We start from the raw sequence: 494,946 nt of genomic DNA on the forward strand, positions 1-494,946 counted from the left end.
TGGTCTCACCTGTGAAAACAAGTCTTGAATTTCACTTGCTCCCTTGCAGAAGTCCTTGACAGCGAAGGCTTTTCTAGTCTCTGGTTGCTACTTAAATTTTTATGTCAAGTTTCCACTCATATATGTTTTTGATAGACATTAAGAATTACTTCAGAGTGAATTTAAAAAATATTATCTGTACTGGTTTTGACTCTGTAAAAATTATTCTCAAACATTGCCAAACACCTGAAATCTAGATAATGTAGCTATTATGTAGATATATTCATAATATAGCTCTGTGTTGTCTGTCAATATCAGATGACAGACAAACATGTGTCATCTGACAGTTGGTTTAATAATTGGTTAATTGGTGTAGCATAAAAGTTAAAAATTATATATTTGAACTACTGTACAATATCACTTGTCATGTGGATGCTCATCAGAATTCCACTCATAGATTCGGCCTTATTTCATTAGTTACACTGACTCAACTCAAACAGAAGGACTTTTATACTAAAAACTTAACTTCCCAGTAAGGCTGTAAACCCGTGAAAGGCAAGATATTTCCATTTTCTCTGTCTCTCTTTCTGTCAGATCGCTGGACCTGAGCCCTGAAACAAACCTCGCTTGGATTTTTAGGAGTTATCTTGCCTGTTTTCTTCCAAAGCCTACAAAAAGATGCAAACTATCAGGTAAGAAATTTCTTGAGCACATAATTAGCAGAAAAGTTCAGTAAACCAGAGAATAAATTTTAAAGATTTTCTTTCAATGTGACTTCTTAATCCTCAGGTCTTTGTTCTATCCCAAGTGGTCGTCAGATGTTCGTCTTGAGGGGAAGACGGCCATAGTGACCGGGGCAAACACTGGAATAGGCAAAGAAACAGCTAAAGACCTAGCTGCTAGAGGCAAGCAGGCACAGTTAGATGTTTTTAGATTTAAAAAAATATTCATTTTCTTTCATCTGTTATTCAGATTATCCTGTGTAGAAAGTGTTTAAACTGTAAAAAGTATTCCAATTTGGCTTAAATCTGATTTTAAGCCGATTTAACACTAGGAACATTGTCTACAAATTGTTCATTTTTCTGATAACCAAAAACAAAACCACAACATTGCTCAAATTCACATCTGCATGTGCAGGCAGGAACCCATCACTGTTCAGAGGAATTAATCTGTCTTTTAGGTGCAAGAGTGATTTTGGCATGCCGAGACACAGCGAAAGGAGAGCAGGCGGCATCTGACATCATGAGGGAAGTGAACGGAGCTAAAGTGGTTGTCAGGCAGCTAGATCTGGCCGACACCAAGTCCATATGCCTGTTTGCTGAGAATATCTACAACAGTGGGTGAAACACGGACACAATGCATACAGGACAATGTTAGAAATGTTTTCAAAAATCAAAGGAACATGACACTATTCTGTTTTTCAGCTGAGAAGACCCTGGACTTCCTTATCAACAATGCAGGTGTTGCTATCTGTCCTTATGCAAAGACGATGGATGGGTATGAGATGCAGTTTGGAGTCAATCACTTAGGTAAGGGATAAGGATGTCAGAAAGTCTGAGATGCTTTTATCTTTCTTTAAGAAATGAACGAATCAGTTATTTTTCTCTCTCTCTCAGTTCTGTAAGACATCGCTCTGTTTCTTCTTCCTCAGGGCATTTCTTCCTGACTTTCCTGCTGTTGGACCTGCTGAAGCACTCTGCCCCGTCACGGGTCATCAACGTGTCATCCACAGTTCACGCCATGGGCAAGATCCAGTTTGATGATCTGAATGGGGATAAGGATTACCATCCTGTCAGGGCCTATGCTCAGAGCAAGCTAGCTAACGTGTTGTTTACCAGGGAGCTTGCCAAAAGGACTGAGGGTAGGGCGTGTTGGTGTTTTTTTTTTTTTGTATGCATGTGTTTGTTTGTGTGTGTGTCAGGCAGAGGCCTTAAGACTGAATGCCTGTCTTTGACTGTATGAGTGTCCCTTCTTTTGTATGGAAAAATAAAAGGTCCACATCTGCTGCCAACGTGAGAGTCTCATGCCCGGCCACAACTGCTCTGAGCAAGGAAATGAGCAAGCAGAAGCAATTTTCGTGAAAAAAACAACAAAAAAAACAAAAACAAATGTTTTCCACAAGTCACACCTACTTATCTCAGTGTTTCCAAACATATAAAGTAAAAGCGTTAGTCATTTTGTTGCAGATCTTGCTCTGTTGTTTGAAGGGGCAGCGTTGAGTATTTCTCGGGCACATGGTGCCATTTTCTAACATAATCAAGTAACTATGTTAACGTCAGTTGATATAAAAAATTCCATGTAAATCAAATATGACTTAAAACAAAATGGACTTCATAATTTAGTGCCTTGAAATTAACCCTCCGTCTCTTTGAGAAACTCCTGCTTTTTCTGACACTACCGTTACAAACGTTTTTAGCAGCACTGGACAGATGCATAGATCCAGCAGGTGTTTGCTAATTACTCTTAGAAGTGTTTCAAGGGAACGGGGCTCTGTGAGGTAGAAGGTCAGAGGCTTGAAAACTTCAGCTTTGTCCTTAGACCCCCTAAGCATTTTCTACAGTTGAATGACTTCTCAAACCTGCATGACAAAATCAAGGCAACATGTCAGGTATGTTTTTTGATGAGGGAACAACATTATAACATGATGTAAAAACTCCCAAATTTTGTTTTTACATAAAACTGCCCCTTTAAATAATGTGGACCACTTAAAGCTTACTGACACATTTCAAGCTGCTAAGAAGGGTGGATAAATTTAATTCTGCATCTAATTCTCCCTTTTCCCCCTCTCTAGCTCTTGGTGTGATGGCTTTCTCTGTGGACCCTGGCATGGTAAACACTGAAATTACAAGGCACATCAGGCGCCCTCTTGTGGACGTAGCTAAGATCTTCAGTTTCTTGATCCGAACCCCAGCAGAGGGAGCGTCCACCTCTATCTACTGCATCGTTACTCCAGAGAATGAGATGCTCACCGGTGGATTCTACAAGTCAGTGAGACAAATTAAATAATTCTGTGTTTTATTTAATAACTGATAAAACAGGACTGTGTGAGATGAAGTGGATAAAAACACAAACATTTGATAAAGACCAAGTATAAAGACAATCATACAAAAACAACACATAACAAAACAAAACAAGGCAAAAAATAAATTAAAAAAATAAAAAAAACCTGCAAAGTTAATAATTTACCTCTTTAAATATATTTTCCTCTTTTTCCAGGAACTGTGCCAGAGCAGACAGCTGCAGGGCAGGTGAAGATGATGGCACAGCTTTGAAGCTGTGGGCTGTGAGCTGCCACCTGCTGGGCATCCGCTGGAGATGAACCAATCCGACTGCACTGTGCAGCAGCATTTATATACACTTCGGAAATGCTGTTTTCAACTTCTGATCAAAGTGCGAAAATCCAGGGAACATTATCCATATCCCCTGACATGTTGTAAGATAACTTGGCCTACAACAAAAATCACTGTTCAAGTTTGAGTCTTTACATAACTTATAAAAGATGTATGATTAGATAAAATGACAGCATAGTGAAGGGCACAATGGCCAGAAGATGGATAAAATAAAAGCCACCATACTTGTGTGCTTGTGTTTTTTATTCATTTTTTTCTTATTGCCATATTTGTTGTCCCACTGGAGCTTTTGCTACTTTCATTGCTAGCTAGCATTATTTTGTTGTATTTAATGTATTTACTAACATAAATTGTATCTCAGGACTGGATCCCTAATGCAGTTGGGCACACAATGCCATTTTATGGCAAAATTAAGTTTGTTACCTCTAGTTGTTTTAATAACTCTGTATATCAGAGTTATATGACTTAACCCTATGACACGGTGTTGCTGTCAGGCAACAGAAACACATATCTGTACCTCACGTTGCTCCTTTATTTTATTTCTTGGGGGGAATGACTTAAAGCACCACCAGACATATTTTTGTTCAAATAAAAGAGGTACTGAGTTTGATGTGACCATTTACTTGGCAGATGAGCAGTCCTCCTTATGAAGCAGAGTTGCATGGCACACCTTGCCTCCTACTTGTCAGTTATACATCATTATCTTCATTTTTGAATTTTGGGTAACTCTAACTAAAAACATTTTTATGTCTGTGAGGATGTAAAGAAGCACTGTAGATCATTTCAAGACAATTTTTTATAATATAGGCTATGTGCAAAAACTGTGTTGTTGTTTGTTTGTTTGTTGTCTTAGGGCAATGTTGCGCAATATATCTATATATTCTTTCTCTATATTTTTTTTAAATAAATCTAAAAAAAGTCAGGTTTATGTCAGTGCTATAACACAAGAGTAATTCCTATCCATTTTGTATAAAATATCCGATTAAGATATTAATTTTTAAAGTTTTAATTTTTGCTGAATCAATCCTAAAGATTCAAGGGATAATGCCAATCAAATCTATTGTCAGCTTTAACATCATTTTTGTCTCTTTCTTCCTCAAAGCCCTCGTGCTTTTTTTTTTCTCCGCTTAATTTTGGGCTTCTGTGGCATACTGAGTTTCTTGTTTTTATAATATTGCGCTAAAATCAGATCATTTCGGGGGGGTTTTATGCCTCAACACTGTGCAGACACTACTTCAGACATGGCTCTGAACCGACTGAAATATACGATTTCTTCGTTCAAAGCTCGCACAATCAAATCCTCTCATTTTCCAAACACGTTACTGAGCACGAACAAAGCGCTGGCCAATTTTTGTCAAGTGAAAGCCAGACGCATGCGGTTTGGTGCGACCCCTCAGTCCATGACGAGAGGCAGGCGAGCAGGCAGGAGCCAACAGGAAAGCAGTCTGTTCTCAGGCTAACTTGTTAAGCAATCTTGCGCCAGCTGGCTTCTGATTGGTCCAGCCGGGAGATGCGAAATGCGCGCAGCAGGCTGTGTGGAGATGGCAACCTGGGAGCCAGTGCTGAACCGTGTGGTGGAGACTGGAAGGGACGTCTGTTTGGTTGTCACTGAAATCGCCCACCGATCTTAAAGTGGAAACCCATTACTCTGGAGGAATAATGAACTGCAGGTAGGAGGAAAAAAAATCCTAGAAGGAAAAAGGTTAAGAGGCTGGATATAATGACTGTACTAACTTGAAATGGAAGAGAAAAACAGAACGTTAGTAAGAAGATTAAACTCCCACCAGACTTGGTCTTATTATTGTTATTAGACTGTTTGAGCAAAAGATCAAAATTAGTTCATTGTATTTAATGGTATCTCTGGGTACATAATATTCCAGCCTTTACTTAAAAACTGGGTTTCAATCTAATGAAAATTACTGAGATTTCCATTTATTTATTTATTTTTCTATTGTCTTTTTTTTTTTCTTGCTTATTCAACTAGACAAGAGTTTATGAAAAGGAACTAAGTGCAATATTCTGTCATTCCAAATTCACTTTTACGCAGGAGTGCATGCTGTAACCGCTGGTCATCTGAGGAGAGGTTGGATGGGAAAACAGTGATCATCACTGGAGCCAACACCGGTATCGGCAAAGAAACAGCCAGGGATCTGGCAAGAAGAGGTACAATCCAGTCAATTTAGTTTCCATGCCTTTCTCTTTTGTTGTTTCTAACTTTTCCACTGTGACTTTCATGGAACATTCCTCTATGCTTCGGGGATTTAAGCCCTTTCGCTGCTTGGTGATGGAAGCTAATCTGAAACGTTAATCACTCTTAATCTGTCTTGGTTCAACTTTATTATATACATTATGGTGGAAGTATTAAGCTGTCTCATAGGGTTTTATAAACTCAGCATAACTTACAGGCTTAATAAGTTAGACTGAAATAAAACTGCTACCTTCCTGGACATGTAAGCAATCATTTTAAAAGACAGAGGCAGTGATGCAAGTCAGATGAGGCGTCAGGGAGACAGAGGGAGCATTGTGAGGGTCTGTTACCCTCCTGAGCCAGACAGGCGACAAAAGAGAGAGTTTGGAGGGTGCAGACATACACACACACACGCTCACACACACGCACACATGCTGACCCAGTGTAATGTAAAAACTGGTTCTGCATAGATGATTAAATCTGTTTGTTCGCCCAAGGCGCAGCGTGAGGTATGCCCCTGCTGCTTTTTGAAAATTACCACCATGCTTTTGAGAATGCACCACTTCATTCTGTAAATGAAAGGGCAAGTGGGAATCATTTTCCTTTTTTATTACTTGCCGTCGAGCGGGGAGAGGAACTGGAGAAAAAAAAAAAAAAACATTATCTTTGCTGTTGAAAAATCAAATGAATGTAGAGCACTGTGGGAGAAAACAACAGTGTCAAAAGGGAGATGACAGAATAATGACCTCCTCTCTTCCTTCTTGCATTAGGAGAATTTACTGTCAGAAGATGGCTTCATTTATCAGTAAATTGGATTAAGTAATGACAGGATGGCATGATTAGGTTTGGAGAGATTCATAAGAGGCAGCAATACCTTGGAGCAGCTGCATCCTAAGGTACCGAGGGAAATCTGAACAAATCACAACTCTTTGATTTTTCTTTTCTATCCTAGATGAAGTGCTTGCTTTTGGTGATTTCATCATGTCAAAGTCTACATTCTTTTTTTCTTTTTTTTTTTCCAAGACCTGGGACTTCTTAGCAATGGATTTGAATTTACAGTGATTGATAATGATAACAGATTTGATAACGACTGATTGGATTTGAGGAGGCTCAGTCACTACTTCGAAAATGGGAAAGGAATTGAGGGTTCCCACATGGGAGCAGCTGAGCACGAACAAAGCCACAATAATGAGACACAGACGCTACATTCCAACTGATTAATGGCTCACCACTTCCTTAATTGCAGAGTGGAGCAGCTATCTGAAATGTGTGCTGTAGTTTTTCTGTTTTTTGTTTTTCATTGTCAGGATATTTGTGGTACAGTGTGGGGCTCTTGACTTTGTATATATATATATATATATATATATATATATATATATATATATATATATATATATATATAAGGCATGGCATCCGATCTTTGTGTGGGCGAAAGAAAGAATGAGCATGTTGTCCTCGAAACCTCTTTCTGAGCTCATTAAGGAGAATGCCTCATAATTTGCCTCGGAAGCAAAGCGATGCCGTGGAACAGTTGGCTAAATGAGTTGCTGAAAGAGGGCTTAGAAATCATTAGAGAATGATCAAACGTGCACAAGGATTTTTGGGGACTTCATTAGTTATTTGATGTTGGTGGCTTTCTTTGCCTCTAATTGAATAGAAGTGATGCTCTTTTAAACTTGCAAACTTGTTTGTGTTGAATCTGTCCCCTGACGTCCCTCCTAGTAAAGTTTCTACTAATGTATTTTAGGAATACAATGTGGCTGTTTATTTGTGTCTCGACCAAATCAAGACACAAGAATATAAAGTTAGACGACAGACGGAGGGAGGGCATCATCTCTATTATAAATCATTGCTCCAAGCATGCCAGAGCTGAACAACTGAGATGAAGTGTAGGTGTGTGACTGGGAGAACACAGATCTACGTGTCTCCATCGTCTGGTTTTTCAGGCGCCCGCATTGTTATGGCGTGCAGAGACGTGGAGAGGGCCGAGGAGGCGCGGACCGACATCTTGGAGGACACAGGCAATGAGAACATCGTCATCAGAAAGCTGGATCTGTCCGACACAAAGTCCATCAGGGCTTTTGCTCAGATTATTAACAAAGGTGATATTAAACTTATGACCAAAGTCAGCCGTGAATAAATTCTTTTACCAAACACGTTTTAGGGATGAATGATCTTCTTCAGCCACTAATGGTTGTTGTAGGGTTGCTTTTATTGGTCCTACTTTATTTTCTATATATTTGTTTCTTTTAAAATGCAGTATTACCTTTCATTGCTATGCTTCTAACATTTGTATTTATTTTACATTTTAAGTACACTTCTCTTTCTATCTTTTTTTGGTGAATGATGCAAAGATTGCTTAGAGATTTTAGTTTTACTTCAGTCACATTAGACATTTGCATGCATTTCTTCATTTTGCATGCAGAATCCGTTAAGACTATATGACATGAACATATCACACCACAAAAAAAAACTACTCTCTGTGGGCCACACAACACCAACTTTCTGGACATATTGTTTATTTTTATACACTGTAATAGTAATAAAAAATATATCTGGTTTCTATCGCACTAACATTAATATTGTCAATGCTTTCCAGAAGAGAAGCAAGTGAATATCTTGATAAATAATGCAGGGATCATGATGTGTCCTTATTCCAAGACTGTGGATGGCTTTGAAATGCAGTTTGGAGTTAATCATTTGGGTAAGTTATATTGCAGTGATATATTTTATATATGCACATTTCCTGAATGTTGCAGTTTTAAAGCACCTAAGAACTATATAAAATAGCTTGGATGACTGATGTGAGCTTATTCATTTCTGTATTTGGGAGAGGTTAGTTTAAATAGACGACAAGACTGGAAAGTGAGAGGCGGGATTCAGTCTTAATGGCAACACAACTGACAAACACATCAACCTGAGAAGATTCTGGAGCAGCTTTTTTTTCTTCTCTTCAAGCTGTCACTGTGTATTGGACCGTCTCTTACTTCCAGATGATGTTTATTTTTTTGTGTATTATTTTTGTCACAAACTGTCAGTGTGAGCAGCCTGTGCTCAGACACGTTTGCCCACACACATATGGACACCAAGTCGCGCACAACGAGACACAAGCCGACACGAGCTTTAAGAAAAGATTCTGTACTGGAGTATGAGCAACCTTCCAAATAATGGCAGTGTATATGTGAAGGATAAAACAAAAAAATTAAGAACTGTAAAGACATATTCTGATAGCATTCCCAGTGAATATTACAGACTGGTTTCAATGTCTACAGAGCAGAAATACTTGCAGCAGTTGCACTTACTGCCATGCATTCTTAAATCTTTGTGGTTTGGATATTTCACTGAATGAACATGTCAAGATACCTCACAACAGTTAAAGCTATTTAGCTGCAGCGCTACAAACTAGTTTAATAATATATGTATTCTGACTTTCCTTAAGGTCATGTCCTCTTAACCTACCTGCTGCTTGACCTCATTAAATGTTCAGCTCCGGCCCGCATTGTAGTCGTGGCATCGGTGGCCCACACTTGGACTGGCCTTCGACTTGATGACATCAACAGTGAAACGAGTTATGATGCTATGAAAGCTTATGGACAAAGCAAACTGGCTAATGTCCTGTTTGCACGCAGTCTTGCCAAACGGTTACAAGGTGAGAATGAACTTCTGAACCATCAATAAACAAACAATAATATATGACATGTCTTCAACCCCAAAACAGATGCTGTGTTGATGTAAGGGACATACACATCCTGGTATTTGATAGGAAATGAGCATATTTTGGCACAAGAAGCAACAGAAACCCAAACACCAGACATTTGCAAATACTTGAGAACCTCTCGCATATAAATGTCTATTATAATAGTTCCCACATAGCCAACCAGCACCAAGGAATATGAATGGTGCTCCTGGATTGGCTGCCTTTTCAAATGCCAGCCAGTAGCATATTACGTAGCATTGCACATAGATATTTCTCTTTCTCAAGTTGCATTTATTGAAATATGTATTTTTAACATACTCTACCAGCATTTTTTATTTTCCAGGAATAATTCTGAGCTGGATTCCACAGAAAAATCTGTGACTAGTTGAATCTGTGAATGCTGAACTGCAAATAGGTGGGCGTCCTCTGGAGATCTCACTGAAACCCAAATTTGATGAATTACGGATGTTTATGGGACCTCCATCCAATTAAGCAAAAAATTATAATCCAAATGTCAGTTTATTTGTACAAAACCCACTTTTCATTTTGTTATGCTAAACATTATAAGAGTTATCTACACTTTTTTTCCATTTCACAATTGTGCACAAAAATATGTTAAATTACAAAATTTCCATAAAATAATTTGTGGCCATAGTGTGACTGAATGTGAAGAAGTTCTCAGGGTGCTCTCAAAACTGCAGTGAATGTAAATCTCGCCTTTGTTCATGTTGCAGGAACTGGTGTCAGTGTCTTTTCTCTGCACCCGGGAGTGGTCCAGTCTGATCTGTGGCGACACCAGCACCAGTGCATACAAGTAGCAGTGAAGATCTTCCGGATTTTTACCAAGACGACAGTGGAGGGAGCACAGACCACCATCTTTTGTGCTGTGGAACAAGGCCTGGAGAGCCAGAGTGGAAACTATTTCAGGTACCTTTTGCCAACAAGCTCAATAACTGTTAATTAATAAAATACTGCACATTTACTCAGTAAAACTTTACAAATATACAACTTTTAACCATGGCACAAAAGAACCGGACAGAATCTAATGACCAATTTCTGTCATTGCTCGTGTTCAGTGACTGTGCGCCTGCACGCTGCTCAAGTACTGCTGCTAATGATGACTTGGCCCAGAGGCTGTGGGAGGTGAGCTGCGACATGCTTGGCATCACCTGGCAGTGAAGAGCAGCGGACTGACTACGTGTTACACATATCACACATTGAAAGAACTGTTATGCACTTTTATGAATCTATGACTCGTTTGAAAAGTTTGGCTGTTCTGGGTGAAGTTGGGTGTGAAGTATCGAGGACTGCTCCAAGTTTTTCTTTCATTTTCTGTCGACAAAAAGAAATCACATGTTGACTTTAATCAGCATTCACTGAATTATTTCTGATGTAAAGTCTTTTAAAGCATTCCAGACACACAGAGGTTCTAAGTATTTATTTGTTGTGTATCTTGTACTAAAACTGTGCTTTGTCATGATTATAAGTAAACCAGTATGTTATGCTTTAATTTAGTTGAATAAGACCTGAGCTGCTAAAGTCATTACATGTTATTGTTGTTTAATTTTGCAAGCTTTTATCACTAAGATGCAATGTCGCATTTACTCAGCTATATTGTGATAAAGTTTGAATAAACTCAAAAATCCCCTGTATTTTTATTATTTACATGGTTTACATGTTAGTTGTTTTCAAAGAAGATTCTGTGAACTGTTACTTCAAGATGTAACTGATGCTAATTCCTCAATAGATATGTACATAAATAGTCTAATTTTCAAAGTGTCAGCCAGGATAGATTCCGCTGAGAGTAGAACATGTTGAAAATCTTCCTTTGTTAGAATCTTTGTTCCCTTTGTAAGGTTCTCTGTATTTCTATTGATCAGTAAAAATCCAATCAGTGTAAAGTTAGATATTGAACTGTACTTTGCATCTGTTTTTTTTCATACATTCTGCAGTTTTTTTTAAACAAAGTTTTTCTCTCAAAAGAAGGAAAAGTAACAGTTTTTTGAGCAACATTTATTATGACACGGTGTTATTTCGAACTGACAAAACATGTTGTAGAGCACAACTCTACAACATTCTGTAGAGTTGTGCTCGTTTGTCAGAAATTTATGTACAGATTTTTTTCCCCCCCCCGTCTACTCGCTGCTCCAGATGAAGTTACATAAATATATTTGACAGAATTGGATAATAGCGAGTAGGAGTTAGAGGCTTTTATTCTTTCAAGTTAGCCATATTATCCAAAATAGATAACAAAATTGATGACCCCATGATTCTTTTTTTTTTTTTTTTGATAGCAACATTTATAAAGGTAACAATCATGCCGCTGACTCACGTTGGCTTTAGGAAACCAGAGAACGACTAAAGTGAACATACCAGAACAATAAATCTCTAATCTTAATCTAAATCACATGAGGGGGCAAATATTAGAAAGAATGTTGTATGAGTAACAAGAGGTAGTGAGAGTATTGGACACATATCCAGTCTTCCAGAGTCCTGACATTCAAATAGGTGGGGGTGACAAACCAGGAGAAAATACAAAACAAATACTACTATTAAGAAGGTATTTGACAAATAATTTAGGAGCTGTGTTGTTTGACTATAGTATTGCAAAAATCTTAGAATGTGGCCTCAAATATTTATTTTCACATTTTTAGCTACTTGTTGGTAGCTTCTTCAATGGTTTTAAGAGTAGTATTTTGTTAAAGACTAATGTGATTTAAGACTGAAGCACAAGATTGCGCAAAAAGAAAAGTATTTGCAGCTGCATTTTCTGTCCAACCACCAGACAAACTAAATTGTTCTAATTACATTTATTTTCAAAAATAAACTGAAGGAAAATATACCCTCTGCAGACGATGAGATAGTTCATTTATTGATAGTAAAGTTGTTTAAAAAATATTTCAGGTAGTTACAATATGAAATTAATTTACAATGTTTATTCAGCACACACTATCAAAACAGATCTGCGGTAGATGAATGGTTTTAAAAACTCAAGTAAAAATAAATAAAAGTAGAGGTTTGAATATCGGAACAGAAAACTAAATGCAAATGACTACGAAATTAAAATGAATAACATTATTTTGTTGTATAAACAGCTGACGGACGCCTTAGACAAGGGATGTACAGAAATAAAACCAAAAGAACACAGGGTTACAATACCCTAAAGAGGACATGTGAACATTGGTTATTTCTTTGTTGAATCATAAATCTAAATTGGGAAAATAGATGAATAATAAATGTTGGTACAGGTTCAACAAATAGATGAATATGTAAAGACATGTTAACACTCTTTCAGTGATTATTTAACAAAATAATCACTTTTTATTGAGTAGCATATTACTTTTGGGCTATTTCACACTATATAGTACAAATTAATTTATCAGTTATGTCAGTGTAATAAAGCTTTCACTCTCTCTAATGTGTTTTTTACATATGCTTCCTGCATAGACACATTAAGATTCAAGAAACCGTAATGACCATAATCACAAGAATGCGATTCTAAGCTTTAAAATGCTTCTACTGCTTTTTTCATGCTCTTAAAAACGAGAAGATACAATAACTTGTGTTACTACCACGTCATGGTGTAGAAAACCTCCCAGCCTGCAGGCGGAGATGTACACGGAAACGAGTACAAACTGAAAAGGAAGACACACGTCACTCGCATGCGCTGTTTAAGTCTACGTCAGCTTAGTTTTTTCTTCTAGCCGTGTCGAAGATACGTGGCCGCAACTGCTCTGTGCTCTGAGAAAGAACGGGACGGAAACAGGTAAAACAACAATTTTATCAGTTTTTTTGTATTTTATTTATTAGAATCATAATAGACGAAAAGGTCTGAGGTGCTTTGGCGAAACATGTTTAACTTTAAACGATGCTTAGTCGAGGTTAGCTTGTACTCATACGGTATTAGTAATAAGAAACAGATTTGTTAAACGCCTTTGTATCACGTTTTTAATGTTAAGTCACCACATATTTTGTATAAAGTTGTCATAACGTTCGTGTTTGTTGCAATAGAAGTAAACGGATACAATTATGAAGTGACTGAAAGCTGAAACGTCAGCGCTCAAGGAAATGTAAGCGACAATGATGATCTGTGATTTCTCCTTGCAGCGCAACCATGGATCAGGTGATGCAGTTTGTTGAGCCCAGTCGGCAGTTCGTCAAGGACTCCATAAGACTCGTAAAGAGGTGCACAAAACCAGACCGAAAAGGTATCTCTCCCCTCTCTTATCCTTTTCGTTTGAAATAATGAAGCCTGAGCTGTTTCGTTAACTTACCCCGGCTTCAAAAGCAAGTTCCAATTTCATTTTTGTTTGTATGTTTATTTTGCAATGTGGGTGTTTGTTCTTCAGAATTTCAGAAGATTGCCATGGCCACAGCAATTGGGTTCGCCATTATGGGCTTCATTGGTTTCTTTGTCAAGCTCATCCATATCCCCATCAACAACATCATTGTGTAAGTAAAAAAAAAAAAAAAAAAAAAAAAAAACACTTTAAATACTACTGAATATGATGAAGAGTTGGACTTATTTCATTGTATTTTTGTAATGTGAAACAAGTCAGTCAAACAGAAAAGATGAAGACTGATTTATGTTTTGATGATTAAACTTATTAAAGATTGCAAACAGCAAAACATATAATAATGCCTTTTGGCATATCAACATTTTGCGCCATTTCAGAGTTTTATTGTATGTAATTCAGTGGAAGTTTTTTTTTTTTTTAATGGAAACAACACATGTAAGTAAACCTTATGAATTAGGCCTTAATCACAACCCACAGTTGTATATTTTTGTGCCTAATTACTTCAATATTGCCACGTCAGATACATTCTCTGATTTACTTTCAAAAACATGCAGCCCACCTGCTTCCAAGACCAAACATCAGCAATGCAGTTATATTTGCTTAATATAAAGTAAATGAATAAAATAAAACGTGGCTAACAAGGTGATTGCAAATGTTAAAACATATTTTGTTTTGCAAGTAAAATTGAATTTGTATGTCTTAATTCTTGCTATAAATCCCTAGAAATAAGTAAAACATAAGCATTACCTTAATATTGAAATATTGGAAAACTGCTATTTTGTGATATATGCACTTCATAAATGTAGTTATGATGCAACATTTATTCTTTAACTCTTTACTGGTGTTCTTAATTTTACAATTATACTTACCAAAAAACATGTTCTTTTGCAACATTTTTTCTATCTTGTAAAATAGGGCTGCATAAAGAAATGAGTTTGACTTTTAAGTTTTGATTAATGCTAACATTTCTTTTTGTTTTTCCTTCCAGTGGTGGTTAAATCTCGATCAAGCCAAATCTATCTGGACAGACCTTGGTGCAAAGTGTTATTAGTTGTGATGGCAAAGTGAATGGACATTTTTACATTCTGTGCTCAACATTTATATTTTGTTGTGTAAATAAAACAAATTAAACACACATGCTGATTACTTTTTAATAAATTGGGAAATTTGTCACTTTATTGTGAAAACAGTTTTTAATTTTGGAATTGAGTGCAATAATACAGTTATGACAAGCCCAAGTCTAAAACATGACATAAGGCACTTTTCACATTCCTATGTGGGGCAAAAAAAAGGAGAGAAGTTGAAGGCACATGGTGTGGGATACAGTTCAATGTGCTCTTATGGACATGATCTACAGTCAAAATTAGCAAATGACTTTAAATCATGATCTTTCAAAGTGTGACGAAATCCACTCCTTAACAAGTGGTTTTTGTTCTACCTTTAAAAACAAAAGGTAGTTTCTTCGAGGTAGTTTCTGTTATTTCTCATTAATGCGGATGCCCATGCTCCAAAGCAGAGGCTGGTCTGTTGTCACAGTCACAGGCTTCCTGGGGCTCCCTGTTGCTGTGGGTTCATAGGTGTTGGAGGTGCTCACAAGCTTCCCAAACTGCAGGATCTGGTTATCTGGACAGACAAGACATGAAAAGTTACCTACTAAAAGATGCCAACCAAGCTGTGTTGTTTAGGGGAAATATGTTCAGTGTAGAAACCTGCAAGCCTAATCTGTAAAATTCTAAAGCAAAACACTTTCTAATTAGTGAAGTCTTAAATAAGACAAGTTGACCACAATAGTGAGGAACCAATCTGGACATTTTGTTACACGTCCTACATGCAAACAAATCATAGGATTTACTGTAAAGGCTTCAAAAAGTCCAGTTCAAAATGTGCAAGTGATTCTGACTTATTTTAGATACATTTTCAACTCGTCAATAAAACTTTTTTTTTTGTCATATTGGAAACAATTTTTTATGCCATAAGCTTCACCGATTAAAACAAAATGGAGTTGAATTGATTTCACTTCCAGCATCATCAAACTAAACACACAATTATTAGTTTTAGCGAAATATTTTTTAAAGTTTAATATACCCCATGCGAATAGTTGAAGGACACTGGCAATAGAAAAATAAATGTCATTGCTGACCTCTAGTGGCCAAAGTTCATACATAAAATTATAAGGGAAAAATCTGTCAACTGCAATTAGTTTATTTTTTATCATAGTAGATTATTGGAATTTAGCATTGAATTAAAAAAAATTGTGACGATGTTTAAAACTTAATACTTTTTTCTGTTAAATTAATGTATGGAATAAAACACTTAAGCATATTTCTCTAGTTTCTTCCGTACTAAACTTCTGGACTTTCTTGAGTGTGTTGTCATTCCGCTTCATTCTTAACTATATAAATATCAAAGTTTAAATATAAAGCATTTCTGCAGGGAGCAGAAAAAAATCAAACAACAACAACAAAAAAGAAAAACAGGAACAAAAGAGTATAAGTACTCAAGGAAGAAGAAAGAGACACAACCCAAGGAAGAGTGCAAGAAGGTTAGACATTAATGCCAGAAGGAAGAAAGGACAGGAAGAACAAAAAAAAGGGTAGAAACGAGTAAAGGCAGGGAAAGGAAAGAAAGGGCACAAGGAAGCAAATGAGGGAATGACAACGAAGAAAGAAAAAAGCTCCAAAGAAGAATATTATGAGAACGAAGGATATGTAAAACAGAAGAGAGAAATCACAGAAAGAATGAAGAACAATGGAGGAAAGTAGTTAAGATGACAGAAGAAAGTCAAGACACAAGATGAGAAAAGAGCATGTGGAAGGATAAAAGGATGAACGAATGAGGAGGGGCGATTGCAAGGACGTAAGAACGAGAAGGGGAAGAGAAGGAAAGGAGAATGCAGGAAGGATGCAAAGAAGGAATGAACGGCCACATTTTGATTACAGCACAGGAAAATAAGTCTGGAAGAATATATATTTTGCCACATGTATCCGGACTTGGAATTCACTAAAATAAAATTACATACTTTTTCACACTGCGTAGAATACCTTCTTTCCTTATCTGCTTATAAAAAAGTACAGTAGCTTTAGCATTTTAAATCCACAATATACTCAACCAGCAAGTAATTATAAGGCCATAACGGTTTGTTAAACTCACCTCTAAGAAATTGGAGAGCAAATAGTGCTCAACACAAGCAATTGAGCTGTACTAAATCTGGAAAAATAGTGTGTTTTATGAAAATAATTGGCCAAATTAGAGCACTGTATTTATCATTAAAGGAGGAGAATAAGAATAATCCTAGCAGTAAAATAGCCAGACTTTTAACGCTCAGCTGTGATAACTTCATAGAAGGTTTAATAAATAAAATCCATTGAAAATAATAATAAAAAAAATGTAAGGAAATAATCTATAATCTCACTAAATCAGGACAATTTTGTTTCATTTAGTCAGGAAATAATAATTGGTCTCGTAAGCAACAAATACATCTCTGTGCTTCAACAGGCAGGAATGGCAAAAATATGAAATCGACCATCACCGTTTTTCAATTACCAAGTAAGTTTATTTATGCAGCATTAGCTCCGAACAAGCAGCGCTGACAAGCTCCTTGAGAATGGAGCTGCTGAATCGTGTCTAATATGAAAAGGGCAAACTCACCAAGAACATTTACTGTGGGCTTCTCTGTTATGTCTGCATCTTTATCTGTCACAATGTCTTTAGCATGAGTAGCAAGTTAAATATCAAATCAATGAATGACTGCACAGTTCAGCAATTGTGCAAATATCTTCTTTAAAAGTGTTGCATGACATCACTGAAGCTTTGTGGATTTTATTTAAGGAGCCGATCGCACACACACACTATATATACATACATTTAATCTCCAATTTAATTTGTATTTCATATGTATCTGATCATCTGCTTTGGTTGTTTGGTGTCCAACTGCATTGAATGATTGATGGACTGATTACCACAAGCCACAGCAGGAACATAAGGTCCATCAAAGGTCAGGATGCAACTTGTCAATTATCGCTTCCCTATTTAAAGCTCACCTTAAGTTTGGAAACAACAATGTTTTGCTGAAAATGCTGTCTTGATCAATGGTACCAACATACCAATCTGTATTCTGTCACAGATCTGTTGCTTGCACTTTCAAGAAAGCTTTAGGTAAGAATACGCACACCAAATAACTTGTGTTTTTAAAAAAATACTGCAAACACCTCAAAAACTCTTCTCTACATTGTCATAATGGAGTGTTTCCATATTTAATGTTAAGAAAAGAGATTGATTCAATATACTTTGGAATAATCTTGTAACATAGAAGAGTGTGGAAAAAAGCGAAGCTGTGAATACTTTCCGGATGCTTGGTATCTATCTCCATCAAAAATGTTGATTTGTTCATGGATAAAGAAAGTTCTGGAATAAATTGTGTTGTTCAAATGTTTTTACATCACTAAATACTCCCATTTCTTACATGCACTGTATATAATCAAAGTCCAGGTTTGTGAGTCATTCTCTTCATCCTTAAAAGATGAACTGACTAGAATGTCTATATTCCACTATTTAAGCTGTAAAAGTTGATTTGATTTCCTCACATGTTTAATATTCAATTGGTGCTTAAGTAATTTTTTATTTCTTTATTTTTTTTGGGGGGGGGGGGGGGGGGGGGGGTTAAGTGTACGAATGCAGTTCCAGCTCAATTAAATTAGGTTCAGTTTTTCTATACAGAGTCACAACAAATATTGTCTCTAGGCACTTTACAAGAAACACAGATCCAATTTATACAATATACAGAAATATGTGTTCAATTTAAGGATATTAAGAGATTAAAAGTCAACAGGTTGAATAAAAGGAAGTCCTGGTCATTTTTCACATAAAGCATACTGAGATGAAGGCAAATATTATATCAGTGAAATCCTTGTAATAAAGATTTCCAGGACAAATTATGAAGCAATTATTTTTTGAACAGTCCTGCTCTTTTCTTTTTCCCAGTGTTTAATGACTCCCTGCAGTACAACTACACAGCATATTGTACCACAAAAAAACAAAAGAAAAAAACCACTAACATTTAATTTCAATTGTGGAACAAGTGTAGAAACTTTTCCTAAAATGATCAAATTAACATTATATAGCATATCTATACCTATGCACACTTCCTATAATACTAAATATATATCAAATGCTGCATTAATACAGGATGGTGCAAATGCAACAACTTGTACTGCTTGATCACCATAAACAGAAAAAAAAAAAAAGTAAAAAAAAAAAAAAAAAAAAAATCTGTCTTATAAATATGCAGAAGCTGTTGTTGAAACAATATCACACAAAGGTAAAACTAAATGTAGAGGAACAAAGGCAGAAAGGAATGAAGCAAATCATTTGTCCACAGGCGGCTGCATGCACATCAAACGGGGACAAAGAAAAATCCCATTCCGCTTCAAAGACTCCCAAACAAGCAAGGTATTAGAGCAGCTTGACTCAGAATGAGGAGGATAATACATCTTTTGTGAAGTTAGGTTACTTAATAACTGAGTGAGCACAAAGGCACAATCACTTTGCCATTGGTGTAGGGGAATTACATCAGGCTGTGCTTGAACATCTTTCTTGGCAGGATAATGAATTTCCACTGTATTTTTACCAGCATGAGGTTGTCAAAGAGTTGGAGAAATGGAGACGTATGTGTGAGTGAGCTTGTTTGTGGCTCTCTTCAGATGGGTCAAAAGTTCTGGAGAGGGTAGGCGTAAAAAACAAGAGCTTCAATTCTCATTCAAATGGGAAAAAATAAAGTGTGCTACATCCAAACCTCCTTTCATGAACACTGTAGTGCTGAGCGGAAAAATGTATTTTTCAGCCAAATGTGGAACGTTCTTATTATTTATTTTTCTCACAGCTGGATTAAAGCCTTAAATATTCTGATATATAGATGGAAAGGGTGTATGCAAGTATATATATATATCTAACATAGGTCTGGAAAACCACTGGACAATGTGTTCAGATTACTGCAAAGACAACAGTCCACACATCAGGTTTACATGGGTAGTAATGGGACACGTAATTATCAAAACTCCCACCAGGGGCACCAGAGCACAACAATAGGGAATTCATGGGAGGCATTTATAACTGGATGGCAAATGTGATTTGTACAAACACAGCTGGTGTCTGTGAGCACTTCCATTAACAAATCTCCACACACACAAACACACGCACGCAGACACACACAGAGGCGTGCGTGCTAACTTTACAGATCACTAAAGGCTTTCAAATAGCTTCATTAGCAATCACCTCCTCAAAGCTGATAGCGATCAATAACTGCTCCCCCTCCCCACACCGAGGGGACCATGATGAGCGTCGCACCCCCTAGTGATAACAATGGAGATGTTTGCTGCCTGTAATTGCATTTCCAGCGCCACAGCCGAGAGGGCCCGTCAGCTGTAAGTGGGGCCGTATTTACACAACAAATTACCCAGGAGAGAGGGTGACTAAGGAGAGACTCTGCAGACATGCAGACACTCACGTTGTGGTGGACAGGTAAGGGGGGAAGGGGTGCCTCTGGCCTTTTCTGAAAGATAGAGAGGAATGCTGCTGCTCTATTTTTGAATCCTAATGGTGTTGTGTAAAGAGGCTTTTGGGGACCTGCTAAAGGTGGCAAAAAGATTTTGAAATGCCCAAACAGTGCAGTGCAACTGTTAATGTAAATGTGACTTTTCAAAGCCACTTTAAAGTGTAAAAAAAGTAGCAACCTAAGCACTATTTAAATTCCTTATTTCACTTAGCATCATATGTGAAAGAAATTTGGTTTTTATTTTTAAATTGTTTTACAATGAGTTTAGGCTGCAAAAAAATGTGTTGTTACTTTGAGTGGTTAGAAACTATCAAACATCTGTTAAATTAGATGTTTTTGAACAGCTTTTGTTATGGAGGGATGTATGCTGAAGGCAAGCACAAAATAATGTTTTGTGCCAACTAATTCCAGAGCTCTAAATGAGAGGATTTATAATACGTGACCACGCTGAAATCAGCTAAATTGGTGCAATTTTTAAGCAAACAAGTTAAAGCTACTTTTTTAGATGCGCAGTTTGTGAGCAAATCTCCAGTTTGTATGCAAGGAATAAATAAAGAGAAGGTATAATATTTTCCCCTGTGAACCTCTGAGCTGCTTGTGGTTTTGCAACATAAGATCAGATAATCATTTAAGTGCTGAGAAACAAGATGATTGAAGGGATCTGAACCGGACTGTATGTAGGACAGAATTTCAAACTTACGTTTATGGTAAGGTTTAGCGTTAAGAGTAGTTCAGATTTTCCTGAAGCTATTTATGTACCATTCTTCTCTGGGATAGTAATCCCAGAGAAGAGATTAGTAGCCCTTCTCTGAAGAAAAAATAAATAAATTGTAGCCTGGCTCTAATATTCAAAATGCAAATAAATAGAAGCTGTGAAACGGAAGATGGTAAGATGGCCAAAGAATACCTTTCCTCTTCAGGTATTTTCTATTTAAGCACTTTTTGCTATTATTGCAGCTCAAACTATATAGCAAACAATTTTTCTTTCTGTAAACACCCAGCCAGGCTGAGTGGACAATGTCCTGTGTTTCTCATTTGTTTAGAAGGAATAATTGCTATCATTAACCATTTCTGGCATCTTTTTTGTGGTTCCCAGAGAATCATGTCTGGGTCAGTTCTCCTTTGTTTAGCAGTGTCTCTATTTTGGACAGTCATTTCTCCCAGCAACCAACTGTCCTCTTTCTGTTTTTATTTCTGACAAAAAGTACTTTTGGCTCCATGTCTCTGTGTTCACCTTTTGTCTTTTTCCTGGGTGGAATTATAAGGAAGGCATTAAGTTGTTGATGGACTAGTGATTCTTTACTTAGCCATGTCTCTCCTCTAGATGGAGTCGGTGCTATTAACTTTCTTTTCATGTAAAGAGAGTAATTCCAGCTCAGTGCATTTTATTTAGCTTTGTCTCTACTCTCTGTCTTTAACAATCCACAGTCTGTATTCTGCTTCCATTATTTTGTTTTATTCGGCACTGATAAAGTTAGCTTGTTAATTTGATTGTTAATGGCATTTCTGCTGTCAGCTATCTGTTCTGCTCTTTTTCCTTTTCTCCCTGAAATGTAGACTTTGTTGCTTATTTGTCAAGCTATGTCTCTATATTGAATAGAACAATTTCTCTCATTAACTATGTGAACTCTGATTTTCTTATTTTGAAGAAAATACCCATGGCAAAGTGCTTCTGTTTTAAACTATGTCTCTCTTCTGGATTAACCTACTTTTCTTCTTTCCAATATAAAGCCCCCTCAGCTATGTGGTCTCATGTTAACCAATGTTACTCAGTTTGTCTTTCCCACACAAAGAACTACAATAAAAAATGTGTTTTTTGGAGGTGGGGAGTTGCCTGTATTGTTAATGTTTTTTCTTAAATTTATTCAAATTTGGACTGAATTAAATTTATGTCACTGGACATGAGCTGGACGTATTTGCCAAGGAAGACTGTTGTTATTAAGTTGTTGTAAGGAATTGAACCAAAATAAATTTGGAAAACAAATTTGAGAAAAGACAAATGAAACATAAGACAAATACAAATTCTGGAAAGACCTTCTTCTGCTACATAGGTCTTATAATAACCCAGCTTGCAAATGCAAATCATTTCACTTTTGAAATGATTTAGATCATTGTTGTGCTTCTGGATGATCAAGCAACATAGGAAGCAAATCTAAAATGAATGAAAATGCCTTTAAAAAACAGCTGATCACAAAGTGAAACAAATCATTTACATTCCCATTATATCTGAACATGTCCCTTTTTAATATGACTTGTCATGGAGACAAAACTCATTCCGTCAGGTAGAAGACCCCGCTGTTATTCTGAACGCAGCGCTATCAACAGTTATGCTGGATAATGGGAAAGTGAAAATGGTTTGCAATAAAACATGTGTATTCAGTAATAAGCCATTTGAATTACTAAAATGGAGAGAACACGTGATTGCATTTTATCATAAAGCAACCCTAAGGGTGAAGAAATCCTGTTTAGATTTATTTAGCTATTTTGCGTGAGGCAGAAATAATCAGTGCCGGCCCTCCACAAAAACAGAAAACCTATGAATCATAAGTATTTTTTGCTTTAATTATGTTTACATACCAATAGAAATATAAATCAGAAGGATTTTTAATATGAAAAACCCCCCAAAAAACATTGAGTTGTGTTTTATTCAAGAAATATAGAGCTGTATATCTCAATATATCAGCCTGTGGTTTCAAAGCGACTTTCTCATTTACTTTATCCACCTGACATTCTCCTTACATTTAAGGCCATTTATTGGCACAGACACGGGCCATGATGAGCACTCGCAGTGTTAGCACCATCTGCTGTGCGATGATAGCTGCTTCCATTAAATGCCGCCGGGTTTTAAAAGGGTGGGGTGACAAACCTTGTTCTGGCTTAAGTCGACCTTTAGATAAGAAAACTCATCTCTGCTGGCACTGCGGTGACAATCATGTGGAAGACAAGCTTCTAAACAGACATCAGAGTAAACAATCTATATTTTAATAGTAAATGTTGATTGTGAGGGATAATTCATTATCTATGTTTTTCTTGCTAAAAAGGTTGCTTGAATTAATTAAGATGATATGCAATTCCATCTTGTGTATGCCAATGATTGTGTGTGTCGACAGTTTATTGTAGCTATACATTTAGTCCAGGGTTTCTGCACTAGGTGTGTGTATTTATGTGGACTTGTCTGCTTCCTCGCAAGTCTGAACTCCGCTGGGGGTGCTAGTGGCAGTTCACATCAGGGTGCTCTTCATTTCCCCCATCTACCCTAGTGTGTGATGTGCAGTGTCAGAAATCTACGGATCCATAAATAAAACCATAAAACAGCAGTTTTCCCTCCTGCTGCCGCACTCTGCTGCTACAAAATATATATGCTTCCCCCCAACTCTAGCCCCTCCTCTAGGACCTTGGTGAGTGAGAGCGAAGGAGAAAAGAGAGGAAATGAGAGAAAAGACAGAGCATAAGAGGTGGAATGAAGAGAGTACAAGGGCAGTGAGATGAGTCGAGATTATGCAGGAAGGTGTAGAAGTGAAAGTGCAAAAAGTGCGGGGTAAGAAAAATGTAACACCAAAAGATAAAGAAGACTAGATAAACACCTTGTGACTGAATCTTGTGAAGAAAGACATGAAAACACAAGGCGAGAGTACAAGTAGAAAAACAAGGGGAAGAGGGGAAGAGATATGAAAAGAAAAGAAGAAGGTCAAAGAGCATGTTTGCATCCGGAGCAACAGAAGGAAAAGGAGAGATGCTTCAGTGGAGATGTCTGCCTCTGGCAGGGACACTGGGTTAGACCTCACAGACTGAACCAACTTTGTCAGACATATCTGTTCAAGTACGAGATAAAGTACACTGCTTTGCCCTCTTTTGAAGACAGTATTTTACAGTATTTAGGAAGCTTCCTGAATACTGATGTATCACATCAGGCCTAATCTACATGCCCAAAGGCAAATCCGACCTCATATTCTTCTGAAATCACATCAAAAATGTATCACCAAGAAATTTTACGTCCAAATACTCTGGGTTTGATTTTCCAATATAAGCACTGCATATTTACGGGGAGTTTGCAAACATTTCATATAAGCAAACTCCTTAAGCACCCTTTCGACTAAACTCCCAGGAGCTCATTGTCAATATTTGTTCTTTGTGTTTTCCATGTTTTCTCTTCTCCTATAGTCAACATGCCTGAGGGGGAAGGCTCTGTTATAAAAGTCAGATTCAGTTGCAGACAAAGAAGTGCATGGAGTGGAGAAGATGTTAGCAGATCTTGTTATCTCAAATGTAAACTCGTCCTTACCAGAGAGTATTAATTAGACTAATGAGGCTATAACTGATTCTGCATCTCTAAATTGTCAAAGCAATGCATATGTTTGCACCCGGCGAGTCCCGCTGTTCAGACAGCAACTAAAAATACAGAATATGTAATAAAATCCTTATTAACACCCTGTCTCATTTGCATTCCTATGTGTTTTTTGAAGGCTTATGTTTCATAAACACCACGTTCTCGTTAAGAGCAAGGCCAAGCTTTCGTTTGTAGCCCAAAGTTTACTTTTAATTTAAATTTCTCCATGACTTTGGCTCTCTGATAAAATTTGCAGTAGAAATCCATCTGGGTACGCGTGTTTAGTTTTGATCAGACTTGGCACCTGCCCGTGTTGCATCTGTGCATTTTCTGTATCATCAGTATTTGAACTTAGGAGTGTTTTGGGAAATGCCTGGTTCCTTTAATCATAGCACCTCTGTCGATGTGCATTTCAGATTCAGCGTTTAGGTTCAACATCCACATCTCTCAATCTTTTTATTTTACAAAAATGATGAAGGAATTCTATTATACAGTATTTAAACAATTTGTCAAATCCTAGGCAATAAGTCTGTCAGACTGTCATTCAAATCATGTGCCAGCACAATAATCATGTATTTGTTTACTCCTGAATTCTAACAAAGTTGCTGATTCAACTCAATTCTTTTGAATTTCAAGTCTCAGAACTTATTACAAAACTGATCTGCAGAAGAGGTCTGGCATTTATGAGCATTCTGATACAGTAGTTTTGAGCAACCGGTGAGGAGGAGTTCCATTATATTATCTGCATATCAAATTGTATGGAAACCTGAGCCTCCTCAGACATTCTCTCATCAGTCTCCTGACAGTTATTGTGTGCATGTCCAATTCATATGAGCGAGTACACAGACGGGTAATCTATCAGCATAGTGTTCCAAAAAAAAAGGGGGCTGACATGAAGGAAACACACAAAGGAGTAAAATGAAATGTGCACACGGACATGCACAGCCACGAATACCAAACTTAGAGAAATAAGAATTATATTCACACCCAGCCAAGAAGAGATAGTTATTGCATGACAGCTATTCAAATTTGTTGTTTATTGTGATCCCTTCTAAGCCAAAAACCTCATGACAAAGCAGGTTTAAAACACACAAAAAATAATACTCAAATGCCAAACCCAGGTTGTGTTGCTGCAGGATGAATGCTTTTTCAATATTAAGCTGTCAGATGGGAGAGGGCTGAGTCACATGGAATAACTAAAGAGGCTTTCCACACACAAGCAAAAACACACACACACCCACACGCACATGCACATAGCAAAGGATAATATTAAGTCAATCACAGATGAAAGCTCATCGTCTCACTGACCTTTGTAACCATAATCATCCCTATAAGGGCTTTGCTTTCAGCTTGCTGAAATGAAGTTTACTGCTGATTTAAAAGTCCTCCTAAATGCTCATTAAGAGGATCCAAGGTCAAAAGCCCTCGACCCTTTGTTAAACTTACGGAGATATAAGAGAAGGATGCAGAAGTGTTAAGCATACAATTTCATCTTCAAGTCAGGAAAAATCTGACTTTTTGCATACATATGAATATACAGATGCATGCCTTTGACTCTAACCAGGACTAGGCAGAAGGCCTTCAGCAAGACCATGATCAAGACTGATCTGATATTATGTGTTTATTCCTTTTATTCTATGCCCGGTGCCATCAGAACATGAACTGTTTGCGACCCTGAAGCTGTTGCAATGACTAACCGTTTATTTAGGATCTTGGAAATACATGAAAGTATTTCAAGTGATCTTATTCCACTGGTTTAGAGCTTTGAAAGTGTTTGAAATGACCCATCATAGACACACACTTACTTTTCTTGAGCACAGGTCTCAGGCCTAATTATCTGCTTACGGGGAGAAAGCTCTGGCTTTAAAAAAAATAAGTGGATTAAAAAATAGACTATTTTTAATGCCATTTTATAATAAGGGAGTCAGATTTTATGATAAAATAATTCTCTCTGGAGAATTATATTATCTGGCTGGATTCCTCCCACATTTCCAAAAACACATTTAAATGTTTCATTGAAATGTAACGTGGATTTAAGACAAGTGATTTGATGTGTTTTGGTTATAAATAAGACATTCCAGTAGCTTTAAATGTTTTACTGTCTGCCTGATGGCCACAACTTGAAGATGAACTTTCACTTTAAAACATACACATGCCATTAAACACATTGAAAATAGCTCTGCTGAAGACATTAGCAAATACAAGAGCCTCCTGATTTAATGTACAAGCCATTTCCACGTTCTTCAAAGTAGATGAGTCTGTTTGGCTTAAGTGCATTTATAAATGGATGCATTCAGCTTTAATTAATTTCATGAGCACAAAGAAAAATTTAAGTCTCCAAGTAGCTTTCACTTTTTCAATTGAGGTAAGCTGAACTATTCTAAAAAGCACAAAAGTCGTGGTTTTCAATAATAAACCACATTCCAGTATAGATATATTCAATAGCATTAGTTTACTATGCTCCAGTGCATTCAGTCTGTCTACTCAATATACTTATTTTCAATATCATTAATTTACTATGCCCCAGAAAGCTTTGAATTTAAAAGAATGAGTTTACAAATTCAATGTCTATAAAACCGTCTTGCCCCTTGAATATTTTTACACTTTTATTGCTTTTAGAAATAAGTCAAGACCAACATAATTTAGTTTTTTTGGAATATTTATAGTTATTTTATGTTAAACATTTTTCTATAATTATCATTTTGTAGAAATGTGCTTTCACTCTGATATTAAAGTATTTTTTTTTCTTGTCAAAACTCAAATTTTATTGATTATGATTGATTTGTAAAAGCAAACGGGTAGAAACATCCTTGAGGGTGGATAGTTTTTATAGGCACGGTAAAAGTGTAATGTGAAGTTGTAGCATTCTGCCTTGTAAAACAAAAGGAGATTCTTTATTTCAGCCTCTAAGGCCTGATTTCTTTTTACTGATTTCACAAAATGCATTGAAACAGGGAGATGGTAAAAATGGAATTTCCCTTCTTACCTATTGACAACATTTTAGGTTAGCACAAGGCATTAAAGACATCCTTTTGTATCTTGTTCCACCTCATGGTTTGGCTGTGACTCTCCAATAGAAAAGAAGGATTAGCTCATAAGGTATGACTGTCTGAGAAATTAAGAGTAATGTAGTTACGTTCTTTTGTAATTGGTAATGTATCATGTGTATGACCTCCTTATTTGTTCATCCCTGAATGCACTCTCTTGTCTCCTGGAAAAAAAATTGCCAGTTAAAAATAGTTAAATTCACAACAAATTTGATTGTGCTTTAAAAGCACAGAAAATGGCAGGGTGATATGACATGAAATCATATGCTTTCCCTAGAAGTATAAATAATTAGAATTCTACATATGCTACTATAGATAAGAGTCAATTTCTTCAGGTCTACCTGCTAATATTTGAAAGGTTAAAGTAAAGCCATGATTAGATTATCTACTTTAAAGTGTAAATAGTTATTATACCAAGGTTTAAGCTCTATTTGCTTTGTGACTGTTTACGTGTAAGCATGGAGATCTACAGATCTCAAGTAAAATTCATGCAAAGCATTTTGGGTTATAGAATAAAATTGGAAAGAAAATAAAAATAAATGGCATACCCTTCAAATTAAAGGAACTTATTCCTGAAAACCAGACAGCCCAAAGAGGGAACAATTTTCTAAACAGCTGAAACAACTAATGTGTTCTAAAATGTGTGCATACTTTTGTATAAATATGCAAGCAGCTGTGTGAGGTCTAATCATGTTAGTGGTTTCCAGTGGGTAACTTTTCTCCTATCATTGTTATAGAGATTTATGATATTCCACCATTTGAAATTACTGCCACAATACCTTTATTGCAAAGTTCTGTAAAGCAAGGACAAAGCAGTGCCCTACAGCAGGGAAACAAATTCAGACTAGGGGTTGCTTAATGCAAATAAATTGATAGAACGCTAAGTATTACTCCAGGCAAAGCCTTCTGCTCAGCAAGATCTTGGTCTGTGTTTCTTTGCCCTGGAATGATTAAATATTTTTTAGCAGTCCCAGGTATCAGCAACCCAGGTCAAGCTTAGTGAAAGATATAAAAGGTGGCTTTGGTCTGAGTCTGTCATGGTTATGCAATGTATTTTTCAGCTTGAGGAAATAAGAGCAAAATATTGCAAAACTTAGAGCAAAGGAAAATTTGTTCGCTACATTTCTCAAGCTAGAAAAGATAAACTAATCAAATAATTATTTAAATAGATATTTAAAAAATCTGACGTTTCCTTATGCTTCACAATCTGGACTCAAACTATATTTTATTCCAATTTTGTTTGAATGTCAAGGAATATTTCATGTTATCAGAAATGCAATTGCAGATATTAAAAGCAAAAAGGTTTAGGAGTCATTACTTTGTTTTGTCAGTTAGTGATAAAATAACAATTACTAGAAAATTAACTGAGCCCCATAATTTTATCTTATACATTTATTTCTATTTGCCTGTAATTCCCTGGGCTATGGCAGTAATGGACTGCACTTACCTTTGCTTTTACAATTAGGCCTGTGATCGAATTCTGTGGATAAGTGCACCAGACCTGAAAAGCTGTACCTTTTAAAGGCTTCACGCTTTTTACACTTTTAACCTCCCATGAGAACTAAGCAATTCTGGTGCATATATGATCAAGCAAAACCCAGATCTATTTACAACAAAAGAAATATTTGAAGTCTTGCCTGAACTATGTTTTGTTTTTTGAACATCAAGGGTCCTGGCACACTTGATGTCTGGCATCTTCATTATGAATCAACACAGTACATCTTCAGAACAGAATTATGCACAAACAGAAAAACACACAAAACCAAAAACATAACATACAAACAGAGAAGATGAAAAAATCCCAGTGTGCACCTTTCACAGATGGCTGTTGTATTTTGTCCAGGGAAGGAACAGATGCAATGCTTGACATTTAGAATGAGGACAATGTTAATAAAAGGCAAAAAAAGACCTCTGTTAAAAATGTACATGATTAAACATCAGTTGCCAGCTAAAGAGCAAAGACATTTAAAGAGTCGCTCTAAATTCACAACAACAGCAAAGAGGAAAGTACTGAAATTTAGAAAAAGAATGACATGAAGAAATCCTGAGCAAGAGAGTGGCAAGTGCCTCACTTTCCTACCTCCAGGTTTACCTAATTAGATAAGGCCTGGAGAGAGCTCCAAACCACAGTCGATGGGGCAAAGCCAGAAACAGAATCCCTGAAGTGTGTCAAGGTAGATGTCACAGGCCACAGAAAAACTGCTGCCAAAGAGAAACCAGGGCAGGGAAAGGAAAGCACTGAAATACCCCACTGCTTGGCCAAAATGATTGGAGGTTAGGACCTAAATTACTACAAATATGACATTATTCCAGTATGATTTGTAGAAAGAAACATAGTCCCGACACACAGGAGCTTGTGTGAATGAGCTTTACTAGTGTGGACTTCATATAATTCAAAGGCTATACTAACCACTCAAATTTCTGGCTTAAATGTGAAGATTTAATTTCACAATTAAGGTAATGTCTATTTCTCTTTATTGAAGAATCTTAAATCTAAGGTTTGTCAACTGAAGACAGAAAAGGGGATTTTTTTTTTTCTTTTTTAGCAAACATAAAAGCATCTGCTGTGGCAAAGCAGGGTGGAGAAACAAAATGAGCAAAGCTGTGCAAACCCATTCAACTGCAAAAAACACATTGCCTGAGGTATCTTCTGTAATCTGATATCAAATATTCGGAACAATGAAAACAGGCCTCAGAGAGGATGGAGGTTCAATGGAGGCAATCGGGAAAGTAGAACTTGAAGAAAAAGAAAAAGCATGAAATACCTTTGTTTAAATTGACTACATTACAGTTGAAATTGAATGTGCCCGTGCATGTGCGCGTGTGTGTGTGAACACATGCAAGCACAAGCTTGGAGCTCCAACACCCTTCCCAATAGTTTCCATAATCTGTCATTTCCTGCTGTGTTAGCACCCAGGAACATCAAATGAATGAGACGCCTGACAGGTCTCATTCTCTAACACCCATATGTCATCCTGTCACAACCTTTTTTTCCTCACCATGCTCTGTCTGCTTTGCCAAAAATTCTTTTTTATCTCCTAACATTTCTTCTGACTCAGCCACTTCTAGCCTGCCACCTCTCTGTTTGTCTCGCTTACCACCACATCCTTCTCTCTAGTTCACCTCAGATCACTGTGGATGCTGCATTTTTATCAATGAAAATAGGCCAAGCATGTTTCTTTTTCTTTGCTGAAGGAGATGTGGTAGCTTATCAGGCATTATGCATAACATATACCGCAGAGTGGGATTCAAACCCAGGTTGTTCTTACTGCAATGTAACAGTGTTACTAACTGCACCACCGCAACACACACCTTGATATATGAAAGACACTCTACACTCAATACCATTTTCATTACTGCAGCAACATTTTCTGAAGGCACAGGGTTCTTTTTAGATAGATAAAAAAAACAAAACAACTATGATTAATTACAATTGGACTATATTTTAATTTCCTTCATTAGGGCAAAACAAAAAGGAATTGAAAAATTCAGTTGAGGAAAATTTATATTATTTAAGAGTCATTTCCCTCTTCAAAACTGAATAATATCCTTTATGAAAGTGTACATAATGAGTCAGTCATACAATTAAATTTTTTGATCATAATCATTTATTGTTAGTTTGGCTATGTGCACATCCATTTCTCTGCCAATCTGCTGCTGTTACTACTGAGGGACAAATAAAAGAGAAAGCAGCAGCTTTGTACAGTTTCTACCTTTTGGTAATTTTGCATAATATTTTCTTTATAATTAACTACAACAGCAAGGTAGGTTGCTATAAGCATTACTTTAACGTCGTTAAACTCCTTTCTGTCAAACCAAGCAGAGAAGTGGCCAAAAGAACCAACTAAATCAAAGAAATTATTTGCTGCTTTAAAAAATTGTCTTCTAAAGCGTGGTATTCAGTCAGACATTATTTTTATTGTAAATGGTAAAAGAAACAGTTTTTTTCTTTCACTTCATAGCTAAAAAGCATTATGAGGTATTGAAATCATCACAGATATACCTAAAGTTGTAAGTATCTCAGATTAAACATCGGAAGTTAAAATTAACAAGAAGTTTTTGCCATCCAAGGTTATTTTCCGAGCACGGTAGAGCAAACTGATCGAAAAAGGCTGACATGCCGCTTCATTTTATTTAATGTTGTAGAAATGCGTCCCGTGAATACTTGTAAAAATACATTAAAAATGCATGGCATCCAGCTAATAGACAATTTTTCTGTAACAGTTTTAGGCTAGAAATAATATTTTGATACTAGTAAACAGCGAGGGTACAGTTTAAAAAAATAAACCAAAGATATGACATCAGTAGGAATACTTGACAGTGGTTTGCAACAGGATGCAGTTTGCTGAGTGGAAGACAGACCAGCTGTAAACACGGCAGCATAATGGCTTTTATGCAATAAAGATAGCATGGAAGAGGTTTGGATGCTAAATGAGCACAACACCCCTCCCTTGTCCTTTTTCCGGAACACTCCTACATATTTCTCTTGCTTACACACACACACACACAAAAAAAAAAAAACATGGCTGGCTGTTTGCAAAGTCATGGGGAAAAAAAAAACAAACAGCGTTGCTCATCACTTTTAAGGTAAAAATGTCTTTAAAAGTGAAGCTGTCGATACACACAAATCCACTAAAAATACTGAACTAACACCTTAAATCACAAAACAAGGATCCAGCAGATCATGACATACAGAAATTTTAAGATCAGGAGTTGTTGGTTAATATCAAAACAGTATTAAACTGTTAAATCTTTCAACAAAATATACGTGTTCTGTCTTTCAATTCAAATATTTTCATTGAGAATATGGTAATTAGGGATGCTGCAGACATGTCCTTTCTGCATTTCACAATTTAAATAATGTTCACTAGAAATCATATTTGGAAATGTGACCCAGAGCTAGCTCATAAATTCAACAACCCAATTCAAATATATGTATAATTAAAAGCTTGTTTATGAATATATGAACCAAACTATCAGTGTATCATCTGATGAGCACATACACAGTGATTGCATTTACTGATAGTTTCCAGAGGGGGAATTTAGGATTAATGATGGAATATTAATGTAACATGCAAAATGGTGAGTATCTCAGCTGTCACAGTCCCTCCTAATGAGAGGAAAGAGATGGTAGGAGTGTGAGAGAGGCAAAAAAGAAGGGGATAACAGTAAACTAGTTGGTTGTAAAAACAGGAAACAAAAGTGTGAAAAAGAGAGATGGGTATGAATTATAACAGAATGTGAGTGATAGCCTTGTTAACACGTACCAGATTCAGGCCAACTGAGATACATCTATCTCTCCAGCTGCATTTTACAACTATACACACCGAAGAATAATTACTAAAGTAACTACATCATAAAATTGTTATTTTTACTACGCTGCAGTCACATCATTATTCAGTAGCACATACCAATCCTTTGGTATTATTACCGCAATGCAGACATATCATTAGATAGAATTCTCTTGAGCCACTAGTGCAGTGTCTTCCTATCCTTCCTTTGTAATGGTAGAAATGATGGCTCCTTCTTTGTATAGACTCCATAATTACAAAGCAACAATCCAGAGAAAACATGTGAGACTAATGAGGTGAAAACTTACAGGTTTAAACACAGATTCTAATTCACTTCATGTTTTTGTTAACTTCCAAAATCGTCAGAACTAAATTTGCTACTGGTTAGTTCAGCATGTTATAAAACATCAACTTTTTATTTTTAGGTTGGTATCAAATCCAAAACAATAACATGATTAATTGTAGTTTGGTGAAAAAAAATAAAATGAAAAATAAAGTATTAATCAGACTTCTTTTTTTAAATTATTATTATTCCTTATAATCCATCCATGAATCCATCAAACCATAAATCATCAATCAAGCAGGGAAGCTAGAAGTCATAATTTATTGCTACCAATAAATTTGATGTGTCATCATTCCTTTCAGAAACAATTAAATGTTTTGTGAAGTTCATGTTTTCTGATTCGTGGTAATAGTGTTATGTTAAGTGCGTAAGACCAAATTTAACTGTTGAATCAAAAAGGAAAAAACAATTTTTTTTGTTTTTTTTAATGGCTGATGCTTGTCAAAAATTTATGGTGCGTCATCTCAGCTTTGCTGTGTATTGTTACATTCACTCAAAGTTATGCTCATTATTTTAGCAAAGTAATTGTGACACACGTTGAGCATAAAGAGCATGCTACTTTATGAAAAATTTGACTAACAAACCAGGGACATTTTTTACCCATAAGTTATTTTCTCAAACTGGGTCATCTATGACAAAACACAGAGTTTTTTGTCATAGATCTCATCCCACTGCATTGATGTTGACCAACATCCCATTCCGCAAATCATTGTACAAGAGAAACTATGGTTGTGAAAATAAATGCTGTTTTTTTTTTTTTTTTTATCTAACTCCTACAAAACCCTTGAAATATTGTCAATTACACTTTGTAATTTAGAACAATTCAAAGACACTGCAATTAATTCTAGAATTGTTTGTAAATGAAAGGGGTCATTTCCAGAGGTAAATTTGTGCCCTCAAAATCTGCTTTTACTTGGTAAATGCTGAGAAAATGGAGTGAGGCTAAAGAAGAGTCTCAGATAACTAGTCTGGCTCCTGAAATAGGTACCTGCAGTTGAAACATGTATCTTAAAAGCCATTATTATTAGATGATGAATGAACTGAATGCGTTGATAGTATGCCAAAGCACAAAGACTTTGTGGTAAGAGATATTCTTGTATGCTGACTGAACACACTTTACCTAAGAAATGTTGCTGTCATCTATCCTTTTGAATAAAAATATTTTTATCAGTTAGTCCAAACAGTCAGAGACCGAATGAATTAATATCTCGAAAAATTTTAATAGAAAAAAAATATATACATATGGTTATTCTTAAAAATACTATGTTTACACATAACACGCCATCATAAAATTGTGATTTCCCTTTACAGACATGATTTTTCAGATGGCTGACTTCTTGGTTTGTTTTTTCTAAAAATGCATGTCGAATCTGATTCCTGTAACACAACGAGTGGTGGACTGCAGCTGTCAAGTTAATATGTAATTAAAAGTAAATTCACCACAAAGGTACAGTGAAAGACTACATGATAAAATAATGACTTGTCTTAGCATGAGAACTCATTACTTATTAGGGTTCTGCTGTCTTTTCGTAATTGCATTCACATCAGAAGATAAAAATTAAAGTTAAGTGTGGACAGGGTGTTGGGATTTCAATATACCTGACTGACAGTAAGAAATCCAGGTGAGCAGAACTGCTTTACCTAATTGCCACTTAGTCAAGTAGCTTTAATCGGTTTACTCATCACCATTAGAAATATTTTCTTATGTTTTTTTTTCTTTATAACCATGGTTTATTTCTCAGCAACATTAATATGTTTTAAATATTGCTTTTTGGGGCAGTAATTTCAAGAGAGCTACTCCTGTCATAACTTTCACTGTATGATCCATATGTGGAGCTAATAGTAGTTCCGAACTCCTGGCAAATATTCCCCAGAATATGAATTGTATTATCCTACATCCTGGAGCACCTGGCAGTGGTCTTTCTGTGGTCTTTATAGGGCTAATTAGCAAAATCCCCAAATCTCACTCACCCACCTAATAACCCTGCTAGTTTCTGGCCACTGGTTTTGAAAAGTTTCTATGACACTTAACTATTAGTTCTCTGAATGTATATAGGTATGTTATAATTTATTACAGAGAAATTTTAAACTATAAATAAACAAGAAGAGAAATGTGATAGAATGAACAAAAGCCAAGGTTATTCCAACTTTTCTGGGGAATTTTCCTACAGTGAAATAAACTGTGTTGCAGAATAAATGCCAATTAACACATGTCATCACATCTATTTGAACTGATGTCAAATGTTATGTTCACTTTCAATAAAATCTGCCCTTAAATTAAGAAATACATTCAAATAAAGAAACTATCTCCTTTTGATGAGCAAGGCTGCAGCAGTTAATATATACATATTTCTTCACGGAAAAGTTTCAAACAAGTGTGGGTAACTCAAAAATTGAAATGCTCACAGGTGAGAAGCTGCATTTAATTCACAGCACAGCCTACTGTACATACACAAGTCAAAATTGAAGAGAAAAATATGTCCTAAATTTTAGTTTAATATTCTGGTCCTTCACTCAAACCCCAGAAGGAAATCATTACTTCTAGCCCTCTAAATATGCATGTGGTTAATTATGCATCTTGTTACCACTGGCTAATCTGCATAAGACTCTTATGTATTAAGTCCCTCTCATTACCATTCAGAAGGCCATTTCACAGGTGTGCCAAGTAAGTGCACTGTACAACATATTGTAGCTCCCCCCCACCCCCAAAAAAAAACAGATAAAAAAACAAACACACACCAACAAGGAGTCCATAAACAAGGCAGGAAGTGCAAGCACATATGAATATTCAAACGTGTACAACGACATGATCAAACAAGCAGACGTATGCTCACTCAAGCGTACGGGCTCCTAAAAATGTACACGTGCACATACAGGCGGGAGCAGTGGACACCCACCAAGAAGCAGACACATTCTGCAACCCTGGTGACAGAAGGTCCAGGTTCCCTTGAATGGGTGGCAGTTCAGCCTGTGCCAACTCATTAAGAGCACAGCTGGCCATGTGGGTTGGAGTAGAGTAAAACCACAGGGGTCCTCAGATGAGCTTCCAGTAGATTTTCACACAATTGTCAAGAAGACAAAAAGCTCTTTGAGGCACATTGTGTATCATTTGCAAGTGAAACTTGTTCAAAACCGCCGAACTACTTGACTGATTTACTCTTTTGCTTGTGAGAATGCATCCAGTCTTTGGAAAAAAATAAAATAAATCAAGCCTGGATTTTATATTTACTTTGTGAAACAAGCGTTAAAGTCTTCAAGCCTCTTGAAGATAAAATATTATTTTCCTTCACTACAAACTTCAAACACTGAAGTTTATCCCATGCTGCTACACTGGCTTACTGTATGTGAACTGAAGCTGCAAAGTGCTAATGTAAAGTAAACAGGAGCGTAATAACTGCTTGTAAACAGGAAGGGACTCACCCAGGTTCCATTTGAGTCCTGTGGTGACTGTTTGGCAGGGTGCACCTACAGGAATGAGGCTGCACCACTCTTCCTCCAGGCTGGTGTTTACCCCAAGTCTGCTGGTTCCCTGCAGGCACATTGCATGAATGATGTGAATTGGTATGCATACAGATACTGTATATGAATGCAATGAAAATGTGAAGCAGGACTCCTTAAACCTCTTTATTCCCAACTCAGCTTCTACACTCACTCGCCAAGGGTCATTAAAATAAATGATTGCTCTTGTCAAAACTGTAGACCTTGTTTTACTTCTCAAAGTTTAAACTGATCTTGACATATTGAATTAGTTTTTGAGTCTCAAATCATCTTATAGATAGCTTTAACTACATTTTCAAGCAGCTTTAATCTGACATTTCACAGTAAGTAAACAAGTACAGTTTTTCAATAAATAGTTGCCAGTGTTAATATGATATTGTACGATTGTATGAACATTAAAAGGAGGCCTATTATTGAGGGATATTGCTTTGTGTAGAAAAAAAAAAGCATTTGCAATATTTCTAAATGCCACTCTCTTCCTCAAGAAACTGGGACTGGGAGTCCAAAATAAAGATTTTCACACAATATAGGTAGAAGGAAGTGTCCATCTTCTAGGGCAAGATATTTATGTACCTGTGAAGGATACGGTTTGAATAAAGCCATATGCCAGAATATAGAAAGGTCAAAAACAAGGTTCCTCCTATTCACAAAGTGGGACACTACAGAATTTGCCATTTATTGATATCCTCGAGCTATGTGGCTGAATGAAAAAAAAGGATGAATATAAAGTGCTTTGCAAAGTTATCCATACATTTTTTGAAGAGTGATAATGAATTCTACAAAACTAGCTTTCATGGCAAAGTTGCAAGAAATTCATTATATGGATATAATTACAATTAGTCAAAATTCCAATTTGGAATCTGGTACATAAAGATTTACAGATGTAAATAAAGGTATAAATATAGCTTAAGTTGATTCTATTAATATGTTGTTGAATCCAAATGCATTCTAATGCTGCAGGATATATCATAAATGCATTATTTTCACAATATTAATGTGCACCATAATAGTTTTGAAAAGGTTTGGTTGTACTGTGGTACTTTGTGATTGTTATAATAACGTTGTGAATTCAAACTTATCAAGCTAGAGCAATTCAGGCTGCGAGACGGAGCCTTACTGCAATAGATACCCAAAGCTGACCTGGATGACATTACTGAAGGTACTGAAGGTATTTAACAATAACCTCAAAGATTTCCTACTACTGGGTGACCATTTTGCAATCCACACTTTTCGTAGTTGTATTTGTGAAAGACAAATTAAAAACCATGTATTATTTTTGTTGAGTTTGAAAGTTCCACACTAGCTTCTGTTGGTTACCACATGGAATTCCAATGTAATATGTCACAGTTGTAATGAGAAAACAAATTAAGAGGCATGAATAATTTTGCACGCTGCTTTTTCTTGAATATGGAATGCTTCTGATGCCACATTTTAAAACATAGTACTTATAGCAACATCTGTCACCTAAACCTATAACAATCCCATAGATGAACGCAATCACTTTAAGTTGACACATTTATTAACTTAAAAGTGTATGTTTAAAGTAGTGTTTTCATAGCTTAGCAACCTAGTACTGTAGAGCCAGGAGGAAGGAATGATGGCAAATATTTAGGCTTTGGAGCTTTTGGTGTTCAGAAAAAAAGCAGTGGTTATTTTCTAAGCATAAGCACAGATTAAGTGTGTTACAGTGACAGAAAGGGAATATGTGAAGAACAGGCATAAAAGGCAAAAATGTATTTCCCCAACTACAGATATGCCCTATTCCATTTAAAGAGGTCGTTTTTCTTTGGTAAAATAAATTCCCCAAGACATGAAAAACAAAACTGAATGACATGTTGCCAGTAATAGAAAAGGGTAGATAAAATACTTTTTTTTAATTTTAAAATGGAATAAGAAAAATTAAAAAAATCCATAACTATTCTTAAATAGTACATAAATATGCAGTTGACACACTGTTGCTTTTCTGACAAGACTAAGATGCACCAGTTAATAAGCCAGAGATTATAATAAACCAATTTTGCCTTGATTTGCTCTGATCGGTGATTGGCAGGCAAAATACTGAAAAAGTATTTTTTTCTCCCTGCAAAATAACTTTCATTTTACAGTTTACAACGTTAAATATATATATTTTGATGGATTTTTATTAAGTTAAGTATTTAGGTCAGGGAGGTATTTTTTGATGGATAAGTTAAAATAATATTGTAATTCCTTAATTTTCAGTCAAAGTCAAAGCTTCTGCCGCATATTTTTTCTCTTCCTCACATTACAGTCCCAAGAAAAGAATTAAAAAAATCCTAGTCTAGCTCTCGTAGGCTCATCATCATTCCACAGTAGACCTTGAAAGTGTCCCTTAAATCAATTCATAGGCTGTTAAACAACCGCATTTCCTCAAGAGCAAGGTTTACCTTGAAGCTGATACCACTGTGTCTCCATTAACATGAGGACCACGTTAACTGGAATGCAGGAATATAATGGACAACTTTTGCAATAACAACGTCTGATAGGCACCCCATTTTGAATAGCTCAATTGCTTAATTCTGTTGTGTAAATAAGCAAATACTGAAGATACTATTAAGGCAACAGGTTTAATATTAGTTTAATGGAAGTCACATGGTGATTAAAGTAAAGGTCGCACCAACCACAGTTTTGTAATTTCTAATTTAACAAAGAAAGAACTTTTATCCTGTAACTACCAGCTGCAATTTGGCAAATTAATTACCATGATAGTTATGAATTACATTAGACACACGTTGAACAACGAGGCAGAAGAGTGACAGATACTGTTGTGAAATGTCTTTTCTGTGCCGATGGTCTGACATCCACATGCACACGCATATACGTTGGCAGAACTTGTCATCCTGGCTCACTTCCGTATTTATTTATACTTTTTATTTAAATGCTAAGTCTTTCCTTAGTTTACTCCAGCAGAGAGGCTTGGATGATTTAACACCGCTCGAGTATCACATTTCATCTTTTACATCAGCCGCCTCACTGACAAGTCTTACTCCTTCAAAGAGCAGCAAGTAAATAAGGTTGTAGTTTAAAGCTTGAACCAGTATGCTGGACTGAATTACAGCAGAGATTGGACAGATGCATCATTGCACATTGTGTGTCCCACAACACACAGAGCAGGGCCCCTAGAGCCTCTACAGAGGGTGGCTTACATCTCAGAGTAAATATCACTCTGGTTAACTGAGACTCAATAAAGCACATCTTCAGAGAAAAGCAAACCGAGCTCAGCACACCTTCTGTCCTTACGTTATTTATTTATGAGACTCGAATTAAGCAAATTTAGCACTACCTCGAGACTGAGACTGATTAAAACATCCTCCTGTTCTGCAGAGTCTCAGAAATAAAAGTCTCTCTACCCATAATTTAATAGAAGATATGATAATTTTGCAGTGTTCTGAGACTGCGATTGAAAACACACGACTTCTGCATATTTCCTGGTGGCATAATTATACTCAGAAACCTTATTTGGGAATCAAATAAAATAAGACAAACAGGTGCAACCTTGATTAAATTTGAGCTTATTTGTGGTTCACAGATTCAGAGATTTAATCAAAAATAATGAAACATACTGAATTTACTGAATAAAACATGAGGGATTAAGGGAAGGATTTCACCTTTTTATTGAGGGTTTAACGTTTATAGAGTATTTTTTCTGTGGCGTTTTAATGGATGATCATGGTGCTATTGAGTATTCGATTTCTGAATAATTGTTTGACAGTAAACACTTCAAATACATATGTAATTTGAACAAACAGTGAGGCGCTTTTAGAAGGTTGAGCTCACCTTCATGTACAGGAATGTGAGGCACTGGCAAATTGGAGCTGCGTTGACAAATGAGCTTAATTTACCCTTGCTGAAGTTAAGATTAATTGGAGGTGTTGAGGTATGAAGCAGCAAATGACAACGCGCCTTTAGAATAACGACAAGAAGTATGACGAGAAAGCAAAAGAGTGGGGTTTGCTTTGGTCATCAGAAGGCATCACAGTTGTTTGTCCCAAAGACTTCAGAAAGGAGCAACTCAGCAGAGAGGTTGAGTGGCTGTGGGCTCAATGCATGTTCTAAAAGGCAGGTGTTAAGCCCACTTGTAAACTCAATCATTGGCGGAGCATGAGAAAGTGGCTGGCATAGAAAAAACGGAGAAAAGAACAATTTGAGTGGCATCAGGAGAGTCTCCAGCTCTTACTTTCACAACAGCAAATTGGGACATTATACAAGCAGAGCAGTGTGTAGATGAGTGAGGAAGTGAGAGTGTGCATGTGTGTTTTTGTTCTTGAAGTGATTACTTGACAAAAAAAAACAAAGCTTTCAACTCTCTAATCAAGGTAGAAACAGAGCGAGAAAAACATTTTTGAGGGAGAATAGAAAATAGGGAGAGCGCCTAGGAGATGGATGATTTGGAAGTTGTTCAGGGGCAGTGTTAGCCTAGTTTGAAGAAAATAGATTCTGAGCCTGCTTATGTATGCAGTAATTATATGCATCTTATAGGGAACATATAGTTATAATAAAACCATGATAAAAGTTCAGGTCTTTGGAGGCTGTCATTACGTGAATATAATACTTTCTTCCACAGAATGGATCTATTGCTTTACTTTTGCTGCAACTAGGTGTTGGTGGGTTTAGGAATCTATTTTCCATACAAGCTTAAAGCAAAAAAAAAAGATAATTTATTTGCTTTAAAGTATGGTAACAACAATTATTTTAACTGCTAAAGCGACACAGTTATAAAGTTAACTTTAGTCATATATGCAGGTTTTAAACTGTAGTTTTCCAAAGACTAATCATCATTTTTTTTTGTAGTGTGGTATTGATATGAAGCCAGGTTTGAAGATTATACCAGTAAAACAATCAGAGGAAATGATAGTTAGAACGAATGACCACTAGATTATGTAGCAAATCAACAGGAGATAATGGAAATAAGCCAGAAATACAATTTACTTACAGGTCTGAGTAAGTATGCCAAGCTTGTTTCCTGTATGATCAAAACAGGCAGCTGTGTCATGGACTGAGCATGAAAGAGCGTCTCAACCGATGCCATGGTTTGGTCAAATCTCCCTGCGAGCCCACCCAGTGTCACTATGGTGTCCACCTGTGAAGAGAATTGAATACCAGGGAGTGTTTCTATATATATATATATATATGTTACTCGCTGGAGCCATGACACCACATTTTCTTCAAGTAGAATCTGACAATTATGTCAAAACATCCAGTCGTATAAATGAGATCCCTGAGTCAATTCAGGAGATTAAAATATGAGGTGCAAATCAATGGAGCTAGATTATATTGCATCTAAATTTTGAGCCACTTGTTTGCTTAACCACCTTATGTACTGTTCTCAGCAATTCTATCTTTATACTCCCCAAGCAGTCTGAGTGAGTGCTGACAGCCCTAAAACCCAACAGAGTGTAAAGGGCAAAAGAGCTTTCACTGCCAGTATCACCAGCAACAAAAATGAACCAAGTTCCGTCAATCACACACACATCGATGTTTTTTTTTACGTTTCCATTTTCATTACCTTTTTAAAGGTTCAGCAGCATTGGTTAGCCTGGAGCAAAACAAAATTATATAAGACTTCATGGGTAGGAAAACAAAATACACCCCACTATTTCAATATTTTATAACAAGAAAGCATTTGGTTCTTTTTCTAAAAAGTACTACCAAATGAAAATTGTTAATATAAACAATGGCACAAAAAAAAAAAAAAAAAGAAAAAACTTTTTTATCAGGACACACGAGTGGAACTATCAGTTAATTTAAATAGGTACATACTTTTGGCTTTCGCTTGTTTTGTTTTGTCCTCTCCCGAAGTAAAGTTCAATTTTGTTTTGTATGTCTAGTCCAGTTTAATTTTAAAGTATTAAGTTTCACCATTATAATTAACATTTGATATATACTTCCTCATAAATGTTGTCTTCATGAATACCTTTACTTTTCATATGTTTTGCTCCACAATATAAAATACTTCTCACTGGTATGTCTCTCATTTGGAACAGAGTTTTGCATTCCTCTTTTAGATACGCGCACTTTGACATGAAAACCTGCAAGCGTTACCTTCAGACTGTGTGATGAAAGTTAAAGGTTCTTGGAGATTTCTTTTTCCAGGAGTCTGTCTGTGCTTGATCTTTTTATATCCTTTACCAAACTCCCAGACATCTCCAACCTTTTTTTCTCGAGGTTTTGGAAAACACGTCAGATCTTCGCCTGATGACCTCATCCATTTCAATAATAAAGAGAATTTGGTATTGAATATGTCAGTGGTTTCAAATAACACTGATATCAACAAACTTTGATATCTTATTTGCTATGAGCTTATGGACATGAAGAAGTAAAGATTGATTTGGTTCTATTTGCTTGATATGCAGGGGAAACATTTCTTAAAAAAGTTATCAGTTTTTTTGGAACATTTTTTTTATTTTACTACAACTCCTATTAATAAAATGTCAGCAATTTGTTATAATTACATAGGTTCTGCTTGTTCTCCTTTCAGTGTGCATCTATTATCCTAATTTAAGTTTTTGCAGAGTGACCTCCAAAATCTCATTTTGTCAATTTGATCATTTCACCTTATTCACCAAGTTTCATCAGTGAAAAAAAAAAAAAAAAAAAAAAAACTTAAGATCAAACTAATGGGAAATAAATTATCAATCTAAATGTGTCACAAGTTACTTCCTCCCTCAGGAGATGGAGTTAAAACCAAACAGAGTGCTGAGATTGAGGTTATTTCAACATCTGGCTGACACCCGCGCATGATGAAACATCGTCTAAGCTGTAAACAACAAGGTTTGATAAACAAACTCCCCTCTGTGAGGGAGATGCACTGACAGAGATGGAAGGGTTCAAAAAATGCTAACGTTGCTGTTAAACCCTTCACTGTGATTTGGTAAAGATTACAAAATCACAGGACAAACTGTATCAACCCACAGACAGAAATTTATCTCAGTAAACAAGACATACTTGTTTTATGCATGTGCTCAGGTCGAAGCTGCAGATTTTTTTTCTTCTTCTGAATCTGCAATTCCAGCTGCATGTTAGGGTTAGGAAATTCTTGTGGTCCAAGAATTTCACCCAGTAAATTTATGTAATGTAAATCACAAAACGATCACTAACTCAAAGCTGGTGGTTGTGTGATTATCTCAAAGTAAGATCAGAAAGTGGTTAGAAGGTAAAGTTGCTTTCTGAAGTTAATGGAATGTGATGTCTTTGCACCTTAACTTCAAATCATACATATAGTAAATAGAAAGATTAAGGCTGCAAAACATGTTGGGAAAACCACCACTTTCCTTTTATTAGACACAGCTGTTCAATTGATTTTTAACAGAAATGTTGAATCAAGGCAATGCATTTAGGAATCTAGATACGGCTTGTTGAAGTTAAAACTAAATGGGAGGAAAGACAGCATGAGTTAATTTCAACATGCCGCGGTGGTTTGAGGACAGATGGCCTGGTTTGACATCAACAAACAACTGATCGACTGTGATATTTATTCACAAATCTCACTTGGGTTTAAAGACAACAGTGAGAAAAAGAGAAAATATTCAGTGTATAGCGGTATAGTGGAAAAAAATCCCGTGATAGTGTCAGAGCTCTAAGAGGAATGGACATGCTAGTTCAAAATGACAAAACAACAATAAGACGCTTTATAACCACTCATTGCAACCAAAGTAGGCAGAGTGCCACCGCTGAAGGCACAACACATAAAATCTTCAAGGAGGTGGGCAACAGAAGAGGAGACCTCACCAACTGCCACTTCGATCAGCAAAGATGAGGAAATATAGTTAGCAAAGAACTAGCAAAACAAAACCAGCATGGCAAATTGTATCTAGTATGATGAATCAAATGTTTGAGTTACTGGAGATAGTTTGATGCTGTGAGAGATATTTTCATTTCACTCTTTGTATTCCTTAGTTCTGTAAAACACTAAAAACTAATGAATCTGAATCTATTCTGTTCTTTTGTTTTTTTCCAAATGTGAATATCCACGGCTGCTCCGATTATAATATTTCTCTAAATATGAATGCATAGCATGTTATTAGCCTGCGTGTTTGTACAGAGCAAAGTCCTCTGTGCCTCTGACAACCCTGGCTTTGTTGCACAAGTATAGGCTACATGTGTGCTCTTTGTTATTTTTCCCATTTCTCCAGTGCCATTAATAAAATGTGTGCTGACACACATTTCATTAGTCAATGTTTGGAAAAAAAGCACTTCATAGCACAGCATAACCCAAACAATTCTGATCCATTCTTCGTAACTATAGTGTAAAGGGACCTTACATTTTAAAAGGAAAAGCATGTGTTTATGAACTGACATCTTTTCAATTCCCAGAATGGAAATAGTGACACAGGTACTTCCTGAACTTCTAAGGATTTATGTATGCAGTAACAGTATTTTTGTAATTTGCTTTGCTTTGGGTCTATTGCAAAAAGAACCACAGCTGAGAATAAAACATAATATTTTTGCTTCAGAAAAGCTGAGTTCATTTACCATTTCTTGTGTTGAATAAAAGCTGAATGTTGGTGGAAGGTTTTGAAGAAATAATTTCAATTTCCATTATTTTTAATGGAAAATTCACATTTTTAAGATAAAAGATACTGTTAGAATGAGTTAAATTTGCATTGAGAGTTAGCAAGCAACCATTGTGCATATATTATGGGTCCTTTCAGCAGAACAAAATCACAGTCCCTAATAAAATCTACAGGTTTCTTGAACATATGAAGGAGTTCACTCCAATTGCCTCCATGGTCACCAAATAAATCTACAGTAAATGTGTGATACTATTGTGTCATTATGGTCAAAAATCAGTTGAATATATATTGTCGATGCAATATTTGTACATGCACTATTGATATTACAAAGGACCCTTTGGGATGAAATGCCTACTGTGCTGAAAGCATGACATGTGAGAGAGACATTGGTGAGAAAAAGATGAATTTATCATCCCTATTTTCATAATTTCCTAATATTGTGCAGTCCTAATTTAGATCATGTAAGGCTCACAGCAACTTACAAACCCCTAAGTACCAAAACCTTTAGGGGAGTGCCAGTTAAACAGGAGTAAATAGAGTTTAATGTTTAATTTTAGCCTTATTTAAAACAGATGTAAAGTTGCTCAAAAAAAATTCACAGCTATCAGAGGAAAGCTAAAAACACAGCTTCTCATGAGAATAGGATGTCTCATGCAAGACAGAATGACAATGTAAGGTTACAGGAGAGAAAGACATTGTGCATTAGGCTTCAAGCTTCAACAAATGAGCTCAATCTTCCCTTTGCTTGCATTTTACTGGTGTTTGGAAACAACACCGGGGGGCAGTGGCTCGGTAAAGTGGCTGTCTTGCAATCTAAAAGCTGGGAGCTCCAATCCAGCTTTTCCTAGTCATATGTTGATGTGTCCCTGGGCAAGGCACTGAACACTAAATTGCATAATGATGGGCGTACAAGAATAGATGCACATTAGTGAGTGCAACTGGGTAAATGTGGCCCTAAAGTAAGGTGCTTTAAGTGAAGAGAAAAGCACAAAATACGTTTTCCCTTATCATTTATAATGTGCATTATTGAAAAATATTAGCTTTATTTTTTGGTTATTTCTTTTTTGTATTTATTCACTAAATCAACCACAAACCAGGGCAAGGAAGATATTTATGAGAGAATAAAGAACACTTCAACGAACAGGGTGTACAGAATTAGCTTTTCTCTATTGTGCTTGGCTGAAGGAGTTGGATCAAGCAGAAAGGCCTGTGAGATCAACGGAGAGAATCGTTGGAAAATGATGAACAGATCATAGCAGAGCAGAAAATTAAAATACAGGGTGCTGCCTCACTGTAAGCATAGACACAAAAAAAAACAGCCATCTCCAAAGCACATGCATGGTATTAAGGAGATAAGTACCTGCAGCCAGGGTACACATATTCCAAAAGAAAAAGCACCTAAATCCACTATAATCCTCTGACACGATTCCCGGGGATTTTAAAATCCTATTATTTCACTGAAATATTTCATTCTCTTAAAAGGGCTAAGTGGATTGAAATTCGCAAAGGTGAAAAGAAGGGAATATGACAATGCATTTTCTTAAATTCTTAGAGAAGTTTAGCTGTTCTAGTCCTATTTTGGGTACTAAAGAGAGCCAGAGTTCAAGTATGAAAATAAAGGGAAAGAAGGAAAAATCTTTCTGACAAAGAAAATCAGCAAATGACAAAAAAGAAAGCATTTTGCCAGGATCCTATCTTTTGCAAACAGTTGCACTAAAAAAAAAAAAAATAGCCAGCAACAGAAAAAAAACCCCAAAACTGGTTAAATAATTAGTCAAGGAAAAAATCCTAAAAACACACACACACACACACACACACACACACACACACACACACACAAGGGAAGGACAAATCTAGCAGAAACAATGTAAAAGCACACAGCGTGGTTACATGCGTGTACATGAGAAGTGAAAGTTTGCGTGCATCAAAGTGTCTTTCCCTTTGTCTTTCATTAGTTTAGAAATGTGAAGTGATTGGAACACTCTGCAGTGATTGGGGTAACACTCAACATGGTACTTACTGTGATAAGGGAGAAAATAAAAAAAAGGATATATAATAAAAGAGAGGAGAACAAAAGCGGGGGAAAAAACAAGAAATAAGACATCTTATGCCTGATCACTGTGTGAATATACATCTGACTGGACACAAAGCTCTGTTATCTTGCAGCTTAAGGAAGTATTGCAAATATCAGGGCAGAAAAAAAAAGAAAAAGAAACAAAATATGTCAAATATTGTAATTTAGAAGAGTCAAAAGCCCCTCTGGATTTTATATGTAGGTGTAAGAATACCTAATGTTATTTTCTCAAATCTTATTTCTCCAAGAAATGTTGAGTGAGCTTTGTTTTTGTTTTGTTTCTTTTATTTTTTTTTATTATTACCCATACACCCACATATCCCAGCAGGAATTTGCCATTGGTAAAACACAGTCTGGCGCTACTGACCTCTGAACATCTTTTCTTTAGCATAAGATGACTGAAAACTTTGCTTCAGGGAACTAAACATTCAGACAGAAAGAAGGACAGCAAAGACTACTTGTTTTAACCAAGGAGTCATGGTGTTGGATCAATAATTACATCAATGTAACATAGGAACCTTTTCAATCGCATTAAGCAACTTCAGTAAATATTCAACTTCCCTGCTAAACTGAAAGGGCCCTGATTATGTTCAAGAAATTAACGACCATTAAATGTCCATACAACTTAAAATTTGGTGTTTTTGCAATGAATCTTTGTAACACTTAAAACTCTAAATAAATGATCTAAGAAGAGTATATAGAACTATGCTATTCTAAAATAAAACATTCAGAGTGTAGAACAGGCAGAGCAGAACCCACTCATGGTCTCTCGTACTTGTTTCAGGAACAAAGGAAACAGTCAGATCTTTTCAAGCTGTTGGATTAAGATTGTGGAATACACTCCCACAGCACTTGCGATTGTTGGACTATACTGATGCTTTTAAAAAAGCAATTTAAGACAATCTGAAAAAAAATAAAAAAACTATTTTAGTCTCACAGCCTCCTGTGCAATTGTGTGTTGCTATTGTGTATCTCTTAGATGTCCCTTTCATTGTGTTTTCATAGTTCAGATTTTTTTTTTTTACTGTGTTTACCGTGAAGCACTTTGTGACTGCTGTCTGAGAAAGGTGTTATTTCAGATTGAAACTCCACAACGTTTCTCATCAGATTGATATCGGTCTTGCAAAACAACTAACTCCTACTTTTGTCAGCCTAATATTTTCTGGTATAATTTCCTTGTCAGGCCATCTATCTTGGGAAGTGGTCCAGTACTTAATGCAAAAAAAAAAAAAAAACATACATAAGACTGCCATCTTTGTACTTTAATCAGGGATCAGATTCTAAGGCATGAAATTTTTCTCCTTTTCCTTCTAAAAGTAACAATTGTAACCGGCTATATTCAGTACAACAGATCCCAGGAACAACATCAGACATCTCAGTCCAGAATGTGCGATCCTTGGCACAGCCAAAATACTGCGCAGGACCCTCAAGCTCCCAGGACCTGAGCTCAGAGAATAAGAACCACCCGCAGTGGTTCTTATATATATAATAAGAACTAAGTAATGAGAATCTTCACATCAAGGAATCCAGTCAAGTATATAATAATAAAAAAAATAATAATAATAAAAAAAAGCTGTTGTCAATTAGAAGCTGAAGCAGGATGAAAAGCAAGCCTGAAATTGAGCAGAGTGTAGTTTACCTGCAGCTTTCGTGTCTGTATCTCTTCCAGCATTTTTACAAGACATTTGGTGTAGTCGGTTAGATCCTGGTCAGCTGTTTCTATGAGCCTGCACCCCTATGGACACAATGGCAAATGAAAACACACACAAGAGCAACAAAACATGATTCAATATTTGTACCACAATACAGATAGTAAAGGGAAAACCAAGGGAGAGATAAGGAAAAGCATAACAAAGGAAAGAAAACAGAAAGGGAAGCAGACATGGAGAGAGGTATAAATCAGTGTTTTAGTGCTGTCTCGCTTCCCGCGGGTTGTGTTGTTGAATAATGTAGAGGTTCCAGTCAGTGGCCTTAAACTACAACATCTAGGTAAACAACCAGGCTATGGCTTTTTCCCATTCTCTTTTTCTCTCCACAGAGTCACTTTGCTTCTAAAATACGCCGTCTTCCTCATATCACTGGCACACACATACAACAATCGAGTTCACACAAAACTTGCTCGCCGCACTCCGTTTGATCACATCCATCCAACCTTCACTACCCTCCTCCTTCCATCACTTTTCCATCCCTGCTTTCTCATTGTCTCCCCCTCCCTGGTGGCTGCCTTTCTGTTCTCTCTCTTTTCCATTTATGCAGAATTATTCACCGTTTGCGGCAAATCTCTGAAGGAACGCCTCAAACTTTCCAATTGTTCTGCATCAAAAGCATTACCATAACAGTCTGTTCTCTTTCTCAAAAAAGGCATCGCTCTCTTTTTTTTTTTTTTTTTACACAACCTGTGTGATATTTCAGAAAACGGTGATAGAGACAGAGGAGGTGAAAAAGAGTGACAAACCTGAAGAAATCCCAATGTCTGTCATCTGGGGGTGTGTGCGCAGGTTGTGAGCATGTGTAAGCGAGAACGTGCATGCATATTTAAGTTTTAGATCTGCACCAGTAATGCATAGAGTGACACAGCGCAAAGACCACACAGGCTTTGTATTTCTTTTTCTCGGAGGCAAGTGTGTATGCTTGACTGATTTCCCCTGTATTAATAATTTATTGAATCGAGCCTGCAGTTTGACATTCCACTGACTAAAAACAATGGAAAGACCACCTCAAAGATCAATTTGCATTTTCTTTTTTAACCTTGGATACTTTTTGTCTCCATAGTGAAAGAAGGCAGTGAAGACTAAGATGTAGAATCTAACCAGTGGATCCCTTGGAAATTTTTTTGTTCCAGTTATGTTCAATTCATAATTTAAAAGAAAAAAAAAAACTGACCACAAAAGACGAAGATGGTTGCTGTAGGTCTTTTCATTCTAATTAAAATGACCTTACAAGTCAAGTATCTGCATACTATATTTATACCGCTACATTATCATAGTGGTGTTATTACAATTTGTTTAATACTTTTACAATGTCTCACAAAAAGAGTGAGCACATAAAATTATAGGTTATTGGTTTTAAATTAAAAACGAGTAAGTTTACAGTAAATTCTCCCTTAGATATCAGTATTTTTTCTCTTTTTGTTCGATTTTGGACAAGAAAGAAATGTTGCTAAATTATTAATCTTCAGCTGGAATCTGTATGTCTGAATAAGCTACTTAAACTTATTCAGACAATGATAAATTTGATGACAGCATTGGTAAGATTGGTTTTAAAAAAAAAGGTGCCCAAACTAAGTATTTTTCAAACGATTTGGCAATAATATGGCAATAAAATATACATTTATTTTAAAGTACATTTTTACCATGTGTGCCAAAAAATGTGGCTAACATTGTGTTTGGAGTTAATATAAAGAAGTAATGTGAATGTTTTCAGACCTCAGAAATTATATTTAAAAGGAAACAGACAGCATATTAGGGGATCTTTTATCCTCAGTCTGGCAGTATGACTGCTTAAAGTTACATCGCTTCTCAGTGAACAACTGTGTGCAGAAGTTTTGATCCACTCACCTTGTCTGCATAGAAAGCTTTAACCTCTGGTGTAATGGAATCAAAATCCCCACTGATGTAGTCAGGGAGAAAGCTGGTTGTAAGGACAGAAAGAGATGGTGAGTGACAGAGGTAGAGGGTTAAGACTGAGAAAAAGTGCAAGTCAGAGATATAAGGGAGAAGGGGAGAGACAACATTGGGGCATCTGTCAGTTCTTTGATCTGTGCAGCGAGGGAGAAGAGTGACGCCGCCGGGGGAAGACGCTGAGACATGAAAACTGACAGGGTGATTCTCTGTGGCGCTGAGCCTGGCCCTGTCAAGCTCACAGAGCTTGCGGCAGATGTAAAGATTGATGGAAAAGCACACCAAAGCAAACATGGCAGCAACCAGAAGCAAAAGTTTATGTTTATGCTCCTATAATTAGATACACAGGGCTAAAAACTCTAACAGATCAACATTGCAGAGTAATTACTGGCTTGGGGGTAAATTTGCTCATTAGTCACAAACACTGTAATAAATAGACATTTATTTATTCTATGTGTTTGTCTCTCACACATAGAAGCATAGCCGGCATACCTGGGGTAAACAAGGTTAAACAAGTTTCAGTAGATTTTTTTTTTTTTCATTCATACAAGTATTCTTAAATATTCTTTTGACAATGACAGGTGATACTGTGTGAGTTTTTAGTTTATAAATACTTCAGTGAATGACAGAAAATAATGCAAAATGTTTACTGTATGTATTTCAAAGAAATACTGTATGATTGGGTTTATCATTTCTTATGAGTTTTGACAAAACATGGCAAAAAAAGAGAAATTCCCTAGGGGGGAAAAAAAACAACTTTTCTTGGACATTTAATTTCTTATTCACATAAATTTAAATTATGACCATATTATTGAAGTATGTCCACAATTAAAGCAAAAATAACTGCAATATGTTTGTTAAACCTTGATGAAACCTCCATATCTCCTTTGTCTAAATCTTAGTATCACAGTAATTGAGTTCAAAACTAACCCACAGCAAGCATCACCCTTAGAAAAATATATCATCATTTTGACTTACAAAGATTTTTTTTTCACAAGGCAGGCTCATCAGTCATATATTCACAAATTGTATTTACATCTGATAAAAGCCATCCTTATTTATGAAGTTAAAATAGAGAGCTAAGAGACTGGAAAGAATTATAAATAGGCCAAGAAAATTAACCCAGTCACATTGTATGAAGTAATTAATGAATACAAGTCTGATAAACACAACAAAAAAGTTCAAAGTTATTCAAAATAAAGTAAAATTACTCATAGCCAGAGATGAGTTATAGATATTTTTAGATCCAACAATAAAATTTGGAGATTGCTAAATCTACAAATTAAATATATGCTTCCTATTCTATTATTATTGCTGTCACACAACAACAAATAAGCTTGCAGCCTGGTTGCAAAGAGTTGCAGTTGACAAACATAAAAAAATAAGGACAAGTAGTTCTGAGTTACTGCAATAAAAACAATTTATAAAGTGGTTTTATAATACCACAAACCTTTTCAAATTCCGCAATTCATTACTTTGACTTCGAATATTGAGTTCAAAAAAGTAAAATTAGCACAAAGATAAAACTTAAAGCATCACTTGTTGACAGTGAGAGATACTATAAGTTGCCAGTTCAATTCAGAATGAGAAATTGGATGATGCAATCAGGGATGGAGGATCTGCAATTTTACAACTCTAATTGTAAAATTGGGTAAGATAGTCATTAAAATGATCTGTTTCCTCAGCTTATGTGTTTAAATGGCAAATAAGTGGACAACAAATAACACTTTTTAGGTCCGGCAATGAAAACTGTCCTAAAGTATATTTGTCATTCAGACAGTTTTATGATTTGCATAGATGTGGAAAGCAATCAACCTACCTGTAACTCTTTAAGAGTTATTGCTCGTTACTAAATTGAGATCTTATGAATTACCAGGATAAAGGAACTGATATTTTCAGTCAATTCTATTATAGTAAGAAGAGGCAAAAATGTAGGATACTCCTCACAGCAGAGTATTATGTCAAAAAAGAGTGATAGGTCTCTGTTTATTACATTTATGTTTGTGTGTGCATTTATGGTTATGGAGTAAGCATGCACGGCTACAGTTGCTGCTATCTGAAGGCATTAACAGGTCTGACATTATGATTTTATGGTTGGCTGGGTATTCTGTTTGTGTGTGTTTGTTTGTGAGTGCTTCACACAAGCCACGAAAGCTACGTTCCGGTCGGTTGAAGAAAGAGATACATGAGGATTATTTTCTACCTCCCTTATTCTGCATTCCCATTTGCTCCAACAAGATACACCAAGACAAACACAACCAGAATTGCATGTAATCAGTTGCCACACGTGCACAAAATAGACCCACTCAAAAAAAAATCATGTTTAAAGATACAACTCCACCAAGATTGAAGCAACGCATGATCCAGCTGCAAATGTCTCTCTCACATTGGCTCATTTAAAGAAAATGTGATCAAACACACTTATATAATATGCACAAATAGCAGCAAATATATAGATACGCACACAGGCAGTTTTTCTGACTTGTTTTATTAAATAGAGTGCCACAATTGCATCTTCAATCAGAAATAACCTTCATGTGACTGATGGGAGATGTGTCACTGGGTTTGATCAAAGCTATGCACAAGCACACAGACACAAAACACAACACACACTCTTATCACACAGACCTCTTTGTGACCTGCGTGCATGCCACATTCGGCTGCCAGTAATTGACCAGGCGAGATTCTAAATTCTGCATTTGTGTCAGTGTGTTTGGGCGTAAAAGCTGTTTGCGTATGTGTTTGTGTGTATGCATCTTGCGTGGCTGACAGTCTTCACTTTCACATTAATATTAACTGACAGTTTAATTTGGATGGGAAATAGAGCATTTTACTAGCAGTTTGTCTGAGCACCGGTGGCGGGGATGGCAGTGTGACCTTTGTCTGTCTTTGCCTGTGTATATACACGAGTGTGTGTCTATTTGTCTATCAGTCTGCATTTGTCTATTTCTTTTCCTGCGTCTTCCTTGTTAACTGTTTCCCTCATTTTCCCTAAAACAAAACTTCTTCATCTTTCAAAGTTTTCTTTCATTCCATCCTCCACTCTCTCCCAATGATTGAACTATTTTTTTTGTCTAATAACTAATTTTCTCATGTCTCTATACATCAGTGAAAGTGCAAAAACGGGGTATATTAACAAGTTATGACTTAAGAGACTTTTCACCAAACATTACTGGAGATGTTTGAACTTGTCTGCACATGTCTTTGACTCTGCATGGACAACTGAAAATCCACAAGTTGCACACCATGCTTTTGTATTTGCTAAATCAATAAAGTTGTACTTTGTAAAATTAGTCCACCAAAATCCAAATGCACTGTTAAAAGCCGAAAATATTAAAGGTATTTATCCCAATGAAAAGTATATGCAAACCTCTGGTTCAAACTGTATGTCCACATAATTTAAATAAAGTCTGTCATTTTTTCAAGTATTATGTGAAAAAGACTTAATTCGTGATGTCCTTTTCAATAATGAAAAACATATGCCTCTGATTGCATCTCTCCTATCAATCCATTTTCCCCAATCAAAAGAGAAAAGACAATGAAGTGGTAGATGAAGCAACATAATTACAGCTCATACACAAAACAGTCCTGAACCAATGCAGTTGGACAAATGTAGCTCTCTGGCTCAGATGACGGCAAATTACTATTGCATAACATTTTTAGTCTTGCAAGTGATGCTTTTTTTTTAAATGTGGTAGCATATCACATTGCTTTTCCAAACACCTGCTTGTTCCTAACATCTTAGTGAGGTAGTGAGAGTTGAGGCATAAATGGAAGAATGGAAACAGCTCTTTCGGTTCCTCAGGAGGAATGCCCTATTCTTGTCTTTTGGAGGTGCCATAAATGGATGGAAATATACTCCACAATGACAGAACGATTTAAGGTTTTGAGAGCAAAGAGGAAGCAGAAAACAGAAGTTTCCCTAATGAACAGCATCAGAGGGTAAAAAAAAAAAAAACTCCAAATGGTCACACAATTCTGAGTGAAAAGAATGTATGGCAGTGGAAAATCGTATCTTATATTTAAGCCTTTTTCAAAGGTTGAACAGAAAGATTCAAACAGAGCTGTACCCAGTTGGTAATCAACCTGGGAATCTGATACCTCGAAATTAACACATAAATGCCACTTCACTTCTTTTGGTATATAGATGAACTCTCCTATTCTGGCTCTGTACATGATAGTGATGGTCAACAAAGCTGCTTAATTCCAACCTCATACAATACTAAAAAGCTTCATATACTTATTGAATATTAAAGGTACATAACTCAGTTTCTGTTTGAAACTTTCCCTCCTATTGTATAACATAGAACAGTAATACAATAGTTTACAATTTACTTGTAAATTGTTTACAAGTAAATAGTAGACACAGTGCTTTCTATTACATCATTGAGTCAATTTATAATTTTTGGAGCTTCCCAATGTATCCTCTGTACAGCATGTCTGTATTCTTCCAATAAATATGTTGTGTATTCTTTAATAATTATCCCATTCTACAATCTTGCTGTTATTTTGGGATTCAAAAACAGAATCTGAATCTGAAAGAAGTTGGGTCATGAAATTTTGATCTTTCGTTTGTCCCTGTATTGAGAAGCTTTTAACTTACCTCACTGAGAAGAGTTCTTCACTTATTTTAAAAACAAGGATTACGTTAACTGTTGAGCTCCTGACCACTCAAGTATCCCACAGTACTCCTCTTAAAAAAACAAAAAAAAAACAAACAACAAACAGAACTCTTTCTGATGACCGCCTTCAGGACTCAGCGTTCTTATGTTTGTTTTCAGTCCAAATATAAATAATTTAACATTCACATAGATGCTAGTATTCATGTGTGTTCATGGAACATTATTAGATTAGACTTTGGGAGAGGCGATTCATTTGGCAGAACTCATAATTCGTTGGATATTTCTTATAATTAGCCCCAGCAATGTTTCATCACAAGACTTTCCCTCCAACACTGCCTAATCAAATAGATAAGAGGAGGTGTGGTGTCACTCTTTGTTTTGCTTGCTTTTCAGAATCTATTAACCACACACAGTCAATATATTCCCCTCTCATAGTTACATCTCATAAATCATGTTCTTTCAGTGCCTCTGTTAGTCAAAATTCGGAAGAGTTATAATTGTTTTACATTTTGTACACTAGTAATTTTAACACAGGAAATTAAACAAAAGGATAGCACAACACATGATGTTAAGAAGTAAGTACAAACACTCACTGCAAATAGAAAACCTAGATTGCAATCCTCTTTAAACAACAACAACAAAAAAACTATATTGATATAGAGTAAATGTTCAAGAGAGTAATACTACTTTGACACAAGAAGGTACAGTATTTTACTTGAGTTTTCAGTAGGAAGCACGATGTCACACTAATATTATTTTTAGACAATACCTCATCTAATGGACCAGCTGAACCAGTAAGATAGAACGTACAGTGATGAATGAGAAAAAATGTAGCCAGTTGATGCATCAGTGACAAGCATCATCTACAGTTGTACAAGACCTTCCCTGGAGCAGAACACATGCTGACAAACTTACAGTTTTTATTAAGTCATTCATAATATTCGGGAGACATTTTACTGCATAAATTCTATAATCTAATTTGTGCAGACGGATCACATGTTGCAAGTTTAAACAATGCACAAGGGAGTTTTACTATGAGTGTAGAATTAGAGATTGATTTTTCTTTCTGTTGGTAATTATAATTGACGTCCGTGACGCTTAATGGGTATGATCGCTCTAGAAATGTACTTACTAAGCCCTTTCGAAAATGTATGCAGTTCAAAAACATGTTATTCTTGGAACTTGTAAGTTACTATGAATTAGTATGTGTATCAAATAGTTTTTACCTCAATTCTGGTAAAAAAATGTGTATCTTATTTCACTGAAGCCTTGTCTTGCATATTTCAAAGGGTTACTGTCTTGAAGGATAATTAGATGGGTATAATTTTTATGCCCATCTAAACCAACTGTTTACAACCCAGCAACCAGGATTCTTTCAAAACTTCAGTAATCGCCACACAATATTTACAGGTCCCTAATTAATAGGTAAACAAAGAAAGTATATTTGTCATTCAACACATGAATGACAAATGTGGTGCAAAGACAAATCAAAAGCAACTCAGTCTGAGATTTTTCTTCAGCTCTAACTCTCATGAAATAAGAAGCCTTGGGCTTGACAACTTCATTTGCTAAGGCTGACAGCATTATCTGCTCCAAGCCCTGATACATTCACAATAATATGCTGACACAACTGTGCTCAGAAAGCCTCTTCCTCTCATACTCGCGCTTAGTCAAATACTGACACAATCATATTCGCTTATGTTTGCAACTCCGTCAAACTATACACACACGCCCACAGCTGGAAATGCTATAAACTCTGCCCACACACAATTACCTTCTGTGACATTCAGGAAAGATCTTCTCCATGCTCATCCATCTTTTGACTTATATCCTCAGAAGATTAGATAAAATGCACAAATTAGGCAAAATACTATTTTCATTTGAAGCTCAGATAATACTCAGTGACATTTACAGGAGGGCTTCAGGATGCAGCTCTAATGAAAAAGTTATGAGCTTCAATAAAAGCAAATTTAGCTCAGGTTTGGTACATGCAGTTAGCTTTACATTGCTGTCACAGTCATTTTGCAAAAAAAGTGAAAATAATTGAAGCGATTTTGTTTCAAAAAATGTGCATGGCATAGATTGCTGTTATTTTCAATTTTGTCAATGCACACCAATTCATAAAGTTACAATTATATTCCCATTTTAAAAGGTGGATAGGTTTCCAATACTAGATTAAATTGCTGAAAAGTTTTCCACAGTTTGCTTTCATAAGAGAAAATTACATACTCCAATACTTTGAGGGAACTCAAAATTTGAAGAAACAAGTTATTTAGAAAAGAAACACATCTTTAAGCAGACATGATAAAAAAATTAAAATGAAAAACATCGTGGCTGAGTAAGTACACAAGAACAGAATTGTGCAGCACCAAAATAAGGTTAAAAAATAAAATAAAAATCAACAACAACTTGAGAAGAAGACAAAAGTGTCAACAGGAAAACCACTAATCCATAATCTCAATTGCATAGTATGAGTATGTTTTATCCTTTTTATATACACTGAGCCAGACTTCTTAAATAATAGGTGGGGTACAGTCTTCATCTGGTTCAAAAATATGCCATACTTTTTTAACACCACCACAATGTGAAGTGGAATCATTGTCACTTGACTCATCGTGAAAGCAGAAAGCCTTAGCCTACAGCACACCCTCCACTCTACATCCCTAATGTGTACCATTAATGTTGTTTTGACAGAAAATTATGTGGCACCTTTCTTTTAACAGCGGGATGCCGTCCACCCACTCTGTTCTGGTGACAGCAGAACGCTCTGTGGAGGCTGAGCAAGAATTTTTATTATCCTCATTTTTTTGTTCCAACTTGAATATGCACAAACAGGCAACCATGGCGTCAAATACACATCTACCCACACTTCACTAATTAAGGCCATTACTATTTTCCTCACAAGGCTTTTTGTCATTTGCTTCGTTTAAAGGAAGGTTAAAAAGTATGTAATGCAGTAAATTTAAGGTATTTGGTTGTTAAAAAAATAAATAAAACGAAACTACTATTTTCTCCTCATATGGAAATAACTTACAACACACAAACTTCATAAAATTGATGTGTAATACGTAGGCAAATATGTTGAAGACGCAATCTCTAAATGTTGTGACCCTTTTTGTTTAGCATAGCGAAAGTTCATACAGACATATACAGACTTAAATTATGCATCAAAAGAGTCACTTCATTGAAAAATACCCAGAAATATATTACAATGGTTCTTCAGGTAATTAAAGTGGACCTCTCTTTAAGATTAGCACAAGGCACAAAGTGATTTCTGACCAGTAACTTCACATAATTGCACCTCTAATGACCTTAAATTGGGCCTCTTGATTGAGAGGTAAAAAGTGCACACTACTGTGGTGATTTCCACTATCGCTTCACAGCATCAAAAATTCAGGTACAAAACTCAGCTGAAGCCTTTTTTCCAGTATTTTGAGTGGATGACGGTTCTCTCCAAGCAAGTCCCGACTTTCTCTAGGAAACATGGCTTTTTTCTACAATCCCTAAATACAAGACCTTAAATATTAAATGTATTGATGCCTTAAATATTAAATGTATTGATGATTTTATTTTTAAGACTATATTTGGAAGTTTGTTGCAAACTGTACAAATTTCATCACCAGAAATCCCTTTTTTTTTTTTACCGAAGGTATTCACAATGTCTAGGGTTTGCATTCTAATTGTCAGGATCCCGAATCACAATGCTATTGTCTATTTGACAGCGATCTGTACAGTGATTGGTTTATGAAAAATAAAAATACTTTGAAATAAAAACATGTTAATTGTTATTCACATAAACCACAATCCCCAAATCTGGTTGTTGACTAAAAATGAAAATGACTAAGATTGAAAAATGTTGGTAAAGCTTTGGCTGTTAACTAATTATAAAGCCATTGCTATCATCTTAACAAGAGTCATTTTCTACCACAAACTGCTCAAATATAATTGTCATTCAAAACAATTGGCCGTAAGCCCCAGCTGAGAAAGCCTTTCCGCAGTTTTATAATACGTAATTATACTTTCCGTGGTTAGAGCACAATTGTTATAGAACGCAATTATCTGATGGCACTGTTTCTGTGTTAAATTGCTGAAGAAAAATTGTGATTTCAAATAAAGCTCCGATAACTATATTTCTCCATTTATTTGTTAAACTTTTCGCCTTCAAGATGCCTTGTTAAAATCCTTAAGTATTGTTTAATATTGTAATTTTAACTACTTACATATTGGTGAACATTCTACCAAAAATGAGTAGAGGGTTGATAATTATTTTAGTATATGCCTAGAAATATTCAGATTTTACAATATTTTGTCAAGAACATTTCAGAGCTTTAAATTTCCACTGCAGATTCAATGATTACATAAATTTGTTTAGTAAAAAAAAGGACATAATTGTACTAAATAATGACACTTGGCAAACATGTCCTTACCTCCAATGTCAACAGCTTCAAGTGGTTGTTACAGCTGTAGAATTACAAGGACATGCACACAGTGAAACAAACACAGACACATCTAACATCCCATTCGCACCCTGATGAAAAGCACACACACTCCATGCTCACACTCTGGGTGTTAATGTGAAAGTCTCGACACTTCAGGGACCCAGTGATCCCCAGATCCATCTCTGTCCTGACAGCAGTCCTCCATTAGCCGTAAAAAAAAATGCTGCTGCAAATTGCCAACCTGTGCTACTTTATCAGAAACACACCCTGCACTCACGCACAAACAGGGCACATTTATTCACCTGGAGCACAGAAATCCATTAAACAATCATAGACATGCAGCCAGATAGCGGTTTTAGATGCACATTGTGGTTTGTGAGCTGCTGCTGCTCAGGTTTTCATGTTGAGAGAAAAGCTTCTCCGTTTCCTGGCAGCTTTCCAAAACACACTATTATGCACAAAGTTAGGCATGCAAGTCAAAACACTAATTAACTTATTCAAATGTGAAACTAAGGCTAACTCACTTGTCACGATCTCCAGCGGTGATGTTATAAAGTTGATTGGCACCTCCATCAGCACATGCCTTCAAGAGAGCTAAAGAAAAAAAGACAAACAACCATACAGTCTGTCAACTTGTGTGACTCAATGAGAAATTGCTGTAAACCTCAGTGTAACTATTGTTGAAATACAAAACGTCTCTCATTCTTAGTCATTTCTAAGCTAACAGTGGTATTCTTTGTCTTTAAAATTGGTTTTCACCTCAGATGGCCTTTGAGTGAGTGTGTCCTCAAGATATGTAAATTTTTGAATCAATACACATGTCAATGCACTACATGTGCATGTACTAAAGAATCCACATATCTCAATCCACAGACTGCATTGAGTTTTTAAAAATAATTATCATATTTTACCTTTTGTGTTGGCCACAGCGATGTGCTGAATTTTGGAGATGAGCTTTTCATGGAATACAGTTATCAATAATTAAAACGAATAAGTTTTAGACATATTTTATGTATTGAACTTTAGAATCTCAATGCAAAACAGACCAACATTCTCGTTTCACACCTAATTCATGACTCTTTGCTTTTTATTCCTATAAATGTTTCTTTCTAAACTCTATTTGTGGCTTTTGAATAAATCAATTTAATAAAAATGGCATAACAATGCACAATTTAAATGCAGCTCCTTTAAAACCAACATCAGCAATGAAGACTTTTTAGCTGAATAAATAGACTTAATTCCATTACATTCAGTGGATGTATTGGGTTCAAATAAGGTTTAAATTAGCTAAAGTGCAATTGCTGCAAAATGATTAAAAGCAGTCCAAGCTGGCAGTTATTTTCGACTTCTGAAATCTTATTCATGATTAACTAAATTAGATGCAAACTATTTGCAAATGCATGCTCTTTCATGGCTTCTGTTCTTCTCAAATTGAGTAGAGAGCCTATTTTTTAAGGCCCCCTTTCTGTTCGGGGCTGCTGTTGTGCACACTCTGGGAAACTTCAAAGAATCAGATGATGTTCTCCGCTTGCACCTTGTTCAAAATTAAGTTATGAATGCACCAAAGAGACGGGCAACACTTGTACGTTTGTTCCGTTTTTGCCAGTTGGGTCCATCCCAAAGCCCTGATACAACTCTGCCATCTACATATATGCATGTTAAGATATGTTTGGTTATAATTTATTTATTTTTAACTTCATTTTACAAAACCTACATTGACTGAATGTAATTTGAAGTGTTAAGTCATCTCAAGCTGGCATATTTAATTATCAAAACAACACAGGGGAGATGCTTCCTGGTGGCAGGAATAAAAATCACACTTCAAGAAGAACATATTTTGTTTCCAAATTTAAATAAATGAAATGTAAGTAATCCAATTAACCAGCAAGTGCTCTTATTACAAAACATAAGAAGGTACAGACAAGATCTTGGAGTTACTGCTAAACTTCACACATTCCACGCAAACAATATCACAGTGAAGGCATAATTACTCTTTAAAAATATGTTAGGACATTTATATTCGTCTTCTTACCAAAATTACCAAACTCAATATTCCTAATATTGGTTTAGAATATAATTTTGGTTTATGATAGTAGATTTAATGAGGAGAATGATTATTTATTCTAGGGGGAATGGGTAGAAGGCTGAGAAGTCAAGCCGACTGTGACAAACACAGCCAAGAAAAAGCTGTTAAAAATGTGTTATTCCCAATCACTACTCAGTGTCTACGTTTTGTGTCAAGCAATGATTGGAATGTATGTAAATAAGTCATTATCTCTTACAGAGAGAAAAGACTGAACAGAATTCAAATGACAACTTCTCAAGAAAACAGGAAACTTTTCCTTGAAGCCTGACAACAAAACATAAACCTATCAGTCAGAAATTGTTTATAAGTTTGTGCACATGGACACGCAAACACACACAAACACTTATCCAACAACTTGAAAATTGTTGAAGGTCCTAGAAGATAAGCATGTTTCTTTGTTTGTTTCTAAAAAGAAACAGTTTGTGGCAATATAATGACTATATGCTTAAAGATAAAATCTAAACCCAACATATTCTGAGACTCTGACACAAAAGATTAGGCTTGAAAAGTCAGTGTGGTCAGCGTATAATTTATGAACAAATCCAGAAATGGATGTTCAACACCCTATTGCTACTGTGGAAAAAAAAAAAAAAAACCTTAAAGCTGACTATTTGTAGTATCTGTAAGGGCTGTATTGATTATATCAGAGGGAGCACAGAGATATACGAGACGTGTTAAAAATAAACCATAATTTCCCTGACATGTCAAGACCTCTCTGCAGTTCATTCAGTCTGTAAAAGAGCAATAGTCAGCCTGACTTTAAGTTTATAGCAGCAAAGAAAGTCTTTTTTTTATTATTTTGAGTTTTCAACCTCTGTCTTTGAATACATATAGTGGGTTTAAACAATCTTTTGGCCTAAAGTTAAGGGCATATTTATGGTATAGTCTGTGTGATGACTATATTCTGCTGATGTAGTATATTTTTTACTGAGTAATAACTGTAATAATCTGTATTCTATATTATTGTACAAGCAGTAGAAATACTTATTGCTCTTTTTCTATAAAAACAATTAGATCACTATATAACTACTGTGATACCATAGTATTTATACACCATTGGTATTTTTACACTAGGACATGAATCTATTGGGAATCTTCTCCCAACTCAAATTTGATTCTGAATTTATTTAATCAGTGTGTTTGGGCAAATTGAGGAGGAAAGGTTACATCAGTATGTTCTGTTTAAAATATCCTTTCAATTTAGTATTATACTATGAGAATACGAAGTAGGGTGTGGTTGAAAAGTGGTCTTCTAGTTTGACATAGCTGTTCTAAACAGACCATTAAGACAGACAAATATTCATAAAACATCTGCTTAATGTTCTCTTAAACTTTCCACAAGACTTGTGGGAGCTTTTGTCTTTCAAGATATCTTAATGTCCTGTTTGTCTTTATTACACTAAATGGCTAAAGTGGGTAATCTGAACTTGAGAAACATCATCTCTCCATCTGCACTCCATCCACAGGCGGTAAAATGCAATTACTGTCATTCGCTCACTGGAAAAAATGTACTGTTGGTTGTTTTGGAGTAGTTCTTCTGTTTCTTCACACAACATTTGAGTTAAGCATGCACAACGGAAATTCAAAACTGAGGATAATAACCATTAGAAGGGAGATTAAAACTGTTGAGAAATTTATTTTAGTGCCACCTTACATCCAAGTGTCTGTGTGGATTTCCTTTTGACACAAACAACCCAGGTAAGCACTATATGACTGACATCTACAAGTGTTACATGCTAGAATGTTCCTCAGAGGCTTGACTTTGCAGCATAAAGGGTTTTAGAGATCTGTTGGCACCTTCCTGTTTAACATCAGAGGGCAGTTGGAGGTAAAAACTCTTTAGTAACACTAAAAACTACTTTGCAATTATAATTATTTTAATCATAAAACTCCTGACGACAATATGCCATGGAGCTATGCTGGAAATGCAGCTCCAGTCAAGAAAGATGACCTTGTAAGTAAACTACCCATTGTAATCCCCTCCCAGCAGGTTTAAGAACCAGCTACTCCTGTCACTCACAGCTGAATGATAGATAATACACTTCCTCACACTCTGCTGAGCCCTTTAAGTGCTTTCATTTATGTTGCTGTTGAGTTGCAGAAAAGGTAAGAGTTCATAAAAACATGGTGACTGTGGAGCAGGTTTGCATCGATGAGGTACGGTGGAAGATTAAAACCTGTCAAGTGGGGGCATAAGCACAGAGCATGAGAGGGCAAACGGTCACAAAAAGATCCCAGTCCTTAGCATTATGTGTGATGTCCTCTCTTCATCTTTTGGCTCACTTCTCTGCCCCTCCGTCTGTCACCTTGCCTCCAGATCCACCATTATTTCTACACTGTTCCCCACACTTGATTGATCTCCTGCACAAATATTTAATTTTCTTTCTTTCTAGCTCCACTCTGTTGCTTTGCAAAGCCAGCAGGGTTCTTTCGGTCTTTCTTATTCGAGATGACCCAATTCCGCCAACTCATTCTTGCTCCGGCAGTCTTGCTGGAATTAGAGCTTTAGTCGCGATTTGCTGTCAATCCTTCCAAAGATTTTCTTTTCAAACTCCCAATACATTTATTAATGTGATGCGGCATGTTTTCAAGCATGTTGTGCAGGAAGAACATCTGCTTTTGTTCCCAGCAACATATCACTTCAGCTGACTGGCACAGCCTGCAGGTGGGGTGACGTTCTCAGACTTCAACAAGGTTATTAGTATCAATAAATGATAAACCAAGGCACTTGTAATCAACACAGGCACATTTTTGTTTGCTTCGCTGCAATAACCATCTTCACTGATTGCGTTATTGAACTCCTTGTTTGTGGCGTTGCACAATGAGTCTATGAAGCATCTTAGAGTAGGTAAATGGGGGACTGATTTAGCGAGCAAGTGAATGAGTGGATGACTGATGGTCTAGACGAGAGAGGGGGTGCGTGATTGAGATAAGCCGCTTGATCCGACTTAACAACATCACACTCTTGAGTTTCCCTTTGATCATCTTTGGCAGCCTGTATCACTCCTGTGCTCCCTGCTGCTTCACCTCTCCCACAGGTAAAGGGTTGGGGCCTGAGGGGCCCCACATCAGAAGACCTGAGAATCAACCGTGTTTATTTGTGGTAGACCGTGTATTTCAAGACGACTATGATACCTCCAGGTGAAAAACCATCAGGAGAGTGACACGCCATAAGACACGCTCGTGTGCAGCGTGACATCTCCTTATCGCAGAAACTCCATTAAAAATATGTACTATTTGAAGCAGCAAAAGAATCACTTGCTACAAGCATATTTACAGTCCGACATGAAGAGATCTGAGATCTGTCCATCACACATAGCCGTCAACCCATCAAAACTTCTTACACAAGTCCCATGTGCATTGCTGCCTACAGCAAATTTAATTAAGAAAGCATTCTGTGTTTCAAGATCTAGAATACAAGATTGCTTGTGACTTCAGAAACCCCCAAAAGTATCTCTGAAGCTTTTTCTCTAAAGTCATACACACCAGGAGGGGGCAAACAACTCTGTGACAGCATCAAGCTATATCATGCTGACAAAGTATCTCATCGCTTGCTTTAAAAATTTCAATAAGATTGATTAATTAGTTTCTTGTGAAATGTCAAAGAAAGAAAATGATGAAGAATTTTGGCTCAGAAAACTTTTTACATCCAGCCAGACTTAGCTTTAGGCCAAAACCTTCATACACTAGATTTTGCAAATGTCTTATCTTTCCAAATCAACACTGAATGCCAACAAATCAAAAGAAAGATATGAAAAAATTGTGAGCACATTTTTATGGTGTATTAAATACAATTACAGTGAAATAAAACTTTGGGAAACAAAGAGTATTACTGAGAAGCAAATAGACCTTTTTTAAGATGAAAAATATTGAGTAGATTATGCTTTGGGCTTGTGATTAAACACTTAAGAGTTAATAAAATTTTAACAGCAGGATAATAATTAAAACACTTCAAAACCCACAATGGGTCAGTTTAAGAGGAAAAAGTCAAAAGGGGAATTGAAGAATTCTCAATCTCTGACATAATTGCCATTAGAAGAAAGGTCTCAGAAGAATATTGTGCAGATTTATAATAGGCAGAGACTAATTATACCAAATAGTTAATTCAGATTAAATATTGGGGAAAAAAGCACTTACTGACTTGATAGTTTTTCATTTTTAACAAAGTTTTCTTTCAACCCTAGATTGATCTGTGCCGGAATGTTTGATTTCTCACATTTAAGAATTGTTACATGTCTTCCTTAACCGTTTTACATAAATTCAAAACAATCTTTATCTCAAAGAGCAAAAAACATTTAGCATGAAACAGGATGATTTGATTTTCTTTGTCAAATGCTATGAAATGTTCTGCAAAGGTTGTCTCATGTCAAGCCAATGTTGAAGAAAGTGTGACATTGCACAGCTGAGATGGAGAGAGCTTAGGTGCCGCTCAGATTTTCGCTCAGATGATAAGAATATCAAAGACCTGTTCATTAAAATTTAATCAGAAGTGGTTTTTGTATTGGTTTTAATCAAACTTTGTTAGTTAGTTTGTTTATGAAACACCTTGCCAAATAAATCTTTATTGGTTCTATTTTCATAAATTATAATGGATTGCTTAATTGATGTTCCATGGCCTTGACATCAAAATAACCTGATTCAGGCCACTTCTTCGTGTATTGCTCCTTTTGCAACAAATTAAAAAAAAAAAAAAACTGTCTGTCTCATTTTAATTTATATACATTTTTCTGTTTGGCATATTCTTAGATGTAATTAGTAGATTAAAATAAAATTAATTTTCAGGGCATAGGTTAAAATTGCATTTAATATTTTGTATTCTTAATACAATTCAGGCAAGGAGATTTTAACAAAGCCTTAGCTGACATTTCAGATATGGGATCTTCCTTTGCTAAAAATATATATATACTTATTCATTGTTTTAAAAAGTCTTATAACTTCTCTGTTCCCAATCAATGGCTTCAGAGTGCACATGGAAGCTAATTATACTCTGTGGTTGCCACAAAAAAGTAGTGAGATTCAAATACACCCAGCAAACTTGTTGTCAGCAGGGTTCTGATGCATGTTCTGGAGCAGAGTCACCAAAATGCCCTTGGGCTTAACAAGTATTCAGTGATTGCAAAGATGGAGCCATTCAGTCACTTTATACTGCACCAATTACAGTATATCTATTGTGATTGTAAAGCCCCTGTCTTAAATAGGGGTTTTCCCTTCTTTTTGCTGTTTTGTCCCTTTTGCTTTTATCCCATACCTGTAAAATATCTCATTTATATTAACCTGGAAAAAATTAAATACTAAACTGTGTTAAAGTAATTCATCATTAGGATGGCTGATTATGAGTTTATTTGTCAGTCATTTGCAATGGCAAGGTTGGACATTGCAGTATATTGTACAGCATTATTGTACAATTAAGATAAACCTACTGCTTATGAATGTCATTATCTATGACAGAAACCCCTTTTATTACAGCAGAATATGACAGGATAATAGAAAATGACTTTAGATCACCGGCTGTCAGAGCTTTTAGGAAAAACGACCCCTGGGAGGCTACAAATTGACAGAAAAATTATAGTAGGTAACAAAACAAAACCTTGAAAGTACAAAATGGCAAATAGACGAAACATCACAGGTACAGGTTACTTACTGAACCATTATCAACAACTCATTGTCATTATATATATATATATATAATATATATATATATATTATATATATATATATATATATATATATATATATATATATATATATATATATATATATAGTTGTATATAATTGTAAATAATTATTATAATTATTATCTTCTAACAAATCAGAAAAATAAAAATACAACTCTGAACAACAACTGGTCCACAAAAAGTCACCAAATGTCATGAAGTAACAATAGACAATAAAATAACTTGCATTACTTATTAAAGTTTGGAGCCCAATATGATCTAAAGCCATTAATTTGTGTGAAGTGCCTTTTTTTATTTTTATTTTTTAGAAAACCTAAGGCTCAAAAGACAATAAACATGTCAAAGTGACAAAAGTAAGACACTAAGCATTTTTTAGTTTTAATGTATTTTTAAACCCAAACACATTTGCAAGGGGAAAGGAGTCATTAAGTTAACCTTTCACTGTTTGTAATATGGCTAACAGCTCTGCAGCACGCTGCATCCTTTTTACTCAGCTCAGTCGTTAAATTCTGTATAATTACCATTCATCTGAGGCATGTTTTTAGCAATTTGCAGATATAACGAGCACCATATGTTTGTGGTTGGGTCGTATAAAGATGGAGCAGCTAGACACATCACATGTCTGCAGTTTTACATTCAGCTTGTCCAACAGGTGTTTAAAAAAATATGGATTTCAAAGCAGCGAAGGATAACGAGCAAATTTGTCTTCAGCTTATATGCAGCTTAACCAAAAGTCAACTTGTTCTTCTGCTGTGCGACTTTTAAAATCCACAGCACTGGCAGTCTGAAAGTCCCTACAAAGCACTTTCAACAACGTGGCATCAATTTAATTTTCAGCACAGAGTTGGCTAAGTAGGCAAGAGAGCAACCGTAGTTTCACAAACAATTTTGAGGAATATATGTTCTCTTCAAACTGATCTAACTAATACAAGTTTGTAAAAAAAAGGTCTTGTCCGATCTATATTTGAGTTACATACCTTTACCCCAGAGGGTGTGTAGGTGGTCCTTATCAATGGGCTGGTTCAGAATGATCAGACAAATCCTCTGTTTGCCTGAGATAGAAAAACGGAAAATAATCAGTGGTACACTGATGAGATGGGAGCTTATTGAAGAGAATGGAACAGAAAGGTAAAACATTGTTATATCCTTATTTCATTTTTAAGATAAGTTTTTCATGCAAACTGGAGAATATCCGAGGCTTTATATAAAACCAGACAAGAAATATAGAAATAGGTATTGCATTACGAGCTACAAATCAACTTTCAGAAGACAGTGAAATAAAAAAATAATCTACAAGAAACATTTCAAAGTCAGCTTTATTTTAGCAGAGTTCAAAATGTTTTCAATTACATCTAATTTAGATTACCCAAAGTTAACCTAAATTGCCCAGTGAGTATCCAGTTTAAGCAATAACTTGTAGTAACTACAGTACTTTCATTCTCCTTGACCACGGTTGCAATTAACACCAAAGTCCTTATCATTTGTCAAAAAATAAGGCAAATCTGTGTGCACATCTGCTTGAACACATTTAATCCAGTCTCATCTGAATACCCTGACCTTCGTCATGCACCAGCTGTGGCTACGTGACCAGAAAAGCACTTTGAAAATTGTAAAACAGGACTTGTCATCTGCATCTTTCTCTCTCTCTTATCAGAGTTGCACCTTGTTTCTTTGTCAAAGTCTCTGTCTCAAAGCGCAGGAATTTATTTATTCCCTCAACCCTCCATCAATCTGCTTTTAGCTTCCTCTTTGCTCTGCTGCTGATGCAGATGCCCTGACTAGTACTTTAGAATTGTAACCTATCTGCAGGATATGGGTAGGGGCAAAAAGTCTGCATTTATTGACAAAGTAAAGGAAGAGCTGAATGGAAAAACCTTAATGGACCTTATATGAAAGCATAACCTTTTTTCACCTTGTCTTTAAACTTGTCATTCCTTATTCAGTTATCTTCTCTGCTTGTCTGCACTTAAGAGTGATTTCTTATTCATTTTTAAAGTCAACTTCAAAACCAATGGAAAATGCCATATTCAAATGCAAGCCACGTGTTACTTCCTCATAATTTTATCTACAGGTCTGGTCAGAAGTTTGGCAAGAAAGTCTTGCTTAGATCAGGCTTTCAATATGCAGTCAATGTGTGGAAGGTGTGGAATACACAACTTTGACATTTTTAGTGGACATAAGATTTCACATTTTGAATATATTGTTGATTTTTTTTTTTTTTTATGGAAACATCTTTACCAGTGTTCCATTGTGTTTAACCTATGAACAAGTTACTGGCACAACATTGAGTAGATCTTTAACCACCCTCCTTCACAGCATTTGGGATCAATGTGTTATTGGACACTGAACAGTGACCTAAGTTTCAACCATGTGAACCAAACTGCTATCATTGGGTGTGTTGCTAATGAACAGCCCAGGAACTATTGAGAACAAAGCCAAATAAACAAAATGCTGATAACACAAATTTGTAAAACGGCATCAGTGCTCTGGTTTGTTTAAGACCTGTACGGATGTGGCATTAGCTTGGATGAGCTGTTCATGCCAGAGTGATCAAGACAATGATGGCTGTCTAGCAAAGCAGTCTTGGGATGCCATCCCACAGCAGTGGGTGATCATTCTGGTGACCAACAAAAGGAGGAAGTGCTATGCTTTTTTGACTGCATATAACTTTTCCATGCATTAATGAGCCTCCTGTTTGTAAATTAAGCACATTTTTAATTGCCCATGTGCCTCAATTCTTCATTCATCCAGTCCAATGAATGAAATAAACAGGCTTTCCACATTCAATTTACATTTCTTCCAAAACTAGCACAGAATTAGCATGCTAGTGATGAAAATGTGTGAAATTCTTATCTGAATTTTATGCAAAGTCAACACTCATTAGTGTACAAAGTGTGGTAGAATGTTGCAAAGAAACCTTTCATGCCAATGGTACAGAAACTTGACAAAAATAGCAAAGAAAGAGAAGATAAATATCAGACATTCTTCAAATTTCATGAAATTTCAAAAGCAAAATGACTCGAGTAAACAATGAAACTCTCTTTTTGGTTTCGTACACTTAAGTGCAAATAATTTATCTAATTCTTGCAGAGAATAGTTGAAAATATGTCCCTTTTTGATATTGTTGCAAAGGTGAGCTTAATATTGTTATAAAGTTTACATCACTGGAAGGTCACTTTAAATACAAAAGTCAAAACCACACAGGAATGGTAAAAGAAAGAGAATGAAAAGTAGAATATACAGGTAAAGGAAAAAAAGGAGGACACAGGGAGGGGTAGGTAAGAAGTATAAGAAGGAAGAGCACATTTGTCAATCATGTGTCCTAATTGGCTCCCAGTGTACAGAGAACAAAAGACAAACTCAACCACCCGTGACTTTTCACCCTTTGTCACATAAGCATTCGCCTCCCATACATACACTAGCGCCCGCAGGAGGAAATGTGTGGCTTTTGAGACTCTGTCTTCAAAGAAATGTCACCTTGAGATTCTTCTAAAAGTGCCAAATGGCATAAATAACTCAAAAAACAAAGACACACGCACACAGAAATTCAATAAATAAGAAAGCACCTACTCAAGGAATTGCCATTTGTGATTAAGATTAAATAATAGTTTGTCTTGTACTTTAGGGATGGAAAAATAAATGGAATGACAGCCTTTTCTCCATGCGGAGTTGAAGCTGTTTGATTCAGAAAGTTAAGTCTGAAGCAATGCGATCAAGAGCGGAAACAGCCACCGTCATTATCACATGTCAGGATGCGGGTGAATTTGATTAATTTGACAGGTCTCAATGAAAGTTGTGCAATTTACGAAATGTTTCTGAGCTGCTAATTAACTGCTGCTTTTGCCATCAGCAGTTTAATAACAACTGAATAGCATAGGGGGTTGGTATTTTCTTTGTTTGTTTGTTTGTTTTGCTTTAATGGGCATTAAAAATGTAAGTTACATGGTTAGTTTTCTGGTTTTTGACAAGATAAATGATTCAGTGTTGGGATGATCTTGATTAGGATGTTTTAAAGTTATTTTCAGCTGATCTATATGGCTGATGCTTTATTTATGACTATTCAAGGCAAAAATAAGTACTAACATTTCTTCCCATTGATGTTTTATCAATACATCTTGAACCTAATGTAGAAAGAGACAAGCAGAAAACTGCAGAAAACACCAAATATATCCAATATGACTTTTGTCTTCTGGGTGACAAGTTAATGTAAAGTGCTTCCACCCTTATATATAGAAAAAAAAGAAAATAATTTTGAAATCAAAAACATTTGCCCAAAAACTTACCTAGCTTTGTCCTCAGTCTTCCTCAATTACAACCCTAATGGAAAATCATACGTTTTTCTGCATTTGAATGACCAGAATAAGTGACCATTTAAAACCATTAATGTTGGATTATTAATTTGTGACAACAGCAAAAATAAGAATCAAACAGAAAACTTTAACCAAATATAAACAAACTGTGCCAAACCTTGAATTTTGTGAACCACTCCACTGCACTACAGTTATGCTGACTAATAATTATATGTACCATTTATTAAAAACATGTATCTTTACATTAGTTCTAACCAATTATTTGCATGGAGAGCACAGCAGAAAACTAACTTGTTACAAAAAATAACACTTCAGATGCTATCATGCAACAATATCTGAGATTAAAATACGTTATCTCAGATAATGATACATCTCAGAAAATATTTATATCATGCATTTACTGGAGAAAAGACAGTAACTGTGGTCTATTGAGAAAATTAAATCCTTTAAATAAATAAATAAAATTATTTCCATTGCAAGCTAGTTAAATCTTGTTTGAGAACTTGAAAACTTCCATAAATTAGGGTTGATATTGATAAAAACTGACCAAAAAATAACTTCTAAATTGGTATGAAGCTCACTGTGGTTTTCTCTAGACTATAACAGACAAAGATGGTGGATCAACAGACCATTATCATAGTGTGTATCTCCCATTAGACGTACTGCTGAGCAGAAAAATAAATGTCTGAGGTAGAACAGCATGATGAGAAACTGCATCTGCATAGCAACAATATTAGACATAAACAATGTTTGACCTTTACAATTCTTTCAGATGATTTTTTTTTTTATTATAAGAGTCACCCGCTGCTTCAACATCTGATTCACAGCCAGCTGCAGCTTAAGTGTCAAGTTTACCAAAACAACTTGTAGATTTAAAGAGCTGCTAAAAGGATAGTGAAATTATCATCATCTTTTCATGAATATAAAGTCCCTCATGGAGACTGTCAAGAAAAGCAAACCTTTTTTAATATTACTCATCAGCCTGAGAGCAATGAAACAAGCTGGCATATGTCTTGAATTTAATTTTCTTTTTACAAAACTATCGCCAACAAATAAAGGCAAGTTGGATGTTTACTCCTCTATTCCTTTATCTGCTGGGCTTTGTCTATTGTAAAACAAAACATCACCACCTGAAATGCCATGTGACAATATAGTATTGTAAAGCTAAAAATAATTTAGACTAGATTATGCCAGACTGGAAACAAAAGCTCCAAGTGTGGTTTGTCACACAGTTGAACAGTTTTATACCCAAGAAACAGAATAACGAATGCCAGCATGCAAACAAAATGACTCATAACTCCATAGTTCCTTTGTTCACACAACCTCAAGCAATGCTTTTTACGGGTAGATGTGCACACTGAGATTTTAAAATATAGACTTGCAAGGGGTGCTTTTATATTTTCTTCTGAAGGCTGAGTCTACTTCCTGAAAGAAGAAAAACTGAGGAAGCCTTAGAAATTCCTTCCAAACAGATCTAATGGCGGGAAATGTGTTTTATAGTAAGGTGGAAGTGGTGAAAAAATATTTTAATAGTGCAGGGAACTGAAAACCTATTTAATCTTTAATACCAAACACAACACGAACGTGTGAGTGCTTGGATAAATATTTTTCAGTCTTTGAGATCTTCAGACTTACCCATGTGAGAAATTCCTTATAAAGGTAAACAAGTTCAAGTAAACATATCATTCACAAGATAGTTCAAAGCTGCTAATATTTTCTTTACAGAAATGGATGTATTTTTTGTAACATCAACATTCATTTGCAAGCTGAATGCAAAAAGGAAATCAGGAACAATTCTGTTTGGCACAAATTACACACAAGGAAAAATGTCAAGTATATAACATATGCTTAATTCACACTCAAGTTGACACTCGTCTCACAATGCACTTTAATTTTTTTCCATTCCAAAAGAAAGACGAAAAAAACTCATTACCTGATAACACTGCACCATAAAAAGAAGGCTGTGCATAGAGAGCAAGATGGAATAGAAGAAGTGAGAAACTAATTAATTCCAAGACTTTTTTTTCTGAGCAGCACTCTTTCTTTATTGTGCAATGTGCAAAAGCAACAGTCACACAGTATGATTAAGGGGGCATCTTTTCATTTGAGGCACTGAAATTGTGGCAGCTCTTAAAAGTAACAGTTGGATGATAATCCTGGTGAGCCTTACAATACCAAAATTACGATTCAAAACTGTTTCACCAGGTTAATGATGTTCTTCACATTGAATTGCAACACCTATTGATTTAACTACAGCTTAAAGTCTTTGGTGTGACTCTATTGTGAGGCTACATCTGAACTGTGAAGCATTTGCACACTTGAGGACATCTGTTGTCCACTGCCCTTTTCACCTCTGATCACCTCTGTAGTACCTGGTGCTATCATGTTTGATTCTCCACATAGCAATGTGCAATATTGTTTCTGTATAAAACATATATTTGGAAATGTGAAACAAATTTCAACTTTTTTTGGACAATGATTTCTGACACAGCTTATGAAGATTGTAGATGGGACTTCAGGTGTTATTCGGCAAATAAAAACTATAGTAAGAATATACATAAAATTAGAGATTGTTGTCACCAACAACCAGTCCCTGTTAAAAATTTCTGCAACTCCAAGGGACTTAATGGATCAGTTGGTAGAGCGAGTGCACCATTTGAAGGGCCTAAATACGCCCTGGGTTTCATTCTCAGTCACGGCTCATTTACTGCCGCGACTATCTACGCGACTATCTTCTTCTATCTTCTTCCTTCCTGTCCATTACTTGTCCAATAAAGGCCACTAAAAAGTAACAAAATAAAAATCCTGCAACTGCTTCATTATTGCTGTCTGCCTCTTGGGAGCCTCCCTAACTATTTGCTAACTCGTCTTTCCAATAACACTGGAAGAAATGTCCAGTTCTTATATTGTCATTGTTTTCCCACATTTCCTGCAATTATTTATGACTGCTTTCATTGTCCCATAGTGTCTAAATAATACTAACATTGTGTATCCACGGATACAAGAGGCCGAAATGGATTTTCTACGTAGAGTGTCTGGGCTCTCCCCTTGAGATGGATGGATGGATGGATGGACGGATGGACGGACGGACGGATTGTGTATCCTTCTCCTAAAATACAATGATATCACACTAACCCTCTGTGTAACCTCTCTGAAGACTTTAAATCTTTGTAAAGAATGCCAGTGGTTGGTTAAAGAGTCTGCACATTTATGCAATGAGGTTACTACACCTTTTCACTGTTTACAATTTACCCCCAAAACAGATTTGTTTTTTTCTTTTTCAGATGAATTCCACAGGATAAATTTTACAGATGACTAATCGTGGACATATTTTATAAATGCAAGAAACTGCAAGCACTGCTGAGTAATTTCAGGTAAGTGCACTCCGTCCACAATAAAAGATGAGGAAATAGCGTCCCTAAATTCCCAAAAATACTTTTTCTAATAAAGGTGATACAAAAGCAATTTCATACAAAAGTGTTGGTTATATCTTCACCAATTAAGCAGGTCCTTCAGTAATTACCAAGTCAAATGACATTTGTTTGCTTTGAACTCAAAATAAACAGCAAAATAAATTACTAAGACAGTGAAATCAGGCCTGAGGAACAAAACAGTTAATGAGAGACATTTGATACACTGAAAACCAAAAAATAAGCAAATGAAACAAGAGCAGTTTATCTCAGGCTGGCAGGTTGAAAACAATTACTTTAAAATTTTGGAATGACTCAGTCTGAAGCGCACTGTCAAAAATCTAGAGCTTTTGTATAACCACTGTACTATTTTTGACAATGATGACACAAATATCATCTATGATATTCACTACTATGCTTCTTACCGTTAACTTAGTGGCCATTCAGAATGAAAAGCTTCTGAAATTTAAATATCTGGAGACACCACTGAGAAAGAGCTCCAACACAGAACTTTGTCCACAATGTCATTGTTTGCTGCCCTCTTTGGATTCACATCGTGGACCATCCGCAAACATTGTTTCTTTTGGTAACAATGTCATCAATAACCAAGTCCAGAAACACAAATTATTGAGGCTTGGTCATATTTTCATAATGAATACCAATCAACTGCTGCAGTGACTAAAAGCACCGGGAGATCAATTCTGAAGTAGAATAAAGACAAAGCTAACCTGCACTTTGACACCTTGACTTTATTCAAGTTCATATACCATAGGAAAATAGTGTAGACAAGACTCAAGATAGCATAAAAGGTTGGAAGGACAACTCTATCCAGTCATCAACTTTGGACAAAATAACTGAAAAATCATTCATTCAAGTTTCCATTAGAACAAGACCAAAAAGGTTTTTTTGATGGAAGTCAATGGGTTTATTCTGTTCTGTCAAACACTGTAAAGTTGATTGCAAAGCAGCAACTTCTAGGTTGTAATTTGAAGTTAAATATTCATACTAGTCACACATTGACAGCATTAGACAAACATAGCAAAGCATTGTCCCAGACTTTGCTCACTGAACTAACTTGTTGGTTTTCGAGCTGATCAACCAAAGAACAAGCAAGTTTGTCTTTCACCATATAAACCAAAACATTTTAGGCATAAATATTGCCTCTGAGAAGCATTTGTTTGTCAAAAAGCGATTTGTAAAATGGAAACTTGCAAATAGCTGAAGGGGAAATGAGCAGTCAGTGATCAGGCTTATCCTAGTAGATTGCATATCCTGAAGGCAAAGCTGTTTACACTTTAAGTCCAAATTTATCATATAAATTTGAAACTCCTATATTTATTAAAAACTCTAATTCTACCTCGGTTAAAAAAAAAGACACATTATTAATTGTTCAAAAAGCAGACTATGGTGCATTCAAGGACACTCCCAGTCTTATTCTTCTATTTTCTTTATTCCAACAAACTTGAATTATATTATTATATATTTTTGTCTTTCATTAGCAATTAAACTGTGGGGTGCAGTTAAAATGCAATACTGTACAAGAGGAGAAAGTAGAAAATTGGAAAATACTTGAAAGTAAGAGCTTTGCTTTATTTGAGCTTCATTTGGCAGCATTTAAGTTTAATTCTATAAGAATGTATTAAAAATCAGAAAAGTAAATCTGTTTTTTACATCTTTCATACTGAATGTAAAGAGAATCAGCACTACGAGCTCATGCCATGGCTGGAACATACTGTTTCGAAAAACGAAATTTAGAAATGAGTGTAAATAGACTATCACCAGCAAATTTAGGCATGAAAGCAAAAATAGGCATATAACATGTAGACATATACCTATTTAACAGGCACAGAATAATATTTTGGATTGAACAGGCCACTTTTAAAAGAATTATTTGTGGAAAATGGTGTAGTTTTCCCTCCTATACCATAAAAAATATTACTTTCAGAGATTGTATAGATGTCTTTGAATGCATGTTTTTTTTTTTACACTTCATAACATCATGTGAAAACATCAAATGATTAGCTATCAGCTATTTGTTAATCACTTTAATAGTAAAAGAAAATACTTTCCTGGCTTGTCAACCTTTTGCTTTGGCTGTTTTATTGCTAATGAAAGGACAGCAGAACAAGTCAGATGTCTTAGAGACAGGCTAGCAGTAACCAAAGACTCACTGGTCTGCTTTAAATCACCTAACATCTGAGAAAGTCGCAAGGTATGCCAGATGGAGTGAAAATAAGTAAAGAGCAGAAAATGAAAAAAAATGCCAAAGACCTTCAGAAGCCCCAGAGAACTAAAAGCTCATAACCACATTGCACAGAACTGTAGCCTCAGGAAATGCAACAGAACAGATGAGTCCATTGAATATATTGAAAAGGTGTTCTTTCCGAGTATTCAGATGTATGAAATGCATCTGATCAACACAATGTGTACAATTGCTGTGTTTTTTTTTCATAACATTTGCAACTGCTGTATACCAATGAAACCAAAAATGGGATCAGACAGGCTCAGACAGAGCTGAGAGTGCCAAGGATATGGTATGTGGCTTTCAATCCTGAGATCTCTATTTTTATCTTTTTCTCTGGGAGAACAATATTCGTAGCTTGTGTGAAACTCTCACAACATAATTAAATTGGGACAAAGGGGGGGAAGTGCCTTTTCTTCTTTTTATTAAAAAAGAAAAAAAAACAGTAACCTTCTTTATTACTAAATATATTACAGTGAATAGATAATCTTGTGAAGCAAGAACTTCTGTCACTTTAATCATAAAAGCACACTCTTTATAAAATGCATCAAATGAATGACATAGAATCAAGAAATGTAACCAGCTGTACTACAAGACATGTCATAAAACTACATGTGCCTTTCTGTCAGCTCTGCAGGCCAAAATTGTTGTACAATCTCCTTGACCTTTCCTGGTCTGGGTAAAGCCTGTCCTTAGGCTTACATCAGGCTCGATTCCTCCACTTTCACACTCTCTTTCTCTCTCTCTCTCTCCACTCAGAAACACACGAAGAGACATGCAGACAGACACATCACCTGGGAGCTCACAAACTCCTTGTACCAGCAGCAGTGGCTAAAGGCAGCTGTACCCAGCTTTCCTCTAAAAAAAAATAAGGTCAGTTTTTAAATTAAGTTTAAGATCTGAGGCACGTGCAACATTTGGAGACAGCTACGTGTTGTGGGTGGTCTTTATGCGTTAAGGATGTCAGGAAACAGACAGTGTCTGAATAAAGTTAACAATAAAAACAATTTGAATGTGCAAATAGCTCCTTTTGTGAGTCAAATGTCAGATTAAAATTCCAGTGTGTGAGCAAAGTTATGTCAAATGACATCAGGGAATTAATTCAAGAGTAAGCCTGCTTATTACTTTTTGGCAAAATTTTAATAATCAAGCTGTGTCTTCAAAGTACATCAAAAAGACTTAGCCAGAATATATACAGAGGTACCATCAAAGGGCATGTGATTTGTTTCTGGATTGTAATTCCCTGACTCTTCAAAACAGAAAGAGGAAGACAAGTGAGACTGTGTTGTGAAGATGCATGTGATCAAATGCAGACAAATCAGCCCACACACTGAGGCCAGAGGTGAACAACACTGGTTTCCTTTTTTACAAGCCGATATATTGCAGTAAAACCTTATCTGCCTATTATAGATGCTGCCTTGACATGTTATCCAAGACTTTTGTGCATCAACTGCTCCTCCTATGAGACACCTTTCTACAGAAGCTATTTTGTTTCAGTAAGATATAGTGTCACTCTGCATAAACAACTAAAGTTTCAGAACAAATTATTTAAAAAATTATTGCAAAGTTCAAACAGTTTAACAGATTCTTCAAAAGAAAAATAGTCACCTTAATTTTGGAAACAGCAGACCCAGCAATAGCAATCCCATGAATTTAATCCAATCAAATCTGTATGTGAGGTTCCTGAAACCTGTAAATTTAGAAAAACCAACCTGAAAGACCTACAAAACTCAATAATTATGTAGGTTTCGTGAAAAATTTCTTGAAGGCGGCACTGCTGGACACCATACTAGATGTTACATGTCCATGATTTCATAGATCGGATATCTTCTGAGTTTACTGCAGATTATCACACATTACAAAAAAGAACGACAAGGCAAGATCAATGGATTACTGGGTATTTTGAACCAAAGGTCTGAGTTTTTAGCCTCACGACTGTGTTTCTCATTTTTATGGCTGGCTCACGCTGGTTCCATTTGCTGAAACAATAATGTGCCCAAAGGCAGTTCATGGTCTAGTTTTAAAACTTAACTGTCTGTAAAAAGTGCCACGCTTTTGGGTTTTCTTAGTATTTAGAAGTACTGTGTGATGGAATACCAAATAGGATAAAATGATGACATTATCTCATGCTATCTTGATATCAGGTTTTGATCTAATTTACAAGGAATCTTTATTTTAACTGCATCAAAACAAAAAAAAAATACAACAACCCTTTCTTTAGCATTCAACAATAAGAGAATGTACAAAGTAATGTTGCTTTCACTAACTACATTTTTCAGCATTTAAATAGAAAAAAAATATACCCACTCTCACTAATATGGACAATGAAAACTGCTTATGATGACAGATGGGCAAAGAAACAAATCTAAAGGAACTTTACATAAAAAATATCAAGTATAACATTTCAATTGGCAAAAGAAAACATAATAGTGTAGCTGTTTTGAGAAACCAACTAAAAATTAATTTTCAAACTAACTTTAGCACTGCAGCAAAACTCGCTTCCTCGAAAAGTTAGAAAATTAGTTTACAATTCCCATTGGCAATTACATTCAAAATACAGCAAAGAAAGTAGGCAAGTCTGTGGATAAACCAGTTAATTAACCTTAGGTCTGAGTATCTGTCATCACGGGACAAAGCAGACACACAGGACAAACAAGGCAACCTGTCCAGGGTGTATAGTACCCCATCTCTTGCCAAATGACCATAGTAGTGACCACTTAAGATAAGACAATGTCAGAGCATAAAATATTTCCATTACACTTGATAAAAAAACTTTTATGACCGATACAAAAAAATAATTTAGTGTCTATAGCACCTGTTTACCACATGAGCTTTAGAGTCTTATCTAAAGGGAAAGCCCACGTCTCGTTAGACCAGCATTTTTTACAGACACAGGTTTATATTTAGAAATCTGTTGCACTAGAGAATAGTACCTGAAGGTAGCAGACAATCCAAAGGTGTCCACTCTTGATCCATGATCTGACTGGTCAAAAGATGAGGCCAATCTACAGGAGACGAGGGGAAACATGACTTCTCAAGTTCTGGTTTCAAATTCATCAAAGAAAATTATGTTTCTGTTCACAATTTATATATCACTTTCCTGAGGAGGATTTACTCCCAGAATAAAAAAAGGGAAACAACACTGTATCTGCAATTCCAGTAAGAATGGCTACAAATATTATTATACATTTGTTTTTTACTATGCAAATGTTATCTTTGAAAAGCAGTACAGAAAGAATCCAGTCCTCTTTTGTTCTGTATATTCATACAAATTAAATTGACTTTTAATGTTAATTCCACATGCACACTCTTAGGCAGATCTTTCCAGAGATAAAAAATTATATAATTACACTTTAATTGTTCAGTTTGATCATTAGTTTGGTATTATTTCTAACAAAACAAAATGCATTTGAATTTAGTGAACAGCTTGTAGTGATAAATGTATATAAAGATAATTAGTCTAAAGCCAGAAAGCTTTCTTTTAATTCTTGCTTTCATAGAACAGAAACAGAAAATAAAACATATTCAACCTGACTGACCCCCCACCTTTTGAAACTTGTGAAGCATAGTTGTGAAATTTAGTTCAAGAAGCAAATCAAAGTAAGCTTAAAAGAGTATGGACATTATTATGGATTGTCAGGGTAATAGAGTAACTTTAATTTACCAACAAATATGATTCACCCAAAGTTAATGCTTTAAAAATTCTTAAAAGATTCTTATGTCACATATGTGTAACTACAGGGAAAGCTATTAAGATGACAGCTTGAAACTTACAAAAAATGACTTTAGGATAATTCCCACGAGCTGCTTTTTACTGAAACTCCCATAAGAGCATTGATAATTCCAATAAATCAAAGAAAATAACTAACACCAATCAGAAAAAAAACGTGTTTATTGTTAATAGATTTGGATTGAATGATTGTATTTTATTTTTAATTCATTTATTTTCAGACAAACAACAAGCAACATTCAGAAACTATGCATGATAACTATACGTATATCTTTACAAGTAAATAATGAACAAGCTGTGCATTTATAAGGGACACTTTTAACACTGGGTTAACTGGTGCTGAAGCTGTAAATGAGTAACTAGCATAACTTCTAAGCAACTACTAGTTGTTGGTCTCACAATTACAGCAACACAATACAAAGTGAATTCAGTTTGCTGAAAATGTCATATGTCTAAATCGAATGTATTTAGACTTTCCTCATCATCATTTACTTTATTCCAGACACAATAAATGGTCCATAAAGAAACAAGAGTTAGAAAGCTTTTCTATAGATGCTTAAATGCCACAGATTTGATATCTTGAGATATTGCTTTAATATTTCTACCTTTTTCCTCATGATAGGCTACTATTTTTCTTTCCTCTTGCAGCACAACATGATTCTGCCACCTTAAAGTAAATAAGGCATGATACATAATTTTTAAAAGTCCTATTTTGAATAAATATGTGCAACTGAACCGATAACACCAGCCGTGTTACATTACCAGCTTGCATGTAAACAACGAAGCTCAAATGAAGTCAAGTATTACGCATTATTTTCTCCAAGAATTTGCAAAGTGTCCGAAGTAGGAATTTATTCATTTTCACCACATGCCACACAGCTGCGACTTTAACGCTATGACGTTCAGATGAAACGCGCTTTTTTTCGCCATAAATGCAGTCAGCATATTCAGTATAACATTCCGACCTAGCACTTTAAGGTTCTAATTTTGATAACGCATTGTAATCCAAAGAAAACTTACAGAATGAAGCAACTTCCTCATGTGACTTTTGAGAGAGTCAACAAGCGCGCGAAGAGCAGACAGAGGCACCAAGCAGGATGAAGGAGCAGCTCTGGTTTTCTATAGCGACACCTAGAGGCTGAATGTATTAACATGTGCAGATATGAATCCTTCAGAGATATCTCAATTTTTATGCTGTTCAGAGCCATCACGTCTGTATTTCTGCTTTCCCTCTGATTTACAATCACTACCTGCTCTTTCATAAAATACACACTGAAATGATAAAAAGAAAGCATGTGAAATGTTAAAATGTAGTCAACCAAATTAAAGGAAGCTGCATAAATGTCAGTGACCCACACATAAGTGGACTTTAATTGAAAAAGGGTTATTTTATGTGCATTTCTAATAGAGTTTAATGGTGCATTAACAGTCAGACAATTAGCTGCTCCATTGATCCTCCTATAGAGGGACATCTAGCAAGTCCTGTCTTGTTTAAAGCGAGGTGGGTGAACCAGAAACAATTCCCTGCTATCTCCTCAGCACTGCCCTCTTAAAGGTGGGATTAAATTGTCTTCGAAGAGCAACATGTTTTTATCAATATCAACAGCATCCCAGTGAAGTGGCATTGATTTCTAACGGTGCCTGAAGAGCAACTGATGTATTGGAGGACACCAAGCTCTTGAGATCACATCTTGTACTTGTTACATTTTGAGTTGTATGTATTTGTATTGGTCTACTAGTCTCTGTCATTGTTTTTATATTTGGCATATTTAAACACTTTTAAAAACACACACCGGTAAACAAATGTAACAAAAAGGCACATTAGATGTGTCTGCGTGCCTCTGGTTTCCTCTAACAGCAACAGAGGCACTGTACAGTGAGAAAGCAAATCTATCTCAAGGTGAATCCACTCCGGAGGCCCGTTAAAACAATCGCACTCTCATCAATCAGCATTCTCCTGTCTCTCTGACATACTGCACAACTGCACAATGGATGTAAGGTTGGCAACACACAACAATAGGCTACACACACATGCCCAGAGCTGCCATGCATGCTAAGGGAAGTCATTCATTCTGTGGGCATGCATTATAAATACGTCTATGAATAAATTCCAAGCTGAGTGCATTCTTCATTGGCAGTTTTTTTTTTTATACCATCCCTCTGAACGTTTGATCAAATCTTGCTTTCCTCACTGCAGCTATCCAACTACCCTTTCTTTTCCAATAATCCCTCTAATATTTGCCTTTTTTTTTTCCTTTTCCCCCTTTTTTGCACTTTTCTGTCACTACATTTACTCATTATACTGTTGGGATTCACCTTTCATTTTCAGATATTTTGTTGATTATTTGAACTGCATTCTTTTTAACTTGCGTATTTTAAAAGGCTGAGGGGAGAAGCAGCAAAACAAAGGAGATAAAAGCCATGACAGATATTTTGTAATTTTACAAGTAGAGAACTATTGTAACATTTTAATCCAGCAATTAGTGACCAAGTCAAAAACTAAACTACTTGCAAATTGTTTGGTTAAAAGCATTCTTTTTACAGACGGAATGCAAAGCTCACTTCCACATATTTGTATTATTATTTTTAATTACTCATATATAGATCCCACAGTTACTAATTAGATGAAATAAACAAGCAGACTTTCAAGGAAAATTTATAAAATATCTGATGGAATGCTTCTATAAAAAAAAAAATTCTTATCAAGTCACAAAGTGTAAACATCATTAAACTTCAAGAAAGAGATGGAGTAAGTTATTACAGAATGTATTTATGTTATAAAGAAAATACATGCATTCCCTCTTGACTTCTGCTGCCTTGAAATGAGTGCAAGTCAAATAAATCTAATCTTGCCAATTAACCCAATATGCATGTGCTTGGATGGAACACAAGTACCTGCTAAAAAACTCAAGCAGGCACAGAAAAAAAATAAACACACAGAAAGGAATATGAGCCCAGTACCTTTTTTGCGCCAACGCAACAGCAACATTCGGATATCTTCGCAGAGCTGTTTTCTTGACCATTTAACAGTGGGAGTTCAAAAACGGTGACCCTTTAGTGGATTATGCTTTTCCAATTACGCAGTGCAAAAGTTCAATAGTGCACAAATTAAATGCTAATTTGCGCACAAACAAGTCATAATCAACAAGTTGGGGAAAATGTGAAGTAATACCAGATAACAAAATAACTTCCACGATGAAGCATACAAACAGAAGATAATTAGCCAAGTGTGTCAAGATCTGTGACACTTTTATGATCGCAATGGCAAATTCATTTCAAAAGATCATAAGAAGTTAAATAAACATAATTACCATTACTCTGATATTTGGTGGTGGATAATGTCGAATTTAGACTTTCTTGTCTTTGATTTGCCTATTACTGTCTTAGTGCTTAGATTTGACTTTAATAAGAATGCTTTTCATGTTTAAATGACACAAGTTAGTCTCTTTGAGATGTGGTTGTGTTATTTATTTATTTATTTTTTTGTTTTTAGATTGCTGCTTGAAGTCAGCTAGAAATCAGCAGTGACTCATTAAAGTTGTTTTTGATTTTTCAAGGTGGCAATTTGTCTTATTGTAATGGCAAAAAGAACAATTTTTCCTAAATTTCCCCCATTCAGTGCTTGAATTATGTTGCGACATCTACTTATGTTGAAGAGGGCTTAAACCTGGATAATTTGAAGGGTGAAAACAAAAAAAAAAATGCATAGTTGGAAAGTGTTTTGAAAGAAAAGCATTTCTTCTATGAAGGCAAACCTTTTCCTGCCATGCATTTTTCTCTTTCTTTTCACTTTGTCAGTCATAATCTTCTCTGCTTTGTGCCTCTAATAACCTACTGTCTTTACTATGTGAGTAAGGGGGCAAGTTCCTGACTTCCAAGATAGCAAGGCAGTCAATGGTCACAAAATACCTGTGTTAGCTGTCTTAGAGAAGACTCCAATGGCCTGTAATTTTTCTCTTAAATGACCAACTGTTCTTAGGGGCTGCAACAAGAAACTATTGCTCTTGGCATCTGGATTTTATTTTCTCATCAAGGTCTTTCTGCGGTGATGGGAGCTTGTTTGTCCTGAGTTCGCTTTAATACTCCTTATCAGTGGATACATGTGTCACAGTATTACTCCCCTGACACATGGCAGAAAACACCTGTTATTGGCCTAGATAATGAGAAAGAAAGAGGGAGACGCAGTGGACTGACATGCAAATTTAAGCGTTAACTCCCTCCTGTGCGCTCTCTCTCTCCCTCTAATACTCCCTATCATTAGCTCGATTCCATCATGTCATTTCACTTCCACAAGTCCTTTTTTTTTCTTCTTCTCTAAAGTGCTTTTTCTTTGTCTCTCTTTCATTCACTTTTATCTGCCTTAGCCTTACATCCCAGAAGCTTTTTTCTTCTCCTGGATCACTTTCGTCTCTTCTTTTGCCTTCAGCTTTATTTCACTTAACTCAACCTGTCTGCTCATTTCTCTATGCCTTTTGGGAATTAAATTAATGCAACAGTTTCACTTTAGTCATTGATTTAGTTTTTCTTTCTGTATGATGGACATGGTAAGTAAACCAACACTATTTGGCTGGTTCCAGTAAATTTTACCTGGCATTTTGTCAGCCCCTTTAAGTTTACTGGTGTTGATGAATTTGCAGAAACTGGGGCTGAATATGACACTTTTAATTTTTTGTCTCCAATGACGACCCATTTTCTTATATTAACCTACGAGATATACGAGAGCATTGGAGGGCATTAACAAGTGCTGATGTAACCTGATGCCCTGGCCAAAGTGCAGGAAAACAACACAATAAATGTTCCTTCTTGCAGGGAGAATTCCTTCTTGGAGCTCAAGAAATCTTGAAATGGAAAGATGCAGGATATTAAATGAATATATTTAGACCAGTGGTTCAAAGAATCACTTGGAACTTCATTGTCACTTAATTTACAGTAAAACATTGGGAAGATGGTTGATTTTTGGCATACTGGCTAAATGCACTTAGTGTTGTGGACATCTATACAAATGCCGTACTTTGTAAAAATGGCAAATTGAATACTTAAACTTGCTGTTCATTTTTTACATCTGTCCTGAGGGTCTGGCTGATGAATGGATGGGCAGATGGCGCAATAACGGAGCGGATCTAAAATGTTCATATGGGTTTATTCTAGAAGTCTCTCAAGTGAGAAATGAGTGTTTCTGCTGGTGCATGTTACGAAGATTTGCATCACATAGCTCAAACAGATACTCAGTTATCTGAGGATGAGGGAGAAAGAAAAAAAGAAAAGCTAGAACGGAATTGACCTGCCAGAAAATGACTGGAAGGCTTCGTGAGAGAGACGCTGTGGGCCCTGCCAGGCGCTGAGAGGGATGTTGCAGATGGTGCCTGGAGATGCCACAGGGGAGGAGGTTTTTGAACTCCCTGCAGTGCCTATAAACTGGGGCTTGTCACAGGGGAATGAAGGGAAACTTTTCTGATTTATTTTGGACAGGGTCAGCATTACATTTGAGGTTCATGTTCCTGCAACAATCTGCAACAACTGCCCGCCGAACTGAAGTACAACAGTAAAATCACTCAGGAGAGATGGTGACGGATTAAAATATCAATATTCATCTTTCTTTATCAGAAAGCTGCAAAGGAAGAAAATATTTGTCAGTATATCAAACTAGAGCAGCTTTTGGATGCCACCAGAGGCGAGAGGCCAACATTTCTGCAATGGAGGTCAGCAAACTTTTGGATGGCAGTGATTTGAAGAGTTAAAAAAAAAAGGAAAACAAAGCAAGCTAAAAATGCAGCACAGTTTTGAGCTGTAGCAGAATTGCTTTTATTCCTTACAGGTTTGGACTCGCTCAGCACCCAGTTTGATTTGCCAGAGGAAAACTTTGTGTAGATGTCATCAGGTTCATGCAATGTGCTGAAAGACCAAATCAGACAGTTTAATTTCTATTTCGAGGTCCAGCTGGTAACTGGGTGATGTCCAAGATAAGGATGTAAGGTTACCTGTAGGGCAGAATGAGAAGAGATGGCCACATTGGACCTTCGTGTGAGAAAATTCTTTTTTCAAAAAAAATATAATTGCAACTTGGGCAATATTTGTGTCAGTCAAATAAAATGTATAGTTCTCCTTATTTGCAGTTTTTTTTTTGGTCTCCAATGTTAGCAAAAATATTTTTGCTAACATGAAATTAATAAGCTGTCAAGGGTTTTGTTGGTTTACAAATTTAGCCTGCTAACTCATATTATGTGAACTACACTACAAATACTAGATATTTAATGTTCAAATGGGACATTAAATGTTGAGTTTATGGATTTTGATGCTTGCAATATATCAGAAAGAAAAATTGGAACAGCATGTTTACCATTGTGTTATATCATCTTTCATTTTAACAACACTCAATAAGTGTTTGGGAAATAATAACTAATCTTTGCAAGTGGATTTTTTTTTCCATCCCTGCTTCACCAACAATTTCAGTTGCTTAGCAGTCCAGTGTCTCTGTTGTTGTATTAGACTAATTTCCTTCAAGTACTGTTAGATACAGCAATTGTGTACCTTTGATAAAGATGAAAGGCCATTTGTATGGAAATATTTTTTTTTTTTTTATTTCTTTGAGCTGTTACAAGTACAGTGTGGAACTCGAAACAAATGAACAGCACCAGTCCATTCTCTTTGCCAGATGTGACCACACCAGAGTAGTTCTCTGAAGAAATTACCTTGAAACCAAATTAAACAAAAAGACTGCCAAACACTGCTATTTGGTATGGAAATGGGAATGCTAAAAGTGTAGATCCAGGCAATCAGTCCAGTTCACTGAGAGGCAACATGACAAGAGCTAGACTAGGATATAGTCTTGCTCTTGTCAATTTATATAAGGCTGTTTTCTGGGTTTGGACTTTCTTTACATAAAAAGTCTTTCTTATCTTGGAGTCGTTTCATTCTCTTCACCAAACTTTTCCCGAGTTACATTTTTTTCAGCTGGAAGTGAGCTCCCAGGTATTCCCTTATATTTTTTCTGCATGTTTTCATTGTTTTTTCTTAAAAACAATGTGATAATTTTGACAAGAGTTAATATAATTCTTCAATCACAGTTAGATTTTGTGATTTGGGAAACACATATATTTTAACTTATATTAATCTCAGTACTTCCCATATATCTCATTAAACTTACTAAAATGGCTCATTTGTAACTAAAATACATTTGAGGCTGGTAAAAAAATGTTTTAAATGAAATACATGTTGACATGTGTACATTTAAAAAAAAAAAATCAGGAAGTTATCTCAATTTCTCCACATGACTGTAGTCCTATAAGTAAAATTATTTTCTTCATGTCTTGCCATTACATTATGAATAAACTTAATAGTAATAGTAGATATTTTATTAAAGCAAGTCATCATCATTCATCTAAAGAATTAATCAGTTTAAAGATCTTGACCTCATATCAGCCCAGTCGCTGTATTTGTGTGTTTTCTGTCGCACGTTTTCCTTTTTCATACGTGCTACAGTCCTCAAAGTACCATTGATCTTTCTCTCCCTTCGCCGCTCAGTCTCTTGGGTTTCTCTGTTGTCTAAACACACAGGCCAACAGAAACTCTGACAAAGAATCAATCAGTTTAATGAATGAACTGTCTTAAATTTCTCTGCTGCAATTTCTCTCAAAGACTATTTGCAGAAGCCCTCTAGTTATATTTTGTCCCTTTTCTCTCTTTTTTTTTTAAACATATCCTTTTATCCTTTTGAATTCAAAAAATGTATCACTGATGAAGTTCAAAAGGCTTCAATTGATCTTTTTTTACACTGTCTGCCTTCCCTTCTGAAATATTTCTCTATAAGCCATAATATTTCAGAGTTTTACAAGTTCATTAGGTTCATGCATGAGAAAAAAGACATTGATTTTGTCTTTCCAATCAAGACTGCTGATGTCGGAGTTTTTTCTTAATTGTCTTTGAGCAAGAGTCCCAGCCATCCATTCAATAAAATTTATTACAATTTAAGGAAATTTTTCAGGACTAAAGTGAAGTTAATGTAGAATCTGTCAATTATCTTTGAATGAGAAGTTCACCCAAATATTTAACCTTTAACAGTATGATAAAAAGCACCATGGTTTTTTTGCATTATTTCAAAAGCTCGTTCAGAAATACTGTTAGAAATCCTAGACGTTTTTTTTTTTTTTTTGCTACTGTTATTGGCAAGCGTTCGGGTTGAACAGATCGTCTAACCTATTTTCATGGGGTGATACCAAGGTAACACCTTCGGTGACAGTAACAGTGCAACCGCACTTGCAGCGTTAACAGCAGGCTCCTTTCATCTTTGGCAGTACAGAGGACAACCATTAAAAGCAGCCCAATTCTGTCAACAGATTTTATTTCAGTAAGAAACAAATTCTAAATAAAATATTAAAGCAAAATTAAATGTATTTTAAATTAGTTTTGGCAGCCTGAGTATGTAGGGTGTGAATGAGATCATGTTTATAATTCAAAAAAGACATCAGGTGTTTTTTGGATTCATTTTGGAGTTATAAACATCCAATCAAGACCAAAAAGTGCTGCTACTTGTTTTTAAGAAGCAGAAACTCACTAAAAGTCTACAAAACAGAATTAGTGCCAGCAGGAAAATACCTAACATACCACAGAGTGCTATTTACACATGCAGTGTTTTGAGATTTAATGTTGTATTTAGTTGTAGGACAGATAAATGGTTTTCCTGGAAGAGTAAGTTGAGTCTGTGCCATTAGCACATTGAGCGGCATTGATTGACAGTGATAAGACACTCCTTCTGGCTCTGATTGGTTGTTTATGCATGGAAGTGTTGTATTTCTTCAAATGGCAAAAGCAGCTCAGGGAAGAGGGTGGAGACTGATCTTATCACAGATTATCTGTCACATTACATTGTCACAACTTTGCAACAATTTCAACAAATATGTTAAAAAAAACATATTTAAGAGTGAGCTCATCCATACCTATCACCTATTGAAGACTCAACTCAGAAATACTGCAAAGTTTCCAAGGTTAACTAGTGAGTAGACTTAAAATGGAAAACTGAGTGGAGCAGATAAAGGTCTTGTCTTGCCATCCAAGGAAAGGGTTTCAATGGTAGAGTTTTTTTTCTCCCAGGAAGAAAAAAAAAAAAGAATGATTTTAATTCTTTCCCCTCTTCACAGCTTGAACATGACGTTAAGCCTGTAAGCCTTGGTCCCAAGTTCAGGTCACTAATCTTCTGGTTAGAACTGCTTGAATTTATGCACAAAATGCTTGAAGCAAAAGAGCAGGGACTTCAGATACCCAATACTAATATATATATAAGTATTGGGTATAACCATTTTTTTACAAACAGTATGATTTGGGTCCAGCAAACAGTGGAAGGATATAGAATTTTCATCACCCAAATTTAGGGTTTAAATCTGAAGTTTACTTCTATTATTTTTGTCATTTTCTATTTCAACTGTTTCTTCTTGTGAAAATGGAGCATGGAAACAGCTAAAACAGAACAGTACAAGACCTCAATGCTTTCCAACAGAGAAAAACTGAAACTTTGAATTTAATAAATTTGGTGAAAACATTAAGTCATCAGTGTTGTTTTTATATCTAACTTTATATGAAACATGAAGGCTCCTCTTTGAGGTGGGGATGTTTTACATCTTGCCTTTGATCATATCAGCTTTACTTAGCAACAGAAGAGTGGGGGAAAATAAATCTAATCAGCATGGAAAATCTAGGACAATAAGAATAGGAAGAGTGGAATGGAATACTCCAGATTTTCTTTAGAGTCTCAAAGAGTATGGAACACCATTTTACAGTCTCTGGTGGTGGCCCTTTTATTCTACGAAGCAACATAAACATACCGTAGAGTCTGTACTCTTTGTCTAACTCAGCACTATGAACTCCATTCAATTAAGTTGAAATTTGCGATAGGAATGTGTAAAACTATAAAATGTTTGAATTGTTTTCATATTTTTGTAAGGCACTTTATGTTTTTTGCTGCCATACTTCCTTGGGAAATTCAAACTTTAGGTCAAGCAAATAGTGCAAGAAAAGCAGAATTTCTTGGAAATCATGAGATAAAATGAATGTTTGACTAGATTTCAATTCTGCTTAGCAGAAAGATTTTCTTTGTGTCCTTGAGAAATATATAAAATTTCAAAAGCTTTTGAGTAGAGGTCCAGGTTAAACTGGGACATTAATCCTCCCTGCTGTTTCTGCTGTTATAGGGCTGGTCACGTGTACTTACTTTTTGCAGATAAAGGTAATGGGATACAAATAGATTTTTTGTTAGCCAAACTTAACTCTATATTTAAAAATCAATATTTCACAGGCATTTTGCACTGCACCCTTATTAGTATATTATTACATCCCTCTCTGCCTAAAAAAGGGAAATTCTTTGAGCTAAGAGCTGTTTTTTTTTTTTTTGCAGGCATGAGCAAAAGTGAGATGCACATAAAATGATTTAAGAACAACTGACTCATCTTGGACAGGATTTTGATGTCTTTTGTTTTCTGATGTAGTGAAATGTCACATGTTTTTTTTTGTTGTTGTTTTTTTGGGGGTTGGGGGGTTGACTCAAATGAGATGTTAGGGATAGTGAGGATTTTCAGACTGGGATGTAACAGTAGAGCTGGTGGGAAGAGTGTGTATTAAACTGAGAGGCTGATAGGAATGTATGCTTGTTGTTTTGTTTACGGACTGCTTACTCCAGAACGGTTGTAAAAACTTCTGACACGAGAGAGATGAGGTTGTGCATCTCCATGTTTGTTACCAACTATTTGTGAGTTGTAGAGGGGAACAAGCATTAAGTGGCAACACCTGTTTGGATCAAAAATTGACAGAAAAAAAAAACCACATAACAAATATGGTCAATAGATTCACCATCATGTGTTGAAGAGACAATACCACTCTCATGTATCCTGCCTGATGAGGAGATAAGGGATATTACTTTGATTACTTGAAAAACAACTGGACTTTCAGAAAGAAATGTTAAACTGAAGATTTTACACAACGCAGGGTATTAAAAGGATGCAAATTGATTCCTAAAGGCAAAGTGCCTGCTGTTTAAGTTGGTGCTATTTTGGAGGGATTGTAAAAAAATAAACCAAAAAATATAACAAAATAAATTTTCTTGTCAGTTAAACATTCACTTCAATAAGAAGGAGGGTGTAGAACAAACTGCGGCTTGAGTTTAGTGATAAATATTTTAACATTGATGAGGAAGCGTAAAAACATAGCCTTCCAATTTTTAAAAAAAAGAAATCTCTGGGAAACACAAGCTGAACTCTGAAAATGTCAGTGAGTGGACTGTGATGTGTGTGAAAGGCAGGCTGCCAGGTGATGCAATTAAGGAGAAATTTCTTCACCAAGAACAAAGATGAAAACAACTCTCTTTTTGTATTTTTTGTGGACAAGGTTGGTTTCAGTCTGACCAAATGCAAACTAAATATCTACTTTGTCAACATAGAGTGCCAAAGCTCTCCCAAAGCCTCACTGAACCACTAATGTCCCTTAAACTTTGCCATGACAGATTTCTACATACAGCTTTGTAGAGTTTTATCAGGAACATTTTTTCATTAAAAAATCTGAAGAATGTGGCATAAGACATGTGTTTAGCTCCCTTTACTTTTCTACACATACATTTCTGTGCAATTGTCTGCAGTTGTCAATGACCTTTGGGTCCATGTTTTTTGAAGGACATTAGTGTAAAACAACACAATGAATGCCAAGGAATACATTAGAAATGCTCAAAGGGTAAACTGAGGGATTGGTTAAAATTTACCTGGCCTTTATGGGAAAAAAAAGTGACAAGATAAATCATTGTTGTGGTAAGTGCATGATGTTAATGGATTATTATTCGTTAGCAGAATACATTTTTTAGAACAGGCCATCCAAAGTCCAGACCTAAATTTTATTTAAATTTATGTGGCAATATTTTGATGATGATTTCCATTAAATCTGACAAAGCTTGAACTAACTGTAAAAAATAAAATAAAATAAAATAAAATAAAAAATAAATGTCAAACTCAAAGATCATTGGCCTTTCAGTTTGCTACTAACCTATTTGTGGTGTGCTATCCTATAAAGGCACAATGAAATACATTGAAGTAATGAGCTAAAATGGGAATATCATGTAGACGCATAAAAATACCAAAGCAACACTGTTTACTCACTCTCTAAATAACTAATCCAATAAGACAAGTTGACAAATTAGATCAACTCAGAGGAAAGAATCCACTTTAATAATAAACTATTGTGCTACACGATGATGTACATTTGGTATCAAGACCCTATATCTTTTTCTTTAAACTGAACATAACATGAATGAATTCACTTGCATATATTAAAATGTTTATGTCTGATTCATGTGTACCAATTATTCCTTAATGGCTTTTCTGGTGAGATTATCAAACATCTATTGGCTTTAGTTTTAGATAATTGCATTTGTCTAATTGAAGTAGATTTAAGCACATTTACATTTAGGATAATATTAATGAGATGCCTGCTTTCATAAAATAAACATTATGACTGGTGGTCCCCTCAGTATGACAATGCTTTACGGTGTTGCTGCCATCAAATTGTGTGGACAAATGCATTTAAAGTTTGGAGGTTTGATTTCCCAAAGCAACTAAAAAAAACATATATAATGAAGACAAAGAGAGTCAGATATCTTTACAAAATGTAATGTTTAAAGAACAGAAACAGCACATTTGACATGAATTTATTGGAGACATGGGTTGGGTGAAGCATTGATTCTTGGGCTTGTTTGTACAAAAAGATGACTTCTGCAACAAATAGATTGTTTATCAGTACAGGGAACATATTGATCAAGTTGGGGAAATTGAAAATCTATAATTTTCTGAGACCTGAATGCACACAGTCTAAAAAAAAGGTTACACAAAAGATATTCTCTGGAGGGGAGAATTTTAGTCAAATATATTGGAAACCTGGAGCAGTTCAGGGTGACCTTGCCAAGTAACTCCAGTCTTGCGGTTAGATGGTCAATATAGATGATAATAGACTTTGACGGTGTAACATTTTGGAGTTGTCATTCAAATCAGCCAGTGATTTGCTGGATTTTTGACAGTTAAAGAGAAATACAATGCCACAGGTAAAATTAAATAAGTAAAATACAACTGGATGTTCATTTTTAAGTTTTAGTCTTTATTTTTTTCAAACAGAGCTTTATCTGGACATGAAGTTTCACAGAGAAACATAAGTAGTTAGGTACCATGTAGGTTTGGTTGAAAAGAACAATATCTCTACATGTGAGATTATTTTTGGGTCCTATGTGCAGTTGTACAGTTTGCTCATTAAACACTGCTGGAAAATTGACTCCCCACAGTTGTAGACAGAAAATTATGATTTTTTCCAGTACTTTATAATTTATTTGGGGTTTTGCATCACTGTAAGGCTCTTAACTTGATATGCACCTTCACCATTGATCAAGAGAGGAATAAGTGGAGGATCATTACACCACTGGGAAAGTGAAAAATAGAAGAGAAGAATATTTGCTGTCTTCATACTCAAAATGCAGGGAAAAAAACAAAGGCAATATAGAGCAATGGAGGAAAAATATGCAATATCCAAGAATAATTTGCAAAGTTGAAAGCATGAGGCATCATGACTGTCAAAACACTATACATATTATGCTGCAATTGGGTAGCTTCTGAGATGGAAAAAGAATAAATACAAATAGTTCACCTTTATAAAAAATTTTTCTGCCTTTCTTTCCACAGACTCACAATTTTCTCTCCTGCAGGGAAAGTATTCACTCCCCTGTCTGAAAATTGGCCATATAAAACCTGCATGCCAGAGTGAAAAGGGGTCAAAAGACAACAGGGGCCAGATTTGCATGTATCAGACTGAAAGGAGAACCTCTGAAAGAAAGTAAAGATGAAAAGTAAGCATGAAGGCAGAAAACTGAAATGGAAAGACTTCATGATTCTCAGCAGAAAGGGTGTGTGTGTGTGTACATGTGTGTGATCCAAGGGATAATGATATTGGTAGGTGGTTGGAAGTCTCCTCAGGAGTGCGTAGTTTCTTCACCCTGGAAACAAATTATGTCACAGGGAACCTCTAATGCTAGTCATAATGAGATATTATATCCTGCAGAATACCATATATATGAGCCCGCACCCATAGAGCCAAGGAAGAAACCAGGTGGATTTTTGTCTCTGAAAAGTAATAATACTACCAGGAGAAAAGACACTGAAAGGCCACAATTACGTGGAACTTGTAAGAAATAAGCAAACTTTAAAGAATGAAATATGATGGAAAACAGACAGGCAGGCAGGTGCCCTTAATACTCTCACAGCCCACGGTTTTGGCAGTTTCACAGAAAAAACTAACAATATGATTATACCGCTGACACAGATGTCATATTACAGGAGAAGCATGTCAGCGCTGACTGATTTAATAGTTCATTGGATGCCTATCTTTTATATATTTCACATAACACCTGAAAAGCAGCACTAACCTAAGCAATCCCTCAATCTATAGTTATTGAGCTGAATTTTTAAACAATTACCTGTGGGCTGTCTTTTACTCATGTAGGCGTGTGTCAGGTTCCATTGTCCTATTTTGTTAATGAGCCTTTTTAATTATAGCTTCACTGTTTCATTGTGTCCATTGGAAAGTGGATTAATCAAGATATACCCAAGAGACTGTACAGAGCTTCGGAATCTGGCAGCAACACATATATGGCTCGTATTTGAATCAGAGGTAAGCAATTGCTATAACCCATTAAAAATCCTTATGTGAATTTCCTCTCTTCTTATTGTCAGTTAAATTAATGTGCAATTGATGTGTATTTGCTTCAGTTGAAAAAAAATAAAGGCATTTGTATTTTTAAGATGCCAATGTGCAAGGGTAAATCATATTTATCTTTAGTTGAACATAATTATGGCATGATATGAGCATCTGTACAACAATATGGCTATGCTTAGCATCCAGTGTCACACTGTCCAAAATGCAATCTACAATAGCTGAGGGAGTCCTTATGCAAATTTACCAGGCAAGCATGCAGTACATTGAAAGCATACAAGCTCATCCAGAAATACACCTGAATAGAATCTTTTTACAATGCCAGAAAAGCAATCAGCACTTCGACAGCAAAAATTACAGTATTGCGTGAACACTTTGTCTCAATACTGTGCAGCGGAAAAGTATTTGCCCCCTTGTAGATTTATTTAGCATATTCTTTTTTATAAAATTCACCAAACAAATGTTAAGATCCAATATGGAGTAGATAACTAGAAATGCATTTTTCTAGAACAACATTACTGGTAAAATAATAATAAAAAGATTGATGGTTAAAATATGAATTAACTGTGATTACTCAAATGTTTTTTAATGCTGGGATCAACTTAACTTGCCAAAAGCAGCCCTGATTATTGCCAGACCTGGAGTCAAGAAATATTTTATGTAAATATCTCTCTGATAATATTAAATATGATACAATATTTTAATAGAGCAACACATCAAAGCCTCTCCATAGATATTTCAGAACCGATAAGAAGCAAAATTTCTCATTTCTTTCAAAGTGGAACAACTTACAAAGCCTGTCATATGACTCCAGTGAAACACAGTTAGAGTCATTTTTCACTAATTGAGAAATATTGAACCTTGTTGAACTCTCATGAGTATCTTGTCAACCAAACATACTCCAAGTTCATTAATTGCTTCAATTAATGTCACTGTTCAAGAAAAGACTCTGCGAAAGTAGGAAAACCGTTCTTAACCAACCTCACTTTCCCGAAACTCTCTCTTCCAGACTCCCCCAAATAAATGTGGACAACACCAAATAATATTGGAAGGTGAAGAACATACTGTTTGCTGGAACTGATGGTTTTATGAAAAAAGTAAGTATTTCCACAGAGGTTGAGTTTGGCTGGGAGTCTGTGTGCAATTCTGTTGTTATCAGTTCAAAGTATCAAACTAACATGGCCACATATTTGTAACGATGATAAACCCAGGAAAATGAAGCGATCATGGCAAAACCTATTGGACATAAACAAGGAGATAATCAAAACACAAATGCAAAAAAAAAAAAATAAAAATGCCAACTGTAACACCCAAGGACCTTCACATCTAAATCCCATTGAGATGCTGGACCATGGCCTTAAGCATACAATTTATGATTAAACATTCTGCAGTGTTACTGGATTGGACCCAAAAAAGTGGGTCAACATTCCTCTACTGTGATGTAAAAATCCATTGCCAGTTATAGCAAATGCTTCCCAGCAGTTGTTGCTGCCAAGGGTGGCACAACCAATTTTTTAGGTTTATGGGGCAATAACCTTGCCCCATAAGACCAAGTTTCTTAGTTTGGATAGCTTTTGTAATTGTCATTTACAACAGTATTGTTCTTACTGTCTTTGTGTGCTATTAAAATTTGCTTAATGGTCTGGACAATTATGTGTGACAAAAAAGAATTAAGAAAAATAGCAGCTATATTTTCACAACAGCACTTTGCATTCCCAGTGCAACTTTTGCCTGTGCTATTTATTCAAAGGTTTTTCAGGTCTTTCAAAGCAAATCTCTCCTTTGAGTTTACTTATAGCTCATCCAAACTTTGCTTTGAGGCATCTCTGACAATACAGCAGTAAACCATTTATCACAAAATGTTTCAGAGTACTTCTATGCTAAGCAACAGCAGATAACCCCCAGATTTTGTACACTTAAAGCAGTGATGAATAGATTGATTTTATGTTCCATGAACTTGTTTCAAAAATAGGGGTCTGACTTTGTGCATGAGTGAAATGCAATGATTTTTCCACTGTGCCTTGCAGATATGACTCTCAGGGGAATGCTGGCACAAAAGCACAAACAAAGATTAATTCAAACAAAGAAAACAAAAAGGGAAGCTGTGAGTATTTTACAAACTGGGTAATCGCAAACAGAATATTTGGCTTAAGCACTCCACTGCATGTTCAAAGTGAATGCAGATGGGGCGGGTTGAACAGACTGAAATGAGATAGAGACCTGGCCACTTTTAAAATCCCATCTGAGGCCCAGCCAAGTAGTCATGACATCAAATTACCATTTACAGCAAGGAGCAATTACCGGGAGAAAAAAAGCTAACTGTGCCTAACGTTCTGCAACCGTACTTGCCTTAAAATTGTGATGTCATCTCTTTGCATCACAGAAGGGTTTATGGCCACAATTGTTTAACTTTCCCTACACATTCGCAGCCTCTCCCTGCCACCTCCTCCATTCATAGACTCCTTCTTTCTCACAATCAGAATCATGCATTATTTAATTTGTCTGCACTTGCATCACTTGCACACATGCCCAGCATCTTGCTGTGACATCAGTTTTATGACTGTATAGCACAGCTGATTGCTACAAACTAAGGCCTACAACAGGGGTGGTAAAATGGAAACAATGTGGCTGAATGAGAGGCAAAGGGATAGAAGTGGGTAAGAAATTCATTTTATGCATTAAGCACCACTAAACCCGGGCTCCTTATTCACAAGCCTTCTTTCTACTCCCTTATGCATTTGGAACAATATGAGGTCACTCTCCCATAGACACTAAGCCATTCAAATTCTGCTTCATGTCCCTGGATGCTTTTGTCTGTCCTCTGCTGAGACAGCACGTAGCTCTCCATGAGGGAATGGCGGAGTATTAAAAAGTATTAAAAAAGCAACCGAGAGGAAATTGGAAGTGATAAGAAATGAAAGTTTACATACAGCATGCCCATCCCTGAGGGATTAGCAAAGATGGGGATGGCATTCCAGAGGTGGACGTCTAAATTTGTGTGAGGATAAAGTAGACCAAAGAGCAGGGTCTTATTATAATCCACGAATAAACTTCTCTTTCTTCCTAATCAAAGAATATATTTAGAAAAGTGTATGAGTTAAAAAAGAGACTTTGAGCCAAAGTGTAATTGCTTAAACTTAAATCCTAGTTAACAGAAATATCAACAAAGAGAAGAAAGAAACTGTAACCAAAGTGTTCATGTTTGTTTTTTTCACCATTTGTCACCTAACAGGTACAAACCTCAATGTGTTTTATTGGCATTTTATGTGAAGAACGAACAAAAATATAGGACGGACTTACTGCGAGTGAATGAAAAATTATTCATGGTTTTCAAAGTCTTTTCAGAATTAAAAGCGTTGATAGTATTTCCTTTCACTCTTCTTTACTATAAAACCCCTCAATAAAATACAGTGTAACAAATTGCCTTCAGAAATTACAGAAGTTATGTAAATAAAGTTTTTCTATGAAGGATCAAGGTTTGTTAAAACACTTGCATTGTTAAGTTCTGAACAACAATGCATACCTTTTTGGCGTTATTAAAACATTTTAATATTTTTGGAGTGCTGGTTTTTCAACTGCAAATAACCTCCTCTTTAGGTGAGAAAATATGTCAGCAGGACAACTGTTAGTTGTGTACTCTACAAATTTGCCTGTTATGGAGGAGTGCCAAATGGTAAGTCATTTATTTTTTCTTTTGTTTATTTCTTTTTTCTTTTTTTTTCCCCCTCTTACCAAAACCATAAGAAGTCCAGCAGTTGCCACAAGCCACAGCACACACAGTTAAGCTTGATCAGAAGATGAATGGAGCTCCAGTAAATCTAGGGCAACTGTGACTAAAAGGCCATAAAATTATGTTATTTGAGGAATGGGCAAAAAAAAAAAGAAGAAAAGAAATCAGTGTCTAGATATGCAAAGCTGGCAGAGACGTTACCAAAAAATTTTTTAGTGGTAATTGCAGCAAAAATTGTTCTACAAAGCACAGACTCAGGAGGGGCAGAATATGCAACACTTTTTAGACTTATATTTGTAGCAAATAAAAAAAATAAATTTGTTTTGTTTTACTTCCAATTTGCAACCATGCACCACTTTGTCAGACATCACATATGTTTCAAAATATGTGATACAGCTGAAGAGATACATTGAGTTTTTCAAAGTACTTTACACAGGTCAGTTTTTTTTAAAATCATTGCAGTGAGTGTAGAATGCATGAAAATCTTGATGCAATGTTTTTGTTATTTTTGTCAGAAAAATACATTCTCACAAAGAGATTAGCTTTTCAGATCTACAAATAATGAATTGGAAATGGTAATTTAAGGTTAGTTAATTAGCCTCTCCTTAAAGACAATTCGTCTCCTCTTTCAAGCCCAGAGTACAGAATCAGTCTATTAGCACGCATCTAAGCTTACAGTGTTTACAAGGGCAAAATCTGATGTGTTTGGCAATTTACATGCTGTTCACACTTTGAACCTTTGCATATTTATGAGCATATTTTCTTGTGTCAGCTCTCAATGAGCACTTCTAGGCAAAGTTATGACTCACCTTAGTGAATGGCAATTGGCACATTTCAAATTTAAAAATCACCATTGCAGAAGTTAGCTGGAGAAGCTTCATTTATGTCTTGGATTTGAAAAACGTCTGAAAGAGCCCTCACAAAACTCTCAACTTATTGCAGCCGATAACAACTTTGCAGTCTAAAGCTGGCTTTTATTTTAACCAAAAGTGATTCTTTCGAACCTTGCAGTGTCATTGCCTTAGCTTTACACCTTTGACTAACTCATCTTGTATTCAGAAATCTATGAATATGGAAACTAGCCCCACCTCACCCCTCAGTCATTTCCCTGTAGCACATATTCCCACTGCATGTATAAGCAAGCCTGATCTCACTTTCTTTTCTGTGTCCAAGAGGCATGACCTACACGACTCTGTGTCTGATTGGCTGACAGCCTTACCTTAACCTAACCAGTCTCACTCATCACATTTAATTCCCTGGCCCTTTTGCATCTCCGCCAAAGTCACTCACCACTTTCGCTGCATTGGTTGGAGAAACAAGTCCTGTCAGCACTTTTTGAAGAGTCCGCTTGTTTGCGTGCGTGCATGCATGCGTGCATGTGTGTGTGTGTGTGTGTGTGTGTGTATTTTTCAGCACAAGCGAATGCACTACTCAATCTTTCTTGAGAATGTCTCAGAGTGCAGGGAGGACTTTGTTCTGGCCAATTAACATTTGCTGGGAAGCTTTTTCTTTCAACAAAAACATGATGGCTTGTTGTCAGCTTGAGAATCGAGTAAGCAGTTTGGACGCTGTCCCACCTCTCTGACCGCTTCTCAATTGTACATGTGTTTCTCTCTGCTTTGCAGTGAAAAAGAAACACAGAGTAGCTCTTAGCTACGTTTACTTTTCAAATGTTTTCAAAACCATAGAACGTTTTCAACCCACAGCACCTTACAAAAATGCAGTCTGCTAGAACAAAGGTTTAAGTACTGTTATTTGTAAGACAAAATAGTGTCCCATTTCCTTTCCAAGTCATTTTTATGTTTGTCAAACACTAAATAAAAAGAGAGGTTTGTAGCTGATGTGCTGAAAGTTAATAAGAAATTATAACTTCAACACCTTTTGAAGACGTTAGAGTTTTTGAGGAGGGGAAGCTAACATAAAAAGAATCATGTTAACTCTGAAACAGCTGAAGAGCCTTTCACTAATTGTCAAAGTAGGTGGGATAAACTGACTTGATATGAAATTAACTTTGACCCAAACTGGATTCCTTACCTAACTGATTTATGAATGATCCTGTTTGTGTTATAACACGACAAGACATGGCATGTATCTTGAATTGGCAACATATATTTTATGAATAAATGGGATGTTTCTACTGTAAAAGCTTTATTTTAATTGTTTATTTATTGTCATATGTGCTTGTCAGGTTAATAACAGAACCTTGAAAACTTCCCGCTGACATGAAACTTTAAGATGCATCTCATGATTTCAATTTAAAGTTATTTAATAACATGATTAACCTTTGTATGCGTATCTATGTTTTGCTGCTTTACATCAAAGTCTATCCTTTAAAAAAACAGATATGAAACGTCCTCGCATAACAAATAGATCCTGGTAAGTGAAACTCAGGATGAAACAAACATTTTCAAACACTGAATCCACATTTACCTTTCTCAGTGTCAAATGTCCCCTCATTACATTTCTAGAAGTCTTTGCATAGAAGTCATTTTTAGCATATACTTTTTGTCTGTTCCCTCATTATATCATAATGGCACATTATTCATCTATGCAGTCAGCTGGATTACAGATTGTAATTGCTTCCTTTTAACTTTTTTACTCGCTCTACCACATCTTTTTCTTTTCATTTCCTCCTTTCTGTCTAATCACCTGGATGTACAGACTGAAAATTTGTCTGTACAAAAAACAGTGTTTTGTTGTTAACCACTGTCTCTTTGCTGATGCCTTGAAAATATTATGCTCTGTTTTCTTTGACCTTGATGGCCTCAGTAATACTGCTCCCCTGGCCCTATAGTCTGTCTCTGCTGAGGAACCAAATGTGACCACTGATGACCTTTTAAATCTCACTTTTCCAAAACGCAATTCAGGAGATTTACAACATCTGTCAGATCCTGCCTTTTCTCACCAGGGATTCAGCTCTAGACCTTGTCCAAGCCCCAGTCATTTCCCTACTTACACACCCGGCCAGCTCATCTTCCTGTCTTGTGCAATTCACCCATTATATCACAATTGTCCCCTTCCTGAATTCCTGCAAGACGCCTTAGAGCTGACAACAATATAAAGGATCTGACAGGAACTGTACCCCATACCTCCAGGCAATGCTTCAACCTTATATTTTAGCTTTGCTCTCTATACTTAATAGGTGCTAAGCATCCCCTTCCCTGTGGCGACGGGGCTATCACTGAGCTCTGTTTCTGTCTCCCGGGACCTCGGTGGTGAAATGATCTCCCTGTCAACTGCAAGACAGCCGAATCATACCTTATCATCTATTGGTTAATGAAAACCTCAAGCCACATCTCACCCCAGCTCATATCCAGCTTCCCTTCTCCTCTCTTTTTTGATTCATATTATGTCTCTTTTCATGACAATTTATTTTTGTGTTGGATTATGTCAACGTCAATATGTCAATGTCTCAATGTCAACATCTATATAGTCAATTGAGTCAATTTAAAATCAGCAAAGTGAAGCACACCAAGAAATATATATTACTGAAATAAATTTTAAAAAGATTAAAGGGGCAGTATTATGTATTTTCCAGGCACATAGTGCCATTTCATAGTATAATCAAGTAACTACCTTAACTTCAGTTGTTATCAAAATGCAATATGTTTCATAGATGGTTTGCAGAACATCTAAAGCCATTGCATTGCAGGCGCATTGTGCTGTTAAGTTTATGGAAAAGAAAAAGACAGTACCAACGCACGTTTATTCTGTGCACAACACTGAAAGAAATGTCCTGAGGTTAGCAAAGACAAATCTGAAAGGAAACGTATTTAAACTTAGAAAAAGCTGGGACCCAAGATAGACACTTGAGGAGCTGCACACATCAGCAGAGCTGCAGTTGAGTTATGCCTTTTCATCTGGACAGAAAAATATGACCTGATAAGAGTCTTTATAAGAGAAGGTGATTCACAGCAGCACAGGTCAAAAAAGAACAAGTGATATGGCAACTGTTACTTTTGTTTTCCAAATAGGCCTAGACACAACGTCTTGAAGAGTTTGTTTAGTTTGTAGAAAATGCACCAAGTAATCCAGACATATCTATGACAGGCCTCTTTTACTGTACGCTCCTGAGATTACAAAGTGATTAATAAGCCATTTGGTTGATTCAAATGCATACAAAACTAAATGATGCTTCTGCATGAACAATGATCAGATCAGAAAAACACCTCAGAGTTGAACTCTGTGAAGGCTACTGAACTCCACAGAGCCGGATACAAGCGGGACTTCAGAACCGATCGGATTCACATCAAAATACAAAACAATAATAAAGCGTCGACCATCAATCACAACAGAAATATTAACGCGAAGCTGAGAATCTGCAGCTTAGAGGGTCAAGTGAAGCATTTCTAGACTTTTCCACATCACCTGATTTACATGTCAAAGCCTGGGCATGATGGCCTATTTTTTACACGATCAGACGTGTAAAAAATAGGCTTTTTTGCACAATACCTCCTACAATTGCACTGTGTTGGCCACATCTTCGTATGTGCAGCCATCAATGCTAGAGTCTCTAAGGAGTCATAACAACTTTGTTGTTTGAAAGTCTGAACTTTAAAGTTGGATTTGCAATGTTTTTCTCCCGCACCTCTTCCAATTGCTTCCCTCCATAGTATAGGCTGAGTGCATCTTATTTCCCCAATGCTAAACTGGATTGGGTCAAGAACGTCCCAGTCAGCCCGAGGCCTATGGTATTTATTTGTCACTCTGTGTGGCAGCTCATGGCACCAGAGAAACTGAGAGAGTAAAGAAAAGTCATTCTCATCTGTCCAAGTCTCTTTCCATCACACGAGACGGCAGAGAGAATGCTGACACCGCCTTCCTGCCAAATTGAATTTTAAAGTAAAAATATTCCTGTTTTAATATGAGCAGTAAATCAAGTGTGAAAAATCAACCACTAGTTCTCTTTGTGCCTTTTGAGATCTCTTTCTGTTTAAGCTTGTAATTCCGGTGGGAACCAGAAAAGCTGAAAGCTGACTCACAAAAAAAAAAAAAGATTACGACAAGTGCTGCTTTAATGTTTGTGATCTAAAAGTGAGGAAATAGTGCAGAACAAATGTTTCCAAACAACTGCATGCGAGTTTCATCGACTTAAAAGGGAAATCTTCAAATGGAGAAAGAAGCGTTGATAAAAAAAAAAAAAGAATAAAAAAAAAACCTTTCAATTCCCCAAGGCAAAGCTTTAACACATTGCAAGAAGTCTTTGAGATGAAAACTGGCAACCAACCACATTCAGTATCTTTGTAAACCTTTTTTTCAGAGTTAGTGAAATGTCATTCATGTCCTGAATTCTTTTCATCAAAAAACTTTTAGTTCTATGATTTTTTTAAGGTTCAGGTCCTTCATTTTATTACTTTTAGGTCAAAAGACTTGGTTCCAAGGAAAAAGAGCAGGAAACTATTTCATTAACAAAAAGTTTGGTATTATTTACTATGTGGAGAAGATTCCAAGCATCACAGATAAATATCTTGTCTTTGTAGAGGAAAGAAAAAAAGCTACAAGTCCAGCATTTAACTAAATTATGCTTTTCTTCTCCTCATCCATGTCTGCGTACTCATGCCGTATCTTTAAGAGAACAATGTAAAGCAGAAAACATAAATGCGTGTAATCAGTGATCTTCTTGACTGAACAACCAATCAGAGCATTGTCTAATCGACTGCCATTTTAGTGGCTATTCAGCAAGCTCAATCAGCCGATAAAAGAAATCCAATATGTGTTAACACTGCTGCAGTTAACACACACACGCCAGCACACGCACGCGCTCATAGAAAAAAAAACTTTGTTAATGGTTATGCCTGTAAGTATTGCCCTGCTGCATCCCATGTCTAGCAGTCAGCTTGGTATTGTTATCAACTTCACATACAGCAAAATGAGAACAACAACTCTGAGCCGCTAATACCTTGTCTGCTGTACCATCAGTCAACTTGACACCAGTTTAAAATCATTTGACTGTGTGTATTTGTCTGGCGTGGCCCATTTATCATAATTGCCGCGGGCCACATGAAACAAATAATTGGGAGGACGGAAAAAAATAGGAGGAAAGAATAACAATAAATTGCTTGACAAATTAGGCTTTTCCATTTGAGCTTTATTTCATGCCTTTTCTTTTGTTTTTTTGTTTTCTTTTTTACATTCAACAAGAAAATCTGAAAAACCCCAGCGGCCCCATAGCGGGATATTGTTATGAAAATCTGAAATCAATCATTTTACGGCATCTGTTATTGTTCCCCATCTCTCGAGTCACCAGCAGGATGTTTTCATGGGTGTGTCAGATTTTTTTTTTTTCCTCCTGGTAAATGTTTTCTCTTGCTTTTATATTTGCCCCTAAGTTTATATTTCCTCAATCACACAGGCAAATGTGTCCAGACAAAGTGCACAAATCAATTTGAATAATCATCTCATGCTGATCCATATGGGCCCACATCTAGCGCCCCAAGACACACTCGCACTAAACATCATTCCCACGTTGCAATAATTACTGCGGGCAGACTGTGTGGTTTAGCAGAAAAAAGCAGAAATCTGATGTTGCCTGCAGTCTTACCTGGCATTCATTCCTCTCAATAGAGCTTATGGAGACATTAGGCAGAAGTCATTAACTTCAGCAGGGACAAGGAGAGATGGGATGAGCGTGTAGCTCTCTTTCTCAGCTGAATGTGCAAGATGTAAAGCCACTGATGCATGAGGGAGAGTGGGGTCTGCTACGTTTGTGAGTTGATGTGTGCATGTGAGTAAAATGCCCCCGCATACACACACATCCATTTACTGTATGCTGTTTGTGTGCTCGTAAGAACACCTTTGAATTAACTAGAATTATATAAATCCATAGCATAAATCATAAACCATGAGCCACATTTTGGTTTAGTTTTTTGATTCTGAGTCTTGATGGCACCGTGTATGCCAGCTGTGACTGATTCAAGCTGTATGAATTCTTGAGCTCCAGCTCAGTTTAGTTCTGTTCATTTGCATGCATGAATTCAGGTGAAAGTTAAGCTCCCTGCGCATAGGAACCGTTCTTGTGCTCAGATTCTTACTCGAGTCTTTAAAGTAAACAAGGTTATTTTTTGAGAAATCTCTGGAAATGTCAGCATCTGTTGAATATAATTTGCAGTTGTCTTCATGTTCAAATCTGCTCTCCCATAACACTTTAATTTTCATTAAAGAAATAAAGTAGCAATAGCCGCATTTTGAAAAATATTGCACAATCTGAGTGCCCAAGTATGCATCAACTCCAGATTTGATTCATGCATTTCATTACATGCACACCCATTAGTGATTTGTAGTATCATAAGTGATTGATGCAAGTGAAATTTTCCACGGTGCCATGTTGCTAAACTTATTTCTGTTTCTGCTTGCACAGATGCATGGTCATCACTGCATTTTTTTTAAATCTTAAACTTATCAGAACTATTGCACAGTTAAATCATCATGTTTCTCGGTCAGAGCATGAGTGTGTGTCTGATGGTACAAAGTGAAAAAGACTCAAGAACCATTTATCATGATTAGCTGTTCATCACTGGACCAGAGAGGGTCTTTAAAATCATTGATAATCATTTTCTGTGTTTTTCCTCCACATCTATTCTTCATGCCACACTCTCTTTTCAACTCTGCTTTCCAGAGTCTCTTTTAATCATAAACCCCTCCATAATCAGCAAACAAGCCAGGCATGCTTCATGCTTTGTTTTATATGCGATATATAATTGAAATCATCAGCCTGACCTTGCTTGTTGCAGCAGCTAGAGAACTGATAGCCTTATCATAGGCATATTTGAGCCTGAAATGTGTGACGGGTGTTCCTGTCTTATGAGTATCAAGGGTCTCATTTATAAAGCTCTTACCAAGCATCTTCTTAATCTTCAAAATTAAGCCTGTGCAAAGTTCAAAACTCTTACATACAAATCATGTGGATATGTTTAATTCCTCCAAAGATGCCTCCAATACATATTTTCCTTGAATAAAATTTGTGCCAGAGTTGTTAGCGCTGTTGCCATGCAGGTAGAAAGAATACTATTTGGAGGTTTCAGATAATTTTTTGCGCATTTTGCATATTCTTCTTTTGCCTGGATGAGTTATTTCCAGGACTTTCCAAAGTCATGGATGTTAGGTTGATTGGTCTTCTTTAAGTTATTCTTAGGGCCGACTGCATTGGTGTTTGACCTGTGTGTATTTGTGTTGCTTTTAAATCAATTGGTGACCATGACGTGATGCTACAGTTGACTAAGCCAAGCAAAAAGAGACAAAAGTCTCACATGCTTCTAGTGTTTGACATACAAACACAGAACAGGCTATGATTTAAATGCACAGACCTCAAAAGAAAGTGGAAGCTAAGGCAAAATCTGTTGAAGTGGATACTTTGCAGAGTGGAACCGGGAAAGAAGCAAAGGAGATAATGTTGAAAACTTACATGACAGTGAGAATTTTTCCACTAAAGCATTTTGGGAGTTTATCTGTTGCTTGTGCTTATTAATTACCAGTGTTTCTTTAAGTTATTCACTGTGGCAAAATCTGACCCCAGCTCTGAAAAACCAGTGCTCACCCAGTGCAGCTTTCTGCTGGGTCACAGTGAAGAACTGACAGTGGTGTCAGGAGCTACATTGGAACAGCAGCCAATCAATATACTACCACCAAAACCCAGAATTCACTTTTGTTTTTGATGGGAGAACAGAAGATGTATATAATTATCATTTGCACAATTTTCTATAGATGAACCCAAAAGGCAAGAATAATGATAAACCAAACTAATCATGAATTGGCAAAATAATTATCCAAAATATGCATTGGTAGGAATTTCTTTGCTCCTTCTTGAAAAAGAAATACATATTGTTACGACTGGCGTCGTAATTATGAAAATCTGAGTGTGCAGGTGCCTGCCTCTGATTGGTTGACGGAAGACGACGGACGTCCTATTGTTGGCATCCCAGCGGTGACGGATATAAAAGCTGGAGATGCGCACTTCCTGTCATCCATCCTCAGCTCATCTCAACCGGCCGCATTCTTTGTTTGTAAAAATCATGTAACGTTCTGGAGTTTGTAGGAGTGAGCTGCCGTTTATGTTTCATTAGTTTTTTCCTGTTTTCTTAGTTAGGGAGGTAAGTTTTTGTCATTTGGTTTCTTTATTTTTAATTAGGTAAGTTGTTTTTTTTAGATAGTTCCTTTTGTTTGTTGTTTTCGGCATTAGCTCACTCTGAAGTTATATTCTCCCCTGGTTGTAACATCTCAGTATAAAAATACATCTTTTTACAATAAATAACGCTATAAAATGTTCCATTTTGTTTGTGTTGACTGCTTGAGATCTGAAGAGGATGGATCACTCGTGTTATGACCTGGACCCCTAGACGGGTCGTAACAATATGTTTATTTACTCATTTCAGGTTTATATGAAGTTTGCCTCAAAGTTGAGCAGCATAAAGACTAAATGGTCCCTCACCTTGTTTACCTCTTGTTCTGGTAACTCTGGGCTCTGAACACCTGAAGGATCTACATTGTTCATACTTGACAAGTAACACAGAAATGTATTTCAACCAGAGACCATTTAGTGCTTTATTGACTGAGAGAAACACTTAAAAATCTATTTTCTGACAAACAGGGAGCCAGTGCAGCGTTTTAAGGACTGATGTGATTTGATCCATTTTACTGGTCTTGGTTAGGACATTTTTCACAACTGCTTTGAGGCAAAACTTTTCTGTTGCCCTTAAGAAACACAGCAGAGGACTGACTACCCTTCTGAAGGAGATGCAAATACACAATAGAAAACTTGATTGAATTGCATACATGATGTTTTTAGCACCAAGGCAGCCACAATAAGATGTTGCCCAAGGCAGCAAGCCATATTGATTTTATCAAGAGTTATCAGTTATATAGGAATTATCTGCAAATGCATTATGTGTATATGTTGTTTTTAAATTGATAAAATATATTTGAAAATAACTATTTTTACTTCCCCATTTGGGAGCAAATAGTTTTTCCACTATGTTGCTTGTAGATCTAAAATGGTAGAAGAGTAGCTGGTATTGTTTTCTTTCCATGGCCTTAAACTTAACACAAAGGGATTCTTAAGACATTGTATTACTATATACAGTCATTTTTATAGAAAAATATTTTAGTAGGCCTATGATTTGGTTTATAGATTGGGAATGTTGTATTTCCCTCATGTGTTAAGGACTTAATGTTATGCAAGATTATTAACTCTTTCTTTTTTCCCCCCTTCTGTTCACTCCATTTTTTTAAGTTATTTAACATACTTTCATATTTGATTATTTTAATACAACTGTATATTAAATAAAAATATTTTTTACAATTAATTTTAAAGATCTTAACTTAATACTTCAAGAAGTCATTAAATCTATGCATTGTAGTTACATTTTTAATTAAACATATATTAAAATTGTACGTAAAGATGTATTATTTATTTCTTTGTTTCTTGTGCGACAGTACATTTTGATATTACCAAATGATATAATTGAACCTGTTGCCACAGCCCACTAAACAAAAATCCCAACATCTGAACTTGCACAGAAATCCAGTTGCAAATCAAAAGTTTTACATATTACTGCTTACATAATTACGGACCCCTATAGGGAACGTGGGAATTTTTTTTTTTTGCATTCCCTCGCAATACTTTTGCGTCCCCTCGCAAAAGGTTTTGTGAGGGGACGCAAAACAAAACAAAAAAAAATGCCTAAGTCTGTACATAATAGCTGGCTGTACATAATAACTGTTATGTAAAATAACTTGAGTTTTATTTTCTGAGGTTCTGAGATTAGGAGTCCTGATCAGGCACAATCAGTGCAGAAAACAACAAAACTGACATGATCATGCTGTTATTTTTCATATAACCTTTTCAGTAGTTATGACATTACTTCACACAATTTTATGCTTAATATTTGACAACTTAAACTTAATATAGATAGATAGATAGATAGATAGATAGATAGATAGATAGATAGATAGATAGATAGATAGATAGATAGATAGATAGATAGATAGATAGATAGATAGATAGATAGATAGATAGATAGATAGATAGATAGATAGATAGATAGATAGATAGATAGATAGATAGATAGATAGATAGATAGATAGATAGATAGATAGATAGATAGATAGATAGATAGATAGATAGATAGATAGATAGATAGATAGATAGATAGATAGATAGATAGATAGATAGATTTATTCAAGACTGTCCTTTAGCTTCCTTTGGGGGGGTAGGAGAGGGGCTTGACAAAATCAAGTATGGTGTTGAGCTCAGTCCTGTCACTGCAATTGATGGCCAAAGGAGACTCTGTAAGAGGCTTTATTTCAGCTGTGGAGCTGTTGTCTGTAGGATTTTTCTTTAAAAGCTTGGAGAAAAGACAGACAAAGAGGGAGCTCACAGTCCAATCCAAATAGTATTCCTCTCTGGCACAAAAAGTACATCAATTCTTGTTTGATTTTACTTCACGGTGTTTGGATTATGACAACAGAAGACAGTGCACACCTGCTGCATACATTGTCTGAATACCTGAAAGCCTTGCACACTAGTTTACATGCTCACACCAACAGATTTCAGCATATGGCATTGTTTGTCCTCTTGTCTTAGGTGCTCACTTGAAGGTGTCCTTCCTTTGTTTTCGCAAAAACTTTGGGGATCAGCATCAGTTTGCTTCTCACTTGGTCCTGAGATGCATGATGAGGGTTTGTGCATATCAAATCTCAAAGTGGGAGGAGTCGCAGCCTGGATGACAGATTGTCTAGACGATTGCCTTTAACAAGCTGCAGGAAAACTAGGACAAAAATATGAATGTCTTGCTTCAGTGATTCATTTCACCTTAATATATATTAGAATGCGCTCTTTACAACATATCACCAATACATGTCACCAATACATCTCATACGCCTGGTGAGATGTGCTCTGCGAATGCACAATTTGTAGGAGGCCACAGGAACACAAATGGAATTCAGGAGGTTGGATAAAATATGGCAATTATCTTTGGTATTTACAACTTTAAGCAGATGAGACAATATAAATGCAGGAAGCCAAAGGAAGCTGGCTATACACCCTGAGGTGTACAATGCTATTTTTAAGTCTCTTTTCCACCACAGTGAGTCTACCAAGGCAGTCTCTCATTTTAGAATTGATGCTGAGGTATCTAATTTCATTTAATTGGATTCTTAAAAGTAAGAGTTGATTTTCATTCTTGTCCATATCTGTAATGTTGGTACTACAAGTCAGTGGGGTTCACTGGTAGCTACGGAGAAGTGGTAGAGAGTGAGTGCTGAGTGACTGTTTTCAGAGTGCAGCATAGACTTCGTACTACAGTTACTTGGTGACTTTTTTTTTTTTTTTACATGATTGCAATCCAACTGTGTATGTGTGAGGCTTTTAAGGTGCCATGCTCAGGCCACTTGAACTCAAACATTATACTTTAAATTCTATGAGCCATTTCCTTTTCCTTCTTCTCAGCTCCCTTTTTGGTAAACAGTTTTCTTCAGTCCACCAACTGCTCATAATATCAAGAGTTTGAAGCCGTTCCCTCTTTCATGCAGCTGCAAGTGCAGTGAATACTTTTTCATATGCGCTCGCTGCTGAAAGCATGTGACTTATTGGGCTGGAGAAAGTGGATTGTTATTCGAGCTCTTTGTGACACACTGGCTCCTTTGGGTGATCCTTTTAAGCTCTGACTTGAATATGTGTCTTATGCCTCACAATTAGCTTAAATGTCCTACATAGGATTTAAGTTGACCCAGCAATATTTTGCCTCTGATCCTCTGGAAGAAGTCACAAACCCTTAATGACTAAGAACTGTGAAGGCAAGATCATGTTTCTAGAACAAGTGTAACTTTGACATGTGATAGAAAATACTAAAAAAAAAAAAAAAAAAAGGAAAAGAAAATTACTTTAAACCCTGCAGGTATAGTGCAGGTGTGATGAGACTGGCCTTGATGTGAGTCTAACAATTCCAGTTCTGCCTTAAAATTTTCCATGACTAAGCTATGCCAGTGTGCACAGTCAGTGCTTCATTGAAACTCTACCAATGCAATGCTCTCACCTCCACTGTCTCCTCATAGGATTTAGGTAAACTTCACTATGAAATTTTGTGTTCATTTAATGAAAACCTGTGAGAAATATTTTGACCGCAAGCTATCTCCAAACAGGAAAAGAAGAAACTCTCTTTTATCAGAAATATGTCCTCCCCATACCCAGCTATTGACAAGATATGCTAAATGCAGAACATGTATATGAATGTATTATCAATTACAATTATATTCAGTTAATACGTTTTCATGGAAAATGTACATACATGGAGAATAATCAAATACTAGACCAAAAAAGAAGCAGAAACAGAGCAAAACAAAGAATATTCTAAAAGTGGCAGGTTGGGAGGAAAGCTGAACAAGTATTTTGTCTTATTTGTTCTACTTGGCAAAACAGGGAAATTAGATATCGACTGCTGAATAATGTTTTTCATTTCAATGAAAAAGAGAGGCTTGCCAACGCTAAACAATCTGCTACTTTTACCATTCACCGAGCAGACACACCGAGCAGTGTGCACAGAGAAGCAGCTACCTTCAAGACTAATGCAAAAGCACACACTTTCCTCGATTCTTCAGCATTATTTCCCATGGGAATGAACATACTTCCTGGTAGGATGAAGTAGGTTTTTGTTTTCATATTGGACATGTGTAGTTCTTATGAAATGCACTGTAGTTCTCTGTGTGAAAAGCTAGAACTTGATTAAAAAAATTAAAAAAAACAGTATGAGGACAAAGACATTTTTTTTTCATTATTTCAATCATCCAGTGAATCATGTGCTGCTGAACTTTTCATTGTCCAGCAACCAATTAATATTGAAAAGGCCCCTTAATACCATCACATAATATAATGGGAACAAGGGAGCTTATCCAGTCTACTGTAAAAGACAAAAAAAATAGTAGCTTTTATTCATGTACCAATGAAAAGTGAAACGCACCACAGGCCTAATGTGAAGCAATATTAAAAGGAATGAATTGACCTATAATTATCTTTTTTGTGCTCTTTGTTGAGGTCTTGACAATATGCACATGGTGCTTGCTTATTGTGAGGGCAATTAGGGAAGACATGTTCTTGGTACCAAGAAAAGCAGAGAAAAAAAATTCAATTTGCTGTTGCTAGGAGATTTATGGTAAAAAAGGGAAGACACAGCTGATGCAGAATTCATTCATTTTGTGGTAGGATTATCTGACACAAGAAGCCCAATATCATCTTTAAACAGTCTAGCATTCTGGCGATTTGTACAAATAATTCCAAAACAAATAGTGGATTTGAGATAAATATAATGTGTATTAGAATTAGTGTTAAAGTTTCAGCTTAATAGAAGAGACAACCAAAGTTCTGATCTTTATCACGCTAATTAATCCAGTCCTTCATAAATTTAATGACCTAAGTATCTTCTAGTTCTTATATTTTAATGTGACTGATTCCTGTGCTTATTTTATCCCTTTCTACGCCTTGATAAAGTCTGTTTTAGATGAAGAAATGTACCAACCACTACACTTGTCTTGTTTCAAAGAAATTTCTGTTTCATTCTCTCCCACACAAGTATCTCTGATCACATCACGACACTGACATGCACAAAGAGCCAGTCGAGCATATTGTGGACAGACATTTTTTTTTTACTCCATGCATCTATTGATCTGTATAACCATCACAAAAAAGACTACAAGAAAAAAAAAAGCATGACAAAACGTGAGTGTGTTTTATGTGTGTGCACTCGCCTGCTCACAAATGACATGATCAAAGGTGCATGCATGGAGTGGGGAGAGAAGATAATCCGTCTGGAACAAAACTCTGATCATTTATGCCCGGATTAGGACATTCCATCTTTCCCAGTGTTGGATCCCTCTGAGAGATTCACAAACAGAGAACTATGACATTATTATTGTGTGGATTAATTTTAAGCTCAGAAGCAAATTTTCCTGACAAGATAACCAACTTCAAAGACTAAAATGCCTGAAGATCTAGTTTTAAGCCAGATTTCATACTTTTCCCACATCAAAAAGGGGGTGTCAGCTACATTATTTGATAAGATTTGTAATGAATCAAATTCAAACTGGAGCTTTTATCCAAAGTACTCTATTGTAGAAGAGTGGAGTGCTCAGACAATTTTAACTGAAGTTTAGCCGGATGCAAACTGATTGTCTCTTTTCTCTCCTAAATAGCATTTACATTGACATTTCCAGAATTATCTCAAATAAATCAAATTATGACTGGATTTTCAACTCCTACTCTCATTACCATTCCTCTTTATTGTAAAATCAGCAAGTACATAAAGTAATTATACAGCAATGTTATTCCATCGAGGACAAGTAACAATCTCTGCTCACAAGACTTTTACCTTTGCAAAGATCACAGACACTAAGTCTAGTCGGTGGTATTTTTTGAATAAATGTGAATGAGTTGTCATTATTTTCATGATTAAATGTGAGCAAAAGTCCTTGCCTGTATTTATCAAGCTTGATCTTTTTGAGTTTTTTTTTTTTTTAATTGGCAATGTCTGAGATTCATAGAAATCTCTTTTTTTTCTATGAAATATGTTTGTCTGTCCACAAACATATTTTCAAATAGTGCACTTTGAAAATATGTTTGACATTTGTGTTGAACTGATGTTCCCAGTTCATCATTTTGTCCAATTCTGATTATATTTATTATATTTTTAGCCAAGGTCAACACAAACAGAATATATAGAATTTATATATGCTGCCAAATTATGAACTTGCTCATTGATTTTCATTTTTAAAGCCATGTTGAAGCTGTTATGTGTTACAGTATTGTCCAAGGAGTCTGGATGAAATGCCCTAGTTAGGTCACAAATCTATTCCCAGGCCACTACAGAAGCGCAAGGCACAAAAAACAACCACTCACACAAAAGATCTTGCAGCAGCCTAAAATGCGTGACTGTCACAGTCAGAGGAAATTACAGTACCTTAAAAAATATTTCTCATTTCAAAAGTATTATTTTTTAAATTAAATAATTCTCAAAGTTTAGCGGCAGTAAAACAATTTTTCCTAGTTATTATATTTTCTATAGAATTTACTGTGATGTGTATTATTTCAACTCACGTTAAACTGTTTCTTTGTTTTTGCAGAACTCCAGAACAGTCACAGCTGGAGGCCTCAACAGTCGCCTGGATCAATGACTACCTGACCAACTCACTGCGTGTTTTGAGACTGACGGTTTGTGTTTCTGATCAGGTCGCAAAGGAGCATCACAACAGCTTCTATAATATCTATTCAAAAATGCTCTATTTCAATAGATGATGACTGTAATCCATTTCTGAAGTTTTGACATTAAGATTTTTTGTCTTCAGTTTGCTGCAAGGAAATAACTAAATTAAAATTGTATCTTCAGAATAATTTTCTTTCCATGTTGGTTTGAATGTTGTCCGAAGAAGAAGAAAAAATGCAGTTTCTACTTTGGCGTCGTGTAAGGGTGAAGCTGGAAACAGAGTGCTGTGTCAAGCAATTCTTTAAATAGTATTATTATTGTTATTATTATTATTATTATTATTATTATTATTATTATTATTATTATTATTATTATTATTATTATTATTATATTATTTATTATTATTATTATTATTATTATTATTATTATTATTAGTACCAGATATAGAATGCCATGGGTGAGGGACCATCTAAGATCATTTCAGCCTGGGCCAGAGAAGACGGTCAGCTGCCCTGGTTTTAAGAATTAGATGTTTCTGTGCTTAAATGCTCTTGGGTCGAATGAAAAGATGATTAGAATTATGATTTGATTCTTGTGGATTAGAGAAGGAACACGACTAAAACTGGCAGGACACCAGCTTCAAGGATTAGACTTACCAACGTATTGTTTACACTAATCATTATGATTAATTAAATACAGAAATAAATACACCCTGATTAGATGTAATTTTTAAATAGGGCATGTATATTAATATATTAATGTTCAGTATCATTCAATATATATGGTAATTTCTCAGTGACTGGCCAGAAACCACAAAAGTCTCAAGATCTTCCACTCGACATACTCTTTTCAGATCCAAAACTAATATAACATACTGTATATGAAATCAGCATCTTGAGTCAATAAGTTACTTGACTCAAGATATAAATAAACTGCGTAAAATTGAATTACCTACTTCAAAAAGTGTCTCTTGTGAATTAATAAGGCTTTGAATGTTTCAATGATCCACTGCATCAACATATTAAGTTTGTTGTTTACTGATCCTTTTAACGGAACATCGTCTTCGTGTATAATCATGCGTGAAACATAAAGAAGTCTTATTTAATTATGTTTTATTTCAACCTTGTAATCATTTGTTATGATACCCGACAAACACTTGTTGTTAAGCAGTCAAGATGCTTAATTTGATTGTTTAAAATGGGTAGATTGCAACAGAAATCATATGCAGAACGTGAAGTAGGCAAAGGCTTCATCAAGCATAAAGACCCAAAGACACAATGTCTGCACCTCTAATTGCTAATCAGATACAGGCCTCTCATATTATCCGAGACAAGCAGGCATCTGATATCACCTCACAGTGTTTGTGTGATTCTTTTGCAGAGTTCTCACATGTGCTCCAGTCGAAAACGTTTCACGGTGAGGGTATACATAAGATTAGAAACTTCCATCTGTTAATGAGCTATATTGTAGATTTTATCGGGTCATCTTTAAGAAATAAGTTTGGCAATATTTCTGAAGCTGTATTTGATTTGAGGACTTAATTTACACTAAAAAAGTATATAATTCAAGGCAGACCTTGAAACCTTGTTTAAATCCTTATTGTGATAACTTTACAAAAAGTTGTCACAATAACTCAAATTATCACTCAAATATGACAAAATCATAAAATCTGAAGTAGTTCTGTGCTTTTTTCTTTCAATGTCATATAATCTTGATTTAACAGTTGTGGTGATACAATATTATGCGTGTTGATTTCTTGTCAAATCAAAACAATTTCCCATTCTCGCAAGAAAACAATGGCAGCTGAATGGCAATGGCAATGTTTTGCTATTTATAGCAGAAGAGAAGACATAATGATGAAAAACAAGGAATATTGCAGAGACAGAAAAAGAGAAGGAACTTAAACATGAAGAGAAAAATTCTGAACAAAAGATTTATATAAATCCTCACTGTTCTACGCTACTTGGAATGAAACGTGTATCACTTGACTTACAAAGAATTTAAACTAACCAATATCTATCGTGGTAATGTGTCGATGTAAGTTGATTTTGTACAGATGTCACCCCTTACAAAAAACATATGCTGTGTTCTTACTTGCCTCTCAATTTACCTTTGCTCTTTCTTGCTGTCAAGCTCTGTGGAAATGTGACAAAGTAAGACGGGGCCACAGTAACAAAACTCATTAAGAAGAGTTTGGTTATGCTATTCTGTTGTCTAGAGATAGGTGAAGAAATAGAGCTGTGACAAATTGTGTTTTTCTCCTTGAAAGATTTTTCTTTTTCACCACTGCTGGCTATTTCAACCCTAATTTATATAAAATCTTTTCATCCAAATCACCGGCACTGTGTGTCTGCCTGGCTATTTCCAAAAAGTATATAATAAAAAATAAAAAATAAATTATCATACTGGCCAGGTTTTTTTAAAGACTGAATACAGGGACATGGAGGAGGTTTTAATATGGGACATATGGGTGTACTTAACATAAGGACATCCAGAAGGATTCGATATGGGAAATATGGGAGGAGTTAGAACCAGGCATGGTGCAAAAATAATCATTAGTATCAGCCCGAGATAACACCTGCCTTTTCTATACAGACAGAAAATCTGTCATGTACTGCATAAACATGACATTATACGCAATAAATTCCATTTCATCCTTAACAGTGACATTATTTCTTTATACTGAGATGATGTCCAAGTACCCAGAACATCATTTTGTGTGTGTATATGTGTGTCTGTACTATTAAAACAGAAACATGACATGGAGTTATGCCTAATTTTAATTTGGCCATGCATTGACCCAGTTGAGCCAATAATTGGTTTGTAATTATGTGGGAACATGCAAGTATCAGCATTTTGAAGCAGGGAAGATTTAGCGAGGGCCATCGCTGAAAGATTGAATAATGGAAACTTATTCACATAGAAGTAAATTGAGCAACGTGTGTGTCAAAGCACAATAATAATATGGATGAATAATACTCTCTTTTTTTGCTGTATTTATCAGGGAATCTCTGTCTTTGACAACCTGTTTATGTACACATTTCCCTGCCGGTGCCAAAAACTGTTTGTGTGTATGCTTGTGGGCTCTGTTTGCTTGGGTGAGCAGATGCAATGTGCCTCAAGAGGGATTCCCTGTGGCTGTGAGGTTTAAATGAAAAACAGATACAGCCACATGGAGACGGAATTAGTAAAACACAAGCTGTCAAACATAATTAATGATAACAAGAGGTGCAGTCAGGCCACCAGTAAAAAAAAAGGCAGAGGATTCCTCCTTATTATCATAAAAAAGTGCAATTGAATTCTCTTTGTAACAATGTAGTTAAGCTACAAAAATTCTGGCAGAATCATTCAATTTAACCACATGTAAAATGCCCGAGGAGATATAAATTCTTAGGAATGCTGCAGGTACAGGGAGAAAAGTTTCAAGAACAAACCAAGGAGAAAACTGTTTCTTTAAGCATCACCCCTAGTCATCCTTTCCTTTGTGACTTTTTTGCATGCTAATTACTTCCTCCTTCTTCAGCATTCTATATTTCACTTATACTCCATTTGAAATTTCACAGAAAATATTTTATTGACCATAATTCCTTATAAATTTTTGTTCCTTTTTTGCATTGTGCATCTTAATACAATTTAAGGAGGTTCCACAGTTGTCACATTGTTCATATTTGAAGAAATCTTCAAATATGAACATGTGGAGGCTCTTACACCTCTGTGTTTAAGAGCCAATGCTGTAAAGTCGAGCTTACTGCACAAAACATACAATTTAGTTGTTTATTTTTTCATCTTTCTTCAAAATGTTGCACATTCCAAAAAAGGAATTATCACAAATACAAGTATTGAAAGCTGATAAAACGATGTTTTCATTGCAGCCTAAATCTTGTGTACGTTTTTATAATATTGCACAAGGACCTGTTCAAAAGTGAACAAAAATTCATATGTGATGCTGGATATTCAGCAACCAAGTCAGCCAACTCAGTTTACTTCTTAGCATTACCAGTCTTATTATGTAGGAGTATTACTATCATTGTTCCATTTTTGCCACAGCAAAGTAGCTGTCCTGACCATCGCATGCTGAGAAAAATTACATATGTGTGATTAAGGTATTGTCAAGGTCTAGTCAAGGCTCTATGCCAGTTTTAATGAGGCAATCCTATTTGAATTTTTTCCAACTCTGCACATTTTAATCAAGCACCCAGTAGAGACACAAGCTTTCCAAAAATATAGACATTTTGACCTTCAAATGTATTCATAGTTCTTAAAAAAGTATTTGGACATTGTCACATTGCAAAGTACAAACTTAAATGTCTTTTATTGGGATTATATGATGTAATCTACATAAAATAGAATACAAGTGTAAGGACAATAACACAGAATATAGCAAAACATGTATATAAATCTCCAGTGTCTCATACATATTCATCCAGTATCTTTTATTCTGATAAAATAGAACGACCTAGGCTTAAATCAAACTGAGATTCAGTAGACTTGAAATTGCATATTCCCACATTATCAATCCAACCAGACTGCACTTGAGCTATTACAAAACAGAATGGGATAAAATGTCACTCAATGGTAGAGCACAGCCGGTGGAGAAATGCTTCCAAAATCTTAAGCTGCAACTGCAAGGAAAAGATTGCTCTACACAGTATAGATTTGGCAGAGCTAAATAAAAACATATACCAAGCTCTTCAAATTTCTTTTTTTTTTTTTTTCGAAACACTTCGTAAAACATGTAAAAGTTTCCTTTCTCTTTACAAGCATCTGGCCTTTTGTGTTTTTTTTAATGTCAAAATAGAATGTGTGCAATTTTGTGCTTGTGATATGTAGAAGGAAAAAAAGGTTGAATGGATCTGTTCCCTGATGTTGTTCCAGATACGTTTTCACTTATACATCTTTTTTCTCAGTCTGTTTTTCACAATTTCCATTTTCCTTCAGTTTATTAACCTTATCATCAGAAAGTTGATAACGTACTGGGAAAATATAAGTTAGTAAGGAACTGGATTATCTTCCGCTGAAAGTTTTTATTTTAAACGTATGACCTTTGTTCTCTGTATGTTTAATAGGCTGCTTTTAAAATCTGGTGGCAGATCAGGATGTTTAGGAGAAAAAAAATCCTGCCGTCTTCCTATCTCTTCATGTGAGCATCTCTATGTTCTTCCAGCAAGCTGTATTTTAGAGCGTATATGCCCCTGGGAATTGCTGTGTGTTTATGTCTGTGCCTTAGTTTGCCCACAAAGTGTGCTTCACTCTGATAGAGTTTCACTCATCTGTAACAGTTGGAATTATATTTGCTAATGGACCCCCTTTTGGACTAAGAGGCTCAGAAGAAAAGTGGCCTATCTGACCCAAGGTAATATTTTTTTTTTTTTTTTGTTATTTTCCTTTTTGTAAATAACTTACAAAAGAACTAGCTTTTTTTTTTTAACTCTTTCTTACAACTTTAACTGCAATATTAGCTCACTTACATAACAGTAAAATGGCTTGAAATAAATTCTCTTTAGAAGAAAAAATGTCTTCATAGGTCAGCAGGACTGTTCAGTTATTGTTGATCACAGAAATATAGCACATATTCTGTCACACTTAAATATGTCAGATAATTAAATATATGTTAATGTCAATGTATGCTAAGATTTCAAATGATGGTTTCACATATGAACTGCATGGTGACACAGTTGTCAGTACTATTGTTTTGCTGCAAAAAGGGTCATATTTGTAATCACTGGTGGTTGGCAGGTTCTTGTTTCACTCCAAAAATATGCAAGATAAGTGTCATCTGTCTGGAAAGAACAATTTTTTTTCATTTTTTTGGCACTGGTGGTCGTTATGGTATAGTAAATTGATACTGTGGTGGCGCAGGGTTTAAGCACAGTTCATGTAAAGAGGCCTTAGTCCTTGATGCAGCCATCACAGGTTCAATTCCCGGCCTGGCAACCTTTGCCGCATGTCTTTTCCCCTCTCTCATGACCAACTTTTCTGTCTAATAAAGGCTGCTAGAGCCAATGAAACCTATAAAAATATAAAGGGTTATAATTTCAGCACAACTGAGCCAGCCAGCACCCCAGGATTACTCTATTTTAAGGCTTGGGGATGTCAGGGGACCATAATGAAAGCCATTATCCACAAATGTTAAAAAATAATCATAACACGGAACCTTGATGAACTTTCTCAAGAGTGAATGATCCATAAAATTACTTCAAAAGCACATTTGAAAGTCATCCAGGAGGATTAAAAAAAAAGAAACAGAAAAATATTTAAAGAGAGAGACAAGACTAGAAACTAGTCAACCAATAGCCTTCATATAAAAACTGCTGACTGAGCAGAAGGTTATTGCATATTTAAGAAAAAGAAGAAAAAAAAATGCATGTTAAGGATATATATATATATATATATATATATATATATATATATATATATATATATATATATATATATATATATATATATATATATATATATATGTATATGTATATGTATATATACGTGTATAATATGGTAGAGGTGGTGTAGCAGCACAGGGTTGATTCACTTTGACAATTTGCAACCATAAATTCTCCTCTTTATCACAGGGTTTTAAAACCCTGGTCCTCAGGGCCAATTGTCCTTCTGCCTCCTATATTTGGTCCAGTATTTGCAGATGCAGGAGATCAAAAATATTTGGTGATTTAGTTGCCCCACATACACCAGGGGTCCAGTGTAATTTAGGTGTTTGCCTGCTGCCGCACTCCTAAGTAGGCTAGTAATTAACAACTTTTGCAGCACTTGATGGCATGCTGAGGAGACAATGCAGTCATTTGGACCAGGTGAGCTGGATAGACACAGCTAAAGCTGTAGGACTGTGGACCCTGAAGACCCGGTTTAATAAACGCTGCTTCAGCAGAAAGTCCAAAAGGAGAAGATATAACCATCATTATATGACCCTAAGCTCAAAGGCAACTCATTTATGGAGCAGGACAATGATGTGAATTACAAAGCTTGCCTCTAAAAACAAAACAAACAAAAAACAGCATAATGTTCATTGCGTGGCCTAATCAAAGTCTGGATCTAAATCCTATGTGGCCAAAATCACTGAGCAGAGAGGTGAGTCCTAGTTAATCAACATGTGATGTTATTGCCAGTTTTTCCAAATACTTTAAGGGCAATTTTTTCCTCTGAAGGTGACTCAGGGAGCAATTACCTTTTCACAAATGGCCAGGTTCGTGTGCTACACTTACCTTCATGACTGGAATCAACATTTGAAAATTGCTTTTTCTATTTACTTTTGCTATCTTTGTCTCATACATAAGTTGGTTAATGACCTGAAACAAGTGAAACTCCAACAAAAAGAAGAATTAAAGAGAGGTTGGAAATACTTTTTCAAAGCAATGTACACATATATTCTCCTAATCAACCCACGTTTTCAAAGCTAGTCATGACGTAATGATCATTTAAGTTCATTTTCTTTAATGTCTTCATTCTATGTCTTTAACCTAAATTGCAGTGCAGATATAAACATATTTATTCCCTTGGGGGACAATGATGAAGCAAAGGCCCATCAGTTCTGCATAGTTGGTATGAAAAGCATTACCACCTGCCATTAAATTGGTAGCATGTGACATCTGCAGGCACATCTGGATTCACAAAGTGATAGAGTGTCAGCAAAGCATCGCATGACACTCACCACCTATGCTGAGTCGCACTGAGTTAATGTGCTCTGAAATGAGAAGTCAACAACCCGAAAAACTAACACCATGCACAGCAACTAAAGGTAAAAATAAATCAAATCAAAGTCACGTTTTCATGGAAGAAAAAAAATCCCTTTTGGACTGCATTATGTTTGTAGAAAAATATACAGGTGTAAGAAAAGTTAGTCATTTTTAAAATAATAAAAAATACTTTTGTGTTAGTTCTTCTAATAGTAAAAGCAGACAAAAGCATTGCAGACGTAGTTGTGTAAAACCTGAAACATTCTCTGTCAATCTTTCAGCTCTTTCTATCAGTTTTCAAGAAAGTGATTCATATTTCTCTCCAAATTTAATGAGATTCCCCAGTTTCCAAGCCAAAACAGTTTTTTTCTGCTAAAAAAACAAATAACGCAATTGTCACATGCCTCTACCTTTTCTTGCCAAAGGATTTATAATTAAAACATAGGCATCTAAAGAATAAAATATTAATCCTCTTTTGAAGCCAAGCAAAAAACATTGAGTTGGACAATTCCCCATCACACAGACACATGTTGTGTTGATTCTCCTGCAGAGTGTAATGCAACTATTCCAGTAGAACATGACCCAGCCGCTTCATTATAGTGAATCATGTTGTGTGTATAACGGAATTATACAGAGTTGCCCTTTTACCCCCAAAGTAAATGAAAAGATTTTTGTCTGTCTTCAACTCGGGTCACTTTCCGATTATCCCAATTCACTGCTGCTAAAATGAGTCATCAGGTTGGCTAGATGGAATTACCTGAGACAAGACATTACATCTTGGCAAGGATATTATATTGTCAAGGTTTTAATAATACAATGGCGTGTGGGCAAGGTGTTCGCGAGGGTGCGAAGGGCGATAATGATACTGAAAGGTGATGGGAGGTGAGTTTCAGTTCACGGCAGAGCCGCTCTAGTTGCCTGCAGTATCAATACTTTCTGGCTACCAGTGTGAATTTCAGTATAGCTTTTTTAATCCTAAATGTATGCATATTGGAAAATGTGGAGAAGTTTCTTCACTGTAGAGACAAAATGTTGCTGTAATATTGACTTGTCAGCCCTTTTATAGTTCTTTGCTAGTTATTTTAATATTGAAAAGAAAAAGCTCAGATTTTTCAAGGGGCTTAAGTTCAAGTTCAATAGATGGAATATTAAAATATACATTTGAAAACTTTTTTACACCTCAGGCTGAAAGCCTTTGCTACACCTCAAAACTGCTTAAATGAATTGGAATATAATGCAATATTATGCAGATGAGCTACTTTTATTTTTTAATTTTTTAACTAAACCTTAAATCATATTTAGTAAGTTTGCTTTTCTTTTAAATTTTCTATTTGGTGCACATTTCTTAAAAGATTCATGAAGAGATGAAAACACCTCTCTCAACCCTCCGTTCAAAACTTCAAAACTAAACTTTTACATTTGATCATAGTGTACATGACAGCAGGTCAAAGTTATGGTCAGCTGAAATGGTTCTAATAGTCCTGTATGCATAATGTATTTAGAGGACGAAATATGGCTCCACTGCAAAGCAGCAAGCAAAGATATGTGTAAATGAATGTGCTTCCTGGTTGATCTTACAAGAAAACATGTGGACAGCCTAAGGGATTTTCAACTTGAAAACTGCCGCAGCACAAGGGCAAAAGGGTAGCTGTCCATGTTTAGCTGGAGCCATCAGCAAGCCAATCATCATGGATTAGGAGGTATTGCAGTCTTTCAGCCTGAACTAAAAGGCAAAATCCTTGAACAAATTGTGCATGTGTGGATGCACTCACGTCATGACTCACACACATTATTTAAGAGAAACTGAACAAGAGAGAAAGCCTTTGTTTCGCTACCATAAACACAAGTTATGAGTTTGCTTTGGACTTACCAGCATCAGGAGAGCAATAAAACTGGTGTGATAAGAGAAAGGAAGTATGGGAATGTTTGAGCACAATCCTGGGATCTTGACTTTTAATCAAATTCTGGGTTTTGTAAGTGTTTAGTTTAGAAAATATAAGAAGACTAAAAAACTGAAATCATAGACACTCCTGGGCCTTGATCTTTACAAAGGTACCATGGCACAACTCAATATCAAAATGATTCATCTACTGATACTATTTTAAAATCAGAGTTTGAAACCACAAAATATATTCTGATGACCTTCATGTAGCTTCAGCTCCTTCAGAAGACACATGCAGGGATTTTATTGGTTGTATAGCAGCTTCACTGCTAGCCCGCTGTCTGAGGAGAATAACCAATGACTATACTCCCCTTGTTTAAAAAAGGACGAATGTCAATGTTTGGGAATGTGTTGGTTACCAGAAGCATCCAAGTATCCCTCTTTTTTCAGTAAATCTATTTCAAAGCCAATGGGAAAGCCACCTTTATGGATAAGCATGTTGGAATTAGCATTAGCGTACTAATTGCTAAAAAGGCTAATTACTTCCTTAATATTTGCTTATTAGGCTTCCAACTTTAAATTAACGACATAGAAGAAAATATAGGCATTCTGCTCAATAAGGGTTTGAAAAGTCTTTAAGTTTATTAGTTCAGCTCTTTCTCCACTTTGAAGCAGTCATTAACTAAGATCAGTAATCCTTAAAGTTAAAACATTTCCCCATAAATTAAAATGCAAACTCTGACATTCGTTTCAGAATAAAATCACACAGTTTGGACTCAATTTAAGAAGGCAGTAGATAGGGTTGCATCGTTATACAAAGTTGCAGAAATTAAGATCTGCCCTCTCTTAATTCTTCTGTTGCTGACCTATTGCCATGAAATTCCTTTCAATTAGCCTCAGCATGTGTGACTGAGGGATATCCTCAATCAGAGCTGATGGCAATCAGCCGACTAATTCCATTTTGATTAGCCATCTCTGAGTGCTTCTGCCACACCTGCTCGGACACGCACCGCCACCCCACCCCAACATTAGAGAGAGTGCTCCATCATTAACGAGACGCCCGGTAACCACACTGACCCGACAACACATTCCCAAAACATTCCATCAGTCAGCAGAGCGTGCGCATGAGCTCGTTTTATGGTACACTCATTAATTACATTGAGATGGGATTGGCTGAGTTCGGGGTCATGTAGGCTCCTGAGATGATAAAGGATATGGATAATGTGATCAGTCATTAGCACTTAACAGTTAGCAACTTGGATGAAACATGCTTTATTAGAATCTAAAAGGAAGAGAAAGTGAAGTGAGTTGAATGAGGTCACTTATGCAAAGTCATGTAAGAGGAGTAGACTTCAAGGGGGATGACAAGAGGGACCAAGCTAAAGGGCGACGAGGAAATGAAAAGCAGTGAAAACCAAAATAATGAAGGAGAGAAGAAGTTAATGAGTCCTTTAATTTTCGGAGACCTTTTAATTCAGGTTTTTTTTTGTGTTTGTTTGTTTGTTGTCTTATGTGCGAAGTAGACAAAAACTAATTTACCATTGACAGTTTTTTTCAGGCTCATTTCTCCAGTCAATTAGAATGTTTGCAGTTAATGCCCAAAAATATTTTCTCCATCCATCTTTCCATTTTCAGTAACAGTGTTCAAGGTTGCAGTGAGATCAGGCTAAACAATTCATCTTAATAAATACCACGGAAAGTCAGACACAAATAATAAATGTGTCTGAACATCTCTTCAACAATATTTTTAAAATTTCGTGAAAGTTACGCTTTTTATCTATTTCACTAAGTGTAGCTGGTCTCATCATGCTTGTGTCTTTTTGTAGTGAGGTGTTCAAATTTCTAGCCTGCAATTGTCCAATATGGGGGAAAAAATAGGGCTTTTGGATTCACACAAATTTTCCATCCCTTTATCTTGTGTTCAATGTGTAGATATGGCATTCAAATCATCAATCATTTTTGTTTTTCTATGGCAAAGTGAAAACTTTGAGAGCTTCAAAGATCTGAGGTCAGTGTTTTGATAACATTGCAGTAATGTCCAAGTGAAGGTTTTAAAGATTATTCTGCCTTTCTTAAAAAAAAAGGTGGCCTTTCCTTACAGTGGCATATATTGCAAAAACATTGAAGGCCTTTCAAGATAAAATATTAAATGCATTAATATTTCCCAGATATTAAATGTTGCATTACGAGGAGGATATGAACAGCTGCTCCCTATTATTTATGTTTTTTCCTTTGCTTTGGAGACATAATTTAAACATTAACGTTTTACACACTGTAGATTTATGAATCCAATAATCTCTATAAAAGCTAGTTATATCTGCTGTCCCTGTAAGGTTCTCAAGCTCTTATAAGTTTATGTTCTTGTCAGGTAATCATTTTTTGAGGACAAAAGGATCTCAGAGCTCAGTTTTTAGTTAGGACCTAACTGTTTCGCACAACAGTCAACGTCTCCGATTAAACTGAAAGGGTCATAGAACTTTTCCAGGAACATGAATATGAACACAAATGCAGAATTGCCCTCTGGTATCCACAATGCAGTTGTTCCCAAATGTTTTTGATACTTTCATTTTAACTATTTGCTGCAAACACTTCTTATATATTCAACTACAGTTTTTATCCATGGAGCACATGCTACAAACATTTGGTTAAGTAGAGACAGATTAATCTGAGTTAAAAGAGACACATGTTGAGAGTCTGGGTGAACAGTATTGAGGATGTCTGCAAATGAATAGCAAACTTGTGAACTGAAGAGATAAGGTACTGATGTTTATCATTTGCATTGGTCCTTGCTCTGCCTCTTTCTTATTCCTTCGTCCTGCCTTTCTCTGCCACTAACTAATTCCTTCAGGCTCATTTAGTTAATTAAGGCCATGAAATGTTTCAGAAACCAATTATGCCATGGCATTATTAAAAGACCAACCTTCCTTGTAAGTGCAGATAGTGTCTGACTCTTGTCTTCGAAGAGAGAGAAAGTGAGAGAAACAGTGAGAGAGACACAGAGAGAGACAGAAAGAGAGAGAGAGAGAGCAAATTGGTTGACCTAAGCAGCATCAGGAAAAAAAAAAAAAAGTTTGGATTTATGCAGAGAAATGCAACATCAGCACATTCATTTTCTTTGGTCTATTCTTTTTTGATTCACATGTGGATCTATTTTTCATTCTTTTAACACTTTCTTTCAGTAAATCTTCAAATAGCAAAGACTGACCTTGACCGTCTTTACAATTGAATTTTCTTAAGGATAAGAGGGGCCTGACATCACATAATAGGAATGCTTGGGCACGGACATTTTCTCTCATTAGGACAGGAGCAATGGTTTTTAACAGTTTGACATAGAACAAAAGGTGTAGACTCAAATACTCATTCATCATTCATATCTCAAAGATATGTGAATATTGCCCCCATTACAGATTTTTATTTTTGTTTACAGGGGGCATGCCAGACTTTTTTGTTTGTTTTGTTTTTTGTAACATCAAAAATATATTTGATCCACCTATTCCACTTGGGGAAAAAGTCTCGGGACTTCTCTTAATCATATTTACAGAGAACAGACAGCATTTTTATTTATTTTTTCCTTTAAATCTTCTCAAACTTAGACAGAATAATACAAAAAAAGCTTGCTTAAGAAAGTTTTGATTTGATTTAATGTCCTGTGATGGACTGGCGATCTGTCCAGGGTGCACCTCGCCTCTCGACCTTTGACTGTTGAAGATATGCCTGGACCTGAAATGTCCAACTGCACTACAGGCATGATATAAACTGAATGGTTCATGTTGATGAGTTAATTCTGACTTGTATTTCATTTTTGTTGAGCCATGATGCATCTAAAAGTCCCAGCAAGGTCACAGGTTTTGGGAAATAATGCATTAAATGCAGGTGAAGTGAAAAAAAATGTTGAATGGTTCTCAAAATTGTTTCTAATTGTGATTGGCATTTAATTGATCACCTCTCTAGTCCCCTTTGAAAATCTGTCAAGCTGGGTATTTCTTTATTTTACACTTCCTATATAGCTGTTTTTCATTATGATAGAATGAAAAACAACTCTACTGAAATAAAACCAAAAGGAGTTCAACCTGGCCACATACATGCAAGGGACACATTTAAAAAGTCAAATAAAGTGGTCTCGTCAAATATAACAATGAATATCGATACATGATGACACTTCTCTTCAGAAGGATCTTGTCAATAAATCAACAGCTTTAGAAAAGAGTGCACTGCAATTTGGTATAAATTTTAGACATTTTTCCTGTTTGACTGGGAACTAAAAAACTTTTAACATGTTTCTTTTTTTTTTTAGCCGACACGATGCTCTGTTATCCCCATTAGTTTGGACATATTGAAGAGACACATTGAATACCAGGGAAGATGCTGATGCACTATGGGAGTTCACTCCCTCAAATCAACATACTCCATGAAGTTACGCGGATTTGTACAACATGCATAGTGATTTGTATTGCAATGTTATGATATTTATGAAGGGAAAAGAGCAAGAAGAATTTCACAGAAGTGCAGATGTTGATGCTGCTGCTTTGAGTGCTATTTTGAGAATATGCAAATTATCTCTGCAACGATTGACACTGAAGGTCGTTAATTAACATAAGTCAATTCCTCTGTGCTTCTTTTGGGAAAGAAATATACCAGCATTTCATCTCAGCTCACAGCAGAGTGCAAATGAAGGGTGTCTCTTGCAGTTCAAATTTAAGTGGCAAAGAAATTATGTTTAATTCAGTTTCTTTATATAAAATACATTGATGTTCTACTAGTTGTTCACAGGGGTCAGATATTAATTAGTCATGATTTGATTGTGACTTTACATGATTGTTTTATGACCAATGATTTGATTATTAGAAACTTCTGAACATGAGACAACTATGGAGAAAAGTAAAATTGATCTTGGAAAGTTGTGGGTTTGATTCCAGCTTCTGAAGGTCTTAATTTCCTACGCTAAGAGATAAAAAAAAATATGGAGAGATTTTTGCCGTCTGTGCTGAATTACATCATTAAATAGTTTGAACATTGTCTGACCATGAGGTAAATTCATATTTGAAACAATTACCAAAGCATTAAATGGATTACATATCCTGATTTTTTTTGAGCTAAAGATAGATTAACTTATTTGACACTTGGGTGTAGTTCAATTAAAACCTATGCATAAATATACATTTGGGTACTTTTTTAAATTAGTGGACTATAGTACTTGTGGCTTTTCATTTTTCTCAGTTTTCACCCTCAATATTTTAGCCTTTTACTTATGTGACATGTTTAGATTTGATCCGAATACCATAGTCCGGTTAAAAAGAAAAAAAAAAGCCCCTTAGGCTTTGCTTTTACCACGTGTCTGGACCCTCGGCCATTGCAAAACGATTACTTGCTGGAGGCGTGGACTCTGAAGTTTTAGATATCACCCCATCACTAACGTTTGGCTGTGACAATCAGCTTCCACTGCTATGAGAGAAGTGGGACAGAAGAGCAAAAATGGTAACAGCAGGAAGAACAACTTCTGTAAATCTGAGGCATAATTAAACAAGAACTGAAGGAAAAGTGGCAGGAAGAATGGAATGAAGGAAAGAAAGGAAGATGAAGGAAGAAAGAAAGTGGGAGTGGTGAGAAGGAGAAACAGAAGAAAAGATCAATTACTAACAGTTAGCTTTAGAGAGACTGGATTCAATCATTCATTATTTACAATAAGCAAACATGATGCGGGACAATGTCAGAATTTGAAACAATAGGAATATTGTGTAGGAAATATGAAATAGAAGGTTAATGTTGAAGCAATGTAGATAAAAAAAAATTGTTAAACATAAGACAGGGAGATTCAAAAAGTAAAAGTAATCAAATTAATTAGGTATTTAAGGACTAAATTGATTAACAAAATATTGTATATTCCATAATACATTTATGCTAAATTTTTAGCCACACTCCATACCAGTAGGTGGCAGTAATACAAACCAAACATTTCTTTTCAGCCAGAGGAGATAGTAGTCAATGTTAATTCCGTTTTTGAAATCATGGCCAGCATGGACTAAATGGCTTCATTCAAGTTCTCCGCTGCCATTCCCAAACCAATTTTAAAACAATGCAAAAATTGTATGTCATAGTTTGCAATTAACTTTGTTCGCTGATCGGAAGGAATGCCAAACAAGAAAATCCCTTTCAAACAAACAAAAAAGGCATTCTTGACTCTCCTGAACGCGGACAACTGAGCCGTCGTGGTAAATGTTTAGTGCATTGTACTTGATTTTCAAGTTATGTTTATGGTACTAGAGGAAATTTGTTCCAAGTTGGCTGCTTATCTAAAGCGTTTATTGGTATAGCTGTTCACAAAGTTTTTCCTTGTTTTAAATCATGACCCTAGAGTATTTTTAATGGATTTACAGTGATGCTGGAAGTGTTGGGGAAATGTACTAAACAAGCTTTTTTTTTTGTAGGGTGCATAGTTTACCTTATGCTGCGCAGGTGTTACCAATCATTTTAATAACAGACAGGTCAGTGACTCTACCTGGTGGCTTACTGGCAACGATTATTGGCAGAACTAAGTGGATGGAAGCCAGCCTTAATGCAATTAGTTCCACCTGTCCTTCATTATGTGCAGTCAAATAATTTTCTCTGAGAAACTAAATCCAAATTGTGGCAGTATTTTCTTTATGTAGCAAAGAACACTTTGTAGTCAAAATAGTTGTCTGGAAATTGTTTCGGTAATGCAAACCAGGGCAAGGCATTAACACAAGAATGTACATTTTCCTTTTTAAAATGAACACAGTGTTTATGAGAAAGTGCTGATAAATTCTAAGCAAGCACAAACACCCCCTTTTCCCAACACAATATTTCATTTTTGGGGCTGTGGGAAGAAATTTTAATGAAATGACAAACCATTTTTTAATTTTATGGTGGTGTATTATGTGACCAAGTCACAAAAGTAGACACTAAAACTAAGCATATCATACTTATTCCTTTGTCTAAAAGTCATGCCTAATTAATTTAAGAAATATGTCTTCATCGTGTTTCTCTTCACTCTCTATTGTTTCTTTCTTGCTTTTGCCTAAATGTTTGCCACTGCAGTTACTCTATTAATCTTCAATGCATTATTCCAGACTCAAGTTTGTGCAGTTTGTCTTATTTCTTTACTGAATGAAACCATGTTTTCTTTGATATCGCTTGCTTTGGAATTCCTTATATCATGCCAGGAATGTTTTCAGAATGAGCCACTTAAAGAGTAACTGGAAATTCTGTGTGCAGGTCAAGGAATGGATATCCTGTCTACTAATTATTCTGCTACTCCAGATAGAGAAACACAACCCAATAAGTTTCTCCACAACAGACCTCTACAAGCAGCTAACTCATCTGGCTCATTTCAAAAGGTAAGACATCAGTAGACAAACCCAGAAGGGACCAATAAAACCACATTTTACAAAAGACTGAACATGATACGTTTTATGAAGCTAATAAATTTTTCACTATGATGCAAAAATTGTGCAGAGGAGTGAGTCTAAAATATGTGCTTTGAACTTTTCCCAATTCTATTGTTAATACCACAAACTTCAGTGTCTTTTTTTAAAATGTATCTGATGCACAAAAATAAATTTGTGCAAAATTGTAATGTGAAACTGATATGAAGTATGCTTTTTTTCCTGTACCTTTTTGCTTTTTGATTTGTTTTTACATAAACAATCTTAAAAGTGTCATGCGTTTTTGTTTTCTGGCTTCCCTGATCACTACTTTCTTAACCCCTTTTTGCACATAGTTTAGGGAAAAGATGCCCATCCTGTATGATTTAGTTCTCTCCCTGCTGGTAATGACAGCCTTTTTGCCATGTCAGTGTCATTGTGGGCCTTCTAATGAGCCATCATTGGATCCAGGTGTGTTAAACCATGGAGAGAACTAAAACATGCAGGTTGCTGACCCTCGAGGACCCACTTTGGGGTCTTGGGTTTCTTCATCTAGATTGAAAACTTTGATTATGGTCTAATCAAGAAAAAAAAGAAGCATCTTCTTTCATATGTGTCCAATGTCCCCTTTGCAGTTTGCGTCAAACTGTAAATATATATTTTTTTTCCAAAAGTTGCTTTTGTTCACAGTTCTTGCTTTAGTTCGAGCTGTATATAGTGCATGAGTTATAACTGATTAAGTCACCTATGCTCTCTAACTTATTCGTAAGGCTTTTGTGAAGCCCTGCATTTATGTGATATATAGTCACAGAATTCATTCCTTTTTATGAAATATTCCATCACTATATTCTGAATCTTTGAACTAATGCAATGAATATTCTAAATTTTTATGGCATTTCATTTTATGAAATGTCACTTTGTTGCTGCTAATGCTTTTCTTGTTCGTGGGACTTCATGGTGCAACTAGCTTAAATAATAAAAGTTTTTTATTTATTTTTTTTCTAAATCTTTACCAAAGCTGAATAACTTCTCCTTTCATTTTATAAATGTAGCTCTTTGTTTCATTCAAGAGTGTGATTTATATTCTTTTCTTTCTTAAAAATAAAAGAAGTTCTAGATTCATTTGAAAGAGCATAAATATTCAGAATGCAAACCAAATTCAGAACTAACTTTGTTCCCCAACAAATTTCCTATTCACTTCAACCCAGCAATTCCTATCACTAGTTTTCAGGGTAATCTGCTCTGCAGGCTTTGTATAGTTCCTTTCTCTAGCCCACCTGGTTCAAATGAGTGGGTCAGCTTTTCATCGAGCCCTGCTGAAGCATTATAATTACCCCTTTTAATTGAATCAGGTGAGTTCATAGCATGTGAGATGTGAGACATGCAGTGCAGGTGTGTGGGAGAGGTTAAGGACCAGGATTAGAAAATGGTGCCATGCAGAGTGCAGACAATTTTCCCAGTCATTTTCTGCAGTGCTTGTTCTACCCTGCCACTTTCTGTGATTCTAAACAATTTTAGGCTTGTTTGGTATTCAGAAAATATGAAGATTAAAGTTGCTGCCATGTACAGCCAGCGATTCTTCATGTTGTTGATTTGAGTCAAAGGTCACATTTCAAATGATACTGCAGAGGACAAGGTTAAATAAAAGCAGAACTTTATTTTTTCTGTCCCACAGTGGGTAGGTAGCAGCAGTGACGCAGCCATGCTCGATGCTGACTGTGGGAAATCTCCCACTTCACTTGAACATAACGCTTCACAAAACGTGATTCCTCAGGAGATTCATCACTGCTGTCATCAACTTTCTTTTGTTAAAAATTATCTACAGTGGAGGCCTATCACTGTCTTCTTTTGTTTTCTGTGTAAAAACAAGCTGAATGATGCATGATTACCGTGCATGACATATTGACGAACCCATTTGCAGTCCTTGTGAAAAAAACAAAACACTAAAACAGCAAATGGCATGATGAAGTGGGTGGATGGAGCAATCAACAGACAGAAGAGGAGGGGGAGGTTGGGGAAATGACAATGGCCATAATGAAGAGAGGAAAATGATATAAGAAGACTGGCATTTTCTTTAGAATAGCACTGACCAAAGACAGGATGTCACTTGTGTGTCTGGATGTTAATTTGTCCAGTCGCTGGCAGTATCTGTTTTTCGAGACTTAATTTACAAACCTCTAAACATGTTTATTTTTATTTATGATATATGTATTCCTGTAAGTTAAAAGTCTCATGGAGCCTTTGTGAAGCTAAAGAAATCCGCAACTCAAGTGGGAGAAACTCTCAACACAAATATTAGTTCTACATTCAACAAAAAAGGAGATCTTTATGGAATAATAGCTAAAAAAAAAAAAAAAAAAGAAAACTGTTGTAAAAAACCCCAGAGGAGTCTAATTTTCAGTTTGCCAGAAGCCATTTAGGGGGCACAGGAGAGATGGAAGAAAGTTCTCCACTCAAATGTGACCAAAATTAGATTTCTTTGCTGACATGCAGAATGGTGGTAAAATAGCACCACCCATCCAAATGGGTACAAACTCTCCAAATGGGATGGTGGCAGCATCATAATGTAGGAAAGCTCTATCAGTTACAGGAAGGCCGGCTAGAGTTGCTTTGACAATTGATTAAATGAAAAACATGGCAGTGTTTGTGGGGGGTGCACTAGATATTAACTGGTATAAAACTAAGTCTGTTTTTTATCTTATCTTAAGGACAGCAGCAGCCTCAATCTTGGAACTGAGGCTACAATAGAATGGTTCAGCAGGGTGGTCAAAGATTCCTTAATGTTTATGTAAAAGCCTGGGAGAGACATGGCACAAAGCCTTTCATCTGTAATTATATGTGGACTGAAGTGGGTATAAATGTGGAGGCCTAAACTCTCTTCTCATACTTTTTTTGTTGAAATCGCTTTCTGATCTTTTACACCTTCCAGTGAAATACGCTGGAGCTTGGTGTTCTAACATGACTTTTAATGCCTATGGTATGTGGTGCCTCCAAATCCTGTGCATATATCAATGGGTTTCGGGTTGAGGGGAAAGTACAAGTTCCGGGACATCACCACCATACAAAGAAGGAGGGGGGCACTGTCTGGCAGCAAGAGACTGGAACTCGAGTTACACACACACACACACACACACACACAAAGAGAGAGAGAGAGCACAAGAGAGATGAGAGAGAGAGAGAACCAGAGAGAGAAGAGAGACGGAAAGAGTGGGATAAGTTCAGCACCACGGACAGCGCATCGGAGAGCAGGAGTCGAGAGATCAGCTCCAGAGCGCACTGTCATGCCTTCTTGAACTACCACTGCCTTCATTGTACACTGTAGTCGTACTAAGTCGTTCTCGCACGCGAAAACTCGCTTATTTTGTTCCTGTCGGGAGTCGCAATAAAAGGAGGCGAAATCGCGGCAGGGATAATTGCTTTCCGTTTGCAAGTATAGACCAGCCTATTTGACGGTGTGAGCCTTACATCATCGTGAGGCAGTGAGAAAGAGAGGGAGAGAGAGAGAGAGAGAGAGAGAGAGAGAGAGAGAGAGAGATAGAGAGATAGAGAGAGAAAGAGAGAGAGAGAGAGAGAGAGAGAGAGAGAGAGAGAGAGAGAGAGAGAGCGGGAGAGTGAGAGTACTTGCGCCAGGCTCTTCTCTGTCAGTCCTCAGTGGCAAAGCGAGGCTGGCGGATCTCACTGGCGATTTCGCCTCTCTGCTCCGCGGTCCCGCTCCAGTTTGCCTGCGCACCTCACCGGCCACGAAGATGCACCGGCCTGCCCAGAGTCCGTCGTTGTTATTACCCCTCGTTTTGTGGATTTTCTGCCACGTCAACAGTGTTCACGGAGCTCTGCCAACAACCCGTAAGTTGTTAATGTTTCTCTGTTTGGATTTGTTTTGGGGTGCAGTACATATATGAAATCAGATTGTGTCAACGATGCAAACCGGAGCTTTCTGTGTGCTGGTGGACGGTGCCAGGCTGCAGGAAGAGACAGGGAGAAGGTTTACGTGGAGAGTTTAGATCTCCACGTGCTGCCCACCAGAATCTTTAAACAAGATATTTTTTTAGCACACATATGTTTGGCTGATTGAGATTTCAGTATGGTTTGGGAGTGTTGTAGCCGGGGCTGAGATACTTAAGGAAGTACCAGGATTTAAGTGGCGGTGTTTTGTTTTTGTTTTTCGCAACTTCGTGGTAGTCTGTTCCGGAAACAGTTAAGCTCTTGTTTTATTTGCTGATTTTCACACGTTAATTTAGAAATGCAGGTTTGCTTCAAATGAAATGGAAATGTTTTAAATTCTCTTAAATTCTCAATTAAAAAAAACAAACAAACAAAAAACAAAACATAAAAACAAAACAGTGAATACTACTGGCCCCCGTTAGCTTAAGTGCGCTTGTTTTCAGTCTCCACACCAAGTGCAAATCATTATTGTTAAGTGGATGGAAAACACTCTACCGGAACGCAAGTATTGTAATTATTATTATTATTATTATTATTATTATTATTATTATTATTATTATTAAAAAGGAGGTTTTTAACTTTATATTCATTTATTTATTTTAGAATTTGTCTCGCGCTGTCTCAAACTCTTTTTGCAGTTCTCAGCCTTGTAGCTGTTCTCCATACATAACAAACTGACTTTCTGGTTGTTTTCGGATGAACCTTGCAAGATCCTTTCTGTCACCCATAATAGCAGCAGTCATATTTTGCTTCACTGAGATTAGCCGTGCTTCCTTCGATTAAGGTCTGGCGAGCAGAGACTCTGCCCAAAGGTTCAGTGAGACCGATTCCCCCGGTGATCGCTCGTGTTTCTCCGGTCCTGGATGGATGTTTGCGGGGTCGCGCATCATTAATCATTCCATCTGACAGGAGACAAGAGGGAGACGCTGCTGCGAGCGATTTGTGCGTGTGTGTGGGGCTGTGTGCGGTGACAGAAGACGAAGTGGAACAAAAGCAAGAAAAAAAAGTGAATATAAAACGTGTTATTTGAACTTCGGGTTCTGTTTTTTCTTTCTTTGTGGTCAGAGATAATCATAGAAAGAAGTGCATGGCATTATGATTCATTTTCAGAGGTTGCGTGTTTATTACCAGCAGATCAATTACACTTATTCGGATAGATACAAGGATATTTTAGTTTTTGTTTATGTTGCAATTGTTGAAACACTATTGTGGTGGGGTTTTTTTTTTCTTCTTCTTTTCTTTTTTTAAAGTGAGCACACATCATCATGCAACACGGCAGTTTAGGTCAAAATGTTTACTGCTTTTGCATGTACATTTTAGTTCATATGTATCTTTTGTTAATAAAACATGAAAATTTTTTATCCAGAACTAGTGAGTTCATAGTTTAGATGATCAATTTAAAATGGTGAGGATTGTTTTCAATAGAATGAGAAAAATGCCAATCAATGCCCTTGATTTTTTGCTTTCACTATAAAGAAAAATATCAATACACATTTATGGGGTAGATTGACCAGTAAGTTTATTTTAAACATCTGTTTGTTTTCTGTTTGAAACAGTTTCTGAGTTTCTACAAGTGTAAGTAAGAGACACTGTTCTTGGGTGTAAAAAAAAATAAAGCTGTACCTTTAAGTTGTTAGTAACACTGTGGGTGAGTAAATCTAAATGGGGTAGGCTACCCATACAGTCTGTCTGATGCAGAATGAGCTTAGCCTGTCTTCATCTCATTAAGCTGGTCAAGTAATTCACACAAGCATCAGTCAGGACTGCTTGTCATGGGTTTTTTTATTGTGGTTTTTACTAAAAAGCACTTGTCATTTGTCTCCAATTTGTCAGCTTGTTTACTGGTGATTGCGTAAAATGGGTACATCGCTTTTAGTTCCCGTAGCAGGGAAATTAAATCATCTTCTAATTTGTTGGTGTGATTATCTTAAACATAAAATGCCAACAAAACCTTTGAGGCATATGTTTTTGATATTTTGGATTGCAGTATATGTCAGTTTCCCATTAGAGTCAAGCGTGATAACATACTTGGATTTTATTAGATCTAAATTGAATTTGAAATTTTGCAGATTTAGCACATTAGTCAAACTGTTTGGAAAAACCTGTTTCAACATCATTGTGTTGTGACTGAACATGTCTAACATGCTCCCATTGGGGGGTGATAATGATAGGATTAAGGCAGGAGGAAGCAGACTGGTTTGGCTCAGATTAGAGTAGCTCTGCATTTGGTGTGTTGCTATGTTTGGCTGTTAGTGTGTGAGCACCTGCTTGTGTTTTGTGTGCGTGTGTACGTGTGTGTGTTTCACCATGCATTTAGCAAAGTAAACCAAATAAATTATAAAAGTACTGCATTTAATTGCAGCACCATGTTTATCTTACTAGCCTAAGCTAAATAGTTTTTCTTGGTGTTTTAAAAAAATGCAGCCCTCTTTTGCACTTTTCCTTTTGACATTTATTGGAGTACATAATTTCAGCCTTTTATTGCCTTTTTCCCTCCATCTTCTTCCCCCAAAACAAAAAATAGTTATGTCCTGTTGCCTTTTTATCTCCTGCTTCAACCTTGAGTACTTAAATGATTCACCTGTCTCTCTACCTCTTCTTCCTCTCCTTCACTTCATTGAGTCCTAAGTGTTTCGTTCATCATTCTTTTCCTTTCTCAACATCTAACCCCTTGCTTGTTTTGAGTTCCTGTGTATTTCAGATTCTATAGCTCCTTACTCACTGGTTTTATCGCTGGGGCCCAATCATTGCTCATCTCCCATGCCTTTTCTATTCATCAGTTTTCCTCTGCTCAGCCTGTCGGCTCACATGCCTCTCCGTCTCATTCATGATTGCAAATGTTCATAAACTGAAAAAAAAAGGCTTCCTACTTTTTGTTTTTCTGAGGGAGTTATGTGCCTGCTTGTACATCAAATTGTGAATATTTCAGAACCTCTTGACTTTTAAAAATTAGAGACCTCTTGCATGCAGGGTGGATAGTGGAGCATATAATCGTACTGTTCCCTCGTAGATAGAAGGTTCCATATTTGTATCGTAAGTGTGCTCTTTGTGCCCTCTGATTGCATGTATGTACTTCCTCTCAAAGTACTTCCTTGCCCTCCAAAGTATGATTGGTTAATTAGTTGTTTTAAGTTAGGTTTGTGGGTGTGTACATGTTTTATTTTTGTTTGTTTGTTTCTCCAATTAATGGACTGACAACTTGTCCAGCGTGTATCGTGCCTCTTTTCTTTTGACTGGTGATAAGCACTAGTCCCTCTGTGACCCTGCAAAAATTAAGCAGCCAAAACAGACTGTTGGATATTTTTCTTAATTATTAGTGAAATATTTCCAAGCTTCTGGTGGTGTTAGAGAATTATCTTTTTTTGCCCACCAAGTGTCCATGCTTTTTTTAATGAGTGTGTAGTTAGGCGATAGTAGGTTAGGGGAAGTCCATGGCTGTCAGCATCCCAGTGTCAATCCTTCAAAATGCTACACATCAGAGTATGTGGTTCACTTGTTTGTCATCCCTGTCAATTTGATTCTCAGGGATTGGAATAGATGCATCTACATGTTTCACTGTGTGTTATCCACTGCAGTATTGACTAAAATGCAGGGTACACCCTGAATAGATTGCCGGTCCATCACAGTGAATCCTAAAAAGCTAATTCTAATTTTATCAGGCATTGAAGTGCTGCTTTCATAATTACCAAGAACTGCTTCCCAAATGTCGTCCAAATATTCTTAGAGGCTTGTAACAAATCATAATAAACATACTCCATTTCAGTGACAGGAAAGAAATAGTTCTGGCATTTGGTAAGACTTGAGTGAGTGGAGGAATTTCTCCCTGAAAAATTGGAATGTCTTTCTTGAAAATAAATTTTACTAGCCTATCAACCGTTTCCAGTATTGAAACAAGGACACATAGATATAAATGTTCACTCACAACTTATACAGTTTTATTCCCCTGACAATGTCAGTAACATAACACTTAGTTCCCACAAAAACAGGGACACAAATGACATAATACTCTCTTTTGCTCTATTCTATTCATGCTCACACACACACACACACACACACACACACACACCCCCACACACACACACACACACACACACACACACACGCACACACGCACACACGCACACACACACACACACACGCACACATGCACACACACTTGTTTGGATCGCTTAATCTTTCTAATGTGAAAGCTATTCATTAAAAACCAAACAGCCAACAGAGTTTTAGAATGTTAAAGTAGTTACTATCCATCTCCAGAGGTACTCTCTTCATGCTTGACTGTATTTGACAGTGTAAGTGTATGTGTTTTCTAAGTGTATATGAATCGGAAGTTTATTCTAGTGGAAGTTATTCTCAGTAGCAGTCATCAAAAATGGTCCACCTCACTGGACAAAATGTCTGATTTAGAGTGAGGGAACATAAATACCACCTTCTCTTCTAGTATTTCTTTTATCAGTGAAATGACAAAGACTTGGTTTGACACTTCCAGTGCTGATCTTTGCTTAGTCCTTGTTGCATTTGTGAGAGTTCATCCATGAGGTCATTGAAAAGACTGAACTGGCTGTGTCTTTTTCAATTAACAGCATTTTAAGAGCTTTATTATTTATTCATGCTGCATAGCTGATTTATACATCATTCTCTAATCTTATTATATAGAAGTGTAAAGAGCATTTACTGGAACATATAAAATAATGATTAAGATGAAATAGCTTACTAAAGACATGGAGACCAAATAATACCTAAATTAATACAATTAACAGTACTTTGTGACCAGGGGCTATTTTTCAACAACTTACTAAATTTGCTTTGTGATTGCATTGTTGGTAACATTGCTATGTAGGACCTAAAAGCTGCAAAAATGCTTGAAAGAACTAGATGTAGGTCTAAAAATTCCCTACTGCTTAATTGCTAATACAGCCTCACTATCATCAACATCCTTATTCACTTTTAGCTATTTTTCAATTAAAGTAATCAATGTAAGGGGAATTATCAGGGGAAATAGTCAGGAACCTGAAGACTTATACAAAATGTAAGTTAAATATATTTGATCATTTGATCATTTGAAATTTAATATGGGTTCTATACACTGTTTGAGCCACAAGCAGATACGTTTATTTATTTTTTATATCTGGTTTATTCATTTGAGAGTTGCGGGGTGATGGAGCCTGTCCCAGTTGGAGCCTTTCCCAGCTTGTCATCACGCCAGAGCAAATATATCCTGGACAATCGCTAGGGACAATGCAGGGTAACACAACCATGCCACCCATTCAATGGACTGAGTGTCATAATTAACCTAACATGCATGTGGGAAAACATAGGAGTATAGGTGAAAACCCACTGAGGAGTAGAAATGGCTTTCAAAACAGGACCTTTGCACCATTAGGCACTATCTGTTAACCATGCTGCTCCATGTGTTTACAATCAATGCTGACATTTAGGAGATTGTTGGGCTTATCCTCAGGGAAAGTGCTGGCTGTCAGCCATTTACAGGGTTTCAGAGTTGCTCTTCCTTTGAAAGCAGTCATATGAATTTGTTTATTCTTGTGTAAGTTTGACTCCAGACTTCTTCCTAAGTGACATATTTTAGACTTATTCCACTAGTATTAAAAGATCCAAAACAAGTCAGTTTACGTCGCATGGCTGGCTTGAGGAGTGAGAGGAAGAGGTCTGGACATACCTGCTTATATTGATGCTTTTACCTCCCAACCTTAAATAAATTGATGTCTTTAATAAATTTAATGAGTGTTGGGAATTGGAAGAAAGGACCCTTCCTACCCCCAATTTAAAGTCGCCATTGAATTTATTGCAAATTACCCTGAGCACTTAGCCTGCTATATGTTCCATCTCTCCTTTCTCATGTTTAACCTATATCCAGCAACATTAACCCTTTGAACTTTTGCCTGATGGGTAATAAATCTAGGGATTACACTTTAAAATCCAAAGCATAACATCTGTTCACCAGTCTTGGCATCACTCACGCAAATACTGTAGATACCAATGTCCTGTAGACAAAGCGTTTTTTGTTTTTCTTTTTTTTGTCTTTCTTTTACTTTGCATTACTTTGTCCTTATTAAACAATACACAATTAGTATAGTTTAAAGGTGTGTATGTGAAAGAGTAGGTTTATTGGCCTGTGTGTTTGTATGGGTCTATGTTGGCCATACTGTATGTCAGATATCTCATTTCCAACTCATGTGGAAAAGTGCTGTGAACAAGGGCATTGCGCTCAAGTGAAGGCAAATGTTATTTCTTTCAGCCTTTACATTCAATTTGTTCTTCTAAAGTGCTTGAATACTTTATTTACAGGCCAAATGAATTACTATTTGGAAGAAACACTGTTGTTTTGTCTTTTTAGACTTAGAGGAAGAGTTCAGGCATAGAATGGAAAGGTAGCCTGCTGGGGCACTTGAAAAACAGAGCTGTATACTCCTGTGACTCTGAGGAGCAGAAAGGTGAGAAAGAGAAAACACGTGTATGAGTGTATCTCTGTTGCAGTGGAGAAGCTGGATCATATTGAACCCATCAGTTCTCATTCTTAGCCCTAACTCAGCATTTCTTTTGGGTAGGACAAATTTTCCACAACATTGAAATATGTAGTGTGTTGCATCAAAAGGTATTATATTATACAACTTTCTATCTGTTTAAATTGTTTTCACAAGTGCAAAAACATAATTGATAAAATTACAAATTGGTTTTAATTTTCAGATGCAGTACAGTTAAGCTTATTTAAAAAAAACAAAACAAAAAAAAAAACAATGCATGCTGGCACCTGCTGCATTATTGCTAACCATTTACATGACCCACACAGTGCCACTAATGTTTTGGTGCCTGTCCACTTTTTATAACAGTATCCCAAATGACAAACACAACTTTTTACACAACTTTTTACAAGACCACCAGGGTCCGCCCCGGACTCCACTGCTCTGACGAACAGCAGCACTACTTTAACACACCCTTCCAGCTGTCCATCGCTCCTCCCGGGGCGAAGGGAACCGTGCTCAGTGACAGCCCAGAATCTGCTGATGGCTCCTCCTTTGACGTGCAGCTGCAGCCATTTCTAATCCTCACCGCTACCGATGAGCTGTTCGACAACATGCCCGATTATATGATCCTCCAAGAGCTAAAAAAAACTGAAGAACTCAAACTATGAGAGCATTTAAAGTTTTTGTCTTTATGCCAAAAACTTTCCGACCTGGAATGGGTCAGAAAAGCTTTGCAGACCTGTTTCAGAATGTTTTCTCAAATTCTTCTGTTTCAGTGGAGAAGCTTTCTAGTTCAATGAAGAGTGATGGGCTACATCAGTTCTCTTCCATTTTAAGTCATTTTAGTGAGTCTAAGTAGATGTAAGTATAGGTAAATGGCCTACTCTTTTAGAGCACTTCGTCCAGTCCAGAGGACATCAAAATGCTTTAAGCTGCATTCAGTCTTTCACACACTGCTGGTGGTGAACTACATTGTAGCCACTGCTATCATGTGTGTAACCATGATCAGCACAACCAGACCCTCGGACTATTATTATTATTATTAGTCAGGTAATGGGCTGTGTCTGTTTTCTCCAGACATGATGCTTGGACCTCAAAGCAAAAAGTTGCAGGAAGGTTCACTGATTTTCGTTTCTCACCACAAATAAAATGAATGGCCTTGCAGCATGTTAAGGAGGGCCTTTGTCCAGCCACTCCGCTATAGGGGCTAATTGGTGGAGTTTGCAAGGTTTCGTGTTATGGATGGTTCTTCTGTGTCCATAAGTCTTTGTGACTATTGGGTGACCTGGGCCTTTCTTCCACAATAACCCAGTGATGTTAGGTGACCAGATCTAAGGAGGCTACCAAGAGTTCCAAGCTTTATTTTCTGAATATAGGAGACCACAGAGATATTCACTGTTGCTCTTATTTCCGTACTCTTTCCACAATTTCTGCTTAGGTGTTATTTTCTTTTAATCAATACTTAGTGTAGAATTAGTATAGAGCATAACAAAATGCAGAACGGGCTGAGATTTCCTTGAAATTATAAAGAGATTTTTTGCATATTTTAATGAGTAGTTTTGTAAGACTGGTTAAAAAGTTAAATGGAGCAATAAATTGTACTGTTTTATTTCTCTCACACACCACCGTACATACAGGAGGTAAACATTGCACTTGTCCTGAAAGCTCATTTACAGGCATTGCTACCTGATGGTAACAACTAAGCTAAGCAGAAAGACTGACAGACTTTTCTACAGTGGTGCAGTATTGACAGGATTTGCCCAAATAATCTCTGAATAAGTAAGTAATAAACTGTTTCTCATCCTTAGTCTTCCCATAACAATAATAATGATAAATTTATTGAACTCTGTCTATTTGAAGAACGTCTTATTACATAGTTCATATTCTGACAATGTAATAAAAACAATCCAAACATTGAGAAATATTTTAAACTAGCATCACATTCCTAATGTCTTGCTTTCATGAATTACTATTTTGGGCTCAGCTTTAATAACTTGCTCAGTAGAACACTTAATAAATGTCACATATATTTTTCTCTGTAGAAAAGAGAAAGATTGTGTGTTTTGTCTTGTTCCCATTATATTTAAGTGGGTTTTTGTGGAATCTAAAATGTAACTTTGTGTGTGTTCAAGATGGAGGGGAAAAAGAGTTGAGGATAGATGTGAGTGTGGTCCATTAGCTCTGGTTCAAGTTGCTGTTACACTCTGAGTTGAGATTTGTCTGACAGGGGTCACTTCTTCCTTTTCTACTTTCTTTTATATACCGTCTTCTATATTTTACCTCTATGCAGCTTTCTTAGTTTCTTTACTAGTATATTATATGTTTTTTGTTTTGTATGTCTTTGCTGATGAGGTTTTTTAAGTCATAACTAGACATAGTCACTCGGTTAAATTTGTATTTTTTTTACATATGATCGACGTCCACTGATATTCTACATAGGCAGAGTATTTCCTTGACAGTTTTGTCATTTCAAGAGTTTAAACATGTGCAAATGCTTAATGTCAGTTCTTAATTTCTCTTCTATTGAGTGATAAAAAAGATGATAAAACTAAAAATACTAATCAGACTTCTGATATTGAATCATCATATCAACACATGTTGAGCTTTATCAATTTTGTAAAAATTCTCTTAGTAGACAAAACAGTTTCTAATATTGTTCAGCCTGAACAATAAAATTAACTCTCAAATACAAACAAAATCCATACTTGTAAAGATGCAACATTGCAAGATGGCAGAAGTCCAGCATAACCTAAGGTTCTCTTCGAGACAATATCTCAATGAATGTTAAATTTTAAAACAGCACCAATATGTGCTTCAGCTAAATCTGGAATGGTTTGTTTTGGTGTTTGGTTTCACAAAATAAAGAGATTGAGTCTTTATGTAACTTTCTAGCTTTTTTTTTCTCCATTTTCTCCTTGCTGTAATGCATTTTGTTCATGTACTCTTCAGGAGTATTTTTATTAATCCTGACCTTTGTGAAATGTACTTAAAATATGACATCAAACTGTGTGAGTTTAATAATAATAAGCTCAAATCAGAGCCATTGTCAGTCATTTCAGAAATATTAAAGTTATCAGCAGTGTATTTAGTTAGGTCAATCCTTCAAACACTTAGTTGATTAATTTGGAATTTCATTAATTCCTCCATCAAACAGAAGTATAATAAACGCCTGCTATTGCATTTCATGATGAGCTTTCATAATTAGTACCCATACACACAGTCAGTATTAGTATTAAATTCATTGCTTGAAAGATAGTCGTGTCTTCAAGATTTTTTTTTAGTCACAAATAAAATAATGATGGTCAACATGCACAGATTAGAGTAGGATTGATCCCATATTTAATCTGTGACTGGGGTGAGCTCAGAGTTAAGCGAATATTGCATAGAAGACCAAATACATTTCTGATGTGATTTGAAGATATTTCCACTCAGAGAGTACCTACCAAATTCATGTTTTTCAGAAATGTAAGTGTAAACTTGTCTTGTTGGCACAAGGATATATGAAGTTGTCATTCACCATTCTCCAAAATGTTTGTATAAAATGGAAAGTATAGTTAATATGCACTTTGGAACTGCAGTCAAACTGCCTTTTAGTCAGATAGAAGACAAGCGTTCAATTTGATCAACAGAGAAATTGGAGGCAAAGGAAATGTACTCTAAGGGATACAGTGTGAAGTGCTGCCCTTAAAGCCCAATCTGGGTCCCATAATTTGGTCAACTGTAGATTGTGTGTGATGGCAAAAAAAATCTTTGATCAGAGATGACTCAAAAAGTGACCAAGTTAACGCAAATAGGCACGACAGCCAGCCAAAAATAAAGAAAATAAAAAATTACCCAAAAAAGGCCTTTTGTGGAGTATTGCCTGCAACTTTTGTAGAAAAGCCTGATTGTGTAGTCACAACCAGGAATGATGAAATTGTGATGTGGGATTACATGTCACTGGCACAAACTTCATTTTAAGAGATTGGTTACCTCCAGATTTCCTGAATCTGACTTCTTCTGGTGCAGAATTATGATGTATGCCTGTCTCACGTCCATGATGTAAAAGTGGAATAGAAGCTCCAGGCGATTTTGAAACTATTGGATATGTGGCTCAAATCTTTTCGTGAAAGATTTGAATGGAGGAATTCAAACTGCCACAAGGAAAACATATCACAGTTTGGCCTCTTTTGTCTATTGCGTGGATGTAGCTCCAACACGTAAGCACTGATTAAAAGGTTTATCTAAGTTAGAGCTTCTCAAAAAGTTGTTCATTTAGTCCATATTAATCATGAACTTTAAAGAAACCAAAACTGTTAAATATATATACTTTTGTCTCCTAAGCAATAGCATAAGGAGAACACCCAAAGGGCAAAGAACATGTTTTGTTTAGTCAGCAGACTGAGTCAGATACCTAATGGCCAGACAGAACACAGGCTTTCCCTGAATGGGATCTAAAGCCATTAACAGCTCACACACTTCAAAGGGTGGTAATGGGTTGTCCTGTGAAACAGACCTAATGTGCTGTGTGCAAGTGTGCTTTTCTCTGAAATTGAATTGACATTTTTTTGTACCTCTTTGGATCCTTGTTCTTGATGTGAAATTAAATATGTTGCATGTAGAAACTTCCCAGTTCTACCAACTTTGCAATGAAATAATCTGTTATGTAAATTAAGTATGAGCGTTCTTGGTCTAAGTTAGAAAACGGGAGCTCTAAATACTGGATGATTCTTATCTTGGTAATTCATATGTTTAATGGAGATTTAGCCTGACAAGGTAGATATTTTTTTTATATACCAAAATGTTTCATATATGAAGTCTTCAACTACAATATTTTGTCCAACAAAATCCAAGAATTTACAAAGAGTACATTCTTTAAATTTACTGTATGTAGAGAGATGTACATTTGCTCTAGTTACCACTTGAAAACTCAATGTCCTGCTGGTTTTATGGTAAGTGCAATGACTTTTATAGTTTCAGAGGTAAGCTTATTAAATCGTAATTCATTATGTAAACAATAATGACTCCCCAGCTAGCACATCAAAACATTGCAGCCAACCTTCCTGTTTTCTCTGCTGCCTTCACACATTCTGGGTTCATGCTACTATTTTCTACTTAAGGAATATTTTTTTTTTCAGCACATGAAAACAATTCAACACTTTCAGGAGCGGCTGGAGCTCCATCTTTCTCATCTTTCCAGGGTGTAGTGCATCATTAGCTCTGTTGGACACCAACAGTGCTCAGCTGAAATTGGTACAATAATAGAATACAGAAAATGTATTATTTAGAAGTTGCTTCTATTTTTTTTTCTTTTGTAAGAGTGAAACAGACTTAAAAATTTTGAAACTCAAGGGCAGGCTATCATTTGTGCTTCTAACATTTATGTTTATTCAGCATTTTGTGTCCGTGTTTTAGAAGTATGAATCAGCTGTTGCTTGCCTGAGAGACTATTGCCTTAGTAGAAGAATAAGCAGATTAAAGGTCTTCTTAAGAAACGTCTGTATTTTTAAATTCTATTACTTCATGATTCATGGAAAATATTCACAATTTGATCATTCTATAGTTTTGTTGAGACAGAACTGTATTAAAAAGGGTCACAAAGCAACTTACAAAAACATGGTATGGTTATAGAGAAAACAAGCTAAATATCAAAGCAATCACATTTTTACTTTCTATAAATAAATAAAAACAAAACAAAAAACTTGAATTAATAAAAAAAACAACCCTAATGCATTGTATTGATCAGAAGCACAGGTAGCCAACACTCTATATTATTTCATCACTGAGAATTTGGCCCTAGTGAGCCAAAGGTATGTTCCAAGTACTGTTCCCCAGTGCTTTGGCTGCTGTGAACAAGAATTTATTTTGCTGTAAATATTTATTGCAAAATTAAAAGAAAAAATAGTACCTGTACTATTTTAAAGCAAGGGACATTTATTATCACATTTTTTAGATCGCTTTGAGTTGTCATAGCATATGTCAATTTTGGTGGCCAAATGTGTGTGTTGTAGTTTTGAAGGTCTGGCATCTTCTTTGCTGGTCTTAAAGGTCCCCATGACATCACAGACTTTACTCCCAGAAACTCGTCCTGTCCCTGCAGTGTCCCAAAGCAGTGTTTTGTTTCATCAATAGTGGCACAAGTACTAGTGAGTTCTTCACCCAGAGAAACCACAGAAACAATGAGTAATTAAAGTAAAAGAAAAAAAAACACCTAAATATTATGGTTGGGGGACAAAGAATTCTGGGCTAACTCGATGGGGGAAAAAAGCTAACGTTATTTAAATTTTCAAAACAAAAAGTAAATCTGAAAAGATGTACAACAATATAAAACAAAAATGAACAAGATTGAGGATGCACAGAAAATAAAACTCCATGTGAAATAAACAATGCCCCTTTTATAAAGAGAATACAATAATCAGGGATTAAGATAAACTAGATAAATTAGAAAAAAAAGAATACGCTTAAACAAGTAGATATCAACAGAACCTGACCTTAAAAAAACAACCCAACTCTAAATGTAAATATATTAAAACACACAGACCATGGCGCACATGGAGTTTCCAGCTGTTTTCTCAGTTGATTGTTGATTCTCTTTCTAGACTAACAGCTGGAGTAACATAAACCTGCCTAATTTGTGAGATTTATTTATTCATCCATGTTCCATACCCTCTTTATTCTGGTCAGGATTGGATGGGAGCGATTGCCTCTGCAGCTCTCACGAAAGATCCTACACAGGTCGCGGCTGTATCACAGGATTAATAGGACTGCCAAATAGGTCCCAAAACCTTTTCTGAAAGATTCAGCCTTAAGCTTTGAGCATCCAAATGTTGCCATTGCCAGACGTTGGATGCAACATGTAATATGCAGCTATCTCTGTAGCTCATTGTTTTATTTATTCTCTATGTTGTAATACATAAGATCTTTTTTTCCCCATCATGGTTTCCTTTGTTTTTGTTGCCCCTTGTCTTTGTACATTATATAAAGGGGGTTTTGTAAAATTTTCATGTATATTATAGCACTTTATGGTAGAATTATGAAACTGTTTTCTCTCAGCTAGAAAAATGTGAGGCATTATGAAAGAAGTAGACAAAAGTCACCAAAGCAGAAATGGAGAAAAAGATATACACCAATTTCTGAGAATTTTTATTGAAACGTGTTTTGCAGTTTGAAAGTATGCACCTAACGAAACAAATAACGACACATGCTTATATTGTTTGTGTCTATTTTAAGATGCATTTGTTTTTACTAAAATTACTAATGTCTATATTTCAAAGTGTTCTGTTTGAACCTACGCAAACTGTTGCCATAGCACTTAGACTGCGAGACTGCTGGGAAACATTTTCTGAGCAGAAAGACACTTTGGCAGTGGCGCAGGGGTCGAGCGCACAACTCATGTTTGGAGGCCTCAGTCTTTGGCTTGGCCTTCATGGGTTCAAGTCCCAGCCAGTTGACTTTTCCTGAATATATTCTCACTCTCTCACGACCTGCTTTCATGTCAATCTACTGTGAAATAAAGGCCACCAGCATCCAAGAAATCCTTTAAAAAATACAATAAAAAATAAGGTGCTTTCTATGTGCACAAGTTTGTGAATGTGTTTGCATGCCTGTCCATGTGTCTGTAGGCAAGAGGAGCAGGCCAGGGTGAGCAGAAATTGAAAATCGGAATAATATTAAAGAATTTTTTTTTCTTTGTCTCTGCCTCCTTTATGTTCCTGATATTCTGTCACTCAACAGATGCCTTGTCTGTCTCAATCTCCCTCAATTTGTCAGAGTTAGACTTCAGAGATCACTGCTGCTATCTGTTTACATATTTTATCTGTAAAATTGTGCAAAAATGGAACAAGAACTCAAAATGTTAAAACAAAGTAACAGTTTTTATCTGTAAACTGTCTCACAAAACAGTCTGTTATATGTCAGCATCTGCTGCAATAAAGTAGTTATGAATGTGATTATTTCACTAGTATTAAAACCCTAACTCTTCTCTTAAATGTGCAAATGTATTAACAAAACAAATTTAACATTACATCCAAACTTTTTAGTGAATAATTTGTTATGCTAATAATACTCCATACTACTGAGAAAAAAATATGACAAAATTAAAACAACTGCAAAAGGTAAAAATTGTAAAATGTAAATTATAAAAATGGAACCAATAAAATTATGTAAATTACAATATTTTTAACATCAGTATTGTTGCCACTTTTAAACTGTGAGAGTCTCATAAATATTAGAATACTGACACATTTTATCATGATTGTTTGCAAAGTACTGTCTTTTCATTGGTGTTGGCATGAATGATACTCATTGAGCAAAAGAATCCAGATGAGGTGGACAGGTTCACAGACCAGTAGTGATTTGTGACAGAAAAATAGAGGTAAAACTAAACAAAGTTTCATAAAGTAGCAGTGAGACCTGATATGAAGCATGACTTGGAGAAATTAGAAGCAACAGAAGGCAAAGAGTAAGATACTAAGATTTGTTTTGTCATTGAAAAACATGGATAAGTTTAGAAATAAGTACTTTCTCTCCAAGCTCCTCTGATTAAGAAGCTTAGAGAGAAGGTATGGCAAAAGTGAGATAATGTGGATTTGGAGGAAAAAGAGTGCATTCACCGGATAAATAATGTTGAATATAGTCCTGGTGATGAGGAGTATAAAAGGAAGAGTGGAAAAGGTAATGCTGTGAAAGAGGATGTGCATAAGTTAGTAGAGGAGGATCCTTGATGTTGACTCTCAAATGGAGCAGCCAAAAAGAAGAAGAATGTGCCTCATGATGTAACATTTTTAAAATGGGATTTCTTTGCATTCTGTTTGGAGTAATTGTTGAGGGAATGTTTCTCTTATTTGTGAAGAATGACTTCCACCTTTTGTTTGTTTCACAGAGTTTAAAAATTCTTTACCCTAAATGTGACACTTCATATACTTATTGTTGGTTTTGAAATGGATGGCCTCGCACACACTTCCTCTCCCTTTCATTGTCATTGTCAATGTCTCCTTCGTTGTCTAATCTTCACGCCGAAGTCCACTCTTTTGAAACCCTTTGCTAAAAAGCCTTACATTAGCCGGCCGCAATGCAGTGGGAAAAACGTAGCAGCTTATAGTCTGGAAATGATGTTAGTATGAGATCCTATATTCATAAGAATAATAATGATAGTAATTAATAAATGTGGCAAAAACAAATGCACTGCATCACAAAATCCAAGATAAATAAATTATGCCCAGTCTATAAAAGAGTGAATAATTATGAATTGACTTGTAAATGCCTATCTGTTTTTACAAGCCATCCTGCATTTTTGCATTGATACAAAGAGAATAGCCAGGTTAAGCCACTTTTAAAAAAGAGCAATGGGTATAGCAATATAAACAAATTAAACATCGGACAAGTTCATTCTCTTTTATTCCGTCTTTCCAAATCATTCTCACATTTATACAGACTTGTATGTTTTGACACTTTATTTAGCAAAGCTTTTTTGAATGTTCTTGTTTTACAAGCTTATATTTCACCGTTGAAACTGATCAGATACCATGTGTGTCTGTGTGTTTTACACTTCTTCCATACCGTGTGAATATCTCTTTGCGTCTAATGGACAGGGGGAGATGCAGTAGGAAGTCACTCCGAGGTAAATGGACTCCAGTTGTTAACAGGTTTCTTGTGCTGCCACAAGGCTCATGTAACTGGGGTCAGAAAAGGGTGCGTGTGTGTGCAGTGTATATGTATCTCCATTTCTTCTTCCATTACTTTCTGCAACCTTTTTTCAGCACTGCTTTCGGATTTTTGTTTCTCTCTTTTTCAGCTAACCCTTTCCTATTTCTTCCACCTAATCCAAATTGTTAAAATCTGCATAGTAAAATAAAATAAAAATATATTGTTGCTTGTAATCAGGCTGCATCATTTAATTGCGAGAAACTGAGAGACAGTTTTTGTATGATGGAGTCTGCAAAACATTGTGGCTATCCACAGGATGACCCACTGAATGATGGGATTAAGTCCATCATCTGTATTCTCGTTGGATTTAGGTATACATAGACACACGCGCACACACACACAGAGGGAGAACCAGCTGTCATCCCTCCTCTCAGCGTAGATTTTGTGGCCATAAAATTAAAATGGATACACAAGGTTATGCTGTTAGAAAAAAATATTGGTTTATATTTCATTTTAAAAAGTACCTTTTAGACTGTAAATTTAATCTACACATCACTTCATACATGATTAATCTTCAAATCTGCCTAAAATTTCTGAAATAAAACAGAAACAACTAAAACAACTAAAAGAAAACGGGTAAAAAAATAAATCCTGATGCCACATAAAAGCTTTGACACGTTCATAATTACAGATACCTTGGTGCAAACTATGCTCATTCCTTTTTTTAATGTCACAGCTTTTTACACTCTTAGCTTTAATTGGGCACCAAGCACAAGCAATGATCCAATTTGCACAAATTAGCATGATCAGAAGAAACTGCTCCAGAGAATTACATTAATCAGAAAGGGAATTTCAGTAAATATTTCATACATTTAATTTGGCAGAAACATAGAAGTATCTAATTGGTATGTATTGATGTGTGTTTATATGCATAACTGTGCATGTAATACGGACATCACATTTCTTAGCTACGACGTAAACCAAGGCAGGCAACATCTGAGATTGGCCTTCCTTTGAATGATGATCAGACACTTGTGCAGTTGGGATTGCACTGAAGCCACTCCGGATGCTTCATATCAAAGGACTGGCACACATGCTGGTTTCTGTCACAACATTGTGAGAAATGCCACCAGGGCAAAGAAAATTGAAAAATTACAAAAGGGAGCACAGCATGTTTGTTAGTTTATTTATTTATTTATTTTTTTTTTGGAAAGACAACATTCTATTTTCCAAGACAGTACATTAGGAGGTTTGTGCAAAATAACATGAATTTGCTCTTCTAAAAGTTAGTTAATTGATTAATAGAAACAATTGCTACATGCAGCTACAGCTATTTTACCAAGCTGCTGATATTAGTAAATATTGACTCTTAGAGCTGAATCCAGTTGTTTGGAATTGCTTAAAAAGTTACACCAGCATGTGTCAATCTTTTTTTTTTTTTTTTTTGTAATTCACGTTTAGTTTGATGCTTAGTTTATTTTTTATCTTAATCGTGGTGAGATTTCTATTTCAGACACAGGAGAACCACTCCTGACATATCTTCATACAAGATGGAAGAAATGCGTTATTAGTTTTGTTGTTTTTTTTTTTTTAACTATTTTTATTGTTTGCTTTTTTCCTCAAAATGGTAAAAATGGCAAATAATTAAGAAAAAATTTTTTTGGGCACTTTCCATTTGCTCGTTCAACTGCAGATTTCACCTGTGCCACTGTGTCTATCCAAAGGGGTTATTACTCTTTCTCAGACCCTCTGCCCAGCTGTCCACCTTTCTAAACCCTCCATCTTTTGAGCCTCCCATGGTCCCATTCTTATTCCCCAGCAGGCCCACTCTCATTGGGACAGGATTATAGACCTCTCCACTCAGTATGACTCAAGGCTATTTGTGTGTGTGTGTGTGTGCATGTGCACATGTCCCCATGTGTTTTTGCTGGTTTATGTGTGGTGACCACAAACAGTGGACAATGAACAAGAGGGCTATAAAGAAGTTGAATGAAGTGAATGGGACAAAAAGACAGAGAGAGATAGAAGGAAGCAAAAGTGCAGAGGTATAAATCACTGGAGTACAACGTGCCAGGTGAAGGACAAAAGCATCTCCTGCAGCCCCCTGGGGATCAGATGGAAGGAGCATCATGGGAGGGCTTGCAAGGAGGTACAGTAAGCCACAAGAAAAGAGGTAGAGAGAGAATTGTGTGACATGAAATCAGTGATTGACAATTTGACCTTTCCAATATTGTATGAAAAAACTTGGCTTGAAGATGAACTTCATTTCAAATAAAGCTTTACATTTTGTCAATATTTGCATCTCTGGCTCAGTGTAAATTATAAGTGTCCTGACAACTTTTTTAGCATTTTATGGTATATAACGCTTACCAAATCTAAATGTTGTATCAATGTTGAGAGGCTATACTCATTGTACCTCAGGGAGCAAAAATTAATTATAGTAAACTAATTAACTGTAAATGTTCCTTCAAAAGGAGTGATCCCTTTCACTGTGCTGATTTTGTGCTATAGTTTCCTCTAAAGACAAATTGAATCCTCTCAACCAGATGCTTCACTGTATATGAAAATGATCAGTGTATTTGCATCTTTAACAATCCTGCATCAGTCAGCAGAAGTGGGATACTCCATTGACGGGTTTACAGAACACAAACAGATTCACACAAGATTAATAATCTTTTATGTCATCACTAAAGTAAATTTTGTGCCGTCGAACATAGAACAATGTAGCAAAGATGACAAAATAAGCTCAAAATATGATGACATTTTGAATATTCATTTCTGTTTAATTACTTTCTGTATTTGCTAACATACTCTGTGGCCTAACTGACATGCAATAAAAAATCTATTATAGGCATTAAACATTGATGTGTTTACAGATTAGCTCATCTGTAAACAATGAACTAATATAAAATTATGGTTCTCATCAGATGATCGAATAAAACTGTTTTTAAACTGAAGGGTTAACGGTCTTAGAAAGTGTTATCTTCTGTGTTTAAGAAATAACATGCATAGTTTTCCAGAAAATAACTAATTAAAAACAATCTAATGGTTTATCTGCAGGTAACAAAATTTGAAATGCAATAAAGTCGGGAAAATCAATAGAAACTGGTTTGAGAACCACGACAAGCATCACGTAATCAAGTGCTTGTTTGACATACCAAGTTGTTTCAAGCAACTGGATACAGCTCTGTGAAGTTTGGTTATCAGGGTTTTATTTATTTATTTATTTATATTTTGTCTTCTCCAATTCCTGAAATATTAATTTTGAAATTTAAACTAAGTTCAAGAAAAAAAAAGAATGTTGAAGTATTTTTCTTTTTGAAAATAATTCTGTTTGACTCTGGGATGATTTAATCATGACACACACTGTGTAGACTACCGACAGAAAACTGCATTGGATTTCAAAAGCATGCAAAATGCATTCATGTTTAAACAGTATCTACATACTCCTCTGTTCTCATCTCACCACTATGTCTCCACTCCCTTCCTTGACTTTCCAATAGATTTTTTTTTTTCCACAGTGTATATAGTTTACCTGAGTCATCACTGGTCAACTCCCTTTTTTTCTTACCTTCCTTTCTGTTCCTATCTCTTGCCCTGCATAAAGCTACAAGACCTGAGTCAGCACTGTCTTCCCTTTGAATGTAAGTCTCCTGCACTTGTGCTGATGTGTCCTACGCTGTAAAATCCAATACAGGAAAGGAATCATATTGCTCAGTAAACAGTCCTGACTTGCCATGTTTGAGGTTGTGCAGGGTACTGCAAAGTCTGTTTACTTCCATTTATTATTTCTGCTGTGTTTGTGAATGTATGTGACATTCTACATCACATACCTTTCAATATTATTAATCAGATAGGTGTGATGGAAAATGTATTCAAATGCACACTTAAATAAATCTTTAAAATATCAATATTTTCCTATAGAAACAATTGCCTTCCTCTTGTAAAGGCAAATCAGTCTGTCCTAAGACATGACAGATTTGAACAAGAATAAAATGAAAAAGGAGACAAGTTTGATCCTGATAAGTTTGGGGAATAGAAACCTACTTACAATTGAACAGAATTATAATTCAGAGGGTAACAAATGTTGAAATGACCTTTTTGACCTGTGTCCACTGCAATTCAGAGTTCAGTTTTCAACTGTCTAGACCTGAGGTTGTGAACCTCAGAGAGTTGCAAGCCAAGAGTCAGAAGGTTAACACCTACGAGAGAAAAATACACTCTCAGCAAATGGAAGGAATTTATAATGAAGGTAAACTTAGAAAATATAAATGCAAAAAGTTGAGCTAGGAAAAGGAATCCAATATTGGAGAGTTGTCACATCACATGTTCCTGGTCTGCTTTTTTTGAAATTATGACTGACATTTTCACAAGAGCTATGATCCTAAACCTGTTTATGTCTCGCTAGTTAACCAAAAAAAAGTATCAAATGCCTCCACATAAATGCAAGCTGATTACTCAAATCAAACAAGACCATTAATTACTTAAGAGACTATTTTGCACAAACCTTTTCTGATGACTATCCAAACATATCAATTTTTGACCCTGTTGTGTGAATCAACTTAAGAATGATTTTCAGCACCATCAGAGATGAGATGAGTCATATCTCATGAACAAGACTCCAGCAATAGATGCTTGTGACAGCTATACAATTTTATATGCACAATTTTAGAGCCATATTGGATATTAGCACTGATATTTCTGAAACAAGACTGGGCATTGATGCTCTGTAGCTCACTTAAGCATTAGTCTTTGCTTGGTAAATAACATGAAAAATGTAAATACTTGGATTAGGTTCCAGACCTGATAAAGATTTCCTGTGATTTGTTTATCTGATTGTTTTCATCTTGTATAGATTAGAATTGGCATATTCTAATGTAGATATAGATTGTTGGTACTCTTTCCAGTGGAATACTTTATTTTAAAAAAAAGGTAATTGTGTATTTCAACCATAATTTTGTTTTGAAGGGTTTAAAAAGCCTGGCCCTGGAATCAGGAGAAAAACAATTTGAGCAATAACAGCCCTGGGTTTGCATTTTGTGAGAATACAAAATAACATCCCTTTTAATCCTTCCATGGGCAAAGTTAAAAACAGGCAAAAACAACAAATTAAGAAATATAATAGTAGCAACATGTTTTTGCAAAATTAAATGATACTGTGTTTGGTTGGAAAAAAAGGTAACTAAAGCATATTTAATTTTAAATTAGGCCTATTCACCTGTAGTCTTAATTTTATAAAGGCAAGCTGAATTTACAACAAGCAGTTCATCATATTTGATTTTGCTCTGACACAAGACAACAGTGGACTGTCAGTCCCTCTGGTAATTAATCATGTCATTGTTATGGTTGACTGAACACTCTGACGTTTTCTTTCACAATGCACAACAACAGCCTTAATAGGTCTGACTTGACACGATGTTCATTTATTACTGTCAACATGACTAACATACAAACCACTGCAATCACATTCAATGCATAGCGGTCAGTTATTTTGACACATATTCAGTTCAGGAGATTCATATAGATTATATAACTGTGTGTTACGACAACTTCTGAGTCAAAGAACAGAAAACCTATGAAAATTGCTTGGTCTGTGTGAGAGTTCCCACTTTCCGTTCAAACATACATGTTTTTTGTTTCTACATATTTGTTGGGTTCAGATGGACCAACGCAGGGAAATAACACGACTTGCTAATGTTGTTCTTCTCTGTTGTTTTTGAAATAGAAGAAATAAAACAAAAAAAGATTATGTCTTTATAAACATGTTGATGTGAGTGACTATAACAGTTGTGATAAGAAGATGCGTGTCTCACCTGAAATGCTGTTCGGGTTCACTTGAAGGGGACATGGCGTGCGTCCTCTGTTCTTTTTAAAATTCCTTGGAAAATTTCCCAATGAAGCTCTCAAGACTATTAATGTAAAACTGACAAATGTCAACATGATGGAATGCTCTGATTAGATTTATGAAGCAATAAATTTAATCTCTCTCAACATTTATCACCACAATTAATTCTAATATTGCATAAAAGCAGTAAATTTGCCACATTTTTATATCTTCATTAACATATCCACATTTTAAGACATTATTTCCCTTCCTCTAGGTACTGAAGTTACTTTGTACTTCAGAAAATAAAAGACTGATCATTAGTATGGCTGAGAGGTTTATTGCTGTGATTTACACATTCTAGTCTTAAAATGAGCATGCACACACATACCTTCATGCTGGAGTCTCTTGGGATGATTGTTGCTGTAGAAGAAATAGGAAATTCATTCAAACAGAAATTATTGCTGACTCAGCCCATACTTAGTGTTCCGTGTATTGAAAAAACTTGCAGATAGTGCATTTGGTAGGTGATGGTGAAGAGAAGGAAGTGAGAGTACAAAAAGTCAGTGGAAGACAGAATGAAAAGCTGGCAACAGCTGAATGATTAAAAAGAAAAAAAAAACGGGCTTATTCTTTCGGAGGCTGTGCATCTTGTGTGATCTCTTATGCTGTATTTGCCCCTTATGTCCTTCCCAAAGCCTTTCTATTTATGTTTGTTTTTCTTGTTTTCCTTTTCATAATTTTTCCTCACTTTTTAAATTTGTTTTTATGGTTATATTTTTAGACTATTCATAAAATTCAACTCAATACTGCATGTTTGTGTCTGACTTTGTGACACTAAGCTCTATATCTCTGATCTTTTTTTTATATATATAGTAAATGTCAGCCTCTGAAACAGTAGGTGCTGAGTTAAATGCTAATTTAGGCAATTGTTTGACATTGCCCTTTATGACAGCACAAAGATTTGTGCTGGTCTGTGCCTAACACATACAATTTTACTTCAGTTGGCTGAGGAAGGAATGAATAAAATTCCCTCAAAAATATGAAATATATTCCAATATGTATATACAGACTAGCATTCTTTTTGTCTCCTTTGTAGGATCCTGGTACAGTGAAAAACTGTTTAAATTAACTGTTATATGTAAAATGTACATTTTTATCATACTTTATTATTAGTATTGTTATCTATATGTGTTTTAGTGGCGTATGGAGATTTACCACAATAAGTAAACATTACTCTGAGACTATAGCGTACAAAATTTTATCTCCAGAAAAAAGACAGATTGTTTTTTTCTTCTCAAATTCCAAGGGAGGAGCATCAATACATAGAGGTGCCATACATACCTTTAATAAGTGTCACAACTATAATATTCATGTGATGTCTATTCTAATTTTGCAAAAATAATGGAATATTATTATAAGGGATGCATAGGACTAAGTATCCCTTAGTCCTATGCAGCTCTTAGCAAGCATTATGTCTATAAAGATGAAAATTCAGTCAAATCTGCATGATGGATCCTTGACTAGAGGACAGTTTGACTCAGCAGCAAGAATACTATTTCCTGTCCTGACCTTTCTTTTATGCTCATAAACAGAACAAACCTCCATTGTGGTCGAAGTTCAGACCTCAGACTTTACAGTTTGTAGAGATTTCCTTGCTGTTGCTGCTCCTCAGCATGTCATGCAATTACTGTCTTTGTTTGCACGTTTATTTCATTTGTTCCATCTAGCATACTGTTATCTCTTTTTTGTATTCTGTTTGATTTATGGATCAATGTTTCAGTAAGGATTGTGACAGTATATCAGTTACTTTATTATATAATATTTTATTATTTTTAATTATCTGACATTTTTTATTAGGGCTACAAAATAGGCTGTTACGTTTAACATGATTCACATGTTAGTATATGCGTTATGGAGAATTTTTAGAAATGCCTTTCATAAACACTTCATTCAAGTTGTAGTGGTTGAGTGGAAAATTCTACTGTGTTGGGTTTTGGGGAGGTGAGGAACAGACCAGAGCTTTGTTTAGAGGTTTAGTGGTAGATCAGTGTGAGACGTATGAATGAAAAGGGCACCGAAAACGAGAAGGAACGTAATGGAAGGATTCAGAGGGGACAAGAGGTTGTGTAGGGTTGTTATGAAAGTTCACATGAAAAGAAGCCGGAGTCTTGTTGACGCATTGAATGTGAGACCTGTCTTTACAAGAGGACACTGAACAGCTTCCTCTGAAAAGATTGAGACAAGTAAACATGCTTGGTACCATTGAAGTCAGCTCTTTTAATCCAGGCAGTGCTTTTAACTTTTGGTTTTTGTAGTTTTTTTTTGTGTGTAATAGCATTTCTCACCTCGTAAGGCCCAATTTTCTAATCAAGGATCCAATGCTCACAATGTAGTATTTTTTTGTTAGGGATTAATTTAAGTCAAGTTGAGTTTAAGTTAGTTTTAGAGTTAGGTAAGTAATGATGACAGTTAGGTCTATTGTATAAGTTCGAAAGTAATGGAAGTCATTGTAATTCATTGTGAAAATAGAAAAAAAACTAATCTGTGGGTATTTAAATATAATACACAAAAAGGGGGTATATAAAAGCAATTTTCTTCTTAATCTATATGTTACATTGAGAAAACATTCATTTAAAGGGGTATTAGGTATTTTCCAGGTTGCACCATTTTACAGCACGATCGAGTATTGATTATCTTTTATGAGTGCTAGTGCACAGATTGGTATTGAAGAGATACCTGATCCTGGTATGTGCATCTATTGTTATTAGCAATAAAAATTTTAAGATTGAATACAAATCCAATTAAGTTTTTGGGTTTACAACTAATTGCACATCATGGCTGAATTAATAAGAATGCTTTTCTCTGTATGCTGGAATAAGATGTTTGTAATGTGCACATGTAATGAAAAATGCAATTTAGCACTTGCAACCTATCCAAATGGTCCTTGTTTGCTGCTCTTGCATCATTTAGTTGAGCCTACTGATGTCATTTGTGCTTTTGTCACATACTAAAAGGAAGACTTCAGTGAACCTGCAGTAAGACTTCAGCAAACAGCTAGTGTGAAGTTTCTTCTTTGTCCTAATTTGGTGTGGGGCACTGGGAGTTCAGCATTGTTCACAAATCATACCACAATGCACCAGAGACGGAACACTTTTACAAGCCACTTACATTTTAATATTTCAGAATTTTACCAACAAGAAACGGTAACGAAAACAGCTGCACACATATTGGATTCAATTTGCTTGACTTTTATTTTTCAAAAAGATCACAGAATTCAACTATAGGTAAAGTTTTGCCAAAATGGATTGCGCACACACTTTTAGTAATATCAAGAGGGTACGTGTCTGATCAAAATGCAGAGACAAATAGAGTTGGTGGAAAACGCTTGAAAACAATAATGTCGGTGAAATCGTTCTGGGATTGTGGGAATAATGTGTTATAAGGTCCTGCATCTGTAGTTTGCTGAGTTGAAAACATATGTTTTATCTTGTCTTGTACCTGGGCTTTGTGTTTTATTTTACCATTACTATTTATATCTTTATGGGAGTTTTTTTCTCAATAATGTATTTTCATATCTGTCTGACATAGAATGTAGAATTAGAACTAAACATACATTTCACCTGAAAAAAGAAAATAAACATTGTGGTCATAGTACAAATGTATTTTAGTTCTGTTTTTTTTTTAGGGTTAGGGTGCTTTGCCATTGCACGGGCATTGGGGTTGGGATGAATAGAAAGAAGAAGAAAAAAACTGTGACACAAAAGTGTTTCTTTCTAAATATGGTTTGTTGTGTTGTTTTGTTATTGCAACCCGAAGTGTGAAATAAACTTTAGTGGAGTTTAAAAACTAAATATGTGTATAGGTTTATGTCTGGTTGAACAATGCGTGTGCCCAGTTGATTTTTTTGTTTTCTTTTTCAGGGGGATTTTATTGTAATCTGTAGGGGGGTGTGCAGACAATCTTTGGGAACCACTGTATTGGAGGATTGGAAGTTGTTTGTGTACATTATTTTTAATGATAAATACTTGAGAATGTGGGAGGAGCAACAAAAAATCCCAACAGAAAAGAAGCCCTTTTTGGTATGTCCTCAAAAGGATCTCTTCTTCATTCCACTCTTTTACTTGATTGTATAGAAAAACATCAGGCCACATTATTGTGACGCAGCATAAACTAAAAATGGAAATTAAAAAATATATTTCAGAAAGTAAGAATATTTTAACCACTAGCAATATGTTTATTAGCATTTGCAAATATAGCTGTAAGCAATCCCATAATGTTTTCATAATTGGCTTGATTATGTCTGAGGAAAGGGGAAACAAATAAATGAAGAAACAAAGTGTGTCTAGGGTGTCTGCAACAAGGTAAGCAGACATCACAGTTCATCAGAAGGGTAGATAAATAAAAAGGTTTGCACATTTGTCCTGTAACTAGATCATCCCTTTAGTCTCATAACTATCAGACCACCTTCCATCCAAAAATATAATTCTAAGGAGTTTGCAATGGAAGACCTTTACAAAATGTCACAATTTAGACTCAGTTATCAATATAGAAATTGCACTAATTATAAACTAGGAATTTCAGTAAACATTCAAAATTGATTCGAGATGCCCTTTAAACACCAAAGCCACTGCTGGTATTGATATCTACATTGGGAAGGGGCAGGTGAATGTGCCCCGAATGAATAGCAGCTTTAGTCAGTGTGCAGCAGCAATTTTCCCTCACCGTATTACCAACATTTGTTTATAATTTCCACTGTGTAGAGACTAAAAAGCATGCAAAGATTTTTTCTAGATTATTTTTAACTTTGAAAAGTTAGAAATAATGACTGCCAATATTTTTAGGCCTGGATTTAAATATTATTAATATTTTCTTACCAATTCCAGAAGGAATGGAAGAAAATTACATTGCTGAAAGAAAGGGAGACATCAATGAAAAAATAAAATAAGCATGGATCTATTCACATAAAGCAGAGGTGCCTAACGTGCTGCCTTGAGGCCACTCACAAACCCTGTAACAATTTTGTGTAACCTTTAACCAGAGTTATAGAAAAAAAGTATTTTGCCTGTTGTTGCAGATGCACATTTAACAAAATGTTAGGGTGCAATTTTCTGTGAAAGCTCTTTAAGTAAACAAACAAGAAATGAAAGTCTTCTTAAAATGGAATATGGAAGTTGCAACACAAAGTACTAATCTTTTAGTAGCCTTCTCTTTGTCGTTAATTTAACTTAATAGTAAAAAGACGGACATCCAGTCACTTTACTAAAAATGCTAGCCTGGCCATTGCCTTCTTACACCATTTTGCTAAATTCAAATGTTGCTTAACATCTCAGCCTGGGCTTCATTTTAGAGCTGAACATACAGCTTCTATATAAACTAGATAACACCTAAACACTTCACTGTCTCCTTTTCAGTATTATTAAAGCATTTATTAGGTGTGTTTTTTAGCACTTGTACTTTAAATTTCTGTCTGTGTGCTTTGCACACGAATTTGACTGACAGTTGATGTAACCTTATATCGTGGATGTCAGTGAGGCCATTTCTGCCATGAATCTACATCTGTGAGAGCCAGAGTGGGAGGCCCCACAGGAAACTGTTAGGTCTAACTCTGCCTGCAGCCTGAAGCAAAGCGTGCAAACACCCAGCGTGTACCAGACACTTTAAAAAAATCATGTTTAATGCTAATGCTGTTTTCTGCCCAAGTCATCTCAAATATGCACAACCAGTTTAAATCAGGTGAATATATATTCTTATTCTTATTATTATTATTATGAACATGTGTTGCTCAATTACTGTATCCAAATGTGTTTTTCTTTGTGTGTGTGGGGCATTGTTTGTGAATGGACAATAAGCTGTACCGCCTTTGCAGTATACATGGGTACTTCAGTCACGGCTGTGTATATTGCTCCTGTGTGTCTCTGAGAAGATTTATGTGTACGTAGTGTCAGTTGTCAAACTCCCAACCTGTGTTTGGAATTTCAATCGACTTTGTCCTGACAGCCTCTGGCATGGCAGAGAATTTCTCTATACTGGAAGTAGCCTAGGGAACATTGTAATTATAGGCTGTGTGAGTGTGTTGGTCTGTGTCAAAATTAAGATGGCTTTTAAGTGGGTAGTGTTTCAAACTCAGCAAGAACTCAGAGATTACGACAAATAAGAGTAATTTGTGCCTATTCGTTGTCATAGCCTTAAATGTTGAGTGTCTGAATAGCATTTAGAAAAGGAATTGGAAAAGGAAAAACTTCAGGTTGTTTATGTGGCTCTGGTCATCTGTCTGTACTCAGAAGTTGTCAGCTGTGGTCTATAGAGACATTACAGTGAAACCCTAAGGGTTTATCCTGGCTGCCCCATTAGTTCACCCAGCTCTGTGCGCTGCCATGCCAAGACCATGGAGCCTGGATCAAACCAATCAGAAACAGCTTGCGATTAACATGTCAGAAATATCTTGAATCTTCTGATCTTTGCTTTGGTATATTTGATGTAATCCTTAGAGGTATGGGTTCAAAATCTGTTAAATTATGGGCCATGATTATTGGATTATATATAGTGTACTATTTGGGAAAGTTCAATTTAAACATTTTTCAACTGAATCATAAAAATGCACTTCTTTAAATTCAGATTTTTGTTATTAATAAAATTTTTAAGCTCTGCATAAGGGGTTATTTCTGCATATCAAGTGACCCCTCAGTGAAATTTATAAATAAGGCATGCTTAAAGTGAATTTAAGAATATCTATGTCAGTCCTCTTATGATACCACCTGCAAGTTATTTATAGATCGTTAAAGTTTAACTTAGCTCTTTTTCTTTCAACAGTATGATTAAGACCAAATCTAGACTTAAATATTTTAAGAAACATTTAAACAGGCCTAAAACGGTTGAAATAAAAATAGTTCAGTTCAAGCTACTTCAAATCTATGAAAGACAAATCGAAATCTTTTTTATTCAAAATCTTTGACAATGCTTTTCTGAATTATGCATACTAATGGCGCAAATTACTAATCAAGTTCATAAAAATCATTTTTCACTAATCTTACTATCATGCAAGTAGCGAGGGAGAAAAGTACATATTTACTGGGAATGATCAGGTTTTTTACTGCCGATTCCGATACCAATCAGCCATGAGGCTGATCTTTGCTGATCACCTGGATTGGCTGTTAATTTTTCACTTTAGGTAAAAATTAAACCAATCAGAAACATGTGAGCTGGCAAAATGAAAAAACTGATCTGGCAATAAATTCACCTAATTTAGAGATAAATTAAAAAAATATTTGGCACAATACACCAATGAGGCATTGTTTTTTTTTTTAGAGATTATCTTTTCATGTTATTACATAGTGAAAATTTTAATACGTATGCAAAATATTTTTTTTTGTTTTTTTAAGCTACCTGTTGCAGCTTTAAGCAGATGTTCGGTGAGAGATTTCACTGTGGGTGGAACAGAAATGGCGGTACGTCTGTGAAATATTACATCCAGTAGCACATAGCGGCGGTTCAACAACAGGAGCAGAACCAAAGTCTTACACCGCTAACTTGTTGACTTTAATTTTAATTAGATTCGTTGTGTTGATGCATTTTGACGTGCTTCACTGCTGAGATATTTCTGCAGCAGAACACGCAAGCTTCCCCATTCACTAGCAAAATGTTGTTGCGTGCTTGTGCAATGTGAAGGAAAGAGGAGATCAGCTGCACATGCTGGCTCCGAAATGATATGCAGGTGACTTTTTCATAGAAATTGGCTGATTGATTGGCCCTCTAATATTTACAGATGATGATAAATAATGATACATTTACCTGATTAGCTTAATTGAAGCAGTGCAACCAAATGGACCTCTCTGTTAACTACAGCAAACTTCAGGACGACCATGCCCATAAATGCTTATGCTTAAAGTTGAGAAATTTTATTTTACTTTTATGAAAACTTGTGCAGAAGCATTTTGAGACAGCTGGAGATTTTTCAGATTTTTTGAAACACCCTGGTAAGTGCTGTAGCACAGTTTCAAAATAAATGTGTAGACTAGATGTTTTCTCTATAACTCTTAACAGACGGGTCCTTCTTCTGGGAATAATAGTGCAGGAAAGTCTGAACTTGTTTGTAAACCTTGTCTCGCTCATAAGTAATTGATGAGATAACCAGTTTCCGAAAACATAAAATCGAAATATGGAAGCTTTTTAAAAACAAAAAGTAAGCATTACCTCTGTGACAATTATAAATTTATTTGTTTATATTGATAAATAGCCTCAACAAACTACAATCAAAATATATAATTAATAAATAAGGGCTTGGTAATCTTTAAATTAATTGAACTTGTACAGAGTCAAAGGATCAGAGTCAGAAAGCTATTCCAGAACAAGTTTTGCTAAAACCCCAGAAAATGACTGAGAAAAGCTTGGACGTGGAGAAAATAATGAGGACGGAGGAATCTGAAAAAGGATGAGGTCAGAAACTAAAATTATAACAGAACAAAAACAACCTTGTCAAAATACCATAAAAATATTCTTGGAGACCTGCAACCTGAAGATGGTTTGACAATGTGTTCTGAAATATTGAACATTGCTGCCTCAAACCCGTGGGTCTTTGACAAGAGCTGTGCTGATTACAAAATGACCTGCTGTGCACCGATTTGGATCTCAGCAAAAACCTGCGCAGAATGGAGGAGAAGTGAAGAACAGTTATGTCAAAGTAAACTGTGTAAAATGTGAGCATGGAATATTTTACAAAGTTACAGATTTAATATTCAGTGTGCTTTTGTGCAAGTTTCAGCTGTCCTACCCTGCACTTGTTTGTTCAACATGACTGCAAGACAGCATAATCTGAAAATTATAAACACAAAACACTTATAAAAGTATATTATGTGTCTTGATATTTTCAAATCTTGATTCTTTTTTGCTCTTTTAAAGAGACTGTTTCAAACTTTTTCATCCAAACTTCAATTCTTTTTTATCATCTTTGAAAATACTGGACATTTTTTTTAATATTAGCTTTTTTTTTTTTGCATTTTTTGTACAATACATTAATACATGTCAAATGTACATTTTTCTTTAGTTCTAACAAAAGCTGTGGAAAATAACAGCTGTAGTAATGGCATATCATTATAAATATGTTGGCAATACTGTTGCATAATAAATACTGCATAAAGATCTGGTTTATCTAGAATTTATGAATTTTTGCTCTTAGATGTTGTTAATGATGATGATTTTGGAGTCAGTTTTCAGGCATTAGCACCATCTTAGATAAACACACACATGCAAGAAAACAATAGAAATCTTTTTCTAACTGCAGCTGAAAGAAAAGCTGGATTTTTTATCTGGTGCAAGTGCGTAAATAAGTTATTGGGCCCCAGAATAAAGAGTAGAACACAACGTCTACTTATTGTGTCAAAAAAATCTGAATAATTTCTGTTATGGCTTGGAAACTTAATCAAGCAGCAGGAGGTTTAACATGCCAAATGTTTTGCTCTGTGTCCCTGCTAACAACAACTTTCTTGTTATTTTTGGAAATATTCTTTTCCATTGACTTGGTACTGAGTTTACATGAATGTTCTTTTCACTTTTCGCAGCTGTGGGAACATCTGTACCAATGTGAGGCTTCAGAGAAAAACATTTCAATTCTGAGAAGATAAACACCACCTCTTTTATTCCAAAGAAAAAAGGAAAATCAGGACAAAAAAAAAAGACAAGGCAAAAGTTATTTTTTTTTTATTTTTTTTTTTTATAGATTTAATTTACCTTTGAGACTTCCAACATAACAATATTTATTTTTTATTAATAATAATTTTGATTTCCAGCTGAGGTGTTTAAAGTAGTTTAGTACAGATGATGGAAGCAGTCAGATAAATGCTTTGATATCTCAAATTCTGTTAATGGGGTTTAGGTCTGGGCTCTGTAATGGCCATTCTGACTGTACAAAGAATCTCTTATGATACAGTTCACAGTTTGAGCCCAGAAAACCCTGGCATTGTCATCATGGAAAAAGAAATCGGACAGGAGGGGAAATTATTCACAACATTTAGATACTCGATTGATCTTTCCTTTTGGACACACACAATTGCAGAACCTAAATCTGAGAATATAAACTAATCCCAGATCGTATTACAGATGGCATAAATGTGCACTGGAATGAAGCACTTATTTGTGCTCATATCTGCACATCATGACTTTTGCAAAAGCTGCAAAGTGCTTTGAAATATTGAAAATCTGTCGTCATCAAACTCCATTTTTATACACACTTCAAAGTTCAATATTTATTAGCAGCATCTTTGTGGCATTTATAGCTGAAACCTCTACAAGCTTCATCCTTGTAAAACTTTCAATTAAATATTACTTTATATTACAAAATTTGCTTTTGTTTTTATTTGGCCTGGCTTTTAAGAGTTCACTTAAGGTTTCACCTATTCTTCCGTTTGTAATACTACATTTAAATGTTAATGTGTGCAAATTAAGAAAAAATCATATCTCCCTTGTTTTACCTAATTCATGCAGAACTTAACAAAGTGCAATGTCTTCTCCAAAGACCAAGATTTAGTCTTTCATTTTTTTATTGAAAGAATGAGGAACTCTTCACTAAATCAGTGAGAGTGAAATCATTTTCTAGTTCAAACAAATTGTCTGTATTATTTACCCCATTACATGTTGATGGTAATGGACTACAGCTCAAGGAAGAGGTTGACATGCAGTCTTCATTAGCATGAATATCATCTTAATGATATAAATGATATAAAATAAGATATTTAGGGTTTATAATTATGTATCTGACTCATTTGACCTTTTAGTATATACCTGTTGTAAGACATTATGAACAAAATTGGGTGTTTAATTCAATATTGTATAATTTCCTTTTTTTATTGAAATGGTCTAAATTATATATACAATCTTGAATATCTACTGAAAACTGTAGTAATATGTGGCTCAAAGCTCATTTTCACTTTATTACATTTTCCTTTCTGTTATCTTAGGTTCAATGACTCTGAGTTGACCCCTCAACATGCGTTTCTTAAAATCTGAGGCTAGATGGATATTATTTAACATTGTTTGACTTACTGATGTGAGATCTGATTATGTAACAAAAACAATGTTGCAATTTCCCTTGTGTGTAATATTGAATAAATTGTAAATAATATAAAATAGTCTTCATGAATGATGATATTCATTTTCAGACTGAACATATTTGTGGAAACTTTTTCTTAGCACAGGTTTTTATAGTAAGGGCAAAAGGTAGAGTTCATGTAATATCATTATAAGTTGAAGACTCGCTTGAGCTACGTTAAGCTTAGTTTTGGCAAGTTGCACTGAAGCTATGGTTAGTTTCTTGGAATTATGTCTTCTATAGTGATGAATACAGAACTTAGAGAGGCTGTGGGTGTGTGTGTGTACATGCCTACATATGGCTATGTGGATGTGTGTTCATGCTGGTGTGTGTTTGTGTGTGTGCGACACTTGCCACCCTTCCTCATTAAAGGTGAACTGAGCCAGATCCTGGCCATGTGTGGGGTGGTAATTGATGTGCGGTGCTCAGTGGGAAACAAATTTTTAATTCCTCAGTGTTAACGAACGATAAATCACACGTCATACATGCACACTCACACAAACACACTGCAAAGGAGACATAAATCAAAGACTAAGGGCCTGCCAGAGCCTGCCTTACTGCAGTGACAATATCACGCCACCTTTCTCTCCCTCTGTTTCTCCTTCTCAGTGTTTCTTTCAATCATTGTCAATCCCTCTCTACCTTCAACCGCCATGACACTATCGGAACGCACATCTCTTCACTCTAACCCTCAGCACAGTTCTGCATTAGCTGCAATTACAATATCCCAGACCCACTCACTGTCCCCCACTCTAGCTTTCTCTCTTCTCCTCAATCCCTTTCAAGCCTTCACTGAACAACAGATGGTCAACTCATCACTCCCCCAGAAAGTGGGATAGAGAGATACAGAAAGCTTATGGGGGAGGAAGGATAGAAAGTGGAGCAACAACTAAACTAAATGTGTGTTTGTGGGAGATAGAAAGATAAGCAGACAGAGAAATGTGATTGTCTTTTGATATATATATATATATATATATATATATATATATATATATATATATGTATATATATATATATATATATATATATATATATATATATATATATATATATATATATATATATATATATATAAACTATACCTTGGAATATCATTTAGGTGAAAATACACACAAACAGTGACAGGCTGGGCATGCAGAGATGCTACAGAATCATCAGGCGCAGATTTTGTCCTCTTCCCACCTAGTGGCACCAGGTCAAACAGTTATTTTAAGCTCCATCTACATACAAATAACTGACAAAACATTTGGGAAATATTTGGAAAAGACCAGAAAAAGTGATAAAGGGCAGGGGGAAAAAAGTCAAGAAATTAAGAGTTGAAAACTGAAGATGAATTGTGGTGGCAGGATGCAGTACAGTGTAGTGTCGGATGAGATAGAGGTGGCGCAAGGTGAATTACAGCAGCACCGATAAGGGAAACCTGGCCAAGCTTCTGTCGCTCTTGATTTTGTTGCTTGGCAGGATTTGTGACCCCACACCTTTTCTCCTCCCTCTATCCCCCTACCTCCTCTTAAATTGGTATTCATGGTCTATTGTGGTTAATACATGATTGAGTCAGTACTCTGGTACAGCAATGATAGGGGAGGAGGAAGGAAGGGAGGCAGCAGGGAGGAAGATAATTTGAGACGGAGAGGAGAGGTTGCAACAAAGCATATCAGAGATGAAGTGCTAAGTGGTGACTTTTTGTTGGTTGAAGGTGGAAAACAGCATTTTGCTGGGGGAATTCCTAGTGGAACAAATGCTAGTAATAAGATAACTATTGATTATGAAAAGTTTTGAGATATGTTGTGAAAGGGAGTATTGGATTTTCTCAAGGCTGCCAAGATGAGAGCATGGGCAAATGAGGAACCACACCTTATTCTCATGGGTGACTGCATTACCTGCAGCCCCCCCCACACCTCATCCACGCTATCTCCTCTGGCTGTGCTCCTCATTATAAAAGAGGTCTCACTCTGAATGAAAAGAAAGCACACCTCAACTTAAAAGCACCATGACAGGAAGAGCTGCCTATGATTAAATAAGCAGAAGCACAATACATTTAGTTTTAAAAAACTTGATTGCTTTGAACTGTCATTAAGATATTCAATGAATATAAAGCTTTAATTTACTGTATTTATGAAAAGGAAATAGAATGATTAAGTGCAACATAAGCTGTATTGTGTTTTTTTTTTTTTTAATCCTTTTTTAAAGCTTTTCGGGAAAGTATCATTAAGTTTCCCATATATTATGTTCATGGTGAAATTGTTTTTGCCTTCAGCTGAAGCATAATGGATGGTAATAAAGACTTGGGGATCAATGGAGAATTTTCCCATCATGTTATCATTGTAAGCTACACAGAAGTTCATAAAAAAAAAAAATCAACGAAAATCAAAGAAAAATATAGAAGAGATTAAGTCAGGTTAAACACATTAAGGAAATTGACAACCCAAGTTTACCTAAACATTTTGGTGGAAACTGCTAAATGTTATATATCAAACCCATGCTACATGGTTTCACTACAGTTTTGCATGTATAACGCTGCTGTCCAAAGTACAAAGCTAATTCAGCCTGTGGAATGATTTTGTGCTGCCCACAACTGCTGTCAGAAAAATTACAATTTTGTCCTGCCAGGACAGGCAATGGGTGCAAATGGATGCTTTTTGAAATTGCCAGTGGGGGATGGGTTACTGACATTAAAATTAAAACTTTTTAAAATGCAAAGTACAACACAAATTATTTATCTTTTGTAACCATGTTTTCAGCTTCTGGATTTCTTAGTAAATTAAAAGCAGTCTTGGACACAACCGTGCATTAACTTGGCTAAAGCAGTGCCGTGTAATAAAAGACTAGGCCATATCATGTTCTTTTTGCTGAGCATAGACTCTGCTAAAAAGGAAACAATCAACTCTCCAAAAGTTTTATTTTTTATTTTTCTCTAAGGCAACTTCATTTCACTTTATTTCATTTAAATATTGCATAGTTAGAAAATTTCTTGGCAGCAAAAAATTTAAATTAAATGGATTTTACATTTTAAGAAAATAAAGCTGTAATAAACCACAAATAGTTTTAACGTTGTAATTTTGGCACCCATTGTAAAACATTAGGAAACCAATTCTAGTTAAATTTTGGATCAAACAAATTTAGCTTGAGCAACTACAAGAAAAACAGTTCGAAAAGAAATATCTAACCATAAAGTTTCTACAGCTTCAGTACGTTTATACAGTTTTGGTGGGCTTATCAACTTCTCTAAAATTGATCAAACATCCTTCACATCTCAGTTTATTTCATTTATTTATTTATTTGTTTAAAGTGTTATTTTTCAAACTATTGGCTATAAACTCATATTTACAAGGATGGTAAATATGAGATGGGTGTAATCTTTCATTTTATTTTTTTTAATGATACTGAATTAAATAATTGCCATAAAACAAAAACAATAACATGTTTATAAACTCTATTGGTAATAGTGATGAGAGACAGACACTAATTTCAAAAGCCATTTATATTGTTTTGCTATTTAAATCAACTGAAATTTGGCAGCTAAAGTCATGAAACAGCAACAGTTGAAGTACTACACATGAGTCAGTAAATTTATATTATATAAACAATTGCTTATGGGAGAGTGGACATGATGTAATACCAAGAAAAACAAGCAAACTGACACCAAAGCAAACTAAAACTAAACCAAGCCAAATTAGAAGACTGCCTGCTGTGGGGAAAGCAGGGACAGCCACCAGTGGTATGAAAAACTGCCCCCTTTCTTAAGTTTCTTTTTTATTTTTAATTTGCATGTCTGTCATACTTCAGGGTGATAGAACATCAAATTAATTTAAATATTTTTCAAAGACTATTGAAGCAGACACAAAATACAACTTTCAAATGCTGTGTAAAAAATCCATAAAAGCCATATGGCCCTATGTTTCAAGTAATTATTCCCTCCTTGTGACAACATAAAGTGGTTGTTTGTCATATATAAGTTCACTATAGCTAGAAACCAGGACTGATTTAGTACCACACCTGTTCTCAATCAAGACATTGCTTAAATAAGACCGGCATGCAGAGAGTGACGTACATAAAACTATCATCAAAAGCAAAACAGCATCATATTGTTTTCATATGTTTGGGAATGCGGACCTAAAATCTTAGTACATGACATTGTAATAAATGTATATATTTGTCAATTTTCCTCCTGTCCTTTTAAATGGCTGGATTTCTTCTTTAACCTATCCACCATGATGGACAGTTTGAAGTGAAAGAGACCAGTTTTAATTTGCTGCATGGATACACCCTTCAGCTCTCTAAGGGACTCTTTGCTTACCAGCTCTCCTGATGAAGCAACAGACACTGCGACATGCATGCAGCAATACTAACTGAATGCATACTCTGAGCATGACCGTTTGATTTTTGGATTCAGAATCATGTGAACATGTTTTGATTGCAAATAAGCATGCAAATATATGTTTTATACAAATGGACATGTTGAAATTCTCTTTGAGAGATTAGTCACAGAGATGAATGAATGAGTTGTTTTATTGTTTTTCCATTTCTGTGTTTCATCACACTTAAAAAAAATAAGTTGGACATATTGATGGTGTGTATTGATAAGTTGTAGTTACTTAATCAAGAGATGTAAAACTTTGCAAACAGGAATGTACAGTCGACATAGTGTTTGCTATAGGCACACCTGCCTTACTGGTTGTTGTGGAGTTCAAGATCTACAGATAAGTTCAAGAATAAAGGAGCTGCAGTGCTAACTTTTATGTTTTGGGCCTATTTATTCCCGGTTGCATGTCACATTTTTGAGTTCATCACCACTGAGAGATTCTTGGTTGTTCACTAAAGACTCATTCAGCTGCTACTTTATCCCCCTCTGTAATACTTTTCTCTCATAATTACATTCTTACATCTCCTCTACATCCTCATTGGTATGATTTTCCTCTCTTCTCCTCCCCCACATTTCCCCATCCCTCCCAAGGGGCTCCGGCTGATAGTGTAACATTCAAACACAGTGCAAAGTCAGCACTGAAGTAGTTACATTGGCATCCAGTTAAAATTTAGACTGCAGCAATGATGATATACAGCTACGATTGACATGTTTAGCTTTGCTATTAAGTGTCTTACCAGACGCATAGGAGGATGCAATAGAATGCTGAAGAAGCCAGTGAGATTTTAATTATTTAAACACATGGAAAACAACAAAGGAGATTAATATAGTCTGCAAGCACTCTTCAGTCTATAGAACCATTAGGAAGAAGCTAGTGCTTTGTGAAGCACTGTTACACAATGAGCCATGTACATTATTTACATTCACAGGAGACGCTTTTGCTTTGAGTTCTCCATTACATGAACAATAAAATATTCAGAGATGGGATAAAAAAGCCCTGAAAATTGATAGATGTTTTTGTCCACATCGAAAACTATCCCCTCACTGAGAGCGGTGCGCAAGATCCAAGCATTGGAAGAGTATAAAGGAAAGGCGACCTATACACAAGCCGCATGCATAGAGCTGTTTGTGACCAGGAGTGACAAAGTGAAAGGAGTAATTGCCGACAGTTCTTAATTGGAATAGGGAATAGAACAGATGTCTGAGGCTGAAACCCAGAGATAGAGAAATACAAGCTGAGGATGAAAGGGAAATAAATTAAGATGTAGACATAGGGAGGGATGAGGAGATACAGATGGAGCGACTGGATATAAGATGGAGGAACAGACCTAGAGATTGAGAGATAATGAAGATAAAGGTGGAAGGAGAGTTATGAATCCTCAGAGTTTGAAGCCAGACTGCTGTTTCAACCTGTCACGTTGAAAGTGGGACTACCTCACTCTATTTTGTACTTTTAACCTCCAGTTTTACTGCAGATATGCTTGTTTTTCATAACCTGTTACTTTAGGTTTGCTATTTTCTTTTGGAGACTTTGCAATCACATACTGAACCACGCTACCATATTTTGAGGCATGCATGCTGTTTCCAACAGCACAACTGCTTCATTACCACAAGGCATTAGGGAGTCTTAGTACCCATTTGCAGTGGGCTTGCGTCATGCCTTGTTGCTTTAACCAAAAGTCTTTGCAACACCACATTCACAGCTGTAGCAAAGCTTTGATGAGGATAGCCTGAGCTTAAAAATACTTATGTTTGAAGGAAGAGCATGCATAATTTTTACAGTGATTGCATAGAGGATTTATCAGGGAATTAGGTAAACAATATTTCTTTAACTATTGTAAGTCTTCCCTATTTCTCTGAGGAGAATTTTAGAGTAAAACTATAAGTGACTCATGCAAGTTTATTGTAATTCGTGTCCCATATTCTTTATAATTATATCTGTATCAGCACATTAAGCACTGACTACTTTCCTACAGCTTATGATTTTTGGCTATTTTTGTGGTTGTCCTGACTGTGATGGTATTTTATTTCTTCCTCCTTTTCAAAGACATCATGCAGCCAATCACAAAATTCAACTTTTATCTTGTTCAAGGACACTTGTCCTTTATTCAAAAATGTCTTTACTGGTACAAAAAAAAAAAAAGTGCACTTTAACATTCGCATTGTCTGTTAAAAACAGGATGGTTTGTTTCTAAGGTCTATGCTCAGGTGCAAGCACCGAGGAGACAAGTTCAAGAAAACAGTGTTTGATAAAGTCTGGCATAGATTTATTTATAAAAGCTCACTAAACTTCCGTGCCCTTTACAGGATTTTAAGTTAACTTCAACATCCAGTGTATCTACCAGTTTTTCTTAATCTGTTCAGATTTTCCCAAGAGCACAGAGGTCAAGATGAGAGAAACTTCTAAGCTCGGCAAGGGGCTAAAATCAGGGTTGGAAAGTGTATCTGTGATGTACAACCTCAATCTAAAGAGAGTTCAGTACATCTAAGCTAAAAGGCCAAGGGAATATCAAAGTCTTTTGAAGTGAGAGACGGCGCAGTAATTTTCCAGCAATTCAAACCATTAGGTATTTTTCCTCTCATATCAGACTTGATAAAGAACGAATGAAAGTATTACACTGTAATACTTTTATTCAAGCCACCTCTACATTACAATTGTTCCCTCACTAATGAGGACTAACTTCAATCAGTGCCTAGGCCATTACAGAGCAGAAGTGGATTTGACTGTAAATCTATGAGTACACAAAAAAGCGACCATGTTAAAACAGGCTCCATGTTCACGCACATGCCTGCAAACCCCTGCTTTCCCAGTCGTGTTGTCAGTCAGTTTTGAATTTTACTCTCACATTCAGCTACACACTGCAGGTGTATGTGGTACAGTCTCACATCGGAAATGTGGATGGAAAAAAAACACAAAATAGTGATGGAAAAAGAAGAGAAAAACAGATTTTTTTTCTCATTCCATACTGTTGGGTTCACCCAACTTTGAAGAACTGTCCTCATGAATTAAATGTGCTTTCTTTGCCCAGAAAGACTTCAGATCTTTCCTGACTTTCTGAATGCTTTTGCCTTGTGTCATTCAAAGATTTTCTGAGGCACAAAGAAAAGAGTGATTTTGGAGCTGCTTCGAGTTGAACCCAATAATCACAAGCTGCAAAAGCACCACTATAAGTGATTTGTTGTACAATTAACAGCTCTTTTTTCATAGTTTCAAAGATACCGCAGAATATATATGTCCAAATAACACATTAATCACTGAAGACTTTTCATCAAATAAATGTATTTCTCTGACATGTTTTATGTACAACAGTCCAATTTGGACTCTGTTGCTATTAAACAGGTGCCAGGTTCTTTGCAAGCAATCATAGAAAATGTGAAATATTTAATTAGATGTTTTTGCCTCATAGAGACAAGCGACCAAACTTATTAAATTAAATACATGTTTGCCCTTTACCTTGAAAAATTTTAAACCTGTACAAGAACAAGTAGGATATTCATCAATTACGTCTTAAATCTTTGTGGAATGGAAAGTTTAATTATGAAGGAAAACTTATCAATTACATCTACTCAGTTTCTTTTTTTTTAATTTGGCTAAAAGTAGACAAATTCTTGATAAATACAACTCCATCTACAGATTTTGTTTTTTCTTGAAATTCCATGTAAAGGAGCATCCACACCATTTGCTTAGCTTGTAACAGCAGTCCACAGTGAATGCTGAGGAGCTAAAATGAAAACAACACAGATGGCGCTCCACTCTGTTCATTAGTGGTGGATTATAGTGCAAAGAGGCGGAATAGTAAGTTGTTACCAGCTACATTTTATGTGCAAAGCTGCCATTTTCGTAAAGCCGACAATAGAACTAAACCTAGTGTAATATGACAAGGAGGAAGTGGGGAAAAACAAAATAAATAAGAAAACATTGAGAGAAAATTATGACGTGACCCTATAATTCACAGAGCAGTGTCATTTTGTAAAGGGGTTCTTCTTTCATACTGATCGGCGGCTTTTAGCTCAGTCTTGAACAGATGGATGGCTATCCTGTCTTTGATTGCTGTGGGAGTATCAGCTGAAGAGCATGATGGTCGAAGTTTAATGAATGTCAATTTTGACTTGAGCCTTGATCAAGCTTTGAGGAGTTTTGCACACTTTTATACCAAGGTGGGAACTTGGCTTTACGTGTGCTTTGCTCAATGAAGTGCTAAACTGTTGATGCACATAGCATGCAATAAAAATGAGCACAGAAGAGTTGGTTCCGCATTCAGTGTTGAAGCCCATTGAGAAGGCAAGTGCAGTTTCAGATCACCTGCTGGCCTGCAGCTTTAAGCAATGGACTGATTTACTATGATGTGGACCAGTTCCTGCTTTGAATCACTTGACTCTCTTTAATGACTGGATCATTTTGTGCTACAAATTTCTGAATTTCTAGCTTTCACATAAAAAAAGCAACTCTATATCCAATGTAATCCTTAGAGATTTTGTTATGGGGTGCTGCTTGTGAAATCAGTCAAAAATGAATAGCAATGATTTTGGTTATTTAGCAGTGTCAAAAAAGGAACTAAGAAAATCAAGCTACCCCTTATCTATAAGCGTCACAGTTCCAAACTAAATATTTAATTAAAAAGAAACATTTGACTAAAAAAATAAATATTTAGCTCCCAGACTAAATATTTCAGCAAAATTCTTTGCATTTGCTGGAATCAGATTCTATTATTCACTCAAAAATAACATAAATGTATGTTATTTTCTCTCAAAACATTGATAATATTTTAGTTAAATATAAGATTAGCTATTCAGATTTTTCTATAAACATGTCTTTTTTGTAAGAAATGGTTTTTTGAATAAAGTTTTTAGGTCTGGCGGTTTATCTTATATTCATTTTAGCCAAGTCTTTCGCAGTAGCTTGTTCTAGCATGTCTAACCTGAAGTAAAACTTAGTTGTTGTTTTTTTGTTGTTTGTTTGTTTTTTTTTATAGAAGGGGATCAAGCAGCTGTGATCGTAAGTTTCTTTTCAGTAGCAGTTTGACTATATGGACTAAAATTACCAGTTAACTTGTACTATTGGAAGATTATTCAAAAATTTCCAAACAATTAAATGTAGTCATTAAATGTTTTTTTATTTTTATTTAATTTTTTTGAAAGAAATCTTCACTGTGACATGTGAAAATCCTGACTGCAATTCTGTAACATTTTCCTGAAGGCAATTAGATTCACTATTTTGTCAAACTCACTGTTATGCAGTAAAGTAAATTGACATCCCTTTCAGTTTTAAGAATTACTGCTTGTCTGTGTTCTCTTTTTTTTCAGCCGTAGCAGATCAAAGAGCAGATTTGTCATCGATATAGAGTAATAAAATACGTTTCTGCACCTCTAAGATATGACATTCAGCGTCTTTACGACAGTGGCAGTTGGATTTTCTTGTAGAAGAAAAATGGTAGTCTCCTGATATTTGACTAGGGTTGTACCCCAGTCGGGCAGGCTTTGGTCAAGATCTCTTTGGTTTTCTGCCTTCCAACACATGTGAGTTATAATTCTTGCATGACAATTCACTCTAGGGGTGCTTCTGAAAAGAGTGAATGAAATCCCTCTGCAGTTTTACCCCAGAAATTGGTATATTGATAAATGGCAAATGTGCAAGCAGGATGGGTTTAGGTGGGGGAATAAAACAAAAAGGAGTTGTTTGTCAGGTAGTACAAAAGAAAAACGTCCAGTCACAAATATGTTAAATTAACTGTAAGTGAACCGAACCCTGTCTTATGTTCAGGTCTTTTTCTGACCTTTTTTAGATCCCTCTTTTCATTCCACTTCTTTCTGTTTTACTTTTTCTCTTCCTTTTGTCTCTGAGGACCTCTGTGGTTGTGCATACATTTTGAGTAATCCAGTTGTGCCATGAAAGTTGCAAGAAAGAAGAGGGATGGAAATATGGTGTGTCATGCTCACCCTTGTTCCTTGAATTATTATTCCGTCTTGTTTTTTCACTCTCTCTTGTCTTGGTAACATTCCTATACAGATGGGAAGAGGCAGTGAAGGAAACAAAGCAACAGAAACAGAAGAAACATAAGAAAAGGCAGATGGACTGTAAAAGAATAATGGCAGACATGAAAAGAATGCAGATCGATGAATTTGATGAGCAGTGCAGAGAGTGTGAGAATGAAGAGTGAATGAGGGCAGCAAACTGATCTAATCACATCCACTTTGATAGGAGAAACACTGACAGGCTCATGATGGACATTGAACTTCATTCGACAACAAACCAAATAGGATGAATATTAAGCAGGCTTGCAGTGTTTTATTTTGTGTTTCCATTTGCTTAGGTTGTTGTTGCTGTTCTCTGGTGATACGCTCAATTAGCACTCAATTACCCACTTGGACACCAGTAAGAGTGGAAAGTCTTGCATCAGGACACATGGCCCATTTATTCATGTTATGCAGGCATACTCTGTGGTTTATTAGACTGTATAGAGGTGCTGAGTAATACTTTTATAAAATGGAGGCAGAGATATTATATTCCAGACACGGTTTTTATGTGACGATTGCAATCAGAAGGGCATCACCTGGTGTTCGCCGTGGCTTTCAGATGGTTTTTTGGGGGGCATTTTTGGATCTCACAAATAAAGGTGTGCCTTGTAGATCTGGACTTTCACTCAGACAGAATAAAGGCCTCTGCATGGTCAGGACAAACTGTCAAAATCTGTTCTCATTGTCGCAGTTGCTTGAGAAAAATCACATAATTTTGTGTTCAGTTTAATTTCATCCACCACTTCTTGTCACAACACTCCTGGTGAACTCAGTAAGTGAAGCTATTGTGTGATTGGTCAGAATTTCACGGGTATGTTTGTTTATACAGGGATATTTATTTTTGCACTACTGCAAAAATACATATCCCCTAACCACATGACAGCATGTCAGCTGTTTGGCTTTGGGCTGATATGCTGGGCCATTAACTTATCAATATGCTTCTGTCCTATACTGGGTCACTGTCCTTATGCAAGATACAATTTCATCCCACTTTATATTGCTATGTTGTTTTTTTGAGTTCTTTTTTAAGGATTGATGTGTATTTAGTTCTTTGGCTCTTCACTTGAACTCTGGCCATTTTCCTGGGGCAAAACATTCCGTATGTGGGTCCACAATGTTACATTCTTATTTTGAAACTCAAATGACCAGATTCATTTCTTCTTTGTTTGCTGAGTCGACTTCACAGTAATGGTTTACTTCTGCAAAATGCAGCATTAGACAAAATCCTTATAAAAATAACTTAGAGAGACTCTGCTGATATGGTCCGTAAATGAAGAGATGTGAAGTTTATGAAGGAGCTTCAGGAAATGCTCTTTTCGAAACAATATAAATGGTAGACCACTATCTTGGCCTGTATTAATACCAGCAGATAAGCATGACTTAGAGCATTTCTGAATTTGTAATCAATAAACCTATTAAACATTTGATTTGAGATCAATAAGTCTTTAGTCTGTTGCACACACACTGTTGTTGGAGCTTCATGCTGATTCGTTGTGCTCTGTATCTCTTCTAGAGTTTGTGCTGGCACGTTTTGTAAGGATTTGGACACTCTTTGACAACTTACATTGAAGCAATTGAAAGTGTTCTCAACTTCCTTTTTCTTATTGCTTCCAGCTAGTTTCCCTTTCTTTCGGTCCTTTCTGTTTGATTATTCTGCAGAGTAAATCTTTAAGGCATCCAAGGGGCAATTTTGCTCTCAGGTGTTATCAGATGATGAAGTATCAGACATTCTTACATTGACACATAATATCAACAATATGTAGTGTGTGATAGATTTGATTGTTTCGAAATTGCTGTCTGAATATATGTTTTCATGACACCAGAAGACGTGGGTTCAGCATCTACCTAGACTTACAATCGTTTAAGTTTTAGGCTAACTAGCATTCAGAAAAGCATCTGCTGATGGGGTAAAGCTGAAACTGTAACAGTGAAGGAGATGTGGGAGGAATAGAGGGATGAGCAGTGCCACATGAGATTGTGATATTGACGGTACTAAGACATGCTTGTGGGCTCTAATTAGATGCCACTTATAGAAGGCAAAGAAGCTAGATTTTTTTTATTTTCCCAGATTATCTGTCCCATATCGTCACAACATAGTGACAGCCTCAACAAATGTGGAAAAAAATGGATATACTTTTGAAAAATTTACATAGTACATCTTGAAAAAGGGGTGGGAGAGTATCATGTAAAATTGACTTTTTTTTAGCTTTGCATCATCTAAAACATATGCCTGGGGTGTTGCTTTGATTCTTTCATGCTGGTTTGAGAAATCCTTTAATCTGCTTTGGCAGCCTTTTGGGGGTGTCACATGGCTCCTCCTCATAGCTGTAGTCTTCAAGCTGAGCTTCCGCCTCACAGCTCACACCTCCCCTGTGACTCTCCCACTTAACTCCTTCAAACTAGCAGCAGCAGGAATTTTTTAAAATGAGTAGATGGGCAAAACATTTTAAGAACTATATTGGCAAACATGTAAATGTCTTATTATATTAGTCTATGTTGGTTTTGAAGGTTTTATTGCTCTGATGTTTTGTAATCCGCATTCCCCTATCTCTTCCAATTACAAAACACATACAGTTTAATCATGTCTTATGTATATTGACACTTACATAACAACAAATGTGACATGCATATTAAAACACATATCTCATGCTCTTCTAATTTCCAAAGAAAACAGGGCAGGGGTTTCTTCCCTGATACTTTCTTTCTTATAATTGAAAGAAAGTATCAAAGTCCTTTGATGTCGGGTATGAAAAATCTTAACACTAGTCTTGTGTATTAATCACTGAGCGTCAGTAAATCAGTCTGTCAGCCTTATGCCGACATTCCTTTAGACAAATTATTCAAATTGCTTTAAGCGCCCTTTTCAAAGCCTACTCAGCATAAAATGATTCTGCCGACAGTGGCAGATTTATTCTGGACAATGGAAGCACCCCTGTTTTGCCAATTCACAAGGCTTAATCTGAAGATTGACTAAAATAAAAATTAAACACCGTACGTTGACTATGTTGCCAGAGGTATTTGCTCATCTGTCTTCCAACACATTCACTTGAGTGATAGCACATTCTTGATCCGTAGGGTTTATTGTGGATTTCAAGGGCATTCGATTATTTAAGCAAATTTTGATCCTACTTAAAAAAATGTAGGATCGAAAAGAGATGTTTCAAAATGGAGGACGAGAAACAAAAACTAACAAAAACAGACGGTTTGATGAAAACATTGAATTGAAAGAATTCAATTCAAGAGTCCTGGCCACATAAGGTCAGGACTCTGTGTGGCCCAGTCAAGTTCTTCCACTCCAGACTCACTAATTCATTTCTTTATAGACCTTGTGTTGTGCTCTGGTGCAAAACCATTCCCAAACCTTTCATACATTGTTAGAAGCATAATCTGAAGATATTATGAAGATACTATTTTTCAAAAGTATTGGTTTGCTGAAATATTAAAGATCCCTTGCTATGGAAATAACTTCTGGAAAACAGCCCACACACCATAATACCCATTTGCAGTAAACTTTATAGTTGTTGCAGTGGAGTCAGGCAAACACTGTTTTTCAGACATCTCCCAGATGTAGATTTATCTATTAGATTTACCAGGAAGAGAGGTGCAATACTCCACAGAAAATGTGTAGTCCATTGGTGGTGTGCTATAGACCATACTGCTTGCAGGCACCTGCTTGGCCATGGAAACCTGCTGCATGAAGCTTGCAATGCATTGTTCTTGAGAAAATATTAAGTACACAAGGTATTTGCAGATCTTTACTCCCTGATGCTAAAGAAAGTTGGTGACCTCTGTGTACAATGTGCCTCAGCATCTGCTGACCTCAAGCTTTGATTTTACTTCCCATTTGACTGGAATATTTAGTAGTAAGGGAATTTAACAGCTTAACTTGCTGGATAAGTCACTGTGTCATGCTTATAAGTTTATGAACTTTTAACCATGAAAGAGAACAGCTGAATTTAGATGACAGAACTTTCTGGTAGTAAAACATTACTGAAAAATGTTTAGCACAAATTTTGGATTTGGGCATTCATTGTTCTGTGCTGAACCCTAATGAACAACATATGTAAATTTTGATTCTTCTTCTAAGGGAAAAAAAACTGTTGTTTGCAGAGATACAGACAACAGTCTGCAGACACATTGTGAATTTTAAAGACAAACTTCTCTGGCCTTGGACAAAGTTTCTCATCTCACTGCCAGTCACCTCACATTTGCTTGTGGCAATGTAACCCTTCATTTCCATTGAGAGATTTTCTCCACTTTAGTTGCGTGCTGTTGCAGGATTAGATTTAGCTGCCATTACAAGAGGCCCCCATTGTTATTTGTCTTTTTTTATTCTATTGCTTATGTGTGTGTGCATGACCATGAATAATTTTGTTTTCAGTATATGGAACTGCTGGACTGCTGGTTCTTACATAATCAGAGTTTCTTTGATCAAACCATTTTCACAGATCCACCAGTTTCTCTTATAAAAGACGTCACTGGACCCAAAATACGTACAGGCATACACACAAACACGCACACACACAAATGCACAGTCTGTCTTTCTACCTTCTCAAGGACTTTGCATCAACTTTTGCATTGGCATAAGTCTAAACTCAACCTGAAATGAATTCACTTTACAATCCTGAACACCTAAACCAAAAACAGCACTCCTTATGCAACCCAGGCTTTGGGTCCCACAAGGAGCAGTCTGTCAGGAAAATGGTCCTTGCACTGAATCAGGGACAAGACCATACACACATATTCACTTGTGTTCATGTAGTTATGATCTAATATGTTTCTGTTATCTATTAAAGATGCCCACAAACACTCACACAGGGTTCCACGGTGCTTGACACTGACTCATTCCTATGTGAGGTTTGCATTCTCAAAGTTTGTTGCATCATATTCTCCAAACTTGGATTTCCCTCTCCCTCCTTCATTACTTAGACCCCCTCTGGACTGCCTGAGGTATTTTTCTACACTGTACCAGTATGCATATCCAAGTTAGTGAGAATGCACATCATCATATTCACAAGCATGGGTTGTGCAAACATCTAATCTTACTCCTGGAAGAAAATCTCCAACTGTGTGATTTCAGGAGGGCAAGTGACAATACATTCATGGAGTTATGAATCCTGCTAGTTCTAAAGCTCCTTTGTGGCATAATTATCACAGCCTAATATATGTGCCCAAATGTATTTGTGCGGTTCATGACTCTGCATATAATAAAACATGTATGTATTCAGATGTGTCTAATCACTAGCATTTTACCTAAGATCTGTGGGAATTTAGCTTTATATGTGGACAATAAGGACTGAGACGCCATGTTGGTTCATTGCACAGTAGGATATGTAGTTTCTCCCTCAGTGTCCGAACAAAGCAATCAAGGCTTTTTGATTGTAAACACAACAAAATGTAGTAATTTTTGTCCAAGTCTTGTCATTTTATTTGCAGAAATAGTAGTTAGACTTTAATGGACAATGTTCCTAAGCACACCACCAATTTGGTTACAAACTAGCTCAAGAACAACATACTCAATATTCTGGTTCTTAAATAATGTCCATTGTGTCACTGGGGTTGCAGCAGTGCCTGGTCATTTGTTATGTTACATTCCAGAGGTTTTTGAAAGAGCTACTTTTCCAGACACCAAAAAACATTTACTTATTGCAAAAATAAATAAATAATAATAGTTGAAACCCAAATGGTTTCAATTGTATTTTGCAGATTGAACCCCTTCAACCTCTTCATCTTGAAAATTGAGAGGGCGGAGGGAAGGTTAACTTTAGCAAGTTAAGTTACATTTGAATTCAAGATTACATAAAACTTTGATTTGTATTTGGCAAGTTTTCCAGAAGCAAAATATGGACAATCAGATGATGGAAATTCACATTATTTAGAGTAAAAAGTAGAAACGACACATGGCAGGACACACCCAATTTGGACACAAAACTGCAGTTTATAAGATGCGACGTCTAACTTGAACTCAGTATTTGTTGTTAATTTTATTTTCTCCCTGCCTTTATAAACTTGTCTGAATTTGACTGTCTATGAAATAAATTTGATATTAAAAATGCTTCTATGCAATTGTAATGATGTATTGTTTTGTCATGATAAAAAAAAATGTATGACAGGAGAATTTCAAATACTGTTCAGAATAATGTAAAATAGTTGCAATAACAAACTTTTTTTATCAAATTACAAAGCAAATGTGACTTACCTGAAAAATGTTCTGTTTCATCAATTAATTTAAAATATGAACTATATATTAGTAAGTTGTGGTGATGAAGAATAAAATAACTAGAGGGCAAAAAAAGCTCACCTCAGAAGCTTTATGTGTTGGCAGTGTATCTCTTAAACCGCAAAAGATTACCTTTGTTGAAGGGGAGAGACAATTTTACAAAGGATAGAATGAAAAGGTGACCTTTGATCTGAGACGGTGACGAAACAGAGGAATCTGAAAGAGAAGCTAAACCTTCCCTGACCGTTATAATTGCCATGCTTTGTTGGACAGATTGAGTGTAGTATTTTAGTTTTAAAATGGTATTGGTTAACATGTTTCATTTTATTTTATTTTTTTGGTTCTTAAGAACCAAAAAAATGTAAGTGTTATCCAATAGGGATGTATTTCTAACTACTCCCTATGTATTCCAAGGTTTCTACATTTAATGTGTTTTTCATAAGACACCAGAGAAAGTGCTGAAGTGACTGGAGAGTTTTCTTTATTAGCATGGATCAAATAGTGTAGTTCCTCCTGTAAACCATCTGTGTATAGCTACTCAATTGGTTCAAAGAAGTCTACCGCATCTTATTAGCTGAAAAGACGAACTCTGCTGTTTGGGACATATTTTTTGTAGAAACTCAAGGAGTGATAATGTTATCAATAACATGTATCGTTTTTTATTTCTCTCTCAGGATTTTTTTTTAGATCACAAACTGAAACAGCAATAATCTTAAATCTATAGGTTAAAGAAAAGTGGCACCCATACCATGCTGTCAACTTGGTGGTCTCTCAAGCAAGTTAGAACAGAAAAAATTTCTTTTATGTCAGCAAATGCTGCTGGCTCTAGTTTGTCGTATTAATGCAGCGGAGGGGTCCCTATTAATGCTGAGACTTTATTGATTCGACCAGACCCTCCGGCTAGAGATGAATGGCTCTCACATATTATCACAGCTCTGAAATGGGCCCTTACATATCTGTGACATTTCCACCATAGACGGCTGTAATTTCCAGAGCGTCACAACCCATCCCTTGCTCTTTTATTTTCACCCTCTTATCTTTTTTTTTTCCTTGTGCTCACTTACTACACTCCTTTCTACTTCCACCCTTGCCCTTTTCTGAGTTTCTGCTCTCGGCTACTCCCTGTTATCTGTCTCTCCTGGACCTTTCTTCCTCTTTTTTGAAAATTTTTTAGACTACCACTTCCCACTTTGTTTTTTCCCCCCCAGGATTTTATCTCTTATTTTCATCCCGTTATGAACATTTAGCACTTGGCTTAGTAAGTTTCTTTTAGCATTGTGTTCATTTTTAAGAGTACCTGTGTTTGTTTCTACTGCTCTGTTCTCTACTTGAGCTTGCACTGTCTCTCTCTCTTTCTGTCTCTCTCTCATCTGCTTCTTTCTACCTGTCTTTATCTGCGCCTGCTCTTAGCCATGACCCCAACCTCTCATTTGGTTCTGTTTTATTTATCTGTTTCAGTTTCTCCACCGTCTGTCTTTCTCAGGCTCTCTGCCTCTGCATTTCCCTCAGCAGCTCTTCTTTGTTTAGCACCCAGCAGACAAGGCTGCTGACAAAGGTGAGCGAGAGCATATTTAAAATGTCACTGGCAAAGTGACAAAAGGTCATATGGAAAGTAAGAGACTCCCAGCACAGTTTGGTCTGACTGCTAAATAGGCATTTCTTCCTTTTTTGCGTATGAGGGTGTGCATTTGTTGGTGGAGAAATGTTATAGGCTTACATTGGTATGCATGTCTGCATCTATCCAGAGGTGTGTGTCTCTCTGTCTGGCTATGTGTTTCTTAACTAGATGGGAAATTGTGTAAACTCTTTCCAAATCTCTAAAGACTATTCTCTGTATTTGTGCCTAAATTCACATACATTTGTTTGTATACTAAGATGCTCAGCTGAGAAAGCTAACATGTTGTGTCATTTTTGCTGGGGCTTACATTTGGGTAGAGCCGGAGTGTCTTCCAGCCTTGGCAACCCTGTCAGACAAATGCCAAGGGCTGTGAGGTAGTTTTAAACATGATGAACCACTTACAAGTCACATGGATCACTGTGGTTTAAATGTTAGTGCAAAATGTGTTGCTGTCAACATAAGCCCCAAAGCAAGAAGTTGTTAAAGTGTGTGTTTCAGGTCATGATCAGATTATAAAAGTCTTCAGTTCAAACGAGATGTTTCCTGATGCTGTAAGTGTGTGGTCTCTGCTTTGCTACAGCATTAATTCCAAAAACATACATCACCCCGCTTTATAATGGTTGTCTAAAATATTCCTGCAGCATAAGATGACTTTGTTTTTAATGTTTTGTGTCTTTAGAAAAAGGATTTGTAAGCTTTGTAAGGATTTGTAAGGATGTAGAAATAATTAGGTGATATAAGTGATTTTTTCCTAGTAATATTATACTATAAGGACATGTATCATCTTAAAATGCTATTATGTATAAATATTTTCCCTGCATTGATATTTTCTCTTCTGATTTATACAGTGTAATTATCTCTCCTCATCTGAACCATCCCTTATGTTAGAAAATGTAGATGTGTCTTTGCTATGCATGTGCTTCATTAAGTAGACGCCTACATAGTTGTACTGGTAAAGATTGGCTTCCTCTATTCACAACCTTTTTTGGGGGGGTTATTTCTCAAATGTAATTTAATATGCTGTAATTATTGAAAATTGTAGCATAATTAGTTAATTTGCCGCTCACTGATAATGGACTGTTTGTTGCAGATTCCTATCGAATTTGACAAAGTAAAAATGTAAGTGATAGTGTGTAGTTATGGTAAAGAGCACCTATGCAGTCTGAATAAATTAAAGATTGCGTAGATAGGGATAAAAAAGATGAGTTGTAATAAAAAAACACATCAACCTTTGTGGCCTGTACTGGAGCTCATGTGCATTCCAGATTTGAAAAACATTACTCAGTAGGTTAAAAGACAAATTTTGGGAATGAGGCAAAATGTTGTCACAGTACTGAGACACTGAAATTCAGCTATGGCAGTAATCAGAAAATTGCATAATATAGATTTCTCATGAACCCAAATGCGTATAAATTCTCCCCATCTATCTACTGGTATATTTGTTTTACCCTGAACTTACACTGTCAGGAATTATCCATTTTGCATTACTTTTGTTTTTCTTAAAGCTCTTTAAAGTGCACTTAAAGTTTGTGTCTTTTTTTTTTTCATTTTTTGCACTACCACTTGCAGTTCAGCATCTGTCTCATTTGCAGTTTGAGAAGTAGAATATCTTCTGTCTTGTCTACCTATGTCTGCAGGCCTTAACCTCTCTTTATCATCCTGAATGAAGTGGGACAATAATCCATCTCTTGGGGACAGGCATAGATCCATAATGCATGTGTATGCTGTTTGTGTGGTCTCTGATGTGAGTGCTTTTCCATTGACTTCCTAAGCTGTGCACTAAATGTCATTGTCATCCTGTTTCTCTTCTTCCCCTCCTTTGTCTTATTCCAGATCCAGGTTTATAAGTTAGAATCAACTTTTTGTTTGATACATGCTTAGCTATAACTATAATGGATAGATAAACAGGCCAGAATGATGGATGCACAGATAGGTGGATAGGCAGATAAGTTGGCAACACAGACAGATTCTATAGATGGATGGGCGGATAGATAGATAAATGGACATACAGGACTATAAATATATAGATATATAGACAGAGCTGGACCAGGAGAGGATGTCATCAATGTGTCAGCAGTTTTGATGAGTTGATGACAAAGATGACATTGTGGACAAGATGCCGGTCCTCTGCTTATCCTTGAGTCTTTCTATTTCTGCTTTCATTCTGCTGTCTACATTTTCCATGCATGTCTCCGTAACGAGGAATGTCTAATGACAAATAGAGAAAAATTGCACTGGCATCTTATAAAAAGCTTCTCTTTCATCAGTCTGCTGATTTTTTTTTATTTTAATTTTTTGTTGTTTCGCGTTGAAACATCTAATTCTAGAGTTATTGTGAGGTAGTTACATTTTCACAGAGGGCTTGATTGGTTTGGATGGCTTCTTTTCATTGAATTCATACAAAAAAAAATAAAAATAAATAAAAACTACATTTGTCTACATCTACACACTTATTTAAAAAGGAGCAATATGTCTTGAGGATATAGACATATCCATTCATCCCACCATCTTTACACATATTCTAAAGGGAGTTATAGTACAAATGGCAAAGAAAAAATCAACAGTAAACCAAACAGACACTCTTTCAGGCCTTCTTTGTATTTAAGTGGTTCTTTTTATTATAATTATTTCATTTTATGTGTTTTAGATAAGTACGGGTGTTGTATAACGGTCTTCTGTTCACATGGCTGCTCTGGCATTGTTGCTTAAATCTACTCTGCCAGATTAGTCATTCATCATAGATCTACCATAATTCTTAATTTCTGTTTTAAAGTCTCCCTGTCTCCTTAAGCAACTAGTTAACCGAGTTTATTCTGTTGCCTCAAATGTAATTCATTTATTGTAGTTCCACTTATTTGTTAATGTTCTGGCTTTGTCTTCAAAGAAAAACTTGGTCAAGTAAGATTTTCTGTCAAAAATAGAACATTTACTTCAGTTTTAAAAAGATTGCAAAAAAAGTGTAAGTGAAAGGTTACTGTTGCTAATTGATCCCTTGGGAACAAGACAAAGTGCCATCCGGTTTAACTGTTTGACCATGGTTTAGTGCCTGGGCGGTCAGCGCCTGTGACAAAGTGCACAGTTTGATACCTGATCCTCTTCTGCACGATGGGAGAAGGACGAATGACCCCACCAGCTGTCTGACAGAATCTCCCATTGCCATTTTCTGTAGCAAAGGGAGATGCTGTAAAATTTCCTCTTTTGAAAGACAAGGTCTTGGTGAACCTGACCTGCATGCCTTTCTGTCTCTCAGGAATTACCCCACATGACTCTGTCTTGCTACGACTCTTCAGTGCCTAAGGAAATATAATCAGGAACTAATGAAATGCACAATCCTCAACCTTTAAGAACATTTAGGATGTTGTTGCATAAAACATTAAAGAGCTGATCAAATTCAGTTATACTGACATTTATTCATACCCCTACTAGATTTAGATTTAATTTAACCATAAGTTGTTTTTTTTTTCCTTGCAAATGACACAGACATCTTCCAAAAGATAAAACATGATAGGAGAAAAACAAAGCAGCAGGCAGGGCCTCCAAAAGGTTCCCATAAATGCTATGATTCAAGATGGGGGCTTTCTCAATCAGATTACATAACTATAACCAGCTAGATCTTTTAAGCTAGTGTACCTCATTATTATTAACCCACTAGACACTGTAAATCCAGTCTCTAGTTTATAATTGTTTCATTACAAAAAATTTAGAATTATCACAAAACCAAGATTCCAATATCAACACTTTAAGGAGACTGAACTTTATGTTATCAACATTTTTTGTTTGTTTAGAACACAGAAATATACTGTAAAAATACTTGTGGTTCAAGTTTTTGTTTTATTAAGTATTGCATAATATTTACATGAAAATATTTACTCATTTGATGAATTATTTTGATGCATTAAATTGATTTACCAATGATTTACACATTTTAACTTTACAGAGATAAATATGGAAAATATTATCTACGTAACAATTACATGTAAAATGAATTTCCCAGATAGGATTTGGTAATGTTTTAGTTTTTTTTTATTTATTTTTTTACATGGACACAGGGTTGATGTAAAGTAAATAAATTAAGTGCTTCTAGGTAGCCTCGTTTTTTAAAGAGAAATCTAGATGATAAACTCAAAATTGTGAACATCTCTTTTGTCCCAGATTTCTTCAGGCGACAAACATTTCCTAAAAAAAATTTAAAAATGTAACAAATCATCATTGAAATGAATAAAGTAAAGCAAAATAAATAAAAAAAGTATAAAGCTTTATTTTTGGCATGCTGGGCTTTTTAAAATGCACTGCGTTGTAGAAAAAGCAACATGTTTTTGATAATCTGATTTATCCTAACCTAGTGACTCATATAACTGTTTAAGATTGCTTCCACATCATTGTATTGTTAACTACATATAGTGCTGTACTTGCTCAGTAGAAGACAGAAACTGATATAATGCACATGCATTATATCAGTTTGAAGGTTTGCTTATAACTACTAATGGATTCATACTGGTGCACATCCCACACAAACACAGATCCTTTGACTACAAGTGGCGTGAGACAAAGTAGGCCAACTGGCAACGTGTCAGATTTAGATTTGCTCTGTGTGACTGCATGTGTGTGCCTCTCTATATTTTTCTCTCTAAATGGGCTCAGTGTCACTGAGCCCGTGACCGGAACGTAATGAAGCGTAGTTGCTGTTAATCAGCAGGACATTACCATAGCAACACATGCCAAACACTACATGACACTTCTACAAATATTTGTCAGCAAAATCATCATGAGAGACAACCATATCACAAACACAAGAATTATTATTATTTTGGGTGGATTGGATAAAGACAAACATGGCTTTAATATTAGATAAGAACAGATTCAGTATTATCTATATTTCTTTTCTGTTCTCTTTTGCATCTTCTCTGCACTTTGGTTAAAGGAATTTTAACATGTATCAGATAACTGTATATAAAAAAAGCTTTCTGTCTTGTTTCTGTTTAAACAGAGGAATCTGTCTCTGACTCAAAACAGGCGAACACATGACAGAAGAAAATCAGTTGCTGACCAAAGTTTTAAAAATTAAAACGTGTAGGATTTATATTGTTATTTTAAATACATTGATTTGGATGAACACAAGGAATTGCTTTGCGATCATTTGTAATATGTCACATTACATTATCATTTTTTAAACAATAGTTATTGCTTCATTTTGCAGCATTGCAGCAGAAGTAATGCTATTCTTTAATCAAAACTCTGTTCTAAAAAACCTTTTCCTTTTCTCCTGCATGTTCTCGTCTTGCACACTTTTCCGTTGATGACTAAAGGTAAGTGTTTCATTTATTGACAATATTTTGAATTTGGGGATTTCTTTATAGAACTGAAACTGTTAAAAAAATATGATGGAAACCTGATTGTGGGACATTGAAAAATAAGCAGGAGATTTCATCCTTAGCAGCAATTATACACTTCAAGATAATTTTGTCATTCCCACAAACTTGCAGTGGGTGTTTTGTGATTCAACCTAAACTGATTAAGTCAGTATTATCACTTATGTCAAGCTGCAGTTCGGCATCTAATAAGGTTTTGATGACTTTGACTTAATTTTTCTTTAAGCTATCATGACTATCTGCTAAGAGGCAACCTGGTAATAATTCTCCAAGTACATTTATTTTACCTTCCAAGTCAAAGGTGATTAATAAGAGAGACAAATAGATAGTTCCCTATATTGGCTGGCTGTATTGCAGCTCTGTATTATTGCTTCAAATCTCCTTGTAGTGCTGTGGGGGTGTGACAGGTTAATTTTCTAAACTGTTCTTGACGACGTCACTCGCTGCATTTCCTTTCATGCTTTTCCAATTCGAGTAAATGCATTTGACAATTACACAGATTGTGAGAACTGAAATAAATGTGCCTTTTTTGATTAACCTGTTCAGCACCTGATCGATCAAATAACAACAATAACAAATGGGGGTGTTGCTAACTAATTAGTCTGTATTTATTTACAGACTAATTAGACAAATCTTTCCAAGACATGGGAAAAACAGCAATAGTTTCTGGAAAGGAACACACTTTGTGCATCCACAGAAAATGCAACAAAATATGTAAAAAATAAAAAATAAAAAAACAAAGCATAAACTTCAGAATGTTTTCTTTCCCCCCCTGTTATTTAAACACTTTTCAGTAATTATTACATTTGTTTAGCATGGATGATACATCACATCTTCTGAAGTTCCTTCTGTCTTTTTCTTGTCAGAATTTTGCTTATTTCTGGCTTGCTACCCAATCTCTTATGGGTAGCATAAGTGATTGGGTAGCTTGAAGACCAACGGAACTTGATCAATTTGGCTGGCAATCAGGAAGATGAGCATGGCAAATAATGTTTCAGCTATGTTTTAAATTACAATTTAGAATTATGCTAAAAATATAATTAAAATGTATGTTTTATATATATATATATATATATATATATATATATATATATATATATATATATATATATATATATATATATATATATATATAGCATTTTTAAAATCTTTCCTCCACCATTTTGAAGCCTCCACTTTGAAAAACACTACCCTAGGTATCTGCCTTGATGGCGTATGACAAGAGTTGACCATATCTCTCTGTGTGCTCTACATTTATATGTGCATTTATAACTTTCTGCTTTCTGTGTGCATCTGTGAGTGTGTCCAACTAAGTAATAGGTTAGATTAGTTGTGTCATATTCCTTTGCTTTGACCATGAATTACAAAATACCTTGAGCTTGCCATCGTATGACATTACACATTTATAGTGACCTTAATCGGACGTTCTTTGAATGAACTTATCAGCAACTTATTATTGTGGATGCAAGAAAGTAGAGCAGCTTGATGCTGAATCCTGTCACTTTCTCCTCCCTAATCTCACACTTCACTTTAATGAGGCACATTTGCAAGGTGAGAGATGAAACGTTTTCTAGTCCTTACACATCAACATGACAGCTATTAGAAGACACCAACAGCTGGTAGAAGGTGGAATCAGGAATGAAGAGGGGAGAAAGGAATGACAGACTGAAGCTGAAAGTAGAGGGAGAGAACAGGTTGGAGGAAATAGAGTGCAGTTATAGCAACAGAGTTCAGGTTGGGATGATCACCCTGATCCTTGAGCCATTCTCGTCCTTCACTGGATATGTCATTTTGTCAGCTTACGGAAGACTAAAAAAAGAGAAAAACTTTAAAAGCTTTCTCTGGAAGAAAAAAAAAAAAAAAGAACTGTACTGCCCTACAAAAGACTGCTGAAAATGTCAGTATTACCCTACTGGCTTTTGGTTTTACTCAATGAGCAGAAAGGCAGCAATTTATATTATTCTGTGCAAAAAGCATGTAAATGCTTCTACTTAATTTAGCAGGTGTTGTTACATTTTTTATTTTTTTTTGCTTTAGTGCTCCAAAACGGTGTGATGAAAGCCAAGAGCAGATTTGAAGCACATAACAAAAGCCTTATGTTAAGGGTTGTAGGTTGAGATCATTTCAGTGTATTTGTGCTCCACTGATTTGCAGAGAAAGTGACAAAGATTTTCTCCATCATCCAATAAAAGACACAAAGTGGTATTTTGGTAAATTTCCAAAAGGTTTTTATTATAATGCATATCTACCAGATTGTTGATTTTGAAGGGTTAACAAAGGGTTAACAAATTTGAAGTGTCAAAACACTTGCTGTGTATCATGCTGTTCTCTTGAAGTATTTTTAGTAGTGATGTGAGATTTCAGACCACCTCAGTGATACTTCTTTAGATATAATCCCAAAGTTTTGAGGATTCAGTGACGACCAGTGATTGAATAACAATATCATGTCATTATCATGATGGCTGGATTACTTTTGCAATTTGAGCTTGACTTTAATACACCGTGAGATGGTTGTATAAGAAAATCATTACAATTATTCATTGAGCATTACCACAGAGAAACTAAAGTTTAGACTTAAGTTCATATGAATGCTTGGAATAGACTGAGTTCTGGAAGGAGATTGATGGAACCATTGGTTGCGTGGTTTTTGCTAAATGTTGAAGTATAGCTGCATTTGTCAAATTGTGGGAACCATATGTCACAAAGTTGCTTTCAACGGCATCTTATTGGGCAGCAGGATATTTCTTTTACATTTCAATATTTGTGAGAGGAAGACTTTCTTTTTTGGGGGGTGCAAAAACATCCCTGTGAAGTCAGTTTTAGCTCGGTAGGATGTTAAATGTTTATTTAAATATTTTTTTTAACCTTTTCTCTGAAAACTGCTACAATTTAGAAATGTTTTTGTTAATATTTATTTATATCCAAAAAGCTTTTGAATGCTTCATACATTTCTCAGGTAAAAACACTCATGGCACAAAAAGCAGGATGTTATATTGTTTGAAAAACATTTCTTCTTTTGATATTTTTTTCTGTCACCACCTTGTTTTTCACAGGAATGTTGTTCTGAAGGGAAAATGTCTTTTTTTGTTGTTTTTTTTTGCTGTGAATAGCCAATAAACTCCATTTTGTGCCACCTTCTTCTGCAATTGCTTCATCTGAGACACTGTGTGGTATACTAAAGACAAGACCTTGACTGGCTCACGAAACAACAAAGCTTTTCCATTGAGGTCAGATTTTTGGAAGGCACAATTATGTTACCTCCATTTAGCTCCTTCAGATGTAGCATGGGTGTCTCGACTGGTATTTGACTGAGTTAATGTTCTCTTTGCTCCTTGCCTTTCAGTTCATTTTGATTGCCATAGTTTGTTAGGCTCGCTGTCCTGTCATATTTTTTTTTCAGTTCTCTGTTATGGATTAAACAGTTCTCTGTGACAGCTTGCAGTTGTGTTTGATAACTTAATCCTGCTTTAAACTGCTTCACAATTTCATCCTTAGCCAGTCTAATGGCTAAGTGGTTTCATGATGCTGTTTATTCAAAAATGTTCTCTAAAAGGCCTTTACGTCATTCATAGACTAGCTCCATTTATGCTAAGATTAAGTCACAAACTGGAAACTTTATTTACAAAAGGCGACTTCGGAAAGCAAGTTACACTGTATGTTATTTAAGGGCATAATATCAAAGAGGACACTTTAAGAAATTTACATTAGTGAAAATGTGAAATACCACTTCACAATATTGTGCTGATACTTGTTTTGGACTGATTAGTAAACTCCCACTTTGAGGTTTTTAGTCAGAATGAGACAAAATGTGATAAAGTGCAGAATCTATGCCTACAAAGAAGTCCATGTTAATGTTTAAGTTAATGTGATGTAGGTGATTTGTTGCATACATGCATTTGTTTATCATATACAGGCTAATCAGGCAGACATACTCAAATGTAGATCAACTAGATCACAAGCTACATCTCTTGCACAGGCTTTGTGAAAAAGCAGCAATTTTATTCCAAAGTCAGTTGTCAAATTCAAAACATTAGAATGCAAATTTAAATGACTCTCAAACCTTTGTCTCTTTCTCTCTTCAATTGTGGTAATTAAATGTGTTATGATTGCATGTGAGGAAGCTGGTTAGAATTCAGCTTGAGAAAGATTAGCTTTCAGCCTGTGATGCAAAGTAATGATTGGGTTTCCATTCTGAAGTTGGAAGGTCGCAGTCATCTCCATCCTTGAGGAGCCAAGAGGGCTCGGAGACAAGAGCAGAGCAGTCAAGTTTCTGGTGCAGGGAAGGCAGAAGTGAGAAGGTCAAAACCCTCCACAAATGTGTCTGTCTGCAGGCTGATTAAATAATGACATGGGTTTCAAAGCATTCTATTTGAATCGAGTGGTTTCCTTTTACAAAAAAAGGTAATAACTTTTTGTTCTTGTTTAAGCTGCTCTCAGTGGATAAGTTGGTAAAAGAACTTCTTTAGGAAAATGAACTGCTACATCTTGGAGATAGGGACAAATGGATTTATATTAGTAGTAGCATGGTACGTCTAAATTCAATCAAAGTATAATTTTATACCCATCAAGAAGGACTCCTGGGTCCAAAATACTCATTAAATCCAAATATTTAAGTTCATTATTGAACATCTCATTAAATATTGAATTTCAGTCTGTCAGGCTTACTTGGAAAAGCAAAATAGGCAACGTAAATATTTAAGTTGGGCATGCAGTCTTATATTTTCTTTAGAACATGAAACATGAGCCTGCTGTGTGTGTCAGCCAGAATGGCTCATCAACCTTTAAGGCAGCAAAGCAATGTGGTAGTATTTTACAACCAGAAGAGTAAACACCTTAGTTATGTTTCTTGCGGCTAATCGTATGTTTTTGATATTAAATTGATAATGTTTGTTGAACAGAGAAAAATTATTACGAGTTTTTTACTACTTATGAGAAGCGGATAATCAAAGCCCAAGGTTTGCAGAACATTTGTCTTCTTTTGAGTCTCAGATTTGGAAGTTAATTCTTATAAATATTTCAAAAATACACATAAGCAAACTAATTTTTTTCTTTTGGCTTTTTATAAAGATAGCAGTATAACCAGTGCTTCCACACCATTCATTTCTTTAAAACAAATTCAAGGTGAGGCATCAAATTATTTTGAAATGTGACAAAAGTAAGGTGTGAAATCCTAACTGTGATTGGACTGCAACCGATCTGTCACTGGTGTGATCTATCGTGTCAAACAATACATCACAAAGCAATTCAATAGGATGTGTCTTTTTGCACCACAGGTGTCAAACTCTAGTCCTCCAGGACCAGTATATTCTGCAACTTTTAAATGTGCCTCTGCGGCATCACACCTGAATAGAATAATTAGGTCATTAGCAAGGCTCTGGAGAACTGATCCACAAGGAGGAGGTAATGAAGCCATTTCATTCCAGTGTTTTGTACCTGTGGCACATCTAAAAACAGCAGAACAACAGCCCTTGGGGACTGGAGTTTGACACCCCTGTTTTACACATTTTGCACCACATTACCACATTCTTTAATTTTTTGAGGCTGCAACATAAGAGGTCTTGGGTAGTCTGAAGGCCACAGTGTCACTGTTAAGTGCTATAATATGTGCAATGAACTGAGAAACAATGAAAGAGGAATGTCTTGTATGAAGAGGTTGCATCTTATTTTACTGAGGCTCTATTTCTGGCTGCATTAAATCCACCCTTGTTTGACTTTCATACCATCAGAATAACTGCTGCACTATCAACATCTTGCAGCTCCACCTTTACATTTATGGGCCTGAAAGTTCAGTATGTAGATAATAGTTGCATTTGCCAGCAGATGTTTGTTTATATGTAGTTAGGGGAGTCTCTAAGTAGTCTGAAGACTAAGGCTGGTGTGATATTTGTGGTGACACAGGTGACATTGCAACATTTATTATATAGAAAAAGAAATATTGGTATATCAATGCTAAGACTCTAGTAGAAGGTGCAGTTTTGATTGGTGCAAGTTTAAAAATAAAATACATTGATTAATATTTAAAGTGTGTGCTAATATGCATTTTCTTGGCTCCAAGTGCAATAAATTAAGGATTTTATTGTAGCAAGTGAAAACACAAATCCATCTGAAAAGTGTTATGAGTTCAATCTAATATTGTAATTATTTACAAAACACAAAAGTCTGTAAATGGGAACTTGCTCAGTTTATACTAAATTAATCAGACAAAGCTATGATATGAATCATCTGTGCATCATTTTTAGCATCTTTCTTTGTGACACCCACATCTCATCTAAAAGAATAACAGGACAATGTTAAGAAGGATAATAATAGATTAATTCTGTATTTTTGAGTATATAAAAATAATTTTTGTGGCTCTTATGTACTTTCGAGCTGCTTTCACACCTAATGTGGCCAGTTGGCTCCATCATAGTAACACATGGTGGTGTGAGCCACGTCATGCCACATGATAATTTCCTCAGTTTAGAAACGGCAACTAACAGGCCTGTAAGAGAACGGAAATAAAATGGTCTTCATCACACTATTTTCAGATGGACTCTGCAAGAAAAAAAGCTTATTCAAAAGAAAAGGAATAGAAGAGGAGAAATCCATTATCTTATAGATTTTCTTTTCTTTCCATATATTTTTAGCACTTTTTAACCAGCTTGGCTCACCTGCAACACAGCTCACAGTAATTGAAAAGACACCTGCTTTTTGAAAGCACACAACGCAGCAGTAGCACAATCAGTGCAGCAGCCATTCTATGCCGAAATGCTTACTTAGTCGTTCCACCCTCTGGGGGAGAGATGCTTGTGACGAATTATAGCATAAAGAATCAAGTACAACAGACAAATGATAAGCACAGCAAAATGTGGTATACACTGAGTCACAGACGTTATAGTTTGAGGCCAGACAATTTTCAGTGTTTGTATTTCAAAGTGCAATTTCAGACTAATTCAAAGATATTGATAAGAAAATATGACTCACATAAACAGACAATAGCATAAAATTCAACCCATTTTTGAAAGATCTATACATTGAGATTTCTGCTTGAAAATAGAATAATGCTAAAGACAAGCATTACTTTTAAAGTGACATTATTTATATTAAAATTCAAATACATGCAAAGAAAAGCATTAGCAATTTAGACAACAGTGAATACTAAGAAGCGAAGAATAAAATCTAGGTCAGCTAATGCACCCCTTGGCAAAGAGGATAAAGGCTTGATCAGAGAATCAAGGTGATGACACATGAAAGGAGAACATTGTAAGGACGTGAAGAGCAAGGCTTGAGTAAGGAATAGATTGGGGTAAGAGGAAACAATAAAAATAAAATTGATACAGTTAATAAATACAAAGCAAAGTGGGGAAAGGCGTAAGAAAAGCTTCGTGATAATATATTATATTATGTTTCCTTGAACAAGTTAGGTCTATGAGCAGAACAAAACATATCCATTGCTTCTTTTTGCACAAAAATATTCTCAGATAATGAAATTTCACCTTATAAGTTCTACCTCTTTTGAGCTTCTGTCAGAATGAGCTGTTCAATGGTATGTCGCTATTATGCATGTTTGCTGCTTGCCATGCCCCAAAGTGAGTGTTTTCACTTCATAAACATGAAAATGGCTGCAAACAGATGCACAATTATACAACCGTACATCATGGTAAATGAGTGTTTGCAACCTCAAGTCATACCTAGAAGCAGAAGAAGCTGGATCTATTTAAGGTCTCCTCAATCACTAGCAGTTCATGAATACTAAGTCATGTTTAATCTGCAAATATGCAACAAATGGTAACAACAGAACTTTTCTTCAGTCAGTAGCAAATTTCAGGTTTTCAAGAGTCAATTGAGAAGTGATTTGCACAAAAGTGAGTTTTTCACCACTCTCATTCCAGAATGATGTGCATCTCATTGGCCACTCCAGGCTGATAGATGTCCTCTGTAATTGAGGCCTTTTCGAAGTTTTGTGCCTGAAGTAAAACTTAGAATTAGACTTGCCTCTGTATGGGAGAGTTTTGGTGTGTCGGAATTAATTTGGCAAACATGTTTTCATTTCCTTTAGCACATTAACTCTTCATGGAAAAGCCAAAATTGTTATTTTGAATTTTGCCATTTTCTTCAGTCTAAATTAAAGCTATGAAATGTACTCAAAAAATGTTAAGATAAGTACATTTAGAAATAAATGAATTCTCATAGTTCTATTTTCTGATGCTGGGATATAGTGGATGGACACATGTTGCTCATTGCAGCCAACAACACAACTTTTCCTCTTTTCCAGCACCCACTACACTATACTGTATCCACTATACAGTGCATACAGCAGCAAAACCGAACACCTACCATACTGACCAGAGCTCCATTTTAGTTGGTGAGGGCCTGGACTTGGCTGGAGTTGCTGGATGAGGGCAGTGCCTGGTGATTGTTCCCTAATAATTGGAAGGTTTTGGAAATTACTGTTTTCCTTTAGCAATTGGACTGTTTCTAGAACCAGCAGCGACCCAAATAGAAGCAAAATGTGTAAAAAGAGAATTTTAAAGCATTCCACACATAGGAAAACATACAATGTAAAAATGAGACGAGGCTTTTCTTTCAGGGACATTACTGATAAACCTTTATATCATTTGATAGGAAAATGTTGGATGCAGATAAGTCTTTTTTCAGTGGGTAGCCTTGACTTGGTTCACCTGTGTGCTTCAAACTAAAGTAAACACATGCATCACCTGCACTCATGTGCTAAAATTTAGCTGCTTGCATATCAACTATACCTATAGAGGCTGGATTATTGCACCCTCCTTTCTACTTACACCACAAATCAAAATGGCTTTGAAAATTACTTTTCTAATAAGAAGATATGCTTTAATAATTTCACTGAATGAAGTGTTGTACGTACGTATGTTTTTTAAATCTTGAAGTTAAAAAATATACATGTGCCAGATTGTTACAGCATAGGATAAAATGAATTCCCATGCTGGCCTCAGCTCTTAGCTTTTTTGTTGCTGTGCCCTATGTGTTTTCTGCTGCCCCATGCTGTTACAGCTTCTGCTTTCACTGTAGCTGGCAGAACCTGGCCATCTCTATGACAGATCACTGCTATTACAACATGTTCTCCATTACTAGAGAACAGCAGTACTGTTCTGTTACTGGACGACACATACACACAAACAAGCTTTGCAGCTATCACCACTTTCAGTTGATTTCAATTGATTTTGTAGAGCCCCTAACTCTAAATCTTAAACATCACCAGTTCAATTGACACTATAAACTTAATGCAACCTCGAGTCATACCTTACCTGAAAGAAAGATTTGTGTTGTGTTTTTTTGTTGTTGTTGTTTTCATATACATCATCATTACAGATATCCACAAGTCCATTGTGTTATATTACCATAAAAGTCATACAAAGATACATAATAAAACAAGTACACACAATATAAACACAAAACCAGGAAAAACAATGCAGTGTTTATTTCTTACACATACATCATCTGTTCATAGTCTACCCATTTCCCTAAAATAATTTAAGTACTGAAAATTCAGTTGCAATTTAGCACACATGTAAAGCACATACATGAGTGGTAAAGTACATTATTAGAGAAAATACATCATAATTGTCAATACATGTACACAGTAAAACTCTGCATTCATGCACAATTGTCAAAATTATGATTTATAAAGGTAGAGTTGACTAAAGTGCTACAATAGTGACCAAAACATCAGAAATGCGTTTCTGAGTGACAGAGTAGAAAAGGGGGAAAAAGAGAGTATTGATTGCAAAGATAGAACCCTGTGGTCAATAACATACTCCAGTAGATCTAGTTTTAGCTTCAGAGTCCCTTTCACTTTATCGTCTCACTGTAACAGAAAAAAGAATCAGTCTGTCAGACTGTAGAGGATTTTTTGACTGTCTTTTGTGTCAGGATGTTATTTACTTTAGTATCTGTAGTTCTTATTTGTGTTGTGGAAGTCTCTGATTTTGACATTTTTTCACTCAACAATACATTTCTCGTCTTGTAATTTTATGTAATTAAACAGAGAGAACTATAAAAAAAATATTGTGTCTAAGTTTAAGTGTTGAGGTCTGTAGCCAACCATTACTTCTTTTTGCACAAAAATATTCTCAGATAATAAAATTTCACCTTATCAGTTCTGCCTCTTTTGAGGCAGAACTTAGGTAAAACTTAGAATCAGACTTGCCACTGGAATCACATACATGACATAGATTGAAAGGGTAAAGAAGTCCCTGCTGAAAATTTAAGCAGCTCATAATGATTGGGATTTTTTTATCCAAATGTTCAAACGTTTGTGAGAAAGGGTTTATATTCAGAAGGAATACAGATTGAGCTATGTGGCCATGACAGTGTTTGAAAGAGTCAAGATGAGGCTTTCAAAGAAAATAAACTACCACCTGTAAAGTATGACGATGGCAGCATCATGGTAAAGATCTTTAACCTGATACAATGACCAAAGTGAGTTAATAAAAAAGGACTCCCCAATGTTTTAAACTTCATGTCAAATAATCAACTAGAGTTTTAAAACGGGCACATAGTTGAGTGCGCCAACTGGACAGTGACTTAAAAAATGCATCATAGCTGGTTTTCAAAAATTTGAGCACTATATTTAACCTTCTCCTTCTCTCCAGCCTTACACTTTTCCAGAAAGAATTTAACTTTACCTGTTAAGTTAGTTCTAGAAATATTAGCCGCAGTAAATATGCACATTATACACATCTATCATGTTTTAGAGGTGAGATAGAAATCAGGGAGCACGAACAAGTCAAGATTCTGATCAATAGATTTGGATATATTTTGTATTATCAGTCATAAAAAACAGGCAGTGCATATCTATAAAACAAAACAAGTGGAGAACAGAATTGGCTTTGAATTCAGAAACAGCATAAAAGACAAACATTGTTTGTTAATGGCTCCTGAGCATGCCTGAGGGTTTACCTATTGTGAAAAGAACTATATGTAGCCACTCATAGTGCTGAGGGAATGTGACAGATATTGCCAAAAAAACTTTAATCTAAAATCCCACACTTTGTTAAACAATATTGATATAAACTAATATTTATTATCAAGAACACACACGATGCGAGTCACCTTGGCTGTTGGGAAAAATAACAGCAGGATTAGATGATAAAGCTGTGTGTTTTCTCTCAGTGAAGAGTGGCAGATGGAACAACAGGCAGAGGATGTGGAGTCAGCATGTAACACAGCACAGGAATAAAGAGGTGTGTGCTTTTGTTCTTCTTACTAAAGTCTGTCCTTGCCAGAGGGTTAGTTTTCACTAAACAAAATGTGTGTGTTAATTGTTAAGTAAGGGAATATGGGATAGTGAAGATAGCAGAAACGTGTAGGTAGTTGACAATTTGTGTGGTTTGGATGGTTGAAAGATAAATATTGTTTCTGGTGTGTTTTGTTTAATATCAGCTTCACTTCTGAAGACACAGTTGCACATCTGAATGCAATGTTTAGCCATCTTCAAGCATTCACAACATCACATAATAAAAAGGATCTTTAGGGACAGAGATAATGGACATTTCAAAACTTTTTTTCCTGCTCAATCTCAGAATTTTGTCATACAAAATATTGTAGCTATAAAAAATAGTGTCATAAGATCATCCATCTGTTGCCCATGCCAGCTTATCTCTGCATGGTCAAGGGGTGGTGGTGAATCTTGAGCTTCGACTGTGTGCACTGTGCAGGCAAAGTGTTTGAGCAGCTCGTACACAAGCATGATTGATCCTACCTCCTGGCTCTGATTGGTTGTCTCTGATTGTGAGTGTTGTCATTCCGCAAATGGCAGCAAGACTCCTAGGAGGAGCCAGATGATCTTGATATTTTGTTGTTTTGTTTTTTTCATAGATTATCTCTCTCTGTCTGAACATAGTTACAGTTTTAACAAAGATGTAAAAAAAATATACATTTTATTAGAGTTATCTATTATAGCTTTAAATAAACCAAAACAGGATTTTGTTCTGTGAAGCAAATACACTTTGGGTGGTATTTGGTATTAGATGCGAATCTGGAGGAGGAAGAATGATTCATATAATGACCAGAATACTGATGTAATGATTTGTCTTTAGTGAACTGAGCAAAAAAATAAATGCCATCATTTCACCTGCCAGAATAACCAATAGAGATGTGGTTTTGTCTTCAATAATTTAAGAAATACCTCACCTACCTATAATAAAAACCTGATTAAGCCAAAACAGCTCTGATAACATGATTGTGACACTCAGAAAGACTGTCAAAAAATATTGCTGTTCTCCCACATTGCCCTCTCAATTTGAAGTCTCAATCCCCACCTGATCCAATCCTGCTGCATGTTGTAAAGTAATGCTTTACAGCACCTTTTCCTCATCTGGATTCTGCACCAGGCTCAGTCATTCTCACACACTCAGAAATGCACAGCAACACACACTCTTCACACACATACACACAAAGAAAAGGGTCTTGCTTTCAGTCAACACTGACTGTGCTCACAAGTGCAGAGTCAACTGTTTTATCCACACTGCCGACGGGAACAGCTTTGCATCTTCTTCTGTCACACTGACACAACAAGAGAAATTCTCTAAAAAATACAAAGCCAGAGGGATTGGGAGAAAGAGAGAGAAAAGTGCAGAGATGGAGAGGGAAACAAAGCAGAGCACTGGATGGTAGAAACAAACCCTAGATGTTGCGCTTTCTGCTGTCCGATATCATATGTTACCTTATGTCTTAAAAGTAAAACACAGTTTTTAATGAAGAACAAATGCAAAGATCCCCCCCACTCCAAAGAAAATCACACTATTTAGTGACTTGCATGAGCTCATGCTCAAATAACCCCATCTTTTAAGACCTCTGGAAGGTTAAGCATCCGAAATTTAGTTTTAATGACAAGAGCCTGCTCTCCTGGATGTTCAGGAGAGCAGATATGTTATTTCTGTTATTAAAAGAAACTAGGGGTGGATCGAATGTAGTTTTCTGGTGGATCACTGATATTGAAAAAGCCTGACTGATTTTGGCCTACACCAATTTGTTTTGATACTAAATGAAGCAACAACAAACAAAAAAAAAGTTGCAGAGATGGCAACAGCAGGCTGACTCTTGAGAAACATGGCTGTGTCTCATATCCTTGTGGTGGCAGAAAAGATGGGTGAATAAAATTGGTTTCAGGTATCGACCGATGGTTGATCACCCAAATTTAAAGAAATCGGGCCGATCATTTGGAGCATAACAAAAATGTAACATCCCCCAGCCCCCAAGGTTACGCAAGAATACCTGCTGTTTTTGCTGTGAAACAATTTTTTCCACTGGTGAAAGTAGTGGGGTCCAAATCTTCTCTGACTCCAGATCTACAAAAAATATACATTTGATAGCTGCATCAGTGACTGTTTCAAAGCGATAAGGTGCATTTGATTCATTTGAGTTTACAAAACACGTTCTGATGTGGGTGAAAATGTGTACGAACATTTGCTTTGATCTATATTTTTTCTGTTAATTTATGATTTCTGTGCCTCTTTATGTGCTCCCATGTGTGTGTGCACATGCTTGTGCTGATGCATGCTGCAGTAATAGAAGTTGTCCTACAGCACACAGTCTGGTGTTTGCAGCCGGAAAGCTGTCATAAACAATCTGCTGCGGCGTCAGTTAAACAGGAAGCGTGGGAGAATTGGGTACTCTGCAGGCTACAACCAACCCCACACACTCTAAATAGACAAACCCATCTTCCTTATGCACTGATATCAAAATGAGCCATGGATATCACTTATGACATTGTAATAGTTCTGAAACAACAGGTTGACAACAACTTAAATGACAGTGGCTAGGGATTGGGGGAGGTGATGTGGTTTAATTCTGTTTGAAGCAGAAGTCTCTTATGCTACTCTGTTAAAAAAAAAAAAAAAAACATTTGTATGTTCCTGCAGGAAATGAAGCTTTCCAGGTTCAAATAATTTCACACATAAATGTGATGGAGTTGATGTAATAAGTAGTAGAAATAGACTCAAGGACTCAAGCCAGAAAATCATTTTACCTGGGACAAATTTAGCGCATCTCATACATATAATCAAAACTATTCGTACTTCTTTCAGATTTAGGCTGAAACTAATAATAAAATTTTACCTCATAAACTCATTTAAAAATAAAATTTTCAGTGCGTTATCTCATTTTGGTTTTTGAACAGTGTCTTGCCCACAGCCAAAACCAAATGCATTAAAAATTCAACTAAAAGGAGCAAATTATGAAAAGCTCATGAAAATAAATACTACCCCGACTGAACAAGAAAAATAAAGCAAATGAACATGGTTTGTTCATCATAAGAGCTCTCTATTGCAAATACTTTTTTAGTCAATGACTTATTTTGCAATAATCAGATTGAGACACCTGTTGCAGCAAGATGTTAGTGTGAATGAATTAACTCCTTCTAATTATTTAGTTTCCGCATTCCTCAAAATATTGGGCAAGTCACAATTGTTTTTCAGTAAGAATCTTTTGAAGAATCCCAGGCTAATTAATAGCAGCAAATATTTTGAATGTCTAACCCTTAGGTTTTTTCTTGTAGCCTGCAAAATCATTTGTATGTTGTTTTGTATCATTCACCATTCACTCTACTTTTAATTTTTAGACCAACTGTCATATTTCTTATCTTGTTAAGTGGTAATTATTGACAAGGTCAATATAACCTAGGATTTTTGCATTCATACTGACACTGAAAGAACTCATGTAAATCTAGGTTCAATTGCTGTTGCTCACAACAACTGCAGACCTACTCAAGCACTGCAGAAGGTGACTGAAAAGGAAAGACAGTAAAGACTATTATGGTAAAAACCTTGATTATGGCTTTAAGATGCTTTCCAAATACAGTTATTCACCACTGACTTGATAACTCCACAAGAATAAATCATAATACATCACCCAAATGTGTGTCGTCATGGCACAGTAATTTAGTGAAAATAAGAGACTGCAGGCTAATTACATGCTCATCATTTACCATTTTCTAGGCAAGCTTTCGCCATCCTTTCATAAAATATGTACCATAATTCTCGGTTGAAAATTAGCTATCAGCATTGCAACTTTGAGGGATGGATGTCATTAAACATTTACATTTGCAAATGAAGAAATCTGAAAACTAGTGTCATTCTATTATGCAAATAAGACTATTGCACTCTAAATTCTTAATTAATTAGGTTTGCAGGTAGATATTTCTATCCCGTTTTCTGCTGTAATCATCTATACTTTTCTTAATGTTATGGTACATCTAGTATTATTGGATGACCAATGCATGCTTATGCTATGCATAAAATTACACAATGGTATTCTCCAAATTTCACATTTGTCTGAACTGATGGCTTAGATAACACAGCTGCTCAAAACCAATGCTATAGCAGCCACATTACAAGGATGTCAGTATAATTTCATTTTAATAATAATAATAATAATAATAATAATATTTGACTAAGAATGCAGTTATTTTTTTGTATCTTTCATCTACTTCCAAAACAATCAAGGGATTTTTTGCCAAGATCTTTCACTAGTCAACTTCTGCTATGTTTAAAAACAAAACATCAACATGAAGGCCATATTATGTAGCTATATATATATATATATATATATATATATTATATATATATATAATATATATATATATATATATATATATATATATATATATATATATATGTGTGTGTGTGTGTGTGTGCGTGTGTGTGTGTGTGTGTTAGCACAGATAATGGTTAACACAGTAACATTTTAAAATTGCTCTATAGAAAGTGTAATATATTCTTATTCATAAACTTTTATTGAAACTATCCCTGTTTTCTACCAAAGACACACATACCTTCTTATTACAGACTTTTAAGTCTTCACAAAAAATATTTAGGTGGACACACCTGTGACTCCACTAATTAGGTATTTTATTTAATGATCTCCCAAATGAGAGCATCATGTATCACATAGTGGGTATTTCCTGTCATTTTTCTTTGCTTACAAGTAAAATGAATCTTAATTATTTATTTATCATGCTTATTGATCTGAAATCTGAGTTGCTTGTTTGTGAAATTTTATACTACAAAAAAGCAAACGTGAGCTGTTATCACAATAAAAATCCTTGAAAGCTTGATGTCAGCCTATAAAATGTCATCTTTTCTTCTGCTTCTAAAACTTGTAAAGGTAAGATGAAGGAAGAAAAGTCATCTCCCTATGTCTGTCTATTCGGTTCCAAAGAGGAATGGCCTTAGGGAAGCCAATTAATCCAATGTTGCCTCTGTCAAAACAATGGGAATGTGTTTGAGTTTGACTAATGGTATGCTAGGAATTTTAATGAGAAATATAAAAAAGGTAAATTCACTGAGATGAGTCATTAGTTTAATATAAGTTTCAACTAATATTCAACTCTTAAAAGATAATGTTACAGAAGAAGTTAAAATTAGTGATGCTACCAAACAGTTAGGAATGTATATTAGAACTGTGTCTTACACACAGACGCCCAGGAAACTTTCACATTTACTCTGTGATACCAGGTTTGTTTTTGTCTTATTTTATGTGAAAACGGGTTAGAAGCCTTTGGATATTTTAATGAATTTAAGGTTTGCAAATTATATTTTGGAGCTGTTGTGATTATTGCTTTATAGACACACAGTTAATGTTTAAAAAAATTCAGCTGAATTAGTTCTTCTTCCTCCTATAAAATTTAGGAGGAAGAAGTTAGGCATGCTTTGGCTACATGCCTAACTTGATGCATCACCAAATGACTGTGTGTGTGTGCGTGTGTGTGTGTTTGTTACTATTTAAGATAGGCAGATGCAGTTGGGGATTGATCCTTCCTATTTTCAAGAGTTTTAGTGAAGAGGCAGTTATGCAAAATTTGAGCTCAACATCAGTTTTTTGTAGGTTTTTCCTGTGTCCACTGCTCTGCACTCACCGATGCTGTGATCTGACCTCGCCTCTCCCGCCGCATTACCACTGCAGCACCATCAATCACAACCAATGCACGCACATTCACACACACTAAACGATTCAGAGTGAAGACAAGGACAGCTCTGTGATGGACAGAAGTGTGCTTCAGTAAAATTCACTTGTGCACGTTTCTATGCTTTAAGTGTATGAGCTAAGAAGGTTCCATAGAGAATTAATTAGCAGCAGTTTGCAATACTTGTGGCTTGACACATTTTTGTGAAACAGTTTTTTTGTGAAATTTCAAGAATGCACACAGATTTATTAAAAAAAAAACTCTTGTTTATGGTTGCATGGATACTGCAAATTATATGTATGTTTGTGAGCAAAAATATTTTGTGGAAAGGGTAGCGTAAGGCTGGACATTTTAAGAAATAAAAAAGTGAGGGCAAATTATATGTTTGTTTGTTTGAACCCCCCCCCAAAAAAATGTGGTTTATATTACTATTTGGTCTTTAAATTCCACGCTATATTTTTTCAGAGAATGAAAGGACATAAAATAATTCAAAATAAAAAACAATTATATGTTTTGTGTGTCATAGCACGGTAGAGTTGATTAGCTAAATGTTGAGACTATGAACTCCACAACCCCAGTCGCTCAACCGAAGCTTTCACTTATCTTCACAAATATTATGGAGTAATGTTTCTCTCTCCATACAGATTATCACATATACATACTGCAAAGTTTTTTGAAAAGAGATACTGGAATCAAAGATACAGTTGCTCTCCTGTTTCCTATAGTTGGTCTCAAAGTCCTGTTCACCGCAGCTCTCATGAGCATCATTATCTAACCCAGATGCATACTGTCAGCCATATTAGTGTCCTCTGCAGAAGCTGCAACGGTAAAGGCACCAACTGTAATTTGTAAATCTAATCATTTATTGCAGCAAATGATTAACGAATATTTGATTTGTAACAACATCACAAACAAATCTGTAACATCATAAGCCTCTTTTTGTATTGCTTTGTCATAAACAGTCTTTATCCCTGTGAACACTGCAAGGTTTCAGTGACTTGAAGAACAATGATAAATCCCCATTATCAACCAAACACAAATGCAGCTTCTCTGCACTGTTTGGATTTTCATTAGCTTAGCTGTATAATGCTGGCATACAGCAACAGACATTGAACAAATACACAGCTACACAGAGGCACACTCTCAAACCCCTGATTCCCATTAACCTGTGGGAACTCCTGCTTGACTGAAAGGGAGAACCCTAATTTGTCAAACTTCCACAGGTCTTTGAACTGAAGGTCATTAGGAACATGAGTTTGCCTGTAATTACTGCCAGGCATCTCTCAGCATGGATTTTGTATTAATATTATTCACTTAAGTGCTTTTTTATTTCACCTTTATTTTACAAGGGTTAAAAATCATTTAAATTAAAAACCTCTTTTTCAAAGGAGACCACAGCAAATACAACATTATGTTCTAAAAATTCCCATATATAAAAAGTATATGTTGGCAATGTAACAGCTTCTGGCACATATCAATGGATTGCACTCTCAAAGTGTAAGGAATAGGGCAAAAGCTCCTATAAAGATGTTTCCACCAGGGATAGAGTCGAGATTAAACCTTCCCAATCTAAAACCAGATCTTCTGAGGCCAAACCTGAAAAAGCTGCTTTGTGTTGGAACTGAGTGTTGTGCAAATTTTTGGATTGGAGCTGTCCTGGGTCTATAGGAAAATGAGTCTGGCCGGGACAGTTTGGGACCATACTGGTTAGAGGTGCTCTAGTGGAAAAGAACTTTCAGAACATCTGGCAGAAGAACATCTAGATCAGGGGTGTCAAACTCCAGTCCTTGAGGGCCACTGACCTGCAGTTTTTCGATGTGCCACAGGTACAAAAACAGGAATGAAATGGCTTAATTACCTCCTCCTTGTTTAGATAAGTTCTCCAGAGCCTTGCTAATGACTTAATTATTCTATTCAGGTGTGGTGCAGCAGAGGCAAATCTAAAAGTTGCAGGACACCGGTCTCAAGGACTGGATGTTGACACCCCTAATTTAGATCTTCAGGTCAGGGAAGTTGGCCATAGGCATTTCCAATGGTCTGTCTTCAAAGCATCCATTGTAGATATGGCTTCAAAGAGCTGAAGAACATTGTTGCCTGGCAAAGCAGTAGCTGGAATAATCCTTGTTGGAAAGTTTTTCTCTTAAATCTTGAATCAGCAGACAGATATTGGGTGGATATGTGTTGTTAGAGCCAAAAACTCAGAGGTGGATGGATGGATGGATGGATGGATGGATGGATGGATGGATGGATGGATGGATGGATGGATGGATGGATGGATGGATGGATGGATGGATGGATGGATGGATGGATGGATGGATGGATGGATGGATGGATGGATGGATGGATGGATGGATGGATGGATGGATGGATGGATGGATGGATGGATGGATGGATGGATGGATGGATGGATGGATGGATGGATGGATGGATGGATGGATGGATGGATGGAAAATGTTTAACATTTTCTATGCTATTTCTATGCTTACTGACTTGATCAAAATCAGATTTACAAATATAGACACTTTGCATTTTGCACAATGTTGGACGACAAAAATACTATGCTTTTATATTTGACCGAAGAATGATTTCAATTCATTTAATGCTATGCTCCACAGCAAAGGCAAAAACCAAAGTACAACTTGAAATCACTTCTTTCTTGCTCTTTGATTCAGCAAGCCTCATTGCCTCATTGCCACAGCAACTGTCAGGATTCAACACCAAAAAACACTCAAATATTTCCCACACAAAGAACAGAACAATCAGTCTGTTGTGGTTGTATGGTTTTAGGCTTAATGTTTATTTTGCTGCTATTAGCTAATCTAACTGTAGTTTGTGGGTTATGTTTCTTTTCTGCATTCTTTACACATACAAACTGTAGTCCACAAAGCATGCATTTAATTAAAAATCTGATCTTGCTGTTTTACTTTTATTTGTAAATGAAGTCCGTGCGCCGCTCATTCTGTACGAAAATATCAGTTCATCCAAAGCAAAGTCTATCCTCAACATCCTAAGCTAAATTTGGGTAAATCGGTTCATATATTAAATGTTTTTTAACCATTTTATTGGCGACATACAGACAGGATACAGACATACTTTCTCCCTCTAAAGGCAGCCAGTGCAGTTAGCGAGAGGTTGTGCACTCCAAGGCTCAGCTCGCTGTTGCCTCACCAACATCGCTTCTGAGAATTTGAATGGCAAATTGCCAAAGTTAAGCTCTGCTTCACCTGTCTCCCGTGGACGCACATCACTGATTAAACTCTTATTCCAAGATTCCATTGCTGCTTATTGGTAATTTCTTGAATTTGCAATGCTTGAGCCCAAAGTCTGTACCGTCCTACTCTGTTTTCATGCTGCGACCAGCCTGTCAGTATTTTTGTGTGTTGCCTCCCTTCAGATTTTAACTGTAGGGCAAACTGAACATATTGTACCCTAGCAATTAACAGAATATATGGTCATTGCAGACTCTTTTATCTGCAATGGTGCATGTATGTGAGAATTCTGTTTCTTCCTTCAAGACCCCCCTCTTCACAACTCTCATCTTTTACTGCCAGTCAGAACATATTGTTTCTCAGCATGGTAGAGTCTAAGACTGATAAAGGGGTGGAGGACAGTGATGAGTGTGATATTATAGGCTGCAGTTGCCATACTGGCATCAAATCATCTTTATGAGCACACAGGAGTGCAGTGTAAGGCTCTCACTTTTTTTTTCTCAACTTGTAGAGATGAAATGACCAGGGTCTGCCCAGATCATGCCAAAAGGCAATTCAAATATTGCTATGGTTTAGACCGTAGATGTGGTCTTCACACTGGGGAATTGAAAATGAAGCAAATTTTTTGTATTATTCTCTCTTTTGAATTATTTTATGTTATTTCCCAAGTCACAAGTTAAGGGGGTAACTGAAGTCTAAAAAACATAAAGCCCATGCAATGAGGACAAGATGCATAGAGGAGGGACTTATGGAACAGTATGGATGAGGAGACGGAAAGGGGGATCTGGTGACTTACTGTTCGGTAATGTGGTAGTTGTTCTGTACATCGCACATGACTGGATGTATTGTTTATATATAATGTGCAACCTAATGTGTTGCACAGAATAGAAAGAAGTTAGTTTTTGCTTGCTGATAGGGTAGAATTTTTAGACTGCACAACAATAGTTTCATTTTATGGGCACATTTTTGAAAATGCAAGTCCTGTAAATGCATGTTTATGACATGGAAAATATTGGATTCTGCATTCTCGACTGAAAAGCACAATCTGAAGGTATATTTAATGTTAAGTAGCTATTGATATTTTTTTCTCCCCCTGCTGATATGTGTCCACATGTTGTGAAATAAAGCATCATCATCATTTCTATTTTTCAGGGATTCTAAAAAGGTGTTTATTGTGATTGGAAGCACATTTATAGAATGATCAAAGGGACCAATTCTAGACAATTGAAATGGTTTTGTACTCCTTCAATCACACAGTTAGTAAACAAACTTTACCAATGTATTTTTTTTATTATCATTATTATTTTTATATAATTAACCTTTTACATATATCTATTCACAGGCAAGCACAAATATGGATTACATTGTATTTAATATCCATCATTCAATATTTATAATGTACCAGAAACAATGTCACACTTGGAGTATTATGATGCAATTCATTGCCATTGTGTTATGGAAGAGGCTGAACTTGTAAAGTGAATTATTGTGTCTTCTTGTGTCTTAGTATCTCTGTGTGGGAAATGTTTGTGTTTGCAACATAGTGCAAAACTGCTTAAAATAACAACTTAAACCTCCTATATCCTGCACAGTTACACTTTGGTGTAACTGTGCAGGATATGTGGGATATCTCTACATACATGAGAGACTGTAGTAATGATGCAACCTACAGGAATTTATTTGTTCTGAAACTAAGTATTTGTTCTGCTGAAATAATTTAGTTTCAACAAATAGTTTCAACAAATACAACAAAGGTTCACATTTAATTTCTGGCCATCATGGACTCTACTTAAAAGACTTAATACAGCTGAAACAGACACAGAAATGTAAGATTCTTGAGGGTTCTTGGCTAGACAAACACTCCCTAATAACAAGACTTGGAAACATGAAGGAAATGTCTAACTACTCTAAGTAATTATGAACACTGCAAATTAACCTATAAAATCAAAGGTTATTTTCAGCTTTGATTTGTTTTGTTATATTAGCATAAAGAAAATACGATCTTAAATGGTTGCTAAAAAAGTAGCAAGGATATGTTGCACAGTTGGGACAGCATTCTACAGAAAAGGTAATTACCAAAATGCATTTAATGTCTGCAACACTTGATGTCTCTGGAGTGCTGTCCAAATTTGTTTGCTTAATTTATTATTCTCTTTTTAATGCCACATTTCAGCTGCATGTCAAATAAACAAACATTTTATTCTCAAGTTATTTCATACTTCACTTCAGAATATCCGATAGATTGCATAACTTGCACATAATAATACGCAAACACTTTTTTGATTACATATAAAAATATCTCAAATCACTCAAAGATTGAAACTTAACTTGGCTGCACACATGCCTGCATATGCACACACAATGCGTCAAAGGTAAAGTGTATCACATAGAGAAAAACAGATCAGTTCAAGTTAAGAGATCTTTGAGTCAGAAAAGTATAAGTGATGACTGTGTTCCATTATAAATGCTTAATGAAATTTTACCAATGTGAGCATCTCCAGGTTATCTATTTATGAAGTACTAACTTAATATTCTAACATTCAGTGAACTACTCAGACTCAGACTTATCACTGGTCATTATTTAAATCGTACTATGCTCTGTGTGAGGTACACTGTGCTTTGTTACCTTCAGGATGTAGTAATAGAAAAGAAAATGCTACATTACTGATAGCATTTTATTCTTATTGCTATCTAAATAAAGAAACTTTGCGTATTTGATTCTAAACTATTGCTGTTTTATTACACATAATGAAACACATAATGGCATTTTCAAGAAATGCCATAATTACAAAATAATTCATACCCTTTGCTAATTTCATACATTTGGCAGAATTTGATATTACATTTTTTATTTTATTTTTATTACTTAAATGAAAAGAGATTGACATCTCTCCAATAACAATGATAACATACAGATGGAGTGTTAATTTTAAAAGATATATCTGGGTCTCTTATCTTGGTCAATTTTATAGATATTGATTTGACTCTATTGGAAACATGTGATTTTTGAGAATGAGAAACTCTTTGTTACAGCAGTGTGCTTACATACTTATTCAATAACCTTAATTTTCAAGAAATGCCATAATCAATTCAATTTTCTTGTCTCTAAATTGTATATTTTCGAATCCATGCAGGTACATCCAACTGTTTCCATAGTTTCCTCAAATAGGATTCAAAATATTAATAAGCAGAACCACAGTGCTTCTCTCTTCAAAAAGCAAAATCAAAAACACCCGAGGAGTCCTGCCAGGAGGGCATCCTGTCACCACAGACCTCCCTTGAATGAGCTTGAGGATCCACTGATTACCATTGACCTATAAAAGAAGTCATTGTAAGCGCCCCTTTAATTATCCTGATGAATAATTGATCAACTTATTCAGAAGACCAAAAGGCTATTGCTCCAACAAGACTGGAGCAATTTTATCACACAAAAGGTTCACAAATCCTAAGGTCTGAAAAACGAAGAAAAAAAGCATTACAGAAAAACTCAAAAAAAGGATGGGAAAATAAAAACGATGTTCTATTGTGGTGAGGTGGATTACATCTTACTCTAAGATGCTGGTACGTAAATGTCAGGTTCTGATTACCAAATCCTTCAGTCCAGTTCATTAGATTAAGCCATCAGAGCATACTTTATACTTTAAATTGTGTCAATAACTTAAATACACATATGCTGCAGACTATTAGCATGCTCTGACAACAAGCGATCAAGTTGAACAAAGAGACACTGGATTGTAATTTGACTGGGGATGATAAAATGAAGTCTCGGGCATGAGCCATTATTGTCTTTGCAACACAAAAAAACCCCAAAGTGGATTATTTTACATTGCCCATATGTAAACAGTCTATATGACATAAAATTGTGTTTTTTTGTTGTCAGTACTTCTTCTGGTGAAATTAGCTTTTGACCCTAAACTTGTTGAGAAATATCTATTTATCTAATAGAGCATTTTTTATTGAAGGCTACACTAATTTGTGAACAAATATGTCTAAATATTACTTCAGAAAAATAAGGACTGGAAATTATCCACAAAAAAATACTTTTTTTTTTTTTAAGCAGAACCTTGCAAATCTCTAATCACTTTCTCTAATTCTCACATTTTGTGTCCTTTTGTTTTTGACATATTTATGCAGTGTGTAAAATAGTGTGGTCTAGCGATAAACAATGGTGAGTAAAAAGGAAACCAAATACCATGAATATATTTTGAAACAAAATTAACAAATTTCACCAATAATCCAGAAGTAATAATTTTAACCTAAACATCTAAATACGTGGAAACTGCAACATAATGCTAACACAACTGGGATAGTAAGTGAAGCAAAGTTGCAAAGTAATGTTTTAGTTGAATCATTATGACCAACTAAAGAAAGTAAATTAATCAGAAATAAGAATAATGGACAAGTGGTGAGTACAACTGAACCCCTTTGTCACACAGTGTTTAAATGTGAAGATAATTTCTGCCTGAGAATGTGTTCTATATCTGTCCAGTCAGTTCTTTATTTCTTCTCAATTTGTCTCAAATTTAGATTTATTGACAATGATGAGGGATATTTCAAGACATGAAAATTAAGTTTTAAAAATGTTTTTTCTATTTTCACTCACACAACATACTAACATGCCAAGAGGTGGTGTGATTAGCAACTGGGATTTACCAAATCCCAGTTGTGTAGAAAAAAAGTAAATCAGTGCATTGAGATACTATTCTCCAGAATAATTATTTGTGAAGAAGCAAAATATTCCAATAACATTTTATCAGTCACTTTCTTAAGGTGGAAAAAATAGATGGAAATAAATGGTGGAAGTGGAAAAGTGTTTCGAGGTAATAGATAAGTTTTTTTTTTAGCTCCAGGCAAAATACATTAGAAGACACAAACACATTAACCATATCTATTACACAAATACATTTTTATATCCACTGTTTCAGTTGAGAGATATATAAATAAAAGTTACAGCAATCACTTTTATTTTAGAGGAGGTTGAAAACTGTAGTTTTTACATTTACATCACTTTAAACACAAAAAGCTGAAACAAATGAATGTGATGAGGTTGAATTGAAATCTGTTGGGTTTTGTTAGCCAAGAGTGGTGATGAATGTACCAGTTTTGTTGCCATAGACCACATTTGACTGACATTAAATTAAAAGAAAAAAAAACTGTAATTAAAAGAAGGCAACAGATGCCTCTGATCAGCACATCAATCAGTGTCTGGCTATCAACAGCCTTCAAATCTGATAACACTTATTGCTTTCAGTAAGTACTCAAGCTTGTGTTCTCCATCTAATATCAATTAAAGACAAGAATAGTGAAAAACAACTTATTTGTATGGTAAATAAAACCATGAACTGTAACCCTCTTTTCAAAATTTATAACATCTCATGAAATTTGTCGCATTATGTGACAGGTCGCATTATACTTTGCAGACAGCGTCAACATTATGTAATCTATTTTTACCCATTACTTTTTAAATGATGATTCTGAAAGAAAAAAGAAAAAAAAAACACTGACTTTGACCCCAATAACTACTTGTTATTGGTATGACTGTTCATATTATTTAATACCAACAGCCTTCAAAAGTGATAACGGATAACGCTTTCATTTAGTGCACAATCTTTTGTTCAATAATTAAGATCTTTTCATCTTTGGTGGCTTGAACATACATATCTCAAGACTTCATTGTGGTCTTCGTGGACCTGAATTGCACATCGCTTACATTCAAACGGATGTCTTAATTTTGATGTTGATTTGATTTGATGAATCTGTATGCTATCCTGACAAGCATTTTGTCAGGATAGCACACAGATGCAGTTGTTATGGTCCCAAAAATTAGGGGAAAAAATAAAAAAAATATGTGGAGAAAAATATGATATACCAGACCTTACCATTTTTTGAAAAGTTAGCACTTTCCCATGGAATGGTAAAAGTTTAATTTGCAATGAAGAAGTGAGTAAATTAAAATTGAATGTGTTCCCAGCCAGAGTTTGAGATGTTATAGAATTTAATTCCCACTGCAGCACAAAGGTGTACAATGAAAAAAAAATTTTGGTGAAAATACAAGCAGTATTTAATAAATTACATGACACATAATGGATAATTAGAAAACGTTGCCATGGGCTTTGGGACTTTCATATAATTATTTCAAGTATAACAAGTTATAAAAAAAAAATGACAGAATCGTCACACCTATTTCCTCTCTTTGTTTCAAGTATATGCATACACTGTGTTTGGATTGATTAATGAGAAATAGCTAATGTCAACTATTTTCCTTTGATTTCAGAAATTATCTTTAGGCGGCTCTTTTTAGGATGCACTTCAATGTGTTCATAGACAGTGGAAACTTCTGAACTTCAAAGTCACCAGCCAGAGCAAACATTTGCTATTTATCTTAATGCTTTTGGCATTATACTTTATTTGAACTTCAAGAAGCAGTTTTATTCATTTTAGAAATTAACATTTTTAACTGCAATAAAGACGTTTTGTGCACATTTCACACGCAAACTAATACGGAAGCTTTTTGAACATTTTCAGAATCCTATTTTTCAGAAGTCTGGAACATGGTCGTTTTATTTGCGTTCCAAGGTTGTTAATTCTGAGCTCATACAAAACCAAATTATACTAAATATTTTTGACAAAATTATGGCTTACAGTTGTTTTTGGCAGTTTTCATGCCTCTTATACATGGTGTTATGAACAAATATTCAGTATACAAGTTTGTCTGTAGGCATCATTAATTTGCATGTCTTCATCAAATCAAGCTATCAAGAAAATATATTATCTTATTTTTCTTCAAGAGACAAGATATCTGTTTCCCTTTTAGCAACTTCGTTTAGGCTTATGATTCTGGCAATGATAAGAACAACTGTCTATTATGCAAATTAGACAGGCCTAGTTAAAGCTTCAAAACATCTGGTAATTTGTGTCCTATACAGTAGCTCTTTTGGAAGTCCACAGGGGAGCTGCTATCACACAGTTCCAGGTGGGCAAGACAAGAGGTAAAATTGGCTTCTCGCTAATTAGATAATGACCACTTGTACCACTCTCAATCTCTGTTTTTGTCTCCACAAAAATAAGGAGCTATTTGCCGCAGAATTTGTTTTAATGGAAGAGAAAGATATGTTGAGATACCACTGATACATATATTTGTTAAAGGATTTAGAAGAATTTTATTTTGCCATTTCACAAGCCTGAATTCTAACATCAGTGTAGACTCAAAATCATCAGGTGGCATAAACAGATTAATGGAGGTGTGATGCTTGAATAGGTAAGACTAAAAGAGTATAATATGAGATCATTATCAAATGTGTAAGTGAGTGTAAACCTCAACCTCTGAAGTTGGACAGTTCTTAGTAAAACTTTATTGCATTAGATGCTGGAATTAGTGATTTCATAGAATATAATCGGTGATATAAACTGTATTGGCCACATTTTTGATAACCCCCCCCCAAAAAAAAACAAAACAAAAGAATTACTTGTTAATTATCCCTTTTTGAATGAAAGCAACAGACAGATGCAGCATCCTGATTTAATCATTAGTTTCAAATGGGAGAGGAATTAGTAAAAAGCCACACTGGTGACAACAAGGCGGGTGGCGTTTACTCTCATGCATGTTCTTAAAAATATTACGTTATGTCTTTTTGCACTTAAATGGCAGAGTTTCACCATAGGTTGAAGAAATTGATTGTTAAAATGTTTTTTTTCAAAACCTAATTTACATTTGTTTTCAGATAAAAATTTGAACAACCTGTTGCAAATATGTTCGTAATTGTTTTTAATATTTTTTAACATCTCAAAAAAACATTTTTGTAAAAAAAAAAAAATGGAAGTAAGCCATTTCCACTTGTTTTTATTATGATTGCAAGTACAAATTTCCTTTTGTTTTTTTTCTTGATTGTCATGTCAAAATTGATAACGTGGCAGTGAGACCACATTTTGTGCTGTCCAAATCTGTGAAATATCATTTTTAAATTTGGTTTCACAACAGCCTCTTCACTTACAACAAACAATCTTGTGAATATTATGTAATTCTCCCTGGGCAGTAAAAATTTTTGTCTCCAAACTGTCTTTATCACCAGACATATCTCACTGATGAGACCATTAAATAAGTAAGTTCTGGTTCCTGCGCTCCACTCACAGATTATTTTTTCCCTTTTCCCCATATCTTACTTATTTGCCCAACCTTTCCTGGAAATGTCACTAAGGAGATCGAGTTGTCAGTCAGATTCCTTCATTTTTATCTTTCTTTCATCTCCTTTATTTTTGTGTTTCCCATTATCTGTTTCTTTTCTTTTTGTTCGTCCTTCTTCCCTATCAGTTTCACCTTTCGTTTCCTTCTATAATGTGTAAAGCTATCTCTCTGTCATTAGGGAATAGGTTGACATTTACCAATGGATATTGTTGTAATTTGCTTGCCCTATTACCTGAACATACAGAACCTTACTTTGCACTTCTGTCTGTCAGACTCTAATGACTTTGATCTCTCACTTGAGTTTTAAATGAACATATAGGCTTAACTCATTAGTGTTGAATAAATCCATCATCTTTTTGAAATTAATTAAGTATTTTACTCACTTGTTCCTTATTATGAATCAACTAAGCAGACTTTTCAGTCATTTGCACCTAAGAAATACATAATTTAAACAGTAATATCATTTAAGTATTTTTTATATATATATGCCCATTATGACTGTGTATCTTCAAAAACTATTCTTGTATGTCTTTAGCTGCTTTAGTATGTGGGCAGCAGCTGTTCCACTGGGTATATCAGTGAATAATTAATACGTACAGTTCTTATCTCTCTGAAGAATTAATTAAATACAAAGAAAACACAGAAGTTGCCCTTTCTGACACACATATTTTAAGTATGCGGAAAAACATGGAGTACTTTTTATATTCCAAAACCATTAAATTAAACAGATTTACTGTTGCAGTATATAGCTCCGGCGCTACGTTCAAAGTAGAAAGTAATTATAACTTGCAGTAAGTTAAACACCTTTTTTTTGTGTGTTTCTTTTGCTGCTGCTGTTGCTTTTTTTTTTTTTTTTTTTTTTTTTTTTTTTTTAGCTTTTCTGCTAAAAAGAAAATCTAATTGGCTGTAAGGTTATTGTGTATTTTCAAAAAGTTCAGAAATATAATGGCTTATGTTATGTAAATTGATCTAGTACAATGAATGGAAGATTGTGGGGTTATGTATATGTATTTTGATTAAAGAAATAAAACATTCAGACTTATGGGTTGTTAGAGCTATAAAGTACTAGATACTCTTGTTGTTTAACCCATAAAACACGTTCATGTAGGTCTGACAAAAAATGAGATTCTAATTAACTGGAATATATACTGAAGAAATCCTGGAATTGACAAAGCTGGCAAGTCACAAAAATGAATTGTTCATTCGTCTTGTACCTTACTATATATTTGATTTTTAGTATGCTCTATAAACTGTGTTGACCTTTCTTAGTTGATTTCCTGGCACAGTAAACAACATTTCAAGACCAACTTTTCCTTTTTACTTGTTTTTAAAATATTGTCATTGCATGAGTTTAATCATTTTTGGGTTTAGGGTTCAGGGCTATATAATCTTGTTTCAACATAAGGGCCATGATGTAGAGATAACAGCTCAAGTCCTACTGTTCTGGTGAATTGCCAAGAAGCCACTCCCCTTTTGCTGCTTCTTTGTGCTCTGCCTGCTAGAGTTGAGAACCAGGTGGAGTCAATCTCCTGGCAATCAAAAAGCGTATTTTAGGTGTGGCTGACCTCTCACTCTTGTTTGAGAAAGTGGTACAGCATGTGTGGCAAACAGTGCTGATCGCATGCAAGGTGCAAACTGTGCAAATCTTTAAAAAACTGTGAAGGACAGCCGGTAAGCTCCTAATACTGTTTTACATGGACTTTAACTGTTTGATTGTTTTAATGGAAAAAAAAAAGAAAAAAATGTATATATATTTATATGCACTTGGTGTTTATTAGTTAAAGCAGAACAAATATTGATAGAAAATGCTAATTTATTTGTTTAATTTTACTATAAAATGCTTGATATTTATTATACTGTAGGATTAAATGATTTAAATCAGTGGACATTTATTTTGGATTTTCACAGTGTATTTGTCCTGATGAGTTCACAATGTAATTTAGATGTTTCTGTTTCTTTTGAGGGTTTTCACCTGTATGATTGGAGCATCATATAAAAATAAATATAACTAAAATGAAGACTCCTTGAGTCAACCCCAGTTATATTTCACAAAAGAGATCATCCTTTGCAAGTTGGGAATGCACGATAAAATCAAACCAGAAAAAACTTGTCACCTACCTAATAAGGCTCTGTTTACATGACATAAAGCACAAATGTTTTGTTGCGTTTTGGTCTTTTGTTTAGAATTAAGGTGACAAAAACACAAAGGTTAGATAACACACTCCTGAATCATGTACATGTAAATGCAAACTGCAAGTATTTTGACCTTCTTGTTCTATCTCCACAGTTACACGTCTTCAATTTACTTATATTAAGGCAAAATTAGCTACTTGTTGAACATTAGTGAGAATAGACAAATTACATGCATTAGATATGTATACCCCTGTACAAGTGTAAGATTATGAAAATACATCTCTGAATCAAAAAGTTCACAAAGTTTCACAATCTTCTTTGGGTCCAACATGCACAATACATTGTTTCCAGTGCTGCTTGCTTTTTCTTTTGCTGTGTAAATGCGATTTATTTATAAAAAATGTTGTACAATTCAAATCTTACTGTTCCCCGACAACCTCTAAAATATTTGGACTCTTCTTGACTAACATGTAGAGTCCTAAGCCAGTTTTCATCTATTCATGTTACATTTATAATAACCACTTAAATATTTTTGAATTGAGCTCTGTGTTAAATAATGTCAGGTTTTTTAAAACAGCTAAATACATCTTCTGACATCTTACATATACCACAGTGTGGCTTTTTTTAATCACTTCTTTTCTTAACAGACAAACTAAATTCAGAAATCCAGATTGGGGAGGGCATATGAGGAGGTTGTTAGTCCTTGACGCATCCATCTGTGGCTCAATTTCTGAGCTTAAGGCCTTTACTTTATGTCTACCTCCTTCTTTCTCTGGCTATTGCCTGACTGATTACTGCCAATGAAGGGTAGTAGGGTGACAAACTGTTCAAAAAGGGAAATTCACAGAGGTGTAATAAAATATGAAGCACTGGTATGAAGAACATGTAAAACAAACACAGGTGTAAACTAATAAGGTGGAAAAGGAGAGGAAATGCAAGAGTTCCGAACTCGAGGGAAAGAACAGAGCCTGTTGAGCAAGAAACAGAGACAGGAAGTGTAGTAGAACAAGATACATAAGGACAAAACTCATTATCTCTGTATACACATTTTTCCAGAAAATTCCAACAATACTTTGCAAGGATACTGTGACAAATTTGCATGACTCTCCCAATTACACAAAATAAGTCAGCAAATGTATCGTTGTAGTTACACCTACATAGATGCTTTAAATGCACAACAACAAATGCTTTCAGATTAGTGATTACAAGGCAGTTGTTGAGACGGGAGACAGAAAATCAGCACAACTAGCTGTGACAGGAGCTGCACGACAGAGATGGAGGGCAGATAACTGAATTAACTTAAATCCAATCAAATTAAATGGAATTGAACTGAATTGAATCACCTTATATTAACCCACTAAGGGAGAATTGCATACTGCCTGTTTATTGTGTTGTGGAAAATTATATGTAATGAAAAAAACATCAATAGAAAATAAGTTGTACTTGAGAAGAGGCACTTTAGAGGTTGGTAGCTTAGCTGACCAAAGACGTGTCAGACCAGCAAATCTAATTCAATGATGAGTACTTATTTAAAGTACAAATCATTCAATGCAAAACTTTTTTGCAAAATGAACCAGGTTACGATGCTGTGGTTGCACATAATCACAGTGTTAGTGGTTCATCAATGGTGGTTTCATAATCCCTGTGTGATCCCTCAGCTCTCTATTTAATGGCAACTGGCTTTTTTATTAAATCTGTACATTCAGATCTTCTCCTCCAAAATACTATTATTTCATCCCCCCGCACTAACAAGCACATACACATGAGCAAACTTAGTAGAACCACTGGTAAATATTTTTTCCTTTACAGTTTTAACTTGCTCACTGGGCTATACCACTCTTATTCTGTTCATCCCTTCCTTTCGAGAAACATGTTCGCGAGCAGCATTTGAGTCCTGCTTGTTCATAGCCAATTCTCTAAAGAGAGCTGTACTCTAGTCTTTGTGCTTGGGCTTGAGTGAATGAGGCAATTTGTGTATACTGCTACCTGATTTTAAGTGTTATATTTTCACAGGGATATCATCCTATATTGTTTGAATATTCAATCAGGACAGACAGGCTTACCTGCAGTCCTGCATAAATCTAACCAAGCATAGCCAACAGAGACATGGAAAGAAGAAGAAAAAAACACAAAACTAATTGATTTAAAGTTAATTTAAGCTGGGAGGAGATTGAGTGTAACTTTTATTTTGAATAGGATGAAGCTAACATGAAGAACTAGAAAAAGTATTCTACTTGAGAGGCCAGACTACATTTGTGCCGAGACAATTAGGTGGTAATTATGAAGATCTACATGTGTCGATGTTCTAACTCAGAGATCAGGTCTTACTGAATATTTGAAACACTGAGGTAGTATATTTTATGGGACATGTCATAGAATACTTCTGTAGCCATGGGAGCAAGATATTAATATTTTTTTGTGATTTCATGACTAGATGCTTCTACATGACAATTACTCATGTGGCACAGCTGCAGAGGAGAGATAAGTAGAAGCACATCACTTGTAAGCCGACACGTGCCGCAACCAAAGACATCAAGATAGCCTCGTTCTACCCTCATATGCAGCAGATGATGTTTATTAGAAGAAAAGAGAAAGATGAATAAAATCATATTCTTGTAAATCCAAACACACAAGTTAATATTTTTAGTGAGCCACATGCATCCAATGTTCCTAAGAAAGACTAAATATTTTAGAACTCAATGAAAACTGTCTGTACATCTCACTCGTAATATTAGGACAAATATGAGGACAAATCGCAGATGCAGTTGTTAAGATTGATCATATTGCTGTAATCCAGTGATTTTCCTAGATATCTTGTGCACTTGTAACCATATTGATGGTTCCAAAGGAATAGTTCAGATATTTTGAAATGAGGTTATGGGAAGTTATTGTCATATCACTGACTTTGTCAAAAACTGAAGAAAAAAAAAAGACCATTATTAAGTCTATCAGCTGATCAGACATAACTCTTGTTCTAACAAATTAAAATAATTCAAACTGGAAACATTTTAATTAATAATTAACAACTGTTTTCTAGTGGGAATTGAATTTCTTAACTTTCAGAAGAAACTATTTGTTAGTTTGAGTCTATTTTCTTATCCGAGCAAGCTTGTTATTACTATACAAAATAATTTTACCTAAAGGAGAGCCTATTGAAGCTGTAAAACCTTGGCGACCATTGACAAACTATCAGAAGGTGGTGTGGCTTTAAAACGTTTTGGAATCATTTTCTAATGTGAGTGCAGAAAGAACTGGACTTCAGCTATGGGTAGGTTTATCAAAGACTTTGACACTCATCAATAAGTTCAATCAACGGATGTCATGCCTTGAAGTATGTCTACCAGACACTATCAGAATGAGTTGTTGAATGGAATCAGACAGGAAATGTCAATCTCAATACATAGACACATAAACATACATGTACATAGACAATGAAGAGAGGAACACCTCTCTGACCAGGAGTTACATATAATTTCTTCCATTAAGCAAAGAAAATTCCTATTAAAATATACTCTTGTTGGTCAAATAGTACAACAAATATTTTGTTAACTTGGTCAAATGTGATGATGTTTGACTTAACTTTATGCAGCACACTGTCCTCCCACACTTACACCGCAGGAGCAGAGAGCTGTTGATGGCCTCTCCATAGCCTGACACACAATTCACCATTTCAGTCTTTGTGAAGCCTAATGTACTGTAGTTGAGTGGGTTCAGTTGTATGAGTGAGTGAAAGGTGAAGCTTTACAACAAGGAGAGGCAGTGTGACTGTTGACTGTGTGTATATGTGAAAAAAAAATCTTTTTATCTTCATGTCAGGTTTTTTCCCATGTGTATTTCTCGTAATTTGGTGTTTGAGGTTATTCTAACAACATTACTGGTTTTTCAAGGCAAATTTGAAACTGATAAACTCTTTATCTTGATCCACTTTTAAAGAATTTAAAACAGTAGTTTATTTCACTTGTCATAATGTTTTTTGGTGTTATGATTATATAAAAATCCCCCATTTTTCTTATCCTTAGTGTCAATGAAATAGTTCCTTTGTCAAGAGCAATAGTGACAGTCTTAAAAGCACTGTCAATAGTGAACAACTTCAGGGCTTTACTTTTCCACATGTAGTGTATGTGTATTCAGCATAAACACAGGGTCTGGGTCCAGTTCACTGACTATTTCTCCTTTTCTTGTCTCTTTTTTTTTTCTCCTATCTCCCCTGCATTTCTTTTCTCACAATTATGTGTCCTCTGGCTTTTCCCACTTCCTGTCCTGTTTTGTCCCCTATTCATCTTTCTCTCTCTTCACAATCATTCGCTCCCTACAGAGAAGTGTGATGAGGCTCTAGCCTCTCCGCTGCCTCACACGGCCTTCACCAGCTCATCTGTCTTCTCCAGTGGATATGCACCTGGATATGCCAAACTCAACAGGAGAGGAGGTAGGAAACACACATCCATAGTACTTTCAGATATTCATAGGACGCACACACATACACACACACACACACACACACAGAAAAAGATGCGCATGTCCTTGTGCTTGGATATAAATGAAAGTAGTGGGAGGGTGCTTTTTTCACATTTATTCTACACATATAAGAGACTAATAGTCTAATTTGGATACATGTCCATACATCTTTATGAATGATTTTCCAGGTGATCAAACTGTGAGATGAATGCTCAAGCCTTTATAGAGTGACACACTCCCCAGTGCTCCCCAGCTGCTCTTTTCCCCTTCTGCCTCTTCTAACCCATTTTCCCTTTTGTATTTATTTTTTACATCTTCTTTTGTGTTCCCTCGTCCCTCATTCTCCTCATCGTCGTTTTAATCATTATCTCCGTGACTCAGGCTGAAGCTCATTTTCACATCAGTCCACAGCTAAGGGCTATGAACAGACAATTACACCCCTTTATGTTTTTACAATTAATAATTCATACCTTTCCTTCCATCCAATGCAGTCACCCTGCAGCGTGGGCAACTGAGCAGTGATGCAAACCTGCCAGATAAAGGCAAGGTAATCTGAGGATTTTAATCACACCGATTGAGTTAAAGCAATGAGAGAAGATGGGACTCGTGCTTCTTGAATCATGGCTTATACAAACAAGAGAACAAGGCAGAATTTAAAATAAGAAAGGATGAAATAAGGAATAGTTTCACAGATGCTGATAGCTCTTGTGTCAATGCTGCATCTGGTGTTTCTGGACCCATTGAACCCACAAACATTTCTAAAACGCACACACAGTTTGTCACTCTATCTTTATAGTCACTTTGCGTTTACATCCATTTATTTTTTATTTGTTTCTGATGCTTAAAACTGACCTTTACACCTAACCATTACCAGCACATGCCTAACCCTAATGCAAATTTAATTCACACCCCAATTCTAATCTATGGCCCAAAAACAACACTTTTTGTTTTGAGCTAGTACTTTGGGCCCCTTAGGGAGCAGTGGATGTCTACTGTTGAAAAAATGTTCTAAGTGTATAAAAACATGGTCTCTTTCTTTCTCACACATACGCACATGGATGCATACACACATTATCACCAAAGTCCAAAATTGGTGACATATTTAGCATTACTAAATTACTGTAGCATAACACAAACAAAACTGGTATGTAAATTAATACTGTATTCAAAGCAAATAGTCAAGTTTATTTATCATATCAACAAAACAATAACCAATTATGAAACAATCAACAGACATTACAGTTTGTCAAATGCCATCGTCAAAATCATTATTAATCATCTTCAAGTACATTAAAAACAGCAGGAGCATTGACCAAAATATTTAATCAGAGGCAGCTCTAAATAAGGAGCCTAAATAAAACTAAATACTGTTTCTCCAAGTTTGGTTCTGTCTACTGTGGGACTGCAGAGTAGACATGAACCAGAGGAGGTGAGGTCTTCCAGTTATATACTACTGCAAGTGTCACCACTAGGTTTTAATGAAATGTCTTGCAGACATTGCCCATTTAAAAACCACCACTGTTCAGAGACATAGCAAAATCATTATTCACTTTTTAATTTTGAAATTTGTGATTAAAGATTCTGATAGCATTCATTTTAACAGAGGCAGAAGTGCTGAGGTTTCTAGAAAAAACACAAAAGGTTAAGTTTTCTAGAAGTGCATTTAAGTTAGTCATATTCAGTATGAGAGCAGTTTTTGCCACACTGGTTTTTAATTTGTATTGCACACTGCTAAGGACAGCAGAAGTAAATCAAGTTTATGTTGGCGATGACTCAGCAGATTCTGTAAGAAATTTGAAATTATAGCAAAATAAATTCCATGCAGAGTAAAACATTTGATAGGTTTATTACAGATTTCCCATAATGCACTGCAAAGTTTTCTGATGTCTATGTTTTGTAATTCATGCTGAAAATGCACCACCTTACTCCAAATGAAGAATTCAGTGCTTTATCAAGCCTCTGGGATACATTGTGTAGCTTCCATGTTTTATTGTGTATTATCTAAATGTGTACCTAATCCTGCATTCAACTCTTGTCCACTATTAATAGAAGGTATTTTCACTTTCATCTAAGCAGCGCATATTATGAGTTTGTCATTTTACGTAATTATTTTTCCAGTCCTCTCCAGCTATAAAACAGGCAAGTAAAAAATAAATAAAATGCAATTAATAGCCCAATATGCTGTCATGTAAAATATTTTTTCTCCCATCTCTCCCTGCTTGTATTATCCAGATCAGATGTCCATAACAGAGACAACAAATAATTACTGTAAACCGATTCTGCCAGATTTTGATTCGTCAAACTGGCAAAAATACTGAGACAATTTCCTGTACACATCCATAAATTTTAATATGTCATTCTTAGTACACAGGATATATACAGACAGCCCTTGCAGCTAAAACAACTTTAAGTTTTTGTATGGGGCTCTGAGGATTTGTCACTCTAAAGAGTGCTTCTTCATGACTCAGGACTCCAGAGGGGACCTGCTTTGCACCATTGTATCTGCTGCTTTGGATTGTACTTCTACTATGCAGCTACTCATCCATGGAAACCCAATCCATGTGGTCCTTGCATGTGTTTTTTAGCTAATATTAATGTTTGGTGATACTCTGCTTACTTTCACATTGCCTTCCACTCTGTTGCTTCCACTATGAGATAATGCCACTTACCATTGGAAGTGGAATGTTTTGTGGGAGACATTTCACGAATGTACTCATTGCACAGTTGACATACACTCACACCAGCATGCCCCAATTCATTCAGCTCCTGAGAGCAACTCATGTTTTCATAAATGGTAAGCAGTCTGCAGTCATTCTTAAATTCTTGATTTTATACCCCGTTGGAAGGGAACATAACATTGCATATTTTGGATATGTCTCAATACTTTAACGATAATAACGCATTTTAAAAAAAAACTAATCACTATGCAGTGTATGAATGTCAGACCACAAAATGGATTTAAAAAAAACTATGTAAATATTGTCGGATGTTTTTCTCTGTCAACTCAGAGTTTGTGGATCTCATCTCAGCCATTGATCAGAAAAACATTAGAACTACACCTGGCTGCATGTCCACAAACACGGGTAATAAAAATAATTGTCATGTTGCTACACTTTAAAGAACTCTTAAAGATAATATTTTTTTTGTCCAAATAGTAGTATTCAACAATACATTAATTTATTGAAATGCCCCACCAGAAAATGTGCCTTATTAACTTTGTTAATCATTGTTAGCTTCTGGATTTTACACCCATTGTTTCATGAAATAGCATTGATCATAATTACAGTTCAGACTTTAATGAAATCGATAGACTTTGGCACTTCATTCGATCTTGTTCCAAATTAGGAGTGAAAAATTGTGTAAGCCAAATAAAAATAATAATAATGAGAATTTTGCATGTGCAACTGGTTGTCATCATGAAAAGTGTCAGAAAAACCATAAGGAAAGATCCAAAAGAAAATGTTCATGCCAGTCAAATAATGGCAAAACAAATAACAAAAGTGTATTAAATACAACATATCAATGAAGGTGGATAGGTTACATTTATTGTGCTTGCAATTCTTGTCTTTTTGCTGACAGAATCTTATTGATGTGTTTTATACATTGGTTTGCATGTGACTGTCAAATTTCACTTTTTTTGTATGTGCAAACCTTTAGACGATTAGCTCCTACATCTTTATTATTTTCTTCTCATCCATCATATCTGCCTCTTCTTTTTCTTCATTATCCTCACCTTGCACTATAACTTCGTGACATCATTATATTTTTGTTTTTGTTTCCGTCTTCCTTTCTCTTTCCTCCTCTCTTTCTCTGTGCTTTTCTGCCTCTCTCTCTCCCCCTCCCTGCATTTCTCTACTTTCTTAGAATAATTTATGTCTGTCACTTTTTCTCATGCTTTTATAATATCCTCTTTTCCTCTCCCTCCTGTCATGGCATTGACTCCCCTGCCTTACATTATCACTCCTGTTCTCTCTTCTCTCCCAAATCTACATTTTCCCCTCGACTGTAGCTTCTTTCTGTCACTTCAAGTACAAGACCCTGTATTTCTCAGCAGTGTCAGACAGAGAGAAGAGACGAGCCAATTTCTCTTGCAGCCAGTACCTTTTGGTCTGTTTGGATAAATAAAGGGATAAGAAATAAAGACGGGGTAGCAGTCAGAGCATCAGAGAGAAAAGAAGAGTAATGGAATGAAGCCAAAGATAATTTATATACGTTTTCAGATATATCATGTATTTTATGATGTTTGCGTAATTACAATGATAATTCGTCTCCACAGTATTTGTAGTTCGAACAAACACAGTGTATTATAATGTTAAACTCTTTGGGGACTGAGACTGGTTTTATTTCTTAAAGTCTGATTCATTAGCATTTTTGAAATGCTTATATTTGTCAAAATATCAAGGACCTGATCTACACAGAGTCCAAAAAAGAAACATTAAATTGCATGAGACAGAAAAAAATTGTAGGTATACTAGGTTGCAAGCGATCTACAAATATTATGGGTGCAATTGAATGCATTTGCAAAAGATAAAGAAAAGATGAAGTCGAAAGTTGTTATCCTCAACTAACAATAAAAAAAGAAAACAGAATATTTGATTTAAATCAAATGTTGTGTTGTAAACAATATGTTACAACACAACAGTGATAACATTTGAAAATCCTTCATTCCTTGTGTATATTTTTCTATTTTGCATTCTTTTAGCTTTTTGTCCTCATTTCCTACTAAATGTCTGGTTTTCTAACTTCCCTCCAGTTTTGTTTTTCTGTGTTTTCTGCCATTGGTCGTCTTTGCTTCCACTTTTGTTACTTTTTATAGATTTCATATTTCATCCTTATGTCCTGCAGCGATACTTTCATAAATTTAAAGTTAACAAGAATTTTTACAACAAATTTAAATAATAAACAACAGAGAGCTATTGGAAGTTAAATATTTTGGAAAACTATGATATTTTTCCATTACACCTTCAAACTGAGAACAAAGAGTTAACAATGGAGACCAAATAATAGCAAATTGAGAGAAACATAACATGGAGGAAAAAGTAAAGGAAGTAATTTCTTTATGGTTGATGGTTTGAAAAAAAATATTGTTCCCCACAATGATCTGAGAGGAACCAAATTCCATCTACCTGTATTGTTTTAATATGTACTTACCATCCATGTTACCTGACTTCTCTTTTATTCAGTGGGAATTTGTGTAAAAGAGAAACTCTGTTTAGGCCTGGACCAGAGAAACTCACTCATGCAACAATGGAAACTGATATGTTTAAAAAAAATGAAATAGAAGTGGGTGATGTGTGTATGCATGTGTGCATCTTAGTGATTCCAATGTGTACACACAATTCTTTGCAATGCAAAAGTGACCAAGCATAAAATTAACCTCAAATGACTAACCCTTCCAAAACTGATCTTAAAGTCTTTCTGTGTTCTTCTGCTGCTTTCCTTTCTTTAGCTTCTCTTCTGTATTCATCTCTCCCACGTTTCACCTGTCTTTCTCTCCCTGCACCCATTAAATCATTGCATACTCTTTTTACATCACCATTTCATCTTATCTGTGTGCATCTGTAAGTTTTTACTGCAACATTTTCAATCCCACGGCCCATTTTCTCAACTTGCCTGCTTTCTTTTTTCAATTTTATTATCCGTTATTTTTTTCTCTCATTTCCACCCTTTTATGTAGCATTTTATTTTCTCACAGCTTTAAAAAAAGTATTTTATTTTCATACTGTATTTTGAAAAAAGAGAGTAACAGCTGCAGAACAACTGAGCTCTACTATGCTGCACAATTAACCAGATTCCCCTTCCGTTTTCATATATTCTTTTCACTCTGTCATCCTGGAAAGTTTGCCATTGCAGTCATCCATCGGTAACGACAGTCGGCTTTTAATTAAATTACTCTGTCTCCATTCCCTCCCTTTACTCCCTGACAGAAAGATGAAGCACTAGCAGAGAGCCAACCAGCTGTTTTCCCTCCATTTCCCTCTTCTGACATCCTAGACTCTGAACTTATTAACATCTTGAAGTTGGCGATCAAAACTTTTCAAATAAATGCTCACGAATATATACAAATAAATACAAATAAAAGGAACCCCTGGAAGCACAAACACTTTCAAATCACACACATAGAATATGTGTCCACAGTACAAATAGAGATGAATCAGTTCACCATGTATGTACACGTCCTCTTTTGGGAACTCGAGACTCACCAATTAAGCTAACATGCATGTATTTTAACATAAAATGAGAACATTTGACACTCACATTTACACAAAAAGAATAAGAACAGATAGATATGCCTTGGCTTCTGGGTGATGCTTCTTGCTAGTCCTCCTTTACAGCTTAGCTCACTGATTAAATCAGAAGAATTTCATTTAGCAGGACTTTATGAGGACTGATCTGTTTTCAGTTTTTATGGTCTTGGTAGTGATATGAAATCTTTGAAACCTTTTTTACAATCTCTTAATCACAGTCCATTTTATCCAATGAAGGGAGCTTTCAATCTCTTTTGATCTCTCCAAGCATGACAAAATTGGGATGGCATTTCGCCTAGTGAGTTAATTGTTTTACAGTTTCGGTCAGTCTTCCTTTTCTCTCCCCTGTTTTTGTGAGTTTTATCTTCTGATCTTTTTAGACTGCCTTTTGGCTTTCTCCTTCTCCTTGTCTCCTCTTCAGATGTGGTGTCTTGACCTTCTCTGCTCCCCTGTTCTCTCACCTATCCTCCTCCTGCTCCTTTTTTTCCCTCCCTGAACATCTGTGTGTGTGACAGGCGAGAGAACAGTGACAGTCCCGCGATGCTTCCAGACTCCCATTTCTCCTTTTATTCTCTCTTTTTTTTTTCCCTTTGGCTGATGCTACCATTCATTTAGCCTGTCACCTTTAATTCCCTCACTTCCAACATTCTACATCCTTTCAATTCGTGTGTGATCTTTTGAACCCATATTTATCTCTAGATCTTTCAGTTCAGCTTTGTCCCTTTGATATCCATCTGTATGTTGTGGTAATCCTGCTTCAGTGCAATTTTCTGATGATCCTTCCTTTTCAAGTAGTTTTATCTAAGGGCGGCCCTGCGGTGTTATGTACTACTTGTTTGGGCTATGTTTAAAGGTTTATTTGTTCATTTATACATTATTATTGATATTTTGACTAGATCAGGACAGGTGTAATTCTTTGCAAATTTATAACAAGCTATTCTATTGAAAACAATGTGAGTTTATCAACTCACAAATGATAATAAAAAATATAATAAGTAAAAAATCCTAATGACAGATATTGAACATTGATAATGTGAGAAGTTTTTTTTTTTTTTCAACCTCTGTACTCAACTGGGACACCTCATGTTTTTTAGATGCTGTATCATTTTTATTTCAAGATTTTACTACTAGCTCAGAGCGTACTTGTCTTGTAGTTAATCATAGTAACATCTATTAAATCTTTACTGTTTCTTTAATGTAGAAAGTTCTTGAGCTGGTTTTTGGTTTCCAATATATTTTATTTGAGTCTTTCATTCAGTCTTTTTTAAACTCGCTTGAAACATTGTCTTTTTAAATGTGTGTTCCTAATCATTGATTATGCTATCTATTTACCATGAACTCAGACTTGTTCCTCACTTTTTTCACCCTTTCTTATAACTGATTGTATTTTTATGTTCTAAATATATTTGGTATATTAGATGTATTTTACTTTTGTGGCATTGGGTTTTTAAGACATTGGCAACTTTACTGATGCAACCCCAGTTATCTATCAAGTTGGAAGTAATGAATCGGTAATTTTTTTTATCTGCCTGGGAGGTGATTTTTCTAACTTTTATAACATTTATTCTATCTTATGATCATTGTCTCTTTTGTGTTCTGCACAATGCTTAGCTGTGCTTGCATATTTCCCCCTGGTTTTATGAATCTTATGTTGCTCTCTGCTGGAGTTTCATCCACCTGACTCTGTAAACGGATATAGCCTGAGGTTTTTTTTACAATCCGATTTTTATTACAAAATGCAAAACTTCAACACTTTAATCTTCTACAAAACCTAGGATAGGTTTTCTAGTGGATTGTGTTCAACATGTTCATACTGCAATATATTTTTGTAAATTAAGCTTTACTGGGAGCAGACTTCAAACCAAAATTGTCTTCGGGAGCGGGGTAATGAAGCAATCATGAAATCTTTTTCAAAATAACTTAATTCCTCCATGGAACTTTGGGTTTGCATTGCACTGTAAATAGGTGTGCTTGAGAAAAGAAATCTTTGATGCCCTCCATTTTAAAATGCCATCCACTCTACAGGTGCTGGAGGATGGTCACCTCTAGACAGTGACCATTACCAGTGGCTCCAGGTGGACCTTGGTTCTCGAAGACAAGTGAGCGCCATTGCAACACAGGGTCGGTACAGCAGCTCAGACTGGACGACACAGTACCGTCTGCTTTATAGTGACACAGGAAGGAACTGGAAACCATATCATCAAGATGGCAACATTTGGGTGAGTAAATTGAAATCTAGGTTGATATTTGTGTGGTTAAGTTGTGAGAAAATGGAGACCCCTTTATTTCTCACTAAGATTCCACAATTTTGCCCCACAATTTCCACTGGTCTGGGCGTCTCAGTACTTCTTTTAAAAAAATTTTATTGCGTATCAATCCTATAATTATCTACTCTTGGAAATATTCTACACAAAGCAAGAATTAGCACAGGACATTTCACAAAAGGAAATTTAAAAATTTTGAGGGGTGGAATCCCTGTGGAAAAGCCCACCTCATGGTTGTACCACTGTGGAACTTGGTTTTCCTAATGCCCATTGTCAAGGTGCTGAAACTGATAAAGCACATTGTCTATTACCAATAATTCTACTATTTATACAAAATGTGCTTTAAAGCCAAAAACAAGTTTATGAAAAGGCCAATGTTACTCCCAAGACAGAAAATGTGCAAAATGGATACAGATTTCCTTTAACATCCCATCTACCATTAAATATCTTAAGATAAGGTAAAGCGTTGTGTTCAAGAGGTATTCCAGTCAATTCAGAATTTATTTTAAAGTTTTTTTATTTGCTTTTAGAACTCACCATGGCCTTGCCTCATCCAATCTCTATGAACTGTTGCAGAGTAACACACCTACCTGCTTTCTCAGGTCAGCTGCTTGTCCCTGTATCTAGGACTGAGGCCCTGTTTGCACAGCAACAATTTGTGGTGAATATGGAAGAGTTCTGTTGGTTTGTACTGTACATTTACATGAAACCACCGACTGTTTTCTCTAACAACGGCACAGATTGAAAACAGGTTCCAGAGTGGAATGTTTCTGAAACGTACCGGTGTCTGTTGTCTTGTAAACAGAGAAAATGGATCTTTTCTGTCAGGGAATCCCAAACTGATGCATCATATGACGCAAAAGATAGTTGCTTCCTACAATCCACAGAAGAATAAGAAACTACTGACAATGCTGGTGTTACTACAATTTGTGTTTCCCCATCAGATACGGTTCCCTCAGCGTCTCTTCACTTCTGCGCACAGCCCATGTGGAAAAATAGACGTGTGCTTGTTCAGCGCTCATAACAAGCACTCGCTTGTGAAGCGCTCTTATATAGAAAACTACGGACACAGTGAAAGCTCAAACAATGTGTTTCAGCAAAGTTATCTGACTTTTTTCCAACCGCATCTTAATCTGACGGTACCTGATGGGGAAATACGAGTCAACTTAGTTAAAGTTTCTTTGGAAATCTGGCAATATGTCACAATTTGAACTTTAACATTTTAGGCTTTTGATTTTTTTTTGAAAAATATGACATTTTTATTAAGAACATTTTTCATAGGAAGCTTATTTGGTGTTTTAATTAGTCTCTCCAACCAGACCAGTATGTAAGAGTCACAAGACAATGATCATAGTATTTGTAATAGCTAGTTGAAGATTTCACATGCACCACGTTTTGTTAGCAGATGAACAGAACTCCATTCTCTGTCACCAACAGAAAAGGAAATTTTATTTTATTTAGTTCATATTATGAAGTAGTCCATTTTTTCTCATCTGGATGTGTCATATGGATGTCTAGAAATGGTAAAACACCTGATCTGAATGTTGGGTAGATGGGACACAAACATGTCTCCAAGAAAGATGCATGTTGCATAATTATATAAAACCAGTTTTCAGTTTAGAACCAGTTTTCATATATGCTGGAGAGACATGCTAACATCGCTTAAGCCAGCATAGACAAAGTGGAGTTATAGTCTCTAATATGCAGTCACAAAATACATTTTGACCGATTTTCTCCAAAGCAAACTTGAATGAGGTAGCTGAAAGATTTAACTATTAGTTTGTACTATCCATCATATCTAGAAACTTGAACCTGTTTCTGTTAAGTTGATCTTTGCATTCAGTCTCTGACAGCTCATCATTATTTAGATTCAGCAATTATTTTTTAGAGCTGTTTTCAGTGACACACAAGAATATTTAAACTGTCACAAATAAATTAAGGTGTTGTTTTATGCTGAATCATAATTGTTTTGTGATAATTATTCATTTTGAAGAATTTTCCTCTGCCATTAACCCTGATTCATTGCCTCTAACATTTCTGCAAGCACTTCAAAAACAACATTAATCTCTTTTATATTTTGCAACCACAGCTGAGTTTTTGCCTCCATTTTGTCTAGATGTATGACACATATATTGCTTTTTAATTTATTATTGTTGTTAGTCAAAATAACGCTTATGTAAACAAATAGAAAGCTAATCTTTTCAAGCTGGGCATATCTCATAAATAATCCATGCAGCAGGAGGGAAAAGCAGAGTGCATCCTTTTGGCTGTTTCTGGTCTCATTTGGAAGGGGCCATTGGAGAGCAGCAGTCTACAAGAAAGCAGACACACACATGCTGGTTGCTCCTAACATAGCTTGTTGGTGATTAAGATCATACTCTACACCCCCATAAACTATTTTTTCCATGTGTATGTCTGTGTGTGAGAAGCGTTAATATTGAAGCAATCAGTGATATTGATCAAATGAATGAGAAGGGATAGTTGAGCACATAAACCAGCTTAATGTTTCTGTCTCTCTCGCTCACACACACACTGCTACCATCAGGCCCTGTTTCAACCTATTCAATCACGTTCGGCTCAATCCCCATTCACCACTGAATGAGGCTCACACAGTGATCCCCAGAGAGAAAACCACCTGTCCTACACTTTTATGCATGAGAGCTCTTTTCAGGAGGCTTTTGCACCCAATCACTGCCTGCCATTACTTTTTGCTGATGACTTAACTCCATTCCTGCCAAACTGAGAGGTCCAACTAGTTTTGGCTTTCATCAGAGCATGTTGTCTAAATACTAAAAAATCAGCTGTTATAACTCCAGGTCTCGTTGTAAAGTATAATCACTGAGCATGTGCAATGTGGTATTGCTTTTGTGAAAGAAAATGTTTTAATTTGAAACTAATGTACCACTAAGGAGTCACAATGACATGGATAAATGACTAATAATTAATAAAACCAAAAGCCCATCCTTATTCCAACTTCATTTAGTCACTTGCATCATGATTTGCACCCTTGAATGGCTCTTTGCATCATGTTTTTTTTTTTTTTTTTTCTAATTTAGCATAGTAAGTAATTCAAGGCACTGAATAAAATAAAAAAAAACGTGATTTGAGGTTTATCATTTCTATCATGGTATTACTAGCAGGAAATAAAGGTGACAACAAATGTGGTAAGGACCCTAATCTTGCTCATCTAGTCAGAATCCAAAATGAAATATCACATCAAAATTTTAGGGTCAATTCTGTTTATCAAAAATGATTGGGACTAATGATCTCTGATTGTTTTACTATAGAAGACATATTTCAGCATTAAGAGACTAAATTAAGTCTTTTAAAAATAAATTTGCAGGTGTCAATGTTTTTTTCATCCAAGCACAGCACATACGATAATTAGTACCTCATAAGTGCTCATATAGTGATTTTTGCACCTGACTACCTTGTCTTAAAGCACACAGTTGTGGAAACAAATTTTTACATAAATCCCTAAGATTTTATGTCATCCTCAAGGGTAACTGAGCCATTATTTTAGTGTAGACAAAATGAAACTGGACTTGATCTTTCACAGTGAACGTTATCAAGGGTAACAAGTAAAGTGTGTCACTATTAGTAGGACGTGGTGCTATCCATTATGCTATATGTCGTATTTCAGCTGAACTTCATGGTGTTCAAACAAGCAGTCCCTAGTCTGTGTGGAGCTTCTTTTTTTTCTAGTGTGCAACTGTGCCCTTTTTGTAACTACAAACAAATGTGTATCTGCATTCTCTAGAGGAAAAAGCTACTACACTGTGTCTTGTCAGGTAAATAGATGAGGAAGTCTTTGTCTTGTCTCAGTGGTAAGGTTTAATTCAGTTTTAAAACCTACAGAGCATGCACTGATCAATCACACACCTGCATAAACATTAGTAGATTGCATTCTCGGTCTCTTTCTACCTTCTTTCTTTATTTTTGCATGACCACTCTTATTAATTTTCAATGTCAGTGTTGCTGAGTGGCAAGAACAACTGGATTGATGAAGTCCAACTTAGGTTTGAGATAGTGATTGTGATATGTTTTTTTTACAAAATGTCTCCACAGAGAGAGATTGATTAAAGTAAAACCCAGACATCCCCATCTCTTAAGACGCTCTCTCTCATAAATAGTGGGAGAAGAATCCTAAATCAGCTGCCTCACAGTCATTGACTGTCTTATGAAAGATCTCTACAGAGGGGGAAATTGTACAAATCCTGGGCTGGAGTCTTTCTCCCCATGCATGCATGGATTCCCTCTGGCTTTCCTCTACCTACCAATATGTGAAGTGATTGAAAGAGTTGTGACTTCTCCAATGTTCGCCCTGGCTCTCCCACAATGGCTTCTGGAGATAGGCTTAGCGTTTCACGCCCCTACAAGGATACACTGGTATAGATAACAAATCAATGGATGGATGATTGTCAGAAGCACAGATGTTAAATTTACAGACATAAATTTGGTATTTTACAGTGACTTCTGCTCATTTCCTTTAATATAACTTATGTGGCACTCTCTTTTTTTTTTTTTCAAAATGTGTCGATGACAGGTACATTCAAATTAGAATATGAACAGGCCATAATTACTGAAAATTTGCACCATTTCTTTTTTGAAATTCAAGTGAACACAGTGTCAGGTTTATTGTGCTGCTGACTTTAGCAAAGTCAGCAACACAAAACAGGAATTCACAAGTCAAAACGCAGACTTACAGAATGGTCAATTTGCAAGTGTAAAGGCATGCAACCACACACAGTGCTTCATCTGTGCAAGTTTTATGTGGAGCTAAGCATGGGGACTGTGCTGCATCAGTGTTGGACTTTTGTGAACTGAGGGGGGAGAAGGTACCAAATATTCACAGTCTGAGTAATGGACTTTTAAAATTCCATGTTTCCCTTCTGTGCATGTACGTGTGAATATATACGTAAAACACTGACGAGAGTTTGATGATGAAATGTTTCTTGACCTTGAGTCTAGTGCTTTCACTATTTCCTCCCTTCTTTTTCCAATGTCTGGCCATTATTAATGAGAATAAAAAGCAGTGCATGAAAAAGGTACTGGCATAAAATGCTCAGAAATTATCCATAATTTTTCTTCTAATAATATGAAGCAAAGAAACGAATCCATTTCCTGTGGTCACCAAGGCTTTGGTCGACCCTTTTAGCAGCTGAGGGCAGTTAATGAAAGACTGAGTTGGCACAAGCCATAATGGGAACAAAGAAATGTAATAATGTACAGGCTTCTATATAAAATATTAAAAAGAATGTTAGAACCAGCCATATATCCTTTTATGTGCAAAAATACACATTTCACAAAAGGAGAAACTACATAGAAACTATAATTGCTCTAAAATATATTTTTGTATGAAACAGTAAAGTCAGCATAAAAAGAATCACAATGTTTTTAATATTACCATAGACACAAATTGGTATGGTTTTCTTTTTGAATAATTAAGTCTTGTGTCGCTTAAGTATTTTCCAAAAACCTGCAACAAGCTCTGTGGCTCAAGTAAAAGGTTTCTAACTATCTTAAGAACATTTTTTTGAAAATAATCAGACTGCATGATCTGGAGCGATTGCACAAAGGGGAATCATTCCTCTCTGTCTCTCCAACATTGTGAAATCCTGTCAAAGACTACCAGGTTACACTCATCGGGATTACTTTACTGTATCCTTTTGCACATGGGCTTTCAATAATCTGGGTATAAATCACAGAGCTGTTGTGTAATGTTTAAGTTGTCAAAGAAGACATGACAGCTTACTGGGTTTTGGCTATGTATGGTTTGAGGTAGACAATTTCACTTTGAAAAACATGCTCAGAAAGGAATCACAGCACACCTTCTCAGTGCAGGCATATTTTCTGAGGCGTTTCATATGTAAATGATGGATATTGTTTGAGTGGTTTTCTATTCAAGAGAAATTGATTGTAGAAAGCACTGAGGGTTAGTTACCTAGGGTAGCAGCAATATGTCCCCGGTGACTTTCAAAAAAGTTATTTTGTGGCACTGGATTTATGGCACTGCTTTAAAAGATAATATTTTTGTGAAATATCACATATGCATCATTACAGTGAGTCATAACCACAAAATAAGTACTTGTGGTTTCATTGTTTATCTCTGAAACAATGTTGAATTTGGTTTTAGGTGAAGGAACTAGATTATTATATTTGGGGAGAGGGATTTGTTTTCTTAGATCAAGGGGCTTATGCTGTTATTTTGTGTCTCTGACACGCAGCTTTAAAATGAAGACATTTTGAGTCTCTCAGTACCAATATTGGGGACTTGAATCAGTTGCCTGGAATTTTAATTTTCTGGTTGTAGACAAGTGGTTAGAGTAGATAAAAATACAATCATTTGCTGTTTTGAAAATCTGCTCTCAGAATGTGGTGCACATAGTTTCTGGAAAAGAACATGGTCAGAATTTCTTCTTTTCATATTCTGGTCTAAATTAAGCATTACTAAAGTTTGGCCTGCATAACTGGCTCAGAAAACGCCACAGAGTCACACAAACAGAACTATGCCCAGGCTTTCACTGAAACACAGAATTTCTCTATGGCCCTTCTGTTTAGTCCCAAGCACTTGTCAGTAAAAACAAAAGAACAGACCAGCCCGGACTGATTTCCCCTGCCTTTTCAGAGGAAACACACACCAATGGGCCTGACTCTGAGCTGGTCTAACAAAGAGTCCAGTGGCAGCAAGCAAATGCCAGAAAACAGCTTTCACTTGTTGTTTCTCAGTATCTGGAGATCTGTCCACAGCCCTGTCCCTGGCCATCAAAACAGAGACACACAAAAATAACTCGCATACAGCCAGATACTCCCTGCCATAAAAAGACTCTGACAGAAAGGACAGTTGCATATCCAGGAAATGAAAAACATTCAGCCGGGGAGGATAATTAAACAAGTGGGGCGCAGAATTGACGATGAACCACTGAATGTTTAGACAATGAAGGTAAAGGTGTGTGAATGTGTGTGTTTAGATATTTGTTGGTGTGTCTTTTGTCGATATAATGAGGGACATTTGTGGAACAGAGAAGACAACAGCGGGATTTGCAGATATGCTGTATGAAAGTGATTCAGTTGTGTTTTCTTGAGAGACAGCAGCCCAGTTGTTCAAAAACAATCAGCTGTGACAATGACTGATTGTGAGCTTACCTCATTTTTGTTTTCAATTAATATTTCCTCTCTTTGTTTTCCATTGATCACATGGTCTCCCTAATCAATTGACAGAAATGCTTTGCTATGATTCATCTGGTGTTTTCATAAAAAAATATGTAACTATATTTACGGTAATTCCTTTAGTTAATAATATCACTAAAAGTACATAAATGCAACAGTGGATTTGGAATTGTTTTATACATTAATAAACACTTACCTTGAGCAAAATCTCCAAGTTGCTTTTGATACTTTGCTGACTTTGCTGTCATAAATTGTTTGATCAAATAAATCGCCAGTGTGCATAGAAACACATTAACCCCAACACAAACAGAAACCAACACACACTGCATCCAATGACACATACATTTCCAATTACTCAGTGGTTTGCTGTTTAATGATTTGACTTTGACGTTAGGGGAATTAAATGGTTGACTTGTCCGACTTTAGCAAGGCATTTTCTTCATCTCCATCCTCCTCTCCTCTCTGTCTTCCTTTCTCTCCTCCACTCTGCATAGTAATGCCTTTGAATTGAGCTGTTCATTCAGCCAAGCAGAGATAAGTGCAGAATTGCAGGATGAACACAATAGAGAAAATAAAAATTGGGATGGGGGTTGGGGATGGTGCTCTTAGGTGGAGACAAAAAAAAATGTTTTGTTCTCTTTTTCTTGCAGTCTTTATTGTGAACTGACAAGGGCAAAGAGCAATGTGTGGTTTAAAAAAAATAAGACATCTCCCAAATAGTCAGCCTACGCTTTAGAAAATCGTTAGTATTCAGTTTCCCCCCTATGTTCATGAAATGAGCCTTACAGTGACATCAAAATCTGACATCAGGTTCTCCTAAATAGCATGAAGTCCAAACTACACCTGTGTATGTGTGGACTGTTAAACCATTCTGGCTCAGCCAATTAGCCAGGAGTGTAATAAAAAAACAAAGAAAACTGCAAACTGAATAGAAAAAAAATAAAACAAACAGAATGGACGTAAAAATACTGACCAAATGAGTCAATTTTAAGACAAACCGATTCATATGTAAAACCTAAGCTCGCACACAATCCAACAATAGTGGACATTAATGAAAAAATATTTTATTTCAAATGTGTATACTAAATGAATTAGCAATTTAGGGTTTTTTTTTTTATTTTTCATATCTTATCACATAATACGATGCTATTCTGAATTACACATCCTGCTCATTTCACATGTCCTCCTATCACATATATATGTGATATTCTTGTTGCCTGTTAACATGTTGCCCATCTTCTGAGAGAGCAGAAAAACAAGAGAGCTATTATATATATATATATATATATATATATATATATATATATATATATATGCATCTTGATCATATTTTTTTTTTATTTTCTTAATAGGTATGACCAGCACGTTTCCTGCATTCAGAACAAATGTAACTTTTTTTTTCACAGTTTGTGACATTCATACCATGCTGAGTGAGTTCTACAGTCTCTTTCAAAAATACTGCCACTGAGCAAGACACTTAACCCAGATCTCCAGGATGTGAGCACCTGCAGAGAGCTGAAGCTCCAGTAAAAGTACTCTGAAAGGGTCTGCAATGATTCATGTGGAGCTGTGTAAATTTGAGGGAAGGCGATAGGAAAACCATGTTTGTGTTTTCAGTTAACCTTTTCCTGGATAAATAAAGATTAAAAATAAAAGCAAGGAACAGTGGATGTTCAGTGGCTCTGAGCTTACCGTGAACTCTTGACCATCTCCTTTGCAGATAGCATATCTTCAGGGGTACATTCCTGGGTCACTGAGGAGTCGGGTCAACGCAGACTGTTTGTTTTCCCCCTGCTACAGTCATCCTCTTCCCTGGCCATGCCAACTCTTATCGGAAATAGCACATGGCTGTGTGGTGTATTTCTTTCATCTTGTTACCTACTATGTTATTAATAATTTCTCTCCCCCAATGGGTTATGCCAGCTGTTGTGTGCATATGTGTGTGGACGAATGGCACAGAGAATTGGACTGTAGCGAACATGTTTATTTCACACAGGAATGGGAGAAACAGAGGTCGAAAATAGTTTAGGGAGTGTGAAGAGGTGAACAGTTAGAGGTTGTCCCTTCGTATTTCCATCCGAGTGAAGAAATGGAGCAGGAAAACCAAAGAAAGGGAGGGAAAGCATGATTATTATCTTAATATAAACAATATTACAATAGGCTGTACACAAAATAAAAGTGAGATAAAACAGTTTGTAAAAGCATTTTACTTGGATTTCATCAAATCTGCGACAACTTCAGCTATTGCTCTATAACCACTGCACCACAAAAATAAAAAAACAGAGTCATATATAAATCAGGAAATAAGATTGAATACGCTGTCGGGAGATTCACTCCAGCAACCTGTCATTGAGATCTGACATCCAATCCACTTACAGCAACGATGCATGAAACAACAGATGAAAGCAACTCATGCTGTCAAGCTATGATGAATATAAAACAACCTGGACATGTCCCAATCATAGGCGTTGTATGAGAAATGAACATAGCCACTGTGACATCACCCAGTGTCCTGTACACTTCACTTTTGAGGCACAATGTTTTGTTCATGTGTTTTTTTTTGTTTTTTGTTTTTTTGTTTTTTTTGGGGGGGGTGCAGGGGTTTCAGGTTAAGGAGTTTAAGTTGAGGTGCAAAAGATGATGTGACTGAGATGGTTGAGGTAGTTTCCTAATACAGAGGTTTTTTGTTGTTGTTATAGAGGTTTTATATACATTATGTATGTATTCCAGTTTTGGCTTTCCAACGTAGCAAAAGCTCATTTATGTAGTTACCTTCACCTCAGTTGATAACATATAGTGCTGCAGAGTTCATAGGACAAACACTCTCCCAGAAAACAAGAAAAAATTATTGAAAATCTAAAACAATCTATGCAGAGGTGTGTACAAAGATGTTTAATCTTCTTAAATAGGTTGAACCTTCATAATTTGAACTATCTCATTGGAAGAGACAATAGACCCTTCTAGCACTTACTGATGAATGAACTTAGCCATTAGACTGGGTTGGCATATTGTAGTAGAAATAGGGTTTAATATTTTACGCTTTTATAAGGTAAACAGCAGGAAATGTATTAAAAAGATGCCATCAGACATAGGTCTCATGATTCCCTGCGTGGTTGTTAGCTACAAAGGCTGACATAGCCAAACAACAATTCCAACAAGAGCTGTCATCATTGTCAAACTTTCGGTGTCGCCAGTGATATGGCTGCTTGGTCTTTGGGGGCTTGTTCTAGTGTCTCTGTCTTGTGATGCCAGATGCTTCCCATCTCCACTGTCTGTCTTCCTCGTATTGAGTTTAGTCCTGTCACCACTGTTCCAATTGAGAATAAAAGGCATTGGAAGCAGTTCATTTTGAAGCACATCGACATATCTTACTTGGACTCATCTTCTGTCTTTATTAAGTTTTAGGTCCATCTTATAACCTTACAGTTTTATACATTGTAGAAATGAACTGTTTTTTTGGCACGTGATCCAAAGCGCCATTTGAGGACGATCGCCTCCTATTCGCTTACAACTCACTGAAGATGTTTTACTCTGTTTTCATACTTGGATCTTACTGATTTACTAACTTTTGTCAAACTGAATGAACAAAAATTGTTTTCAACACATTGTTAAACTTATGTCTTTATAAAATGTAACAAAACAAGACATCAAGGTTGCCAAATTGAGAAAAAGGTTAAAAAAAATTCAAATAAATAACAGAATAACTTATGTGAAACACTTAACCCTCTATGATCACAAAGATGTAACATAGGACCCTTTACCCCACGTTGCCTAGAAACTTTGGTATCACTTTAAAATTGTGTTTGTGATTGCAAATGGGTAAACGTGACTCTATTTTAAAGGGCTTCAAGTGACCAGTTTTGCATTCTGTAACTGCTTGTTTTGCTAGGTTTTTGGTGATAATCCATGTATAAGTCATACACTTATGTATTTCTCTTTGAATAGTCATTCCTTATAGTTGTTTTGTTTTGTCTTTCTCAGGCATTCTCTGGAAACTCCAATTCAGAAAGTGCAGTTCGCCATGAACTGCAGCAGGGAATTGTCGCTCGCTTCCTCAGGCTCATCCCAGTAGCCTGGAGTGAAGAGGGACGTATTGGTCTCCGCATAGAAGTGTATGGATGCTCGTACTGTGAGTTAAGGCAAACGTCTTCTCAAATATTGGTTTGGCATTGATTTTCTAACAGGTAGAAGCAAAAGTTACTCGATTGTTCTCAGAAATGGCACTGTGTGCTGGAAAGTACATAATTCCACCCTTTTAATATTATATTCTGATTATTTGGATGCTTTCTGCATTTTAATGACATTAACATAGACTGAGGATCTGACTTTGTGAACAGTCTCTCTTCTTCAAGTCAACTACGTGACTTTTTTTTCCCGATAAGCTTCAAAATATATTCAGAAATTTAGAGCAACTGTCTTACTTTGTCTAACCTTGTAGTTAAGCACGCCTTTCAATGCACAAACTTTTGACCACAGCCTTGAACTGCTATATTCAACATTCTGTTGGTCCCACTTGTTTTCTCTTGTTTATTTGTCTTTTTGCATTTTTAAACATTCGTTGCAACCATTTCCTCCTTTTAAATAATACTTGTAATTTTTTACCATGAAAGCCTTAAGACGTTAATCAAAACTGTGGAAAGGACCTTCCTATAATTTACTCATTTTAAATTCTGTATGAAAAATATATATATATATTTTTCTTTACATAAATAAAGTAAATATAATATTGGCAATTGTGACTATTATTGATTGAAAGTGAACAAAAAAAGTTGTCACATGTTCATACCGCAATATGTTGCCATGCAATCTGTACTAATTTCCAGATCGATGCTTGTGGGGACTTTAACTGCATAAAATAGATACTTTTAGCTCTTTGTGACATGTTAGTATATATCACACACATAACAAATAGCCAAAAAAGAGTTATAAATTATGCAATTTATTACATAAATAACTTTTTAAGGTCACTAATAAGAATAAAGGTGCTTAAGCTATACAGCCTAATTTTGTCAGATATCTTCTGGACTGGTTGAATTTATTACACTTAAGGACTGAAATCATGTCCATTACTCTCTGGGACTTTATATCAAAGTTAATCGTTCTTTAAAATATCTTTTAAACACACTCTTACAACACACTAGTGCTTTGTCACACAAAGAATAATTTTTTGTTCCATTGCATGGATCCGGTTAAAGTCACTTAAAATGGTTTGTCAGACAGATTGTAGTCATATTTAAGATTGGTATTTCACATTAGATTCTAACATGGACCCTTTGTAAAGCCTTTAGAAATAAATAAGTGATAATCCTATTTATAGACCAGAAAACAGTCACAACCGACTCTGGCTTTTGAGTAAACGCATCATCTAGGGAACTGACTCCCTTGCAACCTCTCCGCTCTCATTCTATTAAAGGGCGCCAAATTGATTTTGATAACAATTTCAATTAAGTCTGTGCATAAATTACTTTTATAAGGGACACACGTACATCTTTCATTCTGGAGATGTGATTATATAGTGTGGATATGTCTGAGAGTGTGGCGAAATGTGTGCGTGTGTGTGAGAACACAAGGGCATGCATTGTATTCTAGTCAGTTCTCAGCATCATTGATTACATTCCCTTGTTTCATTTCCTCCCCACGTCAAAAGAAGCAGGTAAGTGATGATAAGGATGACAAGATGTGCTACACATTACCCAGAAACACTAAGTCAGACAGATATGTGTTTCTGAAGGCAAGCAGAACAATTTGCTTTAAAACAACATATCTGTCCCCTTCAATTTACATCAGTTTTCTATCAGTCTCAGCCATACAGATTTCACCATGAAAATGACGGTACCATGTGATATCTTCCCGTTATTCAACATGAAGCAGGCTTGCAACAACCAGCAAGTTTTTAATTCATATTTAAAATTGACCACACCTGTAAAATTACTGGATTGACAGTAAATGGTGTGTTTTTCAAAAAAAAAAAAGTGCCTGTGATGTTTTTGGCAATATATTTTAACAAAAATATTTGATTTGATTTTTTTTAAAGCATTGTAATAGAGAGATTAATAAATGTTCATATTACAAATGTTTCTCCATCAAAAGTTTCATGTGAATGTTTTATTTCCTAACTGCAAGAAGTTGTATATCATTTTCTTTTCAAGACAAATGCTATTAAGTTTATGATTATGGGATTATGATGTGTTTCTCATTTACTAACTCTATACTATGAAAGAAAAACAGACAATACAATTATGACAAAATGAAAACTTCATCTTCAACAACAGAAGGTGTAAATGTTTCACAGAACACAGCCAGAGCGTGTAAAGTAAAATCACACTTTTACTTTTCAAAACTAAATTATGTGAACATGTTGTAAAATTCATTTTTTTCACGTAAACATTTCTTTTTTTCATTGGAGCATTGTTCAATGGACTAGCTCCAAAGAAACGATGTAATATGAAAAATTAAAAACATTTGTTTGTAGGCCAAAATGAGCTTGGAGTTTGTTTCTGACAGATAAGAATGTTGCCCACCATGAGTTGACATCTGTTAGATTACAAGAATAAATACACAATCAAGTAAACACATTCTTTCAACTCAGATATAAGTGATAACAGAGAGATACTCACAACTGCTTGCACATGCACACACCCACAGTCAGATGCATCATATTTCAGAGATGTCTGTCAGCTGTGTTTTGAAGCCTGCAGTGCTTTCTCATGATTACCCTGTCACTACTCCTTCCTTCAGCATTCAGTCAGGAAATGGGAACACATACATTTGTCTGTTTTTCTACCCACATTTCTCTCCCTAACTCCTCAGATTCTTAGAATTTGTCCCTCCTATTTTTTTTTTCCTGCTTCCCAAATGAAAGGCAAGAGGAGAGGTGCAATGTGGATCCATGACCAAAAAAAATATAAAAAAAGAGAGCACAAAGGAGAAGTAGTGGGAGGCGAAGGAAGCAGATAAATATAGATGTTATGTTCCAAGCATAATCACCAAATATGTTGGCTGTAGATGGTAATCCTGGGTTTTCAGAGTGTGTGATAATTAAATGCAATGCCATATTATGACTCATCTAAGACTTTGCAATGAAAGTGAGAGTGTGTGTTTGGGGAGGGGGTTCATGTGTGTATTCATGTACATCTATGCCAAAGCTAGGAGACATGATCTGCCATATTGTGGAATTTACATGCTTATTTCCATTACGAATAACATAAAATGTACAGAAAAAAAAATATATTAAATCATTGTCGAAACAGGACATGACATAGTTTATGTGTTTGATAAAGCAAAGTCAGAAAAAAAATTGTTAAAACATATTTGGAATAAACGCAGTGATCAGGGAAATTTTAAAGATAGTCCAAGTCCGTTGCAAAAGTTTTCATATGCCTTTTTCACATTTTGTAACATTACTGCCACAACAAAAATATAAAATGATGGATAAGTAATGCATGACTTCCTTGGTAGTTTAATAAATAAAGTATGGCATGCATTTTTATTTCGCCCCTTTTAATTGTAAATGAATCCCATTGCAATCACCGCTTATATAACTGGCCTTGTTAGCAAAGAAACACCACCTGTGTATAACTTGAACATCATACAAAGTTATTCTATGAAGGCCTCAAAGGTTTGTGAGAGAGTAAACAAACATGGAGATAAATTACCTTAAAACTGCAGTAACCTTTACATATATTTACATAAAGTTACCTTCTTGTGAATTTACATATTCTTTTCCAGTCTGTCGTGACTGTATAGCATGAGACAAATAATCTCTAGAAAGATCAAACTCCTCTGTCTTCCACCACTTTTCAAATGCACCAGGGTGACTGACAGTGCTAACAACTTTCTCCCGACTCTGATTGGTTATTTTTGACAAGAAGTTTTGCATTTTCTTTGATGACAATAGTACTACTGGGAGGAAGTGAAGGAGCTCAGTATTTGTCACTGTTATTGTTTTAGCAAATATAGTTTTTTTTTTATTATTTTTTTTATAAAGGTTGCTTACTACAGCTTCAATGTACAAATTAGAAACAAAAAAATTAAGAACTTTTAACCAGATATATTTTATGAAACATCCTTCTTTTAAACATCTCATTGAATCCATCTACCCAAATTGGAAAAGCATATAATACAATTGCAAACCTATGAAATTGTAGTTGGACCAGGTTGTCCACTCCACCTACAATTTTAGGTCAGGTCAAGCAAGAAAAAAATTACTCATAGAAACTGCCAAGAGTCCCAGTGTAACTTCAGAGGAGACTCAGAGGTCCACAGACATTCTTTTGCTGGAGACATTCACATGTATTCCATCCAGCGGGGTAATAGACATTCAAAAAAATTATAAAAAAAATAAATTTCAACTGTTTTAATTTCAAGTTTGTCATATTGCAGTGACCTATTTTTTCTTCAGACTTTAATTTGTTGCACAGATGGCAAGGCTCATTTCCATGAAGAGATTTTAACCTCCTAATAACTTAGTGCACTACTTGACTGTCTTTAGTGGGACTTCTGTGGCATCTCTCTGGCTTAACATTACACTATTGAATAATATATTTAATGAGCTGGATGGCACCTAAAAGCCTTATTAAAATAAGTATGTTTATGGTCAAATCTACAACCAGGTGGCTTGTGAATGTAAAATAATAATAATGATTAATAATACACAGTTAAACTGCTGCTTGGTCTTTCTCGAACTACGCTTTTATGTACTTTCTCTATAAGATGTATTACAAATCTATTTGTGGGTGCTAAAGATGCATCTCCATCTAATTTTTAAACTTACACAGAGGTACACAGCTGTTCCTAAAGTTGCTACAGAGAGCAGGTCTGTGTTTAGACCACTTGGCATCCTGAGGGGTAGGATGTTCATCCTTTTTATCACTCATTCTATCAATTAAAAATGATGTGTTCACTGATTTATAATGTGCAACATCACGTTTTGATTTCAAAACAACATTCGTTGGGTCAGATGTTGTTCTTAATGGTGATGATGATATAGTTCAAACACAAAAGGAATAAACCACCTTAAACTCTTGATTTACTTGAAAAAATGACACTAAAATAGACTAACTTTTTTCCATTGGCTTGATTTAATGTCTTTCAATGCGCCTGACTTTATATTTAAAGCAATATACAATACTTTAAGAATCGGGTGCAGAAACAAAACAAGTGGAGGGAGCAAAGTAGTGGCAAAACTGGGGAAAACTGGAGAATATTGATGGTGATCATTAGTTGGGTGTTGAGATATCACACAAATACATAAAAGCCTGTTAAAATGTATTAAAAGCATACCATTATTTGGTTGACTTGAGTCAACCAAATAAGCTTATTGCATTGTGTGCGACTGGGATGGTCATTATGAACATTTTTCAATTAAAATCTGCAGTTCTTAACATTTGTCATGTATTTGTTCTCAGGGGCAGATGTCATCAACTTTGATGGGCAGGGAGTAATCTCATATCGTTTTAAGGTATACAATCTACAAATTCATTATTGCATTCTTCAAAACTTACTGTGGCAAAACATACAGTTGTTTTTAAGTTACGTAAAAAAAAAAATACAAAAAATAAATGTCTTCATGGTGTTCTATGTCTAAATTTTAAATATTTCTAATTTTGTATGGATTTGGTGTTTTAAAAAATTTCCAGGTGAAGAAAATGAAGATTATAAAAGATGTGATTGCCCTGAGATTTAAAACATCAGAGAGCGAAGGTGTAATTCTCCATGGGGAGGGACAGCAGGGTGACTACATCACTCTGGAGCTCCACAAAGCCAAGTTACTACTGCAGATAAACCTGGGTGAGTAATGGACGCATGTCATGTGCAGGGAAATGAAACGCAGAGGTTACCTTCTTTTTGACTCTCCAGAAGAATATTTTTGAAAATATGCAACTGTTTTAATTTTTTACCATCAGATGGCAGATGAATTCTGCTACATTTAAAGTGAATATATTTATAAGTCAATTACTTACCTTACATATCACGAAATTAACATGGGATTTTTACTTTTGGAAAAAATACACAAAATCAAGTTAACATTTTGTTAGCAAAAATTTGAAAATATTTTGTGCTTCTTTTGATAAATTTCTCCCCCAGAATGACGTAAGTTTACACTGAAAAGACTTTCACCAGTTCTAGACAACGGAGTTAGATTTTGTTTGCATAGCAACATTGTACCTCTAATTATGTACAACATTGTGCAGCTTTATTTTAAATAGCTTATTGCATCTCTTTATTTGAAAAATTTTGTTGATACTGGTCAGAATAGCAAATTTTTCTCTCTCTAATTCAGTGAGCCACTAAGCCTGTCACAGTGAGCAATAAATCAGGTAATCACATAAAAAATTAAAACAAGCTCAATAATTTTAATTTACGAGGTTGTTTTACTTGTCACTCTCTTTTTCTACCAAAAATTGGATGACATCAGTCTGGCACACTGGTCTCAATTATCCCCATTTTGAAGGGCAATTTTGTGTAAACAGACTTCAGTTTCCATTTAATTTGTTATTTCAAGTCTTTTGTTTATTTATCCTGGATATTTAAATTGTCTTCCAGTTCCAGTGTTAACTTTTCATCAGAAATTAAACATTTTTGGTTTTTGGCAGGGTGTATTTGTAGTATAATGCCAATACTATTTTATTGATTGGAAATTATCTCAAAATAACAATATTTTTGTTTATCTTCATAACTTCTGGGGCAATTTATCTTCCAGGAAAATTTATGGTGACAGACCAACAATCCACATGAAAAAAATGTGTTGTCTACATGACCCAGCTTAGTGTTGTGCAGCCATTAAAACATATAGTTTAGTATTTTTTCTACTGGGATAGCTAATGATGACATTTTGTAACTCACTTCAGATGTACTTTACAGGCAGTAACCAGTACGGCTCTATCCTGGGTCACACTTCTGTGACCACTGGCAGCCTCCTGGACGACAATCACTGGCACTCAGTGGTGATTGAACGCTACCGTCGCAATGTCAATTTCACCTTAGATGGACACACTCAGCACTTCAGGACTAATGGGGAATTTGATCATCTCGATTTAGACTATGAGGTGAGCACTTTATTTGTGCACATATGTGGAGTATGGCACCAACAATGAATGAACTCTGTTTAAATTTAGACAAGTTCTTGATACTGCATGAAAGCATCTAGAAAACTCAAGTCAGGGAATTTCTTTTCAATTTCTTTCAACAATCTACCAGCTTGGGATGTTTTAAGAGTAACCACTGTTTGGTATGGTCAAATTTTTCAACAAAAGTTCTTTGACATAATTATGTTTGAGTTGAAGCATAAGAAAAAAATTGCAGGCATTGAAAAAAGTGAAACATCAGATATATCTGTCTCAGCTTTACATACAATAAGTAGCATTATGCAACATACGTCAAGTAGCTGATAATATTCATCTGTTTCCAGTTGTGCACAGTACTGTTGGGGTCAGCATTGTTGCCACACAGGAAGAATATCTATGATTTAAACTAATTTCTGCAGACTTCTTTTGTGTTGCATCGTATCCTTCTTGGTAGACTTTTTTCTGATGTTCCAACTTCTTCCTCAGTCTCAATCCATGTTAGGTTAATTGGTGAATCCACATGGATTGTGAGAGTGAGTTTATCCTTATTCTCCCTCTGTGACGAACTGGTCACCTGTGCCCCTTGTGACAGCAGTGATAGGCTCTCCAACCCCCCGCTTCCTCCTCCCTGAACCTTGAACATAATAAAGTGGGTATAGAAAATGAATGAATATATGTGGTTTTATGAGTTTCTCCCTCACATCCGACACCATGAGCCCTCCCATAAAAAAAGACTATTTTGTATTCATGTTACAAAGAATGAACGTGAGCGGTATGCTTAAACTGGATCCCCATTTCTTCAGTAGTATTTGTAGTGCTGCGTAATGCATACAGTACCTTGTGAAAGTATTCATATCTTGTTTTGATAAACTCGATTGTATCTTATTGTCAAAAAAGTTCTAGAGAAGTTAAAAGCAGGTTCAGGGTATTAATCAATAATTCAAGCTTTGAGCACCTCATGCAGTACTCCTCAATCCATCATTTGAAAATGGAAAGATTATGGTACAACTGCAAACCTATCAAAACCTTACTATTCACATAAGCTGACAAGACATTCAAGAAGTCCTGTCATTAAGAGGAGATGCAATAGAAATCCCCAAATCTGGTGAGTTGCAAAAAAGTGGCAAAATAGTCATTGTTGAAAGTATGAAGAGTGAGTTTCCTGTTTGTAAGCTACACATCTACACATCAAATATATGGTAGAAGGTGCTCTTGTCAAATGAAATCTAAATTGGACTTTCTGTTTACATACAAATCAATAAGTGTGGCTGGACTTTAACACTGTGCATCATCCTGAGAAAACTGTTTTCGCCCTGAAGATTGTCAAATCCAGCATGCTGTGAAGATGCTTTTCTTCAGCTCAGATAGTGGAAATAGTAAGAGTTCATTTGAAGATCCAAGAGTAATCCTGAATGAAAACTTGTTACAGGCTAGGAATCACTTAAGATGTAGGAAAAGGTTCAATTTCCAGCAGGCCTAAAATTCTAAGCATCCAGTCGGAGTCAAAATGGAAATGTTTAGATCAAAGCATGTTCATGTTTTAGAACGACTCAGTCAAAGTCCAGGCATAAATGAAACTTTTAATCTTGAAAAAAGATTTCCACACCTGGCTCTTAACCTAATCTGACTGAGCTTCAGGTGAAAAAAAAGAGAGAGAGATATAACTTCCCTCTCTGGATGTGAAAGTTGGTAGAGTCGTATCCAAAAACACTTGAGGCTGTAATTGCAACCAAACATGGTTCTGCATTACACTGAATCACAGGTAATGCAGAAGCTGTTGGCTGCATCTGGTGGACTTGAACAACAAAGCCCACCACACGCAGGGCTGCACAATATGAAGTAAACATAGAATATCGATCAGTGTGATTGAGTTATGTTGAGGATATAACTTGCGATAAAAGAAGGAATAGTTAACTAAATAGTGATAATATATTTCTATTTTGGATGAATTTGAAATACAAACACCAGATAATGAACTTTTTATGCAGAATCTGGAAAAAAAAATAATAATAATTTCCATCTCAAAACATGGTTTTAGTGGAAAACTTGCATTTGACTGTATTTGCTGTTTTGACTTGAACTAATCCAGTTTAAATGTCCTAATAATTTTAACATATTAGTGTACTTGTCAAACAATGTCTGCTACATTTCAACACATACATTACATGAATAGAGTCAGAATTCATGATACCTATACAATTAGTTATTATTGATTGTATTCCAAGCTGGGGTTTTTTTCCAATATTGATTTTGCACATAGTCATGTAACAATATATTTGTGTTATTTTGTGCACCTCTATCACTGTAGTTTTTTGTTCATGAAATAAGACTCCAATAAAATACATTCAGGTTTACTTTTGTAATGTGGCAAAAGGTAAAACATTGAAGCGACTTTGGTAATGGTAGTGTGTTTCAGGTTTCTTAACTGTGGAAATGCTGATTTATATGCATGCAGCTTTATCAGTTCTCAGTTTAAAATGACCAAATTGTTACTAACAACTTTCAGGTAAAATCCACAATTTCCCAATATATCAAAGTGCAAACAAAGTTTTCCAACAATAACTAAGCTGTAACACAGTATATTTGTATATTTTGTTTTATTCTGTTTTTATGATGTTGCATTATATTGCTTTCAACAATACTGTGCTATCACTTGACTGATTTGCAACAGGACGTTTAACTTCTCATCACTGGTGCTCAGTAAAGAACACTGATACTGGACAGGAAATTAAATATTGGCTTCTGCATGTGCTCTGGTGCTAATCCATGAAACTCACATAATTACAGTTACTCAGTAACAGAGTTCTACTACTGAAAACAGGAAATTGATAGTATGATGCATATGGTAGTGGCGCTGTATGTGGCCCAATAATTGTGTTTGTATGTTAGCTTTGTGTTTGGTTTGTGAGTTTTTGCATGCCCTTTTTATGAATATTGCTGATATGGCTAATTTAATCCAGTGTTAAATAGGATGGTGAGAAATGGAGCAGAACAAAGCACAGTCCAATTAAAACTGAAGCTGTTGAATTAAAGGCTCTTCAGGGAAATCTGAAGATTTCCCCAAAGATTTCCGGTACAGTACAACCACGTGTACTGTACCAGGAGGTTTAGAGAACATGTGTGCCTGTTTGTGCTTTTTAGAGTGATGTGTTTGTGGAGTATCCTGAATGTATCCACATTAATTATCATCACAGACTGCAAAATTGTGACCAGCTTTTAGTCTAAGTGTACCTTTGTAGTTCACTCTCTCCTGTGCGCGTGCATGTGGATTTTTCTGGTTCTCTTTGGCTTCCAGCTTGTAGACTAAATATCCGGGTGCATCAAAGTCCACCTTTGGCAGTAATTACAGAGCTTGCTGGAGCATAGCCAGAGCACAAACAACAGGCACACACAGACAGACACATTGACTGGCATGCATTTCCTCCTCTATTATCTTAACGTCCTTTAGGGCCCTGAACGATGTCTGAAAGAGAAAAAAAAAAAAACAGAACACATGTACAACTGTAGAAAAATGTGAAACACACTTTACGTTTTCATCAATGCTGTGTGTCCTTCAGTACTTTGCAATCTAAGCTTATTTGTAACTGTCCATGTCTGAAACTTTGCATGCTACACATCACATTTGTTCCCCACTAACCAGTGTGTTATTGCCCACACTACTAGCATGCTCACATTAAACAAGATCTTTTCTGTAGTGTGTGAAAAGGGTTTGAATTAACTCAATAAAATGTAGATTTTGCTCAAATTAGTGTTGTAACTCCTCAGCTCCAATTGAATTTGATAAAAGTGAATATGATATTATAAATTGTGTGTACAGTTTGTAACCTGGAAGACACCTTAACCCTTCCACATGATTCCATATGATGTGGCGTCTCCTTTGTGTGGTTTCGGGAACTGACAAGCTGACGGGAAACCCCCATCCCTCTGTTGTAGTCCGGCAGTGACATTTGTCTCTTCTGAAGAAATGCACGGCTCCCGGTCAAAAATAACCAATCAGAGCACTTGGAGGAGATGGAGGAGCTTGTTTTTTTTTTGTTTTTTTTTTTTTTGCAGATTATCATTTTCATATGATACTGTCACAACGTCATGACATTTTTCACAAATGGAAAATAAAACATATGCTTTATTTCCCATACTGCAGATTTAAGAGAGACACTGTGGTATTGTATCTAATGTTGATACAATATCACGGAAGGTCTTATTGTTGATTCCTTCTGACTGCATTCACTCAGATATCATGTTACACAGAGTGCTGCGTCAGACTAAAGTAATAACCTTGGATAGCATGCTAAATTGTTCACAGGGCTCAAAACAGAAAGCTTTCTCTTGCATTGATTAATCCTGCTGATAAAAATATCAATGTGGTTTTCTTCACCACAGAAAAACTGAAGACTCAGAAACTTCGAGATGATTGATTTCCCAAAACAAACATTGTGCCTGTTTTGGTAGCATTCTTGTAGGATGGCTAGGAGAACAGAAAAGAAAATCCCTTTTTAACAAACTAGTAAGAGCTCTGTGGTTCCCTTTACACAAAGATACAAATTTAAAAATGTGGCACATTTCTTGTCCTGTAGAGTATAGGACAATTTTAATCCTGAATAAAAGCAGAGTTTCTTATAATGCATAAAATAAATAGTTAAAAACTAAACTTAAAAAGGACAAATAATAACTAATAATACTTAAACAGTATTGACAGTGCTTCACCAATAGTGAGATTCTTCTTAGAGTTTCTCTGAGTAAAACTCTTTGCAGGCATTTCTAGAGGTCATCAAAAGATTTCCTCCCTGCCTACACTCTCCCAGTCTTTGATTGCTGACCCACATCATCATTATAGACGTCTAAGTAGTCAATTTGCTTTTAGTCTGGTCCTCAGCACATAAAATGCTTTTCAGACAAAAAGACCAATTCATTGTCATGACTGATATAGTCCACCCCCTTGTGGTTGTTTTGTTCATATATTTAAAGCAGGTCTTTTGTCAAAAAGAAATATAGTACAATGAAGAATCATTAAAACACCAATTTTGCAGCCTTGACAATATATGACCCCATGTGATTTAATCTGTGAAGTTATATGTACTCTTTATTCTTTCTGTCATTTTTATTCTATTGTGTTGTTGAACTTTGAAACAGAATTATTCTGTCATCAAATTAATTATCTTATTCTGTAGCTCTATGCCCACTTGCCTGAAGAAAATACTGACTGGCTTAATTTGAAAACCGAAATGGCTAAATTAATATAAATTCTTTTACGGTGTGTTTTTTCACTTTCTCCTCTGCTCCTTGTCTCCTTCTAGTTAAGTTTTGGGGGGATGCCATACAGTGGGAAGCCTGTGGGTGGGGGAAGAAAAAACTTCAAAGGGTGCATGGAGAGCATCAACTACAACGGAGACAACATTACAGACCTGGCCCGGCGAAAGAAACTAGACACTTCCAGCTTTGTAAGTGAATCCTTGTTTGCAATGCGCACATGCAGATGCAATAAACATTGAGAATAAGGACAAACAAAATTGCAGTCATACAGAGAGCCAATACCTAATATGCATGAAACGTCAAACCAACTGAACCATATTTTTTTAGAGCTTAATTTGAAAAATTTGTAAATATCAAGGCACAACTAACTTTTTCTTTTTCTGCTCTTAGTGTATCAGTAGAAAGAAAATATTTCACAACACAGATTGTGGAACATTTTTTGATAAACTTATAGTCATACAGCTTCTAAAAATAAATTAACATTATTTTTGTCTTTGTCAAATGAAGCTCTAAGTCACTCTGGCAATTAAGAACAATAAAATGCTAGTACTTCCTGATGGTCTGTTGCCTCAAGGTTAATTTGTGCTTCATCAGATTAACTAATTTGGTCATTAATAAAATGACTTTAGTTTCATAACAATTAGCTCAGCTTTGGAATCTATGCAAAGCTGGTTACTTACACCAGGGATGTGCTAATTGGTAAACTTTGATAAATGTGGAGCCAAGTACACTAAAAAAATGACCAAACTTCAACAAACAATCCATTCTCATTTCAAGGAGAAAAAAGTTATTGTTCCTTGTGATTCACTCTAGAAACATAATATTAAACACTGTACAGATTCAAGTTACTTATGGCAACATATCGAGATATAAAAAGCTCTTAAAATTTTAGCTCTTACTAAAATTTCCACTGAACACTGAGTCAGATCCTCATATTTATACTGACTCTGCTGTATCGCCTGGTGAATTGCTATTAGTCAATAACAGTTGCTTTCTGTGCATCTATTTATTTATCTGTGGAGCTTTACAATCCAACTGTAAATTTCTATCCATGCTATTTTTTATATGATTTACAATCACGTACTATTTTGCCTTGAATAGCTAAATTGTTTGTTCTGACTTCTCTTTTGTACATTGGTGTTTGATTTTAGACAAAGTGCTATATTTAATCTTAAACTCTCTACAGTGATAATCTTAAATCCATATTGTATATTTCTCCCTGTCTTTCTGCATTTTTACGCACCCAATATAACTTCTTCTATGACCTGGTTGAATGAATTAATGACCTTAACCACAGCCACACCTCTAGCTATCTCTGATTCACTCAGTCATTTCTTCCCAATCAAACTGATTGGTTCTCAGCTTTTAGAAAACCAAACATAGAAATGCAATCAAGTAAGGTAACACAGTGTTGTTTGTTTGGCGAAGATTTGATTACGAGCATGAGGCTGGAAATGCTCATGTGAAATTAGTGCCCAAATTCCAGAGAAGTGTTGTCATTTTTTCTATTTGTTTTTTGGGGATTTTTCCCCAGCAAACAGAATTCACACAGAATCCTGCTTTTGTCCGATATGAAAGAGTATGAGCCAAAAGCAGAGTATTTAGTGAAATGTGCACAGTCATTCAATTTAGCAACTGTTAGGGATGTCAGAGGTAGAGAATATGTATTAAAAGCAAATCATAATGTATTGCTTTATGTTGCCTCTTGTTTCTTTTCTTTATCTTTCAATCTCTCCCAGCAGCGTAATCTGTCTTTCACCTGCGTGGAGACGTACACCTTCCCAGTGTTTTTCAGCGCAACCAGTTTCCTACAGCTACCTGGTCGAGCTAACCACAACACAGTGTCTGTGGGCTTCCAGTTCCGTACGTGGAACCCTGATGGCCTTCTACTCTTCAGTAATCTCAATGATGGCACTCTAGAAATCTCCCTAGAAGATGGCAAAATTATGGTTCATATCATCGTTACAACAGAAGCCAAAAATTACCGGGTGGACTTACTATCAGGTGGGTTACTTAAGTGTTCATTTCTGTCTCTATGCAGCAGTCCCATTTTGTAACACTTAAGTGTTGCTAATATTTACTAATCAGTATAATCACAAAATCAGATTAAGTCTTAAATCCAATTAATTAAAATAAATTACTTTGAAATTACAATTCAATTTGATTTATGCAGTTGGAAAAAAAAACCATCCAATTAACCAATAATCATTAGTACATCATGATGCATGTTGATGTAATTTATATTAATCACAAATTATGTTATACCAGGATGAAGCTTGAAATAATAACCATTCGGCTATTTAATGTTTATTATCATTATCAGTGATATTTTATGAATATTATTATTGTTTAGTTCAGGATTGATTTAAGAGCCAACATTTTGTTTTTAGCACATTCAAAGCAACATTTTGGAGTGTTAATGAATGTGTTGACTTAGGTTGTCGAGCTATGCTTGCAAAAGAATTGACAAAAGTTTTCCAAAGAATTTTTTGCTCCTGCAATAGTATTTGATACAGTTTAACAAAATAAATTAGTTTCATAGTAAAATAAATGGTCTATCCATTCTGCTGCCGTATTTAAATAGTGACGATTACAGCTGAAATTTTTCAAATGCTGAAAAAGGAGAAGTGTTGTTTTTTTCTTTCAACAAAATACTTTCAGTAAACATTTATTTTGTTTTCTCTTCTCTAAGCCCTGTTACTCTTTCCTTTTGAAGTCTTGTATTCCCCTTTCATTCTGTCTTTTCTCTATCTTTTGCTTTCTGAGACACACTCTTATTTATTCTGTCCACTGCTGCTGTAATAGACCATTATGCCCACGGGTTGGGATTATTACGCATTAGCCTTCAGGCTAATTGAGCTTGAGCCTGTGATTACATCAATATTACTAGAATTTATGAACACAGACATTCCAGATGCAAACATATGCTTCTTTTTTTGACTATGTCACTAGTGTCTGTTAAAAAGAAACCCACCAGGCTTCTGGCTTCAATGACACAGTAGGAGCTCAGATGATTTATAATAGTCTCTCTCTCTTGCAAGTAAACTTGCGAGAAATGTTCTCATAAAATAAAAGAATTTTTAAAAAAGTATGCTGGTAAGAAATCTGTTAGCTCTTTAGGACACCCCAATAATCCTATTCCATCTGACAATAGTCTTAAGACAGAATTTTCTTTGTGGATTGTGTTTATTATTATTATTATTATTGTTGTTGTTGTTATTATTATTTAGTTTAAAATTATTCACAATATCCAGTGCTTCCATTGAAATAAAAGTGGCGGTTGAAGTGCTTTAATAAAATAGTCAAAAATGCAAACCATCTTTATACAAATGCTGCCATGTATGTTTTCTAATCAAAAGTCATCCTCTATAAGCAGATATTATTGTGGTAATGCAATTTCATTCAAGTTGAAGTAATTGCTCTAAGAGATACTGCCACTAGTATAGTTCATGATGTGATTGTGATCTGAAAAGGTTTAGTAGCATTAAGCTTCTTGATATTTAACTCTACCAGCTATTTTTTCAAATTTATATTAGATATGCTAGTTAAATACATCATTTGTGGTATCTTGCTTTTCTATGGTTACCACAGTATATATTTCTCTCTTTCATTCTGCAAAACGTGTTTGGATCTTGATTATATCATTTTTGTCTGCCAATCAAACCTTTTATTACCTTTTTTTTTTTTTGGTCATCCCACAGTTTCTGTATTTTAAAAGGATGAGATACATCTTTATTGTAAGTTAGAGGATGCCTTATACATTGGGCTTTCTCATCCAAAATCAAACTCTTTTTCTATGTTAAAACTACATGTTACATTTTCTTGTATGCATTCCTTCACAACCATGTTAGCTTGAAATTCTGGACTTCTTTCAGTGACACATGAGATAAACTGCACCAACAGAAGCCAAAGCATGCATCATTACAATAATGAAAATGCCTGGGGCACAGCTTATGGGAGGAACAACTCAAATTACACCACCCCAAATTACAGTACCTAGTTGTTTTCTGTTTGCTTTGTTTTGGCTGAATGTCTGTGTCACTGTGTTATTATGTTAATTTCTGGAGTGTGTAGGCAAAGCTTAACATGACATATTCAGAGGCTTTAGGAGGTTGGGTGTGAAGTTGAGCAAGGCTCTTCAAATTATCTCAGAGGCCCCCATAAATGTACTCTATACAGAATTCATATTTAGCATGTATGCTGGATCAAAATATAATAATCCAAAAAAGAGAAAATAAATAAATAAAGGAAAACTGCCACAGCAATTCAACAGAAATCTGAAAGAGGAAAAGAAAAGTGCACCCAAACTTCAAAGGGCTTTCATGGTTTCAATAGAAATTTGACTTTCCCTTGTTTTATTTGTTTATTACTTTATTTAAAATGCTGAGAGCAGTCACTAAAATTAAATGTCTCAACATTGTTTTGATATTTACAAGACTATCAATCTTTATGCCCATATCAAATTTCTATATCATTAGATACAAATTGTAATATATGATTTTCTGTCTTAACCAAGGGAGGTAAAATTTGAAATAAGTTAATAGTTCTTTATAGAAGACATCATGATACCCATCATAGCAGAAGAGGGTGTTACAATCTGCATTCTTTTAATGTTAGCTAATGGATATAACCTACAGTGGCCATAGCCTTCTTGTGCAATTCCACTTAAAATAAAAATATTGCTTCCAGTCGTCTTGACTTCCAGTCAATTTTTGACCAGTCCAATCAGCAAACAGAAAGTAAAGTTGTGAATGATGACGATCACTGATTTAGAATTATAGTCTGAATTTGTGGCAAGCAGCAGTAATGTCTAGTAGAGTTATTTCATGCCTATGGAATGCTACAGTGCTTTCAATAATGCAGACCTGTGGTTTGGTAGACACCCTCCAATATTTGTGAAGACTCTGTGACAAGTGAACTTTCTGTATTGAATGGTCTCTGATGGGCATTTGGAGAACATAATCTTTAGAGTTTATGTGAAATTGGGATGTAAACATTTAAAATGACACAAAGATGCATATTTTTTTTTACGTTAGATAGTTTTTCATTTCATATATCACACAGTATTAAAGAGATGCTATGTTAACAAAATGATTTTGAGCAATGTTTTATTGATGTAAGCAGTAATCATTTAATTGATGGATTGCATAATAAATCTATCCACCAATATTTTTTTTTAAAATATTTGGTGTTATTAATTCTAGACTTATTTGGAGGATGAGACATATAATTTACATTTTGTATTTTCCATTTCCTGAACAACCACTCTCCCTCTCTCTCTGGGTTTTCAGTCCATTCTTAGTATTCCTCAGCTTCACCCTCTGTTCCACCAACATGTGTCTCAGAGCTCTAAGCTCATCCCTGTTATTATTCCCAGTCTGTCTGTCCATCTGTAAACTTTGTTCAGCGTCTACATCCTCTTATTCAGCACATGTTGGGGTCAGAGGAGGCAAAAACACCACCAGCAGAGTATTCCTCACTAGTAAACCTTGTTTTCAGGACAAAGGTCGGAAAACAAATTGTCTGTTTTCTGCAAACATATCCTACTATTGAAATTGCCACTAGCCCTTGTTGTTGTCACATTTCATTCTGAGGCACGATGACATGATGTGACATGGTTCATGTCACTGCTTTCTGGTGCTGTTTGCATCTGACTAAACCTTTTTAGAAAGTTTCTTTCAAAGTAGTTTAAAATAATCAACTTTTTTTGTTTGTTTTAAATGGAAATGAGTCATTCTATTTTGCAGTTGTGTATCTTTAGTCCTGTTCTGATCAGCAGAAAAAGACTAACGTCTGGGAGAAATGTAATTTCTGCAGAGTTTGTTGCACTCAGGACTGCAAGAAGCAGCACAACTCTAAAATAAGCTTAAAAAACATCTTATAACCATGTCTCACATGGAGGCATTGAAACTGACAGGAGCACAAACCCGTAGGTAAAAAGAGATGCAACAGATCCATTTCACCTTGCACAGCGGTTGGCAGATCACACTTTCAGTCTTACTGTGAAGGACTGACTGCTGTTGTCCCATCAGAAACAACAAACAATATTTTCTCAAAATGTTATGTTTATCAGGTTTTATCCCATTTTTTTTCACTTTTCAGGGATTACTACTTTTAGCTGTAGCATGCAAAGTGGTATTTAATTTCAAGTAACTATGTTGATTCTGAAAATGAAGCTTTGTGGTTGCATGTTTTAAAAGTGCTGGTTTAAATCGATACTGCAAGTGGAGTTCAAGACTTTTCAGAATATCCAAAGGACAGAGTGTAATACATACACACCTCTACAATCCCAACCATGAGTAACAGATGTAACACACATTTCAAAATGTGAAATTTGAAGTTCATATTGGCTTTTGTGAGTTTACTGTATTAAATCAGAAACTATTGTACCACGGCTACAACTGATAAGATCCATATTTAAAGCTAATGCAGGTGAACCGGACAGAGGACAGTGGAGTTCATGGTGCCTATTTTTCATTGCATTAAAGCTGTTATAAAAGGAGATGTGATGGAACTCGATGCTAGAAGGGGATTGAATCAAAACCAACACATATGCAGACAGAATGTTATCAAGTTGCTTTCTATCAGAATCTATTCATGTGTGTGTTATCAGTTGCACAAAGCAGAGCTATTTTATTGTATCCAATTATTTCTGGGTTCATAACCTTCAGAAATCACCCCAAAATATCATTATGACAGTCTTTTCAGAGCAGTATGAAACATTGTTATATGTATTCTGGTTTTGAATATACAAGCTACAGTGGCCTAAGCATGCCCACTGTGATCACACTCGCAGCAGGCGCACATTTTTCTCTTAATTTCTTTGGATACCGTCTGACCACATACATATCTACACATACACTGACACACTTGGACTCCCTGCTGAGGAGGGTTGATTAGTGTGGACTCCCTGCTGACATGAAAGCGAGGGTCGTCAAGTGCATTCTGGGAAGAAATAAACAAGGGAAATGTGTGTCTTGGAAGCACTGACGACTCACACAGATCCTGCCAAGCACAAAGTAAAAGAGCTACCAAAAGATAGCAGATGCTCTCACACATATGGTTCAAATTTATTGACATAGGCAGTATGTCAAGCCATGTGTATTGATTGGCAGGCAGACCTCTTTACTAAGGGTGATTTGCAGATGACCGTACCTTGAACTTTTGGTGCAGTGTCCTCAATATTGATATATTACAATCAGATGAGCACTCAACTGAATACAATTGAAAGAATAAAATTGTAACATCCTCAAGGGACAGAGGAGATGGGTACAAAGATACTTGGGGAGAAAAAAAAGAGACAAAGTTAAATGCAGAAGAAAGAAAGACAAAGGTGCAAAAATGCAGGCAAGGATGGAAGAATGGATCTGACTTAGTGTCACTAAAGGTGATATATAGAGAAGAGGGTGAGGAGAGTGAGTGGGCTTCTCTTTCAGCTCCACTAGTAATACCCCTTGCTAAAACATCACTCATATTTAATGGACAGCTGCAACGGAAAAGAGAACAAGGAGAGCACATACCTTGTATTCATCCAGCACACATGCACACCACTCTGATGCACACAGAGATCGACACCCATTAAAGACAAAGAGGCCCCGAGACTGCAAGGTGCCTGTAGAAGGATATGGGATTGAAAAGGGGGAAGAGGACCTGAGGGGAAAATGTGTGCAACTGTATCTGTAAGTGAAGTGGTAGTATTGGATTCACAATGTCCAGACAAACAAAAATGCCTTTAACGTAGAGAAAAATGAATGTTGTATAAAGAAGATGTTGAGAAAGATACAAACATAACCAAAACAACTTTTTTTTTTCTCACTTTGACTATCCATGCGCTAAGTCTATAATGATCCATACAATTTTGGTCTGACAGCAATCCTGATACATCTTTTGCATTAACTAGTAATTTGAAATGACATTACTTTCTTTCTGAAATATTTAACAACCCATCTCCCCAAGAAAAAGATAAGACCTTTGTGTTTTCTAAAGACATCTTTGTCACTGTCTCTCGAACTCACCAGGCTCAAGCCTCAATGATGGCCAATGGCATGCTATACGCCTGGTCGCCAAAGAGAACTTTGCAATGTTGACAGTGGATGGTGAAGAAGTGTCTGCCGTGCGTTCCACCTCACCTCTCAGCATCACCACAGGAGGAACATATCACCTTGGAGGTAAGGGTGACCCAAACAGGCACGGTTGACATGCACAGTGCACCGTTTTCTTCCAGGCCACATTCACTGCCACATTACCCCACAGCAGCTGACAGGAATGCACCCAAGAATCAGACATTGGAAAAGTAAGGACTGAAATCGCACTTTTATTTGCTTTTTTTTTTTTAGGTTTTCAACCTCCAAAAAGTAGCTTCCAAGCATGTTTTATTTTAAGCAAGTATTTTTAAATTGTAGATTAAAGATTAAGTTTGGTCAAAATAAACAAAATGAGCAAACAATTTTAAGAACAAACATTTATGTGAATATTTGTGTATTTGCTCTTTTTTCTAGTGAGTCTTCACTATAAATTAGCATTGTACTTGCAAAGTATTCATTCCTGCTTAGTTTTGCTCACATTTAACCACATTGCATATCTTGTTGTTATTTCATGTGATAACCAACACGTTGCATTTGAAAAGGTGGATTTTTGGTTTGATCTGGGAGCATATTCTACAATTTGGTGTGTCGCAAACTGAAAATGGGACCTCCACGACTTCATTAAAGAATTGATTTCTTCTTGCTCTTCGTCCATAAAGGCTAAATTTTTGGAGGAAACAAATAGATGTTTTATCAACACACTGTTTATTTGAGATTTGGATCTTTGAAGCTCCTCCAAAGTTTCCATAAAGCTCTTTGCTTTTTCCATGACTGATGCCCAGTCTGTCAAGTTAAGTGGGCAACCAGGTTTTGATTAATCTTTTTTTTTTTTTTTTTTTTCAGGTTAATCAGGCTTGAACATTGCTCTGTGAGATATTGAAAGCTAGGAATCTTGTTTTATGGTCTACTCTTGCTTTAAATGTCTCTAAAACTTCCCCATCTGTTGTGTTCCTTTACCTTTAAGGTGTTTTTTGTTCACTGATGTTCCTTCAAATTTATTTTCATGCAGTAATTTTTGTATTGATTATTCATATCACAGCCCACAAAATGTAGGTTTGTATTTGGAGTGTTACTGTGTGTGTGTGAGGCCAGGGGAGGTGAATTATTTTGAAAGGTACTCTATTTCTTATCTCATAAAATCCCCTCTGTCTAAGGCAGGTCTGCCACTAAGTACAGTACTTAAATGTAGTCTATATATTTTCGGCTTTGTTGACCTTTTGCTACTACTGGATGTCTTCTCCTGTGAAAACAGCCCAGAAACTACAAACTTGCCACAGATCAAGCCAGAGCTAGAATGGGCAGCATCTTTAATCTGTATGAATTAGAAGCATGCCAGGTTAATGACGCCAGACACTGTTATCTGTCTGTGTGTGCAAAGAGGCTCTGTATGAAATTACAGTAACTGAGAGAGAAAGTGTGGCTCTGATTGCCCCATCATGCCTTAGTCTCTTCTCCCTGGCACAATTCCATCTCCTCAATCAAGAAAAACCTTTTCCTCAGACTAGTCAATAAGCACTTTACACACACACACACACACACCAGCACCCACGCACGCACACACACACCCCTACACATACACACCAGCACCCACACACACACAGACACACATCAAGGTTCTTTTACATTGTTGTCTGATTCAATTTTTTGCTAAAGTTTGGTGAATGCATCAAATCCATGTTAGTTTTTTTTAGATCTTTTTTTTTAATGTGCAGCTTTCTTTGTCTGAATGTAGCTCTAGTTTTAGCTTTTTCACTAGTTCTTTTAATCAAGAGTTGATTCACTGGCTTTCATTTAAATTCTTATAAGTTCTTCATGATTATACTTCAATCTAGTTTTTCTTTTTACTCCATGTCTGTCTTCTCTTTTCTTTCCGCTCCCATTTTCTTCTTATCTCCTGTCTCTATTTTGATTGAATTGGTGATTGATTGATTTTAGTAAGCAGAGCTGTGAATCAATAGAGGCTCAGAGGAGAGGATCCCTGTAATGTCTTAACTCCTTGAAGAGAGGATACCAGAAAGATGGATAAAAGAAGACTGGAACTGCAAAGACAAATGTAGAAATGGCAAATAAGAGAATCGACCTGAAGAGATTAAAACATTTCCATGGAAAACACAAGTTAACAAGTTAGACCAAATGAAGACGAGAGGATAAGCAACATGATCCTTATTTGCCTGATTGATGTATACATTATAAGACTTATGTGTATATCTTAACTTGGATACAATAAAAACAAGAGTCTGACAACGCTTTATGAAATCAATATGTAATATATTTCAGAAAAAAAACATCCATTTATACATGTAATGCATCACTACAATTCAGAAAAAAATAAATATTTCTTTTTGTACTTTTCCCCACTGGCTGGGGTAATATGAAGGCGGAAATAGCAGCAGCTGGGACTTGGGCTCTACTTGTTAATTTTACATGACATAATGAATGCTGAAGAGCTGGGAGCCCAGTGGTAAACACGAGTTTGAATGCTGCAGGGGATACAAAACTGTTGACTATTACTACAAAGTAATTGTTAGGACACCAGTTTTCAGACATGGAAGGGAATTTGTGGAAAACACTTGTGGAAATGATGAATCCCAAAAAAAAAGAAAAAAACTAAAAACAATAAAAGATTTACTGCTTTCCAAACCCATTCACATCAAGCAGCACTTTTTTTATTTTTTATTTTGTTGATGTTTTAAATCATGTTTTTGCAGGTGGTTACTTAGGAGAACTTTCTGAGATACTCCTTAGTTGCAAAAAAAAATAAAAAATTATATATATAATTATTATGTACTTCGACATTATACTCTGTGTACTGATCAGTACTCTTAAACGCTCCCAATTCCCTTACGGCAACTTCACAAATAATAGCATGAATAATTTAAAGCACTGTCTGTGTAGGCTAATGTGCACAATTTTTTTTTTTCTTTTTGCCTTTTAACTTGTCTGAACAGAATGTGTGGGTGTTTGACCAAAAGCCATGAAAGTCCATAGCACACAGTTGAACATGTATTTAGACCTCAGAGAGAAAATCTGGAGCATTTATTTAAAAAGCTTCAAACCATCAGAGGCCAATTTTTGTCCTCGAACAGAGGAAACAGAATAATATATTGAGTGTACAAAAGATAGCTTAGCCTTTAGCTTGCCCTCAATTATTCTTTCCGATCACTCAACTTGATGAGTCAAACAGGCCAGACAAATTAAGCTGTCCTAAAGCTCTCAAAAGGTCTTTCATCAGCACTTCCTGGAAGGGAGACATTACATTCACTGTGCGACAATTAGCAGAGACCCCTTTGTGTCATGAAGAGTCTATGTTCTTTTCTATACATGACAAGACCTGAGATAATTGCTCTCAGTAATTTATGTAGGTTCAGTCATCCATGTAACCATCTGCTTCAAATCACAAGGATTTAAGGCGTTCATTTGCTTTCAGTGGAACCTCTTATGTTGAGAGAAAAACCCAGCAGGAGCAACAACACTCACATTTTGAGTCATTTTAAAACTCTCTGTACTTATTGTCCAACCACAGTGCTAAATTACAGCTTGATTAGCGTTGGCTCAAAATCCTTTGCACCTGGTCCTGTTCTATTTATATCTATGTGAGGTTTCCTGGATTTTGGAATTGATTAAATATATGCTGCAACTAAGCCTTTTAGTGACAGCATATAATGTTAAGTTTTTAAACCCTTCATTTTTGTTGCAGGTTGTTTGTTTTATTTTAAAGTGGTCACTGTATTTAATTCCTGTAAGTCTAAAATCTCTGTCATCTGCACTGCCCCAAGTACAAAGAAAATTTATATATATGCTTTGGGGACTAATATGCTTTTTGACTATAGAATAACATTTCAGATGTACTTAAACAATAGTGAGATGTTTTTTTTAAACATGCACTTATTAAACTTAATACACAAATGCATTTACTAATGCAGATGTATTTATTCAATACAAGGATTGTATTTTATAAGGAAATATTTTACTGTTGAATGTATTTACAATTCTATAAACATAGACTGTGCTTTTTCTGTGAAATAAGTACAGACTGTAACTAATTTACAGTCTAATCTATTTATATTAGTTTATAGTTTATATTAATTGGGATGAACTATGTTATGTAATGTGGAAATGAACAAAATTTGGCATTACTGGGCATGCCAACAACCATTGGATGATTTTGGTATAATCCTATATACATCTTGCGTATGCAAACATGTGGGCACTGTGGTGGTTTGAGGCAAATTTGTGACAATGTTCTATAAAGTGTTGACTAGTGACAACGAAACAACATGAAAAACAATAAGATGCTGGTGACTTGTTCTGCTTTTGATGTGCTGCTCCAGTAATTGAAATTAAATTATTGTATTTTTATCAATGTTTTTGGCCCAATGTGAAATTAACATCTTAACCACAATACCTGCAGTCCAACAGCAGATGATATTTATAAGACTCTGTTGTTTCATGCCTCACTATGTTTTTTTTTTTTGGTTTATTACTCATGTTGCCCCTCCAGGCATAATGAAGACATTTAGTTAAACTAGCTAGATTAGTTCTCAACACATCGAGTGCATTGGGTGAGACTGTTTGTACTCCAGTCTCACCCTTAGCATTCATACACTGATGGGTTACAGCAAAAAAATTACAAAACCTCATTTCTGTGTCAAGAAAACGATGGCATTACTGGACTCTTAGAATTTGTTTTTATAACTTTCCCTATAAATATAATAAAAATGATATAAAGCCTATAGCCTGCACCTCATACTTTTTTCTCTTTATTTTTGAGCTTCTTTTTTTTTTTTGATTTCATGGCAAATACATTTTATATTTAAGCATCCGCCTATAAAACTCTTTTTGTCACACAGCCACTAGGTGATGTAAATTTTGAGGGGTTTTTTTCCCCATCCCGTCAGTATTTATAATAAAGAGACCTAGCGGTTGCTGGGTATTTACTAGTGCGGCGATGCCAGCCAAACTGCAAAGATAATTAGCATTTGGGATGCTAGCAGCCTGGACTAAGCAAAATAAAGTTATAGCCTTGGTGTGAGGACAGTGTGGCCAGTCTTGTTTCATATTTTCTGATGAACAATTATAGATAAGCCATCCCTGGTGTTATCTGGGTCCAGAAAGAAGACAGTAATGTTGCCACCATGATAATAAATCACCATGATCTTATTGTGAAAGTAGAGGAAATCCCACACTCCAAATACACTATGGAAATGTTTGAATCACCTCAGAAGACCTATTTCAAGAATCTGCATTCTAGATAATTTTAAATGTGTTTTTGCTGTTAAACCAAGTGTGAAGGAGTGTTAGGAAAACAAAAGTTATTTGAGCAAATGTGACATTCTTTCTGGCATGTTGCTCTTATTATTTTAGCTTTTTTTTATTTGTTTTGATATAGCTTTCGACATTCACTTGTGGTGTTTGGGCTGAACACAAAATGTATTAATAAAAAAAAGAAAAAATGGTAAGCTTAATCATGGTACAGAAAGCAGGAATGCTACATTTAAAGCTAATTTTTGTCAACAGCAATGAGTATTGTACCACTTATATTTGCCTAGGTTATTCACAGTATTGTCTCTTTTTTTCCCCTTAAATGCTCATCTGATAGATGAAACCTAAATTACCCAAGATCATTCAGAACTTATTTGACTCATATGGTGAGAGATTTTTATTCCACAGCTTAGAAAACGCCTGAAACAGGGAATTTTACTTGACCTTTACAGTGTGATTTAATGAATTTAGTAAGCTTCAGTGCACTTGGGAGATAAACAAATAGAGGACAAGGAAATGTGTTTTCACTGTTGAGATAGTTTTAGTACATATATGCAAAGAAATTAAGTGACACAAGACATCCACAAATGTATTTTTTTGAAGAGGCAGGATAGACAGACCCTGTAACAAGCTCTTTCTTCTGCTTGAACATGGATACACCAATCAGAATTGTCAATTATAAGACGCGAAGAACATTCAATCCATAGGACTAAATGACTAATGATGACATCACATTTCGGCTCACTTTACTTTTACCAATTTTAATGATTAAATACTTTTGATTTATTTATCTTAAGCTGTTACTATCTTTTTATTACTCATATTTTAATCATTTTCTGATCTTTTAAAGTACCATCCTAGGAAACTAATTTGAAAATTGGCATTTTTATCCCTTTGGTTGTAATTTGCTACAAATTACAACCAAACCTTTTACTGTTTGAATATAAATTTGATTTCTGCACTAATCCCACATGTTGCAATGACCTCCCCATCATTTTGGGATGAATTAGACATGATGAGGCTCTGCCATAATTATCAGAGTGAGAATCTTTGAATGCTTAATTGGTGTGAAATGAAATTTCATGCAATGATTTTGAAATGTCACAATGTTTCTTGTCTTGGAGAAATCTGCCTGCTTGGTCCTGACACCATCACTAACTGTATGAAGCTATCTGTATTTGCTCATGGATATTTCAAATAAATTTTTTAAATGTTTTAGATTTTACCTAAAAAAGAAGTTTGCCCTCGAAAATAAATGTTTACCTGACACTTAATATTTTGGGCAGTAATGTTTTGTCTCTTCCAAATCTTCCTTGAAAAATGTAAACAAATTTTCTCATCAGAGCATTTAGGCAAATTTCCAATTTGCATCTTCTGAAATAGTGTCTTTGAATTAGTTGCAGCCTTGGCTGTGGCCTGGAAAATAAGAGCTGTTGTTCTTCCAGTGTGTATTGTAAAATAAGCTCTCTGGGCATCACAGGAAGTCTGTGAAAGAGTGCCAGGACGACTGTAGGGGATTACTGCTGTTGTTCCAGATACTGAACGGTGTTCTTGTCTGCGCGTGCTACAAATTAAAACCATAGAATGACACAAATTTGAGAATGAGATTAATATTATAATCAGCTTAGTTAGAAATTGTTTGTAGCTTTATGTATCTAACAGTCAGTGTGTTTAAACGTAAGACCAAATGTATTTAAGGATCCTCCTTGAGTGGGACTGTTTAATTGATCGAGATATTTTGGCACTGAAATATCGTAAAGGTAACAGTAGCGTTAAGTTGCAGATTCAGGTTTTCTGTTTATATTTGATGTAAAATATTCAAAATATGTTGTAACCTTTGTAAACTGGAGAAACATTCATGTGGTGGCTTAGATGGAGCATCAAAGCAACAAATCCATCTCGTCTTTGTTCCTTTTAACAATGCATATCCATCCACCCACAGGTTTGTGCATTACATCTTCCATTCTTCCACATACTCAGGAATGTATCCTTTGTATTCACAGGGTATCTACAGGACTAAAAGTGCTGCCAACCAGCTGCTCTGTTCCATATCTTCACCCCTTTCTCTCTCGTTATCTTTCCCTCTCTTTTCTCTCTCTAACTTTCCACATGTCCTCTCTCTTTTTCTCCAACTGCCTGTCTCTCACTCCTCAGAAATGACAGCAGGCAGGTGTGGCAAAAGAACAAACAGATGGCAAGAACGACAGAAGGAACTTTTTAGTCATGAAATGAAATAAAAGATGTAAAGAGAGCCAAATCTGGCAGAAACATGCACACAGTTATAAACCATTTACTGTTTTTTAGTAAGCCACATGAACTTGAATAACGACTGCAAGCACACGCGCATAGTGCACATATGCCTCTAACTGTAAGCCTTTGTGATGCTTTGGCCTTGAGGCTGATGGCCAAGCTGGGGTGTATGACAGCTTATAACATCACTATGATGGAGATGTCATTGAGCTTCTGTGTTTTATGACTTTCCTCTGTGCTTGTAGCAGAGATTTAGTTTTAGGTTCTCATGTCAAATTTAACACTCTGCCTTTGCTCTGCAGAGGCACTTCATTATTCCATGGAAAAGTGTACTCAGATGTGTTGGAGTAACGCTGGATATGATGTTTCAATTTTTGTATGTGTGTGTGTGTGTGATCACAGCACACATAAAAAGGATAAGCATAGAGATTTGTCCTACACTTGTTCCCGATTCAGTCAAGGCCCAGTGGTTCTTCTGGATGGGCCATTGACTCCTGCTAGACCTTGTCTGTAATGTTTAAAGACAAAATCCTGATAAAGCCTCATGGTTGTAAAAATAAATGACATTAACTGGCCACTGACCTGGTCTGTTGTTTCTTCTCAAGGCTTATATTCTTGGTGTGTTTAATGTCTACCTCTGCTGAAGGTTTGAAGTGGTTGATCAAAAAAACTGTTCTTCCCACAATCTTCCAGCTTTGTTCAAAGCTGCCAGTCACTTTGATTGTGTTTCCGTTCCTACTTGCATGCTTCAGTTTTTTATTTTTTATTTTTTTGTTTTGTTTTTTTTCATACAACACTTTCCTTGTTTGGCAGCAATTAAAATATTTCTACCGTATTGTCTTATATGGTGATGTTGCTTTTTTCCAGGGTACTTTTTGCGAACACTGCTGCCACCTTCTCAGCGATCCTTTCAGGGATGCATGCAGGCGATCCTGATAGACGACCAACCTGCTGATTTGCATGCAGTGGAGAAAGGCACCATGGGAGCATTTGAGAATATCAGCTTGGACATGTGTGCAATCATAGACAGGTAGGAACAATCACCGCTGCCTGCACAAACACAAGCACCCACACACGCACCATACAGTTCATGAAAGATAAAATGGACAAATAAGAAAGAGCACTAATACAGAAGTGTCATAAATCAGGAGTTTGGGAAGAAAGTCACAAAGCAAACAATACCGTTTATGTAAAACCTTTGAATTTGATCTCGAGACAAATTAATCAGAGCTTTCTTTGTTGTCAGTGCAACATCAAATGAATCATGTCTATATGCGGCTCATTTAAATGCACTTGTCACACTGATAAATGGATATAATTTAAAGGGTGGCTAGATGGTGTAGGGGAATGTGAGCAAATTCCATCTGCTTTCATTTTAAAACTATACCACATATTTCACCCTTTGGAAAAAGGTTGTGCGATCTTAATCAAGCATAAAAAATGAGCCACATAGTTCTCCATCTAATTGGGTGAGTGTAACTTGGCATCGGATATTTTATATGCCATTTCTCAATGTTCTCAACAACATCTAGCAAGTTATTGATATTTCAGTTTGATTCAGTTATTTATCTATCGAGAATACTGCCGTTTGCCAGAAAGGTTAGAACAGGTAATTTTAATAATAGATCCTTCATCTTTAGTTTTCTGAAAATATATAGTGCCTCTTGCGAATTTCTTGTGTTTATACGGATCAAAAACAAAAATCTTTCTGAAGCAGTCTAAACATTCTGGTTTAAATTCCTTCTAAACCAGATCGTAACATAGTTGGCCACAACAAATGGCATTAAGCTTTTGTGGCATCTAGCAATGAGGTTTTGAAAAGGAATCTTGGCTCATTCATTTGTACATTCCTCGTATGAAAGGGTTTTTGAGAATAAACTTCCTGTATACAATCAAATCCCAACAAATCCTTGTAGTTGTTGTCCAGATTTTGACTGAACTACTCTAAAACATTCAAACATTCAAATAGTGATTATATTATGATCAACATAATCTGATTGATGATATTTTTAATCAATCAGAATTGGACTTGCAGGATCATTGTGCTACTGAAAACAAATACCAGTGCAGTTGACTGTAAGGTCATGAACTGATTGTCCAACATACTCCTCCAGGATATTCGAGTAAATAACAGAATTCCTCAGCAGAGGAAGACAAATTGTTCAGATCCTGGCACAGCGAAGTAGATGTATTCACCCGGCTGCAAGATATTGTGTTGGCTTTATGCCAAATTTACACAAAAATGTATATGTTACAGTCATCATTCCACAAAAAAAAAAAAAAATACTCAAAATTGAGGTTAGCCTCAGCTTGTTGTGGTTTATTTTGTGTCCTGCTGAATAGTCAATGTTCCCTTACAGTAATTTTGGTAGGCTGGCCATGTCTTTTTCAAGTTTTATAACCTAACATGCATTGGTCAAAAGAAATGTGTTCATGTAAAAAAAAAAAAAAAAAAAAAAATAGCAAGTTAACACTTGGTGTGACCACCTGCTATTGAACGTCACTGTTTCCAATTATGTGTAGAAAATAACTGCATTTATTTTTGGTTCAAGTAGCTGTGCTGTTATGTTGCTACTTGTTGCTTTAAACAGACTGACTTATTTTTTTTATCTTATAATAGCCAAGTTTCTATCATTATAACTTGCTTTATTGCCAACCTCTATCACTTCAAAAGTTGTGTATCAGCAGTGCACTACTTCAGGTGGGCCTTGTTATGCCACAGAAGATGAATGGACGCAGTGTTACCATCTAACTAATCAGAATGTCTTTGAAGGCAGTTCAATGGGCCTGTCTGACCTCCTTTTGATCAATGCCGTTCCACTGTGCGTTTCTGTTTAGACTGAGAAATAAAAAAACACACACAGAACAGTCAAATTCTGAATCCCGCAGACACACAGCAATGCACACGCAATTTTCCACAATATCAATGTTAGTCTAAAAGGGTGATGCTGCAACACAAGCAGTAGGACAAAAAACTGAACACAAATCCTACATCAGCTTCAATCTCCCCATAGATTTTTTTCCTCTCACACAAAGCCCAGAGTAGTTAGTATGGTTCAGTGCTCCCAGCCCGCTAAGAATAATGTCTTTTGAAATTGTCAGGACTTGTCAATTGCAACCCATTGTGCAAGCACAATGACATTTTATCTCAGCGTCCTTGCCTGCTGAAGCTGTACTGAGTTTTGTAAAGCAGGAGCACTGTTGTTGTTTTGTGCAGCTTAGAAGCTCTTAAAGGTTTATTGTTGTTTATAGCCATGAGAAAAAAAAAATCAAACTTGTATTTCAGCTTCATCATTACAGGCGGTATCTCTACAGTTGGCATCTTGTTTAGCCATAAAGACAGAATACCTGTGCTCTTAAACTGCCTGATTTCCAACTTGGCCACGAACGTGGCATTTTCAGAGGAACCCTGCTGCTCATTGAGTCAGTGTTTGTGTTGCTTCAGCTGGCTTTCATCTTACTGTCATTGCTTTGATTCATTTAAAAAAATTAAGCCCTAGCTACATATCTTGTGTGTGTGGGAATGCTTGCATTCCCACGCAAATATTCATGTTCCTATAGGTCTCTCTGTATGTGTGTATATATTCACAGTTCACCAATTGAAACACATTATATGTAATATGAAATACAAAGATGTTTTCGAGACATTATTTGTGTTAGGATTGCCTTATTACATTTAATAAAGAAATATGTGTTTAATAAAAGCTAGAAAGGTGCTTCTAATCTGATAAATGAGCCTCATTAGAGCACATTTTTCGTTTATAATTTATTTAATATGATGTCTATTAATATGTGCATTTCTGTACATACAGCCTCATTAATCAGTTTTGGAGTTCAGTCTTTCAGCTTATGTGTCTCATGTTTAAACAAGTTTTTTCACTCTTTGAAGCATTTGATACTTTGATGTGGTTGAATCAGAAAAAGAAAAAAAACCTTTTGTGAAAACTTCCATGCAGGAGAAAATGAAGGTTCTTTTTTATTAATTTGCAATAATTAGTTGATTCTCACCTAAATACTGGCGAATGTTGTTACCTGTCCTTATAAACTAATTGTTTAAAAAAAAATCAATGAATCAAATTTATTTAGCACATTTCAGCAACAAGGCAGTTGAAGTATTACATCATAAGAACACAAAAACACAAAGTCATAGAACAAACAGTCAACAATTGAAACATTACATTTTTAATCAAAACACTGGTTAGTGTTTCATTTATTATGGTTCAAAAGCAACTCTAAACAGCTTAGTCGTTGGTCTAGATTTGATGGAAATCAGTGTTTTGGCTGTTTTACAATTTTCTGTAAGTTTGTTCCAGATTTGTGGCAGATAGAAGCTGAATGTTATTTTTCCACATTTGGTTCTGGGTCTGGAAGGTTGATACAACAACAACAAATCTTTAATGTATTGTGGTGGTGAGCTGCTGAGTGATTTATGAGCTAACAGAAGTATTTTAAAGTCTATTCTCTGAGCTACAGTGGGCCAGTGAAAGGATTTTAGAAATGGGTTCTGGTTTACTTTTATTCCCTTAGACAAGTCTTGTTTGTAAGTTGAGAGATCCCATATAGGAATCTCTATATGTTTGGGGAAGCAGATACTTCCCCAAACATGAGGAAGTATCTGCTCTAGTCAGATAAAACCAAAATTGAACTCTTTTGTCTAAATAACAAAATGGTGGGAGATTAAAAACTAAATTCACTTAACTCTGAACACACCATTACCACTGAAATATGTTGGTGGTTACAGTATTTTCTGTTTCATCCCCTTCTCTCCCTATCCCATCATGTTGGGGGATGGCATTTCTTCGCCATTAACAGGAAGACTAGTCAGAGGGTATTACGGTAGTTGATTGAACTAAATGCAGCACTCCTGGAAGAAAACTTGTTGAAGAAAAGGAAATGTATGAGAACATATCACATTCATTGGTTAGAATGACCCAGTCCAGACACAAATCCAGTTGAGAACTTGTAAATTGATGTACAGATGCTCGTCATCCAATTCAACTGAGCTTGAGTAACATTTTTTCAGAAATTTAATGATAAAGTTCAAGAACTGTTAAATATTTTTGCAGGCCCTGTTTCTATTGTTGATTTAAAAAAGTATAGGTCAGTGAATTACTAAAACCAAAATACCCTTTCAATTTAAGCCTCGTGTTGATCCAGATTGGATTTACACAGGAATCTTCAGTTCTTCCATAATTGTGGACTCACAGTTTCACAATAATAAAATGTACAAATCCCCTTTACAGAAAATTGTATGTTTTAAAAACAATGTTTTCCATAAAGTGCTTGTGCAACTACATAAATGTTTTGACATTCATAAATAATTATTGACTTCAGAATTATGTAGTATGCACCATGTTAGATTTAATAACCGTATAGCTTGTTCACATGCACTCAACCACTCGTATCACTGTTTCAAAGTAAATTGTGGATTTACTAAATGTGTTTCTGATTTGTATAGCCATGTAAATATTGGCCTGCAAATATTTATGAGCTCTGTCCACATCTCTGCAGGTGTATGCCAAACCACTGTGAACATGGAGGCAGGTGTAAACAGACATGGGACAGTTTTAGTTGTAACTGCGATGGAACTGGATACAGTGGAGCAACCTGCCACACATGTAAGTAATGTAAAGCTACACCTCTGTGTCTGTGTCGTTTTGTCTTTCTCCATGCATTTGACTTTTTTTTTTCCTTCCATTTGCATTTGAGTGATTAAGCTGTCTCCCAGTTCTCACCACACGGAGACTGATGAACTTTTGAAGTGTTTCGATGCCAAGCTTGTCCAACTGCACTGTGTTTTGTTCTCATCAGAGAAAAACGAATCCGACTCTCAAAGCCGCAGCACACAAAGCAAGCAGAATCAGAAAGAGCATTTCAGAAGCTTTAAATTTTGAAAATGTCACTCTTCCTCCCATAAGCCACAGATGTTGTTCTCTTCTAAAGGGCACGAGAGAAAAGTTGAGCATCCATTTGAGCTAAAACAAGAGATAATACAAAGTCTCAGAAGGTTGAACAGGGAAATAAAGTGGAAAATTTATTCTTCTGAATGTTAGATTGTTCCCAGACTGATGAGTTGGAATCAAATCAGATAGCACATTATCAAAAGATAATTGAAAAAAACTGAAGTGCATTAAAAAGATGAATGTTGGCAAGCATTTTAGTCCTTGTACGTTTTGGTTGTTCAGCAGCTGTAAATTTCAATTTATTGCATTCAGTGTGTCTTTTTCATGATATAAAAATTAAAGCTGTATGATGCAAACTACAATCTAAATTTGGCTCATGTTCAAATTATCATTAAAGAAAGGCTTCTATTTTGTAATATATACCTTGTATACATTACACAATGCAGTATTTCAAGTAAAAGCCAGAAGCAAAGGAAACTAGAATGTTTGCATGAAACTATAAAGTTGTAGGTTACATGTTTTGGTGCAGCCAATATGAAGGCAGGCAGAAAGAATTAGTAATTCTCTTCCTTTCCCTCAAAGCAACCACTTGGGCACAGGACTCCAAATATTTGCCTCGATGCAGCTGGTTATTGGTTGAGATCATTGTAGGTGTTTCATTTTACTGTGAAACAGCACATTGCTTTGGAATGTCACTGCAGTCCTTGAGCAAGAAAGAGTTATACCCAAGAAGAGCAGCAGAGCTCCAAAGTGTTCAACACTCAGTTTCTGGAAATGGCAGCAGGTCTCAGATTTCATCCAACTAGGTTTTTTGTCATTGGTTAATCTTTAGTCCAGTTATGAAGGACTTAAATTAATAGAAAAAAACTTGCTGACGTTTTTTTGGGAAGACTTAAATTGGGTATTATTTCAAATCCATTTGTACAAATAGCAATAGATATTTTGTGATTTACCTTACATTGCTGGCATCAGATAGATTTTAAGTGGTGGCTATGATCTGTGATGGTCCATGTTAAAGATGTTTTTTTTTCTTTTTAGTTTTGAGTTATATGTTTCATGTTACATAACAAAAATAAAAATGTTGTTTAGATTAAAATGAATGACAAATATCTAAAATAGCAGAATGCATTGGATTGAACTCTGGTCACGAGATGTAAAACATTCTGGTTTTGATTGAACACATAGATATTGTATTTGTTCTAAATTGTTTATTGCCAAGAACCGCAGTTTAAGCTGTTTGTGCTCCTTTACAGACTTTGTCCCATCCGATCACCCTTTATTTTAACTATTTTTGTACCTGAGCAAAGATAACTTTCATTATTTTGTGTCTTCAATTCTCTTTCCAGCCTTTGAGCAATAACTTTCAACTACAGTAGAAACTTCAAATAGTTTTTTGACCCTTTTGAGATAGCTCAGTGGGATAACATCTGGACTTCCAAACAGGCTTCCAAACAAGAAACTACTTCTCTAAATCCCTAGGAAAAAAAGTGAAATATTGTAGACAAAAACATCAATACTCCAGTAGTCAAAAACCAAAATAAATAAGCAGAAAGGAATGAAAGAAATGGCAGGCTGTCCACATGAGAAGACCCAATAAGAAACACATCCCAGGCTAACAGAAGGCAACCACTTAAAAAAAAAGTCCTTGTTATGCTTCTGAGCAGTCAATATGAATCAAAAAAGTTTCACTCTTAAAATGATTTATTTTTTTTCTCTCTCTGCGCTACCATAGCTTTTCTCAGTGAAGATCAACACAACTTGCATCGCTATGTGGTCAGCTGTCTTGTTAGTAAGTGGAACAAGACACCAGTTCTTGATGGGCATTGAAGAGAAATGATAGAGGAGCAGCAACATAAATTACAGAACACCAAGAGGAGAGAATAAAGACCCAAGTTTATTCTCCTTTAGACACATCAATTCGTCTTTCAACCAATATAGAACTAAAATAAATTGACACATTGCAAGTTTTAATGATAGGAGAGCAATAATTGATGCCAACAAAAGAAATTTGTTGACTTTCCATTCAAACTGGAATTATTAAATCTTTATATTTATTAGGGTTAAAAAAACAATAAAATAATAATTAAAAAAAAACAACTCCCTCTTTTAAGTTGATGTCAGCAACCGTGACACTTTGAGATATTGTTACAAAACGACCAAAGTCGTATCACAACATAACTTAATGAATTGCTTAAGTTCAATGTTCAACATTAAGCTTAACGTTGTGATAAATAATCTAAATGATGTGGGCTTTAATATGTGAAATAATCTCTTTCCACTTTTAGGGTTCATGTTTTCCATTTTTGTTTTTATGTGGCTGCAGCCATCCACGAGCCTTCATGTGAAGCTTACAAACATTTGGGTCGGTCATCTGACACCTACTGGATTGACCCTGATGGTAGCGGACCCCTTGGCCCCTTCAAAGTTAACTGCAACATGACAGGTGGGTATGGCATTGGCTTCAGCCGATTCCTTACATTTAAATGTGCTGTTTTCTGCTCCCAAATTTTTTCTAGTCACATTGACCCAAGAAGGAAGAAAACTCTGCAGTCCTTCTTGTTCTTAACCTCAAACAACGACAGGCTTAACCTGCCAAACCTGGGGTTTCCATGTCAACACACACACGCATGGATTCTGGCATTTAAGGAACATTAACCGCAGATGCTCATAAACATATGTACACCAACGCAGACACCACAAACACACATGAAACAAAGCTTTTGAGCAAGTCTTAGAGGACTCAAACAGCCTAAGCGACACTTTTGGCACACTGCCACCCGAATGCACACTTTCATGACCACATGCACACGCGACTGAATACAGAGATACTCTGGAACAGCAGAGCATGCAGGCAGAGCAAAGGCAAGACTTTTGATGAAATGTCACTGCACCCCACTGGTCGGCCCCTTAGTCACGCTGAACAGCACAACTCACACACACACCCCAGAAAAGTTTAAATGTTAAGAGTTTTTCTTTCTTGCACAAATTTGCACCTCTCAGAGACCTGAAACCTGTACTGGCACATTTCTTGAATGGCAGTGCAAGTGACCAAGTGACCTGGACAATTTTGGAGTGAGTGATCCAGACCCTAGCAGCATACAAGAATAACCACAGTCTCGAATATGATTGTGTTTTTGTTTTTAGTGCATTTAAATTCTTCAATCAGCATGTAACCAGATTAAATTTAATACATTTATCAAATTGATCATGTTCTCTGATTTATGATTCAATGTTGTGTTTTTGCTTGTGTGTACGAGAAGAAGACAAAGTGTGGACAACTGTTAGGAACAACCTGCCACCCAGAATATCAATCACTGGCTCGAGCAGAGAGAGACGAACTGTCCTCCAAGTCAACTACAGTTCCTCTATGGATCAGGTAATACACACAGACTCCTGTCTGTAGTCCCATAACGTTTTGGGTTGCCAATGGGAATACAGCTACACAATATATATTATAATACTGAGAACTCTATTGCAGGAAATGTTGATTATTTGAATAATCAAATATTCATTCCCCCTGTAAACACTGCAAAATAAATACTGTGTGAAACCATTTAAGACATCAGAGCTCAAATGGCATCTCACGTCAAATCAGTAATGAGTTTTGTGTAAATTTATGTGAGAAACTCTTTCCTGAACATTTTGTTTTAATGATCAAACTGTCACCTCGGTCTTCATAAGTTTGTCTGGAAATGACCTGTCAGGATGTCTGCAGTAGGACATTAAAATTTTTATTTTATTTTTAGGAAGTTTTGGGGTCTTTAACAGCTTAGTAGATAGAAAATGAAACATATTTGCTTTCCCTGAGTGCAGCAGCATGTCTGCTTTTAATCCAAATTCTTTTGTCTGTGTTACTTTGAAAATATTCTTGGACATCAACTTGATAAGAACTAAGCAAAATATTCTAAGTTACAAATATTTAAGTCTGCCAACTTTTTACTTTGTTAAAAAAATATGTTTCTTGAAAGAATGGGCATAAAGAGATGTGCTCATGATTTTATTTTGTGAGCTGCATCATTACAGATCTCGCATGTTATTTTTCCAACTCAACTCCTTTGTGTGATGTTGGAAAATGCATCTGCTTGTTGCTCCAATGATAAGTATTAATTTGCATTTAGACTCATAAAATGTTGGTGAATACAGGTGTGGCAAATAACTAGTGTGCCAGAAGCTTTATAAACAAAAGAGGAAGACAATATATATATATATATATTTTTTTTTTACAAATATGCAATAAATCTGTTTGAATTTTATCCTACAATCCAACAACAGCAGCCTCATCATTCTCCATGCTTCTCACTGAAATGCAACAAAAAATAAATCAGCCGCACTTTAAATCTTTGAGCCTCCAGACCTGCAAATGCCTGGTGATAAGCCAGCATAACGAGTATTTAACCTCATCCCTATATGAGTTGTCTGCTGGGGTTCTTTTAAATACAGCTTAGGTTGCTTGAATCTGCTCTCTTGCATTCAGGAGTCGATACCTTAATCTTTCTGCTGTGTGGTTATAGATTAGAGTTGTCACTCTCGGTCAAAAGCCGATTGTGGGTGAATTTCACATGTTTCAGTACCCCATGAGGGATGACTACATTTTTTTTTTCCCTAAAATGCTGCTTTCAAATAAGAAATGACACAGTTTTCATTTCTTCACAGTATGCTCTTTCATTTTAATGATTGACATTTTACTTTCAACTATTTAAATGCAGAAGGAAGTGAAGTTTTTTTTTTTTTTTTTCCTTAATTTTGTTTTCTTATTTTGTTGTTGACTGAAATTGGTGTGTCTGGTTGAAAATGATGAAGTGAAAGCACAGATTCTTGGCTGTGTTTCCAGGTGACAGCCATCACCACCAGTGCAGAACACTGCGAACAGCAAATCATCTACAGCTGTCGCATGTCCCAACTGCTCAACACTCCAGGTAAGGGATGAAGATGGTATCTTAATTCACCACAGACTCCAAAACAAGATGCCACATATAGAAGAAGAATGTCCTGTTTTCAACCACATATATGGTGTGATGAAAAATTAATTTCACACACAAGAGTAAATAAAAACCATAAAGCTCCTTTATGTTTTCTGGATTGTCTACCCCAGTGCCAAGAATGTCAAAAACTACATGCAAAGGTTTCTTCAAAAAATAATGCACTCTTCCTCAAATATATAATCTTTTCCAAAGACCTTTAGAGATTCATTGGAAGCTTGTTGATGTACAGCACATGTGTGAGACCACATACTTCTCTTTTCCTCTCTTTGTATTTAAATCATTCTTCTGGAACTACTTTCACAACTGAAACAGACCCCTGCAAAGGAGAGGAGTCCTAAGTGGAATAATTTGCCTTACCTTTATTTACATTAGGTTTGACTGGATTCGCTTTGTCACATTTGGATTGACTGGATTCACTTTGTCACTCATGTGATTGATCGAGGCCTAGTGGAGTCATATCAGTTTACTTTGGATTTGTAAAAACGTGTTTAATTGCTCCTTCCTAAGAGGTTTGACTTTGATCTGAGTTTTGTGTGCAGCAGCTTGGAATGTTTTCAACTGACACCCTTGATTTCACAATCCATATTTGTTTGTGCACTTAAACACCACTCTCATTTTTCACTATTAGAATAACAAGCTTGCAATCATTTTCTGACCTGTTTCCTTTTGGCAAAAACTTATTGCATTCTGTGCATGCCCACATACACACACTTTGCGTGCATAGGGCATGACCACAATGACCTACCTTTGAGAATAGCTTCGTAAAGAAAAAGCACTCCTAGCAATTAAGAGAGCAAAAGGAAACAAAGAAGGTGCAGAAGATGAAACGATGGATTTGTTGGGGTAATATGTGCAAAGAAGCTTGTTTACTATGGTTGTGAGGTGAGAAACACTTGGACACTTTTCTGGGGTGTGTGTGAGTTGTGCTGTTCAGCGTGACTTTTTTTCTTTTTTCTTTATTTTCTTTAGTGGAAAATAAAGAAAAAAGTAAGTGCAGCTTGTTGAGGTTAGAAATTCCCACAAATTTTAATGGTGTTTAGGGTTGGAGTAAGACCGCTCTTTTCAGAAAAGGAATATTAGCTGTGTTATTTCAGTAAAGAGTTCTTACAATCATAGTGATTGCATTTTGCACTTGCTCATGCGATTATGTCCATGGTTTTTGATTGACTGAAAGAAATAAAGGTGGTTTGTAATAGCCGGGTCTTAGTGCAGCAGACCAAAACTTTGCAATTAACTTCCATAGCAATGAAAGATGGTTCTTTCATCTACTAACTTTGTGTGCCCATACAAATGCACATGCACACACACAAATTCATACTCACTCAATACATATTTATTTTTTCTCTTTAAACCTAAAACACCAGCATGGGAACACACTCATGCCACCACACATATCCATGCAGCCAGGCAGACCTTCATTAACTAGCTTTCTCCTAATTTACTACATGTAAAGTTAGGGAAATCCAATTACTAGTCCAAAATGACTGAGAAAGTAGGACCAAAAAAAATCATTTATCCAAAACTATGCTTCATAAATTACCTGTCAGCTTTCATCAAATTACACTGTCAACAGCATTTCCATTGCAAACCACAAACACGCATGTACGCAAGGCAGATACACACTGGCTTCTCCACTTCTTCCAGTTTCATTCCATCCAGGTCTCATCTCTTAGCCGAGGACTGGCATTTTGAAGCCAAACGAACCATTAAATAGGAATTATATTGTGCCACCAGCAGCACACCTATTTTAAGAGCTTGGACAGTAATTGTTCTAAATGTTTGACCTCTTCTTAACCTCTGTCACTTTTTTTAGCATTATTTTATCATGTCTCTCACATAAACAGACCCACCGTCAGCAGGCACATTCTGTTCAGTTTTCACTGATTCACAAGATGGGAACCTGAAACCACCAGATTGCTCTGTCCAGACATGTACACAGACACACATATAAAAAAAATACACAACTTGGACACAGTAATATTTTTTTTTTCCCATCCTGCTTATTCCGTCTTCCATCTCATATTTTCCTCTTTCCACTCCTGCGTATATTCTACAGAATCCACATTTATCAATTTCTGTCCATCTCTTCCCTCCTATAGCTTCATTCTTATCTTCTGTAACTCATCTTCGTACTTTTCTGTATCCATGTCCCCTGTCACGTTGCCTTCCTCCGTTTCCTCAGTTCCAATTTTACTTCTTTCATGTTTTTTGTCATAGTTTCACTTGTTTCAAGTTGTTCAATTTCCAAGTATTGTTCTGGTTATACATATAAGCAAGGTGGATAGCTATTTTATTCTTGCCACTTCTTAAAATTTCTTTAAACACAAGTTGCTCTTACTTGAAAGACTTTTCCTGACTTATTCATTTTGAAGTTGATGTCTGAGAGAAACCAACTTCTGTGTGTCGTATGTCGTTTAGTCCAAAGAATTGTCAGTGGTACAATTGATTGGCACTAATGACATTGTGAGAAACAGCAGTTTCTGTACTTTTTTTCACACTCAAAAATGTATTTGGATTGAAAAATGCAGTTAATATTTTTCTTCATTATTTTAACGTATATTTTCAGAAGAAAACTTTGCTCGTCAGATAACTTTATGCAAGCAGAAACCCAAATAAACTTTCAATAAATTGTAGTAGAGAAATGCAGGTTAAATGACCGACATCAAAAACTGTGGAATGGCCTAGCACACAAACTCAGACACGCAAACACATGCAGATCCGATTTTAATTCTGCACACACAGCGTTATAGAAGTTTTAGCTTGTCAAAGTGCATGGTATTTCTCTCTTTCCCAGCCTTTCCTCACGGTGAATGATAGAAACATTTAAAGCATACTGGCTAATAGGGAAATAGTATTTTTCTGTCAAGTAAAGGAGCTCATTTATTCACTTAACTGTGTTTCACTGAGTGAAAAAATATGCAGCTCACAGTAAGCGCTAATATCCTGGCAGCTTCCACTCGTACAACAAAGCACATCTCTCATCAAGTTGACAGCAAAAGAGTGCCATTGGTATGAAAAGGGCTATTATTTTATTACATTATATAATCCTGAATTATTTGTAATTTTTTTTAGGTTTCAATAAATTAGAGACCAACAGTGAAAAGGTTTCCTGATAAAACACTACTATAAACCTGGATGAAATTAGAGAAGATTTTCACAAAGTGGAAAATAAAGAAAAGTTATAAGGTGACTGACTGGTAGTCCTATATTGTGTAAAAGAACAATTATGTGGCCAGAAACAGACTAAAGACCCTAAAATTTATATTTCTATATATAATTTCCATTGTTTCACAACATTAACTATGAGTATGTTTTCCTCAAGGATTAGATTTTGCCTTTGATTCAATATTTTTATACTTGTCAATGAATTAAACATACACCGTCTGACCCATACATCAACTAGAGGGTTTGAAAACAATTTGACCTGGGTAAGTCGCAGCTCATGAATCCTGATTTAAAGTTTTCCCTGAATCAACTATGCAGAGAATAGGAAAGGTTGAAAATTGGCCCTGGGTGCATTTGATACAAACGAGGCGAACACAGGAGGAGATGAAAAAAGAAACAAGGGTGACAAGACATGAGAGATGAATGTGGTTCAGGATAATGAGGCTGTGTGTATGTGTGGCTTTGTTCCAGTCCATTCCTCTGGTACCTCTGGTCTCAATTATTGCCTCACAAGTAATAGTCAAGTAAACCAGTGTCGTATTCGGCGCACATATTCATTCAAATACTCGCATATCTTGCGTTCAACTCTAATGACTTCACTTCCTCAGCTCTGGTTAACCATCTGTTTATGTTTTTTTTCCCCTCTCATCCGTGGTTTCTGATGTTCATCATTAACCTTTGCAAATGCAGCAGCAGCAGGATGCAATAGCTCCTCTCCTTCTCCTCTGGCTTTTAGTCTGGAGTTCTTCTTTCTGCAAATGCAACAAATCCCGATAATGGCGCACCGCTGTGAATTGGGAACAAAAATAATTTTGTCACTGATTATGTTGAAAATCATGCATTTTCCAAATTTCTTTAGTCCCCTGTGAATTCTGCTGACTAATTCCTGGTGTGGTGTTTAAGTTGGAACACTTACTGAGGCTTTTGCTTGACTGCTTTGGAGAAGTATTAACATTTTCAACACCGACCATGTACTTTTACTCCATTTGGTTGAGATTATATCATTATTAACATCTTTTTACATCCTATATTTTATGCCATTCAATTTTATTAGTCTATTGTGCCCCACACAGAGCTATGTCTTTCATTACTCAACTAATGTTCTGGATACAGTGTCATTAATTTTAGAAAGAACCCAGAGCCAGAAGCTAGAAGGAGCTGAGAGGGAACATGAACTAATATACTGAAAGACAAGAGAGAGGAAAGCTATTACTCAGATCCTCAGGCATCTTTAATACTATCCACTCCTCCCATCTTTATCGCTCTTTTCCTTTTCTGACCCCCATAGACAAGCTCCTAATTAACATTAAATTATTGTCTCACACTTGCTCTACTTTACATGTGGTGATGGGAATCGGTTTTTATTCAAGGTTGCTGCGGCGTTTGGGCCAACACCTATTCTCATTATATACTGACAATCTAAAGTAGTTGACACAGTTGTAAAGAGAGAAATGGACTTGTAAATTCAGTCTTTGTTTTTTAACAATGTCTTGGAAAAATATTCACACCTTCTAAACTTTTTTGCACTTTTGCTATCGGTTTCATTCATTTGACTGGCTCGCTTCCCTGGCAGCCAAAACAACTGCATGATTTTGGTGACTAAGAGCAGAGAGTCAGTTTCACAGCAGGACATGTGGGTTATTTTCTGTATCAAGCCAAGACTACTTTGATCGCCTATTCAAGGGGAACAAAAGATATTTTTCAGACTCATGACCCATTTTCCTGAAAGTGGCAACATCTTTCTAAGAGCCCCAGTGCAGTGGCATGTATCTTTGTAGAGAATCCTTTACCTTCAATAAATCCAGGATGAAAGTTGTCAAATATTCAAACAACTGTGTTTTTTAATTAAATGGATAAATAATGCAAATGTGAAAGTTAGAGAGACAGAAAATGTAGATTGTAGCTTGCTAAAATAAAACAGGTGTGCTGTTTCAGATTTCCACAGATAAAGTATTTATTTGACCAAAGTATAAGTTTTGAGCCACAGCTGATAGCCTGGGTTACTCTCCACAGATGTGAAACTGCACATGCAAAGGCAGATGATAACAAAAACAATGGCAGATAGCATCATATAGTGTCTAAATGTGGGACTTTTCTCCAATCAACATATGAAAACTGATGCAGCTTCCAGACAGAAAGTAATGAAGGGGAAACGGCAAACAGATGGAAACAGATGATCTGCTCATATTGGACAAAATTTTTACTTTTTAATAGATATTTTTTTAAACGGAGTAGTGATGGCAGTATTATGGTATCTAAACGTTTTTTTTTAACAAGAAAAAAGAAGCTGGTCAATGTTGAGCAGATGAATGAAGTTAAATATAGATTAATATTGAAAGCAGCAAGTTTTAATTTAAAGACTTGGTTTACTGAAAATAAATGCAAACACTTCACAGTGTACAGTATAGTATCCTTTTACAGTTAGCTATTACAATTATGTTCTGTTTTGCATTGACCAATCACATAGAATCTCAGTAAAATACATTAAGTGCTTAGTAAATGCAAAATAATTTTCACAGAAGGCATGTAGAAAATATCTGCTTCCATTAAGACAGAAACATAGGCAACAAGTCATTTTTTTTCTGCTTAAGTCATACGCAGCAGAACAGACTGTATGAAAAACAAGGACATACAACATGGCCACTCTCAGAGACTCCCAGATCATTTACATCACATAAAGTCCTGTCTTTGGTTCCAGTTTCCTTGTTAATGCGTCATTGCCTGGGATAATGCTATCATATGTTGTATTGACAGAGGCATGTGCTTTATCCAGCTCTGTGTCTGTCTACCTGAGTGCAGCACTTACAGTTTGCAGTCACACAGGTGCCAGTGTCAAAAAGAAGTAGTAAAACACTTTACACTACATTAACCTTGGGTATTACAGTCGTTTGCAAGAAAAGTGTCTCATTCTCCTGTCTTTTATTTCTTTTTTTTTCTTTTTATCTTCTTTCATACTGCTTGAGATTTTCTTCTTCGCTTTCAAAAATGCTCCAAAGAGGTTTTTTTTTTTTTCTGATTTCTAATTTATCATACATGCATGAATTAAGGGTAAAGTAGGAAATTAATCTGGGATTCCATTACGGCTGTGCTGTGTCACAAGCTGATTGCCTCTAAGCCATGGTGCATTGATGTAGTCATTCATACAAGAGGGAGCCCAGCCATGCATTGAGTGCAAAGAAATGTACATATTCATAGTTAAGATTTACTGGTGTATTTATTTTTTTGGATTCATTCCAGCGAAGGTTATAAGTGTAATCGTTACTGTGTAGTAATGTCTTACTGTGTAATGGTTAATGTGTTAACCGATTGACACACAAAGTTGAACCAATGTTCAAAGGTGTTAAATAAGAACAGAATAATTATCCAAATGTAATTTTGGACACAAAATTATTCTTGTCCCCTCGAGATGAGGAGGGTCTTTCACAGTTCAGCCCATTTTCGTCATCCTCATTAAGCTCCAGATATATGAAGATTCCAGCTCATGACAATGGTAAAAATCTGTTGAGATTTACAGAGCAGTTGTGCACCATCAGGTCCAGAATACTAAGGCAACTTAGGTTCCCGAGCAAATTATAAAAATCAAGACTTTACTTTTTGGTGTGATTTTAGATATATTTGAGCACCTGAGGGTTCCCTTGAATAACAAGCTTTTAAAAGCAACTGCATGACACAATCACTGAAAGAAAATGTTTTTAACAATATCCCTCTCTGTCTGCTCTTCTGTTTGTCCAAATTACTTGTTGCTGTGCAGTTAATTAGACAGGTTCACATGGCTTGTTTGTTAAGCAATTCGTTGAAATTGGTGTCCTTGTCTTATTCCAAATTTGTGGTGTGAAAAGTGAAATTGACTGAAAGAAATCAAGGAGTTAAAAGCCTTGGTTTTTTGTTAGAAACTATTTGCCTGTTTCTTACAATTCACCCACTATTTTTAATTTTGTTTGTTTTGTAGCCAACCAACAATAAATTGCTTACATTGTATAAATAGTCTAAATTTACCTAGTGTTAGAATTACATTTGCATTTTAATCCCATGCAAATCAATGTTTTCATTTGGACATATATGACCGGCAATAACAAAACCAGGAGCAACTCCCCCAGGGTAGTTTTGAGTTATTTACAGATTTTGAAAGTTTCAGTTCTAAGATTTCCAGTGATGAGAAAAAACATAAAAGCAAAGGAAAATGAAAAATGTATGGCCATTTGAAAGTTGGCACTTTACAAACAAAAACTGGGAGAAAACCGCCCTCATAGTTTCAGAATTGGCCCAAAACCTGTTAAGTTTTTGGGGTTATTAACAAAAGCTGTTCATTTACATTAGTTTGCAATTACTCCTGTACTAACTATCAACAGGTATGACAAGAAAGGTGTGCAGTCAAGAGAGCTAGCACAACGTAAATAATTTATTTTAGCTTCGCTTACCTGGTCATCATTGTATTGCACTCAGTACAACACCGGACTGGGTAGGCCTATCAGGATTTCTCATGGCAAACTATATATTGTAATGGTGTTCTAAAAAGATTGAAAGTTGTGAAACTCACCCCATGAGAACCTGTAAGTTATTTTTGCAGCCATATATCTCCTATCACATACGAAGAACTGTCATGTTTTATTTTCATCTGTGTCTTTCTGGTTGGATGTTGTGATCTCCAAAGGTACTGTACACCTGTTGGCTTCAAGATGTATTCTCATTCATGCCCTGCCACTATGTTTCTCCTACTAAATAATCCATCCATGTGTTGTATTATGGAGAACATTTGCGACTGCACAGCCATGTGGAGAATTCTGTTTTCTTCTATCACGGCATTTAGCGTGACAGAAAAAGTGATCTATGCCCACTCTGAGACAAATATCAAATGTACTGCTTTATTTTCAGTATTAAAAAGGTTTGATTTTTCTTTTTCTTTTTGTTTATCATAAAGAAAATTGGGTTGTTTGAAAATATTTAACAAGACTCTCACTAAAGGCTTTTTCAAGCATATAGCTGAGAGCATCCAAACCATGCATTCAGACAATTGTTTTCTACCTTTCCTCTCCTCAGCCAAAATTAAACATCAGTCGATACAACCTGCTTACAAGGGAGCGTATTATCCATAGACAACAAGAAACACTGCACAATGCACTGAGCTCTTTTCTAACAGCTATTGCCATTGTTTGCTTTACAATTCTGTCTGAGACGATGAACTTGCTAATACTGGTCTCAGACTCAAGACTTTAGGTGAGTCAAAAGAATACTTTTTTTTAATGTCATATCTTTGCTTTAACTTTATAATAATAGAAACACTAAACTGCACATAAAAATAGTGAACAAAACCAAGCATTGACTGACTGACTGCACCAAAGAGAGCTGTCCACATGTACTAAACTCTGCTAAAATGTCAGTTGTGTCAAAACATATACACAGTGTACATACATATGTTAAAGTACATAGTCGGTCTAAACATGCAAGGGTAAATGCATAAAAAACAAATACTGGAACTAAATGAAGAAGATATTGCGTGCAATTTGATTACCTACTTCTCATTAAAGGTTTCTCAATTTCAATTTTACTTGTCCAGGTTCTGCTTTTTTTCCTGTTTTCTTCATTTTTCCTATTTTATCTCTCTTTAAAATCAATCTCCTTTCTGAAATGGAGTGTGCTAATGGAAGGGCCGGAGGCATGCCATGTATAAAGAAAGTATCCCACTCAAATAAGAGACAAATACCCCTTAATGCACTGAAAACCTCTAGTATGTCAAGCAACCTTTATTAGTTCTACATTTATGTTCATGAAAAATTTTCTGACGATATTATGTGATATAGTAATTTCTAATACACATTTTTGATCCAGGTGTTTACATGCACCATTATTATTTACTTATTATCTGACATTAAATCAGACTAAACATGAGACTTTGATTGAGTCTCTTTCTGAAAAAATTATATATGAAATCTGTCTTTTTTTAGAGGTGAAATCCATCTTAACACATTTTCTTTATCATATTATTACTTATTCAAGATGGTCAATATAACATTGAACATAGTAGGAACCAGTGTTTAGCTCATCAAAAAAATTTAACAATACTGATGGGCTTTCAACCAATTCAAAGACTATAAATTGACAGACAAAAAGAGAAAAGAAATAAACAAACTTTGCACTCTGCACCAACAGCTTGGTGGGGAAAGAGACAAGAGTCATTCGAAGTTCTTCAAAATACTGGTTCAACTTCTCTGTGTAGACAAGAAAAGCTACATGCACAACACCTCAAATGAAAAGTTGATGAAACGATAAAAGGCATCTGGAAAAGTGAAATTGGCTCACTTAATGAGTCATAATAATGTCTTTTAGTTTGCAATAAATATTTATATCCAAGTTTGAAAGGAATAATGACTGCGAGGGAGATGTAGTGCGTGACCACAAACGTATCATCAGACATTTAGAAGCCCCTCTTCTTTACATGACATGCAACTTTTCTAAATCCTGTCTTGCACTCATTTATATTAAAAATCAAGAAATATTCCCACGTTGGACTTTGTGCTAAGCATGCGTATTTGAATTTGGAAGTGCACAGATTGCTGGTTAGAGTGATGATGTTTGCGACAATCACTGGAGGCAGTTTTAAGTCGGCTCGCGGATTACAGCGGGATATTGGGGCACGGAGAGATTAGACCAACTGGATAAACAACAGGAGAAAAAAAAACAAAGGAAATATCTTTCAGTGATGCAAATGAAGCAACACAGGGAGGAAGTTTGATTATCTAACTTGACCTTGAGGGGATATGAAATGAACCCAAGAAAGTTGCATTAAAAAGTTTGCACATTTTTACATAGTAGGGGATGTGTTATTCAGTGAGTCTATTTGTTGCTATTTGCTTAAACATCAGTTCTGTTGTAAATCTATTGTTTGTCTCTTACCGAGTTATTGTGACAAAAAAGCGTGTAAAGACGTAGTTCTGTGGAGCAATTTGTGTCCTGTCTTTCAAGTGGAGACACTAAACAAACTAATGAATATTCATGATGTTTTTCTAATTAAATGTTGACGTACCATGTGACATTCTCTCATAATTACCCCAGCTCCATTTGCATATGTGTGCGTATGTCTGCCTTAAATTTAAATTTCCACCCTTTGGTTTGTAAGTACTCAAGCATGATAACCTCCTGGTGATCAGAAAATATTAGTTGTGATCAATTTACATATTTTTCATTATTTGAAGAAAGATGGACTTTCAGGATTGTTTTTTGAGACAATCAATCATGAAAATAAGAACTTCTGTTCAAAAAGCTATATTGCAATTATGCAGGATTATGTCCAGAAGCTCCTGTGATGCTCAAAATCTGTTGACAACAGTCAGAACTTAAAAAAGAAAAAAGAGACACTTCCTGTCCCAATGCTATTGCTCAAAGGAAGTGTCATCTCATTAAAGGAATTCTTAAGGAATTAGCAGATCAAATTAATATAGCTTTTTTTTTTACCTTTAGAATGTAATCTGCATATTATGAATTATCTTACAATCATACCTCACCTTTTAGAACATCACTGTATTACTTTCCTCAAATAGCAGATAGGTTTATTCTGCTCTCTTATGTATAAATATGAAATTTAATCTTTAGACTTTTTGTGCAGTGTACTTTGTGTTAAAGTACACTGTTAACACTTTACTCTGTATATTAAAATACATTTAAACCGATCAGTGCATGGCAAAAGAACGCTCACAATCACGTTAAAGGATAAGCCACTCGCCGACCATCGAACATAAGTATTATCAAGTGGCGCAGTTCAAAATTACATTTTTTTTTACCCATCGCTGTGCTGATGCACACTGACATACCAAATCCACCACTGAGAAAGATTGAAGACAATTTTACCAGAAGCTGTTTCAGTCATTCAAAGCAGAACATTTTTCAAAATTGTATTTCATTTCTACTCTAGTTTTATGAAAAGTTGGCAAATACTGGGTCTTCTTTTTGAGGGTTTTTCTGTACAGCAGCTCAAACAAAAATATGATGTTGCTATGTTATTTTTTTTTATTTTTTTTTACATTTAGGGTATTTTAGCTATTTTCAGAAAATCACCCACCCTTGACTGGTAAGTCTAAAAACCAAAGTAATGTCTAAGAATCTCTTGACCAGAAATGTCGAACTACAAAGCCAGTATTCAGCCATCCCAATAAATAACTGTGGTTATAGAAAATAAGTTTAATTTGTTTTTGCTACTTTCCTGACTACTTTGAATTTTGACTCATATAAGCACCGCAGCATCCAAATGTATGTCTCACAATTGAACCCCATGAGGGATATTAGTTGCTAAACTGCTATCATGCCACATACGTTTTTTTAGAGCTTCTTTGTGTGTTGATGCTTTGTTTATTGAGTAAAATGTAATCGAATTAACTGATATCTTTGTATGTCATCCACCATTTATCTTTTCCTTGTTTGCCATCAAAGAAAATTTAATCCTGCATCCACATATTTTGTTGACTTTTGTGTTTAAACAAAAGTGCTAGATTATTGTCTAAAGACTCAGAGGCAGGTTGGTTACAGATGACTCGGGTATTTTTAGTGAAATCAAGTTGTCTTTCTGAAGTTGCGCAAAATTATATCAATATTATGTGATATGTGTATGCATTTATGATTGAAATCTTATTTAAAAGACAAAGCACAGATTGAATTGTTCAGTAACAATTTCCAAAAGAAAAAAAGATCACATCTCATCAGAAGTCAAACTGTGTTCAGCATTTTGAGTGATTTGCTTTGTTTAGCGTCTTTGACATAAAGTGAGTGAAGGTGACGGAAGCAGTAGCTGTCTCATTTTCTTCCGTAAAGCCTATTATAAGAAAAAACAATCTCGGGAACGGTTTAGAAAATGGTTCATATTTCATCCCTTCAAAGCTCCATCACAGTTTCCTTGCCTTTGGATGGCTTTGAAAGACTATTTTATAGTCGGGAATTTTTTTTGCACAATGCAATCTAATTCATTCGCATCTGGGGAGGCATTTTGTCAATCTCCACTTTGATATAATTCAGAATATAAGATACTAAAATATATAGCTAATGGTTCCCCACGGAAATTGATTTGGGTTAGGATCAAAGAAAAGCCATGAAGTTATGCAGCAACAACATAATATAATCCAAAGCAGCAATGCTTTTGTATTATAACTCCAAGAAAATGCTGAAATGGGAAATTATTATCCAGTTTGCTCGTGTCATCTTGTTGTGGGTCAGGCTGATATAAAAGACAGATATGCAATAAGATTCAAAGGAGAGTGATCTGGATGAATATTGTCATACTGAACTCCTTAGGCAGAGTAACAGCTGGACATCCACAAACATCTGCACGATGTTTGCTCTCTAAACTTAACTGCTTCACCTGATCTTTAAAACCTATTGGCATTCACACCCCGTTGGGTCATGTGCAAATCTGACTCATTCGCTTTATTCCTCACATTCACGTGAATCTACAAGGACCTCTTTTCCTGTCACACACACACACACAACCGTGAACCCAGTCGCCCTCACGACTTCTTCATTTTCTAGTAGTGTAGGCAAGTGGCATCGGACAGTTTGTCCCCCTGACAAGGGTCACCAACCCAGAGGAGAGAGCTCTCTTTCCTTGCACTGACTGCTCGGTTGACTCCTGTGCATTCACTGAGATAAACACTTTAAGAGAGGGAGAAAGGAAAGTGGGAGGAAGGAGGAAAAGAAGTGGAGATGGGTGGAACTGAGGGAGGGTAACACAGAGAATGGGGAAATGAGACCTAGTGATGAGAAGAGGAAGGGGAATAGCAGGTGGAGCAGAGGGATAGAGCTGGGTCAGGCTGGCAGCATGACCGGTGTAGGTGAGGATGAGAGCAGGGGATCGAGGTGTTGGGGGAGGTTTGTGAACCACAGCATGATGGATCACGATGTTAGCGGATAAGACGGCTGTTGAGAGGGGGCATGCTTGGCTTGTCAAAAGCAGCTTTTGTCAGGAAGCTACAAACAGGCACACACACATAGTCACACTGGGAGAAGAGCTCTACATGTAGAAGAGAGACAAGAGAAAGGGAGGGAGAGGCAGGACATTATGTACCACTGTGCATGGCAATTTTTATGTCTTAAATAATAAAAGGATGCCAAGCCTTCAACCTGCTTTTCATGGAGTCATTCAAGAAAATAATCTGTGTGCAGTTCCACTTTTTCTACTTTATGGGTTCCATTTCTCTTTCTCTGTTTCTCTCTGCATATATATAAATACACCGATTATTGACCTAAGCAAGGTGAGAGCCATTTTCTGTTAAAGTTTTCAGTTTGTGCTCCTGTGGCACTTCAGTCAGTACTCCTTTCAAACTTTTCTTTCAACTTGACCTGGTCACTGGGACACATTTATATTGTTAAAGCTTTTAATAGAAAGTCAATATAAAGCCAGAAGAGCTAAAGAGTTGTTACAAGTACATACCTCTACAGGGCTTTGTCTACAATCCTCAAAAGGACTGTAGAAAAACAAATTAGCAGGTATTGTCAAGTCGAGATGAACCATGCTCATGCACTTCTACCTTCCAATAACTGCTGAAGTTAAATGTAAGATAGATGTAAATTCAGTAATAAAATGTGTCAAAACAGTTTTAAAATGGTTTCTTGTGGTCTATTTTTTTTCATAAAACCATTGACTGTTGCACATGGGTGTGTTAAAAAAAACTGGATTAATTTTTTTTAATTCTTGCGATTCCAGTTATTTAGCAAAGGCAACTATAAGCAAGTGTTCTTTTAGCCTTGACTTATAGGAAGTCAATGTTTCAGCGTGTTTGCATGTTTTTAGAAGTTTGATGTTTGAAGTTTGCTGAGTAGATTTAAACTAGAAGACCTGAGTGGTCTGGAACATTTCACTGTCAGCAGATCTATAATGCATTTTGGTCGTAGGCCATTTAGTGATTTATAAAATTAAAAAAAAAAAGTATGTTGAATTTGATTATCTGAGCTACAAGCAGCCAGTTCAGAGACTGGGTTTGTGTGCTCTATTTTCCTAATTTTATTGAAGCCAGCAGCAGCTTTTAGGATCAGCTGATTAACTTTCCAAGAACACCTGCAAAGACACAGCTGCAGTAGTCAGACTAAAGATGAAAGCACAGCTGAGTTTCTCTAGATCTTAGCCCTTTAATCCTGAAAAGGCCAACTTTGTAACCTTCATGCTCTCAAGGTTCAGACCTGAGTCCATCTTCACACCCAGCTGTTGAGCCTGTGAAGTAGTTATTAACTGTAATGGCTGAAACTGTGTGCTGACTCTCAATCCAAATTTAATTCAAAATACTTCAGTTTTGTTTGTATTTAACTGAGGAAAATAGTGGCTCATTCATGCATTAATTTCTTCTGAGTCTACTCTGTGATTTTCGTAGTTGTCTTTTGAGCTTCATTTCTCATGTGTTTCAGAAAGAATATGTTAGTGCTGCATGATCTCTGATAACTACAAACGTGAAGCCACACATTTGTTGCCAATGTGTTGGTCAGTGTGTGATCATTCTATTTGAAAGTCAAGATTCATCCAAAGAACGTGTTTTTTTTTCTGAAAAAATAGTAAATAAATGAAATATTTATATTTGGGGTATTTAATTTGAATGCTTAAGGCTGTTGTTTTGGAAAATGCTAGTTATTGATTTTTGCAATGAAAACTTAACTTTTTTTGTTTTGTTTTTTTTTTACTTATTTTATTAAGTATTTTAAACCAAATTTATCAGGTTAAAAACTAAGCTCAATGGACAGTTTCAGTACTTTTTTTTTAATCCTTCAGCATGAGAAAGGTTTCTTACGACCCCAATACACAGAGCCGGGAACCATTCATGGATATCGTCTCCTGTGTCCAAAGCATCTGTCTCTCTTTTTCTTTTTGTTTTTGTAATGCAATCATGCACTGTTGAGCTTGTCACATTCTTTCAGCCTCGTTCAACATTTGAAAGAGGCACATGGTCCTTCGGTGAAAAAGGTTTGCAATGTAGAGTGACAGAATCCAAAAACTATATCACATTTTTTCATGTAATTTCTTCAAAACTGAATAAAAAAGACCAACTAATGATTATGATTTAGGAAAGAGCAGCTCTATATGACAGGACAAAAGTGCAGCCGGCAATAAGTAAAATAAGAAGGGCTTCTTTTTGCCATTCATTCCAAATGGCTGCTACATATAAAATATTACTTTGAGTTCATCACTCCATTCAGATGCAGAATTTGCAATATTTTTTAGTAATAGGTGCTCTGTAATTGTTGCAACGTCTAAACAGTAAACTTGTTCAAAAAACCCAAATTGCTTAAATTTTGTGCTTTACAAAGAGCTTGTCTATGGTGTTGTTTTATAAAGATGACTAACGAAGCATCCTGTTTTAAATAACAAAAACAAATGGTTGAATATCTTAGCTTGTTCCATTAAGGAACTTTTTTTTTTCCATTTTTTAGTCTCTTGTTGACAAAATGTCACCTTACCTTAATAAGGGCCATTATTTTTGTTTTAAGTTTACTTGTTGCAAACCCTTAATGCTCTAAATTATGCAAATTGTCCTGGTGTCTGAGTCGTGTTCAGGGCACCTTTCCTCAGCTCAGATTAATCCTGTCTAATTACAGACGCAAACAGTTTGATATATTTGTAAGCACTTCTTCACTTGTGTAGGTGCAAGTCAAGCAAAAGCAGCAGTTCAGTTCAAATCGAGTCCAGTTGACTGATTAGCGTCTGATGTTCAAATTACTTCCACAGAAAACCCAAGGCAAACTAAAGACTTCTGAACTCATGGCAATAACTGTGTTTAACAAGCAAATATAACACAAAACAAAATGAATTATTCAGGGCTTTAATCTAACCATGTTTGTTGAGAATCACAAATTAAAGACCCCCTACAGTGGTCTGAACTCTCTACGTAAAGCACGTCCAGAGGTTTTACAGCCCCAGAGTTTGCAGACTTACAGTAGTTTATTTTACAACTTCTAATGCAAAGTTAAAGAAAATTCTGTGTTTGACAGAACAAAACAATCATAAGCCATTACACTGCCAGTTAATAATCTTGTCTACCTAAAATCTATTTTTAGAAATATGGCTGTCCTATAAATTTATTTGTTCAAAAAATTATTGATACGTTTTTCTCTAGCAGCACATGAAATACAGGTTGACATTAAAATATAAGGCGGGCTTTAAATCATTTCTTTGGCTTCTGTATGCTTCCATTTTTTATTTTTTTTATTTCGATTTCCTTGCATTTAATAACTGTCACCTGCAGCTTCTGGTTATATGCATTACTATGAAAAATATTTATTCTAATTTATCTCTCAAATCACATAGCAAAGACAGCATAAAAGAGCCAATTTCATATTGAATCACTATATTCCATATATCGACTTATCATATGTAATCTATTTTTCATTCTCAGTAATAGTAAATAAGAAGCACATACAAAAGCTAAATGTCTGCCATTGAAAGCTATTTGCTGTTTATATTTTCCTGCCAAAGCACTAAAACCTTTTGCTCTCACAGCTGCAGTGCACAAATGGAGTCGGGGTTATTTTCTTTAAAACTCTTACTTTCAGTTGTTTCATTCGTATAATGTGTGCAGGGACTTTCAACTCACTGAGTGAGTGCATTTGGTACGAGAAGCTTTTTGGGACTTGTGGAGTGGAAAATAGCACACCATTGCGACAATGAGAAATATTACAGCTGAAGGCTCAGGGATGTCATGGCGCTCTCCATCCATTCTGCCTCACTCTGAAGCAATACGTTTTTATTGTCATTTGTTGTCTGCAACATATCCCACTGACTATGGCATGCACAATGTGACTTGAGATCATAACAAAGGTCATGTTATCATGTTGATCATTTTCAAAGGTTCTGTGGATATGAAAGCAAATTTTTTCATAAGCAAGTCAACCAAGAAGTGAACTATTGGGAAAAGTCCAAATACCAGAGGAGAGGAATGAATAGATCTGAAGGAATAAGAATACTTAATGATGCACAAAACAGAGCAACAAGAGATGAAAAAGCGTGAAAGGTAGAACCCTCTAATGATGCTTCCTGCTGTGCTGTACTGCAGGTAACCAGGAGACTGTCGATGTTTCCACACAGCTTCTCCTGACTCCCTCTTACAAGGCAGTTATGAAATTATCATAATCCATTTTCAGGGAGCACTGGAAGAGCCTTTCCAAGTGGTGGGCTGTAAACTGAGATTAGATCCACACCATGATTTAAAGGCATCTCTGCAAATGCAAATATAGAGAAGATTTAAACCCAGTTCCATTTTCTGGACCTTCACAGGACATAACATTTCATGACGTGGCCTTAAACAGACCTCAGACTAAAGCAAAAACCTTTACCTTTTTCCTGTTTTGGGACTTGCATTAGATCCATTCCAAGTTTCTTAAAAGGATTACTCTTCATTTATCTGAACACACTAAATCTAGGAGATATGACAGAAACCATGTGAGAAAGCAAGTCACTGAGAGTGTATACAAGATGTCCTCTAAATTTAAGGCGAAACATAAGGATCTAAGTGAAGAAACTCCAGCAGTATTACATCTTTGCCAGCCAGCTGAGATGCATATATGTTTGAAATACACATTTCAAAGGAAGCTGTCCCTGAAATGAGAAATGCCAAGTGAAACTAAGTGTGTGTTTACATCAGCAAGGTGTAAGGGTGCATATCTAATGTAAGGGTTCCTTAGAGTTACCTGTTTAAGTATGTACTCACTGTGTCTGTGTTATGGTAAAGGGGTACTTGTCTGTGGTTCCCAGCTTGCCTTGGGCCATCCTGTGGTGTTTAAATCTGTGTATCATCTGTCGTTTAGCCTTCTATCCCTGTGCCTCTGAAAGGCCTGCTGCCTCCTCAGTGTTTGGCGCACCGCAATGTTTGCAGTACAATAACCCAGGCAAGCTAACAGGATCACATAACGCAGCATGACTACTGCAAGCAAGAGTACGGGTGCCGGTATTGTACAGCCTTATAAACGCTCCAAACTTGACACGCTTGAATCTTTCTCTCATTCAACTCAAAAGCTTTGATCTTTGTCCATCTTTTGTGGATATGAAAATTGAATCTTGATAAAAGACTCAGTTTTATCAAAACTGAGTCTTTTTAATATTATTGTGTTTCATCTACAACTTATGCAGATTCTCGAGATTTGTTTTGCAACTTATAATTAAAATAATACCAGTTTATCCCTGTTTACCCCTGATCTATTTTGGTAAGTCACCAGTGCACACAGACATGTATTCCCCCAATAAAGCTAATTTAACATCTGCTTTGGAGAAGATTCTTTAAATAGGTTGCAGGTTGACTGAAGGAACCTTGTTAAATAGGAGTGCAGGACAATAATTTTCATCAGAAAGAGCCTTGAATGTCTGAGCACAAATGTCATGATATTCATATCATCATAAAGCAAATCCTTGTTCACAACAATAATTGTCACTTCCACAGAATGTCTGACATCCTGGGTGTCAACATTTTTCCAGTCTCTCTTGTTCTCTGTGTCCAGTTCTTGTTTCCAGCGAGGGCTGGGCCCTTGCTCATTGTTTTCACTGTCGTATTGTGTTACGAAGTTAGTGTTTGTGGGGAATTTAACAAATTGTGTGTGGCCCCAAGACATACAAAGAGCAACTGTGCTTTTATTGCTCCATAAATGTTTGACATTTTTCTTTGGGCCAGTAAGTGTGTTCTTTGGCGATGGTAAGCTTTTCAGCACACGTTCTGTTTCTCACCAACCTGACTGATAGGTATTTATGAATCTACATAAATGAACAAACAGACAACTTAAGTGAATTTTATGAAAGCTTTTGCAAAAGGAGAGAACCCAGCAAACTGCTGTTCACTGAGTGCTCTGAAGACCCTTTGTTAGGGCTTTCTCTTTTATTAAAAGATAAGGGAGGGCAGTAGAGAAACAGTAGAGAAAGGCGGCCTCCAAAGTAGGGAGTATTCTGGTTGATAAGGTCTGAGAAACAGTTAACTGTTTCACATGGAAACACAGTAAGAAAAGGCCTCAAAGTAAGTTTATATATTTCAGCAGAGGAAGAGAATACTTTAAATTGAAAATCACAATATAATGAATATAATGCTGGGTTAATGATCTAGGTTAATGATCTAAAATAATATGTTGAATGTGAGAATGATAACACTGAAAAATCCTAACACTGACCACTTGAAAATGTCAGATTCAAATATCAGAATCAGCAGCATGTGCATCATGACTGGTGGGACTGTTGGTTTTCTTCTCAGTTACTCAGTTGTAAGTTATTTACCATGTAAAACAGAAAATCCCAGAACTGAGATGATCAAGTGAAGCTGATTTGCTATTGTTTTAAACACAACAGTATTTTTTTTTACTTTTAAATATAAAATAAAATGCTTATCGGGAGGGGCAAATATGGTAGCAGAGCATAGGACACGTTTAAAAATAAAATGTTTCTCATATTTAAAGTAATTATAATTTCACATTGATCTCCTGTTTGAGTAAATTACATAATATAATAGACTGTTCCATATTCCCTATGCTTTAGAAGTACTTCTTAAGTAGATTCATTTAGACCTGAAAAGGAATTTGCTGTTTTCAGATCATTAGTCATTAATATTCCACTTTTTAAAGCTGTGTGATTGTGTGTTATTTGCCATTAAACAAACCCCTTCATTAATTTGTAAAGCATACTTTTAATTTATTTGCTTATAACGAGAAAGTAAAAGACTTTTTTCCATGCCATCGTAAGTCATTTTTCATGAATGATTTAGGTTTGGCTGACTGGCACCTCACCTTTTCAGACAATTTGGCTCTAGATCCCTATTTTTCTTCTAGAGAGTGATAGCTTAACTGCAGAGTCCACTGTTAGAGGGCTATGATAAATTGCAAAAGCCACTGACTTGAACTACCTCTCCCTTTTTCTGTCTCCCATGGTGGTTAGCTGCTGTTGCTTGTGGGCTTTGGTTCCTGTAAAGTTTCAAACAAGAAAAGGAGGAAGCCAGCAGGGCAGACAATCATGTCTCTGTCTCTACCCCCAAGGCCCTATGCATCATCTCAATGAGTTTGTATTACTTCCACTGCATACCAGTTGGAAACTGTATTTGGAATTAGGCTGACATGTGAAAGTGTGTGTATGTCTTCATTTATGGGGCCATTGCCTGTCCAAGCATCTGAATGTATAGCTGTATCCTTCACAAAAAACCGAATGTTCAGGCAAAATTAGGTTATTTTTCATGCTGATAAATGGGCTACAGAAGAAGAAAGAATAGAGGTATAATTGAGTAGGAATCAAAAGATGAATGGAGTCTTGAAAAGAAGTTTGACAAGTGAAGAGCAAGGCAGAAAAAAACTAACAGATAAGGAAGCTAAATAAGAACAAAGACTCTCTCAGATGGAGGAAATTAAATGTGAAGCAGTTCGGTTAGTGTTTTCCATTATGCTGCATTAGCCTTTATCTTCAGTACTGTCCATCTGTCATGTAACAACAAAGCAGAGAAGCAGGAAGATAAGAAAGATGTAGAGGATGAATAAAGGAGGAATGGACAAACACTAAACAAACCGGAATAAACTCTTTGAAGGTTTTTTTTTTTGTTGTTGTTCCTGTATTTCCCAGTTTTCCTTGTCTAAACTTTCAGCTCAGATGCTAACTAGAATCACAATGTCTTATTGGTGTGGAGATATCTAAAAATTGGTTCAGAACATCAAGTGTTTGTTGCTGTGCCTCGTTAGTAACAAATCTGCTGTATTCAGCTCACTGACCCCTCAGCTGTGATTTAATGTCAATGTTTTCTTTCGCTCTTTCAGCCCTCATTCCAATTACTGCAGCTCTTTCTGTCACTATCTCCCTGCTGTCTGATTCCTGTTCACTGTTTACTGCCAAGCACCCTGAAGGTCGTGACAGTCCATCACCTTTCCATGTCACCGTTCAGCATTTTGCAAAGCACACTGGTGCATGTCATTAAATTTCCCTGTTATTCTTCTGCATACTGTAGGGTCTGTTTGTGTGCATGTGTTTTGTTTAAGCACACATTTGAAAGTATGTTGCCTGGTCAAATAAGAAATCAAGTTATTGAGGCATAAAAAATGAACCCTACCTGCAATATCAGTAGTTTAAACACTGCACAAACAAGGTAAAAAAAGAAAGGAGGAATAATAAAGTATGAAATAAAAAATCAAAACAAACCACGCTCCTGCTTTAAGAGGGATACTTAAAGCAGGAGCGTGAAGTGTAAAAAGAAAATTGAAAACTAAGTACAAACATATCCATATATACGCTGAGGGAGCTGTTCAGCAGACTGGAATCAAGGACATGTTCTGGCCCAAACAAAATGTGGTCAAACAATTCTTAAATGAAAATAGTAGAAAACCCAATAGTGTACAGATGGCACTGTTTCAGTTTAAATACTGCTGTAGACTGCATTTCCTTCAGTACAACTGATAAATGAGAGAAAATGCACCTTGAATCCAGCTTAAAATAGGTATGCGTTGTTTTCAGATTGAACATGCCCCAGCTAAGCAGAAAGGTCGACAGAGATCAGGTGATGTGGCAAAACCCAGGTAGCTGGAAAAGTGGGAAGTCTCTGGGTTAAAGAGATATGTGAGTAGCTCAGAAAAACACATTGATTAAAGTGCATAAAATGTGATGGTGTTCTTTCTCAAATGTGAGAACAGTGAGCTATCCTCCATACACATGTAGCCAACATGAAAAAGGTCTTGTGTAAAAATACTCTGTGGCACAATAGTATCACTGGACTTGAGTTTGAGACCCCTGCTCTACAGCAAGGACAAAATTACAGTTGAGAAATATAGATCAATCCAAATATGGAGAGATCATGGTGGAAAATCTGCAGGGACAGACTAGACTTGGGGTGGGAGGTTGACCTGAGCCACAAGAGCTACAATTTCATGGAGTCCATCATACAAATGTGTTTACTGAAATGGCCCAGTTAATGTCCAGACCTAAAAACTGACCTCAACAGATTATTTCTATCAACCTTGAACTGCATGCAAGGAAAAATAGCAGAAATTTTAGAGCCAAGAAATATGTTTTAAAAGAACTTGCAGCTGTTACTTTAAAGGACTGACACACCAGGGCCCTAAATTGGCCCACACATTTTTTTAAAAGCATATATTAATCTTCCTTCCATTTCCACTACTTTGTGTTAATTTATCAAATAAACCCTTGTGAGATAAGTCATATGTATGGACTGTAATGTGACAGAGTGGAGCAGTTCAAGGGGTATGACTATTTGTGAGAACTAAGATTTGTTTTTACCTTTTGAGGGAGCACTTGTTGCATTTAAAATAAATATGTTTTTCACAGAGTCATGATTATTTCAGGCAGCATAGATATGGCTTCTCAGTCTTTATTCAATTGAATTTCTTGAAAAGATTTTGGTTTGGTGTGTTTGAGAGAACTGCATAATTATTTTTCAGCAATACTTCAGCATCCACCAAGAGGAGCTGCAAAAACTTACAGAACACTGAAAATGCATCAGCCCTACCAAGCCGAAGATAATGACTCTTTCACCTTTTTAATCACAGCATTAAACTTTGACCATCCATAGAACAGTGGTTTAATGCACCCGATCCACTGATTTCATTTAACATAAGAAAGCTCTAAAAGATCCCAAAGATGCATCATTTAGCTAAGTCATTTAAAAGACTTCCAATTACAGATTTTAAAACAGCTTGAAAATTATAACTTTTTTTTTCTGTTATTTGTTATTTATTATTTAGTGGTTGGTGATGAAGTAAATATGAACAATAAATTTTAAATTGCAATCATGATGTTTAAAAGCTAATTAAAACTACAAAAAACAAGATTTAAGAGCAGTGGGTGGCTCAGACGGTAGAGGGCGTAGATCAAGCGGTTGCTCCCCCTTTTCTCTCCTCCTTATTTCCTGTCCATTTATTTTTTAATAAAGGCCACAAGAGCCTAACAAATTGTAATAAATGAAATAGGGTTTGCAGCAACATCCCTTCAACTCTTATATGGCATCAGTGAAATACTGATGGAGATTTTCAAACACAACAAATATTTTCTTTTGTTTTGCCTCTGTTACACAAACATGGGCACTTCAGTGTGATTCTTAGAAATACGTTTGAAGGTTCCTGCTTTTATGTTATGAATGATAATTCAGCATTTAAATACTCTAAATACAGCTAAAGAGCCTTTCCTTTTATGAATATTTTCTCACAGGATGTGCATTCAATTCTTAAAGACTTAATTGCACACAGATAAAACACATTTTGTTTATGTCTGATTTATGTCTAAAGAGGATGTGTTATTTTTTTATAGGAGATAATAATTTTAATGAACTTTGTCTTCACCACAGCTAAATAATCTTGTCATTATTAATTTGCAGTGCCAATCGTGTTTAACTCCATTACTGTTAACATTGTGTGCCCCAATTCCACCCTTATGACTGTATTCATTTTGTTGTGCTTGCATGCATTCATGCAATTGATTAAAAGATGTTAAGCAGTGATATTTCATTTAGTAACTCTGCTTCACAATCAAGGGAGAGTTCTGCACACTGAACACGATCCAACACCATAATTTACATCGAAATGATGTCTCAGGAAGGACCTTTGGGAATTATGACACAGGCTTTGGCATTTGGGAATGTCAGAGCTGCAGGACACAACAGAACTTCAGTTTAGCTGCCTACAATTGTGATCCCAGTTGAGGTCACTCCCAACCGATCATCTTGTATTTCCCTAGAGGCTCTTTGAGAATTACCTTTTCATGTAGTCGTAGCCAAGTTGATGCATTGCTGTAATCCACCAAATGGGTGAAGTATTTCCCATGCAAGAGATGAGATGAGGGCGACTGTACCTTGGTAATATCATAAAACCGTGACTTGAACATAAATGGGGTCTATTATTATGCTGAGACTCGGCACACAGAATCAGACATGGTTCTGTCAACATGCAGTTTGATGGCAGGTATTTTGAAAATGAAATAAGATGCATTAAATTAAGTGTAGTGATAGTAGAAAACTATGTGATTACATCTCTATAATTTCAAACCATGCCATGTATTTTATTAGAAGCTTTTTCTATTGTACATCTACAATGTTTTTTGTAGATGTACTTATGTATTGTTTTTGAAATGCTTCTTTAGAATTAAGATTTAAGGTCATGTTTGTATACCCAGTAATTTAAGATACAGTGATTTCTCATTTGTCCTGCAGACTATATTATTTTAGTCACAAACAGCCAACTTAGGACATATTCTATCCTTCTTTAAATGTTTCATATAGAGATCTTACTATTTTGTTCCATAAAACAAAACATATTTTGTTTTATGGAACAAAATAGTAAAATATTGTTTTTTGTTCCATAAAAACACAATATTTTTGTTTTTTTGAACAAAAAAACATAAAAAAAAAACTATTTTATGACCTTGAAGACAAATTACTTCAAACTAAGAGGTAAACTTTGTACCTTTTCAAGACAAAGATAAAAAGTTTATGTACCTTCGTCTTAAAAATCATGTCTCCAAAAACTATTGGAGACCTGTATTCCAGCTTGTTGAAATACAGTTTTTCCCAGTTAATGTGGATATTTGCTCAAATTGCTGTTAACACTCTCACAACAGCTACTGCATTTCTCAAAACAATTAGCACAAACTCCAAAACCTTGTCAAACTGTAAAGGCAAGGCACTTCTTCAAAATGGATAGTTCAATTCTCAAAAGCAAGTATTCATGTCACTGAAAGTGTCGGTGTCATCAAAATGAAAAGTCTTGACACCATGTTTATGAACAAGATAGTGAAATGGCTTTGCCATGTTTTCATTATGACATTTCATTCACTCTGGAAGTGCAGAAAAAATCTGATTTTGGTGACACAAACTACATCAATGTACACTATTTATATCAATCAATCAATCACATTTTATTTGTATAGCACATTTCAGCAGTTTCTCATTCCTTACATCATATTATCAACCCTTTTGGGCCTGCATCAAATGTTTCCATACAATTCTTTGCTTTTTTATAACAGCTTATCTCATGCCAGCCAAAATGAATTGTACTTGTGAATGCTAAGCTAAATACTGTGAAAAAATATATTTATCTCAGCAGATACAAACTATATATTAAGTGGCTGTGCAAATAGTGCACAGTGCTGCCTTGAGAATTTTCAGGTAATCTCACTACAAACTACTATTTTGTCTTTAGAAAAACAGAGAGAAATGTCACAATGAAAATATAAGCTGAACCTCAACACCTTACCAACATGTTACTACATATGCTCTCTAATTCTAATTTTCTAATAGCATTGTGCAAAAGCAAAGTAAAAACTTAATTACAGCAAATTTAAGAAGCACTCATTGGATAAACTACAAACAATATCATCAAGAAAAGCCGATGTCCAAAATTGGTCCATTTTCAGGAAACTGAAAAATAATAAAATAGCTTGACACATTTTGACAAGAAGTTCAATATTTTGGTTTGTAATGGCTCAAGCAATGAAATGAGGACTTTTAGTTTTTATAGGGAGTAATCAGTTGTCACAATTTAATGGAAGGGTTGAAAAACTGCTACTGTGATGTGGACAAATGACTAAATGTTTAAGAGGGCATGTAATTGTTATGATTCATGGTTTCTTAAAAATAAAAGGTTTCAAACCGACTCAAAAGCAGTAACCGTCATAAAAACTTGTGTGAATTTAGGATGCCATTTTTGTTTGTAAATTTCTTTTTATTTCAAAGAAGCTCTAATGTTCCTATGATGATTCACACGCCCACACACTCACCCATTTTTATATTTATTCCCATATTAGGACATCTTATTGACTTCTATTTATTATTTTAGTAACTGCATGTATTACTAAACCAGATATTTTTCCTGACCGTTGCCCTAACTAAATTTGCATTATAGACCCCCCTCAAAGGGGTCTACCATATTAGGACCTGGCTTTGGTCCATAAGAGCCCTTGGTCTTCAGAAGGTCAGTAAATATGCCAGCAAAGGGTCCAAAGAAGAATAGCTGAACAAGTACACGCTTCTACTTACAGATCTTTGTGCCTCGTTCTATTCTTGTAAATTTTGCCCTATATTTTCTGACATTCCTATTTACTCTGTCAGTCATTGCAGCGTGTGACTGGCAGCTGCTTATGAAGTCATGATGGAGCTCTGTGGAGTTGATATGCATGACCCCCAGGCAGTGACAATCCCCCTCCAGCTGTAAGCAAAGTGGACACACACACACACACAGACAGATGTTGCTTTGAAATGCTAAAAGTCAATGAGGTTTAGCACTAATGGATAAGGCATTTTAAATGGCACCAATGAAATTCATGTCGCGGAATTGTTTGTAATTTTTCTTATCCTTGTTAGGTTTGTGTTAACACTAAACGGTTCTCTTGTATTATGATAGTGGCAACTTTCTGTTAGGCATGAGCAGCATGAGGACACATACGTGTGCAAGTATTCATTTTTGAGTGTGTAGATATTGTCCCTCGGGGAGGGTCAGGGACATAAGTAAGATCAGTAAAGCAGACTTGTTCATTTTACTAACTGTCTTTCTGATTACATCTCGCCCTGGGGTATGCTGCCTCCATTAAGCAGGTCAAAGCGTGATTACGCCAGAATAGATTAAAGGTCTATTTTCCTCACTCAATAACCACAGCAGAATACTTGGACCTTGGATGTACATAGTTTAAGGTGAAGACATTTACAAGATAGTGAATGCACTGTGGATTTTGTAAAAGGACAGCAAGCATGTGTGACAAAGTTAAAGGATTAGTCTTATCTGTTGTTGCCTTTTGATGTCTTTCAGTTTTTGATAAGGCTGGGTTTTCTTTGTAAAATTGCCAGCCTTGTCCTGCGGCAAACATAAAGCTTGTCCAGCTGGCAAACCCAAAGGTTAAAGTCTTTGTTTCTCCTTTCAAAAGTAGCTATCAAAGAATGCCAGCAGTCTCTAAGAGATTCTGAGGCAAGTTTAAAATGGGGTGTGATCAAACGGAGCATGTGCAGAGTTATTTCCATTGAAGTCGCTTCCAAATTAGTAAAGCAGGAATCCAGAAAAGGATCCTTTCAAAGAGTGAGGTTTTGTGAGACACCTGCAGTGCTGCCTCGTAAAGAAGCTGCCCCTTGTTAAAAATGAACAACTTCCTATTGGTGATTGTGTCTATTGACACAAACGTTGAACTTTAGATTGATGAGCGCTGTCAGTTGCCTCCATGTTGTGTGCCGGTGGGGATATCCCCCCTTGAAATTTAGACGGGCGGATTTAGGTGACATTTTTGAACTCAATATTCAATTATAGATGAGGGCCTTCTCTCCAAATGCCTTCCGTGAGCCCTGATAACTGTCTGACAGCTCCAATAAATGATGAAGGCTTGTCTCAAAATGATTGAAACACATTCATCATTTACTCTTCTCTGTTCTGCTGTGAGACAGGATACTCGAACTTCAACTCATTCAGTCTGGCCTTCATTAACTTGCATAGCACCTGTCTCTCAGACAACCACAATCAGACCACATACTGAAAGCCTTTGTGTATTGCAATGAGTACTTGTCATGTACAAGGTATTTAAAGAAGTGAGTAAACTTTCACAAGAAGCACTCAGATGAGACGGCTATAAAAATAAAGTTTAATTTTGATTAATGAAACTAAAACTTTGTGTGACTATTGTCAAAAGTGAATATAAGTATACCTTTCTAAATCAAAAAGACCACAAAACATCCCAAAAAAAGCTCAAAGTTTGACTGATGTAATTTAAAACCACCCAAACTCGTCACTGTAAGCAAGCTTTTAGTTGCTTTTCTTTCACCGTAAGCAAGGCCTAAATAATAGACTTTGTTACTCAAGTCTTGTTAATCAGTTGTGTTCATCTTTCTCACAATAAGTCCTGTAAATTATAGCTCACACCCTACATGTGAACTGTCTGAGCTAGGCTGATGCAACCTGAAAAAACCAGAAGGGTGTTGCGTTTGGGCCTCTTATCAACAAATACGCCAGCACTAGTAACATGGTTGACTAGACTTGTAAGGACAAATAACAGCTGGAGTAAAAAACTAAAGCTAAATTTCTGGGTCTGGGTTTCTGTCACATATGTCTGCTTTCTGCACCTTCAACATATGTCAGAGTGGTTCATAATTGTAGAAGGTGTTTAAAACACCTGACCCGCTCCAAAAGGTTTGTTATGGCTACATGTTTTCTATTGCCACCAGGTTGCATCAAAGCAAATAAAGACCTGGCTGGTTTCATTTCAAGATCACACAAACATGTACATAGAATTTTATCTCCTACTCATCTCACAGATTTTTACTAATCATTAGCACCTGTCATGTAAGGCATGTGACACCATATTCCAGGTGGGTCCTTGTGGATCACATTGTTTCACTCTCCTGTAAAACAATGTGATTCACCTGAGTCTGTGAAAATATTGCATCCTAGAAATGGTTTCCTGGAACCAAGCACACTGTCCTCTTTTCACCTTGCTTCCATCATGCTGGTTATATGCTTGTTTGTTGTGTTCCCCCACCTGGATTTCATTCGACTGTGTCTCCTTGTCCAGCTTCCTGCATTTTTATTAAGCGTGGCCCTTGCTGACAATGCACAGCTCCGTCTGTGCTTGATTTTAAGTCAACGACTGGGTTCACAAATCAATTCTTGTCATCACATGCAGAAGTCATGACCGTCCTTCTAGCCTCAGATCTCAGACGTTAGGCTGCAGTCTTTGAAGGATTTTGCAGCTTTATATTTGATGTTCTGTAAGCACGTTAGTCCTTAACCCATACTGTATTTACGTGATCTTGGTGAACACACTGAAACACTTATCCCCAATTCCCCCAATCCCTGAACCCCCTTTGCAGGATGTGTGCACACATTGTTCTATACACGTACCAAGTATAGACTAGCAATTATAAAAAAGCAGATGATTGTCCATTTTAGTGGTTAAATTGCTTTTAAAGAAAATGTCTAATCGGTACATGTCTATCTTTTAGGTTCCATTGCAAGGCAAAATCATCTTTAAACAGGACTGTCACTCATTGCTTCCATTAACACTGGGCTTTGCAAAAGATCAATTCCATGTACTTTTTTGGATTTTCAAATATCAGTAAGAGCTTTAGCTGAAATTAGCTTACAAATTGAGAACATTCAATGTTTGGACTTCCCAGAGCTCCACAAGGCACAGTGAGTAGAGAATGTGCAACATGCACTGAGACTTTTAGTACTCAATGCAGCTGGCACACATTAACACAAAACTTTTACTGCCTGTCTTACCATTTTCTTTCTGCATTGTTTTTTTGCTTTTGCCAGAAAAATCTTTTAAAAATGTTGGACTTTTTAGTTTTAATGGTGAGTGAGGAGGATCTTTTTTTATGTTAAAGTGAAGAGGAGCTGGACAATTTATGAGCCTTTATCAATAATACTCATGGCAGTAGGGTCTATGGAAGATTTGATTTATTTAGCTTTATTTATTTTACTTAAAATAAATTACTAAACAAATTTCATTGGGCTTAAAAAAATTAAATACTCACTCAGACTTGTCAAACTTTCCAATTACTGGCCTGTTAGTAACTCATTGTCAAATCTTGTCATCCAGAAGAGATTCCTGTTTTAGATTCTGTTAGTTTTCCTCAGATCTTCCAGATACTCAGTGAATTCAACCTGTCAAGTCAAACCTGAGCTCACTTCCAGCAGCACAACAGATGAGGATATATTGGACTGAGGGCTGAAAAGTTCTCTAATTATGGAACATGGCACATCATTAAGAGGCTGTAATGAGCTTCCTGAAGCCAGGTGCAGCCTCACCTGTCAGCCATGTCCTCATTACTAAAATGGTCAACATGTTTACCAGCATATAACAGACACATTATTAGTGAATGATGGGCAGGTGGGCAGTGCTTATTCTACTGCTAAAGTATAGTCCAAGAACATGACAATGCATTTTTATTCTGTTCATAAAATGATTGAAGTTTTAGTTTAATTTAGCTGGTTTAATTATTTAACAGTACTGCGTTATAAAAGTTGGACAATTTACTTCAATTGCCACCATTTCCAAACTATTATCTGATGGTTAATGTGCAGCGATCTTCCTGATGTCTCAAGACAATGATATTATCTAGCACATGCGACATGCTGATGTTAACCATTTTGAATGGTTTGACCTGACATTCTGGTGCCTCTCACCTCCCTTAAATGCCTCTGAATTTGAGTGACATTGACAATCTGTCAAAATGTGAAAAGCATGATGAAGAAAACTACTTAGCAACAAAATGTCATGGAACCGGGACACTTGTTCAGAGCTTGTTCTGACAATTGTAGTAGAGGAAAAGTCATGTATTTCACTTTTAAGTCCTCAGAGTGATAACTCTACATTGTCAGAAAATAAATGTGTCCTGAGAGATTCTTCACACCTACAAGCTAAAAGTTTGGATTAGCACTTGTGAAGTATTACAATGACAACAATAGAAAAATTTTGCTGGACATGCTAAGTGTATGCATTAGACTAAACAAAAACTTCTGCTAAAAGTCTAGTGCAAATCACAACAAACCGCTGAACATAATCTTAAGTGTTTCTTTTTCAGATGCTGATCACTGTGGTACTGCATATGTATTTTAATTTTCAATTTGCACATAGGTGGCATTACTGTAGTTTCAGCAGTACCTGTCTTCTCTTTATCAATATGCAGATTAATGCAGCAAAGTCATGTACAATATTCAGGGAAAGCTTTGAAGTGAATCCGACACTGAGTTGCTATCCACATTCAAGCATCAGCAGAAAAGATAGAAGTTACTTAAATTCTGTTTTTTTTTTTATTTTCCTTTTATAAAATAAACATTAAAAATGAATACAATAAACAATGACTAAACTCTAGACCCCATTTTCCTTCACCTTTTAAGTAGGTCAGTCTGACTCATCCCATTCATCCCATTGAAATTTCAGAAATTAATGTTTCTTCATCAGAATTTAAATAGAGTTGAAATTCTTTGGGTGTTTCCTTTGAGGTTTTTAACAGACATTCAGTAAGATTTCATTTATGTAGTGTAAGATACTCATTAAATGTCCTCTGTAGTCAATAGAAAGAAGATGAGAGACCATTCATTGAAATGCAGACTTTCACAGTTTTAAAATTTCTCCCTTTCATTGTACATTTTGCTCATACCAGACTTGGACGATAAGGAGTAAAGAGCAGGAAAGATATATCTCTGATATAAAGAAAGTTAAATCTAAAAAAAAGTCATAGACTCAAGGCAGCTGCAGCCAACCTTTAGAGAAATCAATAGCTCCAGACAGCAGGACAGAGAAGAGAAGAGCGAATGGAGGGATGGGGAGAGGGGAATACCAAAGGGGAGGAAGGGAAAGGAAGCTCAAAGCAGACAAAGTTGAAAATGGAGATTGAGTGTGTAAGAGAGGTAGAATAAGATAAAGAAGGTCGGCAGCTCTTTGTGCACTTTGGCAAAAAACCCAATGGGTTAGTGGCCGGTAAGCTGAGGTCAACCTCTTCACCTGCAAATCAACTGCAAACAAAGAGCATGGCGAAAAAAGAAACGTGAGGGAGAAAAAAATGTAACAGGCATGAAATGAAAGGAGTGTCAAGGGTTATTATTTGTTCTCCTTTGAAAGACATCTTTTATTCCTCAGAAATTTCTTAGCTGTCAAAAACCTGCCCAACTTTCTTTTCCCAAAGCCGCTGCTTTTAGTGTCGTGGTTTGTAATAAATGCTTGTAAGACTTTTGCAAGGCCGATGCAATGATGGAATCTTTCAAATATGGTATGCATCAACCCCATCCAGCAGATCAGCGATGTATGCTTGAGATTTACAAGGCCATAATATTTTCATGTTGTGCTGTCAGTGATTTTCGGTGAGAATGACACCCGTATATCACCAAAGATAAACCAGAAGCAAGGCTGAATTTCCATACTCTGCATTCACACAGACACTGTGAGAGAAAAAGACACAAACACTGACAGGAATCATCCCTATTTGATGAGCCTTGATGTGTATTTTTTTGTGCAACTTTCCTAGTTTTTTTTTTTTTTCTTAAACAATTTTTACCCTGCATGTTATTTGAGCGAAGCAATGTTTGATGATGCCTCTCGAGATGAGACAAACAACGGAAATGGAAATGAAGCAGCGGTTGTTTGGGTTACAGCACAGCTTGACCATAAAGAAGAAAGGAAAATGAGTCAAAAATGACGAAAAAAATATGACTTAAAAGATAAAAGCCTCAAATCCATCATGATACTGACAAGGAACTGCTGCAATGATGAGCACAGCAACTAGTTGTCAGCAGGATGCATGTCCCCTTTATAAGTAACACAAAGCCAAAATCCTGAAAGAGCTTTCCAGAAAGAGCTTCCTTGACAATTGACAGACACGCGAGAGAATCTCTCTGTTGTCTTGTATCACAGCAGCATAAAAGAAATTTTGAACAATATAGTGGGTGTGGGCACGCCATTTGTTGATCGAAGGATACAAGTGTATTTGCTGTTGCTATTTGGTGCAGTGCCTTCCGTAGTAGAAAAGGTGTGTGTTTGTGTTCGGCCTCTCTGAGTCAGAAATACCTTTTGCTGCATCACCGCTGCACGTCTTTTTGAATATGTCTCTCTCAGCTTTGCACATGCAGGTAGAGGATCTGAGAACAATAGTTGTCAAATATTGTCACAAAATTGGGCATTTCAAATGTAATTTTTTTTTAAACCAAACCAAAAAAGAAGCTATCCTAAAAGTCCTTGCCCTCCATGAAGATTATTATCTCTCCCTCTGCTGTGAAATTAATCTGGGGCTTCAGATCTGTGGTGACTTGATATTTTTCCTCATTAAGTGTTGTGACTGGTGAAACCATAAACTGTTCTGTCGCAAGAAATCATAAAGAAGAAGCTTCTGACCTTAAGCTTAAATGCTGCGTAACTTAAACAACAAAATGATGATTTTGGAGTGGCTTAGTCTGAAGCGTTTTCTTTCATTGCTGCAGCCGTCATAAGGTTCATGGAAAATTTTGAACAGCACTTCAGCAGCACCTTTGTTCGTGGCAATCTTCTCTCAAGGCCACATGTGTGGAGTTCACAATTAACAGTTGATTTTAATAGAGCTCAGCTGTGAATCCCTGTACCGTCTCACCTATAAGGCTGCTTCTCCTGTTAGTGGTCTCCTTGCAGGGCATCCAAGTCGAGGTGAACAGACGTCCCATGAAGATTTGCAGCTGTGCCAGATCTTCTCAATGTAGAATGATGCACTAAACAGAGTGCATCGATTGATGCACTCTGTTTAGTGCAAACAACTCATATCTTGAGTTTTATTGTTTTGTTTCTGTTGGGGTTTTTTTCATGTAACCTTGCTTTAAACAGCTTTAAATCTTTACCTCTGACCTGCATATTGTGTTACGTGGCCTTCATGTCTGCTCATTTTCAAACCTCTGAGCCCTCCACATAACAGCTGGATTTATACTGAGACTGAATAACACATAAGACAAAATTTGGGACAAAAGGAAAATAACAGCATATCTTTTTACTTCATAATTTATGCCTTTGAGCGTAATATTGTGTCTAGACTATAAAGTCAGGATAAGTTTAATACTTGTATATAGCACTGTGCCCAGTACTCAGTGGTGATGTGGAAGGATTAGCAATATTTATTTTTATTTTATTTTTTCTAACCACATGTGACCTTTATTGGGATTTCATTCAGCTATCCAAATTTGGCAAAACTCTGCCAGGTTAGCTGAAAATAAAAAGAGAACTGCATCTGAGGAACAGGCACCAGCTTATCATGTCATGTTTTATTTTACTGAATGAGAACAAATTCTATTTCATTTCTTTGCTTTGAAAAACCCTAATCCTCTTTAGTGTTTGTTTACAAGGTAAACACGTCAGCTAAATGTTCATATTGTCATGGGGCTGGAGGGATATATATATATATTTATATATATTTTAAATTGTTCTTTTCGTAGGCCACATTACCTCTTCACTGGAAGCTTTTGCTGACAGCACCAGCTTTGGGAAACTGTCACAAGCTGTAATATTTACAGGCTCTTCAGTCTGTTTTCTGAAGTCTTATTTCCCTGTGCGTTGTCAGAAGAATGTAGCTCTTTGCTTGAAGGAGCAAAGATGAAAATGTCACTTGCAGATAAAGTTGAATAATTATCAGATTCACACTTGATATTTTTCCTCATTAAGTGTTGTCAGAGCTGAAGTGAGATTACAGCAGATGTTATCTTTGCCCTGTTTGCTTGCTTTATTAGGCATTATCTGTTTAAAGAGGTAAAGTTAAGTATTATAGTGACAACTTGCCTTGAAGTATTTTTTTTTTTCAATTTAATTTTAACACCTTAGCTGTCAGTTTTCCCACTTCACCCGCAGTTTCAAATATAACAATATATCCCTGAGGGTCTGTGAAGCCTCTGTTGTTTTCGCACTCTCACCCATAATCCCACAAAACCTGTCTGTCACAACCAATCCCTCACTTGTCCTTTCTCATCTGACAAGTCCTCATAACAAATCTTTCCTTCTTCTTGCTCATTTTCAGAGCTGACTGCTCTGTCTTTCTCTCTCATCGCCTTCTACTTTCTAAGCTCTCTCCAAACCGACCTCTGGCTGATTTTCTCGTTCTCTGCCTCTCCCTATCACTCTCTCTGCCCTCGCCTCTGTGGAGTTGTTTATGACCCGCTCATCCTCCTCTGTAATTATGAGTGTTGTTCACTGTATCCCCATCTATATGACGAGCTTGACAGATAAGCGGGGAGATGGATGGCGTGAGTTAAAAAGCAGAATGAAAAACGAGTGTATTTTGGCAGAGACTATTTTCTTTATAGCGCATCTGTCCATCGGCTCTGACCTAAGGTGACGCAGCACTAAATGTGACTTATAGTCACAAATGCACATACACACACAAATACTGATTGAGATTTCCCTGCCGTAATGATGATTATAGTTGTTTATAGTCTTCAACTTGCAATTTAGTCAGCTGAACTGGCTGCAAGATTGTGTGTGGGGGATTTTTTTTTTTTTTTTGCATGCTTGCTCTGCAGAGCAGGAAGAGTTTGGGTGAGCTAGTTATTTTGCTCTTTATCACCCCGACAGGCCAATTAGATCACAGCTATCGATATGAACTTAGCCCTCCTCCTCCCCCCTTCTCCGTCCGATGTGTTTTTCATTTAACAGATGATATTCTCAGTGATGACCTGTGAAGAGATATTTAAAGGAGGTATGCAGAAGCAAACAAAGGAGGCTCATCCTCTGAACTGTGAGGGAGGTGGATCCCATTAGGTGGAAGCTGTTAAAATAACTTATCTTGCACCAGTCTATTTGCAGTATATTCCCATGTAGAAAACGAGCAGAGTTCATGTCACTCCAAACTCTCCAACTCAGACTTTTAAACTGTGCCTGTGCTTAGTACTACCTCTTTCTATTTTAATCACTTATTTGATGCATTTAGCAACTATGATTCCCTTATCACAATTGTTGGGAGCAGGTTAATTAAAATCTATTTCAAATCTGTTGACTTGGATGCCGTTACAGCTGAAAGTCTGTCTCAATATGTCAGTATACAATGCTCAAAAAAAAGAAAAGAAAAAATGGTAAAATGATTTAGATTGTGCAAACGAGTATGAGCTTTTTTTTGATAGCTACTGCATGGACAGCTGTCTTCCAGCCGGCAACAAGTTTACTAACCCCAGCTGATGCAATTAGTACTTTCCTATTTCCTAAACAACCATGTTCAAAGACCTCTCTGGTCTTGGAAAAGATTTTTGTTGTCTGTTTGTGAAGGATCAAATCATGGCCATACATCAAGCAGAGAAAACACTGAAATAGAATGCAGAAACTACTAAAACAGAGTTGAGAACTTGTAAGCGCATTTTTCAAATCTAGGAGATTAGTAGAAAACTTTTGTCTTTGAAGAGATGTAGTCCAGGTGTGGGGAAAAAATTGAATGACTGTGAAAGGTGATCACTTAAACATTTGGTGTCATCAAATGGAAGGTAAACAATAATAAAACTTTGGGTTATGTTTAATAGTGACAACAAAAACATTTTCACTTGTGTGAATGACACTCAGGGAGTGGGACTAAGACAGATGTAGAGCCATAAAATAGTCACTAATCAGTGAGGCTAGCAGGAGAAAGATGCTACACTTTGCAAAGGAGCGTAAGGATTGAACTGTAAATCAATGTGATCTGATTAGTCAAGATTTATCCTCTTCCAGAATGATGAATTATATATCTGAACTTTAGTAAAATTGAGCCTTGCCTAAATACACACTACATCTGTAATTTTTCTTGGCTGGCTGGCTACAATTGGAGAAGTTGGCTCAAATGGCAGGAGAGAGGCATGTTTGAGCCTCTCTGCTAGATTGCTGATGATAAGGAAATATTGAAATAATGTATCAAGATATCAGGAAGGAAGTTAAATCTTAAAACAAATGGACTTCCAAATGAATAAGCACTGCTAGACTCGAGTATGGACAGGAATGGCAAATTCTAAGGTCGCTGGATTTATAGGGGGCACACTGAGCATGTCTTCTTCTACAACTAATATTCCTTTATATACTATTATTTTGTGATTTTATGAAAGCCCACTACAACTTATACAAAGCATATTATTGAAAATATGCTACTTCAGCACCATACAGTCTTCTGCTGGCCATTCGGCAGACTGAGTGCTCAGTTTCATGACCGCCCTGTGGCAGCCAGCCCAGCTGTGACACCAAGAACACAGCTGACACCAAGCATACAGCATCCAGTCGGCCTCGGTCATCATTTCTCAGTATTTTTTACAATGAAATAGTTAACTTGACATCATTTCAAAGAGGCCAAAGTTCTCAGGTGCCCAAGAAAGGAAGAGAAGAAAGGAAGAGGAGGCAAAACATGAGAAACACAGGTGAATAGGAGTTTGTTGAAAATCAATGCATAACATGTTGCTAACTAGCCTAATTGGAGCAGAAGGTGGAGAGAGCATAATGTTGCATGCAGCAAGTGGACAATTAGCTGAAGCTTGTTTACTTTGCAGGGTAACAGAGTAAACATTGTTAATTGAAGAAATAATGGCAAGTGTTACCGATAGTGACTCTCACCAGGGAAAGTTGGAAAGTATTCAGGTGCAAAAATAGCTACACTTTTTCTCCTCCTATGTCCTGCTGCATGGACCATCATCTGTTTGTTTAAGAAATCAGGCAAAATACTATTTGTTTATAGTCCAACTCAGGCCAGAACTGGATGATATTATTCAAAATCAGGGCAGGGGTGAAGTAGCTTGTGATTACTTTTAATAAAACAAGACCAAAATAATAAAGCTAAGGTTTAGCTGTTAGGCTAATGGCTTTGCAGCACATTTACATGACCAGATTTGTTTCTAATTATTTGTCAGTAATGTGGATATAATAGTGTAAAATGTACATAAAAAAGCTGCTAGAAACGTTCCACAAGTAAACAAAATAAGATCACTTTACTGTAGTAAAATGTGGCCTATAAAACCATGAAAAGACAACAGTTCCATCTGTACTGTGTAACAATATTGCAACAGTATTATATACAGCTAGTCTTATGTCATAATCAACAATAGTTAATGAAAATGCTTACATCTTAAAATTAGAATGCAATTTGCATTGTTTCACTCTACATCAATGTAATGAACCAAGTTTGTTGGTTTTAAATATTTTATTTTATTGTATTTATTTTTCTGTTATTGCCTTAATATTTTTCTTTGTTTGGTGTGAAGTAAGGTTCAACTGGATTGATATTGGTATGTTGTTGAATCTATGCAAGATGCATTTTTAATTTTTTTTTCCACTTATGAATTCTACAATGGCTGCTGAAAAAGATAAATATGTTGTTCTTAGCTGCAATGAACAGCGTGTTCATGCACTTTCTTTTCTTATGTTTTTGGATATTCCTCAGGGTGAAAGATGTAGATGCAGTTGTTAAACTGCACATCTGTTTTGCAGGTTTCACATGTGTAAAATGCAGGTGTAAACAAAGGATTGATAGCTTAGCTCCATAAAAGTGATGGTGCCCTAAAAAAGATTCTGAAAGGCAGAATAGGTAGAACTAAATGGGTGAAACTGAATTATCTGAGAATTATCTGAGAACGTTTTGTATAGTCTATAGACCTATCCTAACTTGTTTACAAGGAAGCAAAGTAGATCTCCTTTAAAGACATAGCTGATATTTTACAGTAGTCAGCACTAAACATTGACTCTGATCTCAGACTTTTAGAAAGTTTGTAAGCAAAGTAAAAAAGGCCAAGAGGCCTTCAAACTTGACTGACATCAGTAGTGTCATGAGGAATGGGCCAAAACTCCAGCAAGCTATAATGAGAAGCTTGTGGAAGGATACTGACATTCATTGACTTTAAAGGTCAATTATCAAAATACTAACAAAATATCGGAAAGATTTCTTGAAGAAAGTTGCTTTTTCAGTTTTCTCAAATTTGGTAATACTACTGTACCTAAAACTTATTGCTCATTTGTTCACTTTTCATTTTCAAGTAACCATCTTACCAATACTTACTTAGCCACTAATTGTAAACTGCAAAAATTCAGCGATCACAGCTGTTTAACATTTTGGTATGCATTGCATTCCCTTTCAGATCAAACCAAAATAAATGGATGGGAAACACAGTACATTTCAAATACAGCTTCAGATAGGAATCAGAGCAAGGGAGTTTACATTTAACATACATGAAAGGGCAGATTATAGTCTGGACTAATGAGAACATAAAGAGATTAGATGCCAGGAAAGAGTCATGGAGACATGAGACAGATGGTCCGATATGGTGCAAAAAGAGAGAGAGGCCACTGAGACTGAGCAATAGAAGAATGCAAGAAAAATGTGTGGCTGGCAGATATGAGAGAGGGAGGAAAAGAGGAGCTTGGTAAAGCAAGAGATCCAGCCGTGCAAAAGGAAGGTAGATAGACATATTAGGTAGAGAGATAAAGAGCGGGCCCCTGAGACTGAGCGATATAAGAGAGCAAGGAGAAAGTGAAGAGCTCAAAATAGAGGGAGAAAGTGAGAAAGACCTACATATGTTGGATTCATAGGGATGGGGAAGTTATGGCAGGGCCAGGAATGAACAGTGGTTCTCAAACTAATTTGATGGATAGGTGGTTGAGAAGAAGAGAAGGACTGAGACAAAGAAAGTGACAAGGGATCCAGGCAAAGTCACAAAGCTGTATTAAAAGATGAAAGGAGGAGAATAAACAGAGACACATGGAGTCCTCTTGATAAAGAAATGAAGGGGAAGAAAGAGAGAGGTGTACAAATGCTTTCAGTTTCTCTCCCACACAAACACTCACTGCATTATCTGTAGCTCTCGGGAGACAACCTAGGGCATAGCTAATGTGCCTCCCTGCAGCCTCTCTATAAAACCAGAGATTTGGAGAGGATAGCACACTAACAGGGACCAGCCTGTGGAGAGTGGAGAGACGAGGATCTCTTCACAACAAATAGAAACCCAGACAAAGGAGGGCAACAAATAACAAAAAACGGTGTCACTCAAATATAGACAAATTGATCCATGGCTTATTGTGAAACCATGCCAGGATAGACAAAGCATGTGTCCAAAAGGCGCATCAGTGTGTGACCAAGCTAAGCCCGTTTTATATCTCCTGATGGTTGGTTTCTATCAAATAAAAGCCTGAATCTATAAAATATACTTTTGCGTTTTTTTAAAAATACGGTTAACTGTTCTCATTAGATCATAAAGTGCAGGCGATCATTGAGTCACGTTCACACCGTGTAGCCCACGGATCTATGCTCAAAGCAGAACAATAGCTGATGATCATCAGCAGCAGCTATCTAACCTACAGTCCCTGGCTAAAGCATTTGCACTTATCCTAATTGATTGAGGTGGGGACCCAAATGCAGGCAGGAGGCAAGATTATAATAGGGTAAATTTAATATTCAATCTGAATATATAAAAAAAAGGTCTGATGAGAAAACGTGAAGGCAACAGAGGGAAAGAACAGCCAACTTGACTCTTAGATCATAACAGAAGAATCAGACAATGAATAACAGGTTTTAGTTAAGTGATTAACTAGTTAAGTGATTAGTTAGTTAATCACTTAAGTAATCACATAGTTAAGTGATTAGTTGTGGTGACACATAAACTGGGGCAGCTGACGAAGGATGATGACAGGATACCAAAACAGGGAACAATATCTTGCCAGAACATGTTTGATGATGATTGACGATCAAGGCAATGTGGAATAGTCACTGTATTGTGTGGTTCATAGAATAGATTAGGTAATAAAACAAATGGGCATTTTTTTTCTTTTCTAATGGTGATTTCCTGTACTGAGTAAACTCACGCCATGTTGCTTTAAGAGGCAATAGATATGTGATGCTGCAGTGCCAATGCATATATTACTAAAACATATATTTTTTATCTACGATAGGACACTTTAGATGTAGTCATTTAGCCATGGAGACATGGCTTTGTATGGTCAGCGTGAGTACATCTGCAAAGGACTAAACTGAGTTGTCTCTTGCTTGCTCTCAATATACACAGTGCACCATCAGAAATGCAAAGAGATAAAAAACATAAATCACAGAAATTACTGGAAAATTTTCTTTCTTGAGCATTACATCATGTTATAATTTCATTCCCTCTTCAAAAACATACCTGGAGTGTGGCTTTGATACTTCCATGCTTGTTTGAGAAATCCTTTAATCTCCAGTGGCAGCCATTCAGGGTGCAGAAAAAGCTTAATTTTCCACGGAGCGCCTCCTCAAAGCTGCAAGTTGAAAGCTGAGATTCCACCTCACAAGAGCCACGCAGCTCCACCACTGAGCTCCTTGAGACTAGCGCCCGTAGCAATTCGCAAACACCTGGTGGAACTGCATATCTGCTGAGGTCATCATACGAGCTATTTCTCAGAGTAACAGTGGCTGTTAATGGGTCAATGCACATGCTGAAGGCACAGTGTTGGAAAGAGCAGGAGCTTCTTTAAGCCCAATTTGAAGACGTTGAAGTGGAAAATTTACAATATTGTCACATCTGCTAGTTGTATTGATATAAGTTTATTCTAAGTTCCTGAATAGTACAATCAAGACAAAGCTATTTGGGTTACATTACAAGGTTGGAGGTTGTTTTCCACAGGTGCATCAGAACCACACTGTCTTGCCCCTTGTTTTGGAGTTATTGTCCTTGGTATGAAACTCATGTGTTGTCTCTGGCTGGCAGAGCTTTTTATCTGGCAGGCAGACTTGCTTCATTATTGATTGTCTTACGAGCTCTGAGTTTTGCACAATTCATAAATAAACCTGATTGAGTGATTTTACCTGAACAGTCCTTGGAAATAATTTTTTCCCACAATAATGTTAAATTGTGAAGCCAAATTTCTTTTAGGTTATGTTTGATATATCCAGCATTTGAATAACACAATTACATAACTTCAGTTGGTATAGTGGAAATGACCTAATTATGTCAAATTGGTATTTTTACATAATGACCATTAATAATATAACAATTGTTACTCTATTCAATACACAGAAACACTATACCTTTTGTTTCAACGCCATTTTTTCCAAAGTGAACATTTGTCTAACTCTTATATAGTCCAGTTCATTGAATTTCAAAAGCAGGGTTATTTTTCTGCCTACTGTCACAAAGTGGGCCCTTGGAGGAAATTGTAAGAATTCTTCCTCATGGACGGGGACCAACTAATGTCCCCTGACACGACTTGTGGATGGCCAAAAAATAGATATAAAACCCAAAACAGGGCCAACCGCTGCCCACTCAGCAAAACTCAATTTGTTCTCAAACTGTCTGTGACTCTCAAGTGCTTGATATAGGAAATTTGAATCCCCTCAATCATCAAAGTGGGATAGAGTGGAGGCAATGTCAGGAAAAAAGATAGAAATTGACTATGACAAGCTGATATTTCGGTTTATCAGGAAGAAAAACTCAAATATGAGTTTTCTGCCTTCCATTTTTGCATCAGATTGCTCACTGAAGATGGATGTTTATGACAGAACGAAACTATAAGACCGCTTTTCATTCACACAGCAAAATATCTCATTTTTCTGCATCACTAGGCCTGTTTTTCTTACTGTCATTATTCCTAACTCTTAACCCCCTATATCTGTCCTACTGCATCTGTTCACCTCTGTGTCTTCTCTCTGCGGCTCAATCTGTCTGTAGTTGTGGGAGTTTCAACAAAACAGAGCAGACATGATGAAGATGTGGACATTAACCTCCTGGATAAGAGAGGAGATAAATAACTGAGTGTGTCTGTGGGTGGGTGGTTGTGTATACGCATTTTTGTATATTACTTAAGTAACAAATAGATCACAACAAGTGCTGCTGTGTGGTTGTCCTCAAGGGACACAACCCCAGGTCTTATCAATCTGTCATGGCTGCTTTCTCCTCTCCTATAAACATTATCCATGTTTGTGGGGGGATTTGGTGGTGAAGCAGAAAGGGATTAGGATAGATGCAGAGAGTTAAGGTTATAAAGAACAGACAAACATGCTGTCTAAGCTTTTATAAAACTGGTTATTTTTAACAGTGGATGGATGGTTGAATGTTAAACACATTCTATTTCATTGCACTAGACAGACTTGCACGAATGTGAGTGTGTTCTACCACTTTGTGTACACTTATCACACTTTTTACCTTGCACGTTTTCTCCCTTGAAGAGATGCCTACTTTTTTCTTCTCAAAGACACAAGGACGTACCTTCACACCGAAAGAAGCCACTCGGAGCCATCTTGGCAGCGGCCTCTCTCCACAGATCTTCATCTGAACTCTGTGCCAGGCTGATTTCATCTCTCCTCCCTAACATCTTCACCCATCAATGCTGCTGTGCTCTCATCTCTCTTTTCACTCTTTTTCCTCTCTCTTTCTCCACTCAGGAGTTGTTTGTGTTGGCAGAACAAACCAAACCACACAGGCGACTAAAACTGGCACTGTACATGGCTCCCATTCCACCTGATGCCTCACTGCTCCCCTCCTCCTGCCTCCTTTCTTCTTCACCCCATCACAGAAACCCAAGATATGAAAGTGGTCAAAAGTGTGTCATGTTGACACTGCAATTCTTAGTTTTTGCTGTTTTTACCTACAAAAATCTAGAAAACTTTTATAAGGCATTGAAGCTAAGAGGCAAATTATTAAGTGATTTGAAATTTTTATGTTCTTTCCATGAGACAAGAAAAAAGCTACGGATTTGTGAGTTTAAATGTTTTACTTAAACACTTCAGCCTCAGAGTTTACTTAGAGGAGCAGTACTACAAAAAAGTACATGGATTTTTTTTTTCATTGTTATTAACTTTACAAGCCCAAAACTAAATACATTTTATTGGAAAGTTATGTGATTAAGCTTCATGCCTTTGGTAGTTATACTTCAATCAGCCCACTTTAGATATCAAACTATTATTTAAATCTTTTGTATATTATAGAACATGTTAAATCTACAATAGTCCACTCTTTTTCAAGGCTTTGTAATATAGTGTGTTTTTGCTTCACCGTGTAGATTTCAACATGAGTGCACATGTCAAACAACATTCTGTTCAACACATCCTTTTTCATATCAGAAAATATATTTTCTTCAAATAAATGTTTAGAGCTTAAATACTTTCTACTTTCCTTCTTTTAAACAATCACCATGGCCATAGACCCTGTTACATCGAGTTAAATACAGAGACAACCTCTCCGTAAATGTCAGACCGGCCCACCAGGAAATCTCCAAGTTTTCCCAATCAGGATTATAACAGAGCAATAAATTATGTCAGTATACTTGCTTTAATTCTCCCAAGAACAAGATTTTTTTATTTTTTTTTTATTTATTTTTTTTTTTTGCAATAAGGAGCTTTGAACAGTTCATAGATTGTGGCCACCATATGGTGGCAACTCTTTGTGAGACTGGTGTTTCTTAGTTTTTGGCTCCAACACTCCCTATAATGAGAGAGGAAGACTGATTAGTAATGCTCCACAGTTGTGCCAATCAGTACCACCCGGCACTTGTCCCTGAACCACATTAAAAATCCTCTTCCTCCACAGCTGAGAATCATCTGCATCCCGCCACCTCAGTGTCCAAGCACTCTTATTTGGCGCAGGTTTTGTTTGGACTTTTTGTTTGGACAGTTTCCAACAGATGTGTGAAACAAACCAGTAGATTACCTTGTCGTTTTGGGACAGTGCAGTCCTGGCCTTCAATTTCACACATTGGAAGACCATAGAGGAGCAAGAAAGAATGTCAGAGAGTGAATCAGAGGGCTACACAAAGGGCTGGCTTCATTGATACCTCCACCTAGCTATACTTGCTCTAGTAGACCAGATCTAATGCATAATTTTGGCTGCTGCCTTCATAAAGAGGATGTGTGATTTTACCCCACTTTTTCTCGCACCTACCTCACATCCATTTTTTGTCTTGGTTTTTAGAAATTGTGCCCATTACTCTGAATAGTTTTTTTTTAATTTTTTTTTCAAAATAATGGGCACAATTATTCTGCCCATTATGTAAATGTGCACATGTGCAACTTTTGCACAATTGCAGCAGGTGACTATATCACGGTTCCTGTAGAATAAATCATATCACCATCCAGGTTAGCTGTAGCCTAAAGAGCCAGTTCCCTGTTGATGAAGCTTTGTAAAGAAAGTATAAGAAAATGAGAATGAGATAAATAATAATGCAAAGTTTGAAGTTTTGAAAACTATTCACGCTCCAAGCAAATCAAGAAACAGTTGTGGTCAGTGATCAGCATGCTATCAGCTTAAAAAAAATGGAGCATGCCGAAAGACAACGGGTTACGGTTAACGGTTAAAAAAGACATCAGGAGAAAGTTTCTTTGTCTAATGAAACAAACAACATACAGAACAGTATTGAACTACTTATCATGTGATATATACGTGTATCTGTTTCACATATTCCTAATCGATTTTCTTAGGACTGTGAAGGCGGCTAGAATGTATTTATGTTCTTGCCATGCGCTCTCCTACTCTCTATTTATCCTCAGCAGAACAGTTTTTAGTTTTGTTTTCACGGCCATGCTGGTGCTTCGGTCGTTTCATGGCTCTTGTTGTAAAGAGACTTGCGATGTTGGTGAGGAAACTTCAGAGTCAGGGAAAATATGATGCAAATCAACAGAACTTGCCAAGGCTGAGGTCATTTCTTTAACAAAATCTAAAAGTTGTTGCATGTTTAAATAGAAGTGATGTTTTTGGGGGGGGATTTACTTTTTGCTTTAATGAAACTGTCTGTTTTGTGCAATATAGCTCAGAAATGAAAAAAAGCTTTTGTTACCTAATATGTAAAGGTTTATATCATGTGGGTGAATGAAGGACACAAATATGGGAAAGCAGGGATACTGGAGGGAGGGTTGATGCATAAAACAAAAGGTCTTAATAATGGAAAACAAAGTCTAGCTTTCAAAGACCAGACCAAAAGCAAAATTCCAGCAGAGACAAAATGAACACAGAGAGAGAGGTGATCACTGGAAAATGAAACAGAAAGGGAGCCCAGCTGAGTGGATGACAAGAAAGTTGAGAGGCCTGGGAGAAACTAATGGAATGAATGATTGAGAAGAAGCAGAAACCACAAACTAAGTAATCATAAAACTAAGAGCAGCAAGTATCACGCAAAATCCCAAATCCAACAATAACAATAAAATTCTAAAAGAGGAATGCAAAGTAAAAATAAAAAAAAGAAGTACATGGAATACAGAGAATATAAAAACTAAAGTTTCAGATAGAAACAAAGGTCTGCAAAGAGAAAAATTAAAGATTAAATCTCTTTATGAAAGCTTAACTGATACACAAGCCTTAGAGTACAGAAAACAAATATACACAAATACAAGCCATTGCGTACAACGTGCAATAAGTTTTTGCACGTTGTCTTATTTTTTCTTTTACTTAAGGAGAGATGTAAAATCAAAAGTAACACTTATGTTTTGTATCCCTTTGGTAGTTATACTTCAATCAGTTTCTACTTGAAAGATCTAAAGTGAGAGGAGTGTACTTACATTCACTTGTCTTTCATTTTGAACATATTCAAAAGGCAACAGATCCCTTTCAGGGTCAATCACTTAACAAGATGAGTGGCTCTTGTGGATATTCTGTCCAGGTTGGTTGTGCTATGGGATCACTGCTGTAAGTATGAGGCTGAAACGGTACTAGATACACTTCCTCTCACTTGTATGGAAGTGCAACACCAAGAAGACAGTTACATGAACACATAAAGTGAGAGCACGAGAAAGTCTCTTGAGGCAGCGCTGTTAATCCTACTGATGATGGCTTGTCTGAACAGTGGCCTGAAGAGAGATGAAGCTAATTCTCTTCACAGGAGCAATAAAACTGTGGGTCACCAAGGCAGAGCATGCACACACACATACACAGAGTCTTCACTAAAGAGACACATAGACAGATTTTTATGTGTCTATGTGTGGAAGCTGGGCTAAACTCCAGCTTCCTCCAGGAGTTTAGCCCCACACACTGTGATAATGCAATATATCAAGCCTCTCAATGCAGTTTTGCTTCATCAAGAGTCTGCTTCAATCCCTTTCTGTAAGAAGGATGGCTCAAAAGATTCTATTGGCTTTGATGGCATTTTACAAACTGTTATCGACCATCCAGTTTATTTCCTAGAAATAAAGTTAGAAACCTAATATTCTTTTAAACCTCATATTGTTTTTTTTCAGTATTTTACTTTGCTATGATATATTGCCTGCCACCTATGCATTCACACTTATCTCTCAGCATAGTTACCGTCACATGCCAGAAAATATTGTTCAAGGCAAAGAAAGCAATATTACATCTCTTATTGACAGCCAACAGTTCTTTACCTTTTATAGGTGAAGGTACTCTGACATTTTTATACGCACATGCCTAGTGTAGAAATGAATAAAAATGCAACACTGAAACTGTGTTTGTGTGGTAAACTTCCTTGATTGATCTGTGTCTATGAGTCTCAGAGGTACTTTTGTGTTTAAACATGGTGAGCAAATGAATTTTATTCAGCAGGCAGCTATCAGTAGTCAATATTGTCTTATTTAAAGAAACCTCAGCAAAATGTTTGGGAGTTATTGACGTTTCAACATAGTGAATTTAAATGGTTCAACGAACAATTTTACCTCCTCCATATTTGTTTGCATTTTTGTCTGTTGTTTTGCATGGAGTCAAATAAGCAATACAGTGGATACATAGAGGATGAAAAAGACTGACAGGTTGCCCTTTTCTTTTTGTGTTTCATTCATAGATGGGCCACCTTACACATGGTGGGTTGGCCGAGGCAGCGAGAAGCATTTTTATTGGGGCGGATCAGGACCTGGAATAGAAAAGTGTGCCTGTGGCATGGACAAAAACTGCACCGACCCCAAGTACGACTGCAACTGTGATGCAGATGCCAAACAATGGTAAGTAATTGCAACTTTGTACTGTTGTAAGAGCTCAGTATTTGGGTCAACATAAACAGAAATTTAAGCTTGCCTCAATTATTAATAAAAAAGGAAATATATTACTAACAGTAGCTTTGATCTGTCATTGGATTTTTGGGGGGATTTTTATTGTTTTTTGCAAGTTTATTTAACTCACAAAAGTTCAGACGAAATGGGTTCTACTCAACAACTCCTTCTCAAATGTAACTAACTTACTTAAAGAAAAAGGAAATGAAGTTAAGACTGACTGATGCTATCTAGCATAGGGTGTACAGTTTCCTCTCATCCCTGAAAAATGGTAGAATCATCGAAGCTGAAAGAATGTATAAAAACATGACTCTATCAACAATCTTTTCATAACGGCTAATAATTAATGAATGAAATATGTTATATTAACTTCACAACCAAGAAATCCAAAGAAATACTAGAGCAAAACAGCTAATCAACAAACCCATTAAACAAAACAGTGCATATAATTGATTCTTAATGCAAAAGTAGTTCTTAAAAAAAACTGGGGCAAGTTACTGAATCATTTGATGGATCAGATAAACGGATCCATCCAAATGAAACGTATGCAACAGTGAAGCAAAACAGGCTCCAACCTCCTTATCATTTCTCTTTGTGCTGCTGAGCAGCACCATTTGTACATCTGTTTATCTGAGCTGGTAGTTAATCTGAATCTATAATAAATGTATCGCACATACACAATTTGAACCTTGGTGTGTAATTTGTTGGCTCTTTTGATTTTCATTATTAAGCTCTACTGCATCTCCACAAATGAAACCATAGCAGAAAAAGTGCAGCATGGCTAATAAATAAATGAATACAGAATGAATATAAGTGGAAAGGGAGATGGCAGACATAAATTGCACCATTTAGATATTGTATATGCATTTTCACCCAATAAAATATGATGCTCATCACAGTTGTTGCTGTGCTTTTGGATTCATTCTATATACGGTGCAATAGTGTTGGGGTATGACAGTTTAGCAAAGAAGCAAGTGTTGGGATTTGTTGAATTTATGCAATTTGGAGTTTGGCCTTGATATGGCTTTGGGAGAAAACAATACTCTTTAGTCTATGGGACTTGTTTTGCTTTGGTTTATTTATGTTAAAAAATAATTGATGCAACTACTAGAGGGTAATAGGTCAAAAACACTGAGAACAAGCAAGAGGTGCAAAGTGTCCATCTGCATTAAGCTGCTATTTATTGCATTTTAACAATGCAATAAATATCTTAACTTTGTGTTAGTTTTAGTGCTACCAAATAAGATAGCTATAATCACCATGTTTTGTCCTGAAACAAAGTTCAGGCATACTGGCTATTTTATAGTTATTTTTAAATAGTCATAAGAGGGCTTTGCGGTGTTCATCACGACTGACATGATCATCACCAACACTCAAAACAATACATAAGTGGTACTTAGGTACCTAACGTGTACAATTTAGATTTGAAAGCTAAAATTCAAGCTCATTGGAGAACACAATGTTTCCAATCAATATTTCCAATTTGTTTTTTTATCTAATTTTCTTGAGCCTCTGTAAACTGCAGCCACAGTTTACTGTTCTTAGCTGACTACTCAGGCACCCTGTGAGATCTTCTGCTGTTATAGCACATCTGCTTCAAAGTTTGACATATTTTGCATTTCAAGATGGCATTCTGCATAAATCAGTTTTATTTTAGCTACTATTGCTTCTCTATGATCTCAAACCGGTATGTCCATTTACCGCTAACCTCACTTATAACCTTTGCTCACAAGATATTTTTACCATTTTTGCTCATCTTCTGTGATTACGAATAATATTTGTGTGTCAAAATCCCAGAGGATCATCAGGTTCATTAAACAGAAGTCAGAAATGAAAGAAAAACAGATCAGAGGTTCTGAAAAGTCCAGAGAGAAAAGATGGCGGACAAGTTTCTGGAAGTGAGATCTGACCGATCGGACCTTTTCTGTAATTTCTGGTATATTCCCTTTTTTCTCTTCCTAATTGTTGCCTTGTGACTATGCATTAGTTGTTTTCACGAGGAACTGTATAGGTGTACACAATAATGCCTATCAGGCGTAATTAATTGCCTGTATGAAGCCTTCAATTTATTGTGGCTTTATTTATTTAGTTAATTTTATCACCATTGTGTGTAAGCTGATAAATAAAATAGAAGAAATGCTGAATGGACCCTGTTCACACAAACAAAACGTATTCCTCTACATTGGCATGGTTTATGAATATGCCGTTTTCAAGTCTGGGAAAAAATTGCTAAAAATGTTTAAAGGATGAATATCTTAAAATCTCAGAAGGTTTTCTTTTATACATATGTCAGTTCTTGACAAACTGAGTGCTGGTGGAGACCATGGCCTTCAGTACATTGTGCATCTCCACTCCTATTTCTACAATACCAGTATTTTTTTCATGTATTTTTTGTATGTCTTCTGGAATGTGTTCTAAAAATGTTGCCAATAAACTCCCCTTGTCTCTGGGAAAAGCTTTTGCAAATAAGGAAGACTGAATGCCAAAGGGGAAAAAAATATGATTGCATTTTTTGGGGCAGAATAATTCAATATGTTCAAGATCCAGTGTTTTATTATATTGTATTATTATTATTATTATTATTATTATTTTGTTCATTCTTTTTTATATGACAAAAAAATTATAATTAAAAAAATAAAAAAGTCCCACTTGTTAATCTGCATGTGAAAGTTTGTCTTCTAAAGCAGCAAGTTTCTTTATACCAGGAATGATTTCAACATTAGTAATTATAATTTGACTTTAATATAATGGTACATTTTGGGAAAAATAATTCAAATGAAAGCTGATACAGTTCAACAGAAGGTATAAAATAAATGACCCTCCACAGTCAGAAAATATACATTGTCAGAAAATATACTTGGCTTTTCTAATTATATTGTAATATTTTTCTGCTCTATTGTACTGAGCAATTTGCTAATAAATTATTTCTTCTCTACACTTAAGAAGCAGTTTTTCTACTAGTGGATAAGTGTGGGCCTTGATTGCTGTAGTCGTGCATCTGTAATTAGGAGAAAGATTCTGGATTTGTTTTTTCTATGGTTTAAAAAGTGCATCTGTCCACTGCCACCAAGTCAGTGTCCTTGTTTGGTTGGCCTTTAATTAATACCTTCTTTTGACAATCTATTGCACTTATTAAAGATAACTAATTCCATATCTTCAAGGATGGCCTCTGGTTATTTTTTAAAGAAATGTTATTCTAAGTGCATAAATTATTTAGAAGAGAAATAGAAAGGAATGTGTTGCACAAGATTTTATGTATGTATTATTCTCTTCTCAAATCCTTTATTCTCTAGGGTACAATAAGGTATGTCAGAGTTATACAGTGAAAATAATTCTCGTTTTGTCTTTTTAATTTGTAAATCAAGTATTCTCTCTATGAAAGCACAGTTTTGTTTTTGATTTTTGTTTGTGTCTTTAAAAAAAAAACAATGTGGTACAATTGAGAAATTCAGCACTCTTATACCTGTGATGAAGTATTTTCAGCAGTCATGTAACTGGTGGAGTTATACGACTCCACCAATTACATGACTGATTTACCACTTGCAAATTGTACGTCTTTTGTAACAAGGCAGCATCCCAAGAACAGTTATGTAACTTGTACAATTGTTCTTCAGGGACAGAAAAGCATTTATCATTGAGTTTAACCCACCCACAGATTTTCTATTTAGATGAGCAGACTAAACTTATAAAGTATTTTACTTCTATAATTCTGCTTAGAGTTTAAATTTGTCAGAGCGTCAGGTGAAGGTGATAGACTCTCCAAAATGCCTCTTACATTTTTTGCATTTTGTAAAATGTAAAAAAAAAAGCTTTTCTCCAAATGTTTCCTGTCTGATTAATGGGTTATTCATTCTGTTTAAAATTAAATAAACTCTAATGTTACTATATATCTGTAGATCTAAATCTGATAGAGCTGCATAGTCTGACTCATCTAATATAGGGGAGAATAAGAAAAATACCAAATTTTTTATTGTAATGTTTGATTCCTGTCATCTATCTTTCAAATCTACGAGCTTGTTCCTGCTCAGGGTCATAGGTTACCTGTGCCATCTCCAGCAGTAAATGTGTGGGAGGCACAGTAGACAGATTGCCAATCAATCATAAGCCCAGTGCATATGACAAACATGACAAAGTTGTGCAAAGTCGCACCTTAGTGTAATTTAGAATTGCAAGGGAATTTAATGTGCGTTTTTCTGACTTCAGGGGAAAAGTGGAGCATTTTTTTAAATAAAATTTAAAATCACAAAAACAACATTCAAATTCCACTACTTGAATTGTACAACAGGAAACTATTGCATTAGGCAACCATTCTAAACCATATACCATATATCTATGTGGATCCAAAACCCATAATTTGTCTTCAAGCTTACTTTTAGCTTACTCAGAGTAGTTTTGTACCGCAAGAAATGACATCAGTGTAATTGGCTGTAAAAACAATTAAATGGTGCATCTTTCAAAATTGAGAGTGATCATTAAGTGTCTTAAATAAGATTCAGTTTACTCTCATTTCCTCCTCTAACCTTTTAAAATAGGACATTTCTTTCATAGTCTATATATATTAGACTTTTTCAAAGGAGCTTGAAGTTAAAGCAAATTTCATACAAAAGAGCTTAAATTTAACTTTTAAATAACAAACATCATTTCACCTGGTTAAACATACAACGACTGCAGTGTGATGAACCATGGAGACAAGATTTTGAAAGAGCATAAAGAAAAATAAAACAAGTGTATTTCATCCGAGCAGCTGATATTTGATATTAAGATGAAAACATAACATTGCCTATGTGTTTCAAAGTGTACTATTGTTAAATGCCATTTTGTATTACACTTGAGTGGTTCTAACTGCACAGGGGAGCCAAGCTCACAGAATAAGTGATGAAGATAAAAATTAAATAAATGCACAAAGTAAAAATCCATGGCAACAAATGAAATCCAAACAGAGGAGACGCTTGCAGAACTGTAATAGAAGCAGTGAGAGAACAAAAAAGACAGGTACTGGGAATGTATGTTGATGGATGGCATACCGATACATTACCATTTCATTCCATCTACTTTAGTTTTGTAACCATGTATAAAACCACTGTATATGAAGTAAATTGTTTTAGTAGTTCATGCAATATTGAGAAAGCTGAATAGCCCAAGTTATGATTAAATTTAACTATAACTTATGGAAGAGTTTATATCTAAGACCTATCTCCACTGTCATTGGTTCTCATTTCTACTTACAGCTTCGCAAGAAGTATTATTTTTGCTCATTCACGTCTAGATGGAAACATCCACTGAAATGAAGACAGCATAAAGGGATAAAACACAAAACTGTATCAGGCCCATATTGGGAGGTGGAATTATAAAGTGGGAAGTCTAGAAAATTCACAATTTGATGCTTTCTAAAACAGCAAGCACACTGGGGAAATCCAGATAACAGTAAATGAGCTGATAGAGCAAGAAACTGTATGCTGCTCAGAATAACAGGTTTTTATTGTCAAGGACAAACACGACAACTCAAACAGTTTCTGTAGGCATGCATGTTTCCTCTACAAAGATGAAGAGCAGTCTCCAAATCTCAGAGGACTCACTGCAAGATACACACAGCAGGAAGGCAGAATTGCACTTACTCAAACATGCTGAAAGAAACTTTATTTTCCTGGACTTATGGTTTCGAGATCAACTCTCATCAAAATGATTGTGAGAGACAGGGCAAACATTGCCTAAAGCACCATCTCATCTGTAAAATATGGGACCTGTCTAAACACTCATGCCATCACTGAAACGAGCACACTGACATTTACTGACAATTTGAATCAGATGGGTCACTGAAAAAGCATACAGAGGCATTCTGGGTGCAGAGATTCACAAGCATGCAAATAAAAATAAATGCAACACCATGACATGATTTACAGGAAAAGAACCCTAAGCATATGACCAAAACAAGATAAGAAGGAATGAACTTACCATCCTTAAATGATTAAATCAGTCTGATTATTACTGAGCTGTTGTCAGCACCCTGGAGATCACTTCAAGACCAACTGTGTTGAGAAAGAGAGGGGGGGAGAGAGAGATGGAAAAATGTTTTTTATAATTATTTAGCGTGATGTTTTCTACATCTATGGTTATGCTGCAGCAATTTATGTCTAACAATGGGATTTAAAAAAAAGAAAAAGCAGGGCAAAACCTTTACTGCATTCATCAAAGAGCTTTCAACTTTTCACAGGTCAACAAAACAACACCAAAAGAGACTCGTAAAACTATTGCTCACTAATTTGAATCTGCTGAAAATGCTTCTTTCATCCATTTAATCTTCTTTTTGCAGTATGGGTAAGAATTGCTGCACAACTGTCATCTGAACAGTCATAATCGGGTTTTAGTCAAATCAGCACATCAAGTGAAATATGTGTAGATCATCTCCTAGATCTAAACTTTTTTTTATCCACAAGAGATTTTGAGCTGCAGTCAGATATTTACCTCTGATTTTCACAGGCTCTGGGTCTAAAATATTTTTACTGATTAAATGTTGATATGCATTGTAAATATACACATTCACAATTCTCCTCTTCTAATATGAAAATATAAACATTCTGTGCATGGTGACAATAGTCACTATAGCTTATTGGAACCCCTAGTAAAGATTGAAATTATATTTTTATTGTTGTTAATGTAGTTCTGAATATCTTAACCTTTAAATTGAATATATTGATTCAATGAAAAGATCATATGTTGAAATATGATTTATTTTGTTCTACAAAACAGTCCTATACTGTTAACACACATAAACTGACTTGCCTCTCAACATTAACTCATCAAAATTCGCAACAAAGTACGCAGAGTATCTCAGATTGCTATGGAGCAATACAAATAAAATATGAGAGAAAAAAACAGTTGCAAATGTTGATGTCTTGTGTGAAGCCTTTGTTTTTGTGCTCTTTTTTCACAAATAACTGCTTCTGAAGACACTTTACCTGGCCAAAGTCCAGCGATCTGTTCTCTCGCAGCACAATTCAGCACACCCTGTGTGGTTTTGGCGAGAAATGATGTGAGCCAAATGTGCACCACACAGAGGTGGTCTGTGTGTGTGTTTTTTTTTTTTTTCTTAAAATCCCCAGCCAGCTGGCAGCACATGTAATTTGCAATTGATATATTAGACACTTGAGGTGCAGCACCAGTCAGTTAATACAGAGCAGTGACTATCTCACTTGGTGAGTCAGGGTTGTAACATCATCTTGTGGACTTCAATCCCCCCCAAAGCCGCCTTATTCAGAAAACATGCACAGCTGGCAAAATCGTGTTTTAATTGCATTTTGAATTTTTTTGTCGTAGGGGTAAAAGTTGCGCTTGCAGTAATTTGTACAAAGACTTATTTTTGTTTGAAGGATTTTGTTGTTGAGAGACTGTTGCTACATTAAAAGATCATTATATTTCTAGGCTTTTTTTACACATCCTTACTGAGGGGTGCTAATACATTTGCACTCATTTTTTAAATCACTGTATGCTTAAAAGTATTTCATAGTGGTTTGCATTCTGTAATATAGCCAAACAGGTGATACGTTTGATGAAGGACTAATGTGTGTATATGCATTGCTAACATGCTGTGCACAATTTATTGTGTCACCACTTTCAAAAACCACATCTGAACCATGAGAGGCACAAAGGTGTTAATGAAATTTAGTACTGACTCAGTCATAAGTGGTGTTGTCAGGAATCATGATGTTATTTTAGCATTCTTTTTTTTTTCTGCACATCTGAACAATGTACAGTAGCAGAACAAAAACAGCAAAATTGTTAAGAGGTTGTATGTCGGTAGGCTAAAAGGAGAAATGTGTTTGTAATGTGGGAAATCTTTTTCTCGCTCCTTTTCATTTTGCTAGGAGGGAAGATTCTGGTCTATTGACATATAAAGAGCACCTGCCAGTCAGCCAGGTTGCAGTTGGTGACACACACAGGCCGGGTTCTGAGGCCAAACTCACTGTTGGACCTCTCCGCTGCCATGGAGATAGTAAGTATTTTGTCATTTAAACATGTACACTTGGCTGAGCAGCAATGGGATGCTCTTATGATAGACAAACAGCTATTTGGGTAAAAAAAAAAAAAAAAAAAAAAACAAAGACGGATTTATAACAACAGAGTTTTATAATTTTGTAAAATGTTTGTGAGCTGCAGGACTGATGGATTTCTTCTGAACAAATTTTATTTGTTGAGCTGCATAAAATGAGTTGGCAAGCTTTATGAGAAAAATTTGATTGCTCTTTTTTTATGTTAATGTTAGATTTCTTTTCCTGGTGCCAACATTTCCAATCAGAACTTTGAATATTAAATGTGTACAGAAAATGAGTTGCAATTTGAAGAAATCACCATGAAATCTTGGGGGGGGGGGGAGCAAAAGAGAATTTATCTGCAATTAAACTGATTGTAAAAATTATTGTCTTGCCTAAAAATGTCATTCTACCTTTTCACAGGATATTTGTATAGTCGATATTTTCAATGCGGCCGATATAGCTCACTGCTCAGGGCAGCACAGCCTAGGGGTGCTGTGAGCTCTCAAAAATAAAATTAAATAACAAAAAAATTGAATTATCTTTCACCGGCCCCCGTCTGAGTTTCTTATTGCCTATTTGCGTCTCTACTCAATAGGAAGTGTAGGGAGCGCCCAACCTCTGCGAACAATAAAATCACTGTGAGAGAATATCATTGTACACCATGACTGGTTAATGACTCTAAAATAGGATATAACGCCCGCCGCTCAATTAAAGGGCTGTTGCACTGATTTTTTTAGAAAACCTGAAATGCCTTTATCTGTCAGATTCTTTTTAATTGTTCAAAACATTTGAAGGTGCAGAAATATGGCTTTGCTCAGTGCCTAACTGATGCCATAAAAGTCACGGGATCTATATCATAAAGTATATTTAACAATGGGAACTGACATTATTTAGCTTATTCAGGCAAAACTACGTTTTGCATCGGTTTAGTGGAGCCCTATTAAGTTTTCAGGTCAGCTCTTCAGAGAAAAGATGAGCAGTCCTAAAGAGCTAAAAAAAGGAATTTCAGTTGCGTTTTATTTTGGAGACGTTGTATTGAAAGACATGAAAGAGGCTGAAGGGATCTGATGTACTTTGGTTCAGAATACATAAAAAGTTTTCCAAAAGGTAACCCAGAGCTAAATCATGCTGTGCATACTGGTATCAGTCAGATCTTTGAATGAACTTTAGAGAAACTTTCAAAGCCGGCGTGAGCACATATAGATTAGTTTCTGGGGCAAAGGCGACCTTTGAACGAGGCTGAAGGACTGCAGTTACAGTGACCTAATTGAGAAGCAATATGTGTGTTAATGAGTTTCTCCAAGTCATCTGTGGAAGGGAGCACTTTCATTTTCAAGTCATTTCTCAGCTGGTTGGAGAGACTGCATAACCTTTGTGAAGTTCACATCAAAGGTTGAATGAAGAGAGCACCCCCAGTCACTGTGATATGGCTCTTATTAAAAATCACCGTTTCATATATTGTGTGCAGCTTTTAAACAGTCAGAAAGAGCAAAGGCCACTTTTGTTATTCAGCGCTAAGGGAAACCATTAATGGGACTCCAGCAGTTTTTTTTTTTTTAAACAGTTGTCTATCAAAGCAGAGCCAATGCATGTGCCGTTTTACGAAGTAGTAGAAGATGTTGGGCAAAAGGTATTCTCCTTCTACATGTGAGCTAGGCACGAATATCATACTTTTATGAAAACTGTCAGCAAATATATTGTCTTGACTAGGCAAATGGCATGTGATTTAAAAAAAAAAAAAACATAGTTTAACTCAATGAGTGCCAAACACATGGTTATGGTTTATATTAACAGAATATGTAACTAGTAGACGACTTTTCAAATATTACGTACTATAGTAAACATCTGCTGTTATCACTGCTGAAGTTGCCAAGTGTCTAATTGAGAGAAACTAAAAGGTTTGTCTTTATCAGATTAAGAAAAAGCAAGAAAACTGTTGCTTTTCTCTTTGAGGTACTGCCTGACTTGATTGTTTTAAATTATTTTCAAACCTGCAGTTAAACACAGCAGCTATTTCGAAAAAGAAAATGCTTGCACATAAAGTTCCAGAGGCGGTGTTTTTATTCTGTTAGTTAAGGCAGAATAATTATTGAAACTGTGGCATTTGCTCACTCTGTTGTATTTCATTTTGCTTGAGCAAATCATGCAATGTTAAATGTAGCAAATTGTAAAAGCTACTACTTTGAGTTTCTCATTCATTTCTCAATACCTGCTACTTTAATCCCAGGACATTAGAGGTGGGATGAGCAGCGACTGTATCATTCTAACTTGATCAGCTCCTCTGTGTTCAGTGAATCCGAGTTTAAGAAGTTATAAACTGAGTCTAGTAGCGACACAATCATAAAACAATGTATAAAAATGTCTGTACGTTTGAATAACTTTTCTAGAACATGCTGGATATTAGAGGAAATATCTGACTGTTTGCAGTCAGTACCTAATTTCACAGAGTGGGCAAAAAACAGACATAATGTTGTAGATCTTTGTACTCTTTCCTTGTCTCCAAGCAATCTGTAAAACTTTTTTTTATATGTAGGAGATTTTTCCTTTTATCCCATCTCTCAGAAACACAATTTTCGTTAAAATTTTTTCATCAGTTTATCAACATTAGAAGATGCAACTGAGCGTGTGTCTGTGCACTGCTCAGTGTGCTGCTGCCTGCTCAGAGATTTTAACCTGGTGCAAATTAATCCACCATGAGCATATCCCATTCTGCTCTCTATTTGTAAGAAGATTAATTTTATTCCTATTACCCATGATGTTTCGTATCATGGGTAAAATTCATGTCTTGAAGACATGAATTTGGTTCATGTCTTCCAGATCAGCTTTCTTATATGAAATTAAAACCTCTCCCACAACAAATACAGCTTAGAAAATGTGGGAAAACCAACTTTAAATGAAATCATTTCTTCCTACCTACATCTTCCTCTTTCAAAGATTGAAAGAGAAAATTAACTCTGAGTATTAGAGTACTGTTACTAAATATGAAGAGCAGCTGCTTCATATTTAGTAACTCCAATAATATGGACAAAGGACAGGGGTTAATTATAGTTAAATCCAATACTGATCTGGCATGTTCTATTCTTTTAAATATCTGAGCAAGTTACTTGTGCATTCGACTATTGAATCCAGGATGGAAAGACAGATATATTTGGTACTGAAATTGTTGCCAATTGTAAAATAATGGATCAATTTTCATCATTCCTAAAACCTAAAATAATAGCTTATCTACTCTCAGTAGCAATCTTAATCCATTTTCAGACCCTGACGTTTCTTTTGTTGGGAGTCTCATCACACTAATAACACGTATTTAAAATATCCTCTTTCAGGGCATTTCCACACCCTATAGTCTTGTAGACTCGGTTCCATAGCGGACCAAGACTGCAATGTGGGTTACAGTTTGAGTCAGTGTTGTTCACTTTCACAAATGAACCTAACCTTTTTAAAAACCCGTTTACTCTACTCTTATGGTACCTCTGCACCAAAATAATAATAAAAAAACAACAACAACTTGGTTACAGCACGCATAAGTTACTACAAATGATAAGGTACTAAATGTCTGATAAGATGGCAGCAAAAGTAAACAAAATTAGATATACTGACATGGAAATTGTGAATTATTCAAATCAGCTGCTTAGTGAGACCTTTTTTATATGAAGCCAAAGAAATTGGAGTATGAGATGCAAATTACAGCTTATATACAGAGTTATAGAAGAGTAATAATATTTTAATTGGAGTTTTGCCAGTGAAACGTAGGCATCACAAGGCTGCAGCCTTGGAAAACGACTGGCAAGACCAGTTATGTTTCAAACTCTCTAATGACAAAAGCTACACAAGGATGTAGAGCAACCCCTCATCGAAAAGCTGCCACTCCTGCTATCAGACTCTACACAGCACCCAGGACCCAGAAATGCTGCTTTTAATGTCTCTCAACAGTGTTTTTACTTACAAAACACTATTTGTAATGGCTGTGTAGTTGATTTGTCCAGAAGACCTTTCCAAGACCCTCCTGAAAGCATTCATATTTTGCCATATGATTTAATTTGTGGTGCAGCCTTCACTTTGGAGGGGTCTTAGTTTGCATTGTAGGATTGTAGGATAGTTCACTTCATAGTTTTCTTGCCCACCTATGAAGTGAACTATCAAGCTTTGAGGAATGTTTTCAAACGTTTTGCTTTTAATTGTTTGACAATTTATTTGATAAAAGAAAAAGAAAGAAAACAGACATACCCCTGTTAGTCCGAGGATTGCACCTCAGTGCGAAAATAACATTGCTCACACTCTCAGTGCAAATTATTCGGAGTAATTCTTACTTCACGTTTATTTTGAGAGAAATATTTCTATATTTGTGTGTTTGGTGGGATAATGATCATAAGTAGGCAATTATACTCTCTGAATTTTTTCCACTAACTCCTAACTAACCATTCATCCGCCACATCATTATATTCTGCTCAAGTTTATGTAGAAGCCATTTTTCTTTTCTCCTTTTTTGATTTCAATACCGCAGAATGCTCACACTGACTGAGAGATAGATGAAGCACTTTTGTTTCTCCTCTCCTTGTAATCAGTGTTGACATTCTCCTCTCTGTTAGACTTTGGGTTAGCTGAAAGACATTCACAGTTCCTTCAGAGCTGTGGTATTGATCAGTTTCTCACCAAACATGGGTTGTTTTACTGTATCTTGAAGCTTCTTAAAGTTTTCATGGTGTTTCAAAGTCTTTTGGGAGCAACCAACTGAAAAGTATCTAATCTTCTATTTAAGCCCTTACTTTGAAAATGGATTGGTTTGTGGTGGAAATTGTATTATAGGTATATGAGCAACACTTCTCGAATAATTATCAAATTAATCAGTTTGACTTAATGTCATTTCATTGTAAAATGAGACTGTTTCGCTCTGAAATAATCCATCAGACGAGTGTGAAAGAAGTTCAAAACAAAATGGATAAAAACAACCACAAAATAGACAAAATATAAAATCTGTCCTGTGGTATTAACTGCATTACTTTGACAGCTGTTGAACATTTTAACACTGTGGACACACATTCCTGCAGCAGCTCTGAAACAATTCAGAACTGAGATATAAACACATACAATAAGCTTTGCAGCTGCCCTCACTATGTTCTGCAAAATACTTCCTATAGGGTATTGCTTACTCATATTTTTCATTCTGATCACCACATTGTTATATTTGATTTTAAGTTGTGTTAGTAACTTTCTCTCTATACATTGTTTTATCATTTCTGTAAAGAGTTCCAATACTCTGACATCATGTGTAGGTTTATTGATTAGATTATCTAAATATGGAAACAATTTGTGTTAACAGTGTGAAAGCAGCCAAGCACCCAACCTGTCCCAGTGACCCCGCCTGATGGAGTTGGAGATGTTTAATGTGATTGACAAGTTTCACTGTTCAGGCCAAGCAGACTTTTTTTTTCTTGTAGTATCTGGGAAATTATGAAACTCAACGCTGCAGCTCTCATAACAAAGGGGATGTTTGTTTTCAGTAAATGTGTTTTTAACGTGAGCAACACTATTTGTGTCAAGTTAACACGAAGCTTAAAGAGACTAATGCGTGTCAGATTGGAAAAATGTCAATATCTTTTCTCACAAAAACATCCTCTTGTTTGAGGCATCTACCATCAAATGAAACATTTTTGCCTTTTTGTGAAGCCACTTTGAAAACTGGTATCAATTGAAAAGGTACTTTGTTTTATTATTATTTGGCATGTAACGGACTGGTTGTAAATGTTCTTTTATACTTCTGGATCGTAAACTCAACCCAAAACTTTCTGCAACAATACGCTAAAAGGCAAAAGCATGTTTTCCTGCTTATGCAGCACACCTAATTTTATTCAGATTTTGAAATGTATTAGCCACATATTTGGCTTTTCTCTGCACTTTATGGGGTTTTTTTCCACATACAAAAGGAAAACAAAAAAAGAGCAATACAACTCTATTTCTACTATTTAGCATATTCCAAGGGGGAGTAATATCCTTTAACAAAAAAAAGGACCATGAATCTTTAGCACCAGGCGTGTTCAATGCTATAATGCTTCATAAAGAAGTCCATTGGTTGCTCATTTTTCACACTGCTAGGGATAATAGGATAGAGCTATGCCTATAGCGAAAAGGTTCTGCGTTTAAAAGAATGTAGCCTACTGTAGATACGGCTTTTCTTTTCTCTTTAATTTTTCACTCATTTCTGTCTTGATCAGTCATTTTACCTATTCATTCAGGAGACAGGAAGTGGCCTGGTTCTGTCAAGGTTGCCCAACATGACAGACCACCTGCCGCTCCTCCTCCCTGGTGTCGCACTGATTATGGTCCCCTCATCAACAACCTGGTGCCCGTCTCACTAATGTTCCTTCATCACAGAGCTGCCAACAATCCAACAAACAATGATTTAATGACCCATGATGTCACATCTGTTTGTGTGTGTAGGAGTGTATCATATAGTAATGTGACAAACACAATTATGAAAGATGAATCTTTCTGTCCCTCAGAGGAAGCCATGTTCTCTTTGTCTTACTTAGTTATCCCTGTATGAGTCTTTGTGTGTGACAGATGAACAGAGTCATCCGCTTTCATACTGAGTGACCAAATTAACAAAGTTTTCAATGAAGATGACTCTTTCTTTTTTCTTTTACATTTTTCCATGGTCCTGGCAGAGACACTGAAGCATACATTATATATTGGTCCATTAAGGCGTATTAAATATATATTAAAAATTCCACACATGAATAGGTATTTCTCTGATGATTGATGCTTTTCATACTGTGGATGGAGCTCTGTCTCTATAAGAGCAATGACGATTGACTGCTGCAATAATGGGTTTTCATATGTAAATGACTAATGTCTTGAGCAGACAGGGAAAGTTTCAGTGAGATGGCCTGTGTGTCTTTGTTCTTGTCTTTTTTGTGTGTCGCAGCCTTAAGAGGGCAACTATTTTTTGTGCATCCACATGTGCATGTGTGTGCCTCTACATGCTGCTTCATTAATGAATCCCATCTTCCAGGCTACTTTAATGGAAGCTCATACAATCTCGGGCAGACGAAGAGAAAGTAGTTTCCCTTATTGATGTTGGAAGGGACTGGACATTTCAATTGATAAAAATGTAAGGAAAAATAAATAAATAAAAATTAAATCAATGGAGCGAAGCAGCCTTTACATAGTCTGCCATATTGATGACATGAACATCCTATATTAAGACATTTCCAACAATGCAAATGGCCACTTTAGGGTCAATGATAATAAGTCATAGATAATTAGCTGTACTGTAATTAATATTAATCCAACAATGTGTTCCAATAACTTAAAAACATGGAGGTCAATTATTTTAAATTTGTATTAAATAAAGAGTTGAGTCTGTTATGAAATAAATAAAACTATTAGCATAACAACTTTAAGAATTTGGACAAAAGCGCAAAAGAGAGTCATCTTACCTCACAGTGAAAGAGAAATGTTTTTTAGCCAGACCTGCATTGTGTAATAAATGCTGTATCTAAAGATGGCAGACACACTACATACAGATCAAGTTTGCCATGTTGAATTACTTGTGGTTTATCCAAAAGGATGCAAACATTTGATCTTTATTGTTTTCGGCGAAATTGTGTGTGTATCCGTAACTTAAACTCAATTGCTTCGAAAACTGGAAAAGAATATTAAACTAAAATGTTTAGCCACAGCTCAGTCTTCAATGACACACTAAAAAAGCAAAAGTGACTTTACAAAACAAGTTGAAAATGAGAGCAGAACCCATACAATTGGAAGAGTGCCAGAAGCTACCAGTCGTAATGTTTCCGAATATCTATAAAGAAACTGAGAGGGAGAAAAGAATCTGCTTGTAAATAAAAAGTAAAGCTGATGATAATCTCCACTTCTTTAATCATGGTCATTATATGTATTTTCTCTTTTTGATAAGAACGGAGGCAGACCACCAGGGGCGTCCAAATTAGTGCAGAGTCACATCCGAGCAGACCTGCTGATAATTAAGAAGCTGTCATTTGGAGGTGACACACACAGCTTGTTTTTAACTGTTACATACCAAGCCATATGCTGCATGTCTGAACCTTCAAGAGGCAATATTCAACTCTGATCAAAACATGTCTGCTTTAAGACATCTGTAAGAAAAAACACACTTTCACTGGAATACCCTAGGGATTTTAGCGGAATATTGTTTTTTGATTCAGGAATCAGTTGTATATAAAAAGAGTAATCCAGAAGCTACCAAGTAGAAAACATAACAAAATCCCACTTTTGAATGAAACATATATGGATATTGTCTTTGAGAACATATATTTGTTCTAAAATAACTTTATTGGTCTAATTTTGAAACATTGAGCACAATTGAGATACACACAAAATACAGTACATAAGGAAAGTTAAATAAAATATTTTGGTGGCAGGTATTGAGTCACTTTCTGCTTTAAAGTGATGGAGACTGCTGTATTTATCTATCTGGCTCACTCGCAGTGATTCAGTGCAGACTTTAAAAACTCTACGCTATCCCTTTATGGCTAAAGATGTGTGAAGAATAAGGAACGAAAGTTTTTTTTTTTTTCGCCATAAATTCTTTCATTTCTAGAGGCACTCAAGGTTGCACCTACAGATGGAAATACAACTACATAGGTGACATTAAGCTCAGCTTTAATCCACTGTCTAGCTCATCTTTATTTCACTTTTCAGACTTAAGCTACCATTTGAGAGTATTTCTTAACAAGACTGGCATTCATGATTTATGTATAACTTTTCAGTCTTAGATTATAAACCTGTAATGAGTTATAGGCTATCTGTCTTTCTTTCACTATAAAAGTATTGCTTTATAACTTTAATATTAGCACCTGATCTCAACTATTCTGCTCTGTCATTTATCATCATTACTGTACTTCCATATCCCGTTCTTTATGTTGCATCACATATTATGAGCTACGAGCCCTACTAATGAAATTCACAGTATATGACAAGAAGCAATAATCAGCCTGTGGAACAAATCGAAAATGCTTTACTGTCAAAGCTCCAGCACAGACAAACGTGCGTAAATCTTTTAATGTGCACGTCCTAATCTTGGCCTAACTTTGCTGTTTCATGTTTACCTGAGAAGAGCTGTAAATCGCATTACAGCTGTGTTCATTCATCACTCCTGACAAAATGTATTACACTGATTGTTTCAATAATGTATTGTCGCTCACATTTTTTTTTTTTTTTTTTTTTTTTGCTTTTTACGAGTAGAAGTTTCAAAAAATATAAACTGTTCTTGCATCTCTTATGAAATGTTTAATTCAATCTGAACAATCCTACCTGATTAAATGGAACAAATCTATCTCAGACTTGTTCAATCATATATAATTATGAAAATTACAGATACTCCATCTATTTACAGATTACTAAAATTGCTGTGAAGAAGATGTCTGAAGGGGTCTCTTTTCTCTGTGCGTTAAATTATTTCTCCATTGGTGCAACTTTGAGCTGTGAGAGTTTAGTGCTAAAAATGTATGACAAGCAACTTAATTACAAAGAAAGATTGATAAGGGTCTCAAATGACAGGCACAAACTAATTACGTGAACATTCAAATGCTACTTTTACCCTGCGTATACCATGCCCAGGCCATAGAATGACAGGCCACAGATGACTCAATTACACAAATGAGATGAAAAACAGGTCTCAGTGGAAATTAAAAAATGATTGAGGAAGAATGCTTGACATGCCAGCATTGAGCACTTTGCAGAACTATTCATAGGTGTGAGTGTTTTCAACAGCCCTTCCTGATCCGTGCCCTTAGGGGCACCTTGCATAGACGAGACTATTCTTAGTGCTTTGATTAATACTTTCTGAAGCAACTTATGAAGTATGTGGCGTGAAAAAAATAAGAAGTAATTGAAAAAGTTAGATAAGATGCCTTGGTGCTTGTTTGTTTTTCTTTTTCAACAACAAAAAAAAGGGAAATTAATTTCCAACAAAATGGTAAAGAATTCATGTGAAGCACAAACACATTAAAAAATCATTTGCCCCTTCAGATATTTACTCTGCTTTTGCTTTTGTTGCCACATGTATATGTTTCAAGTGATCTAAGAAATTTTCATATCAAAAGGGAGGTTTTAAACGATGACAATTACTATACACATAATCAGAAACAAACTCTGCTGTTCCAGAATTCAATTTAGCAACGAGACGTAGGCTAAAAGACCTTAAATTGAATATATTATACCTCAATGTAAAGAAAGATAAAAAAAAATAAACTTCTATCAATCAGAAAAAGGTTCACAAAGCAAATTTCTAAGGCTTTGAGACTCCAGGAAATACCAGGACCCATCGTTTCCTGATAAAACTCCCATAATCACTCCGAGAGTGCTCCGACAACAGTTTCTGACCTTAAGCTCAACTCCATTGCAGTTACGTAGCAAGATAGTAAGCTTGAAGCACCCCAATAAGTTCACCTCTGAATGGCTCGAACAAAAAAAAAGGTTTTTAAGAAGCCAAATTAAAGTGTAAGTTGAATCCAAGTGTGACGAGGGCTTCTAGTGGGCCAAGCCGTACCTGAAAACCCTCCAATATATCTCAATTAAACTAAACGACAGTGGATCAGGATTTCGGCAGTCATTACCATTTATGGCAAATGTCCGATGGCAGTCGTTCCCGCTGATAGTCACACAACCTGTTTCAGGTTTAAAGGGCAATTATAAATTGCATTCATTTTGCCTCATAAATTTCAATTTTAATACATCTCTTTGTATTTTCTTAGTTGTCTTTGACTGATATTAAAATGTCTTCTGCAATCTGAAAAAGTTTGGTATATAATCAACACCAGAAGAAATCTTTAAAGGAGCAAAGGCTTTTTTGCATGGTCATGGCGGCAGTCTCTCAAACTCTCCAGCCAAGTACAGTATTTGTAATTCTAATGTGATAGCGCGTGTACTTAATTTCACCCATCGTAGTTTGTCTGCTTTAAAGTGTCCGTGGTAATGACCTGTGGCGGGTGCAGTCAGTCATCCTTACCATCTGTTGGCACTGGCATGTGACCCATCTGGTCAAGCCCAAACAGATGAATCATCCACTTGGCTTCCAGACCCTGACTTCACCTCGAACTCTATTTCACATCGTGTCATTCTCCACAGTTCACTGGGCTGGGGTTTTGTCTTTTGATACAGGTCCCTTTCTGTTCGAGGTCAGCAGCTGTTTTCAGTGTTTGTGTAACACAGAGCTTCGCTTAATGACTCCAGGGATCAAAGAAAACAACATAGAATTGTGGTGTTCATTAGGTGGTAAGCAGCAAAGGTTGTTGCTCCCCTACTCTTGGGGACTATCAGTGCTGTCTGTGTCAGAATGTGTGAAGGAGTTAGGGTAGCAGAAAGTGTCTCAGTATTTTGTTCATGAGTGATAGTGACAGCAAGAGACGAATAGATTAGGAGTCTGTTTTCTGGTCTGTTTTGGTGAAGAAAAAGTACAAATTTTTAAAACCTCACCTTAGCTCATGATTTACAGATCCTGACAGAAAGACAGCAGCTGAAATCGGAGCACAACACTCTGCAAATGTGGCTAAATTAGTTTGGATTTGTTCAGTAACAAGGATGTTTATTCTTACCCAAGTTTACATCCTGGCACCTCTGTGAGTTCACATTTATTGATTGGGCTTTACACAAATTGTTGGGATTTTTTTCTCTCTCTCTGAAAAGAAACATTTTGAGTCCTCAAAGTATCCACACACATCCTTGTAAAATAGAATAGTATCTATTTTGCAGTAATGTGTGCCTGTAATAAGGCCTGCTTTTAACAATTAATCTGTCTGGCAACATGGACCACAGACAAATTGAAGGTAAAACTCAGAATACAACGAACAAGCCTCATATAGCCGAAGGACACCCAAAAAATAGATTTGATCAAAGGAAATTTCATGTTTTACATTACCTTGAGTAACAATTACTAGAAATGGGTTTGTAAAACAGTAGGCACCATCAATAGCTTCTTTTTGAAAGAGTGTTTATGTTTGTGACATAGAAGTTGTTACCATACAGCAGAGAAATCAAAGAAGCCCAATTAGTTTTTAAGATTGTATCAATTAAAATTGACATGCCTGCTGATAAAAGCTTGTTTTCTCCTGTCAGTGTTTCATTCTGTGTATAAAGCCTTACTTCGTATGATGGATATTTGGAATCATATTAAACAAGCTAATATTTAGTTGTTGTTTTTTTTTTCTCCCAAAGTGTTCAAGAAATTTGTTTGGTAAATATTTCAATATGGGAGGGATGAATGTGCAGCAGTGCCTAGCCAAACAGTTACATCTGTGATTCTGGCACAAGAGCAGTCAGAGGTTCATCATTTGGCTGTTTCCTCCAGCACTGATTTCTCTCCAACTCTGGTTCTCTGTCAGCCCTTTGATTCTTTTGTTCTCCTTTGGTCCTCGCCCCATGAATCGCTTTTGAGCAGTTTCGCTCTCCTCCCACTTGTCTTCTTCTTTCGTCCCGTTTCCTCCCCCTCCTTCAACAACAATTCTGCATCCAAGTGTCTTTTCTGTCTCAGTACACACAAACGATAATTCAATCAGACATAAAAATGGCATTCGAGGCCTGAAGTTGGCGGAAGTGTAAAAAAAAAAGAAACTTGTGTGGGGAATTACATTGGAACACTTTTGCTCTGTTACTGATGATTTTGTAAAGTTTCTTGTCATTATAGTTGTGCATTTCATAATCACCGACAAGTTATTACTGGTTGTTAATGTTTTCACTACTAACTATGCTGCTGCCTACATTTTTGATCTCATTCATTTCAGAATAGCAAAGTACATGCATCATTATTTGCTTCTTTTCTCCAAGGCAGACGTCTTTGGGTTAGGTCTTGAATTGGCCCTGTTTAGCTATTGGTAAAAAATAATAATAATATTTCAACTTCAAACACTTATCACAAACACCGCATCAGCATGCTGTTGTCTGTGCATGTCTGTGTGTGTGTAAGCGGGAGCTTGGCTGCTATCGGTCCTTGCCTCTGGTGAAAGGAGTGTGCAGCATGAAGGAGAGGGGTGGAGCACAGGTCTGTCGGGGGAATGTTTATCACACTGAAGCAGGAGACACACAAACACTGTTAAAAACCTGCACTCACAAGAGTACAAACACACACGCAATATTCAGAAAGGTCTATGTGCAAGAGGATGCGCAGTCATTCAATTTGCTGAGGTTACAACCTTAAACGTTTCTGTAATTCATTGGAATTGTAATAAACCAACAGAAACACAGTTTTTAAGTGGTAGGAAAATCAAAGGGCTTTCCAGATTTTTTCACAATTATTAATACAAAAAGTGTTTTCTGCATTTGCATTCCTTTTACTTGTCGATACCTTGCAGAATTACATTTCACTGCCATCACATTTGCATGCCTATATTTCTCTAACAGTTTGCACATCCAGAGACTGAAGATTTTCCTCATTCATCTTCATAGAGCAGCTTATCTCTGTTGGGTGGGTTAGAAGATGCATATGAATAGCCACTTGGACTGTTCTAAAAAATAATGCTTAGCTCTAAACCCCCTCAATTGTTGCTGAAGCTCTAAATCTTGAGTTGTTTTCCTGCTGCTCCACTCTCAGATATTCATAACTTCTCATACTGTATATTTTATTTATGTATTTCCTTATAATAAGCTTCATATATCTTTCTTCAGTTATGACCAGCTTTTATGACCCTACTGTTGAAAAGCCTCCCTTGGCTCAATGTTGCCCCCAACACATTCCAGATGCATTCAGGGTGAAGCACAGTGTTAGTTTTTCCCGTCACACATAGCATTTTGCACGTTGGTCAAAAGTCTCTTTTTTGTCTCAAGTCTATAGTCTTTCTCATGTTTGCTCTCTCTCGTACATGACGTGTGCCAAAATCCAAAATTAACTTTCTATCATCTTTCATTTACCTATTTGTTTGTACTCGCCACTTGTCCATAGGGGCCACGTTTGTAGAGTACGCTTACGTTGTCATGTTGACAGCGTTTTCCAACTCAGCTGTGGATCTCTGTTGCACCCGCAAAGGTGACATGAATCTTTTAGCTATTTATTTTGTTGTTGTTGTTTAATGGTTTCCCATGTTTCAGCTCTGATTTTGTCTAGGTGTGTATCAAAGTTTGATGTAGATATTAGAAAATATATTCAGGCAACTAGCTATTTAATGTTGTCGCATAAATGAAGATTTGTGGGAAATCAAGTCTACTGCTAGTTTCAGTGATGTAAGGGCAGACTCTTATTTCGAGTCCTACACAGCTGTTTCCAGGTGAGGGTCAAAAACACTCAGGCATCTAAGAGCCCTCAGTTAGCTGATAACGCAACAGCCTTCACTTTTTCCTCTTGTTGCCCTTCACAAGGCCCCAAGCTTTGCGTTTTCTAACATCGCCTGCCCTCTCCATGACTTTTCTCCCCTATTTTCCATCCTGTCTTCAATATTCGATCCTCTCTTTCATGCCTCTTACCACTTCTCATGTCGTCTCTCCTCAGCATGCGCTCTCCTCTGCCCCTACTGTTTTCCCAATACTCTTCATCTTCCTTGAGTGATGGGGGCGAGACAGAGGGAAGAGCAGACAGCAGAGTCACTTCATCAACCACAGTCTGATAGTTCATCAGCAGCTGTTCAAAGTGCTGCTAGTTTGTCTTCATTTGTTGCCCTTGGTTTCCTTTTATTCAGAAGTCATTGGAAAACTTATTGCAAATCCTGAAATCTCCCATCTGCGCGCTATATTTTGTCTTTTCGGGACCTTATTTAGAAAGCTGAAAGCTTTTTTTTATATGATCACCTTAGTTTCAATTTCTATTGAATCTGCATAAAATTGAAGGCTATGTCAAAACCTCAGAAAAGAAATGGAATATTATGGAGTAAAACCATTATAAAAAAGGAGATATGAAATGATGAGAAATAAAAAAACAAGTATGATTCTTAAATTAAAATGGTTATTTTAGCTATTTAAAAAGAAATTAATTCTACATTGCTTGTCAAATCCATTAATTTTTCACAGACTTCATGAAGCTTATAGTGGCTGCGACAGAGAATTATTTCTCAAACTTGTCTCTTTTTTTTTGCCCCCCACAGATAACTACTGGAATGCGGCGTCTTTCACCACCCCATCATCCTACCTGCATTTTGCCACCTTTCAGGGAGAGACCAGCGCTGACATCTCCTTCTATTTCAAGACCAGCGCTCCCTACGGCGTCTTTCTGGAAAATCTGGGCAACACTGACTTTATCCGCCTGGAGCTCAAGTGTAAGATGCTTTTGAGATGCACTGCGAGTGCAGAAGAGTCATTTCTTTGTGTTTGCCTTTATTTTTCTATATCCTTGAGACTAATCTTTATCCACCCAAGTGGCAGACAGTGTTTGACGCGCGGCGTATTACACACGCATGCCCACTATCACAAAGGTTTTATGCAAGAGCACACGCACACACATACACCACGAGCTACCATTTGCCTTCCTGATTATACCACACGCTTTGTGTGATTGCGGGAGAGAGCAATCATTTATTTAAGGTAATTGGTGTGCACAATAATTATGTCCATTATAAACCGCTATTTAACCAAATCACAAATTTTTAGGGATGACATAACACAAGTCCTTGTTCATACATTCACACACCTTTACTGTCTGTCCTCTTTTCATTTTTCCATCTCTGAAAAAACATAATTTTGTGTGTAGAGAAGAATTTCAATCTGAAGAAAAAGAAAATCACAGCACACATGCAGACGTCCACGTACACAAAAGTCAAACGACATGGTTGATTTAGAGCTGTCGGTCAACAGAGTTTATTCTTAGTGTCTTAGTGTTTACTTGCTGCATGACACTTTAAAGAGACCAAAGTAGTTCCAAGCAGAAAGCATCCTTAGTTTTACAAGGTTTTCACTAAGTAGACACTCTCGGCCTGAGTGAAACAATAAAGACGACTGAAGCTTTCGTATGCAGTTCTGTTTGACATGCTGTTGTTCTCAAGAGGTCAAGTTATTGTCAATAAACAGATTGTTTATTAAAGAGTTAACCTGCAGATATATTATCTGCAAATTTCCACTTTCTTAACCTGGCATGATCAAATCGGTTGCCTATTTTTATTTTTATTTTTTTCCCTCAAGTGCTGGGAATGAACTCTCACAGATCCAAAAACGTTACTTTGTCCAAAATCTCTGACCGGGTGGAAAACCGTATATCTAGCAAAGTCTGATGTAGCTTTCTGCTGTGGGACCAAAGCTCTATGATTTGGAAAAAGCAAGGTTGCAAGAAAGTCTATAGTGGAACTGTCTGCACTTTGTTCAGTAAAACAGCTGAGAAAATAAATGGACTGAAGGGAAGGGAAGCATATTCTTACGTCAAACAGAAAGTAACCAGAAAAGAGCAATTCGGATGTTTCGGTGCTGAAAGAGACATAAACATAAATATACAATAAACAAATTTAAATGACAGCTTCTGAAAACAAACAAACTTTAAAAACAGCAGTTAGACATCACATATTCATTGTTTACTCTGACCTATCCTTACAAAGTCCTGGTACCCATCTCCAACAGTATTAGGGTAGTAGATAGTAGGCCAACATGGAAACAAACAAGCAAAACAATCAGGCATGCAAACATTCCCTCCTTAGGGCAAGTTAGAGCAACCAGTCAAGTGGGAGGTAACCAGAATACCAAGAGAGAACATCCAAACTTTATCCAACAAGGTCCCAAACCGGGATTCAAATGCAGGACCTTCTTGCTGCAAGGCAGCAAGGTGAAAAACTGTGCCACGGTTTAGCCCAGATTAGACAGGCAAAATTATTTTATCTACCTGGAAATTAATATTATGTATTGCTTCAAAGATTTATTGGAGAAGCAAAACAATAGTGCTTTTAAAGGTCAACATAAGGTCAAAGTAAAAATTGTATTCATACTAAAAGTTTCCACACTTCAGTGTGTTTATTTGTTGTTTTTTTGTGAAGCCCACAAAGATCTACACAATAAGCACATAACTATAAAGTAGAAGGGAAAGTATTATTTTTATATTCTTTTTTTTAATATTTCAAATTAAAACTTGGCGTGCGTATACGGACTGTGAGAAGACATCCTCTTTCCCAGTAATGTGATGGACATGTGGGTTTATGTAGAAACATTGCAATAATCTCAAATACCTGTCAGTAGTTCCTACGTTTTGATTGATCGCTGCTGTTTATCTTCTCAGAACGCTGTTGCTTTATTCGGCTGGACCTCTAAATAAAAATACCCATTAAACAATAAATGAAATAGAAGAGAATGTGGAAGAGAGGAGATGCATTTTCAAATGACGCAAAGAAAGTCGCATTTCTCCTCCCAGAGTCTTATGGCTGACATGTCACGCTCTGAGCTCCTATGATCTGTTTCAGTGGTTTAGATTAAATTCCCTGCTCCCACAGTGGAACCGTTCTCATCAGCTGTTTTAAAATCTTTTCAAATTAATCACAGAGCTGTATTGTGAGACTGTATTCTGGCACAGCGGGGAAGTCGATTAGTGGTTAATTGCGTGTTTTTTGTGCTTTAGGAGGATTCGAACATTTGGGTCAGAGTTGCTTGCTGACCATTTCCAGACGATGTTGGGCAATTTATGCAAATCTCATGTTGTAAGAGACAGTAATTTAAAAAAATGATCTGTTAAAGGTTAGTCTGAACCCTTTTCACCAAATAATGTCTGTTGGTGAGCTTTTAGCACATGTGGTGAAAAACCTTTTTTATTTTTCTAATTCCTTAACAAGTCAAACACTTGTTTCATGCATATTTTTAATTTTATAACCACAGTGTGAGAAATTGCTACTCTGGTTTGGTGCATGTCTTCCCACCACGTACATAAAACACAATGACAGTAAGTCAACCTGTCACAGCTGCAGTGTGTGTGTGAGCGTGTGTTTGTGTGTGTGTACATATATCTCTCTCGAGGCTTTCGAAATGCCCCCACATTGATTTTTTTTTCTCTTCCCTCCATTGCTATCATCTTGCATTTTGCCCCGCAGCACACGTTTAGACACATAGTCGCAAAACGGCTCATATGCACACTCGCGCGCACACGCGCACACATAATCTCTGCCCTCTTGCTGGTGCAAAACTCTATCTGCTGCAATCCAGAGAGGGCATGAAATGGCAGCATTAAACTAGACTAGCAGGGCTTTGCCATTGCAGGGGCTCAAAGCACTGAAACACACATTTACTGATATGCTCACAAAACCTTTTTTTTTTCAAAAAGAAAATACACATTACTTTCACCTCAGCAGGCTCAAAGTCATATTCCTCTTTTAATCTTTACACTGAAGGATGAATACATAATGTTTTTTTTGTGAGGAAATGCTGAAGACTTACTTAGAAGTGGACCAGTGACAGAAGCGAGGACATTCAGGAAGGTCTCCAAACACACAAGTGCTTGACTTTTTGAATTCTCTGTGGCTTGAGGGAAAGTATGCGCCATATGCCACTTTTTTCAGCTCTCAAAAGGCCTCATGGTCTGTCTTACCCAGAGGTTATATTTAGGTTTAGTATCCAGCAGAGAAAAGTCCTTTCCTACTGGAGACCTCAGTTTTGCAAACTGTGTCATAGCCTTATTCAAGTGAAGACAAAATACTGTAAGTTTGAAATCAGGATGTGCAACTTTCTCTAGTAATATTAGTAATTGTTTTACAAAACATTCCTTTCTAAAGCTTTCATACCCCTTGTATTGTTCAATATATGATCTTTTTTTTTTTTTTTTTTTTTGCCACTCTTTTCTACATGCCAGATTTGTGGAGTGCTCACCTATTAGCTGTCCCATCAGTAAATTCTCCCACCTGAGTTGTGGATCTCAATGACTCCTCCAGAGTTGCTCAGGGTTTTTTGGGTTCTTCTCTGACTAATGTTCTTCTTGGCTGATATCAGTTTCATGTCTTGGTGGATTTGCAGTTGTGCCATATGCTTTCTTAAATTTGTAAGTTTTTATTTTTTTGATGATGAACTTAATGCTGTGTGAGAGCTTTGTTTTTATTACAGTGTAACCTTGACCTCTTTGGTGTATCCCTTGATATTCATCATTCTTCATACTCACTAATTGTTCTTCAGCAAGAAGAGGCACACAAAACAGATCAGAGAACAACTATATTTATGCTGAGATTATTTTACACATGAATAGATTCTATTTACTAATTAACTAAGTGCAGAAATGTATCCTATTGTTTGGGATGGAAAATAGTTTAAAAATATTATGTTAATACTTTCAAAAGAGGGAGTCATAAGTTTTTCTTTCTTTTAAATGTGAACAAACAGCCATCATTCTGTGCTTTGATGGCAAAACAGATTTTTACTTCTGCAGCAAAATGAGAAAAGTTGGAGCTGAGGGATCATTTTGGTTGAGTGAATTTTCTTACTCAAATCTAAATGTTACTTTTGTCACAGCTATGTCGGTTTTTGTTGTTGCACTTGGACTTAAGCTTTCAGAAAAGCGTGGTTTCCATCCTTTTACGATTTAGTGTCTTTTGCAGGTTGGGAAAAAGTGAAAGACTAACAAACCGAATAAGACAAAAACTAAGCTGTAATAAGCGCAACAGAAAAGAGATCAAACAGATAATACACTACCAGCTGCCTGAAAAACAAACAAACAGCTAGACTGAACTTTTCGTTAGACAAACACACGAGTGCACACAAACATTCCCACATAAGCAGTGCTGCTTTTACTCAAAGTCATCCACGGTCTCTTTTGCGATTTATCATCCATCGATTGTGCCATGCTGCTGCATAATTTAAAACTTGGCTCTTTTAGCCTTTGTTTGAAAAGATAAATACGAACCTAAATCTCAAGAAACACACACACACACACACACACACACACACACACACACACACACACACACACACACACACACACACACACACACATACAAAAAGACACATACGGGGCAGCAAGCATGAATAAAAACACACAGCAATGGAAAATTGCATTTACGCACACAATTACCTTCTGACATCTCTCTCATCTACACAAATAGATGAGACAAACTCTGTACTATGAGAAGGTTTTTATTTTTATTCCCACCGGAATAAAACTTGTAGATCACACACACACCTGCACACACAAATGAGCATTATTATACAGAGTTGCTGAAGTTATGTTTCCGCTGGGGTCTATGTGATTGTCATTTTCTTCCTGTTTAGTGCATCACACCTCTCTACCTTCAAGGCTTGTTTGAGGATACAGACATCATTAATTCGGGGAACTAAAGGCTGTCAAATGCCATATATTGTAAATGTTTAACGAATAAACTTTAAGCAGCAATCAGCAGCTGTCATCTTGGAGCTAAATCCCTCACTTCCATAATTGGGGGGGGGGGCTTGTGCATGTATGACATTGAAACAACAGATGTTCTTCACAGTACATGGCACACACACACACACTGAGACTGTGCAAGAGAAAGAGAAAATGGATCCAAGTTACAGGCTTTTCATTCTTGCCATATACCAGCAGGTAGGCTGCATATATTCAAAGCTTTGTCTGTAATGGGGGGAAAAAAAGCAAGGAAGCAGGTGCAAGAAGGGAAGCATCCTGTTGATCTGGCAGGAGATGCGTCAAGAAAGGACTACAACTGTCTCAGTCTTGAGCTTAAATTAGTTGAAAGGTAAAGGGTCCTAGTTTACAAGGTTGACTTGCTCAGGGTTCACAGATGCTATTGTCATCAAAATATGAACAATATAACATCTAAACAATACCAATATCTCAAATCAAACACTCAAATTGCCCAAAACGGCTAACCATGACAATCCCTCTTTGTTCGCCTTTTGGTGAGATGTAGTAGATCTTCAGGTTTATGTGTGTGCAGCACTCCAAATAAGAGCTTTGTTTGACAAATCAAAGAAAATCAAACGAGGACTGTCATTTAAATCGACTCTTTCTGAAAGCAGAGGCACAAAAGATAAGGAGTATAACAGGCACAACACAGAGAGGAGACACCAAAGGAGCTGGAGAGGTAAAGCAGAGTGGGGTATCAGACAGACAGATGAGGCCCACAGTTAACGCGGTTTGTCACAGTTCTAAAGCAACACTTGTCAGATAATAGCAGCAGAAACGCCACAGAGACTAAGCATAGATTTAGCTTTAGAAAGAGACAAGCACAGCAATGTCAAGGTTTGAATACATTGAAATAAAAAAATTTATTAAAGCCGATTGAGAACTATGGACTGATTTTTCTCGTTTGATCAACTTAAGGGTGATCGGAAATTATATTCCTATTAATTTTTTGCACTTTCAAACACTGAAAATGTTGACGGGGAGTTTGGTGAATCTACAATGGTTTCTTAGAAACATTTCTCGAAAGGTTGATTAGAAAACAGAGTCTGGAAATGTTTTGTGCATGTCTTCAATTCTCCTTCAATTCTGCTTAGCCAATATTCATTCCAGTGCATATAACCTGGGAAAGAAAATATTTAAATAAATCATGAAAGTTGGAAAGCCAGATGAACACATGATGAGAATTTCTCATTATTCCCACTGCCCTTAATTGACTAGAAAAATAATAATTCTGCAATACCTGCTGCAGAAAACTACAGGAGATTATAGAAAGATTAATAACTCACCTGCTTGTTTTCTGCTTTGTCTTAATGTAAATGGCTCATGAATGATTGCTTAGGTTATCCTTGAACTTACTTGATAATGCAGGTGGTGTTAAATCAGTCCTATTGTTTGACATTGAGAACGGAACAAGAGACATTCCTAAGGAATTACAAAATTCAATATTCTCTATTTTACTAAGCTTGCCTGCAAATTAGCTAACTGCTAAGAATTTCAAGAGGGATTTCAGCGGCATGCAGACGAAGGAAAGAAAGGGTCAAGGCGCTGGTAAATGGGAGAATTCTGTAAGAGCAAGAAGTACGAAAAAGTGAGAGGAAAATGAGTAAATAGAAATAATATAAAAACTCCGGAGAGACTAAATTTGTTGTGAAAAGGATGCAAGGCCAAACACTGGAAGAAATAGCTGTATGATAAAAGATATAATTAGATGAGAGCGATATGAAAAGGCCAGGAATATTGATTGGGCAAAACAAAAGAAGAAAGTTCATTTCCCTATTGATTAATACACAAAATTATCCTCTGAAATACACAGGCAAATAGAGCAAAAATGAGCCAGCACAACACAGAGCGATTAATCATCAGTATGGCGCAGTACATCGATGCCAGAAGCAACAATATGGCACCCAGAATGCATAAGTCTCACAGTATTTCCAAAATTTGGAAAGAAGTCAAGTCAATTTTAATACACAGAAGGAAAATTGGCTCGCTAGAAGCAAAAAAAAAAAAAAAAAAAGTGTTTACATCTTTTGGTGTTGCAAATTTGAGTTATCAAGTAAAAAGTCAACATTTTGCTGCGACAAGCTTTCAGAAAATTAGCAAGTCAAATGTCATAGAGTTGAAAAATATGTGTAGCTGTTACAGGCTTTCATACCTGACAACAATTTGCCACATTACAACCTCAAACTAAAAGATATTTTTAATTGTGTATTTAATGATTTCTATTTGTAGCATACAGATATATTTAGACCATTTTAATCTGATACCACTGAATAATAAAATCTTTTAAAATGTAGCTATTTAGTAGCTAATATTCTTGGCTGAGAACCTCAACCGAGTGGTTTATATTAAAACATGTGTCAGAACAGGCCCACCACATAAAATTCCAATATATTTTATTGAAAATTGTCCTTGTAACAAGGGATGCACTGATATTCTTGTCAGCATGGTGGTATCCATTTGATATCACATGCATCTACTCAAACTCATTTCTATTCATTGAAATGTGGTGAAACTGCAGAAACACGTAAGAAAATGACATCATCAGTCTGCGTCTGCACATCCCAGTAAGCGATGGTGAAACAGCAGGAAGAAAAGGAACTAAGAATACTAAAAGATTCTTGCAATTTCACAAACCATTGGAAAAAAACTGATGCAACGCTGAGTGCCAAGATTTTGCTAGCAGCAACAAGAATCAGCAGCACCTGAAAACTCTCACAAAGTGGACAGTGATAGTTAATATAGCTGCATATTGCTAATCCTGCCTGCAAAAAACTTTTATGGTTTACACACACACAGACACACATGCAAACCTATCAAGGGCGAGTTGAATTTAAGAACTGTATCTGTGATTAACAGGTGTGGCAAAGCTGTTTGTTCACAAACAAAAGAGACAGTGTTAAAAACGAAAAGCTATTTGTTTCATTAAAAGTGCAATTCTTTATCTTCTAAAAACACAAAGAAGGACGCGACTGTAAAAAAAAAAAAATAACACATTAACACATCCGTAGTTGTAACATGCCAAAATAAGTAAAAGTTCAAACAATACAAATAGTCTTTCAAAGCAATGTGGACGGTGTTTTTGAACTATTTATATAACGTCATCAGATTTAGATATAGTTGGAAATGCGTCTGGAAGTGGTGTTTGTTCTCCGTTACACACAATGAGCAGATACTTATAAAGTCAAAGCTAAATAGTCGTTCCTCGGTAACCTTTCCTAGGATGGACTGGCAACATCTGAAATGCACAGGTTGAAAGGTCAATCACTCAAACACAGAGAATCAGAAATATAAATGAATGATTTACATTGAGGTACACCCATCAAGGAAGAACACTGCCCCCTTTTGGTCTGCGGCAAGCAATTAACAAACAAAATTAATTACTGCCACACAACTGAAATCTTCAGTTACATAACTTATCAATACAAAATAAATCTCTCAAGTCAAGTCTTACTGAAATAATAAAGTTATAATTGGCAACTAAAAAGGCCATCTTTTCCTTTTTCTTTAAGCAGAATTTTTTTTTCATTATACATATACAGTATATTTGCAATTTCCTGTTTATCTTATGGCTTTGCCGTCTCTAACAGGACCAGTAAATGCTGCAACACGACGTCTTAATATGCAAATTCAACAGGTCTTGACACCAATTGACGTCCTGTGGGATTGGCCCTGTGTGCAGTCGTGTTGTGCAAAACTGAAATCTATATCTGGCAAATGAATGGACCTGAACCAAATGAGGCATTAGATCACTGACTGGATGTCTACGACTGGACCACATCTGAACAACTAGTTTTGGATTTGAACATTTTGCAGTGTTGTATCATGCCAGTCACAACTTTACTCTTGAAACTAAGGTTTCTCTTTGTTTTTCTCCAGCCCCCACAGTGGTCTCCTTCTCTTTCGATGTTGGCAACGGACCTGTGGAGCTGACTGTTCACTCTTCTACACCTCTCAATGACGACCAGTGGCATCGTGTGATGGCAGAACGCAACATCAAAGAAGCAGTCCTGCAGGTGGACCAGGTGTACAAGACATCCCGACTCGCGCCCGCACAGGGCCACACTCGGCTAGAGCTGTTCAGCCAGCTCTACGTCGGTACGACACACACACGCACACTCTCACTCACAAAATTAACAATCATGTTTTCCTCTAGAGTAAGCAGACAATAAGATGTGTGCCTGCTGTGCACACATCTTATTGCTTTCTGAACACTTATTGTTGCCTTTGTAAAGGACACATAGTCTAGAACTTGAATAACACAAAATAACTTCAGTGTCTTCCATTTCTATTTAAAACAAAGGTTTATATGTGAACTTTGTTTTCACTTTTGCTGCCCTCCAATTGAGACAACCACATTCAGGACGTCTGAATGATCCATAAATTAAAGATGTGCCAGCTTTAATGCCCTTTAAGACGTTCCATTGAGCTTAGCCACAGCCGCCACTAATTAAAAGTCTGCAGGACAGACTCGCAAAAAACACAACGATGTGTTTTCCTTAATCATTTGCACATATGTAGACACACACTCATCCTTGGAAAGTCATCCATTTCAGTGATCCGAGTTTTAATAAATGCAAAACTGTCTCTTTTGCAAAGGTCGTTTCATTAATACTTTAATACCTTAAGAACACATTTATATTGCTATGGATTAACATTGCAAAGAAAAATCTGAACCATTTGATTACTAGATGGAGCAACTTCTTCCTTAGTGATGGGGGAAGAAAGTTGGGTTACTTCTGTTGTGTCTATGTTCTACGCTTTAAGCCCACTATAAATACAGAAAGTAGAATATCTGTCCTATTTTTACCTTGCGACTTGACTTCTGCTTGAGTTTGTCTTTTGTGTTGAGCCTTCAGCGTTCTACGCTGCAAACTTTAGGGCTGAGAGAGTGTTAGGGATTTGCGAATAGAAGAAAAAGTGCTGAGGCAAGTTTGAGACTTCCTACTATCTCATGAAAAAAAAAGTTCTGCTCAAAAGAGATTGCTGAAATTTCCAATCAGGCATCCCGATGTGATAGCCTTCACCATCCTGATCCCCGTTTGTAACATAATTCCATCCTCTCATCATTTTTTTCTCTGATTGGAACATCATCTTCTTATCAGGAACCCATTCTGCTCACAGTGACATTTATTGAAATGGAAAGAACTGAGAAAGGCTTTGTCTTTGTGCAACCTGCAGATCTACTGGAAAAGTATTTATACCCTTGAACTTTTTCTCAAAACTCACAGGCGTAAACTTCATTCAGTTGTTATTGGCTGTGTATGTGATAGACCAACACAAAGTAGCACAAAACTGTAAACTGGACTAAAAAGGCTACATAACTTTAAATTTTTCTTTGCTTTTTCCTGAAAAGAAATTTTAATCAAATGTGTATACAGACCCTTTTATTCTGATAAACCTAAAAACGTTTCAGTAGAAACTCCTGTCACCTAATTAAATGATGTGTAATTTATTTTCTCTATGAACAGCTAGAGGTTCTGTGAAATCCTTGGAGATTTGTTAGAGAACAATAGTGACATTCGGTTGTTCAGAAGTTTAAAGCAATTCTTCAAACAACATCTGAAGAATTGTTTTATTAATCTTCTGAAAATTAAAGAAGTATGTCACAATCTACCAAGCTTTATATCTAAATGTGTTGAACACAAACTGACATCTCACTTCTTTATTTTTTTTATTTTTTTTTTTAAATATTTAATTTCCGTTCCACTTCACAGTTATGTGTTACTTGGTGTTTTACTTTGTGTGTCACAAAACATTCTCATAAAATATAATGAAGTTTGTGATTGTAGTGCAATCCATCTCTTCTCTTTGCAAGCATGTATCCCTAACTCACCAAGGGAAGGACTGTGTGTAGCCAGAGCCACAAAGGTGACAGGGCCGCCTCATATCAAGTCTCTAATCTCTGCTTAATCCTAAGTCGAGCAACACCTTGAAAAGTCCCAGGAAGTGACCCATGCAGTCACAGGAAGGGGCTGGTGTTTGGCCCCTGGATAGAGATCTTTTAGTGTTTGATGAAGAGATGTGTACAGAGCTGAAAGAGCTCAGCAGGCAAAAAGATTTCGTCCTGACTCACTTGATTGTGTCTTGTTATGGAACATGTCGTGCCACTTCACACTTGTCTTTGCCTTTTATTGATGTGAATGTTGAAAAGAATAGTGGGAAGCAGGCTGTGAATACAACTGATTTCTGCTGCACTGATCTTAGCCTGAAATATGTTCTGTACAAATACAATCAGTTTGATTGATCTTCGTGTTTCTCTCATACGCACTTTAAAGACAAAATTAGGCTTGATTTTGCTAACCTTGGTCTCATGTTTGTCTGTTTATCACCTCTTTCACTCCCTCTTAATCAATACAAGCCTTGTCAAGCGTTTGATTGCTTTACTGTTTACCGCACAGTGGCTCATTTGCTGTAATGGCTTTGAAAGTAAATGTTACACTATCAGCTTGCCGCCATTTACTTCACACTGTTAACTTTTAGCTTCCCATTCCGCTTCATACATGAACGTAGCTGCAAATCCTGCCGCATTTTATTAGCTTTATGCCACCATCTGTGTTTTCATTTCCGTTTTGATTAATTCTCACATGAATCTGTTTTTTTTGTGTGAGCTCTCTCATGCTTGGATTGTGCTGTCTGTCTTTTTTCTTTTTTGTTGTTTTTTTTTTTTCTTTTTTGCTTCTGTCTGCATGGACTGGCCTCTTGCTTGTTACCGCTCACTGCATGTGTGACACCCATCACAGGAAAACCAGCTGCACTCACCTGTCAAGACAGTAGGTAACATTTTATCTGTAAAACAAGAAATATTCCTACAGAGATGTGAATGTATTATATTGAGTTATAAAATGCTGGTTGTAAAACTCAAAGATAACATGACATTATAATTTAAATAATAATTAAATTTAGGTAACTTACATGACAAATCTACCCTAGACTTTTGAAAAACAATTTGTTGTTCCCACTTTTTTTGTTGTTGTTTGTTTCACATATGTTTCAGATCATCACACCAATTTTAATATCAGACACAGATTACCAAAATATACCCAATAATCAGTTTTCAAATGATTAATTCATTTAGGGAAACTATCTAAACCAACATTTTCTGAAAAGCTATTCAGCCTCTAAATCTGATAGCTGCTTGTGCTATCCTTAGCGGCAACATTAGTGATCACATTATAGCTTTTCTTGCATTACTGTGGAGGAATTTTGCCAATTTTGTGGCAAAATTGGATTTTTAAGATGAGATGGTATGTTTAAGGTCATATCACAGCTTCTTAGTTAGATTTAAATCACGTCAAGATTTTTATTGTGGCATTAAGAGTTGACTTCCTGGTAGGCTTGGGTCAGTCATTGTCCTGTGACAAAGCGCAAGTGTACATAAGCTTAACATGTTTTGGTAGAGAGGATTAGAATGGGGAATTATTTTGCCTGGTTGGTTTGGATAGATTTTTTTTTTTTCAAATAATAAATGAAACTGTCTTTTGAAAACTGGATTTTGTTTGTTTTTCTTTCAGATTAACTTGGGTTAGGGGTGTTACTTCTTCACGGCCAATAAATACATAGACTGACTTTTGAAGTCACCGGGTTTTATTTGCACTGGGTTTTATTTAGGTCATCAGCATTACATACAAATGCACTAACTGATCAAAAACGCAAAAACGAAGAAAATCTTTGGGAGTAATGCTTTTACATCGCATTATAATGCTTGTAGAGCTCCATGTACCTGGACAGTAATTAGTATTTGCAGGCTGATTTTGTTTCTGAACAAATTTGGTAAACTTCCCAAGAATAGTGTTTTGAAACTATTGGTGTTTAAGGCAGATAAATATTGTCTCAAAGTTTTAAGTAATATCAAAAATTGTGAAGAAGAGGAATCTTCTTTTATGTTATGTTGAGGATTGAGAAGTTTACTCAGTGTCTAATCATAAATTTCAGACATTACAAAAAAGCCTCAAAGCATATCATGCTCACTGTCATCTTCTACCATGCTACAAATCCTGAATTAATCTGTCCAAAGCATCTTCTCCCAAAGGGTCTGTTCTATTTCTGTTCATCTATCTGTCCTAAATATTCTTTAAAAAGCAAAGCAAGCAGAAGTTCTCTGCATCGGATGTTCTGCTGATGAATTTGACTGGGTTGAGGTGATTGGTTCTTGTGAGAAACCCTTTTAGCTATGTTAACCTTTTCATAGCCTTTGAGAGAGTAGCAAAGCTTTAATATCAGTTTGATCTTATAGAAGTTGGCTTTTGTATTTTCTTTTTTTGCATTAAAAATTGAGAAACAGTTTCTTTATGTTTCTTTTTCTTTTCTATTTACAAGCCATTTTTTCAAATTGGATCAAGTGTTTCATCTCCACATTTCCAGTTTTACCTAAGTATATCATTTGTAACTGATACATCGTGTGTACACTTTTGAATTACAGACTGTAGTCACTCTCCATCAAGCTCTATTAGATCGCATTTAGGAGCCATAAAGAAGCAGGACGCACCTGTGCTTCAGGACGTGTTAGTGTGTACGTGCCTGCCTCAGTCTCTGCAGGCATCAGAGCCTGCTGTCCGTTTAATCAGAGACTGATTTAGCCCTGGGTAAACAGGTGGCAGAAACCTCCAGCCAATCAGTGCTACAAAATAGATTAATTAAGAGGTCTACTAAGAGTGTAATTCTTTATGAGACTGGAAGTGGAGAAAGCAGGTGAAAATCCACCTGCATCCTGATTTCTGAATGATGCATTGGTTGGAGAGAACCAATGCTTGTTTTGGTAGTCTTTCTATTTCTATGAACCCGCAGTTAAGTAGTTAAGTTTCTTTTCTTTCCTTTATGTGAAAATGCTGTTGAGGGAGGAAACAATTTGCACATTCAAGTTTCCTTTTCAGGTTGTTATTTCTCCCTAAGCAAGAAGATCCAATTTGGAGACTTGAATCCCTAAAATGTCCCATGGCTCTTGTTAATGATGGTGTTCATGTATATGTGTGTGCATACCAGCATTTCTGTCCTATGTCAGGGTGCTTGCATATTCAAATCGATACCTGTAGGTGCATGTTTATGAGTTTGTTTATTGCTTTAGTCATTTAGCTTCAAATTCATCTATTTAACACCCTTACCTTGTCCATTTTAATGGGTTGTTAGACTGTAATGATGCTCGACCAGAATGACAATGGAAGCATTTTATAAAAATGGCTATTGACACTCTAAGGCAACCCATTCATGGTTGTATTGACTCACTGAAATCAGGTATGCTGTGTGTGGCACATTTTGAATGTGTTTGTCTGAAGTATGTAGTTTTGCATACGTTCATGCACCCATTAGCATGTGCATGCTTGCATCAAGTGTGGGCAAGATGTTCATTAAGAAACCGTGTTCATTAGGCTTTTCTAATTAGTGAAAAATCAAATGAGTTGAAGGTTGTTTCAAGAACAGTGTCGCAGTTTGAAAGATTAGCATAACATCAGTGGCTTCCTCCAGGCTCTAGCATATTAACGCTTCTAAAACTGATTAAAACAGAGCCTCTTGCATTCAGAATGACTCCTGTAACCCTGAATCCCATTTGTCAACTATTCCTGCTCTTCATTTCTTTCCCTGATCCCTTTCTATTGCCTCTCAGGTGCTGCGGGGGGCCAGCGGGGGTTTCTGGGTTGTATCCGAGCCTTACGAATGAATGGCATCACCCTCAACCTGGAAGAAAGAGCCAAAGTCACGCCAGGGGTTATGTCTGGTTGCCAGGGTCACTGTACCAGCTTTGGGATGTACTGCAGGAATGGAGGAAAGTGTGTGGAGAGGTATAATGGGTATTTATGTGACTGTACCACCACCGCCTTCAACGGCCCGTTCTGCACCAAAGGTAAGGACTTTTTTTTTCATTGTAACAGTTTCAGCCTCAGTGTGTATTCTAGTGTCTTATGTTTCTTTGCAAATGTATTCTCACTGCAGTTTGTCTGGTAAAGCAAACTGCAGTGGTCCAGTAGTAGGCCTGTGCTCTCCTTTAGATGATCCAATTCTAGTCTCTCAAATAATTTCATCACCCCAAACGTCTGGGCAACAACTTCACGGAAACTAGGATGACGGTGGAACACTAAAGCAGGAAGGAACCTCCTGCAGCTTCAGTAACTAATTGAATATCTGAATGAAAATAGGAACCATTTGGTCAGTGCAGGTTCTAAGGGAGAAGGTAGAAATACTATCAGGGTTCTGGAGATTTCCTGGCCGTCTGAAGTTGAAAGTGCTGCTGTGATCTTAATGTGAAGAGAGATGGGATAGGGTTGTAGAGTTATTTGTGGTGGGTGCAGACTATTGACTGAAGTACACTTAAGTTAGAAATTGAAGCAAAATGTCCTAGGACTATTTATACAAGGTTCTGTACATCTTCAAGCTATTCCATTCAAAAACAACAAATATATTTCAAGAGTTATATGGTTTCTCATTTGTTGGAAGTTTTTCAAACTCATGAGGGTTGTTTTATTTTAAAATGAAACACAAAATTCCTGAGCCTGAGCTTATCCACTTCTACAAAGCCATTTGTAGAAGAATTTTATCATTCACAGTCCCTTTTTAAGTCCACAGAGCCAGAGTCAAATAGCACCAGAATTACTGCTATAGTACTAATGCTTTATTGAGCTTCATTGGCCGACACCCTACTGTGATTTTTGCTGCGCTTTGTGATTGTCCTCACTTCCTATTCAGTTTGCAGCCGTCTGTGTTGAAAGTGTTTAGGCTTATGATAAAAGCCATCGATTGGCAGTGATATTGTGCTTACCTACCAATTCTCCCTGACTTCAGGGTGTGCTTGCTGAATACTGAGAATATGGAAAGGCAGACCTGGGAGATCAAACTGGGGGAAATGAAAAAAAAAAAAAACGAAATAATAAATTACTTTTGCAAAAATGTGGGTGTGTTTAGGTTTTGGAACATCACAGACAGAAAATGTCACACAGCAGCTCTGCTTCAACTTTGCTGTATATTGCTAAAACATCATGTTTGTTTCATAGGGATTCATTAGATAGTCTATTAAAGTTCTACTTCCCAGAACAAGGTTTTGTAAAGTACTCAGGGGAGAAGAGCAGCAGTGTTGTCAGAGGCGTTCTGCTAGCTCCCAGTCAGAGAGTTGATCTCCGACACGTGAATTAATTTGTTTCCTAAAGTTGAATGGTGTTTTTCCCCTGCGCTCTTGGCAGGGGGGTGACAAGATGACAGAAAAGCAGTGTGCATCTTTTTGTGGGTAGTTGTGCTTGTCTCTCTTTGTGTGTGCGTGTGTGTGTGTGTGTCCTCATGTGCTATGACAGAATGACAGTGTTCAGTGATAATGCTAGCAGAAGACATGAAAAGACCTCCTTTGAATTCTGTCATAAGCAATGAAGTATTTCAAGATTTAAAGAATAAAGATTAGCCTACTGTCTGTGTAAGAGGGAGGGGCTTGTGTGGATGCGTAAATGCATGTGTGTGTGTGTGTGTGTGTGTGTGACTTTGAGCAGGTTGTGGAGTGGGGGTGGGGGGTGTATGGGTACACATCAGAGAAGCAGACGAAAGGGAGAGAGCACACCCTTGTGTCTGTTTGTTATTTTGCACGTCACTTTAACTTCATCATCTGTTCCCTTAGATTTTTCCCATTTCCCCCAAAATTGTTTCAGTCTGCTTTCTTTTTATGTTTCTCTCACTTACAATATTCTGTCTTGTCTTATTGTTTCTTTGCCCTTTTCCAAAGTTTTCCCTTTCGTCCCTCTTTAATGTACCATCACCCTTCCCACCTCCCTAACCCATCCTCCCAGTGAGTGAAAAATGCTTGGAGTCAGCCATAATTGCACAGTGCATTTTCATTGTATCCATATTTACACAGCGCTTAGGGGACCCTCCGGTGTTATTATTATACTCTCCCATTCTTTTTGCTTTTCTGCCCTTGGGGGCCATTGGGTGTCTGCGTGCAAAGGTACATACACAAATGCAAGCATCCCACATCTGTATTACCTCTTCAGTCACACAATCACGCAGAACATGCTGTGGCTCTGGTTTGCTTTTCTCATTCATTTTGCCAGAAAATTGTATGTTGCCTCAGAAGCTTTGGGCTTTGAGTGAGTCACATTTTTTTTCCTCCAGCTAGGTGGAGATGGAGGTTTGATTGCCCACAGATTTGGTCAAAATGTTGATTTGAAAGGTGCTTAAAATTTTAAATACTCAGCTTTTTAACTGGCTTATGCCAAGTCAACTATTTGTATAGCACCCTTCAGCAACGAGGCATTTCGATGCACTACATTTGGTCAAATGTATTTGGCAAAATTGTTGAGAAAATATACATTGATCAGTTTTCCACTTACTCTATAAAGTTGTCTTTGTTTAGTAGTATTTTTGTGATTTTCTGGAAATTTGTTCCAGATTAGGTTAGGTAAACAGAATGTATCAGGACAAGAAACCACATGAGCATCAATAAACAGAAATGTTGTATTCTTGTTACGGACCACCAATGTGAGAGGGGAACAAAATGTAAAAACATTTAAAAACTGCAAGGCACCAAATATAGTGTGAATTTTGTAGATATAATTTGGAACAGCTTTAGTAAACTTTCTTAAAGGTTGGCATATAAAGGAATATAAGAGTACTTAGAAACAGTGTTTGTCACAAACACAAAGCAATTTGCTAAACGGGCCTCTTTCAGCCTTGAAATTTATCTAAATGTAGAAAAGGTTTCCCCGGTAAGAATATTCCAGACATTTTCCATCCCATTTTCTATTAATAAGGCTTCTATTAAATTTAAGTAGTGTAGCATGAAGAATTTATCAGTCTGAGTCTGGTGGGAGACAGGGGTGCAGTGAAGCTTTATAAAATTTATATAAATGTGTTCAGTTGCAATTTTCTGTTCAGGAGGGATAAGACAAACATGTCATAGTGTATTCAATACAAAAAAAAAACAAGAAAAACAAACACTTTTCTGTTTGTTTTTTCCACAAGCCTTCTTTTTAAGTTGATGGTGTTTGTCTCTGTTTTTAGCAGATCCAGATTGAATGTACACACACACTCCAAACAAAGAGCATAACTGATATAGGTTACAGAAAATAAGGTTGCTTCTTTTGAACGTTTGATCATGAGAATCAATAAGCCCCCTGGAATGGTTAAAGCATGCCATTAGGTTCGTTAATGTACTGGTAAATGGTGTATTGTTTGGTTTCAGGTACTGGAGAGCAGCAATTTAACACCCACTTTACTACCCCTGTGGAACACAACCATATTCATGTGTGTGTTTATTCCCCTCTGGCTGAATATTATGTTTACCAGCTTGTGTCTTTGCAAGTCTGAGTCAGTGAGTGGCTCCCTGTGGCTTGGTTATGATCCAAGGTGTTTTTCTTACTTTTTTTTTTTTTTCATTTTTTCTCGCTGGCTTTTCTGGCACACATGCAGATGCACCCATGTGTATTTCCTCTGTGCGTGCCTTTCTCAACTGAGCATATAATTACATTTTTTATGATTTTTTTTTTCCTTCTTCTCACCCAGATATTGGTGGCTTCTTTGAAGCAGGAACACTGGTCAAATACAACTTCATGCCCGAACCAGTTCCTGGGGCCAGTAAAGACACAAAAGCCTTGACGCAACAGCTGATGCCAAATGACGTGAATTTAACTAAGGAAGAAGTGACGCTCAGTTTTAGCACATCCAGTTCTCCAGCAATTCTCATGTATGTGAGCTCCAAGACGCAGGACTACCTGGCTGTGGTGTTGAGAAACAATGGTAAGGCTGACATGCACACATGCAGTTTGCCGGTTCTTCCTTGAAACTGCAAAACTTCAGCCGTGGCTGCGGGTCTCTTTAAGGTTCACTGCAGGTCCGGTATAACCTCGGCGGTCTGAGGGAGCCGTTTGCAATAGATGTGGACCAGCGCAACCTGGCCAATGGACAACCACACAACATTGACATGTCCCGTCAGAACAGAAGCATCTCCATCCAGGTACAGTCCCGGCGCACACATAACATCTAAACCCCTCTCCTGCTCTTGCAGCTTTGAATCAATACTCAGAGCAAGGCAGGGAGGATCTTTAGCTTGAAATCCATACAATCGAGTGGTGCACAGACTGTCACTGCATGTAAATATAAAAATAAACAAAATTTTTCTGCGCGATCTCACAACACAAGCAAGACTTTAATGGATTGTTTGCATTGCACCAGAGTGTCCCCTTCTCCTCCCAGCTTGTCTGTTTCCACTTTTAATCTCCTTTCAGAAGCATCCTAAGCACAGTAACAGAGAAAGTATCGATCTGTGTTTGTTCAATGTGGGCACATTGCTGTGTGGGTTTTAACTGCAGCCATTACTATTTGTACTCAAAGTATGCAAGACTGCACATTGATGTGAGGCGCATTAGGAGATGCTGAATACTTCTGGAATATGTCTGTTGTAGTGCTTCTCAAATTTAGCTGTGAGATAGTTGGTTGTGTGCAGTTTCAATGCTTGATGCAGATTGGGCAAGACAATTTAACAACTGTTTTATAGAGTGACTGTTGCTTGTTTTTTCTTCAGTTTAAGGATGACTATCCATTATTGATCATTTTGGCCTGCAGTAGTTTAATTTATTCATTTCATATTTGTTTTGAATTGGATTGCATTTTTATAATTTCTCAAGAGTCTGTCTCTTGCAATGAAGGAAAACCACAGACAAACATGTGAAAACTAAACTGTATCTGTCACCTCTTTAGAATTTGGATAATTTGGGCTGCTATGTTTGCAACTCCTATGTATCACTAGTTAAATATTAATAAACTGTTTGCATGATATATTTCACACATATATTGAATTCTCAGTATAAAATCCTGGCTATCCAAAGATTAGTCAGGTCGCATTCTAATATTCAAGAAACTACGCACCCCCTAGTGATCAAAAGGAGACATTGCATTGTTTGAATGAATCTGACTTCCTTGTGCCTGCAAAACTTTGCTGAAAGAATCTCACATTGGTTGTCAGTGCTATGTATTTCCATATCTGTTTTGGGTTTTCTTTTATACAAAAATATATAATGTTGCAAAGGTCCAAATTATGGATTGTTTCTCTGATATTCATTTGTAGTCTGAGGTGGAGTTAACCACCTCAGACTACAAATGTGAGGCCTAAAGTTTTAGTCGTCCCAAAAGGATTTTTTTTTTTTTTGTCGTATAAATCAATCTTTGTAAACTATCCATTTTGCAAGTTTCAAAACAAAACATACAGACATATAACAATGTTAGATGTTTAATGTCACACAACTTCTGTGGAGATGATTAATTAAAGCTTAATAATAATCTAACCAAAAACCCTTGCCCTCAAGCATGCCAGATGTAAGAAGAGTAAGCTTTCAGAGTATAAACCATTACTTCTTTCAAATTTTGTTATGAACATCAGTGAGTGACTGCATTACATCACCTCACAAAGGTCTAGCATGGATACTCTTTCTTTTTTGTTAAAGCCTTGATTGCACTGTTTTCTATCCTCTTGTGTGTGTTATTGTAATGGAAAACACATCTTAAAATGGGACTAAATGCATAGAAATAAAAAAAAAATTGTGAGTCATCAAGTCCTGTCATGTCTTTGCAGTGCATGTGTCTCTTTTGATGTGCTGCTTTTCTGAATAATGCATGTGTACTGGGATCAAATGTGTGGAAGTCAGTGCTCTGTTGAGTAAGAAATGTGATACTTTTTGGTGACATCATCATCTTTTTTTTCCTGTTTCCTTTTCTGAACTCTTACACTAAAGACTCATGACTTCACTTCGAATTGAATCCCCCCAAGGCTTGAAAAGACTTGATATCTTACATCAAACAGATAGTAGGTTAAAATGTGAACTTGCCTGCCGTGCAATGCCGGAACTGTGCCAGGCACACTTTCCTGCCCACTGTGCACCCCCTGCTAATTCCCACAATTACCTCCTCCTGTTACTGGATCATGCATGCCGCATCCATCTGTCTACCTGCTTTTCCTTCTTACTTTGGCAGCATAGACTCCAGTGGTTTAGGGGAGTTGTTCTGTCATCCAGTGCTGCTAAAGGGGTGTTCGTAAAGTTGAAACAAAAAACAAATTTGGGGAGGATACTATGCAGCATTACTCTGAACCACATTGTTAAGGGAATTTCAGTCCTGTCTTTACTTGGGACTTAACTAGAGTCTTGGGTGGAAAGACTTGACTGTTGTGACTTGCAAAAGAATGACTTTGTCCCACTTCTGGTGTTCACGTTTTGAGTAAACATATGTTAAACTTTAATGCTGCCTGGATTGCATATGTTATAACTTGCATAATTTTTGTTGTTTGATGTGCTACAAGACTCTTGTTCCACTACACCAGAGGTGTCAAACTCTAGTCCTCAAGGGCCACTGTCCTGCAGCTTTTAGTTGTGCCACAGGTACAAAACACTGGAAGGAAATGGCTTAATTACCTCCTTCTTGTGTAGATAAGTTCTCCAGAGCGTTGCTAATGAGCTAATTATTATATTCAGGTGTGGTGCAGCAGAAGCACATCTAAAAGTTGTTGGGCAATGGCCCTCCAGGACTGGAGTTTGACACCTATGCACTACACCAATTTGACGGGGAGTATTCCTCCTAAGTTACGCCATGATGCAAATACAATGCAATCTCATCTGGACAAATGCACACAACTCTGGGGGGAACAGTTTCCTTGATTCCGCCAACATTTCTAACTTTAGTTTTAACCTGCTCTGCTGTCTGCAAGCAGCTCCATAAAAAAAAATGAAAAAGTTTCCCCAACCTCCTGCATCACTGACTGCTTTACAAACAGACCACAGTCATCAGTTAGCTGACTGAAGAGATGAGTGGGTGGACAGCAGCACAGGATCACTGCAGGAGACTGTACTCTCACTACTTCTTTGTCCTGGGAACTGCTCTGTAGGTTTCTGACATGAACTAATCATTTGACAAGCTGCAGGCTTTTTTCTGGGTGGTCCATCGCTACTCCTTTGGATGTCTGTTCGCCAATTTCGGGATTCCATGCTGTGCCCTTGTTGTGATCTTTGCAGGATGCCTGACTTACAGAAATACCAAGGCCGTGGAAGAAGACAGTGCTGTATTGCTTTATTGAGAGCAGGCAAACTTTCAAGTCTGTACACAGGCTTTTGTACTTGTCCTCAGATGTGTGCATTTTATACTGCTTTTGTTTCAAGTTCCTACAAAAGATCCAGTGGCCAACTTGTTGCTCATGAGGATGACGTTTTTTTTTAGATAAATAGGCTTTCCCGAGAAGGGATCTTGGTGGGACTTTATTTATAGAAACGGGGAGTTCTCCAGCCCAAGCTTCCAGTCTTCTTTTCTTAATTGAAATAGTAGACTCTAGAGATCTCTCTGAGAAAGCCCTAAGCACGAGGTACCTTTATGTTACTGCTCAAGCTTGCAATATTAAAGAGCAGCCTGTAAGTTCAAATTGTATTCAGAATTTTTCCATACAAATATTTACTTATTAAATAAATATAATGATCAGCTGTACAGTGGGACATTACCTTTAAATTTACTCTTGGTGCTACCTTACTTTGGTGTTATCACTTTAAATTTGTACTCTTAACTAGGGTTTTCAGAAATAATCAATATTTTTGATTAATGCATTTTTGCAAATTGTTTTGGATTCTTCTTGTCTTCAAAATTGAGACAAGCTGAACCTTTTATACCTTCAAATTGACACAACCTCCCTGCATACACACACACAGACACACCCTCCCCTTGTTTATACACGTTCTCCTAAAAGACCATGGCTGAAAATCTAAAGAGTGAGCTGCTTCTGGAAGCTTAAAACTCCATTAACATGGCAAGTACATTGTGAGAAAAGGGAAAGGCAAAACCGTTGTTCAGAGGTATTTTTTTCTGTGAGGCAGACAAACATAAAAACCAATTAAAAAAACCTTCAACTACAGAGCAGAGACTACAAAGGCCTAGTACAACCAATGTAACCATGTTCAAAACTGACACTCTGAAGTTTAAAGTGGACTTTAAAGCTACTGTTCCCCATCAGGGAAGAAGGCGTAAACTAATATTCACTGTATCAACATTAGCAAGTTAGTGATAGTCCCATCGACATGTGTGTACCGACCAACTCCCCATGGCACGACAGATCCAGTCTACTGCAGGGAAATCTCCAGCAGCAGATGGTTTCATCTGTAACAAAAAGCTGAAGCATCCCCCAGCATTTCTCTGTTCAGAACTAGAGGAAGTAGCAAATAATGAAACGGTGGTTTCAGACCCACTGACGAGCTCTGACTAACACAGTTAGAGCTCGTCACAATATTTTCTACTAACTAGTTGATCCCAAAAGAAAACATGGTGCATTACTGGCCAGAAACTTACGTCTTGAACAACTGCTGCTGTTCAAAAACACAGTTGTACAGACTGCACAAAAAAATCTGATTGCCAATTATATGCAGAACTGAGTCTTAGGTAAATACTTCCACAAAGGATATTAACACTTCCTCTATATTCGTTGAATGTTTTGTTGCACAGAAAATTGACACTTCTGAGTTTTTTTCTAAACATATGCTACATAATAATTTATTTTGTTCTTAAGAGAAAAATAAGAATCATTTTCTTTAATTAGTAAGAAAATTAAAATCTGAATTATGATAAATTCTTTTGAAATAATATATTTCTGGTAACTATTATTAATCAAGCCTTCTCTACAGCTCATTGCTTACAGTCACATTGTGCAGCAGGAGAAAAAAAACAAAGAAAATTAAATTAAAAAATAAGCGTGTTTTTCTCATATCTAGTTAAGCAGATTAGATGCGTTCATATTCTTTTATGACGTTATCTCTTGAAACTGTTGATTACTGATTATTGATGATTCTCACAGCCTAGGACTTGATCTGTGTTTTTGAATATCAATTCAACAGGGGATAACGCTTGCTAAAATATTCCAGTGTTTCGTGTTCCGTGTGCAGGTTTTGCACAGTGTTAAGAGTTAGGATGAGCACCGCAGGGCTTGATGTGGTAATTTAGTTTTAAGAAAAACAAAGTGATTATCAAAGTAACTGTAGGGAGTAAGGCATGGAGGGAAAAAAAAAACATAGATTAAATTTATAGATATGGTGTTAAAAGTAAAGCCGGGAGGTTCACTAAACAGTGATCGCTTTGATGGGTAAAACTTCTCCTTGTTTTGCTGCCTCAGGGCACTTCGCAATGTGTAAACAGACAACAACAGATACTTCTGCTACAGTGAGATCCTGTTTGATCTGCAAACGCTCTGACTGTGACCCATACTTTTACTAATCCACTGTCAGAAATGTAAGAGACTAAATTTGTTTTCTTCCAATAAACACAACATCACAAGTACATTCTTATGGAGCAGAGCACCATTTTTACAGCATTTTACCCAGACCCATTACAGTGCAAAAAAAAAAAAAAAGTGCCTCTTGTTAAGCTTGAAAGCTTGAAGTTCATACAGTAACTTATTAATTGTGCTGCAGGTATTTTAAGCAGCAAAATGCTGAAAAGATAATCAATTTTCCACTTAAACTTTCTTTTTTTTTTTTAGTGTAGACCTTTACTACTTCATGCAAATAAGCACAGGAGTGTTTCTCCTCAAAGGCATTAGTTGAGTTACTGCTGCATTGTCTAACAGGACTGCTTCAGGCTGTTATTACCATATTTCTGCCATTGTGTTGACTCATCCTCAACTATAAGTATGCCTAAACCCACATTAATAACACAAAGGCCATTTCACAGATCATGGACACTCAAAGTTTATGGTGAGTTTCTGCACTTTGTTTCCGTTGTGTATTGCAGAGTTTGCAGGTACATAGGAGCAAAGCTACAGTCTGATCTTTTCTCTTGCTTCTTACTTCTAACATATGGCATCTTTAACTTATGTTATGATTTATCTATATGGGAACACTGATTTTATAGTGTTTTCAGAAAAAAAATTAATTAAAAAAAACCCTTAAAGCATAGATTTTCAAACAAGGCTTCTTTTAGATGTTTCTTTCAGACAACTAAATATTTGAACGACAACCACGGACACTTAACCATGAACAGTATGGCTTAGTTTGCAGTCTAATCTAACGACAGACTATAAATTACAAAAAAGATTTCTTCTGCTGTCACAACTGGTTTCGCTGCTAAGAAATTACCAACATGAAAATCCATTCATTCATTCAGTCCTAGTAGAGAGTACACACAAGCAATTGTCTTATTGTTTATCTTTACCCAAAAGAAAAATAACAGTCATCAAAATGTGCCATATTGTGATAGCAAACTATAATTTGGGTTGTTTCCAAACTAATGTTGTGCTCATAAAAACAGCTTATAGTGTATTCTACCATTGGTGCCATATAACCATCTATAAACGCTCCGCTTAAGGTTCATAAAGTAAATATATGCAAATTATAATATCATGTCTAACAATACGGCTGCATTACCAAAAATAACAGCAATAAATAAGTCTCCTTTTTTGGTGATGAGTTGGCTTATCTTAAGTAGCATTTGTGCTTTTACAGCCAACAAGACTGCCATCATTTTTTCCCTTCTATTGTTTACCACAGAGAAATTTAAGAAAACTTGAAGACAAGCTTGCTCTCCTCTGCAAAGAAATGAGTTTAAAATGATCAAAACACATTAGCCACATAAATTCTTCCATTGTGCCAAGAGTCTTATGTTCATTTGGTCTAATTGTTAGATAATCTGTAATACTTTACTCATTACCACACCAGCCAATAAAATGTTTATAGGACCTGATGGTGTGTGCTGTGCTGCAATTTGAGGCTCACTGAAAACGATTGTGGCAAAGTAATCCCATGTAACTCATCAGAGCACGGCTCTGCAGTAGTGGTTATATTTTTGGGTTCAAAAACTCTTTCACTGTGTATGTACAATTTCAACTCCAGTCCCAGTATTTTTATTTCCACCCTAAGGAAACAATAAAATTATTTACTGTATATTGAGCAAAAAACTAACAAAAAATGACAAAGTTTTTCTACTAAGCTCGCCACATCATCATATCCATTGTTATCATCCTTCACCACGTCTCTTCTTCCCATATATTGACTGAATTTTTATGTTTTATGACTGTTTTGAGCTTTGATTTTTAAAGAATCTGTATATTACATCCTATCTATAATAGTACTCAACATTAGTCCTGAGGCATTTAGTAGCTGCATGTAATAATAGATATTTGCCAATTACTGCTCTATCACTCTGACACTCTGATTTGCTTTTACGAGTGAAGGGTAGAGCTATGAGTAAAATACATTATAGAGTTGATTTGTAAAGAGCCTGGAGACCAAATAGATTTTTTAATAAAGGAAACAGCCGACTCCTAACTTCAGGCTAGAAAGTTGTCACTTCTCTGCAGTTCAGAAGACAATTTTTTTTAGACAGTTGAAAAGTAACTATTGAGGTTCACAACACCAAAGAAACAAAACAGAGAAAAAGTAAACATGTGCCTCCTTGAATGCAAAATCAAAGAACAGTAAAAACAAAAAAAACTCAGTATTTAAGATGAGAAATTCTCCAATGAAAAATGATGGTAAGATGCTACCCAGGGATTTATAAACAAATCAAACCTGACATTTAAACACAGCTTGGTGCAGAATTGGGGATTCCCTCTGCAGGAGTTTTTTTAAAACCATACTTTTTATAGTTTTGCCATTTTTCCATTTAATTGTTTTTTGTGCCACTCGTAATATGAGTTAATGTTGCAATCCTATTGTTTTACCTTTAAAAAAAATGCGCACTGTAGCGGCATTGCATTATCATGTCTTTACCTACACTATATCAACATGCTCAAGTAGTGCATCTCTTACTGACTGGAAAAAGGATTTTATTTTGTTTTTCTTCACCCTGTTGTTGACAGTAATGGTAGCACTGCCTATCAATTTTCACAACAGTAGTGTGAGACACTCAGGATATTTTGACAAACTTCTGTCATTTGTGGTACTTTTAGCCGACTTTTCCTGAAACTCTCACGTATGGCTGAAATTCCTTGCTGTAGCTGCATACAATATAAGTAGAAATATTTGAGGAAGATATGAGATATGAGAAATATTGATGGATGTACTCAAAAGAACGTCAGCTTGTAGTTCATTCTCTCTTCAGTATCTAGTGAGAACTCACTGAGCAGCCCCAAGGTCGGTCTGAAAAAACAAACGCAGCAGAAGTTGTGGGTGCAAACTGTTTAATGAGTGCTTCTCATTCTCTTTATCTCATTAAGATAATTGTTTTGGGGCTGCATTGCTATTGGTAAATGACACCATAACAAAACACAAATTCCATTTGTTTTTGGTTTTGCAAGTATAACAAACATTAAAGGCAAAGTTATGCCCTATGTGATTTCCTCAAGGGCAAAAAAACTTGGTTTTTATCCTTATTAAAACAAAACAGCAAAACCAAAACATAAACCTGACAATATGTTACTTTTTTAGGTGATAGATAACCTATATCTAATGGAAGTTTGATTGATTTTGTATAAGTCTGACCAGTGGCTTAAAGTAACGTGTCCATTTTGCACAATATTACAATGCATTTAAATAATTAAATCATCCAGACTTCAGGCGAGCCTAATATTCACTGTATGTCAGGCATGTGGAAATGTGTGAGTACCTGCCGAAATATTCCCACAGAGAGAAGCAAAAGAAGGCAGTGTTTGGTTTTTAAGCAGCCTGCGAGGTCTCATCGGGTTAGTTCTCTATCAAAGGCCCACCAAGATGAGATTAAAATGAGCCCCCATCTACCCATCTCCGAGATGAAAGTGAGAAACGCCTTCGGGCAACAGACATCTCATCCGAGAGTTTCCTCCTCTCATCTCCAGTTACTGTCAATAGATGAGCTGAGTGAATGAGTGCAACACCAATGGAGCAAGACAGTAATGCGGCAGTTTAACTGATAATGATGTTCAACTATTTATTCAAGGTTAAAGGGGGATGCTTTGCATTTCTTTGCTCTTATTTGTTTGCCATGACATGTGTGATGGGATTATGTTTATCTCCCAGATAAAGCTGGTGAAATGAGAGGTGTCAGAAACGCAAAATACTTTAGATGCATTAGTTTGAATATATCCAGCACAAACACTCAATTAATTTTTTTTAAGCGCATAGTGAAATAGATTCCCAACCCCCCTTGTAATTTTCTCCTTGTCTAACACCATATTAGTTTGCTTACGTAAGCCCAATACAATATAAGAGGCATTAAAGGAGAGAAGTGCGTTCTCTAAATGGTGCGGTGAAAGGAAGAGATCCCAGTAATTGAGGCTGTTATAGACAGAGTTCAGTGAAATGGGGTTTCTTCTGGCTGCCTTCCTCTATGGACCTTTCTGTGAGGTTTCAAGATTCAAACCGCCCTCCCAGCTTGTGCAGCCAATTTGTTTTCTCAGATAAAAGTAAATAAGCTGAGCGCAATTTAATTGTGCCCCATTATCCCACCCTCCAGTCACGGTGGAAAACAAAACCCACACAGTGCTCCGCGGAGACCAGGCTTTTGGAAGGAATCAAATTAGGATAGGCCGTGAGTACGTGTGTGTGCGTGTATGTGTGAATGTGCTTATTTTTACTCTCATTTGTGCCTGAGAAAGAAAATAGTCTGAAGAGCTGTGGGTGAGAATTTTCTGTGCGGGACCAGCCCACCGATTCAAACTTGTAAACACACGAACATGAATCGTAGTCTTTTAGTGGCGGTCCAGATCTGCTCAGGTCCAGCAGGAAGCCAGAGCGTTTCACTACTTTTAACAGAAGACATTTCCAGTAAAACACACTGTAGCAAAAGTCATTGTTCTCCTCTTGGCTTTGCCTGTTGCGTTGCTCTCTCTGTCAGCTCAGATACAGTCCTCCTGTGAGTGGAAAAAAGAAAGAGGGGAAATAGGATCTTTTATTTTCTGGATGCAGAGAAACCAATTTGAGGGGCTGAAATTATTCTCATCAATAGCACCAGCTGCAGCCTTCAAGCTAATTAGAAACTTCATTGGTACAGCAATAACAAGTTAATTACGTTGCAGGGATATTAAAGCCGTGTATTCCCCCCCTCCATCACTCTTGCTGTTCTCGCATTTCTATAGATGGAGTACTTTCTAAACAGGCTGCTTGTTTTCTACCCTGCTCAGAGAAAAGCTTTAAGTTTAGCGTTATCTCCCGTATGTTCTTATGCGCAATCATTTGTGACGTATGAAGAAACATAACACCATTACATTAATTCTAAGGCCGCATGTACATGTGTACACCAGTATGAAGAGTACCGTTTCTTTTATTTCAACTGTGAACAGAACCAACATATAGTATGCCATTAAACTTGCAGATTGTAAAACACGTTTAATTGAGATTTTGTTTTATGGTTATTTAATTCATTGCTTAACCCCTTGTTAGGCACTCAGTATTAATTGTCTTCATCATTCCAGCACGTTGTCAGACTGCTCTTTGATCAGGACCATGGGGATCTCACATACACAGTAAAGGACTCTTTTCATTTCCCAACCGATATCCTTTCTTAAGAGCATTTGCTGTTTGTGTCTAAACGCCCCATCAGTGTCAGCCAACAGGCAGTAAAAAAAAACACTTTGTGCATGGCACAGGTATTGATGAAACAGCACTATTTGACAGCCTTGGAATGAAACCAAGGCATCTTTCTGGCAAGGTCTGATTGTATATATTCCCTTCCTGGCATGGTTGACTAAAAATCGATGTAAGTGATTATCTTTATTTCATCATGAATCTGTTGTCCTGATGGAAACTGATCCCTTGCATGATATCAGTGTCCTGGGGGACAAGCCGTCTCTTAAATGTTTAATTGAGAAAACGTGAATCATTTGCTCTGGAGTTTGAAGTCCTTTGAGGTAAAACTAACAAGAGCATCTCTGGGAGACTTTGAGGAGGAGGGAGAGAACGCCTCTCAGCACAAAATCTTTTTTAAAATACTTTAGTTCTCCCGTTTTATGTAACACAGATGACTGTTGAACTCTCACTTTGCATTTTTAATTACTCATATTATGTTTGGGTTTCTCTGTAATCAGGTCCATGACATTACAAACATCAGCTCACATAGAGTCATCATTTACACTCAGATCTACATTTATGCAGCGCCTAGGGAAAGTATTCACCCCCTTGGATGTTTTACCTTTTTGTTGCTTTTTCAAATCAATCATGATCAACAAAATGTTACTTTCTTGACAAAAAAGTATTTGACTGTTGTCAATAAAAGACAAATTATATTGATAATGGTTGTTTTGCAAAAGCAATAGAAGTATAAACATCCGAGGGGGAGGAAAACTTTTCGATATCAGGGTTTCCATGTGATCATTTATTCTATTGTGGTTTTGCTCTATTCTGACAATTGAGGACAAGAATGCAAAGTCTTGCTTAGATGTGTCTGATGTGAGCTATTTTATATCTCAATTGAGGTTTGAATGGTTTGTATTTCCAGGAAGTTCAGAGAAGAACAAGAAGAGAAGAAAAAACGATACCACAAAAGTTTGGTGGTATTTTTTAGAGGACAAAAATACACCGTGAATGATATCTAAATGAATGTTAAATTGTGGACTAAAATCCTTGCAATATCTATATTTTCCCATAACGTTTAACTATATGTATTGACATCTGGAAGCCACAGGAGGGAGCTGTTGAGCTGTGTATAGTCCTCGTTTTCAGTTCAGTCCCCCACATTAACCATCTTTTGATCATTTGGGGGTTTGATTGTGCTCTCCTTAATGTGTTGATGCAGGTTTTTGTGGGGGTCCCTTTCAGACTTTCTGAAAAATGTTTTTGACTCTAATTTCTCACTTGCTGCTCGTTGTGTCTCCTTCTCATTCCAGCTGGATCATTACCCAACTGTGAACTACAAACTTCCAGATGCCTCAGACATTCAATTCGACCTGGTTAAGACGCTGTTCTTAGGAAAAATCTATGGTGAGTAGCTTGCCACTTCAAACTTGTTTTGTTTGTAAAACTAGTAGTCGTTAACATGTTTTATTTTCAACTGTCCAGAAAGCTGAAGGAATATTACTCTTGTGAATAGTCACTTATGAGTTGTCACAATCAATCATGAAATCCCCAGTGCAGATTTTCACTGAATCAACAAAAATTATATGGGTTACACTGCATAATAATATTTTTAAAAAATTCCCTTCTCACCCACCGCGGGTGGTTCTTATCCTCTGAGCTCGGGTCCTCTACCAGAGGCCTGGGAGCTTGAGGGTCCTGCAGTATCTTGGCTGTGCCAAGGACTGCACATTTCTGGACTGAGATGTCTGATGTTGTTCCTGGGATCTGTTGTAGTCATTGCTCCAGTTTGGGGGTTACTGCCCGAGGGCCCCGATGACCACAGGCACCACTGTGGTCTTCACCTTCCAGGCCCTCTCCAGTTCTTCCCTGAGGCCCTGGTATTTCTCCAGTTTCTCGTGCTCCTTTTTCCTGATGCTGCAATCACTTGGTATTGCGACATCTACAACGGCTTTCCTCTGTTGTTTATCCACTACGACAATGTCTGGTTGGTTCGCCATTACCATTTTGTCTGTTTGGATCTGGAAGTCCCACAGGATCTTAGCTCTGGCGTTCTCCACCACCTTTGGGGGTGTTTCCCACTTTGATCTCGGGGTTTCCAGTCTATATTCTGCACAGATGTTTCTGTACACTATGCCTTCCACTTGGTTATGTCGTTCCATGTACGCTTTCCCTGCCAGTATCTTGCACCCTGCTGTGATGTGCTGGACTGTCTCAGGGGCCTCCTTGCACAACCTACACCTTGGGTCTTGTCTGGTGTGGTAGATCTGGGCCTCTATTGCTCTGGTGTTTAGGGCCTGTTCCTGGGCGGCCTGTTCCTGTAAAAAAAAAAAAAAAAAACTATGAGAAATCTCCATATGTTTCACAAAGTTTCTCGAGGGCCAAGAAACCGCCTTTGTTTATTCTCAAGAAAAAACTTTCTTGTTGAAAGTTAAAAGGTACCATAAATTAATGGGTAATTCAAATCTCTTTGCTGTTAATATTATTACAAGTTTATGTATGTATATTGCTCTCTTTCCAAGTACATGTCTCCAGACAATGCAGCAAATCACTTTCTCTACAAGGATAAGTAGAGCTAGCTAGTTAGCGAGGTATCTCCCATAATCCCTCCATCATACTCCCATTACCCCATATCAACACCACATCTGTGCTATGAAGGAAAACAAAACCAAGGTAACCCTTCATCTCAAAGCAGCATGAAGATATTTGTCTACTTTGTAAGATATAACTCTAAATATCAATATAATCTACATCCTGAAAAATAACTCTAAATATAGAAAGAAAACCAGAAGGATAATATTAAGGGTATGATGGTGGAAAAGGAAATGTTGTCATGAGAAAGACAGAAGAGGAGAGCCACAAGGACAAAAGCTTGTATTTCTGTGTCTCATCGGATCTGTTCCATTTCTGCGTCTGAACCACAAAGACAAGAGAGGCTGTCAGACAGTTCAGCTATCAGGTTCTCTGTTTCAGAGAGAGACCCTGTGCTTGGTACGCTGCACACACACTTTGATCATTGTGACATCTCCGCCTTCCCTTTTTGCAGTCTGATTGCAGGATGGGATAAGCTGGCTTCAATAACAATGGAGCATTTCACATAAGATGACTGAGAGTCAGAGGTGTGCACCAATACCCAAAGCCTTCGTTATCATTAATGAACAATGAACCATTCTCAGGTCATCAACTGTTCAGCACAGCGATTTTCCGTCTAATAGTAATTATCCATAAAACCCTCCTGAACACCTGTGGATTATAGCTTTGTGGGCTGCAATAAAAAAAAAGCCCTATGATTAAGAATTGCTTATTTATTCATTGTTCAACTGCTGTAATAAGAGCATTTCTAACATTTCTGTTGATCAAGTGTTGGATTTTCCTTCTTTCAAGATGCATTTATTCTCATCTCAGTCATTCTTGGATGTGATCAACTGAAAGCTCATTTAATGATGTATAAGATTTTAGTACAGTTTACATTAGTCCTTTCACCTTTGTAAACCTAAAGTGTGAAAAGATTTATGGCTCTCATTCTCCTATCTGTTCATAATATCACCTTTGACTGCAGATTTCTATTCATAATCTTTACTATGTGAGTGCTTCTGTAATTGTTCCACTTCAATGTATTCAGTCTTTTTTTTGTTTGTTTGTTTTTTTCCGAACCATGTTCTTTTCAGTTGTGTTTGAGCTCTTAATTGAATAGTTGTATCTATTTCCTTGACCAAGGTCAAGAAACGTGCAAAAGAATCTGAAAAGAAAAAAACAAGCAGGAAACAGCTGAGCAGTTGCAGAACAGTGATTTTATGTTTACAGCATTGAACCCAGGCATAGCTCAATAGTTACACAAGAGTTGTGCTTGTTCCCAGAGTGAATTGAACTACCTTTGAAATTTTATGTAGAAATAAATAGAATAGAATAGAAAAGAATATAATAGAATAGAATAGAATAGAATAGAATAGAATAGAATAGAATAGAATGTATTGATCCCCAAGGGAAAATTGTTAATATAATTGTAGGTCAAACAGAGAAACCAATTTGGTTGAATAAAGATAAATATTTATTTTGTCCATTTACTTTCAGAAATCAAGCACACTTTACCTTTGCAGAAGACCTTTGGGCAAAGTAAGAGTAAGAATCGAAGAATTGTTTTCTAATGATAACTTTGCCAAACTTGAGATCATTATTCCATGAACGATTTGCTTTTGTAACTTTATCGTAGTGAATATTCTGTAACAGTAAACTGCTAGTGTTTATGTGCACATGAGGGTAATTTCATCCTTTCCTCCCTATCTGATGTTGAACCTTGGTGTCAGGGAGGAACCGTCTCTCCTCTGTCTTGGTCTGTTTTTGCACAATTAATGCATAAATAAAATTATTCAACTAACCTTTATGACTGGAGCCAAAGGCAAGTACAGACAACATGAAACATGATAGTTTTTGTTTTGAAGCCTTGCTTAAAGGGCCACTTTAGGATCAGGGTACCAGGCTGGAGGTAGAGTACCATCTTCGGTTTTTTGCAGCATTTCTTTATCATCGATGCAAAAGATTTTGCTAATACTTCTTTGCCAAATGCCTTAAGCTCAAGCAGATTGGATGGAAAGTATCTGTGAACAATGTTGTTATTTTTAAATCTTGCCAATGATTCCCTGTTGAGAAGGTTCATTCTGCTACCTGAATTCAAACCAGGGACAGCTATCTCCAGTCTACAAAAGCCAGGGGTCCTACATATTGTAAATATTTCCATATCTAAATTACCTCTTCAACATGTCATCAACTTCTGCATATGATTGGTAGCAAATTATCCACTTGATTAAGATTAGTTGAATCAGGGGAAAATTGAAATCTTGCAAAAAGGCTGCTTTTGAGAGCTGATGTTGGGATCTCTTTTCAGATCTAAGCTGTCCTTTTTTATCATTAGTTGTATTATTAGGATAATTCTCCTAATGGAAGATAAACCACCCGAAGCCTGGAATAGTGCTTCATGACCCAACTCAACGATAACCTCTCTGTAGCTTTATTCCTCACCTGTATGCTGTGTTCCTTTGTCTGCATGATGCTCTAATACTTTCACAAAACAGTTGTTCTTATGCTGAAAATTACCAGGTTTTCAGTAATTTTATTATTTTTTTAATTATTGAAAAACGTTTTTGACTTTATGCTTTACAATTATTGACTGATCATTAAAATGCCCTGGATATTGTGGCTGTGATGGGAAATATGTGAAAAAGTTTGAGGGGTATGAGTAATTTTATGTGGTAGATCTATATGTGGTCTGTGGATTGATATTGGTCCAATGCAGATCTCTGCACCCACCTGGAATAGATGAGTGAGATGAGTCATGCCGCAGCCAGAATCACATTCCTGTGCTCTGCGCTGTAAATCCGGTGGGTCTCTCTCTTTCAGTGTGTATCGGATAGACGGAATAAATTCAAAGCAGAAACGAACCGAAGGAAAAGCATCATTAGAGACAGACGACTATAGCCCTCAGGGTAAATGGCATGTACTGTACATCAGCACCACACTAAAATTAAATTTTGCTGTTTTATTTTCACATATTTTTTCCTTTCTATAGATACCGCTAAAGAAAAACATATGCAGACGTGCTAGTTTGAGGTTGAAGTACCTCTCTGTGAATAATGTTTCGAAGAGCTAAATGCAGCGCTTTTATTTAGAGACTGTTCAAATCTTTGATATTTATTTGATCATCCTTACTGTACTTTACTTCAGGTCTATTAGGGAGCCAAGATAACTTAATAGAAAGTGTTCTTTATATACACTATATACAGTAGCTATTAGCGCTCATACAATCAGAATATTTACCTCATGCAATTTACTTCTGACAACAATGAAAACTCATTAATATGAATCACATAACTATCCATTTTTTACAATCAAGTCGCCAATTTCAATATCCCTAATATTATGCAACAACTTTGTTATTTAGGCTCTTTGTAATGTGTCTGAATTGTATACATTTTTGAGTCACAGTTTTAACACAATAGAATGTGAAGGCTGTACATCTATGACAGTCTTAATGTTAATATCTATATTTAAAGATTAGGTTATGTGGAAAAAGAAATGCTGTGTAAAATAAAAATAAGGTTAAGATAAACCATAAAGCTGCAGTATGTAATTTTTATAAAAGCATGTTTTTACATATTTGTTAATACTGCCACTATGTGCAGTAATATGAGACAAATCAATTGTAAGGAAAAATATGTAGCTGCTCTGCGTCTTCACTGAGGCTCTACAGTCATTTGCAGGATTACACTGCTCAGTCAGAAACAACCAAACCATAGCCACTCTCAATCATGCTCATGCAAGCGCTGCTCACGCCTTCCCTCTGCTCTCCTCTGTACTAAAACTTCTCCACCCACAGTAGAGCCTGCCTTGAATGCACAGGCTAGCTAGCAATGCTACCGATGGCAGCAGATAGATATTGTAAACAAATATTTTTAACTCTAACTGAGTTAAAACAGGAGACATAAACATAAAATGTAAAATATTTAACAGAATTTTATATAGTGTGAAATGTCTCTCACTGACAGAGATCTGCTGCAGCCTCACAGTCAGTCAATAACAGGATTTAAATGTTGCATTTTGTCACAAGATGATAAAAACAGCGTCAGAGGCTTTTAGCCAGTCAACAAAATAATTCTCAGATATTTTGCTCAAATACTTCCTGGACTGTTGAAGTGCAGAAATCAAACCTCTTATGCAGCAGTTGTTTGAAAAGTGCTCAACTACCTGAACAGCTGAAACCTTGCCATTAACCTGTTCATAATGCAGGTTTATAAAAATGTTGTTCTTTTCAACAGTATGGAGCAGGACTAGTATATGAATTTGTTCAGGTCTGTCCATGTGCACATTAGATTCACTCCCTCAGTGTTTAGACTCAAATTGATTATGTTTCCCTTTCTTTTGAATAGCATGTGACGATTAAGTCCAATCAATTCCCTTCCTCCAGAGTAGCCTTTGACTGTCTCCGTTTTGTATTGTGACCTTTGCATTGACAGCCACACAACATCCTGACTCCAGTTAAAGCTCTGGTGTTAGATCAAGCTGATATCACAAATTTCCTTTTCTTTTCTGTGTCCGATTAGCAGCTTGATTCCGTTGGTAAAATCAGTCTGTCCTTTGTGCCCAGAGGGCTGTTTTGTGTGTACGTCTCTATGTCTTGAAAGAATGACGTCATTACTAAAAGTCACGAGTTGAATCTCGGATTGGGGAATCCTGATCCGGGCCACTTCGGATCCTGGATCCGGGTTTTCTCCAGCCAGCGTCTGGGAGTGGGGGTGGGACTGCACTGCAGAGAAAAGGGAGGGATAGAAGGAGGCAAAAAAAAGAAAAAACACAGTGAGAGAAGGAGATGCTTGTCAGTGTGTTGCTGTTTTCACATGAGCCACACAACAGAGAGAGAGAACATCTGAAAGAAGAAGAGAAGGTTTGGTGCACAAACTCTTCACAGACACAAGTCTGTGTAGGTAACTGAGGTGAATGCATGCCTGTGTGTCCTCTGTTTGTGTTGCTGTGTTTGCATGTGTGTGCCAAGGTTGCGGCAGGTCACTGAGTCATCTCAGTGAGAACTGAACCTTGAATTTATAACTGAAGCAGTTTCATCCCGTCCTCTTTTGGCACATTCTTATACTCATGGGTGGGAATGTTTTTCTTTCCTTTTTTTTTTACCGGTTTACTTGCTAGATAAACAGGATTATGGGAATGTATGTGTCTGTGTGAGTTCCCTGCAACCACTTGTGTAGGTGTGTGTGAGAGTCTGATCTGAAAAGAGCCATCGCAGACAGTGTGACAATGTCAACGTGTCCATGTTGGTTTTTAATTGGCTTGGCATGTGAACAAGATTAACATCCTGGTCAAGGAGGATGCTGGAGGTGGCGCTGAAGAGCATACCTGTGTGTGAATGCCTGTGGGTGTGTTCTCTCTGGTTCAGTGGGGAAAACCGCAGGTATATTTGCTGTGTTTGAGGTCGAACCTCTTCAATCATCACATCATGCTTTTCTAAGCAATCTTTAATCAGTTGTGTAGCTTTAGCTTAATTCAGACCAAAGACAGCTTTGTTTTCATGTGGCTTAACATCTAAAGCTAAAAAGTTACATTGTTGTCCTAATGCTGCAATTAGGACAATTTCAACAACTGCAAAACATAAAGAACTCTCTTTAATAATTGTTTGCTAATTCATGATTTTTTTTCCACTTTTAAATGTTTGAAGACAGCAAATGATCCTAAACCGTTTATTTAATCTTATTTAATCTTATTTCTATCCATTTTCCTCTTTTTCCTTCTGTTTATTAAACAGTAAAGATGCTTCTCTTCTCTGCATCTCTCAGTAGAACATCTGCTTGTGCATGATCCAGATTTGCCTTTCTTCTGGAGGGCGTGGCGGATGGACCCACATTGATATTCTTTGCACGCACCTCTAAACGCATCACGCTTTCATTACCTCACACCAGCAACAATGTCTTCTCTCCCTCGTCCACCCCTCAATCAGCTTCTATTTGTTGCCATGGGAACTGTTTGATCCCCCTCTCTCCTTACTGTTTCTGTCCAACTCTTTTGTCCTTCACACTTTCTCTGCTTTGTTTTCCACCCACCTTTCCTCTTATAATGCTCTTTCCTTCTGAACCTTGGAGCCACACCCACCCTCTAAGCCAGTTCTGCTTGTCACTTCTCCTTCCCCTGTTTCATTCATCCAACTTACACACACACACACACACACACACACACACACACACACACACATGCACACACACACACACCCACTAACACCCCATAACTTCCAATTGTGTTTCTTTCTGCACCTCCTTTTTTGAATTATTCATGCAACTGACTCACCGTCCGAGGGTGCAGTCGGCTCTTTTCAATGATGCTTTTGTCGTGTATTAATGTCTGTTTGGTCGAGATGGATTAACAGAGTGATATATGGTCACACAAGAACGAAGCATCTATAAATCAAACATGATACTTCTTTTCATTCCCGGCCAAATGAAGCAGTCCATTCTGTCTGCAAATTATGATGATTGCGTGTGGAAGAGCTGTTTGCTTTGTGTTTTTGCCCATGTTTTATTGATTAGTGTAGACACTGCTAACACCAGCTATAGCCAAGCTTTGCAAATAAGAGATCAGTTTGTGGTTACTGCATCGTACAGTGTTAAATCACTTGTAAGTGTTCATAGATTTGTGTGCTGAGTGCCGGGACAAGGCAAAAGATTAATGAAAAGAAACAAGACATTTAAGCATGTTAGATTTTTGCTTCAATGGCCTCATGTAATGCAAACGTATGGATAAATACATGCACACCTTTCAATTTTCAATGCACTGGATTGAACTGTAATCAGTTTTTCTTGTGCCAATACTGATCATTTGTTGCCAATATCCATTGTTTCTTACCAAGAAGCTCTTATGAAACAATTTAAGATGCTTTTGAATAAATGTCCAAGAATTTCTTCAAATGTCACTGTGGTTTAAAGCTGCTAATGCAAACTTTAAAGTAGTATACTATCTCCAGTCAGGAGATATTTTCCCTTTATTTCAAGTTTCTACCTAAAAATGTGAACAGTAGGGTTTGAAAAAAATAACAGAATCTATTTTTCTGAGCAGCTATGTGGAATGAGTCAACCTCTTAATGCTGAGTCATACAAAGGGATCTGGATAAATCTAGAGTCCAGATGATCAAAGAGAGACACAGAAGTAGCAACAATGAAATAATCTGACTGGAATCACTTTATCCCCTTGTTTTTGGATTTGATTGCATAATTGTTTTGTCATTACATCTTTAAAGTTCTAGCAGGCTTGTTTTTTCCGTTTTCCATTGGTGTACATTGGAGTAGAGATACAATCTAGTTTCTCTAGTAAGAATTTCTTGGGTCCTGTTTGCAATTCGGTTCAGAGTTCTGAGGAGCAGAACCTCCAACATGTACCACATGAAAACACCAACCGCTTTCCTGGAAAGACCAGTTTTGTGTCCACTGAAGGAAGAAATGGTGTGACACCCAGTCTGGGGCCCAAGGCAACTTATCATTGCATCAAAATGTTGTTGTTTTTTATGTTTTTGTTTTTTATTACTAAGACATCTGAGGATTCTGTTCATCGCTGTATCCTATATATAGATACAATTTTCAAAATTATGAATCTGAGAGTAAATCTATTTATAGAAATCTGTTTTCATTAACAGATTTCAGATTGATCAGAAATGCTTCGTTTAATTTGAGACTGAGGATGTTTTCATAAATACAATTATGTAGCCTCAATTGCCTCAATTAAACTGTCAGCAAATTATGAGACTTTATCATTTGACTTTCTGCCAGCCAAGAAGGTTCTGAAATTTAACCCTTTTTTCTGTAGAAGTTGTTTTTTTCATTCTTACATTAGTAATTGCAGGTTTCAATTAATTTCACTTTTGCCATATCTACTGCATCTAAGCTTTTCAAACTGAGCCGGTTTGCAAGTTCATCTCATAAAATGTAAGATTAGAGTTGATCTCCCGTTCCTCCCTTTGTATACAATGCATTATAAAATCTGCCACCTCCTTTGTTTGCTTTCTAAATTACACTTTCTGGTACTTTCCTGTGTGTATTGAAAATGTCATTGTGTGCGAAGCAGCCCAGTAGCAAACCCAGCAGAGAAGTCTATTAGTATTCACACACAGGGCCCCACAGTGATCAGCACATGTTCAAGCATACAGAAGAGAAACATATTGTGCACTTAAAAGATGGCTGGTATCAGTAAATCTGTCCACCGTCATGCTGTCTGTCCACCACTGTTGTGCACCTCATGCAAATTCCCAAACCTGTTAAACTTTTTCCACATTTGGCCATACTTCAGTGTATTTTATTTGGATTATATTTCTTTTGTGGCTTACCATAAAAAAAATCATTATTCATATTAATCTGTGTGTATCACAATCAAAAGGCATAGCCATTGTGCAGACACAGAGGAAAGATGAAATACGGAGAAACCATGTGCGTGGTATGAAAATTAATGCACAGTGCACAGATAGGGGAAAGTCTGTAGATCCAGGCACAAGAGGAATAAAAAAAGGACTATTTCTGGCAACACAATCAGTAGAGCACAAACAAGCTTGGATTAGACTCATCAAAATGAAATAGAGTTAGAATTATATTATCAACCATGTCCAGATACTCAGAATCCCATCATCCAACATAACAGGATTCATTAACGATGAGCGTGGTTGCACATGGAGGAGTCCTGTTCGTCATCCTGAGTTTATAGCATTCTCTGTGATTGTCCAAACATTTCCTTCTGGGTGTGTCCGAGGTCAAGCAGCAGCAACAGAGGAATTATTTCATTTAAAAATTAAATCCCCCACTTGACACATGTATAAATGTTGTATTATTCAGAGTCAAAGGGGATTGTTTTGGAATCGGCAAGTTTGAAATGTGCTGCCTGAAACCGAAACACAGTGGTGAGTGCATCAAGACAATTTAACAAGCTCTTTTCCATTATTTATCTCTGCATAGAAACTGGACCCATCGACCCCGTCCTCATCGAGAGATACAACAGCCCGGGTTTCATTGGCTGCCTGTCTCGTGTGCAGTTCAACGGAGTAGCGCCTCTCAAGTCTGCTCTGAGAAAAGTCGCAGACGCCCAGGTCGACAGTCACCCTGCATCTGCCTCTCCAGTGTCCTACCAGGGCAAACTTGTGCAATCTAACTGCGGGGCTTCACCTCTCACCGTCCCACCAATGTCGGCTGCACCGAATCCCTGGCCTCTGGACAACACCGGTCTGTACTTCTGAAACAAAGCTCCTTCCTGTGAATATTCTTATGTATGAGGAGCTTTTCATGGTCGACATTCCAACTTCTGAAGTGTGCATGAGCAATATATCCTATAATTAGGTGGGATTAAAACATCCTTTCATGCTACAAGCTTAACATACAAATTATTATCAAGATACAACTTGAGCTTAAATTAAATATTTAATCATGTAAGAACTTTAGAAATGAATCATGATCGTCTTACACGATACAATTGCCTGCATTCTTGAAAGGATTTGCAAAGAAAGGTTTACTTATACCTCTCTGACACCAGCAAGAATTTTTTTTTCTGATTTGTGTTTAGTTTCAACCCTACATTTCAATTTTGTTTTACTGGGAAGTTGTTATAAATCAACTCAAGTCTTGCAGAAATGTGAGGAAGGAAGAAAATGTATTATTTATCATTTGTACTTATCCCCATTTACTCTGATGCCCATAAATACATTTCAGTGTAACTAATTTCATTGAGAAGTTACTTTATAAATAAGGTCTACCTCTTTATTCTCAGAATCTCAGTTATTTTTTTAGAGAATATAATGAATAAACTGCATCATGAAGAACAAGGAACACAGAAAATTCAGAACTAAGGCTTATAAGAATTCAAGGACAGCATTAAGCAGTAGAAAAGAAACCTGAAATTTGTGTTTTTTTCCTTTGCTTTTACAAGCTATTTTAGACTTGCTATATGTTACACTTTCTTTTTGTTGATGCTTGTTCCTGTCCCTCTTCTCCTCTCTTTGCAGATGCAGAGACTCCCCTAAATGAAGAGCGAGTCATTCCTGATGGAGTTAACAGGGACTCGGCTATCATTGGAGGTGTGCCACCACCGCTACTTACGCTTAGTGTATGAACAGTGCTAAAAGATATCCGGAGAAAAAGCTGCCATGGTTCAAACTGATATAAAAAGATCTGGAAACAATGGATCACTTGTTCTGGTCAGAAGACTTGTTTTGGGTGTCATGTCTCGCTTTGTCATAGAAAATAAAATAGAATGGCAAATGAAAGAAATTTACATTTTTAAATAGCAGTTTTTAACTTTTTGCAAATTAATTTAGGCAGATTATAGTTAAAAATGCGTATTAAGTCAGATCAATGACATGGGTCAATGTTTATAACTTTCCTGTGTTTTGCACAATTATTTTTGGTCTCCATATGATGATTCACATGCAATAATCACAATACCCTACAGTGAAAATGTGTGAAAACATTGAAATAAATTATCTTTTATTTTAGTAGCACGGACTGAAACATAAACAGAGAATTCACTTCATTATCTGTTCAATGGTATTTTTAAAACAAGTTTAACAAAAACAAATGAAATCTATACCTGACTTTAATATTTTGATTAGAAATTTTGGGACCTTTTAATTCATAATCCATTACCTCTGTTTCCCAGGAGTATAAATATGATGTGACACCAGTGCATATTTTGATTGAGCCACCGGACACTTGGCTAGTGCTTGTTAATTAGGATAATTGGGATGGAAAAAAAATCAGCTGTATCCATCTTGCAACAAAGGATGAATATGTAGAAATGTGGTGGAGAATGTGCTGAAGTAAAGAGTCTATAGAAGTGGAAACCAAAGTCTGGTGAATTGTTTTAAGCATTAATGCTTGCTATGTGCCTTTGAATGTCTATGGCACTGAAAATGTAAGCGGCGGACCAATGAAAACTTTGAAGTGAGGCACCAGACGGGACTAAAAACTCAACACAGTAGATTCCAAATGACATCTCTTTCGTTCACAGGGATCATTGCAGTGGTGATCTTCACCATCCTGTGTACGCTGGTGTTCCTGATCCGCTACATGTTCCGTCACAAAGGCACCTACCACACCAACGAGGCTAAGGGCAGCGGGGAGTCGGCCACAGAGTCGGCCGACACAGCCATCATCGGCACCGACAACCCAGAAACTATCGACGAATCAAAGAAGGAGTGGTTCATTTAACTGGCAGACGATGGGACTCAGACAGAGCAGGCAAAATGCGAGACCACCGATGCTCCAAGATGGAGGAGGATTAATCAAGTGAACGATCACTGGCGATAAAGAGGAGTGACTGTTCAAAAGGACAACAAACTCCCTGTGAAGATGAGGGTTGTGGGAAAATTCCTGTTCCTTTTTTTATATCCAGAGTAATAGAAAAACAAAAGCTGGACTCTTATCCTGAGGAGTGCAGCTGTAAAAGACTATACATGTATATACTAACCAGCTTATCCTTCTTTGTATCGTGCTTGGGAGTTTTCAGGAGTCCTTTGAATACTGTGTATGACAAATAATTACACTTACTGGGTGGTGTAATAGCAAAGATTTATTGCCAGTCCTTGTTTGGTTTTGATTTTATATTTAAACAGAAATCTTATATAAGAAATGATCAAATCAACATGCCAAACAATCTTTTTAAATCTTTTTTTTTTTCTTTTTGTCCTGTTTTTCAAGTTGTATTCACACCAGTCTGTCAACACTCACATTCGTCCAGTGGAGCACATCCTGTTAGCTGGTAACATAGAGTTTATCATCAATGCCAAAAGTCTCTTTGTAAATATATTTTGTGTCAGTTTTCCTAAAAAGATTTATTTAGAGTCCAAATGCCAATGAGAAATGTCATATCTATATTACAGTAATATATCTGTTCATTATATTATATATGTGTAAAATACAGAGTTTTATGTTTAGGTCTCAAGACTTTCGATTGTACGGGACGCTCCCTCCTGCGGTGGCGCAGAGAAGGGTTTCTCAGAGCACGATGGCAAATCATGATTTTCCACCGTTGGTTTAGCTCATCATCATGGCAGCTTTCTTTGAGTTTGAGTGAAACCAAGAGCCTTTAGTCATTCGGACGTGAGCGGTCAGTTTGTTTCTTTGCCAAACACTTCAGTCTTATTTCCAAAGTTTGCGAATATTATTTGGCTTTGAACGTTTTCTTTGCATTCTTTTTATGTTAAATGAACCATTTCTAACGTATGCATGTATCAGTGTGTAGGTCAAATGCTAAACCAAGTGCCAGAGGAGGCAGCCTCAGTTTTTTTTCTTTATGCACTTAGCTTCGAGCATTAAAGGAGCCTAAAGCAGCATGAATTTAAAATAAAAACTCCGAACACCACCAGGGATGAAGTTAGGATGGTAATTGGCTTATGAATCTGCTGTGCCTTTGAGGTATTGAGCCATATCGCCTTTTCTTCGATTACTTAACTTAGACCCATAACAAAAGCTTGACTGATGCTGCGTAAAATCTATTCAGGTTTTCTTTTGCTTCCTTTGTAAGATGGTGCTGTTCAGTTTCGCACAAAATACAAACTCTAGCCAGTTTTTCTCAGCTCAAGTATGTCAGTGACAATAAGAAAGTTAAGCACTCAAATCAGAAGTGATGGAGATGAAATGAAGCAGGTTGTGAACTGATGACTATATAATATCAAATGGGAAAGGCGTTGGTAGTCTTATGCTGTCAGCCTGGATACAAGCAGCAGTTCACTCCGGATCAGAGTCACATGCCTGGTGGCTATTCTTGCTTGAATGCCTCCCTGAGCAAGAGTCTCTTTATGCACTTTGAAAAAAAATACATTTCTCGAAGTTTGTTGTAAAGAATTATACGTGTAGAATCAAGTCAGTCCAGATTTAAATCTAAATATTTTTGTTTGTCTCAACTCAGGATGGTTTAGATGTGAAATGTATCACAAAATGAATCAGGATTGCATTAACCTCTTTCCAGTTAGTACTGCTGCATATTCGAATTGGCAATTGAAAACTTGATTGGAGTAGAACCTTTAATTTACTTTCTTTAAACACCTCTTCTGCCCCCGGACACAGTAATTCCCCTGGGCAAAGACAGATCAGAAACAGCTACTGCATACTGCCTTTGTATTATGTCCTGTGGTAAATTAGACCAGAGTTGCAGACTGTATTATTTTGGCAGTGGGCAGAAAGACTAACATTGTGCTGCCTCAGAAGCAGTAATGCCATCTGGTGGCTGTTCAGTTTGCCACAAATTTGCAAACTGAATCCAGTACATGGTGATCACTGGCATACAAATTGATCCATTTCATCTGTGTGCTTAACTTTTTTTATGTGCTATAGGAAAAGCTGTGCAGAATTATATATACGGAGCAACTGCATGGATGTGCTGCCTACAAACTACCACTCCTATCCTCTGAGACGCACACAAAACAAAGTTCTGTTTCTAACTTTGCTTCTTTTGTCCTGTCAGCGATGTTTACCTGTTACATGTGTTTCAACTGAAACAAGCTGCCAACCGTGTTTTTAGTTTTTAGTTCAATTTGTTTTTATTGGGTTTTTTTCTGTTTGGTTAAAGAGCTCCCACTCACGTGAATGATTTTATACCGGCCCATCACCATCGCCTCAGGGTTGTACGCTAACCGCAGATCACTTCATCGGAGACGTATTGGCAGCTGTGAAGCTCAGCTCGCCTTCGTCTGAGGCCTCAAAGCAAACCTTTCCCCATTTCAACATCACATCCTTCTCACATATCGTCTCTGTCTCTCTTTTCCTTTTTCTAATTATATTACTCAGAGTCCAAATAAACATGCACGCACACCCTCTTCTTGTGGTTTAACCATGACATCGATGATGATCAGTGCTGACAGACTAAACCATAATGCATTTGTTTCAGCTTTCAGTTCTGTTGAGTACTATAAAGAGTGTTTGATCAATAAAACCTTTTTTTCAACGCATCACTGTCTATTTAAAGCTTTGATCTCGCTGCTATCCACCCCTGGATGATGTGTTGCTTATGTTTCAGAGTAGAGTATGATGCTGTGGTTTTATTAAGAATTTAAGATTAAATTCAGAAATAGTCTCTTACAGAGATAGTCTCTTTAAGAGTTTAGTTGGTTGTGTGTTTGCTCCGATTGTCTCGCTCTGAAATCAACATGCCATCTTCAGATTTTTATCAAATATGACTTCAAACATTTTACAGAAATGTGTGGGTGGTTGCTTTAAAATCAGAGCATGTACAGGTATGAAAATATGGAGCTTGAGGAAACAGCTGTCAGTCAGTAAGATCTTTGTACACCTACACAGAATCTCATCTCGACAGTTTTTAGCTACATTTACAAATACAATAAATGTAAACCACTGCCCAGATTACTGCATTATTGAACACTAATTATTTTCCTCTCTCGCATGTGCATGAGCCTGGTTTTCTTTTGTTTTCAGATGGAAAGTATTGCCTAGAGTGAGGATTTTTCTGAAAAATTCTTGGCTGCCACCTTGTGGGCACGCTTTCTAGCTGCAGTTACACAGTGCTATGAAAAAATCAGTAAATCCGTTTAAATTTTTTGGATTAATGCTGCAAAATTAAATAAATTTTTTAAGAAAATTTATTTAAATAAATGCCACACAATATGGCATGTTTCTTCATAAAAAGAAGTGACGGTCTGCAGACCAAAATATTACGTGTAATTTGTTTTACAAGGCAAGAGAAGACCGAAAATGTATAAAACTATTGAAGTAGAGGGGTTCAGTAACTATTTCAGTAGAGCTGGCTTAGAGTATAAGCAAACTTTGCAACCACTAAGAGTCAAGTTTCAGTTGCAGAGAAGCCAAATATAGAGAGAGGCTGTGGACAAAATGAATACTTTAATAAAATAATGTTATTTTATTGCTGGTGGTATATTCAGTGTTTTTTACAAGTGTTCACCAACAATGAACAGAGATTCTTCTTGAATTGCTTCTTGAATTGCCGTTACAGATTTTCTAAATTTTGGTCAGGTAAAGAAATTACCTTTGTCTTTCAGAAGAGCTCAAACAAGGAAATCAACAGATTATTTTTGTGTTTGGTTTTTAGTTTACTGCTCTCCTACCTATTAAAAGATATAACTTCCCCATTTCAAATGTATATATATATATATATATATATATATATATATATATATATATATATATATATATAATATATATATATATATATAAATAAAAATAATTCCCTTCTCACCCACCGCGGGTGGTTCTTATCCTCTGAGCTCGGGTCCTCTACCAGAGGCCTGGGAGCTTGAGGGTCCTGCGCAGTATGTTGGCTGTGCCAAGGACTGCACATTTCTGGACTGAGATGTCTGATGTTGTTCCTGGGATCTGTTGTAGCCACTGCTCCAGTTGGGGGTTACTGCCCCGAGGGCCCCGATGACCACAGGCACCACTGTGGTCTTCACCTTCCAGGCCCTCTCCAGTTCTTCCCTGAGGCCCTGGTATTTCTCCAGTTTCTCGTGCTCCTTTTTCCTGATGTTGCAATCACTTGGTATTGCTACATCTACCACAACGGCTTTCTCTGATGTTTATCCACTACGACAATGTCTGGTTGGTTCGCCATTACCATTTTGTCTGTCTGGATCTGGAAGTCCCACAGGATCTTATATATAATATATATATATATTATATATATATATATATATATATAATATATATCTTATATATATATATATATATAACTATATATATATGGATATATATAGTTATATATATATATATATATATATATATATATATATATATATATATATACTGTATATATATTTATGTATATATATATATAGTTATATATATAGTATTTATTTTTGCTTCAACATTTATTTAGTTTTTTTAATTATTTTTTTATTTATTATTTAGTTTTTTTTTAATTATGATCCTGCTGTCACCAACAAGTCTGATAAATAGAGCCCTGTGCTTTGTGTGACTTGAACCAACTTGCTGTAATTCCTCTTGCTGCTTGTATAACAGGACATAGCTGACTGACTATCTCAGCTTTATACTCAGCTTTGTTTCATTTGTTATTATATATATAATTAGGTTGTATATAAGCACTTTAGTAAATCTAATTACTTCTACACAGTGATGTTTACAAATTGCATATATTATAAAATCAGACAAAAAAAACAGCATGAAACACTATGGGGTGAATTTGTTTTCAGATTTTAATGTGTATTTAGACACAAAAAAATACTCTACAATCTGAAAAAAAAGTTGTTTTAATGATTTTATTGGCTTTGAACTAATGTTTATTTTTTTTAAAAAAATAGAAAAAAGGAAAGAAAATACAAAACAATCTTCATTGGTCTAGATTCTGACGTGTAAGCCACTGTGAATACTTTATTGTTCCACTCTAAATTTACAACAGAAAATGAATACCAACTGAGCTAGGATCAGCTCCTCTTTGGCATGCAGTGATAGAATCAAAAGCTCTACATTTATAGTCTGAGGTGCAGCTTAGTGACGCAGCAGGTGACACAGTTGGGTGGGGGTGCCTTTGAGATGAAAACCCTGAACTTCGGAGATGAGGAGATGAAGATGGACCTTTTAAATTGTGACGGGGGCGACTGAGGCCTCAGGGCACTCACCTGTAATAATACATATGAACACATCAGTGAACAAAAAAAGCACAAACGCACTCACTGAATCAGTTTTAGTGTACATTTGGTGACAGATGATGAGTTTTGAGGTGATAACATACCGTTCGGTGGGAAAATAACAATGTTTTCAGCAAGGATGCCAGTGTCCAGTGAGAACTGAATGAACTTCTGCTGCAGGTCAGCACTGATCTCAGGACTGCGGCCTACAAATACAACAGTTTTATTTAATCTCAATACAATCCTTATTTAAAACTTTTTAGCAGGCCTAGTCCTTGTTGGTGATAAAAACCTACTGTAGAGCTTGTTAAGAACCTCTGAAACTCCCTCTTTCGTCTTGATGGTGTGGATCACAGCATAGTTGTCGTACACAACGTCAACAAAGCGCATGTCATTGTCGTTGTTCCAGGCTGGGAAGAGCAGAAAAGATGGGAGCGTTAGATTGCCGTGAAGATGCCCTTCATTTGTTTGTGTGGTCTCCACTCACCCTGGCTGTGGAAGGTGAAGCGTCCAGGAGTGTCTGTTTTCTTCGCCAGGTGAGTCATCCTCCAGCAACTCTCATCAGCACTACTCAGAGAACCATAAGGTTATCTTCCAAAACAAACAAGATTTTGACATTCTATCTAAAACTATGCATTATTTACTTACTTCAGTGTGGCATAAGAGAGATCCAGGTCTCCTATATCAGTGGGAACCATCATGGCAGTACCCATCTTCATTGTGGCTTTACGATTCACAAACCACTGAGCATTGGTTGCAAAGCCACTCATGTACCACTTTCCTGCAACCTAAAAAAAAAGCACAGAAAGAGGTGATTTTTTTTCTAGCAAGCTACAGTAAGTGTTTTCAAATGTGCTCGTTTTTGTATTTATGCCTGAGAAGAAGCATTTTCTTTAATCTCTCTTTGTACAGTTGTAACATTTACATGTTTAAATTTTTTTTATGAGGTTATAAGTCCTTTTTTCTCACCTTCTCCAGGCTGAAGTCTGGTACAGGCATGATGTCGGCGCATGCAGCCAGCACGCAGGTGAGGGCGGTCAGCGTTCTCAGCAATGTGGTCGTCATGGTTCCTCGAGCTCAGAGCGTCTCTCGCAGGCAAAGGGTCAGGAGCGTCTGGGATACTGAAAATCAGCCTTGTGAGTCTTTTTATATCCTGCTGCAGCATCCTACCTCCCCTCATGTCTCCTCCCCCCAGCTCTCTTCCTTCTGCCCCTTGGCTTGGAAAAAAAAAAAAAAACACTATCTGGATCTTTTCCAAAGTATGCAAATTTCAGCCGTTACACAACTGGCACGTGGACGGAGGAATTGGGGGGAGGCAAGGAATGCTTTTTATTTTTTTGTTAGAGGTACTGAAGGATGCCTGACCTATCATAGCTTCTGTTTGGTAAGAGCACAAAAGCCAAAAAAAAAAAAACAACAGATCAGAGCCGCAAAGTTTCTGCTTCGAGGTCAGCTCTGGGTGCCAGTTACTGGGATCAAACTGAACAAAGTGAAGCAGTGCCCAGTAGGTTCCACAGTGGAAGCATCATTGTTTTGCTTTTATATTTATAAAAAGAACTTTTGAAGCATTTCATGAAGTGGTTAGACATATTTGCAATCATTTATCTTACTTCAAGAGTTATTTTTTTCAAATTACACTCCAAGTCATATTCTGAATGGAATGGATGTTCATTTAAAGACAAAAGCAGCTAAACCAGCGACATTTCTTTATTTTCCTGCAGTTATGCATTAAATGCAGACTAGCTGTGAAGGCTTCAATCGCTGAAATTTGCTGAATCAGACCCCCTTTTGTAAGGAGGCAACAACTTACAATCAGCTGGTTATGTAACCCTCTGACACACGTAAACAGGGAGGAGGAGGGAGGGAGGAGAATGGGTAAGAAAATTTTGGACCACAAATTGAAACCAAACCCTCTGATCCCCTTAGGGGATTCCAACCTGGCCCTTATTATCCCTCGTTTCTCGCTAACACGCCAAGAAGCTTGCATAAAATCACAGACCTTGAAGGTTGATGAAACCACGACTAAACAAATGATGTACAAAAGTACAGAAAGGTGGAGATGTATATTTGACAAAACTGAAAACAGTCGGTTGACTTCATCTCATTTTGCTTTTAATTAGGAGAAAATTATTGCATGTAAAGGGAATTCATAAGTTCAGTTCAATCGATTTTCTTGGGTGGATGTCGGAGCGCCGCCTCTTCAGCATGTGGGGACACAGTCTATAAAACAAGAAGTGACACATGAAATTACATTCCATACACGGATCCCCCCTTAACAGGAAAAGGATCTTGGGTAACTTGTTCTCCACAACGTTTCATAAGTGTTGCAGAGCATGTGCACAGTCTGCAGGAGCAACCTGCAGGCTAAGACCTTAAGGTTTTAGTCAAATTTCTGTCTCTGTGTCCAGGTGATAAGTAGAAACAGAGATTAAATGATCTCAGAAATGAGCTTAATATGATCTTTAATTTAAGCAAGTTTATATAATAGCTTTATATAACAGAAAATACTGAAACCTTTGTAAAACTTTGTAAATTCAATTAACCATTGAAGGATTTTATCTTTGGGGCAAAAGAATATGTTTCTAAGCATGCAGTGTTTCTACAAAGTCTAAAATTATGAATAACTGATATTGATTAAGCAGTACTGGAAGTTACAAAACAGTCGTTCCTTCAGTCACTCATGCAGTGACTTGCAGCCTTGCAGTTATGTAAAAGTAGAAAACAGGAAAAGACAATGTCAAGTCAAGGCCTGTAAGACTCTGATAGGTTTAAGTAATCATTTTTCAGATTTTCACAAAGTCAAAGGAGGTGACTTCAAACTATGTTTAATACATTTCCTGCAGAAATATATTACTTTATGATAAGTGGAATTATTAAAAACATCAGAAAACATGCTCAGGCTTCATCAACATGAAATTGCTAATTAATTGAACTGGTTATAATGAAAAATGGGAACGCTTAATTTGAAATGTTGTGTGTGCTTTGGAATAGCTGATCACAATGACTGAAATTTTAGGAAAATGTGTCATTTCATCATCATTGCTGTGCATTGTGATGATGATATTGATTGTGATTATCCTATAATATCCTCACTACATTTTTTATCATTGTGTTATCTCCACCACTCAACCTTAATGACTCCATGGCACATAAATAATGATGTTTTAGTAAATATTGCTACTTCTTCTTATTCATTGAGCAACTTGTGTCTAACTGTGACTAAAATATAACTGAAATAAATAGATCTTACTTATTTTGTGGTTCTGCTCCACTTCACCACAGTGACCTTACAAATAAGAAAAGGTTTTGACATTCGTAAGACATAAAATATTGTACACATCAACATTTTGTCCTAATTTGCATAATTAAGTGCTGCTTTAACATGCATACAGCACTTTAGTTTTCCATTAAAACCTGCTGTATTTTCATTGGTAGATGTACTTACTGTAGGTGGGGAAGGGGAAAAGGTAGGCAAGACCCATGCCATGTTTTTCAGCGAGCTGCTCAAACTTAGTCAACGTTGGCTCAGATAAGTCATCCACAGACCTACCTGTAAGACATTAACAAGCACTTACAAGTACATCTTTCCTGTGTTACATAAATCAGTCAGAAATACACAGATGCTGGACCTACTATAGAGTTTTACTGTGACCTTCCCGAGTTTCTGATAGTACAAAACGGCATAGTTGGTGTAGTCTGTGTCTCCAATCACGATGTCGGTGTTGAGTTCAGGACGTGTTCCTGGTGAGAAGAACAATAATCAGCGCTCATAAAGCTGCTACATGTTATGGAAAACCTGGGAGAGAAGAAGTGACCTTTAAGTGTTAGCTTCCCTGGGGTTGAAGTTAAATGGTATTCCTGCAATATCTCCCAACATTGATGATTGCTGAGAAGAAAAAATGGAAAAAAAAAAAAAAGAGGAGATTGTGTGCTTAATTTTTATTGCTACATTATGTGACAGATATTACATACAACTCCATTCTTCTGCTTTACTGCCTTGACATCAAAATAAAGTATTACACGCAAACACATTTTTCACTTTATTGCTGAGTCAGTTTCATCAAAATTTTTAAAAATGCTGAAGGAAAGCTCAAGGATTTTATTATCCCTAATCTCCCCGTTTTGTTTTTTTGGGCACACAAGCCAATTCCATTGTCAGAAATGTCCTTGCTCAGACAAATTCTAAGGATATATGTGAACTGTAAGTAATTGTGCATACTTACTGTCTTGTTTTAGTGCTAACTGACAGAGTTTGGTCAGAGGGACCTGTAAGGGTCATGACAGTTGGCTCCACCTTGGTTCCATGTTTTATCAGGTAAGAACACTTGGAGGCCGTATTAAGGAGATACCATTTCCCTGTCATCTGTGACACAAATGTTGCGTTACACAGAGACAGAAAACATAAAAGTTGCACACTCCACAAGCACAGTGTTATTCTTGGAGACCACTTCAGGAGGAATATTTATTTTGTAATTGACAAGCTTGACCTTTGTAGTAGCTGCTGGTGTTAAGGTAGAAGACAAGTGGGCCAATAGCACATATTTGAGGAACACCATACATCCATCAATACTTCTGTAGAACACCATTACATCGACTGAAACTATAAAAACCAAGTGTTATGTTATTTTTTGGAACTAAAAGTAAAGTTTCTTTTGTTTTTGTAATCGAGTAGCCCAATTTAATTTCTGGTAGTCTGCAGCCAGCAGAAAGTGTCCAATACAAACAAAAGCACACATCTGTTTCAAATGTGTTCTTCCTTCTTTATCCAAACTCAGCCTCGATTAACCTGAAAAGTCCCTCTCTTGCGTCAACAGTGCTGATAAGAGTTTCACAACCATAAGACAACACCGAGAATAATCTTTGGAAAAGCTAAAACATATCAGAAGTATGAGTGAAGCTAAAATTGTTTATTTGGAGAAGAAGTATTTAAAAAGTATTACACATTCCCTAATTCTTCTTAAGATGTTTTACCATTTTTAACAAAACTCCACAGAACATCTTACAAACAAAATGTTTTTATAGTAGTCTTTTTGAGGAAGCAAAAACCAGTGATTTCTGATGATCTTCACCTATTTTATCTTCTTTTTTGTGACTACCCATGTAGCGTTGTTGCAAAAGAACTGAAAACAAGGCTGAAGGAGAATCACTATCAGTGTGCAAAGAGCAAAGCCTGAAAAGTTGTTTGTCAATGGTTGTGATCAGTATGTAAGGCCTAATTAGAATGAAATAACTATCCAAATAAAATTACACAATTACAAACTTATGGTACAGATAACTTGTACATCTGATAACATTATCGTAAACAATATATGGACATATATTTTTCTAAAAAAAAATCTAGTAATTTTAGCACAATGTCTGACAAAAGTCTATACATTTCCATGAAGTCGCAGTTTGTTAACATGGATAAGCTTGGACTGTACTTTGAATTTTACTCCCAGTCTCTCACCTGCTGGATGTCTATATTCTGAGTTGGTGGGGTTGAGTCAATGGGCTCGACCTTTGGTTTCTTCGGTGGTCGTCTTTGAGGTTTTGGTCGACTCTTGGCTCCTCCCACAGCCTCAGTGGGGACCAAGAAACAAAGGCACAAAAGCACCATTGCTGCAAGTAGACATCTACATCCTCCGCTCATCGTGTCACTGACAATCACGACTTTAAGACTCTATTTTCTTGTCAGATCAGTGTGCTACTCTTCGTCCTAATTTTCTTAGTTTATACAATTCTCTTCTTATCTTTGTGCTGAACTCCTTTTGCACCTGTCTCTGCTATCCTTTATCTGTTTCACTCAAACTCTAAGAAGATATAGACACAGGAGGGGAACAAACATTGTGCAAATGAGGATAACCCATCCAGTTAAACATTAATTTGGCTTACTGGTATAGATGAGGCCATTTCTGAGTGGGTTTTTCTAACAACAGGGGGCAGCAACAACTTTTTAAAACATACGAGGTATTTTAGGAAAGAAAACGTTCAACATAACAATGTAACTGAGATACATTTTTATGGCAATAATATTTTAATAAGTACATAAATGACAAAAAATAAGTACTTCAGATTACAGTTTAAAATAAACTTCATGCACTCAACAGACATTAGTAAAAACACACTTATAATGACTCAAAGGGTTCATAGTGCATGTTTTTTTTTTTTTTTTTTTTTTTTTACTTTATCAAGTGATTCAATTCTGGTGAAGAAAGTAGCCCACTTGTAAATGCTACAATCAAAACTGAAGCAAGTCCATCACTTCTGCTCTTCTGTGTCAGCTACACCATTTTCTCTGGGCTTGAATTTGAGGGCTGCGCTGTTTATACAGAACCGTTGTCCCGTCGGGTCTGGTCCGTCTTCAAACGCATGGCCAAGGTGGGCATCACACTGTATGACAAATATGCATTCGTCAATATATATATATAAAGATATTGTATGACTAAGCGGCGCTAAGCATGCTAAGCTTTCAGATATATTAGAAAATAACTCACATTTTTACAGAGGATCTCTGTCCCAGCACTGCCCAGGCTGCTGTCAGGGCGACGGACAATGGAGGCATGGCTCTCGTCTCGCTCCCATGTCCCATGAGCCTCTTTGAATGCTGGCCAGCCTGTCCCAGAGTCATACTTAGCCTCTGAACTACAAAAACAAGAAGAAAATCATAAGAAATACACATTTAATAGGCACCTTTTCGCAGATGTAGATTGTTTAAATGCTTACCTGAAGAGTGGAACATCACAGCAAACACAGTGGTACATTCCCATTTCAAAATGGTTCAAGTAGATTCCACTAAATGGCTAAACACACACACATGCACACACACACACACACAAATAATTTTATCATGTGATACTCCAAAAGTAAGAGTCTTTAGGAGGTTTATTTACAGGATAAATTCAAACTAATGAACCGCAATGTCAAGCTTATAAACACACTGAGCTTTGTAGTTGGTCTAACATCATATGTAGAAGTAGTGCAGCACTTCACCTGCTACTGCTGATGATCTTACTGATTGGGTTTCTTTCTCTGCAGCAAAGCTGTCTTTTTGTAAAGAATGTGCAAATTGCAAAACAATGCACATTACACATCTTCAACACTAGTGTGCAGTGCACTGATATTTTTTCAGATGTCCAAACTTGAATGAATGAAAACTGAAAGCAGAGCCAATACATAAGAAGTTTTATTTCTTTCTTTTGTTCTGTTGATATAATATAAAACAACATACTAAACCAATTCTGTCATATTGAGTTAAAATGTTTGACACTGCAGTTCTAAAGCCTGGAATTTGTTAAGATGACTTGAGAACCCCATGTGTAAATCATAACATAGAGGAAGTAGTTGGACTGAAACTAAAACAGGTCATCGTTACAGTAGTGAGCAAAGTCCATGTCTTGTTTTTCATGAGATTGCATGAAGTCAGTGCCCGATTCATAGATCATGTTCCAATTGCACAGATTTGCTTGGTTCTTTTCTATCTACATGTTGGGTAAATTCACTATTTTTTTCTTTGACTCACCTCTTCCGTTCCTTTCTCTCTTGTGACAAAATACTGCTCTGGTGTCAGTTTCTTTTGCCAGTCTGTAGTCTTGTTGTAACGTGTGAGAGACTTGAGGCCTGCACAGAGAAGCAGTCTTTATGTAGCCTATCTAAATATAAGATCAAGTATGAATTATGACGTTCTTGTTCATTTTACACAAGTGAAATTCATGACCTTATTTGGAAACGTATCAAAGGAAAAGGTTTACTGTATGATTTTCAGCAAAATTAATACTTATGATGATGTCAGGGTGGAATTTTACGTTACTTTTAAAAGCATTTGCACAAATTAACTTTATCACAAGTTGGATCATACAGTCCCTTTTATTACATTGCACTTCAATTAAAAAAAAACATTTAAAGCCTGCAATAAACATGAAAAGCCCCAATATCCTGTATAAGACCTGCAGAGGGAGAGCAGTCAAAGGTCGGGACAAAGAGCAAACTAATGCAGGACAAATTAACTCTGCTCTATATTACCTGGAGATGTGGAGAAACAGCGGATGAACACAGGGATTCTCCGCGGTGTCACCGCAGATCTGACTGCCGCATGTTGCTGAGAAACCGCAAAGAGGAGGCGAGCGACAAAACGCGACATGTTTCCTCCGGCGATGTCGAGTGTGTGTCGGTCCGGAGTCAAGTGCAGCGCGGATTATCAGTGAAACAGAGCGGAATCTTTCATGGTGCAGCGAGTTTACGCTGGTCTACCAGGTCAAAATTCAAACCTTCACCTGAATGGGCCAATCTGGATTCACTTTACCCGCATTTATTGCAAGAGATTGTGCAAAAAAAAAAAAAGGATCTGTCGTCAGTGAGCTGCTGCTTTCTGATAAGAAAACGCTTAAGTGGGAAGGAGGTTCACGCATTAATAAACGTTGAGGTAAGACCACAATTCAGGATGCATTTTCAATGAACAAACACTCAGGAGGTGATCTGGATTTATTTCTACATCCTGAATCTGCATGTCAGAATAAAAGAACGTCTGATCTGATTAAAACAAACATCAGTTTGGCTAATTCATGCAAAGCCAAACAAAAAATAACACAGAAGAGGTAACTTGTAGCTTATTCTTAGGACAGGGTTCTCTTATTTGGTTAATATATATTGAATGTTTGTACAAGTATGTGAAACAGGATGAAACTATATAGTCTGATACTGCTGAGCAGCCGGGGAATCAATTGGAAGTAAGGTTCCAGGCTGATGCATAAGGTCCACGATGTACCAGCGTGGCTTCGAAAACCTTAGATTTTTACGGTCCACCTTGAAGATTAGAACTTCATTCCAGGCTCGATTGTAATCACCACGAACAAGACTGCATCTCTTTCCGATGGTATCTGCAAGACACTGGAAAGATTAAGAGGAGACAGAGTGGGACGTAAATACAGATCACTACCAAGTTTATACAACCTATTGCACATTAGTCATCTGAACTACAAACTTTATTTTATTTTAGGCCGCATTGCGAAATAGTCATATTGATGATCTCGACAAGAAAATGAGACATGGTCTTTCAAAACAATTTTTACAGAAGCACCATTTTTTGAAGTTAGCAGACGCAAGTCTTTTTCCAGGTTTGAAGAAAACCTTAGTCTCTGCTAACACACTCAACATAAATCAGACTGGATGGAGATCATGTGTGAACTTCAACTTTCATGCTTTGCCACAGATTTCCTATCAGATTTAGATCTTTGATGGGGCTACAACAACACATTAACACACTTTTGTCCAGACCATTTCACGGTAGCTCTTTAGCTGTATGTTTAGAGATGTTGTCCTATTGCAAAGTACCGTACCTAATCCCAATTTTTTCACAATCACAAACAGTTCTTTTTCCAGAGTTGCCATGCAATTAGTTATACTAATCCTAGTCAGAAATCATCCATAAGGCAATCCTTGTACCCAAGTGGTGAAAAGCCCACGTCATTAGAAAAATATCACTTTTTCTAATGACGAGGCCAATTTAGGAAAAGTCATGACATTTCAAGTCGGAAAATATAGTTTTGGGTATTTTTTCTACAGGTGAACATGGTAATGGATCACTTTTGACCCGCAAGACAACACAAGGGTTAAAGTAACACTGACAATATTTGGTGACAGGAAAGTGGAGGATGAGCGAGAGAAACAAAACAGTTAAGAACCTGCTGATACTCTGTAGAAAGTCATACCTTGAAGAGAAACGCTCTGTGGCAGTAAGTTCCCTTGTTTATCATACCAATGGGAAGAACATTCGACTTGAGTTGAAACCTGAGCTCACTTTGGTGCAGCACCCAGCCTAATTCGTGCAGCCTTTCCCGAGGCACTGCTCCACCCATGGCCTCACTCACCAACCTGACAGAAACCGCAAAAACTCATAAAGGTGTTGAGACAGTCCAAACTGAAAGTGTTAGTGTTATGTCATTTGGATCTACGAGAAGCTATCTATGATATATTAATATACTTTTTTGGTTTTAGTTTGTTTCCAAGACTTTGGCATTTAAAAAAAACACCTCATTTCTATTATCAATGGCATAATTGATATTCCATATTTAACAACACAATTCATCATATACCTGGCCAAGGCTGCATACTGCTCTCGTTCATCTCTCAGTGAAAGGACAGAGTCTTTGGCCTCTTTAATAAGCATAAGCAGAGAGACATCCCCAAAAGATATTGGTGACTTCTCTGGAAGAACATCGTGGTGCTCTTCATCGTGTTTGTCTTTCTCTTTTTTCCTTCTGCACAGAGAGATGGTGAAATCCAATTGTAATAGAGAAGAATGCTCCTGCTGCAAATCTGATACTAAAATTAGTTGAAGTTAAGACTTTAGAGCAAAAAAAAAAATTATTTTGATTTTGTGTGTCCTAATACCTACTTTGGTGTCATTCGTCCTTTCTTGATGGCGATTTCTGATTCTGTTGGGCTGGCTTTTCTGTCATCTGCTAGATCTACTGTCTCTCTGTGGCACACAAAAGGTTTATGTATGTAAAACTGTTGCTCTATTTTGCAATTTGTATTCCTCAAACTCGTTCTTTTCTTTAGATAAAATATGCCTAAAAGTAAAATTAAATAGATAAATAAATAAAATGCAACTGAATTAAAAAACAATCACATTCCTAATATCTTATACCTGTAAGGTGAGTATTATAGTGACAAGTGATTATGTTCCTATTATTCAATGGTGTTTTCCACCTTTTTTTCAATGCATAAGCTTGATGGTTAACAGAGAGGCCCCTATATGTGTTGGGTGTTTGTGACTGTTTCAAAGAAACCGATCCAAAAAGCTTTTGAGAACACAGAATGTTTGATTTAACCGTGCACTGCATTTCTAACGAGAATGAAGCAGAAGCCAAAAATCCAACCAAGCTGCACTGGGATGTATGCTGAGTTTTACTTGAGTTGGACAAACCGAAGCTTAGATTACACAACAGGCTGCTTAGGAATGAATGTGGTGTTTTGTTTTGTTTTTTCTTTTGCATTCTTGGAAACAGAAGGAGTGAATCTGAGGTGCCGTGTGCAGTTTTCTATTGCACAATTTGTTACTGGGTTCATATACTTAAGAGTGTTTAGTAAATGAGGTAGAATATTAGCAATTATGTTTCTCTGAACACACAAAGTGTGAATCCTGGCATCCCATACTGAATGTTTATAGGTTAGATGAATACGATACACCTTCAGTGTGTGTTCATAATGATGTGTGTTTGTTCCTTGGTCTACACATAACAGCTCTGAGTGTTTGGCATCTTAAAAGGGGATCATTTACCCACTGAGCCCACAATGATGGGGCACACTAAAGGCAAGACAAGAGAAGAAAAGAGAAGCAAAAACCTAGGGAAAGTAGAGCATCGGATTGGTGCAGCCAGGGGGAGGGTGGCAGACCGAGATACAAACCTCAGAAACAATAAGATATGAATAGTTTTGTAGCTAATTCCAAGTTAATTCTTAAACTTGTTAATTTTTGTTATGAACTTTCAGAGGATTATTCTACAAAGTAGTCTGATTGGGTTCAGCTCCATACATTTACCAAAACACAATCTTTGATCCAAGCATCTTTGCACATCTCTGTTTTGACAAGATTTTACAATGCAAAACTAGAATCTATTAAGTGGCAAAATTATAGCATTTTTCAATATTCATACTCCATTGGGATGTTGAAAGCAACAATTTCCCGCTTCTGGTTGAGTGGCTGGTTGAGCAACTCCTCCAAAGTCAGAAATGGCTGATCCAGAAAAGCCTGTATGAAACAGAGAGAAATACATCAAACGGTAATAAAATAATACTTTGTTCTTTGTTAAATAAAGCAAAAACAAAAACAAAAAAATAACAAATAATCTCTGACTAATATTTTGGTTGTTGTCCAACTTGGTGACAGTTGATCTCATTACATAAAAACTTATTTGTTTTAGGAAGTTTATTGGCATTTTGGCCACAAGCAGCTGTTGGCATTAACAAGACAATTTGTCTTGTTCCCTGTTTACATTGTTCTTTATTGTCACTCAAGACCTTCACATTTTAGTAAACAAACCTGCCCAGCATCATAAAAGCCGCTTGTAATAATGTCATTTGGAGTCAAACGTCCCGTCCGGTTGTATTTAACAGGCAAGTTGGAGTTAAGCAGGCTGGTAATGGCCAACTTGCTGAAACTGCTCCTACGGTTTGCTGACTGGTTGATTTCCTGAAGTATTTCCAGGGCCCTGAGACAGACATAATCGTGAGAAAAAACATATTCAATACACATACAAACAATCGCTTCCCAAATCAATAGGCTCAATATATTGTACCATGCTACCATCTGCTGGCTGGTTGAAAAACTACATTAATGACATTGTGCCCAGATTTAACATGTTGTAACAATGCTTTACCTTTTCTGAATTTCATGTCATAAATATTCAGAATTATAGTGAAATTTTATTACTATATTTTATATCTGTGTTTTACCCAAGTTTGCACATCTTCACAGCACAAGATGTATCCCGAGCGCAAACATTCACGGCCAAGCACGCGTGTTTCAGCAGCTCTTTGTCTTTGGAATACAGCAGATTGACGAGTGGTTCAAGGCCTCCAGCTTTGTGAAACTGTTTTCAAAAAAGAGATAGAATTTAAGGAATTATTGGAAAGAATTTAAAAAATAAGCTAAATGAGTTGTTTTTTTAAATGACTTATGTGGTTTAAATGCAGTACTGTGCAAAAGTATTCTCACCCTTAAACTGTTTCACATGTTCTTACATTTCAGTATGAAAGTTTTGTTTATTTTGTTGTGTCAGAATAATACAAAGTAGGGAATAATTGTGAAATTGAAATTGCCATAATAAATGTGTCTATGAACATGAAATCAGGACTCTGACTGGGATTCTTCAATCAAAACAAATCAGCACCAAAATCGAACTTGGCCACCTTTCAGCAGAACAATAACCTTCACTTTAAAACCAAAAAAGTTTAATTCGAACTTATTTTGGTGGAACAAGTCATTTCGTCTTACACTATGGGAACATTGTCTTGCTCCACCATCGCTATAATTCTGCTGCAAGGTGGCCAAGTTTGATTTTGGTTTAATGTGGATGAAACACCTTCCACATGTTTGGTGTGTCTGCATTTTGGCTTAGGGCAAACGTAAAAAAGTCCTCATTTAGAATTCATTTCAACGATTGCTTTCTTCTAGTTAAGCTTTCAAAAACATTCCACATATGAAGCCTTTATTGATTATTTTTCCCATAAAAAATAGTCCGGTAAACAAATTCTCCCATCTAAGCTGAGTCTCTTCAGCTACTCTAGAGTTACCATTGGCCTCTTGGCTGTTGGTTTGAGTACTTATGCGAGACACAGTGTTTTGTTAGTTGACAGCAGCAGAAATGTTATTAATTTTACCTTGGTACTTGCAATTTTTTCTTGATAAAGAAACAAACAAACACACAAACAAACAAACCAATGTCACAATACTTGTATCACTGGAAAACATGGGAATAACTCTTAAGCTGGGATCATTCATTAGACAAACCTTTTCCCTTCCTTCGTTGTTACAGGCCAGCTGTACCACACACAGGGCAGTGTACATCAGGACCTGTGTATCTGTGGACTTCAAGGGTTCAACCAGAGCCTGTACGCCTCCTTGTGACAGGATGCTGGACTGGATGATCTCCTGTTCTGCCATATTACAAAGAGTGGCAACAGAGCTGGCCACTGTGCTTGTAGAGCTTTCAGAAAGCTGCTGGATGAGGATCTGATGGCCCCCTGCCTCATACACTGCACTGGAAGATACCATGTTAGTAGATGGGGTGGGGTGCTCAGGAAACCATGAAATCTAACTGACTGTTACGGACATTGCAGTCTCCTTGATGTTGTCCTGCAAGCACAGACTATCTAATGTATATTTGACATGTGTCTCAATCCGTCAAGTGTTGACATGCAAAGAATCTGAATAAAAACAGAAAAATAACATCAATAAATTGGATGTATTCAAGGTGGGAGTAAGGTGAGAAATGAAGGAAAGCACAGAAGCGTTTAATGAGCCAGAGATGATGGATGATGCAGAGTTTTTCTGGAGAACAACTGTAATGAAGGCATGATGCAAAAAGAAGCAAAAAATAACTGATGGGTGACAGATTTCAGGTAAAATGTGATAAAACATTTATAGAAAAAAGACTGAAAATGAAAAGAAAGAAATTGTATCTTCTGGTAACCTAAAAACAAACTGTCCCTCTAAAAGTATTTAAATTTGTTCATTGTTTACCTTGTTATTTTGTCTTCCATTATTTTTTGCACTCTTTTCAATGCTATTCATCAACAAGGATTTCATAAATGTTCTTGAGCCCAATTAGTAATTTTCCATAAAAGTATGTTTTTTGTTTTGGAATGTTTTTGTTGTTGGATGGCAGTTTGTCTTTATCGTCTTGCCTGCTTGAACATAGGAATCACATATTATAGGTTTCACTAATAAGTATGCTGTTTATCTTCTTGCAATTTCACTGTTTCTTTTTTTGCTTGTTTTTTTAAGCATGGTAGCTAATTAGGATGTGGTTTACTTTATGACACTTAAAGCTTGTTTAGTAAATGGCTCTTAGTCACGACTGAAACACATGCAGGAGGAAAAGCGGTCAGGATGTTTGTCACTCACAGCGCATTGGCCTTGTTGCAATGTGTGAGGCTCGAGAGAGCCTGAGTCGCTGCCTCTCTTAGTGCCGAGCTCTCACTACGCAGCAGCTGCACCACAGGGGGGATGCCCTCTGAAACACACAAAACCAACTAATTCAGATGTCCTTGCAGTCACTATGTAATTGCTGCCACGATCCAGTGACTATATGTAGTCTGTATATTTTTATGTACCCAAATCTTTCAAGCAGTCTTTGCTGCAAGGGCGGAAGCTCATGGCTGCGATAGCCTGACAGGCAGAAGTTTTTACGTTGTCATCAGCTGCAGACAAAAGCTCAACTAGAACTTTCTCAATCTCCTGCTTGTGTAGAACGTCGCGGCTTTCAGCTATGTTCAGAAACATCCAAGCAAACAACAAAACGTCAGCAGCTACTATAAGTGTGTTCTAAATTTTCTTAAATCTGTTCCTGATGTGATCATTGTTTAATGTTCTTACGACTCTGAGCTGCCCTTGTGATGCATTTGATTGCAATGCACTGGATTTCAGGACTGCTTGGTGCGAGAACAAACTCCATCAGCCTTGTAAGCCTCTTGTTTTTGTGGATGAGCGGAAGAGTCTCCATATCACCCAAACAATTTGACACCGTTTGCAAGGCCTCAGCATGTAGGTCATTAAGCTCCTTTTAGAGACATAAACAAAAAACAAGTAGGGGATAAACGGTCAGTCTCATAGCACACAAACAATAGTACTTGCAAAGTTCTAAATAGTTCTTACTACCTCTATCTTGTTTAATCCTATTGCAATAATATTCATAAAAGTGAGTAACTGAAGACATTGTTATCAAAAGTATATTTTTCACATAAACAGCATGCCCTTTGACTCTATCCAATTAGAAAGGTACAATATATTCCACTGGAATTGTGATGACCAAAACCAAGGTGTGCATAATTATTAAGTGGAAGCAAAAAGGTTTGGGGGTTTTCAAACATTTTACAAATAAAAATTCTAAGAAGTGTGCCAGGCATTTTTGTATTTAACCCTCCTAAATCAGATATCCTGAAATAAAATAAAATCCAGTCCAAAACACTCGTGATGGGAAGCCACAAGACATTCCCTCCAAAGTTCACCTCATATGGAAAAAATGCTCTGCTCATAAGAGACCAAATCTGAATTTGACCAGCATGCAAAGAGATTTCTGGGCAAAGCATTTCGAGATAAATGTAGTAGTGATATACCCCAAAAACATCCACCTACAGAACAGCAAAAAGCAACTTTAAGGTATCAATTCATAGTGTGATTACTTGCAGCAAATTACTATACTCACCATATTATTGAGGACATCCATGAACTTCTCAAATCCATGCTCCTTCCTGAAGGTCTTCCGTGTTTCCAAATCGGTAGTGACACACTGAAATGTCTGTAAGGCTAAGTGCTGGATGACAGAAAACTCGGACTTAAGGAGCTCCAGAAGAGGGGGGATAGCACCTAACTCGTGCAGAACCTTGAGGGTCTCGAGGTCCTTCATTCATCAAAATCAAAGAGGTTAGAAGAGGGTCACAAAACATGACAGTCATACGTTCAGTTGTGTTTTAAATCCTGATGAATGTTGGCATATTTTCAAATGAAAAGACTTACTGCAGCATAGTCCTGTAATTTTCTCTAGGCTCATAGCTCTGAGTCACCTGAACTAGGTTGAAGATGATCTCCAATGAGTTCTTTGTGACGTCTGGGTCCGGGCTGCTGAGGAGTTTGATTAAAGGTGGCATACCATTGTTGGTGTTGATCTGGACTCTGCAGTTGAAATCTGCTGCCATAGAAGCAAGGCTCAGTGTTGCAAACTCATGCACGACAACATCCTCTGGAGAAAGAAAGACAGGGTAAAATGTCAGAAAGAAATAAGATATCAACAAACTTAAAAATCTGATTTTCTATGTTTTGATCACTTTCACAATAATTAAGAGACTAAATCTGAAGCTCAAAATAACTCACCTTCAGCTGTGAGCTTTTGTAAAAGCAATGGAATAACATCCTCTTTTTTTAGCGCTTCGCTGACTTCGCCTTTTAGTTAAAATAATAAATAAGTCATTCACAGTCAATCCTTTAAAACATGTAGATATAGTCAGTCAAAGGTCAGCTAGACAGGCAGAAAAATGTACTGGTATTGACAAAAATATTCACTTAAATTCATTTATTTCATAGCTGATAAATTACACAGAACTTACCATTGGTGGCCATAATACCCACGGCCATGAGGGCATTGCGTTTGATCACTTTGTTGCTGTGATCAATAAGTTTGCAGAGAGGTCCAAGGGCTCCTAATCCCAGCAGTTTAATTTTGCTCTCTTCTCCTAACAACAGGGGGAGACAGCGAGCAAGAAAGCTTAAGAAAAGAGAATTTTGTCCAAAATATGAGTTTAAATAGAACATAGCAGTCCAATATTAATATACAACAAATACTAATGTTTAATTTCGTGTTTGATTATTGTCTGCGGTGTTTTCTACCTTTCTCAGCAAATTTTCGGATTGCTTCAGTTGCTTTCACTAGAATGTCTTCCTCTTGAGAGCTTAAGAGCAATGCCACCGTTGCTGGGGCTTTACTCTCTAGAGACAGTGGTCCAATCTGAGTGCCAAGAGAGAAATACAGAATTACTATGGCAGAAACAAAAAAAAGAAACAAAAACACCATGTGCATATGTGGAGGAATATGTTGTAGAAAAAAGAAGAAAAATACTTGAAAAGAAATTCATCTTTTAACATAGTCACATGTTCTCTCACAAGCTTTTTGACATAAAAATTATTTTGAAAAACAAAAAGTAAGATTAAATTGGATATTTTTCTTTTAAAGAGTTATTTTTGAAATAACTCTTTATGCCAATGGCTATCAGTGTCAAAATTACTGATATCAATGCTATCAGTAACAGCTCCCTATTGCCAATAGGAGATCACTTTATCTCCTCTAAAAACATGCCATAGAAAATTATCTTTGAATTTTTCTGACTTCTGACATAGGTCAGTAGTTTTCTCTTCAAATTTCATAGAGTTCATGATGACACTAGAAAATTTAATTGGCCTTTGGAAGAGAAACACATCCGCGATACCACATATCCCCCACAATACATCAATGTGGATGAGGTGATTTCTGTATAGTAATCTTCTGTTTCACAACAGAACCTATCTGCAGTGTTTGATGCCGAAAGGGTCGATTGTAATCTCATTCATACAAAGTGTACAGAATTTTATGCGGCACCAATTCAGAACACCGAGTGGGATTCAGATACTGCATTCTGGTTGTTAGACTTGATGACCCAAAGATCACACTGTTGTAAATTTATAGCAGTGAGCACTGTGTCATACTGTGAATGAATAGCATGACACAGTGATCAATTTATTTTTCTATTTTTAACGACTGAATACTCGAAGTGGGCTTAAAATACATTTTGGAGTTAAGATTATGCTACATCACTCAATGAATATATTTTTAGTCTTTTTTTTTTTTTTTTACATTATAATTAGGGGTACCACAGCTATGTCATCCATGTGACCAAAAATAGTCATAATTTTCTGTTCATTGTCTATTTGTTTTTGTTTATTGTTTGCTTGTTGTAAATAACAAGTTATAAGGTAAGTTGGGATAAGTTAGAAGGTGCGTTTCATACCGCTTCCGGGTCCTCTTTCTCCATGTCCTCTCCCCAGTCTTCTTTTCTATTTTGTTGTTTAAAAATAATAATAATAAATGCAATTACAATACAGTTATAACCGTTACAGCAGTTACGTAGGAGATCAAGCCATATGCCGACACAGATCAACGCTAATATAAAACTGTGCAAATGACACATCTAAGTTATACAATAGACCACAAAACTAATCTTTATATATTTACATAACATTTTAAATGGGCTTATGAAAGATGCCTTTTATCCTACCTGTGGATCAAAGGAAGTGAGTGTAAACAATACTTCTCCTGGAAGTTTGTTTATTCTGACCGCGCATGCTCAGAACCAAGAAACTCGTTCTCCCCGTTCGACCCACATTGGCACGAGAGCGCCCCCACTGGCAAGAAGATACATGCACGCAACAAACACGTCACTATACATAAGAAAGATGGTGATACAGTACGATTGGTTTTGTTTTGTAGATGGATGGATGGATGGATGGATGGATGGATGGATGGATGGATGGATGGATGGATGGATGGATGGATGGATGGATGGATGGATGGATGGATGGATGGATGGATGGATGGATGGATGGATGGATGGATGGATGGATGGATGGATGGATGGATGGATGGATGGATGGATGGATGGATGGATGGATCTATCTCCGGTAGTGAGGGACATTATCGCTCTGCTTCCTGAAAAGAGCCTTAGATTTATCTGATCCTAAGCAGGCATGTGCATGGGCTCGGGGCATGGGCCCGAGCCCATGCCCCTTTTGTCCTTGATGCCCCTCGTTCAAAATGATTCTTTAAACTTTTCCAAAGTAAACTTCCTAATAAAATGCTAAATGTATTTTTTTTCTCAGCTATTTTTTTTCATACTTTTTCACAGAATGCATTAAATAAAATTTTATAACATTGTCATTCTCTATAAATGAAAATTACAGGTTTAGATCTATGGTCTGTGTTACAATTAAACAATTTCTGGGGCCCCTGAATGTCTGGTGCGCCCCTGGACGCAGCTACTGAGTTTTATTTGCCTCGATATCCCAGTCTTGCAATTCTAGATCTCAGAGGTGCTAACAAAAATTACATTGTGAAACCCTTTGAGCTTTTTTGATCTACAAAAATTCTGCAGCCAAGTTGTTCTTGAGGTTAAATGGATATTATTAGGACTTAATTAGTAAAATTCATAACCTTTGACCTTCTCTCCTCTGGTCTGTTTAACAGCGATTATCTCAGACCAGCTCAGCCCTCCAGGATTGTCAGCAGCAGAAACAGCAACATTATACCTGCTGGGGAAAATATACTACATTTGCGTTCTATTGAACCCACATGATGGCAATGATATAGTAGGATCCAATACAATTTTTGATTAGCTGCTATGTTGTTGTGTGGTGCTTTATAATTTGTCAATGTGCCCATTTTTAACTTTGAGCCCCTGCTCCGCCAAAGGTCTCTGCACAGCCTTCAGTGGAGCCAAGAGCTCCTGTTACGGTGGGATCTTTCATGCTGCAACGAGTTCACACTGGTCTTCCAGGTCAAAAATCAAACCATCACCTTAATGGGCACATCTGGACTCAGTTCACCCGCTTTTTTGCAGGGAATTGTGCAAAAAAAAAAAAAAGAAAAAAAAAAAAAAAAGAAGAACCTGTTCTGAGGGAGCTGCTGCTTTCTGTCAAGAAAATGCTTCAGTGGGAAGGAATTGAGGTAAGACCACAATTCAGGATGCATTTTCAATGAACAACAAACACTCAGGAGGTGATCTGGATTTATTTCTACATCCTGAATCTGCATGTCAGAATAAAAGAACGTCTGATCTGATTAAAACAAATATCAGTTTGGCTAACCCTTGCAAAGCCAAACAAAAAATAACAGGTAGAAGAGGTAACTTATAGCTTATTCTTAGGACAGGGTTCTCTCATTTGGTTAATATATATTGAAATTTTGTACAAGTATGTGAAACAGGTTGAAACTATATAGTCTGATACTGCTGAGCAGCCGGGGAATCAATTGGAAGTAAGGTTCCAGGCTGATGCATAAGGTCCACGATGTACCGACACGGCACCGAAAACCTTGGATTTTTATAGTAATCAATGAAGATTATAACTTCATTCCAGGCTCGATTGTAATCACCACGAACAAGACTGCATCTCTTTCCGATGGTATCGGCAAGACACTGGAAAGATTAAGAGGAGACAGAGTGGGACGTAAATACAGATCACTACCAAGTTTATACAACCTATTTGCACATTAGTCATCTGAACTACAAACTTTATTTTATTTTAGGCCCCATTGCAAAATAGTCATATTGATGATCTCAACAGGAAAATGATACATGGTCTTTCAAAACAATTTTTACAGAAGCACCATTTTTTGAAGTTAGCAGATGCAAGTCTTTTTCCAGGTTTGAAGAAAACCTTAGTCTCTGCTAACACACTCAACATAAATGAGACTGGATGTGTGAACTTCAACTTTCATGCTTTGTCACAGATTTCCTATCACATTTAGATCTTTGATGGGGCTACAACAACACATTAACACACTTTTGTCCAAACCATTTCACTGTAGCTCTTTAGCTGTATGTTTAGAGATGTTGTCCTATTGCAAAGTACCGTACCTAATCCCAATTTTTTCACAATCACAAACAGTTCTTTTTCCAGAGTTGCCATGCAATTAGTTATACTAATCCTAGTCAGAAATTATCCATAAGGCAATCCTTGTACCCAAGTGGTGAACAGCCCACGTCATTAGAAAAATATCACTTTTTCTAATGACGAGGCCAATTTAGGAAAAGTCATGACATTTCAAGTCGGAAAATATAGTTTTGGGTATTTTTTCTACAGGTAAACATGGTAATAGATCACTTTTGACCCGCAAGACAACACAAGGGTTAAAGTAACACTGACAATATTTGGTGACAGGAAAGTGGAGGATAAGCGAGAGAAACAAAACAGTTAAGAACCTGCTAATATTCTGTGGAAAGTCATACCTTGAAGAGAAACGCTCTGTGGCAGTAAGTTCCCTTGTTTATCATACCAATGGGAAGAACATTCGACTTGAGTTGAAACCTGAGCTCACTTTGGTGCAGCATCCAGCTTAATTCGTGCAGCCTTTCCCGAGGCACTGCTCCACCCATGGCCTCACTCACCAACCTGACAGAAACCGCAAAAACTCATAAAGGTGTTGAGACAGTCCAAACTGAAAGTGTTAGTGTTATGTCGTTTGGATCGACAAGCTATCTATAATAATATGTTTTTTCAGGTTTTGTTTGTTTCCAAGACTTTGGCATTTTAAAAAAAACACCTCATTTCTATTCTCAATGGCATAATTGATATTCCATATTTAACAACATTTTGCAACACAATTCATCATATACCTGGCCAAGGCTGCATACTGCTCTCCTTCATCTTTCAGTGAAAGGACAGAGTCTTTGGCCTCTTTAATAAGCATAAGCAGAGAGACATCCCCAAAAGATATTGGTGACTTCTCTGGAAGAACATCGTGGAGCTCTTCATCGGGATTGTCTTCCTCTTCTTGCCTTCTGCACAGAGAGATGGTGAAATCCAATTGTAATAGAGAAGAATGCTCCTGCTTCAAATCTGTATTTTTTATCATTTTTTTTCTCCGAAGAGTTTTTGCGGCATTTGTCATATTTTTGATAGTAGGTAGACAGGAAAGAGGGCAAGGAGAGGGGGGAAGACATGCGGTTTGACTCCTGGTCCCAGCGACTTCCGCGTCAAGGACTGAGACCCCAAACGTGGGGCATGCGAACCGCCTGCGCCACCACAGCACGCCACTCCTGCTTCAAATCTGATACTAAAATTAGTTCAAGTCAAGACTTTAGAGCAAATACTTACTTTGATATTGTGTGTCCTAATATTTCATCCACTATCTTGGCAATTAGTGATTCTGTTGGCCTGGGTTTTCTCTCTTCTGCTAGATCTACTGTCTCTCTGTGGCACACAAAAGGTTTATGTATGTAAAACTGTTGCTCTATTTTGCAATCTTATTTGTATTTCTCAAACTCGTTCTTTTCTTTAGATAAAATATGCCTAAAAGTAAAAATAAATAGATAAATAAATAAAATGTAATTGAATTAAAAAACAATCACATTCCTAATATCTTATACCTGTAAGGTGAGTATTATAGTGACAAGTGATTATGTTCCTATTATTCAATGGTGTTTTCCATCTTTTTTTCAATGCATAAGCTTGATGGTTAACAGAGAGGCCCCTATATGTGTTGGGTGTTTGTGACTGTTTCAAAGAAACCGATCCAAAAAGCTTTTGAGAACACAGAATGTTTGTGATTTAACCGTGCACTGCATTTCTAACGAGAATGAAGCAGAAGCCAAAAATCCAACCAAGCTGCACTGGGATGTATGCTAAGTTTTACTTGAGTTGGACAAACCGAAGCTTAGATTACACAACAGGCTGCTTAGGAATGAATGTGGTGTTTTTCTTTTGCATTCTTGGAAACAGAAGGAGTGAATCTGAGGTGCCGTGTGCAGTTTTCTGTTTCACAATTTGTTACTGGGTTCATATACTTAAGAGTGTTTAGTAAATGAGGTAGAATATTAGCAATTATGTTTCTCTGAACACACAAAGTGTGAATCCTGGCATCCCATACTGAATGTTTATAGGTTAGATGAATACGATACACCTTCAGTGTGTGTTCATAATGATGTGTTTGTTCCTTGGTCTACACATAACAGCTCTGAGTGTTTGGCATCTTAAAAGGGGATCATTTACCCACTGAGCCCACAATGATGGGGCACACTAAAGGCAAGACAAGAGAAGAAAAGAGAAGCAAAAACCTAGGGAAAGTAGAGCATCGGATTGGTGCAGACAGGGGGAGGGTGGGAGACCGAGATACAAACCTCAGAAACAATAAGATATGAATAGTTTTGTAGCTAATTCCAGGTTAATTCTTAAAACTTGTTAATTTTTGTTATAAACTTTCAGATGATTATTCTACAAAGTAGTCTGATTGGGTTCAGCTCCATACATTTACCAAAACACAATCTTTGATCCAAGCATCTTTGCACATCTCTGTTTTGACAAGATTTTACAATGCAAAACTAGAATCTATTAAGTGGCAAAATTATAGCATTTTTCAATATTCATACTCCATTGGGATGTTGAAAGCAATAATTTCCCGCTTCTGATTGAGTGGCTGGTTGATCAACTCCTCCAAAGTCAGAAATGGCTGACCCAGAAAAGCCTGTATGAAACAGAGAGAAATAAATCAAACGGTGATAAAATAATACTTTGTTCTTTGTTAAATAAAGCAAAAACAAAACAAAAAAAAAAACAATAACAAATAATCTCTGACTAATATTTTGGTTGTTGTCCAGAGAGCAAAGTAGGAAAAAAATAATCTGGTATTATCATTTTCAAGTGTAAAAATGTGGTTTTGCCTTTTCTGTGTTTTTGTCAACACTTAAATATTTAAGGTCATCAAAAAGATGACGACATCAGTCAAAGACAACCTCAAGAGCAACTGATTTTGCGGCCTTGAGTATCAAACCGCTGGTTGAATAAACCAAGTTTAAGCCCCGGCGACTTGGTGACAGTTGATCTTATTACATAAAAACTTATTTGTTTTAGGAAGTTTATTGGCATTTTGGCCACAAGCAGCTGTTGGCATTAACAAGACAATTTGTCTTGTTCCCTGTTTACATTGTTCTTTATTGTCACTCAAGACCTTCACATTTTAGTAAACAAACCTTCCCAACATCATAAAAGCCGCTTGTAATAATGTCATTTGGAGTCAAACATCCCATCCGGCTGTATTTAACAGGCAAGTTGGAGTTAAGCAGGCTGGTAATGGCCAACTCGCTGAAACTACGGTTTGCTGACTGGTTGATTTTCTGAAGTATTTCCAGGGCCCTGAGACAGACATAATCGTGAGAAAAAACATATTCAATACACATACAAACAATCGCTTCCCAAATCAAAAGGCTCAATAAATTGTACCATGCTACCATCTGCTGGCTGGTTGAAAAACTACATTAATGACATTGTGCCCAGATTTAACATGTTGTAACAGTGCTTTACCTTTTCTGAATTTCAAGTCATAAAAATTATAGTGAAATTTTATTACTATATTTTATATCTGTGTTTTACCCAAGTTTGCACATCTTCACAGCACAAGATGTATCCCGAGCGCAAACATTCACGGCCAAGCACGCATGTTTCAGCAGCTCTTTGTCTTTGGAATACAGCAGATTGACGAGTGGTTCAAGGCCTCCAGCTTTGTGAAACTGTTTTCAAAAAAGAGATAGAATTTAAGAAATAATTGGAAAGAATTTTTAAAATATTCTAAATGAGTTGCTTTTTTAAATGACTTATGTGGTTTAAATGCAGTACTGTGCAAGAGTATTTTCGCTCTTAAACTGTTTCACATGTTCTTACATTTCAGTATGAAAGTTTTGTAAATTTTGTTGAGTCAGAATAATACAAAGGAGGGAATAATTGTGAAATTGAAATTGCCATAATAAATGTGTCTATGAACATGAAATCAGGACTCTGACTGGGATTCTTCAATCAAAACAAATCAGCACCAAAATCGAACTTGGCCACCTTTCAGCAGAACAATAACCTTCACTGCTAAACCAAAAAAGTTTAATTCGAACTTATTTTGGTGGAACAGGTCATTTTGTCTTACACTATGGGAACATTGTCTTGTTCCACCATCGCTATAATTCTGCTGCAAGTTTGATTTTGGTTTAATGTGGATGAAACACCTTCCACATGTTTGGTGTGTCTGCATTTTGGCTTAGGGCAAACGTAAAAAAGTCCCCATTTAGAATTAATTTCAACGATTGCTTTCTTCTAGTTAAGCTTTCAAAAACATTCCACATATGAAGCCTTTATTGATTATTTTTCCCATAAAAAATAGTCCGGTAAACAAATTCTCCCATCTAAGCTGAGTCTCTTCAGCTACTCTAGAGTTACCATTGGCCTCTTGGCTGTTGGTTGGAGTACTTATGCGAGACACAGTGTTTTGTTAGTTGACAGCAGCAGAAATTTTATTAATTTTACCTTGGTACTTGCAATTTTTTCTTGATAAAGAAACAAACAAACACACAAACAAACCAATGTCACAATACTTGTATCACTGGAAAACATGAGAATAACTCTTAAGCTGGGATCATTCATTAGACAAACCTTTTCCCTTTCTTCGTTGTTACAGGCCAGCTTTGCCACACACAGGGCAGTGTACATCAGGACCTGTGTATCTGTGGACTGCAAGGGTTCAACCAGAGCCTGTACGCCTCCTTGTGACAGGATGCTGGACTGGATGATCTCCTGTTCTGCCATATTACAAAGAGTGGCAGCAGAGCTGGCCACTGTGCTTGTAGAGCTTTCAGAAAGCTGCTGGATGAGGATCTGATGGCCCCCTGCCTCATACACTGCACTGGAAGATACCATGTTAGTAGATGGGGTGGGGTGCTCAGGAAACCATGAAATCTAACTGACTGTTACGGACATTGCAGTCTCCTTGATGTTGTCCTACAAGCACAGACTATCTAATGTATTTTGACATGTGTCTCAATCTGTCAAGTGTTGACATGCAAAGAATCTGAATAAAAACAGAAAAATAACATAAATGAATTGGATGTATTCAAGGTGGGAGTAAGGTGAGAAATGAAGGAAAGCACAGAAGCGTTTAATGAGCCAGAGATGATGGATGATGCAGAGTTTTTCTGGAGAACAACTGTAATGAAGGCATGACGCAAAAAGAAGCATAAAATAACTGATGGGTGACAGATTTCAGGTAAAATGTGATAAAACATTTATAGAAAAAAGACTGAAAATGAAAAGAAAGAAATTGTATCTTCTGGTAACCTAAAAACAAACTGTCCCTCTAAAAGTATTTAAATTTGTTCATTGTTTACCTTGTTATTTTGTCTTCCATTATTTTTTGCACTCTTATCAATGCTAGTCATCAACAAGGATTTCATAAATGTTCTTGAGCCCAATTAGTAATTTTCCATAAAAGTATGTTTTTTGTTTTGGAATGTTTTTGTTGTTGAACGGCAGTTTGTCTTTATCGTCTTGCCTGCTTGAACATAGAAATCACATATTATAGGTTTCACTAATAAGTACGCTGTTTATCTTCTTGCAATTTCACTGTTTCTTTTTTTGCTTGTTTTTTTAAGCATGGTAGCTAATTAGGATGTGGTTTACTTTATGACACTTAATCCTTGTTTAGTAAATGGCTCTTAGTCACGACTGAAACACATGCAGGAGGAAAAGCGGTCAGGATGTTTGTCACTCACAGCGCATTGGCCTTGTTGCAATGTGTGAGGCTCGAGAGAGCCTGAGTCGCTGCCTCTCTCAGTGCCGAGCTCTCACTACGCAGCAGCTGCACCACAGGGGGGATGCCCTCTGAAACACACAAAACCAACTAATTCAAATGTCCTTGCAGTCACTATATAATTGATGTCACGATCCAGTGACTATATGTAGTCTGTATATTTTTATGTACCCAAATCTCTGAAGTTGTGTTTGAAGCAAGGATTTAAGCTCATGGCTGCGATAGCCTGACAGGCAGAAGTTTTTACGTTGTCATCAGCCGCAGACAAAAGCTCAACTAGAACTTTCTCGATCTCCTGCTTGTGGAGAACGTCGCGGCTTTCAGCTATGTTCAGAAACATCCAAGCAAACAACAAAACGTCAGCAGCTACTATAAGTGTGTTCTAAATTTTCTTAAATCTGTTCCTGATGTGATCATTGCTTAATGTTCTTACAACTCTGAGCTGCCATTGTGATGCATTTGATTGCAATGCACTGGATTTCAGGACTGCTTGGTGCGAGAACAAACTCCATCAGCCTTATAAGCCCTCCGTTTTTGTGGATGAGTTGAAGAGTCTCCATATCACCCAAACAATTTGACACCGTTTGCAAGGCCTCAGCATGTAGGTCATTAAGCGCCTTTTAGAGACATAAACAAAAAAACAAGTAGGGAATAAACGGTCAGTCTCATAGCACACAAACAATAGTTCTAAATAGTTCTTACTACCTCTATTTTGCTTAATCCTATTGCAATAATATTCATAAAAGTGAGTAAATGAAGACATTGTTATCAAAAGTATATTTTTCTCATAAATAGCATGTCCTTTGACTCTTTCCGATCAAAAAGATGCAATATATTCTAGTACAATTGTGATGACTAAAACAAAGTTGTGCATAATTATTTAGGTTTGGGGGTTTTCAAACATTTTACAAATAAAGTTCTAAAAAGCGTCCCAGGCATTTTTGTATTTAACTCTCCTTACTCAGAGACCCCCACCAAAAAATCCAACCCAGTCCAAAACACTTGTGATGGGAAGCCACAAGACATTCCCTCCGAAAAAAGCGCTCTGCTCATAAGAAACCAAATCTGAATGGTCTAATTCAAATTTCTGGAAAAAGCATTTCTTGATGCATAAATGTTGTGGAGATATACCCCAAAAACATCCACCTGCAGAACAGCGATTCATCGGAGAGTAAATAGAAATGTACACCACACTTTTCTGATTTTTAATTGTAGATGTCGACAGTCTTGTATCATTTTTACTTAACAAACATAAGATCCTTTGTGTTGGTCTAACCCTACTTCTAATTCAAATATAATAAACTGAAGTTTATGGCTAAAACATGATAAAAATGAAAAATGACTCTGGGAAAATTTCTATACTCACCATATTATCGAGAAGATCCATGAACCTCTCAAATCCCTGCTCCTCCCTGAAGGTCTTCTGTGTTTCCAAATCGGTAGTGACACACTGAAATATCTGTAAGGCTAAGTGCTGAATGACAGGAAAGTCGGACTTAAGGAGCTCCAGAAGAGGGGGGATAGCACCTAACTCGTGCAGAACCTTGAGGGTCTCGAGGTCCTTCATTCATCAAAATCAAAGAGGTTAGAAGAGGGTCACAAAACATGACAGTCATACGTTCAGTTGTGTTTTAAATCCTGATGAATGTTGGCATATTTTCAAATGAAAAGACTTACTGCAGCATAGTCCTGTAATTTTCTCTAGGCTCATAGCTCTGAGTCACCTGAACTAGGTTGAAGATGATCTCCAATGAGTTCTTTGTGACGTCTGGGTCCGGGCTGCTGAGGAGTTTGATTAAAGGTGGCATACCATCGTTGGTGTTGATCTGGACTCTGCAGTTGAAATCTGCTGCCATAGAAGCAAGGCTCAGTGTTGCAAACTCTTGCACAATAACATCCCCTGGAGAAAGAAAGACAGGGTAAAATGTCAGAAAGAAATAAGACATCAATGAACTAAAAATCAGATTTTTTATGTTTTGATCACTTTTACAATAATTAAGAGACTAAATCTGAAGCTCAAAATAACTCACCTTCAGCTGTGAGCTTTTGTAAAAGCAATGGAATGACATCCTCTTTTTTTAGCGCTTCGCTGACTTCGCCTTTTAGTTAAAATAATAAATAAGTCATTCAAAGTCAACCAATCCTTTAAAACATGTAGATATAGTTAGTCAAAGGTCAGCTAGACAGGCAGAAAAATGTACTGGTATTGACAAAAATATTCACTTAAATTCATTTATTTCATACCTGATGAATTGCACAGAACTTACCATTGGTGGCCATAGTTCCCACGGCCATGAGGGCATTGCGTTTGATCACTTCATTGCTGTGATCAATAAGTTTGCAGAGAGGTCCAAGGGCTCCTAATCCCAGCAGTCTAACTCTGTTTTCTTCTCCTAACAACAGGGGGAGACAGCGAGCAAGAAAGCTTAAGAAAATAGAATTTTGTCCAAAATATGAGTTTACATAGAACATAGCAGTCCAATATTAACATACAACAAATATTAATGTTTAATTTTGTGTTTGATTTAGTGTCTGTGGTGTTTTCTACCTTTCTCAGCAAATTTTCGGATTGCTTCACTTGCTTTTACTAGAATGTCTTCCTCTTGAGAGCTTAAGAGCAACACCACTGTTGCTGGGACTTTACTCTCAAGAGACAGTGGTCCAATCTGAGTGCCAAGAGAGAAATACAGAATTACTATGGCAGAAACAAAAAAAGAAAAAAAACATAATGTGGAGGACTATGTTGTAGAAAAAAGGAGAAAAATATTTTTACTGTTTTGACATAGTAAAAGCTGTTACTATGTCAGCTCTTAACATAGTAACATGTTCTCTCACAAATTCTATGAAACAAAAATTTTCTTTTTGAAAAAAATAATATTCAGGGATGTACAAGCATCCATTTTAAAAATATCTCTTTATATCAGTGCGTATCAGTGTCAAAATTACTTATATCAATACTATCAATATCAGTCCTCTATTGCCAGTTGGAGTTCACTTTGTCTCCTCTAAGAACATTTAATAGATTTTTAGGATTCAGTATTTTATGGCACCAATTCTGGCTGTTAGACTTGATGACCCAAAGACCATCAATTAAGTAATTTTAAAGCAGTGAGCACTGTGTCATGCTGTACATAAACAGCATGACACAGTGACCAATTTATTTTGCTATTTTTAACGACCAAATACTTGAAGTGGGCTTAAATGCAAGCTTTTTTTGAAATATATTTTTGAAGTGAAGATTATGCTACATCACTCAATGAATATATTTTTAGGCTTTTTTTTTTTTACATTATAATTAGGGGTACCACATAAATGTCATCCATGTGACCAAAAATAGTCATCAGTTTCTGTTCATTGTCTATTTGTTTTTGTTTATTGTTTGCTTGTTGTAAATAACAAGTTATAAGGTAAGTTAGGATAAGTTAGAAGGTGCGTTTCATACCGCTTCCGGGTCCTCTTTCTCCATGTCCTCTCCCCCGTCTTCTTTTCTATTTTGTTGTTTAAAATTAATAATAATAAATGCAATTACAATACAGTTATAACCGTTACAGCGGTTACGAAGGAGATCAAGCCATATGCCGACACAGATCAACGCTAATATAAAACTGTGCAAATGACACATCTAAATTATACAATAGACCACAAAACTAATCTTTATATATTTACATAACATTTTAAATGGGCTTATGAAAGATGCCTTTTATCCTACCTGTGGATCAAAGGAAGTGAGCGTAAACAATACTTCTCCTGGAAGTTTGTTTATTCTGACCGCGCATGCTCAGAACCAAGAAACTCGTTCTCCCCGTTCGACCCACAGCGGCACGAGAGCGCCCCCACTGGCAAGAAGATACATGCACGCAACAAACACGTCACTATACATAAGAAAGATGTTGATACAGTACGATTGGTTTTGTTTTGTAGATGGATGGATGGATGGATGGATGGATGGATGGATGGATGGATGGATGGATGGATGGATGGATGGATGGATGGATGGATGGATGGATGGATGGATGGATGGAACTTTTATATAATGGTATTCATTCTCCAAATAAAAATAATGTAAATAAATGTTGTTTTCAGATTGTACAGAAACCCATTGTTGTAAATACTGACAAAAGTATGCATGCATGTAGAGGCAAAAGTTGAGAAATAATTTGTCTGTGTGATTTGTTAAAAAAAAATGTGGGGAAGGGTGACTTGACCTGCGTTGGCAACAGGGGAGGCAGGTTTTAAATGTGCTGCTATGAAGAGTGACTCATAAAACAAATGAGGTCTAAACAGCATCAGCACATTGAGGCCTCCAGCTTTTACAGAGGTACTGACACAGCAATGTGCCAGTGGAAACAGCGTAGTATGCACCAGAAAACGAAATGACCTCTACAGACATTACCTCTCTGGTAGTGAAGGACATTATCGCGCTGCTTCCTGAAAAGAGCCTGAGATTTATCTCATTCTAACTGGGAATGTCCGGTGGGATTCTGCTGATGCATCACTATTTAAACAAATGCTTGAAAATGTATAGAAAAGAAAGCACTAAATGTTGAATGTACGGTGTGTGGTTAAAAATTAATTTTAATTTAGGACTATATATATATATATATATATATATATATATATATATATATATATATATATATATATATATATATATATATATATTATATATATATATATATGCGGGAGGTGCGGCGAATCAGCGCAGCAGCAGACATTGCACCGCTCGGACTGTCACCTCCCATCCGTCGAGCTGTCATTTGACAGCAGCACACATGAACATCAGTGCTGCGGAGTAGGAGCTGACCTCCGGTGGACATTAACGTCGTATTATCTGCGGGTCGGTGTTTTGTTTCGAACAGCGCATGGATATGACAGGATACGCCCCTGTCATCTCTACTGACTGATTACAAACGCGTAGGAGGACCTTGAAAGCTGGCGAGTTGTAGCGCTGGTTAGCTTGCGAGCTAACGGTAGCGAAGCAGCAGTGAGCGGCGGAGCCTGCTTCTGCTTTCTACCGTCATATGGCCATCGAAGGTCGGAAGGACTATCGCTGTTTGCCTGGTTAGTCGTTCAGCGTAATTCATTTGTCATATTAATCTTCCCTTTTGCAGATAAAACCTCGCTTGTTCGCCATTTCCCAGGGGAATTTACCCTTTCTTCAGTTGTCAGTGTTTATATTTATTATTTTACGATATTAACACTTAGAGTTTGCTATCCCGTGTAGCTAGCTATGCTAACGCCAGCTCAGTGAGGGCTCCAGCCGAGTCGAGGAAGGAAGAGTGTTGATGTGGGCTGCGGGAGGCGGAGGACGGCTTTAGGTGCAGGAGAGCAGCATTGTTAGCTTCGTCTCATCCTTTCTTAAAACAGAACCCAAACTGTTCCTGGCATTAAAAAAATATTCGGCCTATTCGGTTTGTTAGGTGGCTAAATGAATAGTGTTAACACTACTACATCGTGAGGCCACAGTGCCAGCTTCAAGCGGAGACGCTCTCTACACATCATCCATCCGACGGACTGCAGCAACCACCCAGTTTGCTTGAAACATGGCTTCGGCGGCCAGCATCGCCGCATCTATTGCGAGCAAAACGAAGACGAAGAAGAAACACTTCGTCGCTCAGAAAGTGAAGCTCTTCCGTGCCAGCGACCCTCTGCTCAGCGTACTCATGTGGGGAATCAATCACTCGGTAAGTCAGATCGTCTAATGCCTTGATGATGATCCACGCTTGTTTTTCCCCCCTCGACTCTTTGGTGTTCCACTTCAAGCCACATTTGCTGTCAAAACCACGAGGCTTTGTGTTGTTACACGTGATGACATAACTCCAGTGGTTAGATCTCCTGTCAGTGTCACTGTATGGCAAATCAGCAGAATTTAAACTTTAGCAATGTAGGAATTATTCATGTGCTGATTTATAGTTTGAAGTGAATGTGCTTGCTTGCTTGGGTTGTTAACTCCTCTTTGACTTCCTGTTGTACATATATAGGACAAGCCTATCTCTGATTTCCTTTCTGCTTTTGCTAAATATTGAATGTAACAGAACAGAAAACATACATGTATATCTGGCACCATTGTGTTAATACAAGGATGATAGACCAAATAAGGCATGAAATCTCAAAAGTTCTTCTACTCCTTTTTTTAACATGCAGAAATTATGCATCTAATTCAAAGCTTACTGAAATTGTTTTTGATAACCAGAGGCGGTTCTTTCACAACTGGTTCCCTGGTTGACCCACTCCTAAAAACTCCTTCCCCTTGCTGAAACACTATCCATTTTGCTAACAAAACCCATAACGTGACTGACTTTTGTTATGACATGTGAAAAACAGGACAAGAAATTAACCATTTTAAATATTCTCTTTCAGTTAGAGAGATGTAGATGGAGAAACATAGAACATAGAAATAGAATAAGTTGATAAATCTCAAGCTGTTGCTTAATGTGGAATAAACTTGTTAAAGTATTTTAGATTTTGAACTAGAGATGATTAATTACAGTTCAGATTCTTTTAGAAGATGTGAAATAGACCTTTACCTCAGCGAAAGGGATGCTTCAAATTATACACCAAGCTTGGAGCCATTAGCCACCAGTGTTGTGCTGGAAAACTCTCTTTGGTTGCTTCCATTGGGCACAAAATAGGAGTACTGCAATTAAGCAGTGTTTGAAAAAAAACACATTGGACAGTACTGACATAAATTATTATTTTACAACAAGAAATGTCATTGCATTTACAGTGAAAAACACATGCAATGCAGTGCGCTGATTTCACACACATCTGACAACATTGTGACCAAAGTAGTTGTGTTGATCTTGGAGCAGATACTTCAAGACCAAGTATCAGGTGACAAAAGGGAGGTGAATCGTTTAGGATTTAAATCTGTTACCACAGGACAGCTTTCCTCAACGGGTCTCTATTTTGTTGGCTGCTCGACTTGACATCCCAGCGCAATTATTGGATTGCATTTGAATCTCAGCAGAATGTGGCACAGAGATGAGGGAAGGAAAGCAAAAGAAAGATACTTCTTAATGTGTGTTAAGCCACTGTATTTAAGTGGGTTTTCAATTAAATTTAAAAGGATTCATGTAATGGAAGGTATCAATCCTTGAATATTAATGTCTATATTAATTATCTACTTAAAACTACTATCCAGGAAGCTTTTTTCAAGAGGGATCATAAATTGGGAACAGCTGTAATAAAATGTATATTAGTACTGTCCAAACCTCATGGTGGAAAATATTTTGAATTTTGAAAAATAAATAAGTAAAATCATGGGGGTTTTTTCCCATGTTTTTTTTTTTTTTTTTTTTTTCAAATTACTAAATAGATCATTGTAGCAAAACTTACAGAAAAAATATTTGTGACTTCAAACTACGTTTAATAACAGTTCAAACAGGGAAGTTGCTGAAATAGAGTAATTCCTGTCAGGCTTTCAGAAGCTGTACCCAGAACGACAACAGTAGCTGTAATTTGCTGAATGTATAAAATTCATAAGTGCAGTATAAAACATGCAGAGGTCACTATAATACCTACTACTAAATAGGTACTAATCTGCAGCACGTGAGTACATTGTTTCAAAAATGTCCTGCCTGAGGCTCTACTCTGAAATTTTCACAGACCCTGAAATGGGCAATAGAAAGTTCAGTTTAGAGCGGAAACAACAAACAACAAATGACTTTCTTTTTTTACTGAGTGCTTGTGGTTTCCCTTAGATTAGCCCAGTGCAGTGAACTGCATCACCATTATTAACCACATAGAATCAAATACTGTTTAGGATATTAACATGGCTATCAAGTCAATCTGATTGCAGAAGGTTTAGAAACTGAACTAAATCCCTTTTTGTGGCAACTCGTGCTTTCACAATATGAAACCCGAAAGTCCTAACAACTGAATTAAATGGAGCATAGGTATGCTGTTTTGCTTCTGTTAATTCTCCAACTGATTGCTTGATAAATTAAAGCAAGCTCAATAATTTTCACTTGTATAATTTATTGTTTTTGTCTTTTTTTCTCTCTGCCTTTCTACCAAACAGTGGATGACAAAAGCATTCAGTCTGGTGCATTGGTCTTAACTAGCCCTTTTTTTTCTTTTGAATGAAAAGTTTTGTTGTTTTAGTTTACTTACTTTAGATATTTAAAATGTCTTTCAGGTCCAGTGTTATACGTTCATAAGACTCTAAAGTTTATTGATCTTTGAGAATGTGTTCTTGTATTATTTTGCCATTACTAGTATATTACTGAAAAATGCTCTCAAAATAACAATATTATCAATTAATGCAATAACTTCTGGGACAATTTATCGGACCGCAAAATTTGTTATTGTGACAGTCGTAATTGTGATAATAATTTGGTGTTCGAACGCATTCACATCAAACTTTGTGAACTATACCTTGTGTGTTTTCTGCATGGTGCTTTTACATTCCTCTAACAGCAAAGCTAAAGCAATGCAGTACATATGAAGATTGACCCAGATGTAGTAGCAATTGCAATCGCAAAGTAATGAATCATTCCAACAAAATACTCACTTGTGACACAGTAGTTTTTTCTTTAAAAAGTGTCCAAAAGAGGAGATAAATTTCATAAGCAGGAACCATAGCAATGAATTCTGATGCCAGATTCCTGTACCTTGGAGAAAAGCGGGAACTATGACACCAAATAAAATGAGTAAATGAAGCGATACAATTTTTTGGTTAATACAAGCTGTGGGTGTTTTTTATGGTCTTGGTGTCTTCTAATCAAATTGTTTATTTTAAGATTATTGTTTCCTTTTTTTTGGATTTTTAGTTTACCAGTGAGAGCTGTGCAGTATGTGTAAAAAGAGACTGTTTATTGATGTTATCTGTTTACATTAATTATGGCTTCAGAAGGGTGGCAAACTGAACCAATTCATCCATGGAGAAAAAAGATAGAAATTGCTTTTTGTTTTTTTTTTTGGAAAATACTATTCACATTCTCTGCAGAAAAAAAACAAATATAAAATGTTTTTAGCTAAAAACAATTGTTGCATATGATATTATAGGTGACAGATAAAATTATTTCTAAAATAGTTGTAAAGTTAAACGAAATTGAGCTCACAGGATTGAAATATCAAACAGGAGATATTTCAAAGAACACTGTTGAATTTTTTATTAGCCATGCCATGGATTTTAGAAGATAGCATGATGAGAGTTTTACTTATTAATGCTGCTGATACAGAACACAAAACATGGAAGATATTATTATAAAATAACATTACAGTAAATATTTAAGAGCAATCTTAACAGAGGCATATTCTTTTAAGCATTTCTCGTTTGTAGAAATTGGCAAAAGTTTGATTTGGCTTTTTTTTTTTTTAGCCCCACAAATGCTCACTTAGCAGCAGGTGCTTATTGGTGCAGTGTTAGGGTTACACTTAGGTTTGGATTACACATCCTCAAAATAGCCTCATGTATGTAAAGCCAAGAGCTCCAAAGATTCAAAGGTGTAGTTCTTTATCTAAGCTGTAGTCTGGTTGGATTACTGTCCACCTGGCTGTGGTGTTAAGCCTGGGGGCAAAGTAAGGTTCAAAGCAGGTTTTACTCCATACAGCTTTGCTGCTCAGTATTAGTTTGCGTTCTGCAGAGCTCTGCATATTGAGCTTATGACACCAAATATGACAAACCTGCAAATGAATAAAAACTGGTACCTACATTTTCCCTATTAAAACTCTTTAAATGTGTAGTTTGTATAATTTGCGAACTTTAAAAATACACCAGTAAAGAATAAAAAAATACACCAGTTTACAAAACTGGTGTATTTGTAAACTGTGTTCATTGGAACAACACAAAGTTGTTCCAATGAAGGCTCATTTAAAGTTCATAATTGTCACTGCGTTGTGCTTTTAAGAACTTGTGCAGAAGAGGAACACATTAGGAGGGTGTGCATGTTCAAACTGTTCTCTTGGATTGCATTTTAGGGAGCAGGGAACCGGCCAGCGCCTTTTCTTGTGCCTTAAGGCTACATCTTCTGCTGTTTCGCTTTAGAAATTACTATTTGCTTTCTTCAAGAACTGGCGTTCTGAATCAGATCACCAGATTGAGTCACTGAGATAGGGTGTGAAAGCTAATGAAGGCATTATTATGGGGTTACTTACTACACTAAAGTGATTTCAAAAGTAACCTCAGTCTGTAAATAACAGGACAGTGCAATGGAACAATTTCAGGGTGAGGCTTGAGAATGCAACCAGATTGCAGCAGCATGCAAAAACATGCACTGATGTACAGGTTCCATGAATGCTACCCCTTCCCACAATTCCAACTAGCCAACATATCAACTCCTGAAGCCAGAGTTTGGCATGATTGGTCACTTGCCTAATGCATTTAAGTACGAGAAACCCTGCAGACTGCATTTAGGCCAGTAAAGTTGTTCTTAAAAACTGGTGCAATTGTTGCATTTGCAGAAAAAGTAAGATTATTGAAGTTGTTTTCACATTTTGACATGTTGCAAACAATGTCAAAATTGTTGACATTGTTTGTCAATATCTCATACATATCTCATACATAATTCACAGTAGTTTTTCTATAATCTTTGGATGAATCCACCAACATAAAAAAATAATTTACCATATTTATAATAAAACCTTTTCAAATTTTCTTTAGCTGAATGATTTCCTAGCAGATCAACAGACTTTATATCACCTTATCTTGTCTTGATGAAACACTTAAGGTACAGAGAGGAGAGGTGTTATATTATCTTTCCTGTGTCTCTTTTAATTGAGGTAACTGAGTTGTTCTGTGTATTGCATGGAGGTTCTACAAATATCTTCTGGTGTGACTCACCATTAATATGTCTACTCATTCCGGGTAAAGAAAAAAATGTGACACTTCACTTCCTGATACCCTGAGGGAGAGACTGAAAAGGCATCTTCTGATGTTGTTCCAGTCCCACAGCAAAACATTAATTTAAAAGGGCTTTTGTTCCTGCTGACTAAACTTCCTTTTAGTTTTAAATAAGAGAACAATATTTTACCATTGTGTGCTATGATCCACTAATCTGTATAGCTGCATGGATTGTTGGAGGCATGTGTTAAATTGTGTCTATTTACTCAAAACATTGTTTTTTTTGTTGCCATGGGCAGTATTTTCATTTTCTCTTAGGTCAAGCTTTTCTTGTTATCAAGCTTTTTTTTTTTTTAGAGGTCTAATGTGACAATGAGAATTGAGGGCCGTTCCATTTATTCCAGGGCTTTAGCACATACAATGGGATATATCCGAACATGGCATTGAATCCAGTTTCTTTGAATCCAGCAGAAAGTGAGGGGAAACAAGATTCTTTGAGTCAAGTAGTATATTATATAATCAGTTTTGGTCAGAAGAGTTAAATACCCAAGGTGCATGCCTTTCAAAGCTCATAATACTAAGGTAGTTATTTTTTTTCCTCTGGTGTGAATGCCACATTTCTTTCATCATAAAAGATCGTCTAAGATTTCTACCCCTTCTTCACTTGAGCATCTGACTGTATCTATGCTGGGAGAAAATTTTCTTAGTTGTAAAAGCATGGATAAATTTTTGCTTTGATAAAGTTGACTTAATGCCAACTTGCTGTGGTTCACACAGTGGTAAACTTATCGACCAATTTTCAAAACTTGAAAGACCACACGATATAGTAAAAAAAATCTTACCTGTTAATCTTATCTGTAACAGGTCTGGTCGTTTCTGTTGGCTGTCGTGTCAAGCCAACAGAAACCCCACACCACACACACATAAAACTTATTTTCACTCATCAACATTCAGATGTCAGACAGGAAATCTGGTCAAAACTCTCGAGATAAAACGTGAGTTCAGAATAAGCGGACATGATGGATTGGAAGAAGCAATGGCAATAGTTTCTGAATTATATTTAATAGAGGAAACAACAAAACAAAAAATTAAACAAGATACAATATGTTTTTAAATGAGGCCTACCTTATTCAAAGAGAAACTCACTCTTACTTTTCCGCAGGCCGTTTGACACTAGGTTTGTTGAAAATTTAACGAAATGTGATACATTATTCATAAAATGTATTTACTTTAGGTTGTCATTTTGAAGTTGTTTATTTTTAACAACTTTATTGTAAATGTCAGGGAGGGCTTAGCCCTACTAGCCCACTTATACCAGCCGTTCCTGCTTAACATTATCCCGATAATTGGGGTGTTCTGAAGATTTTTGGAAGGGGAAAAATCAGGACAACGTTCCACATAAAAATCTGGCTTTGTGAACTTGGCATTATGGAATTTCAACACAGTAGAGCGACTGTTTTACATCTGTGGAGTTGGGATGATAAAGTTATTAACATGCAATCTGAAAAGACAAGAATATGATGCAGTTTGATTTTAAGTGTTTTTGAGTTAAAGAAAAAAGAAATAGAATAACAAAATATTATCGTTCACAGGCCCTATTCTTTCTCAAAATGCCTATAAGTTTTGTATAGATCCATCTTTGCACGTTGTACATTTAAAGTCATTTATAAGCCATTGAAGTACATTTATCAGGTGCAGCTAAAGATATCCACACTGGTTGGTGAAAAAAGCTTGGAGGCTTCTGTACATCATATGTTTGTCAATTGCTTAGTTTATGAGTCTGGTGAGAACTACATATGGCTAGTTTTAAACCAGCCCTTGATGAAGTCAATTCTGTAAAACAGTGTTTTATCAGCATTTTAAAGTTTAGGCAAAATGAAAAGGTTGGCATTTTAGACTGTTTTCAGCATCTTATATTAGTTGTCAGTACAGTTAGTGTTAGAAAAACAAGAGTGCCAGTATGTACTGCCAACAAATTGTTGATCTTTAGTGGTTTCCAGAGTATTTCCAATCTCATCATGAATGGTAAGTGTCCCAAAAGGATGAAATGGCACAGCTTTAATGAAGCTTACTGTTATCTATTTAAAATCTTGCTTTTATCCAGTCTTAAGTGAATTGCAGACATGTCATGAGATGTTGTTGAAAACATTTGCCTTTTAAAGACTCTTCACAACTCTGTGCCTCAACCTAAACAACTTGGATTGTGAAAATGGGAAACTTTTAGTCTTCTTTTCTCAGTAACAGTATCAAACGTTCAGATTTCAGATCAGATGTTTTGTTTTTTGTTCAACCCCAAATTGGAATTTGTCTGACAACAAAACGTTTTAGAGTGGCGAATCATGCCATGGGGAGAGGACTCAAGGTTAGCCACTTTCTAAAGCTGATTTTTTCATTTTTGTTAAAAAGATGGTAGCTTGGTGAGATATTGGTAGTCTTGATTTCCAGAAAGAAGAAAAAAATATTTCTATTTTTTCTGCAACTTGGTAAAACATCTTGCAGTATATCAAAAAACTTTTTTCCTATACTTTGGCTTATTTAAAGTGAAATCTCCTGAAAGAGTAGTTGTTGTGTTCACATATTACATAACCCTCTCAAACTGAACCTTATGCGTGTTAAACCAGCATTGTGAGTGTTTACAAGTACGTCAATGATGTAACAGAGTTAGCAAGTAGGTGTAAAGTGGACAAAGTCTGCAGCGCTCCGTTCAGATCTCCTGTGCTTCTGTCTCTGGTGCTGCCGTACTGATTAATTCATGTAAGATGTGGCTGGCTAAACCACTTGAGGTGGCTGTAAGCAAGACTTGCCTTTTGTGGCCATTTTGTGGAAGTTTTGTAAAAAAAAAAAAAAAAAAAAAGTAATGCACTGATTTTTCTTCCAATATCTTCTTGAGAGAACAACTATGCAAATTCTCCCCAGAGTGAATGCTTCAAACACTGCTTGTTCTCACATGCAAGCTCCTTGAAAAAGATCTGCAACACTTAGGAACTGTATGTGTCAAAACCAATTTTAACAATGTCACACTGCAGAGAGTATCTGCAGTGTGAAAACATGACAAAATTGTGCTACTACTTCTTGACTTCTTCATGAAATGTAGATTTAGTTTAGGAGGAACTGGGCGTGCACATTTTACCAGTGGAAAATTCTACTAAGAGATGTTGAATCAGATGAATTATTCTAGATTAGAATAAAGCTAATCTAGCCATAGATTTCCTCTTCTTTTTCAAATGTTTCCCTCCAACCCTGTTTTTTGTTTGTTGTGTCAAGGAACGTTATCTCTGTCCTCACAGTTTTCTGCAAGGTGCCATCTGCTGAAAATTAGTCAAGTCAACATTCAGAAAAACAAGGTTATGCCATGTGCTGACTGAGCATGCTCTTTCTCACCAACTTCCTGTCCAATGGAGCAACATAGCAGAGTTGCTTCACCCAGGGCCGGAAAACCAGTCTTCATTGCCATGGAGACAAGAAGGAAGTGGTGGTGCGAAATTTGTCTGCAAGTTTGATAACTGCAGGAGGATGAGCAAAGACAAGCAGGCGTGTGTTAAAGCATAACGTGAAAGCTACTCTCCTCAAAATAAGAACGACTAGTAGACATTATTTGCTGTTACTGTTATTTACAGATGGAACCACATCTTTTAGAGAGGAGCATTAAACAGTGTTTAGCAGCTACATTTTGAAAAATGGCTTATTATCCAAAACAAGCTCTTACTGTGAGGCAGAAGCATGGTAACCTAAATTATCATTTCAATAAAGACTCTCACTGAAGCAACCCTTTTATGTTTTTGAAGTAGAAAAATTCAAAGGAAGAAATGGGGACGTTTGTTACTAAAATCGTTAATGGTACAAAAATAGTGCAGCAGATGTGAGGCTTTTTTTTAAGTGCTGAGAATCGTGTCATTTCTTTCATCAAATAAATATTTTCATTGTAGTTTTACATCTTCTCCTGTTTATATCAAGGTTTTTGTACTTCGGGCTGTATATGTTGTTAAGCGTTGTCTTTGCTCTTGTGTAAAACTGAGCCTTGTTGATTAGGTGACATCTCCTTACTGAGTACCAAGGGTGCATCTGTTTTATAACCCCCAGTGTGACGTCAGTGCCTGTCACACGAGGGTGCTGAAACATACTCGGATATGGCATCTGCTGACTCTGACACTCAAGTGTCTTCATTTCCATATCTTTTGTTCCTTGCTGTCTATTGTTCAATTTTACTTTCTTCTTTTTAGCCACTTTCTTTTGCTCTGTTTCTTTTATCTTATGGTTGGATGCTTTATAAGTGAAGGAGGTCCTATATGTTGTTAACCTTAGTCAAATGTATTTTTATTTTATTTTATTTATTTAAAATCACAGCCGAGTGCAGTGATAAAATAAAATAATTTTATTTGTAATAATTTTGTTGCATAGCATTCAGTTCCTCGAGAATGTTGCTGTTTTTTAAGCTTTATTTTTGCCATAACATTGCCTTACAAAAAAGTTATAATTACTGCAGATAACTTTCTGAAAAAATGAGTTTTTAATGTAGTACTTATCGAAATGGCACCTTTAATACAAAGAAAATCATATCCTGAGAAGTTTTCAAAATGACAAGGAATTGGTCATTCAAGTCAATATGAACTGTGTACACTATATAAGCAAATTATGAAAAAAAAATCTCAAAATGATTTTTGCAAAAAAACAAAAAACAAGGCCAAATGTTATCATTGTTTTATCTTGCAGGTTCAGCTTTTAAGCTTTTAAAAGATGTCCTAAACAGGAAGTTAATTCAGAAGGGGGCTTAGAGGATTGGTCAAAATTCAGCTGAATGCAATGATTTGTCAGAAAAGAAGGAAAAACAGAAAACTTTAAGGTGATTGGTCATATTTGCAGAGAAGTTGCTATGACTGGTGAAAATTTCAAGCCTGCTCAAAATGTTCGAATGATGAGTTAATAGCATTAATAGTTGTGATCACTCCATGACAACTTCTGGAAGGACTGTCTTCTGTCAGCTCATCTCTTTTGTAGACTGAGAATGGTGGGAGACCTTATGTTTTCTGGTTTAGAGGGAGGTGAAAAAACTGTTTGAATTGCAAATCACAAATTTGAGCTGATCAAAGGAAAATTAGTCAACGTGAATTGTTTTATTTCCAGTGTGATGTTCTTTTTTTTTTGTTTTTTTTTGTTCTGCAGCTGATTTAACAACTTGTACTGGTTCTCACCCAGCCAATAAATTCAACATGTCACAAGCATGTAGAGCAAGTGACTCAGATCCGGTTACTCAGGATGGACTATAATGGCAGATGTGAACAATCATGCTGAAGCTTTTGTGTCAGTATGGCACTGTGCATTTTAATGCTCGGCCAGGAAAGAGGAGTTGTTGTTTTTTTCCACAGTTATGATTACATTCAGTCTAGAGTGGTGTGATCACTGAATCAAATAAAAAAATTATGCTTTTTCTTTTAACTGTCCTTGAAAAAGAGCAGAGGAGAAAAATTAGCGTGATCATAAATGACAACAAGACAACCAGTGGCGTCTCTTAAAGAACTAAAATCTGGATGTGAATGAAAGAATGGATGATTTGTTAAAACTAAATAAATCTGCAATGTAAATTTGTTAAAATGAGTTTGGCATTGAACGCATAAAACGAAATGCTCTGAAGTTTTAATGATGAACAGTGTCGAGTTCTGTAAAACTCGTAAAGGCCTGAATGTTGGAGCATTTTCAGATCACCAATATTTAAAAAAAAATGCTTGCTGAAATGTGAGGTTATTAATAGAGAGCAAATACAGCAACCTGCCAGCATTCTTGCCTGGAGGCCACCACAAAGAAACATGCACAGAGACAAGCACACACACATCATATGTTTATCAAGCTGTGCCTGCTGTCATAACAAATGTCAGGTCTACGTAATGCAGCAATGTGGAGCAGAGCCAGCTAGAAGTGGAAATACCTGAAAGGGGCCGTAAGTGTTTGAAGCCCTTTGGCTTTATTAGTGTGCCAGGATGTCAAGTGTCCCCTTGCGTTTCATTCTGTTGACTCATTATTGTAAATATGCAGTCATGGAATGTAAAGTCTAACTCAGTGTGATGGTCTGTGTCTACTTTAATAAAATCAATGTCATTTTTAAAGTTTGAATTTTTGATTGGGGAAACTATGAAAAAAAATCCTCAACAGTATTATTTAGGCGAATATTGAATAGTTGAATTTGGAAATATTTATTTAAAGAACAGGATAGGTGTGTGCTTGCAATGCGTAATGTAACAAAAGTCATTTTAACGATCACTATTTTTTAAAAATGATGTTCTCGTCGTGAATGTTTGGGTCAAAAATCAAAATCGAAATGCAACTGGAGTTAATTTCCAAGCTATAATTTAGACCAACACTTCAAAAGTAATTTCCAAAATTGCACAATTTTCAAATTTCTGAGTTGTAAAAAGTTTTGCACAGCTCCTAATGCTAATTGTAATGTCATCACATATTGAAAAATCAGCCTGCTGTTTTTTTCTTTACATCACCAGTTTGGCAATATTTCAGAGTTTGAAAACAAAAAAATTTATCAGTAGTTATTTTTATTGACTGATATGAAACGCTTATACTGTGATGTTTTTCAGCCACATCGCCCAGCCTAACGTAGTGTGACACAGGCTAAAAAAAAATTAATCTGATTTATTTTTTAGTTGTACAGCACATCATGCCTCTTACCCACTTGGCTAACTCATACTTTATTTAAATGTTAATGAGACTCTGAAGGAGTTTTTTGTTACGCTGATGTCTCCAACCTGTTTTAATCTGTCTATTTAAAACACCTCTAAACTTCAACAGTTTTGGCACCATTTGTAGACTTCTCATAATACCAAGAGCTTAGACTAGGGGATTGGTCCAGGCCTGAACTCTCTCCGCTTATCTAAGTCCTAATAATAACTTCAAGTCTTTGTGCTTTGATTAAAATATAAAAGAAAGAATATACACTGGCCCAATGATTTGAGTATTTGGCTTTAAGATTGCTCTACTATCAAGAGCACTATAACTGACCAAGGTATTTTTTGGCCGTAACCATTTATTAATTTTCCATACCTGCTTAGTGTTGTGCAGGGCTTAGGCCAGGATGATGCCTGTCTTTTTTGATCAGTGGGTCATTGATAAAGTAAGAAAGCATGTTTCTTTTGAAAATGAGTACAGCCTGACCAATACCAGGTCACTCTCAGATCGTCATCTTTCTAGAATCATCAGGATTTATGAGTACTTGGTCATGTGAATACGTTAAGATGTCAACCTTTGTACTAACTACTGATAAAATGACCATTGACCCCTAAAATGTGATGACATAGAACGCTTTTATATGTTGAAAGAGGATGCTTTTTTTTAATAGTTTTCAGAATTCCAACTCTTGGTTCTTTTTAATGTGTCACAAGCCGTGGGTTATTGGAGGTTTAACGCTCTCCTGTCAGGGATACACTAGTTCTGGCAAAAGGATTGTTTCTTTAGAATACCAAATCACTATATTTGTCCGTGTTGATCATAACAAAAAGTTTTTTTCTTGATCAAATACACATTTGAAATGATGCCTTCATGTTCAAATTTTAGTCTGTCCTCTCCATGACAACAAACCAGGAAGTCAGTCCATCACATTGTTTCGTTGCTTGTAGTATAAATATGCTGATCTGTTGAACTTCTTTGTTTCTCTGTGCAGATAAACGAGTTGAGCCATGTTCAGGTTCCTATCATGCTCATGCCAGATGACTTCAAGGCCTATTCTAAGATTAAAGTGGACAACCACCTCTTTAACAAGTAAGGTGTTTTATATGTCACAACAATGTAGTAAGATCTACTTCTCATCCCTTAAATTGTTACAAGACTAAAGAGAATCACATTTCAGACTTGCACCACCTGAAGATTGATGCTTTCTGATTTGTTTTCCTGATTTGTTTTGTTTCTGTGTTTGCAGGGAGAATATGCCGAGCCATTTCAAATTCAAGGAGTACTGCCCCCTCGTGTTCCGAAACCTCAGGGAGAGGTTCGGTATTGACGATCAGGATTTCTCGGTATAAACAGACTTCACATTTCTTCTTTTTGATCCCTATATAAATGGATCTGAATCAGTTAGAGATTGCCAGTTAATATAGATCTTCACTGAAGTGCTGTTGATGTCCTTTTTTTCTCTGTTTTTGTCAGAATCCAATCTTGCAGTTCCTTGATTTTTTTTCCCCCTCTTTCCCAGTAAGTCCCCATTTCCCAGTGCAGTCAGTGATTTGGCAGTATCTGGAGGTCATTGTGTTCCAGTGCGCTGCAGCTGTCCTCCCTTAATGTTTACTTTAGGATTCAGTTTGTTGAAGTGGATGGGGATCTCTCCAGTCTAAATAAAGAGTAGAATTTACTAAATTGCTTCCCAACAAGGTTGAAGCATAGAGCTTATGGATTTTCTTTATTATTTTTGTTTTGTTGTCATTTTTTTTAGTTCTCAGTTCATAACAATATCAAATAAATATTTTGAAGAATCCCTAAAGTGCAAATGTAATGATATTTTTTTCCTCTTGTATTGAGAAAAACCCAGCTGGTTGTATACAGTGACCTACTAAAACAACTCTTAAGAATTTATTTTAGAGGATAATTTTCTATCTTTCTGAAGAGGCAGTTCTCTAGTCGTTTCTAGTAAAGAAAAGGATTTAATGGGTGATGAATTCCTAGTGAATGAGGGATTGTGCCAGGCGATGTTGGATCATGTTACGTTGGACTCTAAAGTCTGGGCAGCAGCTGTTTGCCTCCATGTGTACAGGGGTCAGAATCTTGCAAGTTCAGACTGCTGTGTGGGAGTCGAAGGTGGATGACAGACATTATGGATTGGAAAGTTCAGTGATTTACTCCAATTTGTTTAGTTAGAATATGTCAGGATACATTTTAGATCTTTTATTTGTATACAGTTTCTTGGAGGAGTTCTTTCCACCACAAACATCAATACATTTTATTGAGATTTTATGTGAAGCAGGTGCTCAAAGTAGATGAGACTAAAATGTGACTTTTTCGCTAGTTTACAGAAAACTAGATCTATATGTCACTGTGATGTGTTTCTCCATGGTGAAACACATCTCTGGTAGAATCCACGTTGGAGGCAATTACTCCTAGTATATCTTTATATCACAGTTTATCTTTTGTGTGAGCTGTGCTACCTTTGTTCTGTTTTTGCAGAACTCTCTGACTCGCAGCGCTCCCTTGAACAGCGAGGCTCAGGGTCGCAGTGGGGCCCGCTTTCATACCTCTTACGATAAGCGCTATGTCATCAAAACCATCAGCAGCGAGGATGTGGCTGAGATGCACAACATTTTAAAGAAATATCATCAGGTGAAAAATGACTTTCTTACGATACAAAAAACTATATATAGATATATATATAAATTTTTTTGCATATTTTTAAGAGGTCTCTATAAATTCCATAACTATTGTCTTTTTTTCTTGTTTTATGACATAACTAAATAAATTGTAGTCACTTAACATTTATTTAGCATTTTTCATTTTTGATATCTTTTACTGCTTTATTTTATAAGAATTATTTCAATAAAATTGGACCGAGTACAGTTTTCCTCGGAGAGCCTTTAGACATGAGGGCCCCGTGGCCCTCATATCCATTTATCACCTCAAAGCTGATAACCAAAAAAATGCTCTTAAAGGGATCCTGCTGTGTTTTTTTCTTCGTTTTTGTTCCAGTGTACTTGTGTGCCCTGCAAAGAGCCATTGTGATCTTAAAGGACCATAAATTTGTATTCTCCTCTTTCCTTTGGTAGTTCATTGTGGAGTGCCATGGCAACACCCTACTGCCTCAGTTTCTGGGGATGTACCGTCTCACAGTGGACGGAGACGAGACCTACATGATTGTTACTCGCAATGTTTTCTCCCACCGCCTTTCTGTCTACAAAAAATATGATCTAAAGGTAAGAGGGGAAGATATACTAAAAACAAATGAAGATTTAAAAAAATTCTATTGTCTAATTAAAATATATATTGTTCATTTTCTTTCTGTAGGGTTCCACAGTGGCAAGAGAGGCCAGTGATAAGGAGAAGGTACAGTCACCTGCCGTGAGCCATAATCAGCTGTTAAACATAGATAAATGTGTTTGTACTATTTTCACAAGCCTGTTTTATCTTCATAATATGCTTCAGAAAGAATGAATTTGCTTTGCCAAAAAATGTATTACTTTCGTTTGTATTTTTGCTGTAACAAGGCTTTTTGGCAAGATATCTTTTACAGCTGGAAAACTAGTTGATTTCCCCTTAAATGTGGCCAGATCTGCCAGTTTTCTGTCTGATTGCTGTAAAGGTCACCAAAAACCGCAAAACCAAAACGAAAAAAACACACCTTAAATATTCTGCTACTGACTATTGTTTGGTTTCTATTAGGGCTGGGCGATGACTCGATTCCATCAATTAATCAAACCTTTGGTTTTAGACAGTTTCTAGAAAATGTGGATTTATTTTTCACCAATACACTCTGTGGGTTTCCATAGTTCAGAGTGATGCTAGCACACCCAAAGCCTATCGCCTGCATGACAAGCGCTTTTTTTTACAGCTTCTATTTATTTGGAATTTGAACTTGGGTTCTAAGAGGAAGCATAAGGGTCAGGCTATGAGTTCTCTTTTTTTTATAATAAACATAGTCATGTTGTTATAAAAATAAAGTCGTGGGATTACAAGAATAATCATTTGATAATAAAGTTGAAATAAGACCAGAATAAAATTATAATATTTGGAGAATGAAGCAGTAATATTATAAGAACTCAAACACAAAAAATAAACAATTAAATATTAATTATTTTCCTTGCATTAAAACATTAAAACAACCTTTTCTTATAAATTTGAAACCTTCTGGTAAAACTGCTAATATTATGTCAACGTTGCTGTAATTAAATAAAAATTCCCGTAGACTCGAAATAACACTATGCTGTACAGCTCACAGAAGGGATGATTAAAATAAGCTGCTTTCTGAAAATATTTATTTTATAATTTATAATGTTTTAGAAAAGAAAGCAAGACAAAAACATGTAAATTTTATATGTAAACCATATCATCCAGCCTTAGTGTCCATTTTTAAAGAATGGGGCCATTAACATTTTATTCCTCTCACACTGGTCCACAAGCTTGGTCACAAACTGCTGTGGGATGGCATCCCATTCCTCAACCAGCATTTATTGCAAGTCATCCAGTGGTTGTTTTAGTCACTTCGGCACACCCAACCTAATCCCAGTGATTAAGAGATATTGGAAATCCCCGGTTGCAGAATCACATCTCTGCATTAAAATGGCTTTCAGTGAGGATGAGTCTTGTTTTTATGTCAACTATGAACTTCCACCACACTGCAGAGGATTTGTAGGGTTTCAATAGAGCAACCCATATCCTCGATTCTGCTGCTCAACCCACAAATGCATTTTCCTCACAAACATGATTCTCTTTAAGGGGCAATAAATAAGATTCATTACCATAATACCACCTATTCTCGCTACAACAAACAGACCATAGGCCAAATCAGTGTTCTTTACGTTTTGTTTTAAGCTTAGTTTAAAACCAGTGAAGGTTTTGTAAAAAGTTCTTAATGAGTAATTACAAAACTTTACCAGTAAGTATGCAGTTGCCCTTATGGAGCTACATGTCAGTTCAAAGCCACATGGAAAATAACAGAATGAGATGGAAAACAACCTGCGTTTTTCTAGTGTTGTCGAAAACCCACACAGCTCGCTGTCATCGCCCAAATGGACAAGCACCATTTCAGTGTTTGCCTTTGCTTCCTTTGGGTGGAAAATGACAGCAGAAAAATGTCCATCTCCTTTCAGTCAGAACCCACCTCATCCCTCCGTCCCCGCTCTAGCTGCTGCATGCCTTTTGTGTCCCATGCATCCCTTCTAACCTTGCTTCTGCAGCTCACATAGGTTCCCTGCTTGCTGTTTGTGTGAAAGATAGGGGGGTGTGAAACTGTGTGTCTGGGTTTATGTTGATTAAGAAACTTTTCTCAATCTGATGTTGTCTCAGTTGAGTAGTCTTTCTGTATAGTCACGTGTAGTGATTGTGTGTACCTGACTGGGTTGCGTCTATACTTTGTCTGAAAATATGAGGAAAATCGTTTCTGTTTTTGACACTACTGAGAGAGTTTGACTATTGGATGTATTTTTCACAAAATAATCTTCAAAAATTGGTATAGGAGAGTCTTTTTTTTGATTTTTTGGTTTTTTACTGAGCTCTTTGCTACATCATGTCATACATCAGTGATTTGGTGCAATGGCTTAGGGCTATTTTGAGGGAATGATTGTCCTTAGTAGGATCTTTTTTCCCCTGTTGGTTGTGTAAGGTAGCCACCGTTTCCTCCTGAGTGCTGTGAGCTTTCCACTTTTTATTTTTTTTATTATATACTGGAGCTTGAGTTGTTGGGCACCAAGCACTGAAGCATAGAAGACTTCAGGGAATCTCCTAACTAAATTTAGCTCTCTGCAGCTGGAGGAATGAAAACAAAACATCACCCGGGTTAAAACAAATGAGTGGAAGGCCAGAGCAGCTGAGGAATTAACACACACGTGAGCCCCACTGTGTGACCTCTTTCTCTCGGCAGCACAGCTGTCTATGAAATACAGTTTACTGTCTAGCAATAGGGATGAAGGAACGACACTATGTATTTGTGTCAAAACAGGTAAGAAGATTGTATCATATTAATTGAGAAAAATTTAAGAAATCTTTTGTTTTTGCTTTTTCATAATTGTTTGGGTTAATATACCCTTAGAAATGTCAAATGTCACAATGCTAAATTCATACTTACTGCACTCCCCACAATTATTAACAAATAATATATGAAAAGTCTCAACGTGTTCATTTCCTTATTGCAGTATCATAATATCACTCTGAAAAAATGTTATATTCTGATTAATAGTTTTTGTTTAAATATATAACATCAAGCTTTTCACAAGTTTAAGTCACATTTGACACTATTCATCATTTCAAAATCTCTCCAGGTCCTTAGTCATTTTTAACCTTCCCTTCATTTCAGTTTACCACACATATTTTCTACAAATTTTCAACCTAAATCATTACAAAAGATTGATGATGTTTCAGATGAACCATTTGTATGTGGCCATATGTTTTTAAGTTACATAGCTTAAAGACCCATTGAGTGACGAATTAGATTTGTTTGCCAATGTCATACATTCTTTCAAAATGGATTAGTATTTGAGAAGCTTTTGGAACTGCTTTAGCGTCCATGGTATGTTTCCAAAGAAAAATAGGATCACAGCATCACATATCCTCCACTTATCTAAGATGGCATGAGGTTCTTTACAACATTTGTTGCTTATTTTATACCTAAACACCAGGAGCTACTTTTGTTTCCAATACAATAAATCGAAGCCCGTTGCTCCTGTACAGTTTAGCAAATTCCATTTATTTATATTTATGATGTTACTTGTCATTTAGTAGCTTTGGTGATTCTAAGTTGCTACTTTTTGCAGCAAGTCTCCAACAGTGAATATTTGAGCCTTTTTTTCTCTCTTCACTGTTCATCACTATATTGTATTACTATAATTGTAACCATGGACACATTCAAGGTGATGTGGGTGAGCCGTCACACCATCAGTTCCAGAAACTACACACAAAACAAGAAACCTTGTAGTAGCGCATGATGGATTAGTTCAACCCTGCTCAACCACACACAAGGGTAAAAAGCTTGTGGGGTTTAGTTGACCCTGTCTCTTATGACCGTGGGAGGATTAAACAAATATTTCTAACCCAGAAATGCTTCCATGCAGAAAAACTGTACCCAAAAGAAAGTTAATTATGCTTCAAAGCAAGGTTAATATTTAGCAGTGTCAATAATTGTGGAGTGTGCTGTAATAACATTCCTTAAGTGTAAAAGTTTAGGCATAAGGAGTAGGTAGTATGTGTCAGGACAGTGACACAGCTTCATATGCACTTACTGTCCACATGTATACAGAGATGTTGCACTTTTCAAGTGGTTATCAAAGCATTGCACTGACATCCACTCCGACTAACATCAAAGTCGCAGACACAGCAGCTCACCACTGAGATCAAGAATCATTTGCATTGTACCATTTGATACATGCTTCACTATGACAGTACGCTGTGTGTATGTGGAGAAACGCACCACACACACAAACAACAAGCACAGCACTGTACGGTCCTCTCCAAACTGCATGGCCCTCTCCCCCTCATGCATGCAGCTGCATGGTATCTAATAATTTTCTGCATCCTTTTATGAAGTGGTGTTATTTCCTAACACATTTTGATGAGTGTAAGCATCAGCGCTATTCTTTTGCACGATGTCAACGTCTTCTGTTAAAGCCATACACAGTATGACGTTTGGGCTTTTCTCTCCCATGGAATGAATGTTGTGGTTCCCGTCGCTGCCGTCTCTGGTATTGGTTGTCGCAAAAATGGCAGCTGACTTTCCTGACATGTTTTTATAGTGTTTGTGGAGGATTTGTTGTTTGGCAACTTAACTAGGTCATAATCCACCACTAGTCTTTGACAGGTTTGTCGGCTCACGCCAGTTGCCTGCGGTGAGCCACATAAATGCTGTCCTTAGGATATTTTTGATTTTTTATTCCACTATTCCATGTTAAGGATGCTTCTCTAGATCTCTAGCTAGCTGTCTGACTCTCCTTAAGATGTCAGGCCACACACTCTTTCTATAAGATTATTTTTCTCCCAACTGCAGCACCAGTTGGTGTCTCCATTGCAGGCACTTGGCTCTACTGTGAGAAAATGAATGTGAGCTGCCTTATGTTTGTCTCCCTTTAAATAGAAACCGTAAGCTCTTAGAAATAGTACCACACTTGTTCAGAAATTTAGCTGACTGCAGATCTTTGGAATACCAAATAGTTAGTTGCTTCCCTGCTCTATCTAGGTCCAGATCCTTCCTCTTTAGACTTTGCTCTGCCAGGTTGCTTCCTTTCTATGTGAAAGCTTTATGGCAGGAAAAGGTTAGAGAACCAATAAAAACAGGCTGAAAGGACTTGTAAAGAATATTTCTCTGACTTTGGGAAATAATCCTATAAAGTGTGTAACTAATAGGAGCAATTTTTATGTCTATCTTTCTTAAGTCTTACCCTATTTCCTGTAGGAGGCTAACAGATCTTCTGGAGTCAGCTCATGAAAGTGTCATAGAGATCGTCCGCGTGATGCCCTTTCCAATCTTCCTCCTCAAGAAAAAACAAAACTATTGTGCTCTTGTTAAATTTGAAACACTTTGCCTTTACTTCCAACTTCCTTCCTCTTTTCTTTCTTCTCTTCTCCTTTCTCCTCCATCCCTTCCATCCTTCCCTCACCCCACCCTCCCCTTCTCTAGCAGCCACCCCCACCAGAGGATGTGCCCCCGCGGCAAAAATCTGGTAACGTTCAGCAAAGGCTGCAAACACTGCGGATTGCCACACGCTTTTACTGTGCCATGAAACACGTAAGAGATGTAAGAGAACCAGGGCTCATATATCAGGCATGATCTATTAAACCAATTTTTTTGTCACTGTGATACGACATATCTATTTATTTTTGCAACTGGTTATTTTTTAATTTTTTGTATTCTCCGCACCAAGTCACTGTTATTTTAGGCCCATAATATGCACGTATTTCATTAATCTACAGTCGACCTTTTTTCCTCTGTTTTGCCAGACACTTTTGTTTTCACTCAGTTCCACCGACATTTATCTGAAACACCTGAGCGCCAGAAATAATTGAAGTTCGTTTTTTATTTTTCAAAATTTTTTATGTTGCTTAACAATCAAAACTAATTTGTTTTGATGTCATACAGTGAATGCTAATTTCTTCTTAACAGAGTAACAGAACTGTCCAAAAAGACAGTTTAGTGTTTAATATCTACCAGTGTTGTTCAGGTATGTCCAAGTTTTTTTTTTAAAATAGTTACCCAATTCTACCATCAAACCATTTTTAGTTTCACTGTATAAAATAATTTTAATATAAGAAAAAAGTGGCAAAAGCACAGGAGTTTTCTTTTCCTGTATAAAGCAAAAAGTGAAACGGTGCTTACCATCCCTACAGGCCCCACTGCCTTATGCTGAGCACTAGGCGCCTTAGGGTGGTGATAAATTTTATGTTTACTTCCAGTGAAGCAGTGTTTAGCTGCTGGGATATAATGTATATGATAAAACATTGACAGTCATGGTGAGAAAACTAAAGGAGCCCCACCGACTCAGTTTTAAAGACACAGTTGGTAAGCGAGGGGGGGGTGTCTGTAAAGCAGCGACCTGCAAGCTAGCCACCGGAGCACATAGCCCCGCTAATTATCCAACTAATGTCAGCTTGATGTTCTTTTTCTACTCTACAGCTGCATCAGAATCTAAGTACATAAATATAATAGCATATTGATATGGCAGCATTATAGTTATTTTTGTTTTATTTGAGATCACAGCCTCAAATAATAGTACAGTGATATTTTTAACACAAGTTTGTCTCAAAGGCCTACTGCCATTACAACTTTAATGGCCATTTACGTAATGAAAAAAGCTGTGTTCAGTCTAGAATCAGCGATCATTGTTATTGCTGTTACCAAAGTCATAAAAGAACAATGGATGACATTTTTCAAGGCTCTGGAAAGGCTTTGTAAGCCTTTTCTCTCTTTTTTTGATATTCACCTCTGTTTTACCGCTTTCTTCTTTATATCAGTGGCACACACGTAAGAGTCATACTTTTGCATTGCTTTTGCAGTCAGTATTGCAGCAAATCCATCAGCCTAGGTGCTGGATTCTCCAACTTCTGTTCTCTCTGGATTCAGCCTCATAGATACACTGTCACGTGTCATTTCATGTCACGCATAAAGTGTCCCAGTCCATCAAGTTGTTCATCCCATGTTTATTGTAATTTGGAGGTCTATGTCTGGATGTATATATGTGCTCCCAGTGTCCCTGTTTGTGAAATGGATCTGTCTGTATGTGTATGGATGTGTGTCAATGTTGTCCTGTCGGTGCACAGTCTAGTTGCTATGAAGTCATGTGTTGCTGCTCTTCTCCTGTTGCTGTAGAAACATTCTAGTAGCTAAACTGCAGCCGTTGCCCTGTTACCTCATTTCCTGCTCTTATTTTTCCTCAGTGACTCAAAAGTTGGCTCCCCATTCTTCCCTACCATAACAATGCTTCCCCCAACAGGCTGTGGGCAGTACTGCAGCACAGTTTAATAAAAGGATAATAAATCCTAGTCAGAGTGTCCTGTATTTTGCAAGTCGGCTGATATGTATAAATTAATCCTATAAATAGACTGACTTCATTGGATCAAATTGTTGTGGTATTTCCAACCATATTTTGTCTTGCGTCTTAGAAGAACCTTGCACAATTCGTCTGATCCGGTTGGTTTTCATATCAAAGCCACCTCTTTACACAGCTTTAAAGGGCATATTTTATACCAATTCTGGGTCATTAGCATCAAAACAAATCCTTATGGTAAATCTATTTCAATCAGTTATCCTTTTCAGTGGTAATTTATATGCTTTTATATTCAGAAAGCATACAAGTCCTAAGTGACAACTTTTGAAACCAGACCTTTAGTCAGTATTTTCAGTTTGGTCCACATCATGGCTTCCACAGCAGAGCCTTCTCATCTGGTCTCCCCATGATGGTCCCTGTCCCGCCTTCATCATCCTTGTGGGACAAATTGCCACATAGGACTTCATAATGAGAACTTGCATTTGAGCCGGAGACCTCACTATCATTTTCAGCTGTGCTCTTGTTTCTTTTTTGTTTTTTTTTCTGCTTTGTGTTTTACCTTTAAACGAAAGTTATCATTGGGATGCACAACACTGAACACAACTTGTAAAAAAACAATCAAGTAAATATGCCCTTTAAGCCCGCCTTTTCTTAGTGACGGAGCGTATGGATCTGCAAGTTGCATTTGAAGCACTGTTTAAGTATATGTGACATGAGTAAAAGTTAACCCATTTCCAAAGAAAATGTTTGAAAAGTGCAGATGATGCATCAAGATCTGTACTCTTCTGTGAGCATGCTGCATGCACTGTGTTAAACAGTAATATTATCTGATGTTTGACTGAATCTGAAAACAGTAATCAACCGATCACAAATTTGAAACTTTGCTATTGCACAGGGTATTTCAACATGCAAATCTCCTGTCAGAAGCATTGAGGCATTCAATGTTGACTGAGGATTGGGCCTTTTGAAATACCTTGAAATATGTTGGGCAAAACAAGTATAGCATCTAATGCATTTACATATTCTATGCTATTCAGATGTTTTTCAGTATCCAGAAAAAACTTATCTTGCTGGTACCGTTGCAACTTTTCCTCTTCTTTTTATTCCAAGAATAAATTTGTCTTTAGATTGTTGCCCAATATTTCTGAGTCTGTCTTGCAGTTTGAACTGTTTCTGTCTGGATGCTAATCTCTGGCACTAATGAACAGGCTAAGGAGCTGCCCACCTACAAGGACAATGACTTCATCAACGACGGGCAGAAGATTTACATCGATGGGGAGAACAAAAAAATGTTCCTGGAAAAGCTTAGGAAAGACGTGGAGGTATGGACACACGGGCGTCTCTGCTCATTATGTCTCCGCACTTTGTGTCTTCCATTGCTCAACCCTCTCGCCGTCGTCCTCAGTTCTTGGCCCAGTTGAAGCTCATGGATTACAGTCTGCTCGTGGGGATCCATGACGTCGAGCGAGCCGAGCAGGAGGAGGTGGAGACAGAGGACATTGAAGCGGAGGAGGAGGGCGAGAGTGACGGGGGGGTCATTGGGACACCCCCCGACAGTCCCAGCAACACCCTAGATAGTACCAAGCCGCTGTCACCTGGAGAGTTTGATCCCACCATTGACGTCTACGCCATCAAAAGCAACGACAGTGAGTGCCTGTCTAATTGGTTGCGTCAGTTTTATAACGCAACAGGGAGATGCTGTTAAATAGAACTGAGAGCTCCCTCTAGTGGCTGAAGATTGATTTCCACAAATCTGTAGTAAATGTCTGTTTCCTTTACCTGTTTCTACAGATGCATACATTGTCTTACATTGGTTTGCTTCAAACTGCAGGTGCTCCCAGAAAGGAGGTTTACTTTATGGCTGTTATCGACATCCTGCAGCATTATGATGCCAAAAAGAAAGCTGCTCATGCCGCCAAAACAGTCAAACATGGGGTAGGTGGATGATTGCATCTGGTAGATCTGGTAACCGGTAAAAAGTGTTGTGGTTGTAATGTGACAAAATATGAACAAGTTCTTTGCCATTTCTGAAGACATGTTATTTCCATCCTTTTTGTCCTTCCTTTCTTACATATGTACTTTTTTCTTGATTCTTCCACCTTTCATGTTCTTTCCTTCTTGCGATCTTCCTTGTTTCCCCCTCACACGTCCGTCCTTCCTTCCATTTTTTCTCGTGCCCTTATCCCCTACCTTGTCTTTTGTCCTTCCTCCTATCGTCCCTTCCCTTTTTGTCTCCTTCCTTCTCTCCTTTCTTCCTTGACTCCCTCCTTATAATTCTTCCACCTTGATGACATTTCTTCTTCTCTTATTGGTCGTTTCTCTCTTCATTCCTTTTTCTTCTTTCCTTGTTTGTGTCAGTCATTTCTTTCTTCTTTTCTTGTGTCCTTCATTTCGTCTTTGTTCATTTTCCCTCTGCTGGACGTAAGAAGAAAAAGATGCCGCTTAAGCAGCAGCTCAACTGTTTTTTGTTGAGCTAAACGTGAAATACGTTTGTGTTCCTCTCTCTAGGCAGGAGCAGAAATCTCTACCGTGAACCCAGAGCAATACTCCAAGAGATTTTATGAGTTCATCACCGCCATCCTGTCATAGCCCCCCAGAACGACAAGAGCACCAAGGCACATGGGAAAGAGAGGGAAGGTGGGAGGGAGTGCAGGATGGGGAAGGAGAGAGGAAAGCATGGACAGGGTGAGGGGGCGCTGGAGGCCGAATTAATAAGGTGTCCCTCTTCCCTCTGGTTATTTGTAGTTGGTTTCTCTCTTTCATTGGGGTGCCGTCTGTCTGCAGCTAAACAAAACATTGTTTGTTTACATTTAACCTCTCCTGTTGAATTCTGTTTTCACATGTAACTTTGGATGATGAGGTCGTTTTTAAGCAAGTGTCCAAAAGTCATTCAATTTGTCAGGCGTTCTTGTTTATAGTTATCGATGTCGGCCTGTAGTTTTGTTTTTAATAGTTATTAATAATATTATTAATAACCCCTCCCTTACTCCTCAAAAAAAAAAAATCCAGCACCGGCTTTTTTGTTGTTGTTGTTGTCCTTTTTCAATGTGATATTTGTTGTTTTCCTCATTGTTCAGTGGGAGGCTGAATTTCTAAAAGCCGCTCTGGCCGTGAATGTTGAGCCTCGCCTGATGCTTCGTTCCAGGGAGTAGAAAGCAGTCTTCCAAGAGGCCAACAACCAAACGTGCTCCCAAACAGCTGTTCACGCACCCAGCCAAACAAAGCTTCCTCACTCACCCCCACGTTTTTTTTTGTTTACATTATATAACTAGACTATATAATGCATGTTTACTCCCCACTCTGTCTGTGATTGTTTTTTTTTTTTTCCTTTGTGACATACCGTGATTTCTAATGCAAAAGGGAAGACTGAATCTCTACAAATGAGAGGTAAAAAAGATGTGTGCAGCTTCCTTTATTGTCCTCTGGAAATAGTTCACCATTGTTGTGGGAGATAGCAGTTTCTGTTCCTGCTGCCGAGAATTGCCCAGAAGTCATTAGTGACAGCTTTAAGAGCGAGTCACTGCTCAGTAGAGAAACAAACATGTATTTAAAGCAAAAAGGCCCCGTAATTTTTTATTTTTCACTTTGCCGACTGCACCTTATGAGTGAAACCCAAACTGTTGCACTTTCATTCTTCATCAGGATCTTTTATTCTGTTACACGCGCAGCAGAAAGACAAACTGAGCTCGCTCATCTCAGAACCGAAGCCTGATCTCGGATCCCGTCTTCCCCGACATCACCCGTCTGCCCGTCTTTTACTCGGGTTGGTTTGGAAGAATTTACTGCAATATTTAACGTGGATGTAGAGGGGTTAATTTTATATCTCTAAATCAACCTTTCTAATCCTGTTAGGGGCGCTCTGCGACGTCGCAGTAGTGCTGCACAAAAAGGCGGTTTACCTCTGACTTCGTATCAGTGTTCAAAAAATTGGGGAGGAAGGAGATCAGGAGTAGCCGCGGATTCATTTTTCCCCTAACAGCAACATTATCTAACCTCGTTTTTGACTGGTGTGTGTATGTGTTTTTCGTTTTGTTTTTCTTTGTCATTGTTCTCACTGTTTTTTATCTGTCTTTGTTTGTTTTTTTAATCATTGCTCTTTTTTTTAATTATTTTGTATATTTTGCACAAGAGGAAAGGAACCAAACGTTACAAATACGACCCCAATTAGTGGAAACGGTCTTAACAAGGGAAATGCAATATACTCGTGTAAGTTAGTGATTTGTGTGTGAGGTCGCGTTATCACCAACTGAAACAGGTCAACTCGTTCTTTCTGACTCATGCAAAAAGCTTCCAACGTCATGTTTGTTTAAGTGTCATAGATTATATTGACGTTTCTATTTTTTACATTAGATTTTAGTCTCTGAAAATAGAGGGGAAAAATGGAAAAACTCTGTGGAACAAGTAATGGTGCTGCAGTAATGAAGAATGACTCTGTTTGAATTTTTACAAGTTCTAATACTTTAAAAATAATTTTTAAAAAATGCATGTCACAGTTTCCTTTCCTCTCTTTACTCTGTCGTTCGGTCTGTTCTGTATGTGCCCCTCCACCTAAACCACGTTAAGTAGTCCCTTCTGTTGCATATTAAATAGCTGTTTTCATTGTATACACTGTGCAAGATGTGTGCCTTTATACTCCAAATTATTTAATTTTATATTTTGTAATCTTTTTTTTAAACAAGTGTAAAGGATTATTTTATTAACAGTGTGTTTACTTTGATGTTTTTTTTTTTTTTTGTGCGTGTGCAACCTTCCCTCCATTTGGCACCTGGTAGTATACTTGTCACTCAGTCCATGTAATAAAACCGTTTAATTGATCCTTTTCTAACCAACAAGGTTAAAAATGAAAAAAAAAATGAATAGTGAATATTTTAATTTTGTGGGTTTCTTTGAAATCTGTAAATGTAAATTGGTGTTTCCTTTCTGCTCAGGCTGAAAGAGATATCTCCTCACATTTTTATTATTTTTGTTTTACCCCACGTCGGTTCATGCTGGTCTTGCCTTTGTTAAAAGAGAGAGTGTGTGTGTGTGTGTGTGTGTGTGTGTGTGTGTGTGTGTGTGTGTGTGTGTGTGTGTGTGTGTGTGTGTGTGTGTGTGTGTGTGTGTGTGTGTGTGTGAGAGAGAGAGCATTGTGAAAGTGTGCGTTTTATCTCTTCTTCCACCAAACCCAGATGCAGTCATGGTAGATTTTTGTTTATTCATTCCACAGTGAGATGTTGGTGATCATCGTGCTCCATCTCTGTAAATGGTCTTTCACATGCAATAGAACAGTGTACATGTCACGCGCCGCTTTGTTCCGTTTTCTCCCCCAAAGACGCTGCTGCTGCTGAAGCTGCGAGTCGACCCGCTGCCACTGCTTCACACGCCAAAATCGCCTCTCAGCAGTCAGACCCCCAATCCCTGTGAGCTTCAGAACATTGTGTTTAGTAAAATGCGTGTTAGTTGGGATTAAATGTTTTGTTTGTTTTTTTCCCCATATTATTTCTTTTTCTTCTCTGTGGTAAATGGAGTGAGATGTGCAGTGCTCATATGTCTGTAACCGTATCCAGGGGCGGTAGGGGGCGGGGCATGAGGGAAACACATGTAAAACGGCTCCAGGGCCGGGCATCCTCTGCAGATGTGGGACAGTTTTATTAGGCTTTTAAGTTTTAAAAACTTACAAAGCTCTTTTGGTGGAAACTATTTTTCTTTTTCACAGCGCTCTAAATTGGCATGCACCACCTGACCCTGCAGAGCGTGCTCCGGTCTCAGCAGCCTCTGATGCTCTCTGACCCCGGGCGTTGCTTTAAGCATTATTTGTACGCGTCTGTGTGAGAGTATGCATGTCTGTGTTTTACAGTCTGCCGAGTGTTTCCTTTCAGTGGCAGACAGGACAAGATGAAATTGTGTTTATTGTTTATTCATACATGGTTACATAACAATTACACTCCATTCCATAAAGCAATCACTCCAAATAATTAAAGCACTTGTTCTGCCTAACTGATTCCTCTTTTTTTTTTTTACCTGTTATGTCTGAAGCTTTCAGTAAAATGGCGGTGGAAAAAAAATGAAGTGACCATAAAATTTAAAGAAAGTGAACAAAAAAAATAATTTTTTTTTCCCCCTCCAAGGCAGAGTCAGAAATGACTAACTCTTAGAGCTATATTGTGTCTGTTGAAGCTGATTCTTTAAACTTTAGACTCCTTTATTGTCCATTAAACTTACATAAAATGGACGTTTTGCTTTGGTAATGGCACAAAGACACGCAACACAAACATCAGTCAACACAAAAGGATTAAATTAAAAAATTCACTGAAACAACTTTTAACTGTTAGTAAAGTCACCAATCCTCAAAACTCTGTCATATTGTGAAGCAGGAAAAAATACAAAAGGTCAATATTTTTAATAGAAATAAATAAATAAGGGGCAAAGAAAAAAAAAAACATTCCAGTAAACGGGAACAAAAGTAGAATATCAAATTTCTTTTGACAAATAGATTAGACAAGTTTATAAATTTTCCTTTTTACATTCAAGATTTAAATTTATTGTACGATCCGCAAAATCATTCAGCTCAATATTTTGTTTGTAGACTTATTTAAATTGGCATGCCATGGATATCATGAATAATAATTTTTTAAAAAGTTACAATTTTGCACAAAAAAAAATAGTGACTCACTTTTTATTTTAAATTGTATATTTTCCTAAGTTATCCACTGCATTTTAATAAAGGTCATTTGGAAAATTAAAAGCGTTTATTAGAAAAAAAAGAACATGATCACATTGGAATCAACGAAGATAATTTGTTTGTTTGTTTGTTTTTTTCCATAGAGGTCATTTTCAAATAAAGGTGAAGCGAACATGCGCAGTCATTACTTAAAATCCTTAACTTCAAAAATTGTATAAAAATCCAAAAATCTTTTTAAAGCGCAAGACTAAAGGCTACGTGCATATAATCTACAAGTAAATTATGTTTTTTTCTTAAATTTTTGTAAAGACCGAAGTCGATGCCTTAAAGAAAAGCCTGAGATGTAAAAATTAAAGACATTTAATGGGTTCGACCTTAAGCATAGAATATATATTTGACAATTTATTATTCACGCATTATTCTCCTTGTTCGCGTCCCAAAGCTTTGCGAACGATCCGTGGCCACCATATGTTTGATCGACTCTTTTTTTTTCTTTGGCTACCAAAGCCTGTTAGTAATAAAATAGTCATTTATTTATTTTGTTGGAATCGCTTGTAGTTCCGCCCTTTCGGTTTAGATTTGAGCGTAATTAAAAATGGCTGAAACAAGAGCTTTATATGCCGACTATTAGTTATATATATATATATAGGCTATATATATATATTTTTTTATTTTATTTATTTATTTATTTATTTTGCCGTGAACGAACTATTGGCGTTTTCCTTCCCAGTGTGAATAAATAAAAAATAACGCGGTGGATAGAGAGGAGAGAGTCGCAGGAAGAGGTTCAGCCTGGAGTGTTCAACACGGAAAAGACAGAATTTAACAATCCAGCTCGATTATTGCTGAACGCTGCTGTCACTCGGTGTAGCTTCAGGTTGGAGGTATTCTGTTCTATTTGTAGAAACAGAACATTCGGGATGGTCGCTGCTGTCTACGGCTGATTTCCGCCGCAGCGCAGCGCAGTGCGGGGCGGTCCAGTCCAGTCCAGTCCAGTGCAGTGCAGTGCAGTGCTGTGGGTGGCTGTGGAAAACTGAGTACAATGTGGAGAAAAGGCAGACACCCCCGCAGACAATAAACAAAGAGCCGCTCGCCATGTGCGCCGCAGCTGCTTCGCGAGCACGCGAGCTGCAGTGAGCCGTCAGGGCCGCCAGGGGGCAGTGCGACCACTGAGGATGCCTTCTTTCAGTCAGGTAGGCTTGGTTATTCCTTTGTACGGCTGCTATTCTGAGTAATGTTTCTAAAGCTTTGAAACATAAAAACGAAGTGTTTATTTATAGCGCTTCTTTTGATAAAAAGCTCTTTGAGAAAAAGCACAGTGGTGCATTAAAAGAAGCTGAGTGTTGGCTTCTTTTAGTGTTATTAAAAGAAGCTAACATTCAACAACCAGCCACTGCGTCACTGACAGGGCTGGACTTTAGAAAAAGCTAACAGGGGCAGTAGCCCAGGGCTTTTTGGGAGGCCACAAAGGTTTTTTTATTCATTTGTTTTAATTACTGCCTGTTTTGAAAAAAATGGTTACTTTGCGAAAAACTCATTGGGTGAGTTGTATTAATAATTTCTTTTAATTGTATGAATCTAAACAATACTCAAAGTATTTCTAAAATTATAACGTTATAGTAAATTTCTTAAGAAGCAACATGGAGTTACTGGGTGGGGATGTAGTTAACCTGCCATGCATCATAACATACCTGCTGAAATACAGGACTACCCATTAATGTACTGTATTAATGGGTACATCAACTATAATGTACCCATTAACTGAGAATTTCTCCTGAGTGGACAGGGAACTAACACTGACTCCAACCCAGGGGCTAACATTCTTTTAAATCTGGCACTGGTCACTGAATCTGACCCTTTGACCTATATACTGTGGAAATATGAGTGTTCTCTTTTTATTGCATCTTAAATGTAAGCCTAGGCGTAAATTCAAGCTGGGAGACTCTGTTCAGCCTACCGGCATCATCAATTACCAAGCCTCCACCTGAGCCAACCTGCACCAGACTGTCACTCTGCTCCAGCCAATCACCACACAAGAGCTCCTTCAAAAGGCCAAACAACAACAAATCCACCCACTTCTGCTGCACTTCGACCCACCTCTTTCCCATCTCCACCCTCATCCTCCCAGGCATCTTCCATACTCCCTTCAGGCTCCTTCCTCTCCAGGCTCCACTCCACCACCAATGTCCGGGCCCGGGGGAAGACGACCCTGAGCTTCGCTCCGAGCTGATCTTCCAAGCTCACTGCGATTCTGACACGTCTTCTGCCGATGTCCGAGCGCCAAAGAACTTCAGGTCAATAACCTTTCAACTGCTGCTTTTCTCTATGTAAGTCTTAACAGATTGAAATGTTACTCTGTATTATTGCTAGCACCACCAAATAAATATTTTAATTAGACTACTTAGATTCGTAAGGCACAAAAATCTTCATTGTCCCTCAGGTGGAGGAGAAGGAGTTTGAAATGAATCTTCTGGCTGATATCCCTCTAACCGCTGCAACAGGATCTCAGAGTAGCCTGGTGAGTAGTACCTGCAAAAACACAAACGCATCATAAACCAACCGGGTAATATTGAGTTGAATATGCTGATTCCGATGGCAATGGGTTTTTTAACTGAGTCTAGTTTGGACCAAATGGGCACACTGGTGGTCGAGTTATCAGAGCTGCACCTGACTATCTCCTCAGGGAAGCAGTTGTTGATGGTGTTGATGTATTCCTGCAAAGTGGAGCCTGGGTCTGCCTCAATCTCTTGGAGCTTCTTCAGTCCACCGCTGGTCACAAACAAACGACGGGCCTTGCTGTCATTGGGAAGCACCTGTTAAGAACCAGAGGGATGGAGGTTTTATAAGTGCATGAGAGGCAAAGATTTTTGCCGGAGCGTTTGGAGATGTCCCCCCCACCTTGCTGAACTGGCAGACGACATATTTGAGGATGTTGCTGGGAGCGTCGTAGAGTAGCGGCTCCAGAGCCGAGATGAGGGTGCACTTCTGCAGGATGTTCTTCAGCGCCTTCTTACTCTGAAACATTCAACACATTTCCAACAGCAACATTCAGGCATTTTCAATGTTTTTCTTTTTATTAGGTGCATGAAAATATCTGGTTTTGACCGTAAATAAGGTCTTTAAATTTAGGCTTTTAAATTTAAAGGTCAATAACCTTTCAACTGCTGCTTTTCTCTATGTAAGTCTGAACAGATTGAAATGTTACTCTGTATTATTGCTAGCACCACCAAATAAATATTTTATTTGGTGGTGCTAGGGTTAGGGTCAATCTGGTGGTGCTAGGGTTAGGGTTAGGTCAATCAAAGGTCAGATTGCACTTTATTACAAAACTGTGCAGCTTGAACATCAACACTTTCAAGGACTTTCAGGCTCACTTAAAATTTTGAAAACAAAGCATTCTTAAGCACCTATACAAACCCTGTTAAATTTGAATTTACCCCGTTTATAACATGATGTGCCAAAAGAAACATGGAATATCTCATTACTTCATGTGTTTATTGGTGTCCAGAACAATTGTTGCACTTCCTACCTTGGCCTGCAGGTCCTCTGAGCTCCTGGCGTCCACGTAGAACGCCAGCAGCTTGGGCAGCAGGTTTGCTGCAGCCACAACCTTGGCATGCTCAGAGGTGTGACGACCTATCTGGTCTATTGCCCACACTGTGGCCGACTTGATGTGCTGCTCATGCTCCTCTGAGAGGCACAGGGCCAGCTGGGGCACCCCCTGCAGGACAGGAAGGCTCACATCAGGAAGTGTCCAGCGAACTAATGATTATGATCTCATAGAAAAATATCATTCTGCCGAGTTGCGTGGTGAGGCACCGTTAGCTTCTCAACCAAAAATTATTGACGTGCTAAAGAGGCGACAAACTGTTGTTAAGTGGTCACAAAAAATAAATTGAAGAGGACGATCCCACCTTAGAGCGAATGACGGCCATGGCGAGGGTTTCATTGTGAGCCGCCACGTATCCCAGCATCATGATGCCCGGGAGCCGCAGCGGTCCACGGGTGTCTCCCAGGTAGTCGATCATCATTGACAGCCCACCGTAGTTCACGATCAGCAGGGACATCTGCAAAAAAATACACAAACACCCACACACACACTTCATTCAGTGTGTCCATTTTCTTGGTGACCTCGAAACATGAGCAAGCTGTACCTCTGGCGTTTGTTTCGCCACCTCCCTCATCAAAGTTGCAACGTTCTTCCTGACGTAATCATCCGGATCTTTGAGGGAGACGAAGGCAGCGGGAAAGACCTCGGCATCGATCACCATCTCGGCCATCCTGACGGAGTGTTTGCTGATTTGGCTGAGGGCGGAGAACACCTGCCTCTGAATGGAGACAACCAAACCCCAGAGAAGCTTCACAGAAAACTGGCAGTTTTGAAGCTCAGACATGTTTCTTTCTGGAAAACGGCGTCACATACATTAAACTTTTTTCAATCAGAGGGGTTTTTTTCTCTGCAAAGCTGTAAACTCTGAATTTGCTTAAAATGATTAAGAATGAAAACTGAATCCCCCAAAAGAGATCCATAGTAAATGTTTGTATTATTTTTTTTTATCACATTTTGGATTTTTATAGATTTTTTGATTGTCCCAAACTGCAAAAGAAAAATGACTTTTTATTTCATAAAACCAAGAATCTCTAAATGTATACATACATACACACACACATACATATATATATAATGCATTACCGACGTCGGACCACTTTTGTCAGTAATGAACAATCTGACGCGTTGCTATTTCAAATCCAGTCGTCAGACTTCAATTATTAAACAAAATCACTTTGTGTTACTATCTTCTTTTTGAATTTAGTTGTATTTCCTCTACACGTCTTGTCCAGTGATTGCCGTTTTTATGCAACAGTATCAGCAGCGACAGAAATGTTAACAATGGACAGAGGAGGGACATGCGCATTTTGTTGGTGTAAAACAAAATGCTTTCCAAGTCCGATTCTTATAAGCGGCTTTGGGCTTGCTTTTTTTTGTTGCTTTGTTTTTTTTAAAGTTGTTTGCAAATTTAATGAGTTGCAGGTTGCGCCTATTTGGGCTCGTTTTTAAACGTGAAGCAGAAACTCATAATAAAGACCAGACTTTGTCTGACATTCAGTTTTTGTCCATCATTTCCCGGGTGATCCGTCCCGCTGTGTCTATGTTAATGTTAAGTTAAAATATTAACTTAAAATGACTAACTTAAATTAACAAATATATATTTTATGTTCCACTATAACTTATCTTCAAATTATATAATTTTATAAAATTACAGTATTCGGTACATTTTTCAAAAGTGCCTCTTCACTTTTACAAATACAAACAGCAATGCCTATATTTAATTTAATGATAAAATTGAATTCCCTTAGTTTTAATTACAATTTTTAAGATAAACGATCTGTTTATATAAATAAGAGACAATTGCTGATTATTATATTTGGAGATAATTTTTTAATGACAGGAAAATTTCAAATTGGCATATATTTCTTTTTGGCATGTAAAATATCAAAGAAGACATTGATTTCAAATAAATTACTATTTAAATTAAGTTACATTTCTGGAATACTTTGTAATATGTGGTGTCTTCTTACTGACATACAAGACACCACACATTAATTTTTCTGACCCTTTCATCAGCCAGCAGGCTCACCTTGAGCTTGGTGTCCTGGCTGAGGATCAACTGTGCCAGGTGTGCGATGGCGCCGTTGTCCACAACGGTCTCGGCCAGCTCTGGCGTGTGTTTGCAGATGTCGCTGAGTGTGGAGGCAGTGATACGTTTGAGGGCCATCTCAGGCTCCAAGAGACTCAACACCAGCAGGGGGACCGCTCCTGCTTCCACCACTGCCTCAGACAGAGCTGCACAGTGACACGGAGAGGCCGTGGAGAAAAAGGTGAGACATTGGTAAAACTGTTTGTTTTTTTCCTGTTTAGAGTTCCTTTAAAAAATAAAAAATAAAAAAAGTGCAAATGAGTGTTTCAGAAATCTAATATAACAATAACAAATTATTGCCTCCACTGTCACAAAGCAGATGTAAATCAGAGCTTCTCTTTCTGTGCCTACATGCATTGTGTCGTGCGATGCAGCCCAGAGCCCAGGCAGCGGCCTCCTTCACCCCAGGGTCAAACTCCTCCAGGCAGAGAACCAGAGCGTCTACGCCCCCGCAGCTCACTACTGCCTGGGCCAGGTCAGGAGAGTGTTTGGCCACCGCGCGCAGAACAAACCCTGCTACTTTCTTATAAAACCTCTGCACACAAAACACAGAAAAAAGTGCACACATCAGCTGCTTAACAGAGGAGCTTCATTTCTTTTCTTTTTTTTTGAGAATCAATTTGCATTTCTTCTTCTTCTTTAAAGAAAACAAATCCTTTAACAAGTTAAGTTTACCCATAAAATTGTTTTTTTTTTTTTACTAATTCAGGAGACGGGTTCTACTTCCTTTTACCTTTTAACTTTATGCTGACATGTCATTATTTTCTAACACAGCGACTTATGCTGGGCAGAATTAATTTTGCTTAATGATGTCACTGAAATAAAAAAAAAACAATGCTTATTGTGTACATCATTTTTGCTTTCATGTGATTCATGTGATTGGATATGAAACTTAAACTAAATCTGAATGGTTTGTCTTATAGCATAGTTTGACATCACAGTTGTTGACACAGTGTAAACAGGACTGTGTGTGAAATAAAAAAAGAATGAGTCACTTTAAAAGAAATGCTGCATGTTTGAGTGATTTTTCTTCCCACTGCTGAGTCAGTTTGAGCTTAGAAGCTGAAATGTAACATTTTGGATTTAAAACATTGAGCTTCACTCGCCTTTTGAAAGCAAGAAGAAAACCTGATCTCTCTGAGTCAGCTCCTTGAGAAGACAAAGAGCTCGCTACTCTCATGGTGAAGAGTGCTGAGGTTTTCAAGTTGCCCCCAAGGCGAATTGCCCCCAAAAAAGCCCAATATGATCAAATTCAGAGGTTTTGACCCGGAACCTACAACTCCTGCAGAGTGTCAACCACAATCTGACTATGTCTTTGCTCTTTACACTCTCATGTCTTCCAAAGCTGACATCACAAAAAGAAAACCTGGTAGCACTAAGGAATGAATCCAGGAGAAGTGATGCTAACATTTTGCGAGGCCAGAGAATTGACCAGCTGGGGCAGGATGTCTTCTTTCACCACAATTTCTGCCAGACTGTTACTGTTTTCCGCCAGGTGACCCAGAGCCAGACCCGCTGTCTGCTGGATGCCCGGTACCGTGTCCAGCAGCAGAGAACGCAGCATGGGTATCACTCCTGCAGAAGAGCAGAGGACACCGTAAAAATGAATTTTTATGGGAATATTAAAACAAATGTAATTTCATTAAAGAATAGTGGCTTGTATATAAAATGTTCAGCAACAATCAAATGCAAAAAAAAAAGACTTTTCATTGCAGATTCTGTTGAAACATACTAATGCTTTGTCACTGCAAGGGAGAGGAACATATATGACATACATGTTATATGGGTGACTTGTAATATATTACAACCCTTTGAAAACAATCCCAAGTTTTCATGGGTTGTAATATGAATTAAAACATAAACATAGTAAAAATAAATATTTATTACAAGAGTTGTGATTGAGGAACAGTCTATTTCTGCAATGTTTTATGCTTTAATCAAATTTTTTAATTATTTTGTTTATTTGCTATTTGCAGTTTGATCCATTTAAATTGCCTTTACAGTGAGTTGGGGTTTAAAACATTTGATTGATTTGGTTTTCTTTTCAAAACTATTTTATTGTCAATAAAATAGAATTTGAAAAAGCTGGAGTTGAAAAAAAAAATTGGAATTTAGTTTGTTCGTTTTGGCAATTAACCTTGGTACGTAGAAGTATTCATTAGAATGTGTTTTGTTTTGTTTTGTTTTTAAATTTGCTTCCATTTTATTGGTTAAAATATAACAATTTATTTTAGGGTGCAAGATAATATTGCAATCCGTGACAGATGATAAAATTGCTATCATTCTCTTTCCTACCTGCATTATGGAGGATTTCGGAGTTTTGTGGTTTGGTCGCAAAATCAGCAATGGTTTGCACAAACTGCAACCTGGCCTTCTGGTACTGTTCAACAGCTGCAGGACACAAAATAAACAAAGAGTCAGTCTGATCACCTTCAAGCTGAACTTGCGTCAATGTGAAGTAAAAAGCAGCCACGAATCTCACCTTTAGTAATCAGTCGTTGACTCATTGTGCCAAAAAGAAAAAAAAAGACTATTTCCTAAAATGTGTATTTGCTGGAGCTAGCTGTATTGTTGTCTTGAGTTGCCGCAGCAACACGTAGGACTTGGACTCAGCCTTGTTCAGGCCAAAGATCGTTTATTAAAGAAAGAGGAGTCACTCCGGTTCAGTAAATCCCTTCAGAGTGATGCCTCTTTTTATTCTCGCGATGTTTAAGCTGAGGATGTGACCCGCATTGAATACAATTGATCGACAGAGATTTTTTTTATTATTATGGAGCAATTTATAGCTCTGTGCGCAAGTTTTTATTGCAAAAAAGTAGACACATACACACACATATATAACATTAGCTCGTATGTTAGATATCTTTGATTTGACGTAGCTGATGAGGAAGTTTTGCTGGATTCAAAGTTTGTTCTAATCCCTGTTCTGGGTTTCTCTTAGTATGCTCTAAATTTGTAAAAAAAAATAATGACTACTCCACAGTTTCTATGTAATAATGATAATAAAATAAAAAAAACTTAGTGTTGCTGTTCTGGAAGATTTTTCTTCTGGATTAAGTTCATTTTAATTCATTTTCTGGGTTGCAGTAATAAAACTTTTCTGCATAATAATCTAAAAATGAATCCAAGAAGTAGAAAACTGGTCTAAATAGTGAGTACTTTACAGTTTCTATACTGAGCACAAGATCACAGAGAGAGAGCGAGAATCAACGCTTCTGCACAAAACATGACACTCTGGACAATCATCGGTTCTCGGTTTCGAGTCCATCTGAACTCCGACGAGCGTCGCGGACTGGCGCTGCGCTGCAAGTCCAGGACCGGTTCTGAGGTCCACCTCTCCAGGCTCTTCATGTTAATGTTAAACAGGTTCCGCCTCAGAGGAGAGCAGCATCAGCATCGTCTGGACCGATGGAGGCAGAATAAGCTGCATGAAGCTTCTCTCAGCATGCTGAGGATGCTGCATGCGGCTTCAGGACGCATCATGAGGCAAACATTCAGCCTCCTACTGCTGCTGCTGCTGCTGCTGCTTCATCAACTCTGGAAACATGGAAAAGCAGAAAGTTTCTATTTGTCCTCGTCGTTTCTGCGCAGCGCCATTTGTTGTTGAACTTCCTGATGATACTTTGGCACTTTAAAGAGTTGATTCGTTGAACTTTCCACAATGATCATCTGACATAATCTGACATTTGACACTGTGGTTCTAGAAAAAATTAACTGCATTTTTAAAGTAATGCTTCGGGTGAAACATGACACTTAGTACTATTTCACTTTCTCTAGAAATTTGGCGAAATGAAATAACAGAAGAGGCACACAATTTCGGTTTCCTTATTTATTTATTTATTGAACGCTGTCGTCTGTCTGTTGTGCAAAATCATGTCTCAGGAGAAAAGCAGAATGAAGACGTGTGTTTTCTGCATAAGTGTAAAATGTTTTATTTAGATGTTTTACACAATGCAACAGTAAAACGTTGTTCATACAATTGAGCGATACAGATACAGAAAACTGTTCTAATTGTATCTTAAAGCTTACTCTGTATTATTAATAGCACTATCAAATAAATCTTTGTAAAAAAAAACACTTATATATGAAATGTACAAAAACATTCATTGCCCCTCAGGTTGAGGAGAAGGAGGAATGTGAAGTGACTCTTCCTCCTGGTTGACCTCTAACCGCTGCAACAGGATCTCAGAGTAGCCTGGTGAGTAGTACCTGCAAAAACACAAACACATCATAAACCAACTGGGTTATATTGAGTTGAATATCTTGATTCTGATGGCATTGGGTTTTTTAATAGAGTTTAGTTTGAACCAAATGGGCACACTGGTGGTGAAGTTATCAGAGCTGCACCTGACTATCTCCTCAGGGAAGCAGCTGTTGATGGTGTTGATGTGTTCCTGCAAAGCAGAGCCCGGCTCTGCATCAATCTCTTGGACTTTCTTCAGTCCACCGCTGGTCACAAACAAACGACGGGCCTTGCTGTCATGGGGAAGCACCTGTTGAGAACCAGAGAGATGGAGGTTTTATAAGCGCATGAGAGGCAAAGATTTTTGCCGGAGCGTTTGGAGATGTCCCCCCCACCTTGCTGAACTGGCAGACGACGTGTTTGAGGATGTTGCTGGGAGCGTCGTAGAGTAGCGGCTCCAGAGCCTGGATGATGGTGCACTTCTGCAGGATGTTCTTCAGCGCCTTCTTACTCTGAAACATTCAACATGTTTCCAAAAGTAAGATTCAGGCATTTTTGATATACAATTTCAAACATTTTCAGCACTTTTTTTATAGAGGTAAAAACTATAATAATTAACTAAAAGATGGTTTTAATTCACTTTTATATGACATCAGTTATAACTGTTAGTATGTGTTGTGGTAGCATTTGATATTCTATGCAATTATGTCTTGCATAAAATAATTTAGGCAATTCTGATTGCACTCCTTGGGCTGCCACCTTATCCTGGTGGACAGGTTTGAGTGTCCCAATGATCCTAGGAGCTATGCTGTCTGGGCTTCATGACCCTGGTAGGGTCACCCAATGCAGTCACCCAAGGCAGGTAGGTGAGGGACCAGACAAAGCGCAGCCTGAAGACTCCTTATGATGAACAAGAACCTTAGATTTAGTGTTCCCTCGCCCGGATACAGGTCACCTCCATTGTCAAGGTGGCTTACTGGAGCTGAGGTCGCATGGTTGTTGATGCTTGTCGCAGTGGCAACCCTAAAACCCGTTGGTGGACACCTTCAGTGAGGGATGCTGTCAGGCTGAAGAAGGAGACCTATCAGGCCTTTTTGGCCTCTGGGACTCCAGAAGCAACTGATGGGTACCAACGGGTGAAGTGGCTGGGGTGGTTGCTGAGGCAAAAACTCGGGCATAGGAGGAGTTTGGAGAGGCCATGGAAAACGATTTCCGCACGGCTTCAAGGCGATTCTGTTCCACCATCCAGTGTCTCAGGAGGGAGAAGCAGTACAACACCAACACTGTTTAGAGTGGGCATGGTGTGCTGCTGACCTCAACTCAAGACGCTGTGGGCTGGTGGGCAGAATACTTCAAAGACCTCCTCAATCCCACCAACATATCTTCCATTGAGGAAGCAAAGCCTGGAGACTATGAGTTGGGCTTTCCAATGTCTGGGGACGAGGTCACCAAGATGATTAAAACGCTCGTAAGTGGAAGGGTCCCGGGGGTGGATGACATTCACCTGGAGTTCCTTCAGGCTCCGGATGTTGTAGGGTGTGTTGGCTGACGCGACTCTGCAACAACGCATGGACATCGGGGGCAGTTCCCTTGGATTGGCAGACTGGGGTGGTGGTCCCCCTGTTCAAAAAGGGTGACCGGATGGTGTGCTCCAATTATACGGGGGTCACACTCTTGAGCCTCTCTGGCAAGGTCTATTCAGGGGTCGTGGAAAGAAAGGTCCGTTGGATAGTCGAACCTCGGATTCAGGAAGAGCAGTGTGGTTTTCATTCTGGTTGTGGAACACTGGAGCAGCTCTACACCCTCAGCAGGATCCTTGGAGTAGGCGTTCGACCATGTTCCTCAGGGAGCCCTGTGGAGGGTTCTCTGGGAGTATGGGGTACCCGGCCCTTTGATACGGGCTGTCAGGTCCCTGTATGAAGTCTGGTCCGCATTGCCAGCAGTAAGTTGGGCTCGTTTCTGGTGAGAGTTGGACTCCGCCAGCGCTGCCCTTTCTCATCGATTCTGTTCATTACTTTCATGGACAGAATTTCTAGGCTCAGCAAAGGTGTTGAGGGGATCCGTTTTGGTGGCCTTAGGTTTGCATCTCTGCTTTTTGCAGATGATGTAGTCCAGGACACGATATGCAGCTCTCACTGGAGCGGTTCTCAGCCGAGGGTGAAGCAGCTGGGATGAGGATCAGTGCCTCCAATTCCGAAGCCAAGGTCATGAGCCGGAAAAGATTAGAGTGCCTTCTCGAGGTAGGGGAGAGTTCTGTTCCAAGTGGAGGAGTTCAAGTATCGCAGGACCTATACAAAACCTGTTTAATTTGACTGAATCACAATTGGAATATGATGCGCCAAAAGAAATCTGAAATATCACATTACTGCACGAGTTCGTTCTGAATCGATGTCCAGAACAATTGTTGCTCTTCCAACCTTGGCCTGCAGGTCCTCTGAGCTGCCGGGGTTCATGTAGAGCTCCAACAGCCTGGGCAGCAGGTTTGCTGCAGCCACAATCCTGGCATGCTCAGAGGTGTGATGACCTATCTGGTCTATTGCCCACACTGTGGCTGACTTGATGTGATGCTCATGCTCCTCTGAGAGGCACAGGGCCAGCTGGGGCACCCCCTGCAGGACAGGAAGGCTCACATCAGGAAGAGTCCAGCAAAGTAATGATTGCGATCTCAAAGAAAAATATTCATAAAATCCACTTTATCTAAAGCTTACAACTTAGGGATGCAAAAAATTTACCTACTTACAATAGACTGCTAATTAATGCTTTAGTAGGCTAAAATTAGTTCTAATAGATTAAGTAACAATGTCCGTTTACACATTTTAGTAATGAAAATAAAAACAATCGAAAGTTCTTAACTGTTGTTAAGTGGTCACGAAAAATAAATTGAAGATGACGATCCCACCTTACAGCGAATGACGGCCATGGCGAGGGTTTCATTGTGAGCCGCCACGTATCCCAGCATCATGATGCCCGGGAGGCGCAGCTGTCCATGGCTCTCTCCCAGGTAGTCGATCATCGTTGACATCCCACCGCAGTTCACGATCAGCTGGGACATCTGCAAAAAAACACACAAACACCCACACACACACTTCATTCAGTGTGTCCGCTTTCTTGGTGACCTCGAAACATGAGCATGCTGTACCTCTGGCGTTTGTTTCGCCACCTCCCTCATCAAAGTTGCAACGTTTTTCCTGACGTAAATATCCGGATCTTTGAGGGAGACGAAGGCAGCGGGAAAGACCTCGGCCTCGATCACCATCTCAGCCAGCCTGATGGAGTGTTTGCTGATTTGGCTGAGGGCGGAGAACACCTGCCTCTGAATGGAGACAACCAAACCCCAGAGAAGCTTCACAGAAAACTGGCAGTTTTGAAGCTCAGACATGTTTCTTTCTGGAAAACGGCGCCACATACATTCAAACGTTTGTGTTTTAACGTGAAGATCATGCTGCGTTGAAACATTAAACTTTTTTTTTTCTGGAAACCTGTAAAGGTTACTCTGAATTTGCTTAAAATGATTAAGACTAAAAACTGAATGCCCCAAAAACAGATCCATAATAAATGTTTGTATTATTTTTTTAATCACATTTTGAAATTTTATAGATTTTTTGATTGTACCAAACTGTAAAGAAAAAAAACTTTTTTACATCATAAAACTAAGAATCTCTAAACATATACATGCATACACACACACACACCCACACACACATATATATGTATCAAATTAAAATATATAAAACATATATATTTTATGTTCAACTGTAACTTGTCTTTAAATTGTGTAATTATATGATTATATTAAATTATAACAGTATATTTTTCAAAAGTGCCTCTTCACTTTTACAAATACAAACATCAATGTTTATATTTAATTTGATGATAAAATTGAATTCACTTAGTTTAAATACGATTTTTAAGATAAGTTATATGTTTTTATAAATAAGAGACAATTGCTGATTATTAAATCTTGAGACATTTTTTTAATGACAGAACATTTTCAAATTGGCATATATTTCGTTTTGGCTCAGAAAATATCAAACAAGACATCGATTTCAAACACATTACTATTTAAATTAAGCTGCATATTTAGAATAGTTTTTAATATTTGATGTCTTTTTACTAAGATACGGTTTCTCAGAGTTTCTGACCCTTTCATCAGCCAGCAGGCTCACCTTGAGCTTGGCGTCCTGGCTGAGGATCAACTGGGCCAGGTGTGCGATGGCGCCGTTGTTCACCACGATCTCAGCCAGCTCTGGCGTGTGTTTGCAGATCTCGCTGAGTGTGGAGGCCACAACGCGTTTGAGGGCCATCTCAGGCTCCAAGAGACTCAACACCAGCAGGGGGACCGCTCCTGCTTCCACCACAGCCTCAGACAGAGCTACACAGTGACACGGAGAGGCCGTGGAGAAAAAGGCAAGACATTGGTAAAACTGTTTGTTTTTTTCCTGTTTAGAGTTCCTTTAAAAAATAAAAAAAACAGTGCAAATGAGTGTTTCAGAAATCTAATATAACAATAACAAATTATTGCCTCCACTGTCACAAAGCAGATGTAAATCAGAGCTTCTCTTTCTGTGCCTACATGCATTGTGTCGTGCGATGCAGCCCAGAGCCCAGGCGGCGGCCTCCTTCACCCCAGGGTCAAACTCCTCCAGGCAGAGAACCAGAGCGTCGACGCCCCCGCAGCTCACTACTGCCTGGGCCAGGTCAGGAGAGTGTTTGGCCACCGCGCGCAGAACAAACGCTGCTGCCTTCTTATAAAACCTCTGCATACAAAACACAGGAAAAAAGTGCACACATCAGCTGTTCAAGCCAACGTTTTCTAGTGCCCATCAATGGTACTGCATGTTCAAGATTTTTTTTTTCTTTAAGGGAAAAATAATATATTTTGTTTTTTTACATGATTTGTTTAACTTGCTTAACAAACAATCAAAATGCCCAACATCATCAAATTCAGAGGTTTTGACTCAGCCCTACAACTCCTACAGAGTGTCTGTCATCCAGAATTTGACAATGTCGTTGCTCTTTACTCTCATGCAAGGAATGAATCCAGGAGAAGTGATGCTAACGTTTTGCGAGGCCAGAGAGTTGACCAGCTGGGGCAGGATGTCTTCTGTCACCACAGCTTCTGCCAGACTGTCATTGTTGTCCGCCAGGTGACCCAGAGCCATAGCTGCCGTCTGCTGGATGCTCGGGACCGTGTCCAGAATAAGGGACCGGAGAATGGGCATAACTCCTGCAGAAGAGCAGAGGACACTGTAAAAATTTATTTTTATGAAAATATTAAAACAATTTTTATGCTAAAGCTTTGTCACTAAAATGGTAGGGGAACACATTATATAACATATATGTTATCTGGGTGACTTATAATGCAACCCATGTTTTCATTGGTTGTAATATGAATTAAAACATAAACACAGTAAAAATAAATATTTATTACAAGAGTTGTGATTGAGGAACTGAACTTCTGGAACAAGAATTTCAATTTGTCTGCAGTTTCTGGAAGTTTAGCAACAGTGCTAATGCTAATATAAAACTTAAGCTGAGCCAGGCTGAGGAAGACATTCAGATCTGATTGGCAGGAAAAGTATTTATTTACCACCTTGTTAAAACAGATCTCAAAAGTTTATCACATTCTATTTCTGCAATGTTTTCTGCTTTAATCACTTTTTGTTTGTTTGTTTTTGCAGTTTGATCCATTTAAATTGCCTTTACAGTGAGTTGGGGTTTTAAACATTTGATTATTTTATTGACACCAAAGGAAAATTAAATAAAATCAGTTTTGAATTTGTATAAGCTAGAGTTTAAAAAAAAAGAGATACATTTATTTTATTCGTTTGAGTAGTTAAACGTGGATACGTAGAAATATTCATTAGAATCTTTTGCGATACATGGCATAGATTTTGTTTTCTTCTTCCATTTTATTGGTTAAAATATAACAATTTATTTTATGGGTGCAAGATAACATTGCAATCCGTGACAGATAATAATATTGCTATCTTTCCTACCTGCATGATGGAGGATTTCGGAGTTTTGTGGTTTGGTCGCAAAATCAGCAACTGTTTGCACAAACTGCAACCTGGACTTCTGGTACTGTTCAAAAACTGAATAGCACAAAATAAACAAGGAGTCAGTCTGATCACCTTCAAGCTGAACTTGCGTCAATGTGAAGTAAAAAGCAGCCACGAATCTCACCTTTAGTAATCAGTCGTTGACTCATTGTGCCAAAAAGAAAAAAAAGACTATTTCCTAAAATGTGTATTTGCTGGAGCTAGCTGTATTGTTGTCTTGAGTTGCCGCAGCAACACGTAGGACGTGGAATCAGCCTTGTTCAGGCCAAAGATCGTTTATTAAAAAAAGAGGAGTCACTCCGGTTCAGTAAATCCCTTCAGAGTGATGCCTCGTTTCATTCCCGCGATGTTTAAGCTGAGGATGTGACCCGCATTGAACACAATTGATCGACAGATATTTTTTTTTATTTTTTTATTATGGAACAATTTGTAGTTCTGTGCGCAAGTTTTTATTGCAAATAGGTCAAGTGTAGCAATTTTAGTCAAGCCCATGTTATTTATTTATTATTGCTTACCTATTTCATGGATATTTTTTAGGCACAAATATGCAGCGTAATATTTAAAAAATGACGCTGCATTTTATTTATTTATTTATTTATTTATTTATTTATTTATTTATTGAGCGCTCAGCTCTGAGCATGAGGTCTAGCTCATGTCTCCCTCTACATTTTGATAAATATCCATATAAATTACAAACTCAGAATCTCCTTCCTTCTTGCTTTGCAGCAAGAAGGAAGGATTATTATTATTATTATTATTATTATTATTATTATTATTATTATTATTATTATTATTATTATTATTATTATTATTATTATTGTTGTTGTTGTTGTTGTTGTTGTTGTTGTTGTTATTACTAGTATTATTATATATTAAAACAATATATTGCAACTGCCACAAGCTTAATTGTGGAAACATGTTCTGAAATTCAACATTTAAAAATTATCTTATATTCCAACAGAACTTTTGTCATCATAAAAACACATTGTGTTCGTCTGGTCCTGCCGTGATGGCGCAGGGGAAGCGCGACCCACATTTGGAGGCCTGTAGTCCTCGAGCTGGACTCTGTAACTAAAAATCTGACCTCTTTGTCAATCTAAGGTTGCCTATACAACACATTTCCTGGTGCACTTTTCGAGGACTTGGAATTTTTCTAACGTGAATCTATTTGTAACATAAATAAATAAGGAAACCTTACCTGAAATTGTGTCTCTCCTGTTATTTCATTTCGCCAAATTTCTAGAGAAAGTGAAATAGTACTAAGTGTCATGTTTTACCCGAAGCATTATTTTAAAAATGCAGTTAACAATTTTTTCTAGAACCACGGTGACAAATGTCAGATGATCATTGTGGAAAGTTCAACGAATCAACTCTTTAAAGTGCCAAAGTATCATCAGGAAGTTCAACAACAAATGGCGCTGCGCAGAAACGACGAGGACAAATAGAAACTTTCTGCTTTTCTCCATGTTTCCAGAGTTGATGAAGCAGCAGCAGCAGCAGCAGCAGCAGCAGGAGGCTGAATGTTTGCCTCATGATGCGTCCTGAAGCCGCATGCAGCATCCTCAGCATGCTGAGAGAAGCTTCATGCAGCTTATTCTGCCTCCATCGGTCCAGACGATGCTGATGCTGCTCTCCTCTGAGGCGGAACCTGTTTAACATTAACATGAAGAGCCTGGAGAGGTGGACCTCAGACCGAACCGGTCCTGGGACTTGCAGCGCAGCGCCAGTCCGCGACGCTCGTCGGAGTTCAGATGGACTCGGAACCGAGAACCGATGATTGTCCAGAGTGTCATGTTTTGTTCAGAAGCGTTGATTCTCGCTCTCTCTCTGTGATCTTGTGCTCAGTATAGAAACTGTAAAGTACTCACTATTTAGACCAGTTTTCTACTTTGATTCATTTTTAGATTATTATGCAGGGAGAGGCCTATTACTGAAACCCAGAAAATAAATTAGAACGAACTTAGAATCCAGAAAAAAAAATTTCCAGGACAGCAACAGTAAGTTTTTTATATTATTATTATTATTATTATTATTATTATTATTATTATTATTATTATTATTATTATTATTATTATTATATAGTGTTTAATTTATATGCCTGACTGCACTGCAGCGCAGTAGCATGGGCTTGACTGGAGAGATGAGAGCTGTGGAGGAAAACAGAGCAGACAGACGGGCCAGAATCATGACAGGAATAGACTTCAGAGATCTCTGCAACAAATGGGCTCATGTTTGTGCAAATTTGAGCATAATTGCTCCACATTTCTTTTATACGTTACCGTTTACATCTATATTGTTTATTTTGTATTAATAAACAGGATTATTTTATTTGAAAAGTTTAACTAAACGTTCATTCACTCTTAGCTCCTCCAAAGCCAAAATAAAACCAATACGTTCCGCAGTAATGTATCGGAACCAAACTTGTAATAATAATTTTTCGTATTTGATTCTATAGTATTTTAATAAATGTTTTTGTCTGTCGTGCAAAGGCATGTCTCAGGAGAAAAGCAGAATGAAGACGTGTGTTTTCTGCATAAGTGTAAAATGTTTTATTTAGATGTTTTACACAATGCAACAGTAAAACGTTGTTCATACAATTGAGCGATACAGATACAGAAACTGTTCTAATTGTATCTTAAAGCTTACTCTGTATTATTAATAGCACTATCAAATAAATCTTTGTGAAAAAAAAACACATATATGAAATGTACAAAAACATTCATTGCCCCTCAGGTTGAGGAGAAGGAGGAATGTGAAGTGACTCTTCCTCCTGGTTGCGCTCTAACCGCTGCAACAATTCCTCACAGTAGCCTGGTGAGTAGTACCTGCAAAAACACAAACACATCATAAACCAACTGGGTTATATTGAGTTGAATATCCTAATTCTGATGGCATTGGGTTTTTTTTAACGGAGTTTAGTTTAAACCAAATGGGCACACTGGTGGTGAAGTTATCAGAGCTGCACCTGACTATCTCCTCAGGGAAGCAGTTGTTGATGGTGTTGATGTGTTCCTGCAAAGCAGAGCCCGGCTCTTTGTCAATCTCTTGGACTTTCTTCATTCCACCGCTGGTCACAAACAAACGACGGGCCTTGCTGTCATGGGGAAGCACCTGTTGAGAACCAGAGAGATGGAGGTTTTATAAGCGCATGAGAGGCAAAGATTTTTGCCGGGGCGTTTGGAGATGTCCCCCCCACCTTGCTGAACTGGCAGACGACGTGTTTGAGGATGTTGCTGGGAGCGTCGTAGAGTAGCGGCTCCAGAGCCTGGATGAGGGTGCACTTCTGCAGGATGTTCTTCAGCGCCTTCTTACTCTGAAACATTCAACATGTTTCCAACAGTAAGATTCAGGCATTTTCGATATACAATTTCAAACATTTTCAGCACTTTTTTTTTATAGAGGTAAAAACTATAATAATTAACTAAAAGATGGTTTTAATTCACTTTTATATGACATCAGTTATAACTGTTAGTATGTTTTGTGGTAGCATTTGATATTCTACAGCAGTGGCAAAGTAATGTTAAATATAAAAATTATGTCTTGCATAAAATAATTTAGGCAATTCTGATTGCTTCGAAACAAGAGAAACTTAGCCTGATTTAACTTCAGACAGCGAGAAAAAAAATGTCTGTTTTTTTATTAGGTGCATGAAAATATACATGTACCTAAATATCTGGTTTTGACTGTAAAAAAGGTCTTAAAATTTAGGCTTTTAATCAAAGGTCAGATTGCACTTTATTACAAAACTGTGCAGCTTGAACATCAACTCTTTCAAGAACTTTTATGCTCACTTAAAATTTTTAAAACACCTAATTGAAATTCAAGCATTCTTAAGCACCTATACAAACTCTGTATAATTTGACTTTATCCTGATTATAATATCTCATTACTTCATGTGTTTATTGGTGTCCAGAACAATTGTTGCACTTCCTACCTTGGCCTTCAGGTCCTCTGAGCTCCTGGCGTCCATGTAGAACGCCAGCAGCTTGGGCAGAAGGTTTTCTGCAGCCACCACCTTGGCATGCTCAGAGGTGTGATGACCTATCTGGTCTATTGCCCACACTATGGCCGACTTGATGTGCTGCTCATGCTCCTCTGAGAGGCACAGGGCCAGCTGGGGCACCCCCTGCAGGACAGGAAGGCTCACATCAGGAAGTGTCCAGCGAACTAATGATTACGATCTCATAGAAAAATATTCATAGTACCCTCTAAAAGTCCACTTTTTGTAAAGTTTACAACTTGGGGATGCAAAAAGTTTACCTACTTACAATAAACTGTTGATTATTGGTGCAGTAGACTAAAATTTGTTCTAATAGATTAAGTAACATTGTAAATAAACTTCAGATCAACCCATTAATCAATAACTTGCACCTTTTTGCAACTACAAACCTCAGTTTATTTTATTTGAATTTTGAATGCTGAATAAAAATGCATGCCACATTTTTCATATATTTAATAATGAAAATAAAAATTATTGAAAGTTCAGAAGTGCTGTTATGTGGTCACAAAAAATAAATTGAGGTTGACGATCCCACCTTACAGCGAATGACGGCCATGGCGAGGGTTTCATTGTGAGCAGCCACATATCCCAGGATCATGATGCCCGGGAGCCGCAACTGTCCACGGGTCTCTCCTAGGTAGTCGATGACCTTTGACAGCCCACCGCTTTTCACGATCATCAGGGACAGCTGCAGAAAGACACACACACAAACACTTCATTCAGTGCGTCTGCTTTCTTGGTGACCTCGAAACATGAGCAAGCTGTACCTCTGGCGTTTGTTTTGCCACCTCCCTCATCAGGCTTGCAACATTCTTCCTGACGTAATCATCCGGATCTTTGAGGGAGACGTAGGCGGCGGGGAAGATGTCGGCCATGATCACCGTCTCGGCCAGGAAGACGGACTGTTTGCTGATTTGGCTGAGGGCGGAGAACACCTGCCTCTGAATGGAGACAACCAAACCCCAGAGAAGCTTCACAGATAACTGGCAGTTTTGAAGCTCAGACATGTTTCTTTCAGGAAAACGGCGCCACATACATTCAAACGTTTGTGTTTTAACGTGAAGATCATGCTGCGTTGAAACATTAGACTTTTTTCAATCAGTTTTTTTTTTCTGCAAAGCTGTAAAGGTTACTCTGAAATCCCCAAGACAGATCCATAATAAATGTTTGTATTTTTTTTATCACATATTTATAGATTTTTTGATTGTCCCAAACTGTGAAAAAAAAACTTTTTATTTTATAAAACTAGAAATTTCTAAACATATACATGCATATACAAACACACATATACATACGCATATGTATGTGTTTTTTGGCTCAGAAAATATCAAACAAGACATCGATTTCAAATACATTACTATTTAAATTAAGCTGCATATTTAGAATAGTTTTTAATATATGATGTCTTTTTACTAAGATACTGTTTCTCAGAGTTTCTGACCCTTTCATCAGCCAGCAGGCTCACCTTGAGCTTGGCGTCCTGGCTGAGGATCATCTGTGCCAGGTGTGCGATGGCGCCGTTGTTCACAACGGTCTCGGCCAGCTCTGGCGTGTGTTTGCAGATGTCGCTGAGTGTGGAGGCTGCGATGCGTTTGAGGGCCATCTCGGGCTCCAAGAGACTCAACACCAGCAGGGGAACCGCTCCTGCTTCCACCACAGCCTCTGACAGAGCTGCACAGTGACACAGAGAGGCCGTGGAGAAAAAGGCAAGACATTGGTAAAACTGATTGTTTTGTTTTTTCCTGTTTAGAGTTCCTTTAAAAAATAAAAAAAAAAACAGTGCAAATGAGTGTTTCAGAAATCTAATATAACAATAACAAATTATTGCCTCCACTGTCACAAAGCAGATGTAAATCAAAGCTTCTCTTTCTGTGCCTATGCATTGTGTCGTGCGATGCAGCCCAGAGCCCAGGCGGCGGCCTCCTTCACCCCAGGGTCAACTCCTCCAGGCAGAGAACCAGAGCGTCGACGCCCCCGCAGCTCACTACTGCCTGGGCAGGTCAGGAGAGTGTTTGGCCACCGCGCGCAGAACAAACGCTGCTGCCTTCTTATAAAACCTCTGCACACAAAACACAGGAAAAAAGTGCACACATCAGCTGCTTAACAGAGGAGCTTTTTTTTTTATTTATTAGAATCTAAAAGGCAATCATACCAATGTCTCCAGAGTACAGATGAGTATTTTACTGCATTATATTTTACGTTAGTCAACAGTAGGGTAATTCTATTATTAGACTCGTTTAAACGACAAATGAGTTTATGCATAAGCTTTCTTAAAACAGCCAACAAAGTGCTGACGCGAGTGGATGCAAACAGTTCTCTGGCACTGGTCCATCTGGGCTTTTTTAACAAAAGTCTTAATGCATCATTATAAGCCACCTTCAGTCTTTGAAAACTGGCTTTCTTATAGTTGTACCACAAGTGTGCAAAATACAGTGATGTACAATATGATCTAAACAAGTACACTTTCTCTTCATCAGAACAGAATCCAAACTCAAGGGCAAGGATATTTGCCTGAGCATAAAACATAAAACATACGAACCTCACGGTAAATGTCCTCATCATCAGACAGCCGTTCTGTCAGCACGTGACCAAGATATTTTACTTCATTTGAGACATTCAATAAACACCCACATAGCTTGAAATGTGGAAATACCCTATTTTTGTCCTCCTTAGTGCGACAGATCAAGATTATACTTTTTGAAGGATTGAATCTAACATCACGTAGTTCACTATAAGCTTCTGAACACCAGCTGACCTTGGACTGCAAACAACTAAATCATCAGCATACATTAAATGATTAATAATGGTATTGCCAACCATGCAGCCAGTTCTACACAGGTACAGCTGCTTAGAGAGGTCACTCATATAAAAATTGAACAACATAAGAAGTAAAATGCTTCCTTGTCTGGCTCCATTGCTGACACGAAAGGATGCAGACATACAGTTGTCCCATTTGACCTGCATAGTTTGATTTGCATACCAATAGGACAGATATCTTACTATATATTCTGACGCACCAGCTTGGCACAAGTTTAAAAATAGTTCTTTATGATTTACACAATCAATTATCTGTAGACATAACTATCTTTTTAAAAAAATAATTAGTTCGAAGACTTTAGACAGTGTACTCGCTAGAGCTATAGCTCTATAGTTATCAGAGCTGCCAATTTTACCAGCTTTGTTTTTGATCACAGGAAGTAGAATAGCATTCATTGAGGTATCAGGAACAAAGCCATGCATAATAAAACCAGTGAAACACAAGGCAAGAGGAGGGGCTACACTTGAACTTGCAAATTTTAGATGTTCAGCTGAAATATGATCCATTCCTAAAGATTTATTTACAGATAGCTCTTTAATTGCTTGATAGACCTTGTGAATTTTGATAGTTTCTGCAGTACTAACCTTGTCAACCTGGAAGGGTTCACTCTGTACACAGGTAAATAACTTGCCATACTGGTGTTGCCAAAAATCTACAATCATATTCGCCTCAGAAGCGCCATCGACGGTGCAAGGGAGAGGGGGTTTAGTATTATTGATAGATTTAGCCTCTTTCCAAAAGGCTTTTGTATCCCTACTTATAAGCTTTTTTGACTATGTCTTTGCGCTTTACACTCTCATGTCTTCCAAAGCTGACATTACAAGAAGAAAACCTGGTAGCACTAAGGAATGAATCCAGGAGAAGTGATGCTAACATTCTGTGAGGCCAGAGAGTTGACCAGCTGGGGCAGGATGTCTTCTGTCACCACAGCTTTTGCCAGATTGTCATTTTGGTCCACCAGGTGACCCACAGCTATAGCCGCCGTCTGCTGGATGCTCGGGACCGTGTCCCGTATCAGGGACCGGAGAAGGGACATAACTCCTGCAGAAGAGCAGAGGACACTGTAAAAATGAATTTTTATGAAAATTCATACTTGATTATAATTAAGTAATTGTTTTAATTACTTGTTGAAAAAAATTACTTGTTTTAACAAGTAATTAAAAAACTTGTTTTAATTACATTAAAACAAATGTAATTTTTATGCGAATGCTTTGTCACTGCAAGGAAGGAGAACATATTATATAACATATATGTTATATGGGTGACTTGTAACATATTACAACCCATGCTTACATGGGTTGTAATATGAATTAAACCATAAACATAGTAAAAAATAAATATTTGTTACAAGAGTTTTGATTGAGGAACTCAACTTCTGGAACAAGATCTTCAATTTGTCTGCAGTTTCTGGAAGTTTACTAAGGTATTCTTAGTAACCTAAGAATACAGTGCTAATGCTAATATAAAACTTAAGCTGAGCCAGACTGAGGAAGACATTCAGCTCTGATTGGCAGGAAAAGTATTTATTTACCACCTTGTTAAAACAGATCTCAAAAGTTTATCACATTCTATTTATGCAATGTTTTCTGCTTTAATTTCTCTTTGTTTATTAATTTATTTGAATTTTTGTTTATTTGTTCTTTGCAGTTTGATTAATCTATATTGCCTTTACAGTGTGTTGGGGTTTTAAACATTTGGTTGATTTCATTAAATTTTCCTTTGGTGTCAATAAAATAGTTTTGGATTTGAATAAGCTGGAGTAAAAAAAAAAAGATAAATTGAGTTTATTTGTTTTAGTAATTAACCTTGGATACGTAGAAATATTCATTGGAATTGCCATGCGATACATGGCATGGGATTTGTTTTTTGTTTTGTTTTGTTTTTTTAAATTTTGCTTCTATCTTATTGGTTGAAATATAATAATAATTATAAAAATGTATTTCATGGGTGCAAGATAACATTGCAATCCGTGACAGATGATAATATTACTATTATTGTCTTTCCTACCTGCATTATGGAGGATTTCGCAGTTTTGTGATCTGGTCGCAAAATCAGCAACTGCTTGCACAAACTGCAACCTGGCCTTCTGGTACTGTTCAAAAACTGAAAAGCACAAAATAAACAAGGAGTCAGTCTGATCACCTTCAAGCTGAACTTGATCAATATTTAGCTTGATCAGCCACGAATCTCACCTCTGATAATTTCTCGTTTACTCATTGTGCCAAAAAGAATAAAGAAAACTACTTTATCTCAAAGACTATTTGCTAAAGTGCGTAGTTGCTGAAACTAACTGTATTATTGTTGTTTTAAGTTGCCTTAGCAACACGTCGGCTGTGGAATGAGCCTTGCTCAGGTCAAAGATCGTTTATTAATGAAAGAGGAGTCACTGTGGTTCAGTAAATTCCTTCAGAGTGATGCCTCTTTTTATTCCCGCGATGTTTCAGCTGAGGATGTGACCCGCATTGAGCGGAAATGAGTTCCGGTCCGTTGGTTTGACCCGCTGACGACATTTTTAAAATGTCTGGAAAGCCGAAAAGAATACCATGACATGTTTTATATGTTGCATGACTTTGGATATTCCTCTAGAAACTTATATAAATTGATTCCCATATTTGTGAGAGGTAAAAGTAAAAAGCCAAGAAAGTTTCAGAGTACTGGATGAGGTGACGTGATTTTTGCAGCTCAAACAACTTCTAATACACACAGAGGTAAAGGAACATGACAAAATGTTTATATAAATAATGTTGAGAAAATTATATATATATATATGTATATTTAAAATATATAAAAATCTATATATATATCTGTGTGTGTGTGTGTGTGTGTGTGTGTGTGTGTGTGTGTGTGTGCGTGTGTGTGTGTGTGTGTAGACATATCTATAACTAGATAGATAGATAGATAGATAGATAGATAGATAGATAGATAGATAGATAGATAGATAGATAGATAGATAGATAGATAGATAGATGTAATATTAAATACATTTACTATTTTATTTGTATTTATAATATAATATCAAATATATTTATATGGATATTTGTATATCCATATATAATAATAATAATAATTATTATTATTATTGTTGTTGTTATTATTCACCTATTTTCATATATATAAAAGCAATATATTGCAACTCCCACAAGTTTAATTATTTTTTAAAAAATCTCTTGTTCTTGAATATAATTTCTTTTTTAAAACACATTGTACACAGTGTACAAATATATACAGCAAATATATTTGTATTAATTTGTGTGATGAAAAACTTGTGTCACATATGGAACTAAAAATCTGACCTCTTTGTCAATCTAAGGTTGCCTATACAACACATTTCCTGGTGATCACAAATTAAAGCTTTTCGAGGACTTGGAATTTTTTCTAACGTGAATCTATTTGTAACATAAATAAATAAGGAAACCTTACCTGAAATTGTGTCTCTCCTGTTATTTCATTTCGCCAAATTTCTAGAGAAAGTGAAATAGTACCAAGTGTCATTTTTTACCCGAAGCATTATTTTAAAAATGCAGTTAACAAATTTTTCTAGAACCACGGTGACAAATGTCAGATGATCATTGTGGAAAGTTCAACGAATCAACTCTTTAAAGTGCCAAAGTATCATCAGGAAGTTCAACAACAAATGGCGCTGCGCAGAAACGACGAGGACAAATAGAAACTTTCTGCTTTTCTCCATGTTTCCAGAGTTGATGAAGCAGCAGCAGCAGCAGCAGCAGCAGTAGGAGGCTGAATGTTTGCCTCATGATGCGTCCTGAAGCCGCATGCAGCATCCTCAGCATGCTGAGAGAAGCTTCATGTAGCTTATTCTGCCTCCATCGGTCCAGACGATGCTGATGCTGCTCTCCTCTGAGGCGGAACCTGTTTAACATTAACATGAAGAGCCTGGAGAGGTGGACCTCAGACCGAACCGGTCCTGGGACTTGCAGCGCAGCGCCAGTCCGCGACGCTCGTCGGAGTTCAGATGGACTCGGAACCGAGAACCGATGATTGTCCAGAGTGTCATGTTTTGTGCAGAAGCGTTGATTCTCGCTCTCTCTCTGTGATCTTGTCCCGAGTTCCAAGTCCAGATCATCTGCTGATTGTTCCCTTTAATATTTCTAATTTGTAGGGAGAATGGAGTCACGTTCCTCAGAGAGCAGGGACCGCCACCCCCATCACGGTCGTGATTGTGGTCATTCAAAGGAGGAAACGCTAGATATCTATTTTCTTCTCTCGCTCTCTTGCTCTCGGCGAAGGCGGTCGCTTTTTCCTCTGCTTCTCTTCATTCTCACCCGGCTTGCTCTGTTTTTGTGCTGCTTTTATTGGAGTCTTTCTTTTGCACATCCTCAGAATCCACAAATTATGGGTCTGGTTCACTGGTCTGTCAATGCAATTGATCGAATTTTTATCAAGAAGAAGACATGGGCACTCTTGTCTCATCCTGGATTTATCCCTAACAGGATCTCTGCTGTTTGGAGCTGGTGGATAACTGGCTTGTCGACCAATTTGTGACGGATCTGACCAACACTCAGACTGTGGGACAAAGACGCAAGTTGGATGCGAGTCTTGCTGAACTCTCAAGGACTCGCTCTTGATATTTCCGCCTTTATCAGAGGCTTCATTTGGAAGAACAGGCTGATCTGCACAAAGTTACAGACAAACACTTCCTGACCTCGACGCCTTTGCCCGCATGTCTTTGTTTTTCTATGTGCCGAATCCAACCCAACGTTGTCTTTTCACCCAACTTATCAATTATTCATTAGAAACTGTGGAGTGCTCACTTTTAACCCAGAAAAAGATATATAGTTTGTTTATTTATTTATTTTAGAAACTGTAAAGTACTCACTATTTAGACCAGTTTTCTACTTCTTGGATTCATTTTTTGATTATTATGCAGAGAGAGGCCGATTACTGAAACCCAGAAAATA

The 494,946-nt window shown here is 36.6% G+C and overlaps 12 protein-coding genes and 2 pseudogenes across 18 annotated transcripts; 5 read left to right on the plus strand and 9 right to left on the minus strand.

The window, feature by feature from the left end:
• Positions 1 to 548: 548 nt before the first annotated feature.
• On the plus strand, positions 549 to 3,559 carry LOC129364701 (retinol dehydrogenase 12-like). Its single transcript, XM_055037513.1, has 7 exons — positions 549 to 671; positions 769 to 884; positions 1,160 to 1,315; positions 1,404 to 1,508; positions 1,631 to 1,840; positions 2,771 to 2,963; positions 3,196 to 3,559. Exons 1-7 carry the CDS (start codon positions 658 to 660, stop codon positions 3,296 to 3,298), a joined length of 897 nt encoding a protein of 298 aa, XP_054893488.1. The 5' UTR covers positions 549 to 657; the 3' UTR covers positions 3,299 to 3,559.
• A 1,225-nt stretch (positions 3,560 to 4,784) lies between these two features.
• LOC129364700 (retinol dehydrogenase 12-like) lies at positions 4,785 to 11,206 on the plus strand (annotated as a pseudogene).
• A 1,656-nt stretch (positions 11,207 to 12,862) lies between these two features.
• On the plus strand, positions 12,863 to 14,647 carry sec61g (SEC61 translocon subunit gamma). The gene is made up of 4 exons (XM_055037737.1): positions 12,863 to 12,980; positions 13,322 to 13,422; positions 13,564 to 13,666; positions 14,501 to 14,647. The coding sequence occupies exons 2-4, from the start codon at positions 13,329 to 13,331 to the stop codon at positions 14,508 to 14,510; spliced, it is 207 nt and encodes a 68-aa protein (XP_054893712.1). The 5' UTR covers positions 12,863 to 12,980; positions 13,322 to 13,328; the 3' UTR covers positions 14,511 to 14,647.
• Positions 14,648 to 14,655: 8 nt separating this feature from the next.
• tpk1 (thiamin pyrophosphokinase 1) lies at positions 14,656 to 82,376 on the minus strand. 3 transcript variants are annotated; one of them, XM_055037735.1, is made up of 9 exons: positions 82,328 to 82,376; positions 80,511 to 80,582; positions 68,593 to 68,667; positions 60,379 to 60,448; positions 50,731 to 50,803; positions 48,813 to 48,908; positions 41,520 to 41,666; positions 36,491 to 36,599; positions 14,656 to 15,135 (listed from the first exon to the last, which is right to left on the minus strand). In XM_055037735.1, exons 2-9 carry the CDS (start codon positions 80,551 to 80,553, stop codon positions 14,990 to 14,992), a joined length of 759 nt encoding a protein of 252 aa, XP_054893710.1. In that variant the 5' UTR covers positions 80,554 to 80,582; positions 82,328 to 82,376; the 3' UTR covers positions 14,656 to 14,989. The 3 variants fall into 3 exon arrangements, with proteins under 3 accessions (XP_054893710.1, XP_054893711.1, XP_054893709.1); XM_055037736.1 differs by lacking the exon at positions 82,328 to 82,376 and having other exon boundaries at positions 50,731 to 50,855; positions 80,511 to 80,549; XM_055037734.1 differs by lacking the exons at positions 60,379 to 60,448; positions 68,593 to 68,667; positions 80,511 to 80,582; positions 82,328 to 82,376 and having other exon boundaries at positions 50,731 to 51,303.
• Positions 82,377 to 136,552: 54,176 nt separating this feature from the next.
• cntnap2a (contactin associated protein 2a) lies at positions 136,553 to 403,416 on the plus strand. Of its 2 annotated transcripts, none has more exons than XM_055037488.1 (26): positions 136,553 to 136,734; positions 228,195 to 228,305; positions 236,608 to 236,801; positions 247,998 to 248,145; positions 253,424 to 253,476; positions 253,655 to 253,805; positions 254,880 to 255,064; positions 260,377 to 260,520; positions 262,072 to 262,336; positions 268,351 to 268,500; positions 276,796 to 276,958; positions 281,440 to 281,546; positions 284,155 to 284,274; positions 285,092 to 285,207; positions 286,663 to 286,747; positions 334,059 to 334,215; positions 342,126 to 342,253; positions 357,341 to 357,511; positions 366,418 to 366,636; positions 372,140 to 372,376; positions 376,012 to 376,245; positions 376,329 to 376,462; positions 388,262 to 388,355; positions 398,435 to 398,698; positions 399,475 to 399,546; positions 400,479 to 403,416. In XM_055037488.1, exons 1-26 carry the CDS (start codon positions 136,638 to 136,640, stop codon positions 400,676 to 400,678), a joined length of 3,999 nt encoding a protein of 1,332 aa, XP_054893463.1. In that variant the 5' UTR covers positions 136,553 to 136,637; the 3' UTR covers positions 400,679 to 403,416. The 2 variants fall into 2 exon arrangements, with proteins under 2 accessions (XP_054893463.1, XP_054893464.1); XM_055037489.1 differs by having other exon boundaries at positions 262,075 to 262,336.
• Positions 403,417 to 405,633: 2,217 nt separating this feature from the next.
• LOC129364693 (lipocalin-like) lies at positions 405,634 to 407,222 on the minus strand. The gene is made up of 6 exons (XM_055037504.1): positions 407,053 to 407,222; positions 406,732 to 406,871; positions 406,571 to 406,650; positions 406,380 to 406,493; positions 406,188 to 406,289; positions 405,634 to 406,074 (listed from the first exon to the last, which is right to left on the minus strand). Exons 1-6 carry the CDS (start codon positions 407,146 to 407,148, stop codon positions 406,034 to 406,036), a joined length of 573 nt encoding a protein of 190 aa, XP_054893479.1. The 5' UTR covers positions 407,149 to 407,222; the 3' UTR covers positions 405,634 to 406,033.
• Positions 407,223 to 408,178: 956 nt separating this feature from the next.
• Positions 408,179 to 411,889, minus strand: c8g (complement component 8, gamma polypeptide). Its single transcript, XM_055037502.1, has 7 exons — positions 411,533 to 411,889; positions 410,307 to 410,446; positions 409,899 to 409,969; positions 409,713 to 409,824; positions 409,529 to 409,629; positions 409,334 to 409,369; positions 408,179 to 408,303 (listed from the first exon to the last, which is right to left on the minus strand). Exons 1-7 carry the CDS (start codon positions 411,713 to 411,715, stop codon positions 408,284 to 408,286), a joined length of 663 nt encoding a protein of 220 aa, XP_054893477.1. The 5' UTR covers positions 411,716 to 411,889; the 3' UTR covers positions 408,179 to 408,283.
• A 178-nt stretch (positions 411,890 to 412,067) lies between these two features.
• On the minus strand, positions 412,068 to 414,336 carry msrb2 (methionine sulfoxide reductase B2). Its single transcript, XM_055037505.1, has 5 exons — positions 414,085 to 414,336; positions 413,585 to 413,682; positions 412,789 to 412,865; positions 412,560 to 412,707; positions 412,068 to 412,455 (listed from the first exon to the last, which is right to left on the minus strand). Exons 1-5 carry the CDS (start codon positions 414,200 to 414,202, stop codon positions 412,324 to 412,326), a joined length of 573 nt encoding a protein of 190 aa, XP_054893480.1. The 5' UTR covers positions 414,203 to 414,336; the 3' UTR covers positions 412,068 to 412,323.
• Positions 414,337 to 414,520: 184 nt separating this feature from the next.
• Positions 414,521 to 424,838, minus strand: LOC129364683 (armadillo repeat-containing protein 3-like). Its single transcript, XM_055037492.1, has 18 exons — positions 424,591 to 424,838; positions 424,324 to 424,369; positions 423,170 to 423,287; positions 422,890 to 423,015; positions 422,657 to 422,725; positions 422,350 to 422,525; positions 421,992 to 422,186; positions 421,163 to 421,346; positions 420,901 to 421,053; positions 420,692 to 420,800; positions 419,576 to 419,825; positions 418,519 to 418,655; positions 418,106 to 418,274; positions 417,720 to 417,814; positions 416,456 to 416,539; positions 416,154 to 416,318; positions 415,770 to 415,932; positions 414,521 to 414,948 (listed from the first exon to the last, which is right to left on the minus strand). Exons 2-18 carry the CDS (start codon positions 424,345 to 424,347, stop codon positions 414,745 to 414,747), a joined length of 2,421 nt encoding a protein of 806 aa, XP_054893467.1. The 5' UTR covers positions 424,348 to 424,369; positions 424,591 to 424,838; the 3' UTR covers positions 414,521 to 414,744.
• Positions 424,839 to 425,243: 405 nt separating this feature from the next.
• On the minus strand, positions 425,244 to 436,449 carry LOC129364682 (armadillo repeat-containing protein 3-like). Of its 2 annotated transcripts, XM_055037490.1 has the most exons (18): positions 436,363 to 436,449; positions 436,096 to 436,141; positions 435,202 to 435,319; positions 434,921 to 435,046; positions 434,684 to 434,752; positions 434,378 to 434,553; positions 434,020 to 434,214; positions 433,087 to 433,270; positions 432,825 to 432,977; positions 432,616 to 432,724; positions 431,501 to 431,750; positions 430,457 to 430,593; positions 430,057 to 430,219; positions 429,457 to 429,551; positions 428,186 to 428,281; positions 427,705 to 427,869; positions 427,318 to 427,480; positions 425,249 to 426,504 (listed from the first exon to the last, which is right to left on the minus strand). In XM_055037490.1, exons 2-18 carry the CDS (start codon positions 436,117 to 436,119, stop codon positions 426,301 to 426,303), a joined length of 2,427 nt encoding a protein of 808 aa, XP_054893465.1. In that variant the 5' UTR covers positions 436,120 to 436,141; positions 436,363 to 436,449; the 3' UTR covers positions 425,249 to 426,300. The 2 variants fall into 2 exon arrangements, with proteins under 2 accessions (XP_054893466.1, XP_054893465.1); XM_055037491.1 differs by lacking the exon at positions 428,186 to 428,281 and having other exon boundaries at positions 425,244 to 426,504.
• A 958-nt stretch (positions 436,450 to 437,407) lies between these two features.
• Positions 437,408 to 466,580, plus strand: pip4k2aa (phosphatidylinositol-5-phosphate 4-kinase, type II, alpha a). 3 transcript variants are annotated; one of them, XM_055037496.1, is made up of 11 exons: positions 437,408 to 438,337; positions 451,100 to 451,197; positions 451,355 to 451,451; positions 452,593 to 452,745; positions 453,186 to 453,332; positions 453,424 to 453,462; positions 458,741 to 458,857; positions 461,813 to 461,926; positions 462,010 to 462,250; positions 462,436 to 462,539; positions 463,113 to 466,580. In XM_055037496.1, the coding sequence occupies exons 1-11, from the start codon at positions 438,197 to 438,199 to the stop codon at positions 463,191 to 463,193; spliced, it is 1,332 nt and encodes a 443-aa protein (XP_054893471.1). In that variant the 5' UTR covers positions 437,408 to 438,196; the 3' UTR covers positions 463,194 to 466,580. The 3 variants fall into 3 exon arrangements, with proteins under 3 accessions (XP_054893471.1, XP_054893472.1, XP_054893473.1); XM_055037497.1 differs by having other exon boundaries at positions 458,741 to 458,848; XM_055037498.1 differs by lacking the exon at positions 458,741 to 458,857.
• Positions 466,581 to 469,625: 3,045 nt separating this feature from the next.
• Positions 469,626 to 475,581, minus strand: LOC129364687 (sperm-associated antigen 6-like). The gene is made up of 11 exons (XM_055037494.1): positions 475,447 to 475,581; positions 475,260 to 475,355; positions 474,373 to 474,539; positions 473,316 to 473,499; positions 472,905 to 473,110; positions 471,420 to 471,593; positions 471,180 to 471,332; positions 470,795 to 470,986; positions 470,164 to 470,280; positions 469,933 to 470,078; positions 469,626 to 469,794 (listed from the first exon to the last, which is right to left on the minus strand). Exons 1-11 carry the CDS (start codon positions 475,469 to 475,471, stop codon positions 469,692 to 469,694), a joined length of 1,563 nt encoding a protein of 520 aa, XP_054893469.1. The 5' UTR covers positions 475,472 to 475,581; the 3' UTR covers positions 469,626 to 469,691.
• A 1,278-nt stretch (positions 475,582 to 476,859) lies between these two features.
• Positions 476,860 to 483,399, minus strand: LOC129364686 (sperm-associated antigen 6-like). Its single transcript, XM_055037493.1, has 11 exons — positions 483,334 to 483,399; positions 483,147 to 483,242; positions 482,208 to 482,374; positions 481,721 to 481,904; positions 481,314 to 481,519; positions 480,287 to 480,460; positions 480,047 to 480,199; positions 479,565 to 479,756; positions 477,543 to 477,659; positions 477,312 to 477,457; positions 476,860 to 477,173 (listed from the first exon to the last, which is right to left on the minus strand). The coding sequence occupies exons 1-11, from the start codon at positions 483,356 to 483,358 to the stop codon at positions 477,068 to 477,070; spliced, it is 1,566 nt and encodes a 521-aa protein (XP_054893468.1). The 5' UTR covers positions 483,359 to 483,399; the 3' UTR covers positions 476,860 to 477,067.
• Positions 483,400 to 485,806: 2,407 nt separating this feature from the next.
• Positions 485,807 to 492,338, minus strand: LOC129364685 (sperm-associated antigen 6-like; annotated as a pseudogene).
• Positions 492,339 to 494,946: the final 2,608 nt, after the last annotated feature.

The sequence above is a fragment of the Poeciliopsis prolifica genome, unplaced genomic scaffold (assembly GCF_027474105.1).
Source record: "Poeciliopsis prolifica strain line A6 unplaced genomic scaffold, Auburn_PproV2 SCAFFOLD012, whole genome shotgun sequence".
Taxonomy (NCBI): domain Eukaryota; kingdom Metazoa; phylum Chordata; class Actinopteri; order Cyprinodontiformes; family Poeciliidae; genus Poeciliopsis; species Poeciliopsis prolifica.

Coding starts and splice junctions, on each gene's coding strand:
- LOC129364701 (XM_055037513.1), top strand. Junction 885..1,159: donor TAAAGACCTAGCTGCTAGAG/GCAAGCAGGCAC, acceptor TCTGTCTTTTAG/GTGCAAGAGTGATTTTGGCA. Junction 2,964..3,195: donor CTCACCGGTGGATTCTACAA/GTCAGTGAGACA, acceptor CTCTTTTTCCAG/GAACTGTGCCAGAGCAGACA.
- sec61g (XM_055037737.1), top strand. CDS start 13,329: ATGGATCAGGTGATGCAGTTTGTTGAGCCCAGTCGGCAGTTCGTCAAG. Junction 13,423..13,563: donor CACAAAACCAGACCGAAAAG/GTATCTCTCCCC, acceptor TTTGTTCTTCAG/AATTTCAGAAGATTGCCATG.
- tpk1 (XM_055037734.1), bottom strand. CDS start 51,087: ATGTTTGCTTTGGTGTGCTTTTCCATCAATCTTTACATCTGCCGCAAG. Junction 48,909..50,730: donor AAGCTTTCTATGCAGACAAG/GTGAGTGGATCA, acceptor TTGTGTCCATAG/GGGTGCAGGCTCATAGAAAC. Junction 36,600..41,519: donor TGGCATACTTACTCAGACCT/GTAAGTAAATTG, acceptor ATGTGCCTGCAG/GGAACCAGCAGACTTGGGGT.
- cntnap2a (XM_055037488.1), top strand. CDS start 136,638: ATGCACCGGCCTGCCCAGAGTCCGTCGTTGTTATTACCCCTCGTTTTG. Junction 342,254..357,340: donor TCTCCGCTGCCATGGAGATA/GTAAGTATTTTG, acceptor TGCCCCCCACAG/ATAACTACTGGAATGCGGCG. Junction 376,463..388,261: donor ACAGAAGCATCTCCATCCAG/GTACAGTCCCGG, acceptor TTCTCATTCCAG/CTGGATCATTACCCAACTGT.
- LOC129364693 (XM_055037504.1), bottom strand. CDS start 407,148: ATGACGACCACATTGCTGAGAACGCTGACCGCCCTCACCTGCGTGCTG. Junction 406,872..407,052: donor CAGACTTCAGCCTGGAGAAG/GTGAGAAAAAAG, acceptor CTTTTTTTTTAG/GTTGCAGGAAAGTGGTACAT. Junction 406,075..406,187: donor TGTTATTTTCCCACCGAACG/GTATGTTATCAC, acceptor GTATTATTACAG/GTGAGTGCCCTGAGGCCTCA.
- c8g (XM_055037502.1), bottom strand. CDS start 411,715: ATGAGCGGAGGATGTAGATGTCTACTTGCAGCAATGGTGCTTTTGTGC. Junction 409,970..410,306: donor GTTAGCACTAAAACAAGACA/GTAAGTATGCAC, acceptor TTTTCTTCTCAG/CAATCATCAATGTTGGGAGA. Junction 409,825..409,898: donor AGGGAAGCTAACACTTAAAG/GTCACTTCTTCT, acceptor TCTTCTCACCAG/GAACACGTCCTGAACTCAAC.
- msrb2 (XM_055037505.1), bottom strand. CDS start 414,202: ATGTCGCGTTTTGTCGCTCGCCTCCTCTTTGCGGTTTCTCAGCAACAT. Junction 412,708..412,788: donor TGTGATGTTCCACTCTTCAG/GTAAGCATTTAA, acceptor TTGTTTTTGTAG/TTCAGAGGCTAAGTATGACT. Junction 412,456..412,559: donor CAGAGATCCTCTGTAAAAAT/GTGAGTTATTTT, acceptor TTTGTCATACAG/TGTGATGCCCACCTTGGCCA.
- LOC129364683 (XM_055037492.1), bottom strand. CDS start 424,347: ATGGAGAAAGAGGACCCGGAAGCG. Junction 422,526..422,656: donor ACAAAAGCTCACAGCTGAAG/GTGAGTTATTTT, acceptor TTCTTTCTCCAG/AGGATGTTGTCGTGCATGAG. Junction 415,933..416,153: donor CAGTATGCAGCCTTGGCCAG/GTATATGATGAA, acceptor GGTTTCTGTCAG/GTTGGTGAGTGAGGCCATGG.
- LOC129364682 (XM_055037490.1), bottom strand. CDS start 436,119: ATGGAGAAAGAGGACCCGGAAGCG. Junction 432,978..433,086: donor CACAATGGCAGCTCAGAGTT/GTAAGAACATTA, acceptor TTCTGAACATAG/CTGAAAGCCGCGACGTTCTC. Junction 428,282..429,456: donor GCTTTCAACATCCCAATGGA/GTATGAATATTG, acceptor TGTGTGCCACAG/AGAGACAGTAGATCTAGCAG.
- pip4k2aa (XM_055037496.1), top strand. CDS start 438,197: ATGGCTTCGGCGGCCAGCATCGCCGCATCTATTGCGAGCAAAACGAAG. Junction 452,746..453,185: donor TTTTAAAGAAATATCATCAG/GTGAAAAATGAC, acceptor TTCCTTTGGTAG/TTCATTGTGGAGTGCCATGG. Junction 458,858..461,812: donor CCATGAAACACGTAAGAGAT/GTAAGAGAACCA, acceptor ACTAATGAACAG/GCTAAGGAGCTGCCCACCTA.
- LOC129364687 (XM_055037494.1), bottom strand. CDS start 475,471: ATGAGTCAACGACTGATTACTAAAG. Junction 471,594..472,904: donor GCCAGGACACCAAGCTCAAG/GTGAGCCTGCTG, acceptor GTCTCCATTCAG/AGGCAGGTGTTCTCCGCCCT. Junction 469,795..469,932: donor TTCCCTGAGGAGATAGTCAG/GTGCAGCTCTGA, acceptor GTGTTTTTGCAG/GTACTACTCACCAGGCTACT.
- LOC129364686 (XM_055037493.1), bottom strand. CDS start 483,358: ATGAGTCAACGACTGATTACTAAAG. Junction 480,461..481,313: donor GCCAGGACGCCAAGCTCAAG/GTGAGCCTGCTG, acceptor GTCTCCATTCAG/AGGCAGGTGTTCTCCGCCCT. Junction 480,200..480,286: donor TGGCGAAACAAACGCCAGAG/GTACAGCATGCT, acceptor GTTTTTTTGCAG/ATGTCCCAGCTGATCGTGAA.